Source organism: Pezoporus wallicus, unplaced genomic scaffold (genome assembly GCF_028554395.1).
Source record: "Pezoporus wallicus isolate ANWC-B61680 ecotype Strahan unplaced genomic scaffold, APGP_CSIRO_Pwel_v1 contig_7344, whole genome shotgun sequence".
NCBI lineage: Eukaryota > Metazoa > Chordata > Aves > Psittaciformes > Psittacidae > Pezoporus > Pezoporus wallicus.
In genome coordinates, this window is record NW_026640533.1 from 259264 (window position 1) to 835979 (window position 576716).

General features: G+C 41.6%; 2 protein-coding genes and 1 long non-coding RNA gene across 17 annotated transcripts; 1 reads left to right on the forward strand and 2 right to left on the reverse strand.

Annotated features, from left to right (window-relative positions):
- Positions 1 to 9809: 9809 nt before the first annotated feature.
- NRG1 (neuregulin 1) lies at positions 9810 to 468521 on the reverse strand. 15 transcript variants are annotated; one of them, XM_057419354.1, is made up of 14 exons: positions 468483 to 468521; positions 305450 to 305524; positions 157203 to 157380; positions 151112 to 151236; positions 143269 to 143319; positions 140303 to 140353; positions 41286 to 41415; positions 34556 to 34614; positions 29432 to 29455; positions 25040 to 25142; positions 21532 to 21658; positions 19978 to 20108; positions 19251 to 19454; positions 9810 to 15144 (listed from the first exon to the last, which is right to left on the reverse strand). In XM_057419354.1, the coding sequence occupies exons 2-14, from the start codon at positions 305487 to 305489 to the stop codon at positions 14493 to 14495; spliced, it is 1875 nt and encodes a 624-aa protein (XP_057275337.1). In that variant the 5' UTR covers positions 305490 to 305524; positions 468483 to 468521; the 3' UTR covers positions 9810 to 14492. The 15 variants fall into 15 exon arrangements, with proteins under 15 accessions (XP_057275337.1, XP_057275338.1, XP_057275326.1 ...); XM_057419355.1 differs by lacking the exon at positions 305450 to 305524 and having other exon boundaries at positions 468483 to 468499; XM_057419343.1 differs by lacking the exons at positions 305450 to 305524; positions 468483 to 468521 and adding an exon at positions 189012 to 189315.
- On the reverse strand, positions 111954 to 112368 carry LOC130604649 (uncharacterized). Its single transcript, XM_057419359.1, has one exon. It carries the CDS (start codon positions 112194 to 112196, stop codon positions 112035 to 112037), a length of 162 nt encoding a protein of 53 aa, XP_057275342.1. The 5' UTR covers positions 112197 to 112368; the 3' UTR covers positions 111954 to 112034.
- On the forward strand, positions 126737 to 127581 carry LOC130604650 (uncharacterized). The gene is made up of 3 exons (XR_008973500.1): positions 126737 to 127088; positions 127182 to 127357; positions 127542 to 127581. It is a non-coding gene; the product is annotated as an uncharacterized LOC130604650 (long non-coding RNA).
- Positions 468522 to 576716: the final 108195 nt, after the last annotated feature.

Sequence of the window (576716 nt, forward strand, 5' to 3'; positions counted from 1 at the left end):
TTTACACCCATTGCCCCTTGTCCTATCACTGGACATCACTGAAAAAAACCTAGCTCCATCATCCTGAAACTCACCCTTTACATATTTGTAAACACTGATGAGGTCACCCCTCAGTCTCCTCTTCTCCAAGCTAAAGAGTCCCAGCTCCCTCAGCCTCTCCTCATAAGAGAGATGTTCCATTCCCTTAATCATCTTTGTAGCTCTGCGCTGGACTCTTTCAAGCAATTCCCTGTCCTTCTTGAACTGTGGGGCCCAGAACTGGACACAATATTCCAGATGCGGCCTCACCAAGGCAGAGTAGAGGGGGAGGAGAACCTCTCATGACCTACTACCCACACCCTTTCTAATGCACCCTAGGATGCCGTTGGCCTTCTTGGCCGCAAGGGCACATTGCTGGCTCGTGGTCATCCTCCTACCCACCAGGACCCCCAGGTCCCTTTCCCCTTCACTACTGTCCAGCAGGTCAGCCCCCAACCTGTACTGGTACATGGGGTTGTTCTTCCCCGGATGCAAGACTCTACACTTGCCCTTGTTGAATTTCATCAAGTTCCTCTCCACCCAACTCTCCAGCCTGTCCAGGTCTCGCTGAATGGCAACACAGCCTTCTGGTGTGTCAGCCACTCCTCCCAGTTTAGTATCATCAGCGAACTTGCTGAGGGTACACTCAGTTCCCTCATCCAGGTCGTTGATGAAAATATTAAACAGCACTGGTCCCAGCACCGACCCCTGAGGGACTCCACTAGTCACAGACCTCCAGCTAGATTCTGCCCCATTGACCACAACTCTCTGCCTTCTTCCTTCCAACCAGTTCTTGATCCACCTCACTACCTGATCATCAAGCCCACACTTCCTTAGCTTATCTGTGAGGACGCTGTGGGAGACGGTATCAAATGCCTTACTGAAATCAAGAAAAACCACATCTACCGCCCTACCATCATCCATCCACCTAGTTACTTGCTCATAGAAGGCTATAATGTTGGTCGAACATGACTTCCCCTTGGTAAAACCCTGTTGGCTGCTCTTAATGACCCCCTCATCCTTGATATGTCTAGAGATGGTGTCAAGAATAAGTTGTTCCGTCACCTTTCCAGGGATGGAGGTAAGGCTGACCGGTCTATAATTACCCGGGTCCTCCTTCTTGCCCTTCTTATAGACCGGCGTGACATTTGCCATCCTGCAATCCTCAGGCACCTCTCCTGTTTCCCATAACGTACTAAAGATGATGGAGAGTGGCTCAGCAATGACCTCCGCCAGCTCCCTCAGCACCTGCGGGTGTATTCCATCCAAACCGATCGATTTATAGATGTCCAGATTACTTAACTGATCCCTAACCCAATCCTCATCCACCAAAGCAAACTCCTCCTTTATCCTGACTCCTTCCGGGGTTATAGGAATCTGGGTCCCCTGGGGAGAGTCTGCAGGAGTAAAGACAGAGGCAAAGAAGGCATTCAACACCTCTGCCTTCTTTATATCCTCTGTCTCCAGGGCACCCGCCTCGTTCAGCAGTGGGCCTATATTGCCTCTTGTGTTAGTTTTATCCACTATGCATTTGAAGAAGCCCTTTCTACTGTCCTTAACCTGACTTGGAAGATTAAGTTCCAAGGAGGCCTTAGCTGTCCTAATTGCTTCCCTACATCCTCTAACTGCTGCCCTATATTCCTCCCAAGTGGCCAGCCCCTCCTTCCATAATCCATAGATTCTCTTTTTCCGCATGAGTTTGCCCAGCAGTTCCTTGTTTAACCATGCTGGTCTCCTGGCTCCCCTACTTGACTTCCTACTCATTGGGACACTCTGATCCCGAGCTTTGAAGAAGTGGTTCTTGAATGCTGACCAACTATCTTGAGCCCCTTTACCACCTTGTACCCTTTCCCATGAGACTTCCCTTAGCAATTGATTGAAGAGGCCAAAGTTTGCCCTTCGGAAATCCAGAACTGTGGCCTTGCTAGGTATTCGATTCCTCCCACACAGGATCCCAAACTCCACCATCTCATGGTCACTGCAGCCAAGGCTGCCATTGACCATCACCACTTCAACCAGACCCTCATTGTTAGTGAGTACTAGATGCAGCAGCGCTCCTCTCCTAGTTGGCTTGTCTGCCATTTGCATTAAGAAGTTACCATCAATGCACTGGAGGAACCTCCTAGAGTGTGAATGATTGGCTGTGTAAGTCTTCCAGCAAATATCGGAGTAGTTAAAATCCCTCATGAGGACCAAGGCATGTAGTCGTGAGGCTGCTTTCAGTTGCCTGTAGAAAGCCTCATCAACTCCTTCGTCCTGATCAGGAGGTCTGTAATAGACCCCCACAACTATGCCACCCGTACCAGCCTGTCCCTTAATTGTTGCCCACAGACTTTCCACTTGCTTCTCATCTGCCCCTGGACAGAACTCAATACATTCTAGTCTCTCTCTCACATAAAGAGCAACTCCACCACCTCGCTTTGCTGACCTATCTTTCCTAAAAAGGACATAGTCATCCATGACCACATTCCAGTCATGTGAGCTGTCCCACCGTGTCTCTGTGATTGCCACCAGGTCATAACCTTTAAAACGCACACAGACTTCTAACTCCTCCTGTTTATTCCCCATGCTGCGTGCATTGGTGTACAGGCATTTCAGGGAGCGAGCAGAGCACGCTAGTGGCATCCTTGGAAGGCGGGAGGCCTTCTGGTCTTCATTAATACTAGAACAATGCCCCACTAGTTCAAACCCAGCTACAACCCCATCGCACTTTGAATCTAACCTAGAGCTCTGTGAGTGAGCTCTGCTAACTCTTGCCCAGGTACCCTTTTTCCCTTGCAGGACAGGGTTTAAACAACTACACTTTCCCTCAAATGAAACAATAGATTGAGAGTCCTCCCTAGCCCGCCATCCTTCAAGCCCTAGCATGTTTCTCTTGGGCTTGTCCCCAACAGGCCCAGTTATCTCCCCTTCCCCCTTCATATCTAGTTTAAAGCCCTGTCAATGAGCCCTGCTAACTCCTGCCCCAGAAACCTTCTCCCCCTCTGGGACTGATGTATCCCACCTGCCACCAGCAAACCAGGTGTCTCACATAGCAGCCTATGATTGAAAAACCCAAAACCCTGCCTTTGGCACCAGTCCCGTAGCCATATATTGATCTGCAGTCTCTTCCTATTTATCTCTTCAATAGGCTCAAAGCAGAGCTGCAACTGCCAGCTGTTCAACCCAAAGGCCTGTGGTGCTGTCCCTAACAGGGGTGGGCATTCCTAAGTGTTACAGCTATGCTGAATTATTACTCCCTTTCATTAGACAGAAATTTATGCCACTCCTTTCTAGTTATCCCTTCTGAACTGTCCCAGCCTTCCTTCTCCAAAGGTCCTAAGTACTTACTGCTGGTCAACATCTTGCCTTGTTCCCCATGGAGACATTCAAGCAGGCTTACAAGGCAGTCCATAGGAAATGGGAGCAGCAGAGAGATGCTCTTTGCTTTGAAGCTGGTCATGATCCATTTCACATGCACCCTAAAGGTAACCTTCTGAGCACCAGCCATCATGGAACAAGACCAAGTATTATTACTGAGCACTGCAGACAGCTTTGTTGTGTTTCAACGGCCAGCAGGGGCCTTGAGACATTTTTGTCTCGTTTTCTGTAACGGCACAGGGCTCAGATATGTTTTTGTTCCAGGGTCCTTCCAAGAACTAGGGCATTGTATGGGATTGGTATTTCATACTCCAAACATGCCATTCGCAGCTGAAATGTTCTGCAAATTAACTGAGAGAGAACCCAAAAGTATGTTGGTGGTAAGAAACTTCATTTATAACAAGGTTATGTACTATATAGCACTGTGACATTATCACTATCACTTACATTAATAGCATTAACAATCCTATTTTTAATCCCAGTTGTTGCATTAGCAATGTTGATTGCTATTAGCAAAGCAAATATTCATGACATTTCCAAACCTTTGCAGCTTTGTGAATGAAGGCAGGAGCATTCCTTGTCTTTTGAGAAGCTGCAGAACGCTCATCTGCCCAATGAAACTATGGTGATACTGAAGCTAGTCAGGACATGCAGATGAGAGCTAAAATTGCTGTAGAAGGTTTTCTCCTCCAGGGCAAGTCATTACTCTTCAAAGACCAAGAAAAGCATCAAAGTTTCTCCTGGGAAGGTGAGGGGTGAAGACTCCATGCATTAAACACAGTTATCTTAATTTCTATATTAAAAACATGTAACTTTTTTCTGTGGGGATTCACAAAAGCATTAATGATATTTTAACATTTAAATTAATTTACAAATTTAAATTATTTTACAAATCAATGATTTGTAAGTATTATTCTCTTTCCCCAACTACTTTAGAACTTTTGCTCTTCCTATTGTGCACACAGGCATAGCCAAGCTAGTTTATCAGTGTTGATTATCCCAGCAGAAATCTTGCAAAGTCTTGTGGACTCTCAAAGGCAGGTCAGACCTTTAGAGTTACTAATTGAATCCTCTGTGAGAGTGTACATTTGGATGATTGCAGTTATGTAATTCTGGCAAAAGAAGCATCTCGTGTGGGCAGTGGGTAACATCCAGCAAGTTCTTGCCACATAGGTACAATGCTTATTTATAGGTGGATGGGACAGCTGGTTACAGAACTACAGTGACTGGACGCTAGTGAGACTGCTTGCATGTACGAGGATGGTTGTGACATTTTTGTCTCAACCTCAGCCACCAAGCAATTGCAACTCTAGAAGCAGGCACCATTTTCTGAAAAGCCTGCAGTGCCTTTGCCACCAGGAGCAAGCTGAGGCACCATGTCTGTAGTGGATGAGAGCTTCTGCTGTTGAAGTGCTGTCTGTGCCCCAGGCTTTGGAGTACTCTCACCCAGCCTACAGGCTGAAAGTTTCCATTGCACTTCATCATCTTAGTTCCCACCCACTACCCCTCCAAGAAATCAGGGAAAACATTTGCTTTTTAGTGCAAGAGATTGTTTGGCTTATAGGTCATGGGATGCCTCTGTTCTGAAGTAATTTTCACTACCATAGCTGGCATAGCAGAGTATTGACACGGTGTTTGGTTTCATGCCAACATACAGAAATTCAAGCTGTGCATTTGTTTTCTCCTTGTTCAGGCTGGAAGAAACACTGCTGAGGTCTTGGTCTCCTCACTGGCTTCAGGAAGAAAGCCCCGGATAGGCGTCTTCAAGCCAAAAGGCTTCCCTGCCAGTCTGGGAGCACTTAACACCCCTGAAAGCAAGTTGCAGCCAAGAATGGCTGACCTTTGAAACCTCCACACATGCCTAGGGCACAGAGCACTGCAGTGCACTCAGATGGCTGCCTTTTAGAGCAATGCTCTGAATACTTTCGGTTCCCAAGTCAGCCAGGCCTGTGGCTCCTTAACTGCAGGGGATTTTGAATCACTGCTCTAAAGTTCAGCAATATCATATTCCACAGGCAGAATAGCACATTTCCAATCACCTTAGTTTGCTTTTATAGCATCCACTTTGTTCTGCTCTCCCTCAAAAGATCTTTTCATTTTCTTAAATCTGAAAGACATGGTGCATGCATGTGGGAAGGTGCTTGGAAACTGACGAACTCAGACCATTTTGACCTTCAACCAAAAGTCTTTCTAATAAACATCTTGGAACTATGTGCTGACATTGGGTGATGTGATTCTGCTCAAAGAAGGAGCAGGCACTCTGTTCTTCTGCAGCTGAGAACCTATTGCAGTACCTATTGCAGTCACCTACAGACAAAGCTGAGAGGTGTTTTGCTGCTGAGCCAGTAGAGCTTTTCATGCAAATGAAGTTGCAAAGCAGCAAGTGAAGTTTACTAAAAACACAGTGATTGCCACATCTGAAGTCCTAGAATGGACTAATTAGCTAATTATTTGAGGCACAGAAACATTCAGGTAGGCTCTGGACTATATCAGGCATCCAAAAAAAGGAAAGTGAAGACAATACTTTCATCTGGACTTACGGTAACCTGGACTTCTAATCTGTTACCTGGACTTCAGTATTCACAATTTCCTATTTGGATTTGGTAAAGCAGGACATATAAGTTCTGTTTGAAGTGGGCACTTGGAAATGAAAATAATATGGGTAAAGTGAAAGAGTTCCTTTCATTGATAAAACCCAGAAGGTGTGATTTAGTAATAATGACAACTGAGCTCCTGATTATAAAACAGACACAAGGTAGCTGTGGTCTGCCACTTGTTATATGGAGTTTTATTATTTTAAGTTTTATTTCATAATCATTAGCCATCAGATAAATATTGCATGGTCTAGCTGAATATGATAAGATGGTGTGTGCAGATGCTAAGACATCAGAATTACAGGGCTTTTAAAGTTATTATGAAAATGGTTCATGTATCACTAGGATGATATTATTTTGTTTTCTGGAACTTTTACTAGGGGATGATTTTAAAACTGCATATTGAATTGCAGGTTACTGCATTTATACTGTGGCATTCATGTAAGTGGCCTTTATTTCCTATAGCTTTGTATTACTGTTTTCACAGCCCTATTAATTCCCATTGCTTTATCCAGGAATGATGCTGTAAGTGCAGGTATTCTCATATACATTTAGCAGATTACTGTATGTTTCTGTGGAGTTCTGACTCACCTCACCCTCAGCTTTGGGGCCTTTAGGTTGCAAAGGTGGAGCAAAAAGATGGGAACCTGCCAAGAGTCAGAACTTGGGATAAGGATCTTTTTGGAGATTCTCTCTCTTTGTGACATATAAGGAACCCAGGACCCACATCACTTGGGTCACTTCAATGACTCTCTTTCAGCTAAATCTGTCATGGCTAGGGTTGTTTCCATGAAATGAGAGACACACCACCACCCTTGACCCTTGAGTCCCTCAGTCCTTGCCAGTCCCTTCTCAGCTGTGGCCCATGAAGGCTCCTCTGCAAGTTGTGGTCCAGCCTTCCAACTGGGAAGGCAAGAAGCATTTGCTTTCCGTCTCTTCACAGATGCACAGGTCAAATACTACCCTCATTTTTAACTCTCTGTGGTGCAAAAGGTGTTTCCTCCTGGATACAGGCAATTTTGCAGCTGCTGAATGGTCTTGTTGAATCATTTTACCTTTCCTGTCACTGAGTATGCACTGAACATCAGGAAATCATTACAATGAATTGGGAGACTCTGTGTGTCTGTACGCATAGCAAACACATCACCCAATTGTCTGCAGTAATGTGCAGGGTAAGTTAAAACACCTCCCACACAATATGCGGCTTCTGAAGCTTGGTTCCAAACTGGCTATCACCAGAGTAATGACTGTACTCCCTACCAACTGATGAGCATGTAACCTTGCAAATACTCTCTTGCCACCTTCTCTGTTGCTGTCATCAGAAGAGCTGGCCTTATTTCATGTGGTTTCTATGCACTGGTGCCAGGGCTCCTCTCTTCTGAGTTCCCAGAGCAGAGCATTCAGTGCAGTGAAATCTCTTGCTGTCCACAAGGAGAAGAAACAAAATGGAAACCTGAGCAGCTGCTATTTATGCTGAAAGTCCAGCTTCCAACTAAAGTTGGTGCTAGGTTACCTCCTGAACCTAGAGCCTTAGAGAATGAACTCTAGCTTTCAAGGGGAATTCATTCTATTCATACTGATATTTTTTTCTCAAGCTCAGACAATCTGTGCACCATCTAGAAAGTGCAGATTTCAAAATACCTGCTGGTGGAAGGAGCCATACTGTCCTCAACTCCATCAACATGGCAGCCTTCCTAGATGTGCATGGGCCTGATCATGTTCCACCTCTTCCTCGCTGCAAGATGTGGAACTTTTCTTAAGTCCTTGTCTTGATGGGTGGAAATGTGGGCATCAGGAACATACCAGTGATTTGTGACATTTGTACTGCTACACTTGGTCAGGACAATAAATTTGCAGTCAGTAGGGCTTTCCCAATGAGGGCTACTTTGCCATAACTCCACAGCATCAGGTCATAGCATCAGGTAGAAGGAGTGCTTTGGGTTCAGAAATCCCCAAGGCTCTGTGTCTTTTTTCTGAGTGGTAAAATAAGATTTAGCCCTGGAGGGTTCCCAGTGCAGTTGTTAAGAGTCTGCTATTACTAAAGAAGAGTTCTCAGGCTCATAACCTGAGCAGGGTCCATATTGCTTTACTTGGGCTACACAGGTTAATCATCAGTAACTAGCTGCAACATCTTGCAACATTTGATATGGTTTTCTTCCCATCAGCTGTAGCTGAGAGAGAGAGAACTAACTTGGGGAATGCATCATCCAAATCACGCACTCATAACAGTGGAGTTGGCATGCTAAAAGCATACCCAGCTGTGGGCTGCAGAAATGAGAAGGGTTTGCTTGCTTTTCCTGCAGTGTTCCCTGAGGCCATCTGCTTCCATACCTTGTGGAGAAGTGCAGAGGCAGGAGCTGGGCAGAGAGAGACAATAGGATAAAGACAGCATGGAGTGACAAACAATGTTCTTGCATGCACAGCCATTTGCGACACTGAAGGACGTGTTCCCTAAAGCACTCTGGTCTGTGTCAGATGTGATGGGAGGTCCTTAGCCCTGTTGACTCTGAGTGGTTCTTATGGTGCTTAATTGCTACAAAAATCCTCTACCTTCCTCTCCCACCCAAGAAAGGCCAGTGGGGTTGCCTGAGAAGGAGACTGACCTCTCAGAGCAACCCTGAGGTCTGACTGGCCCACCAAGTCTTCACTCTCTGTGTTGAAATGGCAAGGGAGAAGGTGACAGAAAACCCACGCTTATCCCTCCTTCCTTTTTTCCTCCCTTCCTCCTTCTCTCTCTCCATCCCTCCATTCCTGCATCCCTGCATTTTTTATCCTTCCATCCCTCCATAGCTCCATTCTCCATCCTTCCTTGGTTTGGCATCTCATTCATTATCTGTATGTAGATGGGAAGAATCTGACCTACATATCATGTTTCCACCAGACCCAGGAACAAATGGGTGTGAAACACATGAAGGATACTTTCCCTTCATTCCTCCCTCATTTGCTCACTCCTGGCTTTCCTCTTCTTTTACACATTAGTATATTGTATATATTATAATGTAAGGACAGCCAGATGAGATATTTGCCATGCCCTCTCTCCAAGAGTGGCAAATAGGTGGAAAAGGTTAAGAGCAGGGCAAGTATACACGATATTTCCATGTTATACAACCTCCACATCTGATGTGGTTTCCATGGACTGAAGAATTCTCATTAGATTCTGTCTAAGAAGTGGTCTCTGCTTGAACCTATGGAAACTTTTACAATTCACAAGCTCTTGCAGCAAGTAGGTCTTCAAGTTCACTACACCTCACATGAAGAGTCACATGTTTCTGAATATGGTGACCAGTGGATTTGACTGAGAACTCAGTTTTTTATGTTGGAAGCCAGTCCTTTCCTACCCTCTACAAGACAATTATGTGTCCATAGACCTTTGTGATATCACCCCTCAGCTGTCCTTTCTTCCAGGCAAACAAGACCCAACTTAGTGACCCATGTTGTTCTCCAAGCCCTCTCCAATTATGCTTTTTTCAGTTTGAGACAAGAAGACCAGGACCACTCATTGTATTTGAGATCTGCACAAATCATGAATTTATACAGTGGCATGGTGATGTCATCTAATAATTCCTAGTATCTGATTTGCTTTATTGATTGTAAATGAGCAGTGAGGTGACATTTTTGTAGTACAGGCTCTCACAGCCTCAAGACTGTGTCATTTCTGTGTCCCCCCTTTCCCCTCCACTTTGAGTAGTAATAGTCAGGGTAAAGGTAATAATTCTAATTTAAGAAACTAAGAATGTTGTACCTGCGAGGGACCTCCACAAGGATGAGAAAACTCAGGGAACAGTGGCCCACAAAGACAGAACAAGATCTTTACAACAACATTGGGATCCAGGAGGATGGTGGCTAGTGACCTGACTCAGCCTGCTGAGCAGCTGGGCCGGTAGAACACATAAACAATTTAATCCAGCACCTCTTTTACTGAAAATGAATAACAAAACCTTAATAAATCAACAATTACTTATTGCTGTATTTGGGATAATAAATTCTTTAGTTTATCAGTAGCTTGTGGCTTCCATAGCATGTTCTTTGAACAGTTTGCCTTTCAGTTACATCCCCTTTCTCTCCTGAACAATAAATTAGCATTCATTTTTCTTTTAAAGGAAAAGAGGGGAAAAAGAGGATATATTACAATTTTTTTTTTCAAAGCAAAAAGAAAAATGCAACATATTTTTGACATATATCTTAAAATAATATGAGGATAACTTTCTCCGCGTGTTAGATGCCTATGCATAAATAATAAAGTACGTTATGTTATTTACAGTGTTACACAATAAACTAAGAGAGTCTCATTTAACACACAATTCATAAAGACAGTAAGTGATGAAAATATCCAATATGTACAAGATGTATTTACAATAAGGTAAAGGATTACAAATGATGATAATTGACCATGTTCTTTGTCTGCCCTTCTCTGCAGCATTTCATAGGTGCTTTTTTTGTTTCTTACTAGAAGTAAGTCCCAGCGGATGTCAAGTAGCCACACTGCAGGGCCAGGAAGTACTCAACAGACTGAGAAGTGTGTCCTTTGAGGGGACACAAATTTACTATCCTGGATGCTCAGGAACTTGCAATGTGCATGAGAAGCAGGGAGATGCAGTGGTGTTGTTTTGGAGGACTGGAAAGAGAAGGAGCTTTCCTGTTTCCCTGATAAAGGCAGTGATTGATCTCTTAAATCTGTGGGGTCTTGGGGATGGCTCAAGTGAGAAGGGAATAGCTGGGCCAAGAGGAGGGAGTAGTTTTTTCTTGGTTACATGAGTACCTCTGAGGAGCTGTGATGATTTGCACCAGCTGAATAGGCAGGCTGTACCAGGTAGTGCACAACATATTCCTGCTATACACCCTGAAAGAAACCTTTTATTCTGGAATAATTCTTGCATATAAACACATAAGCAAGAAAAACTCACAGCTCAAGTTAAATGGAAAGAAATCAGGACAATCTGAACAACTCTACCACCACTGGAATATTTCCCCCCCTCTTCAATATCTCCTTCAAAATATCTCCTTGCCGTGACTTTCAGACAGAAGTTGGCAAGGGTTACACAGGGGTAATGGCTCAGAGGTGTTGGGACTGCCTAGCTCAGAGGTCTGGGTAATAAAGCAAATACCCCCAAAAGGGGAGCTGGCCCTTCCTGTAGGCACTTGTTGGCTCTGTTCCATGCTGCTGCATCTTCCAGCCCCTTGTCAAGCAGGAGCTGACTGCAGCCTGCCAGCTGTACCTCTGGCCATGTAGACTCGCTAACTCTGGGATGTGGACTTGACTGACACAGAGCACCCTCACAGTATGCTAAAAGCAAGTCCAGAGGTGAGGGGCAGCATCCTGCTTCTACTTCTGTAAATGCCAGGCCAGGGCAACTCCCATAATTCACTGTTGCATGAATTGTGCTGTAAGGCTGGGCTCTCCCCAAAGACCTAAGGGCTTAGGCAGCCATATCCCCAATTGTATTTTCTTGTTCTTAGGTCCATGTGAAGTCCCCAGCCTAATTTCATGCTTATCTGATATCTGATAACACACTACTATATGTACTGGGGAGAAGGAGCAAGGACTGCATGCCATTTTGACTTTGAGGCACTGCAACACACAAGAGTTGTAACATTTTTCTCTAGACCTACAAGGAATAAATCTCACATGTACACCTCCCAGGCATGCAATTGCTCCTTCATTTTATACTGGCCCTCCATAATAATGGTGTTAGTAGTCAAATAATTTACTCCATTTCAAGACAAGTTCCCTTTCCATCCTGATTAATCTGTCTGGGCTATCACAGACACTTTAATGAGAGCTGGCCTTATGGGTTATCTATATTGGAGAAGATTACAAAAGACCTGTGTTACAGTCTCTGTTCTGCCACTAAAATGGGTGATTTTGGGGCAAATCTCTTGTTCCTCCACCATCTTTTTCCTGTCTTGTCTGTCCTGTAAGATCATTGCAGTGCCAGAGACCTTACTTAAAGGACAGATTTTTCAAGTGCGTCTCTGGAAACTCAGCAGTGCAAATCCTTTGAAAACTTGTCTGCATCCGGAAAGCCCACCTGGCCCTCTGTACTACTAAATTGCTGGGGAGGTGGATGTTCTGCTGCATGGGATTGAAGATATCCATGACTAAAGGGATGAAAATGACTGTGTGGTATTTAGAATTTGTGGAGAGCTTTTGTCTGCAAAGGCAAAGTGTGTTTAAATACATGCCAGCTAGGGAAAAAAATGACAAAGGGGACTTAAATCCAGACTGTATGTATTTGATAAACTTCGCCATCTCCTGTAGACTTCTCAAATAAGTGGTTGTGGTATTTCAGCCACCATGTAGCCCAAAGCTGTGCTAGTTTCCCAGCCTTTTGCTTTTATCACCAACATCCTAGTGTACAACTTTGTCATTATGTTCTTCCTATACCAAGGGTTTTTTGTTCTCTTTCTTCTGAATCAGGTGGTCAGACAGACTCACCCGTTACTAATGTAATGTGGTTTATTCATACAGTGAGCGACTCACTGATTTTCATCATCCTGATAAACAGCTCCATTTACTAGACTTTGCTTCTAGGTCTCAAATCAGTAAGTCACCTTGTTAAGCAAAACTCTTAAGCGCATGCTTAACTTTATGCATGCACTGGATACATCAACGGGAGTCTAACACATGCTGAAGATAACTTTTGCTGGGATTAGCATAAGCATATGCTTGAACAATTTACTGAGTTGGGACTTTAATTCCTCAGGTTTACATCTCACAAAATTTTCTTGACTTATTTCTCTTCATTTAACTGGGACCAGGATGTGGCCCAAAGGATGAGTGTAGTTTGGCTGAAATTCTTTTTCTCTTGACATGTCTCTTATTTAGAGTCCAGTAATACCTGTAAAACATATGTTCTCATTTTCAGAATCCCCGGAGTCTAGGAAAAACAGTTGTTTTCCACATCAGTCCTGAGTCTATGCTGTGCCAACTGAACACACAACAAAAATCAAAAGAAGACAGGAGGCAGAGTGACCCTGACTAAACTGATAGGAATTCACTGCAAAAGAGGCCATTTGCTTCTGAACGAATGCAACCACTCCAGCACTGACAGCATCTTTGTTCATTACTAGTCAAAGACTTCAAGACCATCACTGGCTATGTGAACACTTACATGAAATAGCCACACACACTACAGCTGTAACCTACATAGTGTGTTTGCCTTCATAAATAGGCTTTCCATCAGCCTTGCCTCTCTCACCCCAAATAATGGAGCCAATAAAGGTGAGTAGAAATTAAGTTCATGCTTCTGCTATGTCCTTCCTACTTGCCTGTACCCTTTACTATTCAGCAAATCATTTCTTCCCTGAAAGTCATTTCTCTGTCCAAAAGTAACCCTTACTCCAGCAGAAACTCTAACAAGGTATTGCTAGAAGCTTGTCAGGGCTCAATCTGAGAAGAAAGGAGAGATAATTAAGGGGAAATAAAAAGATAAATCTCCTATTAGAAATCAACATTAAAAAAAGAGGTGAAAACTGATTGCACTTTTATTAGTGGCATTTGTTTTCCAGCTAAATCTCTTCCTTGCTTGGTTACAGATAACTGCTATTATATTTGCCCCATTAACTTAAACTAATATTTTTTCTTTTTTTTTTCTTTTTTTTTCCTTTTTTTTTTAATAGAGTATTGGGTTCAAAGCCTCAGCTAACCTAAGCCTGTTTTCTAAGGGATAACTTGAACAATTAATATCTGGAAAATAATGAAATGGCAGCTCCTAGTGATTACAAGCTGACCTCTGATTAATAATATATTTGGTTTAAAATCACAGTATTACTTTCTTTCTATAAGTAACATTATTTAATGCAGGTTGGCGCTTGTTTTTTTTTTTTTTTCTGTTATCCTGCTGTAATTAATAGTAGCATGCTGTTGGATCTACTATTGTTCCAGTGCTCAAAGAAGCAAACCTTTTGGCTGGCAGAGAGCAGACAAAACTCATCTCATATACGGAAAGCAAATAAAACTTCTTATAGAAGAAAATATATTTTTTTTGTTCTTTTTCTCAGCTTTTTTTTTCTGTTTTTTTTTTCTTCTTTTTTTTTCTTTTTTTCTCCCACGTGTGCATGTGTTTTTCTGGTGGAGTGGGTAAGGTGGTAGTGCCATCACAGGGCTTTTTGATCTGGGGATTCTACAGCAAGCAACCAGAGGGACTTCTGCGACTCTTGCAAATCATACATCCAGTCATTATAATGCAGTGCACAAAAAAGCCAGGACAACTGAGGGCTAGAAGGTTTTGCAAAATACTATTGGACAGCCATCATTGTAACTGTACAAAACTTGCTCTTAACATAACATAACATAAAGGCACCATTGATATCTTCCCCATTTTTGAAATACTGTAAAAAATTGCTACATATGGCACATAACACATTTGTACATAGGTATATTTAATTTATAAAAGTTTTTTTCCCTCTCCTGTTTTCTATCAGCGGAATTGCTAAAATAAAATAAATTGTTTAATTTAAAGGTGGAATACTTCATTATATAAAATAAAGTTTTACATGTGAATCTATGTGGTTTATGTTTTATACAGCAATAGGGTCTTGGTTAGCTATCACACTGGACAACCTTGTTTGCAACTCTTCTGGTGTGGAGAAGTGGTTCGCCGGGTTAGTCCTGCTTTCAGCCATCCGGTAGGCAGCAGTCGGCTCCAGACTGGTCACCACGGCGTTCGGTATGCTCAGGAATGGTGTATCCTCGCCTATTCTTTCATCTTCGGTTTCAGTCTCGGAGCTGCTGCTGTCAGAGCTTGTGTCGGAGTCTGCTTCCACCCTGCTGGAAATGTGGCCATTTGGCTTTGTTCTTTTGATCCTTCGGCTGTTGGTGAGTTTCTTTGGAGGCTCCTGTCCTGGCTCATACTCCTGTGTGGTCTCGTATTCCTCGTCTTCCACTATCTGCAGAGGACTTGGTGGCAGGCTGTTGCTCTCATGAGCAGCATTGTGGTGGAAGGAGTTGAACTGCTGAAGGTGTTGGTCATACTTCTCATGTAGCTGCAGTGGGGTCACCAGGAGCAGTGGTCGCTCCTCTTCTATGAAGGGACTCACTGCCACTGAAGGGATGGAGACGGTCAAGCTGGAAGCCGGTGGTGACATTTTGGAGGGGCGTGACTTGGGAGAAGTTGGAGTGTGGAATTCGATGGGTGACATGCGAGCTGGTGTGGTCATAGCTGAGACATACCTGAAGAAAAGAGATGGGGAAAGGTTGCAAGCATGGGAGTGGTGGTGGCATGTGAACACAGCTGCTCACATGGTCTGGGAAGGAAAAGGCAGGGTTCCTTTAAGATCCCCAGCATCCTCACACAGGGGTACCAGGGAAACCTTCCTGTTGCTATTAATCCTATAAAACTGATGACTTCTGGGACTGTAGGCAAAGATGTTTGAGAGCAGGAGGAGCAAAGCAAAACCCCAGGTCTGTTTGCCTCAGAAGAGCCATGGAGATGCTATAAATTATTTGCCAGAAAAATTTCCTGGAATGAATCCAGGAGTAGGATTCAGAGACTGGGGGGCTGCCAGAAACAAAATGCATTTGCAAGTATTTTCTCAAAAGGAAAACGGCTGCAGCACTTCTGGCAGGATTTGACCAGAACCTAGGGTGCACACAAACAGAAAAGAGGAGAGAAAGGAAGAGAACTGAGGGACAGCCCTCCTGCGTCTTCACCCGCTCCTGGCAACAAGACTGTCTCAGGCTAAGGAGAGGAGCAAGGTCTAGGCAAAATCTATAGCCAGATTCTGCTGATTTTAATTACTAGGGATAGTTGGAGTAGGATCTGCAGCACTGTCCCAGCAGCTTTGTGCTGCTGCACTCCTTAAATGCTAGCTGCCCTGGCTGGTAGGTCTATCTGCAAAGGAACATGGAGGGCTGTCCTCATGTGGCAACAGCTGCAGACAGAGAGGGCAGTCTGGCCTATTGTTCATGACTGCTCTGGAAAATTTGCTCCTCTTCCTTCATTGTTTCTGTGGGAGGGGTAGTGTTCAAAGCTGGGTTCTGAAAACAAAGCTTAGGTGCCAGTACAGAGCTTGTCCAAAAGGACGAGGACAAAAAAATGTAAGACTCTCATCTGGTTTGAATCAGCAGAGCTCCATGAAATGCTATGAGGCCTTGTGGATTCACGCCAGATGACGATCTGCCTGAAATCTCTCAATCAAAAGCACACTGCCCAGCATGACATTTTGTATAGTTTAGCTTTGCTTTTATTCTTATCCTAAGTTCACCTGCCTGAATTTCATCTGTGTCCAAATTTCAAGGCTTTATAAGCTCCATCTCCTACACAGGCCCACTAAGACAAGTTATATGGCTTTGATTGATAGTTATTTAGTTTGTCATCAGTGACTTATTCATCAGAGCCTGAAATTACAAAAATGAATCTAAATCCAGCTTTCTTATCCAATCTATTACTTAGTTGCACATATTACATTTGATGAAAACCGAGTTATTGGATAAAAGAGAAACAGGCACGAATCCTGAACTACAGTGTAGTAGACTAAATTGGTTTCAGTTGATGCACACTGATTTACATCAACTGAAGAGCAGGAGAAACTGGAGTTATGCATGGGAATTATGTTGGTTGCTAGTGACAGCAGAGAGCAATTAATATGTCAGTGCATTGGAGGAATGATGTCATTCTGTATTTTCCTTCCATGAGTGAGCTTATCATCCCTTTCACATTTTTAGGCACTGTCTGACAAACTGAGGCCTCCCTGCTTCCCCAGCTGATGCAGTGTGGGATGTACATCTTCTTGTCACACAGGATTTTAGCTATACTCATTCAGTTAATGCACTAAGTTAGGTAAATGTGTCCAGTAACTGCATAGTTCCACCACTGTCAAGTTAATCATACTGTGGTGTGGGGGGTCCTTGCTCAGAAACTAGGACCCTACATTCACATATTTCTGGTGTATTCCCCCACACCATAATGGAGCAGTGTAACAAGCTGTTGTCCACAAGCTGAGGCACAGAAATGAAACACATGCAGCTGTAGCCCATCCAGAAAGGAAGGTTAAAAGGTCATAGATTTATCCAGCTTCATGGCCAACACGAGGTAAACCATGCTGGCTCAGCAAAAGGGGATCAGAGCGTATCCATGGCTAGCCAACAAACATTACCTAGTTGAATGCTGCCAACTTCATCATATAGTTCAGCCTTTCATGCAGAGAATGGTGGTTTTTGATCTTCTTTTCTGTAAAATGGCTAAGGACTTTCTAAAATGTAGGTACTTGGGGTCTCTGCTTATCTAAAGAGGTGTCAGGGCATAGGATCCAACAATAGGACAGGGTAATGCAAAGGAACACCTTGTAATGTCTCTTCTATTTTATTTCAAAATTGCGAAGTTGCTGGAGGACTGGGGGGAGAAGGGAGCACAACTTTGGTATACCAACTCACAGCACAACATTTATTAGATTCAGGAAGTAACTTGTCGGCTCTTACATTCCTTTATGTTTCAGAATGATTTTTAGTTGCAAATAACTCCAGTTTTCCCCCTTATATACACACACGTACATGCAATCCATCTCAGAAATAACCTGCTATGTATTTCCTGCTTGATAGAAATAGATGAGGCATAATTTAATGCCCAGGAAATTATCTTCTGCACTCCAAATTCATGGTCATTTCATGCACATTTCAGGCTAGGACATCAATGACTAGTGAATTATCACAGAAATGTTGCTGCTCTTCACCTGTAGCATAATCATCAAGTAACATTATCATTGATGAAATGCCTTCTTTCTTCCTATCAAAATGGAAAGGCATATGCTTCTTTTCCCATCCTGAAGTCTAAACAGCTCATATCAGAATGACTCTCTGACTGTCCTAGGCAATGCAGAAAGACAGCGTGAATGATCTTCACTTCTCACACACAGATACCCAAATATACTAAGCTGTAATACTCACTGTCAGTGGCGTGTGGCCACGAATCCTGTACAGTTCCCAGGTGGGACACAATGCGGTATTTACTGTTATAGGTCCTGATCTGGCAAAGCACTTAAGCACATGCTGAGAGCTCTACCCGTGTGAGTAATCTTGCTGACTTCAATGGGGTTACTTGCATGATTTAAAGTTAATCTTGTTGAAGTGCTCTACTGGATTGGGGCCACGGCTGTTTGTACCATGTGAGCCACATATCTTGAAATTAAATTCCACGATAAATAACAGGTAACTTTGTTATAAGGAGAGAGCTAGCTTACTGTCCTTAGTGGTCGTACAGGCCTTACTCAGAGAGCCCTCAGCCATGGTGACTTATGCAGCTGCAAAGCAGTTGTCTGTGTAGCAGCAGAGGGAGTACCACAGAAATGGCTTTTGCTGTACTTGCACATTATTTCTTCTGGAAACATAATTTGTCTCCTGCAAAACTTGGTCTCCCTGGGGATTGCCTGGATGCATTTTTGACATCATGGACGTCCCATGAGATCAAATCCTTTGTGATTTCACAGTGCTCAGAGAATTGGTCCAATAACCCTTTGTTTTCCTTTTCTTCTGTGTCTGATTGATGGGGAAAAAAACCCATTTTTGAATGTCTTGTTTCTTCTCAGTGTCTTCTTTTACTACTCTGGGGCCATCTTGTACACTTGAGATAAAATCCTAGCCCAAAGCTGAGAAGAATTTTTCAGTAAAACTTTTCTTGAGACTGATGCACTTCAAGGCAGACCATAGGTACTGATGAACCAGCCTTTTCAGATCAAAAAATTACTTTGTTGGAAAATTCCTGGCCTGTTTAATTTCTAACTGCCCTGATTTAATAACAACCTGGGCTTTCCTGGCTTGCACTTTGCTTTGTGTGCTTTTATTTACTAAAGGGTCAAGGGGAATTTTTGAGGGAGATAACAGGTATAGCAGCTGGAATCCCCCAGAAAGTAGGTAGTGGCAGAATTCCCATACTGCTTAGGTGTCCTTAATGCTCTTCTCTTATGGATCAATACATTGCTTTCTCCCCACTTCTTGTGTCTCACAAAATCTCGCAGTTTTCTGACTTGCTTCTTCTGAGAAACTGTTTATTAAGCAAAGATCCGTTTCTACTTTGTAATGGAAATTTCTGCCAAATGACTTCAGTGGAGCTTTTCCAAATGTGAACTGCTGGCTGTTAGGAGTAAACCCAGCAAAAGCAAGAAGGGAAGAAATGTTTTTGGTAGACTTTAAATGACTAACAAGATCTCCACCTTTACGAATGAGAAGGTACATGCCCTACATGAACAGCTTCACTGCTGGGTTTCCTTCTATGCTCCCAAGCTTTGCAACCATCTGGGAACATCGACCTTGCCAGTGGAAAGCAATGAAGCAGTGTCTCCTACCTTTCACTGTGAGGAGAGTCTCGGTAGGAGTCAGGGGTCTCTCTCGCATGCCGGAGGAAGCTGTTTCCTTCCCGTGGCCCGCCAATGCCACTGAGGCGGCCCCGGGGTCCCAGTGGGCTGGCATGCCTACTGTTCTCCATGGATGAGCTGACGAGCACAGAGTGGCTTTCAGAGAGGATGCTTTCGGTGTGGCCATTGCTCCAGCTGAAGAGCAGCAACCAGGAAAGGAGAAGAAGGGAAGGGAGCGTGAGAGGTGTTTTGGTGGCAAATTCAGATAAACTAAAGTTTAAGCAGGGCAAGGAAAGGGCTCTGTTGGGATGTGCAGCATAACCTTTAGGTTGGTAACCAGGACTGCAGAGCTTTATGAATTGTACAAATCCATATGCATAAACACGATTTTGCACATGTAGGTAAAAGAAGAGGTAAAAGATTTGGCAAAATGCATACGCTAAAATTCACTGTATCAGTATTGGAATGCCATTCAGTCAATAAAACTCTGTAAATTCATGGAGAGGTAATTAGTTAGGTGACATGACATCAAATATTGTTAGTCTCAGAATGAAAACACTGTAAAGGGAGCACAGATTTTTCTGTGTGGTTGTTTTGTTTTGTTCTGTTTTGTTTTGTTTTGTTTTGGTTTGTTATTTTTTCCCCCCAGCATCTTTTCTGTTTTGCAATAGGAACAGGTCAGATATTACAAGTGCTGTTTGCCTTCCCCCCTCAGTACCTGTGGCTGGATGTCTGGGTGACTGTCACGGAGTGATGTGCTGTTGAGGTGTAGTGGCTCGTAGAAAATGAGGTCTCTGTTTCTCGCTCAATGACTTGCTCACTGGAGATTACATTTTTTGAAACGTACTGCTGAAAAAAACCCAAACAAACCTCAGGTTTGCAAACTGTAATTCACAGCACATTTGCAGACATAATTTCCAATCCCTCCCCCAGAAGTCACAGTTTTTCACCCGTGCCAAAGCAGAAACTTTGTCACTTAAATACAGGCAGAAACCACACTGACACATTTGAGCACATTCATGCACACCTCTGCATACACGCTTCATCTAAACCCAGAGTAGGAGGAAATAAGTGAAATCAGGAAAGGTCTGCATCCCAGCCTGGCTATAAACAACATATGTGTTTAGCAAAGGAATTAGAAGTCCTTGTGGATAAAGACCTTTACAATCAGACACAACAAACATACTCTTCCCTGATGGAGAAGACAGCAGTAGTCAGCATTAGCAGTTGTTCATTGCAGGATAAGAATCTTTGCAGGAAAATACAATTTCCAATGTCCATGGATGCAGCACCATGACAGACCCATTCTCATCAGGGGATGACCTGCAGAAAGGGCCAAAGCCTCCTGAAATGGAGCTGGAGGTGTGCAGTGCCCAGCCAGCACTGTCGCTGGTAGGACTCCATTTTCATCAGTGGGGAATCCTCATTTTCCCTCTGTTAATAATCTGACTATAGATTTAGGTCTTTTGAAGGGAAATATTGGAAGCCCAGCTCTTCTGAAAAGGTATCCTGGTCTTGACCAAAGTCAGTCGGAGTGCTGCCACTGACTCAGCAGAGCCAGGGCTCATCCCTGCAATATCATGAATGTGTACAGTGATGAAGTGAAGCACAAGAGTAGAGTAGCAGGAAGCCTTCATTCCCTCTAGGCACCAGCCTTCCCTGGGAAAAGAGGGAGAGGAGGCAGCAGCTACAGGTGGCATGAGCCCTGGCCTCTAAGGCCAAGGGGCTTGGCTAACAGTTTAGTTGAAGAAAAGCTCTCTGCTATGTTCTGATAAACGGGAGAGGAATGCTGGTGGAGTAACTGCCCCAGCCCCATCTCCCCAGCCTCTGCTACTGCCCAGGTGAAATCTTCATTCAGACTTTTACCCCTGAAAGCATAATGTCACGTTCCTGATGCGAGGGGGCTCTTCCTACTCACCAACCATCAGGCCAAGGAAGAGCAAGACACGTGTGTTTGAAGAAATCGATCTCTGCAGCACTTAGCCCTGCTGCAGCGAGGTTAGTATTTTTTTCTGAGGTGTTTTACTTGCTTTTGGTGTCCTAGATCTACAGGCACAGCTGCAGCACTGCAGCATGCCCCAGGAAACTGGCCACCTGCAGAAATGTGTCTCATTTTACTGAGCATTTTTTGCAAAATCCCCAATTGCTTCTGAATGGAGAAAGCCAAGAGAATTCAGCCACCAGCCTGCAGCAGGTAGAAGTTTAAAGGCTGCTGGGTGAGCTTTGCTGTGTCCCTGGCAGCCTAGGTTGGAGGGCGGGCAGTAAAACCTACGTTCACTAGCTGGACGTTATCTGGTGGAGGGTTGGGGCGGTGTGGCCCGTTGGCCATGCTCGTCACATTGTTCCTTTCGGAGCGCAGGCTCTGCCGAAGGCGGTCATGCAACTTTTTCCTCTGCTTCCTGTACACAAAACACGGAAATGATTTTAATAGGCAAAGGGAAAGCAGCTGCACCTTTCAGCATGTAGATGATGACGATAATAATATAACATCACTGTTTTTGCCAGCACTTTCCCCACTGCTGCAAGGTCTCCGAGTCAGGTTTGAGACCGCAGGCCTAATTGCAGCTGGAGCTGTGGGGACCTGCAGAGGGGAAGGATGTGTGGGAACCCTTCCAGGAGTCGGCAGGCCACAGAGGGAAGGGTAAAAGTGCGAGGAAGAGGGAAGCCATTTCTAAGCCACACTCGATGTCAGGAAGAGCTCTTTTCTGCAGTCAGATGGGAGGGGGGAGAGATTTCAACCCATCCACCATGGCACCCTCACTGCAGCCATGGCCAGGTTTCTGACAGCCCGGTGGATTATGTTTCTCCATTCACCGTAGGTGGCCTTGCCTCAGGGCTTGCTTCCAGACACTGGAAAATGTGGTGTGTGCCACCATGTTTGCGGTGTGGGAGCTACATGTTGTTTTGTGGGATTTGTCCCCTGCCTCATCACTGCACTCCAAATACATAAACCTGTTAAAGAAGTGAAGGGTGCAGAGGAAGCCCCCAAAAAATCCAAAGTGAGTGAGTGTGTGAGGTGTGCCTGAGCCTGCAGCCATTCTGGCATCTCTGGAAGGTTCTGTTATAGCAACATCAGATTTACTCTGGAACCTAATGATTACCAGGTGGATGTCAGGGCTGCTAATGCATACAATAAAACTATTCAACAATAACATGTACTAATGGCATAGTCCTTGGCTGACTTGGATGCTTCTACTGTGCCCCGTCCTCAGCTGCTCCTTCCCAAGTTGCTAATCGTTCCAGCTCTCCTCAAGAGAACTTTTCAGGACATCATTACAAGCTGTCAGTAACAAAACTTGCAGCACAGTAAAACCTGGAGCTGTGAAGGACATGCAGAACACACTAAATATAAGACCAAAATAAATAACTGCAGAAAGAGGTACTCAATTTCAGACTTAATTTATCAATATTCCCCAACTTTGTCTGGTTATACTGGAGAACTTCCACTATCCTGCCACAGAATCCAGGCAAATGAAGGGAGGATGCATATGACCTTGGCTGTGGGAAGAGCTAAAATGCACACAATTCCCTAAGCCATACGAGGTGCAGATATTTTTGGCAGGGTTTTACAATGTAAGATACAACCATTTTCAATCCCATTTTGAACTCAAGGGGACAATTCCAAGCTTTCCAAAGAGGAAGGAGGAGGGAAAACAATAAATATGTTGAAGTTTATAGCCGGGGTAGCTGAAAGACAAAGAAAACATGACTTGACACAGTGTATTTTACTTATTTTCTCTGTATGTGTGTGCCTGGTTAGTGGAAGATGTTTAATTTATGTCACTTCACATGAATGGTTTAAGCAGACATGGCTGCCTTGGACTCAGCAGGACACTGCCCCTGGTCCATCTAGGCTTTATGTTAGGAGGATAACCAGGTATCATCTTACGACACACAGGTGGTTAAGGCAGATGCAGAGTGCAGTGCCAGGAGGTATCTGAGCAGATACCCAAAGACCTGCCTGCTCTGAGAAGCAACACAGACAAGGTTTTAACTTGATTTCACATCACCCCTTCTTGAGCCCTTGGAGACACTGGGAGTTGAAGACAACCAGAGTTCCCTGATGTGGTAGAGAAAGTGAGTTCTAGAGGGAATTCGAACTCATCATCTATGGGTCTGAGATCTTGGCATGTATTGCCCAGGAAGCTATCCCTAGGAAACCACATTACTTCCCACCTTCACTGATCAATGTATTTGCATTTTGCTTGCTTCCATGTGTGCTGGTTGTCCTCTAGTGAAAGGACATTAGCTAAAAAAAGAAACTTCAGGAAGCTGAGAAGAAAGAATAATGAGAAAACTAATGTGCACTTTGCTTATTTTGAGAAGCCTTCCCCTTAAAGCACATGACTTGCAAATAAAGCACTTCTGAATTGAGACTTGGTGTCAGAAGATATTACCTTAGCATTTGACCAGCAGTATCTCTAGCAAGAAGACTAACAGTATCTAAGCAATTACACTTTATTTAGTGTGTTGTCCTAACACCACTCCAGGATTTCCCTGTTCTGTGCATTTTTCCCTATTTGGCGGAAAGAGAACGTAGGGAACATGTCACAGAGAGCAGTCTGGCATCACTGCTGCATTTGAAAGGCCATGAACTGGCAGTTCACTTTCACTCTCATCAACTGTATTTGAAAACTTTTCACTTTTGGCTGGCAGTGATCACGGATGTCTGGAACAAACCATGACAAAGTGTCCAGACCCCTGATAGATTTGGCTTTTTATATAGAAAATATACAGCTCTTTATTTATAGCTCTTTATGTAGAAAACCATACTTCAGAAATCTGACTAAAAGTTTGTCGAAATTCATGGGGATGTTTTAGCTGATTTTGAGGATATTTTAGCTGATTTTGGTGATCTTTGGACCAGGGAAAGATATTCTTTAGCTGCTCTGACTTGTCAGTTGTCATTTCTAAAAGCAGTAATTGATCTGATTCTATTGTTCTATTAATACTGTTTCAGTTGTTCCCTGCTAACCCTTGGCACAAGGTTGTGGGTGAGACAGCGACTGTGTGTGGCTGAGCTCACCCAACAGGGCTACATTCCTCCCCCGCCTTTAGCACATCCATTATTGGTACGGCTTACAAAGAAAATCAAAAACCCAACTGCCAATCAGACCCTGCAACAGTAAATCAGGTTTGTACAAATGTGGAAGATTTATGATAAGGGTTTTTTGTGTTTTGGTGGGAAGATTTATATGAGCAGCCAGAAGTTTTGGCAGCACAAATCCTGCTGATGTTCAGGATAATTTATGGTCCAGAGTGCCTCATGCATGTTTGAGAGTCACCCTCAGTAATTTACAGAGACTCACAGAATGCATTAAAGTGCCTGCTTTTGCATCAGAAGCACTTTTGAGTTCACTTCTTTGGCCTTTGGTGTTTAATAACTTTTAGCACCGTTAATCTTCCTCAAGTACAAACAAACTAGGCTGATACATAAAATTTACTGCTGGAGACCAACATGATTCCAGTGTTGTTAGGGTATGCTCCTTTCCATTTGGGTAAACCAGCTGGAATGGGTGACAGACAAAGAAGTGTAAGTCAGTGAAATTGCTTGAGTCACATTTGAAGGGTGAGAAACCTTTCAGATACCTGTCTTATATTTGCACTGATGTTGGACATGTAGACTGTCTTGGACCAGAGTAGCCTGGCCACAAGTTTGTCTCTAGATCAGCTCTGAAGAAACCCAGATACAACTTTATGCTCAGAAGAGCCAAAGCTACAGTCAGCTGGGAAGGCCCTGATCAACAATCACAGGTATAAAAAAGAAGAGAAAAGTTTACTTGGTTTTGCAGTAGGCCACCACACACATGATGCCAACTACCAGAAGAGCAATGCAAATGCCAGTTATGGTCAGCACCCGTTTCTGGTACAGTTCCTCAGCTTCTAGAAAGGGACAAAAACAGAGAAGGTCACAGCATGGAAGATGGCTAGGCAAGGAGCACACAGTCAACAGCTGGCATGCTACAAACCACTTCACAGAATCACACAGCCACCACACTTCAGGCAAACCCATTATTAATGGCAAGGAGAACAGGAGCACACCATAAGCTCTTAACACAATATGGGGATGAGTGATCATCCATACAATTACAGTCAAAAGTAATCTTTTTCTTTTCATGTCAACAAGAATAATATCTGTGAAACAATTTCACAACTAACAAACACTCAGCATTTGCTGGAAATAAAAATGCAATGCACTAAGGTAATGACAAGAATTTGCAAATGCTTCAGAAGTTTAACTCTGCAAAGACAGCTGGAATGAAGGCCTATTTTATGGGCTTTAAGAGAAATCTGTTTTCTTATTATCTTTTTTGGATTGTTTTCATATCCAATGTCCCTCTGCCCCCATGTCAATTTATATCCTAGTTGTCTTTACAGGAGATTTCAAAATATTCTTCTACATTTGAGACATGAGCTTGGCTTGTAATTGTATCAGCAATGGAAATTAAGACAGATTCTGAGGTCTGGACATAAAATTCAGACACTTTCAGCAGTGATTCTCAAAAAACACAGCAGTATCAACAACCAGCAGTGCCTTGTATCAGAGAAATGCTGGGTTTCTACTTGCATCTCTTTGTGTTCAACAAAGGAGCTGCTCTATCTAGAGTGGCAGCTTGCTCAGTGATGACAACTTGTTACCAATCTCATTCATCAGAGATATTTCACTATTATAAAAATGTTAGTAGCACTGGTAATGTTTGGGTTGGAGCTACCCAGCATTCCAGCCTTGCTTATGCTTGGCAGAGAGCACCGCTGCGTGCTGTGCTAGGGAAACGTTACGTAAGGAGCGCTGAGACAGAGGCACATTCTGTGTTGATGTTTTACAGATGCTTTTAGGACAAAAATAGGTGTCTAGATTTTATCAAGGCTTATTTTTGATTAAGCAGACAGTCTAGAAAGCTTGCCCTGGAGAATCCAGACTAGAGGGTGACCTTAGGTCAGGCTTCAATATTGACCAACTCGGTATACCAGCAGGTGATTAAAAATAAATGAATGAATAAAAGCTGCACAGCTCTGCACTACCTTTGGGATAAATGCCAGGATTATTCCCAGTGGAAGGGACTTACATGAGCATAAAAGGTCTGTGGGGCAATTCGCTAGGAAGTACAGAGGTGCACAACACTCCCTCACATGTGCCATGAGTCTCTGACCAAGCTCAGGCGCTTAAATGATGTTCTGTCACAGATGTCACACCAGTGCAGGAGAAAATGCAGGGGAAGAGGGAGCAGTCATTTCTCCAATGTGTTTTGGAGGCTTACGTAGTTTAATTTTAAAATTGCTGTGGCCAAATGGCAAATATTCCATGCAACAGATCACAAATCTTAATTTCTCTGATACAATGAACCTTATCATGGAACGAGTTTGTCCTACAAGCCAAACCCACTGTAAACCAAAATACCAACAAACAGATTATGAGCACTGTCAGAAAAAATTGAGGAGAAGGGAAGAATTGAGTTTGGTAAAACTAGTATGCTGCAAAAATGTATTAAAGAAAACAAAAATGTAACTCCAAGAACAGAGAGTCAACAAAGAAAGGGAAGAAAGGGCTGAAATGCCAACCAAACCAGGACAAAAAGAGGAAGATGAAATATAGGGAACAACAAGGTTAAAGGGTTGAGAAGTCGACTGTAGGCCTGGCACAGCATGCTTGATACTGGAAAAAAACAGAGTGAAGAAATGCTTGGGGACAAAAGAAAAAAAGCTGAAGCAGAGTGTGAAGGGATTTCTCATACAGCATAACTCCTCAACTAGGCTAGTTAGTGGCAATTGATCTCCTTCCCATTTTGCCCCTTCTGAAAGCGCTTATTAGTTAGCCATGGAGATGGTGTATTATGAGGATGTCAAAGGAAACAGGAGAATTGTGCTAAGCAATATAGGGGCAAATTTGAAATGCTTTGAATTATTATATATTTTATTTTTGTCATGCTGTCAGATGTTAGCTTGTGAAAGCAAAATGAATAAGGAAATATCAACCCGTTTTTCTTGGAGGGGAAGGAAGAGGAGGAGGGATATTAACTAACAGTGGAAATCTTGGTTGACTGCACTGATTCCGTGAGGTTTACTCCAAGCGGAGGCTGTTGCAAATGAGCCGGGCGGCTGGCTGGTGCTGGCTTTGCTAAGGCTGCCGGGGGGCTCAGGCTTATGCTTGTGTGTTGGGTGCTTTTGGGCTCTCACCCCCTGCAGGGCGGGGAGGTGCAGGAAGAGAGCAGGGACTGTAGGTCTTCAGGGGCATGGAAGGGTAAATCCCTGGGTCTGCTTTCGTTGCCTTAACTCCTAGCAACCTTTGAAAGGATCCCCATAGGATCTTTTGACATCATCTTGACATGTTGTACATGAATGGAGTCACCACCATAGACTTCCTCAAGCTGTGTGGGGAGTGGCTGCCTGGGAAGGCACCCAGGTTTGGGCATGTCTTCCCCAGCAAACCAGCAAGCTCCCATGTAAACCTGGCCATGCTCCTCCCTTCCTGGGACAGCAGTATCCAAGGGTGATGTATCTCTCTAGGATGAGACTCAGCCACCCTATTTAGGGCCAGGAGAGTTTTGTGAAGCAGGGGCTGAAGTCACTTGAGGTTATACAGGTCTCGCCCCAGAACTGCCTGACCGGTGTTAACGTTTACAGATCCAGTTAATGATGCCCAGCCAAACAACATGTGCTGTGTTTGCAGTGCTCATTAAACCACATTGAAAACAAGTAATAGCAGCTTTGGGGAAAAGTCCATAGAGAAATGTATGTGCAGTGAGAATTCAGAAAAGGTTTTAGCCTAAGTGTTAAAAATCACTTGAATGCATTTTTTCCCCCTGCAGAATGCTAGAGAAGCAAACTGACATGATATTTAAGTCAAGATGTTAAATCGCTCTATGTGCAGCCTTTTGAAAATGCACATTATGGAATTCATTTCACATCCCCTTAATTCATATATAATTGATGATATACATGTTCTTAAATTTGCTCTGGTTTAAAGTTTTTCTTCTTATAGGTCTCTAGGGATTTTTAAAAGAATTTCATTCCGAGAGGTGGCTCCACTGATGTAATTTCATGGACAAAGCAGAATTGGCAAGTCATTTTTTTAAACAATTTCAATTTAATTCCTCAAATATTAATGTATCCATATACCTTCTACAACAGTTTAGCACTTATGAGTGAGAAATAATGAACTTGTGATTACAACAATAACAACAATAATAATGATGGTAATATTAATAATAATAATAATCTGCGTTGTGAGAGATTTCTTAAATCTGGATTGTTAATGGGTTTTCCACAGTTCACAGTATAAGCTAATGACATACTGTGTGGACATTTTTAACAAGAACGTGAACCAAAACTGTCTGAAAAGCATCACCGGCTGGTTCATTTCATTTGTCAACAATTTTAGGAGATTCCAAACTAAAACTGACTCAAAAGATGCATTATGTGTACACCTGATTACTGAATGTTAGTCAGATAAGTACTGTCTACTCATGAGGAGGATTTATAAGACCTATTTCTATTATAATTAAGATGAAGTGTAAAAATAGTACCTGCTGCCAGTGTTCTTGTTTGGGCGCAATATGAGTCTGGTATTAGAAATATTGATTATATTTGTTGACTTGAGAATCTGGAGTCTAGCTGTAAACCTTCACTTAAGTTCCTAAATAACTTTCAGTTCACTTCTACTTTCAGACCTAGAAATGAATGTATATGTGCATATCATTAACAAGTATGTAAATGCATCTAATTTACATACCTAGCTGTGGGTTTAGACATAGAATTTTACTTGGAAACCAGAGCTCAAAACTGTAAATTTGCAGATTTTTAAGTAGCTATAACAGCTTATTCATTTTTACAGAGTAGTTAGTCATTTTACTTCATGTTTACAGTGTTTCCAAAATCCAGTAACCCTAGAAGAACTTAGCAAAAGCAAATGTCAAAACTAGCCAAAATTACAGGGCAGAAAAATGAATGTGCACTATGTTATAGTTACTTTGGTAATTCCTAGGTTTGGAATATCACTATAACTGCTGATCTCTGCTAGCATTTTGACAAGGGTTGTTATAGCTGTATGATCCCTTCTAAAGCATAAAGAAATTGGTTAGAAATTGAAACGGTGAGGTGGAGAAAAAAAATGAAAAGGGATTCATCTCTCAGGCTCTAAAATCTGCAGGCTAAAAGGAATGATTGGTCCATACCCATAAATTCAATCCCAAGGTGCTCTGCCAATGCAGAAAGTTGACAAAAAAAGAAAGAAAAAGGAAAAAGTTTCAGAAAAGAGCAATATACTGTACTCAAAAATAAATCACATATAAGAATTACAGCTATTCTGTGTCTGCACATGAAACAGGACAAAGGGGCATTTGGGTATGTGAGTAGTGCTGAAATGTGCCTCTGCAAGCTACATGACCAGACCTTCTGGGAGGGTCACACACCAGAATACGCACGGGGGATCTGAACATTCATAGTGCAGGGAAGCAGCAAGAGTCATTAACCCTTAAATATCTTACTGAGGTAAGGGGGCTATGGCCTGAGGACGCCATGTGAAATGGCTGTTTTTTTTTTTCAGATGGGACCATTGGAGCACAGGGTTGCTCTATGAGGGGTAGCATCCCCCTGCAAATGGCTCTTGCATTGGGCTCCTTTCCCCTGTATTCCTGTCCCCTGTATGCGGTTCCCTGTACCTATAGGTTGCAACCTGGATTTGTCTGGGACTGTTTGCTCAGAAGTGGGAGCTCTGCAAACTGAGTGTAGCAGGGCTCTCATTTCTGGAAAAGGAGACAAGTCCTTTGCCCTTGCCTTTGGGCTGTGCTGCCTGGGCAGAACCACCCTCTGGTCAGCTGGATGCACCCTGGGGTTAAGGGGCTGATGCTGTGTACATGAATCCCATGCCTAAATCAGCATCCCTAGCAGCTGGGGGTGAGAAGGAACACAGGTTTCCACCTGGCAGGTACCCTAGGAGACCCTTCTGACAGGGCCAACATCATAACTGTGGTGGCTTTCACTTTCTTTGTACTTGTGTGCTGTGAATTTTAAATCCAATAATAATTTTCTGACCAAATTCAGGAGTTTGTACACAGAGGGAATGCCAATTCTTTTTTGCCAATCAGTAACATTTTAAGGGTTAAATAAACTGGAATCTATCCAGGTCTCTTCCTAAAGAGTCAGTATTACATACCTACATGAACACTGCTAACGATACACATTAGTTGCATAGAAAGCTTGGTTAAGTCTTCAATAAAATGAATGACATGCCCATGCATCTATATTGCTGTATTTATGCTTGCTAACAGGTAAAATTCCTAGTCTGGGTGTAATTTAATTTTAGGGGAAGTCACTCATATCATGCAGTTTCTATTTCAAGTAATTCAATGGGAAGTTGGTACTTAAAATTGGAATATATTCTGGCTGAAAGCCCTAACAAGAAAACATGCTGAAGAAACATGCATTGCTTATTCAAACCTAGATGTCATGTAGCTCTTATTTTTCTTTGGTATTCCTAGCTACATCCCCTAGATCTAAAAGAAAGCAGCATATCCCGATGCTTCTCATTTTATAAACAGGTTATTATTTTTGATCTTTTACTATTTAAACCAATATTGTTTCATAATTTTTGATTAGCAATGTGGTTTCTATTGGATATTTGTCCAGGTGCTCTAAGAAGAAATGCAAATAATTATTTTTAACAACTCAATTTTCATTGTGGATTTGATTTTTGTGGGTGCAGTGTTGGAAGAAAAATTGCTTGGGAAGCATTTTATTTTTTTTTTTTTCCCAGAAAGTAACAGCTGCAGCTCATGGTAGCATGTTGGGGTCCAGGACCTACAGAACAAGAGTGTGATGCCTGAAAATGCTGGAACGGGTCCTCCAGGACTGCATGCGCTGCTCAGGTGTGATGTGCCACAGCTGCTAGGCACCCAAGATTTTGGTGTGGTTACTCTTTAGGGCTGGGTGGGTAGCCTGAGGACATGGTGCTGTCCAGCGAGGGGTGAGCACAGCTGCAGGCTTGAATGGAGACCTTGCACCTGACAAGCAAAGAGCCCATTTGGATCAACTGCAGCAGCACAGAGGTCCAGGGAGACCAGTTTCACCTCTAATGTATCAAGGTGCCATGTTTCTTACAAGTCATTGTTTAATTTTCTCACTAAATGTGTTTTGTGGGTAACAACAAATTCTAAAAAAAGTTCCTTTTTTATGTAAATTGAATTGAAACTAAGTCCAAACTATCACAGAGCAAAACTCCTGCATGTCTGAAAATTCTGTTTGAGTGGGTGGGATGCTGTTATCTCTTCCTGAGGCTTAGCATCCATTTTGCATCCTAAGTCTTGGATCATTTCAGTGGTACTTAGGCTGAAAAATCAATTTTGAGCTGTTAAAGGATGTTAAGTCCTGTAGCGGCTGTAAAAATGTTTTCCTATAACTGATTTGAGTCTCAGAAGCATAACGAACATTCTTTCTTAATTAGAGTATTCTACCACAGCTTTTTTAGAATTTAGTGAGCATTAACTGAGCTGTTTATAGTGAAATACTGTCATCTTTAACCTTGAGCAGAAGATGGACAATGACATTTTTCAACTCTGTCATTTAGAAGTCTTGGTCTTAGCATGTAAAGACTACAATTTAGGGTGCTGAAGGTCTCTAGAAAATGAAAATTTCAGGTAAGATTCATTAATTCAATTCATGCCCAAGATAGCTCCCAGCATGCCCCATGAGTTGTTTTATGTTCACAATATATATATAACTGTTAACTAGTGAGGTATGCAAGTCAGTTGGCCCTTTGGGTGTCATTCTTGGCTGATCTGGGGCATTTAGAAGGGCAAAGACTTTACCTATGATTATGCTCTAGAGAAGCTTCATCAACTTTCTACCAACCTAAGGCTCCACCAATGTTTCTTGTCTCAAAGACCATTCTGCAGTATTGCCATAAGAGTTCTCAACGCATAGCTACATAAAAATTAGTGAATACATGAACATTCAAATATAGCTAATATATCTGCATGGAACAGTTGCATTTTTGCAACACTTTTGGGGACCAACTTCTGGTGTATTATGAACCAATGGTGGACAGTGAGCCTCAATGTCAAAACCGCTGCAGCAAAAAGCCAGCCTATAGAAACACCTTTGGAAAGCAAGTAAAATTAGATAGTACTGTATAGTTTACATGCACACTTTTGTTTCCTATTGGCACTTAGGCTCTTTAACATCTCAATTTGCTCTGAACTTTGCAAAAGCTGCATCTACAGAGCTAAGTTAATTATCCGCACCACTTGGTGCAAAATATGAGCCTGGCTTTAAGCCCCAAATGCAATATTTGTCTGAAAATAACTCTCATTCTAAGTCCCTTTTTTTAACTGTCTGCTCTGGTTGGTGTTGGCTGTAGTAATAAAAAGTCATACAAATGGTTCCTCGATGATTATTTTTTATTTATATCTACCCTCGCTGGACCCTTTCCAAAAGTGTCACTTCAGACTTGCAGCAGTTTAAGACATCTGTTATACTGCAGACACAGGCTAGGCAGAAGTGCTGGAGTCTCACAGCCATTGTTGGGGCTCTCAAAGTAGCCTAGGACACTAGTGGTGTGCTCTCCTTCCAGTGCATTTCAAGGAGAACAGTACTGGACTAACTTAAGGACTTGCAGATGAGCATAACTTGCAGCGAGGCAAGGGCATCTATGCCTTTTCCATGGATGTAACTTCATGAAATATCTACTGCCCCAAAATTTCTTTTAAAATCCCAAAGAGTTAGAAAGTGAAAAACTAATAAGGGAAACCCCACCTAAACCTGTTTTTCTTTTTTTCCATGGGCAGAAAAATGAATTTGTAGTCAACATAGAATTCTTCCAGTTTTCAGAGCAAACTCAGCAACAAACAATTGATCTTATGTTTTTACACAACCTCCTTTTAAATGATGCTTCTAAGATAAGCTTAACTGCACTTTTTACCGTAATACACAGAAAAGGCCATTTAAATCTAATGTATGGTAAACTTAAACACTGTAACAGCGTAAAGAATTTCAAATCCATAGTTACCAGAGGCATTTTAAAAATAACTCACACCAATAAAGCTTTTAAAACAGGCCATAAAATACACACTTGAGTGCTGGAAGGTCTGGTCTCTAGTCAGCACCCTTGAGATTTACATGGGTAGCTTCCTTGATGGGCAGTATGAATTATGTATGGACATTTTTCATCCATCATTATAAGAGAAAACCTATGCATATCTTCAGGCTCCAAAATGTCCAGCACATGCTAAACTGCTTTTTGTCCTATATACTAATGGAAATTAAATTAAGCTAGCCTACAGCCTCTGAAATCTGTGATGGCAAGTAATCCATCAAAAAACCAGTTCCTATAATATTGCTTTTAGATCATAGTACATTCAGATGCCAGAGACAATTAATTATGAATGGTACACATGCGTTAAAATGTAAGATCTAAGCGATTTTCTTACCTGTTACCTTTGACTTTGCTATAGCCAATAAGATAAAATAAATACTCAGTGTACTTTCTGTTTCCTCCCTGACAAGTAATAATAATTAACCCATCCCTCTGTACTTATGAGGGGGTGCAGTTTATGTGACTGCAGTGCTGATTCTACCAGCAGTCTTACATAGTGTCCTCTACGGTTGATGCGAGTCTGTGTTTATGTGTGTCTGCCTAGTAAATATCTTTGGCCAATTAATCTGGCTCTGAAATACTTGATCTCTTGCATCTGTTAGCCACAAATAAGTATGTCAGACCCCATTGTTTATGCCATCTCTCCCCCTTTTCTTTTTCTTTCTGTGTCTTTTTGCCCTGAAACTTGGACAACGAGGAGGATGAATATTTAGATCCTGTTTGGCATGTGCACATTAGAACCAATGTAAGCACGTCAATTACCTTTAACTTGTAGGTCTGAGTACAAACCTCATATGCAAGCAGAGGATTAGCTACGTTTCCCTTTGCTGGGGGAGTTCTACCCTCTACAAAGATTCATAAACTTTTTGTGGTAAATAGAATGTGAGACTTTCAAAACACCTTTTTTTCACTTTTACTGCTTGATGTCAGTGGGGAGTCCATATCACACCATTCAGTGTTACTTTTACAATGTTCCTAAGTCTCTCATTTCCCCATAACCTCAATGTCAAACAATCCAGGAGAGTATTGCAATTGCTTTTTGTTATCATTTTCATGCAACAGGCAGAGACAATCAATATTAGGCCTTAGGCAACAAATCTAGTTATTGATTAAAAATAAATAATTGGAGGAAAGATGCAGCGACAAGAAAGCAGCACCGACTGAGCATGCTTCTACTGCGGCACAGACAGAAAGGTAGTGGACGTACTGTAGAAGCTGGCCATTACGTAGTTTTGGCAGCGATCACCAGTAAATTCATTTGGGCACCTGAGAGGAAAAACAAACAAAAAAAATGGTACAGAAAAAACAGAGAAAAGAGAAGAGGTGAATATATGCTAAGAAAGAAGCTCCGTCAGTGTGAACTGGTATGACTTGGTGAGTTCACTTTCAGAAACTGAATCTCGGTTTAGCATGTCAAAATGGCTCAAGATGCTGAGAGCAACTCATTTGCTCTGTGGAAATGAAAAGAAATACCCCCCCCCCGCCCCGAAAAGCCAGCTGAACCAAACCAATCCAGATCAAAGTGTGTTTCAAGATGTTTCAAGGCAGAAATTCACCATTCCAAATTCCCAAATTGCTTTTAGGATGCACTTTCCACAAGGCAGCGAGGACACACCACTCATCTCCGTGAGTTTGCTCTTTTAGGGTTGCACTTCACAGCAGTCTCACAAACAAGAAAGCTGCTGGTGTGTGCAATGCAAATGCATCTGTGAACGGATGGAGAGATCAAAAATCATACAAATGAGAAACATTTTGGAGGTCAATAATGCCATGGTGTACAGATTTCACTTTAGAGAATCAGGTCATATATTAGTGCATAGAGGCCAGTTCCAGCTGAACTGTGAAAACACCAAGTACTATTGATTTTGTTGCTGTAGTTGGGGAAGAAAGCAAAGTTCAGATTATTTTAACATACTTTCTTGGTTTTGGATTTTCATGGGCAGAGTTTCAGTACATCTTGCTCCAGTGAATCCAGGTTGGCACCTAAAGGGCAAAAACGTGATAAGCAAAAGTACACTAAAACCACTGCACTAACAGACTCACATCTCCTGGCCTATTGAGATGGGAGTGCACTAAGTGACCTCCTGGTTAGGTGTTAGAAAAAAATGATCAGAAAAGGGGCAAGAAAGTGTAAACTTTCCAGAACACAACACTTTGCAAAATTTATAGTAAAAATCCACCAGAGGAAAAAAAAGATATCAAAATCTAAGAATTCTTTTTGCTCGTCTGTTTTGAAAAAAAAGAAGAAAAAGAAGAATCAAGACTAGCAAAAATGTATATCAACTCATGGTTTATTCCAGCGCATGAAAGCACCAGAGTAAGTTTTTTCTAAATTGGCAAAGCAGTGGAAAACAGCAATTTACACTGTTGCTTTCGCCAGTCACATAAAATCTATGAAAATACCATGATTTCCCTACTTCTGTAATAACATCTTGTGTCTTCCAGTAATTTCCTTTGAAGTGGAATAGTTAAAGCAGCAATTACAGAAAAAAAAAATGATCCAAAAAGTAAGAAGACAAACTCAGATTCCAAGGCAGGAAGTATATTCAACATGGCTGACAGATGAAAAAATAGTCAGTCTGGCCAATAAGGAAGATCAGAAGGCAAAGGTGGTCTCTAAATTTGAAGCCCCGTTGCTCTCCGCCCTTGCAGTTCATAACCAATTCTGCAGCAAACTTTGGTGCAGCTTCCCCCTTGATCACAGTGAAGGAATTTCTCTTCTGTGCTTTGCCTGTCTTTTCAGCTGCTGGGTGTCATTTCTTCCTGCACCTTTATTCTCCATTTTGGGGCAGAGCTCAGGCTCCCAAAAGATCACTATAGCAATGCAGGCTCCTGCAGTTCAAATGTGTGAATTACTGTCCACCACACTAAACATCTATAGATTTCAATCTTCTTTCCTTCTCCTTCTTCTATCCTCTCTTATTCAGTGTGAAACCTGAAATTACCTGATATGTGCTTTCCTGAATACATCTCACTTGCATTGCATGTCTTACGTTCTCTATGAGTCTGTCATGGCACAAGAATCATCTCCTTTTTTAATCCTGCTACCAATCTGGTGCTAGTCTTCTTTTCCAATTGCTTCATCATTTACTTGCCAGGGGCCAAAGATCCTTCTTACTTGCAAATGCATGTTGCTCAGAAAAATCTTCCACCTCTTCTGTCCGTCCAAGTTTCATGTGCACTGAAAGCTGTCCTGATTTTTCAAATTCCATTGTTCCACAATTGTTTCTAGCCCTAAGGTGAGGGATGCTGCCGTTGTACAAGTGGGATTTCCAGAAAATCACTTTGGCAGAGGACCAGTGTCAGGCATAAACACTAGTATCTTGTTCAAGTAAAACATGCAGGAATTATTTTTGTAAAATCAAGGTCTATTTTGAGGTTCTGCAGATGATTCTTTGGAGCTGATTTGCTGTAATATATTTGTTTACAAAGGAATGGATTTTATGTTCTTCAGAGACAAGGTCACACCTTTTGGTAAGTACCCTAGAGAGATCCTAGTCTCCACAGATATATTCAGTTGAGAAAAATGCAACAGGTAACTTCATGAAAAGGTGATATTGCTGGACATGATAGAATACTTTTTGCCTCTCTAAGGGAAGGCAAAATGCCTTTGATAGAAGACATTTTGACTTGTGGTACTAAATAAGAGTAAAAATGTTCTACCCCTGTGATTCCAGTTTTATTTTGCACTATTGTGATGTTGTTTAATACCCATCCCTGGCAAGATGGCATTTACAGCTGTGTTGGCTTTCACTTCACAGGGACCTCTACATCTTGTTTTTCAGGCTGAGCCCTACACAATCCCAGTGAACATGCTGTCGATTAAAAGCCTCAGGCTTTGCTCCTCTCACTGGCCAGTGGCAGTTGCTTACTCTGTGCTTGTTTTCAGATTTTGGTTGCAGCTGTGGAGGTGCTGAAAACAACTTGAATACTGGTGTAGACAATGATGAAATCTCTTCCAGACAGAGCAGGGAGGATCAGCCCTGTTGACATGGTGCTGAAAACAGCTCAGGTGCATTTATACTCGCTCTGAAACCTTGTCAGCAAATGGACTACAGCACCTGCCACTGAGAACGGTCCAGGGTGGGCCAGCCAACACGACAACCGAGATGATGCCTGTCCGCTTATGATTACGTGTAAATGCTGAAGACATGCTGTTGCTCAGATATACACTGCAACACTGTTTCCATGGCTGTTTGGTGGATTGTTTACTGTGGACTGTGCTTTTACAAACAGCTTGGAACAGTGTGATTTTCAAAAACCTTGAGTTCCCAGATGTTATTTCTTGTTGAGTCTGTCCTTCCTAGTTCATTACCCGTGTACCATTTTCATTTACGATGCTATCAAAGTTTGGAGTGAAGCAACACAAGCAGCGATAGACATTTGTGCTGTGAAAGCCTTATCATTTCCTTTCTGCCTAAAAAGGACTACTTGGTCTATTTATTTATTGCATTAACTGGATGAAACCACAATACTAAAACACATATACTAATATGATTGCTTTTTGCTCTACACACACTCTACACACAGTAGTTGCAAAGAGCGGTATTTGCACGGAATGCATGTCATCAAACTGGGTTTTGGCAGGAGAGGAATGGTTGAATGGATGAGGACCTCACATTTCCATTTCCTCCACTGCTTATAAGCAAATACATTATGGGAGAATGTTTTTCTCCATGTGAAGTACAGTGTACTTCCATATTTAGTAATCCATTTCATAGCCTAAGTAAGTCAGAACTATTATTTCCATCCAGCTTGTTGAATGAATCTCTGGAACTTTTTCTAGTATTATGGAAACAAATTTCCTCTTTCTGCTGCTGTTAAGAATGTTCCATCAATTTCTATTCCACCAAGGCCTTTACATGACGATGGATATAGAAAATGGCCATATCATTAAAAAGTCTGTAATTCACTCTTTTGCTATTAAGAAAAATAGCAGCATCTTTCTGTTAGAGAGAAGCATTATTTTCATACAGTGAAATTTGGATGTAAAATAATTTCTTCTGTAACACTGAAAGGACTAGAAAGATGATCTCTGTCAGTAAGGAATCAATTAGTGAGACCAGCAAGGCTTTCCTGATAGGATACTTCAAAAAAACCACTCTAAAAAAACGTAATGGATATTACATTCATATGAGTTTTTCTTCACGTAAGAAGCAAACACTAGGAATTCGGTCTTAATTTTGTATTTATTGAAGAAGCTATCTGTTTGGTTGGTGTTTTTTTTTTTGGTCTTCAGGGAACTTGGGGACACATTTTCAACTGAATAGAAATGACTTAGGTACCTCAGTCTCATAGGAAGCCAACAAGTCCAAACTTCGAAAGTCTATGACATTTCCAAGATGTGACCCATGTTCCTATGAAACTTCTGACAGTTTTATACAATAGTTTATTTAAGTAGTCTCATAGCTTCCTTTTTCATCTTTCGTATTTTGAGATTGTTTTGTTCAGTCTGAGGGCATAATTAAAATACATGGAGAGAACATACATGCTATCATAGGTGTTGCTGTACATGCATTACTAAGCCTTCACATGTTTCTTGAGTGCTTCAAATGGTTGCCTCTTGAAAGCAGGGAATTTCCTTGAAGTTTACACCAGCATCCATGAGAGGAAAATCTGATCCAGTTGATCATAATACATATATTTTACATAACACTTTTTTTTTTTTTTAATTTTTTAATACATAGCTAGATTTTAATAGAAGATAGATTTAGGAGCTCCCTTTTTTTTTAATAACTTGAGATATCACTTGGAAAATTCCATGGTTATTGTGAATCTGAGTCATGTTTTTTTTTTGGTTAGGGATAAAACCAATTTAGAATGATATGGCTCATGCTTTAGAAATTTTGTTTTTGCTCTCAACAGATGGACCATATGGAAAAATGTGAACTTGCTACTGAGGCAGAAATATGAAGAGCAAGTACCATATTTCAGGCATTCTGTTTCCACAGGCATGTTCTGGGGGAAGATTTATTTTCTCAGAACAATGAAGGCAATGTGTACTGGTTAGATACTTATTTTAATTAACGCTGGAATACTAGAATTAAAAGTAGACATCTGTATTTTTAATGAAATAAGAAGAGAACCGTATTTTGTCTCTTCAGTTTCCCAGTACACCCACTTTCAAGTACTCTCACTTACGTTGCTGTATTATGTCCTGTTTTGCTACACAACATAAAGTTTCAATTCTGGCAAGTATTAGAGTGCATAGCAAAAGGCCCTGTAAAATGCCAGTGGCCCTGACTATCCTCAGGATAAGAATCCTTTTTCACTGACTTACTGCAAATGAGATTCACTCTCTCTGATTTTACAGCTCTGATTCTTTTTCCAAATAGGTCTTGGACCACCCAGAGAGAGGCACATCTGCCAAATTTAGGAAATGCCTTTTTTTTCAACTCCAGCCTCGGAATTAAAGGTTATTTCTTGACTACAAGAGGGGGAAAAGATCCCCATTTCAAGTGTCTCTGAGACATTTAATTAAAAAGTTAGCCGATCTATAGCACCAAAGAACAAACATGGTCAGATTTTTGAATTTAATAAATAAAAAGTCCCTGTACCTCTGAATCTGTCAAGACAATGTAAATTATTAGCAAGTCTGCTAGATGCCTAGCTCTGCTGCCCTGGAGTTTTCTGAGCAGTGTTTGCATATGAAGTCAAAACAGATAGGTAAGCTCTTGTACATGCCCTGGAGAGTCATAGCAAACTGCTCATCTTGTACTGCTTGCTTATAATGATTATGGAAATTTAACACAAATCTTTCTCTTTCTCTCTCAAAAAAGAAACCATGCCACCAGAGCCAGTAACTTTTCCATATTCACTTTAGCTAAAAATGATTCTAAAATCAATGAAATATTCATCACTTTCAGCAACAGAGCAATCTGTGAAAAACCAAAGCAAAACAAAGCTCATAAAGTGCACCTAACATCCTTCTACAAAACCAAGAGCACTCACAAGTAAAGCAAAACATTGTGGAGCTTGGGTTTTGTTTGTTTGTTTGTTTTATTAAGCATCATAGAGCTTTACAGACTCATCTTTACAATTAGAGTTTTTTGACTTTTAATTCCAGAAGAGTTACAGTAGGTGACAGTCTTTAATGACCATTGTCTTTTCTCTGTCTGAAAAACAGCAATATCCTCACAAAAGTGACCCCTTTCCACTCGGTCCTGCTAGATATCACGTTCATTTCCCACGGTTTAAATGTTAACTTTCCTCTTAAGTCAGAGGGAAGCAGTAACTCACTATGACTAGCTCAGCTCCAGAGGTAAACACTACCAGGCAGGATATGAATTACAGTGCTGTAGCTCTCCATGGATGTTCTCCAACATAGTGGGCTATTGCAACAGCCCAATACAGCACAGGCCAGGACTTAAGAATGGTGCACACGCACACCCTTCAAAATAAACTCATATGACTTCCAGAATCAAGATCCTTACACAAAATATTAACCTCCATCAATTACCGTCATATTTGTTGTGTTTTATATAATTAAACACAAAAGCAAGAAGTCCAGTCATGAATCTGGTCTCTTAAGAAAGTGTTTAGTCACTACAGCACAAAATATAAATAACCAGTTTGTCCTGTATAAAGGGTATTTACCCAATGCAGTTATCCACGCACCTTTTTTTGCTATTTGCAGTATCTATTTCATTATTTTTAATGTGAGGCTCAAGTTGTGCTACTTCGCGCCATGTTAACATCAATGGGGCTTGCTGTGGCAGTGTCACGTGGGAAGTTTTCCCAGTTAGCCTCTTTTATACCTCATATGTAGAACACAGAGGTTGCTCTTGCTAGGTTACTTTCACATCCACGTCCTTAAAAATGAAGAAAAATCTAATGCCACAAGTACAGGAAAAGAGATTGGTTCAGGTGCTCCTTTAAAGAAAAAGCATTTCTGGAACCTGATGGCTCCACCAAAGTAAGCAAATAGGTTTTCTTACCTGCACAGGTATCTTGGGGGGTTCGGGAGGTCTTTAACCATGTAGCACTCTCCCCCATTTACACAGAAGGCTTTCTGCTTTATGTCACATTTTGTGAGATGACTTGTCCCAGTTGTAGATGTAGAAGTAGCTGGAAAAGACAAGAGTGAAAATATAGATCAGAATAGCTTAGTTTTACTTCCTGACTGGAAAATGTACTTCTGTGTGAGGAAAGAAGTAAGGTCAAGGAGGATCTGACAAGCCCTCTGAACTCCCTGTCTGCTGCAGCTATCTAACTCCGTATGTTGTTGATTAACAGAGGGAGTGGAGTTTAAATACATACCTCAGAGATAGGCTACCCCACATACAGCCTGGGAAAAAGGGAGGATTTCACTGTCCATCAAGTAACCTTGAATTTCTTCAACACACATTTATTTGAGAATGTGGAATTTATGTGCGGTTAGTTATATTATGTTAATTGCATTCAATTGATTTTGGGGTGTGAGAATCATTACAGGCTGCTGATACAGTGCCCAATAAAATGTGGCCTTGGATGAGGTTTCTTCCTGGCATTATCTTGAAGTAGTTGTTTTTCATTGGAGCTTAACCTGAGACCCTGTGCTGATCCAGTCTCTCAGGACTGAACCCCTTGGTCCAGACACTGCTTTCTTCCCAGGGGAGAGGGTGATCAGCTGAATGCTGAATACCTCTTCCCTTGCTTGTAAGAGAGAGCTGTGGCTGTTCTGCTTCGACTCTTAGGGAGGCAGAGGACAAGGGGGCTGAAGGCATCATCCTTTCTTGTGTGTGTACAATTGCTATCCTTGTGTCCACAGGAGACTTTTATCAGTAGGCCAACCTAGCATCTCCTGGAGATGGGCTTGAATTATTAGCAGTTTGGGCTACCAATGCTGCTAGACACCATTAGGCGTCTAAATTGCTATTAAATAGAAGTACCACTGTTAAAAAGTGGAAGTACCACTGCAGAAAACTGCAGTGTTTCTTAGCTTACTCCCTGCTGTGTTTAGGGAATACCTGGAGAAGGCAGGAGCATGGTTTGGTTAGAAAACCTAGGAGGCTGCCATGGTAGGATGAGAAATCTCAGCATTAGGATTTGCCCAAGCAGTCTGTCAAGCAAATACTTTGAGCAAAGTACAGTACTCTGAGCAAGGAGCAGTACAGTAGGAGAAACAGTGCTATCAGCTATAGTCATTGCTGGTAACTGCTAGAGTATGGTGAATCTATCTGAGGTTGCCCTAAACTAGTTAACTGCCACAGTGGTTTATGGGGAGACAGTATTACGCCCTCAGATCCTCAATGCTACTCTGTGCTTGCAAAACTACTTCCATAAGTTGAGTTAAAACCAGGTCAGACAGGTACCTGCTAGGCTGCAGCTGCAGCCTCAAATGAAAATCTCTGGCTGCCCCCTAGTTTGGGTAAGTTTTGGTCTAAATCAGGGTATGTATGCTTGAGGCCTGTACACCAGTCAGTACCCAGCTCAGGAGCCATGCCACTGATGAGCCATGTGGTATCTGGCAAGTCAGTCATGTTATTAGCTTAATTTGATGTTACCTGACTAAAACTGAATTGCTCAGTTGTAAGGTGCTCTCCACTGATCACAGAAAGCAGCTCAACTTATCCCCGCAATGGGTGGTCTGTCTCCCTACAATGACTGCAAAACAAGCTTAAACTCTTGAGAATAAGACCCTAATTTTTAAATCGCCAAAGCTAACTGAAGCGGCTGCCTCTAATCTGTAACAAGTGGGGAAAGATTCCTGCAAGGTTTCTGTTTACCCATCTCCAGACATACAGAAGTAAGAAATTTTTTTACAGTGCTGAACAAATCCCAATACATTTCTTTCTGAAAGACAGCTTCTATCCTGAGGTGGAACAAAGCTTGTATCTACTGACTGATTCCAATGGAGCTGTCTAGAAAGCTGCAAGCACCTATAGAAAATTTGTCTGATAGTCAAAGCTTTTTCTAACATGAAGGCACCTAAGGGGCATTGTTTGTAGTAGGCAATGTGTGATGTTCTACCACTTGATGCAAACTTTGAATCCAAAGAACATAGGTTTGTTTGTTTTGTTTTTTTTTTAGCAGATTGGCTATCAAGAAATACGACTTACGCATTTCAAGTTCTTTTTTCTGAGAATTAGGAGGAGGCAGTCCCTGTCATACTTGGTTTTCATGTGTTTCCCATCATCTTCCAAGTAAAACTGTAGTTCTAGCACTCAGCACTTGGGAGAATGGGCCACCTTGGCTGGCACCATTTTCAGAGTGGATTTAGCTATATTGTATCCCTTCCTTCCTTTGCCATTAACTACCAACACAGCAGCTTCTTTCTCTTTCTTCCAGTGATGCCTTGCTTGCATGGGGTGCCCTTCTCTGATGGGCCAGGAAAAGCCCTCCCATGACCTCTGAAACTCAAGCTCCCTCCTGCTTCTCACTGTTGCACCCACCCATGGTGTCACATCTATCCAGATCGTGATCTTGACTGGGAGCTCTAAGTGCCAATGAAAATGCAAACGTGGAGTACTAATTCCTTGTAATAACACATTCCTTTCTCCTGGCCCCTCAAAGCACAATTTATAACCTCTCAGACCAGGATAAATATATGCCTTGTCTAGAGGCAGGAAAAGGGGTCATGTTTTAAGAGTAGTCTGACACTCCTTTGGCTAGCACCGGTTCAAACAGGACTTTACACTCAATGTTGACAAAAGACTGGCCAACAGACTGCCATCAGCTCAGCGGTGAAGGGTCATCTATGTTTGATATCAATAGATTGATCGCCACCTAGGACGGGGAGATTTGCCTTGTGGAAGGGTCTTTCAGTCTTCCTGGCTTTAAAGGAGACTGGGTTACTAGTCCAAAGAAGATGCCTTAACGTGACAGGCTATAGCATACAACGGCCTAAGATGTAATAAATGTGGGTGAATGAATTACATCTACACAGTAATGCGCATTTTTAAGGCCTCATGAATCTCAAGAGGTAACTCACTATTAAGCTTACCCCTGCTGATAGCCTATCCACCATTGTATACTTTGAGTTACTAAAAGACTTCAACCTGCAAGTGAGACAGGCACTCTGAGGATGTCCTCGAGCTCAGAAAGCTAATGCATTAATTTGGAATAAAAAAAAAAGAATATTGTCTGTGATGTTTCTAACAAAAAAATATTTTACTACTCTGCTGGCTAATGGAATGTTTTAAATTGAATTATGAAGGTAGATAGTAACAGGTGGGCTTGTAGCTATCTGTAATTGTTTTCATCACCTTGCTTACTGCTTTTTCTTTAAGCAGCAGCTCAATCAAAAGCAGATCACAGTGGAGTTTCACAGTAACAGCTATTGCCCAGCTGATGCAAGCGAGCTTTGGAAAGCAGCAATAGGTCTGAACTGATTACTAGAGATGCGAATAATCTGTAGCTCTCAGAATAATCTCATGATACAAGGGCTTTACACATATTTGTGAGGAGTGCCTCTACCCACGTTTTTGGCATCGCATGGTCAAAACTGTTGTATAAATCTTGCATGAGCATTTTCTCTGCATTACTGATTCACTGGCACTGTAGTCCCAGTCTGCCTGAGCTTGGAAACTCCATGGGGTGAGGGGAGGAAAAAAGTCTCCAGTGAGTTAATTTTGATCTTAATTTTGCTTTGCACAGGACACATACTTTTTATGGCATATGGCCAGTATTCTGGGCATGCACTGTAAGTCTATTTTGCAAATTAAATACAAGAAACACTAACTATGGTTTTGAGTTTCACTTAAACCCACATAACGGAAGAAATGTGGTGTTTGGGAGCAGGTGTTCATCAGAGCTCATTTCATACATCCTATAACTAGCCCTAAAACACTGCCTTTCCATACATCTCTAGCAGACATGGGGTTGGAAGATGTATAGTGGGAATGATTGGCAGCGGTGAGGTAAAGCACAGCTGTAGACCATGTAGCTGTGTGGTGCTCTTTACTCACCTAGTCATAATTTATGCCTCCTTCCTTTTATGTTTTGTTTTTTTTTTTTTTTCAGCTATACAAGCATGAGGTAGAAAAGCTGTTTTTCTCCTGAGTTCTACACTAAACCCCGGCTTAGTGAAAGGACCAAATTACATGCTGTAATGAAACTGGAAAATATCATGCATGAGATAACATCTGAAAACACTGCATGCTCTACCCTTTTTTCTTTTCCTTCCCTGAAGGCAGAAAAAACTACACTCAAAAAAAAAACCCGAAAACCTGCAGCCAGTATGAACACAGTCTCCACTAATGTGTATCTTCACATGGCAATGAAAAACAATGAGATCTGCTTCCCTCTATGGAAACCATTCAAAGCCACTACAGAAGCTATTGTGCCTTTCAAAAACTACTCTCTAAAACACAAATTACTGCTGTGAAAATACCTTAGGAACATTTTGTGTTAAGTAGACAAAACTTCATGTAATTCTGAGCTTACCTGGGGAATCTCTGACCCTTTTTTGTCCTGAAACAGAAAAATGCAGTCTTTCTCTCTCTTGCTTTCCAAAACCCCCTCTGAAGCTCAGCAGCTGCGGCAGCAGGACTCCCAGGCCCTGCACTGGAGAGGCAGTCTGCTGAGAGGAGCCCTAAGGGTCCTCTGAGTACAGACTGAGAGGAAAGGGCTTTGCAACCTAAACAGAATGGTATCCATGCCTCTTTGAATTAAGTTTCTGCAAAGCTGGTGTAAAATCAGAGGACACACTCAAAGTCGTGCAAGGGGACTAGTGAGATATCTATGACTAAATGGATACAAAGTGAAGTTGCAGCTGCAGCACAAAGGAAGTTCCTTCTTACTGAAAGGCCACTTACGGGATGTAAATACACCAGCTAATTGACTGGAGGAAAAGAGCCTTCCAGTGTCCTTTTGTGAACAAATGGAGTAAATTAATGGGGAAGAACAGAACAAGTACTTCTGCTTATCAATGTTTTCTGAGATTAAGGCTTAAGCAAAGACTACCTGCAGCTCATGCCAAAGGAAGAGGAAGGGACCTGCATGAAATGAAGGAGGGACAGAGGGAGAGAAGGAGCAGAGAGAGCAGACACAAGTGAGCTTTGACGTGACACCATAAGTAAGTCAGCTTTACTAACTCACATTCCTTCCCTTAAAGCTCAGTCATTTCTTTAGAAGCACAATCCAGTTCTCTCTTGACTTGCTGATGGTCAGTTTAAAGATGTCCAGCCCTGATCTGCAGAGGAGATTGATTCCCCATGTACCGCTGGCTGTAGCACTTAACCCTTCTATGTCTTAGGTAAACCATCTGTTTTCTTCCCACTGAGTACTGAGCCTCTTCAGCATACTTCAACTTCCCTGATAGCCTGATTGATTGATTTGCAAAGTATTTGTGATTGCAGAAAACCTTGGCATTTCTCTACTGCACTGAAAAATTAAAACTGTTGGCTCTAGCATAACTGTGTGCAACAAAACCTATATGGGTAACTTCAAGGAGAACAGAAAGCAAAACCTGAGAATAATCAGAACCTAACCCCTTTCTGAACAGACAAGAATTTCCATATTACCAGGTGTGTAGAAGGATGTGTTTCATGCCCTTCATATTTAATGGCTTCAGAGCTGAAACTGCATCCATGCAGCTTTGAACATACTATGTTTTAAAACACTACAAACACCAGTGTGTGAACATCAGAGAAAAAAAGGAATAAATCCAGATCTCTATAGGAGGAATTTATGATCTATTTCATGGGGCTGCGTAGAATTTCTTACTCTGGTGATGTAATACCTTAAACTGGCTGTTCAATCTAGTTACAAAAGTTTTTAAGCTCTGTCTTCGCAATGTAGCAGCTTCCTGGGACTTTCACAGAGGATCGTTTAAGGAGCCTGCTGTTTTGCTAGCAGCTGGAATTAAGCGCATGCAAGTTAGTAGATTTACTCTCTGGCCCTAAGACAGTGCTTTCTTGCTTTGGCATTATCTCTATGAAGATCAGAGCCAGCAAGAAGGAAACAGGAAATCACTGGGCCTCCAAGATAGAAACTTCAGGAAAGATTGAGAGCCCATAAACTCTTGAACCAAGCCAGCGAGAGTTCCCCTACGACACAGACTGAGCGGCAGCTTCCCCTCACTAATCCAACCTTAGCAAAGCAAAGCAAAGCCAAAGAAAAAAAAAAAAAAGAGAGAAAAGAAAAAAAAAAGAAAGAAAGAAAAACAGAAGACAGACGCTTCAGCTTGCTGCACCACCCGATGGCTTCCTCCCTGATAGGCCAACAGACTGACCCAGTTGGCAGGCGCGCGACTTCAAGACCTGCACAGCATCTGGCTCACCACAGAGGGTCAAGAGGTGACACATGTTAAAGATGGCCTGACGGGGAACAATTTTCATTTGCTTCATTTAACTTTGAGATGGGAGGAAAGATTGGCAGAAACACACACAGCTCGTGGGTTAGTGGGGAAATGCAATTACTGCTTGACAACACTAGAGTTTTCAGAAAGAAGGGGTAACATGGGTTGTGGAAGAGTGCAAGGGTGCATGAAGAGACCTTGTTGAAACTGGGTTTTGAGACATGAAAGATGTCAACTTTCACTCCAGGGTGATGTGATAACTGTCTGCAAAAGGTCTGCAAGAGCCTTTGGAAAACATTCCCCACCTGGTGAGGGGAGATGTGAATGGCAAGACACAAGGCAGTGACAGGCCAGAAGGTCCCAGGAGAAAAAATGTGTGTGTGGTGAAGGGCAGGAAAAAAAGAAAAGAAAGGAAGTGCAAAGGAAATAGACATAGACGGAACCAGTGCGGGAAAAATACGTCTAAGCCCAGGAATGTTAAACTGACAGCCAGATAGGCAAGTGCCTTTACTACTAGGGGACTCTCATACAACCTTGAAAATGCCAGGAATGGGTGTGAGGGTCTGAAAACTTATAGGCCTTAGATTAACAGACAGCAGATAAGGAGATGAATGCAACTGCCATGATACTGTGAACTTTATCCAGTGTGAAGTCCTTTGCTGCACTGGAGAACATCCCACTATGCAGAAAAGCCTGAGTGGCCAAATAAACTGTAGAAAAGGATTCCTGGCTCACCTTGCTTAAGAGGCTTCACCCTACTCTTTTCCACGCTCACTCTGCAGCAAGGTAATGTCAATAACTCATTGGGCTGGAAATTCCTAACAGGGACAGAGCCCATGCATAACAACTAGTAATACATTTGGCAAGATGTATGCCATCACAAGGGACCTTACTCTCATGTACCTCACAGCTCCTCCACAGAGCTCTGAATGGTCTCTTCAGGCTGCTGGGGAAGGACCATCAGTGGAGATACAGAGCAGACCCTCAAAACTGTAAAGGAGACTTATAAGAGGAGTACTTGGTACCATCAAGTTTCACTTGATGGGTATGTAGTGATACTGACATAAGCATTTTCTTATCACATTGAGTACTGAAATACCTCCATCCCATTATAACGTAGTAAAAATCAGCTCTTGTTCCTCTTTCCTCTGAAGGATTTTTCTTATTAATACCAACTATCCAATTATACACCTGCAGATAAGTGCAAAATCTCTGTTTTTTTAGTGCTATCATCTTCTCACAGAGATGCAGGGATAATAAAGACTATTCAGCAGCTTATCTAACGAAACATGCAAGCTTTCTATTACAAATGATGTTTGATATGAAGTCAGGAACCCTACTTCAGGAAAGCATTTCAGGAAGAACGCACTTAAAACCGAGCATATAAGCCCACAGAAATTCAAGATAGCTCTCTAGATCTGCTTTATTTATAGCCATATTCACTTCCTTGTTTTCCGTTGTTGTCTTAAAAAAGTTTTTCTGAAGTCAAATGGATTTCAACACAGCGCCTTAAGTATTTAGCCTTGTTGAAAGCAAAGCTTTCCTACTGAAATACCTGATGTTAAATAAGTTTGCAAGAGGAAACTATGTCTGCAACTTTTCCTTGAAAAATTCAGTATGTCCAGTCCGGGATTCCTAGGCATGAATTAATACATTCCTGTTGCATGCTCTGCAGTGAAAACATGTATTAGTTTACTAATTCCACAATGAAACAAGTTCAATGATTTTGAGGTACATAGTCAAAGTCCATAAGGGCATGTCCACTTCCTCTGTCCTTATCCCCAGTGCACAGAAGGCTGCCTGTTGCTTTCCTAGCAGCTTTCTGCTTCAGGGGGTGGGCATGAGAAAAAGCCACTGGAAACTTGAGGCATGAAAAGATTGTGCTGGCCCTGAGGCATTTACAGCTCAACCTCTTTAACCAGCTTGAGGTCCCTGGGTGGTGAGGAAAAGAAGAATAGCAGAGATTGGTTCTTCCTGTGTAATGGTAGCTCCTGTGACACCCCTTGAAACACAGGCTAGTAAGGAAATATACATCCATTTCTGAGTTAAAGATATGGCAAAGGCAATTTCTCTCAGAAAAAAAAGGATTGCTCACAGCTTGCCAAGTATCTCCTTGATATCTATTATAAGAAAGCATTACAAGAGAGGACCCCCAATAACACTGGCAGGTGTGGGAGATAAATTAAATAAAGAACAAGAATGCTTACTGAAGACAGGATTCCTTCCTAATGCACTGAAGCTTGAATTTATTTGTCAGTTTATTTGGATAATTGTATTCCAGTAGAGATTACCAAGACCTTGTATTTTTAGGGTTTTTTTAATAGGCGCTTTATAAGTCAAACTAAGTTTTCAGATACCATGTGTAGAAATGAAGGAAGACTTACTCTCTCCCTGTTAAAACTTATTCCTTACATTTGAAATGGACTGTTTCCCCTGGAAAAAGGTATGAGAAACTGTTAGATGTAGGTGCTGGGCTCTGCTGGAGGATCCAGCCTTCTGGCCTATTTTTGAATTGCTCACTGGGACCAAGGAGAAAAAGTCTTCTCTGGGAGGGTACACAGGCAAATGCCCACTCTGCTATACCCATCTTTTGTCACCTATGGCACCCATCTTTTCTGAAAAATGCAGTTACTCTTTGTTCTGGCACTTTATTTCATTTACCTGGTAACCTTATCTTATTCAGCTATTTCTTCAGTGAAGTTATATTTTAATGTGCTGATATGGTAACTGTCATTTAATCAGTACCTGTTCTCAAGAAACATCAGAGAGGACTACGCAGTAAACAGCTCACTGTGCCAGACAGTTTTTAAATGTTTATGAGAAGTTTGCATTTTTTTTTCCACTTTAGAAGTAGTACATTAAAATAAGCATAAGGTTATTGTTCTAGCCTCTAAAACAAGTCTGGTAAAAAAAATACAATCATGTAGAAAAATAAAATGTGTTCATGCTGAGAGTAAATGGCACATTTCCTCCAGCAGTTAATTTCTACAGTCTGGTTATAAATCTGTCAAAAATCAGATTTATAATGAAATACTAACAGATTCCAAGCAATTGCTGTGTTAATGGAGTCACTGTTGTACTCATGTATTTGTGCAGACACAGACCTGCAAGAAGGATGGATCCATAGGAATGAGAAAGGGCTTCAACAGCCTGCGCAGGGTTTGTTTACTTGCAAGAGGCAGTCTTAGAGTGAAGGAGAACGTGCAGTCCAGATGAACATCGCACTTCCTGCAGAAAACCAAGATTTTTGTCCAGCTGAAGGAGGAAATGTGTCAACAGTGCATGTACAGTCACATGGGAGAAAACTGGTGACCAAAAAAAAAAGCTCTGTTTACACATGGCAGCTGCCTTTCTAATGTAAACCACTTTTGCTAAAGCAGTGCTACCCTTGATCCTTGCTCTAGTGTAGAAGGGGCTCTTTGCTGGTATTTATTATTTCTGTTGCTGTAAATAGCTGGGATGCTGTTGTATACCAAGATCAAGGAGAACATCAGCCAGAGATGCTGTCCACAGACAGTATAAAGGGCAAGCAACAGAGGTGTGCAGAGGTGGGAACACAAGAAAATGTCATGGTGGCAGCCAAGGTTTTTGTAGGTTATTCCACAAAAGAGAATATTCCAAGTAAAATGAAAAGCGGCTTGCAGAGACCCCCTTCAATCAGGGGGCAACATTGAAGTGACTGTTTGAAGAACTGTTTCATGGAAAGCAGCACCCAATTGCTGCCTGGAGGTGGGAACCTACACCTATATGATGAATGGAAGAGGGGTTAAGGTGTAAGGGTGCTGGCGTGCAATGAGATGTGAAAGCACTGGAGGGATGTGGAAGGAGAGCACTGGCAACACTGGAAAAGCCTGATGGGGTGGCGATCCGAAGCCTGTGGGCAAAAGCAGAAAGCTGTGCTCTAATAGCCTAACGTCCTCCAGACACAAACATCCAAGCTGGGCACTTTTTTAAGGTGCCTGTGCCAAGCCTACACCTTTTTAACATCTTCATTTAAAACCACTATGTGGGGTGAAAGGATCACATCCCTCCCATAAACTGGGCCTAAACTTTTGGGTTTGTTGCAGAAAACCGTTAGTGGATGTGGTACCCTACCAATGACCTTCTAACACTCAATTTGCTCCAAATACGCTTGCGTTCCTCTGTATCAAAATGAAAGCACATGCTCATTAGTAAACCTCTTAGAGGGTTTGTTTTTCCATCTTCTTTCAGTCTACAAACTGAATCATTATGGTTTTTCAGCTACTGCTGAGAAATATGGTTTTATGATGCCATGGGGTGTATGTTCAGGTAGAAAAACATGCTAATAAGAACTTTCAGCATCAAAAGTGCCTTCTGCAGGTTACTGAGGAAACTGCCATCCACCACCACACAGGAGAAACCCCAGGGATTGCCCTTGTCTTACTGCCCACTGATACAGCATTATTTCCCGTGTTTCATCCAGTAATTTAACAAAGTCCCAAAAAAAACCCCAAAGGCTGGAAGAAAATTGCACACCAGAGCCCAACAAAAGCTGGGTGGTTTTCACCAAAAAGCCAGAATGTGGCTTCACATGCCACAGTTATTTGGCACATGTATCAATCTTTTCTATGCTTGTTAGGAGCAAAGAGAAATTTCTGAAGGTCTCCAGTACACAAGAGCAATTGGGAACAAACCAGTGGAAGGGGAAGCTACCAAGTGCTCAGGAACAATGTTTTAGGCAAAGACTTAACAGTGGCAATGGTGGGACTCTCCTGAAGTTGTAGAAGATGTAGGTTTCACATTTATTTATGTAAAGATATTGTAGTATGAGCTAAACCAAGATGATTAATAGCCTGAGACATTTAAAACTCTTGTATCAAGCCTTCAAAATTCCAAGATCAGTTTAGAAGGAGAAGAGCAGGATATAAATAAAACATTCAGTGGTTTTATTGTTTTATTGGTTTTCAACATTTGAGCCTATTTTGTATTGTGACCCAGAAAGTCAGGCTTTCCCTTTTTCCTCTCAAGTGAAAGCTAAAATGTACCTTGAAGAAAGAAACCAAATGCTACAGGGATTCTGTCTATGTACTGGTAGCACTGCAACAGCATTTTACCATAGCCTGAGAAACAGTGAAATTCACAGCAAAACTGCCTCTAAATACTGCTTTCAAAAGATCTTTGGCTGCTGTATTCAGAGTGAAGAGCAAGGAGCAAATTACCAACCCAGGAGGTGACAAGGTTTTTAGTAATGATCAATTTTTTTTGACTCTTATGAATACTGAGACAAGGTCAAACCTTTTCACAGAACAAAAGTAGCCACTGGCTGATTTTCTCCAGGGCTGAGGAGTGGTGGTGGATGCCAGCCTGGTGTGCATGGTGCTGCCAGCGCCAATGCTGTTGGCATGAGGCTGTTTGGTGGGATTGGAGCCTCTGTGCTTTCTGCTGTCAGCTCACCCCTGTAGCCTCCCTTACCAGTTTGCACCTCAAGGAACTCAGGTTGCTGGCCAAAGACCCCAGTGAATACAAAGTAAGAACAGCAATTCTAGCCTAATCCCATCCTGCCTTTCACAGGACGTGTTTCCTTACCGGTAAATACTTCAAGGTCAATGAAGACAAGACAAATTTGAGTATCTCAGGATGATTTTTTTCTTTCTTCAGGGTATTCTCTTACAGTCAAACAAAGCTGACTTCAAGTCTTTTTCAACTTTCCTGTTGACTTAGAGACCTATGTCAGCTGTCTTATTTAACTGTAGTCAGCAGGACACAAAACCTGACAGATAATGCTGTGGCAGACACTGTTGTCTTCCTCCATTTACCCAAGATGAATTTTTTCATTCCATCAAAGCTACATATTTTGTTACCAGCAACACCAATATCATGGCACCAATGGAATACTTGTGTTGGTATGACAGTGGTGAGCCAAGTTACAGTGCTTGGGCAATCTTTAAAACACGCAGTACTGTAGAGTCTGCACTCTGATGCATATCCTGTGTATGTCTGCCAGACTGGTGCAGTACATCCTACTTGTGTCATGGACACCCATTGCAGGAGCAGAAAATTACCTATGTCTAGAGAGCAATGATACTGATTCTTCAGAAAGTCTACCAAAAATCCTTTCCTTTTTACTCATTTAGTGTTCAATAGTTGGGATAGCCACAAAGTGGTTCTAAAATGAAAGATTCTCACATTTTACTACAGCATACTGCTGGCTTTCTCCAGACCAGCTTGAGAACTCTTGAGCTGGCCTGCTCTTCAGACAGGCTGGGCTTATTCTGCCTTGAAGCTGCCTTGTGTTAGCGAGTCCAAAAATGGAAGCAACCAAAAAATCAGCACTCTTTAGAATCTGAGTTTAAATGCAACAGCATGAACTCCTGGTGGAATTACCCCAGGTCTGTCTTCTTGTAACTGAGATCAGTGTTTAGCCCTAAGTCAATAGCAGACACATTTTATAAATGAGTGAAAACAGGATGCCATTCATTACCTCCTATCTCTCACACATATTCTATGTGATCTGGTGGAGTGTTTCCCACTGGAAAAATAAATGGAAGAGGTTATCACTTTGAGATAAAATAGAATAAAGCAAGTTTCAGGGATTTCATCTTTGACCTTAGAGCATAAAATTTGCCAACTAAATTCTGTTTCCAGAGGCTGAAAAAGAATTATGGCTGCCTAAAATGATACTTCTCCTGACTCTGGGAAGAGCTGAAGTCCAAGCCTGGCTCTCACTGTTGCAGCAGTAGACTTGCAGAGCAAGTTTACCTCTTTCCATTTTTCACCTTTCCCTCAACAGTTTATTTTAGGGGATTCCAGACCAGCAATCCAGAATGTCTGTCTGAGTCTTTGTTTCTCTGTTTCACTGATTAAGGCCATTTCAGTTTCTTCTCCCTACCCCATGTACGTGCTCGTACAACACGGTGCTTGCAAGATGGAAGAACAGCAGGGATGTCTGGGGGCTCCAGAAACACCAAATCCTGGGAAATGCTGCCCTGCTCTCTTGAAGGCTAGTGAGGGATGTGGCAGCAGGTGACATTCTGGGCTGGCAAAGATGCAAGTTTCCCACAACCAAGTTGAACAGCGCTGTCCTCTTTCCTTTCCTGCAGGTGTGAGTTTGTCTGAAGGGCAGGAGAAGTGTGTAATTAGAATAAGAGAGGCTGGGGGGTTCTTGTGTGGGAGCAGGCTCAACACAGTAACCAGACCCATCAGTAATTGCATCCCCTGCATGTTCTGGTGTGCCTGGCTCCTCTCCTAGACTGACTGCTCTCTGGAGACAGGTCTGGTTATATCCTGATATAGAACATGCCCTTGGTGTTAAATAAAGGGTCACAAAGAAAAGCCTCATCTCAGCTACTAAGTCAGACCAAAAATAAAAAAGGCCTTTTAATGTGTTTTTGAAGTGGTCCATTTTTCTGGAACTTCAGCAGCCTGTTTATTACATAGATCTTATTGGTTTCAACTTGAAACCGGAGATTCAGCTTCTCCATGGGTTTCTCTTCGCTAGCCCTTCTCTAGGCCTTTCTGGATTTTCAGTAGAGCAACAGGCACATTATGAGAGGAAATTACCAATCAATACAAGTGAGGCAATTATCTTAGCTAATTCCAGCCAAGAAGGTAAGGAAGCTGAAGAAAGATCCTCCTTTCTTGGCCTGTTAAATAATAAAGTTAATTAACCTTTAGGCTTTGACTTCATGCAAAACTTAGCCCAGACAGCCTGCTTACAGCACTTCCTAGATGCAGCAGGCACATATACCATTCCCAAGGTGTAAAAGACATGTCCAGTGGGAGATGGTGAGCCTGGGTATCAATCTCACTGGCTCTCACATGCCTTGAAAAGGCCTGCCTGGAGTCCTACCGTATTCAGTGCCAAGCTGCGGTCAGCAGAGCTGTGCCAGCATTCTCTAACTGCGCAGTAATGCCAGCCCTGCTCATCAAGGACAGAAACTTTCCAGACATGCCAATCCTTCTTGTCCCTCCCGCAAAAACTCACCCAGTTCAGTGCCGCATTTTGTGCTCTGCTCCAGCTACTTGAGGAGCTGATTTAATGGCCTGAAAAAATGATGTGTTGGTTCAGCCTGTGCTTTCACACACTGCAGCCTAGTAATACTCCTTCAGTCCCCGCCCCCTTTTATAATGCATGTGATATAATTCTTTTAGATCGCATTTTTTGTTTTGCAAAATTCTGTCTCACATAAAGTAAAAGTAATACATAGAGCAAACAATCATGGATGCAGATCATGATTGCCAGCCATGATCATTGTATAGTGACCTCAGAGAAGGTGAGATTTAAAAGACTCAATTCAAAAGAATCAAATGAATTTTTGAAGTTGGTTGTATGCTTTCTGGCAATGGTCTGTTGCAGGAGGAAGAAAGTCAAAGGTAAATTAAATGCTTCAACAGATTATTTGCTCATATGATTATATAAAACATATTTATGTAACAAAGAAGGAATAAGTAAGAGATATATCTCTGGCCATTTACAGCATGTCCATAATTCTCGTTTTTTACTTCTTAAGGAGCATGTTCAGTCATTAATCTTAGAACCAATATCTAAAACAGATTGCAGTTCTCTAAGTACTCCTGTTCTGAAGGGTCAGCAAACCTCGAAAAGGAAAAGACATATATGTGAAAGTCTAAAGTGTGTATGGATCCTAGGACTTACAGCTCTTCAGATCATTTGTGTATGACTGTTATTTTTGTCCCTTGGAGTGCTTAAACTAAAATGTTTGGTCTCCTGCCTACTAAATATAATGCCTGCACAACCTTTATTAAAATGAAAGATCGCATTTCCAGGTGGACATTTAACCATGTGGAATCACATTACCCGCTCATGAGGCTGGATCAATCCCATTACTCCTTAGAATAAAATAGTTTGGCAAGATTTCATGGCTGATGTGAATCTTCCAGAATACAGCACTGCCCTTGACTCTGGCTGAATGTGAATATTTCTTCCATTAAACCATGATCTCATACAGTACATTTTTCATAGGTGCTGAATATGAATAGGTTTCACCGAAACCAAAGGGACTGGCAGGTGCTTATTACTTCTGTTTAATTAATCTCCTGCGTTTTTTTCACACATTCATGCACAGCAGAGATCTCCCGTAGCAGCAGGAGTAGATGGCAGTTTTCAGTGAAAGGATGGTGATTTATGAGATGGATGGCACACTGCCAAAGGCTTGCAGGCCCTTAACGTCAAGCCCTCGGCTTCACCATCTGAGGTGATCAATGAATTTGGATAACTGAATATTTGAACACCCAACTGCTCTGATCAGCCATTTATGAAAATCAGGCTTCATTAAAAGTTGCAGTGAGAAGTGTCCTAACAGCCATTCTGTTTTCTTTCTCTTATTCTTCTGATTTCCATGCAGCTTCAGGTCACTGCAGTGTCACTGAAGCACATGGAGGTAAAAAGCAAGGGACACTTTATAGCTACAGCACATTCAGACTCTGAAACACTGGAAAAGGGAGGCTTTTCTGAGGTCCTTGTGAGCGCCCATAGGCTTATGCTGTGGTTACTATCAGGGTTTCTTCTTCCAACATATTAACAGGCTCACAAAAATCCCTCCTTAATAACCTCCTTAATCCCTCCTTAATAATGCACCTATTTCAGATTAGGTCAAATCTGGTCTTGATCTCTTCTACTGCAGAAAACACTTGGCTGTGTGCTGTCTTTGAAGGCACTGGAATCTGAAAGGAAAGCGGAAATTTTCCTGCCATATGCAACAGATGCAGTGCTGCTAAAGCCAGATGAAAAAGTGGCTGGGAAGAGACAACCTCATTCCTCTTGGGAAGCAGCAGAAGCAGATGAAACTGTATCTTTCTTCCACCTGCCTTCTTATTTGTATGTGCCTGTGTGGAGGCACCCTCAAAATGATGAATAAATGTGGATGAGGCTGTGGTGGAAGGGAAATTCAAATGGAGCAAAACCCTATTTCTTCACACACTGAGAACATCCACTGCTGGTCCAAGGCTCTGCTGGGGGAATCAGATTTATGACATAGTTCTGGAGCCTTCTTCCTCCTCCTTCTCTTACTTCAGCCTTGCCAGACCTCTTGACCTGACTGACAAAGACCTCAGAAGAAGACTCCCCTCCCTGGTCACGGTCACCTTTACATGAACTGCTAGAGCTCCTCACCAGGAGGAAGAGGGAAAGGGCAGATGGTTCCTGCACACACTGTGGTAGACTATTGTGCAAGGGTGCTGCCACAGAAACACCTATGCAACATGCACTTGATACTGCTTTTTGGGAGACAGGTCAACAGGCAGAGCAGCAACAGGTAGCTCAGGCAGAGAGGGCCATACAGAGGGAAGGACTAGTGGCAGTCTGGTGTTGTCTGCCCCTAAATCACATTCCAGGTATGGATCCCCCAGCTGCACAGAGTGCTGAAACCAACTGCCTTTTTCACTAGTGTGCTAGGAGTTAAGGTTGAATAAACACATGCTCTTTCACCTCCAAAATAGGAAAGTAAATATTCAGGATGCTTATAATGATCTTCTAAGAGAATAAAACGTCTTATTTCAGGGGTTTCAGTCTGCCCCAGATGGGATGTGCAAAACATCTGAAAGAGAGAGAGCTGGTCAGCATCCGCTGGGTGGGAGCCCAGTGCCCAATACTGCTGGCATCTCTGAGCACCCCAGCCTTACTATGCAGAAATACAGGTAAAGATGACCATAGCGTAAAACATTGTTGGCTCAAATGTCTTTAGTTCCTGAGATCACCACAAACCCACTTCAGCTGCAGGCAACCCTCAGCTCATGGACAGCTGGACATCACTCTCGTGTTGCCAAGGAAGAGGAAGATGTCAGTATGAGCAGCATCACATCAACTAACAGGGAACCCAATCACGGCCCAAGCTTGCATGTGGGGCAAACAGCTGGTCTCTGGTGTCGGTACTGAAACACTGAAACAAAGTAGTCTCTGTGGGAGATCTTATCCACTGATTGCTTTATTTTTCCAATCCTCTGAACAGCAAAAACCTGGGGAAGTTGAAAACCTGGGGTGAGGGTCAGGGTGGATGAAGAAAGCAGAGGCTTTGCTCACCTTCGGGTGTGAACTCTGTTGCTGATATGGTGTGTCATGCACTGGTACCAGCATGGTTTGAATGTCCTAGTTCCTCTGGCTGCCAGAGGCAGAAACTATCTGCTGCAGCATATGGAAGTGTCTGCGCAATCTCTGGCTTTCTTCACAAGACTACAGATATATTATTAAAGGAAAAAAAAAACGTTGAAACCAATGAATTTCAAGGCTATGGAGAAGGCAGTCCATAAATCACAAATGTGCATAAGGATTGCCTTGGTGCTGTGTCTTATCCCAACAAAAACTAAAATGTTACTGATTTCATTGTGCATTTACTCTGTTTTATATTCGTATCAGGCAAAGCAAAAAATGCAACTGATTTTGCTTTGCAGCTATGGTTTGTAAGTGAAAAGATGTGACACCTCCTGTTTCACACATTGCCTATGCTTCTGTCACTGTATTTCACTGACCTTAGCCTGCTTAATTCAGAAAACTGGACCTGATCAGTTAAAAGTCTTTCTGTGTCATGTTTAATTTGTCTTTCATAGTCTCTTTGCCTTATTTTTTGAGATCAAAAATTCTGTATTGACAAAGGATATGGGAAGTTTTCTTTCTGATCAAACAGATCTTTTATAAAATCACAATCAAGAAGAGCGTGCTATTAAAATAAATGTCTTGTCCCAGCATCCAAAATGGGCTGTTTGATATGGGCTATAGATAGTCTCAGTCCAGTAGCATAAAAAGGGAATGATGTAACAATCTAATACTATTCTATTCAAACCTAGATGCCTGAAGTTAGACAGAAACAACTACTCAAGAATGCCTCATTTTTCTTTCATCAGTACTTACTAGAATGAAGAGAGACAGTGAGCATTTTAATTCAAATCCACCTGTAAAGAATCAGGTTTCAAGCTTTAACATGCAGCATGGGGTTTTTGGTTGTTCCTAGCCTGGATCCACACAGAACCTGTTGATGGGAGCAAACCCATTCACTTTTATCAGTATGAGAGCCGGATGTAATCTTTTAGAGAGAACTGTGTTTCCTGTGGAGAAGATCTGCATGGTGAGAGGAGAGAGGAGAACTTGAAAACAAACTCCAGTCTGCTCTCTGGAAGTCAAGGGATGTTCATCAGCAATGACACAGCTTCCACAACCTGGAGCAAGTTATCAGCTCAGCCCACGCACTAGCCAGAGCCTTGCTGTTGGTTCCCCGCTGTGTTATTCCTGCCCTTTTACTTTGGTTATGCAGTTGTGAAGCAGAGGGAAGGCAAGTCTGTGAGGCTCGAGCATCACTCGGCAGCAAAAGATGGACTCAGGAGAAATGCCTGTATGGAGGAGGAGTGCTGTATCTCCTGTTGTTACTCACCCCTGCAACAACCCTCTTTTGTTCAGTCAGTTGCCCTAGAAGTTTCAAAGACCTTCTGCTCTGTGGGGGTTAACAAACCTGGTACCAAGTAGAGCTAGAAGGTCCTCCTGTCCATTTATTGTGAGACTGAAGGTGAAAGAGGTCTGCGCTACTGTGGTGCATTCCTGTCTGTCTGGAAGTGGCTGGCTGGCTGCCATTGGAAAGCTGCCATTTGTGCCTCATGATGCTGTTGAGTGGCCTGAAGGACCCCAGCAAGCTTGGTTTATGATAACCAGATAGATCAGCCAGAGACTTCATCCGCTCCTTAGCTAAAGCATTTCCTTCTGCTGAACACTCTCAACTGCATTGTTTCTTGGACTGAGCCCGGGCAATCTCCCTCTTCACCAACACATCATCTTGGGCAGAACTCCTATTTTGCTGCAGGGTTTGAAGCTGGCCAGATACTGAAACTTGTAGCATTACCACATAAGAAGTTCCAAGAAGAAAAATCAGGATTTCTGATGGCTTCCACTGAGCAGTTCCAATGCTTTCCTGACAAACCCATGTACAGAAAACTAATTCAGCATCATTCTGGTTTCAGCCTAATGATTTCCTGTGGCAACAAGCTCCACAGTTTAACTACATGTAATATAAAGCAAGACTGCCTTTGATCAGCTTTTTAGTCCACCAAACAGTGGGATTGAGCACATCTTTTCTTTGGTACCAGTCGACAAACAGTGCAGAATCTCCTGTCTGTACTCTCAGGCCCATTTTTAAAATCACCCTGCCTCCCCATTATGTCAATCTTTCAGCCCCAGTCTCCTCACGTAGGAGAGATTTCCCAAGCTTTCTGCTATTTCTTTAACTCTTTGCTGTATCCCTTTTTACTCTGCTATTCCATCTGTGAAATGAAGCAGCAGGCAGCATTCCAGACAAAAGTACATCACAATTTTGTATGAAGGCATCACAACGTTTTCCATTATAGGCTTTCCAATTCAAATGTGTATGTTTCCTAACATCTACTTGGATCTTTAAGCACAGTAGCGTAAGCAGAAGAGCTATTAATTTGGATTCTAAAACTAAAAAGCACTGAACTACAGCAGTGGAATCAGCTGTTTCTATTTCAGAAATGTCTGTAACACAAATGAAGACCCACCTCTATGGTGCTTATAACCCAAAGTCGCCAGACAAATAAAAGATAAGAAGTGACATGCCCGAGTATAAACAGAAGGTCAGTAGCAGAGGCAGGGAAAATTCTTGGTTGTCCTTGGCAAAGGCAAAGGCTAGAACTGTGGGTGAGCAATGTGGTTCTAGATTTCCTTCTGGGAAATGGAAAGTTGGGATAATTACATCTATGTTCAATGTCAGCTCAATCAATCTAACAAAGTGGGAAGGAAACAATCACAAAGGACTGTTAGGAATAACTCTGTTTCCTATAGTCTGTTTTCCTGCATTCAGGGGCTTACCCTTCTCACTGTCTCCTAAGAGGTTGTCTTCTTATGTCATGTGTTATTTGCAAGTTCTGTTTAATATGAATCATGAGAAATAACTCTGTTCCATGAGCTCTGCTCCAACAGATCTGCATAGATATGGCCACCCAAGAGACAACAAAACTTTGATTGACCTATCTGTAGCCAAAGTTTGACTTTCAACAAGAAAATAAGCAATGCCTTTGATCCAAAGCTTTCAAGGAGCAAAACAGGAGAAAACCAAAGATAAAAGTCAGACAGTTATCCCTGAAAGCCATAATACACTGCACAGTATATTTTTCAGGTTAGAGAGGAAGGAGGAGATGGGGACCTCGTAATTCCCATTCCTCACTCTACCAGACTCAGGGGTCCTTTGAGTTTTGCAGCTGGTCTGAGTTATAAATAGGTATATCTCTGGCTTTTTATTTCTTGTCTCTTTGTCATTTTCTTACTGGCACATCTGGTCCGAGAATGACCACTAGACAGGAAACTATTACAGACGCTTTAGTGAACTTTCATACTAAAGTGACAATTTTCCAGTAACCAGACTAATGTTGTTGAGGCTATATGATACTAAGTGAAGAAGAGACACTATTTCCTCCCTCCCAGTTTCCAACATTAATTTTCTTATCTATTTCCATCTGTATGCTTCATTTCAGAATAGAAAAAATCCAGTACTTATATCATCCTCTCTCTGGGTTTCACAATTGATTGTTTTGATTTTGGTGAGCAGAGAAGCTGAATAAAACAAAAGAAAGTTAGCTCAGTTTTGACTGAGCTTGCAGGAGTAAAGAATAATGTAATAAGATGGAGGCAGACTTTTCCAAGGGCTTAAGAGCAGGCCACTTCCACCACTGGGACCCGATTATCAGATGCAGTCTTTCTCACACTGTGGCTTTCTATGGGGACACCAGCACCTGTCAGAGGTGATGCTTAATGCTTTCCACAGTGAAGTTTTCAAAACTGATTAATGCCTTTCTTGCCAGTTCCTTTGAGCAAGCTCTCTGCTAACAGGCTTAACTGAGAGCCAAGGTTGCACCATGAGTGCTGAGCACACCCCAGAAACTGACCCTTGGTGCATGAAAGGAAGACTTGGGGTTTCCTGGGTCTGCCACATTGATGCTTGCAATGCTGATGAAAAGGCTGTGACACGGGAAACAAACATGCTGGTTTGGGTTGGACAAGAACAATATCGGTAAGAAAGAGGGGGCCAGCCTCCTCACTATCTATCTCCGTATTTTCTCCAAATTCCTCTTTCCACCTCTCCCTGTCCTCCCCATCTAGTTGCTGCATCCCTGCACATCCAAAACATGAGAAGCCTTCCCTTCCTCTCCACAGGGAGCAAATGCTGACGAGTGCCTTGGTACATACATAGTGTTCTTTCACGGGGGTTGCAGCGCTGTGAGATTTTTCTGGAAGGTCCTTGGAGAAACCTAGCCTTGGCAAGACCCCTGCTGTGTCAGCAGAACTGACACACCTCCTGTCCTGCACAGAAGGTCCCACTGAGACTACTTAAAAAATTTAAAAGTAACATTAAAAATAGAAAGCTTTTTGGTCGGCCCCAGAGTTAGAGTGGGTTAGAGTGGAAGGGGATGATGTGGCCTCTTGGATTCATACTGATGTTCAGACCCAAAGAAATGTGTGGGGTTAGGTCTCACTGAACTCAATAGATTGCATCAACATATAAGGCTAGGTATTAAGTTTCCTGCTTTTGACTGGGGAAAGCCTAACTTCTGTTTTTTTGCTCATAGAATCTGAAATGAGAAAACTTGTTCTGCTTTCCTCAAATTTTGGCATTGTTTCTATTTTAATTCTGAATCTGTGTTTAACTAAAGAGCACTGGCTTTACCAGACTGTGGGTTGCTCAGGGCCCAGTCAGCCAGTATCCCCTCTCTGACAGTGGCCGGCACCAGATGCTTCAAAGGAAGGTGCAAGATACTCTGCTAATGCTCAGTTATGGAATAACTAGGCCCCAGGGAAAATTTCTTCCGAAGCCCTGTTAGCTAAAGCTTGGCTTCTGTCCTGATGCCCAAGGATTTATATTCCTTACAAAATCTCTTGTTTATTTTTAAGTATTAACAGTTATGACTCTGGCTAACGTTGCTCTTCATATTATGCCTAATCCTGTTTTGAACAGGCCTGCGGTCTTTGGCTTCAGTTATATCCTTTGGCAGTGTGTTCCATCAGCTAATAGTGTATTGTGTGAAAAAGTATTTCCTTCTATTAGTTTTAATTTTTTTGTCTTAATGAAAATGATTTTGCTATTTTAGCCCTCCATCCCCTTTTCCTGTTTTCCTCACAAATAGATATCCAGCCCAGAGATGGAGCAGAAGGGATAGACATGCACTACTGATGTAAGTTGTGCCAGTGATTCGAAGGCAGGCAATAAGTTGGAAGGCATCACCTTGCCAGCCCCAAACAGTCTGCACTGTGGTGTGCCAGGCCTCCAAAAGCAGAGCTTCTCTAAATAGCTTTTAGAGTCATAGATGTATGTAGAACAAAAATTTGAGACTCTATTGTAACAAGTTCTAATTTCAGATATTTTAGTTCAGCCATTTTATTTATTTATCTACTTACATATTCACCGCTTTGTTTTAGACCAGTGTCTTTAGGGCCAGAACTGGCAAATGCAAGGATAAAATTTGCTAATAGTTGCCAGCCAGCATTCCTCCTTATTCACTAGAGATGCTTTCCCAGAAAGGAGACAGATGGCAGTGCCAGCAACATACTTCCTTGGAGATTTTCCAGTGAGGAAAACTTCCTTAAATTAAAAGTGGAGCTTTCTGAGAAACCAAGTGGAAAAGTTCTGCATAAGTAACTTAGGACTTGTCTTGCAAGGTTTTCCACATCTCTTAGTACATGGTAACTGAAAATTACTTTCCAACATTGCCTGTCACGAGGAAGGCTCTCTGTTGAAGGAGCAAAGACTGCCAGGTTACCAGTGGCAGCCACTTGCCTGGTCTCAGGTTGAATGGGCTCTGCTGGACTGTGTCGAGCTATGAAGATCCATGACCCAGAGATACAAGTTTGCATTTACTCCAAGAATGCATCTTTCATGGCTGACTCTGAAGTAATAGAAGATTACACCTCATGCTTTTTGTAACATTAACTCTACCTTTTGGCTTAAAAAAAACCCAGTATTGCATTACACTTAAAATCTGTTCTGATAACTGTTCTGATTAGATGTGTGCCACAGACTGTTCTTCATAAGGGGTATCTTCTCTATCCTCTAGAAAAAACAGATTTCAGTCCCACAGCCACATTAATCACTAACAAAACAAGCTGTTTAATCAAAATCTAGGTCTTACGACCAATTCAATTTCAGTGCCATTGTGGGCATACCATTGTCACCTACTGAACTCGAGGAAGTGAAACAGCTTCATTTTCAGTAAGTACTTACTTAAAGGCAGAGTAAAAGTGGCATAGCAGTTTCACTCATGGATACCCATTGGTCAGGGGATTCAGGGAAGCCAGCTGAATGGAATGTGTGGATGATTGCTGGTCAAGGCTCATGAATGTGATCTCGGGAGGTCTTGAAGATCACTCAAGCCAAGGTAAATGCAAGGTACAGTGCTGATCTCGACATTATCACAGTACCTCAAAGAACAAGATGTTCAGAAAATGACTACAAAAACAACCCAATGAGGGATTACACATAAAGAGCAAACACATAATAATGGTGAGTTTGCCATGTTGCACTTTTCCTTTGCAGTTGCTCTGCATGCTTTGGCACTACCTTGTGTCAAAGAACCACTTCCACACAGCCCTTTTGTCGTAATTGGTCTCACAATAAAGTCATTGCTTGAGATGTCTGGAGTTACGGTGCCATGATAACAAGTGTATGTATGTGTAACCTCCCTGCGAGAGTGGGTGAAAAAGTGGCAGACACTCATCCAATAGTGGGTGTTACTAAGCAATAGAGTGAAAAACAATACAAACACAAGTAAAAGGAAAGGCAGTGAAGAAGACACATCTTGAACAGGTTCATACCCATGGTTAAAGGCAGACATAGATTGTAGCGCAAGAAAGAATACTTTCTGTACAACTCTCCTTTCTCAAATGATGTGTGTGAGAAATAATGACAGGTCTCCTTACAAGTCCTGTAAAACTATGTTGGATCCTGCAAGCCATAATACCTTCTGGAAACTTTGGCTTTGGCACGGGTACACAAGAGGACCTCAGTAATGGCTCCTTGCTTGACGTACATCAGTCTAGCCTTACTTGTTCAGGAAATGTCACCTCACTCTGACCCCAGTGTTGCAAATATTTTAGAGCAAGAACAGAGTTTACACATATGATGTGTTCTGCATATTCAGAGCTGCTTACAGAAGTAGAAGCTTGTCATTTGCTACCTGTGCTGTGGGAGACACCTCCCTACCCTTCGAGCTGTGTGCTGCCTCAGTTATCTGTGTACATGCACCTTGGAGAACTCAAAGACCAGAGAACAGGTTCACATGAGAATCCAAGTCCCCATACATTTCAGTGGGAGTCACAGTGCTTAAATAAGGATTAAGATTTTAAATATATTTGTAATAGTCCCCTGAAGAGACAAGAAGACAGCCAATTTCCAGGCGCTCAAAGAGTGCACTGACAGATAATCACTCCAAATGCTTCTGTACCAAGAGACATAGATCCTAGTAAGTGAATCTTCTGCTGATTACTGCAGATTCCAAAGAAAGATAGGCACAGCATGCCTTTCTATTCCCTGAAATACTATTTTCCTAGGCTGAGTGCTTCAGAGAAGTTAGAAACACAAGGATCTACTGCCTCAATTTTCCTAACCTCTCCCATATTCCAGCAACTCCTTGAAAGCTACATAAAATGCCATTGTAACACAGAGAGAAGAAAGTTCTTTCCTGATAGATTTTTTCTGGATGGCTGTTGATTTGGTACTTCAATTCTGAGTGGACCAACTAGCACACAAGGAAATATTTTGAGTCTTGGACATACTTATGAGTCATGGTGCAAAGGTAGAGGGCTGAAGGAACTGCATTTAGCAAACTGGAAAATCCTGCAAGCCCTTTACCGCTCTGAGTTGTCCTCTGGCTTTTTTCAGTGTCCATGATACTGCTCTGCCCTGCTTTCCTTTTTTTCTGGGGTGCTTGAAAGGGAGAAGAAAATAATACAGAGCTAATTTGCGATCAAAAGTGGAGCCTGCTTCCCACACAGGCATGGACAGCCCTTACCTATCCCAGAATACCTGGCATGCCATTAGTGATATATGGGTGATTTTTGAAGGTGGAACAAGGCAGGGCACATCCTCTGGTTTCCAGCTCTGTTCAGGAACTATCCAGGGCCTTATTTTTTTGCCTCAGAGACAGGTCATGGTGGCTGTCATGAGCTGGTCAAGGACTGCAAAGAACATTCCACTGAACACATCCATCCTAGACATCTGCAGTACCCGAGAGGAAGCCATATAAACCCATGTGTCCTCAAAGTATGACACCTAGCTGCAGCTAGGGGCCTGCCTACTTTTGTGATGCTGCCTTTCTGAGTTGCAAGCTGTTAAACTTAGCAGAAGGACAGCTCCAAAGTGGAGGAAGGAAGGAAGGAAGGAAGGAAGGGAGGGAGGAGGGAGGGAGGGAGGGAGGGAGGAGGGAAGGAAGGGAGGAAGGGAGGAAGGGAGGAAGGAAGGAAGGAAGGAAGGAAGGAAGGAAGGAAGGAAGGAAGGAAGGAAGGAAGGGGAAGAGGCAGAAAAAGACTTTCTGCCTCTCCTTCTTTTTCATTCACAGAAGTACCTCTGGAATGGGGTATAGGCATGTCATGTATGGGAGTAAGTCTCCAAGTGACAACAGAATGAATGATGGCAGCAAAATCTGAAGAAGACATTAAAGTTTACATGATTGCAAATAGATACAGATGAACAAACTCCTATTTGCTAGCTGCAGCTTCCTGATGAGTCATGCCAACTTAGCCAAAGGGGGGAATCTTCACCTCACTGCCCATTTCTCTGAAATGCCTCTTCTGAATGTTGCTTTAGTCTTGTCTGAGCCTCACATTTCTGGGGACAATGGACAACAAAGGGCTGGAGTTGTGTACAGCAAAATACAGGACAAGCAGTTCCTGACCCCCTCATTTTCAAAACCAGACTTCACTCATTTGAACTCTGAAGTTTTTAGCTGCCACACACGTATAGTAAAAGAAACAGCTTCCATTTATTGCTGCATGGAAAAATACAAGATATCCCAAAACTGCCATGGGAAAAATGCAACAAGGAAGACTGCTCTTGATATTCATTTTATTGTTGTCACAAAGACCTACATTTCGAAAAGCTTGGAAAAAAAAATGCCATTTCCTGAATGCATGCATAGTACTATGAGCACACTAGGGACACAAATGGATGCAGAATAATCTTGTCTGTATCACACTTAGTATATAATGACAAAGCACAGGAATGATCTGGAGAGAAAAGTAGTGCCAGCTGATTTGGGCAGGAAGAAATAGTGTGGTGCAGCAGTGCTGTAGGTGCAGCCAAGCCACTTGGACTGAAAATGAACTGAGGTTTCACTCCAAACTGGGAATACTTAGCAATCATCTTAGCAAATGTCTCTACCGATTATTAAGCTGGCACATGTAAAGTGCCCCAGCAACCATGCCAGGTCCTCATGCTGCCCCATATTTTCTGCATGTTGAGTACAGAAAGAAAGGGGATGTCTCCCTTTTGGATTAACAGATGAAATGTTGCTGTGTAATTAAAAGATGTGGTGCTTTGATATAGATTGATGCCTGCTTGTGCTTACATGCTTACAAAGGTAAAAAAAAGGATGAATCACCCTCATTTCAACACTGCCTGGTCTACTAACAAATTAAGAGGTCAAGCTGAAAGCAGCCACAGCCACATTTTGCCAGTGATCACTAGACAGGATGCCAAAAAATGTAGTAATGTTGAGACAATAGTAAAACTGTAAATCAACCTCTATTAATATGCAGCAAGACTTTTCATTCGCCTGACTTAGAGAAGATCTATTTTCATGTAACTACAAAACCCAAGCCAGAAATTGGAGGAATTTATCCAGTTTATCCATTCCTCTAGGGCTACTATGCTTCACTCTTTACACAGACCAGTGCATTGGCTTTCAATTAAGGCAACAGAAAAACATAAATTTAGGGTTCTTGCTGGAGTTGTTTCTGTATATCATCCTCCTCCTGTAGCCCATCCAGTAGTCACCAGAGACATGCAAAAATGGTAATACTGAGTTTTTACTTTTGATAACCTTCCTTTTTTCTCCGTTCAGTTACCCTTGACTTTCTGAAGCTAGTAGTCCCTAGAAAGAATGACATGTACACCACAGATGGACCGTTTTCACTTGACTGCAGTAGGAGAACAGATTAATTCCAGGCTTAATGAGGAAAGCTAATCACAGGCTTAACTATGAGAGACCACCAGCTCTTCTTTGTTTTGAAATAGAAAAGCCTGCTTTTTACAGTGGCAGTACCTGCAGGTCATGTATTTTGGAACGGTGGGGAAAAGAATCAGTTGCAGGGGTTTTGACACTGCTGGCGTTTCCGACACTACTTCTTTAAGTGCCTGTACCAAAGCAAGGTAATAGAACACTGAAGGGCTTTGCCGTCACAATGCATAACACTGAAAAGGAACTGAGGGGTGTGTGGAGGTGAAGAGAAAAAACACAGAAAATGAGGCCTTTCTGGGAGAAGAGGTTTTTTTTTTCTTTTTTATCAGAAAGCAAAATGTAAAAGCATTACAATAAATTATTGCACTGTGACTTGATGAGATGTCTCTGATGGGACAGATAACAAAGACAATCACAAACTGTACTCTGTGAGTTCTAAACTGTTCTTAAAGTTAATAGTTTTTTACTATAGAAAAAATGTACTTAAAGTGTATTGTGTGAATCTGAGACCATCACGTAGTCTTCTTCCCGAATGCTGCAGCTTTACCAAAACCTAACCACCATGTCAGAGCATCTTTCTGATCCCTGTCTTTTGTACATACAGGAAGGGCAAAACCCCAGAAATATCAAGAATAACCACAAATCTGCACAAGATTTCCAAAGGGCAAGGCTGGGCCAAGGTCCAGGTACACAGGAGACTCTGCTTTGTATTGGATGTTGGAACATCGCAGCAGCTTGGTGAAAGGGGATGCTGCTCTCACCTGTTAACTACCAACAGGACACTTCATTCCCCGCTCCTGCCTGTGGAAGGTCCATTCTCACCCAATGAGCATACAGGCTAGAATATCTTTGGAAATTTGTGATTCCCAGATCACAACAGCTTTCTGATTCTAGACTGGCTGCTCCCAAAGCCAGTTCCTGTCCACACAGGGCTGCTGTTCCATGGTCACTGCAGGGTTTGCAGAGCTGCTCTTCTAAGGCACCAGTACATTTGCAGATTGAGAGGCACTGTGTGACCATAGGAGTTCAGTTTTGCAGGGCAGTAGCGAAAAGCTTACAGTGTCTCAGGTTCTTATCATGATTGTGAGAAACAGTAAAAGCCCTTTCACATTGCTGGATCTACAGAGAGCTCTCAGTGCTGAGGCGCCAAGATGCTGGGGGTTGACATGGCAGGGGGATGCAGAATACACAGGTGGCCCGTGACAGATACCATGATCTGGGCATGCCCTGAACAAAGCCCTAGGAGCTCCCCGGGAGCAATTGCAGACACTAGCAAATGGTGCATTCTCCTTTTCATGCACCCTTACATGCCATACTAGTTTTGTCATTTTGAATGCAACATACGCAACAGTCACAATGCAACTAATGAATCAAACTCATGCCAGTTCAGATAAAATGCAAACTCAAGCTGTTAATCACAGCCCAACAGGAATCATACCTCTTACCCTTGTATGGTAGGTAAAAAGACAAAGAAAATTAGACAACCAGTGACCAAAACCACAAACACACCCCCATGCACACACACACAGATACATGCACGCACGCTCACTCTTGGATGCAAAAGGCTAAACAACAGAATCTTATCCAGTATATTGTATGCTCGTTAAAATACTGGTCAGACTGCTTTCTGATTACTATCCCAGGATTTTAAATGATGGCTGAGTTTGAGATGAGGCTTTCAGAGCAAAAACTGCAGATGAATAGATGAGGAAAGTGGAGATGAAGAGAGTGAAAGGGATTTAGACATACAGGAGAGATGTTTTTTCTAGACCAGCCAGAATTATTTTGACAAGTAGCCACTGTTTCTAAGCCAACATTTGTTCTTTCTGTCTGTTGGGGCATTATGTTAGATGACCAAGAAATTATGGAAATGAATGGGAGAAGCATAACAGCATAAGCTATTTAACATTACTCACAGCCTCTCATAGCAAATCAAAGGGGAAAATAGCAATGTGGCCTGTGCTACATCCTCTCAATGCAATTGGAAGGATCACTGATCATGCCAGCTCTTATCCTTGACTGCTGGATTTTTTTATTATTGTTAATTTTTAATTGGCTCTCCATTTGCAGTTTAAGACTGCAGCAAGTGAATCAGCTGGTCTGTACCTTTCAGATAAACGTAAACCAGATCATTCATAAAATGAAAGAAAAAAGAAGGAAATTAACTACAGTAAAAAAGTCATGCTCAGGGTAATGTGGTCTTCAGTCACAATCCCAGATAGTTATTCTGTCAGGAGACAAGTGACACCCTTCAAACTCCTCTCAACATAGCACACAATGCTGACTCACTCCATGAGGAAGATCACCATTATTTTCCCTTAACGGTGAATGAGGCAGCTGTGCCAAAAGTGAAGTAGGAGCTTCACTCTTCTCAGGAATCCTGCAACTAGTGGGTATACACTTTCTCTTTAAAATGCCACTTTTATTGTCTCCCCTCACGTCGTTTTGGGAGAAAAAGGTTACCATGATGAGCATAATATCTATCTTCCCCTAGCGGGAACTCACTAAACTAAACCAATCTGCTGCTGCCATCTTTGTCCTCCTATTATTTCCCTGTTGTCTCCTGTCTATGGCATTTGTCATCCACAGAGGCAGGGATATTTTGGACACCTTCGTCACAACAGCAACAGGTTTGCATCCTGGGATGCATGGATGCAAATTGGGTGCCACTGGAAACAAATGGCTGTGCGAAGAGGCTCAATGAAGCTGACAAACCATTAGGGAGCTGGCAAGAGTCCCCTGGGCCAGTAAATCGCTGTCCAGGGCAGACTTTGAGGACCACTGCCAGAGACCAAGCCTGTAATACACTGTACCATGTGTAGGTCCTACCAACTCAGATAACTTTCAAAACTGATAGGAAAACAGAAGACAAAGGCAGATGTGAATTAATGCTCACATTGAGGTCTGTGAAGGAGCAGCTTGTACATGACTATACGAAAATCAGGACACTGAGTACTACTGCTTGCTGCCAGTGTACTCTGTCTCCCAAAATGTTAGCAAGGCCAGCTTACCTTTCTGATTAGCACACCAACAATGTAAGTGAAGCATTATGTTGAATACGTGCGCTTTATAGGGGTGTCCCTGCAGCGATATGACTCCATAGCTAAAGAGTCACCTGCATGTGTGACTAAGAGTGCACCCATTAGGTACCCACAAGCTGTTTTTCAGCACAGGCAAATCTGCTCTGCTAAAACTTACCTAATCTTGCTCTCAGAAGAACAGAAAATCATTTTTCACTGAAACTTTCCAAACAATGTTCTATCTGCAGCATGAGGGAGGGAAAATTTCCATTGGAATGGTCTTTTAAATGTAAGTATGTCAGTAAATGACTGACAACATGGGCTTATAGCAGAAAATGCCACACAACCTAAGACAGGAGGCATTAGCTACTAGAGTTTCAATATTAAATGTTTAAAAAGAAAGTAATTTATTTGTTAGGCAGGATTTCTAGGCAGTTGTTTTCTGTTTCTGCTCAGCACTGGATGGCCTCCTTTACACTTAACATAGTGTAAGAGGGTGGCAATGATGTCATTCACTTCTGCAGAGGAAATAGAAAGCTCTGAGCTTAGATTTTGGCAGGAAAAAACAGTTTTGCACTTAATCTCTAAACAAGTGTTTAAATAAAGTTTGTTTTTCTTGAATGCTAGTCAGGGTCTGACAGGAGCTGAGTGAACTTTCCCCAGGCACGCAGATTCTGGACAAAACAGAGCAGAGGGACTGAAAGCACCATGGTGCTGTCAGCCCCCTGAACAGCCAAACTTCTCTCTGACATCCTCACCTCAGTGCCTGTGCCTTTCCTAGAACATGTTAAAAAAGGTGAACATCTCTGCAACAGTGGCCCCTCAATATCTGCATGATGTTCATTTACGGGTTTCTTAAAGGACCCCAAACTGCTGCGCATGTGGGTCCTCCTGATCAACCCTCTAATTTGACCCACAACTCTGCTGGCAGCTCCCCAAAATACTCACTCTTTTGGAAAATTTGGGCTAGAAACCCTAGTTTGTAACAGTTAAAGATGGTAACAGAGCTGAAGGTCACCAATGTAGTATGAGGCTTATCAAAGCAAAAGGACAAGCCAGGGTAGTCTGTGTGACTGGCCACAAGATGTCTGAGATATGAAACTAAAACACTGCCTCACAGGCATGTGGCTGTGTTACTTCACACCTGAGACAGTGACAGCACTAGGCTTAACACAAAAACTGCTTCATGTAAAAGATGTCCCTGGAGGCAATCTGGGAACCACAACATGCAGAAGTAATTTGCGTGCCTGTAGCACGCAGACAAAGCAGCAGGAAACCCTGATTTCTTGTTTAGGGTTGTCTGGTGTTTTTTTTTCTGGTAAGTGACATAATTAACAAAGATCCTTAATGTGATTAATCTTAAATTTGAGGAATGACAGAGTTGAAAGAAGAGCACTTCTCACTGTGGTCACAATTCAGCTTCATTTTATGTTCTAGCACTGATAGGTTATGTCATGAAAGCTCATTTTCCCACTTGTAAAGGAGTGCACAGAGACAATGGCAGAGAAGGGGGGACCCAAATCGTACCCTGCCTGCCCCCTCCCGGGTCCATCACAGGAGCCATCAGCCACACATTGAGAGATGAAACCCATCACTGTGATTCATTTGGAAAGGCTTTCTAGAGCAGTTTTCAAACAGATCACTGTTGCTACCTATTGGCATTTAAGACTCCTTATGGGAGGGAAGCGTGTTTTGGTATTGTACACAACTCATGATAAGATGTTTAGGAAGGAACCAACGGCAGGAAAAGGAAGGTATCTAGGTGATTCTGGGGGAAAGAAACATGGGAAAACAGTGGGATAGGGCCAGTCATGTAAACAGGCTGCTCATCAGTGTCCTTGTGTGGCCATGCATTGCACCTGATCAGAGCAGTCTGTCCAGTTTTCTCATTAAACTCCATTTCTAAATCTTTTCTGGGTGAGGAGTGTGCATATGTTTACATACCATGCGTGTATGTGCCTGTGGACACCCCTGCTGGGAATATGTGCCCATCCTTACTGCTGCCTGGAGCTGGGGCATCATCTCAGTGGGGCTACCAGATTTGTCCAGCTCCTAGCAAATGCAGTATATTATTTTCAGGAGTATGAAACATGGTCAGCATAGAGCAGAACAGCACTAATTACAAAAAAATATGCTTCTTTGTATCACAGACAACAAAAAAACATTCATTCTACTCCCAGTCCCACAAGGACCCCTCTCTCTAGGTACAGATAAATGCAATGTACCTTTTCTTAAGCTGCGGTGATTAAGGCAAAAGATGAACATGCTCATGCTTCTTAGTTCCTATGAAAAGTTTTCCATTCAAAAACTGACACAGTACCTGCTTGAGAAAGGGAAACTTTAAAACAATTCGGGGAATTAAGAAGATGTCTTCACATACACAGAAAAATATTTTTAAACCAGGTTGGTTTGGTGGAAAACATATTACCATTACTTTAGAAATAGTATGTTCAGATTATCTGGTCTATTGTAACGCTGGCTGTGCAGATGTTTTTAGTAACATCAAGTCTCTCAGTCTATACAAGATGCTTTTTTCTTTCTTTGGCTGCAAAATGCTTTCTTGGAAGACACCAGGGACACAAAGCACATGTTGTGTTTTAGAGTGGGGTGTTATAACTTGGGGATGCTGACTACAACTTGAAGGCCATAAACTTTGAGTGAAATAAAAAGTAACAGAATTTTCCTTTGGAGGTGGTCAGCTGATAAACAGACAGCCTGTAACGATTACACACACCTCAGGATGGGTTGAAATGAAGAAAAGAGCCTTTGGAGCACAGGAGGATAACGGTCATTTCTAGGGGACCAAAATTAAAGGAAACAGCATCAAATAAGTCACTCAGCACAGCATCTTGTTACAGAATATCCAGGGTAATGCCCCAGGTACCTATAACTCAAGTCACCGCTGGCAATTTCCTTAGAGTCTGACCTCTAAAATGTCCTTGCTCCCCAGTGCTTCTCTAGAGCCCCAAGATGTGGCTGTTTGGGTTGGTGGAAGAAGGATGCCTTGGCGACAGATTGCCCAGCACACAGCTGGGCCCTGGCCCATAGCTTCCATCGCCAGAGTGTGCAAAGGCTATTCACTACTGCTGTGGGCTAGCCTCAGGAGACACAGGACAGGGAGGGACTGATTGAGGTGGCAAATTCATGGGAATCTAAGAACACCGCAGCATTAGAACTGCAGCATCCTCTGCCTTCCTGCTCCTCCCTGCCACACTCACTGGAGACCTGCTCCAGAGCAGATGCTCTGACCCAGAGGGATTGTATTCTACTTTCCTGCCAAAGTTCACACTTTCTTCTTCCCCCTCTGCCCCACCCCCTTTTCCTTCCTTTCCTTCTTCTTTCACCATCCCAGGAGTGCTTGTCCCTTTCCATATGAGATGTCCCAAGGTTCAGCAGTCATCATATCAGCAACACTGAGCCCTTCCAGTTGGCTCTTTTTCTCCTTTCCAGTTTGTTGGCGTCTTCCAAAGTGGTTTTACTCTGTCATGACACCTTCTAAATGGGAGCATGTGTCCCCATATATACCATATTCAGCCATGTACCCCCATATGTACCATATTCAGCCATGTATCCCCAGTCTCCAGAAGTGTTGCCCCAGCTTGTCACTGCAGCTTGGGCAAAATCCTCACCAAGCACATGGTGACAATCAAGCAAACCATCTTTTTGTCGTCTCTGTCATAAATGCACACAGGTGCCTTGGCATGACCCCTGTGGAATTGCTGAGACTGTCTTTCATCCCCATGTGGGAAAGGGCCTGGGGCTCTCTCAAATGATCCTCACAGTCCTACACCTGAGGAACAGGAGATGATGCCCATCTGGGAGCTCTTCCCTAGCAGACAAACCCAGACATCTGGCAGATCTCCATGAGCTGCTTTTCCGTCTCGGGAAGGGTTACTGTTGTTTTCCTTTCCTCCAATTTTTAATGACTCTTAGTCATTTGGTCTTTGCTAATATGGGCCAGGTGTAGACTGGGTCCCTACTTCAATAGGTTTTGTGGTATTTTGGATTCTTTTCCCTTCCTGGCTGCCTGTAAACATTCCGTGACTGTTGGAAAGGATCTCCTCCACCTCTGGTTTTTGTCTGACAAGATTTTCTGCTTTGACATTGTCACCATGAATACACCCTACCATCACAGTCAGCAGTGTGAATTATTCTCTACTTGCTTTCTTATGGATATGGACACCTATACTCACCATGGTGCTCAGCAAAGGAGAAAATGTTGAACATGATTTTTTTCTACAAAGGTCTGATTTCAGTGAAACTTGCCTTTGCCTGAACATGAGGTATCCAGCTTCTTACAAAAAGCGTTAGTAACTAAACTGTGTCTGTGGTTCCTCACCTTTCCTGGCTCTGTATGTTCTTTCTTTCTTCTCCATGGTTTGCCCTGTTATTGAGATTATCTGTCTTACAAAAACAGAGTACTCTAGACATTGTTCCACAGGGGCTTTCATATTGGATCATTAATGACAAAACCGCAGACATACTTTCTAGTCTGCTTTTTTCCACTGTATTATGGACATTGCTTAGATCTGTATGAAGAAGATCTTGGGGACAGTTTCTTCTTCATCTGAAGATACGTGCTTGTCTTTCAGGGCTGTTAGTCTGTTCTTTGGACAGCTCTGGAATAGTACTCAGTTGACTGCAGCCATATCTTCCATTCAAAGTGAAGCTTTGATGCTTCCGTAGCATTTTAAAACAGGAGAATCTTTTTTTTTAACATATTGATAGACATGAAACCTTTTTTGATGATCCATTTTAAGTATGCCCTTCAAAATATAATGACTACTTGTAATGTTTTTGCTGATGGCAGGAGATTTCTATGTCAGACCTATAAAGATTTAATTGTATTTTTTTCAATAACATAGGTAAGCAGGCAGCAGAACCCTCTTCATAACTCATACACACTAGTACACCAAAACTTTTGAATGATGTAAGGTCTGTATTGGGAGTCAGTATCTTTTGGTAGACTAACTGACTGAGCTGGAAAAACGGGTGGGCATTTGAGCCCAGTGATGTCTCTGCAGGCCTCTACAGCTTCAACAAATACATCTAATCCCACAATGTTCTCACACTCCATAAGCACCACTTTCTGCTGGTGTTCTAGGGGTTTAACTTGACAGAGGTCAATGTGCCTTCCTACATCTGTGGTGAATTTGGCTTGATGTATATATGTATTGAATATATTAGTGAACATCTCTTAGTAAGGTTGTCTGAGCTGACTAACAGTGTTGACTTAGCTGTGGTCCCAACCCCACAGCTGCTGAGTTAGTAGTTACAGGTATTCTGCTTAAACATAGTATGAAGTGTCTAAGCTTCCTACACTTGTGGAATTTGCTCTTGCCTCCAACATTATCTGGACCACTTGTCACTTGCCCTAATTCATTCACGCTGCAACTGAACCAAAAATACTTTTGAAGGCCTTACTGTTGCATCCCATGTATCATTGCTTATAAGCCAAGCAATTCATAAACCAGTGCTCAACAATCCGGGTGCACTCAGAGGTCTGTGAATTACTGGCCTGTCTTGTATGCACCTTATTTCCCTCCAGCCCACAGACAACTTGATTATCCTCTTTATTCAGAGGCATTTATTCAGAGTCAGGATAAGCTTACTGCCTGCAACACGGATGCTAATTAATAGCTTCCAAGATATGTATAGGTATGAAAGATGTCAGTTCAGTAATGCTAACAGCTCTGCTTCATTCTTCGAGCTCTTTGCATGCAGTCTCTCTTCTTTCCTTCCACTACTGCCAAGGGTCACAGCGGTTGGTAGAAACAGGACACCCTGGGAAACCATGCCCTATTTTTACTTTCTGGCCTCCTGTGTTCTGGAATGGGATGAAATACAACTGCAGTATCTTCAGGCACTGCCCTGGGTGACTTCTGTACATGTCTCTCAGCCTAGAAATCCACCCTGGGAAGCCAGAACTGCAAGAAGCCTCATCCACACAAATGGCTTTTCCAGTTCGTCCAGAATAACAAGCCTTAAAATCTAGCTGAGGCTCACAGGGCTGGATCACATCCAGGCTCAGCAATGTGATTGCACATCACTGGCATATCTCCCTGTCTGGCTTTGCCAACGGGGATCTGATGGATCACCCCAGCTTCTCTGGTATGCTTCCTCACTTCCCTGTGCAGTGCCTGTTAACGCTGCCCCTCCATGTTTTACGCAGTTTGTGTTGGATTGGAAATACAGACAGGCACAGCATTTAGGAAAATACCTAATTGCCCTTAGTCAGCATGTTTTAGCTGTGAAGTAACTCAAGATGTATTCTCCAGTTCTCACAGCCTGACCTCTTGTCATTTCCTGATACTTTTCATAAACACTTCCATGCAGAAACAGCTCTCATCCCCTCTGGGATCCCTGCAGAAGGCTCCACATATCTGCCTGCTGGGTGCTTATAAAGGAGGTGTCAGAGAAAGACCTTGGATGACAAAGTAAGCAAATAAGAACACCACCAACCTCAGCATCTCTCCATCCTGGGCTGCCTCTTCCCTGGCCAGCAGTAACCACACTCCCCTTCTAATGTGTTTTTTTTCCTGGGCAGCTGTTCTAAAAGCCCCAAGCAGTCTGTCTAGCAGAGGCAGTTTTACCCAGCCGTCCTGTCAAAAGCAACTGCCCATACCATGTACACTCTATTTGTAACATTTTACCTCTGAGGAAGATGCTAATTACTGATGTCCACTTATAACAGGGTTTCCCTTTCCCTTGGCTAACACTTATGTTGGTAGGTAAAGTACACCTGCACCTCAGAAGCAAACTGCTTACCCTTCTTCGCATGTGTGGAGCTAAGCCTGGAGGCAGAAGAGGGCAGAGCTCTCAGGGAAACGTGCCACTGTGCGTGGGGACAAAGCACACCCAGGGACACTACAGGGAATAGGCAGGTCTGGCCTTGCTGAGAGTCACATGTGGCCAGGGAACAGCCTGGCTCTTGGCTTCAATTACTGAGCAGCAGAACTGCACTTCAGAGACTGCTTATCACTGCAATAAATCTTGCTTCTCACTGAGCACATGTGGAAGCTGAGACATCTGACAGTGAGGGCTCCTGTAGGCAGGGGTTTGGCAGCCCAGGGAGGAAGCAGTTTATACAAAGCTAGGCACTATTGCCAGTAATGTGATAGAAGCAATACTCTGTGACTAAAGCTGCTTTTTACATGTGTTTTCTTGGGGACCAGGTTAGGTAGAAGGAAGAACAGGGATTTGGATGAAGGAATGTCTTTTTAAGAAAAGAACAGAAAGCAAAACTTAAATCCATAGCCTCAAAGTTTCTGTACAGCCCTTCCTCCCCACCCTCTACCAGTGCTCTGCACCAGGATGCTGGCAGGGTAAGCCTTCCCTTTAGGGTGAAGAGCAGGTCCTGCCATGCTCCCATTCTTACACCTGCATTTCCTGCAGAACGCATGAGATGTCAGTGCCTTCTCACACTGTGTCCTCACCCCACTGCTGCACCCAGCAGTGAGTCAGCACCAGATGCTTGCAGGCTTGGGAGTCTCAGCTTCATCAACCGTAAATCCCTGCAGCTCCACTAGCTACAACGGCTCCTCAGAGCAACACCAGCTGGAAACGTGCCCTGTAAATCTCTGGAGATGAGCTGCCCAAGCAGCTCTGCCTCAAGCTGGTCCTGCACAAGGGTCTCATTCTTCCTGTCTCCCAAGCCTATTTCCACTCCTCCTGAAACATAAAGGGGTTTCGTGGAAGTGGGAGCCAGGGCCTTTATTTAGGCTGAGCATGAAAGATTTACTTTATCCTAGTCTAAATGAGTGTAAATGAGTGTAAATGAGAGTCAGGAGATTGTGTGCCTATGTGTATGGGAGGTGGTAGGGCTGCATACCGTTTCTGCCCTCCTGGGAAGAAAATAGGAATTTGTAAAACCTGCACACACCTAGTTTGGAAACAGACTGAATATCCATTATGTATACACTAGCAGAAGCCTATTTTTAGCCACTAGGCAATGACAGGGTTTCTGTCAGTGCAGCATTCAAACCTCATCCCAAGCTTATCACTCCACGCTTCCCTCTCCAAGTCTTCACCATTTCTCCCTCAAAATTTCCCCTTCTTATGAAAACTGGATGACATTTCATGAAGTTGGTAATGAGATTCCATCTCCTCACATGGACAATGAATCATCCAAAAAGACTTTCCCTCTCTTCTCCATCACTTCTCACAACAAGCAAATCCACTGGCATGTCCTATTATCACATAGCAGCAACACCAATGTTTTATAATACTGGTGGTACTGCTAAAAGTGATACCTAATTTATTTATTTACTTACCTATTTATTTTTAAGCCAGAGAAGAAGCTTGTTTGCATTGCTGGCCTGTATATTGAGAGGAACAGGGTTTGAAGCATAACCTGAAAAGAGCATCCTTCTGTGCTAGGTGCCATATGATACTTGTTAATATGAAAACCTGAAACATCGACACTATTTTGTCACCATAATGACTTTCCAAGTGCATGTACCTCATGGCATCCTAAGTAAAAATGAGATCATGGAACAAGAGGGGTTAACAAGAGTGACACAGCCCTCAAGTGCATTGCTAGAGCCAGGGATGACAGAAGAACATAATCTGCTAAGTGGAAGGGCTGTGCTAAAGGCTTCAGCAGCAACCAGTGCTCAAAGTGTTGACATACAGGCATTGGCACAATTTTTTATTCTGCTTTGGGTTATGGCATGTCATATCCAAAGGCATACTTAAAATGTTCTGGGGCTCCAGAAAGCAATGAAAGGATCTGCAAACCAATGCAAAAGTGGATAGTGTTGCACTTTTCCAAACAAAATCAGGGAAACTCAAGATTTTAAACATCTGCAGAAAATAGGACTGTACACAACTACTGCTAAGAAACGTTCGGCTACGCAGAGCTATTATTTTAACCTTTTATGTAGCCTCTAAATCAGAACTATTTTTTTTCATTCCAAACTGTCTAAGACTAATATTAAAGAGAATTCCCTTATTCCTCCACATATCAGGATGGACTCAGCAAGACTACTTCTAACATGACTCCGTCGGAACAAGGGTGTCTTGTCACTGATCTATACAGAGTAACTACAAATTAGCACTATATCCTCAAAAGTACAGCTCCAGAAGACTGGCAGTAGAGAACAGCCAGGGGCAGTAACTTCCTTACCTCCTCCAGCTCTGTCCTCCAAATATACAAGAATGCACTTTCCCTATAACTTTCTGGGAGTCTCCCCAGACTTTTATCTCTGAATTTCAATCAATATTTGATCACTACATTATGTTCTTCTCAAGCTAAATTACAAACGTTTGTTTTTTTTATTTTTTTTGTCTCTGTAGTAATACTCCCAGTATTTGTGGACAGGGTAACAGTTTCCCAAGGCTAATTCACATGCTGAGACACCTGAAAAATTATAATTGCTAATAATTGTCTTATTCGTGTCTTGCAAGAAACATGCAAGGGTTCTAGCAGGGGCTTGGAACCATAAGATCTGAAGGTCCTTTTTAACCCTCACCACTCTTTGATTCCATGATGGAACAGTCTTTTGGGGAGCACAAGCAGCAGTCCCCTGCACTCAAAAAGTGAACAGAAGTATCTAATGGCTGAAGGGAGATGGAAAATAAAGGTGTTAAAACAGTCTCTGTAGCCCATGGGCAGAGGAAGGCTACACCTCAATGCTAAAAGCATTCAAACAAGATTGCTGCACTTCATCACCTCCTGAGAAGCCAGCTTCTTCACTTCTGCTGCATGGTGAGCTACTAGAAACTGATGTGCTATTTGGGAGATGTCTTAACAAACTATAGCCTGGAGATACTACTTACTAAAAGGAAGCTGGACATGGTGGTTGTGTGCTCGGTGTTGTAGGCTATGCAGAAATGGAGATTTTTCTCCCATCTTATTTGGCAGATCTCATAATAGGAGTTGCGTGTACCCAGAGGGGACCACCTGCCACCTTTCCCATCCCACCGATTAAGATGGTTGTCATTGGAAATGTGCATGTGGCATTCCTCACAGCTGGGTAGGTACTTCTGTCATGGATAAGTTTTCATCCTAAAACCAAAGACAACCCCAAAAGCACTCCTTTAGAAGCAGAAGCTTTGTACACCGGGAAGAGGACATCAGACAGCTGATGGTATGTTATAAAGGCTGTTTCATTCATGACTAAGCTGTTTTTGACTTGCTGAGTAATTTAGTATCCATGCATCATTTCTTCCTTTACACTGTGCAGTAAATCACTATTTTTCAAAGGAAGGGAAGCATAAGAAAATCTGGTTTGTCTGTATGGTATTGCAGGTTTTTTGTTGCTTATTTAATGATTGTTTTGCTACATGCCTTTCCTCCTTAATTTCTAGGAAAGAAGTGTGTGCCAGCTGTGGTGAAGAATACTAACCCCTTCCTAAAATAGGCGCTTTGCACCAAATGTTCTAAGGCTTTCCACAACAGATCTGCTGGGTAGCAGGGATCAGAAACAGCCTGTGGCAGAGCAGCCTAAAGCCTTGCAGCATGCTGCTCAGGGTCCACTTTGCATCCCTAAGTGGACAGAGGCAGAATGGGGGATGATATTGCACCTCTGCTTTACTGCTTAGCTCTGTCACTGCTACATTTCTTCACAGTTACAGAGACGTGCTCCATGGCATCTCCTATGCTCCTGCACCACTGCCCACAAACAGCCCTTGCTGCCTGCACCCTCACAGGAGCACACATGTGTGGAAGGATAAAGGAGGGATGGAGAGATAGGAACAAACAAGCTGCTGTGAAGGGTTAGTATGCTGGTACCCAGAGCTTTTTCCAGGCAGATGTGCCCAGCATAGATGCTTTTATTAAGAATAACAGTACCAGCACTGATGCCCAGTGGTAGCCGCTTGAAAAACTCACTGAGAGGAAGAGACTACCAGCTCAGCACTGTGCTGAAGCAATGAAACAGGACCTGATTCTTTCTGAATGACTGCAGCGTAGTTAGGTCACTCACGTCGTTGTCCTAGCCTTGTAATGGAAGGAAATGCACTGCAGAACAGTCCAAGGGCAGTTCCTGCCAGAATGTTTTTGCTAGATGAAAAGCAGGCTGCTTATTTTTAAAATGATCTCCTTTGCTGCATGGTTTTTTGGTTCAGGACATTTCCCAAGTATTCACATCACCTCCTGAGACCACACACATATCCTTGCTTGTGGGTCCTGTTTGTATACACTGCCGGGAAACATTACACACAGTTGTCTTCATAAATCCACAAACCTTGAGGTGAAGTGCAAAGGAAGATGAAAAATATATATCTATATTGCTTTGCTTGAATGAGATGACCAAGAATGGATCTTAAAAACTAAAGAAACAAAACTCAAACAATGAAGAACAAGGAAACTGGGATCCCATCTGTTCCAGTGTGGAGTTAGGCAGATATGCTGGGGAGGCATGAGCAGGAGTAGAGGGAACCAGATCTCTGCTGCTGCCACAGTTACAAGGCAAGCTGCTCTCTCCTTTCTGTTGCTCTTCTCTTTTTCATAGTAAGAGCTGTTAAGAGCTCTGTACATGTATGCCTTCCTCTCAAATCCTGCTACTGCTTTACACACCGCTTGCTCTGCATCTGCAGTAAATCTCTGGAGTACCTTTGTTTCTTGCACTCTTCTCTCTGTGCCTTCCAACCTGGCTTGGGAAGTCACTCCCTGCCTTTCCTTTGTATTTGCTGCTCAGCTTTGTTCATCCCTTGCTCTTGACTATGTGTAGTGCTTGTTCTACCTGAGCTTCAGTTTTGGCTTGAAGGACCTGTGTGAGGAAGGAGGATCAGCCTTAGCATCAGGAAGAGCAAGACACCAAGTCACAGGCCTAAGGGAGAGTGAGATGCAGCTGTGTTCATCCAATGGGCTGTCAACGTCATCTATTCATCTGGAAAATCCCACAGGGTGTGGATTAAGGCCAGGTTGGTTGGAGTCTTGGGCAACATGGTCTAGTATGAGGTGTCCCTGCCCATGGAACTGGATGATCTTAAGGTCCTTTCCAATCCAAGATTCTGTATTTCTATTATTCTATGATCAGCATGAGCTAGAGCTGGAGTATTCTTTGCAGCAAAAAGTCTTCCAGGAAGCATTGGCTTGTTGCAACCAGAGCATTCTGCAGAAATGTCTGCATTCCAACAAGCTTTCAGAGGGAATGTGGCTTCTGATAGCAGCCTTTAGAACAAGGGAGGGCTGCTGTGCTTAGTCAAAGTGTAAAAGACCAGATATCAAGCCCCTTGTCCCCTGAAGTGGGAACAAAACTGTGCCATGTGTACTGTGAGGCATTATGTTCACTATTGAGCTGCTGGTGCTTAGTGCAAGGAAGGACTGGAAAGGGATTGGGTTTCTTTCTGGTGCCAAACTGGAACACCTCAGCTAGAGTCCTAAGCAACCCAACAGCACATCTGGTCTTATGGGTTATATTCACAGGGACTGCCTGTACCCTCAGATGACAGAGGTGTGAAGACTGCATCTCCCAGAGTGTGAGTCTGTGGGAGCTGCTGAAACACAGCAAGCCCATTTCTAACCTAGGACCAGAGGGCCTCGCCACTAACAACTTCCTTTCTAAATCCTTCTTTAGGCTTTGTTGATCACCACATAAGGTCAGGAGCCACACTTGTGAACCCAGGGCAGGCCAATCTGCACAGTGATGCTGCATTGAGTTCAAGAGCAATCCTGGTTTGGTTTTTTTGCATGTAAAACCAGCACAACTGTTCCCCAGCAAGTGCAGGGGAATCTCTACAGATGCAGCACAAGACTCGTCAGAGGACAAGCTAAAGGTAACTGTGTGGAGCTGCTCTGCAAAAGCACTTTAATTGCTTTTGACACTGCAGACTAACTTCATTAAGCCCCAGGCAGATGACTCACAGTAGCAGGCTGTGCTGGTGAAGGAAACACAGGGAGGAAAGCAATGTTTCCACAGTAATTAGAAAATTTCTCTGTTGTAAGTGGAACTGCCTCACTTCTTGCCTTCAGCTGAACTTTAATAGTAGGTGATCAGAGATGTCCTCAAGGACTGAAAGATTCTTTGCAGTGCCCAGGATATCTAGCTTGTGTTGAAAAGAATAAAGTAATGGTTTATCTTGAAGGGCCTAAGTGCCTTCAAAGCTAGACATCCTCCTTAGTTTGTTCCAGCAAATAGAAAACTATTTCATCAGCCCAAGTACTCCACCATCTACATCCACTGACTTCACCCAATTAGATCTGGTTAACCTAGCAGAGCAACACCAGTACGTATAAGTGAAGGGAATGTCCTTCCGGCATGGTTGAATCTGGAAGGCAAAATCTGAAACATTGGCAACCCATCTGGCAGCAAAAAGGGAACCAGACACTTTCCACCATCATTTTGCTATGCTCAGGTCCAAGCTCCCTTGCTATGACACTGTTACCCACAGTAACCAATGCAGGTGTGGGTCTTATTCACGAGAATCTGGCATCACCACCAATTGCATGCCCAGAAATGCATCTCAGACAGACTCTTTGCAGCCATATCTCACAGGGGCTCAGGCCTTGCTGGAAGTATGCTGGCAAGAGGACTTGGAAGCAATCCCATGTGATGGCTTGGCTATGAATTTGGGGGTATCCAGCCCCTGGGCATCTGCAGTTTTTACTGTCACCTGAAAACTTACAAAGCTGTGAGATCACACTGGGAGAGCTGCTTTACCAACCACATGCACATGGGCAATGTGAGCTGATGGAAAAGGCCCCTCCAGCTCCTCCACCCCACTGCAGCCAGTGTGGGTCCAGTACTGTATAGAGTGACTTCAAGAGTCAGACCCCTCGGTGTGCAGAGGAGGGAAGACATGCTGCCTTCCAAAAAGGGTTAGCTAATCACAGGAGCTGCAGGGTTTTGTGCCTTTTTCTTTTTTTTTAATTTTCTTTTTTTTTTTTTTTATTTCAGCTGATCTTCTTGGACTCTATTACGCTTTCATATGAGCATAGAACAAACAAGTACTGTGAAGACAGGAGGAAAAAATCAATGAGCACAGCTGAATTAGGAAATCTTTTCCCCTGACATAATAAATTGTCGTAATGACATTGCAACACTGAAAACTAATGAGAATGTCTTCTTTTATTTCTTGTCCCCTCAATGTGAAATAAGTAGCTATGTCCTGAAAATTAGCAGGCTCTGAAGAGTTATCAAATATTTGCCTGAATGACAGAATTTTCATGACAGAACATTGTCCTGAGAACAGTTATTATGCAGTATGTTTCCAGATAACTTTGCCAACAAACTGAAAAAGCTTTCTAATTTAGTACTTATCATTAATTGCCAATATCAATGCTTATAAAAAATCTTGAGCAGCATGGTCATGGCACTTTATGCTTCCCTACATCTTTAAGCATTTCGTTGAAGTAACTATAAAAACAAAGCAGTCTATAGCGGCTGTTGCTGTGCAGATCTAGCGCTAACTGCAGAAGGGAGAAGCTTTTTCAGAGCCAGAGTTTTTATTAGAGTTTTTTACTTTTTGCTGCAGAGATTATGTAGGAGCAGCTGCAGCTCTCCACACTTGAGATGTCTGTGCAAATTTATTTGGTTTCTCAAGGGCTGAAACATGCTTTTCCTCCTTTTTTGGGGGTGGGGAGGTGGAGTGGGGATGGACTTTCAGCTATGTGTTTCTGTTTCCAGACTACTCCTGATGAATCCTATGTCAGAACTGCTCCTGAACAACCCCCCTACATGTCTAACTGTGATAAATAATAACTACTATGATAAACTTGGAAAGGAAAGGAGGATGTCAAATTTTTCTGAGTCGGTCAGTCAAAGCTATCTGTTATCCCCCACCCAGGGCCTGATCCCATTATAAAGTCTGATTCTTGAGGCTGGTGCAAGTGAGAATTACTAGAGTAAATATGGCAAGGGATTTCCAGGTAACAAAATAGACATCTTTGCACTTCTTTCAAAAGCTTTTTACACTTCCTTTTCTTGTGACTTTGAGTTAGTTCTCACTGTTAGTTTATTCTCATAATCAATACATTTATGGAATGAGGGTACTGTGGTAACAGCTTTCTAAAAACTACACAAAAACCTCATTGCTTTTCTGCAGAATCCCATGAAGAGCAATGTTCACCAAGGCTCCCTCATTTTAATTGCAAATCTTAAATGTGGCAAGTTTATATAATGGGTGTGAGATTGCACATTTAAATGTGAGCTGGGTTAAAGCTGCTATAAACCTGGTACTATTATCCTCCTGATGCATTCACTGGGTTTGTGTTGGCATGGCGGGGGAGGGTGAAAGACTCCTTTCTGTGGGGCTCCCAGGCTCCACCATCAAATCTATAAGTACTGTTGTGGTCTCTTGTTCCTCTGGGTCAGAGACGCCTTGCTGACTCTATCCCATCCACAGGATGCATGGCTTGTTTTCTGGCACCATTCTGCTTTCTACCAGCTAACTCCGTAACCACTGCTGAAGAAGCGGTACGGGTGGAGGAAACACACAATTAAGGTTTTGTGCTGTGCCGGAAGGGGACTCAAGCTTTATCCCTGGCTCTACCACATGCTTCCAGTGCAGTGTAAGCAAGTGAGGACATTCTCAGACATGGCCACTAATCTCGTTTCACTGATTTTTCTGACAGCTGGAGCCTGATCTTTCCAAAACATTGTACTTTATGACATGTTGCTGGCAGTGACTGAATGGGGAAGAGAGAAGCTTCAATGCTTGCGCACCGAATGCATGAGGGAGAGGCTTTAGAAGATGGTAGCACGTTTAAAAATGGTTACACCTAGTCCAGCTTCTGTGGGGTGTAGTAGGAGCACCTGCAGAGTTACAGAAGATGACACACATAGGAGCCAATACAGTGGGATGGTGTCACCTCTTTTGGCTGCTATCTCACTCTTTCAGGTACCAAGGGAGATTCCCAGCTGAGATCCTCTGCCTCAGCCATCATACAATTTGGCCCCAGCCATCAGCTCACTTGGCCCCAGAACTCATTTTTCAAATCACATGTAAACAAGTGAGTGACACAAATTGGTTTATGTGACTCACGCTCTCTGAAAAAGCACTCTGTAAACAGTATTTTATGGTTAAAAATGAGTATAATCTGTCAATTACAGCACACTACACAATGGGGCACAAGTGTTTCACATTTCTGTCATTTGTCACACATTGCGATGGCCTGTGTCATGCTCTGGCAAAACTGTAAAGGTTGAGAAGTTTGGTTATGGTCTTGAGAGTATGAATGCATAGCAGGCAGTCTCTTCATGAAAAGGGATTTTGAAAAAAGGGAGAAAGATGCTGCTCAGTGGGAACAAACAAGAAGAATGAATCAACTATGTACACACAGGTGGGGATGACTGACTCTAGGAAGGGACATCTGAGCTGCTGCAAATCACAAATGGTGTGAAAGAACAAAGCCATGGAAAAGTCACATCCCGTGCTGTGCTGCCTCCCCTGCAAGACTTGAGACTGCTCTTTGATGAAGGAAGATGTGGACAAACCAGGGAGAGTCCAGCAACAATCACCCTAAACATGAGCACAAATGTACAAACATATGAACATATGAATAAGTTCAAGATCAGAAATGTTTAAATAGGGCAACAGAAATTATGTGCATTTTAAACTTCAGATCATTACCCTGGCTTAGCAGTGTAAGGAGGTCAAGCTACTGCTGCAACAGATCATTGTGTGCCAAACTCTGATTTTGCTGGGATATGGAGTTTCCCCACCAGTGTCAGACACGTACTGCTTTGGATTTACCCTTTCACAGTTCAAATTCAAATGCCTCTCAGTGCATGGTAGAGGCTTGTTCTCCAGCAGGCTATCCCTTTTCATTTTCAGGGAAGGTTGTTCAGACAGACAACCTGCTCCATATTAATTAAATGAGCCTTGAGTCAATTGCTGTCTTTAACCTTTAAACTTTTATGTTAAGAGCCCTAACACTAGACAATAGATCAAAAGGGGGTTCATTTTAGAGTGTGCTTATAACGGAAACGTGGCTCAGTTTTTAGCAGAAATTACCAGTCTGCTTGGGGCAGCTGTTAAAACCATTCGGTTGGCTCAGAACTCCCCTACAGGGGGAGGGGTTGTTACATTTTGTGAACATGACCTTCTGTGAAACACAGGACATGCAGCTCCTGAGATGACAGAGGAAAAAAGATCCTGACACTGTGTTGGGCAAAACATTCCATGTTTGACCACGGTTGTGTGGGCATGAGGGGAAAGCAATATTCACAATTCATCAGCTCAGTGTCATTTGGAGGATGCCGGATGTTTATTGGTGGGGATAGAATGGTCATTTCCTGTGGGAAAAGAGTATTAATGGAATAATTCCAGAAAGTCTCAGAATTTACCCTACGTGTTTCTGAAACATTCTTAAGACATTTGTAACATGATCCAGATCTTCCATCAATAACATGTATGGGCCTGTTTACATTTTATTTAGCCAAGCTGGAGTCTTTGTAGAACAAGGACAGTTTTTTAAATGAAAATTCATCCAGAAATCTGTCCTGAGAGCTTGCCATAAAGCAAAATCAATTAAAATACATCTTATTATAACTAATAAAACCCCAGAAAAGTTCTATTAAAATCAACATTCCTGAAGATGCCAAGATTTAAAGCCTGTGTTCTCAATAAAAGGTTATACAGTCTGTTTTGCCAATCCTAAGTGTTCAAAAATCAAGAAATTGGCATGGAAATGAAAATCTTTCTTACACTCACATATTAGGTTTTGGCCTCTAGATCTGTGAACTTTAGCTGCCTAGATTTTCCATTTAATTTTTTCAATCATCACAATTAGAAATTAGTGGGGAGAAAATGCAGAAGAAAACAGTATAGATTTTCAAGTAGTATCAGGACTGAACAGGCTGATACTTTGTCAAGAAAGCTTTGAGTAATAAGACCCTTGTTATAACAGCCTAAGTCTTGGCCCCTGCAAAAGAGCTGGTGTCTATCTGGATGGATTTTACAAACCATATTCCATTGCTTATCTTTCAAGTGCCACATTGGTGGAATATATCATTTGGCTACAAATGGCTTCTAAGACAAATGTTCTGACTGTCTATGTTTCTGAGGTGCTTTTTGTCACAAAGCAGGTACCTCCAAAAAGCAGCTACCTTAATTAACATTTGCCGATCTTTAGACAATAGTCATTAGGGGCTTTTTGACAGCTGACCAAATCAGGGCCCTGATCCAGCTGACAATTCACACCCTCTACACTGCTTGAATACACAAAAGCAGGAGCTTTTATTGCCAACCTAGGTAAACAATGGGAGAACAGATGCTGTGGGGAAAGCATGCTACTGCAGCAAGATCCATGGCCCTTATTACCTCCCTTTTGCAGGCAGGAGTGCTATGGAAAGTAATGATAGATTTCATTTTTGACTCGCTTGCTGTTAGGGAGAGGGTTTAATGGGAAGCAGTGTACCAAGGCTGCACCTGCAGAATTTGTTTTTTCAGGGGCAATGAAACCTTTCTTTAATGCACAGTCAGGTTTTCAGGCGGATTTAAATACCTAAGCAAGGTGGTTGACACCTAAGAAGATTTGCTAAAATGGTCTAACTTCCCTCCCTGGAGTAAAATGTATCCGTTCTTACTTCCCTGCCTCCATCTTGCACAGTTTTTAAGGGCAAAAAGAAAGAGAACATATTTGTTGTGTTTCGTCCATGATTCCTTCTACACAGGGTCATTTCTACAAGTTCAGCAGGTCTCAGCAATTTGTCATAGAAGCAGCATCCATCAGCAATAGGCAAGCATGTATCTGCCGTGGCTTTTAATGTCAGCCTTGGTGCCTTTGCCTCAGTGCCTGTCACAGTGTGTGTGTGTGTGTGTGTGTGCCAGAGGGTTGGGTGTGAATTTGTCCCAGGGAAGCGATTTCACACCTGAGTATAGAGAGGTTAATAGCAAATACTCCTTTGCACGCATTGCTGCAGGTCTGGAGTATGTGCAAGATTATGCAAACTTGCATAAACAAAGAAGGAGATAGCCATAATCCTGACCATTTCCTCATTTTCTGTGGGTAATATGAAGCAGACTGAAGACTGTGCCATGACTGATTTTGCTGCTGCCCATTCATGAAGAATTTGGCCTGATGTGTTCCTTATCCATGGCAGGGGAGGGCAGGTTTCGAGGTTGGTGATGGGTCAGGTTGTGGAGAGGGAGGTGGGAGGAAGGACACAGTGGTATTGTCACAAAGCAGTTCTCACATTACACAGCATTAACTAAGGGCTGCCACACAAAACGGGCCAGCAGCTGTGCCTTTGTTTTTATAGGGGCTTTGCGTACAATTAGAGCCTGAACTAGCAGGCGCTGCAGACTGAGCAGGGCTGCTGTGGCCATGCCGCAGCCTTCTTCTCCCTCTTCACACCTACACATAAAGGCTGGTCACAAACTTGGCCCTTAGCTGGGCTGTATAAAGGGCATCCAGCCTGCTTGGGAAGTGGTTTCTTGTTGGCCACGCATCTCACACTGCTTCTTTCTCCCTTGCACCTCTGCATACCTCATCTGGCCTTTGGTTCAAGGCAAAGCCAAGCCATTTCAGAGCTGTTACGTGACAGCTACTGCTCCTTACACATTCCCTTGAGAGTTTGTACTGAGTTTTCTAATTTCCAGCATCACAAGACCTGTTTTACACATTACTTATTGTTCAGTGGTCTTCTGCCAGGTGTAGATGGGCAAGCAGCACCTGGACAGCACAAAAGCCTGCATCTACAATAACTTCTGAAACAAATTTAAACCAGAGGAGTTTAATTCAGATCATAGTATTTGGCAGCATCTGAGTAAGGTATGTTTGTCCCATTATTATGTTCTTCCAAAGCTGGTTGGCTGTCAAATTACAGCCTCCCAAGGTGCTATTCAAAAGTACTGTGAAAGTCTGCATTCACCAATCACAAGACTGGGAAGAAGATCATCCTACACCGGGATGTAGCTGCAATTTAACCCTCTTGTTTCCTGATTATCCCTGCTGGTTGTGAGCTACAGACGAAGCTGCTACATGTATTCTAGCTCATCCAGCAAGCAGTGATGGGATCTGAATGTTATCTTTCTCCCAGTCAGCCAGGCAGAGCAGGTTGACTTCGCATGCATTGGAAAAGCCTAGGATACATGCTGCAATTAGCTGGCCACATCTACAATACCAAAAGTGAACATGAAGATATGCTGCCATGCCAGCCCTGAGAAAACAGAACCTGTAGCCCATGGCAGTGCGTCCTTCAAAACAGCACTGCTGTGCTTGTGAAGTGGGCTAATTAGTTCTGCCTCCCATTTAGGTCAAGCTCAGTCCCTGTGGGAGCACATATATCATTTGCTACCTAAGTAGCTTGGTCAGTATACAGCTTGGAAGAGTCCTGCCCTGGGCAAACACTGCACAGCACAATACCATTTTGTGACAATCCAGGCCCTGATGGGATTTCAGCGCTGTTCCCTGCTGCTGCATACTCATGGGCTTACAAAAGCCGTTTGTGAGCACCAGCGAGACCCTGCACTGCAGGAGTGATAAAGCAGGAGTTATGCAGACAAATGCAGACAAATGTGTTTTATGAGAAGCAGTTACGGAGCTGAGCAGATCTGTGTGAGAGGAACTGAGTAAAACATTACCAGGAAAGGTCTGCTATAACTGTTGTCCCTAAAATTGGCAACACAATGGGAAGGGGAGTGGGAGGCTGTACGAGAACCCTCATTTACAAGAGCTCTCTCTCTATCTATCTCTGGAGATTTATGAAACCTTGTAGCTTGTTCTCTGTTAATGTCTTATGCTCCTGAAAACCCTTTCAGTTAGAATAAATGATGGCCTCCCCCGCCATGGTGAGAACAGATTGTTATTATGGTTCTCCAACAGAAAAGGACCTGACCAAACTACACCACAAAAGATGAAACATCATCATAGCATTTCTTTTGAAGCAAAACTAGTTTCACTCTATGTCTATGATCTTTATTTTAGTGGAAAAAAAAAAGAGAGAGGGGACCTAATGGTCCCCTGGAAATATTGTTCCACCAGCTTTTAGCTGGAACCAGGCAATGCTAAAACACTAAGAGCATTCAAGATTATTCTATTTAATCTCCGTAACGGTAGAGTAATTTTAGCCTAGTGAGAAGCAATGGCAACTTCCCCCATTCCCCATAAAGACCTTGAATCTGTATGCGAAAGGAGGTCTTAGGCATGTCCCAAGGCAATAGATAAAGATCCTTTAGCTTCCCTGTCATTCTCTAGAAGTGTCAGATAACCAGGACATGATATAAGGCACTGCGATTAGGAAACAATATACCGCTGAAATGTTTCAGCGATTCAAGGGACCTCTGAAATAAAAAGTGCCTTGGAAATACAAAGTAGATGAGGGCAGTTGAGAAACAGACAGTTAATCACAAATACCAGTGACAGCAACAGGACAATAAACCTTGCTCACTACAGATGGTTTTGGGTTGTCAAATCACTAAGGAAGGGTGAAAGGACAGGGCCATACCATATAAGGCCTCCACTCACAACATTCTGAATCTGTGTTTCCCAATTATCTTCCAGTTATTAAGATTTAATACCTGTAAAAGCCCACACCAGCCCCAGAGATCATCCCAACAAAGTAAATGAAAACAGGTGCTTGGATGTTCCAGTGTGTTTGGTAAAAGCCTAGCAGTCAGGCCTAAAACTGACTGCTTCATTAATCAAGCATAATTCACACATGCACCGTACTGTAGAAGTAGGTATGAAAAAGATCAGTATGCCTTCTCCTTCCTGATTTTGACTCTTATGACAGATCAGCCCACTGCCATACCCACCAATTCATCTGAAACATTAAAAATAGCCTGCAGCATGTTTCCTTTCTGCCCAATCTGGATGCAAAACAGATGTGTTGCATGGCAGAGCATCATTTTGGCTGCTTGTAGTCTGTAAGCCAAATGGTTCTCTGTTGTTTGGTATCTAAGAGGTGTGCACCATTTTGCCTTATGCCTTACACACCACAGTGCTCCACAAAACATGCAACCTTGGCCAGTAACACAAGATAGCAAGAAGTCTCAGATCTGCTGTTTCCCTGCCTTACTAGGAGTCAACTACTCCTCTTTCATTTATGTGAAAGTACTTGGAGTGCAGGATGGATACAAGTTGTGACCTGAGAAGGTGCAAAGGCCAGGAAAACATATAAGAATTGTACAGAACTAGCACATCTTGACCAAGAGAATTTAAATGTGTTGGTGTGGTCAGACTTCAAAGAAGGATTGTGGTCCTGAACAACAGCCAACCAAGTGTACAGCCCTGCATTTGTACCCTAGCACCAGTCTTCACCTAAAGGGCTGCATGTCATTTGCTGTTCTAGCATCCCTGGGTTACCACGTGAACCCATCATTCGCCTCTTGCAATGTTTGCTCTGGAAGATGGGCTAACAGCAAAAGTGTGCCATGAATGAGATGCTGTGCAGCATGTGGGGCTGGGCACATGGGAGCACAACGCAGGGCTCTGTGCCATACTCCTTAGGGACAGGTCACGACACTCTCTCTCTTGGGGCACCCTTCCAAACCATATGCATCACTCCAGTTCTGTGCAAATCTCCATCCTGTCTCTGAGTATCTCCATGCCAGCCATGGGATTTGTAAGTGGGAGGCTACATTTTTCATACAGAAACACTTAGAAAGCGAACTCTTCAGGCCGGACTCTTGTAGATAAGACAGATGGAAAAGACACTTGTCTGTTCGTTTGCACACGCATTCCCTGAGAAGCTGGTATGCTGGGTTCATATGTCTGGTTTCTTGTCTACCCAGTGGACCACTGGAGAAAAGCCTCACAGAGCAAGGACAAAGCAGAACTTGATCTCACATTTCTAGAGCCATGCCAAAATCCCTTAACCTCTCCACCACCGCTGGTGCTAGGCCAGTGAAGCACGGAACTGCCAGGCAGGAGAAGGCTGCTGATTTTCGGATATTGTGCATTGTCCAAAAGAAATAAGTAAGATTCCTCCCTGTTAAAGTGCACAAGGACCATGCTGAGGCTCTTGCCCCTGCAGTATGCATCATGTGTTCTGCTTCCAGTAACTTCCCTACTGTTTCAAGCTAGATGCTTTCCAGAAGACTTTTTTCATTTTAAAGTGAGATTCGAAGAGTTGTCATTGTGTCCTGCCCTCACTGTGAAGCAGCAGAATAATTTGGGCCTGAATAATAGCAGAATAATTTGGTGGCTGAAAACATGTTTTGAGTCTTCTGTAAACGGCATCACAGCAGAGGTGATCTCAGACATAAAGAGGATACAGCTCCCTGGGATGTCCCAGCGACTGGTCACATCCTGAGTTTGGTACAGGAGATACCATCACATGCAAACCTTCATTTGACCTTCCTCCTCAGATAGATACAATTCTGGCAGTGACCCAATCCCATGCATTTGTGCTCTATACAAAGCCGTCTACACGTAACAAACCCTGTATTAACATTGCCATTTTCCACTCTAAAGCAACGGCATTAACCTATTCAAGAGCTGATTTCATGCAGGACACTGAAAATAAAGCACATCTAATGTAATCAATCTTGCGTTTCTAGCTGAGGCGGAGGTTAGGTTGCTTTTTGCTAACAAAAGCAGCTATACAGAACCAATATGTATTGCATCCTTGCTGCAGAGAAAAGCAAACTGGCAGGAGAAGAAAGGATTGTTCCTGGCATCATTTCCCCACCTACACAGCAGAAGGCAGAGCTGTTTCAAGCCAAGCAATTATCCTCAATTTATTACAGTAATGACAATAGAGAAGGGCAAAGCTACAAAATCTTTCTGAACAGGGCTGACCAGCAAGGTGGGTGGTTCCTGCCAAAGATACTGCACTCAGACCTATGAGTTTCCCATGGGTATTGAGAAAGTGCTTACATCCCTTTCCCTCACTCAAGGGTCTGACTTTTGCCTGGTGAGCTTGAGCCATCCCTGCACTACATACCCATCAGATGCCTGCACCCTTCCCAAGCAGTGTTGTTGGATCTGCCCTTCCTTGTGGCCACAGGGCTGGCACCTGATGTAGAGGCAGACCCTTCACAGCTCCTCTTCCTCCTCACCACAGCACTCCTCTGTCTGGCAGAGCATGGGCTCCTGTCTCCCCTGGCCCAAGAAGGAGAGATGCACTGACTTTTGCCCCAGGGGTAAATCCCCTGGCCAGAGACATAGGAGGTAATGGCATGAATGTCATTCCTGCAACTTGGCTTTGTGCAAGTCGAGGCTGTTAAATTTAATGGGGTCCTGTGAATGGCTGAGGAACTGAGGTCTGGAAACATGCTATACACTGGGCAGTAAAAAACAGCAATGGGAGCAGACAGTGTTCAAAATTACCAGCTGTTTTTTGTATATTTATGCACAAAAATTGAAACTAGCAAAGATTTGGAAAGAAGCAATCAGTCTCTATTAAAAAACAAACAAACAAAACCAGAAAGCAGAAACAAACAAACAGGCCCTGCAGCTACTTGAGGTTCAGCCAAAGGGTGAACAAGTAGTCTTCGACATTCAAAGCTCTAAACTCTGGGAAATGGGACCCCCAGACTTTGGCTAAATTGTCAGTTGTCAAATGTCAATGAAGTGCAACATTGCTATGTTTTGTTTTTCTGAAGGAACCCGTTAGCTAACAGTGTATTATATTCAATGAAGCAATGACACAAAAACAGCCTAACTTGAAATGCCAGGAACTGATTTTGTTTATGTTTATTTCATTTTAGCAATAAGTGCTGGAAACAAATATCTTCTAACAGTGAAGATGTATTGTCTTCCTATGTATATTAAACAATATTTCTTATCGCAAACTGGAAAAAAAAAATCCCTGGCATTGAAGGATTCTGAAATATTTTTTCCTTTGTTTCCTTTGTATCTTTATGCAACCGTATTTACTACCCTTTATTTGTGACTTTCATGTCCTTTCTTTCTGGATTGTCATTAATATATGCTACCTTTTAAAGAGAGGGCAGCTGCTTCTCAGGCTGTGGGACTTCATCTGCTGCTGCAACAGGTTTTCTCTGTAATACTGGGTAAATTACAGAGGCCTCTGTAAGAAGAGCTGTTGGCACTCAGGGCTATGAATTCACCCAAGCAAGGCAAAACACTTGTAAACTGTCACCTACCATGTTATTATTGACTCATGCTCTGTAAAACAGGGCTGGTGAGAGTATATCCTTAGTTATCTCCCAGGCACGTAAAGCATGCGAGCGCAGGCTGCTGTCAGAATGTGTGCTGTTGAGGGATGTTATTGGAAGATCACTCAGTTGTGGTTCTCTTCGTCTCATGCCATGCAGTGTGGGGTCCTGCAGGACACTTTGCTGATGTCAGCAGCAATACTGCAAACCTCACAGCACCAGTCCCATGGCAGAGCAGGCTAACAGAGTGAAAAAATCATCTCTACGTCCTTCTCTACTTGCAGGTCTGGATATTCTCTCCTGCTACCCTGACGCTTTCAAAGGAGAAGATGAAGTACACTCCATAACACAGCTTTGCGCAGTTCAGCTCAGGAATATCTCCCCCAGTCTCAGAACAAGCTCCTCAGGATCTCAATACTGTTCAGCATGCAGGCCAAAGCATGCACCGCAGTGACATTTCAATCACAGACACCATTTGCCCCTCAGACTGAAGCCCATTAACTGCTAAACTGGCTACTTCCCGGTGCTCAGCTGAAGGAAGCACTTTGTTGGGAGTATAATCAATCTCACCACAAAACTCTGGCTGGTACTCTCTCAGGTGATTAAAGAGTCACACGGGAGAAAAATGACACAATTCAAAGGCTGCTCTTAACGCAGCTAGGACATGAAAAATGAAAAGTGTCACTATATTACTTAGGTTCCCTTACATCACCACCCCCAAAAAGGAACCATGAAGGGCAGCCTCTCCGTGATGGACTCATGCATAATTCAAAACATGAGCTGCCTTCAGGAGCAGATCTCTGGGTTCAAGTCTGCTAGAATGCCAAGCAGCACAAGCTGGAAGGCGTCTCAAACAATGAAAAGGGTGGATCATTAACAGTGAGAGAAAATGAAGCACAGGAATGACTGAGGTTAAGATCACACATAGGAAGTCACAAATGGACAAAATTAAAAGCTGTGTTAGCAAGTGAACATCCCCAGAAGCTCAAGCTCTCATATGTTTACAGATATCTCTAGATTTGTCGTCCTTCTGCTACACAGTCTTCTTATGCTTTACAAACAATCATAGTATCAGCTCCCCACAAGAATGGAACTTAATGCTCTTCAAATTAGCAGAATTTAAAGCAGAATTAATGCTAGATTTCAAATGGTCATTCCAAGATTTCAAGTGATTATGACAAAGTTTCTTCTGTTTTTACATGCAAGAACAGAGGGTCGAGCTGCAGCTGGAAAGGTAGACAGCATTTTCAATCCTGAACTCACTTCAAGTAAAACAAAGGTCATTGTACCTGAACTACCCCTTAGTTTTCAGTGAAAAGTAGAGTCAGGGCGTAGGTAAAGAGCAGTTTCAAGTAATTTTTGTAAACATAAAGAATTCTGCATTCACGTAAAGTCACTAGAGGGTGGGATTTGAATTTACTGAAGCTTGATGAGATCTCTTGATGAGATTGTGATATGAATCAGTCACCTTGGGGTAGCAAGTTATTGTGGTACAGTCGGTGACATTACTAGTTGGGACAGGTATTCTTCCCATGCAGTTGGTGGAGGTCAGTTAACACCTAAAGTATTCCAGCAGTTGAACTGGCTTATTCTTTAAAAAATGGTGGTTGATTCTAGCTCGACTAGTCCATTTTCATCTTGCTCTCACATGATGAAGTTTTTCCTTGCCAGATCTGAACACCCCAAGTTTTGTCTTACCTGTCATTACACAAAAGCCATAGTCAAGTTATTTATGTGATCTTTCTCTACCAACTGACATTTCTAAGTCTTCCTCTGCAGGGGCAGTAATTACATGACTTGAACAATATTTACATGCTGTGTGTTTTTAAAGCTTTGTCAGTGTTTCCGTTAAATTTTCATTTTGGATTAATTATCAGGAGTATTTTGTCACTATGTTATCACCACTTGTAAAACAGCGTAACATAAGAAAATTAATATAGGAATGAATAGTAAGTTAACATCAGACAGTAGCACTGGTATACTCATTTGTTAAAATCAGTGTGTGGTAGCATTCTGAAAGTATCATTAAGAGCCCTGAGAAGACATTACAGATGATCGGCAAAAGCGAAAGCAAAGCATAACCAGATATTACTCGGTGACTTGGGGAACCTGCCAGATATCTGTCAGGGACAGGTCAATTTAGATATGAAATTCTTCTTTGAACACTTGCATATTCACATGCTGTACTCACTGGATGTAAGTCCCTATCAGGAAGCATCAGAGGGTACATTTATGTTTTCTTTGTCTTCAGCTGCCTCCCCTTGCGAGCTTCAGCCCATCCAAGTGGCTTGAGGGAACTGATTCCTCTGATTCCTCTGAAGTAAATGTGCTTCCTGAGCTTGTACCAGTTATCTGAATACACTTATAGAACGTGCCTCTCTCATCCTTCCTCCAGATTTGGAGAAAGAGGAATTGCACACACGAAACAAGCGATTAGCAACAACTAGGAAAATTACCCGGTTGCTTGAAAAATTGCTTATCTGAGAGATCTCCATGAATCTCTATAGCTTGGAGCTAGCAAGCAACAGAGAAGTTGCCAACCATGATCTTGAACCTTCCCATAGTAAAAAAAAAACCAGTGTATTTGTTGGCTTTACTGACCAGATGCAATTTTAGATAGTAAAAGGGGTATGTCGAGGTATATTTCTGTTAACTGATTTTGAAGAAAAGACTCTGTGTGCTAATGCGTTTATTGGCTTTCTGATCCTGAAACACAGCATTTCTTTACTCACAAACAGAATACATACACAGCTGTATGTCCCCAAAATTACATAGCTGAAGGAGTTTGCAGAATGTTACTGATACCATTAATAGTCTGTTAATGCCATCAGTAAAACAGCGTCATCAAAAAGTAGTGTGGGCTGACTAACCTCCACAAGGCAATGACTGGAGAGCACTGAGGATTTCTAACAAGGTAACAGGAGGGAGTTCAATGACAGAGAGACACTCTGCAGTGTTTGCTGCACTGGTTTGCTACACGCAGTGGCTCCAGCCCTCAGGAAGAGAGGGAGAAGAGCACGTACATGGATCTCAGCATCAGTGAGGAGCCCATTCTCAGCATGGCTGGATGGAAAGAGGATTTGCCCTGCAGAAGTTCCCTTAGAAATGCCGTGTGGTCAAGAATGGATGATTCGATTCATAGTCTAGTCCCTTAATCAGGAGAAGACCAGTCAGTCTCGCCTCCATGCCTGGCAAAATCTTGGAGCAGATTCTCCTGGAAGGCATGCTAAGGCACATGAAAAACAACAAGATGCTTGGTGACAGCCAGCATGGCTTCACTAAGGGGAAATCCTGCCTGACCAATTTGGTGGCCTTCTGTGATGGGGCTACAGAACTGATGGACAGGGGTAGAGCAGTTGACATCATCTACCTGGACTTGTGCAAAGCGTTCAACACTGTCCCGCACGCCATCCTTGTCTCTAAATTGGAGAGACATCAATTTGATAGGTGGGCCACTCGGCGGATAAAGAACTGGCAGGATGGCTGCATGCAAAGAGTTGTGGTCAGTGGCTCAATGTCTGGCTGGAGACCAGTAATGAGTGGTGTCCCTGAGGGATTGGTGTTGGGACCAGTCTTGTTCAACATCTTTGTCGCTGACATGGACAGTGGGATTGAGTGTGCCCTCAGCAAGTTTGCCAATGACACCAAGCTGTGTGGTTCGGTTGATACACTGGAGGGAAGGAATGCCATCCAGAGGGAGCTTGACATGCTTGTGAGGTGGGCTGATGCCAACCTCATGAAGTTTAACCATGACAAGTGCAGGGTCCTACACCTGGGTTGAAGCAATCCCAGGCACAGCTACAGGTTGGGCAGAGAAGAGATTCAGAGCAGCCCTGTGAAGAAGGACTTGGGGGTGTTGGTCAATGAGAAAATGAACATGAGCCGGCTTCATGTTCACAGCCCAGAAAGCCAACCGTATCCTGGGCTGCATTAAAAGGAGCATGACCAGCAGGTCGAAGGAGGTGTTCCTGCCCCTCTACTCTGCTCTTGTGGGACCTCACTTGTAGTATTGTGTGCAGTTCTGGTGTCCTTAACATTAAAAGGACATGGAACTGTTGGAACAAGTCCAGAGGAGGGCCACGAGGATGATCAGGGGGCTGGAGCACCTCCCATATGAAGATAGGCTGAGAAAGTTGGGGCTGTTCAGCCTGGAGAAGAGAAGGCTGCGTGGAGACCTCATAGCAGCCTTCCAGTATCTGAAGGGGACCTATAAGGATGCTGGGGAGAGATTATTCATTAAGGACTATAGTGATAGGACAAGGGGTAATGGGTTAAAACTTAAACAGGGGAAGTTTAGACTGAATACAAGGAAGAAGTTCTTTACTGTGAGAGTGGTGAGGCACTGGAATGGGTTGCCCAGGGAAGCTGTGAATGCTCCATCCCTGGCAGTGTTCAAGGCCAGGTTGGACAGAGCCTTGGGTGACATGGTTTAGTAGGAAGTTTCCCTGCCCATGGCAGGGAGGTTGGAACTTGATGATCTTAAGGTCCTTTCCAACCCTAACCATTCTGTGATTTCTATGATTCTACAAAAAGCTGCTTTGGGTTCTTCTGGAAGTCCCAGGCAGATTGCAGGTACCTGTGATACTGGGGAAGAGATTCTTCCTGCTTTCTTCAAGTCAAGAAATGACTGGACCTCTCCTGCTCTCCTATGCAGATATAACCACTTCTCCCAGTTTCTCTGTTTAATGATGCTCTTTTCTTGCAAGTATGAGCTCAAGTCTCTTCAAGCCCCTCTATCAACACAGCAGGAAGCCCTTTTCACTCCTCTTATCCTGTGCTCTTTAATTCTTAAAATCATAACAATGTGCTTACTAGTTTGTTCCCTGACCAATTCAATAGATGCAGAACTGATCATTCTTCCACTCCTCTACAGTCATCTTTCTCACCCTGATACACTTCATTTCCGTTGCAAAGCCTGTATTACTTTCACACTGCTAACCATCCTGCTGAGCCCAAGAAAAGGTATCTCGAAAATATAAAAATGTCTTGAAAATCCCAGCTAAGTTGGAATATTAGCCATTATGACTTTCTTGATAAGATCATGCTCCTTAATTCCCACGCCTTGTGATAGCAAAAGATGCTTGGCTTGGGCATCACAGAAGCTTATCAGTCTAACTCTGTGCAGCAGACCTCCTGTAGGACAGAAACTCAAAGAATCCATCACGTAATTGTCTTTAAGCTGAAGGGGCAATGCATAAACACCAAAATCCTTCTCTCCCACAAATCCACATACTCTGGGGCTGTTTATGTTTTTGGAAGGAAGAATCATACGTTGGAGGAGCTGAGACAGTCAACTGAATGAAGGACAAACTGGTGCGGTGGTCCTTGGGCCAGCAATACGAGAAGTGGGAAAAACGGGAAAGGTCGATGGGAAGCAGGGCACAGAGGGAGAAATCTTTGAAAGCATGAGCAGAAATGAGGAGAATAAGAGAGATCCTGCACAGTTAAAACCATTGAGCTGGCCTCCTGTTCACCCAAGCACTAATGCTGAGAGCATTTTTCAGAGCAGGACAGAACCAGCTGAGGAATGAGAGAGCTCATTCTTAATAAAATGCACACTGCATTGCCAAGCCAGGGCAATTTTTATCTGCTCTTCCCTTAACTGGCTCTTAAGATTGTAATTCCACTCCAGTAAAAGGCAGCATGTGACCCTGAGGGTCAAGAAGCAGGACAGTGAGGACCCTTATATGTGTGAGAGTTGGGTCTTCTACTCTGACTGGACATTATTACTGATTTACTGCTTAAAATATTAAAGAGACGCTGGTGCTACTTCATGCATCTTAAGTGTTTCTGAGTAGTGACCAAGACACTGAACAGATTTTGCTGTCCTTCATTGGGATTTTGGACAGTCAATGTGTAAGTATCCTATCAAAATTACAGCTCTATTTATCTGAAAACTAAGAAAGTGTGAAGGAGAATGAAATAATTCAAGGACTGAAACCAATTCTCTCCATAGTGAGAATTATGGAGCTCAGCCTGCCTGTTCTGTCAAAAAGGCTTATCCAAAGCTGAGCTGATTATAGTGTATATGCACCTTTATGAGGGGAAAATACATGGAACGGAAGAGCTCTTTAATCTAGGAGAGAATGGTGTAAATGAATGAACGGCCAGAATGAAAACACATATTTTCAAAGTCAAAGTAAGCTAGAATAAGGGAAAAGGCAAACACTATCTTGGTCTCAGACTTCACACTACAACCAGTGGGGGTCTGAAAGATACCTTAGTCAGGAAGATGCTCCATGTCAGGTAGATCATGGACCAGCACATCTCGATGCTCATGCCAGTGAAAATTCAGGCCCCATAATTCAAGCAGAAAAACTAAATTAATTATCGAGGTTAATTTAATATAGTGAAAAACATAAGCTTCTTTTCTCGAGATCCAGTTCCAGCAACCTTACACTGGCTTCCAGTTACCACCTTAGAAGATTCAAGGCACCTTTTGTGAGCTTGGAGTCTTTTCTTCTTTGCATAAGAGAAAGGTTTTTGAACAAGCTTGATACTCTTTTTTTTTTCTCCTTTGATCTGTCTAATCACATGAATTAATTGACTGTTCAAAACTGTAAAATTCAAATCTCTTTCAGGAATTCCATAGAAATACTGAGCTATGTCACAAATCACGCTTCAGATGATAGTTTCAAATACTCCCCCAGTGCCATGTGACTACCACCCCAGTATTGATTTCCTTTCATCTCAAAAACTGAAGCAATATTCATTGCCAAAATAAAAAGCTGTCTGAGTTACGAGAACACACTGCCAGCAAGTTCCAAGTTGAAGCATAGATATGAAAAAGAAAAAGTGGGGGGAGAGGTAGTGAAAGTGTATGTAAGAAAGCTGAATACACTCCGCAAGAACATATATATTAAAATAAGTCTTTCATAATAAAACACTGCAGGAGCAAAGCTAATAAATGTTTGCCACAACACCTCTGATCTTGTCCAGAGCTTGAAGGACCTTGCCTCTGGTCTAGCTTAGCAGAGTGGCAGCCAAGCCATGTCCCACTGGATTTGGCCCTGCCCAGTTTTCACCAGCTAAAACCTTCCCTTTTGTCTCAGTGACAAAGACTCTAGTGGTCATGAGGGAGGTGGATGAGAGACAGGATGAGATAGGACAGAGTGTAAATAAGCAGGCATCATGTTGCCTCAAAACACTGCACAGGTATTTCTCCCTTGCTGCTTTCAAGAGCTCCCTAATTGCCTAACAGTGGTCATGCTCAGGCTCCTGAGTTTAATGTGTACCTCCTACTGAGTCTGGTACTTCACATAACATTTTAACACGAAAGATCAAGATGTGATTCACCATGTGCTCTCTTTCCACAAAACTGGGATTCCTGCAATATAAATAGTAAAGGTAGCCAGTGTGCCTACTATAAAGCAATCTACAAAAAGGCAGTGCCTGCTCCTCTTGGTGCTATGCCTTGGGAAGCCCTTAGCAGGAGATACTCTAAAACCGCCTACCCATCTCCAAAGCTGCTTGCTATGACTCAGTCCTTCCTTGATTTCATGTGGTCTGAACATGACCTGAAGCAGAAAGTCTGCTGTCTTTGCTTATTACGTTGTAACAAAAAAGACATGTTGGGGTCCAAAGAGATCTGAATTCCCCAAAGAAAACAATTCTTTCAATCAGAGAAAGCCTTTTCTCCTAACACTGCCCCACCCTAGGTGAAGCAGGCTTTTTCCTTTCAGAATTCTTTCACTACCTGCCGTGGCATCTTGCAGGGCTGTCTGCCCTTTTGTGACAGAGAGCCAGAGCAGTCTCTGCCCAGGTACTGTCTGCAGTAGATTGGCATCACATGTGCTCTCCCTGAACCAGCTGCCTCATTGCATTGCTATTGATTCTGAGTTGGATTTCTGCAGCAAATCTATTGCATTTCCATTAGCAAGACTGCAAATGATGAAAACGCTCACTTATATCATTCCAGCTCTGCATCACAATTAACCTGCTACTTAGCCTCCAGCAAGACAAATTCTGCCTTCTCATCTGATGCTGAAAAAGTCCCTCAAGATTTCTCTGTACCCAAAAAGTTAGGCACTACAAATCTGAGGTGGACTGCTATGCAAGTTAATTTTCAGTACGTGAACTGGAAATACAACATTTAACTTAAAAGTACCATAGATACTGAAGGAGGATAATTTCAGTCCCCTGCAGTGGCAATCCAAATCATGGGTTTTGTTATGACATCAATTATTAATCATCTTTGCTTAGAAACTTACGGTGCAGTACAGTTCCAGAAGTCATTTTAAATAAAGAAATAATGGCTGTATACTCCATGTAGCTCTTGCATTTTATATACACACATATACATATGCATATAAAGGAGGGTGAGCATGCAGAAGTTCCATATAGCTTGAATACATGACTTATTCTCCATGAAGTTTGCAAAGTAAAATGAAGGTTTTAAAAATAAATGAAAATGCAGACTGTTATTTTGCACTGAGAAATTCAGGCTGTTATTAGGAGAAAATACGTGGGGAAACTTGGCTTTTGCTCCATCATGTTCTGAGCACAAAAGAAAAACCACACCCATGGAGTAGTTCTGAGAGCCATGAATTTGGGGTGCTTGCCCAAGAGAAAGAAACACAGGACTGATCAGTCCTCTGCATGTTAAATATGAGAACAGTTTCTATGCAAGCAATGAATGTTAAAAAGGGGGGATGGTAGAGATACAGAAAGAAACAAAACAAGACATTTGTCTGAAAAAATTCTGCTTGTTTGGGGCATTTTAAAGACAGCGTGACTAACCGTGCTGGGGAGATGAAGTCTCAGTTATCACTTTAGAAGGCTTAATGGACCTGAACTCCCTAAGAATTGCTGCATCTTATGCATCTCATTGCATCAGTCCCAATCTTGCTTTACTCTGAGTATTCCTGCCACAAGTATATACATCTATGAGACACCATGACCTTTGGGACAGCAGAGAAGGAAGTGTTTCAGGGAAATACAGACTTGCTGGCTCAGTACAGTGGCACTTGCTTTATTGCTGCTTGTTAATGGAGGCCCAGTTGTGTCTCCAGGGCCTACTGAGATCAGCATCTCTCTATTACACTCTTCAGTTAGGCTCAGAACTTGTCTGGTATCTTAACCGTGATTAATTATAACTTCCCTGTGACCAAACATTGTTAATTCACGGGGCATGTCAAAGAAAAGTCATGGCTTTCAAAATGAATCTTCACACTGTATAGCAGACATTTAGGTTAGAAACCGAATTGCAAGGTTAGTCTCCCTGTAGACTCATTGGAGAAAGAGTTACGCCTGCTAGAGTCACACTGGGAATTGCTTGAGGGAGGTCCCTTCCTTTATGGTGAATAGGAAGCTGAAGGCTGCCTAGCTTCCTAATGTAGGCACTTAAGGCAGGTGTCTGAAGCTAATCAACATCAAAACTGTATTAGAAATGGAGCAACATCTTCTTTAAGGTGCTCTCCTCCTGCATCTTCAAGCTTTGGGGATAATGCAGCCTCCTTTGTGATGCTGCCCTGCATAATAACAGTGAGTGTACAAAAGGCTGATAAAGCCTGTACTGTATCATCTCTGCTGTCCCCTCCTGTTAGTAGTTTCCTGCAGCTCTCCAAAAAATCCCTAACCTTGACAGCTTCAGAGGCTGCCAGGCATGGACTCAAACCTATGGCGCTCTGATGGGGATTTCAACTGCAAAGAATGCATCAGAATTAGACATGTAAAAAAAAAAAAAAGAACAAACACTGTGTGCAGCTGCTGTGAACAAACCCTTTCTAGCCATAAATCAAAGCCTTAGCTGGGCTGCAACAACTATAACTGAAGGGAAAGGCTCCCTCCAGCCTCCTGCAGAAGTGAAATACAGACCTTCACAAACCACTGAGTACAGGAGAAAGGATGTCAAATGCAGAGCTGAGAAAGAACAAGAGGAGGTGAAAGAGCCAGACAGAAATTGCAAGGAATATTTACAGTATGATACCAAAACAAGAGACAGGTTAGTTTTCTTTCCATTTTCCTCATACCTAGCACTAAAAAGACAGATGAAATTCAGTCATAACGACTGGATAACTTTGGAGGTGAGGTAAGACCACTTCTTAGGTAAACACCCACTACCAGTCCTCAGAGGCACTCTTTCAATGCTTTTTCCATGGAGGATGAGAAAGCAGCAACCCTTGCTGATGCTGGCCCAGCACATCTGAAGAGGCTGCAGAAATCAGAAACACGAGAAGGGAGCAGTCCCAGTCAGGGATGGCTGACAGCAGTGCACAATCCTTTCTCTGCTTTCCCATGTTTTCCAGGTGAGGGCCTGCACTGATGAGGTAGAAGGGAGCCCTGCCTGACCCAAGGGGAATGCACAAGTCTGTTGCTACACTCACCCTCGAGTGTCTTACGGCCAGCACAACTCTGTAGGCACAGAGGTAGGGAGATGGAGATGTGCCTGTTGGTCATCCACTGGCCAACAGCATGCCATGAGGCATGCAGCTGGCCCAGAAGCACATGGCACACAGGGTGGTCAGGCCCGGCTAGCTCAATTGGTAGAGCATGAAACTTGACTGCATAATTTGTGGTACGGAGGACGATGGTTGAAGTATAAATAGGGGGAGGGAAAGAAGGAGGGGAGTGAGTGAACAAGTTGCCTGACTGGGTTTAAACCATGACATCAGGGAAGCCAAGAGCAGAAAAGACAGAGGAGCAGCATGGATGTGCCACCAGGGAGATGGCATCCTCTGAACCCTGCTCCCTGCCAGGCTTTTTGCTCTGGAGTTTCTCCCGGAGAAACCCACTTCAGCAGTGTTTGTGTTGTGGTCTTTCTCCTGCCCTGCCTCTCCTGTGCCCTGCGGCACTTCACCAAGTCAGGAGAGTTGTGATCCCAAAGCCAAGGGCTCAGGCACCTCTGCTTCAGGGCAGAGCCAAAATGCGGGAGTGCAGCACTCCTTTGGCAGAGCTGTCACTCTGCAATGGCAACCCCACATGGACCTTGGTGGGTGATGTTGGGAGAAATCTGCTTAAATGGAAAGAACAGGCAGTGGGAAGACCTTTAAAGGGAGTGGCTGGTATGCAGATGTAGAGATACAGTTATTACAGAAACACAGTTTTGACAGTACTACAGAGGCACATCTATTATCAGCCTGGGTAAAGGGTGGAACTGAATTTAAAACTGATGGTGTAGGAAGAAGTAAAATTTAGCTCCTAAACTGTGTTAGCACTTTTGCAATCTCCATGTCTTCTCGGATGGAGGGAGATTGTAGGTTAGTGCTTACTATTATATCCCACTTGTAATGAAATCTTCTCTGATGTGATTATGGTAAGATTGACAAGCTCCCTAAATATGGGAATGCTTTAAAACATTCACCTTTCCTTTCTATTTCAGCAAAGGCGAAATGATACTACAATATAAAACCTAAACGAAACAGAAACTAAGAGATTATTTCTTTATCAATAAAGGGCAAATTATAATAATAGTAGTGAGACCAGTCTTCTATCTAATGCACCAGACACAATTACTAGGATTGTCTCTCTTCTGCTTTCCCTCCCTGGCTTCAGGAGAAAGAAGAATCAATTAGCTCTTTGCAGACTATGACCTTGACAGATACAGCTTTAAGGGGAATATGCTGAGTAAGACAGAAAAGAGAGGAGAAGAAAAGGATTTGGAAACTCATGGAAGGGCTTGGTTCAGAAACGATACATCAGCCACGGAATATGAGTCGTGTCAGTTCTTTTTTATTTCTGCACTGGAAAAAAAAAAAAGTCAGCACAAAAGGGGCTTTCTGGGAACAAGTTATCTCACCTTGCCTGAAATGGAAAAAAAGGACACTGAGAGGCAAAAGAAGGGACAATTCAGTTTGCAGATGCTGCTTTCCAAGCCATCTCTCTCAGAGTTTTATAGCTGTCAAAGACATTCATAAAAAAAAAAATTTATCACAGATGCAATCTGTCAACTTCTCCAACAAATCTTGCTCTACATAAAACACAATGATGTGTTTGAAAAACAGCTGTTTCAGAACCCCCAAGACAGTGCTTTTAGAGCTGTCCAAAAAGTTCTTTTCATGCCTCTTTGAATTCTTAGGCATATCTTCTGCAGTATACTTTTCCAGCTGTATTTTCTTATTTTTCTTTGCAGGCAATTGCAGCTCCATGCCATAGTCAGAATTATGTGCCATAGTTGGAATAAATACTGTCCACACAACCTTCTCTCTCAGATTAACCTAAACTTGACCTGCTGTCAGTTCTTCCTCTCCTTTCAGTCTGTTGCTATCTGGAAGTCTATGATGCCTTAAAACACATTTATCCTAAGAAAATTAAGGCAACAAACAAACAAACAAAATTAAGGTAAAAAAACAAACAAACAAACAAACAAAAAACAAACAAAAAAACCCAAACAAACCCCAAAACAATTCAATTCCATCACCTAATTTCTAGGCAACAATTTATTTCCCAGATGTGAGTATATCTGAATGTACATAATGGCTTTTTGTCAGTGACTGCTCCAAAGAATCTCTTTTTCACCCACTCCCCTTCATTTACTTCAGAGAAAAAGTTAGCATTTTATTGATAAAGGCTTGCCTTACATGTAGAAATTAAAGAGGATGAGGGTTGTCCTGGCATAACTATCTTTTGGTTACTTTTCCCTGTCACAGGAGAGAGGCCATTTTGACTGAATGGTGGTCCCTGGTTACTTTATGAAGTAGAAAGTGCTGTCATATCTTTAATGTCATGATTTCCACTACAAAAAGAAAAAAATAATTCTGCATCAATGACGAAAAAAAAATAAATCACATAGTATAATTCTATATAACTGCAAAGGTGTTTAAGTGTCCCAATAATTCAAGTAATGTCTGACGTACTACAACAAAGCCCCCTATCACTGAAATCCACAGCAGTATTTCTCTAGTAGACTGTTTCCATCAGACAAATTACTTTTAATCCAAAAGGCTGGTTGTCATCCATTATCTAAGCAAAAGGCAGAAGGGCTTCTACTGGAATACTCAGAATTTTCTTTCAGTGATTCTGGAATTGCAGTTCAGGACTGCCTGTGCTGAAAGGACCTCCACTGAAATCACTGTAGTTGCACTCATTTTCATCTGCAAAGTGGCTGGTCCTAAATGTTACATCTATCCCATTCACCATGTATCTATACTGAGTCCAGTCCTGGTGGGGCTAAACTTAGTAGCAAACTTCTGGTCATTTCAGGGTTCCAGGGTGATGTCCAGTATATACGACCTATAATGTGGCCATCCTGCAGCTTTACAGAGAAGGTATGAGGGAGAATAAATGAGATGGGGGCCTGCATGGAAATTTGCAAGGAACACAATGCTCATCAGGTTCACTGCAGCTTTTCAAAAGAAACCTCAGCCTTGTGCTCTTAGCACAAGGGCACTGCCTTCTCTTTCTACCAGGGTTGCGCAATTTTACACAGCCCAGGAATTGCTGGCTTGATCTGCTCTGGATTTAATGGGTTAAAATTATGAATGTTAGAGAAATTACACTTCAGCAATGCAGTATTTGGAGGCTTTCTGATTGCTACTGAGAAAATAATACAGGTACCCTGGATATTTTTTGCTTTAAGGATGAGCAAATACTAATTTGAAAACTGACCTCCTGCACTGGTAAGAATGCTTTCCTGAAACGCCCCACAAAAGTCAATGAGGCAATGCCTAAGAAACAGGTTCAATGAGCATCAGCTCCTAGAGGAGGGGAAGGATGCAGAGAAATGTGTGCTATGCTTTTAAAGGGAAGGGAGAGATCATAAGGTAGCTGCTAAATTAATAATTCCCGGTCTCTAACTGCTTCAGATACGCTGTTGCTCTTTCCTACTGTTCTCCCTGAGTGTTTCAGGAGGATGATAAGGGTGTTTGCCAGCAACAGACTTCAGGAAGGAGGTAGCAGAAGTGCTCTGCAGACAAGTAGAAGAAAATGAACACACATGGAAGATCCAACATGGGACGCAAAACAAATTTATAAGAAAAATATATTGATAGACCATGTGGAATAGTCATCAAATAAACCCTTGAAGTAAATCACATACTCTCCTACCAGTGGATGCAGAGAAGAGGGTGGTACTGGCACTTTACAAAGGTCTCAAATGAAGCCCTCTTCAGTTGCCATGCACACCTCGGAACTAAGTTCAGAGACCCTTGGGTGCTCTCCTGAGTAGGTAACCCTGCTATACTTGTCCTAGCACATTTAAGTTTTCATGCCAATCACGTCCCCCCTCAAGGACAGCTGCAGAACTGTTAAGTGCCTTTTTTTATTCTTTTTTCTTTTCTTTTTTTTTGTTTTGTTTTGGTTTTGGAAGATAAAAACAAATAAATACATAACTTCTACTTACAAAGTTTTGGAGCAGTTTGGAGATTGGTTTCTGTTGCTTGCGCCTGAGACGTTGTGGTAGGCTCCAGGGCGTGTGGTGACAGCGAAGGTGCAGCAGAGGACAACAACCCAACATCTAGGATGCGGTTATACAGAGAAGGCTGGAGGAACGGTTTGGAGGGCACAAACGAGCTGTCATTTTGCACTGTCACTTCAGCCTTGCTCTTGGGGCTAGGTACGGGGAAGGGTGAGGCATACACCTCCGAAGGCACCCAGGCAGACAGAGCTGTAGGATCCACAGCGCTCTTTGGGTCTTGTCCTATCCTCCCAGGGTCAAGGTGGGTAGGAGAGTCATACTCAAAAATCTTGTCCACAAAGACCCACTTGAGGCCAGCAATGCAGAGGCAAAGGCTGAGCAGGCAAGCCAGGATAGGGGCGATGCAGATCTTTTCAGAGTTGAGGCAGCCCTTCAGTCGCTCTGCCTCCAGGCACACACAGCAGGTCGCGGCAAGGCCTGCTATTCCCTGGACCCTCCTGTCCTCTCTTTGGGTCCCCGGCATGTTCTCCTCAGCCGGGAGCCCGTTGAGGGACGCATCAGGGCTCAGCTGAGCTGAGGGGCTGGGGAAAGTGTCGGCAGCTACTTCAGACATGTTTAAGCATCAGCTCTCACACAGCTCACCTCCAAAAGGCCTTAACTCTATCACAGTCCATTACTATGAGACAGACAAAAAGAGATGTAATAGTCACAGTGCTCTGCAGAAATCACAGAGTGGGAGTCAATAAAAGGTCCAAGCTCAGCAACATCATCCAAACTGGGAGAGGAGTAACACGCAGGAAAAAAGAGACACACACACCCCTGCCCCCGAACCCTCTGTCGCTCTCTCTGCCTCTCCGAAGCAAGACTAGCTTTGCAATTACTGAGCTCCTGTTTGCTGGCCACTTCTATAATTCCTTAAATACCTCTCAAGCAATTCCAGCTCTTCTGCAGGAGGGAAGAAACATCCCCCCAGAAGCAAGCACAACAAAACAAAACAAGGTGAAGGAGGGTCAAGAGAGAAAGAAAGCCACGAACATTGAACAAATTGAGCAAATTAAGTGAACCAGTAGCCCAGAGCGAAAGGCAAGACTCTCACCTTGAGCATCTGAGGCTGGTATCTGCTTAGACGAGGAAAACAATTGTCATGCGGTAGAAGGAGCAAAAGCAAAATCTGTAACAACGGCGGCAGCGGCAGAAGTGACAGTAGCAGCAGCATCCTGTCGTGTTACAGCAGAGGCTGAAAGAGGCTGAATCATTACAGAGCAGCAGGTGCTCGCTGTCTGAGCATCACTGCAAACAATATCATTACACAGAGGTTTGAAAGGAAGAGCGATGCCAAGACGGTGGTAACTCCCTTTCTCTCCCCTCCCTCTTTGTCCTTCTTGAGCTCTCATTCACTTTCCTCCTTCCCCCCCGCCCCACTCCCCCAGCCCCCTCGCAGCCTGTTTCCCTGATGTAGACTTGCTCCTTCCTCCCCTACCCCACCCCCCGCCCTCTGCAGGGCTGGTCTGAGGGAAATCAGTACACCCGGCAACGCAGGACTGTCAGTGACTTCCTATTTTATCCAATTAGGAGGAATAAAGGCCATCAAATCAAAGGGAGGGAGCGTGCAGGAGTTGCGCGCCCGCCGCTGCCTCTCTCCCCCGCCGAGGTGGCGGCCATCGGTGACACACACGGTACTGCGGCCCGAGTCAGGCTCCGCGATGGACTGGGCTCTCTCAGCCGGATACCCGATCTCTCCCAGGGGGAAGACAGCTTTCCAGCGGCAGTTTCTCCCTGCCTGACACCTAGAGACAGCTTCTCCTTCCAAGCACCTAAGTTTTGTTTGCTAGGAATGATGCTGGGATGCATCTTAGGTCAAGCAGAGAGGGAAAAACCCCAAACCCAAAGCATTCCAGCCTCTGACAAATTTGCAGTTAACTTATTATAGAGGTCTGTGTATTTTTTTTTATAGTCCATTTTTGGAATCCCCTTTTCCAAACCCATCAAAGTCTTCACACTAAAGCCAGCTCCTGAACATACTTTTCAAGAGCTTGCATGCTGCCAGCATATGTTCTCACTCCCCAGTAGATGGGGGGGGGGGGGGGGGAGGGAAGGGGAGGGAATCAAGTAATTTTATTATTAACAAGATTTCTGCTTTGTTCTTAAATTTGTCTGTTATTCCTGACCTCTACCAATACCTAGCACTAATTTCCACCAGTGCAGTGTAATACTAGGGTAAATCAACAGTCCAGTTAACATAATAAAAGATTAGTATCAGCTGTATTCCCAGTCTCTTTTGTCTTCCACAGAAAAGTAACAACACAGACATACGTGTAAAAGGAGAGGGGCTTTAAACCCAATTTCTAGTTCCTTGGACTTTGTGAAAACATTTGCATTAAGGAATTGGCAGCATAAATCCCCCTTTCTCCTTAGTATAAAGGGCTGGAGGATGCGTAAGGAAACAAATAAAGTGCTACAAATTGCCCTGAACTCATTTTTGCTGCTACCTTAGTCAGGCATCCAAAAGATAGTTTCCTTAGTACTTACACATTTTTGGTAGTGACAGAAAAGACATCTGTCTCTACCCATCTCCTCTCTCTGTCTCCAACTCCCCCACTCCCCCTTACTCCCTCCGTCCCTTTCATGAGAAAATTAGTAACATTTGCTAAAGAAAAGTTTCTCAAAATCTCAATGAATCCCATAGAGTTTTCATGGATTGTCACGTCAAGGACTAATTGTTGGATGTCTGATCACAAAGCTTCCTGTGAGGCTGTGGTAGCCAACTGAAGTAATCATGATGCTACTACATGCAAGTGCCTGGAGAATTCACCTTAAAGCAGAGCCAGTGATAACCCTCTCTGGAAGAATGTAAGGAGATAAATCATCATACAATCTAGTCTACACTACCACTGAAATGTCTGGTCCTCAGGTTAATGATGTGAGCAGTAACCTTAGAGAGAACAAACAGCTTGCATTGCATATTTACATACATGGCTCCTCTTACTACAAAGCATATGTGCTCCTTAGCTGGTAATATTCTGCAAGAGTGCAGCCTCTTTCAAGTATCTCAAAACCTATTTCAAACAGCAATAACAACACAGCCACTGTAGAAATGGTAACACCACAGCAGTATAGCCGTGACAGCTGTGGTGGTCTGTGGGTACAAGTAAGCGAGGTTTCTAGGGAAAGAACGTATCTTTTACTAGATTAACTGATAAATCCGTGAAAATCAGGCGTACTTTCACACACACAAGTTGCTCCTCAGGCGTGAAGCTGAAGAATCACTCTTCAAAGCAGAGTGCAAGCTGAGAACCAGCTGGGAATACTCTCTTCATTGCACAGATGAGATACCGCTTGTGTTTGGCATGAATTTTTGAAAAAGCCTTGCCTTCTTTATCCATGTCTAATTTTTCAACCTTCCTATTTCCAGTAAGGCAATTTTTCCCTACTGATGCTGCTCTATGCTTCTATTTGACCTGACTACATCTTCCCTGCACTGGCATTATAGGCAAACTACCTGTATTCAGGTCCTCCGCGATCTCCACTATAACTCAACGTTTAACTACACTCCTTCAAATTATGTTTCTCCTTTGCTCACATCTTTCTGGTGCTGAGGTGAACAGAAATGCACGTGGAGATCTTGCACCTTTCTTACGAGGTTTGCTATGAAATTGAAGTAATCCTGCATAAGGCTACGCAGCTGGATGGAGAGGCAGATTGTTAGGGTTCAGACCACAGCCACCTCTGCGTCTCCTGTCCGGGGACCCCGGAAAGACACCTTTCCAGCAGGGCTCCCTGCATGTGGGAACACTGATCCCCCCCGCCTCCTCACCCTGCAGCCTCGCAGGGACCAGGGAAAGGGTCTTTCCTGCCCACCCCAGCCTTCCTGGCTAAACGGAGCTCCTGCTACCTCCCTTGCTCTTTAAGGGGCCCTTTCTCAGCCCGCGCCGGCTCCTCCCGGCCGGCAACCACCCTCACCCTCCGCAGCCGCTGCGTGGCTGGCTCCCGGCCAGGCTGCAGTACCCTCCGCCGCGTCAGGTCCCTTCCCCCGCCGCGCAGGCTGCGGGCTCCAGCACCGCGCAGGATAGAGGTCTGCTCACACCTCCTCCTCGCCTCCCCTCACCAGGACACCCTGCAGAGATGCCTCGCCCCCAGCCCTTCTGCAGTCGCCCTGCCTTCGGAGGGGCCTGGCGGCTCCGGGCGCTCCCCGGCCAACACTGAGAGAAAGGCACTGCTGAATCATCGGCCAGGCTGCTTCCCTGGCCCCGCTCCGAAGGTAGCCACAACCAGAGGCATCACGGAGCCTGTCCGCAGTGCTGCAGCCCGGTACTGCACGGGGCTGGCTCCTGAGGGACCTTTTGGACAAAAATACAACTCCACGATCTTTACCGCATCTAGGCTGGTAGGGAAACACGCTGCCTTTCGTGCCAGCTCTCGTAGCTGTGGTAGAGCCTGATGGTCTCTCACGCGACTGTAAGCTGAAGGTACAGCTTGCTGATTTTGGGGGTTCTTTCTGCTACACCCCATCCCTACGGCAAAGCAGAAATACTTTCCTGCAGCTTTTCGAGCCTTTTACATTTCTGTGGTTACCTGCTGGCACTGGCATACTGTGCTTTAACATGGGGTCTTGCCCAGGTTGAAGGAAAAGAGCGACTCGGAAAAGAGCGACTCAGGAAAGAGCTAAGAGCTGGTTAACAGAAAGGGAGGCTGTGGCAGCAAAGGAGACAGATGGTGACCTTGGAGGTAACAAAGTTTTACTAGTGTAGACCATTGGTAGGCAATGTAGAAGGATAAGGAAGGAAATTACTTGCCTGTTTGTAATTTGGTTAGGTCCTTGTGCAAGGATTTGTTTCTGCTTATTATGTGGCTTGGGTCTCTTCAGCTTAGAGGCAGAAGTAGTGTGATTCTACACTAATGAGGCTAATCTGTGACTGAGATTTGGACTCTTGCCATATGTAAGTGACAGGTTGAAACTCAGAGTCTTACCAAACTGTAATTCTATTTTGTGAAGTGTTTTTTGAAGAATCAAGTGTTATTTTGCTAAATTCCACTCCCAAAACACTCAAGGAGGGACACAAAGCCATAGTCAGCATTAACCTCCAGTCTGTGATGAGGATGAGCAAGCTGGCAACATCCTATAAATCAGAGCAGCAAGCACCATTTAACTCAGATGAACTTTTGGTCATGCCATAGTCAGACCCAAACTTGTTGGAGGTTTTGGAAATTAGGTTTGGTGAGTCATTCTCATGGAAGCCACTGGATTTCCAATATGCATCTGCTTTAAATAAAGTCCCAGTAGCCCACACAAAGATTCTGTAAGAATTATATACTTTCTTGCAACTACTGGGACATTAGGAAAGTAAAGTATGTCTTCATAAGTGGTTATTCACAGCTCTGCTGGATCACAGCTTAAGAAAGGATGCTTAGAAGACCACACATCAGTGCAGGGCAAATGATCTTTCCACAAATTACTCCTTTCCTTTAAGACCATGCCAATTCTTCAGAAAGAAGCAAGCAGCAATATGTGGTATCAGCTGCTCCATCATGTGTTTGATGGCGCTCCCTTTTTCCTATACATTGAGAAATTAAAAGCATTGTAACCAAGAAGCTAAAAAAAAAACAAAAAAAGTGCATGTTCATTAGCAAAAGATTGATGAAGATAAAAGGATCTCTTCTTATTGATTGCAGGCACTTTCTTCAAATTAAATAAGTGCACTATTTAAAGATTGGGGGTGGTGGCGGTAGTGACCCAAAGCAAGTGAGCAGGCCCAATAAGAAACATCACTGCCAGCAGTCATGTTATAGGAAGAGTGGGCTATCCACATGGTGCAAGCAATTCATTTATTCCTCCCTTCAGTGCTTCGCCAACCTTCCCTTCTTAATTCATCTCCCTTGGATTGATGCCAGCACTTTCTCCCTTTGAGTCCTTCCCAAAGCCCTCACTAAAAAATTCATCTCCCAGCTCACAGAAGAAAACTTCATTTTGCTTCTATACTGGTCCTGCCAGTGGAACTGCAAATGTTAAAATGGGACAGGCTGTCACTCATACATGCATTTTTTTACCTGTTGGAAAGCAAAGAGACTACATGCATTAGTGCTATTTGCATGTCTCTGCCCATTCCCACCACCTTCTTCACCTTAATTTTTTTAAGCCCCCTGGCCATTTGCAGCCATGTGTGTCTGAGGAGGAGTAACATCAAGCCTGTAAGAAAATGAGCTGTAAAAATATGGACCCTTAAGCACATATGCAGCCTTAGACATGAGACTAAATATGCCAATGGGAGCAAAAACATTAGTGTTCTTAATTCATTTGATATAACAGGGCTGCTGTGGGAAGACCCCCTACCCTCAATAGCACAGGAAACAGGGACATGAAGAGGCTGTACCCAAAGCATCTCCATACCCTAAAGCCAAAAACTGCTACACTGGAATTATTGCACTGCCCATATAGATGTGTCAGAAGCAGGTCCTCACACTAGTACATTTCTTGGAAATGTCTGGAGCACAGAATACAAACTTCAGTGCTTGTGAAAACATTTAGGAGAGCTCATGTTGCCACTGTGGCAACATTTGATGTATTGACATTAGATGTGCACATTTACACCAGGCATTTACACTAGGAACAAGCTTTCTGTAAGCCCAACAGCTGTGGCTTCTAGAAGCAGGGTTTTGAAAAAACAACACAACTACACTGGCCATTTCAAGAGTTGTTTATACATTAAATAGCTACAGACAGGAGTTGAAACTGAAAACTGCCATGAAATGGGCTGTTATTTCAAGGGAACCAAGAGGTTTCCCAAGTCTTTTCATCTTCAAGTGAAATGTGAGACACTTGAGTTTCTTTCATCCTAATCAAAAGCAGAGCTAGTGGCACTACACGAGACACAGCAATCCAACATCAAACCACGAATGTCAGGGGTTTTCATCAGTGACACTGACTCATTCCGCCTGCCTCTGCGAAGTCACAAAACTGGGGTGAACCCTGCCACTGTTCAGGCTAATGATAATTAGCACTGCCATGTGGTGAAGGAGCATTTAAGAGATGCAAAGATATGTAATGTGCTCATCTAGGCTCTTCTCCCTGAGAGCAGAAGCAGCAGAAGAAAGACCATGTGCAGTTTTCAGTTTCTTATTTTTTTAATGAATGGCTGTCTGTTTGTCTGTCTATCTATCTATCTATCTATCTATCTATCTATCTATCTATCTATCTATCTATCTATTTCAGATTTGGAACCACTTTAGCCTGTCACTGGAGTCTCCAGCAGATGTGTTTGGGGCAGTTCCAATTATTTATTTGCAGAGTGCAGCAGTGAGCTGGGGCAGCATTGTAGTCACAGGGCTTAGGCTTGCTCATTAACTCCCACCCACCCTGGTGTGCAAACACAGCTGCACGCCTGCATTTGAGCCACTTTATTCAGATGGAATAAATCCTTGTGGGTGTTCATGGGACAGTGGCAGTACTGCTGCTTTGCACACGTGCACCTATGCAGGATTCTGTGCTTGCCGACCTTTGTATCCACAGTGCTGCTGCTGCTAGGGAGTCACTGGACACTGATAATTTGAGTAAAGATCCTGAAATCCCTGAATCAAGGAATTATTCCTCCCCTATTGACCCCTGGTTAATAAAGTACTTAAACATGCATGGAGTTAAACAAGTGGTGAAATGCCTTCCTGATCAGAGATGGGCTACATCATATATCTAAGTGCCTTTTTGAATTAGAGCCTAATTCAGAGCTGAAAAGGTATTTTGGAGTGTAGTACTGTGGTTTCATGATAAACAGTTTGGCAGCTATATCATCCTTTCTCCCCTCTCTCCTTCATTTTGGTCCCTCTGTTACCTTACACACTAATTCAAAAACAGAAACATTGTTCATGTGGCCAGGCTCTCAACTGGATCACAGAAATGATTTCTGACTTAAAAATAATTTATTGTAAGATTTTTTTTTATTTATTTTTTTTTAATAGGTAAGTTTGCCAACTCATTACTAGCCTGGCCCCATAAACATTTTATGCTGGAAAAATGGGGACAGGGCCATGCTTCAGAGGACAGAAGTTCCTTGACCTCATCTTCTCACCAAAGGCTTTGCATAGTGAAACCATGACTCAAAGCCCTTCCTGAATGTAGGCTTAACTTAGTCAGAAGCTCCTAGAAGATCCCATCAAGATGCCCATTATTCTAAAAATATTGACTCTACTTACTACACTTTTATTTTGTTTTGTAAAAACAGAACTATTTTTGCACCTCCATAGATTCCCAACTGTTGCTGTTTAAAACTTGAAGCATGAAATGTTATTTCACCTTAACGTGTCTCAAAATTTCAATTACACGTTGACTTTTTCGTAGAGTAACTCTCTAGAATACGTATATTCGATAATTTTGTTAACTGAAAATCAAAAGGAAAGAAGTCAAAGACATAGCGTGAGCCTAGTGCATGGAAGAATTTCTGTACCGTTAAATAAATGGGTATAAATGATAAGACATTGACATATTACTGGACATTGCAAGCTGCAAAAAATATTATGTTTTCAGCTCAAGAGCTAGTTTGCTTAGCAAATTTCTGCAAATACTTCTTAATAATGTATTTAATCTACCTTATCCTAAATAAAGATACTAATAAAATTACACTGGTTAGTTCAGCTCTGGTCATGTCTATATGTAGCCTGATTATGCTTAGGTTAGCAGAATTTGGATGTTTACTGTTTAAAACAGATAGGCAACACATTATTTATAAGTGCAAAAATTCCAATGATAACAAAAGCAACAGCTCTCATCATGCCTCAGAATCCTAGCGTCATCAAGGACATTTAATATTTAATATTTAATATTCTTTCTTAGTGCAATCAAAAAGCCATAGAAGGCATGAATCACTCCTTTGGCATTGGCTGGAAAACTTTGTCAATTTCCAGCAAATAATTAAGAAGAATTCAAATAAGCATGACAAAGGAGAATTTGTGTCAAGTCATGAGTTTTCAGTAGTCTAATCAAATACGGTTTTATTACATAGCTATATTTTGAATGCAAACTTCAGCCTGCATTTTCAGATGTCTCATCACATCTTTCTCATGCCTGCATCCAAGCTTTCTTTGTGCTACATATTGTCTGGCACAAAAGCAAAACTCTCACAGTTTAGAAATAAAAATTTGAATTGAAATAAGGTAGTTAAATCTCATACACAAGACTTCAATGTTCCTGCATCAGGTTGGGTCTTGTCAAGGGCAAGAGAGGAAAACAGCAAAGAGGAAACTCCAAAATCTTTAAGAACTCTTTCTGCTCTGATCTCATTTCATTGGTGCAGTTTAGAGCAAACAGTGCAGATTCTGTGCTGCTCCAGGCACCAAGCAGACCCTTACACCATGGGTTCATTATAACTTGTTTGCATTTAGTATACAAGCATGCACAGTGCAGGGCAACATGGGCCATTGCTTCTGGATGATGCAAGAGCAGTAGTGCAGCTGTGGAAACATCCCCTTCTGCAAGGTACTGGACAAACTACAAAGAGAGCATAGGAGGCAGTGACACAACAATAGACAGGTCTTTAAAGCCCATAAAAGCACAGAGGAAAGTGGGTAAATAGCACCTTTGTTACAGAACTCAGGTATTACTAATCAATGCTACTGTCGACAAAAGTATGCCATGGAGTATTTATGCACTCATACATAAATATGTATGAGAATGAGTTTACAGCAATCATAATTTCATTTGATGAGTTCATTATTCCTGCAGCATTTCCTGCATTCAAACTGCAGGTCGCGTCCACCGGGGGCTTCTTATGCCTGCCTGTGTTTCATCACAGAGGCTGTGGAGTGGCAATGGGACTGCAAAAAAGGAGATGGAGGGGACAGACTGTCTTTTTCCTTCTTTATGAAGGTGTCTAAAGAGTAAATACATTTACTGTGGAAGAGTATTTGAAAGGCTGGGCCAGACAGGCAGGGCTGAGGTCACCCTGTGTCCTGTGTTCCCAGCCAAACCCATCCAGATAACTATCCACAGAAAAAGCCAAGTAAAATGGAGCTGTCCTAATGTACACCACAGTAGTATGCTATGCCTGTAGTGGGAAGGGCGGCCATGATGGTGGGTAAGGGAAACAAGCGCCTTTAGGCTGCCAAAAGGAGAAAGAGACATTTAGCGACCTTGGCTTGTACACACACAGACTGGGTGAATAATGTCCTTAAATTCCTTTCTGATGAGGGCCATAGTTTGAAGCCAAACCATACAAAATTCTACCATTCCTTCAGACATTGCCTGCTACAGATATGTAGCCAAATTTCTTGCCAGTGTGGGCAAGATTTCTTCCTGATCAGCCACAGCAATAGTGGAGATCTAATACCTGCTTTCACTTGAGGGATGCCTTGGTCTTGCTCACGAATTCCCTGCGTACTGCTTAAATGCTGCTTAACTCCAATTAAATTAAAAGCTGCCAAATGGTAATGAATTGTCTTTGTGTTTCTAGTTTCACACTAAAGTCTGTGTCCTTCTTTCAGAGTTTTTAATAAAGGAACTGTATTTTAGCGATTTTGCAAATGCTAGAGGAGAAAACAAGGATGTAAACAAAATAGATTCTAAAGGCACAAGCTCCACAGAGCAAAGCCTGACCTCCCCGGAACAGAAAAGGCTCATACATGTACCCGTGGGCATAACATAGTTCCTACTTATTCCAGAATCCTGAACCTCAGATAAGGAAGAAAAAGACAGAGTGTCTTGAATTTTGAAGTCTTTTTGCCTCAAAGCAAAGATGGTGTTCCTGCCTCACTGATGAATTTGAATGATTCTCTGAAGGCCTTGTTAATAACACTTGTAATATATGGAATTCTTTATATGACATTCCTTTCCTTTGTTAGGCTTCATGGTTTCATCAGGAAAGCAGCTCTGCTCAGCTGCCCAGAAATCACTCTTTGATGTTATTTTGAATGACTAAAATTTAACAAAGTGAACTGAAAAATAAAAACTGACAGAGTTTTGGCCTGCCTTGCTGAGTAAGTGCTAGTAGCACTCCACAGTGCAGATGTGAGCAGACAATACATCTCCCTTTCTAAACTAGCCTGCTTAAGAAGTGTTACTATTATCCCAGCAATTACTAGGGCTAGATATTCACTAATTAAAAACCTATGTAGCTGGGGTCTAGTCAGCATAAATAATTAGTTGCAGACATTTCCACCATCTTCCACCTCTACCTCCTTTCTTACTTTTGCAGAAAAAGAGTCTCTGTGCATGTATGTAATTACAGGAAACATACTGCATTATTAATGTGGCTGTAGCAGACAGAAAGTTCAGGTTTACAGCTTACCAGTGTGTAAAGGTAAGTTGTAGCTACTGGCAACAGTCAGCTCACTAGTGTATTAGGTAATGAGAGTTTTCAAGAGTGACAACTAAAGGGGCTAAATAATACCAGCTATTTGGAAAAGCGCAGAAGCTGGGAGGAATGATGGGTCTATTACAGAGACAGGCAACCGTGGACAACCTGTAGGAATTATTCCAGGAACAATTAACTTGTGACAACAACGTTGTGCATTTTCTTTGATCCACAAATGTGATTATGTTCAAATGCAATTACACAAGTTGGAACTCTCCAGAGGATGGGTAGAGAGGAAACAGGCACAGATAGCAGCACAGAGACAAAGCACCCTGAATAGAGGTCTTTACCAAGCCCTTTCCCCATTGAAACAACACAGTGTTCACAGTGAGCTGGAAAAGACCCCCATATGTGTCCTGTGATTTCAGAGAATATCAGACAAGTCAGGCCAGAATGCTCATTTCCTGGCAATGCTGAACAACAATCTATCATTACAGACATGTATCTGTCAAGTTGATATCTGCACACACATGCTGAAGAAATGCCTTGCAGATTTCATTTTCCAGTTATCCTGGACAACATATTATGCTGCATAAAAATACAGGTACATAGCCAGAATCCCTGAAAGGAAGGCTTAGAACACCAGAAAAATACGGTGTGACTTCAACAAGTAATAAGGGTATGGATTAGATACGCAGATTAAAGTCACAGAAATTAATTCAGACCTGCTCCCCAGCAGGATGCCTTCATGGAGTCACATTTTCTTTCTTCCCTTCCTCAAGGGATTCCTTTATTTTTCATTTTTTTTTTTCTGTACAAATTCTATAACTCCTCAATACAGTGCCTAAAATGTAAAAATTGTGGAGAGCAGCAAGGAGCTGTCCTAAAGCTGAAAATTCAGAAGCTTCTCCCACACACCATTGATGTTTCTCATAGATTTCAGGGATGTGCCAAAGAAATGCAAGTAGACTTCCTTCCTAACAGGGCAGAGGTGAGGACCCTCACCCGCAGCCAGAACCAAAGGGGTAGCATGAAATCTGGCACATGCAATGTTAAAGCTTTGTTGTTGCACAGCACTTGTACGTTACTGAACAAGAGCTGCAAGAGGGTGTCATGACACCTACCATTCAGGTTGTGTCCCCTCACTTCACCCTGCTGTCTGTGAGCCCTCTGTAGCAGCATTTTGCCAACAAGGAGCTACTGTTTCTTCTTCCCATCAATTGGGCACAATGGGGATTAGGCTAAAAATCACTGTGGTCCTTTGAAGATGATTCTCTCTGGTTTGAGTGGCAAGAGTTAACTACAACCTTTTCAGCTACCCACACCCACTGACTATTTCTCTACTGTAGACAGGCTTTTTAATACCACTGTGGGGAACTGTACTCCGATGATGCAGAAAGATCCTTTGGTAATTATTTGGACTAATCCTATTAGGAAAGAAAGGCTTTCAATTGCTAAAGCAACAACAAAAAAAAACCCTTCAGGGAAGGAGCCCACCACTTCAAATTAAATCAACACCCCTTCCATCCCAGAATAACCTGATTGTTATTGTACATAAGAAAAGTTGTGTTAACTGAAATGAAAAACTGTTTAACATTTTAATTATTATTTTAAAATTTAAAAATGTATTTGAAATGGCTACAAATCCAAAAGACACCACTCTGCTTTCCTGCACATATCTTATTGGCACTTTACTTGTCCACAGCTCTACTTGTGTATTTTCCAAGTAGCAGACAGGTTTTTGCAGAATGTGCAAATTTTTAAAAGGATTTTGCCTATTTAAAAGGATTTGCTCCAAATTTATGTTCCTCAAATTTGTTGTTTTTTTAATGCTAAGGTACCATGACAGTGGTAGAGTCAATTCTTTCATGTACTGATCAGAAATTCAGCTAGAGTGTTTAAAATGACAGTAACTTGATTTATTGAGCAATAAGAGGAATTATTCCTCTATGGCCACCAGCCAAACAAGTAATCTTTTAATAAGGCATGTGCAGTCACTGCATTTCCTTTATGAGGAAAAAAAAAAAAGGAAAAAAAAAAGCAAGTTGAAAAAAAAAAATGTGCCTAGGCATCTAAAATGGACCTAACTTTATATAGGCACACCCAACCATGTGTCCTTAGGCACCTCACACACTTGCATCTGCTCATGACTCAATGCTCTTTTCCATTCCTTACCCTAGAGACCATTGGATGGACCAGGACTGCTTTAAAGATATTTTTGCCATAATAGGCTTCACCCAGATGTAAATAACAGCTTCTGAATTTATTTTACAATAACCTGACATGGCCACCATTTTTTTCCTCCTTGGGAGTTTTCCTTCTTCTCTTGAGAGCACATTTTCAACACCATTACTGCAGGCTGTTTTAGGGACACCTTCCAAGTTCCTCTTGCTAAAGTATCCAGCTTTACAAAAGATGATGAAACATTTCTACACTAGAGAGGCAAATGTTACAGAAGCTTCTTGCTAAGACTTTGTGGACAGTCTTTGTGGACAATTTTTTTTTTTTAGGAAGTAGTTTTAGTTTTGAGCATGTAAAGTGTCTGTGAGCATTCACTGGGGTGCCTGCACATAAAGTTCAGAGTTCCCTCAGAAGACAAGCCTTGGTCTGGGATTCCAAGACTGCAATGCACATTCATTCTTGTCCTAAGGGATGTGCGCGGGGTTGCTCAGGAAATCTTTCATCAGTGTCTTGCTAACATCCAATTGCTGGACTGTCTGTCTTTCGGGAGCATTCAAGAATGTGTCCTTGTGATTGGTGTACCTATGATACACTTCTGCATTTGCAGATGTTTAGCCTCCCTCCAGTAAAGGATTTAGAATAATGTAAGCAGGATTGCACATCTGTTAGAGACTCTGGTAAACAGAATGAGAGTGTTTGATGCCTGACCGGCAGCACTGAGTAGTGTTTGCCCTGAGCAGGAGCACGAAAAAACAGGAGAGAGATGCAGATGCTTTCTGGGACCTCTTTCCTTGATTTATTTTGCAAATACAAGTAACTGCAAGACTTCTCTATAGCCTCTCACACAACTAAAACAGTGAAATATTTTCATAAGCGAAGGGAAATATTTTCCTAAGGGGTGAGAGAATGTGAGAATATCTCACATTCTCACAAAACTACGGTCGTCTCAGACATACCGTGCTGCTGTCAGTAATTAATGAACGTGTTATAAAACTCTAGTAACTATCTTCAAGCCTGTCTTCTCTACAGCTGTCTTTCTAGCTGAGTTCAAACACATTTAATACATTGATCCCTTCCCCCTTCCCCACAAGCATTCCTATTTAAACATCTACATTTTCTCATAGTAACATTATGCATTGTGTCTGAAATTGACATGATCATGGAAATTCCCAAAGGAACCTGCAGCACAGCTCATGTTGCTCTCACTGCACAGGAAATGCAACCGTTGTTACTCATCCTTCCTCTATAATGAAGAGTCAGATTCATTGCCTTGCTGTGCTGAGGAGGAAATTGCTGCATAATCTCCTTTCACAGCTAGGCAATCCCCTCTTTCCAAAGCAGGCTAAGCATGCGAATTCTCCAGACATATTTGATGAATTTCTAATCACAGTGGGTGAAACAACAGGGCAAAGGCGAGTGTCAGTGACAAAAGCCTTGTGCTGGCTCCCTACTGAAGACATTGTTTTTCTTGTATGTTCACCCACATATTAATTGTGGGTTATACATATTAATTGTGTCTGCTTTGGGAAAAATAAACCATTATCAGGTCAAACTGTGGCCAGTCTTAAGGTCAGTTAGAAGTCTTGAAAAGACCAGCATTTGCATTCTTCCCAGCACTTCACATGGACTGCAAAAATAAGACCCCCCAAGGTCTCCTGATTTACCCTCTTACACGACCACTGCAGTTCAGGGAGTGTCTCCTGCCACACAGGATGTTCCCTTCTATCTCTCAAGCTAAGAAAGGGATCTCTGCAGGCTGCAAAGAGCAGGCCAAGTTACACCTCTCCAGCCTGCCAGATGATTTTATAGCCTTCTGTAGTTAGATTGTCCTTTATGGGGAAGAGACACATTTCTTTCTTCCATGTGGGAACAAAAAAAAAAAAAAAAAATCTTATCTGCCATTGAGAAAGATGTATTAGCTCAGGCCCTCTTCAGATCAAGTTCTTAAGGAAATTTTGAGAATAGATTTGATAGTTGCCTGGAAAATAGGAGCATGCATTCACCTGCTGCACTAACAAAAACTAGGAGCATGCATTCCCCCGCTCCCATAAACAAATGCTCTTCATGCAAGGGCTAGTAAACCTCATGCGTTAGCATATAAGTCAGTCATGAATCAAAAGAGGGCAAGGAGAACGTCCTCTAGTAATAAAACAAGTCCACAGTTTGACATGGGAACTATTTGTTCACCTTCCCCTACCTTTTCAGCCTTGCTCACAGTCAGAGCCAATAATCGGTAGAGCACTGACATATTCTGGTGCTGTATATTCCCACATCAATCATATGTGACACTATTCAAGGTGTCTGAAACAGCATGTGACGCCAGTAACAATATTTGATTATGTGGCTTGCTTGTAATTGTTTCTAGTCAATGTAGATAAGGGATGAGGAGAGGCAACAGACCAAGAGAAGATTACACTCCACTTAGTGGCTTAGGGTTTAACATCTGTTGTCCCTAACTGCTCTGGGTCTCTAAGGTGGGAGAAGCCCCTGTCTGAAGTCATGGGATGCTGTTGGCCTCACAGTGAGGAACCTGATCCATGGCATAATGGGGTGCTGGTTGCTATGGGAGAGCAGGAGGGAGCTGGAGCCAACAACTAAACAAGATTATAGAAGAGACAAGTCTCCCTGCAGATCTATTGAGAGAAAAACTAGGAGTCAGAAAGGTTGAGTTACCTTTCATGGTCCCGGCTCAGGGAAAACTCATTTAGCAGAGGCATCATCTTTCTGTTGTGTGTTTCCCCCACCAGCCCCTGAGGCACCAGTTGCTGCCTGCTACCTGAGACAGACCACAGGACTTCATGGGCTCTGGGGCTGGCCAGCCTGCCTGCTGCTGCATGTCTGTGATCCGTCTGCTTCCCCATCATCTGTGAACATGGGCTGGCAGCAGAAACTCTGCTCTGCAGCACATGCTGTTTTCCAGAAGGTCAGCTTCCCTTTCCTCCCTGTCAGGTAGAGGAGGTACAGCAGCATGACTGCTTCACATGTGGTCAGTCTGACTAGCTGACAGCCAGGACTCTTGTTCAACAGCAGGTGATATTTCAATTTTGACAGTTGGTATTGCATACAGAAATTGTGCTGAAATCAATTGGGATTACAGTTTTCTGCAGAGCTACTGATGGCTAAGACACGATCATGACTAAGGCTGAGGAAAAAAGAGTCATCAGAGATAGAAAAGTATGTAGAGCTCCTTAAAGACCTTTATTAGTCAGCGTTTCTTGTAAATGCTGCAATGTACTTTATCACAGTGACAATTTCCTGTGATAATAAAAGGGGAGATGCCAAGAATATAGCTATGTTTAAGAAATGAGCAGTGAGATCTGGTTGAGACAAAGGCTCAGTAGAAAAGCCAGCTCATACACACACGCTCTCCTTTCTGCTTAGACAAGCCTTTCTGCACTTCACATCCCCTTAGTATCAGGATACAGCAGAAGAACTTGAGAGCAGCAAGTTAAAACAAGCAATAACCAATTCCCCACTTAGCCCATCAGTTAGCTGATGCCCATTTCTTCTTAAACAGCTTTTTAAAGAATTCTTTCTTCCTTAAGAAATTTTCAGAATTTTCAGTAATCCTGTGCTAGTGCATCAACTATAGCTAATGTAATTCTACTATAGCTACCCACCCCACATCTTGATCTGAAGATCTTACAACAGTCAGTGTATTTGGCTCACTCTTTTTCATCATTTTTTTCTACCCAGAGAAAACTCTCTGTCCAGCACTTCGTACATGCTGGTTTTGGGCTATTGTAAATTACAATCCTATACTTTGTATTTACAGATAATAAATGCTATTCCTCAAGATGAAACATCATCCAGAGGAACAGATTCATAGTGAATTAAAAGGAAAGAATCCCTGTCCTGTACCCGTCCTTTCCTACTGGCCATCTGCTAATAGTGCCCATGTGTATATAAAATTCATTTGCACATTTAAATTGAAAAACTCCATTTGCTCAGCCTGCCTATAACTGTGCTCTCTTGCTGGGGTGAATATTAGGTCTCTGATGCATGCATATTATCCAGTGAACATATAATTGCAAATGCAATCCACATCCAATTATCTCGAGTTTTACTGCATATTTTCTCCTCATAACTCAAGTAGTAAGTACAACAACACATTAGCACTCCAGGTGTCCATTTGGCTGGAAGAATTAGTAGCATACTGGCATTTAGCTCATGTCCTCTAAATTGTAATTCACTTATGGCATTGCTGCCAGCATGAGAGGTCACTTATACACTTGGTGCAGGATACAGACACGGTGGGGAAGACATCAAGAATCCTCTGAATCTGACAGAAACGTGCAGTTAGACCAATTAAGGCAAACAGTCCCTAAACAATGTCTAATTTCCTCTCCCCTAGCTCCAAGAATGTGTTTCACTGATGCCCAGCCCAAATATGCTGGCTGAACACATGTGGAGAGCATTTCAGACTTCTGTTAACTCCCATGAAGCTTGGGATTGATCTGTCGCCCTTTGGGATCACAGCTATATTGGCTCGACTACTAGTCTACCTGAAAAGATACAGAATCCATACTCGCAGCATTCCTTCCCTGGACCCATCTTAACCTCCTCCTCCCTCCAAAGTGATAAATACATAAAGGAATTACAAGCGTCTACTCTGCAGATGTAGCTTGCTTAGAAACCAGGGACAGCACCTGATTCAGATTACACCAGAGAATTGAAACCAGTTCTGTGTCATGACAGACGGACATGCATTTGAATGAGCTGCATTGCTGCTCAAGGCAATTCATCATCCTTCCTGCAAAATTAGTGTTTAAGATTCTCTCACAGACTCTGAGACAACTGTTATCCTACTGTCTGTCAAGTATCAGTTGCCATTGTGGCCGTTAATGGGTTTTGTGTAGATCATTAAAATATTCAAGAACTATGCATAGCCTGCAGCTTGTTTTAAGCCAAAGATTTCCCCAGTGGGAAATGGAAGGAAAAAGCTGTTCCAGCAAAATAATAAAAGTTATACTAAAAATATAAAAAGTATAGTGAAAGATTTGACTACAGTACTATTTCAATGTGTGTCCTGTGGAGTCAGAGGAATCACCCCATGTTTTCGTTGCTTTAAATAACATAAAATACTAAGAAATTCAAAACAGTAAATGCTAGTTTTGGACTTTCAGAATGGAAATAAGCGGGGGGTGGGGTGGCATTTAATCAGGCTAAAGTACCAGACATTTAAACTTACCTTTCTCTCAGAAAGATAACTAAACTGTTGAACTAACATCCCACGGCATTGGACAGCAGTGCTTAAAAGCATACAGCAGAATTTTAGCTACAACTGAGAGAACATCCTCAGTTACTCTACCTAAAAACACAGACATTTTAAACAAATGAAAGCATTGCATGTGGTTAGTTCACTTCTAATTTGAGAAGACCAGAAAAAATTCTGCCACTGACAATTTGTGCCACAACTGGCAGCAGTAGATCTAATGAGTAGCATTCTACAATGCACTGCTACCTCTGTGGCTTTCACAGCTAGATAACTGCCTGCAAAATAGACATTATTAAAAAAATGCCCTCATATTTCTTCCCTGGGGTCTGGCTTATCTTTTTCTTTTAAAAAACAGCCATTGCCATAATATTCCTTAGTAAACCTGCTGAAATTCTGGAAAGCTCATCTAAATACCTGTCAGGTGCTTGACTGTGTTATTAAGAACCATATTTCAGGTCATTGTGAATATTACCAGAAAAATATCAGTAGTAAAGTTCAGATTTCACTTATAAACCTCAGGAAAGTAATGACTGAATTAACTTCTGAAGGGCTATTACCGCCCTGTGTATAAATGCTAAACTTTAAGATAAGCTCAGTGGTACATGGTGTTTGTAAATGCTTTAGGCTGCAGAGTTGCATCCAGTGAAATCCTTCCTGACTCAACATCAGTTCTGAACATTTATAGCTCTGGAGCAAGAAGCTTTTCTGTGCTGAATAAACAGAACAGAAACAAATGAACAAACAAAAAAGACAAATGCTCAGGGCTGGAAAAAACAGTTGTCTCCTCTGTTGTCTTGGGATTGGAGTGTAGTATGTGTTATGTCATCTCAGCCATGGTTGCTAAACTCAGTAAGGCTGAGGTGTAATGCCAGCTGTTCTGTGTCCCCCAAGTACATCATGGTAGGGAAGGCTTGGGTGGGATAACTGGCCTAACAGCTCAAATGTACCTGCACTGCTCAGTAGCAAAGCGATCATGCTGTCAGTCCAAGGAGAAGTGTAATAGCTAGATTACATACACCTCACAGACAATTTAACTGTGACTTTGCCCTTCATTAAAAATTTCTGGGAAGGTTGTGTCTTACCCCACCCAGCCAGTGTTTTTATGGTTTTAATATGGCTTTATGATGAATTTTCTCTGGTATGGTATAAAGGCACCTGGGAGTGTTTGGGGGTTCCAGGGTCTGTTGAGATGTAGAAGGACTTGCTTAGGGTGACGAGAGTCAGACTGGTAGGGTAGAACCTGTACTGCCTCCCTGGAAAAGGTCTTGATACACTTTATTCTTCATACTGTGCTTAGGTGTCTTGAAAAGCAGTAGTTGACATGAGACAGAATGACATAAAAAAGCATGTTAATGGTGAAATGGGTGAACACTGCTCTAGCATTCCAGCTCACTCCTCAGCTTCACTTCACTTACCACCCTAGGTTTACACTTTATGATCATCCATCATAAATTAGAAATGCCCCATGTTATTTTGGCTTGCAAAAGGATTGATGCAGTTTGGAAATTGGAGGGCTGTGAAAAATTTTCTCCTTTGCAAAAAGTAGATTCGTGTAGATGGGAAAATTTGGAATTATTTTGCCAGAAGATCTCTGACAGCTGGATACTGTGATAAATAAAACTGCAAGTAAGTCCTATGAGCTCTCTACATCCATAACGAAGTTGAAATAACTAGCATGAAGAGTGGGCCGTCTGGAGAAGAAAATATTGTGAAGAAATGCAAGAGCCTTTATGTATGTATATATTCACTGAAATAAAACGCTGACATCCATCAGACATGATTCGTAAAGGACAATCACTTCAGGGCATAACTTCATTTTAAAATAAAAACCAGAATGGGATGTTCTTGCCATGCACTTTCTTGCTACTGCAGTTGTCAACTCAAAATTACTGACTTGCTGAATACTGCTAAATATTTGAGAAGATGCACACCTAGAAGGAACTTCAGACTGTAAAAAGCTGCTCTTTAATTGCTGCAGTGACTACACCGATTCCTTTTCCTCTCTGTACAGGGTGAAAATGTCAAGAAAAACAGAAACCATTAGGAACCTGCAAGAACATTTTGATAATGAAAGTCACACTAGATATAACTTTCTCACTTTGCATCCAATTAGGAGAGGTTACCAAAAGGCAATTTAGAAGAGATGTGAACAGGAAGGAAGCAATGGTAATTTTATCCTGAGGTTTTAGCTTGGCTCCCACTGCACTGTTACAGTACCGCTAGAATAGGAACATAAAAACAGAGTATTGTTTTTAATTTACTTGGTAGGAACTGTCATAGTCTAAATTGAGTCTCAGCCATGGCATGCCACTGTGTTTTTAGAGAAGCTAACGAGGAGGCACAGTGGTGGCTTTTCAAAGCCATGCATTTAAGAAAAGATCACCTTTATGTATACAGTGCTCTGCTTACAGCTTTTGCAATATTAACTTCTGTCATGCAGTTTGCATTTTTTAAGTAGTATAGAAGTTATTTATCAAGGGCTTAGTCTTAAACTAATGGAAACTTACTCAAAGCCATACACTTTACTAGTTATACTGAAGATAGTGTAATTTTCTGTTCAGCTTTTATCTGGTCTCATCTTCTATAAACAGATCCAATCAAATACTGAGGCACTTCCAGTTATTAAAGTAGTAGGGACTCCCTGGATTCCTGCTCAAAAATATAAAAAGCCTAGGAGAGCCGACAGATAACTTCCCCTATTGCTTCCTAAGCAATACAGGAAGCTTCCTATTGCTCTCTAAGAAATTTTGTTCCTTCTCCCTAGAAAACAGCATCTGACTTTCGTGGTTGACCAGAGCTGTCCAAATTGGAAGCTCAGCATGAAAATAAAGCTTTGAACTCAGTCTCGACTTCTTTGGTTTTCATTCATTTTGTGTTTCTGTTTCATCACAGACTTCTACTTCCAGACCACAAACTTGAAACAACCCTTCATGGACCAGGGCCCTGCTATTCCACGGAGTATTTCTATTTATAGCCGATGCAGGCTAAGACCTCCTTCTGGAATAGAAAGCCCAGAACATACCATCTAAGAAAGCTAGCTCTGTGTGCCTCTGTGTCAAAGAGAGCCCAGAAAACCACTAGGCATGCTGGGGTAATTCAGATTTGGAAACTCAAATTCCCATTAGGACTTTCCTCTTTGTTGGATCTTTCCTACCAAAGCTTAAACAACAGAACCATCCCCTCTATAAACAGGGACAGGGCCTCAGGGGAACACAAAGGACCTTGCATTGTGAGTCTCTGTTAGCACAGCAGGTGTTAACATGGTGCCTCAGGGCAAAATCTCTTTGGGGATAAACTGGTATTGGGACAATAGGTAGAAGATGAGGAGACAGCATTTCTGGGCTATAAGGATAAGCTGCAAATTCCCTTGCATTAAGAAACAAATATCATTCTGTACCCATGCTCATATTCATAAATTTTGTCTGTTGTACCATTCTTTTTTCACACTTGCTCTGAGCAATTTGGTTCCTTTATGTTTTTGTACAAAGCACTGCCATTCTTAATTTCAGCATGGTTAATGACATATTTTGATTTGCCAGAATGCCTGAAATAGATGCATGCTTCTGTAAAGGTCATGTATTCCATGTTGTTCACAGGTCTTTGCCCAAGTAGTGTCACTGCCTGTCATGTACCTTTATTCAGTAGGAACTACCCTGGTGCCTCAAAAATTACGTGGAAGAGAGATTTCCAGAAGGCTGATTCAATACCACAAAGTACGTTCATGATTGCTATCTGGAAAGAGGATAGGGAGCAGGGAACACGAGTCCTTGAGCTGGTTTTTTCACACTGACAGCACCAGGGACTTCTCCTCATGGAAAACACAGCAACCAAAACACTAAGGCCAGACCATCAGCACATCCCTGTGCTACAAAAGCTCATGTCCGTCCATATAGCATACGCTATGCTGGCAAATCAAAAAAGATGATGTCTTAGGTGGGCATGTAGTACATGTCACTTTAGCATAGTGGGGAGAAGAAGTCAGAAAGGCATAAACTAATGCTGTTAGAAAAGGTTTTGCCATGATTAGACCCTCTGGAAGACCCTCTAAGAAGCCAGGCCTTACCAGCAGTGTCTTGAAGCCAAGTTTCCATATGACTAACAAGGTCTCAGAAGCAGAGTTCCTGACATACTCAGGGATCCTGAGGAAACCTAGAGATGAAGCCTGCAGTATCCCATGTCTGAGGCTCAACTAAGGCAGCAGTTAACAATGTGGCTTTTGGCCAGCTACCCTGTTGTGAGGGTGTCCCCCACTTCGTCAGTGAGGACACATTGAGTTTTTTAAATGGCAGTGGGAGGTGTGTCTGTGAAATTAATTCAGAACTATTACAAACACAGAAACATGTGAAGTAGCTTTTGTGAGGCTTGTATGGCAGCAGAGGAGACTGCTGGTACTGCTTCATGGTGTAATCCATGACTTTAGGAAGCACATCCTGACATAAACAGATCCAGACTATTGCCCTCATACTTACATGCAGATACTTTCTAAACCTATGTATGCATGCATATTTATACATAAACCACTATTGCCTCATCATATACAAATGCTGGGGCAATTGCTAGCCTTATAGATTTATCCTTATATGTACATAAGTTTGTAATATCTGTGAAATTTAAACGCAGAAAACAAGATTTGTCATGCCAGATCAAATCGTAGGGCACTGAGATTACCACTGCATTGCCTACTGTGATTAGAGTTACAGTGGAGGAAGAAACTGCAAAAGCTAAAACACTGTGCTAGGTTTTAGCAGGCGATTGTCACTTGTCTTCATCTCTGCTGTCAGTAAAATTTTACTAACCAGGAGGCTCAAACTCATTTTGTATTAAACAAGAACTAGTTATCCTACCCTGCCCTTACTCACTCACTGTGTTCTTAGAACAAAGCAAATACTTTTCTCCAGAGATGATTATTCAGAAGAATAAAACAACTGAAATAATTAAGAAAAATGCATCAAATGGTGTAGTGTTTTCCTCTGACCCACTGTCCCACCAAGGCATCAGGTACATAGCTCTCTTATAAAAGTAGCCTCTCAGTCTGTGGAACAGATGAGATAAATGGTGACAGTTGAAGATGTCAGACTGACTTATTACAAGAGCAGGAGCTGGGAATCCAGCTGTGCTAGCATATCTGCAACCTGAGTAATTGCCTTCAACATCTGAATTCCTTCAGCTTTTTCAATTGGTTACAGTATTCTCCTCTTCCCAACCTGCCCAAGTGACTCTCCTCTGTTACTAGACTCTCCTAAACCAATTCTAATCTTTCACCCGATGATAGCTGCATTCCAGAAGTTACTGAGATGCTACCAGTGTATTTAGGTTTTCTGGCAAAACTGTGTAGCCTTTTGGGGATGAAGGAAGTTAAACACATGTTCAAAGGTTAGGCAGTATTCCCTGTATTTTTTCTGATCCTTATACTGTGCTGCAGCATTGCCCATCTTTTTTGTCTGTCCATTGTAAAGGGAATATTAGAAACCAGTATCTGTCAAACTCAGAATAAAATAAAGCCAACAAAACCAGAGTAAACTGAGTTAAATCAGAAACTCTATATGTATTATATTATGCTATCCTGCAAGATATCTGGTCACCAAATCACACTGTCTCTTAAAAGAACTGCAGTTTACAGTGGAGTTTCACTCTTTATCTCATGTTCTTGATTCCACATGTTTGGGCTAAACATGAAAGACAAGCATGCTGTTCTAGGTACCTGTGCAAGAGTAGTAACTTTTAAAAAATAAAGACATTTAACTAAAATTCCAAACAGTTTTGGAATTTTATCCAAACATCCAAAATTCCAAAAATTCTAGACATCAGACAAATTAAGTGGTCCAAGAACTTCTTGCCAATCAAGACGACCCTTTAAACAATTGCTTGAAATAGCAAAAAAATCAGCTCTTTAGAGGTTTGGATAAGTATCCTGAAGGCAGAAGAAACAGCCACATAAAACCTGTATCATTTGGGAACCAAACTTTCTGTCTTCCATGCACATTGATTCAGGTTTTTATGATTCTTAGGCAAAATCTGTAGTTTTTGAAAGTGAACTACTGTTGGGTACTACACAAATAAATACAGGGGAGGAGGACTAGATTTACTTTAGGAGATGAAGAAAACTTGCTTGTTAAGGTTTTAGGACACAGATGATGTACTGGCCAGGCTGTTTGCCTCATACATGCAAAAATGTTCCTGTTAAAAATATTCTATAAACCAATGGCCCTTACACGGTGTCATAGATGATTTTACTGGCTCAGCATGGAACATTTTTATCAAAACATCTCGGTACTGTACTTGAGAAAATGTGACAGGCAAAAAGTCTTTGCATATCTCATTTCTATGTGGTGTATCTGCTCTCCATTTAGGATGTTTGTAATCTGTTACTGCACCACAAGCAGACGAAGCGTTAGGCAGGTGCCTCGCTCTGCCAGGCTTAGTGTTTGCAAGTTGCTAATTCCAGAGAGAAGAAATGAGCAGTCCAACCTGACATGTTTCTTTTCCAAATAGTCTTTCTTTTTTAAATATCTGTGCAGGTATTGCAGGCCAGCATGAAAGTCTGTGGGAAATTAGATTAGAGTCATCTATAGGACAGATGACCAGCACTGGGTCTTTCCCTCCAGCCAAAAAACTAACCAAACCTGCTCTGTACTCTTCTGAAAAAGAAGCAATAAGCAAGCTGGGGTCAGCCGTCTACCTGGTCTTCATCCACACTCCTGCCTCCAGCTGGGCATCATATCAGCCTGCTAGATGGTGGACAGGAGCATGCATGGTGCAGAGAATATGCTCCAAGCACATTCAGTACCACGGTTTCTAGCTCACCTTCTTGCGCAAGCAGAAGAATCTGAACTGATAATCCCAGTGTAAGACAATCAGGTCTGAAATACTGAGTACATCATATGCCCTGGCTTTTTGCTTCACAAGACATTTTAGGGAGCAGCCCTTAGTGGGCAGCATAAATAAGGACATGAAAGTAATGCTGCAAAGTGAAACTAAGCAAATGTTTCTGTCTTTGATGGAGTTTGAAACACACTCCCACAGGCAGTGGCCATTTTCTACTCCTTCATTTTCTACAAGTGTTCAACTTCTGATGCAGTTTAGCCCCCAGAGCATGGGTTTCCAAACCGTTGCTGTCCATAGAGACAGGAAGCTGAAGTACCACATCACTACTGGTCTGCACACCGATTCTCTGCTGGAGATGGTTTGTATGCAACAGAAGCTGTGGTCATTGTAAACAGTCTGTATCCCACCAGATTCTCTCTTTTCCCTCTTGCACCATACAAATGTTTCTGCATGTCATAGTTTAAGACGAGCCGGTAACTCAGAATCACTCAGCTGCTAACTCACTCTTCCCCTTCTTTCCTCCCCCCAGCTCCTGGAGGGATGGGGAGGAGAATGAAAATTATGTAACTCCCACAGGTTGAGACAAGAACAGTCCAGTAACTAAGGTATAACACAAAGCACTACTGCTACCACCAATAATAATAATGATAAGGGAAATAACAAGGGAAGAGAATATGAAGCTGAAAGAGGAAAAGGAAAAGAAAACAATGAGCACAAGTGCCATTGCTTACCATCCCCTGACCGGTACCCAGCCCGACCTGAGCAGTGATCTGGGCCTTCCAGGTAACTGCCCCCAGTTTATGTACTGGGCATGGTGTGCTGTGGTATGGAATACCTCTTTGGCTAGTTTGGGTCAGGTGTCCTGCCTCTGCTTCCTCCCAGCTTCCCGTGCCCCTCCTCAACTGGCAGAGAATAAGAAACTGAAAAGTCCTTGATCAGGGCAAGCACTGTTCAGCAACAACTGAAAACATCAGTGAGTTATCAGCATTGTTCTCAGACTAAAGCTGAAAACCCAGCACTGCACCAGCTACTAAGAAGGAGAAAAATAACTGTTTCAGATGAACCGAGGACACTGCCATGTGTGCACCAGGATGCTGTGTGCAGTGCTGATGACTTTAATCTAGGAAACCTGATTGCTTTTGAATTTCTTTTCAGTTATGTTGTAACTTACAAACAAGAATGCAAGTTTTGGGACCACTGCTCTAAAGAATGTATGCGATTTTTTCTTATGAGGGTGGGAAGCCACTTTAACAAGTCCCAGAAGAGTAAAAAAACCACCACATTTTCATTCTCTATTCTTGAATACATAGTTGACTGAACTCATAAAACCAAGGCACCAAGGTGAAGACTCAGATTTCCTTTTTGCCAGTGCAACTCCTGAGCAGAGGAAAGTCATAAGGTCACAAGCACTTGTTTCAGAGCACTGCAGTCCTGGAAACAAGAGGAGGAAAAATGTTTTACAGACCCAAATTCTTCTAAGGTGCTTAAGAATGGCGTCTGCAGTCTTTGGTAGTGAGAGCACTCAGGGCTCCAGTTGCTGTTCATTTGTTCATTTGATTTAGCGGAAAAACTGTATTACAGAGAGCTCCATCGCCAAGGAAAATTGAAGTTGTAACTTAGGTTTCAATAGTACACAGTACAAAATAAATATATATGTAACAATCCTAGGTCTGGGGTGCAAGAGAAGGTGAGAAGCATTTCTACCTGACAGGGGCATCATTATCAATCAGTGCCACAAAGTCTTATGCTATGAAACAGGAAATAAAAGCCTGAATTTGCTTCCTCCTCCCTTGGATTACTGACCCTCCAGTGGGATCACTAGCACTGTATGTAAATTAGGAATACATCACACTCTTTCCTTTCTCCTTTACTTAAGGATGGAGGCCCACACTATCAAAATAGTCTGGATTTTGCACATGAAAGTGTAGGGGGACCTTCTCTTTTGGTATATCTGTTGTGGAGTGTCCTAGGGAGATAGGATTTTTTTTAAACTCTTAAGTCCTTGAATGTGTCTGTCACTGGAACTCCAAGAAAGCAAAGCATGACACATGTCTGCTCACTTGCAAAAGCCCAGGGGAGAAAGCCTGAAGCACTTGGCTGTTCTCAGGTCTTTCCCAGTGTCTGTCCAACAGTGACAGTGCTGGCATGTTCTCTGAAACGTTTGCTATTGTCTGAGGAGTGGAAGGAAACAGTTTATTTTATCTCCTGTATCTGTTACAAGATTGACAATGACAAGTGTGAGATGGACATGTGCCACTGAAATTCAGAAAAGAAAACCTCTAAGCAACTTCCGAATAAGTACGTGGACTCAATTCTATCATTGCTCTGTAGTGTGAGTAGATGTTCACATCTGTTAGTAATAAATGTTGGCCCCCTCCTGTTTTGTGGTGCCTTTCCTACCCAGCATAGGCAGCAATATTCACTATTACTCTCTCTTCTCCAGTACTTGTTTCAGTGACAAGAATAGTACTACTCCAGATTTCCATCAATGCAACTGAGTGCAGAACAGAAAAAAAATGACTGTTTTAAATTGCTCCAGGAATTATTCCTGCCTACCCTGCTGCTATGCATCAGATGAAAAAGAAGGCCAGCACTGACTCTTCTCATTTTGCTGATAGAAAGCTTTTCAGGCTTTTAAAATAACCTATCAGATTTCTAAAATTCCTTCAATACCCACCTAAAACAGTAATCAGATGAATAGATGAGAAGAAAATTTACAAAAGAAATCTTTTATATCTCGTATAAATTATAAAAAAGGTACAAAATACTGTGTCCAGAAATTCGATTTTGAGCAGTCTTCCTCATGCTCCTACATGAGGAAGCTATTAGATGTGAGTTAAGGGCACTATAGAGTACATATCACACTTTATAACAACACTGGAAGTGTCAGGGTGGATTGGACAGTTGATCTATCTCACCTCCCATCCTATTCCTTGCAGTCAGCAATACTTAATGCTTTAGAAGAAGGTCAATACCCTACCTCCTGCAGCCCTGCTCAATTTGATTATATGAAATGTCCTTCTGGACTGCTCAAAACCAGGATAGGAAGATGGTGGATTTGGGTCTAGTAAAGAGCTGAAAGCTCTGCCTAATGGCTCTCAGGGGTGAATGTGCACAGAATTATGGCTGTTAAGCATGTTTCCCTGGAAAGCATGACTACGTGGAAGAAAAGACTCACCTTCCCCATTGGTACCCCTGCAGCAATCAGTGTGCTCCCAAGATGAAGAGAGAGATAACCTCTCTTCTACAGGAAGGGAAATAATTTCTGGTTCTCTGTCCCAGCTGAGGGGAGACATGAAAAAAGATGTCCTTATCTTCCCCATCTTCTTCTTGAGGGCAGTGTGTCACAGGAGAAAGAGCTCAAGGAGCTCTAACATGCACCAGCTGGCACAGGGATGAAAGGAAATGCGGGGCATGGCTGGGCATGGCTGAACCTGAGGATGTTTCAGCTATCCTAGGGCTAGGAGCTATGCAGGCAGAGGCAGGACAGTGTTTGAAGCCATACATTGCCTGAGGATGGCAGGGCAGGCAATTGCAGGTAGGAAACAAAGGAACAGTTTCCTCCTCCTTTGCCCTGCCCAAATGTGAGCTTTGACCTTCCTGAAGGAATGTGCTTAGCCCTCCGTATTCCCAGTCTGCAAAGAATATGGCCCTCAGAGTTATAATATATAACAACAACTGCATCTTTAGTGCAGAAATTCTACCCAGTGACTCCCAATCCCTTATTGTAGGTTTAAATAGGAGCTTATTTTTTCTGAGCTAGGAAGTAAGAAATGTACCTGAGGATCTTGCCAGCAATAATTTAAACATCTTGTATATACTTACAGGAGGAAATGTTTGTTCCTTCTGTTGAAGCTTGTATCCTAAGCATGGGTTCTGCAACACACACAAGTAACAACAAAGTTGTAAGAATACAGCCACAGTTACACTGTTATATTGGAGGAGCCTGAACATCTTCCTCCAGCAGGGCTTGCTTTTTTTTTTTTTTTTCCCCAGTAATCAGAAACACACCAAAGCAGAGAAAAATATGAGATAGCTTGAGAAAGGAAAGAACTTCAAAGTTGGTACAGCATGTCCTAGGCACACTGTGAATAATCAATTACAGCAAAAATGCTCCATGGTCCTGGGAGGGAAGGCCAGGAGAAAACTGGCAAAGAGAGAGCAAAGTTTTCAGCTGTTTGAGAAGGCATCAGAGGAGAGTGGAAAACAGTGGGTCTTGAAGCTCCACATGCTGACCCAGGAAACACTATCTTCTTATCTTCTTCTCACATGATTCCAAATAGACAGCTAGGCCTCCAGGTCTATCACAGCTAAGGCTAAGGACCTTCATGGCTTGAAAGAGAGGAGGGTCCATGAGTGTCGCCACCTCTACAAAGAGTTGGAAGGGAGAGCAGGACACATTCCAGACCAAAATGAGACATAGCACCAGCACCAAAGTGATTCCAAAGACAGGAAAAAGAAGCATTCTCAAGGTGGCTAATAATCTTGTAGGACAGCTAAAGGAAACAGACCTCAACACAAATCACATAAAGGAAGCACTCAGAAAAGCTAAATGGAAGAAGCAAGCTATCCTGGAGCTACAGCTGAACCTACGGAGCTGTAGGAACCCAAAGCACACAGCAAATCAGTGCCCTGCACTTGGGTGGCTGCATGGGCTTTCACTGTCTTGGAAGTCCAGCAAAAGTGTCATGCATGAATAAAGAATTCAAGAGTGTGCTTGAGCAGTATTGTCAGCTGGAAGGGTTTGCAGAGAGAGCACTTTGCCTAAGGTGGTAATGTGATATGCCACTGTGGAGAGGAATGAAGACAATCAGAGTGGCTAGCAAACAGCCCAGGGATCCGAGGTAGCAGGTCAGACATACTGCATACTGCATGCTCTGTGGTGAAATATTTAACAACAGGCTACATCAGGCAGAAAAGATGAATCTGTTGCCCAATGGAGTCAGTTTTTAGGCAGATTTAAACCACACTTAAAAGCTAAGACCACTCTGCCCTCCTATCACCAAATGCTAAATGTAGCAATACTTCAAGAGACCTAGCTCCTGGAGATTTAAACACCACCATCTCACAATAGCCCATCTCAGATTTAAGAAGTAATACACCAATAACTTATTTGCATTTACAAGGACTGGAAAAACATCAGCAGTGCCCAAAACTTCAGATACTATTGGTCAGTATGAGGCTGTTGTTGTGGCAGAGAAAAGTGATATGGTCTGGATCCAGGGCTGAGTGAGAACAGTGGGAAAAATGGCACCTGGCTGGGTTTGGGCCTGAGCAGGTCTCTGCTCCCACCACATAGCAAAGACCTACTCAGAGCTCCACGAGACAGTCAGCCACTGAATGTATTGCTTTCTGCTCTCCTTCAGGACAACAGCACGATGAGCCACTTGGCATAAAATCTGCTGGTGCAGCGATTACTCAGGAATGCAGCCAGCTTTTTGAACATCCCATCCTCCTCCTCTTCAGTGGCACAATAGCAGTAAAGAGGAGAACAGTACTGTAACAGCAGGCACTGGAAACGACATAAGCAGGGAAAGAGACCACTCAACAACAAGAAATTTAGTTCATGGGAAAGAAAGGAGTGAAGTGCAGGGACTGCATTTTTGCTGCATATGGGAGAGAGCAAGGCGAGCCCAGTGGAGTCGGTGACCAGCATGTCACCTCCTTTGAACAAAAATGGTTCCAATGGTTACAGGACACTTGCTATTAGCTATGTGGTCTCATACATATCCAGCAAAGCACCAGTGACAGGCCCCACTGAGAACATGAAAGAATATGGGCACATCCAATGGCTCTTCTGTCAGGCAGCAGTGCCAAGATTTCAGAAGTAGGTCGCCACACACACAGATGCATCAAAGGAAAGGCTGCAGGCATGCTATATGCAAAATCTGGCAATCACACTGTTTTCCTTGATCTGGCCTACAAATGCTGTCATCTCACACTAAAACCTGTCTCTGCCAGGCAGAGTTTTCCCAAAAAAGATTGCAGGACCCCAGTCTCTTTGCCAAACAGGATATGTGCATCTTGTAAATCCTTGGGATGGTCGGCTTACACACGTCTAACCACAGCTCCTTCAGCCAAACTCAGTGGTAGAGACAACTGCTTGTGTTGTGGCCATACAGAAAATAACTCTAATGTTTAAAGCAATGAAAGTGACTTCTCACTGGGGTCAGTTCCAGGAGTAACTCTGGAGGCGTGCAATCTGTAACTACAGGCAGGATGCTGAAAGCAAAATTTCACCAGCCTGAAAGGAAACCATCTGGAGAAGGCTCCTAAAATGCCAAGGCAGCTTCAAAAGTGGTGAAACTACTGACAGTGAGTTACCTGTCTACACTCACAGGCACTCCACCTCCTGAGCTGTCAGGAATTGTATGTAGAGCCCTGAGAAACAGCAGTCTAGGCAGCAGACTTTCTGGAGGAAACATCAATATGTCTATACACTCTGCAAATTCATATGCAGCTGCTAGGGTTTACAAAAACAGGAGTAGCAAACGCTTTTTCAAAACACAGTTTCTAACAAATCAAATACTTTTTCACTTTGGCTGCTGCAGGCTGATAACTGCAGGCCAAGTTAGTATCCTCAGTACAAGTCCAGGATAGTGAAAAATATGTTCAACCCTTCTTCATTCATTTTTCAGTCCTTGAAGTAGCTTCAGTATTCAAGGTGATGTGCAGGTACTGAGGTGCTGGCGAATTGTTCTTGCTAAGAGGGAGCAGTTTCAGAACTACAGAGGTAGTTTCAAGAAGAAATAAATAGAAAGGGATAGAAATACTCTGTTAATTCAACTTACGTGAAGAGGCTTTTGTCCCTTCTGTTGATACTGGTATCTTGCTGGTGCTCTCTGGAAAACACAAGAGGCAACAGAAGTTATAATGTGGAGTCAGGATCCTCTAACCACATTCAGCTCCAAGAATGGGTAGATAAAGAGAAAAAAAGGTGCTCAAAGAAGCAAGATTAAATTCTGCTTCAGTAGACAGAGACTGCAATTACACACCAACTTGCAGAAGTTTCCCTCCTTTCCATGTAAAATGAGGTTGTCTACTAGTAGAACTGAAGAAGAAAGCCTGTTTCTTCTGAAAGAAGCCAGTTGTTCAATCTCTCATTCTCCTCTGGGAATAACTGATCAGTGGCAACAGGAGAAATCTTGCAGATGGCTCTGCTTCTGGAAGGTGTCAGTGTGCGTATTCACTCCTTATGTTTCTAGGCAGTTAAATTTTGCAAAGACATGTTCCTGTTCATATCACTTGAATTGCTGGTAAGTACGTCCAATAATGTCACTTGCCACTTTCAGGGAAATCTTCTAAGTCACACATGCAAGCCCTGTCCCTCATGGGATGACTGCTGTGTGCTCTGTGATAGAAATAAAGCAGTCACTTTGCTGAAGAGAAAAGTTGCTCTTCCATACTGGTCTTGAAGAGATACATTAATGCTAGTGACATAGTGTCATAGGCTTGCATCTACCTGTTGAACTGGCTGATGGCTATGGGGAACGATGCTGCTGTGCTTAGATCCATGCTTGTGCCTTGCAGAATGGAGATGGGAGAAAGCAGAAAGTAGGAAGCCTTTGTTTAGGCTTCACGGACTTAAGCAGAGAATTCATTCCAATGACACCAGCCATCTGTCCATGTGTTGCTGACTCTGCAAGCCACAACTGTGTGCAATTGACCGGGTGTGAACAAAGCCTTCTTCAGTTGTATGCATCAGTCTTGGTCTTCTTCAAGTTCTCAAAGTAATTTCAGCTTCATAGTGGTGCATTGCATAAGTTTCAACTCTTCAGCTGGAGAAGGGCCACAAATGCCAGAGAAGTCTTGCCCTGAATCCTCAAGGCACACCACGAATCCTCTGGTATGCCAAACAAAAATAATCTAGAAAAAGCCTCATACAGCATTTAGTAGAAGACAATTTAGGAATATTTTTACTGTGTTCTGTGATTCTGGATCAGTTGGCCCTCTGTTCAGTGTCTTCAGAGTCCACAAAAGCTTGACAAAACTCATCCCACCTGTCTTCCCTTCAACATCCCTCTCATTAAACTTCAATGTTGAGCTTGTATTTAAATTTCTTACTTGCTAGCTCTTCTTTTGTGTTTTTCCCATTTTGGTACAGTTTTCTTTGGCAAACACTTTGTTTTCCTGGCCAATATGTTCCAATTTCATTTCACTAATGTGAGAGAATATTTTATGCGGCATTTCCTTGATAGCCAGTGATGTGTGGCATGGAAATGAGTATTATAAGTAAAAATTTTGAGGTTGAAACCTTTGCACTAGATCTTGGAACACAGTGGCCTGTAGCCAGGCAGCTTTCAGGGCCACTTTTTCAGTATGGAGGCAGTTTGCTGTTGTACATCTGGGTTGTCAGAGCAATTAACCTCTCTTAGTCACAACAGGAGACAAAAGAGGTCTGACAGCTGCATAGCTCAGCATCTGGCACAACTGGAGCAAATTTTTCTTTCACTGTTAAAGAAAACATGTTCCATTTAGTGCCTATGCTGAACTTGATGGAGCATTTCTTACTGTTGCTTCCCCAGCCCTGCTGTGGTAGTATGAATGCAGGCGGGAAGCTTCCTTACCACTGGAAAATATAGCCAGAGTCTCCCACACCTGAAATGTACGGAGAAACACATTTGGAAAACGTGGCAAAGTCACGCATTACCGAGGCCTGCTAGTAACATTCACATTAGCAACATTACCAGTAGATGTTAACGTTTGGAAGGCGCAAAGTTTGTGTGTACTGCTTACTGAGGACAGTACACCACAAGGGTAAGAGAGGTGTTTTAGTCCGCCCAAGAAGGCCAGCGTGGATCCACATGACAAGCCAACTAAACATAAGAAGCAGAAAGAGATTGCTTACAGAAGCAGCCTCAATATTTGCCTGAAGTGGAAGAGCTGGAAGTGTTTTCCAGTCATGACACTTGGTGTTGCTGCTGTGAGCTACGGAGACAGCAGCCTGCAGCCCTGTCTTCATCGCATGTTTAAATCCCCTGGAGGAGCAAATACCTCAGATGCTCCATCCACTTCTGCCCCCTGGCACTTCTAGGAGCACTTAGTTTTGGTGATGTTTGCTGAAACTTGATACGTTTGTGCTGGGGGTTTCTTATGTAAAAATATTGAAGGATGGACAAGAGATCCTTATTTGAGGATGCTTTAAGGGACAGGTCGCTGCAGCCTCTCAAACCCATTTCCTTAGTACACTGGCCAGATCCATTTACTGTTGTCTCCTCTGCCAAGACGGAGAAGAACCCCTTCAACCCCCACAGGACTCAGCAATCCACCACCTTGCTGGACTTGGTATCTTGATCCACCCTTCCAGGGAGCTTCCTTTGGTCTACCAAGAGGAGACAACTCAGTGCCTGGGCAACAAGTTCTTCTCTAATGCCTCCAAGGGAAAGAGGAGACCCTCCTCCTCAGAAGAGACTTTTTCACCAGGGATAACTGAACAGCCCTACAGCTGCTGTTGTGAAAAGCCCTCCACAGGCCTTTTTTTCCCTTAGTAAGTTTGTCAGAGGTCTAACACAGAAAACCTGCTTGAGCAAACTGAAGGGATTTGATCGCATGAGTTTTGGTTCAGGCCTCGAAGATGACCCCTGAGGACCCTGAAAGGGACAACAAACTGAGCTCAAGGGTTCAAACACCACAGACATCACAGGTAGTTAGAGCTGCAAAAGATCTTTCTGTCATCCTGAGGTTTACTTTTTGGCAGTTACATAGTACTTAAGCCCCAGTTGTGCCATTCAAGTGACACATTCCGAATTATACAAAGAATGACACAAGCTAGCACACACCTTGAGAAAAGGGGAGTATCTGAGACCTCAGTTACTCTGCCTACAGATGGCAGAGAAAGGAGTACGTAGTAGGTGTGTAAAAGGTGAATAAGGTCATATTCTGAGGTTTCAGAGGCATGCAGGCACATGTGGTCAAGGACATTGGGATAAACTGACTTACTTTTTCTTTCTCAAAACTACTGTGCTTTTTACCATTTTCCTGGTCCTCCAATAAATTACTTTCCTGAATCAGATTAAAAGAACACCACTCTCAATTAAAATATGTCATATTGCAAGGAAAGGTTCAAAGCTACTCTTAGGGGAATTGCTATGCCAAACTGAATGATGGCCACATTTCTTTCTATGTGGAGGACTAGATCAATGACATTGGTCCAGGCATAGTTGTTTGCACTAGTTGAGAATCTGACCCATTACTCCAGACAGTTAAAAACAGATTATGGTCCCAGGTCGCATGTAACTATGCTGGGGAGGGAAGAGGAACACTGATCTGCTTTAATCAAGTCTCAGATTAGTGTATGAGTAAAAGGACTCTTCTTGCATTTGAAGAATTTCATAATTGGACACTTGCTCTATTGGGTACTAAGTGCAAGATGTTGTTTTTATTTACTGATTTATCCGCCATCTTCTTGAAGATAAGCTAATTTCAGAAGAGGAGCAACAAACTAAATTTTTATGATGGTATCAGACCCTTACGAACTGCAGTGCAACTTGGAGCTGTTAGTACACTGCAAGTCCTATGGATGCAAACCCAGAATCTTGCAAGGGCCACTGACTGTGTAGCTAATGCATTTACCAAGGCTTATCTCTGCCTATATGTGAGTTAAATGAACAGATCACCTGACCACTTCTATTTCCCTTCAGTTCAGGCAAAGTTGTCCCAGTCCCAGTCCCACTGATGACTCAAACTACATCAGCTCACTTTACCCAGATGTGCTCACACAATAACCCAGCAGCTATCCAGTACCAGACTTCCAACTTCTGAAATATACCTGCAGGAATCCACTCTTTTGCACCTTGTGTCATGCTGCGCACAGCAAACATCCTTACTGAGGCAAAAGATTCAGGTCAACAGGTTTTAATGGAAAAGACTGATACCACATTCAGCTGGAGCTGTGGTGTGCTCAGCACTTTAGAAAACAATGTCTCTTACTGAGTTGTCTAAATAAGGGGTTTTGTGAGCAAGTTTTCAAGTATGAAATTGAAAGCTTTTGTTGTGGCATAATGTATTGTCTCAGTGCTACTTATCAAGCATAATAAGGTCTTATGTTCATGAGAAAACCCAAGAAAAAACCTACTGCAAGGATTTTGTCTGGCTAAAGTGACTAATTGGGATGCAAAAAAGCAGTTACTATTGCATTAGCAAACCTGTACACTACTTATACAACTCCACAAAAACTTTGTCTCTATTCTGACCTTAATCTTTCTTAGGGAGCATAGACAAATAGGCCTGAATAAAAATAAAGCAGCTCATATCCTATGGGCAAGTTATACTCATAAATTTAAAAGAGAACAGAATAGCTCCCACTGCTTGCTATTAAGACTAGTAAAAAAAAAATAGTGTTTGCCTGCCTATTTTTATATTTGTTATATTTTTAAGACACACATATGGCTCTATTGACAAGGCTTTATGTTCCTTTCAGTAAAAATGAGAGAATTTGAAAGTCTATATAGGTTAATACCGTTTATGTGTGTTGTGTGCGTGTATTTATGTGTAGCAAAAACATGCACAAGAGCAAATTTGGCAGTTTTAAGTAATGGCAATGTTAATAATAAGAGTAACAGCGACAAGGACAGGAGTTACAGGGTGGCATCGATTATTACTGTTTAAAACAGAAAATTTTACCATTTCTGGGAGTAAGACCAGGCAAAGGTCTCTGTTCACTGAAGACTTTTTTTAGAATTCTTTTATTGAGAAGTACTTGTTTTTCTGTGCTTTGAAACAGGGAACTGAAATCAGCAATTTTTAGATGTGACTTCAGTGGTAAAGGTGTAGCTTTTCCTATTCTTGAGGGAAAATCCAACACATTTGCCCTGCAATTCATGTGTTTTTTCCTGATGTCCACTTAGTGTTACAGACAAGGCACCGTGCTAGATAGACATTTGGTCCGGCCCTAGAGTTCTCTTTTGTGAGCCAGCAAAGAAAATTTTAATCTAAATAGTAAAAGTTTGAAAAAATTCTAGGGATTTAAACCCAAGATTTTTATACTGAAAACCATTAATCTTTTAGTGGAATGAAAAATGCCCAAAAGTGCCATCACCTTATCTGCCTTATATATCTCATGGTCTTAAAGCACCCAGCATAAAGGGAAAGGAGGATCTAGTCTGCAGATACTAGAGCATACATAATAAACATGACCAGGTAAGGTCATTGAACTGAAGGTCATAATTAAAATTTCTGGTTCACATAGCAGAGCAGGTCAGCACAACCATAAGAAAGTCAAGCCCTCTGATGTATATTTCTTTACACTACTGTCACTCAATCTGCTGAAGGTGGAAAGAAGCAACCTTTCTGACTACCCTGATAGGTTCAGCTGTCTCAGCTATCCACACATTTGGTTTCTACAGGGGCTCCTGGGCTGTACTGGACCCAAAGGTCTTCTCCAAAAGCCTTTTGGCAGGAAATAACAAGTAAAAGCTGAATACGTAGGGTTCTTTGGGATTCTTTTTTCCTCTTTTTTTTTTTTTTTAAACATAACAAACCAACCAACCAACAACAACAACAAAAAAGTACCAAAAAACCCCAAACCCTCTTTTGTATGAATAGTGCAGAACCTCACAGATATATAGGATCTGATTAATGACTGCCCTTCAGGGCTCATTACTGAGTTTGGATACAAAATCTGTCATTAAGCTAGCAAGGGGAAGAGGTCAGAGAATGCAGGGGAAAAAAGGGTGAGGAGGTCACCCTTGCAGGGGGTCTGTCCCTGTTTGTGAAGCAGATGTTGCCCTCTGAGGCCTTAGGGATTCATTGCTATTAAGTCACCAGATGTTGCCCATGCTGTTCCTCAAATCCAGGTGGAAAATTCCATCATCAGGAGGAAAATTAGGAAAAATTTTACTGATAATTTATAAGCAACAATAAGCAGAGGGGACTCAGATGCACATGTGGCTACAAAATATGCATGATTTATTTATTAAACCAGCGAATGTGAATGCTGCCATGCCTGATTCTAGATTATCAAATGTCACTGAGATGTTCCAGTTCAGATCTCACTGAGTTTCCAGTTCAGATCTTTACAGACAAGCGCCAGCTGCCAGTTTTAGATTGGATCCAAGTTTGTCCTGTATTCAGGGGAGTTTGCATGCACGTCTCTGTTTTAAACAGCTTGTTTCACAACAAGATTAGACAGATTCTAACATACCAGTTATAAATGCACAAAACAGGGCTTGCCTGCAAATGTTTTCATTCAAAACCAAGCTCCCATCCCCCTGCAGCAGGGGTGTCATTTAGCACATCCTAGGAGGAAGTAAAAAAAATCCATGCCACGAAGAACAGAAATGAGGTCCCTCAGGCACTACCCAGCCACAACACCATTTCTTGTCTGAGAAAGGAACAGAGGATGGCCAAGCATTCTTAATCTTTTTTTTTCCTTTTTTTTTTTTTTTTGCATTTGTCTGTATCAATGACTAATCACAGTGCCTACAGCTGATTTTTGGAAACTCCAGTATCTTGGAAACAGTATAGGAGTTTTCCATGTAAGCAGCTAATGAGCAGCCAGACCTTGTATTCATGGAAACCAAGAGCACTTAGAAAACTACACAGAACCACTTACCTATTTTTTCTCCTAATAACATTCTGGTAAATAACACTTGATCTTTTATATGAGTCTCCTGACATCTGATCATGATTATAATACCATACAGCTAGTATGAAATTTTAGCACCTAATATTCTTTAGTGATGAAATAGAATAACACACAAAGTGAATACAGTCAAGTAATTGTATGATCACAAAACAGCAAACAGCCAAAGACAAATCCCACTGGCCAAGGTTTTTTTTGCTTTCCTATTTATTTAAATGCCTATCTCCTATTTCAAGGCACAATGTGGAACAGATATGCATGTCTGGTAAATTCCCATTTCAACAGCATTTTTAAACCCATCTCAGATATGCACAGAACTTCTGCTTTGTTTGCTAATGAAGGCATGTTTGTTTGATACTTCACAACTGGTTGGACACTGAAATTTGAATTATTGGAGCTGAATTTCTCAATGTCACACTTAAGCAACAAGACTTCAGCTTAACTGCAGCCTCCAATGCACTCTCAAGGAGAAGCAGTACTGCTAAAATGTTTATGTGCACTGGAAACACTCAAGAAATTCTGTCAGAGGAAACTGGACATTCTTGTAAATGAAATGAACCCTGAAAAAATAGCTATCTATAATAATTTTAAATAATTTGGCTAATTCTGAATGCTGTTTGCCTGTGCTGGTTTAGAAGTTCAGACTAGGACATGTTTTAGGTTAAATGAAAGCTTTCCCACAGGCCTACAGTGCCTCCACTACTCATGTGTACTGTGGAACTTATAATAATATTCCCTTCCCTTCATCCTCATCTTAGTATTTAGACTCTGTCTTAGACTTGACATTGGGAAGTATTGCACAGAAAATGCTGATCTCTCCTGAGATCTGTAGGAGGCATCTTATTTGCGTGGGTTAGGAAACCTGAAAGACTCAACAACATAGCAGACAAGTCAGGCCTGATTAATCTTCTTATAACACTTAACAGATTTCAGTGTTTACACTTCCACTTCACTTGCAAAGCTTTCCCCTCATCCAAACCATTTTGTCCTGGTAGTAGCTTTAACACATGGGCTTTCCGAACATGACAGTAAAATAAAAAGTCAAGCCTTACCATTGGTGTCTGTGATGATAACACTGGCTTTAGTACTGTCGTTCCCTAGTTTGCTGCTCACTCTGCATGCGTATTCACCAGCATCAGCCAGCGTGGCTCTGTAAATGTGAAGCTCAGAGTATTTCCTGTGAAATCAGAAAAAACATTTTAACTTCCTTTTCTGGAGTAACAGTCACTACATCAACTAATGCAGTCTTTTTGTCCCCTCTCAACAGATAGTATTCCATTCTTATTCACAGATTAGCACTATCCACATTTGAAAGAAGGGAGAATAAAAAAATATCTCTGTTACAGGCTGCTGAAAAACAGGCATATTAATGCACTCAAATTAAGATACTTGTTTATGCTTTTCTGTTGGGAGGAGTCTTTATTCTTAAAAGAAATCTGAAAAACAACCTTCATCTCTCAGCTGAATTGTTTGCTATCCTGATGCCATGGAGATGGGTGTAACATTAAAATAGATTATCTTTTCCTACAGATTCATATTGCTGGTAGCAGAGTTCTGGTGTAGTTTCCAACATCTGACTAAATAATCATGAGATTAGTAAGCACCACTCTCTGTAACAACCTCTGAAACCCCAATAGTAAATCATTCTTCAGTATTAACAAAAAATTATGGGCAGGAGCACAATTTGCATGAAACTACATTTTGTTCCAGGCTCAGGGACATAATTTAATCAGTCTCCAAGGTTTTAAGATTAGACTTTGAAATGCAGAACTCCTGCCTCCCCATTAAGTTGGTAGGAACATGTTCTGGTGTCATTCAAGGGGTCCCCAACTCATGTGATGGCAATAATCCTGTTACTTAGACTGCAGAGAATGACGACTCTGGGGAAAATATACACATTATTTCTGTTGCCAGTTTCTGCTTAAAAGAAGTGCTTTCATGAAGTTTTTGTCTGTAGCAAAGCCTGCTTATTTATCTTCAGAATAGTAATACAGAATAGTCACTTAGAGAGCATGAGTATTGGCTTCCTTAAGTTGGCCTACCCCAGCATAAAGGACTGATCCCCAGGAGGCAGGGGTTCTTCACTCCAATAACTCATAGTCACCAGCATGTCTAGAGATACATGTTGAGCTAAGCCGTGTCCGGGAGTTGCTTTGCTTTAGCACAGCCATGTCTTTTCACTCTCCTGCTTTCTTCAGGCTATTGGGCTTGCAAGAAGGAGGAGCAGCCAAGTTATGATTAGCAATTTGCTCAGGTTTACTTGAATGGTAAACAACTGAATAGTTGACTATTTGGGCTCCCTTCTCAGGCAATGTTAGGAGCCCAGTTCCCAGTGCTGAATTAATTAACTAGGCTGCATTTCAAATGGCACTAAGAACAGAGTCTAGCTGGTGGCAATCGTGACTGTATGTGTAAAATGTGGCTGAGGCACTGACAGAAGCATCCAAAGGTGAAAGCTACCATTTCTTTGAGTAGGAATTTTGCACCCAACAGCTATAGTTACACTACAGTACAAATGGCCAGTCATCTGCACATCTGCCTTCATAACTGCCTGTTGAAGGGCCTGTCCAAGAACGTCTGGCAGTAGCCTACAGTACCTAACAGCTTGTGTGGATATGCAGTATTTCCTGTATCACACAGGTTATCTCTTAGCCATGTTTGCAGACGTTTGTCTAGATGGAGAGTAGGCTATAGCCTCAGGATGCTCCGAAAGACATTGTAAATAGGCTCAGTTTTTTGAGAAACTCACATTAACCTAATGATAAGCAAGCACAGCTGCATCTATATCACTTCTACTTTGGCTCCCACTGTGTGTCTCTTGCAGTATCTTTTCCTCTCTGCATGATATTAATTAATATTGGTGCAAACCACCTTTGTGGTAGTCATGGCTTTTAGGGGAAACTCTTTGCCCACGTATTTATTTCTATTTTCTTTGTTTTACATGATACAGAAAAAGGTGAGGAATTCTGTATTCCTTTTATGATTTTAAGATTATATTAAAATAGGTGAAGCAACCATATTTCTTACAATTCTACTTCTAACAAGCCAAATTTATTCTTATTTTTAGAAAAGCTCTATAAGGAGTTTTCTCTCTAAATGCAGGAGAAAGAATATTAATATTTATAGTCTTAAGAATATTATTGAGAGATATCAGGACAGGATTAAAAGTCAGAGAAGACGACTTAATGACTGCAAATGAAGCATCTCCCTAGCAATACGATACTCCAACAATACTCACATAAAGCCTCACATAAGGAATTTTGTATTCAAATGCTTGTCCTTTTCTCAATCTATACCATACTACACCAAAAAATGCCTCTCTCTACAATTTGCTTATGTCGTACCTTCAGCTCATTGCCACTATGACACTGCTGAGCATGTATTCATACACGAAAGGGAAAGGAGTACATCCGCAGAATGCAGCCCCAGCCTACCTTGTCTGGCTGCTTGAATTCATTTCGTTTCCAGTCTCCATCCGTCATCCAGAATTGCCCATCTGAGGGCAAATATCCAGGCTAAGCTTGGATGAAGCTGAAGGTACAGGACACATGCACATGAAGTTTTCTCATGCACTATTGCATCCAAAGCCATCAGCTAGTTGAGGTGAAGTGGCAAACACCTTCTCTCTGCCCAAAAATCCCAACCCTGATAAAGGAGTCTTGCCTGATAAAGCACTCTGTACAGCACACCCAAACAAAACATATTCAGGCTTCATGTGGGTGTGAAATCAGGGAAGGAAAATGAAATGTTACCAGTACAAGTGGACAGGCATGGGAAGGTTAGCTAGTAGGTAAAAAGCCCTTGTCTGGTGCCTGATTTTTTCTGTATCTATCTCCGTTGATGTAAAGGAACAGCTTAGAGCTTGAACACGTAAATCTATCAATTGTGGCATCGTGAATCAGCAGCAATCTGAAGAGCAGCAGAAACTCACTGGCTGCATGCTGTTACTCCATTACAAATACTAGGTAAAAAAATGAGTGATTTAAATGCCTTTCATTAAAATTTAGACTCATTCAGTTTCTCTTGACTTTTCAGTGTAATGAGAAGGGGCACAGTTTTATAGTGTGACTCATCTGCTGCACTGTCATGCCACTGCATGTTGGGGCTCTGCGTGCTCTGAATCAACCACTCTGAAAATCAGCCTAGGAAGCTGAGAGGAGTGATCCCCTGAGTTCATTTTACATGCAAGGCAATTTTCAGAAGGCTAAGCTTCAAGGAAGCCTGCATTGCAGCAGAGTCTTTTAAACTCTAAAAATGCTAGGAAAACACAGTCATCATCTGCCCCACTTCTGTAAATCCTTTCAATCAGCAGTATTCTCAGTGACCAAATGCACCCAAAAAACATCAAGCTGCAGTATTATCTTTTTCATGCATCTAAGCCAATTTAAGGTCTAAATTTTCGATTTCTGAGGTAGACATTCATCGTTCTGCCAGATCATTTTCAATTTTTTTTAAAGACCCTACAGCTAAATAGCCAGAACTCAGAAACATTTATATTTCTCCCAACAATGAACATGTTTTATTCTACACAATGAGAAAGGTGGTATCTTGCAAAATATGACATCACCAAAAGTCACTTCTGGCCACTGGGCACTACTAACAAACTTTGTGACATTTTAATAAATGTGTAGATTGTATTATTCTTAAGTGTTTGGATTGAAGGGACCAATAAGACTGTCATACCCTGCATGCTAGTGGTTCTTCAGAAACATAACCTACTTTTTATGTAGCCAATTGACCTTTAAAGTAGACATTAATCCCAGACAGCTCGACAACTTCTTTAGCCTTCCTTGCTGATGCTTCCCACACTTGGTAATAGCAAAGAAGCCACACAAAAATGATTGTTGTAACAATATGGGAGCATACAAACATTACAAACATTTATCAATGTGCTGTCATGAAAAAAACAGAGAAAATAAGGGGGGGGGGGAAACTCCTTAACTGTTTATATTCCTTTTTTTTGTGATGGGATCTTTTTTAATGTGGCTTTGTTTACTGTAACCTGCATGTTATTTTATGCACTCGTTTGCACTGTCTTTTTTCTCTGTTTTCCTTTAGCTTTAGAACACATGCCTGTCCCACATTTTATCAAGATAAAATCTATCTCCTTTTACGCTGTTCACATCTACTCAGCGCTGGAAGCACACATAAACAGCAAAAGAAGAAATGGCAAAGCGCTGATGTGTCACCAAACTAAAATCTCAGAGTAGAAAGGCAAGGAAAATCCTTCAGATATCAGCAGTCTTTCCCCTTTTTGTACTCTACATCTCAAGACTTTCACATCCCTAGTTGGAAGAACTTTCCTGTTCCACATAGACATTTCTGTTTTAAAACAGAAAACAGAGGAGAGAAATTCCAACAACGAGTGATACTCTCATGGCTGGGGTAGAGCACAGAAGTGTGAAATCTAGGTCAAAGCCTACACTCTGCCCAGTTGTGGTGGAGGAATAGGACTTCAGTTTTCCACTTTCTAGAGAAAGGACCAATTTTATTATTTTTTCATTATGTATCTTTTGGGGAATTTTAAACATATTTTCGCACATCAATCTAAAAAATAGTCTCACACATTTTGCATGCATGCTCTGATCAATAGCTATTAGCTAGTTTCCCTTCTGCCAGCTCCTCAAAGATTATTCAGGGGGGTTGGGAAGAGGGAAGAAGAGAAAGAAGAGAACTGGCAGAAAGCAGTTAGTGATGCAATGTTGAACTGACAAAGCCCAGCCCCGGAAGGTGAAATCCTGGCTCTGGTAAGTTTGGTCAATCAGCATCAGCCCAAACGTAGGAGGAGAAAACAGTGTTTGCCCCTCACAGGCAGTACTGCGTTGCTGGAGAAGCTGAGGGCCAGGCTCTGACCTGAGCACTTTCCTGACAGAATAGAACGAAAATACAACTCTGATGGAGACATATGGCCCTGTAAATGTGTCCAGACAATTTGCCAGGCTATCTGCCACCTGGAACAGCTCCATTTTGCAAATGCTGGAAGGAGACATCACAGGTTCCTTCTTGCCGTCTGTGCAATCATGGCACAGGGGCTGTGGTGATGCTGCTCTCCCCCACTCCTTGTTTTACCTTGTGCCCCAGGCTGAAGTACAAGAAACTGCAAGGAAGGGCAGGACGTATGGTTTTCAACCTGAATGAGTGAGAAGTGAAACAACTGTTTGATTCTGGCTGCTCTTTTGCCTAATGAGACGAGACCTGACAAAAAAGTATGGGGGGATTTGACTCCCTGGAATGAAAGATCTCTTGCAAAGCCCACCTGAAATCCTCTGAGTCTTGTATGAAGGGAAGGCATGGCCCAGTGCAGCAGATAGCAGCCCTGCCTACTGAGAGCAGAAGTGAGAGTTGCAGGGCTGTGTTCAAACAGATTGTCATTGTTTCCTTTGATGGATGAGTGGCCACAATCAGAACTTTTTAACTTAAATAACGAGGTAGAGGCCAAGCCAAACAGCGGAAGCCATCTCCTGTCTCAGCGCAGAAAAAGCACTGTGTATCTTCTTTGTCTCTGCAGAAAGGAGGCACCAGACTATCTTTCTTCAGTGGTCATCAGTCACATGTAGCAGACAATTTCCCCCAGCCAGGAGGATGAGATTTGCAGGCTTTGATACTCATCTGACATCTGCTAGACCCGTGTCTTGTTCTGCATGTGTGGGAATGCCTCTAGTAAAGGACTACTGCAAGATTACATTAGGCATGTGAAGTTAATGCAGACAGCATTCAGCCCGTCTTAAGGACTAGATTGCTTGCAAAACAAAACTCAAAAATAACTCCAAATCTACATTGCTTCAATGATTTCGTGCATTCTTGGATTTTAGACAATAAAACATAAGGTACCTCTGTTCTTGTCAGTAGTTCAAAAATAGCCTGTCTCCAAGGTTTACTGCTTAAAACAATAGCCTTTGGCTACCAGAAAATAAATAGAAATTGAAAACGGAAAATTATTTATGACATATTTATACCATATTATTACTTCATCTATATGTTCAAGAAAAATAACATCAGTGTCTGCTACCTTAAATTTTCTTCCTCCATAACCCACAGGTCTTAGCTTTGTGGTACTGCAATAAACAACCTCAATGCTTGTGTTCTGTTGAACAGTTCTCCCCATCACCCCCAGTTCCACCTGAGAGACGTGTCTGTACTTACTTTTGTTTTTTGGGGATCTTGACATTTTCTGGTCTGTTTTTTTTGGTTATTTCTTTTCCATTCTTTAACCATTTGAATCTGAGCGCAGGGTACTCTGAAGTGGTTTCACACCTTAGCACTAGCTTCTGACCCACAGCAACCTCCTGGTTTTTCATTTCCTTCAGTTTGGGAGGCACCGCTAAAGAAATAAAAGAACATGCTGGTGATTAGGCTATCCTCAAGAGGGAAAACAGTGCTAACAAAATTTGAGCTAGGCAAGCCACAGAGAGAAAAATCCCAGCCAGACTAGCAACAATCCCACACCAAAACCTGAAAAGTAAGGATCATTTGTTTATTACACATATCAACCTTAAAGCATAAAGGCGTGTTTAATGACAGCCTAGTCTGGCCTTTTGGGATCCTCCTATGCGGGTCTTGCAACCTGCAAGCCATACACAGCCTTGACGAGAACTGAAGTGCTGCTACTGAATATGATATGAAGCACTAACAACATTTAATTGTGTGCACCTAGACACAAGAGACCACACTGTAGCAGGCAGCCTTAGTAGGTAACACAGAAAAGGAAAGGGAGAGTATCTTGCTCCTTTATGTATTTCAACTGCTATGATTCAGGGGCTACCTAAAGGCACCAGGTGCAACTGGTGTGACAGGGAGCTAAAAGCATAAATACAAGCTTGACAGCTTCCCTAATCTGAGTGAAAGGATTTTTCTCCAGCAAACATTATAACCCACATTATACATCTAACCTCAAACCTCAGCTTGGCCATATCTTTTCCCTGAGGCAAGAGACAAGGGGCTTGGAAGCCCATCAAGAGAATCAATATCAATTAAGGGTATTTTGGACCCAGAAGGGGACACTGTATTGAAAAATCTCAGCCAAGAGCTCTCACGTACTGAAAGGCTCCAGCTGATGCATCTCAATTTCTACTGTGTTGTAGCTGTAGCACTTCTTGTGTAGGTAAATCTCAAACCATTTAGGGCTTTCTAAGTTAAAGACTTCTAATATTCCACAACCAGTACTGATCTTTGAGCACAGACTTCACAAGAAGAAGCCGTCCATCTGTGAGACACTACCCTCTGTTTGACTCCATAGTCTAGCTGTAAACCAAGCTCTATCATACTCCTGTGTAGAGGTAAAACACCTAGCTTAACCGTATTCCTCTGGGGCTTAAGATAACACCTTTATCACACAACTGGGGAGGGCTAATAAAGGGAGCTACAGCTGTTCAGCTGATAGCTTGTGAGTCTATTCCACCTCAGCTGCACCCTGTTGTTGGTGTGTGCCTCCATGCAGCACCTCGAGCTGCAGTGTGCTCTTTTTCCTGAACAGCTGTAATACTGCCCAAGGAACAAATGGCATGGCCAAGTGATTCTTTGTAATGGGAGTGTTCACTGGGACACCAACAGGTCTCCAATATGGTCCAGTGCAAGAAACTGTTTAAAAAAGTTGAAAAATAATTGATTACATTTTGATATGTATTTCTTGTGTGTTTGTTTATGGACACTTGCTGACATCAATTGCCCTTAATTATTATTCCAATGAGATGAAAACCAAGCAGCACCACGATGGCCATAATTATGAAAGGCACATAATAAAGAATGGTATACACACATGCTCGATAAGCAGTTGCCTCTTACAGGCAGCAGCATGGCCTGTCCCACAGGTGAAGCAATGTTCTTGATCCCGGGAATCCAGGGAAAGCCTGACTTCCCTGTAAACTGTCCCTGGAGCACAGCCGCATAAACAATGGTGTTTGGGAAAATGTGGTCTGCAGTGAAGGAGCAAATGGGATGGCTCCTACTGAGCCACCAACAGAAGCCAGTATAGGGGCAGCGTAGCCTTCAATAATTAAAAACCTTCTGACTGAAAGGAAGGTGATAACCTTTTCCATGCATCTCTGCTGTTGTGGAAAAGAAGTCCTGGCAGGAAGTCTTAGACTAGACATGAGCAAAATGTCTGACAGGGAAACGTTGTCTGGGGAGGGTGTCCATGGAGCTTCTACACACACAGTAGGCTCATGCCTCAGGGTGGCACTACAACAGATCAGGTGAGGCCCAGGATTTCATGACCAGAAAGAAATCTCCCACAAAACATCTTCCCTTGTGATGGTTTCCATTTTCCACCCCTCCAAAATTACCCTGTGGAAATTCTGGAGTGTTCCCAAATGCTACTAAAACAATTTTTGGTTCCTGAAAAACAAATGCTCACACAACATTCTGAAACCAATATGTTTAAACATATATACTTTTATGAGTGTGCGTCTTTGTTTATACACAAAAGCACACATACAATACCCAGGTATTTACTGAAGAGAGCAAAAGAATTTTTGAAAAATACAATCTTTAAATTTTCCAACAAAATAATTAGCATTAATTAACAGCTTTACTACTGAAGTTTGTGCTCATAGTTTCATTCTGTCAGGAAAGAGTTAAGGTTATAGTCTTTGGTAACTCTATAAGAAAGGGAGCTGTAGAAGTGTGACGTAAAAAGGCAGTATTCCTTATTTTACTGTATTTCATTTATTATAGTCATAGTCCATACCTTACATAAATGAAGAGAATAACCACAATTGCAAGAATCAACATTTTTTTGCTTAAGACCAACCCATCATTGGTTTTCCTGTCAATATAGCACTGTGAAACTGGGAATAAAAGAGAGATGCCATTTTGTTCCTGAATTTTGTTTTAATTTTATATTATCTCCTCAAAATGACTTGCAGATTTTTCCTCCATCAGAACTGTCATGGAAAAAAGAAAAAAAAAGTGTTGCATTACAATGCTTAACTCTTGCCATAATTCAGGAGCTACCAGGAAACATAAAAGACAATTTAATCAATGGCAGTGACCCTCACTAATTCACAGTAACTCGCTGTCCAAGCATGCAGGCTCTCCAGGGAAAGCAGTAAAAGCTGTTCACAGACATGACAGAAAAGAGATTGTTGCTTTTTTTCTTCTCCTTTTTTTTTTTTTTTCATTTACACAACGTTTGTTTCCTTTCAGCTGCAGTTTTGCAAAAGTTAATCAGTCCTTCCAGGCATATGAGAAAACTCGTGCTGTTAAAACCACAGCATAGTGTGCTTGGATTGTGATCAACCATAGCTTTCACTGTTGCAAGAGGCGACTTTCATCACAGTCTGTAGCAATTTCCCCACTGCTGCTAAGACAGGACCTTGTCTGAGGGGTAAAACGGTTTGAAAGGGGATAAAACTGCTTTTAAATGAGGCAAAAAAATCATGCTTTTAATGATCACTAAACATTGCTCTGCCTAACACCTCCCTCCCCTCGCCTCTCTACCCCTTTTCCTTTGGCCCCATGGCATCTCCTGCCAGTTTGGCTTCTTTCCACTGCTCTTTGCTCTGCCCATCATGTAGCCCTGCTCCTTGCTGCACCAGTGAGGCTTTTGCCCACCAGCCTGGGTGAGGCTTGCTGTGGGCAGCAACAAGGGAGAAAGAGCAAGAAAAACACTTCCTGCATCTTCAAGCATGGGTGGAGGTTGAGGTGCCATGTGGGACAGGATGACTCTGTCAAAGTGCATTGTGAAGATGAAAGGGAGCCTCACAGCGTTTTCTGCAGGTCACATTTTTGGTTAGTGCTGTTGCAAGCATCTCTGGTATGGCAGCTGTGAAGCCTTTATGTGTGCTATCCATCACAGAATGTTAAGGGCCAGGTAGCAAAGAAAACAAGACAAATCCTGAGCAGAAACAGCAGAAACTAAGCATGGAAGCACCTCAAATGTGGCCTTGCTTGATTTAAAGGTGTGGTGTGAACCACTTTATCTGTATTCTGGGAAGACCTCACATTTTCAGAGTAAATTAGGTACACAGAAAGGCATCCATGTTTAACCCCAGGCTTTTCACACTCCCTGGTCAGGACCTCTCTCTGTAGCCCACAGACCTCCCCTGGTTTGACAGACTTTCTAAGAAAGCAATAGGGGCGATAACAGCAAGAGAAGGCTGTCATGCTGTGATGAGCTCTCACAAAGCAGCAGAGCACTTGTGACAGCAAAAGCCGTGCACTGTTGGGAGGGTTTAATAGGCAAAACAGGCAAGGTGTTAGATGTCTGCTTATTAAGACGGCTTGAATATCTGTTATTTTGTTAGCAATTTTTTTCAGAAACGTACATCTGCTGGCCTGAATAATATTGTTGCAGATAAGAAACACACATTTCTATAGTCTCTGTGCAAAACACTCACTGATAATGTATGACTAGAGGTAACTTCTTCTTTCTGGACTTTGGCAAGTTTGGCAAAGCGCAGCAATCTCCTTAGACTCAGTGTTTGATTGCATAGTTAATCTGCATGGAAGCTCAACACATTGAGCAAATTAAACAGGAAATCTGCAAAATATTATCACACAGCTACAAGCTTCCAGCTGAAATTCCATGAGTGGCTGGGTTTTTTATCTTTCTTTTCTTTTCCTAGGAGGGCACAAAGCTTTCTAAGAGTCTGAGCGCAGGAATACATTAGGCATGCTTGCCAGTGTAGCTCTGCACATGTGCAGAGTTTGCTATGCAAAATTGTGACCAACAGCTTGGGAAGTGGTAATTGAAGCCACAATAATATCACCCATTGCCTTGGTCTCAGAGTTGCACTTTGTAGCATAATGCTCCAGGCAGAGCAGTAATGCAAGACGAATTCTATTATTTCCAAGAGCCTTTTCCCCTGGCATAGGAGATTGTAATCAAGCTCAGGTTTATCACAGACTAGGCCAGATTTTCTAAAGCTTTTGCTATAAACCATATAAGCTACACTTTAAAATGTATACTGCTCCTGCTCAGACAACTAAAACATAAACCAAAATGTTCTGTTGTTCTCTGTTGATTTTAATCCTTCTATTATTCTCTCAGGCAACATTTGGCTTCTGAACAGTTTTCAAAATCTGGCTATTTCCTTCCAGCATACTGAGTCTCCGTACAGATTACCTATGTGATAAAACAGTGCGGGTAATTATGGAGGATAATACAACACAACCAACTCTCCAAAATACCAGAGTAACTGAACATGAGCTGAGAGGCTGGAAAATCAAACAAATAATTTAGCTGCTTAAATGGAAATTCTTCACTTCTGAACTCTTCTGAAAATACTGTCAGATACATTTCAGCTTCTGGCTCTTGGTGTTACTTGAATACTCATATCTGTGTACGATAGCAAAAGGAAAAACACAAACCTGACATTTGTCTTTAGCACTATGTGTAAAACCAAGATCCACAGAATCTCATTCTTCCTAGTTATAGTAAAAGTACATTTTTTTTTTCATGAATTTTAGATATTGTAAATGCCAAAAGAAAGGAGGATACCACAGCAATGGCTAGCAACATGGTCAGGAGCCAAGAAACAGAACAATAGGGAGGGCTATAGCACTACAGATATATTCCCTGAACACTGAACCACCAAGGAACCAGATGCCATATAAATCAGAGTAACTACTCCCTGGAGCTAATCAGAAAACCAACTGCACCTCTGATTCCCCTGACCAGGAACTGCTCATCTCATGCTGTGGAATGTTTTGAGTCTAAACTCAGTAAGCCTGACAGGTTTAGGTATGAACTCTCCCTTGGTCCTTTCAAAGTAATGGTGCACCAGACTATAGGTCTTTACCTAAAATATTTGCTTATTCAGGGTGAGATGCTTTCAAGTACATGGCATGTCATACCACTGTTAGGAGATATTTACCCTCTCTGAGCTTACATTAATCTTTTTTTTTTCGTTTCCCCTGTCAAAAGCCTAGTAAAAATTTCCAAGACTATCAATGGGCCCACTCATAACATAGCCTTGTGAAGGCAGGGTTTTCAACAGGACACTGTAAATGGACATATACAAGAAGTACTGGGCAAATGAAGAATGTCTCACTACTCCCCCTTCTACTCTACAAGTAAAAAACCTCTCCAGTGGAGCCAGAAAAAGGAAGGTAGTGACAAACTGGCATGTCTAGAAGTATCATGTCCATGAGAGAAAGCCTGAGAGCAACCATTTATTCAGTGTAATAAGATAATGCCAGACTGCCCAGCCTCTTGTAGTCACTCAAGATATCAGTTTCCGAGCTTACACCTCCTCAGAGACAGGTAACTGCATTCAAAGATAGCAAAATGTAGGTTTCACAAGAGAAGCTGGGTGTGAGCAAGCGTCTTAACTTAAAGATTATGATTTAAAGGTTAATACTTAATTTGTTTATTGATAATCTTTCCTGCAGGAACACACCACCTGATTACATTAAATACTCACTCCTCTGTTCTACAATGCTTCAGCTGACCCCAACTGGCTGCATTCCTTATCAGCTTTGATGATCCTATTAGACAATGATCATACAGACTGAAAATGTGGGGACAGCGTAAAATAAATATAGTTGATATCCAATAAGCGATTCAGGGACAGCTGGTCATAAAGTCGATATAAAAATCTGTAGGTCCATATTTTACATACCTAAGTGCATAAAGGTAGACTCCAGAATCTTTATTTGAGCATTAAAATTAAAGGAATCCAATGCACAGAAATGCTATGCAGGCATAAATCCCATGGACTTCAAGGGGACTTGCAAGTACTGAATGATTTTTTTTTTCCACATGAAGCCTCTTTTGATTTAGGAGCTGAATTTCAGGACTGCGCATTAAAAAAGTTTGTCTCAAGTTGTGCGCGTTGAAGTCAGATGAGAGCAAGCATGCCATGCTCTACCATACATATGTCTTTCTCTTCTTTGCTCTCCAACCTAAGAGCAAAGCTTTCATTACCATTAGCTTTCATCACTAATCTCTACCTTTGCTTGAAAAAAAGCCTACAGTAAATTGCCAAACAGAGATCAAAGGTGCACAACACAATGATGTTTTCCTTTAATATAATTTCAGAGGTTATTCCTATACTGATGAACATCTAGTTCTTGGATAACTCCTTTTCTTCTTTTTTTGGTAGAATTGACTTTTTTTTTTTTTTAACTTTTTAATAGCTTTAGAGCTTAAACCTTTCAATCTGAGAACTCAAAAGTGATGCAGTCAGCTCCTCGTCTCATTCTCACATTTAACGTTTTCTGGCACACTCCTATATTTACTATCATCAGAAAATACAAAAGCTTCTGTGTACTGCATCCTGTAAGCTTTTTCAGTCCCATGCACTGTCTTATATTTTATAACTCTTGTTTCAGTCTCCTCTGTCTCAGTTGCTTCTCCATCCTCTTACCACGCTCTCTCCCTTAATACTGTTCCAGCAAAGCTGAGATGCTCATGTACAAAGGACATAAGTAATTGCTTTCCCTTGATCCTAATCATAGAGAGGGCCTAGCGATTACACTGTTTTCTTGACTTTGTAGCATTTTCTGTTTCTGCAGCAGTTCCACCCCACAGACAAAAGTGTCAGACCATACTTCTCAAAATCTTACTCATTCCCTTGAGGCTGCAGGAGACTTAAGATCAAGAATAACAACACATGTTCAGCGACACTGCCAGCACACTTCTAGGTCCCTGGTTAGTGATCTTCCTAATTAAGCATGCCAAATTGTGTCTGCTTTCAGGGAGAGCCCAGTCATGTAAGTATAGAAGCAACAGGCTGCCACATTAGTTCATGATGCAGAATTCAAATAACACAACACAAGGTTGTAGTCACAGGATTCACACAAATTTCTCCAGTATTCAAACAACTCTTTATGCTAAACAAGAAAACCAGAAGGACCTGCTACCCAAATGGATGCCTTATTAACAAATGATACAACACAGTTCTATAGCAGGTGAAATTCAGTGGAAGGGGTAGTCAGAAGGTGATTCCTACACAGTGGGATGTGGGGTACCTCAGTAGGTGACCACTAACCACCTCATTCTGCATAGGTTCACAGAGCTGAAGTCATTGCCACCACCACCAATGATACCTGAGTAATCTAAGTTTGGGGATATAACCACTGGAAAGAACATTTTTGAGTACAGAGAAAGACACAAAACGGGATATACCAGAAAAACTACACTCCCCCCCCCCCCCCAATGCCAAACTATATCTCTCTCACAAGACTCACAGAGAGGCCACCATTTTCACAAAGTAGATGAAAAAATTTCCTGGCATCCCCAGGCATAATTGGCAATTTAGGAGGATCATTTGTCCGCTAATGCTCCTCCCCAAAAAGAACCACTCATTCACGCTGATGTTTTGGGGTAGGAAGATGGAGAACCTGAACTGAAACCTGTCCGATGGCTTGTTTGACATGAACAGAAGCAGAATCAAAATGTATAAATGTATCAATGCATTTGGAGAAAATAAGGTTAACTGAAACACTAAAGGGAAGAAGCTGATGTTGCATTATAGGCTATATAAAGTATTTACAGCAGTGTGAAGAACTTTGAAACTTTCAAGACATTGATTTGCTAATGTACAAGTCACACTTAATATAATGGGTATTGGCTCTTCATTTACCACTTTCCTTCCCTTCTCCCCTTTAGATCCTCTGTGGTCAGGTCTCCTAGAAATATACTTTTCTGTGATTTAAATGGGTGTTCAGCACAGGCTGTGAGGTATGTAGCCCTACAAACACATCTGTGTGCTCAAAGACTGCATAGAGAAAGACTATGAGAATCAAGGGCAGCCCTTCCACTGCAACCCCAAAGTTGAGTTTGTTCCCACCTAGACTTAACCAGAGTTGCCTTTAAAGTTTTCTCTTAATTAATTCCTTCTGGTGCTGATCACAGACGGTTCACAGCATGTACCAGCCCTATCGCAACTGCGTAACACCTGAAAGAGCAATCCCCCTGCCCCAGCCTGCCCCAGTCTCCACCAGGTAGAAAAAGCCAGAGCTATTGCAGGTGGAATATGCTGTGCCTTCACACCTAAGTCAGTTTGGAAGACAGCTGCATTCATACCTACATGCTAAGGGGAAAATCAGTGCAGTCTGATAATAGCAGAGGGGTGCCAGTCCCACAGCAAAAGGACACAGCACAAATAGTCCTGGCTCCCTCAGTTGGCTGAGATGGCAATCACCTGGAGATATTTTACCAGAAGGTGTGCAAACAATTAAGCCAAGGAGACTGAAAGCCACTTGACTCATTTCAGGAACTGAGGATCTGGGCACACCTGGGCATTTCACACAAATCATCAGCTCAACACAGCTCAGCAAAAATCTAAACATGGCGCTTAATATTATAGGCTCGCACAGTACGCAAAGAGGATCTCGCTGTATACCCTTCAGTATAATTTACTTCTGACATATACTGAACCCCACATTTATACTCTGCAGCTCTCTACACCAAAACAAAAAAGGAAACTGCAATGAAAAGGAAATGTTTACAATTGTACACAGATATCTTGAGAATAATTAAAAAATAAACAGAATTCTTAAGAACAAATATTGTTAAATACCTGCAACCAAGAACAGCTTGCAAAAAGATCTAATTAGAAGCATTTCTCCTGGTTAAATTATTATACAAGATTAGACATCTTTTTAAAGGTCAACCTCCAAAAATCCATAACCACATGATCAGTAAAGCGTGCAGAAACATGCCATGGTCCAGCAAACACTGGATGAGGGACAGGAACACTTTATGCAACTCTGAAATGGTTTCTGGTCTGCAGGCAAAAGTTTAAAAATTACGTAGGAAAAGAGACAAGGCTTCTAAATCATATATTCCAGATCAAGCATAAGCAGTGGAATTGCATACCAGGAAACCTGTGTGAATACTAAGTAGTGGGCCACACAGGAGCAAGATCATCATGCAAATACAGAAAACTGTGACATAGATCCCCAGGCCATCAAGCCCAGCCTGGAGCTCCTGGCACATAACCATCAAGAACATCCTGCCAAGATTTCAAAGTAACCTTTGTCAAAATCCCTTCGTGGCCTTATAATCTATGCCTATGTGAAAAAGACCCTAACATGCATTAAACAGTAATTATTTAACATCCTATGTATCTAACCCTTGTGGTCATGGCCACAAGCATCTGTTGTTGGGAAGAAATTATGGTTTTTACTGTAGGAAGGTGATACACTTTTTATGCAGAAGCTACAGGCAGACCTTCTAGAGCCACTCAAATGTATAAAGTGTAGCAAGCAATGCGTGCAATTTGCCAGATCTTATGTCCCAACCTAGGCCCTCTGTTAACAAAACAGACCGTATTGTAAAGTTTAGCTAAAAAGGAGCTGGAGAGTAAACTCCATATAAATTCTGAACAGGCTGTCAGTAAAAAAACTAAAGACATGGTAAAGCAAGTTCACCTCCCTTCCCCCACTTCTCCTTTTAAACTTATAAATGGTTTTCATGTGTCACAGCTTTGGATAAAATCACAGCCTGAAAACTGATTACACCAAGCGTGCAAGTAATAAGGGCTTTGTTTGCTATACCGTAACTGAAGTTGCAGCACAGTACTGAGGTAAAATTCAGGCCCTGTGAAAATAAAATGCTTTGTCATTGATTTGATACAGCTAGACTCTCACCCCAGAAGATGGAGAAATGTGTTATAGTCTTTCTAAGGGGCAAAAAATAAAGTACAGACGTTATCTATATCCAAATTTGCAGATTTCGAAGTAAAGCACGAATCAGTTTTATTTAGACCAATGCAAAGCCTCAGCGTGAACACACTCAAACTGATTTTAAGCCGATTTATGATTAAACTCCCATTAAAATCAATTCTGTAACAAATTAAGTTGAATCAATAAACTTCTGGATTAAATTAATCCTAATGGGTCTTTCTAGAGGCAATACTCTTTCTGCTTCCATTGAATTTATTTAAGAAACCTGACTTTAAAGACTGTAACTTTGTGTGTTAACACTCATACATGTTGAGATGCATTCATCATTCAGGATAGAAAGACATCAATGTGATCGTAATTCTCTGCACAAAAGGGTTAATCAGACCAATGTCTCATCCCTTTTCTAGTCTCCTTTTTATTTCATTCTCAAGGATAACAGCCTTGTGGACAACAGCTTCATATTGCTACTGGAGATTTTTGCATATCACTTCTGATCTATGTGTCCAAACAATTTCTAGTAAAAAGTTTCAGCGTGTTGTTATTTATGCAACAGGAAACTCTTCCTTTGCTTTTAATTCCCAGCCAGGACACTGACTTTAATCATGAATCACCTGGACTGTATACGCATAGAATCCAACAGAGAATGTGCTTATCTGCTGGTGAGAGATTACTGAAGAGCAATAGAACAACTGCAAGCCAATCTGCAGAAAAGCTGTTTCCACCACAGAGCCCCCCTAGACCTCAGGCCAGGCCTGTTCAGCTTGGGACCAATGAGCTGCACGGAAGGAAGGCAGCAATCTACACACTCCTTATTGTCCCAGATGAGTAAAAATCTCATGTGGGAGTATCAAGAGACAACTCCCAGAAAAAAAGTCCAGATGAGGAAAACCAAGAAGGTTCCCACACACTGCTGTTGGTGTCATGCTGCAGCAGTCCAGCAGATTGCCTACTTATTCCTTGCAGAGTCAGAATTAAAATAAAGGCTTCAGCCTCATCAGATGTGGTTACTGTGCCTCTCTGAAGCTATCTGGAGTAAGTCACTGCAAAATCTGCTAGAGGCATCTGTTGCTCCTTGACAGACACAGGAGGAATGTTTCTCCAAGAAATAACATGAGATCGAAGTATCAAGCACAAACCAAATCTCCCGTTAGAAAGGGTCTGCATAGTGCTCAGACTAATTCTTATGTGTTGCCACTTTTTTCTTCCTTAAAAAAACCCAGACATTCATAAACCAAACAAAACCATGGTGTCCTAAAAAGATGGTATAACGTCAAGTTTCAATCTGGACTTTCATTGAAAATAGTACGTAACAGGCAGAATGCATAACTTTCTCCCCAGCTGTGTTGAACCCTAGGGGCTTGCCAGTCATCTCTTTTGTCCAGACTTGCTAAAAGACATGAGAAAGAAACTCACATTTGCAAGAACAAATCCAACATAAAAGCTTGGTGCTAAAAAGATTTGGGGAAAATGGGGGTTTACAATGGAAACTCTGTGCAACCCCTGCAGCAGAACCGGCAGTTGAATCAGTTTTCCTGTAAGACTCAGGCCTGTAAGGTGGCATGAATACAGAGAACAGGGCTGTCTCACAAGAATCCCAGTGGCAGGCAGGTTTCACTTCTTGGTGATGAGTAAAAGATGAGTCTGCTCATCTTTACCATTTTAGGTAAAGAACCTAAAATTAGGTATCCACACCATCTACTTTTCTGAATTTTTTTTTTTTTTTCCCTGTCTGGCTTTTCTCTCACAGATTATTTCACTACTGCTGCCATCATAAAGAAACATGCATATATATGCTTAGGAATGTCTATTTATTCTCTTTTGTCATGAGATGGGTGATGGTGTGAAGTCCATCCAGCAGGACCCGCTTTCTTGGGTATCACAACACTCCCCTGTGTTTGGGTGCCTCAACTGCCAAAATAGTTCCTCATTAATTGCAGTCTGTGATTCTACCTACACACTGGGGAGAAGATGTAACTGTGGGGAGACCAAGTAATACAGGGGCTGAAAACGCCCCTCGTAAATACACAAAGAAAAGATACACCAAAGCTGGTATATCTACCTGGTTCCAGCCATGCATCTAAAATTTCAGTACTTCCTTCTGCTAAATTTGTCCTGCATTGATATGTATATAATAACAAAAGCTAAGCAAATGAAAATCATAGCAGATTGATGGAGCAAGCCAAGAAAAAAACTATAACAGTATCAGACAGGGATGTTCAGAAGAAAGAACGTGAGAGATGAGTTCACTGAATCTGATGAAATTTAATATCCTGAGTCCCCCTTCTGGCTGCAAAAGGAATTCTATGTAGGAAGCAACCAAGCAGGACACCATTATTGCTGAGAGAAAAGAAACAATCAAGACAGGGAAGTGCCCTGTAGATATTAAGCGTACGGTTTTCAAGTATTGCCTCATCCTGAATCTCTGTTTATCTACTGCAAGATGTCATAAACCCCAACTTGCCAGGAAAACGTAATAATAAAACCCAACAGTATCATTATACTGAACATCTACTTTATTTTTCCCTTTTAATAATTGCTTCTGGAAAGAGTTTAAGGCACGCTTTGGACTTTGGAAGTCACTATTCCCAGGTGTGAGCTTCTTTTTGCAGAGTATTTTATCTCATGAGCTTCATGAATTTCTAAGAACAGACCAAGGATTAAGGAAAAAGGTTACCAAACATCATTTTTCTGGAGCCTCCAGGACAATCAAGCTGTTTGTAATTGAGGGAGAGGAAGTGGGCACACACTGTTTGAAAGCGCCCAAAAGCCATTCTTACTAGTGGCTTTGATGTGAGTTGAAAGTACATAGAGAATGGTCAAAATCCAGCAAAGAAAAACCAAAGCGATCATCTCTGCTGGCAGTGTGTGGCATCTCCACTGCACCTTCTCAGACCTGTCCAGGGTTAACTGAACACACACCAAACACAACACCTAATCATGGAAGTCCAGGTTCCCATGCCAAGAAAGGCAAAATCTCCAGGGCCATGTGTCCTTTTCTTCACAGTATCTTCATCCCAATCTTTCTGACTAGCTAAAAAAAAATGTGAAGTTTTTCATTTCTCAGTATTTCTCAGTGCTCAGGAGATGGAATTGTTTTGATAGTAGTGAGAGATTTGACAGCTGTTAATCCCCATGGCTTGCTTCTCCAATCTTAAACATAATTTAAATAATCAGAGGAAACACTGGCTTACACAGCAGGTTTTAATCATCCTTTTCCTTTCTGTACCCCATTCACCACCCTCATACAAAAAAAAAAAAATTAAAAAATGAAAAACAAAATAAAGATTCCTACAGGTTGCTAACTATTATGACACTGTTATTTATTATTAAGCACAGCCTTTATTCTCAATTTGATAACTCAGTCTTCCAAGCTCTGAGGATATGCTATCTCTGCCCTCTATTTATTTAGACAGTTGCATAGATGAACATACATATAACCACACTATACATTCTTAGGTGTTGTTTTTTTTTCTGGAAAACAGCATATTACCTGATATATTTGCTATTGTATCTGATTATTCTGCAGAAGGATATAGATCAAAATACAGAGAAAGAGAATTTTGACAGGACTTGCATTAGCTGAATCTGCTGGACATGTGGGAGAAGAGAAGCAGAAATTTTATGAAAACATGTTTTGAATTCACAGCCAACAGGCTCACTAAACAAAGTAGTTCTAAAAGTGACTTCATGAGTCACATTTGAGTATGATCATCACAGCCCTAAATAAAGAGAGGCACCCCTGTTTTAGGCATAAGATTGGGAGAGAAAAATGCATGGTTTTTCTGTTTTAACTCTTATTCAGACACTTCATTTGAAAAAGTGGTCATCACATTGAAATACATGAAAAACTTTTCTTTTAAAAAAAACTTTTCTCCAGCAAAGCAGATGAGTATAGCATTCAAAAAAGATTTCAGAAAAGTGACATTTCCACACTTTGGGACTTCCATATAGAGAAGCCAGCTCATGGGATAGGATGTGAATTTGCAGAGGTTTGGTTATTTTACACTCAGTCACCTCAGACCTTGATGGGAGTGGCTTACTACATTTTTAACTGGAGTAACCAATTCATATTAGAAACCACTAAAGTGAAAGGTCTCTCACCCTTGATAATGAATCCAAGAGAATCAGAAAAATGTACAGGGGGCCATCAACACCACATAGGCGGTCTGCCTAGCAGAATGCTTGTACAGTATCCCTTCTCATTATGCATGATGTGAAATACTGTAAAACTGGATGGATAGAAGGGAGCTGTCCATCGGGGCTAAAAATCAAGAAAATCATTCTAAGGCAGGCGCACAGGATACCCAGGACAATAGAGCTCGGGAAGAAGAGGCATCACCCTTAATAGAAGCCACAGTAGACTTGTGACAGGAGAGCTGCACAGGGAGTTTTTGGGGCACAAATGGGGAACAAAGAAGAAAAACTAAACAGAAACTGTCAAAATCAGCATAGTTTTCTCCCTGACCCCCAAGATTCACTTCTACACAGACCCAAAAGCTATTCCAAATTTCGGTGCCTTTAGTTTAATTCACTCCCAAAGCAGATTCTACTCCAATTCTCTCAGAACAGTTCATCTCTGAACAGGAATGCCTGCTCCAGGGCTTCCCACAGTTGAACTCATCCACTTTAAATGTTAATATTTTGAGTGCCTTGCCTGGACCAGCTGTAGGACTGATCACCTGGAGGGTTTTCGTGGAGCAACCATTGGGATGTAAATTCACATGTTAGCTGACAAATTTACTCTTGTAGACAAGCAATTGTTTTGACATAAAAGCCTAATCAACTAAATCTTCCCCCCTCTCTTAAATGCTTATTCAAAGTCACTGTGGTTGTGCTGTGGCCCATGACATACCTCAAGGGTTCTGGCTCAGAGCTCTAAAACAATTAGTCTGGGGAAATTAAACAGTGCTTTCTGCACACCTGCGACTGGCTGCGCTCCCGTGCTTGACAGCAGTGCCTCTCCCACACCAACACACACAGGCTGCTAGCATGGCTCCCATGCCCAGGCTGCAGCCTCCTGCCCCCCCCCAACTGTCTGGGGGGGCAGTGCTGTTTCTCATGAAGCCGAATGGAACCACTGGTTTGGCAAAGAAGCTGCTTTTGAGGGTCTCCGCTTAGAAGATTTATATTTTAAACAGGCAACAGCTAATACCGAGGGGAAACAGATACATTACCAGCAAGTCATTTCCAAGCAGCTAACAACTGTTTCCTTACCCACCAGATCCTAGGATGCATTTTCAGGTTTAAGCATAACGTATACATTGTAAATAGCGGAAACATCTGCGGTTTATTATAACACCACTTTGCTAGCCTTGGGCATTTAACAACTCCCGCAGGCCACGGTTCACCCTTGACCTGCCAAACATGATTACTGTACTCAGGCAACTTCCCCTGCTCCACAGCTGCTTGCCTTCCCCTCCCCTCCATCAATACTCATTACCACTATCATTACGGCTACCATCCTAGAACAACCAGTCAAAAACTTGGGTTGCCATGGTCACTGCATGGAAACAGTGCAGTGGCTGTGAGGGTGGGGAAAAGAGGATAGCCAGTGAAGTCATTCTGCCCGGTGACCCCAGGGGAAGTAGGGCTGCTCAACACCATCTGCATTGGCAGTGCTTTGCCTCCCCCCTGCAAGGCCACCTTCCTTCTCTGCCTCACTCAACTCACCCTTGCTACAGGTTTGTCATGCCTTGGTTCCCCCCTTTCCCAATCTCCAGTCTCCCCCTGAGCCAAAAGTGACCCTGTCCCTCTCCCGCACTCCTCCTGCATCCTCATCTCACAGCCATGTCTTGCTTCCCCAGCCTCTGCTCTCACCCTCCTTCCTCCTTATCTTGCTCTCCATCAAAGACCTCTCTTCACTCACTCATTTCTCTCTTCTTGATGTCCAGCCCCCCAAATCCCAGTGCTATCCCTGTCCTGCTTTTCCAACTACCCTCCTCTTGAACACGGTCCCAAGTCCAAATTCTCCCTGTCTCTGTGACACCTCATATGTAACACTACAGCAGCACTGTGGGCTGGAGCTCTCTTTTTTTCCCTTTGAGACTCAGCTGGAGACTCTAGCTGGGGCTAGAGGCTCAGCCCAAGCAGCAATGGGGAGGTATTTTAGGGCTGCTGGCACAAAGGTAGTCTGAAAAAATTTATCATCTATCTGAACTAATTCCAAGTGTGAATCTAAAGTACTTCAGGTACTATGGTGGGAACACCTTTCAGAAATAGTGATCATAATTATGGCTGGTTTAGAGCTAGGGAAAAAAATGCAAGTGGTGATCCAATATGGCTTAATGTATGTATTTTAAGAGCTTGCTAGGATGAGCTTTCCAGGTGTGCCTGCATAAACAAGCTGCTGACCACAGGCTCTGGCCTTCCAAGCGTGCATAAGTGTGCATAAGCAGTGCCATTACTGCCTCCAGCTGATCGTCCCTGCTGAACACATGAACAACTGGGTAGGAGACCAACGCTCACCACTGCTAATCAGAAACACAATAGAAAGAAAATGCAACCTGTGTTTCCAGCAGCTCTGTCCATCTGAGGAGCAGGAACAGACACAGCAGCCTCCCAGCCAAGTCACAGCTAGCTGCACCCCTGCTGAGAGCTCACAGGAGTGTAACACCTTTCCTACAAACCCTCTCCTACAAGAAGCCTTCCTGAGAAGCAGCCACCATTCCAACAGCAGTACATCCATTTGCAGAGTGCCATCAGAGCTCCTCTGCCACCCCCTCCTTGATTAAAGCTTATTGACTGATGCTATATCCACCATGGCCCTGAAAAACAGAGTTCAAGCACTGATTACACTACTGGGGCAGTACCCCTATTCTCTTTGTCCCCTGCAAAGTACAGGCAAATTTCTGAAAATAAATATCTGAAATGTATTGCCTTTTAAAAGTTTTATTACTCAGTAGCTTGGCAAAATCTTCTGTGTTAGGAAAAATGAAATGTAGCATTGTCTTCTTCTTTTTTTTTTTTTTTCCTCCCCCTTAATTTGTTAAGTTCAATCTACTGATCAATTTAAACATTATCCTGGAATTATGCTACAGTAAAACAAATGCACATTTACAGAATAAATGGAATTGATTCTCTTCTGAGTAAAAGGCCTTACTAAATGAGGTATTTAAATATAACCCCAATCCCTCTCTGAAGAAGCACCTGGTAATTCACTTTCTGGATCAAATTGCAACTCCACAAAAACTTTATGACCTCATGTGGTCTTTCCACCCCCACATTCCTCCCTAGAAACGCTATATACAGCATGCTCCAGGCAAAAGGGTTTGTTACAAACGTGGATAGTGGTGCTGCGGAAAGAGATGTAGCAGGCACCATGACAGCAGCAGAACACTGAGAACATAAAAAATGGGCAGCTGCTTAAGAAAGAACTCCCTGAGATGCTGATACAGTCATTCCTGATCAAGTGCATATCCTCTGCTCCTGCTTGAAAAATCCTCTATATCCAGTATCTTCTTCTTGACAAACAGGCCCAAATGCCCTTTCTTTGCTCCATTCTCAAGCATGTTTCAGCACCCATAAAAATGACTATCCCAGTCAGACAAAACTGTAGTCTAGTCTAGTATCCAATCTCCATCTGTGTCTGATGGCGGATGACAGAGAGAAAAGACAAAAAAACATAAATCATTGGATATGATGCCTTTGGCCATGGCAAAGCTCTCCAAATCAGCAAGCTGTGGAGGAAGGAGGTACTTCTGGGTCAGATAAGATGCTCAGGAGCCTTTGTGGCGTGAAGCAGACGCACAAGCTGCAGCTTCCTCCTATGGTGGAGCTTGGAGACGGTAGGGAACTTTGGGTGGCTCCAGAGATGGACTTGGCTCTAGTGTGGTGGGGCTTTCTGCTGGACAGAGACAGCAGACATCAGGCGTGCCACTGTACCCATGCATACCCTGCTAACGGTCAGGAGAAGGATGTGCGAACATTGAGAGTGTAATCCTGGTGTATGTTTTTTATCTTATCTACTCCTTTGTTAAGAGTGACAAGTCACCATGGTTTTGTGAATGGAAGTAGCCTCACAAACAAACTCCAGTTCTAAATATCTGAAGTTGTTGCTTGTCTCTCAACTTCAAAGCAATTTATTTGTGCCTGGATTCTTCAGGATTGATCTGAATGGACTGGTTTCGCCATGAAACTGATACTGAGAAACACCATGAAACATGTCACGAAACAAGGCGATCCCAAGGCCGCTTGGTATTTATATAATTTGTCAAGGGAGTTGTTAACCAACTGCAGCTTAAAAAAAAAAAATCAAAGTGAACTCACTATTCTGAATATTTTAACACATCCCTGCCATGATGGAGAGATTTCTGCTTTTCCATGAAAAGCTTGCTTCCCAATGCTGTTAAAAGAATACACAATTGTTCCTCTCTAAAGCACTACCAGAGAATTAAAATGGTTATTTGGGAAAACGCACTGCTTTCTCACAGAAGCTTTCAGTTCTGTTCTTTAAGGACAGCAGTGTTTTCCAAATTTGTGCCATCCAGCTGTTGACACATTTCACAGGGCCACTCCCTGAGGGGATCTCTCCAGGAGCTCCAGCATTTTCATGGAACCATGAGTTAAAAATGACTTAGAAAAGAAGCCTTTTCTTTTCTTGACACTTCCCCAGAGGACAAATTCTCAGGTGTAATATAACTCTATAAGGTCTCGAACACTTCAAAATTAACTCCTCTCTTGCTGCAGTTGTGATGGACCAGAGTGTAAGTGTGTGCACAAGTTTGCATTTGTTTGCATTAATATCACTTTAGCATGACTCTAGGGAGGAAAAAAAGCTTGCCTTCTCTTTGCAAAAGCTAAGTAAATGAGAATAGAATGGAGTAGAATGAGAAACAGCTTTGCTGATGTAAAGAGGATAAGACGAAAAAGATGTCAAAACACCTGAAAATGGACAAGCTGAGGGATTTGACAGATCATCGGAGGTAACCATTAACCTTGTCAGTAAATATTAGATACTTCATTTAATTATCTTTCTCTCCCTGCCATCTCTAGGCCAGCAGACATGATACAGTGCATCATTTCGATTTCTTCCAAATATTGTTTTTGCAGGACAGAAATCCATTTGTTTTTCTCAGTTTAAATAATTTACAGTGTCATGAATTTCATTTTCAGTTGGCTCTTTTGGGACTTGCCAAAGGACACCCAAAACGGCCTGCTCGCAGTTTAATATACATGGATTCCCATGTAGGCTGAGAGAAGGACACCTAACCATTGGCATGTCTTCTACCTTGCACACAGTCCCAGCTAGTTCCGTTTACTGAAGTGCTTAGGTAAGTGCTTAATTTTAGGTCTGTAAATAGTCCCAGTGATGTTCAAGGACTTTCCTGCATTCTTGACAGGTCAACTTGCTTGTAAGTAAGCTGGAAGACCAGGTTCCTTTCAGGGCCTAACTGCACAGAACAGGGAGATACACAGACCCAGTGACCCCAGAGCTGCCTGTAATGAATAGGAGGGATTTGAACCACTGTTCTGGATCTGAGCAAAGATCCCCTCTCAACTGCACAAATGATTTTATTATAGCTGGCATCTAGTCTTTCCCTTGCTCATTATTGTTTTTCCCTCAAATCCATAATGAATGCTTTTCCTACTCTGGGTGTTTGGCTCAATATCAACACCTGCAACTTTTATTCTTCCCTGTCCTGAGCATGCAGGTTCCTGGGACACATTTAGGGAAAACTGCCTACACTGAAGAAAGTTAGTATCACAGCCTATTTCTCACCACTTACTGACACAGTACAAGGGCCTTCCAAAGTAGACTTGGGTGGATTTTTTTACAGCTTAGAAATAGGTGGAAACAGTAACAATGGGCTGTCTCAAGATCCTTCCTCTGTTGGCCCTGGAGAGCATGAAGTGTCTAAACCTGCTGGCACTGGGGGAAGGAAAGCAGCACTTCAAACTAAATTATGGTATAAATCAGAGCATTTACGGGCTATTTCATTTCATGGTGGAGATGGCAAAGCATGAGCAGACTCCCTGCCAAAGCACTGAGCAGCCCTTGGTGCTGGAGAGGGCCTGGTGAAAATTTATAGTTTGGCATTGCTAGGTATAAGCATCTTGGATAAGTGTGCAGAGCCTGCACACTGTGTGACAGAAGATGAGGCTCCCAAACACATTCTGTTCATGCAAGCATTTGAAGCACTTGCAAAAAAGTATTTTCACATGTCCTCCTCTTTCCCATGCCATGGTGGTATCTTCAGGTAAGCTCACTGTGGTAGCCAGCACTCAGCACAACATATCACAGCAGCAGAGTCTGACCTTTGGGAAGCAAAAGAGAAACAGACACCAAAGACTCGTACTGCAGACCCTGGGCACAAAAAGAGCTATCTAGACCTAGCAGCTGCTTCAGCTTTGATTTCACCTGCATCCAAAGTCAACTTGAGGGAAAGCCATGGAAGGCTGGAGTGAACCACGAGGAACATTTAAAAATCCACCCTGGGAAGAAGCCATCCTCAGACATCTCTGATGCCCTGGGAATCTCTCTTCAGCACCTCCTCTGAAGAGGAAGCAATGTCACTGTCAGCAGCTGTGCAGTTACTTCATACCTTTAAATAAATTGCTGAGATCAAGATACATCTCTTGGAAATGACATTCCCCCTGTTGCTCTTTCTTGGGGACAGCAGTGAGGATGACATTCCCTTAACATCAAGCTCTGATTTCATCCTGCTGTTAGGTACAACTCACACTGCAGCCAAAGATGTGGTTTCTTCTGCCTGGAAAGTGGAGATAGCCAATGGCTTCTACCTGTCAGGTGTGAGCTGGAGAAGGGATGAAGGCAGACAGCATTTTGGGGATGGAAGCAAGGACACCGGCAGCTGAGACTAGTGGGTTCTGGCATTTGTGAAACTGACATAAGCCTCAAGAGAGACCTTGTAGCTAGGATGAGTGCTGACCATCTTGTGATAAGACAGGTCCTAACCCTACAAAAAAGGCTCCTCACCCAAATGGTCTCCACTGTAGGGGTGTGGACAGAATAGGGTGAGAGACACTCTCATACACACACTGGAGAAATAATCAGGGCATAGCAATGCCAAATAACATAGAATCATAGAATTATGGAATGGCTTGGGCTGGAAAGGACTTTAAAGATCACACAATTCTAACGCCACTGCCGTGGGCAGGAACACCTTCCACTAGACGTGGTTGCTCTAAGCTCCATTCAATCTGTCCTTGAATACTTCCAGGGACTGGGCAGCCACAACTTCTCAGGGCAACCTGTGCCAGTGCTTCAACATCCTCACAGTGAAGTTCTTGTTAATATCTATATAGATCTACCCTCTTTCAGTTTAAAACCATTCCTCCTTTCACTGTCACTACATGCCATTGTAAGAAGTCCCTCTCCAGACTTCTTGTAGGCCCCCTGTAGGCACTGGAAGCTGCTCGAAAGTCTTCCTGGACCCTTCTCTTCTTCAGGCTGAACAAGCCCAGCTTTCTCAGCCTGTCTCCATAGCAGAGGTGCTCTGGCCCTCTGAGCATCTTCATGGCCTCCTCTGGACTTCCTCCAACAGGTCTACATCCTTATGCCGGGGGCCCCAGAGCTGAACAGAGTACCAGGAGTAGGCCTGAGTTAAAAAGGATGGTTAGCTATTTTAATTCCCATTCTCTGACATAATTTCAAAATCCCCTCTCCTACCCCAACCCAGATTATTGCTCTGAAATAGTTTTCCCATTTCTGACCATTGCTGGCACTTCACACAGCCAAGAAAACCTGTGCTCAAAATCAGTTTCACTTTCACTGACAATCAGTTTCTTTTCCCCACAGCTCATTATGTCATCCAGCACTTGCACTTAGCCTTTTGTACATTTGCAGCAATTTCTCACATGCCATGTGCAACATGCTTAAGAAAAAATTCAATTTAAATCAAAATGCATCAATAAAAAAGAAAGAAAAGATGAGGCCAAGACTGCTGGAACCTACACTGTCTGTGTAGTCTGGCAACAACTTGCTCAGGAGGTCAGTGGAGAAGCCTGACATGCAAAAAAGACCTCACCTAGTAATTTTTGCATTCATCCCATAGCTTTTGATTGAACTATAGCATACCTTTCAAAAAAGGATACCAACCCTCATCTCAGATGCTGTGAACAGAAATCCTCCACATACTCAGACATGTCCTTCCTCTGCCTAACTGCCTCCACTTTTAAAATCAGTGCCTTTCAACTAACCTCACCAGTGCACCAGCAGCTCCATTCATCCTTGAGAGCTCCCAGAGAGAACACACTCTTTACAGTGAGCTTTATACCTCTGCATTTCCAGCCCACCCTTTACAAGTTCAACTAGCAGCTTTCATGTTTTCAGGTTTGCTTTTCAAAAGCTTTGCTAACTTCTCCAAAAGTAACCTCTTTAACCTCTATAAAGCTGGTATGGTTCACTGCAGAACTTCAGCAGAGGGCAGAAACAGGAAAGAGGCATTGGCTACCCTAAGACACCACTTTTTACAGATCACATTGTTCCCACTGAAGGCGTATGGGAAGTTCCTCTTCTGTTCTTGCAAGGGGACATGCTGCCTTTGGAAGCAGCCTGCTGGAAAACTTTTCTAATACCACCTTCTCTCTGAGGGTCTCTCAGATCCAACCAGTGACACTCCCTGAACATACAAGTCTGGCATAGCGGCACACAATTGACATCTTCCTTTATGCCCTTCATCCCCATATCCCTGCTGTGGAACTTGCTCCTGCCAAGAGCTGGCTGCACAGGACCTGTGGGGCAGCAATGCACATGCTACCTAAAAAGCCCCCCATCTATCTGTCCCCTCTGCAATAGAGAGATCAACAATGCACAGTGGCCTCCGGGAAACTGATTTTCCTAGAGGGGAAGGAATATTTATGCACATCAAAAACAGGGTAAAAGCCTGGCTTCTGTTATCTCTATGTTATTCTTATCTCTAGAATGGCCATATGTCAGGAAACAGAGTGGTTGAAGAAAGAGGTTAGACTGAGAGTCAAGAGACTTGGTTTCTGTGCTGGGATGAGACTCTGATCTGGCATGACCTTGAACATCTGTAAACTTTTGGCTCCTAGGCAATCAGAGCTTGCTCTCAGACTGAGCTTGTTCCATAAGGCAGAATTTGAAGGACACAGATTTCAGCTACCCCTCAAAGAACTGTGATGATACAAACAACACCAGCTTATTTGGCACAAATCAAGGCTACATGCAAAAAAGTATTTAAAGAATAATGAGCCTCATTTCATTTATTAGCATCCATTGCAAGTATAATGCAATAACTCAGAGCAGTTTTCAGTGCTGTTTCATACACAGGTGCAATATAATACTGACAGAACATCCACTTTTTTTTCCTTTCTAGGTCCACTGCACTTCTGCAAAGGAAAACTGATCAGTCTGTCACTGTAGGAGCTAACAATCCTGCTAAAACATCACATCCACTCACACATAACATTCTAATACTGGATTTAAAATGTAATTCTGACAGTAACAGCAGTGGGAACAACCTCTACCAATCACCTCTGCAACTGGATGTTACCATGGACTCTGTTTAGTCACCTCAAGTATGCATTCAGGCTTCTGTAACTGTCTTCAAAAGGATTAACCATTAGCCATAGGACATGGCATGTGGGTTGACTCAGGGGTAAAATGAAAGCTGTTAATGCAGGAGAAAGACATTGAGCAAGGCTCAGCCTGAGTCCACATCTGAATGCCAAGCCCAAGCTACCTGACCTGGATTCCCCCTGCTTACAGAGGTGGAAGGACCATCAGCTCATAAAACCTGAGAAAGAAATGCACAGAGGGAATGAGGAAAGGCTCCCAAGTGAACTGTCACAAATGGATTAACGTCTCTCTCTTCCTCCCTGGCCTGCAAAGCCAGTAGACTCCTTGTCAGAGCTAGGAGGAGACAAATGGCCCACAGTGAACAAACTACATAACATGGTTGATTTCTCCCCAAATATAATGATCCCACAGAAAATTACACAACCAGAAATGCAAAACCAGACACAAGTAGTATTCTGTGCAGAAATAAAACACTAGCATTTACTCTAGTCGGGAGGTCAAGTTAAAGACTGCTATTTGTCCCTTATGAATACCTTGTTATTTTCCTTTTTAAAAAAAATAAATAAATAAATTTCTCATTAACAGAAATAGAGCAGATGGGAAGGACAGAAGGAAGGGCAGATGGATGGAAAGGAGTAAGAGAAAAAAAAGAAGAGAATGGGAGAAAGAGGTGAGGATAGAGAAAAGGGGGAAGGGAGGAAATGAGTGATGGAGCAAGCAATGGAGAGAGGAGAGGAGAGAGGGAGGAAGTGAGACAGAAAGGAAGGAAGGGAGGCGAAAGAGTTAAGTAAAAGAGGAGAAAAGCGTACTCATGAACATCTCTGTGAACTCACGCTGGGCAATTTCACACTCATATCACCCGAGATCAGAACAGTGTTTGCTGGGACCTAAGTCACCGTCACAGGTTCTCTACCAGTTCACCTGCACATGCACTGACCTGCAGCACAACGTAACAGCCCCACCCCTCCTGAATTTTCAGGAGCCTGCTTTTCAAGTTGCCATCTTCACCCTCTAACAGCGTCGAAGCACCCATAGGGCCACAGGACCGAAAAACATCCCCTCAGGCCTCCTGCACCCACCTCCTCACCCCGAGGCCCCGCCGGTCTGGGGCAGCGGGCTGCTCCCGCCCCACTGCCGGCTATGTGCAGGGCCCGAGGAGGGGAGGCTGCGGCAGGTCCGGAGCTCTGAACCCGAACCGCCGGGGCCCGCGCCAGCAGCAGCGCTCCCGCCGCACCCTCTCGCGGCCGCCGGCGGCACCGACGCCAGCAGCGGCACGGGCACCCCTCCGTCCTCCAGCCCCTCTGCCTTTCCTCTGGTCACCCACCGATACTCTCCCCTTTCGTTATGATGATGACTATTTTCATTAGTTTTAGCGCCCCGTGAGCATTCCGTGCAAGCCCCGCCGCCCTGGAGTGTTTTTTCTGCTGCACGCCGCCTGTAGCCCCGACGCTGACCCCGTAATGTTTCAAATGCAAGACTTTCAATTTTCTCGGGCTGGAACAAGATCTCCCCCTGGCCCCCGCAGACCCCAAGACTCGGTGTATTTGAGGGAGCAACTGAGGGTTAACTGAAACACCTCAAGCTTGTTCAAGCGGTTCTTTGTACAGCTAGTATGACTCACACAAACTATTGACACTTCGTTTGTTTTCTTGTATCATAACGGAACATGATAAACTATCAGTACTGTTAAAGGCACATTCACTCTTGTTACTTTTGGAATGTTAACAAAACACTGATTTCGTAAGAATTCATAGCATTTCCAGAGCTTCTGACACTCTGCGACACAATTGTTCTTCACTGTTTTGCTCTTGGTTATAAGTACCTGCCTCAAAGAACTATCAGATGCTTCCGGACAGATTAAAAAGGGAAGGTGGGGGAAGGGAGATGCTTGGAAGAGTTTTCCACAGTTCAGCACTTAGCTCGCTTTACTTTCAGAATAACAAATTGTCACTTAGGTAAAGCCTAAAGCAGAATCTGTTTCCGAAGATGCTCAGTAGCTTCTGTGTGATTTTTTTGTGGCTAGACTTTCATGAATTGAGTACCCAGAAAGTTTTCTTGAAAACCCAGTGACTTTGATTCAGTAGGCAAGATGAAAAGTGAGTTGCTCCAAATAGAGTGCTGAAGCCTCCTGAAAAATCAGCCACATAGGATCCTTTTTCTTTTTACTTATGAGAGCTGTTTCAAACTGTTTCACTCAATTTGTTTTGTTGTTTTTTTTTTCTTTTTTTTTTTTATTTTCAGTTACTGACTTTCCAGACATTCAAAAAAGAGAAGCCCACAATTACAAATAGACAAACTCAGATCTGAGTGTCAGCTCACAAGCTTTGCCAGGGATTAATGTTTTAAAATCCTTGCATAGCTTAGCAAATTGTGGCATTTTTATACCCAAGATAAAAATTTTGTTTGGCCTTCCCCAATTATCAATATTCGCACAAAGTTTAGACCAGTTTCTGGGTTTATTTCACAAGGGAAATGTCTTTCTATACACATACAGTATTTACCTGACAACAGTACTGGTATGTCCTCACAATTCTGTTTGCATTCCCATGGCTACAGTCAAGTAGTACTTGTAGTGCTAAGTCAAAAAAGTTGAACGGTGACTAATCTTATTTATTCACAAAACATGAACACACTCGCATGCTTTTTAAAGGATTCATTCTCAAAATTGCTCTGAAGATTGTGTGGAATGTTTGGAGCATTCAGGCATTGCAGGTGGAGAGGCTTTCCTCACAGAAAAATGTACAGGCATACCTGCACCACATAAATATTTTGGCCTGGATACACCAGAAGCTGTCACTCCCTCTAAGCAATGATTTTTCACTGAAGTGGACAAGTTTTACCAGAAATCACAGCTCTCATTCCATCTGCAAGGCTCTTGTCTTCAATTCATGCTGAAATACTGACCTGCCTTCTGACCTCTCCTTATTGAGTATCAATTTAAACTTAGCAAGCTTCAGACTGAACTGTAATCCTCCCAACCAAGCCCTGACCTGCAACTTGGCCTTTAATATGATCAAAACTATTTCTTTTTCCATCAGCCAAGCCTGCTACCAGGATGCAGTCAAAGGTGATGCTCAGTCACACTCATCTCATCTGAACTTCATGCTGTGTATTTTGCAGTGTAGTCTCAAAGCTCTGCTATTTTATATAACTCTAAATTAAACTTCTTGCCAGCAAGTACCAGGTACTTATTTTTTATGCCAATGGCTACAACCTCCCTTCTCTGGGCTCTGCAAGTGTAAATGTGTTCAGAACAATGCTGCTGAGGTCACCTCACTGAAATGATGATTGGGACCCATCTTTGCTACTCATCCTTTTCCCCAAACAAATTTGTCTTTGTGTACCAGATTCTTGAAGAGTCTTGCTTTTCCTACCTAGAGTGTGACTGGTGTAACCCATAGCTACAGAGCTCACTGCTTGGACTGCACTGTCAGTCTTTGAACACAGCAAGGTGGTTTTCTCAGAAATACTTCATGTCTTCTCATGCTCTGTCCTTTCCAGCAGCCCCTTCCTCATCTTCTCTGCTAACCAGGAACCACCTGAAAACTCACATTACCTGAGATGCCTGGGACCACTTGACCAAGTGGCTGTGCAGCTGATGTGCTGGTGCACCACCTTACTTTCCAAAACACAGCTCTTTCATAGAGGGAATTTTCCTAGGTTGATTCCTTTCCCGCACTTCGCTAGCACCACCTTATGTGGTCCAATGCAAAGGCTAGGCTGGCAGGAGGTTCAAATGCTGACACAGTGCCCCCAGTCCCAGTCTCCCTGCTCCTGCTGTAAGAGCACCCAAAGTCAGGAGCAGTCCCTTTGTGAGGAAGAGGTCTGGAGACCTTGTTTCACAACCTCAGCTTCCTTGCAGTAGGTTTCCTTGCCCAGGCTGGATGTATTTCAACGTGCTGGCGATGCCTTGGGAAGCCCTGCTGGCATATTTGTTGAGCCTGTCTGAATCCTCTGTTGGCACAGCAGTTCAGTGAAATCACTCAGAGAAAAGCTGTAAGCTTCTGTCCATTTGTAACACTCTTTCCTCAGTTTTCTACCCTCTGTATTTATCATGGCCCAGAGTACCCTGCTGAAGGAAGAGACAATCACTCTTGACTTGAGACAAGCCAGACAGAATCAGTTTACTCAAGACCACTTGAAGTGAGAGGATGAAATGTTCTTCTACACAATTTTAGTAACAAAAGAAACCATGACAACATGAACCTCCCAAAGCTTTTGTAAGAGTCTACATTTTACCTGGGCAATGAAAAACATGAAGATTTTTTTTTTGTGTGTGTTACCACTGTGCAGCTAACATACGAGACACAGCTTGCTCAAGTTTGGGTTTGTTCTATTTTCAGTAACTCTCTTCTTGAATGGTTATGCGAGAGTTTACAGGTAAGTTATGACAGAAGGTAGTAAAGAAACACCTTCTCACACACTTTTTTTTCTCCCAAATCATAAAGCCGATTCTCAACTTGGTGACAAGTTACCAATTAGATGCTTCCAGACCCAAGATTGAAGGGATATGTGATACAGTTTGACAGCCAAAAGCAAACTCAGCTGAGATAAGCTGTGATCAGAAAAAATAAAACAATGCAGCAGTAAATAAAAAACCCTAAAGATCTGTTAAAAGCTTCTGTGCTAGTGCACAGATCTTAAAACTGGTGACTGGCCACAAGCTGCTGTTTTTCATATAGGAGGAAGACTGGATGCAAACTACTGACAGAGAATAACAGCAGAGAAGATGCCAATTCCTGGCATAATTCGATCTAAGAAAGTAGGGACTTTTAGTTGCTACTAAAAAGCAAAACTGTTTCATGACCTCTCAGACTGCATATCCTACACATACCTCATCATCAGGTACGACAGCAAAATTGTATCAGCAAAAAGGAGAAATCGTGGTAACACCAAAGTCAGAAGGCCTTCATATCATCCCTACTAAGTACTGTTAATCAACATGTGTAGCCCAGTTATTAATCAAAGCTCTGATATGCTTGAACAGAGAGAATAAAAGCTCATTGCTACAGGGATGCTAGAGAGGGACTCTTGTATCTTGGGCTGTAGTGCCAGGACAAAGGGTAACAGGTTCAAACTAAACCAGGGGAAGTTCAGGTTAGATATAAGGAAGAAGTTCTTTACTGTGAGGGTGGTGAGGCACTGGAACAGGTTGCCCAAATAAGTGGTAAATGCTCCATCCCTGGCAGTGTTCAAGGCCAGGCTGGAGAGAGCCTTGGGCAACATGGTCTAGTGTGAGGTGCCCCTGCCCACAGCAGGGGGGCTGGAAGTAGGCGATCTTAAGGTCCTTTTGAGCCCTTACCATTCTATGATCATACGATCTTACATTAACAAACCTCTCTGCTCTTTCTCTTCTAAAGTATCACTTGTTCTAAATGCCCTCCCAAGAGAAAATACTCTTAAGTAACAGATTTAATAAAATTTATAAATGTAACATTTCTAGTGTTAGATTATTTGATTGTGAGCTAAGTGTACAATGATGTCTTATGCTGTATTTCATTCTCCTATTAGATACCATACCTTCAAACACTATATGGATTAGCTACACATGTGAATTACCTTGCCACATACACTCACATCTTGGAAGGAGTAGAATTTTAATTATGTAAGATAGAAGAATGCTCAGTTCTTGCCCACACAGGTAACTTTTGAATAGCAACGTCAGGTATGGATAAAGGCGGTACTCTTTCATACCAACAAAAACATACTGGAGCTTTGGAAAACTGAGGTAAACACTTGCAGAAAAGCAGACTTTTTCTCGTTCAAATACTGATGTAGCCTGGCTTAGTAGGAACATGAGCCCTCTAGCTATTTAGCAAAGCCTTCGGAGTTAGGAGTGGTCTGAGCCCTCCCTTGGTGAACATCAGTCTACACTTGCCATCTTTCAGATAAAACATGGCAGACATGATCAGACCACAGCACCAGAAGTGGGAATTAAATACAAATTGATACCTAAACTTTAGGTGATATATACCTCTTTGGATCCTCCAGCCTGTTATTCTGCTTCTCCACACCAAAGAATGAAGACCGTCTTCTCAAAAAATCTGTTCTTAGTTGGCAATTAATTTGGTTGGGTTACTCAAAAATATCCCCTCTGGTTCATAGCTCCTTTCTTTGCTCCCTCAGCACTGGCACAAATGCCCAACCCAAGGTATGTGGAGCTTCCTGCACTCCACACAGAGCTGGATTCGACTTCCAGAAACAATCCCAGTTCCTCCAGTGCAGCAACCCCACTCCACTGGAGACAAAAAATCATCCACAAAGCAGGAAAAAGAAAGCTCTCCTACAAGAATAGGATGGGACACTATGGGACTCTGAGGCGCGTAGTCAGAAAATGTGTCTCCCCTTTACACGTCCTCAAAAGAGCTTTCCTATCACAAATCTTCCGACATGTCACTGTCCTCCTGGCTTTTGTCAACCATAAAACCAAACAAAAACCCCTCAAACACTTTGAGCAGCCCAGCTGTCATGGGTAGGTTTGCCAGAGGTTTTAATGTTCAAAGAAGTATATCTCCCAGTTTTTGTAGGAGATGCTCACTATACTAGTATGGTAACAATAAACAACATTGTAAAGACCCAGTGTGAGAGAAAGAGGATCAAAAGGAGAGTTTGTCTCTAGCTTGGCATCACAAGGGAAATGTTGATGGCTGTACCTCAAACTCACTTATGTCCACTCAGCTGGGTGAACTGTGTCTTCAACAGACAGAGCAAAAGAGGATGCATTGGGCAGTGCTAGTTTGAGGATTATTAGCCCAAGGGGATACCTGCTGCTGTGCTGAATCACAGATCCTCCCTGAGCGCTGATGGCTTGAACTCTAGAGCAGCATCATGATGCACTAAGCAAAATTAATGGAGGTATATTTAGGAAGTTTTACCCTTTGGAGCTGTTTGTCTGTTTAGAGGAAAAAAGAAAAAAAAAAAAAAAGAAACCCAAACAAAACAACCGACACCAAACAAAACAAACCAACCAACCAAACAAGCCCAAATTGGGCAACTGACTGCTTTTCATATGGCTCTTAAAAAAAAATAAAAATTCCAACAAACAGCAAACAATTCAAAGAAATAGGTAAACTAACCACTGACTCCAGCTACACACTGCTGCTGCAGAAAGCCAAGTGCATTTGCATGTACCGCTAGGCTTTCTGATAAACTAGGTAGCATAGAGCTCTCTAGGAAAAACATCATGTGCTCCCTTGCACTAGGAGTCTCGATCTTGATTGAGGTGTTTGGCTAATACAAATAAATAACTACAGCGAGTGAGGCAGCATGATCAGTGCGCGCCCTACCTTTGAGGTCGATCCACAGAGTCCTATGCCTGTGGACACCTAGGAAGGGCTGGGGTATCACCAGCACGAATCCTCGCCCTTCATAGTGGGGAGGCATACGAGAAACAGCACGTGCTGCTAAGCGAGCGAAATGTCCTTTCTGATCATCCCTGAGTAAATAGCTGCAAGTTTAGACAAAATACCCCACACGAAAGTTTGCCATCTGTTAGCTAAGTGATTTCTGGGGAAGGGGCAGAAAACGTGTTTTGTAATTGGAGAGAGAGCCCCACGCCTTCCCAAAAATGCAAGGGGGAGGGGGAAGAAAAAGAAAGAAAAGAAAAGAAAAAAAAAAAAAGCAACAGCTGGCCTAGAGCCGCTCAGAGTTACGGGCCGGTGGGAGGAAAGGAGGGCGGGCGGCAGACCGGCCCGCGGTCGGATAGCCGAGGGGCTCCCGGCAACTCCGCTGCTCCGCGGGGCCGGGCAGGTCGGCTAGCAGCCGCCGCGGGGCCGGGCCAGGAACCGGGGATGCGACCACACCGTGCTGTCCCACGGGTGTGGGAAGAACGCAGTGGGTCCACGATGGGCAGCCCCCACACCTGCCGAAGGGCTTACCTGTGGCGGACGCGGGCGCCTCGCCCTGCTCCCTTGGACCGGGCTTCTTGCCCGGCCCTTTGCCCTTCCTCCCCTTCCTGCCGTTGCCGTCTTTTTTCTTCTCGGCCATCCCGGCTCCGGCCGGCACCGCGCTCGCAGCCGCCGCCGTTCCAGCGGCCGTCCCAGCGGCCGTGCCCGCGGCCGTGCCCGCAGCCGTCTTCGGCGCCGCCGCTGTCGGTTCCCGGAGCGCCCGAGGCTCCAGCATCGCTCTTGCCTGCCGCCGCCTGGGACTTGGAGCCGCGAGTTCCTTGGAAGTTTTGGGAAACTCCTCTCCGGGCTTTTTTTTTTTTTCCCCTTCACCCCCTCCCTCCTTCTCCACCCCCTTCTTTTTTTTTTTTTTTTTCCTTTTTCTTGCCTTTTCCCTTCCTCTCCTAATAATAATAATAATAAACTCCAGCCCACATACACACCCCCTCGGCACACGCCTCACTAATGCCCGCCCCGGGCACCGCACGCTTGCTCTCGAGAGGCGCCTGCACGGCCCCAGGGTGTGGGGCTGCCGCGGCCCCGGCCCCGGCCCCTGCCCCTGCCCCTGCCCCGGGGAGGGCGCAGGCACCGCGGTCCCGGCGGGGGAGAGGCGGGGCGGGGCAGGACAGGGTGAGTGGTGCAGCCCGGTGCCCCCCCCCTCCCCGCCCGGCAAAGCCCGCGAGTGTCTCCGCCGCCGACCTGCGGGCACACCGCGGGGGAGAGGCTCGGGGACGGCGATCAGAAAAGCGAGAGGCGGTAGCTGCCGCTGCGGCTCCTAGCGTCCTTGCGCGCTGCCACTTAGGCACCTGCTTCAGGTTCCCGACCGGCCGCGCCAGCCCTCCCCGGCTGCGGTGGGGGCTCAGATCAAGGCGGGTTTGCGGGGCCAGCGTGCTGTCCCGCGCCTGGTGCTTTGCAAGGAGATCCTGCCGCCGGGGAGGTCTCACTACCGCCCCGTCTTCTCAGCGTGGGTCCTTCGCTACTTTTGTGTGTATCCTCTCACGGGGCTGATCACAGGACCACTAGTTCTCAGACTGTGAGCTGATCAGGGAAAGACTTCTTGCCGTTCATAGGCGAAACTGTATCCGGTATAGCCATGGCAGAGACAGCTTTAAAGTAACAGGTAACTGTAAATATACCAAACTGAACTCCACCGTCACGCAGAAACCTTCAAGAATCTGTGTATATAGTTGCTCAGCTAACCCGAGCCACATTCCCTGCTGATTTCCATTATCTGTAGGAGATGCACTTACACCATTAGGTGGGAAACACAATACTCTGGGAAGTTACAGGAAAGGTCTGCTCCAAACTACTTAAAATCTCACAACGGAAGGTTTCCCCTGTATGCTTAGTAAGGTCATGCAACATGGAAAACCAGGTAAGATCAGAGCCTACAAGTAGGATTGCTACTTCACAGTTCTCAGTGATTCCTCCTTCTCTAGAAGAGACTATACCATGTTTCCCCTAGGCTGCAAAAACATTTGCAATGATTACCATGCACAAAAGATTCTATAGAATGCTTTTTAAATATTGTTTGATTGAAAACATTCAAAAGTCTTCCTGAGTGAGGCCCCCAAAAGGCAAAACACTCCAAACCCAACATACACGGAGTTCCTCATCTTTTGGGGCTGAAAGTTTTAGGGCTCAATTATGTCAAGATGCTCTCCTAGAGTAAGATTTTTTTTAAGAAAGCAGTGGTTAACCAGTGATGCTGGGTGTTCAGCATTTGGACTTTGAAACAAACAGAAAACCACAGTACTCTTGTTAAGTTCTGTCTCTATGGTAAAATAAGAGGAATGTACAATATCGACTGCAAAACAATAAGGCAAAAAAAATGCAGTTCCTCGGTGGCCTGGCAATACAGCATCAGTGAGCAAATCAAACCACTGGGGGGGGGGGGGGGGGGGGGGGGAGTAAAAGACCTGGGTACAATTCTTGACACAAAAAGATACAGAAGATGCCAGCTACAGGACGCATTTGAGCAACATTTTGAATTTCTTGACACACGGCGTTATGACATCCTGTTTCAAGTGTGCTGAACCGTAAATGAGGGAATAAGCCCCAGTCAGGGCGGGGAGAGAAAGCAAATCTCACGGAAGAGCAGCTGGAGATGGGGAGATATTACTGGTGTCAGTAGCTCTGTTTCTCCTTAAGGGGTCACTACTCAGCAAGGAGGCAGCCTACTCCAGCAATATCTAAAGGGCTGTGTCGGGTAATAAAGCGTACTTTCAATTAATGTCGATATGACCTGGTTTTCTGTACTTTGCAAAATCTAAATGCTTGAGGTAAACATCATCTTCACTCCGTGTTCATCAGTATCAGACCATCATTCCCGGGAATTATCAGCATCGAGGCTCTATGAGAAGGACACAGGGTGGACCCCCTACCAAAGACTCTCTTTTTGAGGGTATGTTACTGTAAGAAGACCCCAGGAGGCTGAGGATGCTTTCAAAATGAAAGACTAAAAATGCAGTGCCATATTCCTGACTCCCTGGCACCTTCTGTCAGAAACAGGAAATTTCTTGAGAAAGCATACCAGAAATCTGCCCCCGAGAGAAGCCTGTTATTCCCAGGAGGAAACTATCATTCATTTTAGACAATGTGTCACAGATCTGTAGCAGAAGGGTGTGATTGACTCCTGCATACACTGACGAGAAAGATGCAAGTATCACTCATGGCACGTAAGACCGTCTCTCCTCTTTTGCTGTCACCAGCTGTGAGGTACTTCAGCAGAGTGGGTAGCAGCTGACAGTGCACCATGTTAAAACAGCTGTTTCCCCCTCAGCTGCAGTACTGTGGTAGATAGTGAGCTTGTCAGAGACCAATCAGAAAATGATCAATGTACAACAATCCCTTGAGCTGCTACAGCACAGTCCTGTCTACTGATCTCAAAGCACTTTATCAGTTCAAACATCCAACTTCTTGTAATAGATGGAAGCAACCATGTACATCATTTCAGTGGAAATGATACAGTTTAGACACGTTGCACAAACTCATAAAAATTACACAGTTGCTTGGGAAACTGACAGCGCATCAGTTCATTGTAGGACAGGTAAAAAAGGGCCTCCTGCTTGCCGCCACCACTGATGGAAACTGTGCATGAAGCTTTTGCTCCTTAACCTCCGTGCTCTCCCCAGGTCAACTTCTTCAGCATAGAAATTTAGCTCCCCCTATGCTCATGCTTATCTGGTAGTCGGGCTGGTAGTCTGGCTACTCTGGACTGGACCTCTGCACTTTGTACAATTGTATATATCATGCAAAGTGAATGCAGAACACTGCTAAGTCTGATTTTTCACTCATATCTCTGCAAAATGCAATGCACGGTGAAAGAGACATACCGGCAAACAAAAATAAATAAAAAGTGCTCCATAGTAACAAACAGTTGAATGAAAAGTCAACAATCTGATTTTCTTTTGCTTCTAGGTTCATTTTTACAAATACACTGGCTATACAAAACTGCAAGTAATCTGAGACTCCAAAGCCTTACCACAAGAGTACGAAGTGCTTAAATACCTTTTTCTTTTTTTCGTTTTTCTTTTTCTTTTTTCTCACAGAAAATGCTCTTATTTAACAAACTCAGTTCTTCGATTTCCAGTTCATGGTTTAATCCTCTTCTCAGTCTTCCCCTAAACTGTGGACTGCCAATTTCTCTTTTCCTCTACTTGGTGTTCCTTTAAGACCCATAAGAACAAGTGGGAAGACAATCTGCATAAGATCAAAACTGCTTATTGCTATGCCACTGGTGACAAGAAAAGAGTAAGGAACATTGGCATAAACAGAACTAAATGGTAAATCCTAACCATAACTATGAATAAAACACACTTTTATCTTAAGCTGGACTTGAAATTTTGTCAGCAGCTAAGCACCAAGCCGTTGACATCTACTCAGCTGGGTCAGGACAACAGTAGCTTTTGTTCTACTGACATTTTGAAGATGCGAATCTTGATTACACAAAGGTATCCTAACAGTGGCTTAAAGGTCAAGACGACAGACCAGCATCTTTGGCAACAGCAGCAATCGTGACAGGTGATGACGTCCCATTAACGTCTATTTCAGGAAATAGCACATTTCAGAGTTGTTTGTACATGTGTCTGTATATATGTTGTTACAAACAAGACCTGATAGTCTCCAATTTACCAATAATTTTTACAGACTTGATTTGTGTAAATTCAGGAAATTGTTGCAACAGGAGAGGTGGATGCTTTAACATTTACCACTTCAGAACTTTTAAAATCATCTACTCACAACTCCTACCCCCATTAATATGCAATACATTGATGCTCTTCGGTGTGTGACGGATGAAAAAATATTTTTGTGCAGTTAATGGGCATAAGCTTTGTCTTCCTCAAAAACATATCAGGCCGAAGTTTCTACAGGATACTACACTTCGGAAAAACATTGTTAGTTATAACCAAGGACATGGCCTCTAAAAGTAGACTAGGTGAAAAGGCATGGAAGGTGAAAACCTATTAAGAGGAATAATTTTGGCAGCCCTTGTTTGAATCCAAACTTCTCTAGCCCCAGCAGTACTGACAGCTTTCTCACTTTAGTGGTGTGACTCCATTGACCAGTGTTCAGGTCCACATATTGTGCTGTCACAGAAATGATCCAAATTAATTTTTTAAGTGTATTGAAACTTCATCAATTTCTGGGTGGATATTCTAATTCAGGACTAAAATATTCTGAAATTAAGTTCAGACCAGTCCACTTGGTAAGACAACGAAGTCTAATCACATTAAAAGCACCTTTGATTAAAATGCCAAAACAGAGATTTAATGTGGTTTAGCAAATTCACATTAAATGTGAACCTGTTTTGGATCCAGATTGATTTTCTTCACTTTAGGCAAGACCTTAGTGGCCAAGCATGATAATCTTCATCCTCCTGGTCCACTCACAAGGGAGCAACAGGCCTTCCAAATTAGACTGGCATACCCTGCTCCTGACAGGTCTGCTACTATCTCAGTGTCCCTGACTAAATAACTCTGCTAGCCTGATAGACCCCCAAGGACTACAGTTCACAGTGCCTTTGCCCCACAGGGTCTGTTGAAGAAAACAGCTCCCCTTTGGAGTCAATGACCCTTGAATGTGTTTTGCCTGCTCTGCCACAATCTCCTTCATGAGATTATCTCAATGGCATATAATCTCCAAAACATCTTGTCTTCAAAATACCCTTGTGGCTGTATGGCAAAGCTACTAGCATTTTTCTTTGCAGAAGGGAAAGCAATTTGGAACTGAGAGTGGATTTAAACCCCAGCAGCTCTCAGCTTTGTAGCTCCAAACTCTTCATGATCTGGTCATTAAAACAGCACCCTGAATTAGGCACACGGGCTCCTCATTCAGTGCCTGAGGAGTACCCAGTGGTGGGATTTACAACTGTGATGTGTACTAAGCAACAAACTATCCAAGTGTTAATTGTTACCCAAAATGTCTCATTGGAGCTTAGGAGGCTTTCAACTCCCTATTTCAGGGAGGTGCATTCACAGCCCCAAAGCAAAACACAAACATCATAAAAAAAGGAGATGCTGTTTGAAAATGATCAGAACAAGGACAGACATCCTCCCTCCTGCTTGTGCTAACAGCCCAGTGCAGGAAAATGTCCTCTCCCTAAGAGGAGAAACCTGAGCTTGGTTCCTTCATCTGTCCGAAAAGATGCAAGTGCACATCTCTTATTTCTCAGGAGTTAGACAAGCTCTTAGGTACCTTGTCCAAAAACTTTGAACTGGTGAAATACTTAGAAGATTGGGAACTGAAATAACCCCTTCTTTCACATAAGTGTTCTCATCAATACCATGCTTTGTTTGTCTGTGGCCTAGTATTTGATGGGCCAACTGCAACGGGACCAGCTGAGGGTATTCTTTCTTGTCTGAGCATACCAAGAGGTCTAGCCCCATAGACTGGGCATGCAGATGCATATTTTCTGTGTGGATTTCACTGAAAAGTCAGTTAAATGGCCTGCTGTTAAGTGCAAAAGTTGTTTAGATCCATTTTGTCATCAATATACAAAATGAAGGATAAGACTTCATGCTTGCACATACCTCCCCACACACATACGTTCACAGCTAGTTCAGAACTGCTGTGATTTTACTGGAGCTTTTGCTGCCCATGAAAATCGGTTAGATGAGCAGCAGTAAACAAAAATATATTGTATGTGGGGACAGGAGTCTCTCTGTGTGGGCTTTGTTTTTTCCATAACTCTTCTTATTTAAATCCTAAGCAAAAATGAATAAATACAGCTTTAGAGAGGGTGTACAGTCACTCCAGATTTGTTTTAAGGTCTTTCAACCAGCAAGATAATTAAGATGTGTCTAATTAAAGCCCGAGCCAGTGGTAAGATTCCCTGTTGTGCCTTAGCTGTGTAAGAAATACTTATCTATAGCTAGCAAGTCTTGACTGTTTAGCTCAGGCTATAAAAATTTGTGTGATTAATTACAGTGTCTCTGTTTAAATCCCTGATTTAGCAGGCATCATATTAGGCAAAGGAATATTTCTATGGCAACTCCTTTGCTTAAAGCCAGGCACAGACATAGGTATCTTTCAGAAATGTGGGTGGAGAAATATTGTTCTTTCATAAAGTCTTCATGACCTTTCCTTTCTAAATAAGTGGAACTTCAGGTAAAAAATGCCATTCCTGCTACCAAATTTTCTCAGCTGCAACCTTCACTGAGAATATTCTATAAGCAATATGTTGTTTTCACTGAGTTGTTTCAGAAAGTTGCATGCACTTTCCATCACATCCAAGCAGAAGATAATTTTGGTAGGCTTGCCTCAAAAAGAGAGCTGTGGTGTGCAAGGGTATCATTTCATGCTGTGAAATAAGGATTGAAGTGAAAGGTTAAATAGGAAATTAGTCAAGTGGTAAATTAAAGCCCAGGGAAATCCAGTTATTTCAAGCCTCAAAAAATAATGTTTTCAAGTTGTGTTAAATGCAGGGCACTGGTGGGTGGGGTGGAGGTGGGGTGTTACCTGCAGACAGGCCAAAACAAAAGCTGTGTATCTGTCTGTTTTGAGCCCTGCCAGCCATTTGGGAGGGTAGCAGGGTGGGGAGGAGAGGAGGAAATGCACCACAAATCTACTTAGGCACTATAGTTTTCCTGAGAACAAGGTACCTGGCTGACGGACAGGAACTGGGAGCATAAATCTGGAAAATTGCTCTCTACATGCCCAGCTCTTGTAATCTCCTTTAGAAGCCTGCTCCTGGCCGTTATTAGAAAATGGATATTAACCTGGATGGGACTTTTGTTTGACCCAGTATGACTAGTTCTCTGTTCTTTTGCTTTGCATGCAATTTAACAAGTACCTGAGATCTCAGGTCAGCACAAGGCTTTATCATATTTCTAAAAGCAAGTCGTGACTTCAGTGATCTGTGAGCGCAGATTCAGAGCTTTTATAGGAACTTGTTCCTCTTCCCAGACTAATTACCTTCCATTTTTTTCCACAATTGTAGAGACATGGTGTGAAGTCCTAATGCACTATCGTTCTGCCACAGTTAAGATGACTGCAGAGCCCACAGTCACTGTCTCATACTTCATCATTCTGGGACGACAGAGAGTACCAAAATATACATCTAGTAAAAGACTGCCAAGGGAAAGTTAAAACTACTTAAAAAAAAAAAAATCAAAAAAAATCTTCATTTTTCTTTTCATGGCTTTGCAAAACTGTGAATGAGGTTTTATGGGTTGCTTAGTGGTGGTGGGAAAATTGAATCCAGTGGAAAATACCAGACAAAGGGCTAAATATAGCTTTGTTTGGCAAAAGGTGTGGTGAGGAAGGTAGTGAATGTAGTGTGAAAGTTGAATAAAAACCCCAGAGGTCAGATCTCTGAGAATGGAAACTTAGCACAGTTCCTTTGAAGTTCGTGCAAACAGCAATTTGCTCACCCAAAAATTTGGCCCTAACACATGACTATTTCCAGATGGACCCTAGTTTAAAACATGCAGATAGCAAATAGCTTTGCTGTCTGCTCACTAGTTCACCCCTTTTTAAAGCCTGAATAGTCAAGCTCGAGACCCTCAGCACTGGAAGGGCTGCGATGTAATGAGTCTGGTGTGACTTCCTCTGTGGATAAAACTTGTTGTGAAATACTCTTTAGACAGAACTTTCTAAAGACCTTCATACCATACACACACACACACACATACACTCACACACACACACAGAGTACAGCTCAGGAGATGCTGTTGGGCATCACAGATCCCAGTAAGCACAGTACTTCATCATTGTGAAACCCTAACTAGATGTATATTTAGGGTTCTTTTGGATCACTGAAAAATTCCTACAGGTTGTGCCCTGGCTGCCAAGTTTAAGTGCTTGAAAGTGTGAATAACTGGGATATGGGTACTTCCTTTTGGGGCAAAGTTTTTTAAAAACCTTCATTAATCCTACCCCTATGAAAACAATGTGGAATTCAGCTGTCAGAGAATAAAATGTGTGGTGCCTGTGTCACTAAATTCTTTCAAGTAGTTTTAATTGACTCATAAAACATTCAAAACTGCGCCAAGACAAGAATCCTGTAACCCTAAATATACTAGTCCTATACTGCTTGCTTAGTAAAGCACTTGAAGTTGTGGGATCACTTCACTGACCAGAGAAAAAATATTTGTTTTTAATGGCAATTCCTCCTGTGAGTTTATTTATGAGTTAAAACTGACAATGCATGTGCAATTTCGCAAGCTCAGACCTTTGTCTGTTCATGATTAATCCACAGAAAGACTGCAGATATGTCAGTTATAAGGGAAAATATGGAAGTGTTATTTGATAACTTCATTGTTCTGTGTAGCTCTATGCTGGGACATTATGCAAACCCATTTAATCCTACACTTGCTCCTGAACTATTCATAACTATTCTTCACAGTTACAAAGTGGAGAACTCTGTAAACTAGAGTGCTCATTTTAGCTACCTAGCTGCCCACCTAAATCACAAGGTTTATGTTCCAAGATGGGAAGGTAACATTTATAACCAAAACCAGGTTCTCAACTTAGTAATGGGACTGACAGCAGTCACTGTTTTTAGTGCATACTGATATCTATTCTCTCTTAAGGGGTATTAACTATTCCTTCTTTTGCCAGGTTTCATTCTGCATCAGGTAAGTGACGGTCAGCCTACTATTAGCATTTCATATGTCTGTCACTTTAATAGTAACATCTCCAGAGAAAAAGACTCTACAGCAAAAGCAAAGAGATTACAATCAACCAAATCCTGATGATTTAGTAAGAACCTGCCAGTGAAACCAGGGAGGAGTCAAAAGTGCCATGAAATATTCCAGGATGCACCAGTAACTCATGTGTTCACAGTGAGTGGTTGTAGAACATGACAGTGGTAACAACATATTGTACAGGCAAAACAAAGAGCTGACATTTTTGTCAAGTTTCTTCACAACGTATCAGCTGCCCAGGGACATTGACCAAAAAAAACCCCAAAATAACTCCAAAGGACCTTGTAAGACTGAAAAATTAAGTCATCCAAGAAAATTATCCCTGGGGAATGCACACTTCCAATACAGTGCATAAGGACGCACCAAAACAACACCTGCAGTTGCCTTATCAAAATACAGCAAGTAACAGAAGCCTTTTCTTTTAATATTGCCAATATGCTGGTAATGACTACTTTGCTAATATTGTCAATATACTGTTAGATGACAGTGAAACAACATGTATTCCAGATGAAATAATGCTATATTACAGAGACTGGATACAGTAAAGTTATTCAAAAAGACAATTGGCTTACTTGCAAACACTAAACTCAGCTGTATGTTTTTCAGTGATGCAGGGTCATGCATGCAACAAAACAAACCAGAGGCCTTCTACTTTCAGCCCATACTGCAGGGAAATTAGAAAAGAATGTATTTGCATTGTGAATGGAAAGATCTGGGAGCATGATGGAAAGCTGGATATTTTGCCTCATAAACCTGCACAACAACAACTCAACAGGCTGACTTGTGACAGGCAGAAAGAAAGAAAGAAAAACATAAACAGCATAGCAAAAATTCATGCAAAGGCATTTTAGTGGGATTCCATAAATGCGAACAAGAAATGGAACATGAAACAAAAGCAGGGAACAGACAAGAAGACTGGCAGGAAAGAAGCAAAAGCATGTGCACTTCCCCACTCTGTGGTAGGCTTGCTGCTGCAACTGTGCTTCCATTTCCCTAGGTGCAGGATGAACAGCTCTCAGCACGCCACGCTGCCCTGCAGGTTTCCCCATGTGCTCCTTTCTGCTTCTGGAGGTAGAACTGGAGTCCTTTGGAGTTAATGGTAGGAAAATATCAGGTTTTTCCTGGGCTTCTGAAACATCGTGGACTGGCTCTGATCTGAAACCTTACTAGAGCCTCTCTCTACAGACAGATACCATTTAACAAAGTGCAAAGCAGTGGATAAAGAAATCTCTTGAGTGTGTGGGTTGAATTGCAGTCTGCAATAGCAGATGGTCCAGCAGGTGCATGACTTCTCTACAGCAACAGGATGCAAAAGATATTAAAGAATCTGATGAAGTGTCTGATCATCAGGGACACCTAAAGAAAATAATAACTCACGTTGATACAGATCTCGGTGTTCTGGCAAAAATTAAGTTAGGGACTGTCCTGAGTAAAGTGCTTAGAGCAAAAGCATAAACTAAACTCGTTTGGAGACAATAATTAGCTAGCAAGAGTTGCTGTAGTATAATTAAAATAGTTAAGGATCAGCAAAGCAATCAAATTCAAATGCTGTTCCCTGCAAACAACTGGGGGAGGCAGGCCTAGTTTTGAAATGTCCATTTTTCTGAACTTATCATAGTTTCTCAGGTGAGCTAATGGCTTTGGCAGGCTGAAATGTGATGCAGAGAAAGAAACTCTGTGTTATGACTTCCCTTGGGCAGCAAAGTGAGTGTCCTAGCACCCGGGCTGACCCCGTGCACTACAGCCTGAGCTGTCTGAGGATTGAGATGGGGTGGATGCAATGAGGAAGGCGACTGAGGATAAAAATACCAACATTCAGCAGCTGTAGGTATCTGAAATGCTTGGGAAGGAGGATTTGGTCTCCTGTGTCTCCAGTGTACCTCCAAACAAATGCAAAATGTGCTCAAGAGGGGAAGAGCTTTCCTACTCCCATGTTTTATTATCTTTAAGTGATTTGTTTAAAGTGATATTTTCAAAACCTGTAACTGTCTGCCTTTGGACTGAATGCTTGTGAAATCTCTCTTTTGTCCCACTCACCATGTTCTTTAAAAGCCTGACTATTCCTCTAGCAAATGCCCACCCTTGCATGTCCTTTTCTTCCAGTTTGACCACCTTGGCCTTAAGACAGTTGTTTGGCTTTTCCTCATCCTGCAGAAACCCCCATTTCTCTTTCAGAGAGGAAATGCTCAAAGCTTGGAGACTTCTGAGCCAACCTCTCAACCTCATTCTGGAAGCTGCACCCACTCACCACAGAAAATCTGACCATTCCTTCAGACGTTGCATGTTATGTTTACAGGTTGTGGTTACATTTAAAGCAGTTTACCTTTGTTCTTACCAAATGAAATGCGAAGAATTTACAGACAAGTTTAAACAAAGAGGTGGGATCTGAGTCAGCTGCTTCAGTCATTGGTGGTTTTACATGGTCAATTAATTACTATTAGCTTTAACATCCATGAATGCCTCTTGGTAACCACCAAGCAAATGACAGTGTTCAACTCCAAGAAATGTCATCGGCTCTTGAAAAGATTGTCAGCAGTACCATTTCTGTGGTTTAATTGGAATAATTCCTAGCTTTTAGGGGTCTTTATAATGACTCCCTATTGAACAGAGGTGGAAACTCAAGCATAAAGCATGAAGCAATTTATTCAGGAAAGCACATCAAAGCTGTGACAGAAACATGAAGATGCCAGATCTTTAAAATGTTGTTTCAGCAATTTGCAGAGCACCATCTTATCTGAGATCTTTTCCCAGGACATGAGATATTGCCTGTTGTCCCTTTTAGGCTGTGTTTCTGCTGAAGTCAGGTGGTCCCAGTCTGAGATAGAATGCGGGACTCGCCAGACCTCCTCTGGCCTTTTTGCCAGGCTGCACAGACAGGGCGTCCGACCAAGTGGTGTTACACATCACAGAACATGTCTTTCTGAGGAAGACTGGACACACCAATTTAACCCTAAAGGGCCAGATCTGTCGCTCACAGAGATCAGTGAGAGAATACTTTTAGAGGTATTGCCACAGAAAGTCATTGATAGAAAGAAAAAAAGGCTGGAGTGGGGGTTTTATATTGTGCTGGGCTAAACACACATCACTTTCAGAAAAGTTAGTGCTCTCCTGGGTTGGTGAAACAGTAAAAACAGGTTTTGTTCCCTTTTCGTGGACATTGATTAAGACAGCACCAGTTTGACCCCACAGGTACTAAAATCCCAGTAGTGTCCAGAGGGTCAGATTCCACCCTGGGATGTCACCAAGTGACCTAGTGCAATGGAAGCACCAATGTAGAGTCACACCTTGTACTCTTGCCATTTTACTGTCTCTGAAACAACACCCATGGAGGTTGACTGCCACCATAGTGCAGGCGATGGATGACTGTATGCATATCGGGGATGGATTTTCCCCGTTTGCCCATTCTTCACGTGCAGTCTCTGTCTCACAGCCTTTCAATACCTCTTGCCTTTCTTGGGGCTTGGATGTGATAAAGCTGAAGTTCAGGTTCCTGGGGTAAGTATGAGGCCCAAAGTAACCAGGGCTGCAGAAAGAAAGGCGTACAGGCATGTCATAAAACTTTCGGTCCAATAGTAAAAAACAAAGTATTTTATCAGGGCATCGTCCTTGTGCCATCACTGTGTCATTGATGAAGAGGGCAAAATCTGGAGTAATTTAGACAAAATGTGTAGTGCATTAAGTGAGACTGAAAGGATATGAACTCTCCCAGTGAAGAATTCCTGGAAGCCACCCCTAGGTTAGCAGGGCAATGGCATAGAAGTAAACGGTTTGGAAGATTACAGAAAAACTGTCTCTGACATTTACTGGTGCAGAGACAGAGTTTCAATGGATTATCTTCAGTCAGGATGAGATCCTGTGTTTCACATAGACAGCTCCGCATGCAGCAGGGCTGGTGCTCTGCTGAAAATGAAAACTCCATGCCAGGAACTTTGGGGAAAAGAAAAGGAAACAGAAAACATCTCTGCCAAACCTTGTCCGTAGCAACATTTTTTAAAAACCTGTGCAGGACTTGTGCCTGCATCTGCTCTGGGTAAAGCACAGAGAAAACAGACAATTAAAGGCATGTGCTCTACATAAGTTGTAGAATCATACAATGGTTTCGGTTGGAAAGGACCTTAAGATCATCTAGTTCCAACTCCCTGCCATGGGCAAGGATGCCTCACACCAGACCATGTTGCCCAAACCTCTGTCCAACCTGGCCTTGGATACTGCCAGGAATGGAGCATTTAACACTTCTTTGGGTAACAAAAAGTAAGTGGAACAAAGAATGCGATTAAGGAATTATTGAAGTAAGGAGTGTCTGTAAAAACAGAAAGAAGTAGTTGCAAACGTAATACCTTTAATTTTCATTCATGAAATGAAGCTTTTTTTCATGCAACTTCATCTAATTTTGTGGATCTCCTTACCACAGTTTGGTAAAGGTTTACATGAAGTTCAAACACAATCTGATAAATGTATAGACAAAAAGTAGTGATTCAGGAGCTACTAAATTTAATTACCCATGAGACTCAAGTTCTTGGAAGTTGGGAAATCTTTCCCAAAAATCCCCCTTTGCATACCTCCCATTCCACTCTTCCACCACTATAGGCTGTTTGCTGGTCTCAGGGGCAGGATAATGGGCTAGATGGTCTTCTAGCCCAGAAGGTCTCAGCTAAGCAAGCTAAGTTTAGGCAAACCATGTTTTCCATCTCCTTGTTTTTGCTGTGATCCAGCTTGTTTGTTCATTGTGGGGTTTTGTTTATTTGGTTGGGTTTTTTTTTTTTCATTTTGCAAGTTCTACAGGGCAGATAGTTTTGTACAGGGGAGTTGGGGGATCCCCTGTGCTCAGGGCCCACTGAGCCTTATCTAGGCACTACGTCCTGTTTGGGGCCCCACAGAGGAGAGACAAAGACAAAGCAAAGGGGCTCTAGGAGGCCACTGGGTTGATAAGACTGGAACACTGTCCTGTGAGGAAGCACTAGTTCCTCCTGCAAGGAGCAGGAATGGCTTTGGGGGACCTGACAGCACTCTGGCAGTGCCTGGTAGGAGGGGAATGATAATGGGCACAAGCTGAATCTGGGGCTTCCCCGTGATGACAACCAGCTACGGCAATAAGAGGGCCAGAGGCTGGGCCAGTCCTGGGGGTTTTCAAGACCCAGTCAAAAAGTCCTTACAAAGCCCTGGGAAAAGTTCCTTATGCAGAAGGTTCTCTATTTCCACTGAGCCCTCTAGGCCCAAAGATAATGTAAATGCTAATGAAATGCAGTCAGTACAGTGTGCAATTTCTCGCTGCTTCTGAAATATATGTATGCAGGCCCTGGCATTTATACTCCTGTGAAAACAGAAATTAACTTCAACTTCCTGCATAACAATAATTACTATTAGACTGCTCTGTCATTGTCCTAAGAAAGGAAAGTATATTAACTAGCAAAAGCAGCGAACGGGTTTTCAGCTGGTGTAAGTTGATGTAGCATCACTGAAACCAACAGGCTGCACTGAGTTGCACTCGCTGGAAGTCTGCCCCTAGTCATTTTAAATGTTGGTTCCTCACCTTCCTCCTCTGCTTATACAGCATTCATATATGGTAAGGAAGGCCACCCCGGTGCAGCACATCATCAAGCTTCTTGCAGTAGGTGATGGGCAGGGAAGCTGCTTTTACCATGCACAAGGGTGTGCTTGTGCTCCCACTAAGAGGAGAGGATGCATAGGTTGCACAATCTCTCTCATGCCAGCAGGGAGACTAGCCAGACCTCTCACACCCACACACAGGGAGATGGAGGAGGAGAGGGCTGCTTCCTCTTCCTCTTGCAGAGCTGACAAGGCCCCCTTTTCCTTTTGAGAGAGCTGTGGACAGGCAGCAGGGTGCAGGCATGGCTCTATCAGTGGCCGTGATGTGGGATCCTAAACAGCACACTACAGGGCTGTCTTTGGACTGACAACGGGGTGCTGGCATGGCTGCACAGCTTCCCTTTCCTAGGGCCCTTTCTGCCCACAAAAACACGCTTTATAAAGAGGAGTGGCCAGCTCTCGTGTGGGATTTGCTAACTCCAAACATCCATTGTGCTTTGTATTGGAATGGCCAACAGTAATGGGCTGGATTAATGCCTCCATTGCTTTGGAGCAGTGTAATGCCAAATTTATCTGTTACACAGTAATAGCAATAGAAAAATCCTACCCGCAGGTTAAATGCTAAACTGGTCTCCCCCACAAGCCTAAAAGCTGCTTGTGCTTAATTTACACCTTTTCAGCATCACTTTGCTTGTGAACTCTGCTTGCTATCTGTATCCAGAACAAAGCATCACCTGACATCTGTTTTGCATTCTCTCTTTTCCCAAAACAAGATGAGGGCAGAGACAATGCAGGTGATGAAACATTTAATTTGTGTTCTCTAGTCTGAGTAGAAAGGGGATAACATCCTGGTGGGAGCAACAGCTGTGCTCCAATGAAGAGCTGGAGCTTGCCCTCCATTAATGTGATTGCAGTGGTAAACAGGCTTTAAGTCTTCAAGCCAAATTCCTCCAGCAGAAGGGAGTTCCCAGCTGTAACACATCACTGCCACCCAGCAAAGCAATATTGTGGAGAGTGGTTTCTTAGGGTCCCTATTTCTCTGTCCAGCTTTGTGATGCCCTTTCTCCCTCCTTCCCTTCCAAAAATACCTTTTAAAAATGTAGATATTGACCAATTGGCACTACAAGGTAATGAGAGACATTTTTCCTCATTCCCAGCATAGACTAACACCGGGCAGGATGCGTTGTCACAGACAGACCTGTGAACACATGCAGTGGCAGCTAATGCTGTTCAGGAACTGAGTGCACACACTCAACAGAGAAGAATTTCCGTACACCTTTTGGTTTTCCACCTGTGTTCAACCTCTTAACTGCGACACAAATTATTTGAGTCATACCATTTAAGTCATTGGGACTACTCACTAAAGTGCTACTCATCCGTAGAACGCATTCTCTAGGCAGGCCACAAATAACTCATCATGCTTAAATTTGTGCATGCCTGCTCCAGGCGTCATTTAAACATCTTCCCATGATCCCTTCAACAGCCACAGCTTTGGGAAAGTCAGAGGAATGCAGGATTGACTGGGTGCATAGGCCAAACAAAGAATACATAATCATTGCAAATAAGGAAGAAAAAAGAAGCAGGGAAGTAAAAAAAAGGTGCAATACATGGGAGTTTTTTGAGCTGGTCTACTACTACCAGAGGGAATATTTGAATTTTTTAAGGAAATGGACTGCTTCAAAGAGTATAGAAAAGTGTGTCCTGCCACTCTATGCCCTATATGCCTCACTTGCCATTTGTGTAAAATTGTTACTAAATAGGAAATATACCACTATTTTTCATATAATGGAGGACAGAAAGCTGGGAAGAGGTAGTTTTATTTCCCTCATTTAAACAGCAAAGCTCTGAGACAGAGGCTGCATGTCACCAATGCTGTTCCTTGAATTATCTAGATTACAAATCTGATGGAATGACATGTGGGGAGACTGGTAAAATATTACACTAATGTTTAGTATATTCTTTATATTTGAAATGTATTATATGTCCACCTTTTTCCTGCCTTGTAGTTGCACTTGGTATCTTCCTAGTGGATAATATCAGCAGCATATGGTCACTGTTCAAGCATCACTGGAGACTGGAACATAGTGGGGTTTGGAAACAGATGATTTTTAATGTCCCTTCCAACCTTAACAACTCTGTGATTCTGTGATCATAGAAATATGCAAATTGTACAAAGGTGTTTCAAGTTTCAGCAGGGTTGACTTAGCCCTTGCTGCCAAAGAGGAGGGAGGCTATTCAGTTTGGCTCAGTCGGATGAGATGGTGCTCATCCAAGCCTGGCATTCGTTCCACAAGCAATAAATACCTGGAGTCATTTCTTGGAAGTGCCAGCATTTCCTGGTGGAACTCCTTTCACCCCAAACAAGCACACACCCTTCCTGTACAGCACATTCTGGGATGCATGCTAGAGCCAGTTCGTGCCTTGCAGCAATGTCTCACCAGGCACAGGAGTGACCTGGATCACACCACTTTACAAGACGCTTCTGGGCAGGGCAGTTTCTAATATCATGTGAAAAGCAGAGAGGATGTGTCCTACACTGGGAGAAGCTTTTTCTATCACCTCCATCCAAGCTGCTTTATAGGGCGTGCAAACCCACTGCTTCAACTCAGGGGCACTGTTGGCTGGACAAGTTGGATGGGGAAATTGAAAATTAGGGATCAGCCACAAAAGAGCAGTGCGCCCAAGCACCAGGTTAGGAAAGCTTCTAAGTCATGATCTCCAGAACCTAAGTCTTCTCTTGAAGTCATGCAGGAAGAGTTTTGCACAAAGCTCTGGGCCAGCTGAGGGGATTTACCAAAGATGTCGCTGATTTTTCAGTTGCACTCGAAAGCCTTCACTGTGCTCTGTAGCACTGCATCAAACTACCTGAACAGAAAGAATCAGACTAGCTGAATCATGGAAAACATCTGCATAATCCATGGCTAGGAAAAAGAATTTCTTTTATTTTTTTATTTTTTTTTTACTGGACATATGTGTGTTTTGAAGAGAAAAAGAGATGTTTTGGATACTTTTCTTCAACCTAGGCACTTCCTTCATAGACCCACCTCAACCAGTACCACGTGCCTGGGCACTAATCTTCTCTCTTTGCAGATAGTAAGCTAAGCAGGCTTGGGTTTAGTGTAAGTCACACACCTTTCTTCCCATTTACCATCCTCCTTTATAAAACACAGGGAAACCCTCCTTCTGCTTGTTATTTTTTAACATAGAAGGGTCAAACAAGGATTTTAAACTGCAGTCTCTTAGGAAAAAAGTGTTGATGCTGCTGCTGAGGTTGTGAGGTTCCAGATCTGTGAAACTGTGTTTTTCATGTCTGCTTTTTCTTCCTGCCTGTGAGAAAGAGAGTGGCTAGCAGTGTCTGTTTGACTGTATCTCATAGCTGAAAAAAAACAGCAAAACTGAATTCAAGCCTTGGTAAATTCTCATGACAAACAGCCACACAGAAGGTGCTAGGACTCTTAAGTGCTGGACAAGGCTGTCTTCTGTAGCATCAATATTGGTTTAACTGGCAGAGAACTGGTAAAGAGTTTTGTTTGGGCTTGAGAAACAGAAGAGAGGAATGAAAGCCATACATATACTCATTTTCAGAACAAAGGCAAAACATTTGATGACCTCTTCAGTTTTGTGATCGCCTAGTTACACACAAACTTTAAGCCTTTATTTTTAATTTAGCCCAGGGAGGTAGCTTTCTTTTTCTGTGTCAGTGAGTTGATATTTGTTCAGGGTGGAAAAACAGTTTAAGTTTACTTTGAATGAAAATAAGTATGTGTATTAAGAGAATACCCTCTCAGTTAGCTGCACATGCCCCCAGGATAAGGCATTTTTCCTTTGCACTGTTCAATTCTGTAACTGAATTCCAGTAGGAAGCAGACACTCACAGTGGGAGCATTACCTGATTTGTTCTGATAGCTTGGGAACAGATAAGAAGGACAGGCTCCCCAAACCCTGCCTGAGCAGAGCTGATCCTGCGTGTTAGCTGAGACCCCAGCAAAAGCAGGGGAATTTGCAGCAGGTTGAAGACACAGCTGGCACAGCCATCCATCCCTGCCCTAGAGGAGCGGAAAGTGAGTCCTTTATTGTTAACTTCAAAAGTATCTGTGCTTCACCAGCTCTCAGTGACTGAGGGGTTTCAGAGAGGTCTTGGTAGCTGTAGTCTTTTAAAGTAGCTCAGGCTCAGGGCTGCTCTGAATTACATGCACAGGGAGAGTAGGGACAAACAACTTCTGAAGCTCAGTGCAAATGTTTCAGCCAATGGCATCCACAAGTATGAAAATACCCACAATTTTTTTATTTTTTAAATTTTTTTTGGTGTTATTTTGAAAAGTCTCTGATTAAACCCAAATTACCTGGCACACTTGTAATTCATATGTGAATTCATATCACTCTCTGCCCATTTTGTGTGATTGTTTACAGGCATAGCTAAAAATACATCGATGTGAATGAAGGATGGCACCTGGAACCAGGCTCAAGATGCCATTTTTTTATTCTTGACTCTTCATCCAACCAATGGTGGAAGTATTTTTGATGCCTTAAAAGTTGATGAATTTATAACCAGTGAAATTCACCCCTTCTTGCACCACAGGAAAAACACTACCCCTGTAACCCCAGAAGCCTTTAAGCCTTGAGGAAAACAACACACCTCTGCTTGAAATGTAGCTAACTAAAATCCACACTTAAACTTAGATTACTGTTTTGAAGAAAGAAGTATAGTGTGAATTAAAAGCAAGTTTATGGCACATCCAATTTTTAAATTCTGGCCATATAATGCCATTCAATTGCCTTTCACACAGTGTTCTCTGCTTTCCACTAAGTGGTCTTTAACTCACTACTGCTTAAGCTTTTATTTTAAGAATTGACATTTGTTTTTACTTCATGAGATGGATAAATTGCCTCGTGCTTTAAGCAATATCCACCAAGCTAAGCCAAATTTTAATACACCAAGTATCAAAGTAGTGATACTCAAAGTCTCTTTACAAGTGAGGTTTAATTTCCTCCCACCAGGGATCAGAATCAAATTCCTGAAGAGGCCCTACAACTCTTGCACTAGGATGAAATCGGGATATTCTTTGCAAGAAATGCATCAGCAAGCTCTTGAGGTGTAGATGTCTAAAAGTGACTACTTGATCCAACCTAAGCAGTCTAAAAGTCAACAGCTGTACTGGATGAAGAAATCACAGGGGAAAACGTGTGATTTCTGTCTGTATTGTGAAGGCCACACTCTAGAAAGCATAACTTTGTCTGTACAGACAGGTTATGTTAATGAAGATACTTTCTAGTTTTGGACTTTATAATCTTAAAATTCCTTCAGCACAATTTTTAAGTGTAGTCTGATAAAATATAAAAAAAAAAAAACAGAAAAAAGGCTAGTTCACATCACAGCAGAAGCTGTAGATCATGTGAGGAAATACTTCTGAACACCAGATGAAAAAATGGGTAGGACTGTTATAATTGTTGATATAGGGATAGAAGTGGGTCAAGGCTTGAAAGGAGTGGTATTATCTCTTAATTGAAACAACTGATTGGATTGGAAAAAACTAATGAGCTGGAGGAGGAATTGCATGCTAAAAGTTTGATTCTATTTTCTCATATATCAGCTGAAATAATTAAAGATTTGTCTTCTCCGTACAAATTGTATATAAATTAAATAGATTGAAGAACTGCTGTCTAGACTGATTTTGAAAATTCTCTTGGACTGCCTTGCTAGACCATGGGACCTATTATCAAGGTTCTTTGTGTCATAAGTGCACCCCCTAGGTGTAAGCCACTAATTCATAAAGGTCACGGATATGCCTTGACCAGTGTTTTAAAACTCTTACGGTTATCCACTTAGCTGAGTAATAAATAAAGTTATACCAAAAGGAGCTGTTTCTAACCTGTATTTAGAAATGAGGAGGCCAAAGGGGCCAGTGAGGTGTTGAGGGGCTGGGAACAGAGGGTTCTGCTGTCAGGAAGAAATAAGGCTTTAAAGAAAGAGAGGAGCTGAAGCTGGGAGGGGTGGGTGTGACTAGAGGGAGTCTGAAGGAAGGGAGAGGGAAGGAGACAAATGAATGGGGTTTGAAGATGACAGGGAGGTTTTAGGCAATTCTGTATAGTGGCACAGGTGCCCCTGTCTCTTTCCTCCTCAGTACCATGAACTTTTATCATCTGACCAAATGGTTTTGGAGGACCTTCTCTCTGTCCTCACAGCATGGTAGCCTGGTCCCTCCTGGGCTGTTGGTGTATGAACAGGCTGGGGACAGGGTGAGGCAGAGGGAGACCAGAGTAGCACTGAAGCTTGCTGATCCTCTTTTCTGTAAAAATGCAGAAATCGCTTGCTAGGAGGGGAGATGGAGAGGGAAGAAGCAGCGTCGCATGTCCCACACACTCCTCCTCAGCTTCCAGTGCCACCTGCAAGACCAGATCTGTGCAAGTCTCTGCATGCAAGAGATGGAAGTAAGCTTTTCTAGGTAGTATGTGTTGCTCAAATAGGTACATGCCCCTTAGCCCTAGAGAAAGCAAAGGAAAAACAGATGGCCCTCAGTGAGGCCATCTTCTACCATTAACTTTTAGTGAACCTAGGTTACTATCTGACTGTCTCTACCTAAAGTCAATCTCACAGAAAAGATTTTGTGTTTAGGTCTTGATCCTTTTGGTGGAATGTAAGTATAAATAGTGCTGTTGGGCTAAATGAATATATTAAGAGACACACAGAAATAATACCCCAAAACCTAACAAACAACCTTCCAAGTGCATGAAAAGCAAGGCATATTTAAACAAATCTTGGCTGACTTAGAGGTGATGTTGTAAAAAAGAAAAAGCAAATGGAGAAGTATCAGTTTCTTCTAGCTACGTTTATGTTAGTATGAAACATCTGTTAACTCTTCTGAGACCACATCCTAACACTAGCACCAGAAAGAACTGCTTCAGAGAGAGATTAGGAGCTCTTTTAAAACTGATGTCCTTTCTGATCTGGTTGTGGTTGGAAGTGATACCAGCAGCGTCCTGAAAGGTACTTTTCTTCCCCCCCGTGAAGATTTCTTTCTCAGATAGGAGTTGTTGCTGAATGGAGGCTGACAGCTTAACAAATGAAACCTAAGAAGAACACACTTGAGAAGCAACTTGACTGCTGAAAGTGAACCAAAGACAGCTTTTCTATGTTGGTGCTTCCTTTTACAAAAAGCGTTACCAAAAATGTCACAGAGATTAAGGAAGCAGTGCACATGGGCCAGGCCACCCTAACGATCGCTTGGTTTGTGTTACCCTTTTTCTCTGCCCGTGTGACTGTTGAAGTCCATCTGCTATGGCTTTTCTTCCATGATGCAGATTCAGATACTGGGCTGGAGGTTCTATTCGTCAGAAGCTGCAGCATTATGAATACTGCATTTAAGATGTACTGCAGGACTAGATCTTAAAGTCAATGAAGCTGAGGGATGTGTTTCTCCAACACTCTCCTGTACACTTTCTAAAGCCTGGAGCATAACAGCACTGCTATTGGTAGGCTTTGAGAACTGTCATACTGCAAGTATATAAGTAATAAAATAACCATATTGAGGAAATGGCATTGGAAAGGTTAAAATATTTGATAGCAGTTGGCCAGCCTAACTTATTCAGCATTACCATGCAAGCTTCCAACACCTAATGCAACTCTTACATGTATTTAATTTTAACATGCACTGTGCACTACCATGTACAGGGAGAAAGAGCAGCCGGAGGAGCGAGACAATCACATATGCACCCCACTGTTTTTTCTAGTGTGAAGCATACTTTTGCTCCTTCTGTATTTCCTTTCCCCTAAGGCAAAGATCATGTTGGCTGTAAGCAGCACTGGAGGTTATGGAAACATGTAGCCACAGTGGCTGCTTTCTCTTCCACATACCTCACTCTGCTAAGTCAGTCTCTTAGAAAGATAACACCTTTGTTAGAAACATGTAGAGGGAACTTGCAGGTGACCAGTCACACTCAAGCATGTGGGAGAAGAAGCCACAGATGTCATTGTGCTGACACTGCCCAGAGCTGAAGGAAACTCTCCCAGAACTGAAAATCTACATGTTCTGACAAGCAGTGCAGGGGTGATACTTCACTGCAGCAAGGATTTATCTGTATTAGCAGATGTGAAGTAGTTTCAGCATGTGGGCGTCAAACGAAACCCAAAGTACACGGTGGATTTAGTGACTTTCAATTTGTTAGCTTTACAGACCTGAGTTTGCAAACAGTTTGGATAATTCTGTGACCCAAAAGAGAAGCCAGCTGTTTCCAGGCTTCACTTTCAATCACTTCCTCCTACTCTCTTAAAACAGGAAGGGGAAAAAATGTACATTAAAAAGAAGTCCTGTTGCCTGTCATCAGAGGCTCCAACTGTCACTGTTGTGCTTGAAAAGGGCAATGTCCTTGTTCCCTTGTTCCTGTTCAACAGGCAAATGGCTACTGCCCAGCAGGGACGCCTGTGTGCTCCAGCAGAGATTTATGGTGTGGTGTCCAAAAGATTCAAAGGGCTTCCTCTTTCCAGCTCTTCTCCAGAGCCTGCCTGTCTGGGAACATCAGGTAAAGCTCCTACTGACCTACATTGACAGGAGTACTGTTGTCAACTCCAATGGGGGATAAGGCTGAAGCAGTCCAACATCAAAACATGCACAAGGGGTTATTAACAAAACACTCTACAAGTAGCACTGGTTTTATTTTTTCTACTTTGGATCTCAAAGGTTGTGCCACCTATATGCCTCTGAGACAGGTAAAGGCCTCTTCCATTATGTCGTGTCTCCTGCACTGAAGATCAGGCTAAATAATTAAGGAGGGCTGCATGTAAAATGTAAAGCTGTCAGGGTCTTAGGGTCCTGATACAGCCATAGGGCATATCAAAGAGAAAGTAAAGACCCAGCAGGCTGAAATATGAAGCAGTACCTAAAAAGGGCATCTTCAGTTCTAACACACCTTCTCTTTCATGTCTGTCTCCACAGCAAAGCTTCACCTCAGTGGGTAGATCTCACCCCTTCTTTTTTGCCATTGCAGAGGGATGAAAGCTTCTTGCTGTATGAACCTCAACAAAGAAACCATGTAACTAGGAATGTGTTTAAGCCATTCAGTGAAAAAACCTGACCAAAAATGCGTAGGACAGAAATAAGGTTTGTTGTGGGACTCAAACCATGCTATCTGAATTTCGACTGAACTTATTTCTGAATGCTTAAATCACCTTCAGCTATGAAGAAATGCAGCTCAGGATACTTTATAATCCTTTGTCTGCATTGCTACTGTATGGGCAGTAGTGAACTCTCAAGGCAGCCGTTTATTCTGCTGAGAGATCCTTTCATATCCCTCTGGCACCATATTATAGCTTTATATTGGCTGCACATTATATTTACAACCACTTAGCACTCCTGCAACAATGAGAACAGAACTTACAGAAATGAGGATGTGCGTATTCTGCACACTGAGGCAATGTAATATTCACTATAAACTTCTTCTCCAGTTCAACATTTTCCATACAAAAAGCTGGTTTGCTTCTGGATACATATTTTAAAAGCATCCAAGGGACACAGTGACTTCAGCCACAGAGGTATAAAGGAGAATATGATTACTCTGTCCCTAAAAGGTATTTAAAAGTGTATTGTTCCACTATTCAGCAGCTTGTTATAGGTGTGCCTTGTTCTTTTGTAGGTGTCAAATGCTATGCCATCGACATACTCAGCCATTGACTCTGTTTGGGAGCAGAGGATCCCCAGAACTTTGAAGGTCAGTCTCTGGCTGCCAATAGGCCCTCCATTTTCTGTCTGCATGGACAATGACTCTTGATATCAGCTCCCCTGAAACCAAGTTGTATTCAGGGAAACCTGTGAGTGTAAAGTTCCCTGTGATTATGGTCCTCCTGGCACACACAGGAAGACATTTCCCCTTGTTGGAAATGCTGGTAACTGATTTTCCCAAGCTCCACAGAAGATGACAACAGTCCTGTCCTCTCAAATGTTATGTGAGCAGGAAGCTGCAGGAACGCAAAAAGGGGAGGGGGTTGGTCTGCCTGCCTGCCAAAATGAAAGCTCAACCAGATTCACAGTCATCTATCCTCCAGCCTTTATTCAGTTTCTCACCATATGAACTCCTCATCTCCCTTTTGCTTTGACCTGCATCCATTGACTGCAAAAGACCCATTTTTTCCTGCCTCAAAGGTGAAATCACCTAACTAAAAAGCTACATCAGAATTCAGTGTTTCCACAACAACAAAAGAGACATTTGTATGCTTTGCTTCACCAGGAAAGAAAGGGAAAATCATCAATCAAACTGGATACTGGAGTGGTCAATTGACTGCTAAGTCAGCTGTCCAATCGATTATCCACTTGAAGCAGTCAACCACTTTTGTGGAAAGAGAACCATCTGACATCAGGCTGGTAGATACTTATAAAAGGTTCAAGAGACTCTGGGGAAAACAATGCAGCCTTTTCAAATGCACCTTGAAAACACAGCAGATCTGTGGAGAATTGATTTTAAGTTTTTGTTTAAAAAGTGCAGGGAGGAAATGCACAAGAGATTTGATAACTTTCAAAGAAAATATATCCAATTCAATTGTGTCTTGTAAATTAGAAATACTCAAAACAGTTCTTGGTTTTGCTCCAGATTCTTTCAGCAGCCTCGAGTTAGGTGAATATGAATTTCCTGCACAACTGGAACAGCTTTAGTCACTGTGTAACTGGCTTTCTTTGTGAATCTATAAGGTTGAGCTTATTTCTAAATTGACTTGGAATCTCCTTTGCACTGAGGCACAGTAGCTCTGCTCTTCTAATGATATAAATCCTTGAAAGCTATTTCACACCATCTGTGTGGCTTGATCAGGATATGAGGGCTTTGAATCATAGGCTCTGGTGGTTTCATGTGCTGTAGATTAAGGTGTAATCACCCCTGCCTTTCCATCCATCCCTGATTACCGCTCTGAGGTAATATACTCAGGTGTGACATAGGCATGTGTGCTTCTTTCACCCCACCATGGGAGCAGCATCTTTTGTCAAAGAAGCAGGGTGGGCAGCTGGGAGAAGTAATAGCTTGATCTGCTGTAGATGAAGATGTCAGAGCTCATGACTTGAAGCACGGACTATAAGTCAGAATGAGCCCTATTCATCATTCAGCTCCAGGTTTTGTGTCCAATTTTTTTATGTCATGCTGTTTGAGGGCCCATATCCTTCAGTGATTGGATAAAAGAAAAGCCAAAGAGCTCTTTACAGAGATGCAACTTGGGAAGATTTGTGACTATTAGGAAGGCTGAAAGGTGCTATGGAGCCAGTTTTATTCCACAGTGTTGTAGCTCAGTACCTGCTCCAAGCTAGCACTTTTACATTGCAGGTCCACTATAGCAGAAAATATTAGCAGGAGGGCAGAGAAAAAAAAAAATAAATCAATATAATGTTTTCAAGAAATCAAATCAGTCTCCAAGGTTAGAGCAGTTACTTTCTTAAATAAAAGGACACCAAATAGAATTTGGGTCGAAGTCAGAGCAGACCACTGATGAGTCACACTGTCTAAATACGGTTGTGTACTGAAGCTGAATAGAGAGCCATCTATTAGGTTCTTAGCTTCCCAAAAAGCGAGAACAATGGGTTTGCAACCCAACGATGCAGCAGTCCTCCCAGGTCTGTGGGATATCAGCTGGCCAGTGGATCAGGCACGTTGGGAGTGTTGCTCTGCAAATGCTCTGTGGGCAGACCATGGGGGAAGGAGAAGTGCTGGCAGGGGTGGCTAATTCATCAGTGTATGCGTCTACCCCCTGCTGGGAATAAAATGATCTCTCAGTCCATATGAACACTGGCTGCCTTTGCCATCAAGGCTGGAATACATGAGGGCTTGGAGTAACAGAGCTCATCATTGTAAGCCAGCTCTTGGGGAAACCTCCGTTTATTGCAAACCACTAGTGCAGAATACATTTGTCCTGTTTGATTCCTGTTGACAGAGGAGGAAGACCATTTTTCATGACTTTTTGATCTATAAAATCTCTGCATAATCCTAAATCCAAATAGATGTCTATATGTGGACATCTAATTAAAAAAAAAAACAAAACCCACTGTTGGGAAAGAAGACGAATGCCACTTTGAAGCTATAATTTTGTAAATTTTAGGGGGTGGATAACCAGATTGTTTCTGGATCTTCCAGTCTTTTGTTTTCTGGCTGTGTTTAGATTTCATGTTACATTAGTGGAATGGGTCATGCTGCCTGATTTTTACTGAAACAAATATTTTCCCAATGTGTTAGTGAATACTCTGCATTTATTGTATTTTGGCAGTTTTGAATTTCCCAACCCTGAACTCTGAGAATTGCACTGAAATAGGCACACTTTTTCTTCAACTTTAGCTTTAACTAATAATTAAAAATTACCAAGAAATCAAATACAAATGTTGGAGGTGTGTGAGGATAGAAGTCAAAATCATCACTGCTTCAGTCCACGCACTGGCCTAAAACTTCTGGTACAGCTTTATGCAAGCTGTTTGAGAGCAGGTCCTGATGCACACTCACTCTATTCCTCTAACTAGCCCTCCTTCAGACACATTCCTATGCCTTCTACAGGTTTTTGTAGTCCCCTTGTTATATTGTTAAGTCCAACCATGCTCTCTGTCAGTGTCTTGTAGAAGCTGTCAAATCTCTTGGGCAAAACTTCTTGTTAGTATTATGAGGGAAGGAGCCTGCCCAGGAAACTTAACTTCCCTGTGAGAAGAAAAGCATACCATAATCCTTAAACCTGAAAAGACTCCACTGTGGTTTCTGAATGTTTATAAAGATAGACATGATGTCAGAACAAACCAAGCTGAAATAAAGGAAAGCTGTCCCCTGTCTCAAGAGAGTTCTAATTTTATTTACCCCTTCTTAGCTCTCATATTATAGATCACTTTATTTTTGGTTCTCCTTCAACATTTTTAGGGTGTCAGTTTTGCTTGCATGGTTTTCCCATTTGGAGCTTGAAAGGCAGGTGCAGGCGAGTCATTGCAGTAAGTGTGGTGGTGCTGATACCATGCCTTATAGCTACAGAGAGATTCTGACACTGCACTGAGCTAAGTCAGATGATGATGTTATCACCCCCAAGATGCTCATCACCACCTCAGGGGAAATCAGACTGGCTGGTTTACGCATTTAAGCTACATGTCTTTGGTTTGTGTTATGCCAGCTGCTTTTGCCTACAGCATATTGGTGAACCACTCTGCCAGCACAATTGCACCGGTGGCAGCTTCCATTGGGGTGATGCTGTTCACCTGCATAGCTAAGCTCAAAAGAGGGTTCCTAAAGCAAACAAATGATTAAGGACATATCTGATCCAGAGCGTAAAGTCTAGATGCACTATTCGGGCACTTAATTTATAATGACAAATATCTCAGAGGATCTAATCTTAGTCTCTTGCAGAGTAAAGCACTATTTAATTTCGTTCTTAAACCGAAAAAAAAGAAACTTTCTGTATATGCTTACACGTGGATAGCTAAAAGCACTTAAAACTGAGAAACAGATTTCTATGAGGATAACAAGTACAAGGTCCTACACCTGGGTTGGAGCAATCCCAGGCACATCTACAGGTTGGTCAAAGAAGAGATTCAGAGCAGCCCTGAGGAGAAGGACTTGGGGGGTGTTGGTTGATGAGAAAATGAACGTGAGCAGGCAGTGTGCGCTTGCAGCCCAGAAAGCCAACAGTATCCTGGGCTGCATCAAAAGGAGCGTGACCAGCAGGTCAAAGGAGGAGATCCTGCCCCTCTACTCTGCTCTTGTGAGACCTCACCTGGAGTATTGTGTGCGGTTCTGGTGTCCTCAACATAAAAAGGACATGGAACTGTTGGAACAAGTCCAGAGAAGGGCCACAAGGATGATCAGGGGACTGGAGCACCTCCCTTATGAAGACAGGCTGAGGAAATTGGGGCTGTTCAGCCTGGAGAAGAGAAGGCTGCGTGGAGACCTCATAGCAGCCTTCCAGTATCTGAAGGGGGCCTATAGGGATGCTGGGGAGGGACTTTTCATTAGAGACTGTAGTGATAGGACAAGGGGTGACGGGTTAAAACTTAAACAGGGGAAGTTTAGATTGGATATAAGAAGGAAATTCTTTCCTGTTAGGGTGGTGAGGCACTGGAATGGGTTGCCCAGGGAGGTTGTGAATGCTCCATCCCTGGCAGTGTTCAAGACCAGGTTGCACGAGGCCTTGGGTGATATGGTTTAGTGTGAGGGGGTTGGAACTAGATGATCTTAAGGTCCTTTCCAACCCTAACTATTCTTTGATTCTATTCTATGATTCTATGATTCTATAACAGTCCCAAGGTCTTGCACTGTGTGTAGGTTCTGTTCCCAGATCTTCATGCTGAACAGCTCTCAGATCCTTACACTCCACAGATGTTTTGAATGTCTAAAAGCTTCACATTTAGTCTCATCCTCAGGCTCTAAATAATTGATTGAATTGTCTTCCTTTGTTCCATTCATTTCCTAAGTTTGTCTTGTTTCCCTATTATTCCCTTTGGGTTGCATAGATATTTCAGAGAAACAGTGCAGAAAGAAGGCAAAGGAAGGGAATAATTTTTACAAGACTTATCCTACCAAGACAGATCAGTGACTCATTTCAATTATTTCTTAAGGCTTTATTCCACTAATAGACCAGTATCTCAAGAGGTGTAAACTGATCAAGATGTGTTGGGTGACCCATATAATACAAAATGCGACCAATGCCACACACCTGCATGAAGGCCATTCTATAACATTTGCCACCTCCTATGTTGATTCTTACAGGTGATAATCTTTGTCTCTCTTTTTTGATGTTCCTTTCAGGTTATCATAATTCTGCAGAAACAGCAGAATCTTCTAACGGGTGTATATAGTGTTCCAGCCAGGATGTAAAGAGGATCCATTACAACTTAGCTTTAGAAAGGAGATACTTCGATCTTTATAGGAGTTGACCACTATTTTTACAGTCTTGATCACATAACGCAATTGTCTTTAATTTCCTCTTTCCACTTTAGACCATTGCCTGAGCAGCCCTTTGAATAAATTCTGTTCTTGGATATGGAGTTGACACAGCTCCCATTTTAACTAAATGAACCTTGTTGCAGTACCATTTCATCTCTCTTATGACCTAGCTGTCTAAGTACTATTCCTTATCTAGTTGCCCAAATATTTCCAAACCTTTTCTGTTCATGAATTAATTTATATGTAGTTTACTCCCTCTTCCATAAAAACAGAATCTAATAAAAACTTTTTAAAAGGTTCAGTTATAATTCTGGATAATATAGACAATGCTGCCTCAGAAAAGGCCATTTACCATATTTCGTCATATTCTCAGTTTATATATATGCTTTATTTAGAAGAGCGGTCCAAGATTTCTGGTGAAAACTATTTGTTTATTACAAATGATTGAATAATTTACATGGAGTACCTAATGCCATGAGTTTTAACCACTCTGAACAGAATGCCTGCTGGTACAACATGATTTCCACAAGTGCACTTTATATTTTAATATATTTGATTATTCATGGCTGGTTGACCCATGACTAGTTTTGTATTTCTGATGAACCTCATAAATATGATTAATCCAAACAGGAACTGAGGTGAGAGGCTGTGATGAGAATATAAGCTGTTACTAATGGATTCAGTAAAGCACTTACAGACACACATGCTGCAAGCTCATGCATTAGTTCTTTAGAAATCAAGGAGAGTTAGGATGTGGTAAATATCTGTGAATCAGGATGCATGTTTCCAAGTACAAACTCATATTTTGAAACATGGCCTTCTTGGGTTTAGGGCTTTTCCGTGATGCATGATAAATACTTAGAAACTCAAGAACATATTATCAGGATTCCCACACGCAATGTGCACTTGGAGAAAAGCTGTGCTGAGTCATTCTTCATTGTTGAAGCAAGACTGCAGAGTGGTTACATTACAGAAATCCACCAGAAGCTCAAAGTGACCAACCTCATGCATCCTCCACAGGCTTATGCCTCAGTGTCTGACTCTATTCCAAACTATTTTACATGATCATTCCTTTAGAAATGTTTCAGGTGTTCTTCTGCTTTCTTGCTGTCACCCATAGTGTAAAACACACTGAGAGCCCTCTTTCCTCTTCCCCACCCTTGGCACAGGCTCACCTGCAGCTTCAGTGAAGTGCTACTGATGCAACTTTCTTTTTACATGCCTTATTGGCAAGACAATGGAGAAAGTTCACAGTCAAAATCTCCTCATGAAGAGCAAGGTACCACTGCAATGGCTCATTCACAAAATGAATGTCCATCCTTCTATTAACCTTGAAGAGTACTGTTGCAAGCTGAAAGTAGAGAAATTCATCATACAATTTCTTTCAGTGGATGGCTAGTGTGGATATCAGGATGGTAGCGCAGATATACGTGTGTATATAGAGTACACATATATGTCTGTGTATATATATATGCATGCATACACACAAATTCATATATGCATATAAATACATACATAAATTGATACATATCTGTATAAAAATTATGACTGTGTAAACTAGAAAATATTTTTTGTCAACACAATTGTGTACATAAATGCCTGGTCAAATAGATTTCTTTGTACTGTGATCTTGAGAGAAGGCAAGGGAAATAATAGCAAGATTAATGATTCTAGGTGATTTCCACAGAAAAATAAATCCCAAATTTCTTAGCAGTTCAGATCTTGAATGAACAAATAATGAACTATCACTCCCTCCAGGAAGGAGCAAAGGCCATTAGACACATGCAGCTATCCTGTATACCAGAGATAATTAACTTGGCGTTTTGCTGTATGAAGAGTCGTACTGTAATCCTGCTAACTGAGACTGTCAGACTGTAATGAATTGTCTTTTCCTTGCAAACATACTGCTATAGCCCCAGCTACCATAGAATGATTAGGGCTGGAAAGGACCTTAAAGATCCTGTAGTTCCAACGACCCTGCCATCAGCAGGAATACCTCACTCTATGATCACAGTAGTGTCTGCCTGCCAGCATGAGCTGTCTGTATTCTAGGTAGATGTTAGCTATATGTTTGTAACTGGTTGCACTGATAATTCTTCCTCATCAGCTCATTAGCTAAACTGAGCATGGCAACCTAAACTCTCCCCCCGACATTCACAGCAGCTTGAGCATGGCAACCTAAACTCTCCCCCCGACATGCTACTCCAGCCCCTTAGCTGGACTGAAGACAGAGACTTGGAAAGTAAAATCTGACTGCTCATGCCAAATATCAGACCAGGTAGCATGGTTTTGAAGAGTTACTTCGGCATCAAAGTCATTTAGAAAGACTAGGAAATCACCAAAGAATACTCTTTGCTAACACTTCCTTAGGACCAAATCATGTTTTCCATCCAAAAATGGAAAAACACTTTCCATCTTCCCCATGTAGCAAGCCCTGGGTTATCAGAAGACCCTTATTTGGCAGGCCCTCTAACAAGAATTCCCCCATGGACATGGCAGATGATGTATCTACCTCAAATACCTTGCACTGAAGGCATCTTTCTTCTCCAGCTCACCACCATTTTCCTCATTCCTCTTTCCATGTGAGCTGCTCAATGACATGGAACAACTTTTCATACGTATTGTTTCAGTAATAGACCACTTGCAATACTGAGGAGGCTCAGTGTGTTGGGTGCTTGTCAAAAGTTTAGGAGACTGACCTCTAAGATGCATATGAGGCACAAGTTAAGGCTGCAGACTTTTCAGTAGTGGAACCCAGAAAAGACCTTAGCTGACAAATGTATCAAATACAACGAGAGCACAACAAAACACTAGCTGGTAAGGGCTGACTCCAGGGCAGCGTGAAAGAGGCTATACTCTCCTGCAAAGGAAAAGTCACACAAAACTACATGGTCTCTTTTGAGTAGCCCACACAGAAAAAGCTTAGTTTATTGTCAACATCTCCGAGCGCATGGAGAAGACAAGGTTAAAGAGCAAAATCAATGACAGAGGGTAAGGATGCTTATCTTCTCTTTTGTATTTGTTCTCTCCTATTTAAATTAAAGATTTCTCAAGGAGGTATAGCATTTGATGCCAGCTCAGTGCTTTTCAGAGTCCGCTGTGGTCAGGCAGCCTTCTTGATACCGCCTTAACAAAATGAGTCAGCCAAGAATGTTAATAAGGTAAGGACAGCAATGTGTTTGTATCCTTGGGTATCTTTTGCTACTGAGTACTGAAAACCACTCTCTGAGCAATCATTTTGACGAAGCAGCAAAAAATTTTTTATGCTTGTCATGTCTGGCAAAATACATGTTTGATTTTCTCCTCTGGACAGTCCCTCCTCCTCAGGTAGCTGCTGTGAACTGCTGCTGAACAGAGTTTGGCCAGAGTTGCAGAGAACCCTTTCACCAAGGTGAGGGACCTTCTCTTTCTGACATCCTTCCCCACCTGTACTGGCATCAATAGCTCAATTTCTTGCTTGCCCATGCCACTTGTTTACAAATCCTGAGTCAGGGTGCAAAACCTCACAGGATGTTTAAAAGACCTTGGAACAGTGGCTGGAACCAAGGTCTTTGTTGTCCCATCCCAGCGGTCTATGATCCGTTAGGGAGCTAAGCTCTCTTCCACTTAATTTCTACTTTCGTCTGCAGGGTGAAATAGCTTTAACATGGTAGAAAATAACTTCAAACCAGAACACTTCGCTAATCTTTTGAGAACCTTTTGATATTGGGAAAGAGTGGTTTGACACCTCTCACATGTAGGAAGAATTTGAGTCATGGACTCTGAGCTACCCAGCATGGAAGGCAGCTGCCAGATCAAGCCTCCTGGCAGATATATGGGAGGTGAGATGTCCACTTCACAATCCCCCAAGAGAACATCACCCAGCTCTCCCAAGCTTTTAGTCAGTGGCTTAGCTAGTGAAAAACCCCGAACGATGTTCTACTGGTCACCGTGAAAACTGACAACTTCACCTACTACCATGCATCGTGGACCTTGGTTTTTTTTTGAAAGACATTGACATCTGCATTTTAACAACTCTAATAAGATTAGGATCAGGGTGGGCATTTTATATTATTTTATGTGGACAACTCTGAACAGCTCTATTTGAGGACACAGTGATATGAAGAGTCCAGATGTTGCCTCCCAGCTTCTAATACACCTAATTTCTGGAGTTACCATAAATGTTTTAGGATGGCCTCACAGCACAGTATCAACAGCAATGTTTTAAATGACAAACCATGCCTGCAGAGTGACCATGTTTCTCTGAATTTTAAGGCAAACACTTTATCTCAGTTAAACCCTTAGTAGCCATGTGGTTTTGCCCATCTCCTCAGGAACATTTAAAGTACTCTCCTTCTTATAAACAGTTTAAAGTCATAATGGTAAACATGCAGGCCTAAAGCTAAACTTCCACTCCTTACGCTTGTGTTGGTTATTTGCAACAATACCAGAAATGTTTACCAATCCACCAGCACAGTTTACACTGAAATCCCCACTCATTTACCTCTTGTGCCGTGATAAATTGTTGGCTTAAGCCAAGGAAAAGAGAGAAAAGGATACAGCTTGCACACTAACTCAGATCTTCTTCTGACTGAATTGTAGTTTTAAAATGTGATTTGAAAAATCAGCTCAAGAGTCAGTGTTGTAGATTTCTCCTGGATTTTTCAGTAATTTGCAGTGCTTTTATTATGCCTCTCAGGAACTGCTAAAGTCCTGAAAAGACATAGTGGAAGAGCCACTATTGTGACAGCTGCTTCTGGACAGGCAAGGCAGGAAGACAGGTAAGGCAGACAGCTGATGCTGGACAGTAGACTCAGTAACAGTACTGCTGTACTTCCTAAAGTCTTCTCTCTGTTGCTGTTCTCTGTGTGCTTCTGGGACTAAGCTGAAGTCCATTATGCATCGGAACAGCTCACACCAAGGTACACTCCAAAAGACATAATGGACTGTGAGACCCTGGAGATTATGGGAGGATGCTATACCAATCTGAGACAACTGTCTGCGCAAGATTCCTCTTGTGTCCTTGAATAGAATTTCCTGTCTGTAACTTTCAATCAAACTTTCCAGCACTAAGCAGCAAATAAAAATGGAGTATAAAACAAGAGCAAGCTAAGGATATAATTAAGATTCACCAGATTGCAAGGATGAGAGATAACCAGATTAATGCTTTAGGCAAAACTGGCATAGTCATAAACAGCAGGGAAATCCAGCAACAAAGATAATAGGAAATCATTGAGCACTGCAAAAAAACCCCAGCTGCAGAACAGAAATATACAAGTATCTAATTTATATTTAAACGCACTATCTTTTTTAGTTTTTCATCAGCCATGGCAAAATGATGGGTCTTGCTGCAGATCCAACGGTTCAGCAGCCTGGATATACTTCACAGCAGTGTCACACCTTTAAAGGTTTTCCTTTGAGTCCTTGCAACAGAACATGAAACGAATAAGGGATTCCTGAAGCTGATTCAGCTGGAGAAATATCTCTGAAAGCCTACCATTCAACACCATTTTCTCAGAGCTGCTACTGCAAAATGATAACTATAGTAAGAAATACAGATTTCAGAGGGAATCTGGCTAGGTAGAGTTTGACAGAGATCTGGCCATGCTTCCAGTGAGACAAATGCTATAATCTTAGCTAAGATGACACTAAGCAGTGCATAGATGTCAGCAGCAAAAGAGAGTTGTGTACCATGGGCCCACTGGAGTTGGTAATGGGCTCTAGAGCTATGCTTTTACAATTTCTCCACCATTTATAGAATTCAGATTGCTATAATCAGAAGTTGTTACTTGAGTTTACTGCCTAATAAATCTGTATGTTAGATACACAAGTATTTGCTAAGCTCTGATGAGGTGGATGGTAATACGTTATGCGCCTATCCATGAAAACAGGTCACTTCCTAATGACTGATAAGCAGTGTGGTAGAATATTTTGAGTTTAGCCTTCGGTGATTTCCTTTATTTTAGGTTTGCAGACTATGACTGTGTAAAGTGCAAATAACAGAGACAGAAAACAAGACTTTTTCTCCTTATGCCTAGAACAGAAGCCAGATTACAAAAGCTCCTGTTAAAAAAAAAAAAGAAAAAAAAAAGAAATGTCTTTCAATTTTCCAAGCGTCTACAATTAGTTCAGCTGGTCGTATTTTCCAGGAGCTTTTGTTTTTTTGGGGTTTTCAAATATATCTTTTTTTTCCAGAACCCACACACAGGAGTTCCACAATCTCATCACTACCCTTCAAGGCCATTATCACCTCCTTTCAAAATGCCTCTGCCCTAGAGCACTCCCAAGGCATATCCGGGACAGTTCATTTCCTCACGTGTCACGCATGTCTTTTTGTCCTTGTGGGAATGGATTTTGAGCTCTAAACTAGATTTCTGATAGAAAACAGGTGACCTTCATTCTTCTCTCCCTCTTTTATAATCTCTTTGCTTACCATGTAGAGCCTAACTTGCCTTTACTCTAATTTACTTTATTGTTGCTCTATTATCTTGTATTTTTTCATTAGATACTTATTATGTGTTTCATAAAGTCCCCTTAGAAGATTTGCAAGCAGAAATGTAGAAGTGTTGTAAAAACTTTGCCTTGCCATTAGCAGTGTTCTCATATTTGGAAATAATGTTGGTGTTGATACAGAGCTCTGTAACAGCTATTTAGGTAGGGAGTTGAGTTACACGCAGGAATCTTCGGTGGAAAATCATGGTAGTATTAGTGAGTTCATCTGCCCACTAATGCTTTAAGGGAAGCATACAAGAGGCAAGCTGGGCTTCATGAAATGGACACAGCTGCACCTACTGATTTGTGCAACAAAAACTTGCCAGCCCCATGAGCAACAGAAAATACCATCTTTAAGAGACACAGCAAAGTTCTCAGGGCTCAACTTTATTATTAAATTATGTGATGCATATCAATATAGGGGCAAATGCAGCTTACACTTCTGACATGTAAATAAGTTAAAATCGAGATTTTGTTGCTAAGGGACTTCCTTAGCATGTAACAGCCTGTTTGGATGAAAGATACACAAACCTGAGAAATAGAGAGAAAAACAAGCAGGACAGATTAACTGTTTGCAGCAGCATTCAGTTTAAGGGAAAGCACTGATCTGAGTATGGCATACATTTTGTGCTCATCCCTGCTGCATCAAATATGCAGCCATTGTTTATGGTAGCATTATAGTCAAGGATGGAAAATATTTAATAGTACCAGCATGCTTAGAAGTCATCTCGTCTGCACCCTGATCCATGTGAAGTCATAATCTCATGCACACAAAAGTACGTACTGGAAAAATGTGAAAACAACCCCCCAAAACCATGTGCAATTAATTTGCACATTATTGTGGTGTTTTTAATATATTAAAAGTAGTCTAGCCCATGCAGACAATTACAGCTCATTGGGAATTACATAAATAAATAAAAAACCCCAAACCTGCATGTCTCTTCTCCAGGGCATGAAACCCCCTCAGGTAGTCTCCACATTGAAAACCTGCAGAGATTTATCAGTTACCTGCAATAAGACAGACCTCAAATAAAACAATAGTTTTCCCAGTAAAAATTCCTCTTTGATCAGGTCCCTGGTGATAAAATTCTCAGTGACAAAGACAGGGTCCTGAAAACACATACCTCAGTGGAGTCATGTGGCATACAGAGCAAGCTGGCATCTAGCTTGGATTTCCCCTGTGGTAGATGAGCCTTCAGGGAGTATGAACTGGGAGCTACCCCAGACTAATCTGTCTGAGAAACAAGCTGATACTTGGGTAGACCTCATTTAGGTTACACTTTCTCACTGCCTTCCCTCAAGCCAGAAGCACACTATTGCTTTTGCAGAAAGGGGAAGATGGTACATCCATTTCCCAGGAGACACTCACACTGTGGAGCAGTTCCAAAGTCTCCTGTCCTCCCATTTCTATCTTCTTCGTTTCCTCATAAAATGATTGTGGCAGTTTCCCAGAGAGTGCTGTCTTCTTGTGCATTTTTCTTGTACCTTATATCTCATGTTCCTCATACATGTGATTTGTGTATTTGAGTGTATAAAGCAACAAATAAATTATCACTACTGCGTGAAAATACACAAAGCTACATGCTGATATAGGTGTATCATGTATGTATACCTCTCATATTTCTCAAGATAAACTGAGAATATTCATCATATTCTTCTTAGAAGATACCTAAAACATGCTTGGAACTTCCTGAATGCCACACTTCCCTAGAAGAAGAGCACCATTTTGCAGGGGAAACATTATGCAGTCCCTGATGAAGAAAATGTAGATAGAGTGGTCTTGGTCAAGGTGAGAAGCTGGAGAACTTGTGAACAGGTTAGAAGGTATTGCTGAAATACAGTCTCTGTGAAGGAGATACTACTTATCATACAGAGTGCTAGGGCTGCTCTAAAGTGCAGTGTGCCTTGCCCATGGGTAGTATGCATTGTTGTGTAATGCCAACCAGGGAAAAAATAGCCTTCCAAAACCCAAAGAAGAAACAGTCCCTCCTCAAAAAAACAAATGAACAATCAACCCAAACCCCTCCAAGAAAAGGCATCACCCACCCCACCATAATCTTACCAGGAAAGAGAGACCACAGGTCTTCCAAAAATCCCCTATGGCCCAGGCTAACCCCCAAAGCACTACAGAGCGTACTATGTGTTCTGAGCAATCCAAGAATCAGAAAGCATACAGAGATCCATCTGGTGCCCCCAAGCTGTTTCTTAACTTAAATATCATTAGGAGTAAGCTGGTCATTGAATTTCCTAGACATTTTCTATGTAAATCTCTATGAGACTTAGAGACACAAGCACCACATTCTGATGCACAGTGTGGTGTATGTTTTCATGTGGCGGAGGTGATGACTCCTCAGAGCACAGGATGTGCCTGAATGAGGCGGTACTGCAGCAGGGAGGTGGTAGGAACCAATGGTATATGGGAAGATGAGAGGTTGTACCAAATTCACATGGGATTTTCTCTGTTCTCTAACCTCAAAAGGGGATCACACCACTATGATAACTCCTTAGTTAAATTTATCCATATGGAAAAATGTCTTCTGTTTCTGCACTACTGTAGCATGTACAAGGGCTAGCAAAATTTTCCAAACATTGCACAGATAATTTGCAGAAATACAATGCCTACCTAGAGGAGTTTCTAACCACAGTGTTTTTTTGTTTACTTTGCGACTGAACCCATTTATCTCAACAATTCCACCATCTTCTGACATGGATGAGCATGCTTTCAGTGAATCACAAAAGGACTTAGGGTTTTCAGATCTAGTTAATTATTATTCCTGTTGTCTTTACTGCCCTTCTATAATATAAGGGCTTATATGGGAGTAACAAGAGAAATGAGAGGGACTCTTCATCTGGGACTGTAGCAATAGTACAAGGGGTAATGGGTTTAAACTTAAACAAGAGAAGTTCAGGTTAGATATAAGGAAGAAGTTCTTTACTGTGAGGGTGGTGAGGCACTGGAATGGGTTGCTCAAAGAACTGGTAAATGCCCCATCCTTGGCAGTGTTCAAGGCCAGGCTGGGTGACATGGTCAAGTGTGAGGTGTCCCTGCCCATGGCAGGGGGGTTGGAACTAGATGATCTTAAGGTCCTTTCCAACCCTAGCCATTCTGTGATTCTATGATTCTATGAGTTTGCTGCAGGAAGCAATACAATGATCTAACAGGTAACAATACCAAAGGCTTAGGGAGCAGTCTCACCTTTTCCAGAGGTTTAAAGGAAGACAGAAACTTGATTTTGAACTGACAGCTGAATTAATGCCCTAAAGTGAAAATGAAACCCTACCTTTGCTCCACTAGCAAAATCTGAAACACTTGCAGCAAATTATGTCAAGAGTGGGGTGTTAGCTGAGGATTCCTGTGGATGGGTGTGTTTTCTTAGCACAAGAGTGTCTGTACTTCATGGATAGCTGTGGGGATGGCTATCCTGAAGAGCAGAAAAGAAACTGAGCCCATATGGCAAAGTTGCTGCAGTGACTTCCTTGAAATATTTAACGGTTAGGAGGAGACTGCCTGCTGTTCCACATGTGGAACAACAACAGATGGGCAGCGTTATATTTCTCTGATAATAAAATGACCTAATGCTCTATTTAGAAAACTAGAAATGCTTCTCCCTGACTGTTTACAGATTTTAGAAATATCACGATAAGCAAACCCAGAGAGTTCAAAGCAGTGATATAAAGGACAAGTGGATAAATAATGACCCAACTTTGTTACGAAACGTAGTGGGACGGTTGTATTGTTAATATAAACGCAGATGACCTTTATTTTTGCTCATTTTTTGACCCTAGAACAGGAAACAGCAGATAATCTTTATCAGCCAGTAGAATCTTCCACTTTGCTTCTACTTTGGAGCTGTGGGGCAGACAATTGTGCTGTGTTTGGGAGTATAGCTATCTTTTCTAAGCACATGCTGAAAAAATGAGATGGGATTGAGAAGACAGACGTATGGCTTTGAATAACCCAAGGATTGCGTTAACTATGGCAGTAACCACTCTCTTGCTTTCCTCAAAACATGAAGGATATTACTCTTCTTGTGAAGAACTTATTCTTCTTGTGAAGGTTATGACTAATATATAGCAATCTGTTCACTAAAGAGGTTGTCTTGCCCTTTTGCTCTTGTTCGTGTTCTCTTTCTTGTGTTGGTAATAAAGGACAAAGGAAATAATATAATAAAAAACTAACCCTGAAAAATTATTCTGCGGGACAAGAAATTGTTATGTGTAAAGCAGTTTGACTTCCTGATATGCCTGGTCATACATACATTAACACTACAGCTGGTATAAGATGCCAATGCACAACTGGGTATGGGGAAGTAAGGGTGGGGGCACAGAGCCACCCCTTTATTTTCTCTATGGACCTTTACAGGCTTAAAGCAATTCTGAAACTTGAAATCATCATTTATTTGTACTACTACAAATGTGAGCCAAATATTAGGCTCAAATAGTGCTGGGAGCCATTTGAAACCAAAGCAAAACTCAATCTCTGTTCTGAAATGCTAGCAAAACCCAAGTAGAGGGAATGCAGAATTAGCCCCATTTTCATATGGAAGATAATAGTTTGGAGATCTGTATTGCTTCATAAATAGCTTTTTAAATACTAATTACAGTCACCGAAGTAAAATACCAGAGAGCCAGGATTTAACCCAAATTTCCACATGAACCCAGTGCTTTAATATTAAATTTATTCAGCAAGTTGTAAATGAGGAGTAACAAGAGAGACATCTTGCTGCAGGAAGCAGTACAGTGATCTAAAACATGATTTTCTATGAGTACTTTGGGTACTTTTTCTCAGGCTTGCATTATACCAGTGTAGTTCTTTCTCTAGGACTAAAGCCTTCTGACATAAGGGTAAGCCATTTTGACAGGACCATGCATTTGGCAGGGCAATTCCCCTTTGGGTGCCCTTTAGGAATCCTAAAGCACAATGAAATGGACAATGGACCTGCTGTACTACTCCAGCACACACCACCCACCAGTTCCTCTCTCCCACCAGGCAGGCCAGCACGGGTAAAACAATCCTGCCCTTTCTGTACATGCCAGATAACTTGGAGACACTCATGCTGTCTGAGAAAAAGTGGACAGGAAGGCAAGGACAGGCAGCTGGTAGAAGGCAAGTCTGTGTATGGGACTGGGAATCACAATCCAAGGAAAGAAGCTGTTTTCTATGCAACAGTCAACAGCTGATATCTGATGTCTTCCTTGGGTCCCAGTTCAGTAAAGCAGGCGTCTGTTTTACTTGAGGTGACTGAGTGAAACTTGGCCTTCAGGCTTGTATAATCTACATGTTATTAAGAATGGCATTTTCTTGTCCCATTGGGGCCAGAAACAATGCAAGGGATGGGTATGCAGTGCCCATGTCAGCTCTGCCCAGAAAGTAATGCTAGTCCTGAGGGTGGTGGCAACTTTTCCCAAAAGCAGGACAAAGTAGATCCATAAAGTGTAGATGTTGGCTTTGTCTCGATATAGTCAGCGTTGTATTGATATCTCATCCTGCAACTGCTGCACAGAACCTTCCTCTTTCGTCTTGTATTGAACAGAACTGGTTTCACAATTGCCTGTGTGCCTAATAGAGCTTCTTTGGCAAGTTGATTCAACTTTCAAGAAAAAGAAAAAAAAAAAGCTGAATTATAAGAAGTTTAATACTGTCCCATTGTTGTCATTGACAAAACAATTTCAATTACTTGCATGGGTTTCCAACAAATCCCTGCTGGAATGGGGTAGAGTTTTGGTGGAGAATGGAAAGATCCAAGAGAGTGAGGATCTGCTAAGACTTGAAGTGGTTGTCACTATAAAGTGGAAGAAGCATTTCAAATGAGAATTCTTTGACTAACAGGATGTGCTGGTTTTCTGAGTTATACCTGCTAGCAGATTTCCAGAAAAATAGACATTAACAGCTCTGAGATAAATGAGCTGTTGATGGAATGGAAAAAAAACCCTCATCGGTTGACTGTACGAGCCATAGTGATGTGTGCCCTTACAGTCATACCAAGCAACCAGAACTGCTGCCAGGACAGCAACCCCCCCAAACAGGGATTTCTACCAGTAAGGATTCTGCCTTTCATAAGCAGAAAGTTCATTTTTCTTACCATGTTCTGTATCTCTAGGTCTTGGAAAGGACAAGATAACAAAAATCCCAACTGGCTTTACAGGAAAATACGTGTTTTCATATATTTCACAGTGTTCAATTCCCATTTAGTTGTTAAAAACCAAAGAGTTCAGGTTCATTCCCTGTGTCTAATGACACAAGTAGAAAAACTTCCATTTTCTTCCTTTTCAGAGACCATGACTCAGAATGGGGATGGAGCAGTTTCAGAGCCAGGAGTGTTTTATTTAACGGTAGAGTAGGGGTGGGACTCCTTGGAAAATATACCACGGGTTATTTCTTTTATCTTTTTGGTTGGGTTTTTTTTGTATTTTTTTTTGTTTTTCAATACTGCCATTGATGAATTAAAAAATAATTCTATTTTAAACATTTTCTCCCAGATCACAGCTATGAGCTAATTTTTTCTTTGCATTGAAGCTAGGGTTGGGAGCTGTAGTTGCAGGAAGAGGCATCACGTATGTGGGCTGTGCTGCTGCTGCCGTGCTGTGACGCAGCTCTGGGTCATTTGGTAACAGTACATGTTCTGTAGGAGCTACAATAAAGATGCAAGGTGGGGGAGGAGGGCTGTTCTTTGCCCTAGATGGGAATTTCCTGCAAGTTTGTGCAACATCCTCTATTAAAAAAAAAAATTAGTGTTGTTTTTATGGAGTGTGCTTTTCATGGTTCACAACTCCTACAGGCTCTGCAAAGGATATTTTTTGTATTTGTCTTTTCTGGTTGCAGCTAGTGACCTTCCCACTTTCAAAGACAAATGGACAAAACCCAGTATCTCAGTGAAAGAAACAAAAGTTTGGCTTGACGCTGGATTCTGCAGTGAGTGATGGGCTCTGATGCTATGCCAGCCTGATCAAGCATTTCACAGTGTTCTGGGGCAGCAGCTTGTAGACGTATTGAAACTGTATGTTCCACTTCCATTGAACAAGAAAATATACAAACCAGTTACGATTTTGTAAGCCACTCCTTAACTATAGCCTGAGATCAGCACACATTCTTCTTTGGGTAAATATTAGCTAAGGACTTAAATTGAAGCAGGAGCCTAAGCATTCTGCTAGCTTGGGAACAAAGCTTGAGAGGGCCTTAGGATTTTGGTACAAGTGCCTTTACAGTGGACTTGCAAATTTGAAGTTAGTACTAAGGATTTCTAGACAATAGCAGACAAGCCAAGTCAGCCAAGTCCATGTGTGAGGTGAAATATGCATGCACCATGTTTAAAATAGGAGCTGTTAATAAAAGCCTATAGTTTGAGCACAAATGATAGCGAGAAATCAACTATGTTTTAATACCAAGGCTAAGGCACAACAGGAACCTGTCCAGTGTATTTTATTCTTGTCCTTATTTGAGAAAACATGTTTTCTTAATTCTGATGCTTATTCTTAGAATGACAGAATGATTTGAGTTCAACCTTCTGCTCAGAGCAGGGTCATCTATTAGTTCAGGACAGGTTGTTCAGAGCTTTGTCAAGTCAGTACTTGAAAACCACCACCAACAGAGATCCCACAGACACTTTAGAACTCTGTTCTGATGCTTCATTATCCTCGTAGCATTTTTCTCCATCATGCATATCCAGTTAGAAACTCACATTTTAAATCATGACCATTGACTCTCCCTCTCCTGCAAGCACTGCTGATCCCCTCCCCATAGGCACCAAGATGATATTAGATGCCCCAAGTTATGCCTCTCCAGGCTGAGCCAGACATGTCCCAACAGCTTCTCCTTGCAGAGTGAGTGCTTCAGCCTCACCATCTTGGTGGCCTCTATTGACCATCCTTCAATCAAGATTTTCTTGAATATTGTTCTCTGCTTTCACCCTCATTGTATCCATCACTTGGAGAGGAAAAAGAGAAAAAGAAGAGAGGAGAAGAGAGGAAAAGAGAAGAGAGGAGAGGAGAAGAATGGAAAAAAGGGAAGGGAAAGTAGAACCAAGCATATAAACGTTAATATAAGTTACAAGCTAGGAAGAAACTGGCATCTGGCTTGAATGAAATCGGAAAAATCCACGTGAAGTATAGTTGAATCTTATCTGGCTGAATTTGCCAAACTGAAAGGCAGGATGCACTGAATGGCCACATTGCCCCCTTTCTTCGACCTAGTAACATTAATCACTGAAGAAGCACCCCTGCCATTTTCTTGCACATATTGTCTCAGATAAATGAGACTGAGAATTTCCCAATGGTTTGAACTGGAGGATGAATGCAGCCAGCATACTATTATTTCATTGTGTGACAGAATGAGAGCTCCCCCAGTGAAGTAGCCCAGTGCTGTGTACATAAGTTGGGGATCTCTTTCACTTGGGAATTAATTTCCTAGTGGTTTATATCCAAACTACCACTGTCTTCCACACAAAGGAAGTCAATTCTGGGTGGAGACCTCCAAGTTCATAAAAAAATTGTGGTTTGAAAGTCTGTTCAGCCTCAGAGCAGGTAAATGACCATTCCTACAACCAAGTAAAGGATCAAGTCCTTATCTTTGTACCATTGTGTGAGACTTCTGATTTATACCTATGAGGCACAGCATGTGGCAGATCTCTGGGTGTGCTGACTGTTTATCACAGGAAGGTGTAGGTGGTATAAAGAAAAGATAGCTCTTCTTTCCACTGTGTTGCCCATCAACTAGAAGGCTGTTATGTGACTTATACAGCTTCTGTCTCCTACCTGCACCTTTACAGTACCACACTCCCCTAAAAAGACTGAAATCTCATCTGCTATATCTTTGGCCTTTGCACTGTATATGGAGGGAGCATCAGCACAGGACATCTGAGATCTCAGAAACTACAAGAACAGATGTTTCTTTCAGTCTGTATGACTAAAACCTTCAGTGTTTGGCATGCAATTTTTTTACTTTTTACTTAAATATAAAAAACATTCCCAAAGTACACAGCTATGTTGTAAGTCCCTCTGTTTTCATCAGAAAGTTGCAAGCATCATGATCATGTAGGTTGTTGTTTTTGTTTTGTTTTTGTACTGAAGTTCAAATAATTTGCTGGTTTAGAAAAAGTCAGCCGGACACAAGAGAAACAGCCTCAAAAGACACACTTGTATTCAGGTCCAGGGCAGAAATATACCTAGATAAAGATCTACAGTGACTGGCTGTCAAAGTGTGTACTCTACACATGCCTCAGTGTATCATTTGCCAATGCTGCCTTTCACTGCCACAGCCACAATGCTGTCTGTGGAAAGCAGTACTTGATCTCCAACACAAATTACTCCTCTGTTTCAGTGTAAACCTGGAGTCTCTGGTGCCACGACTGCAGAGACCTGACTACAGAGAAGTGCTAGCATATTTTTTCTCAGCTCACTGACTGCCAGGCTGCTACTAGGAGTGAATAGCTTTGCCAGTGTCAAAAAGTCTCTTTTACAGTTCTGAATCAAGAGTTTTCAAACCCATTCACTGCACTGAGAGCACAAGGGTCAACCTTTACAACTGTCCATAGACTGCCTGTTTGAAAGGGAAGTGTTCTTGACTCCAGTCACAACACTGCTGTGAAAAACCTTTGTAAGGTTTGTCTCTAGGGCTACAGGAGAGTAAGGTGAAAAGATAAGGCCCAAGTGGTTCAGTGGAGCTCTGCATTTTCATAGAAGCAGCAGGCCTAAAACAAAACTCATCAAGGAGGTAACCTGTAAGTCCCATTCTCACATCAACTGGAGCTTGCCAAAAGGCTCACCACAGGAGAATGTGAGCCTCTGAGGAGATGTTGCTGGCCAACCTCTCAAATACAAATCAGTGGCAAATATGTAAGAAGCAGTGTGGAATGATGGATTTTATGAAGGAGAGCTTTTATTGATTCTGAAGTGAGTGTACCTGTCTGATGGGTTGTTTTCAGGGGTCAGTCACTGGCACATCTCCCTTAAAACCAGACCATGACATTGTTAAAAAGGGCTGTCTCAATTGCCAAATAGTGTGATTTGTTAATGGGAACCACAACCAACAAAGACATTGAAGAAGCAGCAGGAGAATGTACCGTAAGTGACGATCTTTGGTAGCATTGAAATACAACACATTTCACCCTTTCTATACAGAGCAGTTCATAAAAATCCGTTAAAACTGGCGTACATGGCACTTTACTCAAGGGGCTGGACAGACTGAGGTAACACAAGAAGTTATCAGAGCTTAATATCTGTACTTCACAAACACCATCTGCTTTGCCCTGAGGAGAGCTCTAAGTGAACTTGAGAGTTCACCCATTAGGCCCATTACATTTTACAGTGTCTTATGGTAAACTCTGGAGATTTTTGCACAGCTAGCTGAAATCTGCCTTCGATGTATCTGGTGAAGGGTGAAATGCAGCAGGTGGAAGGCAGCTGGGTCCAGGCTTGTGGCCTGACAACACCCTAGTGTCATGTGCTCTGTCACATCAGCAGACACTTGCTCTTAACTCCATCTTGGTATCTTTGTAGAAAGAATTCCATAGACACTTAAGAGCCTATGTTTCACTCACAGGCAAAAAGGTATAGAGTCTCATAAGCCTATAATATTCTAAATGTTGGCGATAGCTCCTAAATCACTGGGAAGGCTTAAAAAATATTCCTTTCATTTGCTTGTTTTGTGTGGTTCATAGACTCATAGAGTCATAGAATCAAAGAATGGTTAGGGTTGGAGAGGACCTTAAGATCATCTAGTTCCAGCTCTCTTCCATGGGCAAGGACACCTCCCCCAAGGCTCTGAACAACCTGGCCTTGAACACTGACAGGGATGCAGCATTTGCCAGTTCTTTGAGCACCCCATTCCAGTGCCTCACCACCCTCACAGTAAAGAACTTCTTCTTTATATCTAACTTGAACTTCTGTTTAAGTTTAAACCCATTACCCCTTGTTCTATCACTACAGTCCCTGATGAGGAGTCCCTCACTGGTATCCTTGTGTGCCCCCTTCAGATGCTGGAAGGCTGCTATGAGGTCTCCATGCAGCCTTCTCTTCTCCAGGCTGAACAGCCCCAACTTTCTCAGCCTGTCTTCATACGGGAGGTGCTCCAGCCCCTTTACCACTCTTGTGGCCTCCTCTAAACTTGCTCCAACAGTTCCATGTCCTTCTGATGTGGAGGACACCAGAACTGCACACAGTGCTCCAAGTGGGGTCTAACAAGAGCAGAGTAGAGGGGCAGGATCTTTGACCTTTGTCCTGTTGCTCCTTTTGATGCAGCCCAGGATATGGTTGGCTTTCTGGGCTGTGAGCACACACTGAAGCTGGCTCATGTTCAGTTTCTCATTGACCAGCACCCCCAAGTCCTTCTCCACAGGGCTACTCTGAATCATGCAGTATCTGTTTTCTAGTGCTTGCTCTTTCAGCACAACCAGTGAATTTGCAAGCTCCTCTGAAAGACCTCTAATTAAAACAAATTGCACACAAATTTTCGCTTTTTACTGCAATGTTTTTGGAAGATCTCACCTTTGTCTCCTTTTTTATTAGCTTTCAAACTGCTAAAATATTGCTTGCTCCTAATCATTAGAGTTCCTCAGCCAGGTGCAGCTCAGCAGATGGTCATACTCAGACAGCTTCCAAAGAAACTGTATTACAGTAGTTTTAACTACAGCTTGTTATAAGATTAATGACTATGTTTGTCAGATGGAGACAAGTAGCACAGGTCATTCCTGTTAGTGACAGTGCATCATCAGAAATAACTCAATGGGTCACACAGTCCCTTATCTGTTAATTTTAAACTAACCCTGAACGTGGAGCTTGCACTGCCTCATTAGTGCACTGAAATGCTGCCTTGGTTGTCAGCCTCCACAGAAAACAACTCATATCATACCAGAAAAAAATAAAGAACAGAAAACGAAAACCACAGATCTCAGAGAATGCATGCACTTTCATCTTGTCTTTCCCTTCCCAGATTAATGGAAGAAGGAGGCTATGGACAGAAGCTAGAACTCACAGTGGTGTTGGCTGGAGCCTGTGGGGACTCACACCGACAAGAAAACTCCATTGCTATGTCACAAGTGCGTTGTATTGTTCAGACATTTGCTCTTTGCCTTACCTCATTACAATCACTCCTTAGGACCACGGGGTGTTGAAGTAGGGTGGATGCATTGCCAACTGTCAGATATCCAGGGCAAATTATGGATATCTCACATAAGGGGGAATAAATAAATAATAAAAAAAGATTCTATAAACAGTTTCCACTGTATGCAAATTAGAGTAGCATAACACACCATACTTATCTTCAAAAAGAAAAAAAAAGAAGTCGAATGACTCATAAATCTCAAGAGAAAAAAAGGAGTTGTGTTTGGTTTATTTTTCAGCATGTTTTAGTTAATTTGCAAAGTGTGTAATCCACTCATGGACAGTGGCTGTACAGTCAAAATACGAAACATTACTTTAGATAACATTTTGAAACACACTGATTACTTCCTGTTGTCTTGAAGTATTCGTCACAGCAGTATTATGATCAGCTTTGGAGTGAATATTGTCTTATAAAATGTCATATTCCTATGACACATTCAACAGTCTCAAGTGTGTGCAAAGCAGTGTTGAGCTCCAGGAAAAAGTGACATCAACTACTTATTCTTATTTTGCCCCTGCATATATCCTGCGGAAGTGAAGAAGTAAGGATACATATTCATCTTGACCAAGTTCAACATTGAACTCCTAATGTTTCCCATTGACAACTTCAGAGGGCTGTCTGCTCATTTCTTTACATAAGCCAGCAAATTACTTCCTCTTCAGCGACATTTCAATTTCTGCATGGATTAGGAGATCAAATGTAGTGTGATTTGGTCACTTTAAGATCACACAACAAAGTTGCGTTCTCTGTATTTTTCTAAAGTCAGTCTTGGGACCAGCAACCAAATATTGCAAATGTTCAGCTTTCAGTCACTTGCAGAAAGAGCACAGCATAGCAGACCATTAGGGGGATCCAATTAGTAATAAGTGGGTACCAAATCGGACCCTCCTGAGTGTTACGCTTTTTTATGTCATCTTATCATCTTTGCATTTACGAAGGCCAGCAACATTTAGTGTTGGTGCAGTACTTCTTCTCTGGACTTCAGAGGAAACACCCATGTATCCTGGAGCTGAAGAAGATTCTATACTTAACCCCAGGCATAGAACTGAGTTGCACAAGTTTCCTCCTATATTAAGGTTCCATTTATAAATAGTTTATAAAGCATTAATACATTATTAATAGACATTAACCAACAGTGATAAAGTTTGACAAGTTGTTTATAAACATCGGCTTAGAATTAGCTACGTTACCTTCTCCTGCTGTGTTTATAGCCATTTACAGCATAGACTGCCCATGCCTCTAACAAGCTCAAAGCCTTCATTAATCTCACACTGCTTTTGTAAGAATGTAACCTTAAAATAAAGCTTGTCCAGTTCTTCTCCCATTAAGTTCAGCAGGCAAAGACATCCCAGAACTCAGAAGCTAGCTCCTGCACAACACAATGCTAAAATAGATGTAGGGTCTGCACTGAAATGGCTTTAAAGCCCTTTTCAAAACCACCAGTACTGATCAAAAGCCATACATTGCTCCCACCAGGTTTGTTACAGAACAACACACGGCAAGTTTTGCAGATGACATAGGGATATAGACAAACAATCATGTGAAACTGAGACATATTCTTTGCAGACCAAAGATTACACAAGTGTAAGCAGTCCAAAGACCTTTTCTTGGAAGAACGGAAGCTTGGTAAGTTTTACAGGCAAGAGCAAAACAAAAGCAAAGTTTGAGAGCTTCACTGAAGTGGGGCTTTCTCCAGCATCCCCCAGACTGCAGTAATTGCAACAAACACATGTGCCCCATACAGCAGACATGCCAAGCCATGAGGGTCTATGAAATATTTCTGAGACACGTGCAGAGGTAACTAATGCAGACACCCAGGTCCATGAATACTGCAGAACAACACAAGCCTATGATATTTATAAGAGGGCCACCTCAAGCATCAGGGCAACACTGACTTTTGCCTCCTGGTGAATGGCAAGTGCTACAGCAAGGCAGTGCCACAGGAAGCAACAGCTGAAATTGCAAAACTGGGCTGGATAGTGCTCTTATGACCAGTAAGGGCAGAGATGGCTGCTTCTTGGGGTTGCTTTACCCCTAAACCATCCATTTGCATCCATCCTTCCTTCAGTAGCACAAGCCAGCGTCACTGGCATTAAAGATGTTAGCACAGGCAACAGGGATAGAAAGCATAATGCATGTACACACTTCAGCAGCACATTGAGCTTTGTACCTCTGTAGAAAAAAGTGCTCAGAGATGCACACACTGGCAAAAGGTTGTTAGAGGTGTCTTCATGAAAGCATGACGGAGAACAGTGGGAGTTGCTATAGGGCTGGATGGGTTACACCCCAGAGAGCTGTCAGAGGAGCTGGCCAAACCACTTTCCATTATCTGTCAGCAGTCCTGGTCTTGTGGGCAGGTCCCAGAGGACTGGAGGTTGGCTGGTGTGATGTCTTTCTACAAAAAGGGCAGGAAGGAGGGCCCCAGAAACTACAGGCCTGTCAGCCTGGCCTCAGTGCCAGGGAAGATCATGGAGCGGATCATCCTGAGTGTGATCACACAGCACATACTGGAAAATGGAGGGATCAGGCTGAGTCAGCATGGGTTATGAACGGCAGGTCCTGCTTCCCAGGGAAGTGGTGGAATCACCATCCCTGGAAGTGCTCAGAAACCGTATAGATGAGACCCTCAATGACACGGTTTAGTGGTGGCCCTGGCAGTCCTGGGGCAAAGGCTGGACTTTATGATCTCAAAGGTCTTTTCCAACCTACTTGATTCTATGATTCTATGTTCCAGGAGCCAGCTCTGAGAGTGGAGTGCAGCTGCTATGCATAGGCCATTTCCTGCCAGGGAGCTAATGACTCCAGGCCCAAGCCCCCCACAGAGGTATGGCACTGTGCTTCTTCAGCTGTGTCTCCAGCTATCCACACCAGTGTCTCTGCACAGCATCATACCTTCCTGGGCATTCTCAGTCCCTTGCGTATGAAACATCATGGGTGTCACTGACATGCGCCAAAGAACCACAACCTTGGACACTGTCCCTTAGTGAAAACTAAAAAGGAACTAAAATTGCCTTTATTGATGCAGAGATACTATCTTATATTTTGTACCTAAATTCAGTACAACTATTTTTCCTTTGCTAAATTAGAGTGTCAGTGCTACTGGCAGAACAGCAAGTGCAAAAGTTAGTGAAAGCTTCTGTATTTATTTAACCAGGGAAAGAACCCTTGAGATGTATACATAGCAGATTAGTCAAACTGAACAGAACAGAAAATTACTGCCTTGACATGTATCCTTTGATTTCTTACTGATGAACTCTATGAAGTAGTTATCAATGCATAGGGAAGGAAATCTTTTAAAAGTCACAGCTGCTTATAAAAAATTCTGCAAAAAGCTCCACTAAGTTAACAGTGTTTAGGGAAGAATGTAATTCTAGTTTCTAGGCACTATCACAAGACAGATTTATAATGACTCATAAAGTATTCGTTTGATTATATATTGCTGTATTTTTTTCAGCACCCCAATCACAGAAGAGTCTGCGGTCTTCATTAATGCCTACTGCAAGATTTCAGATGCTTTTGGACTTGGTGGTTTGTCTGGGGTTTTTTAATGAACTGTTTCTTTCTAGTAGTAACACAGAAGTTCACTAGTAGCAGTGGAAGTTAAGGGCCAATTGCTACTTCGATTCTAAAATGTTTCTAAAGTTAAAAGTATATCAGGATGGAATTCAGTATACAGGCTGGAACACATTTTTAACTTGCTAAATTGCATTAATATGCTTCTAGAGATGCTATATTTGAAAGGACCGAGTGACATTTTTTCAGACTTCGTACTGCAGAATAATAGTCCAATTTTTCAGTCACTTAATCCTTTGTGTGGATGGCTGCTCTCAGCAATTAGTAGGCAAATGCAAACAGCTGAATTATTTAACTTTGCGAAGTGGCTGATGTTAAGCTTAATGGTTGAACTGCGCAAGCGTACGTCCATTGAAATTCAGAACAACAGAAAATGTCAAGTAAACAGCAATTATCCCACAAATATTTGGCATTCTAGGTATTTCTCCTGTGAACGTGACAGTAATTTTAGGAGGTTTGCAGATTTCAAGTGGAATGAGGTTTAAAAAATGCACAATAATAAAGGCTTTGGTTTAGATACAGTCTTGAGTTTCTAATTTCAAATCATGTTTAAAAAGAATTATTGAATTCAGAGGAGATGAAGTTTAAGTTTTTCAGTGTATTTTTTTCTATATACAACTAATAAAATAATTGGTAAGTTTTATTCCTTACTTATGTATCCCTAAAAATAAGAACTTGATAAAGGTCCAGCCTAAGCTGTATTTGGGCTAAACGTCCACTGACCTCTTCCCACTCAGTCTGGCTACACTTTGGTGTTGGTGCAGCAGATGTACACGGCTGGGAAGAGCATGTCTTTTAAGCTACAGCAGAGGTACTTGCTTGTGAATTTGCTTTTATGTTGCAGTGACCTGTCTGCAGGATCTCTGTCTTTGTCCCTCAAAGTGTTGCATGGCATGGCTGGTTGATGCCAAGCAGGTAGTTGCAAGGGAAGGTATTTCCTTTGCATGTCTTTCCGTGCCTGCTGCTCTGCATAGCAGACCCTGTGATCAGTTCCCTTGAAATGCCCAGGTATGAAGGAGGGGAAGGATTTGAGCATTTGGATCTAATGTCTCCGCACAGGGATGAGAAGAGCTCTTCAACTGACAAGATAAACTCTAGAGACAGCAAAAGGAAGATCATGCTAATTTGAAGATGAAGGATAATGAAAACAGCCTTCTCCAGCAGAAGCTCTGCTCTGGTGATGTTATTGTTCAGGCTGAGATGTTGTATGCATTCTAAACACCCCCTTTACAGTGTTCTTTAGTTTCCAGTGAATATTGCTTTCTGGAGAGATGTTTTTCATGCTTGACCTCAGTGTTAAGTTTTTATGCAGTCTACTTCAACTGCAGGGCTGTTCCAACATCTTTCAGGTGTTGGAAAAAGCATCACTGTGAAGTTTTGGGATTCTTGGAAATCAGTGCCACTTCTACCACTGATTAGCACCACTTGTGACTTGGAAATCAGTAGCAAGGTTCTCATTTACAAGAGGGCCCAAAATACCTTCCTTACTGGGGGAGTGTAAAGAATTTTGCCATTTTGAAAATGGTCTTTCTTCTCAAAACTTTACCGTCAGACTTGTGACAGGAACCTCTGGCACTGGTGAAGACTAGTTATGGCCATGACACGAATGTTGCTTATGTCAGATCTGGCCATAGGGTCAGAGCTCCTATGGATTTGGTACCCTCCGAGGGACTTCCTGGAAGCATAGCTTATATATTGTGCATCAGGCTCTGTGAGTAATGGCAGACTGTCCTTTTTCAGCCTGTGATAACCTGCAAGTAATTCTGAATAATAGATATATTTTCATGCAAAGCTGCAGGCAAATACTTATAATTAGACAATTACTCTTTCAGGCAACCTGTATAGTTCAGGATGAACTTATAACAGTAAGGCTGTGAGAGAAACTGGAAGTGGTAGTGCATGGTTTGCCTATTTTATGCCAACAGATTTTTATGTCAACTGCATCTCCGTCTGGGACAGTAACTCATACATGCCCACTGTGTCACAGAAAATGCATTTGCACATACAGTTTGGATAATGATATGGGGTTTATAGAATTTTATTCTTGCAAGTCCAGGAACCTTCCTATGGCTTGGCATATTCAAGGGTTATTGTAACTTTTAAGGATGGGAGTTTATCTAATGAGTTACAAAACACATGGATAAGGCTGATGGGGAATAGTTTGATTCCCAGAAAGCTTTTGACAAATCCTCACTGAAGGTTTGAAGGAAATTAATGTCTTTTCAGAGATCCTGCCAGGGTCTAGGAGCTGGTGAAAGGCAAAGAACAAAAGGGCATAAAAAGACATTTAGTTTTCACAACAGAAATGATTTGTTTAGTTCTGCGAAGCTCTGTGCTAGTACCTGTACTCAATATATTTACCAATGCTCAAGAAAAGGATATGGAAATGAAGTGACTGATGTCTCTGAAGCACTGTGTTGGTGACAAAGCGCAGAAAAAACGAAGGCTGATCCCAAGACAGTGGACACTAAACACCACTGCAGACAGGAGATAACAGGCTTGACTTTTCAGACGTAACAACAGGTTGAAACACTAGCTATTTTCTCTTAAGGTAAAGATCTCAGCGGCATTATAGAATCATAAAACAGTTTGGATTGGAAGACACCTTAAAGATCATCCAATTCCAACCTCCCTCCAGGGCAGGGACACCTTCCACTAGACCAGGCTGCTCAAAACTCCACCAAACCTGTCATGACAATCTTATGAAAATGTCATTCAGGTACAGTCAAAAAGTTAGACTGAATGCGAAGATCCTTAGGAAAAACCCAGGGGGTAAAACCAGCAAGCACTTCTGTTACATTGTACAGTTATAATTATTAATGCCACAAAAAGCAGACCTAAACCTTGTCACATGAACCATTTGTTCCACAACAAGAATATCCATTTCTTCTTGTATATATAGCTTCAATTGAAAATATCTGGGCTGTACATGACTACAGCACACAGATGAGAAATCTGCTATATAAACCACCACATACACATAGGATCTAGGTAAGTACACACACAACACTTGCGTATCTTGCCATCCAAATCTCCTCTGTTAGTTACTGTACAGGGAGCCACCAGTTTCTAGTTTTAAGATTCACCCCTTTGAATCCCACTATCAGTGGAGGAAAAGGTAGTTAGAGACAAATTTAAGCTATGAAGAAAAGGAACAAGACGGAAACCAACCTCACTAATGCCTTTCAAATGGCCAAACATCAATGATCCAGAGAGGACAGGAAGGTATGAAGCAAGAGAAAAACAAGCAAGAAAATCTGCACAGCAGTGTAAAAATGAGAAAAAAATGGACAGCAGAAAACCCTCACTTTCTGTTTTCCGAAGGTTGTGGCTTTTGGAAGCACAAGCACTGTTACTCTGACTAAGGTGGATATGTTGTGCGCAAGACCATTCAGGGCACTTCAGAAATCACAGAGGTCTTACCATGATTTTGATATCTTATGTTCTTATAAAACTTGTCAGGGGTGAAAAAAAGAAATAGCTGATTGCCAGTCTTTCCAGATTGATATAACAGGGCTGAACTAGAGGTAAAAGATTTAATTCTAACCTTACGCAAAAAAAAAAAAAAAAAACAGACATAAAATTATTCAATTGTTTGAGACCCTGAACTTGGCTCAGCAGCCCTGTAAACCCCAAGTAGTAGGAAACTATAAATGGAATTTGATATTGAGTCAGTGTTATTCAATCCTCTGAACTAAAGTCAACGGAAATAGCTCTAATTCTTCTGAGTCTGACCTTCGTTTGGCCTTGACAATGATAAGAGCTATGAAAAATCAATATCCTTGCTGCAAGACACAGTAGGTAGTCCTGAATAACTACCCCTATTCCTATTCACAGGAACTAGCTACAGGTTTGGTTTTGTTCTGTTTTGTTTTATTTTTTTCCCTTCTTTTGCCTACGTAGGAAATGGATGGGGAAGGCTGCTTTCCAGCACCTGCATTCAACAGTAATGGTGCATGGGAGGATCTGCTTCTGGGAATGTTATGATTAATAATTATGGTAAGAGGTTTCTGAACATCTCTGAGACATCTGAATCACAATGTTATTCATAATGAACAACCTAAAACCTGACAACTAGATACAGGGTTAAAGTCAACTTTCTGCAAAGCTTTGAAGGATGCTGTCCCGCAAGACTGGAAGATTGTTTAGTTGTCAGCTACTGATGAATAACCACTCTTAGTCACTATCCAGTGACTCAGCCTGTAAAATCCCTTGAGGCTGTCACGTCTTCCATGGATACTAGTGAATAAACCTTCACATCTGGCAACCAGGACTTCTTCTAGGCCAAATGCCTTTTATGAAGCAGTGTTTGGACACAGTGAGACAGTCTCTAACAGGTACAGTGTGAGGTCATGGCAATGTAGGGTATCCCTATCTTAGAGATATAAGCTGTGCTAAACACACACTTGGAAAAAGGACAAACTCAAAGGGCTTAGAAGGTCAATTCGGATTAGAACCTTTCCTTGCCTCCCTTCCCACTTTCCCGACCTCCTGCGCGGAACTGTAAGATAAAAGAGAACCAAACCCTGCACATACATCAGTCAGCGATGCTTAGAAATTCTGAGATTCCGCATAGCCCTTGAGGCAGCTGTGGGAGGTGCACAACGCTCATCCAGGACCAGCTGTGCTCCTCAGGTCTCAATTGGCACAGTTTCAGCCAGGAGTGCGAAGGAGGGCAGTCCTCACTGACAGAAAGGTGCAGAGCACCTTGGTACAGGTGTAATTAGACTGGAACAACTATAATATAGACATTGAACCATTTGTAGAAATGGAAAGAAGAGGCAGGATCCCCATACTTTGGTGCAAGTGAAATACTCCTGGGGTAGCTACGTGTCTCTAGTACTCTGGAACAGCAAGAGTGCTTTTTCCTCTGTTCATGCAGCGCCTATACAGTCTGAAGCTGTATCTAAGAAAATAACCAAAGACCTTACTTTCTAAAACTCTGCAGAAATCTTTCTTCTGATGAGGTCAGAAATACCACAAAGGCTACTATTCACTGTATAATTTTGTTCTTTTTCCAGAGAAAATAAAAGAACTAATTTGCACCAAAAGTATTTTGAACTTGTATGGGTCTGTGAGAGGATTTTGGGGTCCAGTTTAGTGAAAGAGGCACCCTGGTCTGTTTTCATTTCACTCAGATTTATTCAGCTGGCACAGATATAAAAGAAGTTGAAGAACCCCCTTGCTATAACTGCGTGCAGCAATGAAGTACCTCGGAAATTGTGATTTGCTCAATTAGATTTGGGAACTACAGAGAAATAGGATATAGAATCACAGAATCACAGAATCATAGAATAGTTTGGGTTGGAAAGGACCTTATCATCTAGTTCCAACCTCCATGCCACAGGCAGGGACACCTCACACTAAACCATGTCACCCAAGGATATAAAAGGCTGTATGTACGTGTTCCCCTGAAATCTCCTCTCTACGGACAACATTAACCTGGAGGGACAGGACCTAGGAAGGTCCTGCTAAGGTGAAAGCAGGAAGGGAGCAGATAGAAAGAAGTCACCAGCCCTGGGTTTCATGAGGACATCTCTACAGTGGAATATCTGGGATGTCATGATAAAGCAGAAAAGTGTCTTCTTTTTTAGTCCATTGTTTTGGCTGAATCTAAACAGTGTTAGCCACAGTGAAGATCATCTGCCGGTACACTGTGGTGACACAGGCCAGTGCCTGACAGGGTGTAGGGAGCATTCAACTTCTCTACATATTCCCTATGGCACTTTGCTCGTCCTGTAGAACATCCCTCTCCACCGTCTGTGAAACATGCCAGGGGTTTTATTAAAGATGGCCTCATCAGAGGCAGAAGGGAGATTTGAACATTAGTCCAAGAAGGTAGATGTCCTTGTTTGCATATGTCTTGCACATAAGCACAGCAAGAAACAAACTCAACCTGTCTCACAAACAGGAAGACGGTCTCTTGACACACAGATGGGATGGCACAGCTACAGCCCCTAACTTGTTGCCACACATGAGCTGCTGCTGGCATTTCAGAGTAGGTTCCAGCTTTGCAGCACAGATTATCAAAGGCTGGCTTCTGTCATTCTAGTGGAGTTCAAAACAGCCAACGCAGGTAGACATGAACTCTTATCCCTGCCCAACGTATGATGCACCCTTCAAGGACATCTCCCAGCTTCAGCATGGAAGTCTGAAGAGAAGACTACATCAGTAAAGCTACCATTAAATCAGCAGTCAGATTAATTTCAACAAAATTCCTACTTTCAGTTCTTGCAAGGTTCTCCTAGGTACATGCATCTTGGAGATTAGGTATCTAGAGTTTTCTCTTGGGGTTTCTGTTAACACTACAACTTCCTGACAGAATTGCAGCTGCATTAGTTACAAATATGAGATTATCAAGATCTGTATCTCAAAAGTCAAAAGAAGCAAGATTAAGCTCTTACTCTCAGTATATACTTTGCATGGACAATTGCACAAGAAGAACATTAAGTTTGCAACATTAAGCACTGAAAAGTTACATAATGCCTGAGTCCCCAGTTTGGTTGTTTTTTGTGGATGGATCATGACTAAGGTTTCAGTAGTCTGACCTCAAATTTACTTAGTGCTCAGGAGAGAAATACCATGGCTTTTGCACTAAGAATATATAATTATCTCCTTCTTTTGTCCTAAAGTGTGGAATTGTCCCCTGTTCTGATACTTATACCATTCCTTTTCTTCAATTTTCTTTCATTCTCCAGCAGTTAGTTACTCAGTATTTAAAATCTGATGAAAATGAACTGCTATTAATTCCCTCAATTATTATGGCTTTCATTATTATATTATCTGAAAGCTTCAGAAACATACAATTATCGCCATGATGACATAAGAAGCTATTATCCTATTCTCACAGTGGAGGATGAGAGGCACAAAATAATAATACATTTCAGGTGTGCTGTTTGAGATAAGTCAGACCTGATTTGTCACAGAAGTTACTGTTACACAGAGCTATGTGATCCAGGTCCAGTTCAGCGCTAATTCTCAAGCTCTCAAAACACTGACAAACCAGACTACTAGTTCTCAAAATTCATGTTGTTCTCTCCTGGGGAGAAAAAGAAGGGAAAGGAAGGGAAGGGAAGGGAAGGGAAGGGAAGGGAAGGGAAGGGAAGGGAAGGGAAGGGAAGGGAAGGGAAGGGAAGGGAAGGGAAGAGGATGCAACCCCTTCCCCCCTGCAATCTAAACTAGGCAAACAGGATCTTCTTTCTGAGATTGTTTTTTCTTTCATCACAGAGAGAAAATGTGGATCCGTGTTCCCACAGCTGACTCAGCCTTGGTCAGAACTCATGAAAGTGTTCTTCTTTCATTCTCAGCGTTACTTGGCATGTCTGTGTTGCTTCCTGGGGTAGATGAGGGACTTCCTGTGACTGAAGGAGACCTGGGAAGAAGAAGCAGCTCATCATGTGAAACAACAGTGATGACCTTCTTTATCTTATTAGACGGGGCAAGGGTGTTAAAGAGAATTCCTAACCAGTAGGGTGATGCCACAATGAAAACCTCAAGATGTGAAGGAGATAAACTCCCTGAGCCTTGCTGATTTCCTTAAAAGACAGATGCAAAAGGAGTGGGGGAAGAAAAAGAATCAGGCCTTCAAAAACAGCGAAAGGAGTAGTTTAACCCATTTCTGTCTGTTTTCAGGACACACCCAGGATCAGTAGGCATAGCCCTGTTGTGGAAACCTCACCCCACATGCTTTGGGATATTGCTTGGGCTTTAATTCTGGAAGTGGCATATGGATCATGTTGCCATTTCTTTAATTAAAAAATTGTCACTCAAACTAAGACTACTTGGCTTAAAGGACCTTTGATCTGACCATGTATATCAGTAGTTAAGTTCAATAATAAGCAAAAGAAGGGCTTCCAAAGGAGGGCTCATGAGACTGGAATTACTTGTATACCAAATGCTTACGGAGAAGAGAAACAAACCATGCAATGACATGTCCTCTTTGTGTTCACAAGTGTTTGCAACACTGGGCAACTTTATATTTACTTTTGAAGGTTTCTCATGCTTTACCCACTACCTCAGCCTCATAGTAAGCATAACATAGTCTACATCAATGCATCAGACAAACTGTTTCCCAGCATACTTGACAGCTTTAAGGGGTAAATTCAGTGGGACCGGGAAGAACCTAGCAAGCAATTTTCCTGGCAATCCTGGCAATATTCGTTAAATAGGAGCATCCTCATTCTTCCTTCAAAACATGGGACCTTGACTGAAAAGCACAGAAACAGGTCTAACCCGAATACTGTACAGGGTTATGAAGATACTCAACCTGGGTATAGCAGCCTGAACTGGAGGCAGAAGTACCCCCCTGTTTTTTTAAGTCAGCTTGTGTTATAATTTGTTTCCATGGTTGAAGAACTATCAGTTTCTAGTTAGCTGGCTTTAAGTTGTTTTGGCAGTTCAACACTATCTTGAATCTATTGAGGAACTGCAGACGTAGCCTTTGGGAATGGCTAAACTCACAAAAATCATTGAAACATCCCCCACCTAGCTGCTATCAGCATCTTCAACATTTTATAAACCTTTTATAGCCCATTCAAAGAAGAAGGCTTTTATTTCACATTCAGAGCTAGGAAACCATTGCACATAGCAAGGCACAGAACAATAGTTCATTGTTTTTCTAATAAAAATGGCAAATCTTTTATTTAATGAAAATGATTTATTCCCACTGAGAAACCCAGATAAAGAGATGATAACTGGGGATGCTGTGTGGTATGATCACAATTTCCCCTGAAAATGCAGCCTTGGAGGATAGATGATGTTTGTATTAGAATGTAGCCAAACTTTATAACTGAACATTTTGCTTGCTTATGCATTGTGAGTGCAGTCTAACTGTCTGGTGGTTAACCAAAATAAGCAACTCTTTCTCCATCCACACATTGTTTCAAAAGCCTACAAATAAACCTCTTTATAGGTGAGGCTGGAGGCTTGTCAAAAGGAGTTAGTGATTCATAGTGACTAAGAATTTAGGAATAAGAACAAATTTGTGCCAACAAGTTTCCAAGAAGCCTCAAAGGATGCTGCCTCAATCTCTGTCATGTAAATACAGCAGAGTATCCTGAAGTTCATTAAGGCAAACACTCATCTTCATGCTGCCATTTATATCAGACCACCTGTGTGTAAACTATGACGAATCCACTCAGTTTTTCATTTTGTGCTGTTTTGCTAAGTATACTAATGTGTGACCTCAAAACTGATTCATATTTGTACACTAGTTTTTCTGAAGGAGAAACTGAAATCTTTGCCTAGCGTAACTAACCTCTGTTCTAGCAATGGTCACCTTGCTTTGCAGAAGGAAGGAACTTCTGGTTCAGCATCTGCCATTTTGACACACCAGTATTTCCAATGCTGCTAGCATCATCAGAAGCTTGAAAACATGCTTTGCTTCTGCTAAAGCTCCTGTTAGTTTCATTTACCACTTTGAAACTGCAGTTTTCATTTTACATAGAGAGCAGCTTTCCAGATTTGAGAGCTTTTCATAGTAGAATAGAAGCTCCAATGCTTGCCTCTCCCCAGGATGGAAAATACAGATCTCCATCAGCATAGATCACATCTTGTGTACAAAAAAATTGGTATTCATCAGAATGGGTTTTGATGACATTTTTTCATGGTGGAGAACCCTTCCTCCTCACTTCCATTTCATGCCCAGAACTAGTAAGTCTGTCTAGACTTGGATGGTTAAGGAATTTAGCCACTTCCCAAAAGCCCCATAAGGTGCTATCACTCATGATTAACTAACAACATTTACATAGTTGTGTCAACCTTAACTTTGCTTCTTCGTCTATTCCTGCGATGGAAATACACTGTTGAGATATCTGTTGATTTTGTCTCTTGTTTATTGAGTGGATAGTAAAGATTTTGAGGGGACTCAGTCTGAGCTGTAATGAGATTTGTCAGTTCTTCAGACATTTTCTGCAATGACATTCGACATTTTCAGTTTGTGACTGAAGCGCGCTTTTGAATTACCTGCACTAATAAGTCCTTCTGTTGTACAGAGCATTTCTGTTTTCTAAAAAAATCAGGGAATCCACAAACAAAATTGTTACAGTACAGTAAATTGACTACAAGTTTCATAGGTGTTTGCTTTATAACAATGAAGTGATGCTTATTTGCAGAGTATTTAAAAACATATGAATAGCTAGAATGCAAGAGGACCCTGTCAGTTCCACCAGCATTAACACCTTCATCCCATGCCTTAGTATTATCCAAAGTATATTACCCATCTTTAAAATGTACTCAGATTTCTGCAAATGGCAGGCAATTGCATCTCCCTTTTCCAACACAGGAAAATTAAAGTTTATTGTAAGACTGTTCAGACTTTTCATCCTTCCCAGGATAAGGTAGGTAGAGAAAAGACACATCCCTAACACTACCCATGCTAGAGCAATAGACTGAGTAGCTGGGCCGGAAGAGAGGAAGGCAGCTTCTGCAAGAGAGCAAGGTTAGTACAAACTTCTTACTCTGGTCAGATGCAATCAAGGATGATATTCAAAGAAAAAAAGTGATCTGGGAAAGCACACTGAAATTGCCACTCTTTCCGTTGTCCTCGTAACAAAACCACAACCTGGGCAGAAATAGGACAGAAACGAAGTTAGTTTTTACTTGTCCCTGACTTTCTCTTCCAGACTTTCTCATAATCTTCCAGCCACACATCTTCATATTGCCCTCCCAGAAAGCTTCTCTGCTTAATCCTCTATTATTGCTGACTTCAGGCTGCAGTCTCTTACGGTGAACTTGTTTGCAATTCCCTTTCTATTATTCCTGATGCTGAAAAGTACCAAAAATTAAAAATAAATAAGAAGAAATTATATTTATATAAAAAAGACCATTGTTACATTCAGTTGCAACTGAATGCAAATCTTTTGCATTCAGTAACAATAAATGGAGTCAGTAAAAATAAAGCCAACATAAAAACGAGGAAGGGAATAAATAGACTACAATATTCAAAAGCCACATGTTCTAATAGTGAAACACTTTTGCATTTATCTTTTCTTGTGCTGAACAGGGAGAATCTGAGCCTTCATTAAGGACAGCAGTATTTAACTGTTACAGCATGAGAAGGCTTCTGCTAATGAGTGACGCCTCCAGAAGATGAGTTTGAAGACATGATTTCCACTGTGGGGAACCTGTATGTAGCTGCAGACTGTGATTTCAGGCAATTTCACCCTTAACTACCGAAACCATGAATTTCCAAAGAGAAAGTGACAGTGAGGGACACTGAGAGTGCAAGCATGAATTTACCAGACTGATAAAGCAGCTGAACCTTTAACCATCTTATCCTGAGGTCCATTATGATACTTGAAGGGCATCCATGAACCCTTTACTAGGCTTCAAATCAGTTCCCATGCCAAACATGAGGCAGCTTTTCACTCCTTTTATTTCAGTACCCCTATGAACAATGATCAAAGGCAATATTGGAGAAGAAAGGAGCTTCAGCACTGCATAGGCCCAGATCCTTGCAGATACTGAAAACCATTCTCTTATTTGATCCGGGGGGATCAAAATACCCACGCACATATGTTTACCTGGGCACCCATGTGCTCACTGCTGCTCTCACAGTCTGCAGTGTTGTGTTTCCCCATCCCACCCTTCAATACACAGAGAGAGAGAAATCAGGGAAATGCTTCAGAAAACATCTATTTTAGACAGCATGAGAACCCTTCTTTACTACCAACCTTTCTGTTATTCTCTGACTTCTTTGTGTATTGAGTAAGAAGACCAAATCATTTAATAGAAAATGTTCTGACTGAGCAAAACTATAAACAGATGCTTCTATAATTCCATACAAAGAAAACAGTCAGTTTATGGGGACTCTCCTTTACACCTTTGTGAGAAGTACTTGAAATTCAAGTAGCTGAATAATTTCTTTCTAGATAAGCTTTCTTTGTACTTTTTATTAAAGATACACATTTTTATGCTAAATGCTTTCTCAATAAACATCATCTTTTCTCTGACACATTAAATGCTGCAGTATTTGCCTGATAAATACATGTTTGCTAACGATTAAAATCTAATTTATTTTATCTTGTCTCCACTTTTGAAAACAAGCAAACAGGAGAAACTCTAAAGGTCTCTAGCAGACTCCTGATTAAGCAGACTGAAACAGTGTCCCACAGAAGTTTCAAAAAAATTTGGATTGAGTCAAGAAAAGAGCTTCTGTCAAACACACTGCTCACCTAAATAGCCAGGCACAAAGCACTAGAAGCTAGGAATATCCCAAAACAGAGCTTCAAAGCTGGAGGTCAGTTCCTGTCCTGTCTCAGATCAGGGGGAAACACTGACTTTCAAAAACCCCAGGTCTCCTGAGACCAGAGTACAAGGCAGTGCTAACAGAACTTGTGGCTCTGCAACAGGTCCCAAAGTGGCTTGCCTTTTCCCTGTTCACACCAACTTTGCAACTGCAACAGTAAAACAGAAACTTTTCTTGACGCCTCTTCTTCTTCTATCTCCCTCAGTGTTAACCTTGTAGATGCAATGAAATGTTGCAAGAATGAACTGGCTACAGGTTCTAATGGATGCCTGCGAATAAGTACTATCCCATTCCACAGCTTAATTGTTGTGAAACCTTAATTATTCAGAGGTTGCCTCAGGATCTCTGTTGGGCTAGAAATGGCGAATAAAGTTTATAGCTTCCATGGAGCTATATTTTCTTTAGTTTTTGTTTTGCCTTGGGCAGTTTCACTCCCTTGAGCTGAGATCTAAAAACTCTGTGATGACCTCTGAGACGTTTGTGTTTGCATTTGCGTATTTCCCCTGGTGATTACTGGGCTCAAAATGAGAGGGTTGGAAGTAAGATAGGAAAATGTAAGTTGTTACACAGCTTAATGATAATTTATTTTTATACATATATATAGCCATGCACACAGAAACAGACACACACAGAAATTAATCCAACATACCTATATATTGAAGAGTGCAAAAAAAAAAAGTTCTTTTTTTGTCATGCAGCTATGTGAAAAAAATTACAAGATTTTCCAGATATTTAGTTCCCAAAAGAGTTAATGTTTGATGTTAATAGACCTACAAGTGAGTCTCTTCCAGAAGAATTATGCACAGTTTGAATAAATGCTCAAGTGTAAGCAACTGACCTCTTCCTTTACTCAACCACATTTAAGTGTGAGTCTTACTGTCACTGCATGCTTACATCTCAGAGGAGTTAGTGGAGTACAGGCATATGTTTTGGGGAGCTTTGTGAATTGGTGCCATTGTGAGGATGAAGAGGTAGGAAGATGTGGATGATTGAAAAAAGGTCATTCTGGGCTTCCAAAGTAATGACTGGAATTCTCCACATTCTTGAAATGAAAAATGCAATTTTCAAAAATGTCACAGTGCCTGAAAAGCATGCATCCCACCAACCTGCAAGGTCTTGTAAGCTTTTTAGTGCCTTGGAGCATTTGAACATTGTACCTTGTTTTGCTTTTTCATCTTGTTGGTTACTTCTCAGACACATGTTCTATCCCTTCCCTGAGGCTGGTATCAGTGTATTTCCTAGATATTAATCTCTACAGATATCAGAAACAGGCAACACGCAAAAGTCTCCATTCACTGATGCAGAAGCCCGAGAACAAAGTTAATTATGTCGGCATAGCTCCCTCTGCCGCTTCAAGACAAAATGTTTTTATTTTTTTACAGCCAGAAGCTTCAGTATCAGTGGATTGCAATAGAATTCATATCAAACGGGTTAAAAAAGAAAATTTCATTGGCAAATTTTTATCTCTAGCTTTTTGTACTTAGGAAATCCAGCTATGAGTTTCCTCCTCTCCTGCCTGCTATGCAAAGCTTGCATACGAAAGCTGACTGTAGAACAAGTTTCAATCACCCTTATGCTAAAAGCAAATACAAAATCAAACAAGACTGTTACAAAATTCCACCAGATGTGCCTCGTAAGCTGACCAAAAAAAAAAACCTGACAGAAAATACCTTACATGGGTGGATGAAAATCAAAAAACTGCTTCTGTTTCATACTACTAAATACAATTGCAGAAGCAAGAAAGTGCTCTTAAGACAGTTTTCAATTACAGATTTTGAAGAGGAACATCTACGCTCAACCCAGTTAACAAAAGTCTGTGTTGCTGGATGGGACTGTTCAAGTATCCAGAACTACTACTTCTGCTTCAGAACCATCTTCTCCCCTTTGCTGCCTTACACCAAAGGATAATGATGAGTGGAAGACTGAGTTGAAATCACAGAATCACAAAGGAAAAGACCTTTAAGATCATCAAGTCCAACCTTTTCTCAGTACTGCCAAGTCCACCACTAAACCATGTCACTGAGGGCCTCATTTAGATGGTTTTTGAACACTTTCAGGGACTGTGATTCCATCACTTCCCTGTGCAGCCTGTTCCAATGCCTGAGCACCCTCTCTGTGAAGATATTATTCCAAATATCCAACCTAAACCTCCCCTGGTGTAGATTGAGGCCATTTCCTCCTGTTCTGTTGTTTGTTATCTGGGAGAAGAGACTGACCTACACTTCACAACAACCTCCTTTCAGGTTGTTGTAGACAGCGATAAGGTCCCCCCTAAGCCTTCTCTTCCCCAGACTTAACCCCCATCCCGTTCTCTCAGCTGTTCCTCATCAGACTTTCTCTCCAGGCCCTTCACCAGCTCCATTGCCCTTCTCTTGACCCGCTCCACCTCCTCAATGTCTTTCTTGTAGTGAGGGGCCCAGAACTGAGCACAGGATTCAAGGTGCAGCCTCACCAGTGCCAAGGACAGGCTATGATCACTGACTGCCCTGGTCCTGCTGGCCACACTATTGCTGATGCAGGCCAGGATGCCATTGGCCTTCTTGGCTGCCTGAGCACAAGCTGGCTCATGTTCAGCTCCATCAAACATCACCCCCAGGTCCTTTTTTCCAGCCACTCTTCCCCAAGCCTGCAGTATCTCGAAGACCAGTTCTCTGCTTCTCCAAGATTTATTCTATTATTTACACCAGGGCAACATACAGATAAACCACAGGCTTTTCAGTTCAGCATTGCTTTGATCCCAGGGAACCAGGGAGCAAGGAACTGCGGATGACACACAGGAAGAGGAAAACAGGGTGCGATCAAAGACCCACCAAGCACTGTGCTCTGCTGCTGCTCTTCTGCTGTCCCAGGATCATGACCAGAGGAGGAATAAGCAAGAAACAACTCTTCTGAGGCATCACCTTACTGAATAATTGAAAGGCAAATGTTGTGCATGGAGCGCAGTCATTTCCCCAGGGGAATCTTGTCTAAAGTCCTCAGTGTGTAGCCTGCCTTTTTGCCAATGCCCATGAAAAATGAACATGAGCAGAATAGCACATAAAACCCCTATGATTAAAGGGAACATGCTTTCCTTGGGTCACCAGCTAGTTAAAATAATTCACAAATTGTTTCCAGTGTGAGAGGCAGTAGCAAGGAGCTGCTTGTCTTTCCTTCTGCCTCCCTACATTCTGAGTGGAGGATGGGTACTTTCGTTCATGAGGTGGGTGATTCATAAGGAAATCATCCCATCTGGGAGGAAGTGCCACTGCCAGCCCATTTCTCTGGCACTGCTTCTGCTTCTCTCCCTGTGACAATATTGTCAAGTTAAAGCAAACATGTTCATGGAGCAGAACTTGGGGGCAAAGAACACCAGGAAAGTCAATACGCCTCTGCTTTAACTTGTTTGGACAAAGCCACAGCACAGTTGTCGTTTTTTTTCCTTTTGGTCAGAAACAGAGTTTGCTTGAAACTGCAGATTTATTATTTTTTTTTTAGTGTAATATTACAAATTGAGGGGATTTTCAAGGCACTGTCAGGTTTCTTTGATCAAAAAGAAAATAGAAGTTGACTATGGCCCAGCTTAACAACACTGGCTTACTCCTTAGTAATATTATAAACAGAGAACATCCATCAATATTTAGGTACAAAATGCTGAGGGAAATGCCCTTCTGATGAGCTCTGACTTGTTTGAAAATAGCTCTTTAGTAACATAGCTTTTTAGTAACATGGCAGCACTCAAAAACATGCAAAATAAGCACAGCAAAATTGAAACCTTGTCAAGTACTTCTCAAAACAAAAATAAATCAAGGATATCAAAGTGTGAAACATATTTTGAAAGGAATATCCTTGTAAAATATTGCATGAATTACTAGTAATTGCATTGCACTGCCGCAATTAAGATGTTATAGTGACATGAACATATTGGGAAAACGTGAAGGCCATGCTAACCTCCAATAATTTACTACTTTCAAATTACAGACCAAGCTATGTGTCCAGTTTGCTTAATGAGCACAGTTGTGTATTTTATTTGAGAATGCCTTTCTTTCCATGAGAACCCCTTCTTCTGGCAACAACTGAGAAAAGAATTTACATGACTAGCAATCTTGTTGGTTCCCCCAGACTTTAAAAGTGTCCGTGTTAAGAGGGCTAATGTTTTCTGTAAGTCTGACCTGTTACAATGTCTTATATTAGACACTAAGAAACCTGGGCATCCTCTGCAACTGACCATTGCTCAGGTTACCGAACAGAAAAGATTGGTGGGTCTTTAACTTTCTGGCCCCAGGCCCCCAGGCTTTCCAGGAATGTCACAAAATTTTGCAATCAATCAGCTTAATTGAGAATATTGCAATAATAAGGTAGTCCCTCCTTATCGTAGCACACAGGCAACCCACTGGAACACATCAAGAAAATACCAGAAGCTATTCTTTACAGAGTATTAAAAAGCCAGTATCTGTGGAAACATGGAAAAAAAAATCTCCACAGTAGATACACTAGCTCTCACCAGTTCCACTGAGAGATGTTTCAATGCATTTAAATTAATTAAATGAAATCAATGCAATTAAATAATGAACTTCCTCTTGAGCAGTATGTGGTACCTGTTGCCAGGTTTCATGGATGTAAAAAGCCTTTTTTACCGCTGATACTCACATTTGGACCCTGATTTGGTAAAGAGGTTATGTACCTCTGTGTTGGGAGCTCTATCTTTCTCTGGGCTGGGTCTGTTGGGAAAAACTTGCCTGGAAAACAAGTAGAGCAGCAGGCAGAGATAAAAGCAAGAACAGGGTAGCAATGCTCCATTCTGCAGAGGGGACATTCTGGGGGACAGAAAGACATGAGAAGTGAGGCTTTCACAATGAAATGCTGTATCTTAATGTTTATGCATACCACAGAGATGAATGGTACCCCTTTCAAGGCAACCCTAATTCAGCTGTTTCTTTCTTGACACCTATGTGAACAGATGATGTGCTGTATGTTTTGCACAAGGGTAGTACAGCTTGTGGCATCACCTGGGGGCTCACCTTGGAGTGAGGCAGTGTCTAGTCTTTTCACAAGGCAGGGACCAGAGCAAAGACTTTCCAGAGGAGGACAGGTGCAAGCCCTGTATTAGCAGCCTGACTAGCCCATTGCTATGCTTGATGAAGGACCACTCTGCCTTCATGGCAATGTGTGATACCTTGGTAAGGAAATACATGTTCTCCAAATATCTGCTGCCCTGGGCAAGTTCTTGGTGCACACACAGCATGCTGCTCAGAGAAAGATTATTCATAACCTCACTCTCCTGGTGAATAACATGGAGCAGCGACGACTCTACCATCAAAAGTAATTTTTATCAAACAGAAGAGCAAAAAGGCTCGTAGGCATTTGAGGATAGGTGACCCTGTAACAGACTTGGGCTAAAATGTAACCTAGCAAAGGAAGTTCTGGTTGAGGCCAGCTGCCAATTACACACATGAAAGCCTCACAAAACTTTTGCTCTCCTGTTCTATGATGGTGCTGCTGTAACAGAAGCCAACCACAGTTATAAAACTTCAACCGGGCTCTCCTTCATTTGCAAGTGCCCTAGCTCAGATGGCTTGGTGTTGTTTTTTGTTGTTTTATTTTGTTTGTTTTTTTGTTTGTTGGTTTGGTTTTTGGTTTTTGGTTTTGTTGTTTTTTTTTTTCAGAGAGAGATCTGTCTTGCACAGCATCTCAGCCAAAGACCATTTAACTTGGCCAGCCTCTTCCTACTGGTGGTTGTGTGCTTTGGCTTACTGTAATGTAAAGGCTGAAAGATCTTCTATAGGGAGCACCTGGGATGATGATCACACAGAAAGAGGTCCATGGTAACATCACACTTCACAGGTGTCTGTCATCCTAGCTTGCCTTAGTCATCCTCGCTGTCTCTGACTTAGCCTTCTCTTTCCAAAACTTGTAGTGTTTTGCAAGAAGTGGTTAGGAAATACTCATTCACTTACATGAGGATGATAGGGCATTAGGATGTGAAATTATGACCACAGTGTAATTGGGTGAAGAGGGCAGTGATGCTGTAGAGACAGACAGTCCTCCTGTAATTCCCAGCTTGAAAGTTATTCTCTAAGGTCAGCTATGGAAATAAGCTTTTAAAACTTTTGCTTTCTTCCGGACTGATCTGCTGACTGTAACTTATTCCTGATCTCCTGCTTTTTATCTGCTAGCTGGAAATGAGTTCCCTGCTTCTAGCTGCTGCTCTGGAGGATAGTTGCTGAACCCGGAGGAGTGACAGGTTAAGCCCTGTCTTTCTTGCTCACAGACCCATCTCTGTTCTTTGCTCTACTAATGATGGCAGATGTCGCATTCAGAAAAGGCAGCTGCAGGGGAGGGAGGGGGAAAGAAATCCGGAAGAGGATCCAGAGCAGTTTCTGAGTCCTTGACCTTCGCTGCTGCTGCCATGCTAGGTAGTGTAAGCCAGAGCTTGCTGACAGACAGCTGGACTGTGGGGGGAGGTTCAAGCTTCCCCACTGGGAGCTAGTTACAGAAGGGCCTCTGTGCCTTCTCTTCTTTCCATAAGCTTTGATGGTAGCTGATTTTGTGGATACACAGCCAACGCTGGTTATCCAAAACCAGCAGAAGATCTGAGTGAACGTTGAAGAAGGACAAACAAGTGGCCTTTCTTACACTTAGTGAAGCAAAATGAGGCTTTTATTTGAGAGTGATGGGAAACTTTGGCTTCAAGATCCATACCTGGCAGTGTATGACAACACTAAGAACAAACCTCTAAGCTGCTCTGAATATTTGGTTTCCCCGGAACCAATCTTCAGGCTCATGTACACTCTGACAAAATGACAGTACGCTGTTTTCAGGTGTATGATATTACTGTGAGATGCAAAAATGGATAGCTGGCCTCCTGCTACCAGCTCACTGCATAGTAAATTTCTTTCCTCACATTATTACTGTTGGAAATTTTTGTATGTATGTTCAATGCTGTAATTTAACACTGTCAAGCACTGCATTGGTAATAAAAAGAGAAAGCATCTTGCTTTCTATCTCATATCCTAGATTTCCTAACAGCACTACTCTGGTTATTTTAACAGAAATTGGATTGATTTTTCTATAGAAACACATTCAGAGCTGCAGTCAGAGGCCTGAGAATCATTTCTGCTTCATGCTTTTCTTCACCATACCTTTGCAGCTCTGCAACGTGCCTGCTCCCTCACTATATTATTTACTCCTTTCAGAAGACAAAAATCAAACACAGTAGATACTTTATTTCTTTTAATAATATATTTGTGCTCAAGCCATAAAGCTCAATTCTAGCAAAATGAATAAGTGGTTAACCAGGAAATAGTTGAAGAAGTGTAATGCTTACCATAATATCCAAGTACAAGCTCTTCCTTAGGACCTAAGAGCATCATAGAGTTCACCTACTCTGATCTCATGTGTTTCAACTGAGTTTCAGCAAATTTGAGTAGCATGATAGTACTTCTCATAATTATTTTTTTTTAAAGCTTGCAAATATAGAAAGATCTGCCATGTTGCTCAGTGAATTGTGACTCACTCTCTATAAATCTTTTCACTTTTGTTTCTGGTCTGAATTACTCTAGCTGTGGCTCCTAGCCATTGTCTTCTTCCTTCAGCCTGTTTTGCTACACAAAAAAAAAAGGTCTATGGTCCCTTCCTCAGGTAACATCTCTAGAGAATGACATCAAGTCATTTCCCTTGAACTCAGGAAATGGACCATGCTTCTCAAATAACCTCACACTAAAGCGAACTTTATTGACTTCAGCTGATTTTTGCTGTTCTTTTCCTTCCCAACCTTGTAACATCTTTTTTGATGCCTAATGCTACATACAGCCACACAGTCTCCCTGCTCCTGTCTAGTGCATTCCCCTATTCTGCATGACCTGTGTTTGCCTTACGGCACTGCTTTGGAGGTCCCAGATCAATTAGATCTCTGCCATGATCCACTAGCCTTTTTGCAGTGCATTATAGGATACAAATCTCCATTCTGCAAGTACAGCTTATTAACCTCTCTTCTGGGATAACTGACCTGCCATTTTGTCACATAAAAAACCCACAGCATTTAAATGGAGCAAACTACCAAGCAAGCCAGAACATTCTGTTTAAAATCTCTGAGGTACAGGTCAAGAAGCTTTATTCTAACGTATTTCTGGATGAAACTGCTTCTTTAGACATTAATGGAAGCTGTTTTTTCACAATCTCTGTTTTTATAGAGGCTTACCAAGTTGATCTGTGAAAGTTCATGGTTGTTGGAGGGAGTGGAGGAGAGAGCTCTTCAAAGAGCATCTCTTTTCCTGCGTGTACATTTCCCAAGATATCACTTCCCAGGGCTGAAAACACTCTCATCCTCTAAAGCCTTGGGCTGGGATCTGTCAAACGCCTTTCAGGCAAATGTTTCAGCCTGTGGACTCAATGAGTTTGAATTTAGCTCTGAGACACAGATGCTCAGTTACACCAACACATCCTTCACTCCTGTGAAAAGATGTGGACCCTGTTCATGCTCCTATTTTCCTTCACTCTTACTTTACTATCCAGTCTTTTATTCTGTTTCAGAAGCAGTCTATGTACCTTGCTTTCTATTCTGGTTAGGTGAATTATTTCAGAGGCATTTTATCATGGAGAGGGTGTCTGACAGCTCTGAATCCCCTCCACAGGTGTTTAGCAGGAGGGTTAATGCTGCAGAGAGGCAGCAGGGGTCCTCAGTTGCAGATGATGAGTTTGGTGTTTTCCACCAAATTGATAAAGACATAATTCGTGCCTTCAGTGAGAAGATTAAAATGTGCTGTCTCACTAACCAGATAACCAGTGGGGAATGGGGCTGGAATGGCTCCCAGCTTCTCCAGCACTACACAGCTCTCAGCCAGAACGTTTTTTCTTTAGACTCTCCAAGGGCACTGGGAGTGTGGAATCTAGCCCCAGAGTGGTTTTCCACAGCATTTTCCACATAAAAAAAAATTCTCCAAGGCTCACTAACCACTGTCAAGACTGACTGGCCAGCAGCTGTGTTAAGACAGCATGCATATGTTTCTTAAATAAAATGGAAAACAAAATGAGGGAAGCTTACTTGTTAAACTTTAAGTTATCACAGTAGGGGTGATTTCCAAAATCTAAGACATACTACCTAACCTTAGTCTTTGCATTTGGGTTGGTATTATGTACTGATAATATTAGTGTGCAGGTACCAATTCAAAGACAAGATCAAAGGACTGCCTGTTGCATGCAGCATTAAACTTCAGCTCCTGCAGTATATAAGGATTCTGTAATTTTATCACATGCAGCTGCTAAAACAATAACCCAAGAGGGATTAGAAATGGTTTATAACTCAATCTTTGCAGAGTGCTTTGATTCTGCTGTGAAATTCAGTTCAGGCTGATGACTGACAGGAGAGTTCAAGGAGCCCAAAGGTAGTGGCACAGATAGCTTCTAGAAACACAGCTGCATCCATCAGCTTGTTTTAGCTTCATCATCGTCATCTAAGAGGAGAAGCTGAATGGACAAAGTTGCTATAGGTTGACAAACCAGTTGTTCTCTGCACATGACTCAGACAAATAGTCTACTCCCAGCAAGTGGGTATATGCAGAGGTATGGGAATCTGTTCACCAGGCAATGGATACAACTCTGAGGTTTACCTCAGCTTCAGCAGGCTCCCTGACATGCACTCTGTATCTCTGTGTTTCTATGGCTCCTTGCACAATAGGACCACCAAGTTACAATAATAAGTGATAAGACATAGCTTAAACTAACTTCTATCAGGAGGAAGTGCATCAGCACTTAGAATCATAGAATCATAGAATAGTTAGGGTTGGAAAGGACCTTAAGATCATCTAGTTCCAACCCTTCTGCCATAGGCAGGGACACCTTACACTAAATCATATCACCTAAGGCCTCGTCCAACCTGGTCTTGAACACTGCCAGGGATGGAGCATTCACAACCTCCCTGGGCAGCCCATTCCAGTGCCTCACCACTCTAACAGGAAAGAATTTCCTCCTTATATCCAATCTAAACTTCCCCTGTTTAAGTTTTAACCCGTTACCCCTTGTCCTATCACTACAGTCTCTAATGAAAAGTCCCTCTCCAGCATCCCTATAGGCCCCCTTCAGATACTGGAAGGCTGCTATGAGGTCTCCACGCAGCCTTCTCTTCTCCAGGCTGAACAGCCCCAACTTCCTCAGCCTGTCTTCATACGGGAGGTGCTCCAGTCCCCTGCTCCTCCTCGTGGCCCTTCTCTGGACTTGTTCCAACAGTTCCATGTCCTTTTAATGTTGTGGACACCAGAACTGCACACAATACTCCAGGTGAGGTCTCACAAGAGCAGAGTAGAGGGGCAGGATCTCCTCCTTTGACCTGCTGGTCACACTCCTTTTGATGCAGCCCAGGATACAGTTGGCTTTCTGGGCTGCGAGCGCACACTGAAGCCGGCCCATGTTCATTTTCTCATCAACCAACACCCCCAAGTCCTTCTCCTCAGGGCTGCTCTGAATCTCTTCTCTGCCCAACCTGTAGCTGTGCCTGGGATTGCTCCAACCCAGGTGTAGGACCTTGCACTTGGCATGGTTAAACTTCATGAGGTTGGCATCAGCCCATCTCACAAGTGTGTCAAGGTCCCTCTGGATGCCATTCCTTCCCTCCAGAATATCAACTGAACCACACAGCTTGGTGTCATCGGCAAACTTGCTGAGGGTGCACTCAATCCCACTGTCCATGTCAGCAACAAAGATGTTCAACAAGACCGGTCCCAACAGCAATCCCTGAGGAACACCACTCGTTACTGGTCTCTAGCCGGATATTGAGCCATTGACCACAGCTCTTTGTGTGCAGCCATCCAGCCAGCTCTTTATCCACCGAGTGGTCCATCCATCAAATTGATGCCTCTCCAATTTAGAGACAAGGATGTCGTGTGGGACAGTGTCGAACGCTTTACATAAGTCCAGGTAGATGACATCAACTGCTCTACCCTTGTCCATGTGTTCTGCAGCCCCATCATAGAAGGCCATCAAATTGGTCAGGCAGGATTTCCCCTTAGTGAAGCCATGCTGGCTGTCACCAAGCACCTTGTTGATTTTCATGTACCTTAGCATGCCATCCAGGAGAGTCTGCTCCAAGATTTTGCCAGGCACAGAGGTGAGACTGACTGGTCTGTAATTCCCCAGGTCATCCATTTTCCCCTTCTTGAAAATGGGGGCTATATTTCCCTTTTTCCAGTCATTGGGAACTTCACCTGACTGCCATGATTTCTCAAATATGATGGCCAGTGGCTTCACAACTTCATTTGCCAGCTCCTTCAGGACCCGCGGATGGATTTCATCAGGACCCATGGACTTGTGCACGTTCAGATTTTTAAGATGGTCTCGAACCAGTTCCTCTCCTACAGTGGGCGCAAGGTCTTCATTCTCACAGTCCCTGCGTCTGCCTTCCAAGACTTGGGTGGTTTGGTCAGAGCCTTTTCCAGTGAAGACTGAGGCAAAGAAGTCATTCAGAACCTCAGCCTTCTCCAAACCCTGTGTAGCCAGTTCTCCTGAGAGCTTCCTGAGGGGGCCTACATTCTCCCTAGTCTGTTTTTTTTTTGCTAGGTACTTGTAGAATCCCCTCCTGTTATCGTTAATACCTCTAGCTAAATTTAATTCTAACTGAGCCTTAGCTTTCCTAATCTGGTCCCTAGCTTCCCGGACAACATCCCTGTACTCTTCCCATGCCACCTGTCCTTGCTTCCTACTTATTATAAGCCTCTTTTTTCAATTGAATTTTCCTCAGGAGCTCCTTATCCATCCAAGGAGGTCTCCTGGCCCTCCTGCTGCACTTCCTTCTAGTTGGGATGCAACACTCCTGAGCTTGTAGCAGGTGATCCTTGAATATCAACCAACAGTCTTGGGCCCCTCTGCCCTCTAGGGCTGTATCCCATGGAACCTTCCTAAGCAGGTTCCTGAAGAGGCCAAAGTCTGCTCTTTTGAAGTCCAGGGCAGTGAGCTTGCTGCACGCTCTTCTCACTGTCCTGAGGATCTCTAATTTGAGCATCTCATGATCGCTGCATCCAAGGCTGCCCTGGAGAGTCACATTTCCAACGAGCCCTTCCCTGTTGGTGAGCACGAGGTCAAGCATGGCACCTCTCCTTGTCGGCTCCTCTGTTACTTGCAGAAGGAAGTTGTCTTCTACACAATCGAGGAACCTCCTGGACTGCTTGTGCCGGGCCGTACCGTCCTTCCAACAGATGTCAGGGTGGTTGAAGTCACCCATGAGAGCAAGGGCCTGTGAGCGTGAGGCTTTCCTATCTGTCTATGGAGTGCTTCATCCGCAGGTTCTCCTTGATCAGGTGGTCTGTAACAGATCCCCACAGTAATGTCTCCCATAGCTATATTCCCTTTAACCCTGACCCACAAACTCTCTATGGACTGCTCACCTTTCCCCAGACAGAGTTCCGTACTTATGGTGGATTCTGCTATATGTGACTACTAGATGCAAAGACTACTCTTCGGTTGCACTCCACAGTCACACTGTATGGGAGGCAGTATCTGCTTTGACATTTGCAAGTTATTACAGGTTCAGTATGGGTACTCCCATGAACTCTGGAGCACCGAACATAGACAATTCCTTAATATTAGGCCAGATATTTCACTTACAATTTTTCTGAAGCTGAAGTGGTACTGACAAGTATGCAAAGACTCTGCAGTCCATATGTGACAAGACACAGCGACCACTGAAACATGCTTTGTAATAACTTATGAAGTGTGCTCCAACAGTATCATGAAATATTGCACCATTGCTACATCATTGTTCCCATAACAGGAGTATTGCCACTAATTAGAGGCATAATGGGGTAGCAGTAGTGAAGCCCACTCTGCTGCTTAGAGATCATCAAAATCAAAGTGGGTATAATCTTATCTTCCAGGGCAGAAAGCTGAGTAACAGCCTAGGCAGGCAGGAAATTTATTGTCTCTGATGTAATAATGGACAAGTAGATATATTCTCAATAGCTCATTTCTTCCTCAGAAACATACAGGAAGGTTGCATGCGCTTTCTTGTGCAAAACTCTTAATCACACTCTTCTACTAGCCGTCCTTCCTTACTATGTACTTCTATCCCGTCAGTTTTTTAAAGAACTTTTTGGAGTTATCATGACTTGCTGCTATTATTCTAACCTGTTCTCTCTGCATCCTGACTAAGAACAAAGTCCCTAAATGTCATGGTAGTAAACACAGACCACACAAAGTGCAAACAGGATTTTGTGTACCTCCAAGAGGATTAGGTGGCAGTATATGATGAATTCACAAGGACTTAATATTGTTTTGTTTTAGAATGCTTTTGTTCCAGAGAATTACTTAGAAATTCTCAGAGATGCTGCTCATACTTAGATACTTTATTTTAAAAGGTAACAAAGACTAACATTCCTGGATGCTCAGGTTCTTCAGGTGATACTGCCTTGTGAATACTTCCTGCCCACACACAGGTACCACCCTAGGGTACCCATAGCGGCTGGGCATATGAAAAACAAATCACAGAGTGAAGTTAGCTCATAAATCATCATAAAGATACTCTAGTTTGTTAAAGACTCTCCTGAGATTCACAGGTAATTCAGGATAAGCTAATTTATTTAAGCCATGGTTTTCTACAGATATGAGAGCTATTCCTCATCTCTTTTCACACCCAGTATTCAGAAAAGATACTGCAACTATTTTGCTATTATGCATGCTGGAATTAATGAACATTAGAAAGCCCACTGTGTAGCCTGTGCATTGTCTTTCTGTTTGCAATGATTTTTCCATAGTTTTCTTAGAGGAGACACCAAATCCCTGGAGTTGCAGTCCAATCTAATCTCATAAACACCCCAGTGTACATCCAACAGAGTCTGCAGTGCCCCAGTATTGGAAGCCTAACCTAAAGAACAGGGTGAGTCTCACAGCACACATAAGTATCCATAAATCACTCATCACACTGTTGGTACTATGCAAATAATACAATTACCTTCCTCTTTGTCTGTGGTAGCGATGTGGTAATGGTTGGCAAAGAAAGACTGACATTTTAACAGCTTCTTTGGTATTGCATCCTTACCTGCCTCTCAATTTTCTAAGAACCAGATGCATTCAGATTGCTGATGTAGAGAGCTAAATTAAGTCTTGGTGAGTGGCAAACAGCATGTGAAAGGTATTTACTTTTCCATATTTCACTGGCACATTTCTCCACTTCTGCTCTGGTAACCCCTTAAAACAAAACGGCAGACTGCATGTATACTGAATGTGCTGCAGTGCAGCCTTCACTTTTGCAAGTTCAGGCAAAGGGGAGAGACACACCTTGCTAGAAAGGCTCAAAGCATGACAGTGAGGTCCCAGTCTCCCTTACACCTGCAAGTCTGGGCAGAGAACCGTGAGTGGCTCTGACCTGACTGTTATGACATGCTTGGTTGCTGCTAGATGTTTTAATTCCAAAGTTCAAGATCTTACCCGTGGTTCAGAACCAAAATGAGGAAAAGGCACTGAAATAAAACAGTGAACCTTCCCCTTCAGGCCTAGTGACCAACAGAACCTTAAAGAAGACTGGAAGTGGGAGGAGATAAAATAAACTATTCCTAAAACAGAGCGAAAAAGCAAATCGCTATTGCCATAAGGAAATACTGGCCACAAAACACTGGTCCTGCAGGCGATTTCCTGAGATGAGCTTGTTGTCTTGAATGGTAAGCTAAAGGAAGTCCATACTGACCATATCTGTATGAAATGTGGCAAATTCTGAAACAGGGAGGATAACTTCTTTCTGCCACTGTTGCAAGGTAGTGTCTGTTTTCAGTTGCATTTTCAAAAAGGACACTGGGGAATACAAGGAAAAGAATCTAAAATGATACCTGAGATGGGAAATCTCTCTCTCGGAATGGAGTGAAACTGAGTTTTTTGACTCAACAAAGATTAAGGTAAGAAGTGAATTAATCACCTATACATTCACAGAAGAGAGATTATTATTAACTCTTTGTAGCAGGCAAGTATGTGGGACCACCTGCCTTCTTCTAGGCAACATACCTTCTTGCTTCCATCCAAACTTTCAGTCACATGGCCCCTTCAGTTGTGTGACCCAATTGTATGTGGGGTTGAAAAATCAACAAACAGACCTAGGCTGGGAACAGTCCTGCAAAGAAAAACTTGAGGTAGTATAGTCTAGAACTAAATAACTGCCAGCTAATTGGAAGAAAATAGTGATGCAGAAAAGGTGCTGAGAGCAGACTGAGCACCAAAAGCTCTATGAGTCAGTATTGCTGCCAACGAAAAGATACACAAGCCACATAGTAAGGTCTGAACACAGGCAGTGCTTGGATACTGAAGGTAGATCCAAACTAGAAAGAAGTTTCATTTTCTAAATTGTAATTATTTCTGTTTTAATACTAAAGACAAATAAAGGATGTTATGAATTCTCTTTGAAACATTATTTAAGGTAGTACATCTCTAAAGACTCCCTCCAGCTCTATCAGAACTTTAGGTCAGATTGTGAAGAAGAGTGTGATGGTATTTGCTATGCAAGTCAAGCTACAGTCAGTGCTTTCTTCTGATAGAAACCTGAAACAATGGACTTTGTAGCTAGTAATACCACCACGTTGACAATTGCCAGTGGAACCATAGCAATTTTCTCTAGACAGAGACACAGTCCATATAATTTAGCTGACACATTGGCACAATTAAGTTGATTGCTTTTACTTGGCAAGTTTACTGCATTAAATAAAATCTAAGTGTATAAATATATAATTTATTTATTTGCCTATTGCTTCTTCTCACTGCATTTATATATCATAATTTCATGTATGACCTTGCTTTGGCTGAAATGAAAGGCATACCTCATTCCTTCCAGGGCCAAGATTAACATCTTTCTGTGACCTGACCAGATCAATACCATAACTATCTTACCGGTCCTAATTCTTAAATTTATCTTTTTTTAGCTTAGAAGTTTATTTCCCCTTGAAAAATCTACCTCTTCACTTCAACTATATGTGCCTGAAAGGCAAGATTTCTGAAGAAAAATGTGAGGAACCTCCACCAACCTATGATACTTTTGCTGACAGTGACCTTTCCCCTTGTTCTGTAAATGGTAGTATCGGCCTGGAAGCACATTCCTGTGATGAATTTGTGAGTCAGCCCTGATTTGCTATCCAAAAATGATTTTATTACACTACAAAGCAATTTGTTAAACCCCCCTGATGAAGAGGCATCCTTCCAGGATGCTGTGGGTTTGCAGTATAGTTCTGGACAAAGCTGTCCAGAAACTTCACGGGGAGGAGAATCCTGACAGGCCGGCAGCTGCAGCACTCAGTGTGAGTCACCTCTGAGAGGAGAAACATTAATGTTACGGGAAGACTTTTCCTGGTCAAAACAGATATTGACATAAAAGTCAAGGACAGAACAGCCTCAATAGAAAGAGAATATGAGAAAAATCCTCTGACGTCAGCAGGGCCGGTCTTCTCTATACCTCTCCTTGACCACCCAGGTAAGGATGACATTTCACAGACTTATGCATATCAGAGCTTAATTCTGAGGAGCTGCTCCCAGCAGAGCAAACTTTTCTAGTCTGGTTTTTTTTTAGTGCAGGCTTTATGACTGCAAAATGATTTTGGGAAGCTATGAGAAATGTCCTTCACCACTAACCCTTTCTTCTATTACATGATACCGCGCGTGCTCACCTTGGCTACCTGCTGCCTGATGGTGTTACCTTTGATCTAGCAAAGACTGAATATGTCAGGAGATGAGTCACTCCCACCTCCCTGGCTGACCCTCTTCAGCCTGGGTCTATACAGAATCTGCCCACTGAGCTGTCAAAACAAGCGATTTAGTGAGCAGTAGGTCATAATCATGTCTTGTTTTTCCCAGCTGGCTGTGCCAGGTGTGGGAATAAACCAGACAAATCCTTATTTTTTTTGCACCTCTGAACGTGACATTAAGGACTTCATAGAGCAGTCTCAGCAGTCTCAGGCAATGCATTACACTAACGTGTAAAGAACAACTTTAGTCTTGTTAATCTGTTAGAAAAGACACCTGGAACATTGAAGATCCTGGCCCTATCTTCATCTATGCAACTGACTCAGGCACTGAAAAATACTTCCTCCTGCCATCTTTCCAAAGCAGCTATTAGTGTGGCACTAGGGCCCCATACTTAGAATTTGCAGTCACTTTTGCAAAGTCGCTTTCAGAAGGCAAGAATGGATTTTTTTCAGAAGTGTCTCAGAGCCTCCAAGCTCCTTTTCTCCAAAAGCAGAACATTTTTCAGACACATGATGTTGATCACAGTATAGTCATTGACTAGGAGGAAATGTCTTCCTTCATCACCTCTGCAGCACTGGTATGCTCCAAATCCTGGTGCTATAGGAGGCAGGCTACAAAGAAGAGCACTTCCACTGCTACACAAATGCCCACAGTTTGAAGGGCCTGATACAGAGCTGATTGAAGTTTATGTATATTTCACCCCAGCAAGTGTTGCATCACTGTTGGTGAACTACGTGGGTAGTCTATTACTGGGACGTTGAGTGCAAAGGAAGATTTTCTGTAGGATGTGATGGTTAGGTAAGTCTACTAGATTATAACTGCTTGTAGACCAGTAACAAAATGACTTCACTGGCCCTGTTCCTTGATGTAGAAGGGGGTAGACTCTTATTTGTGACCAGTGATATTGTGCTTTTTTGTAGAAGAGAGTTTGTTATGCATGTGTTTCCACTTTAGCTGCTCTCTGCTAAGATATTTGATCATGTGCACAGACAATTAACATTTCGATACTGTGTACAGAAAATTACCATGCAAACTATAGGCTCACCTGGAGAGCCAGCCATAGAAAACAGCTACTGGCTCCATCAAACTATCCTAATAAGCTGGAATGTTAAAGACCAGATAGGAAGGTTTTCAGATCTGTGTAACAGTTCTCTGAATCTCCAGAGAAATACGTCAGCAAAATGAATCTATCTCACAGCTGCTTTAGGCACTAAACCCTGTTATTTCATTCTTAAAGATAAACAAGTGACTAACAATCTAAACTCAACCAGTTTTTTGCTTCACAGACGCAGAGATAAAAATAATTTCCTTGCAGGAACAGACAAATGACTGAGCAACCTTTAAATTTTGCCTTCAAGGTTCCTGTGCAATGTGTTGCTGTGCACCCACTCAAATCCAAACTTTGTACTGCTGTTGACAGCATACTTTGCCATGCTCACACATGAGAAAATCATGCTGACCTGTTTCAGTGTTTGAATGATGAAGCACATAAGAAGGAAGCAGGACATACTCAATAGCAAATTAAAAATTATTGTACTGCAACTGAATACAGACACTCTTTTGCAATGTGGAGGCTGCTTACAATACCATGACTATTTGTGTAACATAAGACTTATGTACTGAAAGCTACTTACAATTTTTATGAGTGGCACAGACAAGGTGTTCACCATTCAAGGAAAGTCTTGCATACCTTACATGGCACATAACATGTTGTAATCAGAAGGTGAACTAGATCCACCATATGGCAGATAGAAAAATATTCAAATATACAACCATGTAAGTCCTCAGAAATTACTTATCCACATTGCACCAACAGTGTTGTTGTTGGGATTATCTGAGGAGGTAGCAGAAATTTTTGTTGTTATGATACCCAATGGAGAAGATCTTGGAGCTACAGGCACCCTTTTTCCTGTCCTTCTGCATCCCAGGAGGTTTCTTTTAAGACCTATGACTGCAAAATATCCTTCCCAAATGCACAGCCTCTGTTTTCAGATCACACCTCAAAGCTGACACTTCAGCTGAGAAGCACCTGCTACATCTTGAGTATCTGTAGTCTCCTATAAAGTGTTGTGAGTGCAATTGCAGCTGCTGAAGCTGTAAACCACCACTCTCAGGAGTGAAAGCCCTGTGGTTATCCAGCCAGCACCACATCATGCTGAGCTGTATGCAGACTTTAAGGTGGCAGTAAAGGGTGGATATATTTCACTAAGAATGCCAGGTTAATGAAGAGGTACAAAATCTAGAAGGAAAGAAGCAATAAGGGAAACACCACCCCATACGGTGACTTCTGTTCTTCATCTCAAAGAGTGTTTTTTCTGCTCATTCCAGTAAAATCCTGCTGGGATTTTATTGGATATTTACAGTACTCTCAGGCATGAGTCTTGTTATTTACGATTTATAGATTTGCTTGCCATCTTATCCACGTTTCTTGGGGGGCAGGGGAGGGGGGGGTCACTCAGATTCAAATTCTCAGAAAGTCTTTATGTCATCTATAAACTTGATAGCTATGTGAGATAAGAGTTTTTCATACTTTTACTGAAGACTATCTGCTGCAGCCTGAATTTTTGAGACTGATATTCTATGGCATGGCTAGAGGGAGCCTTCACATAGCAAAATAGTAAAACAAACTTTCCAGTCAACGGAAAAGAAAGGCCTAAGGGCAAGCCTAGGTGCAAAAGGCTGTGAAATCAGCATCGATGCCCAATGCAGACTGGCAGGGAAGGGTCTTCATTCACATGCAGAAATAATGCTTAAGCATTAAGGACAAAAGTAATGATGTCATTTCAAAAAAGTAGTTCAAAGGAAAATAGTTTCTCAATGTTACTTGCTGAAAAATGAATCTGTCAATAGCTAAACAGCTGTGGACTGACTTAGGTTTTGGGACATACAATCACTAAACCTCATTTGATGTGATGGGAGAACAATGTCATTCTTGTAGTGAACCAGTGGGGAGCTAAAGTTAGACCACCCTGCAATTTCAGAAATGGTCTTCTCTGTGGGAAGGTAATCTGTTACCAGTTTATTTCTATTTTGTGATGAATTTCTGTAACAAATTTCTTTAGTGGGAGGCAGCGTCCCAGTATCAGGAATAGACTTTTTCATTTTTATGGCAATGATCTGCAAGGACTCTGAATTTATGACGTAAGGAGTTCCTTTTTTGCAAAGTCATGTGATGACTTCTATGTCCTCTCCATGACAGTGCAAGTGCTAGTCCTGTGCCTAGTGCAGCAGCAGAAACTCAAGCAGATTTGCTGCTTTCTGGCTAGCAAGGACAGGACCTGATGCAAACCTTCCTGAGAAGCTTTCAACCAAACAGCTCTGTCACTTAAGTCCAGTGCAAACAAACACAGCAGGTCATAAAGGAGAAGCATAATCCCTTATGAAAATCTAAACATCTCACATGAAAACTTCTCTCAGCCCTAAAGGAGTTGTACAAATGATGTGCAACATATGAGCCTGGGTACCGGAAGCAAACTGCTCTTCCACTTAATAAAAATCTGGGCATCAGACAAGCTCCAATTTATGCAGCGATGTTGCACCAGACACTCCTGAGAAGCCTTCAGACAAACAGCTCTGTCACTTAAGTTCAGTGCAAACAAATGCAGCAGGTCATAAAGAAGACACACATTGCCTTATGAAAATCTAACACTGCTAATCACAAACACTCCCAAATGGAGAAATTAATGAAATTAAGTTACATTAAGAGCAATAATGTCTTACTCTTAGTTTGGATTTTTCCACATCTTGAATGAAGATGCTCTGAAGGCCAGAAGTTTGGGGGTTTGGGGTTTTGTTTTGGGGTGTTTTTTTTTGTTTGTTTTTTTTTTTTTAATAGGAACAGTGGTAAAGCTGTAATATTACTTGTAACACCTGCCTTGCTAACTGATTTATCAAATTGTCCTGCATTTCCTTTCAAAGCCAGACTGATTTTTTTCTTTAAAATAACCCAAAGTTCAGTTCAGCAGATGAGTCCAAATCTGCAAATTGCCAGTGAGTATTATATTGCTGGTATTTTCTTTGTATGGCTCATATACCCCCCTCTGCTTACGGATAACAAATCACATACAGGTTTGCTATTCCTGGCGGGCCCATAGTACAACACCACAATTTATACAACCTACTCAATAGTCTGATGTTTGCTAGTGGCTAACATTCAGGTGTTCATGCTTCAGCTGAGCTTTTTATGAACATTGGTACAGCATCTACTATGCCACAATATGGTTTCCACATGGTTGTGATTAAAATGAAACATTATTAAGGAATATATAAAAGCCAATATCAGATGTGATATATAAATGCAAAGCTAAATTACTATTTCTAGAACAAAAGTAAACAGGACCAGTAGCCTTCTTTGGAGAAAGAATGTGATTTATGATCACAGCTGTATGAAGGTTCACTTGTGAGCCTGAATGCACATCTCTAGCACATACCTAACAACTGCTGAGTCATTAATTCCATCTGTGCTCTGTTGTGTATTGTGGAATTTTCTTAATTAGAAAACATGCAAGTTATAAAACTGAAAAAGTAAACCACAAAAAAGTGTTGACATCTTTTGGAGAACAGGAATTATGCAGAATATGAGAAATGCATAGTCGGTTTTGATCTTCCCAGGTATGCATATTGTAATAGTCAAACTAAATCAATAACACATCAGCAGTTGAATGTGATTACCAAAAAAAAGAAAAAAAAAAAAAGAAAAAGAAAAGAAAAGGGATAGTTTTTATTTGGGACATACTCTTAGATGCATTGTTAGACATTTTTAAAAGAATAAAAATGAGAATTTCTTTATCTGAATTTTTCCTAAAAATAAAAATGAAATTAAATAATTGGTAAATATGTTAAAATGTTTATAAAATATACAAATAAAATACATTGGTAATTCATCGAATCATAGAATGGTTAGGGTTGGAAATGACCTTGCGATCATCTAATTCCAACCCCCATGGACCGGGATGCCTCACACTAGACTATGTCACCCAAGACTCGTGTCCAACGTGGCCTTGAACACTGCCAGTGATGGAGCATTTACCAGTTCTTTGGGCAACCCATTCCAATGCCTCACCACCCTTACAGTAAAGAGCGTCTTCCTTATATCCAATCTAAACTTCCCCTGTTTAAGTTTTAACCCATTACCCCTTGTCCTCTTGCTACAGTCCCTGATGAACAGTCCCTCCCCAGCATCCTTGTAAGCCCCCTTCAGATACTGGAAGGCTGCTATGAGGTCTCCACGCAGACTTCTCTTCTTCAGGCTGAGCAGCCCCAACTTTCTCAGCCTGTCTTCATACGGGAGGTGCTCCAGTCCCCTTATGGGCCTCTCTGGACTTGCTCAAACAGCTCCATGTCGGTTTTATGTTGAGGACTCAAGAACTGTACACAATACTCCAAGTGGGGTCTCCCAGGAGCAGAGGGACAGGATCACCTCCTTTCACCTGCTGGTCATGCTTCTTTTGTTTTTTGGGAAACAAACCAGCAAATGAATGCAAGATTTCCAGTCTAATCTAATAGGAGCAAATTTATTTCTGGATTTTATTATGAGTAAGATAAAAAAAATTTGCTTAGATGTATTTTGAATAACAAAAAAATTTATTTATCTCTGCAGGTGTTTTTAGCCCCCTTTTTTTTTTTTCTTTAATATGGAATGGGGGCAATAGCTTGAGTTGCTTGTTGAAAAAGTCCAAAATCTTAAGCAATGTCTAGATTGAAGGGCTTTAATGAATAAAACAAATTTCCTCTATTATTGAAACATAACATACAATTAAGACCAATCTAAGGCTTTAATTTAAAAGTAATTTTTATCTGTAGGTCAGGATAACATTCAGTTCTCCTTCAAAATTCTGAATTAAATATAAACCAGCCTTAAAATTTTTGTTATGGTAATTAATAGTACATACTTCAGGACTGATTCTTCTTTTCTCTAAGTTAATATGGGAGGCAGACAAGCAAATTGAAGCTTGCTGCAACAGTTTGAGAAAACAATCTCTAATTATCTTGAAAGAGAGGAAAGGACCCATATGCAAGACAAATCCACGCCTGACCTGTTTCTCCTGTACTCAGTGAGTGAGGTGCAGTTTCAGCAGAGCCAGTTGGTGGCTAGCAATAACATGGGATTTTGCAGCATCCTTGTATTGATACAGGATAACAAGAGACCATTCTGGGAACATTTGTTGCCTTTAGAATTTTTTTCTTAAGCAGCAAATCAATAAATACAAAATAAGTTTTTCCCATGTCCAAACATGATTTTAAGGGGAGCAAGTATCCTTTCTTCATTTTACCTTTTCATATAGAACTGTGGAGCAACAGCTAGTAGGTACTTTGGCATTACAATAATGCACAGGTAAGTGAAAGGCAAATACAGACATGTCAATGTACTTTTGTCAATTACTTTGTTTGGAAGGACAGTTAATCTTGGAGAAAACCTCTGTATTAAGATGATTTGCATGATGAGGTTCTGGCCCTTGGCAGCTTATTTGGGGTCTGGAGGACCTAAAAATTCCCTGCATTTTTTGCTTCATTTTTTTCACATTTCTGAAGCAGCTAATGAAAACAATCAGCTACAGCAGTGAGGGCATTGCCACGCAGCAAGTGATCACACACATGAGTTATGTTTTAATTTTATTTCCCCAAGAGAAATCTGTAGAAGGGTGTGGTACTTGCAGAGCAAAATAAAGATGAGGAACTCACTTTGTAGGTGGTGGCAATTCCTTTCCTTTCAAATTTTTATGGATTTAGATTTCCTGCTTGTCTGGTGCTCAAGAGGATTTCTTTCTGCTTAGGGATTCCCCTGGTGAGAAAGTGCCAATGATGTCACTGGGAACCACTTCCACTTCACTTCCGTGATTTGCGCATGGGAGGGCACTCGCCCACTCTGATAGCAAAGGACTGTGGAGGAGGAGGGGTGGGGGGAGGAAGGGGGGGCAGAAGACGAGAAGTTTCCAGGGAAACACTCTAGCAGATGGCCTGGTCTGCAGATAAATAGTGACACATCTGTAGCTCAATCAGGGGGAAGGTTATTTTTGGAAAACGCAGCTCTCCCTTTGGAAACCTGGCTAGTCCCCAGCCTCCTCCCCAAACCCTCCCCGTCAAGCCCCTTCTCTTTTTACAGACATCTTTGGCTGGGGATGGAGGTGTTAAAGCAGAGATTGAGAGTGTGCCATCCCCAGCAAGCCATGATCAGAATTAGTTATGTGATGCACTATCCCCTAGCCATCCCCACCACCACCTCCCACATCCAATTATGCTCTGTAGGCTGCTGGACTGGTGCTGAATACGAGAGTGAGCGTTGCCAAGGGAACAAGGAGGAAAAGCAGTCCTTTCCCCCTGCAGTTACTTTGTAAGCCAAGGGATAAGCTTTGCACCCTTCAAACTTGATGTATCTGATGAGATTCAGCTATTCCTTTCTTGTAAAGACACATGAGTTTACAGCATACCTGCCCTTCATCAAAGCACAAATAAATACCTCTCCAGCACTAATTTTTCAGGCAGTAAATTGAGGACACGGCCATCTAGGGAGTGGGAGGAACAGCCAGTGCTGAGGTCCTGTGATCTTCCCAGTGCCCTGAGTTTGCAGGAGTACACAAAGGATTGCAAAGTGCCCCTGCTCACCCCATGGGCTACCCAGCTTTCAGAGAGCAAAGGTATCAAATGCCTATCTCAGAGATGGAGAACGGAATGGGCAGGAGCAGGAATCTGATCTTCTGCCTCTGCCACTTCTGTTTTTTTTAGCATTAGCCCCAGGGAATTAGTGAGCCACTTTCAGTACCTGAGACCCAGGGAAGACCACGCTTTTCTCCAGTTACTCCCTACAGAGTGGGAGTAACACAGCTGCATGCCAGCTGAAAGTCTTGGAGTAAATTATGGTATTGCCCCAGTCAACTCCCAAGCCTGTGTGGATATCCTCAGCAGTCCCAAGTGCTTTGTTTTCGGAGACTATCTATCTGTGGTATCTGTTCAACTAAGCCCCCTGAAAGACTTCTACCACTACCAGTCTATATGGTGTAGTCCACATTTTTATAAATACATTTTAAGGCTGTACATGTAAAATCTCTCTCAGAGGCACATACCATCCAAAGTGTATATAATATAAATAGAAAAGATATGATAATGTGAGATACAGAACAGGAGGTTTGGCTCCATGCTCTTAGAAGAAATCCAATCAAGAGGAACTGATTAGTTCTTCAAAATAATTAGCTTTCTAGTGTCCACTCTTCCCAAACCCTTACCTTTTGGTGGCCTCAGATGTCTAGGTAATGTGTTATTCAATGACATTTCAAGAGAAAAAGTCTAGGCAGAAAAATAGTAGTGCATTTCTATAGATGTGTATTCAAATTCACAAACTGAAAAGAAAGCCTTTTTCACAGAAGAGTTTCTTGATGCAGAACATGGGGGAATGATGAGTGTGTTACTAAAAATACTTTCCATGACTAATTCTGACTAATTCATGACCATCTATCACTCTTTTTTTTTTTTTTTTCTAAAGGGCAGACTGAGCATGCTAGCTCGATAACATATCACTGCATCCTGTGTCACACCTAAAGTGAAACCAAATTTGTGGATGCTCTGATAGTCACTGCAGTTCTAATGAATAACAATATCTATAAAGCTTTCCAGCACACATGCACACACAGAGACATGCATACATACACACATATATGCATGTAGGGAGAGAAACAGAAGGGCTAGAGTTCACAGCACATTCTTTTTCATGTTGCTGTGATTTCCTCTAAAACTGAATCAGACGAAATATCCTGAGAAGCAGTCAATATACACCAGCATCACTGTGCTTTTTCAACAAAGTCTGGTGAAAAGCAAATTAAGTGACTGTGACAAGAAGCACCTTGAGTTTTCTCAGGCTTTTCTGTAAGCAAGTGACTTACATACCAGCTTTGTTTTTGCTCAAAAGGAGTCACAAAGTGAATTGTGAGGCCAAGACACAAAAAGGCACACTGGACTCTATATTGCAACTCTGAACTCTGTTAGAAGCCTGATCCCAGAAGCAGAAGCCACAGATCTGTGTTGAATGCTGTGAACTCAGTTAAATACTCAGTTAAATGCTGTGAACTCAGTTAAAATGCTGAGAACAGGCTACAGCCCATATACTCATCGACCTGGGCTGGAGACAATGCATCTGCTGCATGTAGTTACTTCTTCAGCCACTACGCCTTCACATGGAAGCATCACCAAACTGCAGGTGTGCCTCTTGGGCTTGGATGGGTAAAGGGGGAAGGGGAAGAGAAAAGACTTCCTGCTGTAGCAGTAAAAGCCAGAGCTGATATGCTTCACATCCATTCAAAGACGCTATCCATTGATCCCACATTTGCATATCTAATAATGAGAAAAAGGTGAAATTAACTCACAGCTAATTTTCAATGTTGTCTGCTCAATTCAGTGACACATATTCAGCCTTATGAAAGCTGCCATACATAGAGATAACCTCTGCAGTCAGTTTTGATGCAAACAATGATGGAAATTGCCTGCATGTAATTTTCCTCAGATCCCTACAGCCTTGTGAGTGATTCTTGCAGGTGGGATCTTTCAGTGGGGGACTGCTGGATTTGGCACCTTGTGAAAAATTTGGGGATTTGGGTTATGTTTCTTTCTTTGCTACTGATTCATTTCGGTACTTTTTAAAACCTGTCCATGAAAAGCCACCCAGATAATGTTATCTGTAAGATCATAAAACTCTGAGAAACAGATGTCTTGAACCAGCCTTGCAGGAAATCTTTCCTTCCCATTACTATTGGTTGGTAAAATCTTCCTCTGTAAGAGAATTGCTATGCCATTCTATGCACATGTACTTCCCGAAAAACATCTTTCCTGAAGGAGCAACCTTCAGGGTTCAAGGCCCCAAGGTGTTCTGCCTATAACAACATAAAGGATGTGAAGATAACCATCTCATTTTTCCTGTGGAATATTCAACTGAAATTGAATACTACTATTTCAAATGTCTTTAGTTCACTATCTTACTACTGAATCAACATTGCCCACTTACTGATGCTTTAATTAGTTTGGGTAGCTGTTTTTAATTCTCTCCCTACATCTTGATATGAAAAGCCTTTAGTATGTGAGTCTCAAATTATCTGCCTGGGTGGCAACATAAGGACTCACTGCCCAATTGTCCTGCATCTGCTGCAATCAGCTGTGAGATCAGAACAACATTTTACACAGTTTGCATTGGCATAGCTTTCTACAAGGAGGCAAGTTGAACTTGGCCCGCTGGCGCAGTCGCGTCACACAGACAACACAGGGACACATGCTCACCTACTCAAAAGAAGGTTGATTGCTTAAACTTAGGTGGTTTGTCAGCTAAAAATGCATGCCCAAGGCCTGCTCAGTCTTTCAGGTCTTGCCTCTGACAGATGCATTTGTCTAATGCATTTACCAGGCCTGTGAGGAGGCTTGCTGACTTGTGAGCTTACCATGACACTTATTTTCAGAATGCTGCAGTACCTGTGTTCATGGTCGGCCACAGAAATCAAAACATGCAATACATCCCCTGGCAATACAGAGAGACATGTGCTGTCACACTTTTTGTTTTGTTCTGCTTGAGCTATGTGGGGCAAAGGATTGGTTCCTCCTGCTCCCACTCTTTGATAAACACTCATTATCAAGGCTACTGAGGCTGCTCATTTAGCACAGTAGTAGCATAGAAATGATCACACATAGAGGAAAGGAGGACACTGCTTGTGGCTTTCTAAAGTTCAGACCTGTTAACGACACACCCACGCTACCAAGCCAGAACCCAAGCCTTCTTAAGCCATTCTCAGTCAACATAACCTGCTCTAGTGCTTTTACAGGGTGGTTGATTCTCAGCAGAAATATCAGAGCAAAGCTGTATTGCTTATTCTGTGCAGAAAGCGAGTGTAAAAGATTTGCCTGTTTCCATTGCCTAGAAATCCACCAAAGGGCTCCCAAGCACCCTATGGTAGCTCAGGGAACACTATAATAGAATCATAGAATCATAGAATAGTTAGGTTGGAAAGGACCTTAAGACCATCTAGTTCCAACACCTCTGCCATGGGAAGGGACACCTCACACTAAACCATGTCACCCAAGGCTCTGTCCAACCTGGCTTTGAACACTGCCAGGGAAAGAGCATTTAGCGCTTCTTTGGGCAGCCCATTCCAGTACTTCACCACCCTCACAATAAAGAACTTCCTAATCTGAACTAATCTGAACCTCCCCTGTTTAGGTTTGAACCCATTACCCCTTGTCCTATCGCGACAGTCCCTAATGAAGCTTCCCTCTCCAAAATAACTTTTACCAAAAAAATACCTGGTGATATTACATTTCATGCCCGTGGCTGGCTACTGCTCTAGATATCGAAATATCAGTCTTCTGTCAGAGTTGCCTATCTGATCTGCCTTTAAACATTAATTCACCTTTGGAGGAGGGTTTCCCATATCTTACCACTCATGTCCCTTCCACCAGCCACATGGATTTAAAGCAAACTTGCTCATCCTGAGGGCAGCCTTTAGCTGAAATTTGCTTACAAGTAGGAGTATAAAATCGTATTTAATCATTGCATACAGTTTGGAGGTGGCCTGCTGCTGTCATCTGAGCCACCAGCTACATCAACATCAGGTGCTGAGGAGGAGTCATCTGATTTGATCCTGGACAGTCTTGCCTGTATATACACACGCACACATATACATATGCAGACACATGTGTGCATATAGAGACGTGCAGACATGTACACACATGGTATTGTGTATTTTCTCTCAGGAAGCAGAGGTATTTGTGTAAGTGGCACGGTAGTGAATGCTAGACCCAGACAGTGTGTAATTAACTGTGTTTTCTAAATGCATAAGGTCAACACCTTGTGATTTTTTGCATTCTTTTACAAAAGTACTTCTGTACATTGACAAAGATAGTAATGTTCTGATTTTCTACCCATAGGAAAAAATACTTGCATTTTATTTTGCATTTGGATGGAAGGTAAAAGGACTTTCAACTTGTCCAGCATTAGTAATTGGAATAAAAAAAAAATACAGTCTGGATGATCAGGTAGTGAGGTGGACTGTGAACTGGCTGAAGGAGAGAAGCCAGAGAGTTGTAGTCTATGGAGTAGAGTTTAGTTGGAGGCCTGTAACTAGTGGAGTGCCTCAAGGGTCAGTACTGGGACCAGTATTATTTAATATATTCCTCAATGATTTAGATGAGGGAATTGAGTGTACTATCAGCAAGTTTGCTGATGACATTAAGCTGGGAGGAGTGGCTGACACGCCAGAAGGCTGTGCTGCTATCCAGCGAGACCTGGACAGGCTGGAGAGTTGGGCAGGGAATAACTTGATGAAATATAACAAGGGAAAGTGTAGAGTCCTGCATCTGGGCAGGAACAACCCCAGGTTCCAGTATAGGTTGGGGAGCGACCTGTTAGAGAGCAGTGTAGGGGAGAGGGACGTGGGGGTCCTAGTGGACGACAGGATGACCATGAGCCAACACTGTGCCCTTGTGGCTAAGAAGGCCAACGGCATCCTGGGGTGTATTAGAAGGGGGTGGTTAGTAGGTCGAGAGAGGTCCTCCTTCCCCTCTACTCTGCCCTGGTGAGACCCCATCTGGAATATTGTGTCCAGTTCTGGGCCCCTCAGTTCAAGAAGGACAGGGAGCTGCTGGAGAGAGTCCAGCGCAGGGCAACGAAGATGATTAAGGGAGTGGAGCATCTCCCTTATGAGGAAAGACTGAGGGAGCTGGGTCTCTATAGTTTGGAGAAGAGGAGACTGAGGGGTGACCTTATAAGTGTCTATAAATATATAAAGGGGGAGTGTCACGAGGATGGAGCCAGGCTCTACTCAGTGGCAAACAATGATAGGACAAGGGGTAATGGGTACAAACTGAAACACAAGAGGTTCCACTTAAACTTGAGAAGAAACTTCCTCTCATTGAGGTTGACAGAACACTGGAAGAGGCTGCCCAGGGAGGTTGTGGAGTCTCCTTCCCTGGAGACATTCAAAACCCGCCTGGACACATTCCTGTGTAACCCTATCTAGGTGTTCCTGCTCCGGCAGGGGGATTGGACTAGATGATCTTTCGAGGTCCCTTCCAATCTCTGGCATACTGTGATACTGTGATACAGTTTGTAAAAAAATATTTGAAAATTCACCATTTGGGAAAGCAGCTCTTAAAAGATGGAAAATAAATAAATAAATATATTTTTCTACAAATAACTGGATTTCAATTACAGTGTGTTTTCCTGTGTAATAATTTTGAGATGAGAAAATTGCAAATAACTCTGAGGCTTTCTATGTACCAAGCAAAGCAAAATTTAGATGCGTTTGCACATTTATCAATATTAATATTGTGGCACAATTATTCTGTTTGGGTTTTGGTCTTTGATTAGCAGTTATAATATTTTTTTAAATGATAAGAACATATCGCCAGAATGACTAAGAGCCAAATGCTGAAAAGGAATCCCAGCATTTACAAGATAGTCTTCATGTGTAATTGTAAATAGCATCTTGAACTTCTGTAGGTGAAACCCAATTATTTCATAGGTGAAGGAGCAAGTTTACTGCACATGCCCAGCTGCACTTGCCAAAAGAAAAATAGGTAAGAGTTTTCATCATACTTCCAGTAAAACTTCACTTGCTTCTCAAAAGTGCTCTAAAAACGGAAGTGTGAAAAGAAGCAACTGCACATCAAATATCATACTAGAAGTGTGAAAATACACTTTTTTTTGAAGCAACATATCAGTAAAATTCAGGAATATGAGAAGAAAAAGGACACTATTAACAGAAAAAACCCTAGAGAAAGTCACACATGATTTCAGTAATTATATTACCCCCAAAATACTACTTACTGTAATTGCAGTTGAAACAAGTTAATCTTTGTAAGACACCTAGGGCCAAATTTTCCTTCTGTTTACAAAACTGTGGTTGCACTGAGTTGACTGAAAAAAGAACTTAGCATAACATGCAATTCCTTTTAGTTATTCCTCCAAAAGTCTCCTGTTTATCTTTTAATTTATAGTAATAATCTCTGGGTGTATGATTGATAAAAGTGACTGCCTGTTCACTAGAAAGAGCTTTTGAAAACAGATTGGACTTATAACCTATGGATCTTACTGTCAGACTATAAAAAGGTCATTTTTAACTCTCAGTTTCAGTTGGCATCTGGAGAGTCATCAGGATGATAAAAGAAAGGCAAATGGCTAATTGGTATGTCTGCTCCTGGATAATCAGAAAAGACCCAGTCCTCCACTGGTCTGCACAATATGTACTCCTTAAATCATCAAAAAACAGTCAACACCTTAAAAAGATGGTAAATCCAATCTTTGTGTTGTTGCAAATAACATGCAAAGCAGAAGCAGAAGCAGATCCAAAATACTTGTAGTTTAATAAGGATGGAGAAGAGCACACATACTGTAAAGAAACACATTTTTCTCTTTTTAGTCAAAGATTCTAAGATCTGCTTTATTCTTGTTCTGTAGTCCTGCAGAAGTCTGTATATGACTAGAAAACAAGTCTGTATACGACTAGAAAACACCACTTTTGTAGTCATATATAGGACAGTGAATGACAAGAGCAAGTTAATATGAATAATTATCCAATGCTCAGGCGGTATGTATTTTGCATTTTAGACATGTTGCCTACATAAAATAATGCCTAATTAAAAACTGGCTTATGCTGTCAAACAGCAGTAATGTAACATTCATTTGGGCACCTTCTCTGACCAGATTACAGTTATTTATTTTCTGGTTATTTTGATTGTTGATTTATTTTTGCTCTAAAAGAAAGTCTGCAGCAAATGCATGTTTACACAGGGACTTGTGCTCTCTGTTTTCAGCTGCTAACCTTAAAATCACATAAATTTCTTTTATCCTGATTAGAAGAGCAAAACAAACTCTGGCTATTTTTTTTGTTTGTTTTGTTATGTTTTAATTAACCAAGATATAATTAAATACTGACTTGTTGAAAAACTCAGGGAAACTTGTCAGTAGATGGTTTGTAAACAGACAATATGAGCTGCCCTCACTCAATCCAAAGATCAATTTAGCATAGTATTCTATCACTAATAGCTAATGTCAGAAAACATGTTAAAGAAAAAGGCAAGTATATGGTAGTTCTTCTCTGTTATGTCCTCCAGGTGCCGTTTTAAACAGTGATAGTCCTGTCCTCTGAATTGTTAATCTTTTTCTGAACATGTTGTTAATGAAGCTCATAACATAATGATAGTGAGGTTTGTAGAAGAGGATTAAGTCTTCTACTGGGCCAAATAATGTTACTGGGAAAAGATATACATGACTTTTGGCACATGAGCTTTTTTTGGTGCATGAACATTTCTTTTTCCCAAGTATAAAACAGGAACAGTATTCTTCAAAAGCTGAGAATAATTCTTTGGGTTTTTACTAGACATGCTAATTAAGCCATCTAATTAGTATGTCTAGTAAATCTAAGACAAAAAAATTTTGATGGGACAGAGGAAGGATTTTAGCAGCAGGAGAGGTGGTAGAATGATTTTGTGTAATGGTTAAGAAAGATAATAATGTGCAATACAAAAAAAAAAATACCTGTTCAGAGTCTATGACTTTACTTATTTGGCAGTTTAAGACTTTAATCTGTTGGCTTGTTCTTTGCTGTCATTTGAGTGAGCTCTCATTTGAGGATCCAAACTGAAAACTTACAAATGGAGTGACAAATACTATCTTACTGCGAAGAGGATGGTTTTGTTCTCTGATGATCTTCTACAAGATCAGCATGGCAAGTGGTAACTAACCAGTTGAAAATTTGCACAACATGACTTTGGAGCACTGGATACTAATACGTACTGTTGCAAACACATGAGGGACAAAGGGACCTCGACAATTTTTTGTAGGAGGTGTCATGCTATACATGTAGGCTATATTTTTTGTAGGAGGTGTCATGTTCTGGATATGTGCTAGCTGAAGAATGTGTATTTAATTGTTGCACACATCAAAGCAGTTCCACAACTCCCAGCTTCCTTTGTCACCCTTTTAAAGGTAATGAAAGTTTACCTTTTACTGCACTAGTCTGTACTTTCTGGGATGTATGACCCCTGAAAAGTCACAGAGTATTTGAAATACAGATATGGCAAGCTTCTAAACAGTGACAGTATTCTTCATGAGACTCAAGTGGTGACAACCTCTTAGCATGAGGCTGGATAAAACACTTCCTGTTGTCTCTTTCAGGGGGAATTGTGAGTCTCTATCAGGGCTAGCAGCCTGGAGTCAAAGCCTAGCAATAAATTAGCTTGAAGTAAGATCCAAGAGATTTCATTAATAGGACTGGCTAAGGAGTCAAATGAATAGTTGAGCTAAAGCTATGTCTTAATCCACCTTGACTCAAGGTGTTTCAGCTGCATAGGGATAACTGTGCTAGTCTACAGTTCACTTGGACTGAATAAACTTGACACAGGACACACTGGGTGAATGCAACACCTTGCTTGTGATAAGGGGATTAATGTATCATTTTGGTCCTTTGTGGCAGTGCTGGGATGCTACCTGCAGACAGTTGACTGTGGAAAGAGGCTTGTGCTCCATACTTTTCTTATTCCTCTCTATTTACTAAAGCAAACAGTCACGAATAGGCCATGACATGCTACAGACAGTTCACCCATCTCTACCACAATAGTGACAGTTTAAAAGGGTGGGGTGTTTATTTTTGTTATTTTTCTGCAAGAACAGCCTGATTTTAATAACTCTGCATCCAGGTAAACTGAGCTTTATAAGAATAGAATTTGCAGCTGCAAAATCCTTTGATGAACTGAGAGATACTTGGATCCATTTAAAGGTGTTAGAATCTTAAAGCAGAGCGTACAAATCTGAAATGTAATATCACTAGGTACTTTAACTGGCAGGCATATGAATTATTTACTTTCTTTTCAGATGGTATGTATCTCAGGTTCCTTTTTTAAAAGTTCCTCTACGATTTTAATTCCTAACATTTAGTATCCATGGCACAAAACAAAACAAAACAAAATTTATCAGATAAAAGATTCCCCCCACTCATTTTAATAAATGCTATTAACACGAAATATAATACTGACCTGAAAAATTACTTTTAGAAAATATTTTACTTTAGTACAGCCAGTACAGCTAACCTCCAATACGATGCAAAACATACTTCGCCTGTCTTCCATGTTCATTTTGGATTTTATTAAATAATGTCTGTCACATACAAAAATGTTAATAGAGACATTATCAATACCAATAAACTGCATTTCTCATTGCAGTAGATTTCTATGTGTATTGCATGGGTTTGCTTTCAAATCTAGTAAAATCTTACTTCATTTCCCAAAATAAGACATTATAGCCTTTGGTTCAGCAGCTCCTATTACCCTTCCTGCCAGCTCCATAGATCATTTTCTTTCTCATCAAAAACTATGAATAGTCAAAATCTCCTTTAGTCTTGCAGATTTGGTGCAAGGCAGATATTTTTTTCCTATTGACTTTCAAAATACCTCACACTATCATAAGCCAATCTTGGTTGATGTTGGGTAACTCTTACATTAAATTACATGAGCAAAGGGTTTTATAAATTCTAAATTACAGCTATAAATGAATTAACTGTGAGAAGTGCCAGGAGCTGGCTCAGCAAAATCCCAAACCATTCTGTCCTAGCGACACAGGCCCAAGCTTTTTGCTGACTGCACTGTCACACGCACAGACCTGATCTGTTTGGTTGCACATGAATGCTGACATTTTTTAGGAATTACATTTATGGGTAATGCTTACGATAATTACTAACTGAATTAACTCCCTCTTTTTCTGTGCTTCTTAGTTTCCATCAAACCATTTATTTGTTTTTTAGTCTCTCTTTCCCATGTGTGTGTAGTATAGACTCTCCATCTATGTAACCATGTTGCCAAAAAGTGACTGGTCTAAAGAGGAAGAGATTATAGTCTTTGCTGGGAGCTAATTGAGTTACTTTCTCTGCCTTGTTTTGCAGAACTCTTACATACACGCTAACTTTTTTTCTGAGCTCAGCATAGACCTCAACTGAAAATTCATTGCAAAGATAACCTCAGCATCCATGATATACGGCTGTCCTTAGTTACTTATTTATTCCTGCAATGGAGTTACGTGTAGTATACCTATGGGTTTTACACACCTGGGACAAAATTGTCCAGCAGGATGGCTTTTAGTGAATACCACTTATGCCTCTGCCAAAGGTAAATGCCTTATTTTAATCTCTGTTTCAAGCCTGAATAGAGCCAGCTGAGCCCTCTGTGAGTGGAAAATACTGACTTTCAGAGACATTTGAGTCAGATCTATTGCAGTTGGCCACTCAAACGCACTCAGAGCTTGATGTTTCGAACACAAGGGACTGTAAGTTTAGTTGTTCACATTCCTCCTGATCTGGAAAGTAACCAGATGAAAGAAAAGCAAAGTCTATGTTTTCAAATGCATATCTGAGTGGGCACAATGGCACAATGTTAATACTTGTTAATGATTTATTTTTTTTTTTAAATAAAGAACTCTGTCAACAAATACATCCTTCTTTATGTCAGGCTGCAGCATTTTCTACCATATAACGATACATTAGTTATGCATGCCTGAACTAGTGACGCTTTTGTGAGAACCGGTAGAACCTGAAGTAGATCTTGAAAGATCCATTTTAGAGAATATCTATAAGCATGATGTGGACAGGGAAGAGAGATGGAGGAAAGAGGGTAGATTTTTTGATTAATGTAAAGGGAGCCCTGTGAGAAGAACCTTGGTTTAAGAATATGGATTCACACACTGGCTTTCACCGCAGACCCCAGCATGACTGGGCAAGTTACTGAATCTCTCTTGGTATTTGTAAATATACACGCTCTCTTACAGACAAAAAAACCTCTGTGTATGTGATATGCATCAGGACTTTAAAACACTTCTGGAAGAGTATCAGTAAGACTGTTTAGGCAACTGAACATCGAGAGATAGGAAACTTTTCCTTCACCTTTAGACACCTTGTTCTGCAGATGTATAGAAAAAATCCAATACACTTACGTGCTGTAGGATGAGATTTAACTATGCATCATGAGACTGATTCCCACCCAAATTCTTTGGTATAAAAGAACGCTGCAGTTGGCTTGTTCTGATGGCATTTGTGTGAAATGTATGTTTTTCAGAGTGAAGCACAAATGCTTAAGTATAAACATGCACATAAACGCAAAAGATATGCAATATGGTATTTTATATACACACAAATAAATGTATAATCCAAATGTCCAAATGGTTCCTCTTCTGGCAAAGCTCACAGTGGGGTATGCATACCACTTTGAAAGTCTTTTGAGAGTACTGTGTTTCATGTGGCCTCCCTAGCTCACCTGCAGCTCTGGTCAGCTTGTGCGCCACAGAGGACCACCAGCAGTGCCATCCAGCCTATGATACCCAGGACACTGTAGTCAGCAGAAATCATAGTCTCCAGTGAGCCACATACTGGCACCCATGTTAATTAGAATCAATTCATCAACACAGATGATTTCTTCCACCTGAGACAACGAGGTGTCATGCCCATTTCTGTTGGTACTGTGACAATTTCCGCAACAAAAAGCCCACATTATGAATTATTCCCCTAAGCATGGGCTATTAAGCTGTAGTAGAGCTTTGGTCTTCTTTTGTGCCAGTCTTAATTTTTATAATTGACCTGTCTCAGCCTTTCTTTGATCAGGATGCCCTTCTTTCTGGGGATGCCTTCTCAATGTGATAGGTTTGGTTGTTTGCAGGAAAGGAGCTGCTGCAACTTTCCATTGCCCTCACAGCAGGAATTTCCTCTGGCTCCATGTAGTCTATAGCCTGGGATTTGAAACATACTTCCTTAAAGGTGCAAAATTTAAGTTTATGAACAAACATAAGGGAAGGGGTGCACCTGAGCATGACCAGGCTGGCACCAGCAATCTGATCAGCACACCTTAAGTGGCTGTTTGCCATTTCACTGGCAATTCATAGTGAGCTATCAGTGAGAGGGTGTTCAGCAACCATATTTCAGTGGCAGTGGCATCAGCGTATTCACACCCACCAAAAATCACTTAATCATGCTCATGGGAACTGCACTTAACAGCCAGTTTTGCAATACTCTGAACATCTTGCAGCACCTGCTAATAGAAAGATATGAAGTGTCAAAATGCACACACTTCTCAGTACTCAGATGAAACCATGGTATAGATCAGAATTCCTAAATGCAAGGTCCGGCACAAAATTTCTCCTCTTGTGAGAATCTGACTGCATACCAATTTGTAAGGGCCAAGCCCATTAAAACAGCTATATTCATTCTCTCTAATAAGTACAAGGTCCAGAGTAACAAAATATCACATTCAAAGATGTATTTTCACAATCACAGCTAACACAATCTAGCACAAAAGTTTAGTACAGTTATTCATCACCAATACTATTAAACAACTCTGGTGAATTACATACCATGCTTAAGTTACAAAATTAGGGTCTAAAATAACATGCAGTTATAACATGCCTTTCTTGCAAGATGGCACTTTTGTTGCACGATTGCAGGACCTTAAATGCCTGGGAAAACATCCTGTGAAAAATTCCAGCCTCTCTTTGAATGAGGCTGAGAGGACAGTTTGACACTAAGATGAAGATAAACAGGCCTGGTCAATTTCTTTTTGGTGCTAGATAATTCTTGAACAGATGTTCATTTTCACAGGAATAACTGTAAGATGGCACCATACGAGGGTTCCAACTGTGTAACCATGTCTTATGCTAACAGGTCTGCACTGCAAATCTTGCTTTGAAGTTCAGGAGACTTATAATCTAAACAATAAAACATGTAAGTGGGTTATTTGACAATAAAATTCCCAAACATGCATCAGCCACTGATTGCTGTGCAAGTAAGGCTCTGCAGGAATTGGCAACTCTTATCCTGGACTGGGAAAAGGAGCTCCATACTAAAGTGCATAAACTATCAGATGAGTGTGAGAGTAGGACTAAAGGAGTGTACTCCCAAATAACTCTGCAAAATTTAATGGCCCATAACTATCTCGGACTATTACATACTGGATAGTCCAGCTAGCCAGATGTGGGACTGAGGCTATAATCAACAGGAGGCTGGCTTTAGTAACTGTCCTATGAGAAGGACCTTGTTTTTAGGTTTTCCATCCAAATCAGTATCTTCTAATGTTTTTTGGTGGGGCTGTGTGTATATGCATTTATTTTCCTCATTGAGTGATAGAGGGATTTTTGAAGTCTCAGTGAAAAGTTGCAGGAACTCTTCTATGGCCTCAGGTTGGTTTACAGACCTGAGAATAGCCACTGATACTGTAGGAATCCCTTTAATTAGTAAGAGAGTTGGTAAGACTTTCTGGTCTTTTTTCATGACTGTGCTATATTATATAATGTCAAATAATTGAAATGAGATGCTCTGTAGGCCAGAGCAAATGATCCTCTGAAATGCAAAAAAACCTTTTGAAGGCCCTGTCTTTTTAATTTCCCTTGCTTTCTGCATGGATTACAAGGTAAATTAACAACATTTGTTCCTAACAGTTGCAGTAGAAGCATTTAGGATTAGAAGAGAACTAAAAAAAAATTACAGATCATTGGAGATCTGTGTTTGTATGATAGACAATGGATTAAAATGATAAATGATGATGTACCTACTGAAGATTTTATAGATTGTGGTTTATGATGTCTTGAAGCTCTTCTACCCCATTGGGAGAAGCTTTTCAGATTAACGACAGTGATGACACAGCATCATTAGAGTGGTAGTAACTCACTTTCCCATGTGATCTGCAAATAATGGAAGTTAGTAACAGGATAAATCCATGGAACAATGGCCCTCATCTGAACTCTGCTTAATGATTCAAAAAGACATGAGATCTTCAACAGAGTAAAGAGAATATGCTGCAGCTAAAGGTTCCACAACAGCTTTGAACTTTCTCTTAGCCAACAGCTAACTAGCACAAACATGGAGGAGGGCAGCAAGCAAGGCAGACAACTGGTCTGAACAGCAGGCTGTGGAAACAACTGCATGCTCATGAATTCAAATGGGAGCAACAGTGAGTGGAAACTCTTTGAACTGAATTCGTACTCAAGCCATTTTCCTTCCTTTCCCCTTCCTTCACTAGAGATTTTGAAGAGCAGTTTAGCAAATTACTTCCTTTTCCTGTCAAAATTTGAATTAAATGTTCAAACCTACTAAAATTAGGCTGCCAAGCCTATATTTAAAGAATTAATTATAAAGTCATGTTTCTGTAACCTGTCTCTCTGTAGGTAGATCCCTCCACCTATCCATAGAGTGTGTGATATGCACAGAAATTTGCAGAGGTGAAGACTTCAGCAAATAGAGCTGAGCCCTTCAAAAGTGCAGTAAAGCACCTTCCAAGACAATTAATGCACAAAATAAAACACTCTGCAGAGTTTCAAGGTTTCAAGAAATCTCTCTCCTTGTACCAGGAGAGTGCCTGGAAGCAACATCTCCTACCAAATCTCACTGTTCAACACCTAATTTAATGCACAATTATGCCCTGCGAGTACTAAGCATTCTGGACAGCAGAGCAATAGTTTATTTTTAGTTGTTTACACAGTTCAGCTGTTTTTCTGTGGGTTGACCTGTCCAGTCCTAAATTTTAAGTCTAAATGCAAACCTTTATAGCACAAAAAGATCATTCCAGGGGTACTTCTAGTTGGATATTGATGAGTGTCTAGCCAGTATTGTGTTTACATTTTCTGTTTCATTTAGAGAAGTGGAAAACAAAGACAGAGCTGCACTAATTCCTGGGTTAGGCAGGTGGAGACCAGCCTAACTCAGGATAAGGCAGTGGGAATACTGCAAACTAGAGAGGGTCTACAGAGGGAAAGCAGCCCTTTCCCAATGATTGCACTGGCTAGTCCTGTTCCAGTAACATCTTGCTCCCATCAGAAAGGGTTCTTGTGAAGATGCTGGTACACATTTTCAAGAAAAACTGCCAGTGTGACCCTTACCAAAATTGACTGCTTTCACTCCCTGGCGTCCACTGTGAAAAGTACCCTTTTTCTTTTGCCTGTGATGCTATTAATTTGCAGCATTCCCTGCTGGCACAGGACGTTATTAGCCCCATAAATGATAAAAATAAGGGCTTAGTTATAATCACAGAACCCTACTAATATAAGGCATTTACAGGCATGAGCTTTTCCCCTAGGGAAGCAAAAGACAATCAGCTGGTTCTTATTAATGACTAGAAATTACCTCAGGGAGATATGATATCTACACCAAAATGCTAATGATGATGGCAGCTAGGGTGTAGTTTCTGCCATGCTGATCTCAGGTGAGTATGCTGTATCATGAAAGGGAATGGTGTTAATGTCTAGTCAAAGGTCTGGGAGACTTTGCTGGATACCTGATGGTTGCAGCAACATGCCGCCATTTGCTGACTGTCCTTACTAACTTGGCTGTCACTCTCTCCTTCCTGCAGCATGTTGCCTTAGGCAAAAACAAAGGGCTCACACAGCAAACTGAAAATCAGAATACTCAGATGTAGTAAAAAAGGCTAAAAAAACCCAGACTAATTGGGGGATGGGTATCTGTAGTGGTCTGTGGAAGAAAAAGGAGGGGAATAGCCAGTTTTAAAGTGTACAGCAGGTCTAAGGAAGTCACGATGAAAATTCCCTCCCAAGGTGGAACAGACTGGGAGGTGAAAAACTTCTCCCACTGATATTTGACAAAGCAAATCAGCCAGACATAAAAGTTTGATTCAGCAGTTACTGAATGAAACCATAGCTGGGGCTGTTGTACCCTGCCAGACCAGAGGCAAATACCCACTTGTCCTGACAAAAACTGCGCACTCTATACACTGCTGAGTTTCTGGGATTTTCCCATAACTGCTATCAGACCTACAAATATCACTAGCCTTACAGGCTAAAATTTTCAGAGGTGCTCTTAATTCTGCAAGTGTGCAGCTGGACAGCAAACCTGTATAACTTGGAATATGTCATGGCACTTATCCTCAGTGGAGTTTCCTTCTTTGAAAATTATATTGCAATGTAGGAATGTGACTACAAACTTGAGGGGCTACCAACAGCCTTGAGAGGAACTGGTTATAAGAATAAATAGGTTCTTCACCACATCTCTAACTCTGTGATCCTTGAGTAGAGAAAATTAAAACTCTGGGGAGAAGTGTCTTTCAGCATTACCCTGAAAATAACTGAAGTGTCTGTTTTCTCTTTTTGTGTGTGTGTGTGAAGGGTTGTGATACTGAGAACTGTGACACTGTGTGTGGCAAAGCAAGCAAACCAGTAAAGCTCTTCCTGGAGCTCTTCTGTAAAAACATTTGCTTCCTGATCTGTAGGAGGGAACTTGAAAAATTCCACAACAGAATAGTGTAGATCAGATTAGATTAGATTAGATTAGATTAGAGTGGAGTAGAGTAGAGTAAGTTAGGGTAGAGTGGAATAGAGTTGAGTAGAGTAGGATAGGATAGGATAGGATAGGATAGGATAGGATAGGATAGGATAGGATAGGATAGGATAGGATAGGATAGGATAGGATAGGATATTTCAGTTGGAAGGGACCTACAATGATCATCTAGGCCAAGTGCAGATACTATGCTAGTGGCTGCAATTAACCAAATTCAGCTAAATATATAATACTGAATTGTTGAAGTTCTTGCAGAAACAAAAGGTTTCTTAAATGACCCTTCTGCAAAGTCAAAATTATTTTTCAAAAAGTTCACAGCTTTATCTGGTACAAGAGAAAAGTTGGATACTTTCTACTTTCCTATGCTAGGAAGTACAGACAAGGAATAGCACACCTTGCATGATTAATAGTAGTCAAATTTACTTGCTAAGAGGCAAGCACGACATGTGCATAGTGCTTCATGTGGCACAGGGATATTTATCATAAGATCACCCTATGACGAAAGGCAGAGATGGAGCATGTTAACACAGCATTCAAATGCTCTCACCAGTTACAGGATGCCTGCTACCAGTGACATAATGAAAACAGCTTGAACACAGCCCTACATGCCCTGAAATCCCTCACTTTTAACCCAAACATACAAAGCCCAAGACACCTAAGAGCTAAAATAATCATAGCATATGCCCTTGCTTCTTGCAACTTCCCTGCTTCCCACCCTTTACTTTTTCAGTAATATCTGAATGCCTGAAATAAAGCCCCAGGTGCCACTGCCTTTACTGTCCTGCTTAGCTTTTTTTCTTTTTTTGTCTATCATATTGCCATTTTTATTTATTTTCACAGAAACACTGCCTTTACAAAAACAAAATCTAAGCTATAATAAATGGGGGCTGAAAGTCCAACTCCATCCAGAATTACTGTACCAAATCAAACAGATGTGTTTGTTATCAACACATGCCTGACCAACTTCTACTTTGCCTGCAGCTCTCTTTTACTCTTGATACAGAATTCAAAGCTTTGATAGAGCAGTCAAGAAAACAAAGAAGAAGTATTTTTTCCTGCAGGGCTGTTGCAGCCTTGGGTGCATTCATAGTGTGCTGGCTCTCTCTGAGACTTTGTTCTCTTGAGTTAGGGGCACCAAACACACCTTGGGGGTGTGTGAATGTCTGATACTATAAACAACGTCATCAAAAAGCTGCTTCAGACATATGCCTCCAGATTCAATCAGTGACATCTTTGCCTTTTCCCTTCATATCCTGTGACCTGCTCTTACCTGTCAGAAGAGATTTTAGGTGACCTCTTTGTAAAGACCACAATGTTTTGCCCCCACATGCCTTTTCTGGCCTTTGCTCACTGAAGTTTAATTGGTACAAAAGCAATAAATATGAAGGATCCTTTCTAAACTTTGACCTAAGGAAGATTTCCCACAACCAGAAGCCAAATGACTGATTTTCCAGTGCATAAGTGGTGCAAAGTGGACACAACCAACTCTGCTTTTCTTCTGATGAACCCTAAGGAAAGATGTTCCTACTTGTCAAATTTGCAGCAGGAGGGTGTGATATTACTTTTCTGTCTTTTCAAATGGCTGGGCAGTTCTGGGCTGTTCAGCAAGCTCTGAATCCAAAACTTCCACAAATCAAAATTGCAGGCCTATCATACCTATGCCAAAGCCCCAAGCCCAGCAGATTCATTGAACCCTTACAAAGATTAGCCATTAGGCAGTGACAAAATCCTCACAGCACAAATTGCAATTAATACAAGCTAACGGGACCTCTTTATCATCAAGCATCTGTTTGCAGTCTATTTTAATCATAGTACATTCAGGTTTCCAAAGAGTGGAAATTGAGGGCACAGCTATGTACTCTGAATTTAACAACAGATGCAAACTGATGCCTGCTGGGCATGAACATGCTGGTAACCTTCTGTACCAGAGAGGGAAATGAAACCCAATACAAATGGGATTAGCAATAAGGGAAGCTAGGTATTTCTCTGCAAGCAAACAGAAACCATTGTGCATTTATTGGAAAGAGGATAGAAAAAGTCTTGCAGCTGAACTCCTTACCTCATACCAATAGGCTTAAGACGTGATAGAAACCTGGCAAACTTGACTTCTCCACTTACTCTAAACAAGAAGCATTTCCACAGGGAGTGACCTGCCTCAGGCTGGTGGCAGGGTGACTGAATACAGTGCACTCATTTAAAATTGAACACTTGACATTCTGTAAAGCTACTTACTAGATTATCTGTGGCAGCTTGTTACTGTAGTCATAGCCTGAACTGAGTCCACCTCCTATCTCTCTCCTCTCAGAAAGTAGTGAGTGTGTCCTGTCAGTAAGGTCTAGACCCAAATGCACAGCTAAACACAGCCTTGACCCTTGAAGACAAGGGACCTTTTCCTTACACTTGAAATCCGTATAGGAAAAAAATCATCCCTGACTGCCCCAGATCCACTCTTGATCTTAAAGACCACATGCATGAGAAAAATCATATCCAGCAGGAGGTTGATCTGCTGGTAATTATCTTGTGTTTTGCAGGGGCAGGCATTACATTTTGAACAGACTGGTGGGAAGGTAGAAGGACTTAGGCAGCTGTTATAAGAGAAATCTACCTGCACTCCTGAGAACAGCAATCTTGCAGAAGCCCCCAGCATAGAGTATTGTTTGGCAACAGGCACAAGCAATGCAAAGAAAATTCAAGTCATCCTGTTGGGAAGGCAGTCCTATGAAACCTCACCAGGCATAAGTGAGTCTTCTACAGTCACCAGTGCCAATGGTAAAACTGAAGTGCTTTTGCCCATATTGTAGGCAGAAGTATAAATGATGTTTTACTGTGGTGCTGGATTTCACAGTTAGACTGACCACTTGTGGAAGCTTTTCCCCTCACTCAAACTTTCCACCTTTCTGGTTTGGACCTCAATATCTAATATGGGTTGAACTGAAACGTCAGCCTTCCACCAACCAGTCATGTTAATGGTCTCTTTCTTCTGCCATGAATCCACTGACTCACTGAAAACTACTCCTGCAAAATGAATGTTTTGTCTAGTTTTTGAGTCAGGTCTTGCAACTGCAGGAATGGGAGAGAAGACACAAAAGAGGAATCATGGAAGCATGCTTGGGATTTGGGACAAGCGCTGACTTCCCAGATCTTGGCTGGTTTTAGATGAATGTGAAGGTATGGAGGGACAAAAATACAGTATTGAGCTAAGGTTGAATTGCAATGCATTGGGTAAAGTGTTTTAACAATGCATATGTATGTTGATAAACAGGTTTTATATTAATGGTGTCTGGTTGGACTTGATGATCTCAAAGGTTTTTTCCAACCTAAATGATTCTATGATTCTGTTTTGGACACAACAGCTTTCACACCCTCTGAACACCTGTCCTGTCCACAGACAAGCAAGGCTTGCGAGAGGCAAAGTCTACTTCAGCAGCACATTAAGACCTTTATGTGAAGGGCTTTTCCCTCTTCTGCTTTTGCTAGATCCCCTGGAGACCTACAGATGTGGTTAGCAGAGGAGGCCACTAGCAGGGACAGAAGGGACCAAAAAGCTACCCTTGCAAGCATCAAGGTGTAATCGGATCTGTCTATGCAGCATGATCATCCCAGAAAGGACTAAAAAGTGGGAAGGCTGACTGGCCATGCAGAGAACATAACTGACTTAATTTGGGGACTGTTTGGCCTAAACCTTATTCCTCATTCTAATGACTGTGTCAACATGCCTGTGTTACCATTGTTCTTGAAAAACAGTGGCAAGAAGCTGTTGTAAACACTTTAGCAGTGGAGAGAAAACATGTTTATTTATAAACACAGGAGGGAAAGAGAAAGGGAAAGGGAAAGGGAAAGGAAAGGAAAGGAAAGGAAAGGAAAGGAAAGGAAAGGAAAGGAAAGGAAAGGAAAGGAAAGGAAAGGAAAGGAAAGGAAAGGAAAGGAAAGGAAAGGAAAGGAAAGGAAAGGAAAGGAAAGGAAAGGAAAAAAGATTTAATTCTGCAAACTGAAAATATGAAAGCAGACAAAATAATTACAGCAGTTTCATAAGAGACTTTGATTGGCACATTTTTATTTCTCCTTCCTGAATTTAAGTTAACCCCACCAGACACCATTTTATAATTTGCATCCCATTTTTGCCTAGGTGGGCCCTATGTACTTTGTCCTGATTTACAACATCCAGAGGAAATCAGAACCTTGGCTACATCTATGGGATGGCACAGGAATATGGCTGCAGCTGGTGGCATGCACACAATTCCCTTTGCATTTCTGTAGGCTTAGTCAGCATGATGTCAGGAGATACCCTGTGACAGTGGTGAACACATGTAAACTGGTGTAGAGATTGCTAAACAAGAGGAAGCAAAAAACTGTGCTCTTCCAGAAAAGTACTTTCTTCCTATTATAAGTGAGGCACATTACAAATATTGTAGGAAAAGATCCTTATTGACATTCTAGTCTGACCAGCCTTCTTGTTCCTGAAGCAGTTTCATCCTTCGGGATTTTCCCTATACCAGGAACAAAAATCCCTATGCAGTTCACACTAACTGCCCTATCAGTACAATTGGGCTTTACACAAGTGAGGACCCACTTCTACAGGCAACCAACAGCTCACAATTCTTAGCTATGCATAAATAGAAGGAGCAAGAGAAAAAGAAGGAAGAGAAAGGTATTTTCCTCCCTAATCTGTAAAAAGTTGCCCAACATGTCCCATTTTTTTTCCACCAAATACAACCTGGTACTTTGTAAGCTGCTAAATTTAGTTGTTTGCTTTTTTTTCTGTTGAGCTTATATTGCCTACTGTACCCTGACTATCTGATATTTCGACAACTTCTGGATGCTTCTAGCATGTGTCTCACAATTTTTGTGAGGTCTTGTGCTCTTCCCAGTTAAGGATTTAGGTGTAATAACTAAAGATGTGATGCACCTTTCAGCTGAGTGAAACAACCTGCACCATGACTCCTCGGTCTTGCTCCTTCCCGTATAAACTCCTTCACATTGCTTTCCCTATGAATCATAGAAGGAGAGTGAGCAGCATTTTCTCCTGTTCTGTTCCCTAATGTCCACTGTTACATTTGCTGGGGAGAAAGTCTGTTGCATAATGTGCATAATAATCCTGGACATGGGTGCTTTATTTGCTACCCTGAGGACCCTTCAAGCAAAGCTATCTGTTGGTTCCCACAGCTTGCTTTGTCACAGCACATTCTGTGACGGACACTTGAACATAGCTTTTATGACAAAACTAAACAGTTCCAACCCTACATCTTTATCATTGACTTCATACTAGGCTCAGAGTAAAACCTACTGACCTGTCTCCACAGCAGTGTTATTTATGGCTATAATAAGGCTCTAAGCGCACCTAGCTCAACATATTTCTTGTGCAAGTTGCATTAAAAAACTAGGTTTCCTGACTCCGTAAATCAGAATACATTACTCATCAGCAGTTGGACACCTGAAAGGCTTAACTCAGTCAAGATGAGGATGAAGTAGTCCAAAAAAAGAAGCTAGATCAAGTGATATCCTGGATCTGACCCAAGGTCTTCTAAGGCTTATGTCTCATAGTGATCAATCCCAGGTATTTCTCAGGCAATATTCTGCCTACTGCTGGTTGCCTGTCTGTTAGATTATCTCAACCTGATAGAGACTAGCATAATACCCAAAGCACAACATGCTTTCCAGAACTTTAATCATAATTATTACATGTCTAGGTATTCTTGTAATTTATATAAATTGCTAAAGCTTCTCTGAATTTAAGTAAACTCTTTAGTTCAAAATATTCCCATGGCAGTGGATTCCACAGTCTAACTACATATTGTGAAAATGTCATCTTTCATTTCCATTCTGCCTCTGAATTCTTGTATTTCGAGGCAGAAGTGCCTATTCCTTCATGGTTTTTTTGAGTCCATTTTATATTTTCTTTCACCTCATTTGTCCTATTCACAAAAGAAACAGTTAGATGCAAGAGTAATGACTTAAAAAATACATTAGATTTCCGCACAAAGCAAGAAAAGACAAAAGTTGCTTTAACTTGATCTGAACAACAGCTGCTTTTGTAAATCTCTTCAGTTTATGCCCTTTTGCTACCCATGCCAGTTCCTGAGCATTCACACTTTGCATGGTTAACAACCTCCTAAGGACCAATTTCTCCCCTGCTGAACACCTGAATGAAATCACTGGATAATGCTCACTTACACTGGCTGAGGATCTGGTTTATAGCATCTTATCTCCATGAGCTCTTCGCAGAAATTCGGATGAAAACAAACTCTCCTGCCTTCATTGCCTTTCATACCCTGTGTTTGAATTTAACACCGTTTTAGTTTAGCTTAATTCTGAGTGAAAGTGCCCATGCCAGGTTTAATTCTATGTAATAAATGCATTTCAAAAATTAATTCAGATCCTATGGCCTGAATGTCCCAATGTAAACATGTTCCAGAATATCTATGAAATACACCTGTGAAATACAAGATATAAAACAAACAAAAAACCCCACCACAAATAACAAACCTCAAACAAACAAGCAAAACAACACAATAACTCCCCCCATCCCCCAAAGGAATTATTGGATGCATTTATCTCTTAAATCCATCACCTGGAGGCTGCCATTAAAAAAATCCCACAACCGTGAACATTTCACAGCTTTAACATCCTGAATTATTCAAAGATCAAATTCTTCTCTTTCTGAACACTGTGAGTGCTCCTCCCCTGTCCCCCCATCTAGAACAATAGACATAAATTTCTTGCAGTTGTACTGCCACTGCTGAGCCTCTCCTGACTTTCCAGTCTCCCACCAGATGCTGCCGTGTGATTTTGTCTGATCTTAGCCATCACCTCTGCTTGCTCCCCTCACCTGGAAAGGCAGATTTTTTGTTGTGTTGCCTTAGTGCTGTAAACAAGGAACCTGAGGGCCATGATTCAGTGTGCGTTATCACCTCAGGAGACCAGTGACGTTATGCCCCGTCCTGTCACATATTCACTCCAGAGCTGTTCAGGCTTATAAAACCCTGAGCGCACTAGGAGGCTGTAGCTGCAAAAGGGTGGTGTCCAGCCATACTGCTGTCTTTAAAAGCTGCTCCACATGATGGAGCATTGACCGTCTCTGTCAGTAGCTGCTGCTTTTCTGCTGTTTGCCAATCTCGGCACCAAAATTTGTGCCAGAGTGACATTTCTGTAGCAGCTCCCATTAACTGGAACAAAAATAATAATTTGAAATTGGCAACTGTGATGGAATGAAATGTTTCCACAGAAGGCACTGCACAATTATTTATTGCTAATGCTAAAATCGTGGGCAGGACTCTCCTCTGGAAGATTTTCCACCCAATTTGTATTGTGACAGACATGATTAGTATGCTGACAAATCCAAGGCATCACGACATATAAGTCAGAGCACAGAAAAGACAAGAGTTTAACTCTTGTAATAACAAAATCATCTGGCATCAGTTAGTAATATAGATTTGCTTCCTAAATTTTCCCTATGAACATTACAATCAGAACTAGTGGTCATTAGTTGACTGCAGAAACAATTTGGCATGTCTCAATGAGTCAGCTAGTTTTCTTTTTAATGAATGGCCATTTAAAAAAGTTAGTAACGTCATAGATAGAAAGAAAAAAACAGAAAACATTATAAATTCAATTATAATCATTAATCTTGCTGACACAATGATTATCCCCAAGCCTACTATAATTAATAGCAACCACCCAAGCAGCCTTAGTGGATTCTAAACAGTAATTTTAAGAAGCAAAATACAGCACCCAAGAAATCCAGAATGCAGCATGATAACTTGAAATCTCTTGCTTCTGTTTCAGATATGAACAGTGACTAGTGTGTCAAAAAATCAGACTGGTTTTCACATCTATGTTGGTTGGTATAACAGAACATCTGCTATTACCTCTTCCTACAGATCCTGCCTTAGGTAACTCTTAGGAGCTCAGTATGCACAGCAGGAATTTATAATGAGCTCTCAGTTTAGATTCACATCACTACAAAGAAAAAAGGCTAAAAAAACATTCAGAAGGAAAAACCCAGTGTCCATCAAAACCAAGTGGGAGCCCAGGGTTTGAAAACACACAATAAAGGAGCAATGGATGTGATATCACAAGTCATTACATTAAAGCAACAATACTTTCTTGCCACTGAAAGAGACCAGGACTTTATCACAATGTCACATCACAGTCACTGGCATTTAGCCCTGGGAGAATGTCTACTTCCTTTCTAAATGCCGATGCAAACTTAGCTGGATTGACAGCCTCAGGACCTGACCCGTTCAATTTAGCTACACAACAGGAACAATGTTGTCAGAGTGAGATGCCTCTAGCTCTGATCCCCAGGACACCTGTGAAAGGACAGTTTTGTCCTTCTGCCCTTGAGAAGGTTCAGTCAGTTTTAGTCTTATCGAAAGCAAGATTTCTTTGCCTGTTTGTCAATTCACCCTTTGGCCCTTGTTTCCTAAAATCCTAGACACTGTGTATGTAACAGATGTCAATTTAATTTGAGGCAAAAAATTACACCACATTTTTCTTCTTTCCACTGCAGAAGACAGCATTCACCTCATGATTTTGGAGGAGACAGCTTATTTTCAAAGAGGGAAGATGTTTCATGCAGTTTAGGTGCTACAACAAGTATCAGGCTATATGTACCTCTATACAGGACTTTGCCACTGATTTTACCATAGATAATAAAATTAGAAGACAATGCTGTTTGGAAGGACTTTATGAAGGACATGGAGTCCAGCCCCTGCTTGAAGCATAACTTCCTGGTTCAATCAGCTTTCTACAAGCCTTTTTCAGTGAAGTTTTGAGAATGCCCAAGAATGGGGATTGTATACCCTCTCTCAGGGTCCCTATTCCAGTATTGCCCCACTCTCAGAGGGAGACTTCTACATTGTTACAGGGCTTAAACCCCTTTCTTTTTTTTTTGTCATTAGTCTGTCCGACTAGATAGACAGTTGTGTTTGTATGAGGCTTTGTCATTCAAAGGAGACCATCCTTAATAATAACAATAAAGTCATAACAGCATTTTGAGATGCTGTTTAGAATCTCCAAGGACTGCCTGGCTAATTTCAACACAAAGCTGTACAGGTTAAGTTTCTGATGAGAAGAGTGGGATAGCCTACACACAAGTGAATGGAGGTGGGGAGAACAAAAGAAGTTGCATTGGCCAAGCATTGTGAATAGCCTTGTCCAATAGCTCACCTGCTTGGTACTACCTTCATGTTGCTTTTCTTTTCTGAATTTTCCCCTGAAAACCAATATAAGTGTTGCCTCAAACTGTTCTTCCTCATGAGGAAACATAACAGACACTAACTAAACCAATCACATTTCAAAGCCGGACTTGAGATCTAATCACAATCCATCTTGAAGTTTGAGTAGGTGCTCCAACAATTGGGAGAAGAAAAGAAAAAAACCCAAAGATTGCTGCTCTAGACAAGTACAGTACTGATGACCAGGTGAGCTAAAAGGAAGATATGGTATTGCATTGTATTTCACAAGGACTTTAAGTCCCCAGGAAGTGTTTTGAAGCTCATTATTTCCCAAACCATAGGGCTGTACGTATGTGAGGCTGTTGCTTTTTTTGTTGCTGTTTTTTTTTTTATTTAGGACCAGGTAAAACGTAATCCCTGTGTTACAGTTCATATCCACTCATTGACTGCTAAAGGCATCCTATGATGAGCCAAGCATCAGCCTGAATTCCTTGGTGCTAAACTTTCTATCTTTGGGAGATTTTAAAATCTTCTTAAATCATTTCCACCTGGCACAAATATAAGATCAGGTCCTTCGGCTGCATACTGCAGTTTCACAGTGAGTTTTCCTGTTGACCTCAAGGCCTGTGTCCACATGTTTACTGAGACACCCAACTGCTCACAGGATTGATACTGCTGATTTGATGCACTGCCTAAAATATAAATACTTGAAAGCAATAGTTTCCAGAAGTGAACATCAGACTGCATGAACTGTGGGACTTAAACCATTAGGAAACTACAACAGAGAACAAATACAGTGTGACTCACTCAATCATTTGAGTCAAATAAGTATGGTAAGAAGAAACAACCAATTCTTAAGAGTCATAGATCAGTGAGACATTGTTCTGTGCTATAAATTTTCAGTTGTTCACTCTGCAGCATAAAATCAGATTACAACATTATAGTTTAGGATAACATTATTACAGTTACATTTATGGTTTGTGAGCAAGATTTTTACAAATACATTTAAATATATTAATAATAATTTGTATCTCCACATGGATACCAAAGAGTGTTTTGTAGATGCATGGAAAATGTTAGAGCTATGCTGAGGACAATGCAGCTAAAAAAACCATGGTGATTCCCATCACCATGCAGTAGCTCACAACTGTTTTATACTACACGTCCATGAATGAGATGATATGGATTATATAGCTCTGGTAGTCAGTCTTGAACCAGTGTCAGACAGTCTGCTTATTCAGTCCCTGCAAAGGGGTGTCATTTGTCCTGATATCTTTGAAGTGGAGGGTGAATGGAGGATTTTTCCAGATCTCAGGCCAGACATCTTAGCTACAGAGCAGGTCACTGTGACATTTTCAGTCCTCAGTCTGCTGTTCCAGAGACCCAGAACTGTTTTCTCTGGATGTTTTTACTTCCCTCTCTTTTCCCTTCTGGTGCCTTCTCCGTTTTCTGTTAAGTCTTCTCATTCCCTCCAGCTCACTCACTTGTCCACTTCTCTTTTAACCCACTATCTCCTTCCCCAGCTACCTTCTCTATGATGCTGGGCCAAAGATTATTGGTCCCAGGAGAATCACCAAGAGGAAAACATAGGACAGGAGTGCCATTTAGGAAGACTGAGGAAGAATTGTCATTTCATATGTGCTCTGTGCAATGATTTTTTCTTTCCTTTCCTACAATCCCATAAAAAGTCTCTCCCCCTACAACACATACCAGGAGAAGGGGCCACTGAGGACTGGGACCACAAGTGTTGGGTAACATTGTGCGTGTGCATAATGAGAGAGCAAGAGAATATACCATGCACAGGCTCATCTTCTCCCTTGAAGTGCTCCAGAGAGCACCAGAGGATCTATGTGATAGCAGCTAAATTATCTCAAAACTCATAGTAAAATCTCTTCAGCTGTCTTGAAACAGGTTGGTGCTCCTACACAAATAGGACACTGTCAGCTCTTGTCTCCAGCTGGGGAAATAAGAACTCAGTGAAGAGCTTTGTCTGCGCATGGCTTCCCCATTAGTCAGACAAAGTGTCTTAAGTGTTCTTGGTGATCAGTTTTCTCTGAAGAACATCCAGCTCTGAAAGTCTATTCTGTTGGTAAAATTCCCCAGCAATTGCTCTCACATGTTGGGATTCTTATATCCTTCAGGAAAACCTACCTTTATCTAATGCTTTTAGTTAGGCATCAAAAACTTGCAGGTTGCTTCAACCAGAAGGAGCTAGGGGTGACAAACCTACCCTGTCTCCATTCTAGGAGCCCTCGCCAGAATTCTTGCACCTTCTACATGCACATAAACCAATACCATTTCAAGGAGTCCTCCAAATACAAATTGACTCACTGTTGGAACTGTTGTTGATGTCCGTCTGCGTTGGCGCCATGCTGTACTGAATTGACCCTTCGGAGGTGGCACTTCCTGACAGTAAATGGGAGAAGAGAAGGGAGGGAGGGAAGGGGAAAAGAAAGGGAACAGAAGGGAATATTTAGATAATCTCACGGAACAGATCTGCAGGCACCCTCCAATATTTTTTAATACAGCTTCTTACTGTAAATTCCTCACTCCTCCAACACACACACACTCATACACATGCAAGCACATCTCCCATCTGAAATCTGGAGAAGCCAGTTGCCTTGAGTCCTGCCAAGGATACTCATTTGCTTTGTCTGATTGTCAGACCCCTGGAAAAGTCTTGTACTAGAGCCATTAAAGAGAGTGGAAGGCATGCAAGCTGTAGAACTGGTGATGCCATTGCCATAGGTGTGTGCAGGACTTTACTGGAAGGTAAGATCCTTGCAGATCAGTCTGTGAAGTCTTAGTTAATCTTTTAGCAATTCTTTAAGGACAGAGCACATGGTAGGACCTGAATGTTAAACATGAGCATATCAGCCCTGCTGTCTTGCCCATTAATAGACATTGGATGTAGCAGAAAAAATAGCTTGGCAGCATTTCTCATTATGAGTAACTTTCCTCTCAGAAAAGTACAATCCAAATCCTCTTTGACATTAAGGTTATGTTTAACTCAGGTCAGCAAAAGCTGTGTTACTAATCTGACACACCTCTCCTTAGCAAACTGCACTTGTGAATTTGCCATGGAGGGAACAGTCCCTGATGCAGAAGGTGCAGAGGTACAGGCATCAGACTTTCTCTGAGGTTCTTTGTTCAAGACATGGTTCCCAGTAAATGATGCAGAAAAGGGGGACCCTTAGCCTGAAAGCACTTGAGTCCATGTATCTTAACATTTAAAGTCGTGCTCACTACAATTCCAATCTATTTCTCCTTTTCTTGGTCTTCCTGCCTCAATATTTCCACAGGGTCTGGATATCAGAGTATATGACCTCCCTTTACCTGCAGTATTGATGGAGGACCTTCAGGGATGTACTATACTGTGAGCAACCCAAGGAATCTGAAAGGTTCATGGAGCTTTTAATAAAAATAGTTTCTGTGCTGCTGCTACAGAGCATACAATGAGTCCATGAGCACCATGGCTACATGGCCATGTAAACAGCATGAGATTTTATCAGTGAGGAGAAAAGGAGCTCGGCATCCAAAATTTCATCCTGACTACTAAGGCAATAAGAGTAAATGAATCTAAATACCATCCTATAAATAAGCATTCCCTTTATTGAGCTTCTATTTCTTTTTAAATGACCTTCCTGACTTGTTCCCATAGAATTTGACTGGACCATACATATTACTTAACAATGAATATTGATGATAAAAAACATCATTCACATTATTTGTAGGATTTTCAGAGAGGACATGCAAAATTAATTCTTCATTTAAGAAAGCACTGGAATGCACACATGAGCATTACACCATCTAGAAATACTCATTATACTAAATGAAGAGCAGTTGATGCTAAGTTACTGCTGGCAGATGCTTATACCCATTCATACAAATGCAGAAGAATATCACTGAAGTTATTTGTGCCTTGTAAGCACAAAGGCTGAGGAGGGATTTCACTTTGACAGTCTTCCTTGCAGCAGAATCACCTAAGGCAAAATAAAAGGCCAATCCTCTGAACCCTGGAAGAGTGCGAAGTTTTAAGATACTACTCTTGAGTTACTTTGAAAACTCCAGTTTCTTTGGGTCTTTTTGTATGTTTACTGGTACTTACCTCTGCTCTCAACAACTTTTCACTAAAAATCAACAGTAGCACAAACACGTTCAGTCTTCAAAATTGCATAATAGAATCAAGAAAAAGGTAATCTGGTCAAGACCTCTTGTCCTCTTGCTGTTTCAAATGTAACAGGAGCACATACATTCTCTTGCTGAGAGAAAAGTGAGATGAGTGATGCGTTAGCCCATTGTTTTTTTAAAGGTCACGTAATATTCAGAACTACTCTTAATTCAGTGCTATTTTCATTGCATTTCCAAAACAGCCTTCTGAAATATAATAAAAAGCATCATGCTACCTACTTAGGCTTTCACTTGCTTCCTGTTTATCAAAGAAACCACTTGTAAGCCGTTCTTACTGTTTATAAAGATTTTCCCAGAAATTGTCCTCCTCTGTTCCAAGTTCTCCAACCTCTATTCATGCTGTTCATTGGTTCTGTTTGCATAATAGCTTTGTGTTCTTTAATTGCATATTGCTCTAGTATTCATCCATTTTTACTATCTCCTTTGCCTGTCTTGCCTTCGCTTCCTTACTAAAGTATTTTAACCGTTCAATATTTTTCAGTAAGTCAGTACTGCTTTTATTAAGTCTTTATTTCTTCAAATATTTCTTTACCTGTCAAAACTGAAACTTCTCAAATACAAGGCTTGTAGAAGCCTCTCTGCCTAAATGGTTGGTTAACACATTTTGTCACTCACTTTCTGTGTGTCACCTGAAGGATTTAATTTTCAAAGCAAGAAATAAGAAACTAGAAGTATTTTTTAAAGGTATAAACTCATACCCTATTTTTCAGTGCTGTTGCAGAATGTTTATTTCTAGTGAACTGTCAACACTGTTCTTTTGAGTTTGTGAATATTTTTTTCTTTCTTTGGGGAAAGCTGCAAACTATTTCACAAGCACTGAAGCAATTTTACATACTAGAACAATTTATGTGCTTACAAAACCACTTTCAATTAAAATTGCTTTAATAGTTTTGGCAATTGTCACTATTCTCTTTCATCTAATTTAATACTTGTCTTATTTACAGCTTCAGCTCCTTGGAATAAAAGAAAATCAAAGAACCACAGCTCAATATAAAAAATGAAAAGCTCAGACAAAAAAGAAAAATAGCCTTTGTGGCTATGCATAAAAGCCTGAAGACTTGATCCCTTCCTGCTCAACCCCCCAAATATTAAAGCCCTTAAACTTCTATTTTTTTATGATATATAATGATTTTCAAGGCAGGGTTAAGAAAGAAGGTAAAAAGGGACCTTACTGCTGTCTTCAGCAGCCTCATGGGAAGGGAGAGAAAAGGTGGAGACAGACTTATCCCAGAGAATCATAGAGAAAAGGTGAGAGGCAGTAGGCACAAGATGCAACAGAGGACACTTCCATGAGATCTTAGGAACAATCTTTTTCCCTCAACGAGGAAGATCCCCATTACAACACGATCTCATGGGTTCATGGGTTCTCCATTATTAGAGCTGTTAAAGAGGTAACTGGTCAAAATGTGGAACAATTTGACTTAGCAGGACTAGTGTTGAGGAGTGGGAATCAGAAGCATCCTGCAAAGGTCCTTCCAACCTGCATCATTTTATGATTTGTAATACAGGCATTTAGTGATCCTAAATTTCAGTATTTACACCACACACATTTGAGAGAATAATCACTGACAGGTGCTGCGACACCTTCAAGACAGCTACTTCTCCCCATCTCACTTTCACATTAATGCCGTGTATAATTCGAACAAAGATAGCTGGAGTGAACAGTATGTGTAAAATGCAAGACAGAACCATAGGGGAATCAAAGCAGCAAAAAAGATGCTGTGTTGGTAGATATAAATTCCAAGAAAAAGGGCATATATGCATATTGTAGCCACTAAAATCTCTTTCAGGGGATAGTCTTCTGATCAAGAAACAGATGCAAAAGTCTACCTACAGACTTCTTCAATTTTTAGAAGATGTAATCACAGCTTACACAGTGCTATATGAATATAAATCTAGCCTCTGAAAGCCAGCAGATTGCTGGGTACCCTGGAAATGCATTCTCAGAACATGCAAGCTTCCTCAGACCTCTTTGACAATGAGCAAGGATTCAGGACTTCACCTTCAGTCCCCCAGACTTGTACCATGTCCAGGAGATTACAGCCAGAAAAATAACCTGTTACAAACAGCATGGAGTTGTCTCCAGGGCAGAAAGCAAAGACCCCAAAGGAAAAAATCCAACCAGCTAATTTCTTCTGAAAACTGATTGCTTTTTTGTCCAAATATAAAATGAAAGCAAATGATTCACAACAATTTTCCCAGCATTCCCAATGGAGTGATGTTCCTGTGTCTGAGGAGAGACAGTGATACCCAACACTCAAGGACCATAGTGAAGGTGAGTTTCACTGGGGTGCTGGAGAATCAAAGCCCCTCACAGCATTACAGTCTCATCAGAAAGGAGCCTTCAACATTAACCACTCCAGACATCCCCAGCAATAAAGGCTGGTGCTGCGACCTCAGCTCTGTCTTTGAAATTGTGGCAAAAAACAGGGATGCTGTTTACAACATCCAATGTTTATTGGCTGTGTTTTGTTTTGTTTGTTGTTTTTTTTTTTTTAATATCTGATATTCTGAAAGGCCAGAATATGCATTCCAATTAGAAAGCACATTTCCAGGAAAACATTATTATTATCTCAGTAACACCTAAAGAGGCTCGAATTTATCAAAGATTTGTGGAAGTCAGGCAGATTTTAAAGTCAGGCAGTTTAATTTCCTAGAAAACTCCACACAACCTATTGCTTTCTCCACTAAGCTGCTGTCATTCTTAAAAAAATAAAAACCAAACAGATCTGTCCCTTCATATGCATTCACACTGATTTCTTGCAGACCTCCCTGTTTTCATAGAATCATAGAATGGTTTGGGTTGGAAAGGACCTTAAGATCATTTAGTTCAATCCCCTTCCATGGGCAGGGAAGCCCCACGCCTGACCATGTCACCCAAGTCTCTGTCCAATCTAGCTTTTAACACTGCCAAGGATGGAGCATTTACCACTTGTTTGGGCAACCCACTCCAGTGCTTCACGACCCTCACAGTAAAGAACTTCTTTCTTTTATCCCATCTGTGCTTCCCCTGTTTAAGTTTGAATCAGTTACCCCTTGTCCTATCACTGCAGTCCCTAATGAAGAGTCCCTCCCCAGCATCCCTATAGGCCCCCTTCAGATACTGGAAGGCTGCTATGAGGTCTCCACGCAGCCTTCTCTTCTCCAGGCTGAACAACCCCAACTTTCTCAGCCTGTCTTCACACGGGAGGTGCTCCAGGCCCCTGATCATCCTCATGGCCCTCCTCTGGACTCGCTCCAACAGTTCCGCGTCCTTCTAATGCAGAACTGCACACAATACTCCAAGTGGAGTCTCCCAGGAGCAGAGTAGAGGGTCAGGATTCACCTCCTTGGACCTGCTGGTCATGCTCCTTTGATGCAGCCCAGTGTATGGTTGGTTTCTGGGCTGCAAGTGCACACTGCTGGCTCATGTTCAGTTTCTCACTGACCAACACCCCCAAGTCCTTCTCCGCAGGGCTGTCAATTTCACTCAGAGGACAAAACACATCTTCTCTTGGCAGAGGTTACCCATTTCCGTAGCCTTGTCCTACTTCCTTTGAATTTCCTACTTCCCTTAAATTTAATATCACTCAACAACCAGTAGCATCAAGGATCCCTGGACATGAAGGCTTCACTGGGAGTTTTATCATGATATCAGGCAGTGAATTCAAAAAAGACTTACTTGGATTTTTTATTTAATGTTGTGCCTAAAAAAAATGGAATTTCAGCTTTTTAACCTGAGGCTGTTAATAACAGCCATATAGAAATAATAAGATCACAGTCTATGCAGATATCCAATAGGGAAGAAAAAATTGCCTAATGACTTAGTATTTGTCTGCAGGATGAGTTTTTAAAGGTTAGTATGCTTTTCAGGAAATATTTTAGTATTGATACAGGTTGCATAAGAACTGATTCTGCTTTACTTTGCTTCATAACTCCACAGCATATGAAAGCTTTCTGAAAGGATCTCAAATAGTTCTTCTTGGTATAGCATTTTCAAAAACTCTGAAGTCATTTAGGTGTTTCTGAAGTCATTATCAAGTCACATGAAGTCATATCAGGCTTTAAAAAAGATGGTAAATATACACAGCTTTTAACAGCACCACTTTGGATACAAAAAAATACCAAACCCCGAAATTTGTCTCAAAGTAAATTTTAAGGGGGTCTCAAAGTATTATCAGAAATCAAGATTTCTAAAATTTGCACTGTCTGTTAAAATGGCTTAACCCAAGCTTTCCTTCTGGACCAGCTAAGCTGTCTAGACTTCCTAGTCTAGGATATACCTGACAGGTATATCCTGTCAGCATATACCAAATCCATACCTCTGGCTTTATGGGGGATGAACTGTTAAGTGGTAGGACCATCATCTGGACAAGGGATTATAAACAGAGGTCAGAGTGAAGGATAATGTTTGCAACCTGATTTAGTGACAGGAACAACCCGGATGACTGTGAAAGGACTTAGCAGACAGACCTCACAGCACTGCACTGGGAACTCCTATCTAGCCCTGTGAAGCTCTACGCTCCCCTTTCTCTCTCTCTTCATCAGCAAAATCCTTCATAGCCTAATGGTAGTTCTAATTATAGAGCAGGGATTTCTTCTGATAAGGAGGTGATTTACACACTGTAGCACCCTCAGTGCAGATGCTCCTTTAATATCTGAAAACACTCAACTTGAAAGGCAGTGAAGCAGAGCAGCTCAGCACACACTTATGGCTATCAGCCAAAAACCATACAAACAGGCACAATTCTTGCATTTCCTAAAACTGGAGTACTTCATTTTGCAACCCTAATAATCTTCTTTAAAAGTAGTTTGTGTGTGTAATAAATGACTCTACATCAATACTTCTACATCATCACTAAGCTTTCTAGTACAATTTCAGGAGCAGCAAGGAGCACAGCTGTAAGACTGCTGTGAATAGCATTGATAGTATCTAGCATTATCAATACAGGAACTGAATGACAACAAAAAAATCAAGAATGACTGACTTCAGTGTTGAACAGCTTCAAGGCAGCTGCAGACAGAAACCAAGACGTTAAGCCAGAGAAATGCCAATGGCCTGGCTTTCTCTATGAAAATTCTCCAAAGCAGAGCTGGTTTTTGCATGCTTTATTTCTTTAAAGTGGCACTGGCTGGAGCCTTGTTGTGACCCTCTTGAAAACCAGAAATAAAAATGTCACAGTAGTGGGAATGAGGTCAGCTTCTTGCTTCAAATTAAGGAATCACTGAGGTAGATGGCTCCTGGCATTTGCCCACCATTGCTCAAAAACGGGAATGAATGCATGTAGTCTAGTAACCCTATATGCTGTGAATGATTTCTGGGTAGACATAAGGGAAAGAATTTTCTACAAGAGTTTTCTTCACAGCACAAATTCAAAACAGTAAGAAACTCTTTTAGATATAACACTTCTGTGAGCCATCTTTATGGGGATGTGTGCGCTCTAGCCACCTCTTCAGGCTAAAGAAAGTAAAGCAGCTGAGGAATTACATAATACAGGTCTATGAAAACATAAGCACTGCAGAGAAAATGAGCAGTGATCATTTTTTTTCATCATTTCTTCTCATCCAAGGATTAAGAGCAACAAATATAGCTGTTTCAAAACAAAAGGGTGATGTGTGTTCATGCAACTTATAGTTCCACTTTGGAAATGCTACCTACACAGCACTGTAAATATTTAAAAAAAAAAAACAAAACCAAACCAAAAACCCCCTAAAAGAAACAGGCTCCAGAAACAACTAAACAAATTCAGAGAATAAAGTCCTGGATGGGCTTCTAAGTACAAATACCCCACCTCCTGCTCAGGAGTCCCCCAGCCACCACTTTCAAAATATCTGGAAAATGCTCCATGAAGACGCTATGTCCTTGCCCTGTTCTTCTAATTTCTTGTACAGGAATGCCTGTTTGGAGATAGAACATTTGGCTTAGTGGACACTGGTCTAATCTGTCATGACTATATTCATGTGACATGCACTCCGTGAAGCTCCTTGATGTGATGGTTTTTAGGGTCAGAGCAACTACACTGTAGTAATTTCAGAGAAGAAAGAAGTGTATAAAATAGAAATTAATAGACAGTCACCTGTTCTGGCATGAGTATTCATATGGGGAGCCTGAGGCTTCAAGGTATCCACTGTCGATAATTATATCTTATCTTTGTTCATACTTGGGGAATGGAGACAAACTCCAGAAGAGATAGTGTGTAATCACCAGGGGCTGTGAAAGAGGATGACTGCATCTCCCAGCTGCCTGGAGAGTTAAAACCCTAGAAGAAGGAGGAAGCTTTCAGGAGTTAATAATAACCCAGCTTATTGGCATAGCCTTGTTTGCTTCATGGCTGTGTGATGGACAGATCCATTCTGTCATGAAAAACAGTCAGCAGGCCACAGACACTCTATGGCCCGAAAGGGCCAACCTGGGGAAAAATAATTAAATAATGGCAAAGAATATTCTTTGAATACATTTGCCATAACATTTATTACAATTCTAAGATTGATGGACACATTTTATCAAAGTAACCAGTGACTGCACTGACTTTGGAGGTGGAAGAGAGAAGGGGTTATTTGGAGTTTGGCTTCCATAAAGTGCTAAAATCACATATTTTGAAGAATCATCCAGGCTCTTCTAAAATCTACCTGTAAGCATGTTTGAAAAGAGATAACCCTGAACTCCAAGCCCACTTGAAAAAGTAGTTTAGGCATTATTTAAGTTTTGCTTTCCTACAGACTCCTATATCCTAGCCACCAACCACAGAAGCTGCCTGTGTCCTCAAGAAACCCACCATCTTTGCCCCTGTAATCCTCCTGCCTCTTCCTTCCATGCCTCCTCTTCCATTGCACTGAAGTTATTGCAGTTACTTCGTTTCATCTCTGTTCTCCTTTGCTCATACAACCAACCAACCTATGTGCATCCCCACTACAAATGAACCTTTCTCCAGTGAATATATTGGGTTGGAGCATAAAATTTATTTCTCAGCAAGTGCCCCAATCTGAAAACAGAGAAAAGTTTTTAAGAAAATGAGTAGTGATTGAGTTACATCTGGATGGTCCAAGCAAGACAACACTGTGAGTCAGGCTGTCACAAGGCACAGTGTTATGTTTACAGAAAATAATGCCCTTCGCCTCTGTTTATGCAAACACCTTTCTTACAGTGGAGGTTACTTCAATATTTAATGAGAAGCATTGCTTTCAAACCATTTTTTAAGCTTTAACTACAAAATTGAAATCCAGCATATTCTCAGGATCTTCCTACACTACACATCGTTATGGCAAATAAATTCCATTTTCCTCTATCAAGGAAGCTACAGTAATATATCGGATAGAAATAAAGAATTTGAAGTTGTAAGGCAACCTGGAGAGTACAACTGGATGATTTTGCAGCGTTAACATTTTTACATTACTCTTTTTCCATATGTCCATGTCAGAAAATCACACTACATGTGGCTGCCAAACTCCACAGGACCAAGTATATTCTTCTTCACATACTTTCTTTCTTAGACTTTTCTCACTTCTATGTGCCCCACATCATTTACCTACTGTGTTTACTTGAACATACAATTAGCAAAGTATTCATCATTCAGTACAGATTAAAAAAAAACCAAACAACCTAATTACAGCCTTTAAATTATTTAAATATCAAATAAACCAGAACAACATATTCTAGCTTAATTGCTTCTTACATGGTTAAATTAGGTTTCATTAGAAAACCGAGAAAAAAAACTTTCTTCTATATACAGTATATTGAAAAACAACACCAACTTGCATATTTTTAAAAACTTTATCTGGGGGGGGGGGGGGAATTTTTCTCATTTTAATTGCAAAGAGTGATAAGGAGTTCAACTTTGTGGCTGAAAACCCTCTCAGAGCAGCTGTGCAGCTTGGAGAGGTTAGCTGAACTTTTGAAGCATCAAAGATAGAATTCTGTACTGCAAAGTATGTTTCTATCCACAGTACAGACAACCCAAAATAGAACCCAAAGTAGGACAAAACTGTCTAAGAATACAAGATAACTCCAGAGTTGTGCCTTTTTCTCCATTGCTATCATTAGTTACATGCTGCTGAGTAATTTGGTGAAACTTTTTGCCTGGCTGTAATTTGGACAAGGCAAAAAAAAAATAAAAATAAAAAGGATGTAGGGAAGAGGCAAAAAAAAAAAAAAAGGACATAGGGAATAGACTGTAGCAGCAGCCTCTCAACCTCACACAGTTTGGCAGAGGCATTTTCAGCTCAGTTTTATACAGCTGCTTAACTGAAGAGTCAAGATAAGTAGCTACCCTGATGGGAAAAAAGGAATACTATAACAACTGGAAATGGACAAACCATTTTTTACATCAACGGACTATCACAGATGAGCTCCACTTATAATGGAACAACAGAAAACTAAAAACTAAAAACAGCTGCTTTCAAACTGGGACATAATTGAAGTTCATATACTAAATACCACAGCCAACCTGGCTTGTGCAGCTCCATAAGATATTCCCACCACAGAAGCGGAGAAACGTGGTGTTGTTTTTCAATATACTGTATATAGAAGAAAGTTTTTTTTCTCGGTTTTCTCATGAAACCTAATTTAACCATGTAAGAAGCAATAAAGCTAGAATATGTTGTTCTGGTTTATTTGATATTTAAATAATTTAAAGGCTGTAATTAGGTTGTTTGGTTTTTTTTTTATCTGTACTGAATGATGAATACTTTGCTAATTGTATGTTCAAGTAAACACAGTAGGTAAATGATGTGGGGCACATAGAAGTGAGAAAAGTCTAAGAAAGAAAGTATGTGAAGAAGAATATACTTGGTCCTGTGGAGTTTGGCAGCCACATGTAGTGTGATTTTCTGACATGGACATATGTCTCTGAGAGATAAGAAGACATCAGTGTACCATGTATCTCAGCGGAGATGCTTTTCTCAGAAAGTTTTACATCATGAGGATGTTTTTTAATACCTTTAGATTACTCAGGGTGTTTAACATTGCTAAATATGCAAGGATGAAGCATGGATTAGAGCTGACAGTCAGACTTAATATTTTCAATCAGAATTAGTATTACAAAAATAGCCCAGAAATCCATAAAAGAAAGATTACAGTTTTTGAAATAACCTTAGATATTCGCTATGATGTAGCATCACTCATTTTCTTTTCACCTATACCAAAGTTTAAGTAATTTGAGCATGTTAAGATTATCCATATTTCTCTGTGATACTTAATAGCTCCTATCACAGGAAGCATTCACAGTTCACAAATGTTAACTAATTAAGTTCTAGAACTCTCTGAGAGACAAGAAGACATCAGTGTACCAGATATCTCAAAGACCAAAAGCTTTAAGCCAAGTGATGCATGGAATGAGAAGAACATATCCCAGGAGCTCATCTTCTTGGTCTTTTACACTGACACTCAATGTGCTGCCTCTTTCAGGTCTACCAAGGCATGGATGGAAAACGTCTGCTTCCTGGGAGAGCACCAAGCTCTCCCTGAAGCCTCTCTTCATCAGAGACAAGCTCATTCCCCAGGCAACAGCAGAAATTTTTTAGCTTATGGAAGGTGTAGGTTAAGAAGTGAATTGAGGAGAACGAACATCCCTGTGCAGGAGCAAGTCAGGGGCTTAATATCACCAAGCATCTGCAAAGACAGAATGGAAGCCAAGTGGGCAGATGCAGAAGGGCTTCTTAGCAGTGACAGTAATTAGCTATGATTAGTGGAGGTGGGATGTATAGCAAATTCACTGTAACTTGGAGTTAAAGCAAAACCTTGTTCCACATGCATCATAGATTGCTGGTCTAAATAACGACAGAGCAATAATTTCTGTAGTGCTGGATCTGCTGAATGAAACAAGGAAGGTGTGCTGCTGCAGGGATTGAATAAGATAATCACAAGTCTCCATTTCTGCTGGTAGGATGGGTGGGTGAATTTAAGACACTTGTTTCCGAAGGGTAGGTAGGCATGTGAATTAAACTGTAAGCATGCTTATTCTATCTGCTTACTGGTTGCTAGGCATGAAGAAGCACTGTACTTCAAAAGCTGAACTACCAAGCTGATTGGATTGAATGTCTCAGAGCTTCAGTGATGCTGTCTTCGACTGGCTTGAAATAACTTCTCCTGATCCCAATGCTCAAATCCTTCCATGCATGGAAAGCAAGGCACAGCTACAGCTTCTCTGATCGCTTTTTTGTCTTAGGCTAGCACACAGCTCACTTCACTGTCTAAGTTATGAAGCCTTCCAAAGGACAATGGCAGATTCAGACTGAACAGTCTCCTTTTTCTCTGCAACAGTCCCTTTCCCCATAAATCTATATATCTCATCTCTGGGTGAAGGAAAAAAACGAAGGACTCTTCCTACATGTCTTGTGCTCAACTGTCAAGTAGTACACAGGCAAACATTCATCAACAATTAACCTTTTGCAAGTATTTGAGGTCAAAGCTGTGCTCCCAGTGGTGTGCACTGTTTTGAGGGTATGAACAATCCCCCTGGTACCGAGACATGTGAAATAAGAAGAAGGAGTGAAGAAAGAAGACCGCTTCTCTCCTTCTCTCTTGCATAGGCAGACAGTTTATTTCCCAAAAAGATCTAAGTGTGTTCCTAGAGTTTAGTAGGATGATCTATAAAAGGATACAATCATCTTTGGTGGGGAAGACAAAACAGAGCTGGTGACCAGCCAAATGGATGTATACTGAAGTATCTGACTGCATGATTTACACCACACAGGGGTTTCCTAGCTGGATAGGACACCACTGCTTAGACTCATCCATAAACACTCCTTATAACAGCTTCCTCCCACAGTCTACCAGTGCCTTTTTGATTTGCTGCTCCTACCTCCCTGCAGTCATCTTGGGTAAAGCAACCTCCAGGCAATACTTGAAGTTGAACTGTTCTTCCACACAAGTCCATAACCTGTGTAGTGTTACACAAATCCTTATTTCAAGTCCTCCAAATATATCAACTGATATGTGAAAAGGTATCTGTAGAGCAAGGAAGATTTATTTGTATGGGAAGCAAGAGCCTTTTGGGTCTTAGCCAGCCAACTGACTGACACGACACTCTGCAAGAAGTGTACACTGAGGTATTTTGCTTACTGAAAATAGCTGTCCTACAGTGGAGAGATTGGTTGGTTTCACGGGTTCTGTAGCAGTGCAACAACCTCCTTTCATTTTGCATGAACTATTTGAATAGATAAAGCTGTAACGGATTTTCATCTTAAAACTCGAAGTTTGCACAGAAACTATATCAATAGAAAGCAAGTTAGGAAGCTCCCAGAAACCATCCTGCCAGGAACAGCAACTTTTCTTAGAAGGTGTAATATATTTCTTCTACCTTTCACTGTACTAGACCTTCAATCTGACCAGCTAGATAAAATAAGCAAGCTTACAACTTAGACCTTAACTGAACAAAATACTCAAGCATGTAATGACTTAAGACAACAAAGTCATCAACATAGTCACATGTGCCAGTTAACATTCTGTGGCTTTCAGATCTCACAGTCAAAGATGAGGGACATTGCACACTGGAGGGCTAAAATGCAGAGACTTTCAGATGCAATGGGAGTTGCATTTACAGAACAGAGGCAAAATTTGGCTCTCTTACCATCAGTGCATGTGCAGCAGTTTTACCACAAAGCTGTTCTGCACTGTAGTCATTGCAGTCAATGAAGAACGGCATATGGCTTGTTAGACATCAGGGTAAACAACCTCCATTCATCCACAAAGCACTAAAGCAACTCTTTCCAAAACATGTGCCTGGGTAATAATAAACAGTTTGGCTGCAATAAAAATCTATCACCTGCATTTCTCAAGAAGCTGTTCAAGTACAAAACAGATACCGCTTAGCTGCAGTGATAAATAAAGGGTTTCATTTTCTTGCTTTAGAAATATTTGGCTCCAACTGTAGGTTACAGGGTGCAGAAGAAGCTATGCTAATTCACATCAGCTTTCCAGTTAGCTTAATCTATATGAGAAAGCACTTCTAGCTGGATGACAGATGTAAACCCTTTGTAATGCCAGTGTTACGGGAATTACTGCATTTTGCATAAGGCCAAGCAGCCATCAAACATCCAATCTGAGAGAAAAATCTCACCTATTGGTATACACAGTCCACTTAGAACCTGCAAGTCCCAAGTCTGTAGTTTCTCCAGTGGAAAAAATAATGCTTTATTGAAATGCAGATATTACAGACTTCATTCTGTATGAATTTCAGCACCATGATATGTCATGTGCCAAATGTGCACTCTCTGAAGTTAGTTTTCATAATATCTCCTTGAATTCTACAAATTTGATAATGCCTGGGGTATATTGTCTCCTTTACTCAGCTACCCATTTTCATCAAACTTGGAGAAACTTGAAAAATTGGAAATCACAACCCTGCTGGCAAATTCATTAGCAGGCGTAAATGTTATCTGGGAGACAAAGGAAAGGCAGGAAGTTTTAATGACTGAGGTACCCACCTACACATAACCTTCTAATCTTCATATCTTTAGGAGACCAGAGTACAAAAATTATTGTAATATTTATAATTACTAAAAAGGGATATTAAAAATTTACATAACCTTTTCCCAATTTAATGTAATTTCTGTGAGTCTGCAGACAATCTCAGCTGAACTCTTTTACCTCCTGAATAACACTGGCTATTAAATGATGGAACATTCAACAGAAAATCAAGAAGACCCAGACAGCAAACATTATGCTCAATCTAGCAACTCATGTATTTTGGTAGAGTTTTTAGTGCATTTCATTTTCTCTCCCTCTGCTAGTGTTCTTTTTTCACTGCATATGAGCCAAAGGCCAGTAATTGTAGTTTGGGTGGTGTGGAATTAACTCATTTCACTGCGATAACACATTGCCAGCTGCTGGGTACAGGGCCTGTGAGCATGCAGGTATTTTCTAACACCCATCTCAACCAAATGATACTGAAGCTGTAAAGCTAGGGGAAAAACAACCCAGGAGGATCTGCAGCAAAAAGTCTCCATCTTTGATATTCTCCTCTTTAGAGGACATCTGGCAGCTTCTTCCAGCCAGGGTATCTAGTGGGCCCTGGGCAGGCTTCCTGGGCTTTGCTGTGGGAGAAATAAGGGCAGGGCATAGTTAGAGGCAGAAATCCTTGGAGAACTGTAAAACAATACTGGTGCACTCTGTTGGCTGATCCAACCTTACGTGAAGTGAAAAAGTGACTTTGTGTTGATCGCAATGAGCTGCAGGTGAGACCTACTCGGACATACTCATGAGAGCTTAACTTTGGCCCACCCTTGCTCGTCATGAAGTCCCCAGCTGCTTTAGCATGGGCATGAGTGATAACAGACCAATACTGAAATTCATAAGAATTACCTTGGGCTTCAATGGCAGCAGGGAGAGAGCGACTTAGAATACATTTAAAATCTCCCCTATTAATCCTTCTTCTTGGATCTGATTTCTGTTAATTAGTCTTTGAGGGACTGAAATTACATGCAACGGATCTGCAGGAGACAAATAAGCAAAAAAAGTTTCTGGAACTAACTTCTGATTAAACCTCTTGAATAATCCAGCTGTTGAGACAGGGTGGAAAAAGGGTGAGGGATAAACAAGGAAGTGGAAAGAATTAGAAAGATGTAATTTCAATTTTTTTCACTGTACAGCTTAAAATGATAAAACCCAGAGACCTCAAGCATGAGGTAATTTTCCCCAGCATCTTGCTTTCTAAATATATCTGATAGCTCCCTTCTTTCTCTACCTAATTAAAAGGACTGATGTCAGACCCTGCAGCTATGTCAATACTGCCCTACCTCCATTTTGCTCCTCTCTTCTTCCTGACAGCAGATGCCGTGTGCCTGTGAAAAGCACAGTCACAGGGCTGTGCCAAGACCTTCCCCTTGGGTGTGCCAGGGAGAGGCGCAAGAAAGGAACTCCACAGCAGTGCAGTGAGACAGAGGAGAAAAGCAAAAGGGAAGCCCTGACCAAAAGTAAAGAAAAACTTGTTCTTTCCATACATTCACGTCTTCTGGTTTTCTACACTACGAAGCATGCAGTTTTGTCGGACACCCTCAAAGACTACATAGTATACAAGAACAGAGCATATACCAATATCAATATTAGGTTGATCCTGTCTGGGGACTGTGAAATAGCTTGGGGGTCTTCAGAGACTCAGGGCATGTCTGTCCGCACCATAAAACACTGCTGAAGAACTAGCTCACAATAAGGTGTAATAGCTAGGCATCTCATATGGTTCTCTGAGAGGTGTTAGCATGACACCATAGTGAAAAATTAGAGTGACCCTTAAAAAAAAAAACTAATGAAACACTTTAATCTGGAACATGATGTCTCTACATTTCATGCAGAACCTTTGGAATCTGTCAGGGATGTCTTTTCACTTGTCCAATGAACACAAACTGTCTGTGTTTGCACTCCTTTCTAAAAGAAGAGGACACTCTGGTGGGTATATGCCTGGAAAATGCAAAGAGAAACCTCAGGAGGCTATTTCTCCTCTTGAAGATATTGCAGAGAGGATATGATAGGAAAGATTGGTAGAAATAATGAATATTTTATCAGAAATGTGCTAAGAGAATTCCCTCCTCATTTTGCAAATTATCATTCATGTGTGCCTTTTTATCCTCTGGTAACTACAGATCAAAAATACCATTATTTTGCATGGTCTTTGGCTAGCAAGGAATCTGCGTGCTTTTTAAATAAATAAAATTTTAAAAAGGAAACAGTTTTTGTAGCGGCCCAAGCACTGAGGCAAGTTTCCAAAAAACAGTTCTTCCATGCAGCATGTGAATCATCCTTTCCAAGAATCATTGTCATTAAGATCAGAAAATGAGAGTGAACACACTCATGAATAGTTTCTGTCTATCATTCTAAAAATGCTGCTTCTGGGCTCCCTTACAAAGCATGGAGGAAGAATGCTTCATCCACAATGCAGACTGGGACTTGCCTATGACTCTCCAGGTGCTCCCCTATCATCAGTTCCTGGAATAGCTTACGAGGGCAGAGGTGAGCTCTCCTTTTCAGTTGTGAAGGAATCAATACTGGCATCATTACCACAGTAAGAAGACTCTCCTATAGTAAGAGACAGAAATCTTACAGCAAGCAACCTTCAGCTACAAATGGCCTTAATTAATTGTGTACTTTTTAACACTGTCTGTACTGGTTGCTATGCATGCTTGATGGCCTCCAGTCTGACAAAAACAGGGCTCAGAAAGCTTTCCGATTCATTAGACCTGAAGGTAAAAATAAAAAGCCAATACATGACAAAATTATTCTAATCACTTCTTTCAACACTATTACCCAATGCTTAATTACTTTGACTTTGTGACCTGCTAACTCCATTTGAATTAGGGTCTGACTGCAAGGACAAAAAAACCTTGGAAAAGCACCTAGTGAACACTAGGCTTCCAACATTCTTTTACAATATGGAGGCCACCTTATTAGGTGGGAAGGAGAATTTTTTAAGGAAGAGTCTCTGACAAGTGGATTTTCCATCTGCTCAGAGAAAAGCATAGAAGGAATGAAAGAAAATTTAACAAAGGACATGAGAGTGAATCAACCAATGACCCAGTTTCATCACTGAGCAAGTGCCAAGAAATAAAGTACATCCCTAGCATGGAAAGATTTTTCCTTGAGGTGCCATCTCTCAATGTCCTAGTCCCTGACTGATGAAAAGTTACGTGCTATGCTACTGTGTCACCAAAAATACCCACTGCCAGTCAACTGATTGAATTCGTTGGTTGTGCAGAATGTTTCCTTCCAATTAAAATGATGTGAAATCAATGAAAAATTTTATAACTCTATCAGGACTATTTTAAAATTTACACACATTGCTATTATTGACAATACTTAATTTGATACTTAATAGATCTAAATAATTTAAGTCATGATTCTCTCCTCTTGCAGCTGATTCTGAATACGTCCTATTGTGGGAGGAGAAGAAATTCTCCAGAGGATGCACAATACCTAGTGCCTCATTCTTTATCCATCTGGAGACCAGTAATGAGCATTGTCCCTCAGGGATCAGTGTTGGGACCAATCTAGTTTAGCATCTTTGTCGCTGACATGGACAGTGGGATTGAGTGCGCCCTCAGCAACTTTGCCGATGACACCAAGCTGTGTGGTTCAGTTGATACGCTGGAGGGAAGGAATGGCATCCAGAGGGACCTTGACATGCTTGTGAGGTGGGCTGCTGCCAACCTCATGAAGTTTAACCATGAGAAGTGCAAGGTCCTACACCTGGGTCGGAGCAATCCCAGGCACAGCTACAGGTTGGGCAGAGAAGAGATTCAGAGCAGCCCTGCAGAGAAGGACTTGGGGGTGTTGGTCAATGAGAAAATGACCATGAGCCAGCTTCAGTGTGCGCTTGCAGCCCAGAAAGCCAAAACCGTATCCTGGGCTGCATCAAAAGGAGCGTGACCAGCAGGTTGAAGGAGGAGATCCTGCCCCTCTACTCTGCTCCTGGGAGACCCCACTTGGAGTATTGTGTGCAGTTGTGGTGTCCTCAACATAAAAAGGACATGGAACTGTTGGAACAAGTCCAGAGAAGGGCCATGAGGATGATCAGGGGACTGGAGCACCTCCTGTATGAAGACAGGCTGAGGAAGTTGGGGCTGTTCAGCCTGGAGAAGAGAAGGCTGCGTGGAGACCTCATAGCAGCCTTCAGTATGTGAAGGGAGCCTATAAGGATGCTGGGGAAGGACTCTTCATTAGGGACTGTAGTGATAGGACAAGGGGTAACGGGTTAAAACTTAAACAGGGGAAGTTCAGATTAGTTATACGGAAGAAGTTCTTTACTGTGAAGGTGGTGAGGCACTGGAATGGGTTGCCCAAAGAAGTGCTAAATGCTCTTTCTCTGGCGGCGTTCAAGGCCAGGTTGGAAGAGCCGTGAGTGACATGGTTTAGTGGGAGGTGTCCCTGCCCATGGGAGGGGGGTTGGAACTAAATGATCTTAAGGTCCTTTCCAACCCTAACTATTCTATGATTCTAAAGATCTGTATGAACTCTCCCAGCTTTTGTCAAGAAAGGTCTAGTTTATTTTTGCCACACATGACGACGGAATGATAACTCTAAAATTGTCAATTGACAGGTTGAAGTACCAGAGTAGCCATGAGAATTGTTTCCTCTTTTCTCTTTAAATGAAATTGTTTTGTTCCACATATTATCAAGGTGTGAGCATTAATGGATAAAATCTTGTTGTCTCCTAATTGATCACCTAGAGTGATTTTAACTGGAATATATGCTGGTAACTACTGTACAAAAACATAAAGACCAAAATGATCCATATAGGTCTTATTTACCTCATTCAGTGATATGGACTGAAAAACATCTTGTAGATACTGTGACAGAACTTGTTTAGGTACAATGCAGGGTGCCTCCCTGACCTAAAACCTCCCTTTGTCAATGAGAATTTTATTGAAAAGAAATATGTTGAATTTCCAAGAACATCACTGATTTTGGATACAAAGCAGCTCCAGCCCCTCTTTAAACATTTTGTTATCTCACTAAATGCAGGTATTGTTCTGACAAAAAATTAATACAGTCCCACTGAGGGCAAAGGGACAATTACTAACAAAAGAAGGAAGAAGTCTAATGTTGTTTTAGTTGCCTGCTCCAATAGGTGCATGTCTTTCTCTTACACATTCCCTAATTTGGGCTAAACAAGTCAAACAGTATTTCACTTATCTGCTATGAAGCATTTCACCAGCATTTGAGGAATGCTGCTGCTTTTCAGAAGTTTATTCTCTGCTGCTTAATTTCAGTGTGCATTCAGAACTCACCAGTCCTAATCCAAACACCATTGCCCTTATGGTGTTGAGCCATATAGTGTCTTATACTGCATACATGCAACATTATTCCACAGTTTCACAGTTGTGTGATACTCCCAGTCACTAGTGAATAGTTGTACAGTATAGGCTGTAAAAAAACCCACCTTTTTTTTCCAGTTCATCTTCCACTTCAGATCCTACTCTCTTTGAAATGGTGGATATCTTAAAGGGAAGGCAGAATAGCACAAGCTGATACTCAATACAAGCTAATACTCCAACACCACCATCCAACCTCAGACCACAGGGGATGGATTTGTGTAAGGATGATCTGAAATGTTAGGAAACTTCAGGGCTTATTCTTCACTGATTAAATCTAGCTTTCTAGACTAGATAAGTCTAGCCATATTGCATGTTTTTATCACCTTATAGAATACCTGGCCAATATATTCTAAGAAAACAGAAGCATGATAGTTCTAAAAGATATATTACTTATATATGAATGCACATTTTCAAGTTACATGTAAGTAACTATATCAATTCACCATTTAAACAACTGTTAATAATTTATTAACAAAACTTTAACACATACAGTGATCTGTAGTCCCACTAAGTCTGAATTAAATATGATACAGATGAAAGTATTAATGCTCCTTCTTCTGCAGCTGCCCAGGGTCCCAATGAGAAATCCCAAAGACATGTTACTTTTGTCTCACTTTCTAAAGAATGCACCAGCCTAAAGTTTCCTCAACACTTTTTCCTGAATTTTCAAGATTTTAATCTGAATTAGTACATATATGAAGGAGAAAATGTGGACTGATTAACAACTATCATCGATTTTCTTCCTTCCCTCCCTCTTATAGATGACAATAGAAAGGAATCCTACTGTTCTGTAGTGCAAAACCAACAACAAATTCAGAGTTGGAAAGGAAGTAAATTAGATTCTCTTTAAATCTTCCATGGAATCAGGCACTCTTCCATGAAAGAGTGCCTGATTCTATTTAAGTAAATGGCAAGGTATACACTGTTTCTAAAAAAATAATCAAATTGAGGTACAGATTCTTTGAAAGTTTTAAAGTGAAATTTTTCCTGGTATAAATTGGCAGAAGTATAACAGGCTCAGGAAAGAGATGGTCAGGCACTGGCACAATAATATAATTTCGGCCCCTTAAAGAGAGTAACCTAATAAATCAAGGTCTTCTGTAAACATAGTACAGTGCTAATGATTTCAAATAGCTGAAGAACAACCCAGTTTATGAACTAATATAATTTAAGAGCCCTTAACTTTGCTCATTTTACTGAAAGCAAAAAGATGTACTCTAGCAGACTGCTGCATCACAGGAAAGGCCATAGGTGTCCCAACAGGGTGATGGTCTCAATGATGGAGAAGGGAGATACCCTGGAAACAAGGCGAGCTTCTCTACTGTGACATGACATGCCAGAGGTGTGAAGTTTCCCTCAAGAAAAGTCAATGGACCAGGTGATTCATGCATGCAATGTGGCAGAGAACCACCAGAGGTTTGCCTTAATTTGTGGCAGATGAGATCTTGTTATGCTAAAGGCAGGGTTAACTTACCACACTTTTAGTTCCCTACCTGTGGAACTAAGCAGACTTCTACCATGCACACTTTTTAAAGCAACAAAAATAACCCTCACTAAAGACATGTAGCTGACTAGGGTGGGGTACATCCATCTTCTGTGATCTGACGTATCTACTCCACATGGGCATGTGACAGAATGGAAAACAGGAGATTTTATCATTCCTGGTGTGTATCTTCCATAAGGCAGTGTTGCAGTAGATACTTAACAGATGGAGGCAAGGACAACAAAAGCTGTCATAGACAAGACAGGTGCAGAGCAACAGGGACACTTTTCCTGGGATCCCACAGGAACACTGTGGCAAGGCCCAGACTCCTCATTTTTGTGTGCCCTGAACCTATGTTTTTCCAAAACATGCAATGCTCATCATTAGGTGCCCAGACTAATGATAATGATTGTGAAAATGAACTCCAGAGTAATATCTTTCCACTTAGAGTTAAAGCAGGCTATCTGCTTAAAAACTCCTGAGCAATGGCACGTACACCATCTCTTGCTGTTCCACGCCCACTCCAAACACTTAATTGAGCTGGAAGTGATGCCAAAATGTTAATTTCACTTGTAAAATGTCACAAAGTGAAATACAAGCAGATTGTTGCTGTCCTCCATCCCTAAAATAAAAGCTTTTCACCTATGAAAATACAAACACCACCTAAAGCCCAAGGTTTTGCCGTGGTTTCTAGCTCGATACTTATCTGCGACTATCACAAGTTATGTATCCACATTTAGCATTGCAGTAATATACAGCCACTTTAGGGACTGGCAACAGTCCAAGAGGCTCAGATAGAATGCTGCTTTCTGGGAGATAATTTGTCTGATAAGGAGATGCTCATAATTGGAGATGGCCTGCTTCTGGTCTCTGGGATAAATTAGATTTAGCAACAGCAAGTGCATTTTGCAGATTAATGAGCTCCATGGTTACATATGTCAGATATGCTGGACCACTGAAGTATCATTTTTCTGTCATGCGTTCTCACAAGTCCCCTGCAGACATGGAAGTTATATACAGTCCCCATAAATTCAGCAATAATGATACTGTAATTCACTGCTAACAGTCATGGGAGATACATCAGGTATCTGGTAATGGACATGAGCAACAACAGTATAGACATGATAAATGTTAGGGAGATTAGGCAGCACGCCTGTCCATACATATGACACTGCAGTGAAGCCATTGAGAATCATAGGATCACAGGATAATTTTCATTGGAAGACATCTTTTGAGGTTATTATATGTTCACTGGTTTGGTCTCTATTCCAGGGGCAAGTCAGCTTAACCACTGAAAATTTTTCAGCCAAAGGAATATGAGAGTGTAGGGGGAATTAGCAGCTAAAAGGCTGAATAGCACCAGTTACATTCTGGTACATATCTAAATACCATTCATGTCTTAACTGCCTGAGGTAGGAGTGCTGTTACACTCTCTCACATGGGTTGGATATGTTGGGACAACATCAGCAAACTATGATGATGAGAAGCTACACAACTGTCTTGCTGCAAAAAAGTCTTCTCAAATTGCAATTTATTTAAATCGCACGCTCCCAAAAGAGCAACAGTGAGCAATGCAATGTGAAAAAAAGTGTATTTGTACCGTGGTATTTCCATTGTAATTTGTAATATGATATTTATTGTCCCTTCTGCAAAGATATACACAGAATCTCACTAAATTCAGGCAGGATCTTCTACTACAAAATGTCTCAAAGTTGGTGCAAAAGACCAGGAATCCCAATTCTAATAACAATCTTGAAATTTCACCACCTTTTTTTTTTTGCATGGAATAAATACACATAAAATAAAAGCTGAGAAGTAGAACATTTCAGAAAGCTGTAAAACTGTTGGAAGAAAAAAGGTTTTACTTCAGTGGGCTGCATCTCCAAGGCTAGTCACTATCAGGACCTCACCACTGCGTGGGTGGTTGCTGTTCTCTTTTAAGATCATCTCTGTAGACATACAAACTTAACATTTAAGCATTTACAGACTTGAGGCTACAAATCTCTGTGCATGAGCAACACAAGTATACAAGTGAGACTTTATCTTCTTACTGCAGTAACACACGGAGGGCGCAAGCAAACGAAGGCCCCATGTGGGAAAAAGTACGAGTAGTGTGCCAGGGGTCTGGATGGTCTTTGTGTGCTGACTTCCTTGTTTTTAATCTGTGGAACTGCAGAACAGAGTAAATCACAGTTAAATAGCAGAGCTAGAAGTCCTTAAATTCCGGACAAAAAAGACCATGAATGAACAGCTCTGCTCTGCATTTCCTTCTTTCCAGTGAAATCACTGACTGTATGCACTTCAGCCTGTCAGTGGGGCTACAGACATCCATATGGTCTCCAACAGCTAAAGATACACAAAACATTAAGCCAAAAAGCCACAAGTTAGCCAGGTAAGTGGCCAGAATAAAAATTTCCAGATCAATCAGCTTCATGCAGGCACACCTTGGGAATTTGCCTGTAGAGCATTATTCAGTGTGCACGAAAGAATGTCAATCTGCCTTCCATTACACTATGTACATAGAGAGAGTACTGCCAATTTCAGGTGTTAACCGAAAATAGCTACTCTGCTTTTAATTCACAACCTGTTGGAGTCCAAATTAACTTTCCTATATAGACATGGATTCAGGCATCTCTAACAAAAGCTGACAGCCAGCATATTCTGCAGCAGGTTTTTCTTAACATTCAGAAGTATTTGTGCAATGTAGCCAACTGAGAGCTCAACACAGCTTCAAAATAGACACAAACAATAAAATCAATTTAGGGATGATGCAAAACTACTTAGTTGCCTGTGGCAGTCTGAAAACTACTGGCTGCCAAAGAAATCAACCTAAAATTGCAACACTTATGATTTTATGATTATATCTCAAATGCTGGCAAAATTGTGGGCCTTGGGCAGAGTCCCTCAGTCAGAAGCAAGTTTAATCTTCAGTCAACATCATTTTAGTCGTGGAAAAAACAACTTGAAATATGGTTTGCAAAGCAACCAAATGCCAGTCTAGTAACTACTGACTCGGACTATTTATAAATAATAAGCAGTTGGCCTTTTGGATATACGGCTAGAATATGCACTGCATGAGAAACAGGGAATTGATGTCCTTAAAGATAAGTGTCAACTGGAAATAACTGCTATTACAACAGCTGTGTGATAAACAGTGAAGGATTCTCTATCGTATAAATCCTGCACAGCTGTGGACCTGCAAAACACTGATAACTGACAAGCACTAACCATTTTCAACAAGGAGGATATGCAATACAACATAATTGCTGACATCAGCTATTTGAATTTGCAGAAGCAGTTAAAGAGGCCCCACATCCCAATTCTTTGTATGAAGGATCATACTTTTGTCAAAAATAGTTGAGCCTGCCATTAAATGTCAAAAATGGTGGCTTACTGTTGAAAGCAAATGGGATTTTGTTAAACTTAGCAATTTGATGGTGACCCTAAATGCCTGCGATCTTGTACAACTAAACCACTGAAGTCAGCACTGGCTACTCACATGATTTTATTGGGATTGATGCAATTTTATGGGTTTTTTTTAATACTGTTGCAGCTCATACAACTCCAGGGGAATGCCGGCAAGATATTTTTATTTTATTATTCTATTTTATTTTGTTTTGTTGTGTTTTGTTTTATTTTTATTTTATTTAGCAGTAAACGTCTAGCCCTTGCAGCTGTGGAGAAACTTGTAAACAAGGTCCCGTAAAAGTTCACAAAGCAAGAAGTAACACAAAAAGACTCAGATTACAATCTGGGCGTTTATCTATTTGTTTAAATATGTTACTGATATTTTTAAAACCCTAAAATGCATCAAAAAACAGATAAAAAGTCCCATCATTCCATATCACAAATGGTAAATGCTGGAAGGTTAAAAATTGGAAGAATGAAGAGGGAATTGCTCCTCTCTCATACTGGAAAATGCAAATTTATAAGCAGGACTTAAAAAAAGCACCTGTCCAACCTGCCCAATGACCTGACCTGACAAGGTGGGATTTGGCAGAACAGGGGTGTCAGTGATATTAGTCTGCAGAAGACAGAGTGGATCATATGCTCCAGGACTTGTCTGTCTGGGGACTTTTTCCAGCACAGCTATTCTGTACTAGCTCTGGTAGGCACTGATGTATCAGAATCAAAAGATTTTATTCTGAATTGACCAGACTAAGATCAGTTTGAATACAGAACCAACTATTATTTGGACATGTGCCGGCAATGTGCACTTGCAGCCCAGAAAGCCAGTTGTATGCTGGACTGCATCAAAAAGAGCATGGCCAGCAGGATGAGGGAGGGAATTCTGACTCTCTGCTCTGCTGATACCTCACCTGGAGCATTTAGATCTGGAGTCCTCAGTACAGGAAAGATACGAACCTGTGGGAGATGGTCCAAAAGAGACCACAAATATGTTCAGAGGGCTGGAGCACTTCTCCTGTGAAAAAAAGGCTGAGAGAGTTGGGGTTGTGCAGCCTGGAGAAGAGAAGGTTCTGGGGACATCTTATTGTGGCCTTTCAGTTCTTAAAAGGGGCCTGTCAGAAAGATGTGTAGAGACTTTTTAGCACGGCCTGTTGCAGTAGCACAAGAGGTGATGGTTTTAAACTAAAAGTGATGAGATTCAGGCTGAATGTGAGGAAGAAATTTTTTATTCCAAATTTTTTTTTCCTTTTCCGTATAAACAAGTGAAAGAAATGAAAATCAGTGTACAGTGATTGCTATTTCTAGACACAAATGTTTCAAAGCATATAGGGTTTTCAAATGTTAAAACCCAGGCAAATAAGTAGGAAAACAATAACAAAAGAAGCAGGAAAACACTGCTGAAAAATTTCCCATTTGTATATGCCTATCTCCAGAGAGGAATTTTAAATGCTCACCTGGTATTTTCAGCAAATAGGTGACAAACTCACATGTTTGAATATTCACATGGATATTTCCTGAAATCACCTAAGTAAAAAATGGAAAATCTTGTGATATGAAAGACTCAGCCCACTATAACCCAACAGATAACTCTGTATTACACACATATCATATATATAATACATGGAGTAATGGAATCAACCAGGTTGGAAGAGACCTTCAAGATCATATAGTATATATTTTATATATATTACACTAAATGTATACTAATATATATAATAATTGTATATATATATGAGGGTGGTAAAAAATTGGCATAGGATTCCCAGAGAGGTGGAGGATTTACCATTCCTGGAGACATTCAAGGCCAGGATGGATGTGGTTCTGGGCAAACTGATCTAGATGAAGATGTTCCTGCTCATTGCAGGGGGGTTGGGCCAGATGACCTTTGAAGGTCCCTCCCAACCCAGACTGTTCTATGATTCTATGATTCTACTTGCTAATTGAGAGGAACTACAATGTTTTACGTTTATACCCTATTTTGATCCTATTTCCTCCATTCTCCCCACTCCATCCAATTTTGTCTCAGAAAACAAAAGGGTAGCTGCAGTCCCATGCTTTCTGAGCTTTTCCTGGGAAAACAGGAAACTTAAATAACGCTGCAAGACTGACAGCAGATTTGCTATGCTAAAAATAGACCAAACACCCAAACCAAAACATGACAAATGGGTGTTTTCCCACAGAAATACATATTAAATTGCACAGTACAATCTCTATGATGTCACTTGAGTTGTTGAAGGTGATGCTCAATTAAGTGCGGAATACAGTGTTTTATAGTGAGTAATAGCACTTCGAGCTCAGTAGGCTTCTGGACTGCACAGAGCACGAAAAAGCAGCCAGGCAGAAGTTTCAGACTGTGGCAGCTGCTGAAGCAAGAGTGTCCTCCTTTAGTACATATAGTAGGATGAAGAATATGTTAAAGTTGTTTTCCAAATGGAAAACGGGTGGACAGTATGTTAAAATTTGTTTTCAGATAAAGATGTTCGCTAATTTTGTGGCCTTCTAAAGCAAACTTTAAAGCAAATTGAAGTACTTTAACAATTGTTTAATAACACTGTAGTGATAGAGTTCAGCATCAGCTGTTATGCACTGTTTGCTGGCTTGAGTGGTCATCTTGGGGCCTGCATTTGGAGGGACTGGTGGGCCAACTGTAAAAAGTCCAGAGGCAAGTAACAAAAATTACTTGAGGTCAGGAAGATACATCTGATTTGGGAGAAGAAGGGATGAACTGGTATTCTCTAGAAGGGAAAAGACATGAAAAGATATTTCAGTCTCTAAAACCTTGACATGAAGAGGAATGGAGGACTCTGTTCTTAGTGTCTGTAGCAGACGGAACATGCGATTATGGCTGTAAGCAGCAACAAGGTTAGACAACAGGAAAAGCTTTGCAGAAAGGCAGGGCTTCCTGGTGGCATTGTGGGGAGCCAGCTCCATCACAAGAAATCTTTCAAATAAGTTAGAAGAACATGTTATGAAGTGACCTTTGGATAAAAGATGAATGGCACAATCTTTCACCACTCTGTTTGACATGTGCTATGGCCAAGCAATGGCAGAACTCCTGCTTGATAGCTGGCAATACCAAACCTCTCTTTTTTACTGCAGATTCCCTGTACTATCTCCAGTGTCAAAAAGGGAGACTAAGCTGCTGCCAAAATACAGCAAATAGGTGAAGTCTGATGGTGTGGGGTTCTGACATTCCATTTCCCTTTATCTCAGTGCTTGCAGAGACAGCATACGATGGACAACCAGAGACACTCCAGATGAGGCCTCACCAGAGCAGAGTAGAGGGTCAGAATCCCCTCCCTCATACCATGCACCAATTGTGGTGTGGCATAGCCTCCAAGAAAAGCCTATGTCCAGCTTTCTGCCATCAGGGCTTAATAGCTCTAGCAGTTCCTATTGCCCTGCTGTTTTTGGGGGGAGATCCTCCACCATCATTATGTGACTATTTGTACTTTTCCAATACGCATTCCCCTTCAGACAGCTAGTAAGGTAGAAAACACAACTGGAGACCAACTGCTTGTTTTTATTGCACAAGAGTGTCAAAGAAAAGAAGTGAGATGGATGTGGTTTCTGCCTCCCAACAACAACTCACTACCCTGCTGTGCAGCGTATAGGTGCCACCTTTCCTGAAATCTTCAGCTTTAAGCAACGTCACCCTTCCATGCTCCTGCTGACAACATTGGTGCCTCCACCTTTCCTCCATGCACTTTAAACAGTGAAGGGCTCCCTAGAAAAGGTCAATGCAACTCTGACTGTGTGCCCTCTTTTTTCAAGAAAATGTCACGAGCAAATATTTCATAATCCAGCCATGAATTACTTTACAAGTAATTACACCTACATCTGATAATTCTCTGGGGTCAGTACACTGAAATTTCTGCACAGTTAACAACTGCGTTACTCTTAAAAGACTCATTATAGGAACCATTCAGGATGCTGCCAAGAAGCAGAAGCAAAGAAATTCCAAAGATAGAATACGCATAGATTTCAGTCCCATCGTGCACTATTGGGAAGTCCCTGAGAAGCAGATGAGGCTTGCAGGCTGCTCCTTGCAGCTAGCAGATTTTACATCACTAAGTTATTTCGCCATCTGTTGCCCCTCTACCATCTTCAGCTCCTGGCTATCTATAATTTTTCCTCATGTAACCAACATTCTTAAAACACCCGCAAGCTTTTCAAGAAGAGCTTCATTTTGTTTCTCTAGGCCAGCACTTTGCCAATGTTACAGATTTTTGTAATAGCTATATTTGGCACTGAAGCCCACAGTTACAAATGGAACTAGGTCAATCACCGTTAATGGGTAAAGAGTTACTATAGCTGGTTTCTGTAGGACAGATAGCAATGCAGTGGCATATAGGTGCAAAGTAGTTTTACACAGTACATTGAGGCAGGATAGACCTGTGCACAAAGACACAGACAAAAGTTCCAGAGATGAGACACACAAGGGAGATGTCCTACAGCCTACCCAATTCCTTCAGTTTAGCCAAAAGATGTGAGAAACACAAGCACTACATAGCAAAATACCTTGGCAGATTCCAGGACAATTAACATGAAGAAAACAGTATAGAGTGAGATGCATGCATTATAATTACATACAGACACACAGATCCATTATAGGAGGGATTGTCAGCAGCTGCTCCCATCACTTCTACAATATTCTCGTTAAAATATAAAAACAAGTGACAGCAACAGTATAAAGAAAAGGTGATGGAGACTGCTGGTGTACAGTACTCAGAAATTATTAAAACTACAACATATAACCATGTGTACATCCATGCAACCACATTACAAACGTGCTCATTTCCACCATGTGCTGGGCACTGCCCTAGATATTCAGGCCCATACACCTACCATAGACAATACAATGAATTCAAGGACAGCTGATGGCAATCAAGATTGCAGTGTGTTGCTCCTGGGAACTGTTTTGTTTTCTGATCAGTTTAGGTATTACAGACTTTACAAGGAGAAAATATATGAGGCAGGGTTAAACTCCAGAGATAACTTTCCCTGTCCATTGTCTTTCCCTGTATGTCCCAGATTAAAGGCACACACGAACATAAAGGAAATGAAGAACAAAAGAAAAACAAATAAAGAGAAAACAGACCTCTTTAAAGCCCTAGAACCTACTGTTAAACATTAATTCTTTCACATCAGACCCTAAGACCACTGCATTTAGCCTTGAGACACTCTATGACTCAGCTGTTGAAAGGAAAGCAGTTGACAAAAGGAAAGAAAAGCAAGGGAAAAAAATCAAACTGAAATTCTGTAGCTAAGAGAGCCTTGACTTCAGTACGGTACACTTCAACACTCTTTTTCATCTTTACCACAGGCTCCTGGGTGCTGCCAAAAATATAGGGATCACCCAAGCAAGGTTTGCCCCTTCCTCACTGTTTTGTTAAAGAAGATGCCATAGAAGTTTCACTAATTACAACGTGCTCTGTTTTTTTCACATGCAAGAATCACTCCTCTCAGCACTTCTAATGCTGCATCTCATGCTTCAGATATTACACAAGAGTAACAGGGAGCAAGAACATAAGGCACCACCTTGAAAACTTGGCAGAAAAAATTAGGTTTCTAGTGCTCAATTATCTGCAACAGGTCATCAGCTACTGTTTTTTTTTCAACTATAGTCCCACTCAGTGCAAGTAACAGATGCCCCTTCTTCATCCTTTATTCACTCCTCTGGAAATGATGTTAATACTGCTTTGACAAATAGCAGCCAAAAGCTGCCTGAAAGAAACTGGCACTATTGAGAATAACACAAACCTCTTGGCCTTCCTCAGGTGTCAGAAGCACAAGGAGGCTGGAGTAGATGCTGCTGCAGGGTTTGCCAGAGCTGACCAACTGTGCTGCTCCTCTGTCTGATGTACCAGGGCATGGGTTGGGTACAGGGAGTCTGAAGTCCCTACCACACCACCAATGTACCATGCTTGCCCACTTTTTCCATATCTGTGCTAAAACCATGCTGCTGTCTTTTGAAAGCTACCCCACTTTAAAACAGGAGTAAGACAGCCACATGGGAATTTCTGCACCTGGCTTTTCATCCAAGGTCAGTTGTGTCTGATCTTATACAGCACTTGGGCTGACAGGAGCATCCTGTCACAGCTTCTGCTTGCCTTTTGGCTGGATACCATGAGCAGTGGTAGTAGTGCCAGGTATCACCTGGCTGCTGTCCCTGGCCTGGCACTGCTGACACCGCTCTGGCGTGAAATCAACCACCAGAAGCAAAACTGAGCTCACACGCACAGAGGGGCAGGGCTTTGTATTGCCTCCTTAAGAAGCTGTGGTACTTACCTAGTGCTTTATGGTTCTTTAATTATTCCACTACAAGTACACAAGTTGGCTACACTTCATTTGTCTGTGCACTTCACAACAGCACTGGAGCAGTTCTGGCAAGGCACAAAATAAAAGCACCAGGCTTTAGAATCTGACTCATGCCAAATGGGATTGGTTACAGACCCAGACTCTCAAACCAGTTAAGTAATTCATTTTTTTCCAATTGCTTTCTCTTCCAGCTGCTGCACAATGAGCTGCAGCCTGTGACACACACCCAATTGACTCCTCTCCCTGCCTGTGCCAGCAAGAGTGGCACTGCACAATGGCAGAAGGTGACAGACATGCATACCATCACTGGGTATTTTTCTAGTTCCACCAACTTCTTCCCAAGGAAGCAGCACCAGTTAAAGAGAGAACTCATGCTTTGTGCAACACAACGATCACCAGCGTTGTTTGGAAAGGTGTTGCAAGGGAAACAGGAGGTCAGCAGGTAGCACCAGCTATAGCTTATAGTGCTCCTGCTTTTGTGCCAGTGCTTTCACTGTCTTTCACTTGTTAAAATGCACTATGGAAGAGAAATTTAAAAAAATTGTTGTTGCTGCTGCTGCAAAGGTGAAGAGCATCACACTACACCCTCTGCACCCTTGGTTTCTGAAAGATATGCCAAAACTGCACAGAAAAGTCTGTATCAATAACTTTTCCCTACATCAAGAGCTTCTTACACATGTAGAAAACAAAACAGGCCCTTAAGAAAAGCGATTATTGCCCTGCAGGTTTTGCTCTGATCTGGGGAACACAGCACCGACATGTATGGACTGCTGAAAATGAGTGTTGCTTTCAATTTGTTCCTTGATATCTGGTGAGAAATCCTCCCTGACTGAGTATCTCAGAAAAGCTGGGGACTCCTCCAAAGATGATGGAGGAAACAATGGGAAGCTGTGGTAGCTGTGACAAGACTCGCAGGGAGTTCATTCATCATGAGATGAATTATGCAAGGCCACCCCACAGTGCTTTTTCTATGTTGTTGTCATGACTGGGTGTTGTTTGCCATCAGCTCTGTATCAGCTCACTGCTGCATGCTACTTATGTCTCCAAAGAAAAGCTGGCTGTGATACATAATGTTGCTAAGCATCTGCTTTGCTTTGTAAATCTCTGCACAGTCAATAATCTATTACTTGAAGTACGAGTATCCAATGTACTAAAAATAAAGAAACAAACAATTTAAACTTCATGCCAGAAAAAAGCATCCTACTGTAACATACATAATGATGATGAAATTTTATGCATCTTTTTTTACATGTGTGCTGATATTAGACTTTGAACAATTTTGGGTAACTCCTGTGCTTGAAGCAGCAGTGGTAGCCCTAGTTACGTTTCACATAAAGAAGACTAGTAAGTATTCCCAGAGCCATGGAAAAAGAGATGTGGAAAAGCAAATGTGAGAATTGGAGGAACCAAAAAGTGACTTAAGAACTGTTACTTTACTAATTTTACTGCATTTTTCAAGAGGAAGTGTGGTGGTAGGGCTGCTCCTTCAAGAACTGCAGAAGTATTGCTACCAAAGGGGAAATAGAAATAGTATCTTTATGAATTGTAAGAGAATATGTGTTCTCTTTCTTCCTCACCTTTTCTCAACTGTTGAGGTGATGAGTCCTTTAAAAATCTGCTCCCCAAAACAGGAAGGTGGGAACAGAATCCCTACTGTACTACAAAATGCACACTACTTAACCATACTGGAGTGGTGTTGGAATGAAAACACTTTTCCTACATCCTATCAAATCTAATTCTGTATTAATATTTGGGTTTGCTTTCATATGCTTTATATACCTCTTTCATAAGCACAAGTATTTGCTCATGTATCCAGATGTAACACTCTTTATGAACAAGAGACTGTGTAACTCAACATGTAGGGGAAACTATCATGATTGATTTGGAAACAGGAGGTACACCTTCTGGTATACCCCATTTCATATAGGAACCAGAACTTGGACAAGGAAAGTGTGATAGGAAGATTTCCCTGTAGCAGCTCTGAACACAGCTCCTGTCCAGGACAGGATGACAACATATTCAGTATTAAAAATCTCTTGAATTGCCCATGAAAAATCATTTCTTCAGATTTTCCTTCCTCCACGTGCATTGAAGAGCTGTGCCACAAAGTAAAAAAAACCTAATGAGCTATATCCTCCTTCAGATTTCCAAACGCATAACTTCTTAATTGGTTCTGAGTGGTTCATTGTGCATACTCTGTTTTCACTGAGCCATCAGCTGACTTCTTTTTACCCCTCTGAAACCAGTCTCTTTACTAACTGATCATACTGATTGATTATCAAGTTATGATAATTTTCCCTTCCTCTTGAAGGCTAGGGATAAGGAGATGCAAGCAAACTGAGGAACTTCATTTGCTCCTTCTCTTTGTTCTAAGGCCTCTGATGGCTTCTAGTAGCCCCATACATCCTTCTGGCTACCAAGCTGAACACTGTGGGACAGAAGCAGAGAAGAAGCAGTCAGAACGCACATTTGAGAACAAAATACTTGCATCCCATCTCTGTCCACCATGTGTAATCATGAGCCTCCTTTTTCTCCTTGTATTCCTCACAGACCTAATGGTTTCTTACTGTCAGGCAGAACACATACCCAATCTCGCATGGGTCCTTGTAGGTCTGACAATTTTTTCCTTCTGAAGTTTGTATCAATGTGATTCTAATACAACTGGGTAAAGCGAGTCAACCTCCAAAACACCAAAATGAGAAGTATCCCATTTTGTTGCTTGGGTGACACACAGCAGGGCTAACCTGGAAAAAGTGATGAGAAAAGTATGCACTGTAAAAATAAAGCAAATGTATAAATAGCACATATTATATCTGCCAGGTTTTCGGAAAGATACAGAGGGCCAGATACATTGCAGTGATAAAAGGATATGTTTTTTTCAGTATTTAACAATGGCTGGGCAGATGACATTCCTGTTTGCTGACTCCCTCCTGACTTTGGAACAATACTGTTTTTAGAGGGATTATCCCTAAAGTTTCCTGTAACAGAAAACTACCTCCTACTCTACAAACAACTCACTTCAGTATTTAGAACCTGTAGCACCTAGAATTAAAAAACAAGCAAACAAAACAAACAAAAAAAAGCCCCAAACCAAACACTGAAAATCATGGAGTTAAGACCAGGACCTAATGTGAAGTTTGAAAGTAGGGCAATGTGCCACTTTTTTACCACTCACTTCTAAAACCAGTGGCCTCCAGTTGACAAAACTCATAAATGAAATTGCTGCACCGTAACCAAGGTGAAGTAAAAGCACAGTGGCTTCAGAAACACCTAATTATTAGCCTTCAAGATAAGGACCCTTCTCCTTGTTTTACTCTGGGACCATGAGTCAGGCTCCTAGGTGAAAATGTCTCCAAGGGTGTGAGGCTACAATACATTGGCACAAAAGTGTGTTTTCAGAAGTAGTCCAGGTTGCTCTTCAAATTTTCTTGTTTTGCAGGCTTGTAAATTACTGTTGACTGACTGTAAGGATAATACACACCACAAAAAGAATGTGCTGTGAAAGCAAAGCACAACCTTGGTTTTGCCATGCACCCAAGCTGCTCTCTGTTATTGGGTTGAAACTTAGACGTGGTTCTGGGTGGCAGCTGGGCTTAAACCACGACACCCCTTCAGGAAACAATGAGCATGGACATAACAATTTTAGCGGTATTGAGATGTTGGCCCTCCAGAGGCAACAGGGCTTCTCCAGAGGCAACAGGGTTGGAAGGCTGTGCAGACTCCTCCAGGCAAACTACCTGTAAGTTAGTTTATGCTGGGAAGTAGGGTGCCCTATGCTCTTGCAGCTTGGACTTAGCAGCTACACTCTTCACTTCCTTGGATGCTGGTTCTGCGTTTTATCTACAAAAAAATATGCCCCAGGAGTGCTGGAGCCCAGCCCTTCTTGATCTCTGCATTCATTTTGTCCCTGTTCCTTTCACCTGCTCCCCCTCTGGGAAAGAGGCAGGCTCTCACATCTTCTGATCTTGCCTGACTAATGCACCATCGTTGCTGAGGTCTTTGCTCCCAAGCAGGACAGAGGCTTCTGTTGACTGGCTGCAGCATAGCTGGTGAAGGTCCAGCACACTCCCAGATTTTCTCCCCTTAGTACTGCCCTTTTCCTTTTCACTCCACTCAGACTTCTTCGAGGCACTTTTCCAACATGGGGTTAGCGTACTTCTGGGTCTCAGTCTGCTGAACCTCCCTCTCCCTGTGGCAGATGTCTGTGGGAAGCAAAGGTCCCAAAGAAGAACATGATTGAAAGAAAGGATATTATTAAACAGCTTGCCAAAGCCACCTCCACTTCTCAAACTGGTAAACCTCGATTGCATTTGTTCTTGCTATGAGTTTAAGGACAGTTTTGCTGCTGTGGGGAGTCTGAAATACAACATTTCAGAGGCGATCCTCTTAAGTGCTATGCAGAGTTTTATAATAAAGAGAGAATTTTAAAGTGGGGATTTTCAGAAGGGGATACTGGTTAGAAATGCATAGCAAAATTAATCCTCCCCCCAGTGGCAGACATTCCTGTGCAAATTTTCTGTGTGGCAAGTTATTCGTGTAAGTTTCTTAGCTCTGAATGTAGCGCTGTATGCTCACTTACTGAATGCCTTAGCCACTAAAAAGGCATTTGTAGCAGATGTCAGCAAGTGGCCCCAGAACCTCAGGCACATGCTTGTGACCCAAAAGGAAAAAAAAAAAAAAAATCATCTAGCCTGGGATAAAGGATGCACTTACAAGAAGACAAAAAATGACTCAAAGAACTGACCTGGCTTCAGTTTGCATCACAGAGTCAGAATGCCAACTGGAAGAATTAAGCATATTGCCCTGGTTAATTTTCATGCACACATTGGCGCATCTTCAAGTAAAATTTCTCAAGAAGTCAGAAGAAAGTAATTTCTAGGTTGCTCTGGATTGCCCCATGAGTGCTGTTCTCAGGGCAAGATATGGCAATACAGGGCAGAGGAACTTCTAAAAGCCTGTCCAACCCATGCTGCCTTGAAGAACACACTGTCAAAAATTCATTGATCTAATGAGAAAGTGTGGCTCCTTTATGTGGGGTAATCCTTTGCGTTTCTGCATATGAGACCAGCTTCCACAGAGGGCTCAGCATCTGGCAGCTTTCTTTATGACACTCCCAGATGGTCTTTTAAAAATGCACTAGGAAATCTGAAAATCCACATCCTTCTTTCCATGTCTAAACACTGGTGCTGGGAACTGTCTATGGCTCAGAGCCTAGAAAACAGTAGGAGAAAGAGAAACTGAGTTAAACCATCCACTCTCTGAGTTTATTCTGCATACAAACCACAGTGATTTTCCAGATCACTATAGCATGCTAGAAACTCAAATATTTTTGCACTTTCTGATGAAGAAGGGAAGAAAAGTGTTTCCTCTCTGGAGTGCCTGAAAGACCAAACAAGGCCATGAGAATGCTCTTGGGACCCCAGTGATGGGGTACACTGAACACACAAAGATGCTGAAGCTCTTAGGGGTGGCTCATTCTTGGCGAGTTGTGAAAAAAATAGTTTAGGTTGTACCTCAGAGGACTGTAAGGCTTTCTGAAGACAATGCCATCTTCAGAAGGACTTTGGTTAGTAAATATCCAGCTGGTATGCAGGTCTATACCTGTAGGTAAGCACATAGGATTTTCCCATCTCTGTCCATTTTTATTAAATAGGTAATGATGATGTCACTTCTCCTTTCAGAACAATATGAAATAGTCAAACAATGGAAACAGAGAAGGGACCCCACCATGTTTGTGCCATGGATTTCATAAATCTTGAACAGTGCTCTCACACAGTTCATTACTTTGACAACCCATAAGGTTGAAATGTGAGTCCCAGCAATACCCAAGCAAATACTCTGATCCTTGCTGTATTTATAGCTCAAAATTGCTATATGCTGAAGCGACCTTAGAAGATCTTATCTGCTTTCTCAACTTACTCTGTTTTGAACTTCTTTACCAGAAGTATATGTCTCTGATGGAAGAAACTTATTAAATCTAAGGCTAGTGAATGCAACCGTAGACAGTGAAAATTACGGAAGATGGAAGGGACAGAGAGTATAGAATACGTGCTCTTAATTACTGCTTCATTTGTAATGCACAGCTAACTTTGCTCATTGACATTTTCCTAGTGCTGTGTGCTCAATATACTACGCTTGTCTCAGCAATTTAGAGTCATTTTGAGAGAAGCAAGAGAATTTCTTACTACACTGAACATATTCTTTGCACTGTTACTTCTCTAGGCAATCACTTTCATAGAATCATAGAATAGTTAGGGTTGGAAAGGACCTTAAGATCATCTAGTTCCAACCCCCCTGCCATGGGCAGGGACACCTCACACTAAACCATATCACCCAAGGCCTCGTCCAACCTGGTCTTGAACACTGCCAGGGATGGAGCATTCACAACCTCCCTGGGCAACCCACTCCAGTGCCTCACCACCCTAACAGGAAAGAATTTCCTTCTTATATCCAATCTAAACTTCCCCTGTTTAAGTTTGAACCCGTTACCCCTTGTCCTATCACTACAGTCCCTAATGAAGAGTCCCTCTCCAGCATCCCTGTAGGCCCCCTTCAGATACTGGAAGGCTGCTATGAGGTCTCCACGCAGCCTTCTCTTCTCCAGGCTGAACAGCCCCAACTTCCTCAGCCTGTCTTCATACAGGAGGTGCTCCAGTCCCCTGATCATCCTCATGGCCCTTCTCTGGACTTGTTCCAACAATTTCATGTCCTTTTAATGTTGTGGACACCAGAACTGCACACAATACACCAAGTGAGGTCTCACAAGAGCAGAGTAGAGGGGTAGGATCACCTCCTTCAACCTGCTGGTCACGCTCCTTTTGATGCAGTCCAGGATACGGTTGGCTTTCTGGGCTGCGAGCGCACACTGAAGCTGGCTCATGTTCATTTTCTCATTGACCAACACCCCCAAGTCCTTCTCTGCAGGGCTGCTCTGAATCTCTTCTCTGCCCAACCTGTAGCTGTGCCTGGGATTGCTCCGACCCAGGTGTAGGACCTTGCACTTGGCATAGTTAAACTTCATGAGGTTGGCATCAGCCCACCTCACAAGCGTGTCAAGGTCCCTCTGGATGGCATTCCTTCCCTCCAGTGTATCAACCGAACCACACAGCTTGGTGTCATCGGCAAACTTGCTGAGGGCGCACTCAATCACACTGTGCATGTCACCGACAAAGATGTTCAACAAGACGGGTCCCAACACTGATCCCTGAGGGACACCACTCATAACTGGTCTCCAGCCAGACATTGAGCCATTGACCACAACTCTTTGTGTGCGGCCATCCAGCCAGTTCTTTATCCACCGAGTGGTCCATCCATCTAATTGATGTCTCTCCAATTTAGAGACAAGGATGTTGTGTGGGACAATTTCGAACGCTTTGCACAAGTCCATGTAGATGACATCACCTGCTCTACCCCTGTCCATCAGCTCTGTAGCCCCGTCACAGAAGGCCACCAAATTGGTCAGGCAGGGTTTGCCCTTAGTGAAGCCATGCTGGCTGTCACCAAGCCCCTTGTTGTTTTTCATGTGCCTTAGCATGCCTTCCAGGAGAATCTGCTCCAAGATTTTGCCAGGCACAGAGGTGAGACTGACTGGTCTGTAATTCCCCAGGTCATCCATTTTCCCCTTCTTGAAAATGGGGGTTATATTTCCCTTTTTCCAGTCATTGGGAACTTCACCTGACTGCCATAATTTCTCAAATATGATGGCCAGCGGCTTCATAACTTCATTTGCCAGCTCCTTCAGGACCCGCGGATGGATCTCATCAGTCTTCATCAGGACTTTGTTAGAGATTTCCCACCTCTCACACTTGAAAATTGCTTTTATTTAAAAGTAGGCTTTGATTGTCCTGTGAGGAAGAATTCAAGAACTTTGATGTATTGTGCAGGACCTAAATCCATTCACTTTGACTTTCAAACTGGGAACATCACCAGTTCTGAAATAAGATATGAAAGGATCTGTACAATTAACTGGCTGGTTTGCTGCATACAAAGGTCACCAGCACCGCTGACTTCATACTTAGGCACAGCCAAATTCAGGCCCTTCTGCCCCTTATATGCTTGCTCAGCTGTGACATAAAGAAGCCAAGGCACATGGGCATCACCTCACCTCTGGCCATTCCTGGTTTTTGACAGTTCCATGCAAAAGTAAAAAAAAGTCACTTGTAGAAGTGAGGACCAGAGACAGGGGTATCCTTGAGTCATTTTCAGTGGGAGGAAAAGTGAAACAGGGAACAGCAGCACCCCAGCTGCAGACTACACCTGACATGAAAGTGGATGGAGGGTGTCAGTATCTGAGATACCTGCAAAGTACTGTAGCCAGCAAGCCTCTGCAGTTATAATATTGCACCCAAGGGAGCAAATTCCCTAGTTTTCATTTATTTCAATGAGGATTTGAGTGTTTAATTATTACAAGCCACTCGGGGGAGAGAAGGAGGAAGAGGGAGCTACATGAACACACACAACTCAAAAGCCAGTATCTATGCTGCTAACAAATGAATCTGTCAATGTCCTGAAGTGCTACATTTGGACAGCAGCCATCCTTAATGGGCACATTGGAAACATCACTCAGTTCTAATTACTGAATGCTTTGGAAAGTATGAATGTCTGTCTATGTAACAGAAATGATTTCACATGCATTGTTACTAAGTACAGCAAAGATGTAAGCATTTCAAACCTTTTCCTTTGACAAATAGCCATAACTTGACAGTTCAGATGCAGTCCATATTTATCTGGGCTGTGGCTCAACATAAAATCTTTTACTGTCATTCAACTGTCCAAAACATCAGTTAACAGAAAGAATTCATTGTGGGGTGCTGGAGGAAATGAAATCAGAAGGTCTTCTCTCCCTGAAAAGGCTCTGAATGCTCAGTGCCATCACTGAATTTGCTCTGGCCCATGCCAGTACTATAAGACGGCAATTACACCAGCCATTTGTGATGGCAGACTTTTCAATTGAGAAATTCAAGACTAGCAGGCTTAATTGTTTCTGTAAAACATTTCCAGCAAATTTATTTTTGGTTCTCTTTGGCCTATAGCAGCATCTGAAAGCAGATATCCCCTGTAGCTGTAGTTTGCTGTTCATGAAGGATGAGTCCAAAATGGTTTAGAGCCCAAAATCCCTTTCACAGGAAAGATTTTTCTCTAGTGACTGCCAAGAAAAGAGGCAGTTTGACTATCCTCCCCTAATTCACTTAAGGATGGGGGTGGGGGTAGTTTATACTGCTTTTGACAGCTTCAGTATTACCTAGAAAAGCAAGTCAGTGAAACTGTAATCTTCCTCTGGAAAAAAAGGGTACTCTACTCAAAAAGGCACTCAGGATAAGTACCAGGACCTTCGGCTAAAGGGGAGATGGAGAAATGGATATACTAGGGTGAAAAAAAGCATCAAAAATAACCTTTCCAAGGAACAACATGACAACACAGCAATGTCAAGGGCAGCAGCAAGTGGTCTGTGTGGGGCAGTTCTGCTTGACAAAACATGGCATCCCAAAAGCACGGCAACCTGCTGCCTCCCATTTTCTGTCCTCTTCTCCAATTCCACTTGTTTCAATTTAAAAGTAAATCTGAAAAACAGGCACTTTATCTGCCATGTGGATACCAGGCCAAGTCCTCCAAGTATTCTGGGAAAATTTTCAGGCTGTTTTCCTTCTGCAGAAATTGCCTTTCTACTGCTCAAAACAACACTCTAAAAGCAACCTGGAGGAGTCTTTGTGTTATGAAATAGCACAGGTTGGTAAGAGCAAGCTATAAACTGCCGCTCACTGCTGGTTGAGCAGCAGGGCAAGCAGCCTGTGCCAAGATGCTTGCTGATGCAGACTGAAGCAAACCCAAGTCTCTAAGGCCGGGGCCACCCCACTAAGCAGTGGTATGAGCATGGCCTGCCTCTGCACACAGCAGCCTTCCCCAAGCTATCAGCCTTGGATGTCCTGCCAGGCTTGTGGGATTACTCTATAAGCTAAGAAGTGAGAAGCTCTTGCATGTATGTTTCCCAGTGCTTATGGATTGCATTTGGGGTGCCCAAAAAAGGCTATCTTATATGTTTTTTTGTGGATGTGGTAAGGGCGAGTGCTGAGTGCTGAAATGCCATTCCTTTCAAAGTATAAAGGTGACATAAGCAGCTGAAGCACTACTTTCAGCAATCATGCCTGAAAATCTTACTTTGCACAGTTCTTACAGAAGATTTGTGCAGGAACATAGAGGCAATTTGCCATTTCTGAACATGAAGGCTGCTAGAACTCGAAATATAAATTTTCAGAATAGACCTGTGAAATCTGCTTGAGATTTACAGCTGTTAAAACTTGGACAGGAATCACTCCATACTTCTTTTTTCCTGAGCTTTGCCTCTTTGTACACAGTTTTACTGATCTCTTACAGCTTGAAAGGACAATAGCTATCTTGAAATAAGTCCCGTTTTGAGGGGCTGGAAAGGGTAGAGTTTTGGGTACCATGCAGTGCCTCAGGCCACCTCTTAGCCTTGTAAACACCCATTATTTTTTCCAAAGCCTCTGTCAGTAGTAAATTTCCTGCAGCTGGAATGGCACCCTGTGGGACTCAACATGCTGCAGCAAGCCCTTCGTAGAGCCTCCTCCCACCCTTGTATGCGCTCTGCACCCTAAGCCAGCCATCAGAAAGCCTGAGTCAGTGACTCTGCCAGACTATTAAAGGTTAGGATGTATCACAGGCCTCGAATATGTTAAGATCCTCATGTTCTTCCCTTCCCACCTGCACCCCTTATGTTTCTTTTGCCTTTGTCATTGACCTCTTAGACAGGTCACCTGCTTCTCGCAGTTTCCACATCTTCCTCCTGAAGAATTTTATATTGCATAATAAAGGTAGAGGCTTTTCAGCCTCACTCAGGGGTGAGTCAAATTCCTGTCTTAAATATCTGCTCTGTTAACTTTGTTTCCACAGGCAGCTCCCAATCTGTTTATCTTTGTGTAAGAGAGATCCAAAAGGTAGGTAGGTTTGTCACCTCCTCTTGGCACTAAATTCACAGGCAGAGTGCCCCACAACAGTCACCTTCTCTGTTTTCACACAGGATATCCCCTGCTTTTCTGAAGGTGATCCTCACTCATACCGTGTTTACAACTCAACTGGAGTTGACTCTCCCTCTCCCATATAGTCCCCTTCTCATGGCCATCACTGTTCCTCTCACCACAACTTGTGCCTGACATAGGGTACAACCACGGTGCCTTAAGGCTCTGCTTCTGACTTCCTCCATCCATTACTGGCCACAAGCACTTCTCTGTAGATTTTCCATTGGAACACAAGGCTTCTCACATGGATGAGCACTCTCCACATGCAGCCAGCAGTCATAACCATCACTTGAGAGAGCTGAGGCTGCTACCATCCCACCTGATGCTTTGCAGGTAGATCATCTCACATTTGTTCAAATAACTGTAGCCAGGCTTTCATATAAGAAAAATCATATAAAAAAGATTCATGTGGTAAAGATCCTTTCATATAAGAAAGATCCGTATGAATCAAGCTGCCTATGCCTTGCCAGACGTCCAATGTTTGCATTTGGTCTGGCTCCTTGCTGGCTTCTGACCAGCAAGTCCCCCATCCAAGTAGATTTCTGATACCAGAATGATACAAACATGTTTTATATCAAATTGAAGACTTGGCAATACAAACCCACTGCAAAAGAAAACCTACATTTCTGATTGGCAAACTGCAAATTTACAGCCTGACTATCCTTCATGCAATTGCTTGCACTCTCACCTACCTGTACTGACAAATTCTGGTGGCTTGGTCACATTTAAGCTCAGAAACATGTCAAGGCACATGTAGCCTTGAAGAGGTTGCTGAAACCATGTGACTGCAGTACTTTACACCTACCAAGTTACTATGGAGAGAAGACCCAGTACTTGGATGTATAATTCAAGGTTATTGCAGCTTTTTTGCTCTTCTGCTAACATGGTTGATAAGAGCATAACTGAACATAGAAGTGACCAAGTGCTGCTTAAGATATTAACAAACAAGCAGGTGCTGCAAGCTATGATACATTAGCAGTTAGTGCTCAGCTTTCTTCTGAATTACAGTGTTCACCAGAGTATAGCTAATGATAATATATTGCACTGATACAGACACCACTGGAGGACCTCAGGGTGTTTTGCAGGCAGTAAACCATTACATTGCACAAATAAGTTTTTTTTTTACCAATTGCCCCCGTCTCCAGGCAAAACTTCCTGCTGGTGCAATTCTCCTGTGCTCTGTGTTGTTATGTGAGCGAGAAATGCAACCCTGAATTTATTTAAAGGAGCTTAATCAAGAAGACAGTGTGAAGAAGTATGAGTAGTGGGACTATAATTTCTAAGGTTGGCTTTACTCTAAACAAGCTGCATGCCTGCAGGCCCATCCTTGCACTTCTCATGGCTGTTTGCTGTTATAAATTTTATTTTACACTTCAGTATCTCTGGAGTCTGAACTCAGTCCCTGTCATCTCAGCAAAGACATCAGGATGCTTCTGTTTGATCGGCTAAGGCAGACAGCCTGGTTACTTGGTGCAGCAAAGCATGGGGACAATGATCTTCTGTTCCTCAAATATGAATGACTGTGATCTTCTGGACATGTCACGGATGCTGCTATTTATGAATATCATCCACTGAACATCCAAGAACACAGAGAAAGATCTCAATGGGAATATTTTTAACTTTATTTCCTTTCCAGACTACAGCTTCAGTGTGTGAGGAGGCGAGACCTAGATCAAAGCACATCTATAGGGAGTACCACAGGCAGCACAGAAACAGAGCATCCCTGTACACCACAGCTGCTGTTAACAATCCCTTAAAATTCCTGCAACATCTCTGTACTGAGATACAGCCCCACTGGGAAACAATGATGGACGGTGAGGAATTTCAAGCAAAACCAACATTTCCACCGAGCTTAACTCTTAGCATAACATACACAGCAGATGTTTCACTAAGAAGCACACCTCTTCTTTACTACTGTCCATGCAATGATCTTTTGTTCCTGCATTGCAGAAACACCCGTTTTCTATATCAGCATCTCAGACTTAACATCTTTTCTTTCTTGCGTTCCACTTGTGAAAACAAAACTAATAAACATACACAGAACAGCTACCAACAGCATTGCATGAAATTCTCAAAACTGCCTAGTCTTTTTGTTCCATTTCAGGTATCTCAGTCCTGAAGAGTTTAATGTTATCAAGGTGGTCATAGGTCATATAGAATATGACCTAGCAAAGAGGGTGAGGGAGCTGTGATTTTATAACGTCAACAGCCTCATAGCAAATTTTTCACTATTGCTGCCACAGAGCTGTTGAATCCAAGAAGAGCAGTCCTGGGGATGACTTCCAGAGGAGCTGAACTCAATTTCCTTCTCCAGTTGCAATCAGCTCTTAGATCAGTATCTGGTTAGTGTCACGGCATGTGGTGCATGGCAGAGGTATCCTGCCTGACTCTAACCATTGCCTTTTGAAAATACAGTCAGTGTGAGAGCCCTCAAGGAAATAGCAGGGTGCTTTGCTGGATGGATGGATCTCAGGTCAAAATCTCACATTGACAGAATCAGTAAAATCATCTTGGGGGAAGTGCAGAGTGAGGAAGAAAAGGAAGAAGGACACAGCTGGTAGACTGTCAAGTGAGGAAGTTCGACCATTAATGTAAGTTTCTTGATTCTTGTGATAAACTTTAATCTGTTGGACTATCTCACAGACATATATCACTTGTCATGATGACAAACGGATGACATTTTCCTCTCTTGAGGCCATTTGACTTCATCACATATTTTGACAGCTACATGATTCTGAAGACAGCACTTGCCAAGAGATGTCATCATAATTCACAGATAGTTTCTCAAGAGATATGAAAGAAGTAGTTTAGTGAAAGTTCAAAAAGAAATTAGGAAAGAGAAACTACCCCATACCCCTGTAATTTTGGTTGGGTTTTATCATAAGTAATAGCACAAAATAGCAATTAAACTGAACCTGTCAAAACTACTTGAAATTAAGTAAAGATTATTGTTCATGACTCTGACACCAAATAAAGAAAAAAACCCCACAAACTTGGAATTTAAAGAACTTTTCAGATTGTTTGATTGTTTGTTTGTTTTTGGAAGTTCTTTTAATTTCTTTTTTCCTGTCTTCTGAAATCTTAAATTCCCACTGTTACTGTCAGGATTTTCTCTTATTTTGAGTTAAATTCAGATGATCTGTACTAACTATGTTGAACGATATTCTCAGCCTGAAGGACAGAAAAAAATTCATATGACTTCAGATTACTGTATTTCAAGATGAATAATTTTGGATTTCAGTACAATCTGCTGTTTCTTGTGTCCAGTGTGAATGAATGTCGTCATTGACCTGTCATGTCCCATCCTGTGACCTCTTTGTGGCAGCCCACTCACAATTTGTGTAAAACCTGCAAGTGAGGTTATAGTGCTTTACATTTTTAACCTTTATAATAGCAAAAATATCTCTTCAGAACTATGTTTTGACCTGGTACAATGGAATAATCAAACTCCATTCACTATCACACTGTTGATATATAAACACTAATTTACACAGCAAGGAAATAACCCTGGAATTACTAGTGTGAAATGGATCATAGGATGCCAGATGTAATGCTAGCTTTTTTAACCCATGGTCACCCACACCTTGCAATGTTTTACAGAATTCATATTTTGAAGCCAGGAATATCATCCTGCTTGTTCTTGTCAGGTCAGTCTCAATGGTTCGTTGTTCAAAGCAATCCAGCCAGAGTAGAGAGAGACAGAGAGTATCACTGATATTCTCAAAGAGCAAAATGCTAAGTGTGAAGCAGGTGTAGTCTACTGAGAATATTCACATCATTCATGGCAATTTATAACTGGGAAGTATAAGGTAGCACTCAGCAAAAAGATAATCCCTATTCCTGAACAGCAAGAGAGTGTAAAATCCAGATATGTAAAAGCTCCATCTTAAGACCAAGTACTCATTGTTTTAGCTAAAAGTTTTTAGAATTCTTTCTAATTTACCCATTCTGGCCTTACATATTAAATAGCTGGGCTGAAATTCTGATAGTGTGTACGCTGTTACCACAGTCTAGAATATTTCAAATTTTAAGCAATTTCTTTTCAGCCTTACTTGAAACCTTCTGACCTTCCTTTACCAAAGTGTTTCGGGGGTTTAACCAGTTAATTCATTTTGCATATTACAACTACACCCAGGGCATCTTCCATGCTGATTACGTCCAGTATCTTGTCAATTTAGAGACACATAATATGACTGTCTTCTATGCTTTTTACGGTTTTTCAAGCTATTTTAATCAATAGTGGGTAGCTGATGTAGTAATACATATGTTTTTGAGAGTCCTTTTCCTTCTGCCCTTCAGAAGTTAGGCAGTGGGCTATAGAGCTTTTGGGGAAAGTGGAGTTTTGGTGGTTGGGGAGGGGCAATAGTCCTGTGGCAAGCAACAAAGTACTGCATGATCACTTAAATTCATAGAATCATAGAATCATAGAATAGTTAGGGTTGGAAAGGACCTTAAGATCATCTGGTTCCAACCCCCCTCCCATGAGCAGGGACACCTCCCACTAAACCATGCCACCCAAGGCTTTGTCCAGCCTGGCCTTGAACACCCCCAGGGATGAAGCATTCATCATTTCTTTGGGCAACCCATTCCAGTGCCTCACCACCCTCACAGTAAAGAACTTCCTCCTTACATCCAGTCTAAACTTCTCCTATTTAAGTTTGAACCTGTTACCCCTTGTCCTTTCACTACAGTCCCTGATGAAGAGTCCCTCCCCAGCATCCCTATAGGCCCCCTTCAGATACTGGAAGGCTGCTAGGAGGTCTCCACGCAGCCTTCTCTTCTCCAGGCTGAACAGCCCCAACTTTCTCAGCCTGTCTTCACACAGGAGGTACTCCAGTCCCCTGATCATCCTCATGGCCCTTCTCTGGACTTGTTCCAACAGTTCCATGTCCTTTTTATGTTGAGGACACCAGAACTGCACACAATTCCTTCAGAGGCAGAGAAAATTCTGGGTGAAAAGCTGCTTGCTTGAAAAGGTACGTAGATGTTTAGGCTGAGATTGTGGAGATTTTTTCTGAGATTGCTTCTGTCTAGTGCATATAGCATTAATGAACAAGTTCTACACATAAAAATGCCCAGAGTCTCACCTAACATTTCTTGTCTACCAGGAAGCCATCATACCCCCTACTCCTTCCACCCCCAGCACCAGCATCCCTTGCTGTACAGGGAGGCATTTATGCTTTTGTCTAATGATTCTACACCTTCATTATGAAACACATTTTAACTTGCACCTGTCAAAATTCTAGAGTAGACAGGACAACCATATGTTACAGATCATCACATTGGAGACAAATGAGTATTTACTTTGTCAAGCTACCATATCATACAATCACTTGCCTTCTCCACACACATTAAAGTGTTTTTCTTGAAGTTGGCATGCTTTCATTATTGAGGATCCTAAGTAGAAAGAAAGGGGAATTATTTCTCAGGAGAAAGAAGATGCAAAATCAGATTCTTCTTATAACATCGAAGAAGTTTATTAGCAAAACCAAACCAAAACAAAAACCAAACGAAAACAATTTCCTGCTACTTAGTCTTTTATAGACCTGCTGTTTAAAGGGAACATAAATACACTACTGCTCAAAGGGAAATGTGTCTTTAAAGATGCATAGAAGCTGATGAATTTTTATGATAGCATCAAGTTGGTCATTAGATGCTGCAGATTAACAGCACAGTGAGATAAAAGACACTCTTGGGCAGTATTAGGTGCTGTATTTCTCAGTGCTGCATTTCCCTAAGTGTTTAATGTTTCCCTGGATATAAAGACTTCATCACTTCATATGTGGTTAAAATTAAAGGTCTGGAAACAGTGTTGTTTCTTTGATTAGCCCCAATGCCTTGTTCACTGGATGGCTCTGAGCAAGTTGTTTTACTTCTGGGCTGTTTGCAAAGGTGTAATAACACAGATCACACCCACATTTCTCCAGCATTGTAGCAGTCTCATCATATTGCAATTGAGAGACTGCCTTGATTTCAGAGCATTTTTATGAGTTACACAGAAAGGTAATACCATGTACTGTCACCTGTTCTGTGCTCTTCTTGAACAGCAGTTAAATGAACCTGACATCATGTTCCACAGATGCCTCACATGGAACAAGTTTTAGTCACACACAAAAACCTCTTGTGACTTCAGACTGGCTGCAAGGACCCTACAGGGATACCACCTCAAAACATTTTATATACAATATGATTTAGGAGAAGTAATACGAAATGTTAATTCTCTATTGCCAAACAATGGCATGGAGGTGGTATATGAAACTGAAACAAATTTCGAAACTGCAAGGAGCAAAACCAGATTTTGTCTTAGAAACAAGGGAATTGCCACTTGAGTAAGAATTTGAAATATATTTCCATGGAGCAATATAACTTCTTATGTCTTTTTTTACTATGGAACACTTCAGCAGTCCGTTCATTCAGTGGATGAATATGAAACAAGCAACATGAATATGAGCTTCATATCCCTTGCAGTAGTCTTTTATCAGTTAGGTCATTCCTATGAGTCTCAGTTGACAGTCATGCTAAATCACTTTCAGAAAACAGTGAACACTTAAATATGACTTCCAAAGCAGCAGGAAAATAGTATTACCAGTCCTGTAATTTTACTGAGAATTTCATCATGTTGTCTACACATCCTGGAGGTACGTAAATAGATAAGAAGCTCAATTTTCTTAAAGAAGAAATAAAACATATTTCAAGACTTCCTAGCTGCATAGGAAGGGTGGAAGACATAGAAGAACTGCAACTCAAAAACTCTGAAAGTGGAGAGAAAACTGATGTACTGTGGTGTGTGTTTTAAGATACCTGGTGATTTGGTGTGTTCTGAGATCTTCTGGAAAGATTGACAGTGAAAGAGGAGTTTGAATGTAATAGTGTGTGAGTTAAGAACCAATAAAGAAGAAATTCATAAATTGGCTCAGATCCTCAGATCTCTGAAAGTCTCCTGGAGACATAAAAAACACAGTTAAAATCAGCTGGCATAAAGCTTAACATACTTCTGGAGGGGAAAAATATATGTTAAATTGCTATATTAACCTGCTCTTGTTGGAACCTAAAAAGCTCTAGGCTTGTGGTCCCAAATGTTTCTGATTTCATCCTGGGTGTTAGCATAACTTGTTTACTTTGCAATCAAAAGGAAACTCACAGGCAAAAAAAATCCTATTTAAGGAAGTGGCAACATCATAATTCCAGAAAAAACACAGTTGGGGACTGTCTGGCTCATCTTATAAAATATCCACTCAGAAATACACAGCTTAGAAAAACAGAGTTTTCTAAGTTTAGCACAATGTGAATTCTGCTGGGGGTTATGTAGATGCGCATCTAGGTTACCCATAACATTCCAGGTTGTCTTTTCCTTCCTGAGCCTGTCTCCAGGCTACTGTACCTTGATTAATGCCATTTTCGTTCTGTGATTCAGCCAGATATATGAAACAAAGCTTCTTAACCACCGGCTTCCCTGTCACTCCTCATACCTGCCTTGCTCCCTGGTTTTGGCCAGCTAACACCTGGTTTTATGACAGTATTCAAAACTGTGAAAAGAGACCAATAGCTCCCTCACAGGGAAAGAAAGACGAATGACAGGAAAGCCAGTTGGGTGCGGTATCTGTTCTAGGGTGGAGAATATGATGCACTTATTTCTCTGGCATCCCTACCACCAATACCACCCCTCAAGGTAAAGTTATTGCTCTAAGATGGGACTTACACCACTCTAGTTCACTTTGGTGAATTGACAGCAAATAAAAAATTGAGGTTTCACTTTAAGAAGTTTCTTGACCTTATATGTGTGTGGCTTCAAACCTGGAGTACACCCAAAAGACTCAAACTGGAAATCAAATACAAAAGGACCCCAAACTTATACTTAAGTGCATCAATGCACTTAGCGCTGTTGCTAAGTTCTCTAGCCTAGACAACCTCCATACATTCAGAAAATTCTAATTCATTGATTCAGTTAACCCAGATCATAGTCAAGACTTTTGCCAAACCACAACCCTCTTCACAAAGAACTTGGCTTGGTCTTTTTCTAGAGTACATAAAACTATCTTGTTTTTTCTACACTATCTATTGCACAAGTCACAGATCGAATTCATCCCTAGTGCAATTTTACTGATACGGGACAAAATCCATTGTGGAAGATCATGCAGGAAGATTATCTATCTGTACTTTCCTTCCACTGGTCACTAAGCTTGAGGTCTGACCTAATATAATTCTTTCATATACAAACAATACCTGCATTAAATACCTGACATGGCTGGTATTGTCAGATAGCAGAAGGTTAGGAAGGGACTCTGGTATTGTCAGGTATTGGTTGTGTCTCTACCCCTCTAGGAAACATTGAGGCAGGCTGCTGTAAAAGATGAGCCAGAGCACCAATCTCAACCCTTGCTGATTAGAGTGGGTGCTTGGGAAGCAATGTGATTTAGTACTCAGACTGGTTTTGGTACAAAAATGCGCATGCTCTTGAAAATATCTGGCTTGATAAGCCCATGAGCTCATAAAGCCCTATATTCTTCAGTAGGTGCTAGCAGCATAAGCAGCATCACTGCTTCCCCATGCTCTTGTTTCCATATCCCGCTTCTCAAAGAAATGCTGCAAAACCACCTGTGCAGTGACAAGTTTTTATGTGAACAGCACATAGTGCAGTGAGGAGCTGGAGTGTGCGTCAAGCTTTGTGGTGCACAATATAACACTAAAAACTCATCAACAACCCACAGAGGTGATCAGGAGATGGGAATTAATCATTTTTTTTTTTTTAAAAAGGTGGATTAGAAAGATTGATATATTTATGCATCTATTTATTTGTGTACATATGAAAACACTGAAAGCTAATGCCAATTCTGACAGTGTGAGTAGTGGGAACCCTGATGTACACTACGGAATAAGGAGGCTGCAGAGAAAGACAAAGCTGTTCAGCCAGGTAGCTTTTCTTATGGCAGGAGTGGGGAAACCAGAATTAATATGAGCTGAAGGTACCAGACCTCATTCTGAGATGAGCCTCAAAAGTGCTGCCTGGACTATGAAGGACTGTATCAGATGTAAGTTGTGACAGATAGCTCACCAACTTTGTACTTCTTCATTTACTTATTCCTCAAATCCATGGCATAGCTGCCCACAGCCCTGTCAAATTTACATGGCTGATGCTTTCAGAAGTCTTGACCACCCCAAAACACCTGGAGAGATATATATATGCCACCTGGGGTCAGGTTGAGCACAGCATAACCATGCAATATCCCTAGCTTGGAGAAGAAAATCCCTCTGTACAATGTGCAGACAGTGGAGCTGCCAGAAACTTGTTCACTGAGTGTGGAGACGGCCCAGCCAGAGCAGACTGGAGCTAACCTAGCCAGCCCTCGTGGGATTTCAGGTTCCTAGCAGGAGACCGCCAGGTTGTCTGGAGACTCTGTACTGCTGGTGCCATCTACTGGATACATTCACTACTTAGCCTTGGCTGGCGGGATCAGCCTGAAGGGTAGTAAATGCGCAATTTTTCTCCTTCTTTTGCTGTGAGAAAGCTGACAGGCTTGGACACCATGACCACTGGGAACAACCAACAAAAGAGGAAAGTATTCAGGTACAGAGTCCCTTCCTAACCTTCTGCTATCTGGCCCTAGTAGATGTGCTGAGAAATGAAGCTTTGGAGGGATCACAGAATCATAGAATGGTTAGGGTTGGAAAGGAACTTAAGATCATCTAGTTCCTAGCCCCCTGTCATAGGCGGGGACACCTCACACACAGACAGACCATGTCACCCAAGGGTCTGTCCAACCTGGAAATCATTGGAAACTTCAGCCTTCTCCAAATACAGGTTAGACAGGTCTCCTATTTCCTTCCAGAGAGGACCCACATTGTCCCTGGTCTTTATTTTGGCAGCAAGATACCTAAAGAAGCTCTTCTTGTTATCCTTGACCTCCATGGCCAGAATCAATTCTATCTGGGCCCTAGCCTTCCTGACCTGCTCCCTAGCTTCCCGAACAATGTCCCTCCCAGTCAGCCTGTCCTTGCTTTCACCTTCTGTAAGCTTCTTTTTTCTTTAAGTTTTCTCAGCAGCTCCTTATCCATCCATAGAGATCTCTCCTGGCCCTCCTGTCACATTTTCTTCTTGTCAGGACGCAACACTCCTGAGCTTGCAGCAGGTGATCCTTGAATGCCAACCAACAGTCTTGGGCCCCCCTGCCTTCTAGGGCTGTATCCCATGGAACCTTACTGACCAGGGTCCTGAAAAGGCCAAAGTCTGATGTCTTGCAGCCCAGGGCAGTGAGCTTGCTGCACGCTCTTCTCACTGTCCTGAGGATCTTGAACTCAACCATCTCATGATCACTGCATCCAAGGCTGCCCTGGAGCATCACATTTCCAACCAGCCCTTCCCTGTTGGTGAACACGAGGTCAAGCACGGCACCTCTCCTTGTCGGCTCCTCTATTACTTGCAGAAGGAAGTTGTCTTCCACACAATCAAGGAACCTCCTGGATTGCTTGTGCTGGGCCATACCATCCCTCCAACAGATATCAGGGTGGTTGAAGTCCCCCATGAGGTCAAGGGCCTACGAGCATGAGGCTGGTCCTATCTGATCCTATCTTCATCCACAGAGTCCTCCTGATCAGGCTGTCTGTAGAAGACCCCTACGATAACATCCTCCATGGCAGTTCTCCCTTTGACCCTGACCCACAAGTTCTCTGTTCACTCATCACCTGTCCCCAGGCAGAGTTCCATACACTCCACAACCTATCATTGACAAAAATAGCTACTCCCCCTCCCCATCTGCTTAGCCTGTCTTTACAAAAAAAGCCTATAACCTTTCATTCCAACACTCCAGTCACAGGAGCCATGCTACCATGTGTCTGTGATGCCAATGGTATCATATGTCCATAGACGTGCACACGTATCTAACTCCTCTTGTTTACTCCCTGTAATATGGGTGTTGTATATAGGCATCAGAGTCAAGCTGATAAAGCTGACTCGGTGGGGTGGCTGGATTAGCTCTGCATCGCTCTAAGCGTTCACTGTAGGTGCTGACATCTGACCGGTAGTTTTGAGATGGATCGGTGTCCCTCTCTCGCAACAAATCTAATTTAAAGCTGCCTTCACCAGCCTGAAAAGTCTCCTACCAAGCACCTCTTTCCTTTCTTTGTCAGACTGGTCCCATCAGACTCCAGTAGACCAGGCTTCCCAAAGTGAATCCCATGGTCTAAGTAACCAAACCCCTGACAATGGCACCATCTTTTGTTTCCCCAGTCTCAAAAGGCCTTTGAATGCTCCCTCCTACCATATTCTGCATAGACCCACTCATGGGATGCAACTCACCAGATATGAAGCTCTCTCATGATGAAAACAGTGCCACTTCTGAAATACGAAACTGTTCTGGTACCTGGTATGTTGTAGGGCAAGCTTGCAGTTGTGATAGCTAGTGGTGAGCATCTCTGTTGAAACACAATGCAGGTAGCTGCGTGTGGGGGGAGCAGGGAACTGGTCACTTCTCTCATTGATGTCCAACACTCAGTCACTTCAAGGAGCTCTGAACTCAAGTGTTTAATGTGGACTGAGAGAACTCTACACTACAAAGAAGTATACTATGACCTGCAGCCACATCTTAGCACACTAGCTCTCCCAGAGGAGTTTGAGAGTCAGAGGAAGAGCAAACTTGCAGGGTAACCAAATCAGCATGCACATTTAGTGCAGCTACTTAGCCAACGTAAAACCTAAATTATCAGAAAATAAAGCACCACAACAGTATGAAGGAAAAGTCAAAGCATCTAGACCTTCTGTTTTTAGAATTGTATGGTCATGAATCACTCATATTTGCCAGTCAGTTGTACTGAATATAATTTTAAGATGTGGTGTGCATCATATCTTGAAAAACAACAGGAATCCCAGAAGACTGGTATTATTGAGATGCTTTCAAAAACAGGAGTCAATAACTTTTGAGTATGTCTAGCCTAAATTCCATATTGTGGCAGTTACAATGCTGATGTGGCAATCTAAGGATTTACTGAAAGTGACACTAACTTTTAATTAGATGTGTTGATCTAAGCAGATGATACTGCTTAGTTTATTTTGTTTCCTACCCCTCTCCCCTCCCCTTTTCATGTTGTGTGACCTTTTTGGCAGACAGATAATATGATACCTGAGACAATAACCTCTTCATAGTGTTGCAGAAGTGGTATCACACCTGTAGTGGCCTTGGCTGGTACAACCATTTTTTTCCCCAAAAATATTACCTCTCCTTAGAGCTCTGACCTCACTTTGGCCCACAGATCTCTTTTTAGGAACCTAGTCTGATGCTGATGCTGCCTTCCCTGAGCCCCATGAACTTCACACAGGAAAATAAAACTCTAGTTACATATATTAGCTCTGATGTCTTCAGACCTGGTTGCACAAGATAATGGCCAGTCTCTTACTGTGAACTACAAGATGTACCATCTGTTAGACTTAAACTGCAGATGCCTTGATTAAAGAAATGCTAACAAAATCATGGTAATTAATGAACAATATTGTAATCCAAATTAGCATTGCTGCAGCTCACTAATCGTGCCCTTCTGTCTATTATTTTTAATATGTTAGCTATATTACAAGTCCCTTTATTCTTGTACAGCAGCTCTCCGTAAAAACTTTAGTATTTTTTAATAATTCTTGGGACACAAAGTTGTTGCATGTTATTTTTTCTCAGCCATTTTCCTTACCACAGACTCCCTCCTTACTGTAGTTCATGTAGCCTGAAGACAGAAAATAGAACTTAGAGAGAAAAGCAAGTTATGGTGGGTATAACAAGGAGCAAAGGGAGAAGGAAAGAGTACAGCTGATTCTGAGACAGACTTCTGTCATGGCCTCAGGAGTTTTGCTACACCCCTTCATGGTTGTCATACCTAACATAAACACATTTGAATTGGATTGTCTCTCATAAAATGTTTGTAGATCATCAAGTCCAGTGAATTCTGACTAACGGAAACCTTAGTATATGAGTTTCTATATCAGGCAAACCATACAATCATTTACACTGCAAGTTCTTGTGTTATGACAGTGCATCAAGCAGCTCTTCACTGCATGTCAATGTCACCATGTTTCATACTGAGTAATAAGGACTCGAAACATCACCAAGAGATGGTTGCAAATAGATAAAACAGTTTCACAAAATTTCCAATAATTTCATTATTATTTTGTATGAGACATGATGCTCACCTAATATGAATCAAAAGCAATGGTGATAAACCACTCAACCTCAGGAACTAATGTAACATTCTTGCAGTTATGTTTTATTTGATCATGGCTAGTGTCTCTCAACACTTCTCCAACAAATGTTAAGTTTTACAAATGGCCTAGGAGAACATTCTCTTCTGACACAAAGTGACCTGCCCTCCAAGTGTACTTTTAACAGCTAATTTCAGAGAATAGTCAATGGAGCAGAAAGAATCTGCACCTCTAGAAATTAATATATTGGGTGCTTACATTGCAAGGTTCCCAGAATCACCTTCATGCCTCGTGATCTGATGTACACAAAGGTGAACTGTCCAATGGCTGTTAGACCACTGAGTGGAACTGCTCAGGACAGAACTATCCATCACAGATGGCCCTTTTTGAAATTTTGCTTACTGTCTCAGGTGACATTAACAACAAATCAAAGGATGTCAAGTAGTTTAAACATACTGTTACCTCTCTTAAGTGAGGTCTGGTTAGAGACCACACAACAATTAGGTTTTATTTGTTGATCAAAAAGTCACCCAATGAAGATGCTCTTTCCCCTGTTTGGGAAAAGAAGGTATTGCTGTGTATTTCTTCATTCATTTGATCTTGAGCTGTTTTTGGAGTGGTGCCTATTTCAGCTAATAACACATATCTGAAAAGGAGAATAAATTCAAAGGTGTGATCTGAATACCCTTTTCAATATCAGGATGTACATAATTTCTTTCCCAAACAGTATCTTTGATAACATGAAGACCCAGTGTGGTGTTGATTTAGAAGTAAAAAGGTCTGCTAAAACATTTCTGTGCTGGACGATGAAAAATCACCATACAAATTTGCTTTCATACAAAAGCAGAGGACTACAAATATACCCTGGCTCATAGCTGGGATTACAGAGAAAATGACATCCATATAGTCTCCGTTTTGTAGCAGTATTTTAAACCACATTGGCCAACTTCAACTAAATTTGGCTGCAGGATAATATTTCAGTCACGCTTAGTTCTAAATGATCTGTAAAAAAGATATAGCAAAATAGAGCTGCCAGGCATGAATCTGTTCCTCAAAAAGAGGCTGGGCAAGCATATTCTTCAGTGCCAGAGAATTTTACATGAAAAGGCTTTAAGAATACCATAACAACAGGAAAAGGCTCAGGCTCATTGCATTTTTAGACTTTCTGGAGCATGTCCAAAGAAGAGCAATGAAGCTGGTGAAGGGCCTGGAGCACAAGTATGGCTGGGGGAACTGGAGGTGTTTAGTCTGGAGAAGAGAAGGCTCAGGAGGGAACTTATAGCTCTTGATAACTACCTGAAAGAAGGTTGTAGCAATGTGGGGTCAGTCTCTTCTCCCAGGTAACAAACGATAAGGTGATAGAAAATGGCCTCAAGCTGCACCAGGAGAGGTTTAGATTGGACATGGTTTAGTGTGAGGTGTCCCTGCCCATGGCAGGGGGGTTGGAACCTGTGACCTTCATCAAACTGTGAACAAAACTCCACTAACATAGACTACTTTCTACCATATACAGTGTTTGAAGTCAGGGTAATTTTCTATTCTATCATCTGAGGAGAAACTAAGTCTATATATGCACAGCCCGATTTATGGTGATATTTACTCCTGACAGTAATGTAAAAAAAAAGACATACAGTATAGTTCTAAATCCATAATAGAGTCCGAGGAATAAAACCCTGTCTCTGTTCCCTACTCTTGTGTCATTGAGGTAAATTGATGACTCCCACACAATAATATAAGTCATCAGTGCAGTCAGCTTATCAATAATTAGCCTTGCACAGATACAAAATAAAAAGAAAATTAGTTCCTGAATTTTAAAGCTTCTGTGGTGCTTTCTCAGGGGCAAATTTTCTGTAGCATTATTTTGCAGTACGGCATGGGAGGACATGAATCTAAAAGGCCATATTCCCTTTCTGCGACATTTTTCTGGCAGACACATGCCCCAGGCTTTGGGAAACATGTTTCCCAAATAGACAGACTCTTCCCCTACCGGTTTGACAGCAGACAATTGTTTATTCTGCTCCATGGTCCTTTACTGGGAAACCCAAAGTATTCTAAGAAATTTTAAAAATTGCTCACCTACAAAGCACTATCTCAGCTCCAGAGCAGACTACAACTCAAGGCACCAGCTCATGTCTTCTATCCAGACAGAAGCTATACTTGTGTGGTGAGGAAACTACTCTCTTTTAAAACCAAACTGGATCCCAAACATCACTTCAAAAGAGAGTAAATAAGAAAATGGACCAAAGGCCAAACTAAGAGATGGGGGGAAGGGGATGGAACAGCAGGTATTGCAGTTAATTCATTAAATTACCAGTTAATTAGTTAATTACCAGTGCAAAGCATCCAGTCTGAAAACAGAAGGACCCATACCTGAACCTATGGTTTCTGGGATTCCAACGCTGATGGTAGAGGTATCACTATGTAAAATACTTTAAGAAAGCACAACCTCTTATCACCTCCTGTTGACTCAAAAGATACTTTAGGTAGGTGCACACTAGTTTAACGCTCATGAGAAAGGTTATTTCAGTCACTGATACTTTACATAGATTTGTATCTGAAAAAGCCTACCAATAAAAAGAAAGATATTTGGGAAATAACATAGGTCTGAGATGTCCATCTTATCTCTTTCAGACAAGAAGTTTGCAGGATTGTGGAACATAACCTGAGCAAAAGTCACTTTGCTATCCACAGGCTGATGAAACTATCACTGCTGCCAACTCCAAGTGAAAACAGCTCTCAAAACACATGAACAGACACAGAACACTGAGAGGTATGAACAGTGAGAAATTATCTTGTTACAAGAAGTAGAAGAGCTGTTGGTCTCTCAGGTTAAAAATTACATCCTTATCCATTCATCACAGTTGTGAACAGTATCAGAGAACCAGATCCTGCCCAGCATCTATTTCTTGACCTTACTTTGAAGCATTCAGTAAAGAAAAGCTCCCAAAACATCCTAATCAAAATCAGAACCTCATTTTCTACAGTGTATCTCTACTTGCATCCACTTCGTATAAAGATACATCAACAACAGAGGAAAGATTATCTGCTCAAATACTAAGAAGTCACTCATGCTCAGTGATGAGTTCCACATATAAGCATTGGCAACTGCATTGGCAAGTGCCTTTAGCACTGTGACTTTTAATCATTCATCGGAGAAAACCTCTTCAGATGAGGTTTGCAATGTTTTAAATCACTAGATGGCGATGTAACAAGTAGCTTTACAAACACCGCTGATGCTTTCAGGATAGAAAATCGGTTTTGTGCAACGAAAGATAGTTCATTTCAAGCATAAGAAGGGGGAACAGGTACAATGTAAGGAGAGAACATCATATTTTGGTTTAAGCAAGCCTTCCCAGCCTCCATTTGGATTAAATAAGTCAGTCGAAGATTTTGTGTTTAAAGACTTCTCAAATCCTGCATAAAAGATCATTTTTTGTACAAGTTCTATGTTTTAACAGTTCTGTAAAGAGTCATTAGGTACTGGAAGAAAAGCTACCATTCTGACACAATGATTTCCTGAAGCAGATTATGACACAATAACCCTATTCACTTATACATTTGTTCTTTGAAATAAATATGCATTAAAATAATTCTAACTACCAAAATTCCATCAGAAACCAGAAAAAGACAAAGGCAAGATGAAAATTTGAGGCATTTTTCTCCAAAGGTCAAAAATATACAACTTTTCCATCTGTCACTGCTAAAAGTAGTATGATTGAAGTGATGCTTTATTGAGGTTAAAGACATAACACATGTGCACTCACTTGCCACTTCCCATAAAAAAAAAAAAATTATAGGCTGACTCAAACAGCAAGCGTTTGTTACCTATAGGTTATCTGTGGGAAATTATTTCCAAGTATGAGACAGCAAGTGCTGCAACTCTACATAAAACTGCAGAAGCCTAAGACTGGTAAATAAAGGAGGAGAAATGTGAATCCCATTACACAGTGTGAGATGCCTGTTTGAAACTTATGACTGGGAAAATGCTGCAAAAGATTGAAGTCAAAGTTAAATTATAATTCCACAGTTGTAACAGTTGAAATCAGAGAAAGCTCCAACCAGTTCAGTGCCTGCAAATTCTTGCGAGTGACTTTCCTCCTTTCCAGGTCTACTGTGGGCTTCTTTTCTGGGTCATCTAAGCAATGTGCATCAATTAGGTTAGATGTAGATTTCTGACTACAGAATTTTGAGACACCACATCCTGAAAGAACAGCTCCAGATGTGTGGTACTTCTGGAGCACAGAGCAGCAGCAGAGGGATCTACTGGGAAGATAGAAAGAGGAGCTCTCAAGGCCAGATAAAGGGATGGGAGCACATTGTTCTGGCAGCATCCACTACCACCACAAAGAGAAGCCATGTGAGAAAGGCTGCTGCGCAACACATGATATAAAATAAGTTAACACACAAAGCAGATAGCTTTAGGGAAGAAGGATTTCCTGAGATGCAGCTTCTCATTTTGAAAGTCTGACAAAATATTTATTCCACAATATTGTTGAGGTTTTGAAATAAATCCATGTGGACCACATGTGATTTGATTACCAGCGGCTTTGGACTCATGACCCACTCTTTCAATTGACACCATTCAAATAGAGATTTGCCTTATAAAAGTCATCTAGAAAATATGAACCAATAGCAAAAGTTTTCACTACTTCTTTGATAGTGAATGCTTAAAGCTTCACCCAGGAAAAGAAGCTGTGAGCTTTTCTTCTTTCTCAGATTGTCACTGGTAGAGTGTGAAAGAGCTCCTCTCACTGTTCAGCTCCGTCTTGCATTGTAACAACTAGCCAGTTTGCAATGGTTAGTGTGGCTGAATTGGCAAGGATTTCTTAAAGAGGCCTGAACCATAGAAAACCTTCTGTCAGAATTCAGCTGACTACTATGTTCCTTAATCAGGGGGAACAGAGAGAAGAAATGTAGAATCTTCTAAATGCACATACTTCATGCTTCGCAGTCAAAAAGCCTACAGTCTAAGTTAGGTCAGTGGAATAAACCAGCACCGGTAATCTTCTCCAGTAGCTGAGGCTTCTGAAAGGCAGAGGAATTAAGGGCGACATCCTACCTGCCTGCCAGTTTCAGTGGTTTTGATCTGACAGCAGAGAATAGCAAGGTAACACTCTGAAATTACTCACCAATCAGTCCCACATGTAATTTAGGATAACAGCATTGAGATGATGCTAGAAAGTTTGAGGATCACTCCGTGCTGCCATATGTTTGATTGGATATAGATGGTGCAATCACAGGTCTACCATTTTGGAGCTACACAAGGGAGTCAGAGACTGTCAGTAAAGGAAGGTGCAGAATTCAGATCATCTGCAGCCACTATGTTTTCATATGCAGAATCTGCACACCTCCTAAAATATTAGTACTCAAAAGCAGTTGGCATCCTCCCCACAGAAAACTTGCACACTATTAGACACAGGAGCAGAGAGCAGCGCTGGGGAAAAAGAGTCAAGTAAGGTGAGAACAGAAACATGGGGGTTACTCTCTAGAGAGATAGTTGGGAACTGCCTGTGGACATGTAAAACCCATAGGCCTGCCAAATCACACTTCCTCTTGTGTTTTTAAAAGATAACACATGGGCAGGCGCTTGTAAGTATAGCAAAGCTGATAAAAAGTGATCTAGCTGAGCAGGAAATTTTGGAAGTGCTGGTTCAAGTGCTGGTTCCTATAAACACCCTCTAGTCATCCTCAGGCAGTCATATGTTCTCCATTACTCCAGAACCTGAGTGCCTCATATTTTAATCTCTTGATATGATATCAGGAGGATTGCCACCTCTGTTTTCACATTTCTCTGGGATGAAAAAGCTGAGATCCTTGAAGGTATTTAAATGTTCTTTCTCACATACAGATTAGACTAAAGGTGTGACCAATGCTAGCTCAAAACCTGAGGATTTGAGACGGAGCCACACAAGGATCCATATATTGTCTAGAAGCTGGAGCTGGACCAAAATGAAAACCCCAGAACCAACAAATCCAACAGTATTTTGGTTCTTCAGGTGGTGTTTAACACCACACTTTGGGAGTGCTGAGCTTTCCAGGACTGATTTTCCACTAGCTTATCTTGCTTCTAGCCCACGTTCCCAAGCTTTTTATGCATGTATACCCCATCAGTCACTGATAACCTCTGACAACTCACAGGTAACCATTAACTTCACAAGTACTTAGGCACATTAAGTAAGGAAACTGTGTCCAGGTATTCAGCTTCATACTCAAGTACCAGACACCTGGAACTGGGGGGGCACAAGCATAAGTCATAGTTAGATTTAGGGTTTAGGTGGCCTAGTTCACCTACATAAAATGTAAGTAGGGAAGGAATTGCACAGAAATGGAAAGGCTGACAGAACTTCCTTTTCTACTCTCTTTTTTTTTCTTTTTTTTCTTTTGCATTGCCCAGAGGTCCTCAGATTTGTGCTTTCACAAGCCTTAGAAAACACAGCAAGTTTTTGGTGAGAGCCTTCACCTGTGTGCCACTGGGCTCATGAACATCTCTCTTTGTCCTAGCTGCTTAAAAAAACATCCTGAGAGATCATATATCAAAATAACACTTTTCACTTTGCTACCTTGTTAGCAGACCTCTGTTGTTTCTGTAGTCCAGCAGAATGATGCAAAGCCCTTCAAGACACACATTGTCATTATGGACTGACAGTCATCTAACAAAGCTGGCCAAAACTAACTTGTGGGAGAGGTGATAGTTTTTCTGCCAGCTTGTACAGCAAGTACAAGTCATCCAGAAAGCTGGGAATTAGTTGACAAAGCTAACTGAAATGTCCTGCGTGCATGCCAGGCCGTATGATTCACTACCATTTATTCAAAGCCATTCGCCCAGCATTCCTCCAGTTCCATCCCTGGCAGAGTTCCAGGCCAGGTTGAACAGAGCCTTGGGCGACATGGTCTAGGGTGGGGCATCCCTGCCCATGGAAGGGGGATTGAATCTAGGTGATCTTAAGGTCCTTTCCAACCCAAACCATTCTATGATATGATTCTATGAAATGACAAAAAAATGTACATGATTGTAATGCACATGCCTGTCAGTGCTCTGCAACTGATTCTTCAAAGTATCTGTAGTGCAACACAGGCGATATTCTTACTAAACCACTGATGACAGTTGGTCTGCTAGGATGCAAATTAGTCAATTAGAGTTTTTTTCTGGGTCTCTCCTAAAATGTGATTTTCCAAAGCTTTTCATGCTTCTGAGTTTAGCGGCCTTTTCCTAGTTATCTCTGACCACCAGAGAGGGATTGATCAGTGCTGTAAGAAAACGTAGTTCATTAAAGCTGACTAAAGCAAAGAATCTTTGTTCATTAATTGCTTTGAAATTGTCCACACTGATTTTCAAGGTGTCTGGATGCACATGGTGAGTTATTCTGTATTATATGGCTTGTCTTCTTTAAACAGTGGTTTAGGTTATTTACACAGATTATAAACATAGCAAACAAATATACAATTTAAAATGCAGGAAATTGCATGAATCAAATGGTTTTCTTCTCTAACCATGATGGGGTGATTTATGTCACCAAGCAACTGAAGAAACGAAAATTTTATAATCAAGGGAGGTACTCTGAAGCCAGCTTTTCATGAATTTACAAGCTCAGAGTCCTTATTTTCCATTTAGCTTATCTCAGTAAGACTAGAATATACAGACACAGGCAAATAAAAGCATGGGAGATTACCTGCTCATCTGAATCCAATTTATTTTTTTTAATTTCAACATTGCAATTTCCTACATCTTCCAATGCATCTTTAGCTCTCAAACCTTAGCATAAAAAAACAGAAGGCAGATGACTAAGGCTATACACATCAACACGTCAGAAATATCTTCTGTGATTTCAGTTTTGTCTCTTCGTTGAACTCACTTCTACTTCTAAGAAACATTGCATGTATTTTTTATTTATTAGGAAAGACAGACTTTTCTTTCTATGATAAGCAATTCCTCCAGCATCTCTGCAATGGTAAATTCAAAGTTTCAGCATGCTGCATTCTGGGATCAATGCCAGTAACAGAAGAATCTAGGGTAGCTTTCAGTATCTCTTCACTCCCATATGGAGATACTTTAAAACAGAAGCAGAGGTGTGCAATTTATAGTCACAGTATGAGCTCAGTCCCCCCTACTGAAGCGACACACAGAACTTGGTCGCTGAAGGCAGCACAGGCAACACACTCTCCTCTGCTGTGTTGCTGCTTCCTGGTTTTATTCAGACATCTGTCACTGATTATTAGCCGCAATGACTGTAATGAGGTAGATATAATTTCTATTTAAAGGGTGCTAACTACAAGTAGATTTTTGGTTCAGATTACATGTACAGGCTTACTGGGTGAGAAATACCTATCATGAATCCAGGTTTATGAGAAGAGCTGTTGAATGCCTCCTCCTGGCAGAGCTGCAGACTGGACTATCTGATTTATCAATGTGGGCAGCATTTCTCTCAAACAGGACACAAACAGGATGTGGCAGACTCCAGCATCATGCATCCCCTACCTCCCACCGTGCCCCTGCATGCTTGTGAAAGACATGCCTAGGAAACCTGTGGGACTCAGCCATCCTCTGTCACATGCTAAAAGTATTCCTCTTTAATGACGGTGGTATTTTCACCTTCTGCAAGATGCTTAATTTCATAGCCAGTCCCACAGGGAGGAAAAAGTAGCGAGCCTAATGCCTGACCAGAGCATGAGGACCAAAGTGATTCAAAACTGCCTCCAGGCCCTCAGCCAGAGCCTGATGTTTGCATCTGACAAACACATCTTAGTTGTTTCCTGTGGCTTTGCTTTTGCTGTTCTGTAGCCTGACTGTTCAGGGCTTTGCCTTTCAACCACGCATCCGCACTCCCATCAATACCTGCAAGAAAGGGCACCAGCAAGTAGGGTTCATTGTGACTTTCTCTCCTTACCCCAACCATGTCAGAAAACAGCAGAGTAATACATATGATCCAAATACTTTTCTTTTTTATAATCATGGCTCCTGCTGCCAGGTACTGACAAAGCACATAAATTGTACGGTGCCTGCAAAGGCAATGGACTGCTGGGCAGTGTCTGGGAGTCTGGTTTACTGCTGCAACTGTAGCTGCTGCTTCAATTCTAGCCACTGCTTCAACTCTAGCTTTGTCTAGAGACAAAGCAAACCACATCATTTTTCTCCCAAAGGCTGCGCAGTGCATGAGAGAAGGGCTTGCTTGTTACACCTAGGTTGTGTGCTTCCTATTTTCTTCATAATAATAGCTCTTTGAAGCCAGCATATTTGCTCTCCTAAAATCTGCAGCTCTGCCTATCTGCAGCAGATATATCAGATATTGCTATTATTATAATGCATTTTAATTTATTTCACTGAAGTTACAGGGAGAACAGCGTTCTTGGGATGAGCTATCCAAGCTACTACATGAGTCACCCCCAGCAGAGAAACAGAACATTTGTAGCTGCAATATCTCTTTCCTCAGGAAAAAAAATATCAGCTTTTTTGGTCCATGGGCAGGACATTTTTGTGCCTGCCCTTAGATTTGCAATGAGCTGCTGTGTCATGCTAATTTTTATATGACTGATAATGGCTTAGGTTAAGAGGAAACCCTTCTGAGAAAAGATGCGCAGGCCTCAACAAACTTGGGAAGAATAATACAGCCTGAGAATATAAACTCATGATCTGGACTTCGAAAAACTCATAAAAAATGAGTAACTGTCAGCCAGCAGGACAATCCCTCCTTAATGTTTCCCTTGCTTCTTCTGGGAGAAACAAGCATAATATAATATTAAACTCCCTTTATGGTCCTTAAAGTTTGGCAAAGGCAGGGTTCTTAGCAGGAGATTTAAGGGCCACTGGAGAGCAGTGTATGAAAAGCATCTCCTGTTACAGACTTTTCGATATGAAGAAGGCCTGACCTCATCCCTGTTGGAGTCACAGCAGACAGCTTTCTCACGGTATTTCCTGTTCAGCTCCCCTGCCTCCAGACCTCTGCAGTCCACCTGCGTCTCTCAGACCATGGCTGACAGCAGGTCCAACTCCAGGGACCAGATGATTACAATACCTATCAGCAACCAAGGACAAGGGACACACTTCCTGTTCCCAATGCCGGAAAAGTGAAGATTTGGCTCAAAATCCTCAGAGTAATGGGAACTATTTCATTGAATCAGTCAAGTTATTCCATGTATTAAAGACATAAATAGTGACATTTCCACTCCAACTTCCCAGGAGTAAAGCAAAAGTAATGCTGCTGGAACAATAGGGGAAGGATCAGAAAAATGTGATTTCAGGGATGAGGAGAAGCAAGCTAAGCAGCGTATGTAAGGGTTTCGCCTATATGCCTTTCCACCTATCTAGGAAACCTGCCTTTGATTATCAGCTCACCAATCGGGCGTTCCTGTGTGCATGATGTGCACAATACATGAAGTAATCTGAAATACCAGGCATGAATCTAGCTCAGATCCCACCACCAGTGTCATTAGGAAACATGTTCAGGCCAGGCCTGTTTCTGTAGGAAACATTATTCCAAGATGTTTCACTGAAACAGGATTTATTCAGCAAATTAGGCAGGTCAGCCCTTTGCAAGAAGATTAAATCACCTGTAAGTACAAGAATGCAAGCAAGCTACAAGCTACAGCCAGCAACCACTAGACACATCCTGTTTGTGTATTTCCCAACCAGTAGTATGTTACAGTAACATCATGAGAGCTCAGCTCAACTCAGACCTGACGCAATCAATACTAAGCGCCACCTCTGAACTAGGAAACCTGTTTGTGACTGTTTCAAGTATTCAGAGTCACCGTTGTCTTTCAGAGAGGAAAAAATCACTCTTCCTGCCTCCCTCATATGCTCACAGCTTCATGCATTTGACCTGGTTTAGTCAGCACCAGAGACTTGGAGTCTGCTGTTTGTAATTACAAAATGTCAAAACATCCAGCAAGGATAACTCAGGTCCCACAGGCATTGGGCTTGAAAGTTGTTTCCAGTTATCCCCCCTGCCTATTAGCCATAAGGCATTTATCAAATCAAGGCACTTTGTAACTTGAGGTGTGCAATCAGTGATGTTGGCATCTGACTTTGTCCAGTAAATGCAACACATGGCAGAGATGTATGCTGCCTGTCAAGTCACTAAGTAGCTGCAGCAGGTGCTGCAAGTTCAAGTCGAAGCAGGAGAGATGTTGTCCACTGAGGTCCAACACCTTGCAGACATAGTATCTGCACATATTTCTGGGTGACAAGTTGTCATTATGAGCATATATCACTTGTATCCTTTTGTATTTAGAGAAAGTGGGGCTCTTCAGCAAAGATAGTATGTCATTCAGCAGAGATAGATTATCAAGAAAACTGTCACAGGACACAAGACATTGTAAGGCATTTCTCAGAGGAACTGGCAAAAAGCAAAAGGTTTAACATGTCTACAGATACAAAAAGGATCTTCTTATAAAATGGAGAGAAGAGGAATATCTTAGAGAAATATTTGAGGAAGAAGACTGCAAATATCCACAGTAGGCCCCTTCAAACTGACCATCTCAGCCCTGAAGAAATGCTGTATTTTCTATTTGAGTGCTACTTACTGGCTTCCTTATCCAACATACAGTAGTGCCATTGCAGAGCAGCAAACACGTCCACTGAGTGCTCAGCAGCTGCGTGAATGGAACTTTAAAGGCTTAACTTCTGAACTCATCCTGATGGGTGTCATCAGCAGAGTGATTTGAAAGGACTCAGCTAATTCAATTGGATGAGATTTACACACACTAACATGTATGCAAAGAAATAATTTGAAAAATACCTCTCCTTCCTGCACCCTCAGAGGGCAGCTCTGCTTTCACTATGCATTTGACCATCTCACTGCTAACCCCTGTTTTCTGGACAGGAAAGAAAGTACTAATACAACAGAGATCAGACATCCTTTTTAGCCCCCCAAAAATGCTAAACATATACACGATGACCCCTCCACACACATCTATGCATGTGTATGCATGTGTTTGTTGTTGTTGAATACATACCTATGTGTGCATGTGAGTGTACATAGTTATGAACCTCTCAGAATGGCATGAGAAATACAAAGAGACAGAAAATCAAGTAAAATCCATTTAGAGGCTGGCAAACTGAGATAGCAGCACTTTGAAATCTACTTAAGCCCTTATCAATGCACAACAGCTTGTTTCTACAAATGTACAGCATTAAGACATATAGGTGGCCACTTTGAAGAAAGGCAACACAATTCCAGCAGCCCTTAAATGAAACGAGCATTATAGCCACACTAAAGGTGGCATAGCACACACCTTATCTCCCTTTAGCACTTGCTTCAGAACAACATGCAAACAGGACCACTGTGCTTCTGACGGTCAGGAAAGAAGGGCTATCCTGCTAATTTCTGCTAGGATGTGAATTATTTCTGCTCTTTCAGGAAAGACTTCACTCATATTGACATAGACAAATTCACATAGAAAGAAAAAGCTGTAGAACCTTCTTAGAAGAGGCATGTATGGTAACAAAATTGAAAGTGTTGCACTACCTATATTACATTGCCAGTATGCGGAACTAAACATAATATATATGTTTTAATTTGTTCAGTCTTTGGATGTAAGATGTTCAGTTCACCTAAAACTGAATGGCTAGTTAAGGGAATCTCCTGTTTCACTGATCTGATCCTCCATAGTCAGGAAAGCTTTAAACCTTCTTTTTACATGGGTGAGAGCAATGTCATCTTGCGGCAGTGAGCGCCAAAGATTCATTATCTGCTGGGTAAGAAAGATTTCATTTAATTTTCACTGAGTGGCTCTCCTTGGTCTCACAAAGTAAGCAAGATTGAGCAGAAACTCCAAAATATCTTATGATGCTCTACTTCACTGAGAGTTATCTTGTCTCTGCTGTCCACATCTTGCCTAAAAGAATATATTCAACTTCTACTTACAGGCATCTCCCCACCTCTTAGTATTTTTGTGACCTGTTTCATTTTAAACAAACACAAATGTAATGTTTAGGGAAATTGCATAATCTTTATTTCAGCAAAGTCATTCATTTCATTCTAGTCCTTTCCTTCTTTAGTACTCTTTAGTTCTCTTTTTCTGGATGGTTACACTTACTACTGCACCCTGAGCCATTGCAGTGACAGCAATTTAGTGGCAAGGAACTCAGAAGGAAGGTACTCTCTTCCCTTTCCTACGTCTTTCTACAGTATGGTTATCTACAGTTTTGTTTCTGTCCCCAGTAAGGTCTTATTTGTCGTGTGCCCTAAAGGAGGGGAAAGAAAAATGGAGGAAAACTCTAGTTCAGATTAAAAAAATAAATAAATAAAATATGGCTATTTGGGAGAATAGTATCCTCAGAACATCCTGACTTGTGAAGTAATATTTTTATTATATTGAAACCAAGAATTTAGGAATATTTTCTAAGATGGGAAGGCAATTAGATATAAAACAGATAACGCAACTGGCATGAGATAAGACAGCTGATCTCTTAAGGCACCAGCTGTTAACTGCTGTGGCACTCAGAGGAGACACAGGAAAAACAGTGAAAATCATCTTAATTCAGGGGTAAGCTAATGAAGAAAAATTTTCTGTTTTGAAGAAAGAGATTGTGTGTTAAAGGAGAGCAACCATTTTTGAACAGCTGGCCAGGGGAAATGGTAATGAAAATTTCTCTAACACACTGTAATGAGAAAAATCTCCAGGATCTGACACTGACTACCGACCAGGCTCATTTGTTTGTTGCAATCAACAGTCTGCTTTCAGCGCAAATCAGTTAAATAATATGAGCAGGTCATCAGAAGTAACATTTGGAAGCAGCTAATGTATTGCCCGGTGGGACTTTTACTGACATTACTGAGTGTAGGATTCAGGTTACTTTCTGTGATTAAGCCTTCACACAAACTTAATTGCTTCAAACAGTTCAAAATCAAGAACTGAAACCCAGCTAATTAATGACAAGCATGAGCTGCTCTATTCAAGTCCCACATGGGACGATTGTGTCATTTCATCACATAGATTTCATTAGAAAATTAAAACAAATTACAGAAGAGCATACAAAAAAACTGAGAAACTCTAGCCAGAAAAGGAGGTTGGTGCCTCAGGGAGCATTTTCTGCCTAGAGTAAGTGCTGAGCCCAGGATGCTTGTTTCCTGCTGCGTCTTGTATGGTCAGTGAAGCACCAGAAACATGGACAGTCTTTGTGAACACCTCTCTATGGTAGCACAGCCCAAGTGCTTCATGCCTGTATGATGCCCACATGACATGCATGGACTTCCCTCCCCTTTAAGGCAGGGCACGCTGTGGTTTAACAAGACAGAGTATTTTAGCAACAGCTCCAACACCCAGCCTATGGGCTTCTGCTCTGTACTTATTTAGCGTGGTAGCTCTGGTAAGCACCTTCCTGTTGTCTCAGCCCCCCGTGGCAGAGCAGTGCGATTCTATATAAAATATTCACAGTACAAGGCATCAGGAGTGATAAAATATACAAGAAGCAATGTCCAAAATTGTAGGGAAGTAACTGAGTAAATAGAGAGGGCAAAGCAGCTGCTCTTCTGAGTGAGGGTGCTTGTGTACTGCAGTGTTGCCTGGGTGCAGAATATTGCTTTGAGGGCATATTTTTCCGAGGTCACTTTCCTCAGTTCACCACCCATTTGCCCATCTAAGCGTGAGCTACTTTCTGAACTCAGCAAAGCCCTCTGGCCCCAGCTGTGATAAGAAGTGACAAAGTACTGACAAAGAAATTAGTTTATAGCCCATCTACCCCTCTCCCACAGTAGGAAAAATTTGTTCTTTCAGATGCAGGTAAGTGTTAGATTACCTCAAATCAATGGCTGCATGAGTTCTGTTCTCCCAGATGCTGTAAGGAGTAGTGAATTCCCCCACTTCCTACATTATTTCTTCTTAGTTAGTCTGGTGCTTGACTTCCAAGCTGTGACATTGTACTGCCAAGAATCAAAATCTCCAGGATGTGCAGGGCAAATTTCATTGAGCTTAATGACTATGCCTACAGCTATAGAGGGAAGAGAAATGGACTCTTGTACTTGCCACCACAGCATGGGTAAGGAAAATACCACAGAGGTCTGGCCTTTTTTTTTTTTTTTTTTTTAAATGTGAGCACCTTAAGGGTTACTTCTGTAAACAGATTAGATATTGCAAGGCTCTGTGAAGTGATAACTTAATATCTTTATATCGTTGAGTCCAAATCTTTACATCCCTGTCACAAAGTCAATGTTCTGTCCAACAGCTTTCCAGCTGACATTGGTATTTTGACACTGCCCGTCTTATATTTCCTTTCCTTGTTTTGCTCTGTAACAGCGTGATTGTTTGATTAGTCAACAAAAGCTCTGCTGTTCTCTAGAATAACCCTTCATACTTCCTCTGAACATTCAAAGCTGTTTGGCTGCCTGTCTGCTGCTACCACACCACAGCTTATGTGTACAATCCATTTGTGAGTTCTGTGCTCCCAGGACCTGTCAACACAGGGAATTTACTGTCAGATATGCTCAGGTGTGAATTTAATGTGCCATCACTGCTCTTCTCTAACTCTTTTTGTGGGTTATCTAATTTCACAGAAAAATGCCTTTGAGCTGTTCAACTTAACTCAGTCTGGAAGAGTGCAAATAGAGTATCGTAACAGCAATGTTTACATAAACAGCTCAATAGCTTTTTGCACTCTTACTGTAAGTCAAACCATTACTTAGCGTGTGCAGTCTGGAAGGCCTACCACTTAATCTCAGGTCTAAACTAATGTGATGGATCATATGACCTACCAAATACAACATGCCAGCCTCAATTTCTGCAGGACTGTCTACACAGGGGAGGTTAGTCTGGATTATTTAACAATTTGAATTGAAAGAGGAACGCTTATCCAAGGTTAACTCTCTAGTGCTCCACTCTATACTCCAAACTGTGTAACTGATAGCTGTCTCACTGAGAACTGGGCTCATTTCATCTGGAAATGCATTCTGGGAGCTGTGCTCCAGGATGTCTGAGCACTCAACAGAGAGGCGGTAAGCAGATAGAATTCTTAATGGCAAAGCAAGGGCAGATTTCCATGTTGGTGGCATCATTCCAGAGCTCACTGCATGTAGGTAATGTCCAGCACCAGCTTTCTCTCCTGGCACCCCCTGATCTGGAATACACAGTCTAGAGTATCAGGAAAGGAATACATATACCAAATAGTCTGAATATATAATATATGCATTCAGAAGATGCTGTTGTAGATTTTTAACAGCCCCGTTCATTAAAATATTCAGGTTTGTAAGAGCAGATGGTGGTTTTGAGGCAGAGTTTTTTAATTCAGGACAGGTTTGGCAGTCCCAGCACTGTCCACAGCACTTCATGACTATGTTTCACTGCATACTCTCATTCCTTCTCATGAAGATGACAGGTCAGGTCTGATGTGTGATCAGCCTTTTGATTTGCAAAGCTCTGCATTTGACACTGATCAGTTTCAGCTCTGCTTTTCTTTAGTTTCCTAAGTACTTAAACTGTAACTATCTTTCAGATACACCAGAGAACTTCTGAAGAAGTCTTGCTATCAGAATTACATTCATGCATACACCAAGACAGTTTTTATTCTCTTTATTGCTGCTAGTATGTCTATTCCATATTTACCATTATGCTTATTTCTATCAGGTTAATATAAAGTACCTTTTAAAAACATAAAAACTGAACTAGATAGGACAGATTAATTATGGACCATAACTCTCTCTCCATCGTTGCTGTTTCTGAAACTTTTCCATCACCATTTCTGTAATTGCATATGATGCCAGGACTCAAAATGTTGAGTGCGCACCAATCATCCTTTAGCACATAAAACTTCAGGAGACCAGCTGTTAATGAATCTGCATGAACTTCTCACAGCATGGTAAAATGAACCAATGACTAATTCAATATCCTGGATTTCAAAACCTGCACTTCTTTTCCATGATTAAATCTGCAATACAGAAATACCAAAGCCAGCTGAAGTGTTGCTTGTAGCAACAAGCATTGCAAACACAAAGAATATATACATTTTCCTACTGTACTAGCATCCATGAAGTGTAGGGGGCTAGTGTTCAAGAAAGCAGTTTTGTGAAAGCTTGCTGTAAGGTGCAGTGCTTACAGGTAGAAATGGCCCATTGCCACTGGTAGGACTGGGATCAGTGCATTGCAGCGTTGCCCATGGTGTCACTGCAGAAAACAACTGCAATGTTTTATGGACTTTCCTTATGTAAGGCAACATAGATATTAACATTTTTTATTTGATACAGCAGCGCAGTTGCAAAGCGAAATCCACAGTAATTCCCTCCTTCTGAGCATGGGTTCAATATGCAGAGTGGTTTGGGGACACGTGCAGTGGATTCCTTTCAGAGGAAAACTCTTCAAAGTCTCTGCTCTGGTTTAGAGGAAATGCACTACAGACCTTAATGGGGGACATGTTTGCAGCAGTAACTTTTGCTTGTGACTGCTTTGATTCACAAGAGTCTAGATGCTTAATTCAGGGGGCTAGACTTAACCCATCTTGAACTATAACCTGAACTGCATACAGTGTAGTTGTAATGGTCACAGTACCAAATATTTCAGTCTGTTGGACTGCTCTTTCTTTGCCAAATTATTTGTTGGTGTGACCAGAGTTCATAAACACCAAGAGGATCAACCTTTTTTCCCCTTGTCCTCCAGCAGCTCTTCAAACACAGGAAAAGCGACAGGAATTGCAAAAGACAGCACATTCTTAAGATATCCATCTATTGGGCAAACGGTGGAGGGAAAGGCAACTGCTTTTGCTCTAGTGAGAGCAGAATTTATCTAACCAGATTATCAGACACTCAGTATGGAAGAGAACATTAACAACTGACACCACCATAGGAAAAGCATCACACAGATTTATGAGACCCCAAAGCACCAATAAGAGGATGTAAACAAAACTTCAGGTGAAATTGCGTCCTTCTTTAGAAATACAGTACTTATGATGACCTGAATTATGGATGCCTGTAATGTAAATTGAGAAATATTTATTACTAATGTGATGCTCTATATTTGGACTAAAGTTCCCAAGCTGCAGCCATCGATGCAGGAAATGTATTCAGTCTTGCTTAAAGCCCTGAATAATCTCAAAATATTTGAAATCAAGTAGATAGTTTGGGGAGATTTATTTTAGCTGTCTGTATAATTTTCATGTAATTATTCATCACTGAGAGGAAGAGAGGATATGTAACAATGCATTATGATAGAACAGGATGAGCCCAGGATAGCTGCATCTCCTAACTGCCAGTCCAAGTACCAGTTCATAATAGTTCACAAATTTGCTTCACCCAGCCCCCATATTCTACAGAAAAAACACTGCAGAAATACTTCATGACCAGTCCTTCATTCAGAGTCTTTGTCATAGCACTTTTAGTGCTGTAGGGAAACAATAATATTGAAAAATCCCAAGAACACTGGTAGGTGCAGCAGAGCTGTCCTTACAACATGTACACAACTATTTCAAGCAATTCGATATTCATCCTTCCAGCTGCTCTGGCTGTTTTCTGGAGGATTCTGGAAACTGTAGCATTAGAAAATAGGAATATTTATTTAAAGGATGCCACTTTATTCTTCTACATTGGGCCATCATTTAGGAGATAAAGAGCACACACACAAAAAGACACTACAATGATCTAAATATGGAGAACTGATGAGTATTTGATGTCATTGGTTCTGTTTATTCTAATTATTAATAGAACATCCATGTTATATCGGTGGAAAAATACTCAGCAGAGAAAATATTTTCAATTTACATGCATCTTAAACAAACACATTATACTTCTAGGTTTTAGTAGGAGTTTCAAAAATTTTGAAAATATATGTTGTCTAAAAAAGTAAACAGATCCTTACGGCATCATGAATACCATCATAATTGTCCTAAAGGATGACATTTTAACCATTTTCTGATTCCTTTCCATTATTCACCTACAAGAAAGCTGGTGAGGGACTTTTTACAAGGTCATGTAGCAACAGGTCAAGGGGTAATGGCTTTAAACTGAGAGAGGGGACATTTAAATTACACAATAGGAAGAAATTCTTTAGCATGAGGGTGGTGAGACACTGGCACGATTGCCCAGAGAAGTTGTGGATGCCCCATCCTGCCAGTGTTCAAAGCCAGGTTGGACGGGTCTTTGAACAACCTGGTCTGGTGGAAGGTATCCCTAGCCCTGGAAGAGGGTTGGAACTGGATGAGCTTTTAAGGTCCCTTCCAACCAGAAACCATCCTGTGATTATATTACTCTGGATAGCTTCTGTATCTTAAAAGGAAGAGTGAGTTTTGACTGGTAAGACATATCTCTAGGGACTCAGAATATCTGCTCCCAGGTGTTAAGTGACCTTGGCTACTCATTTAACTCCTCTTTTTCCACACTTGTAGAACTTTGCTGTCTTGCATAGTAGAGCTCCAAGTACTGTGGGACAGACACTGCCTCTTATAAATCTGGGCAGCCTGTAGACAACTGGACAGAAATACAACTGAACTAACCAACTTTCAGAGTTCCTGCTGAGGACTCTTAGGTGTTGCTCTAACAGAAAACAAATCATGACTCATGTCACCTCTGGAAACAGCCAGATATCTTTCCTTTAATAGAAGGACACAATAAACAACTCTAAACCAGCCTTACAGTAGCATTCAAAATGTTTGTGGTTCATTTACAAATATTAGATAGATTTCATGTTCTTTTCAGCTTCCTAAAAGTACTGAAGCATAGATTCTCTTAACATTTTACATTTATGCTGAAATGGACTTTCGCTACTAATACAGCCTCACTAGGTATTTCTTCATGGCTTTTGCATCTGCAACTGAGATAGATACTTTCTGCTTCTGTCCTCCAGGAGCTGTTGTGAAAAGTTAGACTGACTGTTCAGTAAAACGCTTTTCTTCTGTAACAACCCTAATTCACGGGAGAAGGAATTCCTTGCGCTTTAAAGCTATGATGGATGAAGAACAGGTAGGATACACAGGAAGCAGAATTCTACACCAGTGGTCCAACAAACCCTGTGTATAATCTTATTTATATTTTTAACCAGTTCAACATTACCCTTGAAAAACAGGCTTAACAGATCAGAATGAATGTGTTCAGAAAAAAAGACACATGGTTTTACTTACAGAGTGACAGTGAGATGGGAGAACTGAACCATGTACCAAAACTAGCCTGCTTCAGGATGTGCAGCTGCAGGTCAGTTCTGCTCTTACGCAGAGCCTTTTGCTCATATCCCAGACCCCAAAATGAAGGTGCCATCAGCTCCCCTTCACCTTTAGTTTTTCAGCTACACAGTGAGCTGAAGCTCACAGGTGCAAGCCATTCAAGGTTAGATGGTGGAGAATCCGTCTCTTGAGTTCCAGCCCATTGGGCCACGCTATCCTCTAAAATAGAGCAGTAACCTGGGAGCACTATAATTCCTCTGCTTCCAGCACCCACCAGACAATTTTATGAGGAAAAAAAGACAGTCTGAGCAAGGTTATTCAATTGAAAATGCAACAGCTTCTTAGAAATGAGAACACTGGATTAAATTCTTCAGCTCTACTACACATGTGAATTGTTATGGAAGCCCAGATGTGTTGAGGAAACTCAGTAGCTTAGAAATCTGTGTGCTTTCAACAGTAACTGATTTTTTTGTCTATTGATATTTGCAATTAGCCTTACACAGCAGAACAGCTGCAACGGATTTTGTACATTTTTATGTACACAGCCTATAATGTCTTACTACCAGAGCCTCTTTCCCTGCTTACAGCATCTTCCTCCCTTGGTAGATTTTGTGGCAGTGTTGTGAGGGTCACTAAATAACACATCACTGTGCTATGGGACCTCTGTTTTCTCCTCCCAGGAAACCAATGTGTTTGTAATTGCTCTGATATTCAATTCAGGAGTCCTTTGTGTATGCACACTCAGTAGAGGCCAAAATATTACTCTGTTCAGCTGAACAATTTCAGGAAGCAGTTATTTTGAAACGCTCTGGAGCACTTCTACATGTAATCTTCAGCCTTCCCACAAACCTGCTGTATCCAAGAACTGCCCCTCTTTGGAGTGGGAGCAGACATTCCGTAGCATTTTCTGAAAGACAGAGTTAATTCTGACGTATAAGACCAGGTTTGCAAAGGAGATTCCCATCCCAAAGTTATTTTCAAGATTTCAGTGTTTTCCAGTGATGCCCATGCCTTTCCCAGGAACTTAGCCAGTGATCCCTGGTGACTGCCATGCTCAAGTCCTGAGGTGAGAGTGGTTCACATATCTCCGCATGCATGGTGCAGGCATGCTTCATGCTGTTCTTCCTTAACTCCTTTACTGATGAAGTCAAACATTGAGCCCTGCTAGGATTGGATAGCATTAAGCAATCTATGTTCACCTTTCCCTGTGAGGGAATACCAGATGTTTTTGGTCTGCACCTCAGTGATTTACAGGGACAGCAACTCCAAAGAAAGCGCACTCCACATATGCTCCATCCAAGTGGTAAATGCATGTGTCACAAGGCGTGAGGTTTACTAAACCTTTCTGACAGGCTGAGACAGAAGAAAAAATAATATTCATTAAAACATACAACCCTTGTGAATAAGAAAAAGCAGCCTGGGAAAAAAAGAGAAATAACAGAGGATCCCGCTGAAAATAGGGATCCTTGCACACTGAAAAAATAAAATCCCACTCTGTATAGAAGCAACCCCACAGAGATACCAGTCTACTGTAGCCAATGAATATAAATAACAGACAATAAACGTGGGGTGCTTATCCCTAACACAGAAATTGAAACTCCTAGTTTGCTTCCTGGGGGAATTAATTTAAACTTACATGGGTACCTTAGATAGTCTTGGCCTTTTCAAATAACATGATCAGCTTTCCTTTACTAGGACCTGGCCCAGCATTGCACAGCTTTCTGTGCATGGGTAGTCCTCTTACTAATATTAATAGGCCTTTTCATACAATTAACTATTTGTAGGATTTGAGTTCAGGGGTGACATGCCATAATAGGATGAAAAATAGTTTGCTTCATCAAGCAGAAATTACGTACAGTTGGAGTAAACTCTGAGGTCACTGCAAGAGGGTGTGAATATACACACCTCTAGCTATCTCCACTTCCTTGATTTGACTCATGGACAACAAAACCCATGGTAAAGTACAATTCAATTTATTGATTTCTTAGAGAAACCCAAGCATATTTGTACATTCATAACTGTTAGCTTAGACTCAAAGACACCAGGAACCTATTTGAAATCCTAGCAGATATTCCTAGCCACTTTGCATGAGTCAGTAAAGATACACTGTCAGCAGCCAAGTTCAGAAATTCTCACCTTGTTGCAGGCCTTGTCAGAGCTGCCTGTAAAGTTGTGAGAATATAACTTTGCAGTACAAATATGGCCAGCTTTTCAGCAGTGTTTCATCACAGAGCACTGCACAGACAAAAATGCGTGGGAATGAAGTGACTGGATGCAAGAAGGAAAGGTGGAAGCAGTGCTTTCAGGTATAGGGAATCAATAGAAAAAAATCTGCAAAAAGATGGTAATGTAACCCATGCTCCCCAAAAGCATTTAATCTTTTTTGCCATAGTGTTCAATATGCTGTTATACATGCATATGCATGCATACAATTTCCATAACTTCATCTGAATACTTTCATGTTTGCATCAGTGCACTTAACTCTATAAGGTATGTTTTGAACTGTAAACTAATGATGTTTTTGTAACTTGTGAGTTCCAAGCCATTAATGTGTTATGATTCTTCTGCCTGTTACTGTCATTGATTAATCATACACATATGATTAATTTCCATACATTTTCACCTAGGAACATACTTGGAAGAAAAGGTGATCGTTACATTAGCACTTACAGGGTGCTTACCATCTGTAAAACTTCTTACTAATACTAGGTTAATTAATTAAACAGAAGTTCAACTTGCATACTCTTGGAATGAGTGTCATGGGTGCAGAGTACATGAAGTAATGTTTCTCTCTGAAATAAGAAAATGATTCAGTGAAGGAATACCTAAAAAGGAGAGAGGGGAGCAAGCAAGGGAGAATTCAAATATGCAATTAGGTCATACACATTTGAAATTTCACTTGATCTAAACTTCTACATACTGGCTAGAAAATGAAAACAACCATACTAAAAAAGCTCACAGACATTTCTATATCCCTCCTCCTTTTCCGAGGAAAAAATGTGAAAACTTGACCTTAAGTTACTATAGCAGCTGGTTGGATATTGACGAAGTATTAAAAGAGGGGGCCCTATTTTTTTCTGTTTAAAAATTTTAAAGGTTCCCCAAACCTTTCTCTTGACTTTTGAAACTGTACACAAGATGATAGAATAAAAGTTGTGAATAACTCCTGGACCATCGTTGGTAGTTATTAGAATGTATGTACTCAAGCCTTGTCAACTACAGGACCTAGTCTTGATTGAGTTTTCTGAATGGCTGTTGTCTCAGCCTGTTTTTCCACTTGAGGCACTGGCAGCACCAGAAAAAGGTTTGTGAAAATGTTATCTGCTTTGGAAGGGAGGGTTTAGATTTATATTAAGGGAGCTGTCAGTGAGAAGGCTTCATAGCTGCTTATATGAATACAGGCAACGTGGAGGCTGCTTTGATTTGATTTAACCAGCAACAGTTAAAAGCCAATGCCCTACAAGAGGAGACTTACCCACAGCATTGCACACTTCAGTAACATCTTATTCAGCTCTCCTCCCAAATCCCAGATGTAGTCTATTTTCTACATACATTCCGTGGTTAGAATCTAAGAGGAGGTATCTGGCCGCTGGCATCTTAGGAACCTCTTAATGTTAATATGAGCTAGTCACAGGACCCAAATCTGCAACTCACCTATGTCCACGAGAAGACAAAATCAATGGCTGAGAGTAGCATTCATGTGTCTGAGGAGAGACCCATGTAAAACAGCCTGCAAGCTATTGCAGGACTCGAGGTGTGAGGGCAGCTTACCCAGTAAAGTTCAAAATTAGGCTTGAAGCTTTATTGAACCAATCTTTCACAACAGCTGCAAGGTACTTAAATTGCTACAATTCTGAGTTGTTGGGGGAAGCCAGCTGAGAACTAGACTGGGGAAATAAGGCTTTGAAAAGTGACCAGAAACAGTGGGTGCCTTCATTTAGGTGCTCTCAACACACCTTAAATGGAGCACCTGTCGTGGTTTAAACCCAGTCAGGTAACTCGTTCACTCACTCCTCCCCTTCTTTCCCTCTCCCTACTCCCAGAAGGACCGAGAGAAGAATCGAAAAGAATGCAACTCCCACGGGTTGAGATAAGAACAGTTTAGTAACTAAGGTATAACACAGATCACTACTGCTACTACCAATAATAATAATGATAAAGGAAATAACAAGGGAAGAGAATACAACATCTCACCAGCAGCCAACTGATAACTCACCCCCCCCAGCCCGACCAAGCTCTGCCCGATACTTTCTCCAACCCTGCAGACACCCAGCCCTTCCAGGTAACTCCCTGTTACATCCTGGGCATGAAGCGCTATGGTATGGAATACCTCTTTGGTCAGTTTGGGTCAGGTGTCCTGTCTCTGCTTCCTCTCAGCTTCCCCTCCTCCCTGGCAGAGCATGAGGCTCACAAAGTTCTTGGCCAAACCAAAACATCATTGTTATCAGCTGTGTTCCCCGGCCAAAAGTCAAAACACAGCACTGCACCAGCTACCAAGGAGAAAAATGACTGCTACTGCTGAACCCAAGACAGCACCCAAATGGTGGGATCACTTTCAAAAGTCCTCAGCTGGACTTCCATGTGCATGGCCTCTTCTAGCGCAGTGAGTTACTTGGCTGCAATAGCAGCGCCCAAAGGAATTGCCTTTCCCAAAATGCCCCAGGAGGCACTAATTCTCTTTTTCTCAGGTCATAAACCCCTCTATCTGCCAGCTCTTCCTCTCCTTTACAGGGATTTTCTTTCTCTAATGTTTCCTTTCTTCCATATTTCTGCTGATCCACTAGTATTTTCAAAAGCATTTTCAGCAGTAAAGTATACAATGAGGGACAAGAGAGTACTAAGCAAAATATACTTTCCCGAAGGAAGGAAGGAAGGAAGGAAGGAAGGAAGATTTCTAGTGAGAGAAACATGAGCCAGCACTATTATTGCTGGAAGCCTATCACAGCAATCATGTTTAAACACATGGATGTTGCTAAATATTTAGACGGGCAATCAAACCTATTTCTAAAAATAGATCTTTGCAAAGCCACACATCTCTACCAGCAGTAAAAACTGTGTTTCCATTTGGAAATGGTATCAGTAGTCTGGTCTGATCTATACTTGGACTACCAACAACCAGTTAGTCTGACCTCATCCATAACAAACAGAGATAGTTCTCCCCAGTAACTCTAATGCAGAAACAGATAGCTTACTGCTGATGTGGAACATCACACTGATCACAGTATCACACAGTATCACAGTATGCTAGAGATTGGAAGGGACCTCAAAAGATCATCTAGTCCAATCCCCCTGTCGGAGCAGGAACATCTAGATAATGTTACACAGGAATGTGTCCAGGCGGGTTTTGAATGTCTCCAGGGAAGGAGACTCCACAACCTCCCTGGGCAGCCTCTTCCAGTGTTCCGTCACCCTCACTGAGAAGAAGTTTCTTCTCAAGTTTAAGTGGAACCTCTTGTGTTCCAGTTTGTACCCATTACCCCTTGTCCTACCATTGTTTGCCACTGAGTAGAGCCTGGCTCCATCCTCGTGACACTCCTCCTTTATATATTTATAAATACTTATAAGGTCACCCCTCAGTCTCCTCTTCTCCAAACTATAGAGACCCAGCTCCCTCAGTCTTTCCTCATAAGGGAGATGCTCCACTCCCTTAATCATCTTCGTTGCCCTGCGCTGGACTCTCTCCAGCAGTTCCCTGTCCTTCTTGAACTGAGGGGCCCAGAACTGGACACAGTATTCCAGATGGGGTCTCACCAGGGCAGAGTAGAGGGGAAGGGGGACCTCTCTCGACCTACTAACCACCCCCTTCTAATACACCCCAGGATGCCGTTGGCCTTCTTAGCCACAAGGGCACAGTGTTGGCTCATGGTCATCCTGTCGTCCACTAGGACCCCCACGTCCTTCTCCCCTACACTGCTCTCTAACAGGTCGTTCCCCAACCTATACTGGAACCTGGGGTTGTTCCTGCCCAGATGCAGGACTCTACACTTTCCCTTGTTATATTTCATCAAGTTATTCCCTGCCCAACTCTCCAGCCTGTCCAGGTCTCCCTGGATGGCAGCACAGCCTTCTGGCGTGTCAGCCACTCCTCCCAGCTTAGTGTCATCAGCAAACTTGCTGATAGTACACTCAATTCCCTCATCTAAATCATTGATGAATATATTAAATAATACCGGTCCCAGTACTGACCCTTGAGGCACTCCACTAGTTACAGGCCTCCAACTAGACTCAGCCCCATAGACTACAACTCTCTGGCTTCTCTCCTTCAGCCAGTTCGCAGTCCACCTCACTACCTGATCATCCAGTCCACACTTCCTCAATTTAGCTGTGAGGATGCTGTGGGAGACTGTGTCAAATGCTTTGCTGAAGTCAAGGTAGACCACATCCACCGCTCTGCCATCATCAATCCACCGTGTTATTTCCTCATAAAAGGCTAAGAGATTGGTCAAACATGATTTCCCCCTGGTGAAGCCATGTTGACTGCCCCTCATAACCCTCTTATCCTTGATATGCCTTAAGATGGCACCAAGGATAAGGTGTTCCATCACTTTCCCAGGGATGGAGGTGAGGCTGACCGGTCTATAGTTACCCGGGTCCTCCTTCTTGCCCTTTTTGAAGACTGGAGTGACATTTGCTCTCCTCCAGTCCTTAGGCACCTTTCCCATTTCCCAAGACTTGGTAAAGATGGTGGAGAGTGGTCTAGCAATGACTTCCGCCAGTTCCCTCAGCACCCGCGGGTGCATCCTATCTGGACCCATGGATTTATGGATGTCCAGATTGCTCAACTGGTCTCTAACCCATTCCTCATCGACTAAGGCAAACCGCTCCGTCGACCTGACTTCATCTAAGGTCTCAGGGGTACAGGGCTCTTCAGGACTGCCTGCAGCAGAGTAGACAGAGACAAAGAAGGCATTCAGTAACTCTGCCATCTCTTTATCTTCTGTCACCAGGGCACCCATCCCGTTCATCAGTGGGCCTACATTGCCTCTGGTGTTAGTTTTATCTGCCATGTATTTGAAAAAGCTCTTTTTGCTGTCCTTGACCCTTATCGCCAGGTTTAATTCTAAGGATGTCTTAGTCCTCCTAGCTGCCTTCCTACATCCTCTAGCAGCAGCCTTATATTCCTCCCAGGTGGCCAGCCCCTCCTTCCATGACCTGTAAACTCTCCTCTTCCACTTGAGCATACCCAGCAATTCCCTATTTAGCCATGCAGGTCTCTTGGCCCTCTTCCTTGACTTCCTACGTGTCAGGATGCTCCGATCTTGAGCACGGAAAAAGCAGTCCTTGAATGTCAACCAACTATCTTGGGCCCCTTTACCTTCAAGCAGCCTTGCCCATGGGATTTCCCCTAGCAATTGCTTGAAAAGGCCAAAGTTTGCCCTGCTAAAGTCCAGGGTTGCAATTCTACTTGTTATTCTACTAGTCCTACCACACGAGATCCTGAACTCCACCATCTCGTGGTCGCTGCAACCAAGGCAGCCCTCAACCCTTACTGCTTCGACCAGACCCTCCTTGTTAGTGAGGATGAGATCCAGCAGCGCTCCTCTCCTGGTCGGCTCATCCACCATTTGCAGGAGGAATTTATCATCCATACACTGGAGGAACCTCCTGGAATGCGGCTGGGTTGCCGAGTGGTCCTTCCAGCAAACATCAGGGAAGTTAAAATCCCCCAGGATGACCACAGCCTGTGACTGTGAGGCCACTCTCAGCTGCCTGTAGAAGGTCTCGTCAACTTCCTCACCCTGATCTGGTGGGCTGTAACAGACACCTACAACGGTATCCCCCCTGCCAGCCTGCCCCTTAATTCTCACCCACAGATCTTTTTACCAGTAAAGGTAAAAGAATCGACCAACTTTTAAAGATGATGTTTTTCAGGTATTTTATTGTCGTAAATAACAGAGCTACCTGGCATTCAGTGCTTCAAGGATCATGCCTTTTCAGGGAGAGTGCTCCATGACTAGCTTTGGTGATCTTCAGACAGCTGAATGCTCACAATCTTTGAAAAAAGAGAGAAAGGGCTTTTGACCATCAAACCTTGACTACTAAAGCAACAATCAAAATTCATTGCTGAGTAAGTTAGTTGGATAGCTAGAGCTCTGCGATTTATTCTCATTCTGTTCATCTAGTATTATTACTGGAGAAGACTGTAAAAAACTGACAGTATTATGCAAGGCTGGCAGACTTGTCAAAATTTTAAAAAAATTCTGTTACTTAATTTGATTTTATAAACTTGGTGTCAACTCGGTTTTTTTTAGTACATTTCCCACTTCCCACTTTCATGGAACAAAGGCAGGATAAAAAGAAGTCGATACTCTGGAAATTTTCACCATCATGACTAGGTAATCAACCTGCTAGATATGGGATTCACACTGAACTGGTGAATAAGAGGAGGTGTGGAGCACACATCAGAGACCACATTGGAGATATTCCCCCATGCTGTTCTGCAATATTAGCCAGCAAGCTGTGTCAGCCAATGGCATATTTTCAGTGACAAATCTATTTTCCACAGGCATATATTCAGGGAAAGTACTAATAGCTATCAAGGAGAGTATTAGCAAGTACTGCAGGGGTATTTTATGATAAATTAACACTACTTTGTTCCTAATGTCAGACACTTCTCCTGTCTTCAGTAGTAGTGTGGGAGAGAGCTATAATAATTGTGAGGCAGACAACCAAACATGGAAAGGATTTAATTCACCATAGGGGTAATTAGCATGGATTGAGTAATTATCATGAAAATGTTTGACCTGCATTACTATGGAGGTCATCACAGGGTTTACAGCAATCTCTGTTTTAAAATGCAGGAAAAAAAAATCACGTAAAGATAAGAAAGAGCAGAGTTCTTACTTTCCAGCCTCCTTCAAAATAAAAAAAAAAAAGGTTAGAGAAAAAAAAAAAGAAAAATCTAAAAGGTATGTCTAGAACTGACACTAGAGACTATCTCAGAGAAGTATTATAGCATTTTCTAAGAAAAATAGCAATAACAATTGTACACATTTGCCATGACTACAGTTTCAGTAGCTAACATACTTTATTATGTGGTTCTTCAGATACAGTAAGAACAGCTGTTATTAGGCCTCTGATCCTATTTTTTGTACCAGGTCTACCAACAAATTGGCACATGCACTTCACAACACCACAGGGAGAAAGGGCAGAATAGTTCACCTATGTAATGGAAGAGTCATGAGTATAGAAATTAGGTCCTTGAAAGATGTTTAGGCGTAAGACTGCATTGGGATAAACTCCCGTTTGTTTAAGACAAAGACAGATGCTCAAGTAATACTGAGGATCTGCACCTGTGTAGCCTGTCCAAGAGCAGGGGACTAAAGGACTGAGTCAACCCTACCTGCTGCATAAGCCTCCCTTCCCAAGCAGCTGTACTGACAACCTGGTCATCCTGAAGCCATTAGTTCTACCTGAAAGAAGAGATCTGTGCCCGTGGATTTGCCAGTTCAGAGCCTCAGCTGCTCTTCTTAGTGTGAATGAAGGGAAAGGAAAAAGGAACTTAGAAAATGGAGACCTTTCTTGACAACACCTAAATTAAGACAGCCATCACAGTTTATAGCAATGCCATCAAATGTCACTGAGATATTTGAGAACTGCTGCGTGACACCAGAAGACAAGAGAATGATCTGCAAATCCTTTGGGTTTTTTTCATTTAAAATACTTATTACAGAAGTGCTGACCAACCTGTGGTAAAGGCTGTCTGTTTTAGTCAGATGCATTATTAAATCTATTTTTACTCTAAGGGAAAGTAGTTAACAAACAGCAAGTAATGTATACATCTCTGTAAAGTGCTGAAGTAAGAAAAAAGTTGAGGAGCTTCTCAGCATTTGTCAGAAGCAAACCAAGGTAATGTCTCCTAATTTTAAAATACGTAATGAAGCCAACATTTGCTTTCTGACTTTTTAAATCAACACCACTTTCTGAACTGGAAATGCTTAAAAGTTGATTTTTCATGATCTACACCAGGTGGCAGATTATAACAGCTCTAGAAACTGAACAAAAAATACAGAGATAAGCTTATTTAGAAATCTATGTGGAGAAGCAGAAAACAGCTCATGGTTTAAGTTAAACAAAGACAAGTATTTAGGGTCTTGCAGCTGGAAAAACATAATTCAAGAGTGCAGCACAGGCTGGCAAGCAGCTGTGAAGCAGCTCTGTGAAAGGTGACCTGGGGGTTGGTTCTGACGGACAGAAAACTCAATGTAAGTGCATAGTGTGCAGCTGTGGCAAAGAAAGCCAACAGGATGCTGGGTTGCTTCAACAAGGGCATCACCAGCAGGGATAAAGATGTCATTATCCCACTCCAGTTAGTGCTTGTCAGACCATACCTGCAATACTGTTTTGTTTTGGTCTCTGCTAAACCAAAAGATGTGGATGGGCTGGAGAGGGTCTAGAGAAAGAGCCAAAAGATGATCATAGGACTGGGCAGCCTGCTGCGTGAGGAAAGGCTGAGAGAAAAGCTTTTGTTCAGCACGGAGAAAAGAAAGCTCAGAATACTGAATCGTGTTCCAGTATTTAAAGGGTGGCTACAAAGAAGATGAAGATTCCCTTTTTACAAGGAGTCACATGGAAAAGAGGAGGCTCAAGTTACTCCTGGGGAGATTCTGACTGGACACAAGAAGAAAATTTTTCACAATGACGTTAGAATAATCTTCCCAGAGAAGTGCTGGATTGCCCAACACTGGACACTTTCAAGATCTGGCTGGAGAGAGTGCTGGGACATCTTGTCTAGACCACGTTTTGCCAAGGTTGGACCAGATAATCCTCAATCCTCATCCTGATATTCTGTAATTCTGTGATTGATGCTTTCCTGCAACACATAACCAATATGAAGTACAACATTGTAACTCCATGTGGCAAAAGCAGGTCCACCTCTTTAATGCAGAAGCCTTTGCCATATTTTTCTCCCAATAATTCAGCAATGCAAGATCAATGCCAAGAAGATCCCCCCCAGTGTTCAAAACCAGGTAAAACCTCATCATCTGCCCCCAGCCCTGTACTTGGATGTAAGCAGAGAGGATTAGACCCATCCATCCTAACTCCATCAGGTATAAATCCCTAAGCACTCCAGTGGGAACTAGGGACTATCCATTTGTCAGGGAACTTGCATCACACACTGTCTTCATAACATCCTTTTAGGACAAGGAACTTCAGTTTCTCCCAGAAAAAGTGGGGCAGAGAGGAACTGCCTGGCTTCAAAGTCTGCAGGCACAGAGAGAACGAAACTGTGACTTCCCCTCCACAGCCCTAGTCATTAAGTTAGTCATCACTGACCTTGGTGCTCTGCCTGGCATACTTCAAGGCAATGCAAAAATATATCTCCTTTTTCTTTGCAGGGAAGGCAACAGTTGGTGTTCTGAGGCTGCTGATTTCTTGTGTGCATAAGTCAAAAGGGTTATTGCTTCTTCCCACTCTTTCATTCCCTAACTACTGTTGATACTCTCATCCTACTGTTGCAAGGTTTCTTATTTTGCTTTTTGCCTCATTACCTTTCCCTGGTATAGAGAGATACAATTCTATGCTTGTCCTGAAAAGCAAACATAACTCAACCTCAACTTTCTCAGTGATGCAGTATCATTCCTCTTACTTGCAGGTTTATCTCAGGCAACCAGACAGGCTGGAACTGCAAATAGACCACTGCACACATTATGTAGTGAAGGCCTTTCCTGAAGTCTGCATTAGCACTGTCAGTTCCAGGCACAGCTTAAAGACAGTTACAATCGTCTTTGTAACAGCAAGGGACTGCCTTTTCTGTGTTGGGAAAGAAAACTTCAGTTCAGATTGGATTTATTTAAAATTTTTTCATCTTGCTTATAAAGACCTGTTATGTAGGCATTTAAACTGAAAGTATATTACTATCCTCTTAATGTGGCAGTGGACATAGAGGAGAGTGGACATAGAAGGTAGTGGAAATTGACTGGGTTGCAATGAGAGAAGGTTGCATTGTGTCTATGCCGGTATACCGTCATCCAGCCACCCCAACAGACAGCAAAGATAATTGAATGTGTCCTGGTGACAGGCTTTTGTAGGAGTTGTTCACTGCTTTGTTGTGACCAGGTTGGACGAGGCCTTGGGTGATATGATTTAGCGTAAGGTGTCCCTGCCCACGGCAGGGGGGTTGGAACTAGATGATCTTAAGGTCCTTTCCAACCCTAACTATTCTATGATTCTATGATTTCTAATAAAAGTGTCCAGACTCATGAATTAATTTCTCTCATATTCCTCTCCTCCAATCTCCCTTGTTTTTTTTTTTGCACACCTGGAACAATATATGTATTAGTGTGATCCTACTTTGCAGAAACTACTGGGTTAGGATTATGTCCCAAACTGTGTTAAAACATCCATCCTTAATTTTGGCAACTAGGTGACCCACACACAGACAGCACTAAGCACCCTTTTGCAACTTATCCTTAGGGAAAAATAAACCCTGTCAGGTGAGTGAATGGGTATAAAGGAATCATATATGGACAGGATTGTGAGCTACATAAAAACTCATTCGGAACTTTCCTGTATGCATGGAGACTGTGTAAAAAGTTCAGACTAAGTCAGAAGTACACAAGACCTGAGGACTTGGCACTGCACTACTATCTCTGCAAGCATATCATAGACTCATAGAATCATAAGGTTAGGGCTGGAAAGGACCTTAAGATCATCTAGTTCCAACCCCCCTGCCATGTTCTTGTCTTTGGCAGGGGGTTTGGAACTAGATGATCTTCTACACCAATGAGACAACCAGCTGTGACAAGAACTTGTAGATCTTACAACATGTGAAGAAAAATAATGTATAAGAACAAAATCATGTACCAGGGTTAATTTTAACACACAAGTAACGATAGCACACCCCTGAGCAATAAATGCATAGGAAAATTCAAGCTGAAAGAAAATGAAGAAGATAAGTTATCAACTTTTATAGAACTGATCGCATGTGTCCTAAAAAACAAAGCAAGGAAAGCACTAAGGCTTTCATTTTTAGATAAAATCAAGAAGAGTATAAAAATGACACAAAATCAGATTTCATTCTCTGGCTGAATTAAACAAAGCATAAGTGCAGGGACTGTGAACTTATTTGCAAATTATTTGCTGATAAATACAATATTTCAAGAAAAATAACTTCTTTTGCAAATTTTTACACCCATGTAAAAATTTGGAAGGCTGGGTGCACTAATTAAAAGCAGGTTGTCACAAACTGAGTTTTATGCACCCTAATCTGAAAGAGACAGAAGAAAGGGAAGTCAAAGTCAAATATCTGACTGTTTACCTGCCTAAAAACAAAGGGACCACTCTCACTAACAGTGTTTCATGGATCTTTCTAACTCTGTTAGTATTATAAGTATCTGGTCTGTCCTCCTATTGATGAGCTCCAGGGAATTTTGCCTAGCAGTTCAGCCAGCGAGTAAAATAGTTGAGCTTTTCAAGCTTGACTCACGTCTTTTCAATTCTCACCTGTACTTCCTCATTTAGCTTAGCGTATGCTTTCTCCCACACACCAGAAAAATTAAAACTTTAATTTCTTCCAACTACCGCATCCTCTTACATGAATTTCAGAGAATGTGCAAATATGGAAAAAAGCTTCAGTGAAATTTCCTGGGTACACTTTCAGGATTTCTCTGCCTTTATTATCAGAAGATTGTAACAGGAGTAACTCCATCAAGCCATACGCTACAGTCTGGGACCTGCATGCTATTCAGGTCTTTTTCCTGTGACCCTTGAGACTTGAATGCCAGTCTGATTCAGATGGCCCTGGTTTAGCTAGGGGATGCATGTATGAGGGTAATGAATGTCAGTGGCTCAGCCTTAGGGATTTGAGCTGCATTTTGAAAAGTAGTAGGAGATTCACATCTCTTATGTGCCCTCAGCAAGGCTTTGAAAAGCTAGAGTCCACAGTGAATTACAGTTTCTCACAGTGTAAACACAGTTAGGGTTCCCATGTTAGAGGAGCACTGCTTGGAGTGGTACTGCTGGTTCCTGACATTCAGCAGAGAGAGGCAGAGCCTTTCAAACGGTGATCCATCTGAGAACTGAAAACCTACGTCTGGCCACAAGCAAACACTAAAGCACAGGGCCTGAGCTAGAATTTGGGCCATGCAAATACTGCTTGTAGCTGTTGAAAATACTTGGTTTTACCTACATCAGAGAAGCGAAGTAACAACTCTGCCTTCTCCACCAGTAGAAGATATCCAAGTGTGAGAAACTTTTGACAAGAAGGAGGTGTATGTGTCACCTGCCACATCCTCATTTGTGTTCTCAACTGAAAAAATGATTTGGGAACCAGAACTCCAGCCCACTCTGCAGATGATGGTACTGCAAAAATACTGACAGAGACATTTGGAAAACTATTCCTGCACACTTCTTGTTTGGACATGACAAAATGCTTTGCACATCTATATCTTTGCTCTTCTATTTGAGAAAGTCACATCACATCTTTCAACAGCCTTGGAAGATTATTTTGTGAACAACATCATTGTATTGCTGGTCTCTGGGAGTGATCAGCACACAAGACTGCGTTTCACATGCTCAAAAATACTTGCCTATGAATTAACATGCAATTCACCATAGAAAGCCTATACAAAACCTATATATTTTGTATATTACTTAAATTTTTAATTATTTACTGTTCACTGCAGAAACTAAATTTTTTGAATGTAGAGACATGACTCAAGGCCAAAGTACCTTCCATGGAATTATCCATTTCTGAACTTGGAAAAAATTGTTCAGTTTTATCCTGCAATGGGAATATTGCTTTTACTAGTTTGCCTTTTAAGCATTCATGAGTATATTTTTAGCTGGTGTAAATTGTCATAGAAACATTTCTCCTATGAGATCTGTATCTCCTCCCTCATCTCTTCCTCTTGTGTCAGATAAAGATACAATCCAGATATTACCACATGTGACAGAATTTTATAACATACCGTTATACAATGCATCACATTCACATTGCTACTTAAGCTCCAATGGATTTCCTGCAACACCAGTAAATGTGTTTGATAAATGCATCTTCTTCCAGGCTCCTTGCTTCTTTCTCAGAAATTGTGGACAGAATCTGCGTTATTTCTTCTGCACTCTCCAGTCATCTTTTCCTGTTATTTTTGCTCCAGGCTGGGTAAGAGTAGGCTTACATCAAAGGAAGATGCTTTTCACAGAAACTGCAGGAAAGCCGAGCTACCTCCAGCACTGAAAACTGTGTACCTCCTATAAAACCTGCTCAGGACATGGAAAACCCTGTCCACACTGAGTCCTATCCCGATATGTCCCCCAGACGACCAACAAATAAACAAGCTGGTGTCACACCTTTCAGTGGTGTGTGCATATGTTGCTTGGCAGAGACATGAAAGTGTTTTTTCAACATTATCTCCAATATGAGCAGCTTTCCACCTTGATATAGGGTAGTGAAGAGTATAACAGGTTTCTTAGTTTTCCTTTCTATGTTTTTAAAAAAATCTTCATGATTTCCCATGCAGTCAGCTACTTTAATTGAAATTATTGTAAGTTAAGAATTACTAGCTTGCACATTGTTGGTAACACCTAAATCTTTTGTGTTAGAGTTTTACACTGAAATCCAAAATAACCCTTCATTGTGCGAGTAATAAAGAGCACAGTGACTTCCTCAATTTGAGTTGTGACTGAATTTGTTTAAAAACAGTATCCCAAAACACAAAGGTGGGACAGAAAGGAAAAATTCCAGATTTGTTTTACACTGATCTTGGCTATAAGACAGCAAGTTTCAAGTGGCAAAAAGATTCCTTATATATGAGTACAGCTTACCAGGCAACATGGACAAGAGCATATGCTTTCCTGCTATGGGCATCATCATGGTAGGAGGACACAGGAGGTGGGATTGAGGATATCAGGCAATCTGAATGTGGAAGAGGTACTGTGGCAAGACCTGAGATAGAAGATCAGTGTGCTTTATTTTAAGTGATAATTATTAATCCTTTAATTTGCAGGCCAGACATTCACAGCTCTAGTGAAAAAATGGTCCTCGTGCAGAGACAGCAATAGTCAGCTGGCAAAAAGTAGAAAGAGGTAGGTCACCTTGTCTTATTCCACTCCCATTTGCAAACCCTTGTAGCAAATCCAGAACATTAAAAAGATTTTGATAGTTATCTAGAGAATTGCATTCTCACTGTAATAACAAGATAAGTTGAATTCTTCATAAACTAAGCTGTTTTTAGCAATCCTAAGCACCCATCAGGATGGTTAAGCAAACGGATAAGGAGGCTGCTAACTGTACTGTGTTTCCTGGCAAAAATGACTTTGCAATGCAAGATCAGATTTTGCCAGCCTACATCGCAAGTAACTCCAGTAAAAGTATGTATATAAGCCTAGGTAAAATGTGTACCCCCATGCAGTGCATAAAATACTGATGATCATCTAGATATAAAAAGCAGAGATCTTTAAGCTGCTGTATATGTTCATCCTTTGGCTGTCTCCTTCCCTCTCCTTTGTGTGTTTCAGCTTACACACTTTTTTTACAGCTGTGTTTTACAGATCCAGTGTACATGTAAAAGAAGATAACTTTTCGGTAACTAAATATTCAGTGGAACAAAGAGGCTTGTTAGTTCACCTGTGGGCACTGCTCTTGTGTGAAAGTCTGAAATGTCAAGTGATAGCAGGTCTAGATGTCATCCACCTAAATCTGTTTTTTAATAGCTCAACAGCCTTACAGCTCAGCACAGTATCTGTAGCATGTCTTTTTACTGTTGGTATACAAAAGTTTGTGGAGCTTCTGACACAAGTATAAATAACTTGAGGACTAAAAAGAGCTGTGACAACTCAGCTATCATTAGAAAGGTACCTTTGCTTTACAGCCTTGCTAGGGAAACCAGGGCTAGTGTGTGTTTCCAAAACTTGAGCTTGCAGGACCGAGAAACAGCTTTTAGAGATCTAGCTAGACAGCTGGGACTGCAGCAATGCCATGGAAACTCCTTCAAGTCAACAGGGCTTCGTGATGTTCTCCTTCCTGTATCAAAGCACCTCCATGCTTTTCCTCCCACAGCCATCACTGACAGCCTTCCAGCCATCACTGCCAGCCATCTATGCCAGAATCACTGTCAGGAATAAAGACAACTGCAAGTGGAAACACCTTGATGTATGTTGTCCCTTAACATAAAAAAATCACTAATGCTACTAATTCAAGCGTGTTTAATGGCTTTCGTCAAAGCCCATCACAAACAACGAATGGGTCACAGCTGGTACAAAACAAAGACCTTAACAAAATCTGAACTTGAAAAAAATCAATTGCATTGATTAGATTGTTTCACACAGGCTTACATAATTCCTTCTTTTCTCTGGAATCCTCTGTCTGTCAGAGAGGAGCAGATACCAAATAGCACTGTTCTGACATTCAGAACCTGTAGTCTAAAAAATGCACATTAAGGAAATCCTTTCAGTGCATGGCTAAAACATATGCACTTAAAGTTCGTAAATGGTAAAGAATTTACTGGAACCCAGGCTGTAGAACAACAGTATATACCAGCATCTAACTGAAGAGCCTGCAGTGGCAGAAAGCTAACCTTTTCTCTTCGGGAAGAGGAAAGACTTTAATTTCAAGAATCCAACAATCTGAAATTGATGTCATGCTCTTTTCCCAGAGGCATGCTCACACTGCACAAGGGTAAACAAAACAGCAGTATGTGTTCTGCAAGGAGTTTCTCCAGTAACATAGGTGCTGCAAACGTGAGCTCACAAAATACATTCTGAAAACAGCAGAAGACTAAAAAGCACATGGAAAAAAAAACCCAACCTTCTACTGCTACCTTACTAGCAGGTCTTGTATTTCTGCCTGCTGTACAGGAGAACAAGTCAGAAATATGGAGAATAGATGTTTTATGACCAGATGCATTTCTCTGTAGTGTACATCCCAGTTGTGGAACAGAGTGCATACGGGTGAGTACCTCTGCAATGAGGCACTCACTGCTTCTTAATGAATACCTGAACATTTTAAAAACTCTTGTGCTAATTTCTGTGATGTACACCTAAACAAAAGAATCCTGCAGTGCATTAAAAAATATAATATTCTTGGAAAGACTGTGAAATATTTGCATACCAAATAAGACTAACACTACCATCTGATGACTGTTGTAGTGAGAATGACAAGCATTTAATCTGAAAATCTCAAAGTACTCATGCAAATTTAGTCCTGAACAGTATTAAAAAGGAAATATGTAACACTAAAACCACATTCTGAATCAGAGCAACCGTGTAGTCCTGTGTTTTGTCTCTGGTGGTGATAAATGTAAAAGGCTACTTTGAGAGGCCTTACTAGCATGCTCTTTCTGCAGTACTTTGCTCAACCTCCCCAGCAACCACAGTTCAGGATATATGTGTGGGCACATCTCTGCTGGTTGCCCTCAGCAGCTGAGTGACATAATCTTCTTCACATATGAGACCATATTGTGTAAATTTTCCCATAGTTAGGGTTTGTCAATGATAAAGGAAAGATCTAGATATGCTGGTCATAATCATTCTGTATTAGTAATGGGTATTTTTACACACAAATTCTACTAGTCTGAGTTACCTGGAGTTGCCCTAAAAATCCATCATGTCAGAAGATCAAGGATGATAGAGAGGAGTTTTGTTAAATTGTTTGTAAGATGATGATTATGTTGTTGTTGATAACGATTGTTATTATTATTGAAAATGTTAACCCTTACAGTACATTGTTTTTACTGTGAGAAGATCCAATTACATAGGCACTTTCCAAAACCACATTCTGAGCTTAAGATGAAATTTTCCTTTTCCTTGTAAATGTGAAAATTAATTCTGATTATATTGATTAAAAAAATCTTTTCATGCACTCTTTGTTCTGCTGAATGCATGATTTTTTAGCTATTTCCTTGGATACAATTATGCAAGGTTCTCACATTGCTTTGCAATACCACAGCTTGGTTGCTACTGGAAGATTTTGATATATTTTGTTTCATTTTGTTTTGATTTGTTTTTTCTCCAGAAAATCAACAGGAATGTCCAACGCTTTTTTTTTTTTAACTCATCTCTCTTTGAAAAATATTGTAGTAAGAGAGGCCATATGAGAAGTTTTGGGATAGAATGTGCAAGACTGGTGCAAAAGAGGGCAGGGACTGCTATGTAAAAATATCTGCCTAGTTTGTCTGTGCCAGCTGCTGCCTTGTGTGCAGGCACTTACCTATTTTCATTCGCCCAGGGCAAGGTGTGAGCAAGAGTTCACACACCAGTTCTGACCAAGTCCTGACCTTCTACAGACAGCAGTCTTGCAGAATCACTCTATTTCCTGAGACTAAGCAGTGAGATTTGTTTCTTAACTCTTTCATTAAGGAGGATGACCAAGATTTAGTATGAGTTAATAATAAGTTTGCTGTCCATCTTTGAGTGTCACTGCTGCAAACAGGTGAACTTTGCTTCTTACCTTAGCCTGTTTTAAAGCCCTTGCTGGAATTGCATACACAATAGGACCTGGAAAGTGATATGCAAGCAATAGAAGGATCCTCATAGGAAGAGACAACTGACAGCAAGCATGTCACTGAGAGGATTTGAGAAAGCAGAGAAGAGCATGGAGAAGAGATGAACAGGGGGAAACGTTAGAAACACCACAAGGAGGTGGAAACTCAAGGGGAAAACAGCAGCAGGCTCCTTTCAAAGCCTTGGGGAAGTAAAACATAGGGAGATTCTGTTTCATGCCAAGTCCTTTGCTTAAAACACCCCATCAATTTTTTAAATCAGAAAGCATAACTCAGGCAGGTTTGTTTAACTATAACAAATGTCCTTTTTGTGTCTTTCAACTTGCCCATGTTCTGAGAAGTTGCTGTGCCTCTCTATTGCATGCAGTCAGACCTCACTCTTCTTGTCCATGTACAGGGACAGTTTCAGCTTTTCTGGCTTATGGCTGTCCAGGCAATATGGCATGGACAGTAATCAGAATAGTATCTGAACTCACCAGAGTATGTAGTGGGATGTTTTGGCGTTGTTGTTTTTTTTGCTGTCTTAAGTATAGAGACTTCACAATGCATATTGTTGAGCTTTTCTCCCAAAGCAAATGGACACAACTTTTTTTGTAGAAAAGGAAAATAAAACCAGGGAGATGTAGCAATATGTTCCAGGAGCTGGACTTGTTAAACAGAAGTTCAGATGGTAAAAAGGAAAAGAAGTAGCCATTCTTGTTACTTGAATCAGACAGGGAATCGATTCTCATCCATCATGTTCTTGATGTAATTTTTAAATAAAAGCATTTCAATATATTTTGCTTCTCCAATAAGACTTCAAACGGACTTAGCACTTGGCTTCACAGATTGAAAACATAAACAAAACACTTTCTCAACAGCCAGCACCTGAATACCCTCAATTTTATTTCTGCCCAGAGAGATTTTGAGTCAAACTGGGGGTGAATGGAGCTTCAAGCTTTCTTTCTGACTTAAATACAGACCACACCAGTCCACAATATGCAATTTTAATCCTAAAATTTTGGATAATTGAATGCAAGTGTATGCCGTTGACATTGCTAACATTCATTTGGATAATTCAGAAAGAAAAGGAATGGGTTTTAATACAGCTGGCATTTCAAAATACAGCGCTCAGGCTGTTCTGCACTGGCTTCACGTATAGTTAAGGTGTAACTACTATCTCCCAAAGCCTTTAAGCTCAAACCCTCAGGACTTCTACAAGCTCACTGTGATGAAGAAATCTGCTGGAAATAACCTCACCCATCAGGCAGCCTTGTGGACCCCAGCACTCCTGCCAGGACCATTACAACCGGCGTATTAAAACCTGGTGCATAAGAGCTCAGAGATTTACCTGCACCATATGGCAGATTTAGTGATGAAGTACTCCTTGTGCTAGACTTTATGCAAGGTTGTAACATGACTGTTACGTATCAGAGATTTGAAAATAAAGGATCTTTTTGACTGAGCTTTCAACATAAATTACCTGTTCTTCTTATGACTCCTGTCAAGTCCTGAGTGCTCTCTCCCTCCTGCAGTTTCAAATAGCATCTGAGAATGTAATTTCCTGTACCAATACTGCATCCATAAAAACATCTACAAAAATAACACTCGTTCTTCAAATGTTGTCTAAATGCCTCCCCCTGCCCCAGCCTACTTGCCACATGGTTCAAGGCAATAGTTTCAAAGGACTGTGAGGAGTGGAAATGCTTTCTTAAACTTGATTTGTTATCTGTTTGCTTCTCTTCCAATTCTTTAGTAACAGTTTTCCAGAAGCTGTTATGGTGTATGTTTGTTGCAGGACTCTGTTGAATGCACAAAACCTTGTATCTAAATTAGACCTGTCTCAGCAAGGATGTTGGACCGGTCAGACTCAAGAGGTCCTTTCCAACCTTGGCAACTCCATGGCTCAGTCCAGCTCTGTGCCACAGCCTGCTATTCCTCACAGCTCAAACCCAGGTCTCTCTCACCCCACAACCAGCAGTCAACTGATTCTTAAAATAAGACTATGCATTTGCATGCAAATGCAGCATCCGATTTTTACAGATTATTTATTTTGAAGCCCAGGTTATTACCCCTTTATCTCTCTCATTAAAAATAAATAAATAAATGGTGAGACATTGAGGGGATAAACTCACCTTACCCTGAGGTATGGTAGCTCCTACTCCACTGCAATTTACAGCTGAGATATAAATCCTGGACACAAGCAGCTTATACACAAAGGTTTGTATCAAGTCTAGCAGCAGTGATACACCTGTGGCTGCTGCTGCTGAACTCGTCTTTGTTCATACCTTTTAAATTCTTTGCAGGATCTACTGAACTTGGGTTCTTCCATCTCTTTTTAAAAAAAACAGTATGCAACTGAGGAGAAAATATACAAGACTTTGCCTGGAATTAATCTGGTAGCATTCAAATATTAATACACCACAGCGCAAACACTTGATCAGCTGTTCCTACCGAAGACAAATAATTACAGCTGAAGATTAATGCTACCTAATTGTCCCTTCTCTTTTCTAAGTATATTATTTTTAACATATTTATTTTTTGTCTGTTACAACAAGGTTAAAAAAAAAAGGGAAAAAAATAAAGAAGAAGAAAGAACAACCCTGAAGTTTCAAATTTTAACACATAATGAATCTACAGCTAACGTCTATGTAATTTCCTCTCAAAAGCATGAGCATTGTGATACAGGAAAAGACCAGCTCAGGAGAGTTGGTGATGATCTAATTTGCAGCAGTTGACTGTGGACAGACCCAGTCTGCACAAAACCAAAAATAAAATAGGCAAGTCTCAAGGCTGGGTGCAGAAAACTCTTCAGTTTTTTCCCTACCCTGGACCCTAGCCTACACCTCTCAACATGAGCTTGAGTCCACTGAAAATAGGTGTGTAACGAACCTGTCCTCAGAGTGTCCAAATAAGACATACACTAAGCACCATCCCGAAATGATATTACAAAGTGAAAGAACAGAGAAATAAATACTATGGGGCAACCTTCTTACTCTGAAACACTCCTGCACCTGAAACGTGCAGTTCTAGTGGGCTTGGAAGGATAAAACAGACAAACTAACATAAGAAAAAGAAGCAAGTGGAGAGGCAAGGCGTGTCTGATTTATGGCTTTGTGTTTAAGTTACTGCATTAATTAGTCATACCCTTTAATTTCACCGATTCTGCCTTGGGACAGAAAAGGATCACTAAAGACTGCAGTGACATATGCTGGAGAAGGGTTATGCTTTGGGAGAATTTTATTTTAGAAAGCAATGTAACTTTGTTGATTATTTTAATACCAATGCCCAAATTTTTACTTTGCAGTTCAAAAATGCTCAAGGGAGATCATGATTTACATGGATATGCTTTTGCCATTTTGGTAGGAAATTAGTTGATGCATTTCTTTTTTTTTTCTTCAGGAATCAAAAATGCCAAGCTTCTTTAGCAACGAATAGCATAAAGTGTTCATCTGATTCTATATGAATTTCCTTCTGGGTTCAAACATGGTCTTCACTGCAAATACTATCTTCTAGTAAACACTCTGAGTTTCACTAACCTCCTATCTTGAAAAAAACATCACCTAAAATTAAACTAAGGTTGCATTAAGTAGTCTCTGGCTGAGAAAAAATGTGAGGTCAGACAGTAGCAGGTCTACTCTTTGACGAGGTGCAACGGAATGATGGAGATAAATTTACATCATCTGAAGATCTGGCCTCACAGAAAATAAATGGTGAAGTAAGAGAATGAGAAAATAAAATAACTGGGTTTGAGCTCCAAACCATGTCACTACAAAGAGAGGGCAACCTGAATGTGTCTCGATGAGAAAATCCACAGGGAAGCTTTAAGTCCAAGTCTAATCAGAAAGTCACCTGGGATTGTACTCTGTCTCTGACATACCTTTCTCTCTTTTGGCTTTTTTACCAGTATAACTTATTAACATCTGGAGTTAGGATTTTTTTTCAAAGATAGATACGTTATCCCCATAATATTTCCTTCCACCTTTAAATAACTGAGCTCTACTATCAACGATAACTTAGTCTTAATGAGATTTTTATGCCTGAAAATTAAATACCAATTTCTTAAGAGTTAGAAAATACTGCAGTGCTGTTTCATGTGAAGATGCTAAGCAATCAGCAGTTATCTTGTCTCAAAAAATATTTCCACTTAGTTTGATGTCATTCTCACCCTTTCTCTTTTAGACTGGTTCTTATGGTAACCTAAAATGACAATCAAAGAGAAATGTATGTTGCAAGTATTTTTTTAGGTCAACACAGTTGAGAGAACTGTGTTGCAGACTGTAGTGTTATTTTTTACAGGTACACAGGGAGGCCTGATCCACAGTTCCTAAGGGAACTGCATGAACTGATTGTTGTTTGGAAAACAGGTTCAAAATTCTTTGGGTATCCAGGTAGTTTATCACCATCTTCCAAGAAGGAAATAAAGTAATCCACTGCTAGACACCTGAGAAATATCTAATAATGTTATTCGAACTATATATTGCTGTGTTTGTCCAAAACAATTTAGGGACAAATTTAGAGACAAAATTCAGTGTCAGGCACCCCAGATACTGCAGCCTAGCTGCCTTGGGATTTTCAGTTATTTAGTGGTTAAGAAGACTAGCCTCCTGTGGAAGTTTATGAGAGGCAATTCTTTAAAGGGATTTAAAGTTGCCCAAGAAGAACGGATGAGTGTGGATACAATTTCTATAGTAACACGCGTTAGGAATTAAAGATAACCATACAGAAAGGATGTGTTTTCATTTTGGTGACAGCAATCAGTCACATGGATATGTACCTCAGCCTTTATGTATTGTCAAAACAAAAATCACATTTGTTCTTAATTACGACTTTAACTTCAAGTGTCTGACACTATAGCGGTTTTGTAAAGAGCCATTTGCAATAATAATAATAATAACAACAACCATAACAACAACAATAATAACAAAGATAATGCATATTTCAGAACCATATTAAAGGAGACAAACAGTTGGCATGGTAACTTTGAATTTGCTGTAGAAAGCAGTAACTCAATGGTCCCAAAATTAAATTAATTTCTGAGGAAAAGACCTGAGTTATATAAGAACATACAAAACAGAAAATAGGGTGTAACTTAGGGCTGAATGAATCTTTCAGAGAGGTTAAAACAAAGTTTTGTTACTGAATAGATGTATTCCTTACCTTCCCAGTCCTATCTTAACATATATTATAGTCTTCAGCACTTAGCATAAAATTGTTTTCCAGTTACTCTCGTAGGACTCGCAAAATGACATATTCATATCCTAACTGTTGTTAAAGAGAAGTCTATTCAAAGGTATCAAAGACTCAGACAAAATAGTGGTGGTTTCCAAAGATCAGATTCTAAAGCTTTTATGCGTTTGCCAAAGCAGATGTGTTTGGTAGGCACATACAGAGTAGCTTACATATCTTTAATGTACAGTTCTGATAAATATGATCACCTTATTTTTTTAAGGTTTTAAAAGACAAGATGGAGGTTAAGGTCTTGGGATGGTTCTGTTGAGGCAAGAATCATCTCCAAAGTCTGCTAGTAGATCTTGACCCATGAGCTAGTGTGACGTCAAAATGGCAGCAGTACCCTAGCCAATTTTGACAGTCTCAGCTTTCAGACTCCAGTAAAATAAAAGGAACTTGAATGTTTTTAAAAATAATTAGTTTAGATGCTCTGGTATGGCACCAGATCTGTTTTCAACACAAACGTCTGAGGCAAGAAATTTAGCTGATTTGGGAATACCATAATAAACACCAACAGAATAAAAACTGCTTAAAAAGACCTTCTACCTAAAGTAGATGGTAAAATCTCTGTTGATTTTTGAAGTGAAAAAAAACTAGAGCACAGTTAAGTCCTGAAAATCCTACCTGAGGTGTCAATTAAAAATGCTGTGCAGCTGTTTGGAATAATGTCTGATCAGTAATATGTGCTTAATTTAATTCCTTATAATGGGTGTTCAAACATCTCTTCACAAATTAATGAACTATATACTGCATGTTCCTTTCTGCCTGTTTTTTCAGTCCATAACGTTTACTTCAGAAATAAACCAATAAAAAGTTGAAAGAGGACCCAAATGTTTCACACTACAACCAAAGCTAAGCACCTAAAATCTCCATCTGGTTTCCAGACACTTGTGGCCTCCTTCAGTTCTCAAAACAACTAGCTTACTCCCTCAAAACACCCTTTAGTTCTACTTGTGATGAAACCTCTTTTTACATTCTGGTCCCTTGTCTACTATTATTATGACACAAATAGAAAACAAAATTCTATGGTATTTTAAGAAAACTATAACTAAAATGTTAAATGATTCAAGAGAAATAAATTTTCAAACTTTGAGGCTTCTTTTCCTATGATCTCATAAGAAGATTTAGAATAAGGTTTTTGATTTGTGTGGATATTCATGCAAGCACTAAAAATTATAAGCCCGCTAGCTGTATTAGACAAGGATTTTACTCCTCAATATGTACTTTGAAATTCCAGTCCCTTGAGATTACTTACCTCCTTAAAGCTAAAAAGAGGAAAAATGGCATCTTATTGTACTACTAATAGTTTGGGAGGTTTATTTTGGGGGATTAACTTCTGACTTTTTTATACTACAGACAAGCTGCCACTTGGCAGTGACGACTACCTTATGTACAAAGCCCTTTTGCGTAGAATGACTGGGTCCATTCTGATCACTAAACAAGAGAAAACATGGGTTACATAGCAGTCGTATGGAAGTAGTAAATTATTTTTCAAACACAAACCTTCCTTTCTGTTACACATTCATATGCTGTGAAAGATGTTCACTGATTTAATAGAACCCTTCTATGAGAGAAACAACACCTCACTTTCAGCCCCACACTTAAGCCTCTTGTTGGCCGGACATTTCATGACATTGCTGCTATCCTCGGTCATGAGGAGGGTGAGGTGGAGATTCTCTGTAGGGAACAGAGGAAAGAAATTTGCCCTTATTTGCGGGCATCCACAAACTGTCAGAAATCATCTGTCACTGCTTCTGACAGCTCTGCCTGTACTGCAGGCACTGACTACTACAGAGATGATCCTAGCCACTTGATATGCAGCTCTTTAAACTCATATATTTCTTTTGGTATCAGGAAGCATTGCAAGCCCATTAGCTAAAAGCGACTCCTGCTTCTATGCCAAAACCTTTGCTCATTTTAAAGAGCTTAATTTTAAGCCTAAGCTTATGAATCTTCTGGAAATGGCGTTTTTGGTGGGTTTTTTTTCCTTTTTTTTTTAAACTCTAGCTTTCAGCCAATTTCACAAGAAATCATGCAAAGAAGCTGCTTTCAAAATGACTCTTGCTGTCCATTAGGTGGGACCAGAGAGGACATATTCCCATACTGCCAAAGAGATTGAGTGAGGAAGATTGTTGTCAGGCACTCTCACAGGAGAGAAATGGTCTTGTTTTCTGCAGAAAATAGTAGAAGAAGCTGGAGGAATGGAAGAGAAAGCAGAGGGGATGAAGAAGTGGCTACTCCAGCCCAAGAAGTCCTCCCAGCACCCAAACAACTGTGTGCATCTAGGCCACCAGTTTGTTGGTGGTGATAAATAGGGGAAAAAAAAAACAGCATAAAGGGAAAGAGGAATGTGCAAAGAAGGCAACCATTGGCATACTCTTGAAAGTTTCATTATCTTGAACTGAATTCAGAGGTACTAAGAGAAGGACTTCCATGTTTTTTCCATTGGCTCAGGCCTTAAGGTAAAATGTACCATAAGACATTAAAAATTCACGCAATTCGAATATTCATTTAAGCATCTGCCAAAACCACAAGCCTGCCTTTGCTGTCACATACTAAAATGTTACTGTCCTCTTACGCCCTTTTCTTCCCCCCTGGAACCTTTTAACTTGGGAAAAGATCTAGCCAACACATGACCCTGTGTTGTGTTGAGGGACAAGACAGACATATAGCTAGCCTTGAACTAGAAATAGAGAGAGATAGATGATATCTCAGAAAACGGAATGAGAAACTGAAAAAATCCACATCTGTTTCTGCTGTTTCAAAAGAAACTTTAAGGTTTTCCTGTAAGATGAGTGACAACTACAAGAAATAAAACTGGCTGTCTTACACGATGTTCTTGCTCTGAGCTCATATGATGCTCACTTGCCAGCACATAACTGACTCATCTCCAAAGGCTTTGAGATGCAGTGGTGAATAAAGTACAGTAGAAATGGGAAATGTTAACTTAATGCTACGCAAAGCTCTGGTAGATGCAGTTCTAGCTGCTGAGGCACAGGCAGAATGGGAAAATGATCAATAGAAAAAGAGCCCGTTACTAACACGTGTGAAGATTTTACTTTGGAAAGGTTAAATGTGATTTTTTTTTCCCACTACATTAAACTCCCCCTCTGGGCCAACTCTGGCCTTCAGAATGATTTTGAATTCATTTGCTGGAGAATTAAGAGACTTGGAAACATACTCAAGCAATTTATTTTAACTGACAGTTCAGCCAAACTGCTGTCAACCAGTTGTAGAATGAATTCAAAGTTTAATCTTTTGCTTAAGTACCTGTGCTCTAATAAATCATTTAAAATAGCTGACTTTGGGGAATGCTTGAAAAAAATAATGGTGATGCAGTACAAAGCATGTGTCTGAAATGGAAGGGTAAGGAGATGGGTATATACAAGTAAACTGAACGGCACCTTATTCATTGTCCTGATACTGAGGGGAGCGTTAAGTTGCCTCTTAAGTTCCCTTTGAGAAGCTCTGAAGTACTCTATGTGTGTACATGGGAGAGGGAAGAAGTCTTGAAGCAGACTCTGATACTCATGGCCCCAGTTGTATGCTGGAAACTAATATTCCTCTTAAAACAGCTAGGCACTCATCCAATTTCACTGAGGTCCAGGAGTCAATCAAATACATAAAGCAGATGCTTAAACTTTGGAGAGCTCTGATAAAGTATAGAAATATAATTCATAAATAAATGGACTATATCAGGCTAATAGTTCTGAGGAAATCCTCCCCTGAAGCTATAATATTTTCTACTCATTAGGAAAAAAGAAAAGACAAACAACAAAAAAGGCAACTGGCTTGCATGTCACAGCTTTTTTCCAAAGCCAAGCATCTTTCTCCAGAAAGATTTCAAAGGTAAGCATTGCACCAACCTTTGCAAGCATGGAGTAAAGCAAAGTTAATTATAGCTTACAGCCACTTTTGCATTAGGCTTCAAAATCCCTTGGTAATTTAAACATCATCTGAGATGGGTTCAAGAAGGGGAACACCTCTATTTTCAAACAGTGGAAACCATGAAAAGTTTTCCTTTAACCAATTACTGCTGAGTAAACAAGGAAGTGGAGGAAGTGTTTGCATTTGGATAGGGTTGTGTTATTTGTACTATTTGAGTTATTCCCATTAAACCACTGCAAAGTGCTCAAGGAGGAGGAATGTATTCTAAGTCTACCTTATATTTTGCCCCCTAGTGAATTAATTGCAGGGTTATTTTTAAGTACTTGAATTAAATCAAAGTTCGCATACCAGGCTGAGATTTTCAGGACCAGCAACAAATTTCCTCAAAGTAAATGAAAAGCAAGCCTGTAACTATTCTTTCAGCTTTGCAAATTGTCCCCATAGAATATCCCTGAATATGTATGAAAATTTAGTAGACTGAAAAAAATAACAAAAAGGAGAAAATGGAAGAAGAATCCACTGTACTTGCTACACGTGTACAACATTGAGATCCCACACTAAGAATGGTTGGTTAGTTGGCTGCTTGCTTGCTTGCTTGCTGGGTTGGTTGGCTGGCTAGTTAAAAGAGATTTCTTAACTTTTTTTTTTTTTTTACTAATTTCTTCAGTTATGGCATTTTCTTCTTAACTTATATTATTGTTATCTGTTACCTATATAATCTTTTCATCAGCAAACTTTAGCAGAACAAATGTCCACAAATATCTCAGTAGTATTTAAGGAGACACCTACACTGGAAGCAAACAGCCCATTCGTCTGTACACTCAATCTTGTTCAGCTGATACATCCATGCAATCATCCTCGTGCCTGTGTGGCTCTGAAAATGTTGGCAGATATGATAAATTTACCTGGTCCTGTATGCACTTCAACAAGTAAATTTTCTTTGTCCTTCTACAAATGAAACAGTATATATAAGTAAGCATTTGTAAATAAATCTCTTGTCTAGTCACAGCAATTTTAATCTGGCATAAAAAGAACTAAATGCAGATGGTTTGTCTGGAAGCAACAGACTAAAGTATGTAATCACAGTCTGATAGCATACAAATAGTATTATTATGTATTATAACAAATACATTGGAAATAAAGACAAAACAAAGAAGTTGAGCTGCACAAATACATAATAACATTGTGTATAATCCACTTTATCGAGGCTATTCATCAGCATGGACATTAAACATAAAGCTTGACTTCTTACTGCATTTTATCTTCTACAAAGGTATATATTGTTATCAGCTTTCTAACAAGGAAAAGACCATCTCATATAATGCAGCAGATAACACAGCAGTACTTCTATCAAGATGACAGAAGACTGGAATCAAGACCATGACCAGATACCCTGGCATTGGAGCCATCTATGATGGCATTGCAGCCACCAGAAAAGAGAAGTGTAGATACCAGAGCCACCTCAGCTTTCTAAGGCATCTGATCAACAAATCACAAGAGCAAGTCAATCACTTTCTATTCCCCAGGAATACCAGCAAAAGCTATTAATGCTGTCTGGGCCACATATATAGATAGATATGGCCATGGCTTGTAAGGGTGACCTACCATATCACAAGGACATCCAACATCACACTGTTATGAAAGATGTCTTGATGTCAAATGCCTGCAAAATGTCAACTTCTGCTGACAATATTGTGCTGCAGACCTGAAAAGAAACACTGTGAGAAACTGATAATCTGGGTAAAAAAAAGATCAGCTCGCTTTTTCAGCCATTCACAGGAGGGGCTACTACCTGTTTAGGGCAAGCAGACTGAGGTTTTCCAGCATCTTCACTTTCCTACAGCAAAAAAAAATGCTTTCCAATTTACATTTCTGAAGTCTGTCCTTCAAGATATTCCAGTAAGCACTTTTCACTTTTTTTTTTTTCTTAACAGTAAAAAATGTATCTTCTTTTTTTTTTCATAAAGCTTTATCTGTCTGGTGACAACATTCTTCTGCAAGATCATTCCCATCTGCCTGAAGACAGAGTCTGACATGCTCAGTCAATGTCTGGAGAGCAAGATGGGTGTGAGATCAGTATCCACACAGAAAAACTGCCAGATATTCAACAGCTGCAGTCTTAGTGTTCTGCCCTGCAGCTGCTCCTCCTGTTCTGTCTCCAAGTCTTGTGTACCTTGTCCTCATCCAGTGTCGGATAGTTGTGTTTTATGAATGAACAGTCATTTTAAACAGGAGACTAAAGTAAGTCTCTGAGGCCATAAATCATTGAACAGTTTTTTTTCAGATGGTTCTCTTCTATGCATGACATGGTTTCTACTCAGCGCTATCTCTGGGCCTAACTACAGTTCCTACAAGCCTGACTCCCTTTGCTTCCTCCCTGCTCTTTGCTGTTTCTCAAGGACTGTGATGGATGCCCCTAAACATGTAGGTTTGAAGCCTTTCAGTGGCTGAAGGCTGACCTCTTAAGAAGCTGAGGTGCAATTCAAGAACTTTTCCTTTTTTTTTTTTCGGCCAGCTAGCCAACATCTCACCTGGATTTCATGGGATCAGTGTTCTGAATTTGTCTGCGCTTGCCTGAACTTCAGCCTCTTTTGTCTGTTCTGCCCACCATAGCATAACTGTGAAGAACATACTTGCAAATATGAGGATTATTAACTGGCAACTCAGTAGGCAGCCAAGACCTTTTGAGGTCAACCTTTCCGACAACATCAGATATGCAGAAATGGTTTAGCAAATAATATGATTTTCTATTTGAACATAATCCCTTCTACCTATCAAAACTCTCTATATAATGTCATGTGTCACTAGCCTGCCATTGACTCCACAAAAAAAAATATTTCTTGGGGGAATGCTTGGACTGAATGGATTATTTCACAACCTGTGGAGCCTACATATTTGACATCTTCATGAAAACTTTGGTGATGGTACACATCTACATTCTCTCAATAGATTATCAGTGCCTTCAGTCAAGTTCACCTGTTTTCTTGTTTAACAGGTGAAATGGGATTTTACATCAGGTGCTTTTTGCTGTAGTTCTATAGACAAGTTGTAAAGTTAAATGAAACACAGCTCAAGCATGAATGAATAATACATTCACTTGCTCTGATCTTGTTAAGTACATTGTTAGGTTCTGCTTTGAGATTCACTCTTTAGTCCCTTCCAACATCACAAACCTACCAGTGACTGACTTTTGCTTTGCAAATTTTGTGTAGATTAGCTCTTATACTCTAGTTATGCAGTATTTGCTTCTACTAGAACTAGGCTGAGCCATTTTCCTCAGCACCAGCTTGTAACCATTGACACATTCACTGCAGAGGTACAGTATCTTCCATTTGTGTACATTATGTTTTGTCTTTATGCTTTGCCCGCATGTACATTTTCTTCCCATCTCAGAAGGAAATTGCTTGGATGCAACTGTTAATTTATCAAGTCAACAAAGACCCTCATTAGTGCATTTAGTGCATTATTCACTATATTACTGTTCCTATTGAAGTTACAAGAAAAAAATCATATCCAAATACTGTACTTGTGGATTGAAGAGAGAACAAAACTGACAGTGTATGCTCCTGGGAAGCTACATTCTAAATATAAGCTGGAGGACACTGAATGAACATAAACAGCTTGAGGTGGTGAGAAAAGCACACACATAAAAAGAGTAGTGCCAATTGTCTCAGGTGCTAACTCTCTGAGTTCTTTTAATTTTTTATGAGGACAGGTTTTACAAAGATCAAGGTGTTTGTGAAGATTCTGAACTTTCTTGGATACAACTCCAAGTCTTGTCTGCATGCATGCTGGAGAGGACTGTCCTGGACAACAGCATGCGTCAAGGATAAGGATAAGGACTTTTCAGACCATGGACTGCTCTTCTAGCACAAAGAATTCAGTAATCTCCTAGGTTACAGACTCAAGGTAATGCACTCAGGTGTTTGTAAAGCAAATCAGATTTATCTTCTGTCTCAGATGGAGGGACTGTAAGGATCAGCAGACACAGAAAAACATTCTGCTTTCACTGGGCAATCTCTAAGGTGTTTACCATTGCTGGCTTAAAAGGTAATTACCCTTCAGTCAGCTGGAGCTTAGACAACTAGACCTGGAGTTTCTTCCTTGTTAATGGATCCAGTAATCTAACATTCTACCAACATTCAGTAAAATTTTTGTAAGATGAATAAGCATTTCTAAAATAACAGACTAGCACACTGCTTAAAGATTGTCCTCTGTATCAAGGGTGCATTAACAGTTACACAGCTAACCAGGCTTGCAGCCATTCCCAAGTCCCATCAAGTCTGAACACTGTGCTTGTGGAAAGCACCTCCAGACAACACTAAAAACATCTTTCTTTGTTTGTTTGTTTTTGAAAATGAATGGAAAGCTTACGTGATAGTAGGCTAGCTAGTGATTTAAAAGCTAGTAGGCTTTTAAATCACTAAGTAAGTAATTTAAAAAACTGAGGCATCTCACTTTTCAAGGTCATTCCCTTTGTGAAAATTATTTTTACACTTCAATGAGTAAAGACAATTTCTTTATTTTTCTTTGTGATAAAAACTCAAAACATTTTTTCTTATGTTTCCTATTTAATAAAAGAACTGAAGGGAGAAAAAAGGTTCATAAACTATTTAACAGAAGTAAAAGCCAACCTGAGAAGGCACTATTTTGAGGCTACGTCCTATACAGGAGTCACAAATAAATATTTGTATTAAACAAAACTGACAACTTCTATTCACCTGATCTGAATAGTCATAATAATAAAAGCACCATGCATGTGCAGCATTAATTTCATTTTAGAAGTGCCATGCAGAAGGTTGTTTTGCCTATAAAACATGTTCTCTTTATTATTACGAAAATGAATTTCTGATGACTGCTGTTGAAAACCAATTAGATTATGCAATGTTTTAGAGGATAAATTAAAAAATAGAATCACAGTTTTCTTTCAGGGCTCTTTTCTGAAAGGTTTATTTATCAAGAGAAGAAGAATATATATTAACTTTTCTGCCTTCCTCCATTCTCCAAAGAAATTTATGTCAGGGATATTCTGGGATACATGAAAACTAGAAAAATGCTTAAGAAAAGGTTAACTTATGTTAAGATAAAGGTAGCTAAGGTTCTAGCTATGACAAGTCTCACAGTTTTTAGATTTCAAAACCAAGCAAAAAGAAGAAATTGATAAGAAACATAGCAAACAATAATCCCGTTCGTAACAATAGTATGGTAAACTTTGAAATGATGCTGTTCTGAAAGTCACACACAAGTCACAGGCTTATTTCAGTATCCAACGTATTAAAAGTATTGACTCTGATTTTTAACTTTCTAGATCTCTGCCAGCTTAAAATATCAGGAAATCTGAAAAAATGCAGTTGATTCAATTTCAGTCATTTTGATAACTCTATGTTAATTTTAAAGGGGTGAGATCATGCCAAGAGCTGAGCAAACTGCAGTTTTTCTACATGAGTGCTCCACAGCATGCAGCCAAAACTAATCTACAATTAAGCTGAAAGCTTCTTCCTAACTTATATAAAGCTTGCTGAGCAGAAGATAGTCATGTCAAGAGGAAAGTTCAATAGACACTATTCTGATCTACAGCACAAAAAAGCAAATGAGGCCATACCTTTGGTTCAATTACCCTTACTTGTTCAAGGGTAAGCAAGAGCATAATTATCCTCTAACTGTTCTATAAAAGACAGCAAAATGAAATATCCCAAATTAAAATCAGTAAACTTTCTGTCACACGTAAACAAATTGTTCTGCTTATTATCTTTATGCATAATCAAATAAACATCAAACACTATTGAATTATGATTCACAATTTAACTTTCTCAAATTATAGTTTGCAGTAATCAGTGTTAGAGCTATGATTATTGGATTGTAAATTATTTCAGTATACCAATAATGTATTTAACACCATAGCAATGTTTCTTTATAATCCAATTTCTTATTGTTGATTTCAGGCATTACAATTATGATGTAAGAATTTTAGATACCATATAAAAAATGCAGCGACTCAAGACAGCCATTTGATATTCATCAAAGAGTATTTATTCCTCTGTTCTATTTTCCTGTCAAACTACAAATTTATTGAATTTGTTAATAACTCCTGGTTGAAGTTGCTATTTGGTTCAGGCCATTGCAACCACAGTGTCCTGGGTACCTCCTAAGAGTTTACCCTTACGGTTCCCCATGAGACAGGGTGAACTGAACTACTGAGGACCTTAATCTTTCTGGCACTCTTTAGACTTTCTATGGTATCTAAGCTCAAAAACCTGACAAGCATTTCAGGCAGCTTGCTAAAACTTTAAAGCTTCTATTGGGTTCATTCAGTCAAGTGCTCCTAGTGGCTTGAATGCTTTTCATCAGATGACTGCTAGTGGTGTATTCACTGCATCGCTAACAAGGCTTGGAGGCAATTGTTAACAATTGTTAAGAGGTTCCCTTCTGCCTCATAGCACAGTTATGTGCTACTGCTGGATAGCCTGGCTTAGAAATTGCTTTTTGCTTATTGATGGGTGCCATACATGATGACTCAGTCACACCAAGTGAACATCCACCAGCTGTCAGTGCAGTGGAAATACTGAAACTGTTTTTACTGGTGTGTTTTCACAGCATCCCACACAGCTCCTGAGGCCTTTTTACCCCTTAACAACAACTCTAAAGCCTTGCAGGACTGGGAATTTCATCCTCTTGGGAGGTCAAGCAAAAAACATGACTTGAGAAGGAGCTACTGGGCTGAGTGCAGAGACTGCAAGATTTCCTGCCTGGTAAGAAGTCCTAGAGTAAAGCAAAGCCAAGAAAGGCTTTCGTCACTTGTAGCTGGAGTACCCATTAGTCTCTGTGGAAACTGTTTTTGGTAGTCTGTATCTGTCTGTTGTCACTCTGTGGTGGTGGATCTGTGCAAGGCAACACTATGCCTGTTGCCTGACAGGCCTGGGCACTCAGATGGGGCAGACATGGAAAGTCATGAGTAGCCTCATCAGCCAGAGAAAATACTTTTTATGAGGGAAGAAAGAAGGATGATTTATCAGCTTACTGAAGAGAAAACTGAGAATTGTCAGTCTGTATGAAGAGAAAGCCCTGTGCTACAAGAGAAGAATTCTGTAGTTTCATCAGGTCAAGGGCCTAATGAGGACCAGTGTCAGGGAGATCAAACTAGCCTAGTTCAAACCAGGACTTACAGAAGACAGCAAAAAGTGGAGAATAATTAACTGCTGGATGAGGAGAGCAGGGGAAGCAGCATGTTCTCTGTTCCTCTGTGTCTCACATGTGGAGGAGGAGCAGATGTCTTTGCAAAAGAGCTTCTGCAGTTCAACTACACCCTATTTGGAAACAGCAGGAATCTTGGGTGGCACAACCCAGCCTGTGTTATTCAGGAGGTGAACTAAATCTTCGTAATGTTGTCCTTCATTCCTAAAGAGCAGCATGACAACACCTAGCTCCTACTTGTGCCAGAGGAGTTAAAATAGGGTTTGCTGTTGCTTAGCAGTTGCTCCTACCTCCACAGCCAAATACTTCAGAGAAAAATAAGGGTCCATAATAGGCATTGATCACCATGTAGACCTTCATTCCTATATTATGCACACCTGCAGCAATGGCAGTTCTATCTTAATAAGCCAGCCTCTCTGATGCCTTCTCTGCTACCTGTCAGGATCTCCCAGTGGAGTTTTATTCCATACCGTTATAGGCAGACCTAGTGGTACTGTTTCTTGAATTTTCATAGAATCACAGAATAGTTTAGGTTGGAAAGGACCTTAAGATCATCTAGTTCCAGCCCCCTGCCATAGGCAGGGACTCCTCACACTAAACCATGTTGCCCAAAGATCTGTCCAGCCTGACCTTGAACACTGCCAGGGATGGAGCATTTTCCCATTCTTCTCTAATTTTATTATTGTTTTCCTTAAAACAACAGGCATACTCCTTCAGTTCCTGCTGAAACTCTCTTTTCCTCTCCTGGAGATTGCCTTTTTTCTCATTCCAGTACTTGGCATTCCCTGGGAACACATGCAGTTCAGGAAAACAGATGGGTTGCAACCTACCGAGTCATTCAGCTGGTAGAAAATTGAATCTTTACATCACTATTTTTCTTCCTTGCTATTTAAAAGGGCCCAGTAATTCTGTGGTAATCTTCTTGATGCCAGTGTAAAGGCTGAATTGTCAGCTCTGTCACTGTGGTTATGTTGGGAATATGAATAGAGTCATAAAACACATAAAACCCCTCATCAGTTGCTGTTCAGTTCAGAAATTGCTCCATGTTACCAATATAAAACTAGTCTTCTATGGACTGACAGTGTTGACCAACTGTTGGATAACAATCATCCTTCACAGAGGACCAAAGGACCTGCATTTTACTCCTAGATATATCTGCGCATTTGTGTAAGACAATGGCTCTCCATGCCTAGGTTTCTGTTCTCATTTTGTCTCACTTATGGTAACAAAGGGTAACAAGGACTTCAGAAGATTTCTGTCCCAGCATCTTACTTCAGGAAACTTTTTCCTGTCTTCTTTTCTTCTTTTTATCTCTTCCTTTTTTTTTTTTTTTTTTTTTTGTATGTACCTCACGGAAAGCAGGATGTCACAAGCTACACAAGCAGAATATCCTGTCTGCACAAAGGCAACAACATCTATTCATTTTCCAAAACCTCTGGACATTGCTTCACTGCTCATTGTCACCCAGAGATGATACGGCACATCCCACCACCTAAAAATCATACAATATCGTTCTAAAGAGCTCTTACACCAACTTGTTCTCTTTCTGCCCCATGAGCACTGAAGCATCAATGTTCTCAGTAATCTTGAATTCAGACACTTTTCTTTGCAAAGCCTGGTCAATTTTTACTTCCGAAGAGACTAAGAAGGGAGCACCCACTACAGACAACATAAGCTTCACACTTTAGTCCCCACCTGACTGAGAGCAAACAGGCAGTTGCAGGCGTGTTGAGTGCTCAGTACTCCAGTGAGCAGAAGCACAAAAGACCTTTTGATGGATATGCTACAATTTCAAAAAAATTAAAGCTCAAATAGGCCATGGTGGCAAACATTTGCATTGACTGTTAATGGCTACGTACGTCAAGGATGCAAAAACAGCCAACTGCACGCTTGATCCTGCCCAGACTTCTTTACTCTCTTTCCCTACAGTAAAAAACGCTCCTTCATCACCTGCTAAAGGGTAGCAGGATATGCCAGATCAAATTACCAAGGGGTACTTTTGTCCACCCCTTTGAATTAAAGCAAAGCATCTTCATGGAGATGAGTAATTTCTTGCTATTTTCTTTTTCAGCTGGCAGCTTGCTCCATTCCTGCCCACTTTAGCTGCGGGGTAGTGGTAGGTGCCAGCAACAATTGTCAAGAAATAACTCAAGAGTCAGTGCCATCAGCTCTGGATCCTACAGCCCAGTATTACTGTAGCAATCAAGATGCCACCAAGAAACTATACCTGTGTTAGAGGGAGCACAAAGATGTCCCAGACTCTTATAGAATGGGGTGCTCATACAAATTTTTGCCTGCTGCTCCCACAACCTGCAGAAGAGCATATCTGGTTACCCCCTCAAAGAAGAGGCCTCTGGAAGAAACACAAGCTGAAGTACTGGTTGTCCACTGGAAATTAACCACATGCCCCACCCAGGATGCCCCATCCTGTAAAGTGTTGAAAAATCTTACTCACAAGATTTCCCAGGCTTTGCAGTAGAATGAGTGTCAGCTCCTTCCTGCTCTTCTCACCCAACCTACTGATACCCTAAGATACAAGCTAACCTTTGGGACAAGGAGGCACAGCATTGTCTACACACACACCCCTGCCTCAGATCAAGAGGAACAGATCTTTCTTCCTCATCTCATGTACAACATGAGTTTCTTCTCTATGCCTTACTGGAGGTGGTGCAAGGTAAAAAAGACTGTAAATGTTGCCAAGCTCAACCCATTAGCTAAAAGGTGTTAAGTTCCCACTTGAAGGCCCCTAGATAGTTTCTTATATTTTATGTAGTCACAGAAGATCTGAAATCTCTGGAGGCCAAACTAGACTCTGAGGCAATATTCCACATATTACATCACTGTGGCTGTTGACTGGGACACTTAGTTGGAAGTAGTAAGTTTCCTATAAGCCTTTTTTCTCCAAATTAATTCCATCCAAGCAAAAATTAGAAAAGTAACTGCAATGAAACATTAACTGAAAAACAGTTGCTCAAATGCATTCTCAGATGGCAACTACAAACAAATGCTCTTCCTTCAAGGTTGCTAGTCAATACCTCTTAGCTTGTTTCAAACAGATAGCTCAGAGGCTGAATACAAGCCTGCCTTTCTTACTGTTACGAATTATGATCTCTCCTCACTGTTTTCAAGAGCTTTACAGTTTAGCAGTACAGCAGATGCTAATATACCACCACAGCTTTTCTGATTGCTTTCCAATGTATTTTTCCTGTGGTATGTATTTACAATCCAAATATCCACAATTACTGCGATCAGATTATGTCTACAAACCACAATTACTGGCTGGCTAGACATGCATCAACACAAGACTATTTCTGTGTGTGTGAAGGTTACAGTTTTGTGTGCCTAGACTGCAAACAGGAAACTTGAGTCTTTTCCCATTTGTCATCTCATCATTTCCCAGCCTTCTGAAATTGAAGAAATACCTTTCCTTGTGCATGGGGGTAGAGAAGGTTAAATAAACCATATTGTTCACTATTGCTACAATAGCTATAATCTACAACTCACTAGAAATCAGACTATACCCTGAATATTGACTTCTTAATTTCATGCCCCTTTCCCTTTGTTTGCTTACATACATGCACAGAAACACATATGCTTTATTTTTTGTCTCATGCAGATTTACAGCGATTTTCACAGAGTTTCTTTCCCGATGCCTCACAGTGGTAGATGGAGCCTGGGTTTAGTTTTTAATGCTTAAGAAGTTCTGCTGTTAAGACAACCTGGGGAAAACCAGACTAACACTGCCAAATACATCTGTGACAGAGAGCAAAGCTCTGGGCGATAACATAAGCAAGAACCTTAGAAAGGAAAGGTAGCAAGGAATATGTAGAGCATGGGGCAGCGTTAGGCTGCATAGGCAATAGAATCAAATCTTTCAGAATGTCTGAATTAACATATTTTGCCCTGAGGACATTGTCAAATAAGAAGTTGCGTTTCTGTTCAGATCAAAGTGTAGTTTTATTTCTGCCTTCTATGAGCACAGTCTCCATTTGGTTCAACAGGCTATTTTGGGGAACTGCTTTGCTTAATTTCCTTTTCAGATTTTAAACCTCTTTTTCTTCCTCCCTGTTGTTTTCTTAAACAGTGTCTTACTGGAGTGGCAAGCCTCTTTGTAGTCTTTGCTGGTCTGGTGATTGGCACAATCCCACCTGTTTCTGACACAAGATGGTATAAACAGAAATCTTCAGAAAGATCTAGACAGAAAGAAGAATTACATACAGTGCCTAGCACATGTTCTCGTCTGATAGAGAGATGGGAAAAGATCAAAGCAGCCAGATGGAAAGGGTAGGATCATTGTCTACATGTGTCCAAAGTGTGGGAAGAAAAGCATATTCCTGGAGGAAAGAGACTAAGAAGCATCCCACCACCACGTATTTGTTGCTTAAACTCTGTCAGTTTTCTGGTGGCATGAATCTTCCCTGAATTTTGAGAGACAGAGCCTCTTCAAATGCAATTCTACACTACAGGTGCCAACTGAAATAGATGCTTTGCTGAGCTCCAAGGACATTAAATCTGCTGGTTTCTGCAGTTTGTAGGAGCAAGTTTCAGAACAAGACTATTTGGGCTTCTCCCCTGCTGTTTTCTCATGACACAAAGTCATGAAAACTTTGCATGACATACAGCACTGTTTCTTCTAAAAATCAGTCCTGCCTTATTTAAAATCTTAATTAATGATGTCAATTTGTAAAACATCTGACCACAAGATAATTTAACCCATTCTGATCTTATTTGATCTTCATTGCAATGACACTGAAATCACTCATCACTCAAAAAAGGACTTTCAAATTAATATATTGTGCCATCTAGTTCTCAGAATATTTTCACTTTATCATTCAGCCTGGAATTTAAATAAACTTGTCTTCTGCAATTGGGGAATTTCCAAAAAGGGGTTCTACATGACTGACAGCTGTTAGAACCACAAGTTGAATGGAATCAAATATACAAGTAAAATGCCTTTCAGTGGAAGATGGCATGCAAAGAGATGTGATATCAATGTGAAGAAAAGGGAGAGAAATAAAAATAAATTAGCAAATCATTAATATTTTTATGGTTGGGATTGAATTTAGAAAAACAAATAGTATCTTTTACTATTTTGTTTTTTTAAAGAGATTGTTTGTTATTTTCTCACAACATGAATTAAAACCTGCTTAAAAGCAGAGACAAATTTAGAGCTAACATTGCTCCCCTGCTCTAAAGCACCACAAATAGAGAACTTCCCCATGGAGAGTTGTGTGAGGTAGCCACTTCCGGAAGGTTCTCCTGCAGCTGCTACTTCTGTACGTAGATTGCAGCAGAGCTTGTCATCAGGCTCTTTTATCTTAATAACTCCTTGAATTTCAGGCATTTTAGAGGACCTTCTTTAAAATGATATCTTCATCTAAGACTTTTAACAAAAACATTTTGGTAAATTCTGCCTTTCTTGACCTATTGATAGTTTCATTAAAACAGTTTGCATGAAGAAATACAAAATTTACGTTGGAAGGACAAAAAACGTGTACTCAGCTTTTATCAAATAACACAAAAAAAAAAGACGGACTTTGGTAATGAAAATACTGGACTTTCTTAGAAAAAAAGGGAGAAAACTAATTTTCTTTCATAGAAAAACTGAAAACATAGATTTCTCAGTCTCCTTTCTTGACAAATTGACCCCTAAATTGTAAAAAATATTTTTGCCAAAATTCGCACAAATGCTCCCTAAGAACATTTTCTAGAAAGAGGTATTGAATTTAATGAGATAACTCCTGTGTTATCAAATAAAAATCAGACACACGCATAAGTTATGACAGAAGTGAGCTTAAGTGTTTTGCCCAAGACAGCACAAGAAGCATTTAGCAGATTTGTAGGTCAGACCAAAGACTCAGTCTTCGGGTCTCAGGGGTGACAACCACAAAACCACCCTTGTTTCATGGTGACCCATATTCTTTATTCTGCATTCACAGGTAAGAACTACCATACCGTATTTTCAGACAAGAGGTTAACATTTTCCAGAAGGAGATATAACCCAGTAAAACTCCTAGAGCAATATTTCGTTTAAAGTTCCCTTTGTATCACCAATTTTTCATTTTTCATGTCTTAAATGCTATGTAATTTTAAAATAGGACTGGATAACAAATATCACCTGTTATGGTCTCCTTAAACACTTTATGATATTTTGCATTATTCAGACAAAAAAAAAAAAAATCAGACTAGAAGGCTGACACTCTAATTAGCTGGTGATATTACCATTTCTCATTCTGACCAATTCTTTCATTACTGGGCTCAGCATAAAAGCAGCACCAACAATCTTTTTGTAATGCTTACTTCATTGATATATAAGTAAATGTGATAAGGAAGAGTGGTTTAAGTGTTTAAGCATTTTAAGTGGGATATTTAGCAGACTAGTATGTTAGTTTATATTTCTTTACTGAAGCAAAGAAATTGCACTGATTTCTATTTCTAAATAGAAATTTCATATTTCTGTGAAAATTGTATAGGTAAGAAAACTACCAACAAAAGGCTATATTATGGGTCCGTATAGTCACTGTGTGGGAAGTGAATAGGATGAGGCTTCTGGAAAACAGTTACATAAAACTAAAAGCTTCAGATTTATGATGATTCTGTCTGTTTACACATCTTTGCTACATTCTTACTAACATGACCTTTATTTTCAGGATACTTGCCAGCTGACCTGAGTGGTATTTACAGAACACACAAAGAGGATTCAGGCTAAGTGTTCACAAATCACTCAGGGAAATAACTGTCACTGGATATCCAGGCCTTAGGCAATACCATTTCAGAGGCTTGTTCTAATTTACCCAAGTGACTTGCAACTTAATTCCAAGGATAGTCTTAACACCCATAAAGATTTCCCTGAAGAAGATGCCTAAAGGTCAGCTTGTATTGCAAGGACCACTGATGACTTTCTTACTGAAGGATAGCGAGTAATAGGAATTGGCCACCCCAAGCCATGTTCCTTTGTTCAGGTTGAGGTCTGAATGAAAGGAAAAGGCAGTAGTGAGAACAGCTAAGATCAACAGCACTGGTTTCTCTGAGCAGGAGATAACCAAGAGTTGCAAGAAAGGGAAGGCACTGTGACTTCTCCCCTCTTTGCCATATGCATGGCACCCTCTTCCCTCTAACTGCAACCCTCCCATTTCTTTGACTGACTCTTTCTTCCATGGGTTTTCTTCAAGATAAATTTGATAACTGCATCTGCCAAGAATCAACCACTTGGCAAGAAGATTTCAGTGTGACATCATAACTAATGAAAAAATGAGAAGGCTTGGAGCAGTGGGGAACTATGGCAAGGACCCAACAGTGTCAATTTGCTTGAAAAGTTTGAGTTGAAGAATTGCATTTTGCAATGAGTGGTTTTCTCCTTGTCAGACATGACGTTTCCTGGATGTGGACTGCAATACAGATTTTGTTTTTTGCTCTCTTCTGAACATAAAGCTGTGGGTCCCTCAATCAGACAGGAATAGATTTTACTCCTTTTGGGGAGAATCAAAATCAAAAAAGCTGGAAAGAATTAGCCTGTATCCTGAAGTTACAGTTTTTTTACCACCATGATGTTCCTAGGCACTCTTAGAATAAGAAAGGAACATCATCTCCTCAGAAGCAGACACAGTTCTCTTTTTCTGTGTTTGCATGGCACCTAGCACTATGGGAGTCCTGGTTCAGGACTCTGCAGCATCACTGCAGGAAAAGTAAGCACAAGGGTAAGCATTCTCATGTACAAAAGCCATAGCTAGCATGAAAACTGTTAAGCTAAGCCCAACACATCTACCTAGTCATATAGTTAACATCAAATGCAAGTTACATAAAAGTCACCACTCCCCAGTATATCAGTCAAGAACAAGCCCAGGTTGGACAGAGCCTTGGATGACATGATCTATGGTGAGGTGTCCCTGCCTGTGGCAGGGGGGTTGGAACTAGATGATCTTAAAGTCCTTTCCAACCCACACCATTGATTCAATGATTCTATGATGCAAACCGAAGGAATGCACTTTAGAAAAAACATTGCTACATCTCAGGCAACACAAGTGCTATACAGCTCACGCTAAACATGCCTTATTGCAAGCCAGCTGTGCTCTTTTACCATCTCACAGATGGCAAAAGCCCATTCTCTGAGGAGATACTGTTGCCAGTGTCGATGGTTGCAAAACACTCAGAGCAATTTTTTTTTACAAAAGCATAACATTAGGTGACCTTGGCTGTGATCAAAATCTGATAAAATGGCACCCTCCCCTGTGGTGACCCAGAAGTCTTTTTCACTGTTTTTCTCACTGAGGTTTTTACAGTGGGTTAGGTTTTTGTTTGTACTAAAAGAAGTTAAAGTTCTTGCTTCCTGGGAAGATAAATTAATGCTCCAGTTAATTGACAATCAGGTAAAGTCTAATAAAAATTCCATCTGAATTTTAAGAGAATCTTAATTCAACTGTATGGATGCAAAACACTTCTAAGGAATGCAACTCTGAAGTTTCTGTCTCACTTTTTGAAACTGAAACTTGGTCTTTCCACATCTACACAGAACTCCTAAAAATGCTACCCATCTCCAAAATGACAATACATTCATAATTACTGTACACAGTCATAATGAGGATTACCACATACACTGGTGCAGGCAGGACAGCCATAGGAGTCCAAAGGCTTCCATGTGTGGGCAGTAGCTCATGACTGTGCCCCGACTGCACAGGTTGCTGACTGCCCTTCTCTGCTTGTTGGTATTTATCAGACACCTTGGTTAAAAAATGGTTCTCTACCAAAAAAGAAAAACTATTTTACAAAAAATCTCTTGCATTTTTGAAGGTGTTTCCTACCTGCTTTCCTTTTTCATCTCTGCTTCACAGGGTGATCAGGACAGCAATGAACTCAGTGGACTCTTGGGAAACATTGCTTCGGAAAATACATGTCCAGGCATGTGTTTTGATGACTAAAGGCTGCAATTATTTATAATGCTCCTTTTCTGAACTCAGGTCAACCCAAGAAACTCAGAAGTGGAGCTCAACCAACCAAGCCACAGGCAAACCTAGAAACTACAAACCCAGATGTGAAGCCTGCTGGGTGGAAAGCAGAGGCTGCACCACGACTTTGTACTGCTTGTCTCTGACTGAAGCTGTGTTTTGAGAGCTAGTTCAGCTTGGCTTTGTGAAGTAACAGCTTTTGTTTGGTTATGATACCATGCCTCTAAGAAGCAAAATTGCTGGGGCTTCCTGATGAAATCCCCAAGCAACATAGTAAGGACTGACCTTGTGGGTATGAAAAATAAGTAGGACAGAATTAGGCGGCTAGCACATATCAAAATCAATACAACACCTAGAGTCTGGGTGAGTAAACAAGAAGATTTATTTAAGCTCTTTACAGAATACAGCTGCAACCAACAATCTGCATTAGAAATAGATTTCCCATAGGAGGCAGAAAATTACATGAAATAAGATAAAACAAGATAGAACAGAATAAAATAGAATAAGGTACAATAAGATAAGGTAAACCCAGCACAATAGAATACCTGGAAAAGATGGACTGTTTTTTACTTTCTTTCTTTGCCTCTATTATATTGTGAGGTTTCCAGGAAGAGATAAGCTCTCACTGAGCCTATTTCACATATGGGCAACTCCGGTTTCAGTTTTGCTAAATTCAGTGAGATGGACATGATGGACAAATGCGTGATTTCCCCTGTGGCAAGCACTGCTATCCTAATTTATAATATATGTGAACTTACAGAAGCAACAGCTAATATCCAGATATTGATTTACTCACGTTAGAGTCAGGATAGGCTTTCCTGCATGCTCTTTGCTCATCTGAATGTATTACCTATGGTAAAAATTATGATTTAAACTCTCTATCAACACGTCCTTAACCTCAGCTTCCCATTCTGAATAGGAAATTTAAGATCCTAAACCATCTGCGAACATTTAAAAGCTCTGGTTAGCATGTGTTGGGAGAAAAATGACATTTTCCCATTTACTTTGGGGCTTTTGTCTGGTTTTCCTTCCATTAATGATTTTTTCCTCTTGTAGAACAGTGAATTCTCAGTCTTTTTGCAGCCAAGTTATTTCAGCAATCCGGAATACTAAATGCTAAATAAAAGGTTTTATTTTTAATAGTGATTCTGATAATGCAAAGTGGATTATTTAATATGAATTACAAATAAACAGGTGAAAGAATATGTGAAGCTCCATGACAATACTTGGGAAAGTTGCAGCAAGGTGGGATCACAAGAAATACACTTGGTGCAGTTCCAGTGTGTGGTAGGCTTCATGAAAGTTGACTACATCTGAAAAAAGGGTCAGGCAGATTTTTTAAGGGGTCAACGATTTCTGACAATTTATTTTCACAGCCACAGAACACATTCTAAGCTTTTCTGCTCAGCTTTCTTAAGAATTTAGAAGCAATTAAAAGATGTTTCTTCAATGTGTTGCTCATATTCTTTCCACAAAATGTCTTCTTACAAAGGCATCCTTTCAAGTAGTATTACTTTAGCGTTTAACACTTTTTGAACTTGTCTGAATAGGTCTCTGCAAATCAGGCTCCCTTTCATTCTGTTTTGTGATAATAAGGATATCAAACAATTCTAGTCCTTATGCTTATCATGAAGTAGTTGGAAAACTCAACTAAAATACACCTTTCAGGCATTGAAAGACTATTAAAATCCTGGCATTTCTAAACTTTGTGGGTTTTTTTCCTCTTAGTCTCCCAGTGCCTTAAAACTGGTTTCATGATGTCTTGGTGATTTGATATATGTCTGAAGCTTTGAAATTTGACAATATTGGAAAAACGTAGCAGGGCTGGATTCAAATAAGTTCAACATCACACTTTTAGACACAATATCAGGGTTTTTTTATGCTGTCCACTTTCATCAATGTGTATATAATCTTTTCATCACCAGCCTAATCTTCAGTCATTTTTCTGCTGCAGGCCTCCTTCCACCTTTTGCTAACAGGGCTGTAATACCAGCCCTGTTAGCATCAGCATTGTTTAGAGCCAACAATCGCAATTTCTTTGGTCTCCATCCTCATTTTCACTCCAGACTTCTGTCTGCATCTCTCTCTCAGCAGCTAACCCATTTCTATTGCTTTCCAGCTGGTGCACAGTTGCATTTTAGTATAACCCACTGCTGTGAGAGAGCTATATTTCATGCATTAGATCCTCCCTCTACCAGGGAATGCCACAGATGCAAAGACTGTGAGTTTCCTAGTTCCCGTGAAAGAATGAAGAATAGCCTGAAAATGCAAGAGGCATCTCCTGTACAGCCAGGCTGTGTGACTGCAATTTATCAATTTGATGAAATGTACCAGTGCAAACAGACTACTTCATCTCTCTGCACAAAGTTTATCCCTCCAGATTATGTAGGTTATCAGCTACACACACTGAGCCTTGGACAAAACACCTATTCCTTGATCCCAAGGAAGAGAAGTGCTGCCTGCTGCCACCACTTGTACTTATCCACCCTTTTTGACTGCAGCATGCACTGGAGTGGACTGGTATGGTGGCAGAAAAGTACAGCTTTCCTGTAGAGATAGGATGTATCTGGAGCCATCCATGATTGATGAGGGTATCCAGCACAGGCATTCAGACCAGTCTTTTCTGTTTTCCATAGCAAGAAAATGGCTTCAAGTGAGAAGATGTTACCCTAGAAAAATGACACTAAGAATACTATGTGGTAGAAGAAATATTGGGCAGTATTTTATTAAACATTTAGCAGAAGCTGAGACTATTCCATCTGTGGAATGGCAATTTTGCTCCATGACGCAGCTTTGCAGCATGGACCAAAAGATCAGAGAGCATCTAAACTGCACAGAAGTACATTCAAGGACAAATGTGAGGTTGGTTTAGGTTTAAAAAATCCACACACATAGACTTAAGGCCCAAGATAAAGTCTTGGATCAATTGCACTATAGCCTAAAGTGAGGTAGGACGGAGGAAATGAGAGAGGACTGGATTTACAGACACAGTGTTAGACTATTCCTTGCTCTGAACTTTTCTTGATAATTCAATTCTGTGCAAAATGAGAGGAAATGTTATTGTGTTTGTGTGAGCATTTTGCAGTGGCAGAAATACCTTCGGGGCACGGAGTAATAAGCAAAACTGTTTGCAAAGAAAATAGTCTTCCTTTCCAAGGTATAGGATTTTAACCAGATTTGTCTGCAACCAGGTATCTCTGGCTCAGAGGAAATTTGAAGCTCAGATTCTACTTTTGATCTGAACAAGAGCAAAGCTTTGGAATTTTCCTGTGATCTGGAGCTGATAAAGGAAAACTGCTCCAGGAGCACCAGCACTTGTATTTCCAAACAGCCCCAAGACTTTAGGAGCTGCTTTTTCAGCCTGACCATTTTCTAAGGTGACATCAAAAGAGGGAGAGCAGACCCTAGCACCTGAATTCACTGAAGTCCTAGGTGCTGCTATTACCATCATGGATCCTTTTAAACATGGGTCAGACAACAATGCAGGAGATGGAGATCCTGCTCTCCTGGGGGTCAGGGTACAGAATGAAGACCTGTGCACTGATGTAGAGAAAACCCAAGGAGAGCAACAAGCAGTGATTTTCCAGCAACACCCAGCTCTATCAGTTTCTGAACAGGCCTTACTAAAAGCTGGGTATTACAGAAACTTAATCTCCAATATCTTCCTGCTTTTTAAAAGCTCTCTATAAGCTCTGTATTTGTCCTATAGCTTACTGGAATACTTCCTTTCCTTTTTTTAACATTACCATGTAGAGTTTTAGAGTAAAAGCGGTTTCCAGATTGTCCTCTGTCATGCTTTGTATTTTTCAATACGGCATTTCATTTCTATTCAGCTTTTCTAGACTGTGGAGATGAACAGCTCAAGAAATTGCAAGAGAAGAGTTATTTTGATGAAAATTTGTATTTCCTGCATACCCAACCCTAGTTTAATATTCATTCTTCTTTAAGTATATGTCACCTCAAAAGTATTTTCAAAAAAGTTTGCATTTGGGCAACATGGTCTAGGGTGAGGTGTCCCTGCCCATGGCAGAACAGTTGCAACTCTATGATCTTAAGGTCCTTTACAACTCAAATCATTCTGTGATTCTATGTATAATTTCAGAAAAAAAAAATCTCCACTCTTTTTTTCTTTCTAAGAAAATTTTGCAAGTGTTTTGATCTGATTTCTCCAATCCTAGGTGAAAAACCACTTTCTAATAAATGTATTAATCAGGAAAAAACCTCAAACCAGAACAATCATCTAGCTCTGTGATCAGTATGAATTTTACTGAGGATTGTCAGCAGAGCTGAGGAGTTACGTGAGTGAGTGCTTTAAAGAGACAGGTCTTCATAAACATCTTTATTTGGGTAAGAATACAGTCTACATAACAATCAGACTTTTTCAGCTCCAGGGTAAAATAATACAATAATCCAAGCCCAATGCTTGCAGACAGAGAACAAGAAAAAAATCCCAAACTTTCATATCCATGTTCAGGAGTATCCTGGTTTCAGCTAGGGTAATTAATTTTCTTCCTAGTAGCTGGTACAGTTCCATGGTTTGGACTTTTAGTATGAGGATAACGCTGATAACCCTCTGGTGTGTTAGTTATTGCTAAGTAGTACTTACTTTAAATAAAGGACTTTTCAGTATCTCATGCTCTGCCAGTGACAAGGAACACAAGGAGCCTGGAGGGAGCAGGGACAGGACACCTGGCCTGGCTGGAGGGCTATTCCATACCACAGCACATCATTCCCAGTATATAAACTGGGGGGAGTCACCAGGAAGTCCCATGTTGCTGCTCAGGTTGGGCTGGATATTCGTTGGTGGATGGTGAGCAATTGTATTGTGCATCGCTGTGTTTACTGGTTTTTATTCCCCTTCCTTGCTTTTTCCTCTGATTCTCCTCCCTGTCCCACTGGGATAAGGAGAAGAAGTGAGCAAGTGGCTGCTTTGTACTTAGTTTCCAGCTGGAGTTAAATCATGACAAGGATTTAGGTATAACGAGTTTTGAAAGATCTGCTTCTACTTCCCCCTACTGCATCAAACCTAAAAGCAAACCTAACAGAGGTCAAAACAAACTTCTACTTTGCTTGGCAGTGCTTTCACACACAGTTTGAATTTAAGCAGGGCTCGCAGTGCTCACAGTGCTCAGTGAAGGCCAAGACATCACTGTCCATCACTTAGCACACTGTAGCCTGTGTTACATAGCTACACATTTTGGTCTGAATCCTCATTACACTACGTGTGACAAATTCTACTTGAGCCTTTCTGGCTTCACAATATAGTAAAGTGTCTGCCTATTCTCACTGCTGAAAAACAGTTTCAGAAAAAAGAACATTCACCATGGTAATGATGTTCCAACAGAAAAGCTACAGAGCCAATACAGCACCGGCATTTTACAGCATTAAAGGATCTATCAGGTTAGATTCCTCTGGCAGGTGGCATCGATTTGGAGCAGCAGTGTGGAATGAATATACTTTCCTGCCTCCAGCTTAATCAATGTTGTGGTGTGAGGAAACAAATACCTCTTTATCACAGCCTGAGCTAGACTCTCTTCTCCTTCCTCATTTCTTCATATGGCAGAAAAAACAGAGGTAAAAAAGAAAACACATTTAGAAATCTTCTGAGAAGAAATAGCTTTTCTTCTCAACTTTCCTTCTGTACTTTCTAAGTAGATTAAATAGTTGCTGTAATCACTGAATTACAGTGATTACAGCTCAGACAGATACATCAGGGAAATACACAGCCACTCTGGCTGAGACACAGCAACAGGATCAAGCTATATCCCAAAGGGATAAGACGTGTTTAAAGGAGAGGCACAAGGCTTCTTTTGGCAAATGCTCTCACAAACAAAATAGAACTGGAAACTGGGTGCAACAGTGGCAGGGACACCTAGAGCTGGCATCAGCACACAGAACCCCTGACAGATAATAACCTGCCCGCTTTGATAGCTACTCAGGACACCAGCAGCCATGAGTGACCCCAGAGCCTCCTCCCCAAACCGCAAAATCTCCAAATGATAACACATGAAACTTTCTTTCTCACTAGCTCTGTTGACTGGTCGCACCATGCTAGATACCCAAACACTTAGAAAGTACAGAAGGAAAGTTACCGTGACTAAGAATCCCAAGTAATGTGATGCACATACTCTAATTTTCATTCTAGCACTGTTTTTCGTAATTAAACACCATGGAGTCTGACTTTTTTACACACAGCAACACAGTATTACAGGCAGCAACAGAAGTATTTTCCCTAGAAAATGTAAGCCTTTTTTAAAAAAGAAAAGATAAAATAAAAAAAAAAAAAACTTTTAGCACTTTAAACACTAATCTTTGGTAAAAGTACTTTTGATAATGAAGAAAAATAGATATAGATCTGATTAAATACTCCTTTACTCCCTAAGCAACCAAACATAATTTGTGAAATTATGTGGTTGTAAAAGAAAGCTGGAGGCTCCAAAAAATTCTGAACTAGGGCATTATAGAGCTGCTGGAGAAAAGAACCTGAAAAGCTGGTCTCTTTATTGGAGACCTCAAAAAATATTTTTGCATTAGAAACATTTAATGACACATCAAGCTGCTTGCACAGGTTTAATGCCACTTATGAGTTTATAATATGAGACATCATGCAGCAATGAATGCCCAGCACTGATTCTGGATTTAAATTGCCCTCTTCCTAAAATCAGAAATGTGAAACTTGCTTGGCAGAGCTCCAGCAGTTCCCAGCTGTCTACATAGCCACAGCAAGAGCTATGGATCAGATGCATCTCAGCAACACCTGAAACTTGCCAGGGGCCAAGCCCAAGATGAGAGACAGGTGTTTGTTATTTCTGCAGACATCTTTTTCTCAGGGTGGATTCCACCAGGCTTCTCAAGGTCTGCCTTTGCAGTCACCCTCTGAAAAGACCCAAGAGTTCACATAGTGTGATGGAAGCAGTACAGCCTAAGCTTTTCTTTCTGGATGTGTGATCATGAGAACAAGCTGGAACACCTGCTGTCAATCCTTCTAGCTTGCGTAAGGGAGACTCTGGTAGGACTAAACTAAGCTAATCTCATTTTTTCTCCCCCTCTCCTCTTTTGAACTGGTTCCTAATAGGCTCATTAACCATACTAAGATTGTATACATTCCCATCATTTTCCCAATTCATGATTTTTAGGTAAGTTATACTATCTTTCCACATCATTGAATCACAATCTAATGTATCTTGTTGCATATGCATTTATTATGCATTTCACAAAGTCAAAAATGGAGTCCCATTGGCTTCAAAACCTTGAGGAAGAAAGGAAGTGTATATTTAAAAATAACACAAAATCACAGATTGGGCATCTGACCCTCATAAGTATCTGAAGTCCAGGACAAATCTGGCAGAGTCATCTGCTGTGTAAATTAGAATGATGGGAGCAACCTGGATGTAAAGGGAGCACATTTGTAGGCACGACCGCATCCACAGATATGTAAATGGTAAGACTCTTGATTGGTACAAACAGCACAGTCTGAGTGACTTTTCTGCTCTTGGAGCCAGTTGATGATTGTTTAAAGACCTCATGTGAAATGTCTTTACTAACACGTGTGGTAATACCCAGGAACTACACACTCAGGGAGTCAGATTTATTTTACAGTTAAAAAGCTGATGACATTTAAGGTCATTTACTCCATGGAAACTCCATGTGTAAAATGTTAAGCAGACTATGCCATCTGGTGCATATCCCCAGCCACCACGAACTCATTAACCCACAATTAACTTGTACTGGGCAGGAGCAGAAAAAGGTCAGAGTGTTAGTTTGTGAATGCAAAAATAGGAAAACCAGCCAGCTACAAAGCAACCAGAGCCCTGTTGTAATCAACAACAAGATGACAGCACATAAACCCAAACAGTACCTGTCAAAATACTACTTCAGTCTTTAGTTTCATAAGTTGCTACATCTTCATGGGAGCTCTGGCAACTGTGCCTTTTAGCATAATGTGCTACTGGTGTTATTCTATCAGTAAACCAGTAGGGTGTCACAACGGCAGAAGAGATATTAAGCAAATTGTTAAAGGCCACATTCCCTAAGTAGCAGTATTGTTATTATAAAATATTTCTATATATCAGAGCTGTATAACATTACTTCTGCTTTTTCTTTTATATAAAGACTACAGGTATTCTCATCCTTTGTATGGAAAATTACGTGTTCTGCAGCTGCTAGTCCTTAAAGTAGTAGTAGCAACTAACAAAAATTAATTCTGGTTTTTACAAGGCAACTGGAAAAGGTACCTTAGACAGGTTTATTTTAATTTGCCCATCCTTTTTGTTGAACTAATGTTTTCTTTTTTTGACTGCAAACATGCAGAAGCAGTATAACTGCATGTTTGCATGTTTCCATAGTCCTTCCTGGGCACCTGCAGCTGGATACTATTAAACAGACCAGCAGTGCTGCTTGGACATTGGTTTGGACAAACTACAGCTGTTCTTATGTCTTTTGTAAGACTATACTACATGAGGCCTCTGCTCTTATTTTCCCACTATCTACACACTACTAGCAAGATGTAGTGAAGCACAATACTTGCTACTTACTCTAACCACTGCTTTTATTTGAGCAGACAAAAGGTGTCAGGATTTATTTGGGTGCACTGTTCAGGATACTGTTAGAGTGCAGTTAATCACGATAACAGTTTTAATTAGTTATGGTTCAACAGAAATCATTTTTAGAAGTTTTCTCTAAAAAATCTCAGATGGGATTTAAAGCAGAGTAATATTATGAGGCTGGACAGGAAACTAGCAGTCACATCTCTAAGATAGGTGTGAGATTCTCAAAACTATGTCCTTTTATTGTGAATGGCAACCCTAAACCAGGTGTGATTCTCAAAACTGTGTCCCTCTATTGTGAATGGCAATACTATTTATAAATTAAAAGCCTTATGACACTCTCCATACCTGCGCATTTTCAATCTTGAAGCATACAGTGGCAATTATAAATATTTTGCATGCAGCTAGGGTATTTACATCCAATATTCTGTAACGACTCCGTCCCTGAACAAGTCTCAGAGTTTTGTCTCCTTGGAGACAGCTGTATCTGCCAGCTACACTGAATACTGCGATTCTCACAACAGGCTTTGATTCATTTCTTTTGTAAGTGCGTCACCTCTGCATTCAGTCACAGCTTCCTGCAGACAATGGCCATTAATCATGCTATTTGTACCCACCTTTTAAAACTTGCCTTAACCACCTACATTTCATTCCATCTGTTAGGAAAGGACATTTAGTAAGAGGTAAATTCAAAGACTGGCACTCATCACATGGAGCTTGGTCCCAGCCACACTGCCCAACTTCTGCCAAGAGAGAATATCTAGGGGTGAGGACATTCAGACAGCAGGATTCTGCCTGGTATACACACCCCACTAACACTGTGGGAACTCAGCTCATCCAGATGATTTAGCTGGTCAGAGAGCATCAGAGGCTGAGTCTGTCTATCCCCCTGACTCTGAGAGGCCCTGGCTGCTATCTCAGGTACTCAGAGCTGAACATATGTCCCCTTTCCCTGTCTGTCTGAGGAGTGACTAAGCTTAGTGTGAAATGAGGAAATATCACACTTCCCACAGAGCTGAATGACAGGAGGATCCAACCCTTTAATGGCACCAGATTGCAGTAAGCTTTAAGGCAGCATCTTGATAATAAATGTTAAAAGCTTTCACAAGACATGGTGCCTGTGGACCTGGACCTGTGGATCAGGACTTATTGAATACAGGACATGAGAAAAGTGACAACCTGTAAAAGATTGTCAGAATGGCTCTGGTATGACACATTTCTCAGTTAACCTGAAGTAGAGTTTGAAATTGCTTTGAAATCAAGTGAGAAATCTCCCCTGGAACTGATGTTGTAGGATAACACCCACATCCCATGCACACAAGAGGTTTCCAAGCAAGGAAAGCCTAAAGGCAACAGGGTTGATGCACATCTATTGGTCGGCAGGAGCAATGAAATACAAATTAAATCAGCAGGCCTAATTTGGCCATCAGGTCACCCTATCTGGCCTTGAATTAATGCATTAATTTAAGATGTGAGGGTGTCAACTTCACGGGAATTTAGCTCTGAAGCTAAATGCTGCCTGCAACTTTTATGAGTGGAACATAACAGTAGCAAATTCTTCACACTCAGCTGATTTTACCGCTGTATAATTGAGCGCCCTTTTCTCCTCTTTTCCCCCTACTTTTTCCTCTCTTCACCATATCTTCTGGTAAACAGTATCTCTGGTGAAGAAACTGAAGATGGTACTTAATTTTAAAGTCACATGCCAACAACACAGCAGCATCTGAAATCAAGAGAACAATCAGAAACTGACATGGAAAGAAAGATCGATTTATTATTAATATTATAAGTATAGCTTCAAATGAGATAAAGATACAGATACCACATTAATTTTCCATCTAGGGAAAAAGCATGCAGATAAAACTTGCATTTACAGACAAAGAAATTTCACTGCCCTAATAATAGACTCATAAGGTTAACTGAAGAAAGTGGCTGAATGTGATGTAAGTACTTACACTTCAGCACAGAACTGTTCAACCCATGTGTTAATTATAATCAAGCCAAACCAAGGCTAGCCACAGCTGGAGAGAGAAGTATGTTGTAGTAATTGAGAGATTACCCACCAATAAAAGACAAAGAAAGAAACCCTGCCAAGATACAATGCTTATTTCAATTTTCCATGGATGTATTTTATCTTCCTTCTGTGCAGTTGCTCCCTCTGTTTTTTATTATAAGACAGGGGTCTTGTACCCTGAGATGAGGTGCTAAACAGCTTTACCTCTAACAGTGCTGTTACTCTGTCATCACATTTTCTCCTTGCTCCCATGACCTGAAGCATATTATTTCATTCTCACTAAACTGCAATAAAGGATGAAAAGTAACTCTGGGACAAAAATTCCCTTTTGAAAACAAGCTTTTATTTTATTTGTCACATGAAACTCAGCAAGTGTATACTGTTTTCTTCTAACTAAAGGAGAGAATAAGTAAGTAGCATGAAAATCAGTATTTTGCTGGAGGCATTTCCTAAACATGTGTCAACTAAGAACAACTGTAGAAATGTTTGAGGCTACTCTGCATGTTTCCATAACAAAAATAGTCTTGACTCTCATTGATAAATAAATAAATAAATTAAAGTAGCATTTGATTGGAAGAAAATAACTTTAAAAACATTCTGTAGATAAAAAGGAGCCAAAGATCTTCAAAAAAGGACCTACTTAAGGACTTTTCTGGATGTAATTTTCTCTCTGCCTTATGAAAGAGAAGGGAGGTTTAACAGTTGCAGTATCTCATTGCTTGCTACTCAGATGTGGCCAATAAAACTCTAGGGATTTGGGACATAAATATTACTATAAACCCTTTTCACAGTTGCTACTCTGGTGGTCTATTTTTTTCTGAATGTATTCATGCTGATCTCCATGTGCCTGGGGTAACTGCAATACTACTGCATATTCAAATATGAGGGCAGAGTAAACCTAAATCATTAACCAGATTATTATTGCATACGTGTATACTGAACACTCACAAGCCAGATTACACATAGATAGGAAACCCATCACTTGTTCTACTTCACTGTTATACATTAGCAGAAAAAAATATAGGGGGGAATATCTTATGGTGAAAAACAGCTTTTAAACAATTCTTGACAGGTGGCTAGACATGAAAATAAAGTTAAGAAATACAGGTTACTTTGGTATTTAGAAATAGGTACTGAATCACCTGTAAGTAACTCAGCACTTCTACTTTTCCAAAGACTCCACCAGAGAGAGCTACACAGAGGCTTGCTAACACTCGTGACGGAAAATTCTCTCTGTTCATAGAAACATAGAATCATAGAATAGTTTGGGTTTGAAGGGAGCTTTAAAGGCCATCTAGTCCAGTACCCCTGCACTGAGAAGGGACATCTTCAACTGGATCAGGGTGCTTAGAGCCCTCTCCAACCTGACATTGAAAATTTCCATGGACGGTGCAACTACCACCTTTCTGGGCAACCTGTTCCAGTGTTTCGTCACCCTCGCCATAAAAGAGTTCTCTCTTATATCTACTCTGAATCTACCCTCATTTAGTTTAAAACCATTAAAACCATATTTGAGTCAGGAAGGGTCTGGTAAACAAGAGAATATACACTAATCCTGTATATGATATGATTTTTAAGTTTAACAGTTATCCATCCACAAAGTTGGTTGTGGTTTTTCCTTTTTAGGTAGTGTATTTCATTTTTTTAATTCCTTTTACCAGTACACCAGCTACTCTGTTACAATTGCAAACATGCTCTAAAACTCACTGAAAATCATAGTTTCAGTAGGCAGGTAGATATGAAATCAGTGTACACATATTTGAGCTTGTGATTTTATGAAAAAAAGATGATGCTTGGAACTGATGCAAAATAAAGTGGAAGAGAAGATCACAAAACCAACTGTGAGCTGGAGAAAGGAAATGTGTCTTAAATTTCTTTTTAATGACAGAAAATACTTGAAAAGAACCTCCAATCACAAACATTTACACAACACCAGACAGAAAGGTCTCACAGTTTTCTTGGTTTTAAGAGTTCACAGTGAGCTAGGTGAGCTGCAGTGTTAGAAAGTGTATTACAACGAAAGCTCTTCTGCCTGTCAGAAGAGCTCAGTAGTTGCTCAGTATCTCAGAAGGTCTTCAGTGCTGTCTCCCAATAAACACCTGCAAGTTACAGTCCTTCACCATGCACTAAACAAAGGATCCAACTATGAAACATGTCAGAGCCAGTTCCACCCTCAGGTGCAGTAGATGTTATGTTCCACCCTGGGTGATTCATGTGTGACCGTGTGACCCGGCTTCAAGCCCACAATCACTTAGGAGGACATACAGAAGAAAGGAGACAATCTGCAATATGTTCCATCAACTGCAGTTCCCCAGTGAATGCAATAGCAAGGGCAGTTGAACTGTGCATTAAGGCACCTACTGTGAAAACTGACTGTCCTAGAGGAGTGTGTCATCTGAAAGTAGCCACTTTCAGTTGATGCACTGAAGGAGTCTAAAATTCCTTGGTTTCTCTGTGTGCCAAAATCCATTTATCCTAGCCATGGCACAGCAATGGGGCAACTCAGGTCTTTACTATGCATTAAAAATTCTCCAAGGGAAACATGGAAAGTTTTTAAGTCCTTCCAATTTCACACGAGTCATAGTTGCAGAAGACAACATACACCAAAAACTTGAGGACATCTGTCGCCTAGACAGCAGGCTGGTTGGAAGTGATTGACACAAGTGATGTTTATTGTCCTTATACAAGCCAGTAACACACTAGGTCCCAAAGTCTGGGAGGAGCACAGATAATGTAGCATTGCTGACACAGATCTCCTTGGACCCCTACTTCAGTTTAAGTTTCTGAACTGCAGAGCTGAGGGGCTGGCCTAAAATATTTTGTTCTTGCTTATAGTTAGTAATTCATTCTAAGTTTGGGGGTTTTTGCTGATGACTGAGATTTTGGGTGTACTTCAAAAGTTTCCTTGGAAGGGTTAGTCCTGAGCAGGTAGAAAAGGATATGGTAAACATATTTGGAAAACAAAACCAAAGGATTTTCATGCCTTCTTTCTTAGGTATAGAAAAATATTAAATCAAAAGAAGAACCTTTAAACCGAGAAAGTGAAAAATGTAAAGGAAATTCTGTAAAGAGTACCACATTTCTAATAAGCCAAAAACTTTAGCCAGCCCTAGCCCATACGACAACACAGTGTTGTATTGTAAAACAATACTCAGGAAACTAGTTTAGAGCTTTATATTTTCTGGCAAAAGGACCTCTGACATAAACATTCTTTTCCATACTAATATACCAGTGGCTCGGTTCTCTCTAGGTGTGAGATTTTTGATAAAATGCAGAGCTTCCTACTAGCTCAAAGCTATTAGCTTAATGAGTGAAATTTATTCCAATATGTCAATAACCTGTCTTCTTCACAGCATTCAACTCAAAGATTTTAAAATGTTTTTGGTCATGAGTTTATTGAGAGCTGATAGATGGTTCATTCAGATGAGTACATCATTAATCTGAAAATCAAGAAGTGGCTATGAAAGTCAAAAAATAGGCAAAAGCTGGACTGAAGTTAAGTGCATTTGGAGGCTACAGAATTCCTACCAATTGTATGTCATGGATTCAAGATTGTATGTATTTTTGAAGTTTGAGAACAGGCAAAGCTCAAAGCTTCCTGTGGCTCAACATCAAAACCATCACTAATCAGTGATTTTGTAAATACATAAAAACATGGGGAAAATATTTCCACAAAGACCAGAAAAAGGCTCATTATGACAGTGTGAACCACACATCCACACCTAGTACTTCCTTCCTGCAAAACATTTTAAAAAGCATGTGGTCTTCATTTCCACACTGCTAGATGCCTTGTGTATGATTTTAATTTCTCTTTGCAAGAAATGCCATCTCTTTCCTTCTGGCCACAATTCCCCTGCAATCTCACCCTTACTCTGATCCCAAAACCCTTCCTGCAGCTCATCCTTCTGCCTCCCTGGCTGTGGGTGTCCTCTGACTGTCCTTAGACACTCATCCCTCCTCTATGTCTCTTCTCTGGTCAGACCTGCTCCAGCAGGCACTCCTGTTTTCAACCACAGGCTCAGACTCTGCTCTTCTGCCTGGCCAAGCAGCCCAGCCTTTTTTAAGTCCTCCTGATTCTGTAGCTTTGTGCTTTCTCACCTGCAGCTCCTTATGCTTGACAGACAACCCTACTAAAATCAAAGGCACCGATTTTTCCAGCTTCATACCTCTCCTTGCTACTCAGCTGCCTGTGACGCCTACAGTAACCAGCCACCTGTCATCAGTCAGGTAGAAGCAACATACCCATTCCTGTCTCTGCTCCTGCTCTTCCTCTGCTTGCTTTTATCACATCACCTCCCACTATTTCTTTCACTCCTGTGCAATGCAACAGACATAAAAAGAAATCTCTCCCTGGCACAGGGATGCTTTTGTGTGCATTGACACACATCTGGGATGCATCTGCAGACCAAATACTAAGTTATTTACTCTCCTCAGAATAAGATCTCCTCTTCAGTGGGGTGGGTTTTTTGTTTCAAGCGTTAAACCTAACTCCTCTCAAGGCTTGTATTATTCCAGTACTACCAACACTTCGTTGACAGCCTTATGCATATATAGAAAGCCTGTGTATCATGATGAAATATGCTGCTAGGAAAAACAGGAAAGAAAAAAAGCTTCACTGACAGTTCTGGTATTAAATATTAATTGTAAGAGAAAAAGTCATAAATGTGCATATGAAAGTGAACCTTGTGAGATCTGCTTTAAAGCTTTAATCTAAATTTTAAAAAGCTAATTTCAGGACAGGGTATCAAAGCATATTGTGATTATATATAGACCAAAAGCATAGCTCAGTTTTACATTAACTTTATACTTCTAAGCCATAGAACTATCTTTCAGCCTTGCTCAGTAATTTGGCCGTCATTTGCAAGACTGGCTGACAGTTTTGCCAATTTGGTAGTAATATTATCCTAGAGGCAGAGCTAAAATTCACATTAACTGGCTTCTTAATATTTAATTTTATTGCTAGCTTTGGCACTGAGTCTTAATTCTGCCTCTGCCTGCATCTGAAAAACCTTGTACTAGCATGCCAACCCTTGGATCCAGTCTGGGGATGCAGGAACAGTTTGGGTTGCTCCTCTTTGCAGGAGCAAGCAACATGTTTCACTGATGATGCATAAGGTGGGCTCAGGCCTGTGCTACAAATGAATATCTCATTGCTCTGGCCATGGAGTCAAGGTCAAATGTAAGTAATGCAGGCCACTCCACTCCTCTCTGTGCTTTTGCCCATTGAGGGCTGCATGAACATATCAGGTCAGCCTGAAGAACTTTGGGTTGTTTTTTTAACAGAGCTTTAGCTCAAATCAGTGTAAAATGGGGGCATGGATAAGAATGTGCTCTGCCTTAGCATCAGCCACATTATGTTTGTAGGCAGAAAAAATATTGCTCTGTTTTAAAGCTGTAGCAGCAAAGCTGCCTTGAAATTGGCATGCACCTGATGTGCGCTCAAACACCAGTCCAGAGAGGGCTGTTCTGGTTCTGCCAGTCAGACTGGAAGCTGATTTTATGTTTGCAGCCACAAGGCAATCTTCTGTCATGGAATGAGATCAGTATGTGATCAGGATGCAACAGTGATCCTGGTTCAGTTCCTACCAACCAGTCTCACTGGGTTGTTACTCACACCCAGTCTAAATTTCTATCACCCGGTGGACAGAGCTCAGTAAAGGGCACCTCACACTACAGTGAAAAAGAGCTGGAAGAAGAAAAGGAATTGAATAAATCCCGTTCCACTAGCTGGTGATACAAAAATTCTCATTTCTCAGCCAGTCACCACAGAAACAGACATTATACATTGCATCTTCAGCAAATCTACAGACAATACCAAGCTGACTGGTGCGGTTGACATGCCTGAGGGACAAGATGCCACCCACAGGGACATGGCCAAGCTTGAGAAGTGGGCCCCTGTGAACCTCATGAGTTTCAACAAGGTCAAATGGAAGTTTCTGCGTATGGGTTGGGACATATAGGTCTATCAACATAGGCTGAGGGATGAAGAGCTTGAGAGCAGCTGTGCGCAGAAGGACTTGGGGCTGCTGGCAGAGGATAAGCTGGACAGACCCAGCAGTGTGCGTCTGCAGCCCAGAATGCCAGCTGTATCCTGGGCTGCATCACAAGAAGTGTGGCCAGCAGGTTGAGGGAGGTGACTCTACCCCTCTATTCTGCTCTCGTGAGACTCCACCTGGAGTACGGCATCCAGCTCTGGTTTTCAGCACAGGAAAGACACGGACCTGTTAGAGCAAGTACAGAGGAGGCTGTGAAGATGATCAGAGGCCTGGAGTGCTTTTTCTGTGAAGGCAGGATAAAAAAGTTGGGGTTACGTAGCCTGGAGAAAAGCAGGCTCTAGGGAGAGCTTATTGCTGCTTTTCAATATTAAAGAGGGTTTATAAGAAAGATGGAGACAGACTTTTTACAAGGACCTGTAATGGTAGGACAAAGGTTAATGGCTTTAAACTGAAAGAGTGGAAATTTAGACCAGATATAAGGCAGAAATTTTTTACAGTGAGGGTGGTGAAACACTGGAACAGGTTGCCCAGAGAGATGGTAGATTCTCCATCCCTGGAAACATACAAAGTCAGGTTGGACAGTGCTCTGAGGAACCCAAATTGAAGATGTTCCTGCTTAATGTGGGAGAGTGGACTAGATGGTGTTTAATGGTTCCTTCAAACCCAAACTATTCTTTGATCATGAATGAGCGTAACTTTGAAAAAAGAGAGGATTAACTTCCATGTTGCAACAACTAGATTGTTGGGGTTATTCATAGATGAAGGAACAAGGGTGGTTGTCAATACGAGTGGCTCAAGTGTAAGAGACGGATGCCTGCACTAGAAAAGCTATATAAGGGGAGGGAGCTTAGAAGTGTACATTCCCATGACACTAGTAGTCACCTTGCAGTCAACTTTCTGCTCTCTCAGAGGGATCAGGGCCACAGTTCAGCAGGTGAATGGCACAGAAGTCCAGCTACCTGCAGTGTAACCAAATAGTTTCCAGAATTACTCCTCAGAATAAATGTCCCAGCGTCTCCATTCACTTCTCCTCATGGGCAGTCCTACCAGACATCTAGGGCAGTGAAGGTAGCATAGGCAAGTTCCTTGCTTGTAGTACTGGCTCTGCACAAATATATTCTTTGTAAGTATGACACACACAATTAGAGGGGCTATAACTACCATCTTTTAAAAATACAGAAATGGAACAATTAGCTAGCAAAAGCCCAACTTTATTTTTGTCTATAAATGTCACTTACAAAAGTCAGTAAATGGAGGACAAATCGCATAGTACAGACTTCTGTTCTTTAGCACCATGCATGAGAGGTGCAATTCTGCCCTTAGCCAGCATGAAGAAGGAGATTGTTATCCTTGTTTTAGCTCATACAAAATATTATTAGTACTTATAAAATCTTTCTATAGGTTGTTTTTTTTTTTTTATTCCAGAAACAGTATTTGACCTGATTATCACCAGGCAATAAATTTGTCATTTTGCTTCATGAAGCTGTATTTTCTTTTATCTGATTCTAATTTATTGCCATTAGCATTATCTCCATCTCAATGTTCTTTATTACAACGTTGGGTATGGAGGGTTTGCCTAGTTTCCATAACAACTTCCCTAGTTTAAAGTAACCAGTAGTCTCACAAGGTCTCACTTAGACCTGTTTTATAATGAGGCAACTGAAGCGACCTTGATACTACTGCTTAAGTATGGGACCAAAGTTTGATATTGCTTTATTACCAGAATTAAATAATCATACTTTTAAGTATTGTCTCTTGTAGGGGCTATCTTGTTGACCACCTTTGCTCTTACAAGGCTAAAAATTCAAAGCATCACCATGATTTTGTGACAGGTATCAAATGGCATGGTATTTCAGAAGACAGTGGATCAGTAGTCCATATATGATTAAGTAACATTTTCTTTCATGCCCATCTTGAAACTAAGGCATTGCAGAGTTTTTCTTGAAGTTTCAAACAGCATAAGAAAGTATCTTCAGCCAGATGCTCATGCCCCTTTCTCCAGAAGGCTGTTCAAGGCCATCAGTATATTTAAGGAATAAGGCAATTCATGGCATGTGTTATACTTTCTAAAATAAACTATTGCCATGCCTTTAAGGCCACACAGATTTTTTCAAGTCCCTTTGGATTAACAGTAGTCACAAATTGTGAGATTCCTCAGCAGAGTTTGTATCGCGGCTAGCTCTTTCCTTCACTAACTCATCACATGTGACACAAACCATAATCTCCAGAACATGTTATTTTCTTTCAAGCTTCAGAATCAACTTGCCTTTTTTTTGCTAGCTGTATCACTAACCAAGCTCTAATTCATGAGAATAATATCACTCATTTAGTTTTCTCAAGGCTTTTCCTCAGCCGTAAGCTGTCTAACTCTGGAAGTCATGACCTTGGCAGTATGCAGGCCGGTTATAAAAGGTGGGCAGAGCTGCCAAAACAAGAAGCTACCCCTGTCACTGGTGAGGTTACCCAGCAAAAACTCATGAGGGAGTGCTTCAGCAAGCTCAGACTGTTTCCTTCAAACCTTCCCAAAGTGCACAACTCTCAGCAAGACTGACACACACACAGATGGGCTTTCAGTATTCTGCTGGTATTATTTTCTCATTTTGGTCTTATAATAAGTACACTTTTGTTTGGGAGAGCCAGCTTCAAGAGTCAGGTCAGCATTTTTTCACCTGAAACATAAATTATTTCTGCATGCTCTATTTGAGCAACATGGCGCCAACTAAATTTTCTTGTTAAAAACGCCTACTTGAGGCAGAAGTATCCTCTTGTTGCTATTTCACCAATGCAAATATAGATAAAGTGTTGGAATTGGAATATTACTTTCTGATAAGTGATGAAGAAGATATCAACTGAAATATATACAACATGTCCAGATCTAGGGAAAAGGACACTGATTTAAGAACCATAGACTGATCATCTTTCATGTATCACCATTAACCTCCTACATTTAAAGAGCACAAAGCCTGCAAAATCAAGCACTCAGAAGCAGAGTAACACAAGAATAAAATATGTCTATTAGCTTTAATTCAGCCCCCTCACATGTATGAATAACCTTCAGCAGTAGTGATGTGGCTTTATTTTCAAGACAGATAACAAAAACTTCAGACAATTTCAGAATAAAGCCAGAAGACCTTTCAACCTATGTTTTCACTACAGAAAAGCAGTTAAGGTAAAAACTGTACTTTATTTTTCATTTCTACTTACAATAAAGCTGCTTTCCTTTAATACTTGGCTAGATAATCCTTATATAGATACCCATGTATTTCACAGGTTATTGAAAGGCTGTGAAACATATTCAGCAGTGCAAAGAATACTATGGTGTAATAGGCTTAGGTTCAGAAAGTTCAGACAGGTACTGCAATGATGAAAAATTAAGTCACTTTATAAAGGCTGAGTGACAGTAGCAGCAATAAAATAGTCAGGGCAGGAAGTATGCACTTTCTTTGACAGTTCCAATAAATGATGATCAGCTGTTGTTTTCGAAGGTAGCTATTTTAAAGACCGTATTCCTTGTGCTTTTTTCTTTGAGAAGTTTTGCTGGCATGCCGCTTTTGAGAAGTAGTATGAAAATAAATCACTGCTAAAATTGAGAATAGAAATTAATTCAGCTATTAAGCAGTATGTACCTCCTGGGTGGAATTTATGTAAGTGGCTTCATGAGCTCAAAAACATGGGTGGATATGATCATCATTGAATAGCTTGTTTCAAAAGTATACAGCCAGAACAGCACTTTATTGGTGTCATATTCCAAACTGTGTTGCCAAAGCTTTGTGCAATACTATATGCAGCTCGCCCATTTTGAGATTGAGAAAGAGGAAAAAGAAGCTATGCGTTCCTCTCTCAACACATTTTCCTCTCCTTAAAATAATACCATTATAACCTTCATATAAAATAATACTCGTTTAATTTAAAACAAGACCCAGCAGGCTCTTTAGGAGATGGAATACATCACTTTAATATGTGAACAGTTCAGATACACTAAGGTGCCTCGTCAATTAAGGATGCCACATAAAATTCAGACAGCTTCTGCTCCTAGTCCTGTCTTTATAGATAGTTAAATCACTTTTTCCTCATTTCCATTTCCACTACTCAGACCACTAAGAGTGTACTGACAGATACTGTGTATCTGTAAAGACCTAATCCAGCAAGATTCAAATCTTGTTTGGGACATGCAGAAGCAGTATTGTGAACATGGTTTAAAACTGAGAACAAAAATAGTGCCATCAGTGTGATGTTCTGTGTTTCCTGCATCCAAATTTCTAGATCTTGCCCAGGAACTGTTTGATCACCATGAAACAGAAAACAGGTAACTGAGGCATTCAAAAGAACTGTCATTATTAAAACAGGCAAACACACAAAAAATTCGCATTCTTTTCTAACAGTTTCAGAAAGCCATCATACTAAGAGAGAGATTACAGAAAGCAGTTCAATTTTAGATGGTTCAGAAGGAAGTTACCTTAAAAAAGTTATACCTACCCTGGCTATTTCTCATTTTGCAGTAGTGTCACAGAGTTATGACTGAGAGATGCGAGAATGGAAAAATATTATTATAGAATTATAAAGTCATAGAATGAAGTAGATTGGAAGAGAACTTTAAGATCATCAAGTCCATCAAGTCCCCAGGACTGCCAAGGCCACCACTAAACCATGTCACTGAAAGCCTCCTCTACATGGTTTTTGAACACTTCCAGGAATGGTGATTCCACCACTTGCCTGTGCGGCCTGTTCCAATGCCTGAGAACCCTTTCAGTGAAGAAATTTTTCTTATTAGCTAAACCTCCCTTGGTTTGCTTGAAGCAGTTGTTACAACTGGGTCCTACTTGTTACTTGGGAGAAGAGACCAGTCAGATCCTCACTCCATCCTCCTTTCAGGTAGCTGTAGAGAGAGATAAGGTCCCCCCTGAGCCTTCTCTTCTCCAGACTAAACCACCCCTGCTCCCCCAGCCATTCCTCTTGTGCTCCAGGCCCTTCACCAGCTTTGTTGCCCTTCTGTGGACCCGCTCCAGCGCTTCAATGTCTCTCTTGCAGTGAGGGGCCCAGAACTGAACACAGGATTTGTGGTATGGCCTCACCAGCTCATGAGCAGCCAATTTCTCCAAGAGAATGCTGTGGCAGACAGTGTCAAATGCTCTACTAAACTCTAAATAGACAATGTCCACAGCCTTTTTCTCATTCACCACTGGGGTTACCCTTTTGGAGAAGGAGATCAGGTTGGTCGAACAGGACCTGCCCTTTGTAACTCGTGCTGACTGGGACTGATATCCCCATTTCCCCACATGTGCTGTGTGATCACGCTCAGGATGATCCTCTCCATGATCTTCCTCAGCACTGAGACAGGGCTGACAGGCCTGAAGTTTCTGGGGCCCTCCTTCCTGCCCTTTTTGTAGAGAGGCATCGCACTGGCCGACCTCCAGTCCTCTGGGACCTTCTCACTATTATCTGGTATAGCTCACAAAAGAGGGCCTTTCATTACTACATTCATCCAAAGTATTTTTCTCAGCCAGTGGGTGTTCAAGCCCCCTTACACAGAAAAAGGCCTCCAAGCATGAAACATCAGTTATCACTGCAACATCAGTGCCCTCACAGCAGTGCCACAACATGGCACCTTCTTTATATTTCAGTAAGGGAAGGCCAGTGTGTCAGACACAGCTGCAAAATGGTATCAGGGGCATCACTGTCAGCTGCATCACATGTGATGGGGAAGACAGCTGTGAGGCTGCATAAGCTTACTTTCTACTGCTCTCTGAGAAACAGAGCTGCTTTTTCCTTTACTAGCCTTCATTGCACTCAGAAGAAATCCCAGCAAGGTTGCCAAATTGTACGAGTGGGAAATAACACACCATTTGTGAGGAAACAGTTTGTACTCAAAGAGTTTTGGTCAGTGCCCAGGTATGATGCATGAACACAGAGCTTGTCCTCACAGGGTGCTAACTGCCCCGCTCTTCTGAGTACTTACTGCCAGTGGTACAAATGTCGGTTAGCCTTGTTATTTGTGTCTTCATACAAAAGAGGTAGCATAAATAAAGGAGGAACCATGACCCTCTCACTCCCTTTCCTTTTCACCAATTTAGCCTTTGCCTAGCTAAGCAAACCAATTTAGGACAACAGCATTTCAGTGTAATTAGCTGCTGTGTAACAGATTTTGTCTTTCAGAAAGGCAATAACAGCTGCTGCTGCTGCCAGCACTGAAAAGAGAAGCCTCCATGGCCACTTTGTCATTATAACATACTCCTCTCTTGATTTCCTATATGCTCTTCAGCAGAAGAAGAATGGAGAAAAACAGATGTTTTTGCTGACACAAAGAAACCACTCCTTTCCAGAATCCTGTTTCACAGGTAAAAAAAGCTTTTGTGTTTGCAGTAATACCAAAAAGATGCTCTTGCAGGCATCTTTACGTTCCCAGAATCCAGTCAAATGTGTCTTGGCATACAATCCACTCTCTAACAAAAAAATAACCCAGCTGCACATTGAACTTATTTTAATATGTTGTAAGCATAAGATGTTTCTCAGCAAAGGGAAGCAACCTGTTTTTTCAGTCATGAAACAATAAATCTCTGGTTGACTAAAAAATTAAGAATTTAGGTTATTGATTTATGCCATTATATTGTATGTTATTTTTTCAGGCAGATCTGAACAATGAAAGTGACATCCTCTTTTATTACTCTTTTCATTAGGAAGCGTGTTTATTGATACTGTTTCTGCTGCCTTCTGAAAGGAACTCCTCAAACAAAATGGAGATCTAATCTGATCTAAAATGTTTAAAATCTAGAGGCAAATTATATGCCTGGGTTAATTATTTTGAAAATATAATTGGTGATTCTGCTATTAGTATTTGACAAAGATGAAAGTCAGCCCATATTTAACCAAAACATTCAAGTTCAGTGGTGTTTTAAGTCTTCATATAAACATTACATTAACTTCAGTTTCATGCTAGTGGGAAAATTAGTCCAGTTCCAAATACCCTCTCAGTCCAGGTCAAGCACATCTGGCCATAGCATGCATGAGAAATTTCACCATTTTTGTTCTAAACGGTGGCGAGGTGGGAAGCAGAGGCAGAAAGGACACAGTGTAATGGGTCATTTAATTCTTGTTACCCGCTAATTCAGGGACTGTATCTTTGAATTAGAAATCATTGCTCTTGGTTACCTTTATGATCAGCAAGTCTGCATCAGTCTGCAAAGGATGTATACAAATGCCTTTGCCTGTTGTATGCTCCCTCTGACATAACCCTAAAAATCCTGAAAACATTGCAGACTGTCACAGGTTTTGCTTGTTCAAAGTTGGTGTTGTACCTCAAAGTTCTGTACATTTGCCCTGTGGAAGACTTCTTTTTGCTATTGTCCTGCATCAGGTAATATCTGTTGAGAGGGATTCTGGCTGGCATTTCTACAGATAAACTGGATGCGTTGCCCTCATGTAAAGTTTCCCTAGATTTTGCATAAGTTAAAAAGGAGGTATGGATACTATAGTCATGAAGCCTGTGCTCTCACGTTCTCGAATCTAGCACATATCCTTCTTAGAATGATCAGGAGGATAATATGGCATATCAAAATTGCATGCAAATGAAACATGCATCCTTGGGAGATGAGAAAGGAAATTGACTGTAAGATGGGAGTTTCATGCCAACAGGAGCACTCATGGTGTGTAGTTGAAGGGAATCAGATGAATGTCAGTCAGCCTGGAGTTGTTATGAACTGGACCATAGAAAGAAGCAGTTCTTTCCCTATCAAGCCTATATGGCCCTTCTCCTCCTGCCTGCCTCACTCACATTATTCTTTCGAATTCTCTTTCACCAAAAGAGAAAAGATACCAACTCTTCCTGCTCATGCAAGTATATCAAAGCACTTGAGCTTACGCTTGTAGGTAAATTTTGGCCAGCAGTATTATTCCAAGAAACAAACCCTTAATCTGGGAATTCAGACACAAATTGAAACACAGGATATTCCTTCTGAACACCAAGAAGCACATTTTTACCATGAGAATGGCTGAGCACAGGTTGCAGAGACAGGTTGTGCAGTCTCCATTCTTGCAGATATGCAAAAGCTGTCTGGACATAGTCCTGTGCAAGTGGCTTTAGGTGGACTTGCTTGAGCAGGGGCTTTGGACCAGATGACCTTCAGAGGCCCCTTCCAACCTGAACCACTCTGTAGTTCTGTGAATCTGGCTGTGCTAGCACAGTGATCTCGCTCACTAACTGAGAATGTCTTCTATCTGACTAGAGTGACCTTGGGCCTGTCTGCACATCTCAGTGAAAACAGTCCTTTTATTTGCCACTGCAAACCACTTCCAGCTGCAAACAGAGCATCCCCATAAATAGATTTTCTTAAAGCATCTGCTTGGCATAGCACAACCAATCAACCATTATGAAAGAAGGTGCACAAAAATCAAGATTAAGCAAAGATGAGGATGTAATTACTGTTTTTCAGAGTGTCTTCTGTGTCCTGCTTCCTATCTGCTGTCAGAAAAGAACAAGCAAGGGATGACTGAAGGGAATAATGTTCTTGCCAGTGAATGTTACAGAAGCAATGCCTAGGCTGTGCAACAGCAGGAACTTCCTATACAGGTGGTAGTTTCCTATCCCTCATCTTATTGGAAGGCGTAGCACATTGCTTCTTGTCCCCTTTCTGAAAAACTTGGCTGTGGTGTAAGCAAAGGGTTTTTTTTTAAAAAAAGCTGCTTCCCACTAGCTCACAGGGTGAGACCCACACCTTAGAGGAGGTTAAATATAATAAAGAGAGAGTAACTCTTCCTGTGTACCTGTGTCTGTCTGCTTCACAACCTGCAACAGACCAATTATAACCCTGTCTTGGAGCTAGTTGTTGGAGCCATGGTGAAGATCCTTCCCCAGTCTTCAGAGGCACAGTGGAACCAATCCCAATGTCCTTTGTCCAGGGAGAAACATGAATATGAGCTGTTCATCTCCCCTTCTTCCTCAGCTCACAAAGCAGAGAAAGGAACTGCTGGGAATGAGAGTTAAACTGAGACAGTCAGATAAAAGTCCGATTCTAGCACAGTCACATGAGCCTCCCTGTCTAGGTGCCATATCAGGTACAGCTTGATTTGCATCACTGATAACAACTTGAGGCACTTCTTGCCCCTCTGTGAGCAGGGCAATAGGGAAAGCCAAACTCTTCCTAAGTATCCCCACTGAGCTCTTCACTCAATCACCTCCTTCCTTAGCTGAAGCTGCAGAGGCAAGTTGTGCATTTATTACAAATATGCTTCGTGTGCACCACTCCATTCTTCTGCTCTTTTTAGCAGAAGCTGCCAAATAGCAACAAAGGCTTTTGTTTTCTTTTCTTGAGACTTCCTGTTCAATACCAAGTCCAGTCCATCAATGTCATCTCCACTCAGTTGTCTGGAGTTTTGAGAAACAGCAGGCTACATTTGAAGAAGGGAAGCAGGTTAGGATAGTAATCAGTCAGGACCGAACTTCTGTGCTTCCAGGGAAATACCTGGATTAACAACACTATTAATCCAACTCTGACCTTTATGGCAGGAACAGTGGTTAGATGTGTAGCATCCATATTAGTATCCAAAGAGGTCTGCAGGGAAAATGTATTCTAAGTCAACAGACATCTACCTCTCCTATGATTGGTATAAAGCAAGGTTCTTTTCCCTTTATGCTCCTATCAAACAAGGGAAACAAATCTTTGCTAGCAAACTGCTGCTTGTATGTTAACTTCTCTTTCACTTAGGACTTTAGAAGTAGCAGGCAGCAATTAGCTCCGCTCTTTGTTTATTGTCAGTTTAATTTCTCTTGCCAGCTGAAGAATTCTGTGCCAGAAAAATGATGAAACTAGCCCTAGCAGATGAGGAACCTGTGAGTTTAACTGGAGTGTATTCTAGTTTGGCCACAGGCTCTCACACCATCTGTAGAAAACACTCTCTCAGACCCACAGACTAAGAAGGACTACATTAAACAAAGGCCTTTTTGTCTTGAGCCTTTCACTCTAATGAAAAGGAGTTACTTCGAAAACTGTTTATCTTTTGGGATTGCTTTCCCTGATACCAGAATGATTGGTTTTACTGTTGCTAATACTTACAGTGAATTTCAGTCTTGTGAATATTTAACAGAAACAGAATCACAGCATAAATAAAATTACATAGATATATTTAACTTCACTGAAAGTGATTTTCAGCAGGACTTTAGTAGTTGGCATTCCTTGGGGGCTGGGTGGTGATGGTTTCACTACAATATGAGTATGACATAGTTGACCCAGATTTTCACACTGAGCACACTAATATATTGAGCAATTGTGGGACTGAAGCTGTGCTTACAGACTAGTCTAATGAGAAATAGTATTTGTCTACTGTGTGAAAGAGTAGAAACTGGGTGAAGTCAAAGTAGTGAAAGCAATGTCTTGCAGAAAATATTTTAGCTATAATGTCAAAATGTTACCTACTGAATACACAATACTTAGACTCAGAGGGACTCATTCAATTCACAGCTAGTCATTGCTGGAAGTTTGAGGTATATATACAAAAGAAAATAAGAGGATGAACTCAGTAAATCAATTATTCCCAGTGAATTATTTATTTGCCTAAAAAGTTGCTGTAACTTTTGCTGCACAAGGAGGAATTTCAAAGTGATCCCACAAAAGCTTCTTACTAATTCCTCATTGAAGACAGAGCTTGAAGTGAGAAGGGTATAAAGTAACCCTGAGCAGACTGCTTAAGACACTTCAGGTAAAATGCTGACTTAGACAAGTTTTGCCATTGACTTCAGAGTAGTTGTTTCCTTTCCAGCTCAGAGTAATCATAGCTGTCTAATAAACAACTGTCGCTCAGTTATTGCAGGCAAATATGACAATTTTTATACATGCCTTTCCAAAGCCAAAGCTGACAGCTTCACACAGCTGCCTGTGCATATGTACCCTCTGTGTGATGTTAATGGTCTCTGCAGAACATACTTGTGTATTAGGGATCGATCCTGCAGAGCACTGTGTTATGATTCAATAGAGCATTTAAATGCATGCTTACATTTGTGTATCCAAGTTGCCAACATGGAACAAGCGTTTAAGTATTTAGTTGGACCACAGCAAAGAGCCCACTGCTTTGTCTGGCACAACATAACTGGTGAAGCAATGCACTTCTATTAATTTTGAAATAAGTGGAGCAAATTTTTGCAGCATCTTAGGACAAGTAAATGTAATGAGTTGTGTTTGGGATGTTGTTTTTTTTTTAAATCAGAGAACAGGAGTTATTCCAACAGACACTTTAGATGGTGTGCCAAAACACGTAGTAAGGATGATATAAATTGTGAGGTTGAAATACCTGAGGTTGAAATTTAAATTCAAGAGTGTTATTCAGACTTCTCTTCTTAAAAATTACTCTTACATCCTAGTCTGATAGACTGAAGTAGATATCATTCAGTTATAAATAAAAAGAACTAAAAAAAGGTAGTGGTTGTTGTTGCTGTAGTCATTGTTAATCAAATAATAAAGAATTTCTTATAACCACAAACCATGAAGAGAGATGAGGCATCATTTTGTTAGCCCAGCTTAATAAGAACCCAAGTTTTTCCCTTTGCTTTAAAGAAAAAATATCAAAAAAGCTAAAACCAGATTCTTGAAAGCAAAGATATGAAAAGTTCACTGCTTATGGATGGATCATACAGTCCACAGCTGAGATCTATTCTTTCACAGCATTGTTTACACAAAGAAAGCTTTAGCCAACTTACCAAAATACCCTAAGTCATCACGTTTAATATCTTCTTGAAATAATTTACTCCAGAATTGATAGGCCAAATAATACCTAGAGTGAAATAAGGTTGTGGTTCGTGAGTGTTTATTCCTTCTAACTGTACAGAGGCAGCAGCTTTTATAAGCAGAAATAATGCCCTAATCTTAGCAGAAATATCATCTTTCCCTTCTTCTTGTCTTTTGGAGTCTGCTAAACACGGAAGCAGTTTTGACACCTCTCTGCCTTACTGTGACTTCCACAAATTTTACTCTGTTTGCTTAAATGCATCAGGTGTTGTGTTTATGGGATCACACTGAATTTCAGCTTTTCTTTTAATGAAAATATCTTTAAAACGATCATAAAAACATAGTATAGGGAAGTTCAAAAGTAGAAGAGGGCTACAAATAAATATTTTTTTACTGAGTCGGAAAATTGAGTTTTGATTCCTAAGAACTAACTCACAGTCTTTGAACATCTGTGGCTGAGATATGTGTCAAACAGAAGAACTGCATTTGCCTAAGGAAGCTTATGAGTAGTGTCTTCAGCATGAAACCCAACACAAAGCATATCATGTGGTTTAACAGTCGTCATCACAGATGACTCGGAGACCAGGAAATGTGTCTGCAAGCACAGTGCTAGAAGCTCTGGTCTGTTCATGTAGCTTTTCCAGAAAAGAGACCTAAGCTGGGCTCTCCTTCCTTCTCATACACTTTTAGGGATTGGGAAGTTGCTCAGATTTTGATGCAGTGATTTAAAATGTTGCCATCCTTATGCATTCATTTTCTTTTCTACAAGGATTAGCAAAAATTGTGTGTCTCACTCGCAGCATGTTAGAGATGAAAGCTAGTGAAGAAGAGTTATTCATACAGGTGTCTGTGAAATTCCTCCCCTGCGCAGCATCTTAACAATACAACATCGTTGTCCAAAGGCTAGCCAAGTATTTTGCAGTAATCAAATTCTAATGTGACAGAAAATTACTCCATACTCTGCAGATCAGTGTTGTTCACAGTTTGCTTTATGATTAGGATGTATGCTGTGAAGAGCAGTGCTGAAAGCAGCTTATTACTCCTGAGTTCACAAGAAATCTTCCTTGGTCCTATAAAAAAAACAGTTATCACATTATCAGAAGTGCTATTGACTGTAACTGTAATAACTTGTCTTTCATATGTAGACATTTCTCATTTTTAGGACAGTCTTACAACATGATAAAAAAATAATTTGCTTCCTTCTTATTGTATACTTCAAAGGCTTCTCTGGAAAATGCAGGGACATTTGCTTGCCAGAAGTTTGCTTTTCATTAACTGAGTGGCATTGAGTTGTACCTTTAACAACCAAGCTATGAATTACAGCCTGAATTGAAGTGGCTCCAAACCAAACGAATAATCTTAAGAGAATGCCCACAGGGATGCAGCAACTGCTGAGGAAAAGATCTAGCCATTGCTGTTTATGGTATTCTGCTATGTTGTAACCAAATTTCAAAAAAGAGCAAATTACTAGAACCAAAAAGAAGAGGGAAAAATAGGCTGTATTAAAACACCATGTTAAGATACTTACAGCAGGGGAATTATATAAATTAACAATGCATTAATCATCTATAGGTATTTGCAGCAGAAAAACCTAGTTGCCATGGAAGACGCTGATGGTGTTCAAAGCTAAGGAAGTGAGAGTCTGACAGCGTAGGTTTATCTTCATTAGAGTTACTGGTGGTCAAAGGATACATCAGAGCTGAGACAGGCCTGATCTATCACCTCTTTATTATTTATAAACCATACTTGCTATTGCTGCTATTAAGGCCTAGATGACACAACACATTTCTTGAACAGACAATATTAAAGAGCTCAGATTCACAGAGCTGAAAATTTACCAGGAAAAAAAGCAATGCTCTTAGGAGAAATAAAATTCAAAAGATTTCTCTGTACTGATGCTAATAACTTGTATTTCAAGGCTGCAACAGTGGCTCTGACCATGAACAAACCATTGCAAAGGAAAGGAATTTGCAGGAAGCTTCTTTTCATATCTGTGTTTTCTTCATTATTTTCCCACTCAAGTGGGATGCTTTTGACCCATTCCCCTGAATAGGACTAATCATCAGGACAATTAAAGCATGAGACTTCTTCCCAAAAAAAAGACTCTGATAGGTTTTGTTCATTTAGCAATGGGATTCTAACATACCTGGTGTGCTCATCTAAGAATCAGGTGTTTCTTGTTTTGCCACTTTACCACAGACAGTCACACTTATATTTTCAGTGGGAACACATGCCATTTTGGTTTATAAGCCCTGCCAAAAGTAATTAGACCCCCTTCCTTAAGGGTCAGCCATACAGAGCTAGTGCCCATATGATATTGCCAAAGGTGCTCATCTGTGGATGCTCCAGCAAGTTTCACTATAAAAATCAAGTCATTCAGCAAAGAGAAGACTCAGTGTTAGTGGCTCAGTTACTTCTCAAATATAAGCGATACCATCCCTCATGTGCTACCAAGCACACCAGAAAAACAGCAAACTGGCTGAGGTGTAGTAAAGCAAGGGAGCTGCTCCGGGGAGGTGAAGGTGGAGATTGCTGAAAATGACTAGCCGACAGCACTGCAGATCAAGAAGCCACAACAGTACCGGAAAGATATGTTAGTTTCCTAGACTCTCTGGTCCTCACAATTACAGATGGATGTTCCTCCCTGGTACTTTAGCTACCCTGGCAGCACTATGACATTTTGTCAAACATGAAGCTACAAGTCACCCTTGGAACTGAGAGTAAATTCACAGGTAGGGCAGTCAGGGCCTAGTTCAGAGCCTTTTTCCTGCCACAACGATTTATGTCAGTATAATGTTCCTTAACATTATAGCCAAGCACTTCAGAAAGACAAATGAAAGCAATGCTGTTAGTTCCCCTCTTCTAAACAGTACTAACTGACCTGTCCAGGAGAACAGGAGGAGGTTGCAGTGCAGTGAAGTGCAATGGCATATGCTGAGTTCCCAGTTATCTGGCTTTAACAGCTGGGCAACACTGGTGCACAGCAGGTTTTCTTTTTTTCCCAGGAACTTCCTGTCTGTTCTCCTTTGCCTTGATCACTAACATCCTTTTCAAGTATTTTCTGTCACAAGACCATTAAGAAATAATGAAGTGAGGTCCTGAACAGCATCAGCCAGCTTTTTCAGTACCCTACAATGAAGCCCACCAGGCCCCTTAGATTTATATGCATCCAGTTGAAGCAGGAAGTCTTGAACAAGTTCAAAGTCAGCGGGGAGTATATCATCCCTCCAGTCACGGTCTTCCAACACAGGGCTCCATCAGTCCCAGAGCCCATCATCGGCCACTGAAGACAGAGGCAAAAGGGGCATACATCTCTGTTTTGTCTATGCCCCTGTTTGTGAGGTAATAAACCTCCTCGAGCAATGGACCATTTACGTCTGATACTCCTTTTGCTATTAACATATTTTTTAAAGCCCTTTTAGTTGTCCTTTACAGTGCTGGCCAGCTTGAATCAAGCTCTGGTGCATGATTTTTCTCCCTACAGTGGCAAACAGCATTTAGTCTTAAGACCTGCACAGACAGCCCTTAGGCTTTGTCCAAGAGATCTCAGGGTGTATAATAATTGGTGGAGAATCAGAGAGTGTAAAAAGTCTCACTTTTAAATCTTCAAGTTATATCTCCCTCTAGTAGAAAGTGACTGTATCATCTTTAGCTTATTGTAGTAGAGATACTAGACTAAACACTTTGTAACTCTTGTTTCCACTTGGGGTTTCTAGCTCTTCTCTGAAATCTCTCCTATTGTCCAATTTTCTGGTGTTCATACAAAAACTATATATGTGAAAGATGAAACTCCATGATGTTTATATATAAGGAGCACCAACATAACAGCAGATTTTCAAAATAACGTCCTTTTAGTTCCTGCACCAGAGCAGGCTCTAGTGCTTTGACAGTATTCACAACCTGTGATTTCTTTCCATAGATGCTGTTGCCAGACTACTGCAAATCCTGCTTTTCTCTCAAGGGTATAGACCTTGTTTCAAAAGCTATGAATTGAAGCTGATTGTATAAAAATGCATACTGTTGCAACCAACCTACAAAGAGATTAAAGCCATGCTTACCAATAATCTCTTCCTGTTCTTAACAATCTGCAATGTCTTTGTGGTTTCTTCCAGATGACTCTTCCAGAATACCAAGCCAATAAACAGCTTCTGTCATATTCTACAAAGCCTGGCATCTGACTGCATGTTAACTTCTAAAATACTTTGATCTTAAATCTTCTGTTTCACAGTATGTAAATAGAAACTGCATCAATACAAAAATAAAAATTAATACTGTTCACCTTCAAACCAAATGAGATTCTCATCAACATCTCCAGTATGATCTCTATGTGCAAACTGCCTGGATACACTTTGGCCTTTTTTCTCTCAATTTGAAACTGAACTGTCAAAGATGTTAAAAGGCAAGAAGACTAACGTACCTGTACGTGCAACTCTGACTTAAGCTGACACGGATGAGGGTTCCATATTGCAAACAGCCATGATTCAGGTTTCATTTTAACAATGATAGCGTTGTGTAAATGTTCTCCACTCCAAATTCACCCACTAATGTGACCTTAGAGTGAATGGTGAACGAAATGCCAATGACAAGTAAACATACAAATCTCCATCACCAAAGCAACTTCAAAAAAACAGAGTCTGTGCTGGGGAGCATGAAGACCAACAGACCATAGCCTGTCCACTTTCAGGGACAATGCAGGCTTCAGCTTACTAAATCAAAAGGCCTTTCTAACCTATATTTGAGGAAAGAAATGTAAGGCACTACACTAAAGCAGGCATTATCTGTGAAGCACAAAGAACAAACTAAGGTATTTCATTATTCTTAAGAAAAAGACCAAAACTATAGATCTATAAGAGAATAAAAGCCTAACACAAAATATAAGAAAGGAAACTTGAATACATTTCAGGCAAATGGACCTAAAATCAATTTGAAAATTTCAAGCTGAAAGAAACAGGCAAAAAAGTGCAGTATTGGCCTTGAGTTACAGATAAATTGTCCTATATATATATATATATATAAAGAGAAACTGAGCTCCCCAACCATCTGCCTACATAGCACCAGTTCTAGTTATCAATCAGTATTATTCCTCTTCATAAATAAAAGCTCTAAATCAGTTTCTTCTACTTCTGCATGTCAGTGTTCTGGGAAATGCATCGTATTTAATAAAACTGGTATTAATTGTGTATGTTTTGCATATGTTAAATAACATGGGGCTGCTAAAGCATTTTTCCATGCAATATTCTGCATAGTCCTCTGTATGATACATGGGTTGTTGTACTTATCTGCTAGCCAGGCATTATATGGCATTTGGGAAAATAAAGTACCACAAATTTTGCAACAAATATTGGAAATAAAAAATTGTTTAAAGCTTCAGTGTTTTATCATTGAAAAAAATATGAAAAAAAATCTGAAAAGAAATGTGCCTCTATATATGGGAACATGATCCTTTCTGCCAATGGAAGTGAAAAATAGTGGAGATATATCATAATGTTAAATTCAGTTGCCATTAAACCGCTACAGCAGATTAATTTGCTGAGAGAAATTGTAAAGATAGAAAGCTTTAATTAAGAGATACAAAAGGTGGTCACACATTGAAGCATGATCAGGAGACCCTTTTTAGCATCCAGAGTAATGTCTAAAAGTTAGATAGGTTAATTTCAAAGAGATTTATGAAAGCAGTACTACAATACAGCAGTCAACAGTTATTCTGCATTATGAATGTAAATAATGAACTTCTTGAGAGATGCAGAAATAGCAAACGGCTCTGAACAATAGAGGAAGTTTATAAAAAAAGCATTGTCCTTTTATCAGTATCTTTTATTTTATAGATGTCTACTGTAAGTAAATCTTACAGTGTCAGTTAAAGAAGCAATGGCAACTCTGAGGTATGGAAGAAACTTCTTCTGAACTCCCAGTAACAATGAGATTAAAAGATGATGCCAGATTTTTTTATCTGAGGTCTCCTGAGATCCAGAGTTAGGAAAGCAGGTATGGCTAAAAGAGAATTAGACTATGAATAAAGCTTTCCATACATATTTAAATATTGAAATCTAATTGGATATAATTAGAAGCATTAGCTTTCAAAATCGCTACTGCAAATCACCAGCAGGAGCAAAAGTATTGATCTTGCCTGCACCTGCTAAGAGATTCTTCATCATTCCATGTCTGACAACATTTTCAGAAGCAAGAACAAAATTAGCCTCCTAGAACAGGAATTACACGTAAAAAGAGGTCAGAATTGAAGACATAAAGCATGGCCAGTTACAGTTAAAAATGCGAATAAGGTTTAAATTTAATTTCCATTTGTAAATGGACCACTTCTATTCCCTTGGCTCCCCTGCTAGTCATCTTTTGAAGACATCTCTGAATATGAGCCTAACTGAATGTTTCTTTTGACCTTCATAACTTGTCAATAAATTAAGACATTTTCACAGAACATCCTGTCCTGCCAAAAGAAAATCCCAAGCAAATTAAAGGATTGAAAATCTGGCTCCAAGCCAGAGACAAAATACTCATTTACCACGACTAGACAAAAACTCAGTCCAGCTGAACAGAGCTACTCAACTGCACAGCATCCATCAAGCCACAGCATGCTTTTTCTATGTATCAGAAAGAAGTGCTAAGATACCCTTTTTGTTTTATATGGTTTCTGGTGTTACCGAAGGTATATCCACTATTGCTGAGGGGTAGGGAAGTGGTTTGCATCTCCTAAAAGGGCCTCCATGACACAGCAACTCTTACTGAAGAAGAAAGAGTGTCACAAGTCCAGTACCAGTTACTCACCAGAAACATACATGAATAGTACACTGCATTGTAGCAATCAATTATCTGAAAGTTAAGATGCTTATAATAACTTTATGTTGTAGAGCCAGTAGACCTGCAGACCACTGCATTTCATTTCTTTCCTTTAGCAAAAAACAGGTAGATTTTCAAAGACAACTGCAAATCACTCACCCTATTTCTCCTACAACTTCCTAACATGAAAATGGATGAACTAAAGAGATTCAAATGTCCATAAAGTCATACCCATTCAGAAGGTTTGAAGTTTGCAGCAAAAATGTTTGGAAAGAATACCTGGAAAAGCTACTATTTTGTTCTTTGTTGTGTGTTTAGGATCAACCTTTGTTCTCAACTGTTGACATTTCTGTCACAATTTAAGCGTACTTAAATTCAGTTTCAGAATCTTTTGAAATATGCATTTACCAGCTTGATACAAGTGCCTTATCTTCAGCAAAAGATACAGTCATCTCTTGGAAGGGTATTACTTTTCTTACCTAATTGTAGTTTTGGGGAAAAAAAAATAAATTAGTCACCTGAGAGTTTAGAACATCAACAACAAACATCTGGAAAATACTCCCTCAATAAAATTTATCATGTTTTATTTTGTTTTGTTTTGGTTTAGATTCAAGTTGGTCATCAACCACAGTAATTTCACCATATATTCATTTCCACTACAATCTTCAGCTCACTGTTGATAAGAAGGTATCACACACCTACTAAAGAAAATTTTCATTTCATTAATATTACTTTATTAAAGCATAATTGCTCTTTAAAAAGATGCATATTGAAATGTGCATGAAGAGGGCAAAAGAATCTAGTTTAAAATTGAATGCAAAAGTGTTGCCTATTAGAGTACACACACATACTGAAACTCAGCTATGCAATTTGCCAGATGTCAAGGGAGAAATATTATTTCAGAATATTCACTGAAAAATCCCAGATAGCTTTCCAATGCAATTTATGCTGGACTATAACAATAGCTTCAGGGACTGCTGTTGTGTCATTGGAAGTCAATGAAAGTTTTGCCACTGACTTGACTACAGAAACACACTCTGATGTAAATCAGAATTTGGATACTTTCAGTAACCTATCAGATAACTAATTTTGTCCAAAATGTGTAGGATCAACTTGCTCATAGTGCTTTACATTTCTGAGATAACACAGTCAATGTATCTAAAAGAAAATATCAGTTTAAATGTCCCAAACGACACGTAGGGCTTGAGAAAACATGTAGATAAGAAGACAAAAAAAAAGGCAGGAGCCCTCTCTGCTTAAGCATGCATGACCTGCAAGGGGACCACTGGCAACAACCAGCTGTCATAAATAAACAAATGCCCAGCACTCATAAACTTTTGCTCTTGGCCAATGATGCACAGAGAATGAATCCTGCTGAAGGCCTCCAAGAGCCCTGCCCCACTGCCGACTGAAACAGCTGTGGCAAAGTTTTTCATTTCAGCACTGCAGATCAAACAACAGGCACTGCAGTGTTAATCTCCATCATCTCCAGGAAAGCATTTGTTGAAAACTTGCAAGAATATGATACTGCTATTATTCTCCCACCAACAGCAGAAATAAAACTCATCATCACATTGTGAAACAATACCCGTTCAACAGCACAATCCTCCTCTATACAGCTTATTCTCCCCCAACTCAAAACCACTGCCAAACAGTGGCAATAATGCAGAAAGAGGCCTAAACGGAGAGCAGAAACTACAGATGCTTCACTTTCATACACAAAGTGGAAGAAGCCACCCAGCTCTAGGATGAAGGAAGCAACATGCACCAGTAAGATAACCTACACAAACCACAAGCTTTAGTTTGTACCAATTGTTTGTCCCCAGAATATGCAGTGTTGTATTCTTAAGCACCAATGCACTGCACTTCAAAATAACTATGAAACAGATCACTATAAACATTAATGTTGTTTTTAAAAAACAATACTGAAAAATCTAACTACCAGTTGATTCTGAGAAAATGTGCTTGATGGCAAATAATGTTCATGAATGGAAGAAAGGGAGAATGTATTTGCTGCCTGGGGTTGATATGTTTCCCATAGTTAAACCTCTTCCAATATAAGAGTACAATAGAACTGACTGTTCTCTGTCAGCCTTGACAGTGAACTGGCAAACATGAAAGCTGAGAAGAAAGAAGAATGCAGTTACCATGTATGTGGCCTGCCCTCACAAGAAACACTGAATGTTTTGGACAGCTGTACCAAAACCTAATTGAGTTCCTATTCACCTGTTATGAATCAGATTCCCTGCCTCTGCTCAGCTCTCAAAAGCTCTTTCACACAAAGAAAGTGCGAACAGATCACTGCTAAAAAACTGACAACTGCTCTTGTCAGAAAGCAGGTGGAGTATAAATTAATTTTGACTGTTGTTGTAAAAGAATAGATAGCATGATGAGAAAAAGATGCAGTACTCTGTAGAGATTAGGGTTTTTTGAATGCTCCTTTTTAAATAGCTGTGTTGAAAAATCAGTATTATGGAAATATTTTCAGAATATCATAGAAAACATATGAACTAATTTACACTGCGGATTTCAGTATTTCATTTTGCCAGGAATTTAGCTTTGCTAAATGCCTGAAAGTCCTAGTGTATGCAGAAAAGCAGGCATGTCTTTGTCAGAGTTTGACATTTTCAGATGTTCCTTATGTGTCCCCTGAAGTTGCTGCTTCTCCCCTGCAAGTGAGAAAATCCCTTTGAAACACAGAGCATAGCAACACACAGATTCAGTATTTCCCAGATTTCTTCTGACTCACCTGGTGATGATCTTCTGCATAGACAAGCATGATGTGGAGCTGACAGCTTGTATATTTTCAGCTTTCCCTTTTATTTCCCCAGAGCATGCATACGTTTTTCAAGATAGCACAAAAAAGTTTTTCTGAGTCATAAATAGCTACTCAGAGACCTTAGCTTGGATGCTGGTTTCAGAGCAATTTGTGGTATCAGTTGCTATGTTTTTTTCAATAACTACAGGGCCATCAAAATCAGAGCTAGCTATGAAGCAGTAAGGTTTTCTGTCTGCCCTCAGAACAAACTGGAATATTTAGTTAACAGTCTCATTTTGAATCTAAACTTTGTTAAGTCAGGATAGACTTTACAATAATTGAACATCTGTAGCTTTACTCAAAACTTGGTGAAGACGTACATCATGTAAGCGTGCTTAAAATGTTCATTAGTGAGGTCATGCACTAATGAGCACTCATGCTCATGCTAAATTAAGCATAAAGCTTCAGGGAAGATGCCAGAGACTATTTGTCTATACAACAGATTTGTGTTCCACAGTGAGCTCTATCCATCAACAAACTGATACACCAGTTTCATGAACTATTTTAAGAATGAAAGTGCTGGTGTGCATGAGTCACATTTTATTAAGGTAATGACCGTGATGCATTCTATTTAGATATGCATCTCTCTGCTGAAGATGATCTTGGCATAAAAGCAGCAATATACCTAATCTATTTCAGAGCATTACACAATCATAGAAGAGATGTCTATTTGTGGACAAAAAAATGCTCACAATCAAATAAATAATCACAACTGCTACCAGAACGCAATTAAAACACATTACTAATAAGCACTAAAGTGCAGTTCTTGTGCAAACTATAGATGTGAACATGCCTATATATATAAATGATAGGAATGGCTTCCAGGTTGCCACGAAATAATTATGTAATCCATGGTTTCTTTCACCTGCAAAGACTTAAATCAACCATTTCGTATTTAGATGTGTAAGGAACTGCATTTTGCAGAGCAGACATTTTAATGTGATTAATCACTGATACTATTTTGGAGGAAAGCTATCTATACACACAATTGTTGCTGCTGCTGGCAACACACATGGAAGCACCTGGGCAGTGAGACTGGCACATGAGAAAAACTGAGGCAAGTCTTGCTCACTCTTCTTGCACAAGTCATCGAGTCGAAACATTGAATGTAGAAGCGTTTCTGTATGTGTGTGTGCATGGAGAAGAGAAGGTCATGCAACCTTGTTATTCCTAGCAATAACAAGGAATTCCTAGTAAATTGAAACAGTAGTAAATTAAGGTGGGTGGGTGTGAGGTGGGGGAAAGTTGCACCCTCATGTCTCTTTCACAGCATAGACTCTACAGGCACCAAAGGCAAAAACAAACCTCCCATCTTCTTCAAGGGCACAGCACCCGGCCCTAGGCAAACAGAACAGGTCAGTTCTGTGCTTTGACAGAGCCCTTCAGTGCCTCAAAAATTTGTCTGTTAGGGTGAGTCTTTCTGTCTTCAAAAAGAATGATCAACGGACAGACTGGGAAGGCTGCAAAATACAGCCTGCAGAAGCCTAGAAACCCTTTCCTCTGACTTGGCAGACAGAGCTAGTGACAGGCAACTAAATCCCTGCAAGCAAAATGAAAAAAAGAGAAAAACCCCACCATTCAAGCAGATGTTGAGGCAGAAACATGGATGAAGTCCCAAAAGGGTCACCCAGGCAGGGTGCTCAATTAGGATCAACATCCAGGCGTTCAGCAGTGTGCTTATCCCAACAAGAAGTACTGCCCAAAAAACACAAAGAAATTGTTTCAGAGATTCCTAACTGGTGTGGATTGCTTTCAGATTACAAATCCTGAACCCTTCTGTAAACATGGAAAATTAACAGAGCATTCTGAAGAGATATGTCATGCCTTCACATCGCATATGCCTGCTTCACATGGACAGGTTTCATATAACTATATATATTGAACACATACAAATATATAAAATCTATTCCCACTTCTATCATAGGATAAACATAGAATTTATACAACTTCAAATAAGTATATATGAGAATGAAAGAGAAATGCATTCAGCATATACAGCTTTGATTCAAGTAAGCATACAGAGCACATGAATTCTAAATATGTATTTCCAGATCATGGCACATCTTTTCTTTTAAAGAGATATTTTAATCAGTCTTAACCCCAAACTGATGTTTATAGATAAAACCATTTAAAATGAACTATTGATGGAGTTTATTTTCAGTACTGCTGGGAACTACTACAAACCATAAGACCTAAGGAGACTTGAGTATTTAAAGGAGTTTTCAAGTTTGCTCTTTTCCCTGAATTTCGGTGCAGTTCTGAAAGCGACAGTGAAATCATATCGCTATTCAGAGTAAGCTGACATCATGCTTAAAGTTTAGATTAAGCTTTCTTATTTCATCCCTGTTCACTTGATCACAAACATCTGTATGTACGGAAAAATGTGACTCTTTAGACAGGGCTGTTAAGCACACCAAAATGATTTAGCACACGCAGCCAGGGGCTGGATTGCCACAGAGAAGGCCTATAACATCCCCCAGAACTGCCTGTGTGCAAGCTACTGAATAAAGACAAAAATAGACTCCTTGGTGCAGGCAAACAGCAAGTCAACTATTTTTAACTTGGGTCTTCAAGTACATTTTTAAGTTGCTTACATTTAGAAGCAATCCCTTAAGCATCTACAGGCAGTTTGACTCGATGAATAGGCATGAAAAATACTTTTCACACATTCTGCATACTACATGCATACTATATAAAAATAAAATTTAATTTCTCATTAGATTAAGTGGATTTCTGGCAGTCTGGCAGTTACCTTTAAACAAATTTTTGTTAGTACAGACATATTTTTGCCAAACAAATTTGTGCCTACATAAATACAATAAAGCTGTTACAAGTCTCATGATATTGCTTTCTTGGCAATCTCAAGAATGAAAAACCACTTGAAGTGCCTGCCTGTGGTCAGCACACACAATGCACCCACACCCTGGCTTGACAACTGGTAACATCTTCAACTGTGTAAGGGAACAGGCACCTATAAAACCAGCATCCGTGACTGCAAAGCTGACGCATTCAAATACACAGCTACTTAACTCATGCCTGTTATAACTGCTACTTGAGGAGTAAAACACATTGCAAGAGGGGATGGGGTACTTATAATAAGAATGTCTGGGCTGCACAGCAAGCATGAATGAACAAGTATACAACTGTTCATTATATAAGAGGAGCTTACTTCTGTCCGTGGTGGCCAAGTGCTCTCCTGACCCTTCAGCAGCTGCTACATGGGAAGCATTTTACAGCTCTGCAGAATTTGTGGGAGGACAAGGGGTCCAGCCTGAGCCACAAGTAGCCTTAGCGTGACTGCCCCACTTTGTTTTCTACACAGAGGTGAGAAAAGAGCTGAATACCAAAAGACAATCTCTGTTGTGGTTTTGTCTCCCATTCAATCTGTTTCTGTGGTTTTCTACATAGATGTTGTATATTTCTTTTCAATAGCCACATGAGCATTTGAGCATGAAGCCCCTAGGATTATTTGCATGATTAGTCATGCCAGCAGAATACATACAAACCTAAGTCTTCATGAATGACAGCTCTGCCTTCAAAACATTGGAGAAAATTTATGTCTACAGTGAGGTCTGTTCAAAGCTAGCAGAGCTCTTACACGAGCAAACAGGGAAGGAAAAGTTATAAATATGAGGCAGCTCATGACTTTCTTGAATTGTGCTTTTTCTCCCTCACATTTTGAACAGAAAAACCCAACATCTCAGTGGGCACAGAAGCAATATCTTCTTCAAAATTAACTCAAGAAAAATGACCTATTCTGATCTTAGAAGCAAATTTATAAATTGGACTAGTGTCATTAATCAGAAAAGCAGGAGCCAAAGCCAACAAGCATAAGATATGACTTACAAGCTGGGACACACCAGAAAGTGAAACACAGATCTCAGTGACCCTCAAATGAGTTTGGGTATGCATTAAAATGAGTCTAGATTTTTACCAGCTGTGACTGCCCTGAAACTCAAAATCTTCAGAGTCCCATTTAGACAGGTTTGGATAACTGTGCCAGCTTTTATTCTGTAAGCAGAATCTTCACCTTTAGAGATACACTTTGCCAGCTTCTGTGCAGTGAGGAAATGTCCTTGCCCATGGCTAACCTGCCTGATTATACAATAGCCTCATGATCATACAGTTTAACTCCTCTCAGCCTTTGTTTGGTAATGTCTGATCAGTCTTTGTTTGGTACTGATCACCATTCAAACAGGCAGATTCTTTTTATCTTCAAAATAAATTAAAAATTTCTTTCAAGTGCCACACATTTACAGCAAAATGATTGCAGCGTTCAGTTCCCACTAAGTGAAAGTGAGACTCGAGAGGCTAAGACCTGTAGATAACTGGGTGCAAAAGCATGACTTCTTCACACCTACATGCAAAACACACACACAGGGTTTTTTTAAAGATTCAAATATGGAAGCGATACCAAAAATGCAACTGTACAGTTCACTGTTTATGAAAATAAAGACTTTTTTTTTTTATAAGAAATGCTGTAGAATAACGAAGGAGGTCAATGTTTAGCTGCTGCAGGAAAGTGAAGCTAAACATTGGCTGCAAGAAGGAAAGGCTTGTGAATAGTTACTGCTTCTTCAACATTCAGAGAAGTTTCCACTTTATGAAATGTATGCATTCATAGAAGTAAGGTTGCATTGTTTCTAACAATAAGCGTTAGTCGCAATGTGAATCGAGAATAAGAAAATGTAAGAATAATGAAGCTAAGTTTCAGCTGACCTCAAATAAATTTAAGCTAATACATGGCAAAAACAGAGTCTACGTTTTCATTTGCAAAACTGCGGGGTGAGACGAAGCTACTTTATCTTGTCTATTGCAAGCAGATGTTGAGCAGATATTGTCTAGAAATGTAAACTGAAAACCCCAGCCAGTTCTGGACGGCTATCCGGAGTTGTGTTTGTGTCACCCTGTGTTCTAGCTACTCATGGTCTCATCTGCTGGCTGCTTTCTGCGATGACCGGATCACAAACCCTGCGGGTGGACTGAGCAAGGTTCGGCCAAGTATTTTCACCCCGACGTCAGCGGCTATCCTGCTCCAGCCGAGACAATACCGGTACAACCCTGCAAGGAGGAAGCCGGGGCACAAAAACCTCCTCCCGTGCTTTCAGAACCGCCGCGGATCTGCCGCGCCCGCCGCCTCTGCTGTCGCGTTCAGCACCACGGACAGCGCCCCGCTGGGTACGTGGGGGCATCGGCTTTCGCGGGGCACCCGCGGGGGCCGCGACCCACCGCCCCGGGACCGGCAGACACGGTCTGCCGGCGGGCGGCACAACATGGGCACAGGCACGGGCACGGGCACAGACACAGGCACACACCACACGCACACACACCGCGGCGTCGCCGTCACTCACCACATCCCCCGCAGGGCTCCCCGACGCCGCCGCCGCCGCCGCCCGCCGCCCCGGGCGCCGCGGACGCCCCCCGCAGCGAGGCGGCGGTGGCGCCGGGCGGCCGCGGCTCCATGCGGAGGGCAGCGGCGGCGGCTTGCCTCCCCCCGGCCGCCCCGCGGAAGCCGCCGCCGCCGCCGCGCAGAGCCGAAACGGGAGGGCGGGGAACCACGGCCGCATGGTGCTGCCCGCCGCCCCGCCCGCCGCCAGCCCCCTGCGCACCGCCCCGCCCCTCGGGCCCGCCCTCCCGGGCAGACAGACCACCGAGCCCGGGCAGCCGGGGCCATCCGACGACTGGCTGACGCAGGCGGCCCTGGCCCTCCCGGCCCACAGCGGCGGTGTCAGGGTACGACTGGATAAAAAAAAAACCCAGTACCAGACCCTGTTTAAGTTCGTGACCCCAAGAGTGAACTAAAGACGAGGTCAAGTACCATAATCGGACAGTTTGTTTATTACAAATTACAGAAAGACAGTTATTGTAAAAAAGGGAAGTTACTGTATTAAAAAGCATAGCGATAGGACAGATTGGAAAAGAAGGTGGAAAATGAAGCAAGACTTCAGGGTGCAGAGAGAGAGAGAGAGAGAGTGAGTCACCACCGTGCATCTACTTTGTCCCGGCGATCCGTTGTCGTCGTCATTGCTGGGAGTTCTTCAGGGTTCGTAGTCGGTATCGGATCAGAGTGTTCCCCAACAGTCTGTCGGAGGTGGGTGTCCTCGTGGAGGTGTCCTTCTAGAGTCCCTTGAAGGTACCCCATGGAGTGTGTCTCCTGGAGTTGCCCTCATGGCGATGTCTCATGGAGGGTGTCCCTTAGGGTCCGTAGTAGCCATCAGTGGAGAGTGTCCTCATGGAAGTGTCCTTCTGGCCATGGCTCCCTGGCGATGTCTCTCTTGGTGATGTGTCTCTTGGTGATTACCTTTTCCCCTTTTGTAAAGACTTGGGGGGGTACCTCTGCTCTTCATGTCATGTACTACACGTTCCTGGTGGACCAGTTTTCCTGGTCTTGCAGCCAGCTCTTTGACACACAGAGGTGCTCCAGCAATTCTGGGGACAATAGCTCACACCAATCCTCAAAGTAAAGGACTGAAGAGTCTCAGCTCTTCCCCACTCATCCCTCAGGCAATGGATGGTGGAGTCCCAGTTCAGCTCCTCACACCCTTCTCCCAGGCAATGGATATTGGAGTCTTATATCAATTCCTCCAACCCATCTCTGAGACAAAAGATAGGGGGATTTCCATCTCAGCTTCTCAGACCAATATTTGAGACAATGGACAGTGGAGTCTGATTTCAGATCAGTCTCTCACAGTCTGTGAGCAGGGATCTCGTCCCTTCGTCAGATATTCTGTTTCGTTCCCGTGAGTTCACCCTCTTCCATTGCCTGCCACACACATTTCATGCTCTTTTTGTAAATCAAAGTGGGTAGCGTTGCTCATGGGTGGCCTGCAAGAACTGGAGGTAGTTCACATGCTTCCTAACAAGTTCTTTACTAAGAACCTCCCTGCTGAGCCTGCACTGTGCTTGCTTAATTGGAGTATAGACTTGAGCAAGTCTCTTGTATCCCCAGTCACTTCTGCATGAAGCACGCATAGGGTGAGACCTCCAGCCCCTGAACAGCGTCTAGTGTAAGGGGGCATAGTAGGCAAACAATCTAAAAGCACAGACAGAAAGATTCTGTCTTGGAAGAGCTCACAGAAGAACCCAGATTTCTCACTTTTAAATGACACTCCCCCACCCCCCACTCCTGTCTACTGGTTGATAGATTCCTCCTTACTTCACAGTTGGGCCAACCTGATACGTTAGCTGTTTTCTCTGGCCCATGTCCAGTCAAGCTGGAAGCTGCTCAAGAGTGGATAACCTGAAGCCTTGCTCAATGCTCCTGCTTAGGTACTGGGCGCACTCACAGGGAAGAAAGATATCTTCCAATCTCCTGTGAGTGCTCTAGATTTTAATGAGTATCTTCTGCCTTATATGCTCCTTCAAGAAGAGTCAGTCTCTGTTATCTCAGTGCCCTTCTGTGAAGGACCTGATGACAGCCAGAAGAGCTCTTTTTCACTAAGTGCTTTCACCTTTCCCAAGCTGAACAGAAGCACTTTTTTCTGCTCTTCTGCTATATGCCATCTGCATGCAGCCCCCTCTGCATCTCAGTGGCCTCCATTGATCTTGCTTCGTGGGGTCAGTGTCTGTCCTAAGATGACCTGGGGAGCTCAAACTGAACCTGGCATTTGCAGATGCTGAACTCCAGGGGGTTCCCATCAGCTGATATCTCTGGTTCGTCAGAAGATCAGCCCTCTTCTCCAGCATACCCACTATTGTGTTCAGTCTGGGACCATATGAAAACTTGCTAACGGCACATTCTGCCCCATCATCTAGGTCACTGGCAAACATTACCCGGTCTTGGTTTCAGTATCAGTATTTCGGAGAGACATTACCAGTAACCAGCCACAACCTAAATCTGCATAGCTGATTAAAACACTTTGAACCCCAAGCTCTAGCCAATTTTCCGTGGATCTTCTAGTCCACTTACCCAGGACACATCTTTTCCATATCTCTACCCACCTGCCAGTTTTTACTTTATTTAAAGGCAAATCTAAAAATTACATGCACGTGGACAGCTTTGACAAATGACACACTATTATCAGGTACATGGGTTCTGAACTCCTGCATCTTCCCCAGTATATGCACTTCAACATCAGGCTCCTGAATGAATCCTTAGCAATGAATAAGAAAGGAAAAAAACAAAGAATAATTTAAAAAAAAAAATTTTGCAGAGAATACTGATTTCTTCAATGCATCCCTAATTTGAGCATTGCCTAACAAAGAGGTCTGATTTTCACTGAAATCTGTGATTGGAGCTCAGATATTTCTAGACATCACAGCTTGCTGATAATTTTTGCCTTTCTGAAAAGTGATGCCTTCAAAAACTTCCCTTTCTGTCATGTGGTTTGTCCCTTAGCAAGCAAGCCACCCTAACTGATCACAGTCCAATGACCTGTGATCCGCCCTTGCTGTACTCCTTGAGTTTAATAACCAGTCTGCTCCAAGTTCCCACGTTTGTCCCTCTCATTTTAATAACGAAACTAGTGTTTATTCTTTAAAATACTGAACAACCTAGTTGGAAGTGACCCCTTTGTATAAGAAAATGTTCCTACATATATTTTTTTTTCACATGAATCTGACTTTAAAAAATGAAATGAAAATAAATTTCTCTCCTTAATGCCAACATGAGTTCACTAATTCAATCCAGAGCATCACTAAGCTTGCATTACAGTCACCATCTAAGTAATTACTATCCTGGGGAAAAGTCTCAATTTAGGAAAGCATTTCAGTACATGTTTACGGTTAAGCATGCACTTAAACCTACAGTTATTTGACAAAGCACTGCGGCCTGTACTTGAGCATGTACTTAGGTATCTTGCTGAGTCAGGGCTTTAGTCTGGAGCAAAAAAACCAAACCTACAATTGATCTTGCAGGCATAGTTAACAAAAACACCCCAGAAGAATGACAAAAGAGTAGTTCCTTTTGTAACATGATTACAAAGCTATTTATAGTGAACTCAATGCCCCCAGCACATCTGTGTAGTAAGAAGTGTGGATCACGTAAGTGGATATTTCTATGGCTTTTACAAAATTCCCACAAAGATTCATGCAGATGGCAAAATCAAAGTAAATGATCCATACAACTTCCCAGGCTTCAATACATACACTTTTCACTCTCTGGTTGACAAGGAAGCCACAGCTTTTGTGATAGCTTTAATGGTACAACTCAGCCATTTGCTTGATTAGCAGTGGTGAGCTGATAACAAGAAACAGGTCCTGACAAAGCCTCTTGCATCTCAAGGGCTTTGTGAACGGTTGTCAAGACTTCTGCATTATTAAATAGCTCTACACTCGTATGCTCAGCACAAGTCTGAAACTTCAAAGCCCTTGTGTAACTCAGGTAAATTTGTACTGACAAACATGGATCAGACAAACTCCAGGAAAAAAGCATGCATCAAACTACTGACATACTTCCCTTTCTAAATATCAAACCTGCTACAGACAGCAGTGTCTGTGTTTTATGCTGCTTTATGAGTAGGGTTTTTGCAATTCATGCTAGCTATCACCAAAGGGTACTCGGTCCCCCTCACAACAAGCTGTATCAAAATGAGCAGGTTGGAGGACTTTCTTTCTGCCCTTTTTTAGGCTCTAGGGACGACACACATATGAGCTACATGGAAAGAGCAGAAGCTGAGCAGATGATCACTGTCTCTGCCTGTGAACCTGTGTTTGGTGGTGGTAGGTCTGGATAGGCTGCAGCAGCAGCTGCAGTGAGAATTCTCACCATGCTCTATCCCAGTTCAGAGAAGCTGCGTAGCCCTTGTGCATGGTTGCTTTGAGTCTGAGGAGGAAATATGTGCATTCTTACAGATGCTCAGTGTCTGGAAAAATTGAACCACCACCCTGTTCAGCATTCTTCAGGCCAAAACTGTTCTATCCCTCTCATTAGCAGACCTAGAAAATATGTAAGTCCCTAAGATCTGAGTTATTTGTGTCTTTTGGTAATGACTATATGCTCACTTCCATCTCCATCAGCTTATTTGGCTCTCTATGATGTTTTAGTTTGATGGCATTCAGAAGCAGGAATACTTTACACTTACAAACAAAAAATCTGAGGTCTAGTTTTACCAATGTGTGATTAATGGTGGGCAACTTTGGGAGCCAAAATATCTCTCTAGGGGTATCCAGGGATATTTCAACAAAACTCCAGGTTGGTTTCTTTTCAGTTGCTTTCAGGGGAGTGAAGCAGACACAACAGTTACCAATTACAGCAAAGATTAAAAGCAGCACTTCTATAGGTTACAGCAGAAAGTGGCCTTTCTCCTTATAGAAGAAAGTGTGTAGGGTCCCTCTACAGCACACATATGCCATGCTTTTATTGTTTTAGGTGAGAATACAAAAGTAAACAGAGTAGTTTATACATATATACATACAGGAAAAAGCAGGGAGGGACACACGACAAAAAGGCCAAGTGAAAAAAAGAAGCAGCATCCAGTTTTCCCTAAAGAAAAATGTGTATTCACACAATGTCGCACCAAGCCACAGTGGTACAGAGTGATGAAGGTGATTTCTGCTTTTTTAAACTCTTCTCCTGCAACAGAATCATAGAATCAAGTAGGTTGAAAGAGACCTTTAAGATCATCAAGTCCAACCATTACCCCAGGACTGCCAAGGCCACCACTAAACCGTGTCACTGTGGGCCCCATCTACAGAGTTTCTGAACACTTCCAGGGATGGTGACTCCACCACTGCCCTGGGCAGCCTGTTCCAATGCCTGAGCACCCTCTCTGAGAAGAAATTGTTCCTCGTATCCAATGGTCAAGAAGGACCCGCTCTTCATGAACCCATGCTGACTAGACTTGATCCTGGCACCAAATCCATCATGTCAGTCACCCCAGTAGCTGGCACTTACTCCTTGCAGCACCCATACACTGGGGATAGAGAGTGAGACTATGCTGTTAGTTAAGGAAGAATTTAATAAGAAGGTAAGACAGATTGCAGTGGCCAGGCAACAAGCTTAGTCAGACTGACATACTGCAACGTACTGACCAGTCTCGGCTTCCACACAACCATATCTTTTTACAGCACTTTCTGTCTGCATCCTCCCACTTCTTCCTGCCTGATTCCTGTCCCATGCACATTTCCTCAGTAGATGGCACAGTCCCACCAACCCCTCCAGCATCCTGCACCTCTGTTTTACATCCTTGTCAGTTGCAAAGACCTAGTTTGCCTGCATTTTCTTGATAGCCCATGCGTTACTGTGATTGACCAGATTTGTTTCTCATCTTTGTCACCAGTACATTTCTCTGTCAAGTTTGTGTCTCAGAATGTTTTGTTCATGGCTTCCCTCTTTTCCTTAGTATCCTATTCGTGCTTAGATATTTCCTTAGTATCCTATTTGTGCTTAGATGTTTCCTTAGTATCCTATTTGTGCTTAGATATTTCCTTAGTATCCTATGTGTCAAGGTGTTTGACCAGGTAATCACTACAAAGGTTCTAACTCCAGACCTCTTACATCCTTCCAAGAACTTGTGCCTCCTTCTTTGTTAGTCTCTAACACAAATAAGATAAACTGAGGTATCATGGGAGTTGTTCCCTGGCTGGACAGCAAGATTAGAAGGGAGGCAACCATGGGAAAGGACTTGGGAGTGCAGCTCCCTGCAGATCCATCCTGAAAAAGCTCACATTTGGGATTATTGAAATGATCCAGTTCCATGAAAATTGTCAGAATAGTTCAACATTTGTGCACACACACTTATACTTTGTCACAAGTTTGCTATTTTATTTTTTCATTTTTGCCTGATCCAGAACAGGAATTCACATTTTTACCATCAACAGTAGCTTGAGTTTTCCAAATATCTGCAGTTACTTTATTAAAAGGAGTGATGAGGTCTCTTAATTTTTCGTTATGTCTTTGGGGCTGAGCATGACATAAAAAGGAAGAAAGAGAGACAAAGAGTAAGAAGATAAAAATTATCCCTAAAGACAAAAAATCTAACCAAGAGTTTGTCTGAATGATCTTCTTAGCAGCAACTTACACTTTGTTTTCATTGTAGTCTGCATTCTTGCTTTTGAATTAATTTGGAACGTTTACAGGAGCTTTCCAAAACATTGATTTCCTGCAGTACCAATATCCATCAGGCTGAGCTTCATTAGAACTATTTCCAAAAGTGCCATATAACGAAGATATTTGCAGAAAACTTACTTACAATTTCTTTGGACCTCATTGTGAAACACAGTAAAGCAGTAACAAGTATAAAATAAATGGCATGTGCACAGCACAGAACCACAATTATAAACTACATCAACAGGCTGCATAGGCCTGTTCCAAAAACACCAACAAGAATTTTGCTTCAGGTTTGGTCTGTTTTTTTTTTCCCAAGGGGCTATGTGCATGAGTTTTGCTAAAGGCAAAGTTAACATGATAATGTTTGTTGATAGCATGTGATAGTGGCCTTGTTTTGCCACAACAGTTAGTCTGACTTAGTATTATCTTTATGACAGCAAACGTTTACAAATACAGTGTTAGAAGATGTGTGATGACCCTGTTGATGTGCTCGTGGCCTTTCATCTCCCTCCAGTGGCCCGATTGCAGGACACTGACTGCCGACCATCTGAGCTGGCAGAGAGCCTGCCTGCTCAGCCAGTCCTGCATTGTGCATTGGCAAACACTAAGGGTTCAGCCCAGTGGTGGTAACTTCATAGAATCATAGTATCATGGAATCAAGTAGGTTGGAAAATACCTTTAAGATCACCAGGTCCAACCTTTACCTCAGGACTGGCAAGTCCATCACTAAACCATGTCACTGAGGGCTTCATCTCAGGCATTGTGGAAAGTGTTGGCACTTGAGGAATTTTGCTGCTTGGAGCTGCATGGCTTGGGTGAGTTCCCTTCCATAACAACCAGCATTCTCACTCCTGTGTATTACCATGACCCCTCTAGAAGCCAGGGACAAAAATTTCATGAGTCACTGTCTCAAAAATTGTTCACTGTAGAGCCTCATCACAAGAATTATTCCTTGCCTTGGTAAAAAATGCCTTATTTGCTTTGTCCAAGTTTCAAGGGCTGTTAGACTAAGAAGAAGAAAATGTAACTCTGGGAACCATTTCTCCTTAGCATATTAATTGTGTTTCCTTTCCTATAGCAGATAAAGAAAAGTGCTTTTCAAGTACAGTATTTTATCCTACTGACAGGAACAGCCTGATAACATTTTTATTTTTGAGAGAAAAACAGACATGCTGTTGATAGCTGCAGTGAAACAACTGCTCAGTAGTGAGAATCTAAACATATCTCCACCTTTCGTGTACACTGATATCTCTGTAAGAATACTGTGTTGCAGGAATGCAGTTTACAAATTATCTGTTCAGTTTTTGAAGTCTCACAGCACTTTGGATGCACTTATCACTTTGTAGAGGGGTTGAGGAACAGGCAAACATGGAAACTCCTGTTCATTTCAAGTCTGAGTCTGAACATGATTATCAGGCTACAATCAGATAGGTGCAGCCTCATATTCACAAGTGCTGGTTCTAATAGGGTCTTCAACTGCTGATATCTGAACTTGTAATGACAGGACAAGTGGGAATATCTTTAAACTGACAGAGGTGAGATTTAGATTAGATATAAAGAAGAAATCCTTTACCGTGAGAGTGGTGAGACACAGGCACAGGATGCCCAGAGAACTTCCTGGAAGTGTTCACGGCCAAGCTGGATGGAGCTTTGAGCAACCCGGTCTAGTGGAAGGTGTCCCTGTCCAGTGCACGGTTAGAATTAGATGATCTTTAAAGTCCCTTCCAACCCAAGCCCTTCTATGATCTTCTAAAGGTGGACTTCAGGATTCAGTGTATTTTGGAGTGGCACTAAAATAAAAAAATACTTTTCTCATTAATTTTGCTAGAGATAGAACCCATGTACCTCACCAGACAATGAACACAAGAGACTGCAAAAAGACCCACCTTCTCAAATTATGACAACAGTAAATATTTTCTTGTCCCTGTGAAACTCACTTCAGCTACAGCTATTCCCTTTGTTTATTTCCCAGTGGGAAGAAGAAAAGTGCAGCTTCACAGCTTTAACCCATACTCAGGAGCTGCTCGTGTATTATATGTTGTTAGTGCTGAATTGAACTTGGACAAGGTGGATGACCCCTTAAATAAAAATAAAAGTCTTTGGTGGCTGTCAAATTTACTTTGATTTCTCAGTGAGTATCTTCAGCAAGAGGCAAGGCAGAAAGAAGACTCTTCTAAGAAAAACAAGAAATTTTCTATCAGTTTCAGCAAGAGCCATCAAATTTCCTGTGACTAGGCAACAGAAAAAGAAATAAAGGAACTCAACCTGGGTTATTAGGAAACTAAGGGGGCAATTGAAAAGGGCAACCTGTCATGCTTTTTCCTATTTTGGCTATAAAACAGTTGCAGGAAACAAAATCTGTATCTTTTCACCTGAATATGTTATGTAAGTGTTTATATTTGGAGAAAATCTGTCTTATTTACTTGTTTTTAAAACAGTTTATACAAGGTAATTCTTTATTTCTGCTTTCTTAGAGGCACTACTAAAAATTTTTAGTCTCAGCTAATTTCATTACTTGACTCAGACAAAAAAGAAAGATAAACAGCACAATGGTATTTTTCCCAGACTGAAAGACCTTTTTTAAGTACAGGCCTAGAGGTATGAACACTCTGCTTCTGATCCTTGTGCTTCTCCTCTGTTGGAAGATGAGTGTAATATTAATGATAAGAGAGCCATAACTTCTTTATTAGCCTGCTACATGAATCAGCTATTTAATAACTGGAAAGCACTTTTAGCCTTTAAAAGTACAAAGGATTATGATTTGTGTTCTCTTTTTGTATGTGCTCTCTTATTGTCTATGAAAGAAGACTAACTCCCATCCTCAAACAGTACAAGGATGTCTGTTTAAGGAAAACACACAATAGTGTAAACAGATTTTTCATACCAGTATGCAAAAGTGACACATAATCAAAACTTGACTGCATTTATACTATATAATAAAATTATACGTAAATCACTGTTTTGTGGTTTTTTTTTTAATAGACTAACTAGTTAAAGGGCTGTGCAGTAGCAAAATCAAGTGTCTGCTTAAGAGAAGTCCACATAAAGGAAATCAGTTAAAATGTTGTGTTTCTTTAGCAGGTCTCAGTCTAGCATGATATCTCATGGTCTACTTAAGGCCAAACAGTCCTACTGAAATGAAAAAGGTACACACTTCAATGTATTAACCACTTTGCTGGGCTTGGAAGGGAGAAAGTGGGCAGCTGCCATCAATACCTCCCTGCACATAGAACTCTCCCTTGTTTCTTGAGACATGGTGGGTGGGCTAAGCCAGCCCAGCCTGGAACAAGAATGGAGCACTGTCTTCTTTGTATCTTCCTTTGTGCTCCCATGGTGGTCACAGGAATACCAGTGGGGAACGGTAGGGAACAGAATTGAATTGTGGGTTCAAATTCAGACACTCCTGCAACAAGATGAAGCAAGCGAAAAGACAAAGAAAGGACATGGGATACGCAAGTGAATACTGCTGCTTTTTCTTTTCTTTTTTCTTTTTTCTTTTTTTTTTCAAATGAGAAAGATGTGTGAAAAAGTAACAGCTTTTAGACAAAGGTGAGATGAGTGGGTAGAGAAGCATGTATTTCCACGTTCTTGAAGAACTGTTCTTTTGCAGTAGCTAGTGAAAGGAAAACTGTGCAAGGCTGTAAAACTACCTTGGCAACATGCCTTCAAACCAGTGTGGGTTTCTTTGAATTCAACGGTCAACTTGCACCACCCACCAGACTTAGAGCTTTACCACACTGCAGATCTACCCCTTAGCTATGCTGCACTGACCAGCAATCTCCATCAGTTTAAGGGTACCCATGCTGTGTGCTCTGATGTGGCAGCAAGTGGTAGTTTCCTTCCTCCATGTACTGCATCCACTTGAGGTGGATTTCGTTTTCTTCATGCAGCACAAAGGGTGCTGTGCATTAGATTTATTATGAAAATAGAGTTCATAGCAAAAACACCAATGTTTTAGCTGTTTCTGAATAGCTGTTACTCATTGCCTCTGTTTCTCACTCTGCCCTCCCCAGGAAGTTGTCTACAGAGGGGCAAGGGCTGGGACTGCTGACCCAAACTGATAAAAGAGGTATTCCATACCACATATCACCATGCTCAACAATAAAACTGGGTGGGGGGAGTTTTGTCCTAAGTAGCCATTACTTGGGGACCAGATGGGCATCAGTCTGCTGGTGGGAGGTGGTAAATGATTGCCTTTGCAACACTCCCTTTTTTCTTTTTTTTTTTTCCCCTTACTTACTAAACCGTTTTTATCTTGACCCAAAATTACTTCCCATCCCCACCCCCACACACATATTTTTTCCCTCCTGATCCTCTCTCCATCTCACTGGGAGGCTGAAGTCAGTGTGTGACTGGGAGGGAGCTGAGATCAAACCACCACACCACAGAAACAGGTCACGTTCAGAGGATCTCTTTTTTTCTTTTTTTTTTTCTTGCCCAGGTGGGCGCTTGGAGAGAAGTTGCATTGTATTCACTCTTTTATTCTTGCATGAAAGGTATGTTATAGCCATGCCTACTCTTCCAGCTGACAGGACTCATCTTCAGTCAGGTCATAAAGGGCATCTTAATCTCCCCCTGCTGTAACCAGACTTCCACCAGCTCCCTTCCTGGTTAGAACTTTCAAAAAGCTTCATCACACTTGTCATCACAGCAAACATACTGTAGCTGTTCAGTGGGACCAGCCTGCAAGTGTCACCCAGACCCCAAAACATTTCTCCTTGGCAGATAAAAGCAGCCACAAGACAGCTTTTAGGACAAACAGCAAGCACACTCAGTGGAACAACTCACCTGCTTTCCTCATTTCCAGCACTCCACTGAGAGGTACAGAGGTTTTAAAGCAAAAATCAGGCTTTCTAAGCATCCTTATTGAGCCAAGTTGACTTTCAGAAATAATTTAACTACAGCTGCCACAGAGCTGGTCTGCAGAAGTCACGTCCTCCTAGATTTGGAAAACCTAATTCATAAAGTGCTAATTATAATTCTATTTACTTCAGCTGGAAATCTCTTCTCACATGGAAACAGCAGCAAGAAAGCTATACATAATAAAATGCATCATTTAGATAAAAATCTCTAACATTAATAATACATCATCATGATGTGTTCAAGTATACTTCAGCTAATCTCCTGTGCAGTGGTTTGTTTTGTCCTTTAATATTATGAACAAGTAAAGTACTTCCCTAACAAGAGACTATTTACCAGTAAAGCAATTGCTTTGAAAGTGTTCTTTCTGACCATGATTTGTTGTGTCTGCTTTCTCCCACACCATTTTGGCTGCTCTTACTTTCTGACCTGACACAAAAGATTGGTGTTCTGTCAGGTTTATTGGTGGGAGTGAACTGACATGACAGACTTTCTGTGTAGATGAGAGCCAGGACCTAGAGTACTTACTCTGACCCTGGGCATCACAGGGAGCAAAGAGTGCCATCAGTTTCTGCAAATATATCAATGTCCCTGAGATGTTGAGCTATGGGGCAGATGTCTGGTTGCATTAAAGTTTCATGTGCTCCATCAAGCACTCCAGAGGTCCACCCACTTGTTGGTGATTTGGGAAACTTTAGCAGATTACTGGTTCTGTTTCTACAAGGCACTGCTTGTTGCTAACACTACGTGGGGGAAGAGAATCATAGAATCATAGAATGGTTTGGGTTGGAAAGGACCTAAAAGCTCTAGTTCCAGCCCCCTGCCATGGACAGGGACACTCCCCACCAGACCAGGTTGCTCAAAAAGCAGGATATTATCAAACTAATGCTTGTGTCCCACCATGCTTTAGCTGGAAGCTGCACCGAAAGCCTTTCTTTAGGAAATACAGGGGAAACTTTTCATTACAGCAGTACACAATGGCAGGAGGAAGTGCAATGTATACACCCACACCACTGAGACACACAGAAGCTCCGCAAGCACAGCAGAAGGGATTCTTCAATACTAAAGTAACATAGGAGAGCTTTAGGAATCCAAATATGATATCAGTGCATGCAAAGCAAAAAGAAATGTGTAGATGTGGTGCTCAGGGAGACATGGTTTAGTGGTGAGCTTGACAGTGTTAGGTTTATGGTTGGACTCACTGATCTCAAAGATCTTTTCCATCCTAAATGATTCCATCATTCTATGATTCTAAGAGAAAACAGCAAATGCAAGCAATACTTTGACCAAGCTGCATACCTAAGCTTACCCAAGCTTACCCAAAAAGGAAGAGAAACTCGTAAAGAAAGCAGAAGGAGGGTTGCCTCTTTGTACTAGGACACTTCAGTTAGTTCCAGGTAAGGCTGACGCTACAAGAGCTACCACTGCAATTGCCCAAGCAACAGACATGATAGCTTAAGAATATCTGGAAGGTAAAGACTGTGTGTGACATTTCTCTCTCCCACAAACCTCACAGACTCACAGACGTATAGCAGGAAAATAGCTGAAGAAAGCAAAGGACTCACAAAAGATGTACATTGGATCTCCTGGCACTGCTCTAGTCCAAACAGATAAAAGAGGGCCCAAAAGATGTTGTTCTTCGAAACAGGTCTTAAGATACTTTTGAAAGACATATTGTTTGAAACTTAATTTTTTTACAAAGCACGTCTCAAAACATAGGACTGTTACCTTCCTTCCCCAGAAACCACATAACTAGTTCAAACCTGTTTTTTTCTGATTATCCGAATACAGGTCCTCTGTATTAGATTTATAATGATTTTTAAATTGACATTTTGTTCACTTGGTTGAAATGCATACAAAGAATTATACATTCATTTCCCTGTGTAACCGAGTCTGAGTCTTTCTCCTGTGACAAAATTCGTTACCTGGGTTTGAAAAGCACTAGTGAGAAGCTTTCAGTTTTCAAGGAAGCTACCTGGATGCAAAAGCAGAGTGTTGGTTGTCAAGTCCATTTTCGAAACATAGAATCATTGAATAGTTTGGGTTGGAAGGGACCTTAAAGATCAACCAGTCCCAACCCCCACTGCCACAGGCAGGGACACCTTCCACTAGAGCTGGCTGCTCAAGGCCCCATCCAACCTAGCCTTTAACACTTCCAGGAATTGGGCATCCACAGCCTCTCAGGGCAACCTGTGCCAGTGTCTCACCACACTCATATAGTAAAGAATTTATTCCTACTGTCTAATCTAAATGTCACCTCTGTCAGCTTAAAGCCATTCCTGCTTGTCCTCTCACTAGATGCTCTTGTGAAAAGTCTTTCTCCAAATTTTCTGCAGGCCCTCTTTAGGTACTGGAAGCTGCTCCAAGTTATCCCTGAAGCATTCTGTTCTCCAGGCTGAACAACCCCAACATTCTCAGCCTGTCTTTATGTGAGAAGTGCTCCAGCCCACTGACCATCTTTGCGACCTCCTCTGGACTTGCTCAAGCAGGTCCACGTCCTTCTTGTATTGGGAGCCCCAGACCTGAGTGCAGCTCTCAAACACCAAGAAACACCAAATTGTCCCTTTTCAAAAAAGGGCAGCAATTCATCATTAAGAACAACCACAGACAGACAGGCAAGACTTGGTCACAAATGCTTGTTTCTCAGGAAAACTGCAGGGCCAAAACTTTTCTGAACAGGGGAAGATCTTTTTCCTGTCCAACGTTTTAAGACTAACTTAAAATCTTGAGTGATATTTAGGTGGGACACTTGTTTTAGGCAGTTCCTTTGAAAAAGGGATGATTAACCTTTTTAGATACTGGATGATCAATGTATCCAGCAGTACTAATGGAGAAAATGGCCAGATCATATAGCAAAGCAGAACATTGGACACAAACAGTATAGTTTTCTGAGTGGTGAAAGAGTTGGGTTTTTCCAACTTTTGTTGGAGAGAGAGGAAAAAAGAATCTTATCTGAATGAGGTGGAAGATTTTTGGCTTACATGAATTTCTTTCTTTAAAAAAAAATCAATTTTTAAAAATACAAACAGTGCATTGCAGATCTGACTTTTCAAAACCTCAGTCCCTTACATTAAATAGCTTCAGGAATTAAAAGTTCACATAATTTTCATATATTCTGTATTGCACAGATGTCAAAAAATGCCATTGTCAGTTGATGTGCCAAATAACCCTAAATTATTATTTGTAGAGACTGTCATTAGAAAGAAAGGAAGTTTCTCTGCTGTCATTAGTGACTGTAAAAGCTTATGTCACAAAGCCTGAAATGATTGTGCAGGAACATGATTTCTCTGCCTAGGTTCCTCCTCCTCTCCCTACAACAAAGCCATTGGACTGTGACTCTATACCATGATCTCTCACATTCCACCAACAATAACCAGAACCAGTAACTTAGTATTAAATGTGAAAACTTCAGTACCCATCCCATCCACCACCTATACCATCTCTGTGGACTTCTTCCCACCACACTTTCATATCCACCAGTATATCAAGTTATTTTGAAACCTTCTAATTAGAACTGCAACAGCTGAACAATTTCCCTCATCTTTAGCCTGGCTTCCTGAGGATGTTCAGCTTTGTTTCATCTGTGTTCACTGACCTCTAGCAACTCTGGGGCTTGTTTTAGTGAAAGGCTTTAGAAGGTTCCTTTCCTACCTCTTTTACCAAAATAATAATATGTTTATCTGAAAGATAGCTTATTAGCGCCCATGGTCATGGAAAAAAAATTGTTATGTAGGTTAAGCCCTTGGATAAGAGAAGATAAAACCATAAAATCATTCAGGTTGGAAAAGACCTTTAAGATCATCAAATCCAACCATTAACCTAATACTACCAAGTCCACTACTAAACTATGTTCCTAAGTACCATAGTCTACATGTCTTTTAAATACCTCCAGAGATTGTGGCTCAATCACTTCCCTGGGCAGCCTGTTCCAGTGCTTGATCACCCTACCCTCTCTGTGAAGAATTTTTTTCCTAATATCCAGTCTATACCTCCCCTTGTGCAGCTTGAGGCCATTACCTCTTGTCCTATCATTTGTTACTTGGAAGAAGAGACTGACTCCCACCTCACTACAACCACGTTTCAGGTAGTTGGAGAGAGAGAGAAGGTCCCCCTCGAGCCTCTTTTTCTCCAAAAAAAAACAGTTCCCTCCACTGCTCCTCATTAGACTTGCTCTCTAGATCCTTCACTAGCTTCACGGCTTTTCTTTGGACACCCATGTCAATGTCTTATTTGTAGTGAAGGGCCCAAAACTAAACATGTTATTCGAGGTGCACTCTCACCAGTGTGAGTACAAAGGGAGGATTACTTCCTTCATCTGGCCACACTGTTGCTGATACAGGCCAGGATGCCGTTGGCCTTCTTGGCTGCCTGGGCACAAGCTGGCTCATGTTCAGCTCCATCAATCAGCACCACGAGGTCCTTCTCCTCTAAGGAGATTTTCAGTCACTCTTCCCCAAGCCTATAGTGTTGCATGAGGTTGTTGTGGCCCAAGTGCAGGACCCAGCACTTTACTTTAATACATGTATATGTATTTGAGATAATGAACATAAACATCACCAGTTTAACAAAATGAGGAGCTCCAGGGAAAGATTGTAGGGCCACAGAAACAGGGGTGGAACACCTCCCCTTTAAAGACAGGCTGAGCTGGTTGGGGAAACTGGAAAAGAGAAGGCTCTGAGGAGACTTTAGTGTAGCCTTTCAATACTTAAAGGAGGATTAGAAGAAAGATGGTGACAGACTGTTTAGCAGGTCCTGTTGTGATAAGACAAAGGCTAGTGGTTTTAAACAAAAAGAGTAGATTTAGACTAGATATAAGGAAGAAAGTTTTTACAATGAGGGTGGTGAAACACTGAAACACACTGCCCAGAGAAGCGGTAGATGCTCCATCCCTGGAAGCATTCAAGGTCAAGTTGGATGGGTCTCTTGAGAATCCTAATCTAGTTGAAGATGCTTCTCTCATTGAAGAGGGGTTGGACTAGATGACCTTTAAAGGCTCTTTCCAACCTAAACTATCGTACAATTCTATTCATACTATTGAACATGAAGACACTGCAAAATTGGCCTATTTTTCACTGATACTAATGCAGCAACTGGGAATTCTTGCTGACCAAGGCTTCAAAATTTCTTCCATTATTTGCATTTAAGCAACTGTAGAGCTGAGTCTCTGAAGTGTTGCAACATTTTCTTGCAGATGTTGAGAATGAGAACATACAGGGGAAAAAAGAAAAACTGTGAAATTCTCTCTTCTCTTGCCTAACCTACAGTGTAGATCCAGGTAGGGGGAAGTGATATTGGTTCTTTGGTGGGAGCAATTAACAGTTATGGCTGAGCAGTCCCCTATGGAAACAGAGCAGGAGAATGGAAGTATGCACCACAAAGCATTGAGCTGCTCAGACATGGGATGCAGGAACACATCCAGGAAGGGACAAAAAACAGCAATTCTTAACCGCTTAGTACCAAGTGGTTATCATGCAAGTGTACATTTGGTGTCGCATGTGATATGCTAAATATATTGTAAAAAGCTTGACTGTAAGCCAGCTACCTAAAGCTTTGCTGACATCTGGTGCTGAACAGAAAATGAGTATGAGTTTTTCTGTGCAACTAAATTCAAGTTTGAAACAGTATCTTACGGGAAAAAAACCTGCATTTCTTCAGTCCATTTCCCAAAGCAGCAATTTTCCGCATAGCCTGCCTTGCATGCACGCGTGTCTCAGTTCAGAGATATCCTCTTCAGGAATATTTGCAGTGAACAACAAGCTGACAATTAAATGTCATACATCAACCAGTGGGAACATCTAATTTTTGTCAAGATTTTAGTTCCTGATAGAGCATAGAGTTGATTTTGTAATTTAAGACTGCCTGACTTGGGATACATTTTGTGGCTTGCGATACCCTTATTGAGAAAACCGACTAAAACACAGAAAATATTTATGAATTTCATTTTCAAAATCTGCTGTGCTGTAACCCCAGGGTACTTATAAAAGAGTCTAAATATGAGCAGGGAAGCTTCTGCAGGTCTTGAAGTCTGTGAATTCTCTCCAAGTTTAGGATCTTGGTTTTTTTTTTTTTGTTAGATTTTTCCTCTTTCCGTGAAACCTGCCCTTGGCAGCATTAAAAAGATTGTCCCTTCATTATCAATGCTCAGCATGCCTTTGCTTGTAATACTGTGTTCTGTAAATAAAATGTAAAACAGAACCCTCAATTCAGTAATGCATGGACTTAGTGTGGGAAACAGCACAGTGGCACATGATAAGAATTGTTCATTAAAAAGAATTTTTGTAGGCTTGGACCTATTCTTCAAGGGTTTAAAAGCAGTAAAGGTCTCTTCCTATCCTACTTCATCCCTTGCAAATAATCTGTCATCAGTTTCCTTGAGTAACATGATACATGATTTACTGGACAGACAATAATCTGCCTAGTATCTGCTTTCCAGCATCCAGTAGCAGATGCTTTGGATGAAATTAGAAACTACCATGGAGTGATATTCCCCTCATTCCAGCTACCAGTGGTTTATGACCTAAGATTTACCCTAAACCCAAAACCTATTCCTCTTTGATAAGTAGGTCTAACAGCTTCACTAACTCAGCCTACTATTTTTTAACTCTCTTGCACATTTGGCCAACATGATGAATAATGATAAGGGGCTCCATAGCCTGTGTCTACATACTTATCTTTCAGAAAACTAAGAGAGACTCCAAGAGAGATGCTATCTGTGTTCACAGCCACATCCTCCTTTCCCATAGCTAGGTCTGGCTAGGGGTTTCTAGGTATGCTTCTGCACAGAAGGCATCAGCTATTTTCACTTTTCTACTGAGTTAGCCAGAACTTAGACTTCTCTTTCAACTTTGATTTCCCACCCGGCTCTGTAGGTCTAAATAAAGCAGCTTCCAGGAGCAGAACTGAGGATGATTTGTAAATAAAATTAATTTTTTAATATTCCATTTCTGTAAAACAATCTCAGAACAAAATTATTTCAAAAGAGCTCTTAATTTGTACTTCTCATGTAAACTTCCAGAAGACATGAAATTGATTAAATATATTGAATATATTGGTTAACAGGAAAAAAAAGAAAAACACAAAACAAAACAAAAAACCAAAATCCACTGCTGGAAATGTTTCCATGCTCTCAGAAAACAGTCCTTTTTTAATTTCTACAGAAAAAAGGTGAGCTTCTGCCTTGTTGAAGCTCATTTCTATCACAACCTCTCAGGATAAAATCAGTATCTGAAGGGGGCCTACAGTGATGTTGGAGAGGCACCCTTCATCAGATTGGGTATAAGGAAGAAGTTCTTTCTTTACGGTGAGAGTTGTGAGGCACTGGAACCGGTTGCCCAAAGAAGTGATAAATGCTCCATCCCTGGCAGTGTTCAATGCTAGGCTGGACAGACTCTTGGGTGCCACGGTCTAGGGTAAGGCACCCCTGCCCATGACAGCGGTTGGAACTAGATGATCTTCAGGTCCTTTACAACCCAAACCATTCTGTGAGTCTATGATTCTATGATTTAGTGCAAAATGGCCTGAAACAAAAGCCAACATCATTTTCATATAGGAAACTCGTGACACATAATAGAAACGTGAAGACTGGATGGATATAATCTATCTGGATTTTATAGTGCTTGTGAGGACCTTCCATGGAAAATCTTTGAGGAAAACATATAGGCATGGAATGGAATGGAATGGAATGGAATGGAATGGAATGGAAACAGGTCCATCATATGCTTTGACAGAGAAAACTAGTCAGGAGAATTGAGGTTAAACAGCCAGCCCTCAACATGGCAAAGCATATGGCATATTCAAACATGTTTTGCATCATGAACAAGTTAGTTAGGACATAATAGTTAAGGCTGAACTGAGTCTGAATCATTGCTTTGAAGTGCAAATAAACTGGTGTGTGCGTGTGGGGAAATACTTTCCCCTAAATTATATTGCTATTGCTTTATCTAGAAAATGAGCTTCAAGCCAGTTTACAAATAAGTCCAGGATTTGATTTATGAAGCCTAACCTTAAAAATGCATCTTTTCACCTTGTGCTAAGTGGAACTTAGCTCTTTAATGGAATAAAAGAGTCTCCCGATATACTTAAACTCACTGACATCTTGTTCAAAGGCTACTGCTGAAGAATTCCCCTCATTTCTGCATGTTCCTAATGAACAGGTTCCTTTATTGCAGGAACAGATGCAAAATGTCCCAGTAACTTCATCAATAACCATGTTCTCAAAATCGATGGCATCTCTCATTCATAAGACAAAAAAACAAAGTCCATGGGCAAGGAGTGCAATTAACCTTCAGACTATACCTTACTGTGCAGTGCCCATCTTTCTGTGGTAACCGTCTACCTGTCTGCAGTGGGAGCTCTTGTCTTCCCTGGATGGAGCTGAGTTTCTCTCTCGGACCAAATAAATCCATAGTAGCTCAGAGAGGGGGATCTGCAGCGCAGTCCCAATCTGTACCCACAGGGCCAGAGAGCCACCACTGAAAACATGCAGTTCTTTGAACACTTTCCTAAAAGGAAAAATTTATGGATTCCCCTGCCCACGAAGCAGTATTATTGATAAAGCAGACATTCCTTCCAAACGTTTCAACACATACATCAGGCTGCATCTCCTCACAAAGGAGAACAAAAGTGGGTTATGCAGGCCGAGGTTAGAGTTAAGAAAATAAGTGAACAGGGTTTAGGGGTCTCTGGGATCAGATAGCAGCCCTAAACCCTGGCTGCTGGCCTGATGCACAGCATCTACTCTCTATGCATCTGTACAGCAGGAAATTGCCACTACTGGAAGTGTTAAGAGTATGCCAATTTGGCATAAGATATCACAGGAGGAATGACACAAAATGTTACCGACCCCAAACAGACAAGTTTCACTGAATGTAAAAACAAAAGATGTGAAGGCAGAAGAGCAGGTCATTGATTACAGCTGTTTGGTACTAAAATAAAATATATCTTTAAAAAGTATATATAAGGAGAAAACTAATATATAATAGTAGTTGTTTTAAATTTCAATGAGGAGATAGAATAATTCATGTTCATTTTGTTAAAATAAAATCTACAGAAAAGGAAAAAGGCACCTTTTTAATAATAGAAGGGTCTATTTCTGTTAAGACACTCATCTCCACAATTGCAAATGAGTTGTTTGTGTGGAAATAGTAGTTTGGAAGAGCAATCTAGTTTTGTAATAACCCCTCTGATTGTGATGAGTCAGTGAAAGCTCCCATTTTCGCATCTTCCTTCTGCCACTGAAAAAACAACTTTGTTTTCATATTGCTAGAATGCTCCAGCAAACTCCAGAATTTGCTAACATTGTTGGTGGGTATAAATAGAGCACTTTTTGTGCCACAAGGAATCTGCAGCTGCTTGCTGAATACAGACAGTAAGCAAATGTCTTGCACTTGTTACAGATCCACACACTCATATCTTCTCCTCCAAGCTGCTCTGCTCTGAATGAATTTCCCTGGAATCAAACCTTCATTAAGTGCATTATGTTTACATAATAAAGAGGAATAAAGAGGATGCCTATGAAGGGTCTCTTCTGAAGTTGCTCCAGGTTAATGAATACCGCAGGTTGATGCTGAGTGAAAATCACAGGCACCTTATGTCATGTGCCTAGCAGCTCAGTCTGCAAACAGTCCTCCAAAAACATGGTTTTGGATTATGTGTGGCACGGTGAAAGTGTCATGTCCCCTTGGAACAGTATTTAAACCTGTGCAAACGGTCTCTTGAGTCATATTATGTGAATTCTGAAAGGAAAAATAATTCCATTTTACTTCCCCAGCTTTGGTCATTAAAGTCCAATTCTGTCTCTCCCCACCACCCTCTCTTTGAGTGGTAAAAGAGGACTTAAGAATTACACTCTAAATGTCTTGCTTCAGGCATGAGTAATTGTTTCATTGCTGCATGAATATTCCTATTCTTGGACTTAAAACAGCAAAGAGAACATGTGGCTTGAGTTACAAAATCTTCAATTGTCTGTGACTGAAGATTAACTAGACTAAAGCATCAAACTGACATTTCACCAAAGTGTAAAGGGAATTACGTTTAGAGGTCTATAGTAGATATTAAGAAGAAATTTTATCAATGGTACATTTGTTAATTAACAGCTAATAGGAGACATGTTGCAGTTTTACATTTTGTCTAAAGATTTTGCTGTAAAACAAAAATACATTTATATATGTACTTTACAGCACAAATTGACTCAAAGAATTCTGCACCGTCAGTAAAATACAGGCAACATACATTATCCAAAAGCCTATCAGAGAAACAATAGGCTGCTTGCATAACCTTTTTGACATGCTAACATAAAATATAACTACATTCACAAAATCACTGAATGGTTGATGTTGAAAGGGATCTCTTGAGTTTATCTGTTCCAGCCCCCGTGCTCAGGCAGGACCACCAAAACCATGTGGTCCAGGAAGATATCTAGATGGGGTTTGAATATCTTCAAAGAAGGAGAATCCACAGCCTCTCCTTTAGCCTTCTTTGCTGCAAGGGTAGCTCAAGATCAACTTGGTGTCCACCAGAACACCCCAGGTCCTTTTCTGTCAAGCTGCTTTCCAGCTGGCTGGCCCCTGCTGTGTTCTGGTGCCTGGGGTTGTTCCTCCTCAGGTGCAGGACTTTGCACTTTACCTTGTAGAACTTCATGAGGTTCCTGCCAGCCCATTTCTCCAGCCTGTCAGAGACCCCCTGCATGGCAGCACAACCCTCTGATGTATCAGTCACACCTCCCAGGTTTGTACCATTAGCTGAGAGCACATTTTGCCCCAGCACACAGATCATGTGAAAATGGAAAGATTATAGGAGATGTTATCCCCCTAGGATGTAGCGCTAGTTACTGGCTTCTAACTAGATTTTGTGCTGCTGATCACTATCATCTGAGCCTGGCCATTCAGCCAGTTTTCAAACCACCACAGACTGGAAGAGGCTTGCTCATCTAGCACATAATTCATCAGCTTCTCTTTGAAGATGCTGTAGGAGACTGTCTTAAACCTTACTGAAGTCAAGGAAGAAAACATTGACTGTACTCCCATTGTCTACCAAATCAGTCATCTTATTGTGGAAGATGATCAAGTTGGGCAAGCATGACTTCCTCTTGGTGAATCCGTGCAGACCATTCTTAATCATCTTTATATTCAAACCAGTAATTTGGTCTCCAGTATATCACTGGAGCAGCAGAACTCCAATGGCTTCAGTGGAGTGTATTTTCCAACTCTTTGCCTTTAAGGAGGGTAAGACTGGGTGCATCATGAACCCCATGAGCTCCCACAACAGGTAGTCTCTTCCCAGAACAGAGGGACTGTAGGACGTAAAAGTGTAGCAGCGATAGTGAAGCCTGATGCTCCCTTGCAGCACATCAGTCTCAACCTCACTGAGGGAAAAAAAAATAAAAAATCATGGAGGAAGCAGGATCGATTTTAAGCTAGAGGAGCTCTGGCAGAATGACTTAAAGGCATTCATTAACTATGCATTGTTTTGCTGCAAAGAGCAAACATGGATTGTACGCTATCTTAGGCATGGGGGAAACCTTTGTGATCTTTCAGTTGATTTTTAAAGCTATCTTTCAATGACTTTGTCTTTTCACCAAAACTGACATATGACCTAAAAATGGTGCAGTGTACAAGCAAGAAACACCTTGCCCATGTTTTGCTGAGAAGTCTCAACTATTTTGCTCAGAAACATTTATATGCATCTGGACCACCAAAAAGAATTATCTTTTTGCAACCTTTCAACAGCCTGACTCTTGCTTGCTTTGCTTTCATTCAGAGCATGAATTCCAGTGTCTGTTTTATTTTCTTTCCTTAAGCATCATGTGAGACCAAGGCTAAACCCAGGAGCAACTTTATCCCAGAGTAGTCTTTTTACTCAGCATGTATTCCGCACTTTTCTGTGCTGACTGATGTTACAAAACTGAGGAAGACTGGGCACAAGCCGCCATGCTGGAGATCCAACATTTTGTTTCTGTCTCAGTCATCATTAGAAGTTTGACATTGAGATTACAGCTTTGCTGTGTCTATGCTTCTTGGCACCACAAAGGCTTAGCACAATGGGGCTGCAGCTTCAAAGGGAGCTCCATGCACATTATTTTGCTGAAGATTTCAGAGTCACCTTGTCTCATAGAAGTAATCACAAAAATATAAACCAAAAATCCTTATTATCACACAGAGATTAGGTGCAAGAGTTAGCTGGCACACTGTTCTGAGTATTTTACCAAACAATAATAAACCAGGTTGTAGCCTTAATATGCTAGGGGAAGTACCCCCAAAAGCATACACACACTTCACTAGGACTTTGTTTTGTATTAGAAAAGGTAAGAAAAGGTCGCACTGTAACATTATCAAGGCCTGAATGTTCCCTTTTTGTCTACAGTAGTTGTTTTTTCAGATTTGTGTTTTGATTTAGGCTAACTAACTGTTGATAGATGACACAGTTATACAGATGCATTTTAACAGCAACAAGGTAAACACAAAGCAAGCATATAGCAATACAGATCTCCAAGCATTAATACCTGGAGAAGTGTAATAACCTCTGACAACTTGCTTTCATCCTGCACTGAACAGAGAACTTAAAGCTCAGTACTACCTACAAGCGTTTTTCTGTCTCATTATGGAGATCTCTTCCAGTTCCTTTCTCAGGATCCTGCAAAAAGCCACTCCTAGTGATCCCATCTTGGGGTAAAAGTGAGAGAAACAGATTATGCCCTGAGTCAGAAGAAAAGAGTATACAGGACAGGGCAGGACTCCTACCTGAGCCCATCATGATAACACGTGAAGCTGTGATGCTGTTAAGCCTTACAGCCTGATACCAAGTTTTCAGAACAAAAGTAAGCAAGGTCAGGATTTTATAATCAGGCAGTAAGTGGTGAGTAAAGCTCAAACATCAGGCTAATTTCAGGCACCTTGTCTTTTTAATAAGGTCATGTCATTAAGACTCAGTTATGATATTAAGTTCCACTGGTTGAATTTTGTTCAGCTAGTTGGTGTTCTGCTTTATCAATTTCATTTCTGCTTGTGCACGATAGGTTATTATAACTGGAAGCCACTCGGTTCAAGGCAAGTTTAACTCTTAACAGGAGCTCTTCTAACAGCTGTATGACCAGACCAGCTACAGAGCTGTGTCAGCACAGGAGCTCTGGTTAATCAACCTTGGGTTGATATTCAACCCAAGTAAATCCCTCATTTGTGGACTCACAGCATCCAGGCATATTCCCCTACCCTTGAACCACTCCCCCTTGTTTTATGGCCCTTGCAGTGCTCAGCAACATTAAAGTATCATTATGATGCTTTGCACGGCCATGAGGTTGTGCTCTAGCCCTAGTTATCTGGACTTGCTATGTACTGGGCTCCTATGTAGTAACAGTTCATGGAATAGGTTACTGTCAGGAAGACAGGTCTTAACTCCTGCTTTCCAGCTTTACTCCAAGCTCGGAATATGCTGACTCTGCCCCTTATTGAATGGCACAGTTGAATGAACAGTCCTTGAAAGCATTATATAACCTGGACTAGGAACAGAGGTTGGCTAGCTGGACAAACCTGCCCAATGCTCACTGCACCCCATTCGCCATGACAAGAATCAGTGGCAGAGGTACCACAGTTGTGGATAAGACAGCATTCAGGGAAACTGGCCAGAGTAATTTTTCTGAAGGAAGAAAAGTAGAGATAAAGCATTATCTACCAGCATCTTCATGTAATCGCAAGTAGGGTTGATAGAAAGTGAAGTGAGTACCACGTGTATGTGGAAATGAACCCAGAACTTCTGGTCCTGAAACTGTGTTTCACAGGAATAATCAACGCCTCCACCTACTTCCGAGCATGTCACTGATGTTCACAGAAATTTGCTACAAAAAGTAACAGATGCGGCCCACTGAAGTTAGAAGGGAAACCAAGATGTTCCCAGATTTGATGGTCCCCCTACTGAAAGGGTTCTCTCCAACTACCTACTTCTGGTATCATTATATCTAACAAAATCAAGTGTTAACACCAGCCTAATTTCCTATATGAACCAACAATCCGAAGAAGAAAATACACTGGCTGCAGAAGAGGAAGCAGGTCTGATGATTAGTGCAAATCTATACAAGGTCTCTGTCCCAGAAGGCTACAGTTCTGGCAGACCAGGTAGGAGATGATTGGTAATGCTTTCCCCTGGCTATTCATAAAGTGTAAAAACAGCAAAAGTAACCAAAACAAACACTGTACACTGTAGATCTGAATGAACTGTACTTTTCATACCTCTTGCTACAAACTGGGAGGTAAAAGGGAGGCTGTGAGTTGCTGTTCACAAGAGAAAGCATTTTGAGACAGGGCTAAAAGTATTTCCAGACTCTGGGTCAAGGAAATATGACTTCTGAGTTCAGCCCAAACCAAAACCTCCCTGTCCCAAATCCCAGCCTCCAGATTTGTCACACAGAACCCCAAACACTTGGAAAAGGTAGAGACCTCATTTGATTCCATGACAAGTTTCCTGCCTAGATGTCCTTACAAAATTAAATTGCCAGCCAGCAATCACAAGTTCTGCTTCTGTTTTCCTTTTGTTTGGCTCTGAAAAGTTTAATTCAAACCATGGACTCCTGTAAAAATTCACTCACCTTATAGATCTTCGCTTCGTGTCACCCACATGCGCATTTCAGTTCCACTCATTGATTTATAGTATGCCTTCACCTGTGTAAAATTCTTATAAGATTCTATCTGTGATGCCCCGTCTTATACAGCAGCTGATACAGGAAGATGACCCATGCCTCCATACCAGAGCTCTCTGACATGGCAGAGACCTCACACTGTGTGTGAGTCCTGGTGAACAACCATCTTCCAAGATTTTCCCTAGCTACTTGTGGCCACCTTAATAGATACTATACAGGGACCCTAATCATTCCAAAGCAACTTTCCCTCTTTGCATTTAAGAATTATCACTAATATTGTCACAGTGAAATAATATTATCAATTACCATTGATTTAAATTAGCTCCCTAGCAGACGCCTTAGCAAAGCCACTTAATCACATTTTGATGTGGCCAGATCCTTGCAACAAGTCATTAGATTTATTGTTTGTCTCAAGAGCCACAGCTACCAGGTAAATTACAAACAACTCAGAGCCACCACAGCATGTGAGCCACTGTCTTGAGCACACGGATGCATTGCTCTGGATGACTTGGAATCTAAAATCCTAGTTACAGTGAATGCACATGGCTCTCAAAACATGATGAATGGGTTCAGTGGGTTTGATCCCAAAGCTGTAGCTCTGTTTTCACACTGGAAGCAGACAGATCCTTGGAGAGTGGTGCCACAAGTTGAGTTTCCCTGTTAAGAGGTGAAAAACTAAGACAGGCTGATTTGATTTGTAAGCATATTTAGTCAGAGCTTTAATCATTTTAGTGCAAGCAAACACTCACCTGATAGAAGTTTGTTCACTGATTTACAGCAGGGATTGTGATGAAGAGAATTGAAGTTCAGACAGTGTTTGGAAGACAAAACGTTGTTTCCAGTCCAGCCTTCCTGAATCCTTCCAGTCCCCCAATACTTTCAGCTTTAAAGGAATGTTTCCCTCCATGAAGTATGATTTATGGAAAGGTCTAACTCAGTCACTACAGCCTTTCTGATTATAGACAGGCTTTGTTCTCTGCCAGCTCACTTCTGTCTCAGAAAGTAGAGGCTGTGAAGAACCCCAAACCAGCCTTTTACCCAGGAGATTAACAGTTTGAACTTCAAGAAGTCGAACTTTACAATGTCAGCAAATAAGCCTGGTCCACGAATTCAAAAGAGTCCATGGAAGGAAGTGCTGAAATCAGTTAACAGCTTTTTTCTCCTACAACTCACAGAGCTCATCACATGTAATTTGTAGTTTAGACTCACACAACATTGAAAATTTTTAAAACACAGTAATTCTTTAAGAGACCTGAGTGTGAGGGCTGAGGTTTGTTGTGGGGTGCAGGTAACCTGTTCTTAACCTTACCTGAAATTTGCCCCTTTTCTACCCCAGAGCAGCTTGCCCACTGGGGTCTTCCACACTGCTGTCCTTAGGAACTTTCTGTGCTTAATTCCTGGAGTCAGGATTTACTGTGTGGAGATTTCTGGAAGACAAAACATTGGAGCAAGTCCCTATTCTACTACAGCATTTTGCTGCCTTTTTGTTTCTTTGCAGCCTCCCACACATACATCATTGTTTTGCAGAGTTTTCCTCATCTCTGAGTGAAATGGCCTAGCTGGTACACCAGCTGGTTTTGCCTCATCACCAGAAATAGTCTGGAACACCAGACTTTGAAGCTGCTTAACACCTCCTTCTAAGAGCCCTTGAAGAGTGGCTTTTACAGTCCATTTTTTATTCTGCTGTGTTTAGACTCAGACCTAGAGTTCCTAGTACTTCTCCAAGTGTCTCTGAATGTGCCACAGTGATGTGGAGAAGAGGAGGAAAACCAGAAAGTTATGAACTCTGAAAAACAGATGGAGGACAAAATTCAGCTTGACTGAGATAGATGAGCAATCTCTGACAGTAATCTAGGCAAACAGCATTGCCTTTATAGCTCTGAATGACTCCATTTTCACATGAACTGGTGGGCTTGGCTTTCCTTCGGGTGTGTCAAAGACAGTGATCAAACTCTGGTCTCTAGGACTCTTCTTGTTTGACATATGCTCTTGGCCAAAACATTTTGCTGTGTTACATTTGAAAATAATATCTCCAGGTGTGTCTATAAGCATGATTTTAGCATCACAAAATCTGAGCCTTCAACTATGCAATTTTGGAGAGCAACTATGAAGATTCACAAGTGACACAAAGATCTCAGTGACCAGCAAGCTTCTGCCAGTGAAAACACTGCACAAAGATTAACAGAAGCAAAAGTTTGCCTGGAGAGCCCTAGGGCAGGGACAGTTCTACCCAGCCTATTTCATTTTTCTCTCTCACAGGATCTTCAAGCTTTCTATTTTACAGTTCGGGATTCTTTTTACTTCAAACAGGCTTCCTGGGGATCTGGCCAGTTTGCTAGTGTGTAAATGCAACAGAAAATGTCACAGGTTCAGCACAGGGGCTCTGCTAACCCTGCATTTTTTCAAGGGCAAAGCCCTGTACAGACACATTGGCCCACCCACAGAGCTCCCTGCTCATGCTGCTCTCAATCTAGCTCATGTTTATCTGCATTCCAGCACACATACAGCTAAAGTGAAATGACAAGGCAAATAAGAGTTTTAGGGAATGAGACAGGAAAGTAAGGAACTGTATAAACACAGAGATCACACAGACAGATTTGCCATCTAACAGAAACAGTTTCCTAATACCTAATGAAACTACTACACAAACGCTGAAGTAGAAAGATGTGTGGAGTACAGGTTTCCACATACATTAAATGCTTTCTTGGCATAAAGGAGTTAAAAGGACACTTTCCAATGTTTAACACTTTGAAAAATGTACCCTGCCCATGTAAAACAGGAACAGTCCCAAGGCCGTCTCTGGGGATGCAGCTTCACATGTTGCAAGAGTGAAGGTTGCAAGTCCCAGACCTCATCATGAGCAGTTAAATTCTCATCTGGGAGGTGTTCACCACTCTGAGGTGCACAGAAATAATGATAAAGATGACACAGACAAGGAATTTGCATACTGGGATAGGTTTATGTCAGCTAGCAAAAGAGACCTCTCAAAGGGCTGTCTGAGCACTCAAAAGGTGAGTGAGCTTTCCATCTAGGCTCAGGATGTAGCTAAATAGTTATCTTTTCATATTAAGTGATATTTGAAGTCAAATATGAGACCTATCAGAAGCAGCATTTTATTTACATATGTGAATGCATACATCCTTAAATTAAGCCATGTCAGGTCACTCTGATGGCAAATCACATCCTCTGAAAATATGCCATAGACTGAGTATAATTTTCAGTAGTTGCAATATTAGCCATTATCAATTAAGATAAAGACCTACCTTCAAATATAAAAAATCTGTTTCAACGATTAGATTTATGATGCAAATATGGGTGAAATGAATACAGAGCTAGGCCCATGGTCCTGCTTTACTGATGGTTCCATACACCTGGCTCAGAAAAATGCCAGGCCATGACAACCTGCAGATGAGCCACTGCACTCTTCTTGCTTTTGTTTCCAAAGCTTGTGTTCTTCTAGCATCAGTCTGACTTTCCATCTCCTCTTACAGAATAGAAAGCAGAGGTAATGCGTCACAGGACAGTCAGGTGCAGACTACACAGATTTCAGGCAAAGGGAGCTAGATAAATGGGCCAGTGGAGGCAGAAGACAGCTTGACTGGTAATAGGGTAACTTGCTGGATTTAGAAGTTGACTTTGCAAGGGTAAAATACAGAACTGGCACTATTCACTCTCCTCTGTGTTCTTGGCAAGCGGGTTTCTCTATTAATAAATCATCAGTAGCTCACCAGCCTCGCAAAGGCGTTTTGAAAAGCCTTCCCTGACTCACTTCCCTGCCTTCCGTTTTGAAACATTTTGAAACAACGTATTAAGATCCTACTTTTATTTGGAAAAGTCGCAAGGTTTGCCAGACACCATGCACAGACCCCCCAGTCTGTTCATGGAAAGGAATCCAAGGTGCACACTACACAACTGCTCTGTGCTGCATGTAGTGAAAGGGAGCAATGTCTTTCTCCGTGAAGCTCTGGGCTGTGTCTCGCCTGAGCCCGATACAGCCTTAGTTGATTCGATCGCCGTGGCTCCGTGCAACTGCCAAAATTTGCCTGAAGAGAAAAGCAGAGAGTAGCCAACATGTTACCCTGTGTGTTATTTACTGCAGTGCACTGCCCAGGCCAGAAAGTTTCAGGCCAATTTGTTTTAAAGCATGGCTTCGCTGCATGTAACAAATGAGCTTTTCTGAGAACAGGTTTCCATTCTCAACCAATCTTGTAAGACAAAGCTTTCCTGACTTAATGACTGACTACTCTGAGTCACCTGAGTAGCACCCACTGATTGAGAAGAGTAAGAAATATCAAGATTAGTTACTCCCATAATTTTACCTGTCTTCTGCTTCACCTCTTGAACCTATTTGGGCAGATATGAGTATCAAAATCATAGATGGCCTCAAGTTTAGTTCACATAAAAGGATACTAACCACCCTCACTGCACTGATGTGAAGAGGGCTGAGCAGCCTTCATTGTACCTGAAAGTTAGGCTCAGATGTGACTGCTAATTTTGGGACTGTACCCAAATGGAAGATCCTATTCTTCAAAATAGATTCAGCGCCTGTGCTTTGGGAACCATCTTAGTAAACCCTGTAAAATGCTCACAGGACTTGGGCAACATCATGCAAAACAAGATCACTGAACCTTAAGTAGAAGTAAAAAATTCAAAGAAGCAGCACTTCCAGGAGTTCTGGGGGACCAGCGGTGCACCTCTGTCACCCTCAGGTCCTGTCCTTGGTCTTTGAGTATAAGAACTCAAAGCCCAGACAAAACTTGGCCAGGTTATTGACACATATGCATAAACCGAGATGATGCAAAAACTTTTATGTGCGTCAGGAGCTCTAGCCACATTGCTTACAAACAAGGAGAAGGGACAATGCCTTCAGTACAGTGGGGAATTTAAGAGAGTGCTATCTTCTTCGCTGAAGAATTAAGGGATTATTTAAATAGCAACTGTCAGATGCCAGAGTGTAGGCAGCCAACATGATAATTTTCCTTATTCATCTTTTAGTGCATCATGCTGTTTGTTGAACACAACAGAAGCTGCCGAATTTAGCAAAAGGCTCATAAAATATTTCCCCTAAAATAAAAATTGCTTCTCTTTTGAGAAACCAGTGTTATGCCCTTGCAGGATATTTCCTGCTTAGACCTGCAGCTTTCCTGTAGGACTGCCTTCATTATTTTAGAGAAGTCAGATGGTGGGTTTTTTTAGTGTTAGTTGTATGGTAACACAAATGGCTTGCTTCTGTTTTACCAGTGGTTTGTGAGGCAGAAATCCCCCATGGTCAGCACATTACAGAAGGGGTTAACTTTAAACCCATCAAGAACTACGCTGAAGAAATTTTCTGGTCAGTTATTTGTTTACCTAACACAAAAAAGATACACTCTGAAACTCAGTGTAACACATTGCTAAAACTGGGCTCCCTGAAAAGCTAACACCTTGCAGGATCAATTAAGTTACAGACAAATGCATTAGGAATTGCACAGTCAGTTCTTGTAACATCATATATGTTGTGTTAAGAGCAGATTTACAGGAAATGTTTATTTTCCTACACAGGCCATACCACTGCAGTCAAATTATTCATTGCAATAGTCCTAGCTCTGCTTTCCTCTATGCCCATAGAGCTGGAGTCCTTACAAAAAGAGGCTGTTTCTTCAGTATACCTCCGTGGTTCTTTGAAGGGTCTACAAAGATGTCATTAAAATAGGGACCCTCATCACTGCTTGTTTATAAGGACTACTACTGCATCACCTTTTCCAAAATCCTTGGGAAGAGAAGGACCAGCAAGAAAGCTGTTCCTGAAAACAGTTTGCACTTTATGGAACTCTTCCAGAAACCCACAGCTACATCATTGTAATGCTAAGCCCCTCTTAACATCCTGCGGGGTAAATTTCTTTCCTGTGTCTTTTCAATTGTTGTGTCTTTTGGCATTCCTTACTTTTTAAAAGCAAATTCTCCTCACTCTTCATTGACCAAGCAAAATATACTCCAGCAAGCCGTATGATCATTTAGGAAGGAGTATTTCTGTATACATTCAGCTGTATTATCTTCTGATGACTGCGTGTCACATTATTCCTGCTACAAGTCTGATTTTGAAGCCTATAGAGCAGGCAACAGCCCTAGAAAAAATAGCAATGGCTGGTGTGTTAATGCCACAGTTCTCCAAAAAAGGCCAGGGACTGCTCAGACCAGCACATAATCCTTCTTTACCAAGGTTCTCCAACAAGAACCAGTGTATTTCACCTTCAGTCTTTCTTCTCCTGAACCCATAGAAGACTAAGCACTGAGGTAATACCAGCCCATTGAGAAATCAACTTTGAGATAGAAAAAGACAATGAAATAGTCTTAGTTAACTGATTTGAGAAGTTAATTACAATTTCTTTCCTTAGAAAATCTAAGCCTTGCAATACTGATTGCCCACATTAGAATGAAGAACAGGCATTTTACACACTGAATGTAAGAAGCAGAGCTGAGATAAACACATGGCACAACCACTACCTTGCTAGCAAGGCAGTGTTGTCACGTATACTTACAGAGACATGTTTTTAAATACAATTATATATACTTTTGCTTAAGCAGTTTACTTGTGGTCATATCGATTAAATATTCCCATATTTTTCAATGAAATTTCAAAATAGTTTTTACTATAGCAGCAGGTATCAGCTACAACAAATGCTCAAGCGCATATTCCCCAGATACATCACCAATTGTAGCCATTGAAGATGGCACTACTTATTTGAAATTATGCTTTCCAAAGGAATTATTCAAACTCATGTAACTGAACTGTCGCTAAATGTCACAAAACACTTTCACCATCATAGAGGTGAGTCACCCAATTTCAATCCATACAGTAAAGGAAATGCTGCTTGCATTCCTTCTGCCTTCTATCAAGTTGCAGCACTCCCTGAGTACAACCTGCAGGGCTGAATGGAGTGGGGGTTCAAGGGAAGGCTGTTTCTGATTTTGTGATAATGGCAATGGTCGGAGGCTCCTTCTGGACAGCATTTTCTGATGGGCAGCTTCCTGATGTGGGGGCAGGCATTGCAGCCCTGTCAGGGAAGGCTCCTCCCATTCTTGATGAACATGCACACATACACGGCTCGTGAGTTCACTGTTGTTATGCTGCTGCAACAGACCTGGGTGTTTAGGGGGGCTTTAACTTAACCTCAGCTGTGGCAATCAAGAGGGCTCTGCATAGCAATTTTAGCAGAAACATGAGTCATTTCCACCTCTTGAACAGCTGTTCTTTTGCTGCCTACACTTCTGGGCCATGAGAATAAGCCCCCATGCAAAGCAACCAGATGCCTTTTCATTCATATTCCAGATCTGCCAGTCTTCACATCTTTTATTCCCAAAGCAGGCAATCCTATTGTGTAAATAATTCACAGCTTCCTGTGACTGGACACAAAGAATCATGATTAGACTGATAATCTGAAAGTCTGAGCAATTTCAAAGGTTCAATAAAGAAAGTATTGAGAACATCCTCCATTCCTGAGCTGGCCCATACTGAGAGAATCACTCCTTCTAATAACAACAGCAGCTGTGTGCCTCTATACACAATAAACCAACTTCCACAAGTAAGCACTCACATAAGCTATGGGGCAAAATATACAGCATGCAGCTCTTCCTGCCTATTTGCCCTACAATGCCTTGTGTGTCAACTGGTGCAAAATGTGCTCAAGACTGATGACATGGGGGCCATGAGGCAGCCCCCACTGCAAGAAAAAAAAGCTGCTACAACATTGAAACAACATTTTTATCATCTGGCTGGAATAACAGTGGCATGCTCATCATAGGAGAGTTCTGACCATTATTACCTTGCTTGGCCTAACACCCACACAGTTCTCCTCTTGAAAACTGGAGATGTAAGAGCGTCCTGAGTTTAGCAGTAGCAGTCATTTTTTTCTCCTTCTTAGCAGCTGGTGCAGTGCTGTTTTTGACTTTCAGCCTGGGAGCAGAGCTGATAACACCAATGTTTTTAATTACTGCTCAAATGTTTAGACTGGCCATAGGACTTTGAGCCTCGTGCTCTGCCAGTGAGGAGGGGAAGCCAGGAGGAAGCAGAGACAGGACACCTGACCCAAACTGACCAAAGAGGTATTCCATACCACAGCATGTTGTGCCCGGGAGGTAACTGGGAGTTAGCCGGAAAGGCACTCTCTTCTTGGTCGGGCTCGATTCGGCGAGTGGCATCATATTCTCTTCCCTTGTTGTTTCCCTTATCATTATTATTAACATTGGTGGTAGCAGTAGTGATTTGTGTTATACCTTAGTTACTGGACTGTTCCTATCTCAGCCTGTGGGAGTTACATTCTTTGAATTCTCCTCCCCCTCCCTCGGGGGGGAGGGGGGGGAGGGGGGAAGGAAGGAAAGAGGGGGGGAGTAGAAACTGTGTGGCTGACTGGGTTTAAACCACGACAAAGAGCAACATGAAGATTCGATTAGATTTAGAGATTACTTGTTTTGATGGCAAAGCAAATTGTATTCACAATCAGAACAAGCATCAAAATGATCCCATCAATTAATGAACTTGAGACATTTATACTTTGAAATTTAATGCCATCAGTTTGTTTCCAAAATCTTTATGCAGTTTCCAGTTGCTGAATGACAGTTACATGTTCAAACCCAAGTACAGCAACGAAGTCTTCAGTTTCTCAGTATGGTAAACAGGGTTACAGAATTGCTTAGGTAAATAGCAGGCAAAGGCCTGACTGTCATTATGTGATTCATACCAAGGCTTTGCTACTCTTAACAGGACTGTGTTGGTTTTTTATTTCTCCTTTAGAAGGAACACAGCCTACTCCACACCAAGAAGTGGGAAATATTTTGGACATTGGTGAACTTGTCCAGACACTTGTACAAACATCAAAGGTATGGATTCAGCTTGTAAATATGGCAGCCAGTAGGCCCTGGCTTCAGATTTGTAAAGTCAACAACAAAAGCAACCCAGTGTTCCCGTTGCCATAAACAGTAGAATTGCTTTTGTTGTGCTTTCAGAAGGTCTTTCCAACTGAGAACCTGATGGCTTCTAAATATTCCTTCCCAAAGGAGGCTTCTAACAGCTGACCAGAATAGCTCTTTTTTGCAATAGAATGATCACCCTGATACTGTCATTTTTCCATTTTCCCAAGCCCTCCTTTCAAGCCTACTAGTTGTGTTACTCATGGGATCAGATTTAAAAACACCCCTCTTTTCAACTATAATCTAGTACTGAGGTGGCCTGTTCCTGAGAAATTGTGAATGCTCAAGACCCAGTTCAGACACAAAAATTGCCCAGTAGCATTTTTATGAGCCCAAGAGCTAGACAGAGAATAAGCTCATTCCCCAGTCAGCAAAGATTCCCTATCTGTAGTCTTTCGATGTTTCTGTCACTGTAGCTATTAACAAACTACTTCACAAAGCTAGAATGCCTCATTCTCCCCTGACACTGCTAGTCAGTTCGGGTTCAGAAGAGGAAGAGTAAAAGTGCTGCTAAGCAAACCAGAAGCATCATCAGAGCAAATGGAGTGATGAGTTGCTAGTGTATCCTCCATGTAGTTCATAATTACGACCTGCTAGCACTTCGCTCAGGTATATGGCAAATAAGTCCACGAGATGTGTAATGCTCTTGACAACAAGAAATGCAAACTACTCTTTAAAAGCTCTTTTTTTCCTCTTTACTTCAGACATCTAACACTATCTCCACCACTAAATGCACAATGAAGTTATTTATTTTATAGACATTTGGCGTAAAGGCTGCCTTTCTGAAGGTGTTAAAATCCATTAGATGCTGTAAGCTATTGTAAATGAGCCTTGGGGAATTAAGAGTCAATTTATCTCTTGTTTGGCACTGGAGGAGGCAGGGTAGAGAGGACAAGTGAAATGTGAGTGACAGCTTGTTTTCCTTTGCTTCCACTTAGCCAATCAGCATGTAACTGCCTTGGCAGAAAAGAGACAGCTCTGAAAAAAAAAAGAAGCAGAGGAGAAAACAGCAGGAGAGAAACAGGGAATCGTTACCTGCTAACTAGCTAGGTACCAAGCTTTGTACATTGTATAGAGCGTACTGGATTGTCCTGGCACGCAGCAAATATCATGCATGTGTGGAAGTGGAGCCCCAGAAGACAGCAGGACTACATCTTAGCTCTACCAACATGCCATCATCACCTGAATGACCAGAGCAGAAAGATGTTCGGAGATGGATCTGTTTCATGGGCATGCAGCCTTTGGCTCTCTAACAAGTACTGTCTGGCGATCATCATGCCAAGTGTTAACCTGTGTGGTGGTGTGCTCTGACCTTCAGCTCTCATAGCAGCCTGCTGTTGGGGGACAACAAGAGTAACGGTGTCTGTAAGAAGCTCTGCCAGGCAAACTGGTCCTCATAGATTCATAACCAAGACACTAAAGCAGTAACAGTGACTTAAACCCTAACACAAGTACAGCTTTCAAGGAAGAATATGGCAAGGAAGTTAAATGGGCAGTGGCTAAGAAGTGGAAACTGAAGAAGAATGGGTTTCCCTCAGCCTTGACAGACCTTCAGCTTTGCAGTTTTCACAGCAGAGAGCACAGCCTTTGCAACTGTCTTTGCCCTTATTCAAGTGTGCAAAGACTCCAATCTTCTCATGCATCTGCTTAGAGAAAGGCCAAATGTGCACAAATGCCAGGCTGAGACTGAGATACAGAAAGACTTTGCCCTGTGACTGACGAGTAGCACTAATATAGGGTGTAGAAAATAACAGCTTTTGTAATCCTCATGCTTTTCTCAAGGAACAGGAAATTTATGGTTCTGTGAGTCTTTCAGAGGAATAAAAATCCTTTTGTCTGAGTTCTTTTGTGTATCTTATCTTTAGCTAGATACTCATGATCTTCCTTGAAGTTCTTCAGGTTGCCTTGCAATTACAAGGACTAGAGAAAACTAGGTCCATATACAGTGCTTATATTTGGTGCAGGGCTCACAAACATGGCCATAAATGCATAATATGAGTTATAATGCTTAATTAATATAACTGACTGAGAAATGGGAATTCTCAGAGACAACAGATTATGCTGGGTCAAATCTCAGCCCTGAAAATTAAATAGAACTGAACCTATTTCTTGATAGCAGATATGCCTGTGCATATTTTCAAGAGAAATATCTCAGATAATTAACATGTCTTAGTCTTCCAGTCCCAGCAATTCAGATAAACACCCTGCTTCCTTGAACTGCAGAGAATTAGGGGTAATCGAGTTTTAGACCTAGCTTGATACCTGATTAGCATAAGAATGTACCTTTTAACATGCTGTTACTGTGTTCATAACAGCTACTTTACTTCTCAACACCGATCAGCTGCAGTAAATTTTGTTTAATCTTGTAACTTAATTGCTCAAGAATACCCTAAACAAAGACAAAGTCGCTTGGTTGACACTTAGGATTTTCCCACAGAAGGCTGTCCCTGAGATTTTCCCGCTAATCCTTGCAACTTCTTGCTCTTTCTTTTGCCATGTGTCATCTCTTACCTGTCCTTCTCTGTGAGTTATATTTCATAGGATCTCCAAAACACCATCTTTTTTCCCATACCCAATGGACTTCTGCCAGTGCCTTCCTACCATTTTGCGGGTGTTCACAAGAATGAACTCACTTCTGGAATTATAAAAGCTGGGTAGTATAAGCTGTCCTTTACCTCTGCCTACAGAGTGTCAACATTCATGTGGGAGCCTGTCATGCTCTAACACCTCCACGTAGGAATCAGCTAAGTAATAAAGCAGTTCTAATTCAGCAGAGATATCAAGGGACACAACTGCAGCTGACATCAGTGTTTCTAGGTACTGGCTGAGTGAATTTGACTAGGTCAGTGGTGTTTTGAAATAAGCAATAGCTTCCAAAAGGAATCAGGATTTCCACCCCAGACATGTCTGTCAAGCCCAGGTATATCCTTCAGGCACTGACACAGTGCTTTCCAGACAGGATATGTATATAAAGGATTACCAACTACTCTGTCCTCAAAGTGCAGTCTCCGGCACAGACTCGTTACACCAAAAGGAAGAGAGGCAGGTGCCTCTCTTCTTTATATACAGGTGACAGCACATAAAGAAAACTGCATTTTCATTTCAGCTTCCTCAGTCTAGGGTTTTAAATGTCTTTAAAATTCTGGTGCTGTGTCAGATTCAGGCTCATCTCATCACCAGAGTTTGCAGCATCACACTGTGGAAAGTGGGTACTTTTTGTATTTCCCTCCCAGGTAAGAGACTAACATTCTACCAGTACCTACAGAAGGTACTTGTTATCTGTAATTCTTATTAACTTCTGGCTCAACAATTCACCCTGCATCTACAGTGTCATTAATTCCTGAGACAGAGCAGCCAGGGAGACTGCTTTTTCATGTGCTTCTCTTTGCTCTCTTGACAGCATTGAGAAGATATTTGAATAAATTATCCTGCAGGATCTGGATTAAGAAGCCATGTTGGAGGAATATGGTTAGTACTGTAAGCCTGGACAGTCTACCAGTGAAATGCAGCCAGCTGAGTATTATCAGAAACAGTCAGCTTGGGCTAAGTACAAACTCCATTGGGGTTAACAACCTTTCCTCAGTTTACACAGAAGCTGTGCCAATTTACACACACACTGTAATTCTAGTTGTGGGTGCCTATCAAATTATCTGATAGCTTCAGACAGACCTTTTTGCAGAGCATGACATTTTTATAGCATACTCCTTGATGCTTTGTGAAGCACAGAACAATAAAAGGCAGACATCATCTGGTCAGAACTATAAACTACATAGAGCTCAAACCAGATTTGTTTCACTAATTAATGTCACTGGTTAATATAAATGTTTGTCATTAAATGAGCACACTATACATCTGTTAGAGAAGGCTGCAGGAAATTAATGTTTAAAAGAGCTGACACCTCTGTTTGTAACACTGTTCAAGCATTGCTGTGACTACTGCAAAACAGGTGAGAATTGTCAGTTATAAGACACATGCCTCAGTACTTCCATGTTCAAATTACCACTGGAATAAGACTGTATTTGTCTGTTTATTTTGTCATTAATAGCAATGATGTTCCTGGTCACTTAGACTGATAGAGCCTGCCTGTTCCAGAGTTCAAGGATTCCAGGTTGAGAGAGAGGCGAGACACAGTGGATAAAAAACAACTAGTCTATTACTATGGGAAAAGATAGGGAGGAAGAGCCGGCAAAGGGTAAAAGAGACACTGATGGATATTTCTGGTGAGTGTTTATCTTACCAATCCCAAAGACCATGCGATGCTGATCAGGAAACCAGCTCTGAGAGACATCATCACAGTGCAAGGTTGCAGGCTCAACCTTAGCAGGTATCTCCGCAGAGGCAACATTGACCTGGGTGATACAATGGTCTGCCTTTCCGCATTGCATGAGACTCGGGCTTTTATGCTAGTGAAAGGGCACACTCTTTCCAAAGTATGGGGCCAGCCTACATTGGAAGGAGGGGCTAGTTATGGCTATTTGCTAAGACTGCGCGATTCGCACAAAAGGGTCTCTGTTCGAGGATTTCCAAAGTGGACTGCAGGACTTTTAGGGGATTTTAGGGGAGGAGCCACCATGAACCATTATCTCATGTGTCTTGCAACTGGTATAAGACTCCCTTTTGCTAACAGCAGTGTTAACTCCCCTATTTTCAAGGTCATGTTCTCACAACCCATACCAAATGGTACTGCTCTATTTTTGTGTGTTTCACCACGACCATTATCTATTGTCACTGACAAACTGCCAAAACCTTTAGGCAACCCCTTCATCAGGAGGAACTTAGATCTTAACTCTTGCCAGCACATCTACACCCATGATGGGATGTGGGGCATGGGAAACCACCCTACTTTTAAATACAGTTCATATCCGAGCCCTGAAACTTCCCTTACAATGAGCACTGTGCAAATGGCAGTCATGACTTCTGGACATAGATGTAGAAGGCTTTGGGAAGGGAGAGGCCTTGCTCTGCTTCATGCAGCTGTTCTACTCTTGAAACAAGAGTTAGCTGCACTGGTCCTGAAGGAGGAAGAGGGCAGCTCTGACAGCTTTGGCAACTTTTACATGGCTCAGGTACCACTGCAGAGCGAGGAAAGATTCCAGGGCTTCAGGTTGTCCTCAGTCCTTTAGGATCTTCATCCTCTACACAAGATCATGCCTGCCTCTACAAACACTGCTCTTCAGTTGGAAATTACTCCAAGGACTGGCAGAACTCAATCTCCAGGATATAAACCAGGGAGAAGGAGGGAGAGAAAAATTGGGAAGGAGTAGACCCATTACTGGTTCAAAGCACACATTTGTAAGCATGTGATCGGTGGGAGCAACTGACACAATGGTATTACACACATCTCCTGCTCCCTATAGTGATTGATTTCACAGCCTAAAAATAGACAAGGAGACCAGAAAAATGGCTTGCCTCTGCCTGCTTTCTTCATTACTTCAAATATTGTCTGTGTGAGCACAGCACTGCCCTCTGCTCTGGCTGGCATGGGTCCTAGAGGAACAAACCTGCACAGAGTTGACAGTGTCAGGTTGTCCCCTTTCACAGTAGTTTCAGATAGATTAGTCCTTATTGCAGAGGGGAAGGCACTGGTAAAGACCATCACAATGATCACACAAAGATTGATGTACCCATTTGTGGACATTTGTGCCACTTTCACCATAAGGAAGCAGTTACTGGGGGCCAGGAGTTGTTATTCTATTGTTGTAGTTGCCCTACCTTAAGGTTATGTGAGTTTCCAAAATATATAGGGAGGATTCATGTCTGTCTTCTCAAGTATTAGCTAATCAAATAGTGTATTCTTCTGCCCACAACACCAGAGCTCTAAAATACTGCAGTGGTCTCCATGGAAATAGTATCAGGTCTATATATTGGTATTAAGGTTTTCAGTAAGGAAGAAATTAACATTTTACTTTTGAGTATGCAGACAGTTTGGAACAAAACCATTTTATCTTCAATAATTCCCAGACTTTTGCACATGGAAAGAGGTATGGCAGCTGTCCACAACCTCTTTGCTCCCTCCTCCCTACCTGCCTTCCCTAAATAGAAGAAGCAATCATTTTATAAAAGTGCTGGGAGCTGCAAAAAGATCTTGCTGCTGAGAGTTTTAAAAATAAGTAATTTTAAACTTTCCACTGGTTGGGATTTTTTATGACATGGAAATTTTGTATTCTAGATACTTCCAAAAAGAGACCCCAGCATCCCAGTCGCAACCAAATGCATAGTAAGAAGAATCCTCCTATTTATCATTTCAGACCCTACCTTTTTTGTGAATTACCTCCCTGAAGGAAATTAAGGGAAACTGGTGGAGTTCATTCAGGAATCTCCTGAGGCACTTCGTCCCAACCCATCCTTGCCTGTAAGAGCAGACATGGTAAGAGTCATCCTTCACATGGTTTAATGGTTTCAGTCAGTAGTTTTACGCCTTAGCATTAAAAATGCATTGCTGGGTGGGAATCAGGATGAATGTGCACTGATGCCAGGCTAGCACTTCCTGGGGAGCCTGCAGGACTGCAGTGGTCTGAGGAACATCCTCATCTGAAATATCCCAGTGACTTGTGCAAGTTTAGGGTCACTGAGAGTGCCATAACAGATTTGTCTCTACCTTCTTTGGTCTGAAGTGTCAAACTAGTTGAAAATGCAGCTGCCCATCATGTGACTGTAGCAGCTGTTCCCTGATTCCTGTGGTTTTGTGCCATTTTACATACAGCAACTAGACTGTCCTGGGTATCAGTGTCATCAGCATTCCTAATCCAACATTTCAGATGGGAAGAAATTAGCAGTAAAATTTACAAGTGTACTGCTGAAAGGAGGCAAAATCTGTCTTCTAAGTCAGTTTGATACAGCTGTCTTCTAGAGCCTTCTCTTTATTTTTGGTTTGCTTGTACCAGAATCCAGTCAAGCAAATAACAGGTAAAGCTTCAGTGACTTAGGACCTCTCCTTTAAAGTCAAGCTTGAACAAATCATCTACCTATTGCATACAAATTATAGGTTTTTCTGGTCTTGTGTATATTAGCAAGTAGTAGGAGCACTGGGGGTGTTGAATTTTCTTACAAATTTTTTGTTTTATTCACACAGGTCAGATTGTTGCAATGGAAAAAAAAATACCCTTGGTTTTTCGAACTTTGCTAATTCTTACAGTTGGCTGCGCCCCAGAAAAAAGGACAATGGAAGATCTGAGTCAGAATGCCTTACAGCTCTTGAGGAACCAAAAAGAAGGGAAGGATTTTCTACACCATTAAGTATTGATTGCTCCTTTCTTCTGGGTAATCAACACACAATCTGTGGTAAAGAGCAAAATTAAATCTTTAAGAGGCTCCTCATATTAGTCTGCTCAATTTTCATTACAGAACTGCTGGATTCTGCTTTCCTCTATCCATTATAAGAAATACCATTTCTCTCCAGGGTCTTCCTTACTGTTTCAATGCCATCACTTCTGGGTTTAAGGGAGAATCCAACAAAATAGGGGAGATGGAGTGGAGGAAAGAACAGAGAAAGGTGCTGAACCTTTTGCTAGGGTTGAAATCCCTCTGTTCTTTTCATGTGGAATGTGGCAGTGTCAGGACTGCAGAGATACTGCAATCTCCTAAGAAGAAAAACACATTTCAGATACAGCTTCTCTGTGTATCTTTGCCTTTGCTACCAAGGTGAAGACAAAAAGTAAATCAATTGTCCTGTCTCTTGGTTCAAACAGGCATGAACTAAGGAGAGTGAGTGCAGCAGAGACCTTGGCCTCAGCTGCCTAAGGACTGCTCAGAAGCATTTGCAGAGAAAGAAGTAAAAGCTGGCAGCTGTACTTACCAAGACCAAAGCCCCATGTCCTGTCTGATAGCAACATGTAGGGGAAGACCAGAAGAACACAGCAAGCAGTTGGCAGCCTTTCTTGAGCTGAATCTCAGTTCCTGGATGTTATGGATTTAAATCTGATTGTCCTTGGATTTTTCATCCCTGAATACGTCTAGCAGTTCCCAAAGATTGGATTTTAAACTGGTTCAAAGTACCCTGTGCCAGTGATTATAGGTTGATCAAACTACATTTGCTTGCAGCCAGATCATGTCCCTGACTGACCTGAGCACCATGCATCATGAGGGCTATTGGTCTCATTATGTTAGTGTCTTTGCTTGAATTCAATGTCAGAATCATGTTTTGTCCTCTTTGAGCCCAGCTGTGTACTGAGATTTGCAAACATCTTAGTATGACCCCCAGACTTGCTGCAAATCTTCTTTGGCAACCAGTGGTGCATCAGCTGCTGTTATAGAATGACATTTTGTTGGTACCCATAGAGACAGATGTTTCCCAGTCCTTTGGTGAAGACCTGGTTTCATGTCTACCCACACACAATTCAGAAAAGGGAGGGATAAGATGAATGCTGCCAGACAACTGGAGATTTAATGTAATTATTCTGAGCTCACCCGGAATCCACTGTAATCACCATCAAGAGAAAAGGAGTGGAGCCAGTTCTCGAGGCTTTGGCAGAGCAGGCTTGGGCAGAGCTAAGGCAGAGCTTATTACCGAATAGCTACAGCTCACCACAGCCTCTCCTTTTCTGGCCAGATGCCAGTAATGAGTAGTCATAAGATGAAAGTACTACCAGGTCCACTTCTCAGGTACTACTAAAAACAGCAAGCAGCAATTTTTCGTATTTGGCTGTGTGATATGGAGAGAGATGCCACACACTTGGGAACATCAAATATCACAGAAAACAAGTGACCTGGACACAAGGCAGAGTGAACACAGAAAGTTTGTCAGCTGTTTCATTAGATCACCAGTACTAATCATATGCATGTGTCACCAGTACTAGCTCCTGTAGTCTAGACATACTATGAGGGAAATAGCTTTTTGGTGGAGGGGCAGTCTTTTACCCTGCTAGACAGAAAGCTTCGACTGTGGGACACTGTCTCCTCACTGTTCTGCCACAAGTAAGGAGACAAGTTTTGTTTTCATGACAATAAATTCAAATCCTTATCCTCTGGTGTGTCTTTAATAGTGCTTTGGAAATGGATCTAGTTTTTAATTGGAGTCTCAGGAATTTAAAATTGCATTGCTGTCAGTGGAGCCAAGCAGCTGTCTTGGGAAAGAAAAAGAATCAAAGAAAATGGTCCTAGCTTTGTCACATAAATAACAAGCAGCCACAGTTTTGCATATGCCTTCTCTGAGAAGAGCAATATGATTAATTTGAAGTGGGATGGTGTTCTTGTAGCTGACCTTGAAGAGTTCTCAAATAGTCAAGGGCTTTGAAGCAGGATGAAATGTCTTGTTAGAAATTAAAGACATCAACAGAATGGCATTTGGCATTACTTTAAACAATGAGGGTTACGTTCAACCAACCCACTTAGCCTCAGGAAGGTCAGGTCCTGGTTACTCCCTCATAGCTGCCACATAAGTCACCAGTATCTCAGACCAAGAGTCACGGTATTTTCTTACAGTAATCTCTTAGAGTGGTATTCTTCGGGGAGTATGAACTGCTTCAAGTCTGCTCTGTCTGCAGTAGGTCAGCATTTCTCCAGTAGAAGTGTTAGCGGTTAGACAAATAAGAATTTGATTGCAGCTGTCAGCACAATTAGGCCAGTGGTGGGAGGGTTTGGAAATCCAACTCATGCTGTCATTAAGAAAAGATGAAAGGGGGGTGGGATGCGGGTGTACAAAACAAGCAATCCAGCCACATGTCTGCTCTCCTACATGGAGTTCATAACATTGGAAGCAGCAACAAGATAATTAACCTAATTGATTATGTATATGTCATCCGCAGGAATAGGATTAATAAGATGAATTTAATAATGGACCTCACCACTTCCTCTCTTTCCTGTTCTGAGTCCCTGCCATACATGAGCACTCTTGTTAAAAGAGCTGTTTTCAAGCGACAGTTTCTAACTGTTGTAGGGCCCTTGGAAGACATTGAGAGAAACATCTGCCAGCAAGGGAAAGTGTATAACAACCTGCTGTTGAGTATACTGGTGGAGGTAGGTCTCAGTCCTGCTGGCATTTAAGATTCTGCCTGTTTCTTTCATAACTTCAGATTCTAAAATCTTCGAGTCCCCAGGTACTATAAATCAGTTCTGCCAGCGTGTCACACAATGGTCAGTTGTAAAAGACCAGAGAGGCCCTAGAGAGGGACAAAGGACAAGAAACACAGTCTAGCAGGACTAGACATCTACTCTACTAATGTTTAGCCAAGCCTTGGTCCCTCAGGAAGGTCTGAGACATCAGTGTAGCTGAAATGCAGCCTACTGGTGATACATGTGGAAGTATGTTTTCCCTTATTTATTGCTTTCCTCAAGAAGCATTGTTGTACTCCAGGCAGATATTGGAAATAAACCCCTTTTATGCAAAGCTGATATGATAGTGTGATTCATTTTTCTCTGCATTAGACTAAGAACTTTACAGGCAGTTGAACTGCTAGCAATTTGCACTTTGGTCTATTTCAGACTTCAGAAAATAAGATTTCTGATTTTAGATGCTTATGTGCGAAAGTTACTCAAGAAACAAAGGATTCATTGTAAAATACCATATTGACCTCTGAAGCAGAAAACAAAAGTTGCAGCCTAATGAATAAAATGACTCAGTGTTTATTCTAACGGATAACACTTTCTGTGTGCATCGCATTAGTTGATTCGAAGCAAAGTGTGACTGAAGCAGTGCAAAATCTACCTATTTAAAGAGCTCTGAAAACTACTTCATGAATTGATGGGCTACTCTCTTTCTATGCACCTTCATCATGCTTTAGCTCTTCCCCATCTCCTGCATACAGCTCTGTGCACAAAATACTGCGTGAAAACAGATACGCAGCAAACTGCTTAAAATTTTATTCAAGTGCCCCCTCCTGTGGATGTACAGCTACATGCAGTCAAACACAGCTTGAGAAACAATGAATTAGTCTAAGAAGAAAGTATCAGAAATATCTTTAGAGGAAGAATTCGAACTTGGTCCTGTGAATACATAAGATTAAGTGGCTTACGGCACGGTTTCGTCTTTGAAAATCTCTTTCATTTAAGGAACTTTATTAGTGTTTGCTCCTGTATGTACTCCATACAGCTAGACCCCTTTTGAATGTCATGGTTTAGAAAAACAGTTCTGCAAATTCAGCCCAAATCTTCACAGTTGTATCAATGATAAGAAGATCAGTGGCAGTGTTTATATTTGGACACGATCAAACAGGAAAATGTGTGAAAAAAAGGTGTATAATGAGGGAAAAATAATGAGGGATTAGCTGCTATTTCTACTTCAAAGGGAAATCCTGTCATGGTACTGTATAGACAGATCAGGGGAGACTTAGCAGTATTCATGTTCTTAACAGCTCATGGGTAGTGACTAGTGAGTACGAGATGCTGAGGACATCTCCTAAATATGACCTTGGTCCCAAAAAACATTAGCTTACAGATTTGCCCCACAGCTCAGCAGGATCTGTTCTTTCCAAGGTTAGTTTACAGGCTATTGTCGTCTACAATACCCAACCAGCCTGCTCAAGTTTTCCCCAGGGTGACACAACTCTTCTTCACTGCAGTTTAAATATATTGCTTCCTAATTACTACTACAAGGCTTTAACTTTCCTGGAAACCTCTGGCTTTTGTGCTTTCTCCAAGCAGACCAATTGCTTAGTCTGCCTTCAGAGGTCTTTCAACACATGCCCTGGTCCTAAGCACATTACAGGCAAGTTAATCCTTGCCAGTTTACACTGTCAGGGACCAACAGAGATAGCCACCTCCCCTGTAAAAGATGGGAGGGTTGCAGAAAAGGACAGCTGTAGGCTAAGCATGGGAACTAAAGGCTGTTCATGTATTCAGGCCCCTGACTGTAATGTACTAGTAGTCTAAAGCCTAGTCCTCAGGACAGTGCTGTAGTGGCAAGTATCCAAGATCAGAAGATACTATCCTGGAAATAGTTACAGATGAGGGTAGGTGACCTAAGCTTTATTTCTTACTGAAAGAAGGAAAAATTTGGTAACACTTAAAAAGAGAAAACTCTAAACCAGAAAGTTAATCCCAAGAGCATCCTATGAGGTTTCATTTCAAATTACCCAGCTGGTGTAAAATGGCAGGAGTTCCCAAGCGGTCCATTTTCTTCATAGTTGTCTATTTTCTTCATATGTGGCAGCCCAGCAAGCCTAATTTTCATTCATGTCAAACCCTGTTTCACTCTGGCAGTCCTCCAAGAGATCTTCAATACAAAATACCACTTACATAGGATGTTCTCCTGTAGTACCTTAGCTTAAAGTTAAGGCTAAAAAAAACTTTATGGCAACTGTACTTTCTTCTCTACCTCCAATGCTCAGACTACTTTCAGTCTGGACTGCAAGGTCTGGCAGTGACTTCTACAGAGTCTGCTAGAAGTCATCCATGTCAACTTTATTTATCCCAGTTTTGAAGGTTTTGGGAATTTTGAACTTCATCTTTGGGAAGAAGTTCTGCTCCAGGACCCCCAGCACTTTGGTGGTCAGGAAGACACTGCTCCCTCACCATTTCCTATTATGGGAGGAACTTTTTTCCCCCAGCCCCTGATTTGAGGTTCAGAGACTTAAGAGATGTGGGAAGAACAACTGTCAGTGAAAACTGGGACAAAAATGTTCTGGAGTACCTCAGCCTTCTCCATGTCAGTTGGCAAAAGATCCTTCATCTCAGTCAACAGGAAGGCACAAAGCACAAAAGAAGCCCACATCATTATTCCTCACATCCTTTACTGAATTCAGCTCCAACTGTGCCCTTCTGATTTCATCCCCATGGTCCCTTGCAGTGTGCCTGTATTCCTCCCAGGTTGTATGTCCCCACTTCCAATTCCTGTGCATTTGTCTCTTGTGGTTCAATTCGGCAGGAGGGCCTTATTCAGCCGTGCTGGTCTCCTACATTCCTTACCTGATTTCTAGCACATGAGAATCAACTGTTATTGTCCCCTTATGTAAAGCAGTTTTAGATAGCTGTGTTCCTTTATCCCAGAGGGCAGTTTTCCAGGGTTAGCCCGTCCACTGCTTTGAAAAACTGAGAAGTTTATTTCATGTACGGTTTAGGGTCTTGACTACACTTTCTTCCTCACCTATATCTCTTGAGATCACAGAGAGACAAGCAGTTCTGCATTCGCTCTTCTCCCTTGCCAAGCTCAGTCAAAGAGAGGCCATCTTGGTGCAGCATCAGGCTCTGAGGCACTACAGGGAAAATGAGAATACGATGGGTTATTTCCACAGCCTATTCAAACCGCAATCCTTTTTCTATTCCTATGTTATCTTCACTGTAAGTGATACAAAGATAGCTTAGCACTCCGTAGGAGGTGACAAGGTATCCATAACGATGGTGAGGATGAGGGAAAGGGAACAGCATGGTGAAATTGCCATGTTACAGTGCCTGAAACAGAGAGGGATTTATCTACTTTAAGGTGTGGCAAGTAGAACTCCTTTGAATTCTTGGAGTCAAAGCCTTGCAGACCTCTTACTTCATGATAATCAACGACCAGTGAGACAGCTGTGCTGCAGAAGTGATGCAGACATCCATGCAGGGTTGCATAGCAAGAATTTACAGATCATATTTCCACTCAGGAGCCCCCACTCCAAGCTGTGGTGTGACAGAAAAAAATGCTCCACTTTCTTCTCAAAGCTTGCTCTGATGGTTCATGGCAGGCAGCAGTGTTGGGGCTGTTTGGCACTGTGTCCCCCCATCACCCTGCAGACTTTATCTGGGGAAGACTGGACCCCATCCAGCCTCTCCTTGGCCCAAAGGCCATCACGAACTGAACACAGAAAATACCTTCTGGAGAAGTGGTTACCTCCTATAGGCTCTCCATGGGGGTGTGAGGGGTGCAACCACTTTCAGCAAATGGATGTCAGAGCTTGAGGTTGGTGGCATAGGTTTGACAGCTCAAGAAGGAGCAAATTCCTGAAAGTGAGCCAAGGGCTGCCTTTGATGTTCAGTGGGAGGAAGCAGGGGAGCCCAGAGGGCTGGCCAGCACTGCAGGGGCATGGAGAGAGACTGTGGAACTTTGTTCTGCAGGCACCCAGGCAGACACAAGGTGTTATTAAATGAACCCTTCTGCTGCCTGTGCCTGGGGATGTCTTCCATGGCCAGGGTGACCTGACAGGGCCCTGGTTTCCTGGGTTCAGCTGTCACAATTATTTTTCTTCCTCCTAGTAGCTGGTACAGGTCTGTGTTTTGGCTTTAGTCTGAAAACAATGCTGATAATACACCAATTCTTTTAGTTATTGCTGAGCAGCGCTTTCTTCAATCAAGGACTTTTCAGTCTTGTACTCTGCCAGTTGAAGAAGGGCACAGGAAGCCAGGAGGAAGCAAAGACAGGACACCTGACCCAAACTAGCCAAAGGGGTATTCCATACCACAGCACATCATGCGCAGTATATAAATAGGGGGGAGTTACCTGGAAGGCCCAGATCACTGTTTGGGTCGAGCTGGGTATCGGCTGGAGGTTGATGAGCAATTGTATTGTGTATTACTGCTGTTTATTGTTTTTTCCTTTCCCTTTCTAGCTTTATATTCTCTCCTCTTGTTATTTCCCTTATCATTATCATTATTAGTAGCAGTTTTATATTATACTTTAGTTATGGGGCTATTCTTATGTCAACCCATGGGATTTAAATTCTTTCAGTTCTCCTACCCCTCCTGCTGAAACTAGGGTGGAAAATGAGGAGTGAGCGAGCGGCTGCATGGTTCTGAGTTACAGGCTGGGCTTAAACCACAACAGTTCTTTTTGGCACCCAACATGGGACACAAAGGTTTGTGATAAAGACAGGTATGACCAGAGTGTGTCTAATCATATTTGTGATAAGCATTTATTGGTTTGGATTAATAATCACTCATCATAATGTTGATTTATTTGCTCTTGCAGTTGTTGCACTTGTTCTCAGAGTTTCAGTATGTCGCAACTTACTTGCATCTACTATTTGCTGTTTTAGTGTTTATCAGCTTTGTGACCTGGGCTAAGGTTCTTGTTTCACTGTACTTTATGATAATGGCTTGTAATACAATAAAATTATTTGATCTGGTATGTGTTCTCAGTGTGGTTATCACTTCTATACTTTGGAAGGCATATAATGAGAATAATTAACAATTACACCTCTTTTTTGCCCTCCCTGGAGAGTCAACCTACGGAGAAGACATCCTCCCACACCTTCCATTCCCCCGCCAGGCTGTTTGCAGTAGATTTGGGGAATTTTAAAGATTTTTGACATCCTTTGAATACCCTTGAAACAAGCTTGCTCCTTTTCCTGGGAGCCATTATTTTTTTGAATGTAGTTCAGGTTTTATTTAAGGTTAAGAAACTACCTAAGAATACCACCAAGATATCTTCCCAAATGCTGGTCAGTCATGAGTGGGTGTGTGGCATCATATGGGCAAGCATCTGGGTCAATTGGCTCCTCCAGTGCTTTGGAACTTCACCCCTGAACAAGTGAGAAATATGGAAAAACTAGTAAAACAAATGGGGTGTGCTGTCACATGGCCCAGAAGAGGAATGATTTCAAACGGGGCCCTGAGCAACAACAAGCCTTTGAGCAAATTAAACGAGAGTTCATGAAGTAGCCCTTGGACCAGTCCAGACCAGGCCAGATGTAACAAATGTGCTCTACACTGCAGCTGGGGAGAACGGTCCTACCTGGAGCCTCTGGCAGAAAGCTCCAGGGGAGACCCAAGGTCGACCCTTCAGCTTCTGGAGCTGGGGATACAGAGGATCTGAGGTCAGTTATACTCCCACTAAAAAAGAGATACTGGCAGCCTATGAAGGAGTTTGAGCTGTTGCAGAAGTTACAGGCACTGAAGCACAGCTCCTCCTGGCACCCCCGTTGCCCGTTCTCGGCTGCATGTTCAAAGGCAGGGTATCCTCTACACATCATGGAACCAACGTTACATGGAATAAGTGGGTTGTACTGATCACACAACGATCTCAAATAGGAAATCCCAGTCATTCAGGAGCCCTAGATATCATCATGGGTTGGCCAGAAAAGATTTTGGAATGTCACCAGAGGAGGAGGTGATGCGTGCTGAAGAGGACCCACCATACAATAAACTGTCAGAAAGTGAGAAGCAGTATGCCTTGTTTACTTATGGGAAAGCATCAGAGATAGAAGGCAAAGGCATGGAGCCCCCTGCGACAAGTTGCAGAAGCTGCTGAAGGAGAGGGTGAATTGAGTCAGTTTGCCGAGGTGAAAGCCATCCAGCTGGCCCTGGACATTGCTGAACGAGAAAAGTGGCCAGTACTTTATACTGACTCAAGGATGGTGGCAAATGCCTGTGGCTCCAGCAATGGAAGTAGAGCAACTGGCAACACAGAGGTAAACCCGTCTGGGCTGCTTCGTTGTGACAAGATATCGCTGCCCAGGTGCAGGACCTGGTGGTGAAGGTACACCATGTAGATGCCCATGTAGCCAAGAGTCGGGCCACTGGGGAACACCAGAACAACCAACAGGTCAATAAAGCTGCTAAGATTGAAGTGGCTCAGATGGACTTAGATTGGTAACATAAGGGTTGTCGTGGTTTAAACCCAGCCAGACAGCTCATTCACTCACTCCCCACCTTCTTTCTCTCCCCCTACTCCCGGAGGGATGGAGAGGAGAATCGAAAAGAATGCAACTCCCACGGGTTGAGATAAGAACAGTTTTAGTAACTAAGGTATAACACAAATCACTTACTGCTACCACCAATAATAATAATGATAAAGGAAATAACAAGGGAAGAGAATACAATACCTCAGCACCAGCTGACTGATAACTCACCCCCCGCAGCCCGACCAAGCACTGACTGATACCTCCTCCAACCCTGCAGTCCTCTAGCCCTTCCAGGTAACTCTCCGTTACATCCTGGGCATGACATGCTGTGGTATGGAATACTTCTCTGGTCAGTTTGGGTCAGGTGTCCTGTCTCTGCTTCCTCTCGGCTTCCGCTCCTCCCTGGCAGAGCACGAGGCTCACAAAGTCCTTGGCCAAATCAAAGCATCATTGTTATCAGCTCTGTTCCCAGGCTGAAAGTCAAAACACTGCACTGCACCAGCTACCAAGGTGAAAAATGACTGCTACTTCTGAACCCAGGACAGTATCCACCCCTTATTCCATACCATTCACGTCATGCTTAGATCCCACATTTTCAATATATCATCACTCTTAGTGCATGGACCAGTCCCTATAAAGCTGCTGCGTCCATCTGGTCCATGATGCCAGGCTCCATCTCTCGTAACAGTCTTTCAGACCAGGAGAGACTGTGTGCAGTGTTCACGTTCATGAAAAACCTGGGCAATAGTGTCCATTGCTAAGTCCACCCCTCGATCATGAGTCCATCTCTATGTTGCATCTCTGCTCTGTTGGCCTGAAGTGCCATGGGCCCACCAGGCTCAAAATAATTCACTGTCCCCTTCAGCAGTTTCTGCAGGTTGTTGCTGGGGACTCCATACAGCTGCCTTCCATCTCCGACGCTTCCAAAGCACTGGAGGGGCCCAGTGGACTAGATACTTGCCCATACTGTCCCACACACCCTGCCACTCATGACTCTCCAGCCTTGGGGAAAATCTCCTGGTCCTCCTATATTGTCGTCTAACCCCAGACAAGACCCAAATCCAACTCTGCTTAACTTTTGAGATCAGACAAAATGGTGGTGGGTAAAACACAGTCTGTGTGTGTGCCAACATGCTGATCCCCATCACAACCAGCAGGCAGGTCCCAAGGATACCCAAAGGCCATTCAAAACCTTCAGACCTCTCAGTTGATGCTGCTGTACTTGTCACTGGGGCTGGTGTAGCTGCTGTGCTTGCCGGCTCTCCCACCACCAGCTTCTCTTTTCCTGAGTCCAGCTCTTCCTCCTCTGCCTTGCTGGGAAATGCTGCGTGGTCTCCTGCATCCTCCTGGGGCTCGGCAGGCGGCTTCCGGGGAATGCTCTTGGCCGCAGTGGGGCTGGGCTCAGCCACAGGGCTTGGCTCCTCTATGGGGACCGATACCACAGCACGTCATGCCCAGGAGGTAATGGAGAGTTACCCGGAAGGGCTAGAAGATGGCAGGGTTGGAGGAGGTATGGGTCGGTGCTTGGTCAGGCTGGGGGGGCAAGTTATCGGTCGGCTGGTGATGAGATGTTGTATTCTCTACCCTTGTTATTTCCTTTACCATTACTGTTATTGGTTGTAGCAGTAGTGATTTGTGTTACACCTTAGTTACTAAACTTATCTCAACCCGTGGGAGTCGGATTCTTTTTGGTTCTCCTTCCCATCCCTCCAGGAGCAGGGGGAGGCCAAAAAACGGGGGGGGGGGGGGGGAATTGAGAGAGCGAGTGCGTGCTTTGTGGCTGACTTTGTTTAAACCACAACAAGGGTGAATTATTTTTAGCCTGGTGTGCCCATGGCACCTCAGGCCATCAAGGCAGAGATGCAACATATAGATGGGCTCATGATCAAGAGGTGGACTTAACAATGGACACTATTGCCCAGGTTATTCACGAATGTGAAATATGCTGCAATTAAGCAAGCCAAGCTGTTAAAGCCTCTTTGGTATGGAGGATGATGGCTGAAGTACAAATATGGGGAGGCCTGGCAGATTGACTGTATCACACTGCCACCAACCCGCCAAGGCAAGCGCCATGTGCTTACCATGGAGGAAGCAACCACCGGGTGGCTGGAAACATACGCTGTGTCCCATGCCACTGCTCGAACACTATCCTGGGCCTTGAGAAACAAATATTGTGGCAACACTGCGCCCCAGAGAGAATTGAGTCAGACAATGGGACTCATTTCCAGAACAACCTTGTAGACACTTGGGCCAAAGAGCATGGCATTGAGTGAGTATATCACATCCCCTACCATGCACCAGCCTCTGGGAAAATCGAGCAGTACAATGGGCTGTTAAAAACTACACTGAGAGCAACGGGTGGGGGAAGTTTCAGGCATTGGGATACACACTTACCAAGGCCACCTGGTTGGTCAACACCAGAGGATCTGCCAACAGGGCTGGCCCAGCCCAGTCAGAACTTTTACATACTGTAAAAGGGGATAAAGTTCCTGTGGTGCACATAAAGAATGTGCTGGGGAAGGCAGTCTGGGTTATTCCTGCTTCAGGTAAAGGCAAACCCACTCCTGGGATTGTTTTTGCTCAGGGACACGGATATGCCTGGTAGGTAATGTGGGAAGATGAGAAAGTCCAGTGTGTACCTCAAGGGGATTTGATTCTGGGGAAAAACAGCCAATGAACTCAATTATATGCTGCTGCCTGCTATATAACACTTTCATAGCCCATCAGCTAAATGCCCATCTCCGCTACTCTGGGCTTGGAAAAGAAGGTGTGTGCTGTCATTATCACTACCAGAGAATAAAGTCGTGGAAAAAGCAGGCAGCAGCAGCAGCAGGAGTCTCCCAGTACTGTCCTTAGGTCACCATTGACTGACCTGACTTCCCCCCAGTGACCCCCGCAACAAAGAATGAACTTTGATGAGACCAGACAAGCTCAGCAGTGACCAGATGAGTTCAGCGGTGCTGTCAGCAGGCAACAACCCAGCACTGCACACTGTCTTTCCTGCCCTGAAAGGCTGTCGTGACAGATGAAGTCTGACATCATGGACTGAACTAATTCAGCAAACTTTCTAGGGACGGTCCGTGGACCAAGGAATGATATCTCTTTGTGTGTGCATATATGTATGTATATACATATATGAAAGAGACAAAAAGTGGTGGTATGGTGGAAAATGTGGAATCTGGGCATGACATGAATGGTATGGAATAAGGGGTTGGTGCTCTCCTGGGTTCAGCAGTAGCAGTCATTTTTCTCCTTCCTAGTAGCTGGTGCAGTGCTGTGTTTTGGCTTTAGTCTGAGAACACTGCTGATAACACACCAATGTTTTTGGTTGTTGCTGAACAGTGCTTGCCCTGATCAAGGACTTTTTTAGTCTGTCGTGCTCTGCCAGTGAGGGGGGGCACAACAAGCCAGGAGGAAGCAGAGGCAGGACACCTGACCCAAACTAGCCAAAGGGGTATTCCATACCACAGCACGTCATGCCCAGTACATAAACCAGGGGGAGTGACCTGGAAGGCCCAGATTGCTGCTCTGGTTGGAATCAGTTGGCAGGTGGTGAGCAATTATATTGTTCTCTTTCTCTTTTCCCTTTTACTTTCATATTCTCTCCCTTTGTTATTTCCCTTAGTAGTAGTAGTAGTAGTAGTCTTGTATTATACTTTAGTTGTTGGACTGTTCTTATTTCAACCTGTGGGATTTACATTCCTTTGATCCTCCTCCCCATCCCATACCGAGTGCAGGGGAGAGGGAAAGAAGAAGGGAAGAGGGGCTGCATGGTTCTGGGTTACCAACTGGGCTTAAATCACACCACCTGGGAAGACATAGCTGAAGCTTCTGTGACTGGTTATGAAACACTGTTGCCAGTCAAGCATAAGAGAAGAAATGAAGTGATGGAGTGGGCAGTGATGCTGCAATAACACTGGACATCTGAGTGCCACAGGTGAGTATGGCCTATGGTGATGTCCCCAGATTGTGACCATGCATCTCTTGCTGCTCATTTCACCCAGACAGGTCATGCCCACACTCCAGCTGAATAGTTGGTGAAGTTTGGAGTGCTGAGTGAGGCCTTGGTGCTGGTGCTGTGCATGGGGAATTGTTCAGTGCAGCTCTCAGTGCCATGCCTCAGAGGAGCACTCGCAGGAGTAGAAATGAGCTGGATGGGGAAACCTCACTCTGGGGTGGTGAGCTGGGTGCATTTCCTTCTTAGAGGGACCTGGGGATTTCTCTCCCCCTTCCTGAGCCAGCCAATGATTGTGTTCTCTCTTCCTTTTTTAGAGTGACACCTGATGCTGCAGTAGCAACAAGAGGGAAAAACGTGGCATCCCCAGCTCCTCCCCAGTCCACCATAGCCCATGGGGAGCACAGCACAGACATTGGAGACCCGCTGTCCAATATGCCTGGACAGCTCAGAGGAGGGGGCAAGCTATGTGCTACCATGCCTCCACCAATTCTGTTACATCTGCATTCTGCAGTGGTCTGAGAACAGCCCTGAGTGCCCCCTCTGCAGAAGGAGGATGACCTGCATCATGCACTCAGGGCAGGGGGATGACAACTTTCACGAGCATGTCATCTCACCACCATCAGATGGTGAAGAGCCATCAGGCAGCGACCATCAGAGAGCAGGAGCTCCTGGGCAGCCAGCTGCCCACAGCCCCCAGCACTCTGCAGCATCACAGCCACAAGCTGCGGTCCTCATGCCCAGACATCCTGTGGCTGGCCTCTGTCCCCACATTTGGGCATACTTCTTCCAGCATGACCCATCTCTGCTCCGGCCCCTGATGCCTCGGCTGCGAGAGTGGCTGTGTGTAATATTCCAGGGTCGCCTCTGGGAGTCAGAAGCAGCACGGATGTTCGTCCTGTTCTGCCTGGAGTACTATGGCCTGGATGAGGAGCCCCTGACGCAGGCGCTGCAGGGTGCCCTGGGTGAATACACCAGGGATTTCGTGCGCCGGCTGATTGACATCGTCGTGGAGCAGTGCAGCGGGGAGGTCCGACAACGGCTGGGTCTGGATGATAGCGATGCTGAGGCGGGGGAGGGCAGTCCCCCGGCTGGCTCTGGCCCTGCTGCCTCCAGAGAGGTGTCTCTAGCCCGCAACCCGCCCTCCTCCAGATCGGAGGCAGAACTCCTCAGTACCTCCTCGGCCGCCCTTCATGGGGGTCCCGGCAGCCCCCCCTCTGCCCCTGTTCCTGGCATCAGGGAGCTGCGCTTGCCGCAAGAGGGGCCTGAGGAGTCTGTGCCTGGGCCCTCCACTGCCAGCCAGGGTAGCCAGCCATCCCCTGCGGAGGCCCGGCGAGCCCCAAAGAGGAAGACCAGCAGACCTGAGAGCCCCTCCCAGCCTCCCAAGAAGCCATCTTGCCATCAGTAATACTGGAGGGTGTCTTGAGGGCTGGCCAAACCACACCTGGGCTGTCAGCTGGGGCTCAGGATGCCGAGAGCAATCCCATCCGTCCCCCCTCCACCCCCCAGCCTAATTTATATGTAACAGAAGAAAATAAAGGCAATAAATGTGCAGAAAAAGTCTCAATATTATTATCAATCCCAGGGGCAGGAGACCAAATGAAACCCAGGTCCACAGAAGAGCAGAAGCACAAGCCTCTCTGCTTCAGTTCCCCTAGAGAAAGGTGTCAGTGCCTTAGGGGTGGTCTGGTCTCAGCAGAGCTGCTGCAGTCTGGGGGTGTCACATGTGCTTCAGGGAGATCCATGTGGAGACTCAGCCTGGATGCTCTTTGCAGGGCACAGAATGAGAGCATTGTTCATCAGGGGCTGAGCAGGGGTTTCCTAATGCATGTCAACCCATAGAAATTGCAATGTCATCATGCGTGTTAATGGTGGTGGTTTCTACTTGCTTGCACTAGGATCTCCTTAGCACATTTGTATGATTTGATAACACATGTTCAGTTCTTGCCCTTTTCTCTTGTTATTTTACATATTTTTTTAATTATAAAAATAATTTTTTATAAAAATTTATAATTTTTCTTCAGGACTGAGATTAAATTCGAGTAGGTCGTACTCCTCACCTGAGTACAGCAGTACGGTAGTGCCAACATAAAGCTCCAGGCAACTTTCTAGCAGCTCATCAGCTATGTTCCAGCAATCGAGCTGCTCTGCGCAGAGGACAGCTGCTAGAGGGCAGTGTGTCCCTTCCCGTTTAGGCTAGTCCGGACGTTTTCAGGCGCTGCTCCTTTGCGGTAGATCTCGGAAAAGTTTGTCTAAATCCTGAATTTTGCTTACAAGAGTGCTTTAAACATTCTTCTATCTACACCTCAGAAGTCCATTTTTAAAAGTACCAGCTCGCAAGGTCAGACAATAAGGAGTCTCAGTGTACATACACTTAGATACAGGAAGCTGAACAAGCAACGAAGAACCAAGAAGCTGTGAAAACACGTCAGCTGAGTCGCTCAGAATGAAGCATCAGCTTTTCCCATACGGAAATCAGGTGCTTCAGTTTACACTATGCTGTGCAGACAGAACTGAATCGGTATCTACTGCAGGACACAGCAGTGTCAGGGCACCATTTCTGCCCCTCACCTTCCCCCTCCCTCCCGGCCACCCCCCCCCCCCCCCCCCCCCCCCCCCCCCAAAAAAAAACCAAAAAAAAACACCTTGGTGGAGCTGCTGATTAGAAGCAGCATGTGTATTCCTTAGAGCAATTTTGGCCAGATGTAATTTTGGTATAGACTTGCTTTCAATATTCTGCTATTCTGCAGATAGAGCCTTAAAACATAACCACACAGTCCAGAAGCAGTCAATTTAACATTCTTCAGAGTTTTAGGAATAGCACCTGAAAGGATTCTTTTCCATTCACAGCAGATTTGTGACAGTACAACAGCTCTTTCAAAAGGAGGGTCACACTGTGGCTATGTAACACTCATTTCATCAAATGTCTCCCCTTTCATATATAGCTGGCTTTGTCAAAAGGGCCTAACAGCCACATCTGTGTCAAAAGCTCAGTAAAACTGAACTGTTCCCTTTCCTGCCCAAAGGATCCTTTCAAGTACAATCTTTGTTTTCATTAACATGCAAAAAAACCCACCGCAGTTGCTCAGGATTCAAAAGTATATAAACACAAGCACTTTGGACAAAACAGAACTGCTTGGCTTGGAAGTGTCTGTTGTCAGCAAAAAGTTATGATAAAACTTGGAGTAAGCCAAGTGGGATGACTTACTGCTCAAAGCAGCATCTGCCAACCCCAGCAGTCATACAGCTGATAGTCAAATGAACTGATCAAGCATGACTTGAAAAGAATAATGCTGTTTACCTGCAGCCTGATTTATATTATACTAGTGTCCAGCCACTGAGGAAAAGCATTTTGTTGTATGGCTTCAAACTCATCTGCAGCCTGGGCTGATCGCATACTGCAGTGATACCATTTGACATGAGATTAAATGAAGAGCCAAAGTTATGTTTTCCTGATATGGGCAGATTTGAAAAGTCCTCCAGACCCAAAAATATGGAGAAATAGCCAAGAAGGAGAAAAAAAAACAACCTGTATTTTTTTTTTTTAATTAGTATTATTATTATAATCTTAAACATCAGTCTGGGCTTTTAGCTCCAAAGAAAGAGACCCTGAAACAGATGAAGAGTGATAATATTGCAATGTAAAGAATTCCTCCCTGCACAGACAGCAGGCCCAAAAGTTATTGTACTCCAGTTGGTTACTGGTCACTCAATACAGTTGTGTACATCATCATTTTCAGTAAGAAACATATATTGCATTTAACATTGCTAATGAAAACCAAGACCTTTTCCCCCCTCATTTTTTAATTAATGGCTCTATTCCCAAGACACTCCTTACTCATCCTTCTCTGGTATTAAAATCATTCTAAAGCCACATTTTCTGTAGTCTCATAGGCTCACTTAAACAGCAGTCTGCATATAAAATGCAGGTATTCCTTTGTGGCATTCTCTTTCCAGAGCAAAGACTGCTGTAGGTCCATCTTAACCTTCTAACTACAGATAAGTTAGGAGGGCACACCGAAGGAAAACTGGTCTTACCTCACAAGGGCACGTATTGTACTGAACCATTCTGCTACAGATACAGTGGTCTCCACAATGCACTTTGCAGTAAGTCCTGGTTTGAGTTTGTATTTGTAGTAAAGGAATATTTGATGTGTTCTGCTGAGTTTGTCAAAAACGTGGGACATAAATGGGTGATCAGCTGTGATTAACAACAGGCTTCCTCCTGTCTCTGGAGGAACACAGTGTACAAATCTTGCATTTCCCTATTCATATAGGTCTTATCCATACTTTGGATTTGTAAAAGTGAATATTTGAAATCTTCTCTTCCTTTTTTTGATATACAGATGTTTACAACAAGGTGTTTAGTCTGAATTTCTGAGATCCAGACATTTTGCCATACAGCAGAGCTTGCTTCCTCTTGGCCTTTGGAAAGGCAAAAATGGCAAAGAATTGCCAAATACAAAATATGTGTTTGGACTGGCTGGCAACGGGAGGAGTTGGCTGCAGGTTCCAAAACTTTGGGTGAGTTGTAAATGTCTGTTTGCCATTTGTAAAATTGAATGGCATTCTACCAACAAGGCAGCTTAGGAAACAGTGCATGCATTCTTTAGGATAGGTATGAATTTCTGTCTGCTGGAGACACAGACATCTCTGACCCTATCAGCTGCTGTGTCTGTTCTTTTGATTTCAGAGGGAGAGAGAGGATGAGTCTCTGGTCAGGTTGATTGTAGTCCTGAGGCCAGAAACAGTAGATATAAAAGCAGAGTTTTCTTAATTCTTTTCTCTTTTTTTTTTTTTCTTCCTTTTTCTTCCTAATTATGGTATATTTAGGTTCTACAGCTTCTCTCATACGGTTTTACCTTTAAAGTGCATGCACAGTTCTCCCTACTGTGCTTTGAAACCCAAGAACTTCCAGACCTGGAAAGGCAGTCAGTGCTTCCACAACAACCAATGAACATTTTATCTTTCTGTGCAGCATCTCTGACAGCCTGGGCCTTGGGACAAGGGAGAGCTGGCAAACTGAAAAGGGTGCAAAGGAAAATAAATATATGTCTAGTTATAAACAGTCTAAGTGCTCTTCCTGTTCTGCTCCAGCTCAAGGCATCTTCTCCTGGAAATTAAGCCATGCTGTTCTCCAACTCCTAGATAAGGCCCTGGGCTGGAGCACTTTCAGAGGACTGGCAGTATCTGTGCTTCTACTTCCCTTACTAACTGGCTCTGCTAGAACTAACTGTCCTTTTACCCAGAACAAAATACAGTTCACAGGAAAACAGGTCTTAAAACTACAACGTGGTTATTCCTAACTCTTGCCCTCTAAAATGATACTTTAGTCTCCCACAGAGGGATCCTTGTCTATAGATTTCTCAGATTTGAGTTGTAGCTCTGTTTCATTACTCCCAAATGCAGTTGAGTCTTGCTGTTTGGGGAATGGCCCTTCTACAGCTCAGACTTTTGATCTGCCTTCATGTAGAGTAAGTTGCTTTGTAACTACTGTCACTAATTTGGTCAGTTAACTCACAGCACCCAAAAATAGCTATATATCAAATCTGTGAGAAAAGGAACAGGCACAGGAACTTCAGAGTTTTGTCTGGTACATGCTGAAATCATCCCCAGGATTAATGCTTTTTGATGTAAAACAAGATGGTATGATATTTATTAGTGAGGTTTCCATGTCCAGTAAAGAAGCTGCCAGGATCTCTGCTCTGCATATTCAGCCATAGTTCCACCTCAGCAAGCAATATGGCTGGGGGAAAGAGAGCAATAGCAGCAGGCAATCACCCACAGGGATGTAAGAAAGGAATTTGGGCTTGTTTCATTTCTTGTATTTTGCCAGCCAGCTTTGGAATATGAGTGCCATTTAGCCCCTAAATAGAAACCAATTTATCTTTATCCACTGCATTAGTTTATTGTGCTATCTGATTTCCAGGGGAGTGGGTGAATGGCAGAAGGGAAACGAAGCACTTTCTGTGCACATACCTTCAGTAACGTCATAACTCATATGTGGAAGACCTGTTGCTCTGAGATTATAAAAGGACTGTGCTATTTTCAGAGTGACTCACAGTCCAATCTGTTCCTTTCTGCAGAAAAACAGCTTACAGAGCTGTGGCTCATCATGGTATAAAGCATTGCTTCCTCCTACTGATACAGGATATTCTTAATTCTGAGGCTTTTCCTTCTTTCTGTTCAATTATCCAACCAATGATAATTGACAAATCTGTCTCCATCTCTACACTTGTGGATGAGGGTCACACCAAGTCCTTCACTAAGGTTCAGCAGAAGGGCTAAGCAGGACTCAAATGCGGCATAAACATGAGAAATTTCCAGTAGAACTTGCAAGGCAAGTCAGAGTTTGGCTGTCCATATCTGGGACTGGCTGCTGGCAGCTAAGTACCATGCAGCTGATATCTCACACCTGCTCTGTCCCACCTTGGGTTGGGGAGGAGAATTGGGAAAAAAGGTAAAACCCATGAGTTGAGGTAAGGACAGTTTAATAATTAAAATAAGGTTTAATAGAACACTAATATAACTAATTATAACAATGAAATGGAAAATAACAAAAAGAGAGAGATGTAAAACAAAACAATGGAACAACAAAAGTGATGCACAATAGCATTGCTCACCACCCACCAGCTGATACCCAACCCGACCTGAGCAGCAATTGGTGGCTCCTGGCCAACTGCCCCCAGTTTATACACTGGGCATGATGTGCTGTGGTATGGAATACCCCTTTGGCTAGTTTGGGTCAGGTGTCCTGTCTTTGTTTCCTCTTGACTTCCCGTGCCCCTCCTCACTTGCAGAGCATGAGACTGAAAAGTCCTTGATCAAAGTAAGCACTGCTCAGTAGCAATTAAAAACATCTATGTGTTGCCAGCACTGTTTTCAGACTAGAGTAAAAAACACAGCACTGCATAGTTACTAGGAGGAAATTTAACTCCATGCTGGTTAAAAGCAGGACAGGAACAAACCACTTATCAGAGTCCTAAAGCCTCCAGTGTTGTGTTAAATTGCATGTGGCAGGTGGGGGTGTAGTGTTCAATGGTGAAAGCTCTACTTAACTGTTCTGGCAGACTTGGAAGATGCTTCTCCTGCTGCACTTATGTTGAAGCCCATACTATGTTAAGAAAGACAGAAAACCAGTAGTCAAGCATCCACTGACCTGCACATTACTGGTGCTCTATATGGGGTCTACTTTCCATCCTCCATCATGCCACCCTTCCAAATCCACAGGGGCATGTGGCAAGAACAGGCTGTAATGAGGAAATTCATTCAAATGCAGCATGGGTTCCATTGATCTCTGACTGTGCTGCAGTGGGGCTGTCTAAAGTGGCTCTGGCCCTTCTGTCCAGGAGAAGAAACTGAATCAGTGCATCTCTTAATGAAAGCAAAGGTAAGTACTGGTTAATGAGAAAGATAACTGTTTTGCAGAATTCCTGACTGCAACACTGATCTAAGAATAAAGAGGTTTGCACTAGAGAAATATTAATAGATGTGGCAGCAGGGAGAAAAATTTAAACTGCCTGTGTTTTGGATTGTTGGTGTTGGTAGTTACAGTACAAACCAGCCAAATCTCTAATACATCCATGCACAATGAACAGCATTGTTTGCAGCTATGCGAAATACACAAGTGGTACTAGTATGCCAAGCTGTAAAACTGAGCTCTGAATTCTAATGCAGCAGGTCTTCAGAGGTTTTGTTTCACTCTTTCACCCAAAAAATCTAAACTGAGGTCAAAGGTTAGGCAAAGACCTTTTTGCAATGCCAAATTCACAGAGTCAACCTGACATCTAACAATAAAATCTCTCCACGAAAAATATATATGTGCTTTTCTCCAATGCTGCATGCTGTTGTGCTGCTCAATGTTTGGAGGTATGGGCTATCGTATGTCATGCTTCTTTCTAAGTAGTTACATTTGCACCCTAATAGACCAATTAGACAGTCAACTTCCCAGCCACATATGAATCCAGCTTGGAGGTTTGGTCACAGAAGCAAGTCAATAGCTTTTACATGTACTAACTTCATAGCAGTAACTTTTGTTTCTGGTAATACGAGGTCAGGGATTCATGCCTCAAACTTTTGACCACTGACAGAGGCAATGTGGTATCTTGTCTGAAAGAGGTGCTATTGATAGAAGGGACTAGAGGTCAGAAGGGAGCTTTCTTTGTGTAAGATGAGGGACAGTAGAACATCTCTGGGCAGACGTGAGTTTTGCCTCACTGCTGAGCCTGGAACAAATGGTCTAGACTTCAGTTAAGGGAAAAAAACACAACTTCTAGTTACCAGCTTCGTTCCCACCACACTTTTCTGACTGTGACTGACCTGCGTAAACCACTGCCAGTCAGCCAGATATTGACCTCCCATGGACTGGTCTGACCAGTCTTGTGTATAGAAATGCTGTGCTCAGAGGCCCTCTTCCAGGGTGTGAGTTTCCCAAGCTAAATAGAAAGCTAAGGAATGAGAAAAAGTCCTGTGTATAGCTTAATAAATCTGTTCGGCATCCACCTGAATGATATGCTTCCCTGAATGATATTTTTTTTTGTTTTGGTAAAACTTAAGAAAGAAAGGGCTGAGCACATTCTAGCATGACAGCAAACTTCTGCCTCATACCGTGTGATTCCAGGTAGGCATGTCCTTTACACAAAGCTGGTATTGATGCTTTAAAAGAATAGCTGCCCCAATGTATTTGGAAGGGGAGGGAAATGTTATACAAAGTGAGAATTTGCTCATGTCAAAAGCTATCAGACTAGTATAGGTGTGGACCCACATACCTTTTGGGCAGATGCCCTTTCTTCTGCAGAGCATCTATCCTCATCCATTTCTAATGATACTAAGAATTGCAGAATAACTTACATGTATGCCAATTTAGCTTCTTAGGCTATCTTCTCTTTGCTTGATAATTAAAGACATGCATTACTACTGTTTTGCAGCAGTACACAGTCTGAGCTGCTTTCCCCTGGATTATTTGACGCATCTCCTGCTAGAGAGCCATGATGGTAGTATCAGTGCTCAGACTTCTGGACACCTTAGCAGCATCCCAGTCACAGAGAAAAAAACATTCTCAGCAGATGATACCAGATCGGCAGAAACCTGTCCTTTCTTCTTGTCACCAGATGGTGCTCAAGTGCTGGACAGGTGCTGCCTCAGACACCTGCTGAATCACCCTGTTCTCCTGAAGCTTTGGGCTGCCTGCTGTCCCACCAGATCAATTTCATTAATCTGATTTGCACTTCTGATTGCATCTGGCTCATGCCCTTCTTTGGCCAGTGTGAGTGCTTCCTCAGCCTGTTTCTCAGGAGAAGCTTTCTCCCTGAATTGGTTAGCTCATTCAATTTTTCCAGAACACTGGGTGATGTGGCCACCATCTCTGCTTCTATTGTTCCCACAATGGGCATATCTAGTTGGATGTGGTCAGGTTTCAGGCCTCTTTTTGAGCATGGCATGCTGCTGCCATGATTAGTTGCTTCTTCACCAAAGACACCAAAGCTCTCCACCCTTACCTGGCCTGGAGTTTTGTTCAAGCACCTCTGGCTAGACTGAAGGCTGGGTAGACAACACATCTGACATGCTTAGAGTGACTGCCTTCAGGATGTTTTTGTTCATATGTGGAGAGTTTGAACCTGGGGAGAAATCAGGCAATCCTGCACTACTGTCATTCCCCACACAGCAAATGAGCCTGGGGAAAGAGTGATCAGATGAACTCAGACCTGAAATGGGTCAACTCTGCATGGGGAGTTTAAATGTTCATTGTACACTGGGCTGCCTCTGAACCCCATTGGGTATCCTCTGGGATGGAGGATATTTTTTTCTCACAGTGAACAAACTGTTGCCCTTCTCCTGGGATGGCCCCACAGAATATTACAATTTGCTTTACTGAGAACAGATTTGAGTTGTGAGAGAATCTGTTTCCTCATCCAAAGAGTTTCCCAGTGGGGGCCCATTAGAATAATACAGATTATTTTCCAAAGGTTTAGGAATGAGCATGCCTTAGGGTGGAAAATGATCCTCTGGGGCCCATGGAACTCATCATACAGAACATTCTCCTGTTGGTTTGATGTGCGGTCTCTTTTGTGTTGGAAATAACCCTAGATGGATAGTAATAGGGACATATTGTGAATTTTCGTACAGGTTGGCTGGGCTATGCTCAGGGTATGATAAGAACTACCTCATCATCCATGGTGTCTGCACAGAGGAGTCAAGTCCAACTGAACTAACACAGCCATTTTCACAAAAAAGCTTCTCCTGCCTCTGACTCAAATCAGGAGGATTAGAGGATTTTCTGCACAGGAAGGGAACATTGTCCTATGCATTGCCTCTTGGACAAAGTGCATTTTCCTTCTGAGCATAAGGTTATCCCTCTGGATGTTGACTAAGTGAGGAGCTCAATGAATGCAGTATGGTCTTCTATCATGGTGCCTGCCTCACTATGAAACGTGGTGTTCTGCTGGTTGGCTCATGCTGAGCTGGACAAGGAAGCTGTAATCTTTCAAAGTACAAAGGCCTAGTGTCTAGGTTCTCCCAGTCACACAGATGAGTTTCTGCCTCAGATGGACGGCTCCTGGTGTTTATCAAGGATCCTTTGCTGCTTGGTTGGCAGACTGCCTGCATCCAGGAATTGGGTGACCAACCAACATTATCCCTTGGAAGGTGTATGATTTCCTTTTGTTCTTTGGGTTTTAAATGAGGGCCTGATGAATTGTTTTTGGGAGGAAAGCTGCTTTGCTTGTGGCTGATGTTATTGTCTCTGTAGGACAGCGTGCTTTCCCATTGGCCATCAGGAAAAGATTTCCTGTCTTTCCAGCCAGGCAACTCCTCTTCTGACTGCTGAAATCTCCTTCCTTGCCACCTAGGCAGGCTGTAGCTTCTCCTGGGAATTAGGGGGTGAATTAGGAGAATTAGGTGAATTAGGGGGAATTAGGAGAGACCTGAAGCACACCTTCTGAAACCAAGTGTTCGGATATCTCTGACACTTATTTTGCCCTTGGCAAAGAATTCCACCTCTAGACTACAGTGTATTCCCAATAGAAGTTTTCTGGTGAACAACAGCAAACTTGTCAGGAAGAACTTCTGTTAAAAATAAGCTACTTTTGAAATGAATGCTCATGCATCATACTGCCTCCAAGCTAGTGGGTCAGATAACAAGAGGTCCATTTATGACTAAAGTCCCAGATCACGCTCCTAAAAACAAACATCACAAAGAATTCTTAAAAGCAGCCTACTCTGGGATTTGCACTGCAGGCCAGAAAAACAGTGCAGCCTATGTTGGCCTTATCTAGGTGTTTGTCTCAGGTCTTGTTTTTCAACAAGTCTCTTATTCCAGTCTAGGTTACTAGATTGGAATAGCAACAGTCTGCAAAGCCAGACTAGATCATACTAGTAGATCACATAGCAAGATGAATCTCTGAACTCTAAAGCTGCCTAAGTGAGAGCAGTTTATTCTTACATAAAGGAGGAATACCCCACAGAGCTGCTATGCCAAAAATACGAAAGACCCATGGTGAACTTGTGCGTGGGCAAATAGTTGGGGTCTGCCTCAACAAGCAACGTTTATAGCCAGAAAGCGCAGGGTTAGCTATTGCCTCACATCTCTTGTCGATTTTGTAGATGATGTTTCTCAGTTACTAGTACAAATACTCAGCCTGAAATCACAGGAGTTATGGCAAGAAAATCGTTCCTAGACCTTGCAGTGAGTTTGGGCAGGCAGCTGGAAAGCATGTGCTTTAACAAGCACACGTAGTTAAAGGTAAATCTGGTAAATTTATGACTGTCTACCTAAATATAAATAAAACAGTGCACCATTATTTTATGTAGGATTATCGATGTGGATGCTGCCCAAATTGCAAAGTCCTCTTAGCAAGGCAGGTCAGATCAAGTAGCTTCAAGATGCAGACACAAGGTTTTGATTCAGAGATTTTAGGGTTGTAAAATTCAGGGGTAGAAGAGTATAAATCTTAAAGGTAAACTTACCACTTTGCTTTAGCAACAGAAAATTCATAAACTTTCCAAACTAGAAACACAGTCAGCTTCTTATGACAGAGCCTGTTCACTGTACTGCATCATGGGAAAAGTGGTTTTGGAGGTTTGCACTTTCCTCAGACAAAACTACTTTGTACTTGGGGAAAAATCTTAAATTCTTGGCTTCTAGAGGAAGAGCAGCACCTGGGTAAAATAATGTATGGGAGATGAAAAAGTTTATGTGCAGGACAGGAAGCTATATGAAGACAAGGCTCATACAGTAACAGAAACGCAAAAAGGAGGCTATTGAGTAATGCAACAAATAAGACTGTAATTGTGCATCCATGATCTCAGTATTAAAGGTGTAATACAAGAATTCAAACAGGATGCTATATACTAAAAAGGGACCCTGTGTATTTAGACACGCTGGGGAGTTTGACTAGATGATCTTTAAAGGTCCCTTCCAACCCCAACTGTGCTATGATTCTACCAACCCAGGACAAATGAAACTGTGCTGAGGGAATTAAATATGATCTTATTTGACCATGGCAAATTCAATCAAAACACAGAAAGGTGTGCAGAATATGAAAAGTACTTTCCTTATTTCATTTTGCTTTCTAATTTGACGCGTGAGATATGTCAATAACCACTTTGACGGTGGTTATTACCCACTATATCACACTGTGACAGCATTTATATCAAAAGATATGACAATATATATGCAGTATTTGTTTGCATCTGAATGCTTTTTGTGTCTGTATATCTGATTCAAAGCTTGCTGATGTCTGTGGAAAATTGTCAGAAATACAGCCTAAAAACTGCCTCAAAATAATGAAGGGAGGAAAAAAACCAAACCAGAAAATGTCTTTACCTCCTCACTTTTTATTCCAAATCCAGGTGTTTTGGAGCTGACATAGCTAAGAAAAAAGTAACTGTAATGAAAAGGACAATTCACATTCAATAAAGAAACAGCTGCAATTGCTGTATCATCAGAAAATCCTAATCAATGTTTTTTTTTCATCCCACTGTGAGATACATTTTCGCAATACCTTTCTTGTCAGAAAGAAAGATTCTTGTTTTGTTTCCATAGAATAAAATCACATTTTTGTCAGCTTCTTTCTGAATGATGAAAAACCTAAGGAAGATGGAAACTAAATATAACCGAAGAAGGGACAGCATTTGGTTTTAGTAAAAAACTCTCCGGGATGAATTTTCTTAATATTTGGGGGAATAGACCCATTGTGATGAACATTTAATAACTGGTTAGGAGATCAAGAATTTTACAACAGATCTGGGAGGTTTTGAACTTTGTCTTACTATTGGTGAGATGATAGTAAACAACAAATAAAAATCGAAACATCCCAATGGTATCCATGTTTAAGAAAGACATGAGCAGGCTAAGTAGAGATGCTGACTCACTGGCACTGCCCAGTACATGCCAAGGAGGCATGGGAGATGTAGCCAGTTCTCAGTGGCACACCTGGGAAGAGCACAAAGCTGATGCATTGTCACCTGCTGCCTACCCAAGCCCGCTCTCAGTTCTCTGCAAACACCTGACTAACAAAACCTTGTTAATCATGTGTCACTTTGATCCAGCCAGTCCCATCTCTTGCTTGTAGATGAAGAAACACTGGGTCTGATCTCATTTCACAAAGCTTATCTAGAGAAATTGCAGCAAATGTGAAACAAGCTTTCCAGCAAACATTGCCTTCAATGGCTGACATTTGCCAGAGACGTCTTCTTTGAAGCCTTCTCAAGTCAGCAAAGGAAGCTCCTGCCAATAAAAGATTGCTGCATAGTACTGTGTGACACGTATCATGTCAGAAGCCAAATTAAGAGACTACAATAATTCTTTCATGAAAGAATAATTTCTGCAGCCTTCTCAGCTCTTTCTTTAAGTGGCCAGGAGACCTAGATAACAGTAGGAATTCTACCTTGCCCCAGATGTGCAAATGCCCACTGCACCATGTGCTGGCAATGTCCTAGTGCGTCTGTACTGTGTCAATAAAGTGTGGGTCTGAGCCTATTCTCCAAAAGACACTTTTTCACTCTCCATATTGTGCATTGTCAGGTCTGACCTAACAAGAAAGTCTCTTTTTTTCCCCATTTGGAAAAGACTGATCATTACGAAATGGTCCACAGAGTTTCTCCATTAGATTGCCCCAGGCACTTTGCATTTGAACTATATCTGGGCTGGAACCAGCAGCAAGAAAGAAAGCAGAGGCTCACAGAACCTGATGGGGGCAAACTCACTCCCAACACAGTCATCTCCTCACAGAAAGGATAGAACACCTGCAGCACCAGCAACATCATGTCACAGGTGAGGCTTAAGCCTGAAGGCCACTCTCAGTAGCCCTTTACTATTCCATCTTACCATCTTGCTTTAGGGTGAAGTTCCCACAGGACCAGTGTGCTGTGATAAACACCACAGACATTATGTGCCTGTACATCTGTGTGCTGTCATGTTCCAGCTAAGTGAAACTACCTAGGAGAACTGCCAAGGTGCCTGGACATCTACAAGAGGAAAAGTGCCCTATCCTGCATACAATTACAAGTTTTAGAAATAACCAAGGTAGGTGCAGCCTGCATGTACCAGCTCCAGGCAGCTGCATTTACACAATCAGCAATGTCCAAGCTAGCTGTTTAGAGCCAGACCAGGAGAACTAATTTAAGTTGTAAGTCTTCCCCCCAGCCTCCCCAGTCTCAGGCACTTGTATAGACCAAGAGGTGTCATCCCCAGTTCCATAGACTCCACATGTAAAGATTTCTTTATGTCTTCTAGACCAAGCCTTTGGCCTATACAGCTGCATTCCAGCAGGGAGGAGACACACTTGGTTTTAAACCTACATGGGGAGGAGTGTTGGAGGTATTTCAACTCATATTTCAGACAGCTTCTTACAAAAGTTTGTACTCTAACAGCTGTTGAATTATTTTATTTTTAAACTCTAAAATGGGCCATGATACATCTACACACATGTCCACAGCTGCCTCACTCTTCACAGGGAGGAATGCCTCACCCTGCCTGCCTGGAATTGAAGAAGGAGATCTTCGTCCACCTAAGGCCCTCACAAATGCAAACCTTTGCAGTGTGTCAAAAATCTGGGGACAGACACAGCCCTGAAGTGAATGGGATAGCAATGCAGGTGCATGGCTTTCTCACACATCATACACAATACAATTCCCACACAGTCACATATGGGGTGTGTAATGGCCAAAAAAATGGCATGGGACTGCACTAGGGAGAGGTGTCTACTCAGCATTTCTGCTCCCAGCACAGGACAGATACAGATGCTGCAAGGGCAGAAGAAGAGAGCCCTTCTTCACCTTTCCCAAAGGCAAGCTGAGCTATCTGGCACACGTCACAGAAAGGCTAGCATTTTAGGTAGCAGTACCGCATTGTATGCAATAGCCCACTATTTAAATATACAGCATCCCAGAACAGTTTACCTCCCCAGTCTTCTGAAGCAACATAAGATGCAGCACACTGTTATCTAGCTAAAGAAAACAACCAGGAGCATACTAGAGTGACTAAGGCAGAGTGTAGTTTTTATGACAACACATTATTACATTGAAACTAAGCAGTAGCAAAACCACTTTCCTGTGGTGTGCTGCTCCATCACATTTCTTAGCTGGAAGTTAAACTCCTGTCTAACACAATGCTGCTGAAAGTGAACAAAAGATGAAAGGGTAGATGTGGAGAGGTCAGCAGAATGTGTTTAACCATCTTGTTTTGTCACCACTCTTCGCTTTGGACAGTGAGGTTTTGTTTCCAGTGTTGAAAGTCTGACTTAGACATTTACTGTCTTTTCATGCTGTTTCCACAGTCTTTGTTTACAGGTAAGGAAATTTGCCTACCTTTCTCCCCTGTCTACCTTTCTGCTTACCTCTTTGAGCTAGTGACTAAGGCCAATTAGTCTGCATGGATCTGCAAACTTCTCTCCTCAAGGCACAAGAATCACATGAGGTCTGGGGAGCCAAACTTTGTCAGGCTCAACAATTTCTAAAACACCTTAAACCAGAGTTTTGTGGTGTGTATTAAAAATTGTACATGGAAGTTTTGTAAAGGCCTTTCTGACAAAGTATTGAGACTCCCACTGCTACAGTCAAAAGTACTAGGTCTGCCTGACTCAGGGCAGAGTTCCCGTGAAGCAGTAATTGGTTCTGTCTCAGAGTTGTGAAGGCAGGCAAGGTTTCAGTCAAGGATGCTGAACATCTTTCTAAGTGCATTCAATTCCTACATCAGAGACCTATTAAAGTTTTGGAGACAAGCAGTGCAGGTATTGGCCCTTTTTAATTGCCTGGTCTGCCACAGACTCCTGTGTAGAAAATCAAAGTTAGATCATTTAAGTTGTATCACTTCTAGAAGTGCTTAACACTGAATGAACATCAAGATATTGCATCAGTATAAGGCAAACTGAATTGGTTTTTTTTGTATTTAACTTAGAATAAAATTGACATTCCATGACACAGCTGCAGTTATGTTCCTGCTAGTTCAGCTCTCTCAGTCACATATCCCAGCCCTTGAAAGTAACAGGAGTCCACAGGGTCCTACTGAGCCCAGTTAGATGATGATGCTTAAAACCAGTGCCATATATACTACCTAAACCCAAACCAATGCAGAGTAATACAGATCCTTTGCTCTTGATGGCTGCCAAATCCCACCTTCCTGCATTATCACAGGAGAAAGGTAGACATGATGGATAAATGGGACACCGATTGTGAGTGTTTTGAATATGGCCCAAGCTTTTCTCCAGTGTTAGCTTCAAGTTCCACTAAATCCCTGGGAGGTCTCTGCAACATAGATGTTAAAGGATACATCCAAATCTTTCACTAAGAATAGTCTCCAGATATTCCTCCATGACCTTCCAATCCCTTGAGAGCATTGTAATGCAATAAGAGTTGTAAGCTGCTCAGATGCCATGAAATTCAAGCAATAGAGTTCCACAGATAGGAAGTCCCTTTGGAAGGAGGGCTCCAATTATTAAAGAAAAGATACATGATAATTTCTTTATTCCATGCCTTTGGTGGTGGGGATGCTTTGTAATACAAATGAGTGGTAGAGATTGAAGGCTTTTCTTGGGCTCACTTTTCCAATATATTTTTACAAATTCTGCTGTTTAAAATCTCCCTGAAAGAGGGGAGAATAGGAGATGAGAGGTGAAGGCAAACAAAATTGCTATCACAGATTATGGTCTATAGGAAAATGCAAGCAATGTCAGCTAGAAACAGAAATGGGATCTGCTGCACTTCTAACAGCCAGGTTTACCTTTAAAAGAGGAAATTGGTTGAACTCATGATGTCCAGATGGTTCTAGCAGATGTTCCTTGCTAGAAGGCACCAAAAGAACTGCAGAAGTCTCTGGAATTTTGCTCTTGAAGAAATCTCTTTTCTGACCCAGCTGGAAGCAGTTGGATTAACCTTGCATACTTGGACAAGGAAGACAGCAGAAGGACTCACTCCTTTGCACTCACAACTATCTTTATGATACCAACTCTGACTTTTAGTGAAGGATAAGTGAGTCCCCTCAATTTTTTGTTCATAACCTGGGGAAGATGACATACTAAACTTCTCGTTTAGCGTGTCTCATGGACACAGAAAAGTCAGGAGTACTCGGAAAAACAGGACAGAGAAATATACATGGTGGTGTTCTATCTTTGCCTACAGCTGAGTGTTAGTGCTGTCCAACAAAAGGTGTGGTTGGATGATTGTGCTGGGAGACCAGCAGAGTAGGTTCAACTGCTTGCAGCTATTGTGGTTCCCTGAAGTGTGGGCTCATAAATCTCAAGTGCTCATGAGCCTGTGCTTGACCTACTGTCCAGCCATTCCACTAGAGATAACACTCCCCTAAATGTGCAGTGCAGCTGGTGGGGAGTGAGGCCCCATATCTGGGAGAGGAGAAGGATGAAAATCTGTCCAGTAAATGTAAAACAGAGTCTGGGGTGGGGAGAGGGAGGTTGTGCTATAACAAGACAAATTTACAGATCTAGCAGCTTGCTGCGCAAATCCAGCAGCTAAGATTACAGCAAGCTGCAGCATTACCAGGCATTGTGGTATGTTCCAACAGGTACTTTGAAAGCTCTTCTGCCATGCAAATCCAAGGCAACAAGTGGCAAGGAAAATGGAAGAAAGTGCTTAATATCATCAAGGAGCAATGGTGAAGTAGATCACAGAGAGTGTGTCTTATAGAAGACGGTAAGAAGCTTATTAGTGCACTGACTTGTGCAAAGTGCTGCCTGTAAATTTAGAGCTGCCATAATAAGCTGTCTTATTTTATAGCACACTTTGGCAGGAGCACTAACAACATGACGCATTCATTGTTATATCCCTTTATGAATGCTTTTTAAGCTCCATGCTCCTCTTCTGCTACTCGGTTCTTTCTGAAAAGCCTCTCACTGTTGTCTGTTTTCCTTATCTCTCAAATATGAACTTTTCTGCTGTCAGTAAAGAACTGCTTTGATGGGCTTTGCTTTCACTTAGCTGCTCTCTGGGCAGCCTTCAGTGCAATAAATGATCCAAAAGAAATTCCAGACTCCTCATCACCTTCCCAAAATTTGTTGCAATTTGTTGCACATTCTTGATCAAGGCAGTGCTCTAACAAAGCATGTACTTTCAATAAATCTTAACTTCAAAAAGCAGTGTGCACTGACGACCTTGCAGGACTGAGTGACTAGGAAATGGAAGCACAATAAATCTCCATATTCACACAATCATAGAATGATTTGAATTGGAAGGGACCTAAAAAATAATCTTTAAGGCAGGGACACCTTCCTCTAGACCAGGTTGCTCAGAGCCCCATCCAGCCTGGCCTTGAACACTGTCAGGGATGGGACAGCTACAGCTTCTCTGGGCAGCCTCTGCCAGTGCCTCACACCCTCACAGAAAAGAGTTTCTTCCTAATAGCTAATCTAAATTTGTACACCCGTAACGCAAGGATGAAAGAAGTCCCTTGTGGTGAATGGGTAGGATAGCCAGACTGCTGTAAGACTGCCTTAGTGTTCTAAAAAATGTTAGATGAGAAGTAATACCCAGGAGGTTCATATTACACATTTTTCAACTGATCCAATGTGCTTCGTTTAGAAATGCTTGAAGTTCAAATAGATTTTGAAAAGCTGCAGAAGTGCTAAGTCCTTATGTAATCATGAAGCTTGCTAAAACACTTTTTTACTATGGTCTGGACCTATGAAACAACTCAGTAACTAACGGATACACAGCCAGCATGGTTTCTGCATATCTACTGTTACCTAGTCTCACATAATCCAGGGGCAAATGCAGCTGAGCCTTGTTCTGACACTTTCAGCCATGATGAGAACTTTTACAACCTTTTCTGCAGGTGAGAAAGGTTTGATCGGGGTGGGAAAACTGGGCCTATCTGTCCACCACCTATCCTGGTGCCCCCTCTTTATCCCTCCTCTCTTTACTGCCTTTGCTTTACTTACTTGTGGGGAATGTTGCGCAAGAAGCTGGCCAGCAAACCTGGATGAGAGCACAAACATCCCGACCCTCATCAGCTGCAAACCAGGGGAGTCAAGAGGAGTAGAAGCTAGAACACCGAGATAATCTCTGAGAACTGTAGATATTGAAACAAAGAAGTTACTGAAGACAAAGATAAGATCTTCCCAGGAGCTATTGAAAGTCTCCAATGTGGGCTGAGGGGACAAAAGAATGTGTATTCAAGGAAAATGGAAAGTAGTAATGTAGCAGAAAGTGGTAACAGAAAAATGTGCTTATACATCTGGGTACAAATACATTGACCGAGCAAAGGCGTGTGGACAATAATGTGACTGATTGAAAAGGTGCCTGATCAGTAATGTCATTGGCTGGGAAAAACGTATGATGTTGTGAAAAGTACCGAAAAGAAACTAACCGATACTAACAATTACTAACCGCTAGGCAGGGGTCTATATAAAGCCTGTAAGTTTGCTCAATAAATGGTTTCGGTTGCACAACTGGAGTCTGTGCTTCAGTTGCCACACTTGCTAGCAAATTACTCACCCTGGACTTTCCCTTTGCTAGGTAGGGTTACATTCTTCTTCCCCTTCCTCCTTCCACCTTCTCCTCTTAGTATCTCTACAAATATCAGTCCTCAGCCTTTCCCAGTCTCACTATTGAGAGAATTCCTCTGCTCCAGCTTGCTGGATGCATAGGGATGCTTGGCAAATTGCTTTCAGAATATGTCACAGGCTCACTTTGGCCCACCAGCATGCCATCTGGAAAATGGACATGCACGAAGTGAAGAACCTCCCTTCACCTCAGTGACACTTCCATGCGACAGAGGCGTTTGTCTTGGGGCTACTGAGTGATCTTCAGTATTGGCATCTTCCTGAAAGGCTGGGTTTTAAGAGGCTCTTCCTAATCCACTGTACATGCCAACAAAAACGGGAAGCATGGCACTAGAGGCTAGTGTACCCACTCTGAAAAGACTGTTATTTCCTCAGCTTCTCATTGTGTGCTGTCAACTGCTATTGGCAAGCCTACACAGAAGACTAGTTAACTTCCACAACCATTTATGACATGGAAGATGGTACTGTAGTGACAACCCTTCAGACGCAGGTGTGCAAAGGCCAGCCAGAGAGTCTTTACCCTGTGGTCTTGGCATGTAACACCACTGCCTGCTATCGCTTGTTTTCAGTGAACACCTGGTTTTTGAAATCGGAGACGGCCCTCAACTGTGGACTCCAGGCTTGAGGCATAAAATTGCTATCTGAGTGTTATTTTTAAAGTCATTATTATTAATTTTTCACTATCTTTTTCCAAGACAATACCCACTTGGAAAGATACTAAGTTTCTGAGTTATGATACTTGCTTCTTCCATGACCAGACTGCAAAACTTTAATTCTTATTTACATTTGTCCCTTACCTCCTGCTTCCATACGGTTAGGAATTCTTACAATGAGAACATTTGTGATCCAACTTGAGCTTGCAGTAACCTCTACACAAATATGTGTTGCAAAGATCACTAAGTCCTTGCTAGTGATTGAAAGAAGATTCTGAATGCACAGAATGGTTTCACTGAAATTTACATTCAGAAAGTCCAGGCTGTTTTACCTCATGACCTCTTAGAGCTAGATGTCTCTTCTAACAGAACAGACACAGGTATGACTCACCTACATTTCTTGAGAGCTCCCTGTGTCAAGTTTTGCAGGGACACCTTGATAAAACAGTATTAGGACATGAGTCAGACAAGCCAAGTGTTACACCACTGAACAAAATTATGGTTTTAGGAGGAATCTGCATGAAAAAGACATTCTGGCAGAAATTTTGAAAAATATTTTAAAACATTATTGGATAAGGGGTACATAAAGATCTGTGCCATGGCTTTGAATACATCGGCCTTTCAATTCAGGCTGAAGTTTACTTGCAGCAACATCTGACTGAAATTATAGTTGTCCGAGAATGAGGAAAATTGAAATGAACTAACTTGGCTTGCTGCATAAGACACAAGAAACTGCTGAGGTTAAAGTTAGATAAAACAAAAGAGAGTATTTGGTGAATTAAGCTGATGCAGCTGAGTGAAAGCATAAAGAATTGGAGAATCAGACAGGGAAATAAATAACTGGCTATTGCAGGGGCTGTTGTGCTTCACCTTACTGAACTAATTGATATGCAGTTTGGTACATGAAGAGCAAAAATGAAAGAATACCTTCTTTTGCGTTAGTAAGCATTCAATGCCATAGACGCTGTAAAGAATGACCAGTACTCTACTTCTGGGGGCACAGATAAATATAGATGGTCATATCTGCTTCACTTGTGTGCTCTGCTGGCTGCAGGCCAAAGCCATTTAAACGCATTTGCTCAGAGCTGTGTGTGTGCTGCATGTCACTGTTCAGCTCTCTGGACAGAGTTGGTTTTGTGCCTTACCATCAACAATAGCAGACATAGCAAAGATGTGTCTGCCTACAGCAGTCGTTTAGATGCAGCTGAAAACAGCATTTATGCATTTGACGACAACCTACAGCTTGCCTGTACAGAAAGATTGTTTACATAGATGGATGCTTTTCTAACCTACTGTTTTTGCAAAAAAAAAAAAAGAAAAAAAATGAAATCTCCTTAGCTGATCCCTAGTTCTAACAGAGAATATGACAGCTTAGTCTAACCAAAAGCTGCCACAACTTTGGTATAAACATAATTGTGTCACAGTACCTAAGAAAACTATTCATTAAAATCTATACTCACCTTGAGACTCAAATGCCCTGAATATTCTGGTTCAAGTAACTGCATTATTTTAGGAAAAAAAGCAGCTAGTGTACATATGTGAGAAAGACTAAGACTTGCTGAACAGAGAGAGAATAGGCTGACAGGCAACAAAAGAAATGTTGAATGACATACTGGATAAGTGGAATGTATTTGGCCTGGCTAGCAAACATATCCATATGAAGAAAGTACTTTCACTACCTCATCTTTCAAACCATATTGTTCTTTGTATATTTTCAATAACAACATCATGCTGTGAGAATAGATGAAAGTGTAACGTTCATTTCCAACTAATACTCTGCATCTTTCAACATGATATTATCAGAACACCTCATGGAAAAAGTCAGGAAAATTATCTCTCTTAACACCAGTTACCAAGACAGAGATGATCTATTTTTCAGAGGGAACTGAAGTGACACTAAATGTTCCGGTCAAGTTGGCAGAGGAAGCTTGAGGTCAAGTTGGAGTTTCAACCATCTGAATCATGGTTCAGGTCCTTAAACACATGAGCAGATTTTTATTAAAGGTCTTGCTTTCCTAAGGCCTGCTTTGTAAAACACAGGAACTGCTTTGGGTTTTGTTTTTTCTGAATACTGAAAGACATTATATGCATGACTCTATCAAGACGTAAGGTGTTATTTTGCATGGTGATCTGTTTTCAATGCCTACCACCAGGTACAGCAGCAAGTAAGGATTGCTATCCATTCTGCTAAGCCTTACTAAAATTAAAAACTAGCACATGCACAGACAAAAATTTCTTTTTTTTTAATCTATATGCTATTGCAAACACATAAGAAAATAAAACTCAAAATAGTACTTTGAGTTTCTAATTTCAAGGCTGTTTTTTTTTTATGAATATGGACATACGGCAAATAATACATTATTTGCAAATAAAGCAGTAATTACCTGTGCAAGCATGTTTGTATTCTGTCTTCCATATTGTGTTATCTTCTGAGAAACAAAAATTCTTACAGGCTGTTTGTAGCTTTCATACCTTACCCTCATTTCATTACTGTAGCACCCTCACTATTCATCTAAATGTTAATGCTTTCATCTGGTATTGGCTCACTGCAAACCTACTCTGCTTGAAAAACAAAACCTACTCTCTGGAATTTTCCAAATACCTCTGCCTGAATTATCATCTTACACTGCTCAACATCATGCAAATAGCATTGGGGGTCTTCTCATACAGTGGATTATGCAGGCTTGTCACATTGCAAGACTCTCAGTAAGAGGGAATGTTTGCCTTAACAAGAAGGAGAAAATATTTCTCTTGCTGGCGGGAAACAAACAGAGGAGTTGTGTAAGGAAAGCTTTGCCTGAAAGGTTTGTTAACGAAGCTTGAGATTTGTGTACAAGTAGTCTTGTTTGAGACAAAAATAAAGCCAAGTAATTCATGGATTGTGGCCTAAACAAAAATACTTGTCAGTTATTCATGGTGTTTGTCTTCTGAGTAAACCAGTCTAAAATATCCTGAGACTTTTGCAACAGCTTGATCTGTTCTTTTAGGTATGTGACATTAGAGTCAGACAGAGTGTATACTTTTTGTCTATTTTGCATTTTGTGGCAATTAGGAGCTCCCTGCTTGTATGGTTGCTGTATGAGTGGCCTGGCTGACCTTGATAAGCTCCCACTGAAGTGACTGGGAATGCTACTAAAAACTTGCTTTTGTTTAGGAATACACCATGACGGGTCTACAGCACATATGCTTCCACTAATGGAAGCTGGAGTTGACATTGATACAAAAACTGCAGCCAAAAGAACTGCTGCAAGGAAATTAAGGATAAATCTACCACCCCGCTTCACACAGTTGCCATCTGTTAAGACTGGGACATCTTCAAAACAGAGCATTATTGGCAACCATTCTGCATATTTCTGTGGCAATCATTAGCTACTTGCACTTTAACTGAGCAAATGGGGAAGATAGCAAGACTCAGCTACCCTCAAGAACAATTTCTTTCTGGATTAACTTATTGAAAAGTTTAAATGCCAGGTTTGGTTCTGCTGACATTTTTTTTTCCTTCTTATACCCTTGCATGACTTGGCTCTATGTACTGGACTATGTTACTGTGTTGTGTTGTTGATACTGCCTTAAGGAAGTATACAGACCACAGCAAGACCTAGTAGGCAAGAACTAATTCTATTTTCTTGAGCTAGCTAGAGGCATTAGATTTTGTCTAAAGGATTGCCAGGTAATTCAGCCAGAAGAAAGTAGGATGTTCTAACATGAAGGACTGTTTGGGGCTAATGTGAGTAGATGTAATATGAAAACAGCAGAAGACAGAAACAAAACTTTACAAACATTTCAAGTTTTGAAGTGTCAGAATAATTGTCACAGTTCTGACCAGCCCCACTTCTGACGTTTTGCTCTGCATTTTAAGGACCACATGATATGTGAAAAAAGAGAGCTGACAAGCCTCAATAGGGGGATTATTATCTCCTACGACACTTACATTTTTTCATTGGCAACTGTCACCTTATTACTTAAGAGAGTAATCACTAGAATAGGAAGACACATACCTCAAGGCTTGCCATTCCTTTTGGTCTGGCATGGTAAGGGTACATCTGCAATCAGAGAGAACAGACATGAGAGCCCTCCTGAGCAGGAGGTGATATCCATAGACACACAGACAAAACAGGCTTGGGGAACCCCAGTATGCGATATAGCCTTGGGTTATCATATGAACTGATAAACTACCGACTTCAATATATTACCAAGAGCACTAATTCATTCTCCTGTCCTCTACATTTTCCGGACATGACCCTGAGTCTGTGAAAGGACTCATGCTGCTATCATGGCACGAACCATCCCTGGTATACAGATAGACTTTATTAATCTCTTTTGGTGGCATCACCTTTGAATGGACACCACAGTTAGGGTTGTACAGCTAGATGGGAGTCGGTTCCAGTAGCCAGTCTGTGGGAAATAACGCCTGTGTTTTAAAAGAAATGAAGGTTCCTACTTCACTCACTAACTCTGCAAGAGCAAGATCACTTGTTTTGAAGAAGAGAGCAGATCAAGAAGCTGAGGTGAAGTGATTAGCACCCCTTTCAGCAGCAGCTTATTATTGGGTAAGCTTGGCTGAAGCACAGATATGGGTAAAACACTTTCTCTGTAGAAACCTAAATATAACTAACTGGCCTGGCTGACCAGAACTTTGATACTTGCCACTGCAGATACAAATTCCGTTCTCTTAGCTCTACAGTGCAAATTCAGTTACTACTGCTAGGCATGACTGATTAACACTGCTGCTAAAGACAGCAGGATTTTTGCTTACTTTCAAGGAAACTGCTGGCTGTCCTGCAGGCTTCTGCTGATTTTTGTACCAGCACTCTTCAGCTGTCTTTTTCATTTTAGTATATGAAGAACGGGTACTTTTTACTGGAAATAATCCTGAAATTTGGAATTTTTCTTTCTTAGACCGCTGAGGTCAGATTAGCTAACCTGGTGAATACAAAGGCAATTTATCTTCTTCAGCGTTAGTAGGCTGGGAAGGGAAAACAAGTGTATTGGCAAAGACTGTCCTGACAGTTCAGTTCAGGCTGCAAAAACATATGCACAAAACCCAAGCAGCTGAGTAGATTGTCACATACCTTAAATAAGCAAGCAGTTTAGACTATGATATCAGGTGTACATTTTACAGGCAAAGCAACGCTTGTGCCTAAGAGACATAAAATCAGCATCCAGTTGCTTGTTTTTCCAAGCACTTCCTGGAATAAAACTGTGTTGTGGGAAGCTTGAGATTAGTGTCAGCTCTAGTGTGAGAAACCTGAGATAGGTGTCAGGTCTAGCAAATCTATGACAATGATACTAGTATTAAGAGCAGTTCTTTTTGAGAATCCTGCACAATTTTAATCATGAAGAAGCAGAGCACCAACTTTCCACAAGATATATTTTCAAATGTGCGTGCAGTATGAGAAAAAAACAGGATGTACTGGAAGTGTTGGTTGGCCGCCGAAGCTACAATGCCACTAGAACTAGTGAGATTTGGTGGAATGAGTCCCATGATTGGAGTGCTGGGATGGAGAGCTACAGGCTGTTCAGGACGGATATACAGACCAGGAAAGGTGGATATGTCACATTATATGTAAGGCAGAAGTTTTGAGTTTAGAGCCCTTATGGTTAATGATGTGTTTGAGAGCCTCTGGGTGAGAATTGGAGAATTGAAAATGAAGGAGATGGTTGTAGTGGGTGTCTAATACCTATCACCCAGGCAGGATATAAGCACTGATTATCAATTCCATAGGCAGCAAGGAGAAATTTCTGGATTGGTAGCCCTTGTCCCTATCAGAGATTTCAATTTCCTAGATATTAACTGGGAATATCATACTGCTGTGGTAAGCAGGTCTTGGAAACTCTTGAATTTTGTAGGAGACAACTACAGGTAGTTAGTGAGCCAACTAGGAAAGGTGCCTTCCTAGACTTGCTTTTTGTGAATAGAGAAGCACTCATGGGGGATGTGATGGCATGTGGCTGTCTTGGGCACAGTGGTCGTGAAATGCTTGAGTTTAAAATTTTCAGTGTAATGAGGAAAAAAGCACAAGAGATTTGTTACCCTGGACTTCATGAGACCAAACTTTAAACTATTCAGGTTGCTATTTAGCAGAGTACCCTGGGAATCTGCTTTTGAGAACTTAGGATTCCATGAGTGCTGGTCAGTCTTTAAGGTCCCCCTTTTAGAAGTGCAGGAGCAGGAAATTCCACTGTACTGTAAGTCCAGCAAGCAGGGCAAGAGACCAGCTCTTCTGAACAGGGAGTTCCTTGTGGAGCCCAAGAGGAAAAAGAAATTCTATGATCTCTGGAAGCAAGGTCAGGCTTCACAGGAAGTTTACAGAGCTGTGATTCGTATATGCAGGAAGAAGACATGAAAGGCAAAGCTCAATTAGTGTTGAAACTGGCCAGCTCTGTGCCAGATAACAGGAAGGCTTTTTAAAAGTACATTAATCATAGAATCATACAATAGTTTTTGGTTGGAAGATATCTTCCAACCCAATGAACAGAGACATCTTCGACTAGATCAGGTTGCCCAGAACTACATCCAGCCTGGCCTTGAATGTCTCCAGGGATAGCACATCTACCACAACTCTGGGCAACCTGTGCCAGTATTTTACCACCCTTATTGGAAAGAATTTCTTACTCACATCTAGCCTGAATCTCCCCTCTTTAAGTTTAAAACTATTACCTCTTTTTCTGCTGCAAAAGACCCTGCTAAAAAGTCTCTCCCCGTCTTTCTTATAAGCCCCTTTTAAGTACTGAAAGGCCACAATAAGGTCTCCCCAAAGTCTTCTTTTCTTTAGGCTTAACAACTCCAACTCTCTCAGCCTTTCCTTGTAGGACAGGTGTTCCATCCCTCTGATCATTTTTGTGGCCCTCCTCTGGAAGGCAATAACGAGATAAGGTCTAAAGAAAACATTGGACTGATACTTGTTGGAGATGGTTATCCAGATACTAAGGATGAAGAAAAAAACAAAGGCATCCAATGGTATTTTTGCCTCTGTCTTTAATAATACTGATAGATCTTGGGCTGCTCAGTACACTGAGTAGGAGGACCACAACTGTGAGAACAGTGACTTTCCTTCTGCGGACACAGAAATTGTAAGGGACAAGCTGTATCAGCTGAATGTCTACAAGTCCATGTGTACAGTGGGATCTATCCCAGCGTACTGAAGGATCTAGGGGATATTATGGCTGGAACCCTCTCAACCATCTACCAAAGGACTTGGAAGTCTCGGAGGTCCCTACTGACTGGATGCTAGCCAATGTTACTCTAATTTTCAAAAAAGATCCATGGAACTACAGACGTGTTAGTCTAACATCAGTTCCTGGAAAGAAATATGGAGAAGATTGTACTGGGTACTATTAAAAGGCATTTAAGGAGTAATGCAGTCATCAGGCACAGTCAACATGTGTTCCCAAAGGGAAAGTCTTTTTGACTAATTTGATATTCTCCTATGACAAGGTCACCTGCCTAGCAGACAAGGGAAATATTATATTCTGAGATCTTTCCCTCTCTGTGTGGGCAATGTTTTATTATTTCTGCAATAAAGGGAACAAACTTCCAAAGGCGAGCTTGGGATTTCACTACACAAGAAGAGAAGACTACTTCTTTCTTTGTGTCCCAATAGTCTCTGAATGTTATTGAAATGCATGAAGAACTAGCAAGTGTCTTTGGTTTCAAAACCATGACTTAACATGCTGAAGTTGCTAAAACCACTAGGAGCTGGTAAGTGCAAGAAATTAGTATGTGTTTGTCCTTTTAGCATCACCAAGATGAAGAGCAATGTATACAATGTCTGTAAGCACATGGATCTGCATGATGGTTTTCTAATGGTGCAGGACAAGACCGGATTTCAGATAGCTGGGCTTGGGTGCAAAAGCTTTTTTATTGCCCTCAATGTGATTGTATTTCACCATAGATAATAGAGTCTGGGTAAAAGGCATGAGTACTGCATGTATCTTTTCCATGGTTACTTTGTATATAAAAGAAAGATTTAGGAAGATATTTCTTTTTTCTTTTTGTGAAAGTCTTGATCTTTTCCTCATGATTTATCATGTTTAATGCTATTTTGTGAATTTAACATTTGGATTGCTAGTTTTTTAGAAGATTTTTAATCTGCTTGTTGTCTGCTGTCAGTCAAATTTAATGACCTTAATAAAGCAATCTTGAGTTTTTTATTGGTCCAGCTAGAACCTGCAGCCGACACTGGCTTTATGTGACCAGGCAAATCCAAATACATAGACAGGTGCACTACTTCATTCCTATTTTACTAAAATTCCATTTCTCATAATTTTATTTGAGTTTCTTTTTCTGAAATTCTCTCTTGGGGTGCACGTGCTGCTCTCTGGATGAGACCTCTCTTAGGACGCACAGCATATTACAATGGCAAGAAGGTCTCTTGAGATACTGAAATGGATGGGGCAGGGATAAGAAGGCTGAATGGGCTTGCATAAGCAGTACCTAGGGTCTGGGTTGATGGTTTTGATAATGCAAGCATCCCTTTCCCAGGTATCCCTCCTCTCCCAGCACATGGGGAGCAAATACAGATTTCAAGACAGAATAAAGAGCACTAAGTCATATTTATCAAGTATGTGCTTATTTTGAGAAATAAAATCAGAATTGCATGTTTTGTAAGTATGAGCGCATATATATGGCACATAGTTCTTAGCATAAGTCAGTCATCTCAGCACACTGTAACTGAGAATTACCACCTAGAGGGCATCATGGTCAACTTGGGTCTTCCAGATCATGTATTCCAATTTGCTTCAATAGGTAGAAAACATCCATAGGGATGAGGGATCGTTTCAACTCCCTTGCTGCCCCTGTCTTGTTACCCCTTACTGGAGTAAGGGCATGGGAGCTTTAGTTCTCATTCAATCCTTTGTTCTCAACATCCTGTGTGGGTATGGGGTTTCATTTCTGCCCGAGGAAGATGAGGAGTTTTCCCTATCGTTGCCAGCTAATAGAAAATATTTTTTAATTCCTCATCTACTTTTTAGGTGAGGTAGATTTGAAGTGGCTCTTCCCATGTAACTTACCAGTTCTTCCTATTTTTTCTGATGGCAAAAGATAATCTCCTTTCCGTAAGTAGAAGCTCCCTGCAATCTTTAAACTCTTCTCTTCCTAACAGAGTCTGTGGTATGGCAAGATGGCTAAGAGGTTTGGAGCTTTGGTACTGAATGAAAAGAATGATGGAATGAAAGCATAGCAAGATAACAGAAATACTGACCAGTGGTCTTCTGGGCCAAAGTAGTGCTTCTGTTTCTCAGATTAGAAGAAGGAGTAACATACTCTTGTTACTCAAGTTCTCTCCTTGACAAGACCTTTTCTTGGACGCAAGTGTCTCCTCAGGTTTCTTAGGAGAAAAAACAAAGTTCTTGGGAGAGAGAAAAGGCTGATAAAAGTGCAACCATTGCATGACCTTTTTGTCTTCTTGGACAGCTAAGTGTCAGATTGAGAGAGAAGTGAAACCCAGAGATGGAGAGAGGAATAAGAAGGGAAGGGAGTCATCTAAATACAGAGCCTGCCCAGATATACATTTGACACTTCATTTCTGTACATAAATGGTAAGAAAATTCAGGAAGGCATACACATGAAGAAATGCTGAGAACTGCAGGCAGTCTGTACAGTGTATTCAAGCAAATGCAAGAGGAATACATGTGTATCAGTCACTCAGCCTTATTACAAACAAATCACTCTGTTGGTACTCAGATTTGAGGCAGCTTTGTTTGCAGAAGCTGGCATGCCTGCTATCATTTTCCAATGGCATTTAAATAGTCTTCTGTTTATAAAGTATCACAATATACACTGGACGTCTATGGTAGGTCACACTAAGATCTCGAGAGCTGATGTTTCTCCCTCTTGAGTGCATAGGGATCTGAGGGTTTTTTGGTTGTTTCTTTTTTTTATTTTTTTAGTAAATAATTTAGGTGGGATTTGTTTGTTTGGTTTGTTCATTTTTATTTATTTATTTTGTTTGGGGATGTTTTGTTTGGGTTTTTTGTTGTTGTTGTTGTTGTTGTTTTGGGGTTTTTTTTTTGGTTCAACATCTTTCTGTCCTGAATGAGTAGTTGTAAATAAAAACATCTTTCTGTCATTTCTTTTTTAATCCATAGGCTCTCTCAGTATACTTTCTTTACTGTTTTGTATCCTGCAGAATGCAGATGGCAAGGTGGAGAGATACGACTTCTGTAATTCTTCTGCTCTTTTACTTACATAGCTGAAAAGTCAAAGACTAGTCTTGTGAAATAACATGAAGTTACTAGAAGCCCTGTACTGTCCCATTTACATATGTGAGTGAAAGACCATGATAAACAGGCAGCACTAGGATTAGTCACTCTGAGAGTCTAACATGCTTAGCTCACCAGATGATGTTGGTATTGTCGTAGGGCAAGATTGTTGGCAGGACTGAGCATTGTTGTGAAATTCTGCAGTCTGGAAGTCCTCTGAAGTAATGTCTGTTCTGCATAACAAAGCTGTCAATGAAAATTGGTCCTAATGTTGCACTCAGAAAATAATATTTTTCTGGACTCAAAAGATAGCCTAATCACTATATTTTTTTATGCATTGTCCAAGCCAATAATTTCTAAGAGTGAAAGAGGATTTTCCCCAGCCACAGAAGGAATTTCCTAATGTTTCTGGTCTCTTCAGGGGATGGTATGAAAAATAAGCCCATATCTATTGTTATCATCTGTTTGGAAGCTAAAGTAGTTGAAAGCAGCCTCTCAGTTCTCCTTGATTTTAGATAGAAGTGAAATATAAGAGAGATGTGTCTAAGAATGAAGGGCATTCCATCATTTCTCTTTCTGCCCCAGCTAAAGAAGGAATTGAAACATTCATGTATTTTAAATTAATAAATAGATACCAGGCAAACAATCACAAACATAAGGCAACCTTTCATTCAGGAAGAAACTTAGCTCTGAGATACTTAATATCTCATCAGATACTGTTCACTCTTTTCCCCACTTTTACAAGAGAAAAATATATCAGTCATGTGAAAGACAAGTTGGAATACCCAGACAGACCTTGGAATACCTAGATAACTTCATGGGGTATCTCTTACACATAGAAAAAAAAGAACATTTGCCTAATACCCCCCAATTCCCCCGTCCCCCCAGGAAAAGGCAGCAGGGGGGAATTTTTGAAATTAAGACTTAATTAAAGGAAAATTAAAGCTAATGTGTGGGTTCCAGCTGAAGCCATACACTGTAACTGCTTTAGTTTGCAAACATTACAAATGCAACATAAAGATAGCATCAATATTTCCTTGTTCTACCCAGGATATAACATCCAGAAAAACGTTGTGCCTTGATTCCATATCAGCAACATCTCAACATAAGAACATAGGATTTGGTATTACATATCATCCTGCTCCCTTTGGGAAAACAAACAAACAAACACCAACACAAAACAAGACAAAGAAGAAATCCCACAATCTTAAAAAGCTTACAGCTGGGATGGAAAGAAACAGAGAGCAGTGTGAAACTGCTTGTAATTGATGGCAAGCATCTTGCTGAAACAAATAAGCCTGATTAAGACGAGCAGAAGAAGAAAAGTCTGTGTCTGAAATGCAATTGCCCAGGTAAAGCCCAGGAAATAAGTAGAGGAAATACAAATGTTCTGTGCTATCTGCAGTTAGCAGCATTGGAGGTGTTTTTACTTCTTTCTATGCAGATCCTGGGTGACAGAAGGGCTGCATGGGGAGCATAAAGGAAAAATACATGTCTTGAAATGTGAGTGATCTTGCTGCCTGCAATGGAGAAAGGGGAGAAACAGCAATTTTCTGAATTTGCTATGGGTAAAGAAATGATACTTTTATTATTACTGTGTAGGCATAAACAATGATATCTTAAATCTCAATCATTTGTGCCCAGCTACAGTACTGGCACTGCCTTTTGAACTGGAGACACTGGAACTTTCTCTGCACTTCAGGAAGTTTAGCAACCAGAATTTTGAAACAGAACTGAAATAGTAACACCAGGCTCATATTACCAAATGTCCACATGTACACTGAAATAAAAACTTTCTCCTGGATTCCCTCTCTTGAATAAAAATAAAAGCTGCAGAAAACAGTATTTACATCTTGTTTAGAAGAAGTTAAAGAGTAGGTATGAGCACACCAAATAGGCATTTTAGCAGAGCTTGCAAAAATTTTGTTATTTCCCTATGCTCATGCTCCCCTTGAGGAGTTTCATCCAAAAGTGTCTTAACATGTCAGCGCTGCTGTCCTACTCCAGCCTCAAAGAGAATCCTTCTTGAAGATGCCATAGCTCAGTGGGAAAATCGTACCATGTCCTCAAGCTTTCCATGCCAGAGCTACAATTCCAGATGGCAAATACAGAGGAGACAAGAAGATAGGACCAAAGAAACAGACCAAACATTCTTTATGTAAAGGACTCTCCTCTTCTGAAATATTCCACTTTACCAACAAGGAAATCCAAGCCTTCGGATGACTTTTCATCATGGAGAAAGTCATTTAGATTGTCTGATTTATCTCTCGTGTTGGTGTTTTACACAAGTCCCTTCACTATGTGATGAAAATCACAATTTTTATTTTTTTTTTTTTTTTACTAGAGGCAGCACCCAATTCTATTTTCCAGCTTTTGACCTAACTTGAACACACCTACAAGGAAATTACAGTCTTGTTGCACTTGCTGACACAGAAAGGAGCCTTTATCCAAAGGAGAGAATGAAATGTCAGCAACATTTCTCCAATTTATATGAAATTTGTCCAGCCTTTCACCCCACTATTATTAAAAAGGAAATTTCAACTATGACAGCTGGCATGTAAAGAACCTTAAGTGGAGATTGGTGGGATTGTTTTTTTTTCTGCTATTCTGTGTTTGTCTGCACAGGGCTGTGTGTGGATTTATGTGTGTGTAGATTTGCCTTTCCAGTAGAACAACAGTTCCTAATGATATTTATGTTGGAATAAAAGAGCTTGTGGTACAGTTTCTGCTCATGTAACTCAGCAGCTGGCAGCTTTCAGCAAAAAAAAAGATGAATTCCCAGTTCTCTTGAAAACACCTGCTTTTTCAGGCAACATGTCTTAGGAGAATCAGACTTCAATTAAATAACCACAGCATATGGTTATGATGTCAAGGTCTGATAATAATCTATAATAAAGCACATGAGGACTACACTGTTTGGCCCGGGATCCCTTTGCTGCATGTAGATCTCATGAATGTGAATGGGAACTATGTATTTAAATATATTAGATCATCTGGAACCTGAACATGAGGTTTCAAGCATACTGTTGTTGAAAGTGTTCAGTTAGAGAGACATGGCTGCATTTCTGTGACTCATGTTCAATACAGGCTTACAGGGCCTGCTGTATCAATTTCATAGTCAATTACAGAGAACTCTTTTTCCTTTGATAAGCTTCATGCTCCATTTAATTCCTGTAAATCAAAAACCACTCATTTGAAGCATGGGACTGCTGGACATGATTGGCCATCAGTTGCACAGTCTTTGGAAGTGACTGAATTTTTTATTATGAACAGGAGAAAGATAGAACTACAAGTTTTCTGGCAGCAGCTTAGCACAAACAGCCCATCTCTTAGGCATCTCAACAACCCTAAGAATAGCATAACCATCAACCCTTTGGATGAGGTAGATGTGGTAAAAGCGGTTTTCCTTATGCTCTCCAAGAGACTGAATAACCATTTCTTAAAGTGAGAAAGTATCAAGATCTCTCAAAGAGATGTGTCAAGTCTGAACTCCATTTCAGGGGGACCTGAAACAGTTTACTGCTCCTTCCCACCTGGACAGAAGGTGAATAGAAGGAGCCAGGACTGTTCCACAGACAGTTTCAGTAACACCATCCTCATTCTGCCAGCCCTTCTTGGTGCTGGCAGGAAGGGTTGGACCAAGACCGTCAATAGACCCACCAGGGTTTGGTAGCCTGCCTGCTGGTAGTAGGACCCATGAGGGGCCCAACCTGACTGTGCGAGAACAGCATTCATGGCTAGCCAGGTTAACTGCTTCAATAAACATGCGTGAAACCAGTTGCTAGAAACAGAGACACAATTGCTAAGTGGAGGGCCTGGGATTCAGGCAAAGCTGTACTGCTGCAGTTCACCAAGCTATATGCTACGTAAGCTGCTGAAAAGGAACTGCTGGCACTCCTGGTGTGCACAGAACGGGGTTAAAAGAAGCCAAATGTCAATGTGTTTGTATCAGGCTAAGGGGACATTGCTTACCCCTTCACTAGCCATGGCCTAGTGCTTGTTGCACTTGTTATTACAGTTTCATCACTGTAGACCTGAGTTCTTAAGAGCACAGCTGCTTTCAGGATTTGTCTGCAAGATTTTGGGAAGGGCTCGTGTCACTTCTCCTGGGTGGACAGCACCTCCTGTGATACAGGATAGCAGTGGATAACCTGAAAGAAGTAGGGAAGCTTCTGGAATCTGTGCCCCTGAAAGTATGAAAAACATGTGTAAGAGACCCTCTGGACTTTAGGGCAGGCACCTAGCAAAACAAAAGCAAGCCAACTAAATCACAAAAGGTAAAGATTTTGTACAAGTAAAGGAAAGAAAACTACTGGACTCAAGACCAAAAGGAGTATTGCAGATTTCAGTGATTGTAATCCCTTAACTGAAAACAACAACAGTGACAGGAAATGAAGTCGTGTTTCAACTGTTTGTCACATACTAATTCATACCTTGTCAGTATAGAAGGAGCTACTCTGAACCAAAGGGCTACTTGCAAGCAAAAGCTGATAGGAGAAAGGACAGGCTAGCAGTAAGCAATACATTTCCAGCTGTAAAAGGGCAATTTATGATATTTTCTTGTTTCCCCTGTTTCAACATACAGGAACTGGAATACTTTCAACAAGAAAGAAAGCAATTAATCTAAAAGCAAAGGGAAAGAAACATCTCCCCATGCTGCGCTTCATTAACCTGTGGAACTGGCTGTTGCAATATATCCCTGAGGCTGGCCAGCAAGACAGATTGAAGATTATAATAGATATGAAATATTCCCAACATAATTACATGAGAGAGAACAGGGATTATTTATGGAAAAGATAATCCCACTTCTGCCTTGGCATACAAACTGACACCCTAAGAGACAGGAATTTCTTCTCAAATTTAATCATTATTTATTGTGAGGCTCCTTCCAACTTTACCTGGAGCAACAGATTTGGTCACAATCTGAGATGAGACTTCAGGCTAGGGATAATGCTAATGCCAGTAATTCAAGGGGTGGACTGGGATCTTCATCTGTTTCACTGAGTTTGTCTTTCAAGGAGAAGATTTTAAAAAATTAATATACTACTCACAATTTCCTCAGAGCTGAGCATTCCTCCCTGAGAGGACAAACAAGCAAAGTTAGCTCAAGTCAGCATTAAGGCAGGCTAGTTTGGGGATTTGTTTTTTTCTATTTACAGTCACCTTAATTTTGTGGAGGAAAGTAAGAGGATGGGACCCTAATGTTTCTTTAAAAGGCCAAAACACTTAGCAGGTGTTAAAATAAGCATCTTATCTCAGTGTCTACATAAAAAGTTGAAGTAATTTAACTGAGCAAATTTAACCTTCCTAAGGAAGTACCAGTTTTTAATACAGTTGCAATGGCTTTCAATCAGCCAAATTCAGTTTACTACATAAACAAGTTAAATCAACATGATTACAAACCCAACCATAAATTATTTTGGTTTATCTAATTATATTAACAACCACAGAATTTAATCCTATCAGCTGAATTGAGTCAGCCAGCAACATATATATTTGCTACCTCTCACAGTCTGAAGTAACATGCTCGTTTAAACTGCAGTCATGAGACATTTTAACCACAAAGTCAAAACACATGGTTCAGCCAAAATCTCCCTTCAGCATTTCAGAGCTGCTCCTTTTCACTTATCCAGAACTGTGTTTAACAGGTGAATAAAGTGTTCCTATGATACCTTGAGAAGCATCTCAAGGATAAGATGGTTATGAATGTTTTCTTCAGGATCATGGAAAAGATGCATCCCTTCATCTGCTAGCTATTTTCTTGCTGAGGCATCCTGGGGCAACTTTGCTTGCTTTGCTGCAAGGGCAACCAGCTGGCTCATGTCTTGCTGTTCACCAGAACCCTGCCTGTGGTAATTCCGCTGGATCAGCACACGGCTGTATTGCTGAACAAACTGCTAGGAATTAGTATTCTTACCCATAGCCCTGTTTGGGCAATTAAAACAGGAAGCATCTGTGTTATAACAACAAAACAAAAAAAAAAAAAAACCAACCAAAAACACCCCCCACGCCCCCCACCCCCCCCCCACCAAAAAAAAAAAACACTTAAAAAAAAAAAATCCAGAAGGAAAAACAGCAAAACAAACAAACAAAAACAGACAGGGGAAAAGAAAAGGTGACACATGGAGACAGCTGGTAAATTCATTCAGTAATTCTGCAACATGGAATTCAGACAGACCAATGACACTTTGGGTGGAATTAAGTTTAGGCATCTGCTATATAAATTCCTGTCCTTGGACAAATTGTACAGATTTCCATCTTATTCTGGAAAGCAGAACAGATATGTGGGAGGATGCCTTTCATTTCAGCTCAATTGCCACAGAATTACGGAAAGATGTGGGAGCATCCTAGGAAATACGGTCTCCTTCTAGCCTTGGATCTCATGTTACAGAATAGCTAAATCGGTCAGATCAGATAAATTGTGTCCTATTTTTCCCTGTCTGGAAAGGAAGTCTTCACAAACAGCTCCAGGCAGCCTTTTTGTTTCCCTTGCCACATCTTTCTTAGGATTCCTCGAACACAACCATGTAAGGAAGATCTGCTGGCTCAGTCTAACCAAGAAGCCTCAGAAACAGCCCTGAGAACCTCTGGTAGCTCTTTCAGAGCCCTTTAGGTAGCTCTGAAGTGCTTCCCCTTTCCTCCTCTGCTCCAGCTCACCTGCAGCTGCAGCAGCAATTGTGTGGTCAACTCACCGCCTGCTGCTTGAACTATCAGTGCCTCTGGGCCTTCCACAGCAGCACTGAGCTGCTAGGGAGAAGGGAGAAAAGAAAGTTTTAATATTTAGAAGCAAATCTGCATATGAGTGAATGACTGTGTGCCACATTTGAGCTATCTTTCATGTGGTAGTAAATATCCATGAGGGGAAGGCCAGCAGCTCTGTGCTTTCTTTGCTCCACCACTGAGGATGAAAGAGCTGTGATAACACCCTTTCACAGAACAGCATGCAAAGGTTGACTGCTTAAAAGATAAGCTAGCTATCATCATTTCTTTTTGCAAGACAATCAGCATCACTGTCATAATGTATCAGCAGGACCCTTACAGATGTTCAGGTCAGGAGCTATGTCCTGCTTTTGTCATTCACTGTTGTCAAACAGATCTCTTTCCTGGAGAAGAAGATATTCAGATGGTGCCACAGAGCCTTTGGGAAACTAATATACTGATATATTATTATTGTATTACTTTAATAATGAGTTATGATTTATGCTTCTTGTAATTATAATTAGTAGCAATAACTAACAATAATTGTTACTAACAGCTACTTACCAAGTTGGTTCACTTTGAATTTACATGGAAGAGATATCTGAACCCACACCTAATCCTAGTTTATAAATATGTATGTCTAGATCTTGGCACAATAAGCCACCATTTGTCAGGCGGAAACTTCTTGGCTGACAAGTGATAAATTGAACCAGAGTTTACAGGGTTAGAAGAATAGGTTGCACTTGTGGAAGGAATATAGAGGTTGCTCATGTGAGGGTAACCAAAACCTTTGGAGTGCAGAAGGAATAAGTAGACTTCAAGAGATGACTATCATCTGTTCTGCATGGGTAGTTGTTTCCTGCTCCCAAACTACAGTTAACTAAGGATTCCCACAATCCCAAATTACATCCCAGAGTAAAGAAACCTGTGCACAGTAACTCTGTCTGCTGGGCAATGCAAAGCACCATACATCTGCAGCATCTGCACGATTCGGAGTGTGAAAGCAGGCATTTTCAAGCTCCATTGCTTTATGTGCTCCTTAAATATGGAAAAGAACAGCACAAACCATTTTCAACAGCTTAAAATTTCAACAGTTTAAAATCAAGTTTTCCATTTAAGGTTTGATGAAAATTCTTCTTCTGTGTACCATTAGAGCAGCTTTTTTATGCTATTTCTGTTAAAACCCAAGGACAGTTCCTATGCAAGTGTACTTTCAGCTTCTGAGTTACAGGCATTTTCTCCACAAAGTAGAGTAATGAATCAAAAGAATTTAAGCAGAGATGTCTGTAACGCTTCACAGTCCTAATGTGAGTATTACAGAAGAGGAGACAAAAGAGGAGACAGAAACACAGTCGCCATACTACAAATAGCTCTGTTTCCCCACAGTCCTGTCAAAGGCCATGCATACCTCTCTTTAGCACTGAAGCCCGTAAAGCATACCATGAATCGAAATCTAAGCTGTACTTTAGCATTTACACCACAGGAACATGGAGGTTTACTTTCAGCAAGTGCAATTGGTTTAGGTGAGTTTTGATCATCATGGTGAAGCAAATAAAATACTGAAAACTTTCTGGTTCTAACTCAGAAATGGTCTTTGCAGTTTTTGAGGGGAAAAAGTGTAATTTCAGTTCACTGATGTTTTTGTCCACTTTTTTGTTTTGGTTTGGTTTAGTTTGTTTTTTTTACAATTACCCACAGGAGCTGTAGTAACACCAGACTATTTTGGCTAGGACAGGGAACCTTATCACTCTCTTAGATGCTTTCTGAATTGCAATTCTTCACTTTTTTTCCCCTCACTTCTTTAATTAAATGAGCTGCCCTAGACAATTAGCCAAACTGGAATCTTTACAAGTTACTTTTCAAATATTCTCAAGAGTATAAATAACATCATGTAAGGTTTTTATCCTGGAAGTGAAATCTAATACAGATTGATTGCGCTTCACTGTAGCAGAGCTTATAGAAGCAACATGGCAGAAAACTTTGATAAATTAAATTGCAGGATTTGTTTGAGAAGAAAATGGGTTTTATAGCACCTGGCTCAAGTTATGATGTTGCTTACAGAAAGGACTCCTCTGGTTTGCCTCACCCACACATAGAAACGTATCTCTGTGTAACCTAATATGCTTTGATTTAACTCAGCTAACCTGTGGCTGAGTAATTACATCTTACAACTGGCAGACTAGCTAAATATTTGTAGTCGTTAAAGAGCAAGACTTGGCTTTCTGTAGAAACACAGTTCTATGTCCATGTATTCAAGATCACCTTCAAAAGTATCATCTTGCACACAGTTGTCTTGCTGAAATATTACCTAGATGATCCCTGAAGTCTTGCCTTATACTACCAATCCACGAAATCATAATAAGTGAGTCTTACTCACAAGACAGCAGGGAACACTGTCAAACACATCTGCCTAGTGGTGCCTTTTACTAATAAGAAAGTAAGGAATATGTAACTACAGCACGACCCTCAGCTATGTTCATTTCAGCACACAATTTTGTTAGAAAAAGAGTGACATTTTAAGTTAAAATGATTATATAGAGCAATAGAAATGACTATATTTGAAAAGTTTTCTAATCAATAGTAGACTTCTGTATATTAAAAGAATGTTGTAACTTTGCTGTGGTAGCCTCAGCAGTAGAAACTAACAACAACAAGTAGGACACAGGATGCCTGGCCTAAGACCTTGTAGTTTAGAAAAAGGAAGCTTTGTCTAGCTGTGCATCTTGATAATACAGACATTCATAATTTTTTATTGCTTACAAGGAAGCTATGTCTAGAAATAGAAACCATGTATCTTAAGCAGCAGAACATTTCATCTCTGCAATATTGGTAGCTTTGTGAAATCATTGCAACATAAAAGGACAAGCCAAGTGAGGAAGTGAGAATGCTGACATCCACATAATGGTTGGGGCCTGTCCAAAGAGCAGAAAGGTGAAAAGAATAAGCGGAGGAAGACTCCTTACTTAATCTGACGAAGACTCCTTACTTCATGGGGACGAACACCAGAGGGGGCTGCGCAAGCGCAGAAGAGGCTGATGTCATAATGGACTAATGAAGTAATCCTTGATGCGTATGTATCAGTTAATGTAGCAACATATGTTGAATATGCATTAATTGCGAAACTTTTATGCATAAATTGTGAACGCGATGTGACGGGGTTGAAGCCAGATTTGGGCGGGTGCCCCTGGTTTCCCAGCGCTGCAATAAAGCACCTCATATAACCATTCCAGTGGTTATGTGTCAGTTCTTACACTAACAATTTCCCACTTACTAAGTGTCCAATTTGCTACAAGTTAAAAAAATACTTTCTACCTGAACCAGATCTGTGCCTAGGACTAGATCACTGAGTTGCCATTATTAAGCCTGCAAAATACTGGAGATCCAACCACTGCCTCTGGGACTATCCTCCAGAATCTGTTATTTGTCTTGGAGGCATTCAAAAAGCAGAGATGAAAATAGTTAGTCTCAAGATTTTCTCTGATAGTTCAGCTAAGTTAGCACATAAACCCTGCCAAATAAGAAGTGGGACTGAACATACTGGAAGAGAAAAGGTTCTCAGGTTGCAAAGAAGCAGAATTATGGTCTTCATTCTCCGAATGCCTACCTGCATGAAAAAAAACCACCCAATATTATTCTTTCTCTCCTATGTGCTTTCAGGAAAGCATAGACAGTTATTACTTTCAACCCTATCTGTCCCTGCAGCAAGTGACTTCACTCCAACCTCAGGCAGCACGAGGTTGTGCCTGAATCACATAGTTTACTCACAAAGAGTTTCAGGTGTTTGCAGTGTCATGAGCATTCTACCTAGTTTAAACTCTGCACAGCAGACCAGCCAGACATTTTCTGGGTTTTGCCCATGTGCTTAATCATTTCCATTATCGGTCACACACATCACTATGTCTCAGAAACATCTCCAGCTTAAAACTAAGACTCATCTAAAATAGACCCAGGGAAACAAGCATGACATAAACAAATCTGAACAAGTATCAGTCTGCATTTATTAGGGGAAGACCAGGAAGAAAAGGTATGTTCACTTTCATGTGAAAGCTGAATAAAACATGTTCTAAGAAAAACTGCTACCAGTTTCACAGTATATTCTGGGGATCAATTTTATCTCAACAAAATAGGTTGATTTTGCAGGTAATGTTTTCAGCTGACAATTTTCACACTCAATATGTAAAAAGAGTCTTCAAGAAAGGTTTCATTATTTTGCTACAGTGGCCATCAACATCAGAAGATCTTCCCATTTTTGTTTTGAATTCTGCAGATAGGAAAAGCTTCATGCTCACAGGCCCTTGTTCTCATGGGTGACTTCAACCACCCTGACATCTGTCAGAAGGACGGTACGGCCCGGCACAAGCAATCCAGGAGGTTCCTCGATTGTGTAGAAGACAACTTCCTTCTGCAATTAATAGAGGAGCCGACAAGGAGAGGTGCCATGCTTGACCTCGTGCTCACCAACAGGGAAGGGCTCGTTGGAAACGTGACTCTCCAGGGCAGCCTTGGATGCAGCGATCATGAGATGCTTGAATTTGAGATCCTCAGGACAGTGAGAAGAGCGTGCAGCAAGCTCACTGCCCTGGACTTCAAAAGAGCAGACTTTGGCCTCTTCAGGAACCTGCTTAGGAAGGTTCCATGGGATACAGCCCTAGAGGGCAGAGGGGCCCAAGACTGTTGGTTGATATTCAAGGATCACCTGCTACAAGCTCAGGTGTTGCATCCCAACTAGAAGGAAGTGCAGTAGGAGGGCCAGGAGACCTCCTTGGATGGATAAGGAGCTCCTGAGGAAAATTCAGTTGAAAAAAAGAAGCTTATAATAAGTGGAAGCAAGGACAGGTGGCATGGGAAGAGTACAGGGATGTTGTCCGGGAGGCTAGGGACCAGGTTAGGAAAGCCAAGGCAAGGCCCAGTTAGAATTAAACTTGGCTAGGGATATTAAGGATAACAGGAAGGGATTCTACAGGTACATAGCAAATAAAAAACAGACTAGGGAGAATGTAGGCCCCCTCAGGAAGCTCTCAGGAGAACTGGTTACACAGGATTTGGAGAAGGCTGAGGTTCTGAATGACTTCTTTGCCTCGGTCTTCACTGGCAAAGGCTCTGACCAAACCACCCAAGTCTTGGAAGGCAGACACAGGGGCTGTGAGAATGAAGACCTCGGGCCCACTGTAGGAGAGGATCTGGTTCGAGACCATCTTAAAAATCTGAACATGCACACGTCCATGGGTCCTGATGAAATCCATCTGCAGGTCCTGAAGGAGCTGGCAAATGAAGCTGCAAAGCTGCTGGCCATCATATTTGAGAAATCATGGCAGTCAGGTGAAGTTCCTGGTGACTGGAAAAAGGGAAATATAACCCCCATTTTCAAGAAGGGGAAAATGGATGACCCGGGGAATTACAGACCAGTCAGTCTCACCTCTGTGCCTGGCAAAATCTTGGAGCAGATTCTCCTGGAAGGCATGCTAAGGCACATGAAAATCAACAAGGTGCTTGGTGACAGCCAGCATGGCTTCACTAAGGGGAAATCCTGCCTGACCAATTTGGTGGCCTTCTATGATGGGGCTACAGAACTGATGGACAGGGGTAGAGCAGTTGATGTCATCTACCTGGACTTGTGCAAAGTGTTCAACACTGTCCCACATGACATCCTTGTCTGTAAATTGGAGAGACATCAATTTGATGGATGGACCACTCGGTGGATAAAGAACTGGCTGGATGGCTGCACGCAAAGAGTTGTGGTCAATGGCTCAATGTCCAGCTGGAGACCAGTAACGAGTGGTGTCCCTCAGGGATCGGTGTTGGGACCGGTCTTGTTTAACATCTTTGTTGGTGACATGGACAGTGGGATTGAGTGCGCCCTCAGCAAGTTTGCCGATGACACCAAGCTGTGTGGTTCGGTTGATACACTGGAGGGAAGGAATGCCATCCAGAGGGACCTTGACATGCTTGTGAGGTGGGCTGATGCCAACCTCATGAAGTTTAACCATGACAAGTGCAAGGTCCTACACCTGGGTCGGAGCAATCCCAGGCACAGCTACAGGTTGGGCAGAGAAGAGATTCAGAGCAGCCCTGCGGAGAAGGACTTGGGGATGTTGGTTGATGAGAAAATGAACATGGGCCGGCTTCAGTGTGCGCTCGCAGCCCAGAAAGCCAACCGTATCCTGGGCTGCATCAAAAGGAGCATGACCAGCAGGTCGAAGGAGGAGATCCTGCCCCTCTACTCTGCTCTTGTTAGACCTCACTTGGTGTATTGTGTGCAGTTCTGGTGTCCTCAACATTAAAAGGACATGGAACTGTTGGAACAAGTCCAGAGAAGGGCCACAAGGATGATCAGGGGACTGGAGCACCTCCCGTATGAAGACAGGCTGAGAAAGTTGGGGCTGTTCAGCCTGGAGAAGAGAAGGCTGAGTGGAGACCTCATAGCAGCCTTCCAGTATCTGAAGGGGGGCTATAGGGATGCTGGGGAGGGACTCTTCATTAGAGACTGTAGTGATAGGACAAGGGGTAACAGGTTCGAACTTAAACAGGGGAAGTTTAGATTGGATATAAGGAGGAAATTCTTTCCTGTTAGGGTGGTGAGGCACTGGAATGGGTTGCCCAGGGAGGTTGTGAATGCTCCATCCCTGGCAGAGTTCAAGGCCAGGTTGGACAAGGCCTTGGGTGACATGGTTTAGTGTGAGGTGTTCCTGCTCATGGCACGGGGGTTGGAACTAGATGATCTTAAGGTCCTTTCCAACCCTAACTATTCTATGATTCTAAAGGTTTTTCATGCTCCTAGCTAGTAACAGTGCAGGTCCCTGTTTTTCTTCAGTGAGAATCTGGCCTTCATCATTCTTAAAACAGACCTTCCCAAGGAATTTTGCAGTGTTCTCACAAGAATGACAAACAGTACCAGCACAGGGTAAGTGACCATGTTTTCTGCAGCATTACCCCTTGTGAGAGATATCTATTTCTTCAATTATTACAATTGGCCCTGAACAAAGTGTAAACTTACCCTGAAGTCTTGGCCAGGACATTTGATCTATTTGGAAAATACAATCAGATTTTTTTTTTTTTCTCTTTGGGCAGATGAGCGCCGTTCTCTCTGTAAAAATTCCGTTTCTGGATCTAGGATTTGTTCCCCTCCTTGTGGACAGCGTTGGGCACTGCACCTATTTTCGAGGGCAGTAATGTGTCTTTTGGGGAGCAACAATCATGAAAGGAAATTCACCTGTTCATCTGTTAGTAAAACCCATCGCTCTGTTAACAGCTTTAAAGGAAACATCTTCTGGTGGTTATTGAAAGAGATTTAACACTTGGCAGGGAATACAAAATAGGTACATTTAATATCCAGAAAATAAAATGCATTACAACTTTCAAGTTCACTGTGTTTGCCAGTCATCTCTTTCCTGCTCTTTGTAGCTGCATGCATTGGTATGGACAGCACAATATTTCATCTTTCCCTCTTTCTCCTCCCTGTGTGCCAGCAGCTGTCTGGAGCCAGAAAATGGGTTTCAAGAATGCCACCTGGTCCTTTGGTGCTACCTCAGGTCTTAAAGAATGGAAGAAGGCCCTGATGCAAGCATCTTAGTCTGTACAGCATATATATTGCTGAGGAAACAGACCTATAATCCTATAGGAATAACTATGGCAAGAGCAGAGTTTGGCCCAGTTTCAGTGTCAGTTCATGCATGAATGCTTTGCTCCAGGGAAAAGAAGAGCAATCTGGCAAATCTCTTGGCCAGTTATGCTAATTCCTTGCAGTTATCTTAAGGTCAGAATGATGTGGTTACAATAAAAAGTCCCAACAGCAAACTGCTAGACTCACTCCCAGCCCCCTGTTAATGGTGCACGGCTCTGCTGACAACTACAGATCTCTTTGGGGAAAGATAAGGAGAGACAGATCACTTTGAATTGACCTGATCAACTAGTCCTCTGTAACAGCAGGAAAGGGTACTATCACAAATGAAGGGTGAAGATGTATAGATGCTGTATGCCGCTGCAGGGATAAAGGGTATAAGCACAACTGGTACTTGCAGTATCTGTAAAAGGAGCAAGACTCAGCTGAAGTCAGGCCTGGAAAGGATTCTCTTTCCTGAAAAATCTTGCATGTGCTGAAGGAAGGAGCAGGAAAAGAGGATCTCAAGCAGTTTATTTAACTTGTTAAATAAAATTTGTGCTGTTGCTTCACGGTAGTGCTTGTTCAAAAGGCTGTTACACAGTCACTTCAACCCCATGAAAATCCTCATCACCACTGAAAGAGATAGCCCCATCGCACACTGCAACCCATTGCAATTCAGTTATGTTTTCCTTGTACTAGCTGAAGAATATATATAATTTTATAACAGCTCAAGTCTGACAGTTTTAAAATATTTTTTTAAGGATATTTTTCAGCCAATCTATTCTTAAACTTGACTGACTGTTGAGTTACATGAACATTTATGCCAATGCAAGCGGAGGATTTGGCACTGGAATGTTAGGCTGGGGCGAGGGTGGGACCTTGTATGTATGTAGGTATACAAAAGTTCAAGGTGAACAGAAAACCACTATTTTATTTTTTAATTATTTTTTTTTTCAGAAAGCTAGAGAATAGATTCATAGAATCGAGTAGATTGGAAAAGACCTTTAAGATCACCAACTTTGACCATAGCCCCAGGACTGCCAAGTCCACCACTAAACCATGTCACCAAGGGCCTCATCTGCATGGTTTTTGAACACTTCCAGGGATGGTGATTCCACCACTTCATTGGGAAGCCTGTTTCAATGCCTGACTAGAAAAGAAAACATCTTGTTAATATATAGTCTTGAAACCAGATCATGTCCCAGAGGTCCTAGACATAAGTTAAGTTCTTCACAAAACCATTTCCCTGTTCTTCATAAAACCATTTCCTTTTTATTTCCCTTTCTCTTCCCTCTAGTGAGCTTAATAACACAACAAATTAAAATACAAGTTGAGTCTTCAACAGTTGGGTGATGTTATAACACAAAACTGAGTAATACAACTTAGAGCTTTGTAGTCTTTAGGACTGTGATTCTTTCTAGAGGCTTAAGCATCTGGATGCCAAATTTCTGGCAACTTTAAAGATAAACACTGAAGTACAGAGAAGAGGTAAAAATGCAGTAAAGAGAGCTATTATGAGTGGAAGCTTAGTGGAAGAGATTATCAGGAGTTAACATAATTCAGAAAACTTACTTCCACCCCTCCTGGAAATATGTTTATGTAAGTAGACAGTCAGTCTGCACTGCTGTCTGTCAAAGACTGCCAGGATAAAGCAGCTGAAAATGGCTGCCTAAGAGAAATAAATTTTACTGGAAATCCTTCTTTCTCCCTTGGTTAATTGCAGACACTGGTTCTCTTCTTTAACATGGTAACAAGACTTTGCAAACTGATCCTCTCAAACTCTTAAGCAAAAATTTGAATACATGATTCCAAGTTTTCTTATTCAACAGAGTTTGTGAGCAGACGTTGCTGGCAATGGGAGCCTCTGTATGTTCTCAGTGAAAAGCCCATGAAGTGTTTTTAAGGATAGGTATGGATTAACAGACTGTGACTCCAAAGGTGAGTACAGATAAAAGAGTCTCTGCATTTGGTAAAATCCTTCTTTTAAATATGTTCTCTCTCACAGTTTTCCCTTTGGGTCTGTCCTGTTTTCAGCTGGGATAGAGTTAGTTTTCTTCCTAGTAGCTAGTACAGCACTGTGTTTTGGCTTTAGTTTAAGAATTAAACCATGACAGGGTCACTTCCAGGTTTTAGGTGCAGCAGGAAGTGATCATACACATTTATGTATGTTGGTCATCAATTGCCCCTAAACTTTAGCTTAACCCTTTGCTAAAGTACCAGTCTAGCTTAGACATTCCAGAAAGCTTCATCTATCAGTGCGTGCCAGAGCAGCCCTCTGCAGACCCCTGATTCCTCAAAGACAACCAGCTCTCAACCCACTTAACCAATACAGTCTTACACTCAGTTTCTTAATAAAAGAGTATACAGTCAGAAAACACTACAAATTCCAAAAAGCATTAGCTTGTCAAATATAGAGAATATCTGTCAATGAATCTATGGATCTTCCTTCCCTTTTCATTGCTGGCATATGTTCTGTATAAAACCTGCAGGACTATGCTTTGCGAAAGCACATTTGCCATAAGCACACTGGACTTTGCAGGTTTTGGGTAGACTACTTCGTGGACTTCACAGTATTACTATCATATTTAATACACGGGCTCTGGACTCCCTAGAGCTATGGGAGAATAACAGGTTTCATCCACCTCAAAATATTTCCAAACCCTATCAGCAGACAGCTTGGAATCATCAGAATCAGTAATGTCCTTGAATTAAGGCTTGGCTATCTAAATTGCTGGTGACACAGAAAGGTGCAGATCAATGACAGCCTTAGCCATAGTAATATGGATATCAATTACTTACTAGGTCCATAGGGCTTTCTTGACCCATTCTGGAGAGTGACTCAGCAATTCAGGGAAGCTGAGATTCACCAAGAGATTTTTTTTTATTATGAAACAGACACATCCAAAGATTGCCCACTCATTTTCCAGATATTTCTAGATACATGCAACTGAGTTATTCTGGGCTGCCCCTGTGTACACATGTGAGGAAATAATGAGGTTTACAGCACCTTTAATTGCCAAAAATTGTTTAGGTATTCTATAACTCCATTATGAGAGGCTGACATGCTCTGAATGCTACCAGACTTATGTTGAGAGCAACAGCTACTTCTATACAGGTTTCCTTCCCAGTGCTCATATCTCTTTCCAGAAAACAGTTCAAGGACTGTAATATAAAACACATAAGAACAGACACACACTGGATCACACCAGAAGCCCCACTTAGTCCTGAATCTCAGCAACATACAAAACCCAAGAAGGCGTGTTAGGCCAGAACAGACCTACAATGATACTACCACAGAATATTATCACAGACATTAAGAGATTTGTGGCTCTGGAAACTTCATAAGCCATGAGCATTTTTCTACATATTAGCCACCCTCCACCTGGGACAGGACAAATTTTCTTCCATGAATTTGTCTCCTCTTGAATTCATGCAAAATCAACACCATAATAACATCTCAGAGCAAGGATGCCCACAGCTTACCTACATATTATGTGAGGAGCCATGTCCTTTTCTTTGTTTTGAACTTGTTATCTTTTCTCATTTGGGGTTCCCTATTTCTTTTGCTATGACAAATGTAGTTTCTTTATATACTTTCTCCATTTCTCTCAGGATAGGCCTCTATCCTATTCCTGTCAGCCAACTCTTACCCAGCCTAGAGCATCCTAGTCTGCTTAAGCATTTCTGCTTTCCTTCATGCCTTCAGAACTCCTGCATTATGTACATACGAAGTGCCAAGGGGGCTTTGGTACCAGTTGGAGACCTTGAAAGGTGCTATTCACAAGTAATAACAGAAAACTGTAAAACCAAACCTAGCATTGTACAAAAATGCTTAACAAAATAACCAGAGGAAACAAACCATATCCACTTCTATAACCTTTTTCAGGCTCCCTTTGCATTTCAATCAGGCTTACTTTCAGAGAAATCCGTGGGCCAGGCTGCAGATCAGAAAAGACACTAATGTTCTGCTGCTTTATGTAAAACTCTGGTCATTGTACTAAAAAATCACCTGTGTACAGCTGAGCAGCAGTAGAACTTGCTATCAGAAGCCTGAGCCATCCCATGTTTCCCTCTTGTAAACTATGTCTGTGGGATTTGAAGCACCTCAGAAAAAGCAAAATAATTATTTCATTATCTCATTAATCATAAAATGCTCTTATGACTGGACTGACAGCTACTATGAGAAATGTCAGCCTCAAAAACAGACACAGAGAAGCTTGTAATGGAAAAGCTGCCTCATCTGTAAATAGAACATCATGAATTATAGGCAATAATTGGCCCTACAAGCAGAGAATAATGTCATTGTTATTCTTACTATGTGTCACTTTAGATCCTGGTATTAGATGATGGCTAGCTAAGATGCTCGCATTTACAATTTTCTGGCTTCTGTCCATGTGAACACATTATCCCCTGGCTATCTGAAGTGGAGGCTGCAAATAGCCTCCTCTTTTGACCACTATCTGGAGTGCAATTTCCGCGTAAGAAAGTGGCATGCTCTGAATATGACTAGGCTTACTATGAAGTCAACAACAATTTCTGTGCACTATGATTTTTGAGCTTTAAAAGGATGATGACCTTAATTTTCAGGGTAGATTTTTATCCACTGAGAACAGGGCATATTGACTAGAAAAAAAGAAAAAGTGATCCACTTATACAAAATTTTCCTAGTAGAAAAGCAACATAGAAATAGCTCAGATTACAAAGATCAAGAAAGTGAAAGTGAATAAGTGTTTCAATTAAGGTGGTATGTACATGATATACAACATAAAGGATTTCTGTTATGTGAAGCCTTCTCAATCTATTGTTCCAAACCTGACCTTGCTCCAAACTCTGTAAACTTGAAAAACTGAGTTACAAGTTCTTACAGGGAATCAGCTAGCTTCTGGAACAGGGATGACGCGTGACATGGCAGCATATTATGTTTTCAATAGTAAGTTTTCACTTGATTAAAAGATGCAGATGTGATACAGAAACTGCTGAGTGAACACACAAGGCCCGTTTACATTAGCATTTGCATTACATGAGTGTATATTTCCTCTTGCCTTGAAATCTACACTCTGATTGGTGCTACCGTGATTTCAGTGTAGATAAGAAACACCAGAAAATGTCTGCTTCTGGCAGATTTAGAGAGCAAATGGCAAGACCAGCAGTGTCAGCATCAATCAGTTCTGCAGAAGTTGCTATACGCTCCTGATAATAACCAAGTCTACAGAAGTCACAGAGATGTTGGTCTGATGTTCAGTACTGGACTTTGAGCTGATGTCATCCTCACTTTGAAACAAACTTTTTAAACTCTCTGTGCATGCCTCTCAAATTAGTGTAATTTTTCTTTGGTGGAGCTCCTCATTAAACTGAATCAGGACAACCTATTCAAATACAATTGTTCTTCCTGAGAAGAACCTGTAAGCACAGATGGTAGCAGGATCCATTTGGATTTGTCTGCAAAAACCATATGGGCCTTAAAAGTGTAATCTGACCAGGATAACTGAAAGGTAATTTAGGGTAAATTCTAAAACCTGGGACTCAGATATCACCAAATATTTTCTGTGATGCTTACTTGTTCAGTGGGTAGCAGCTTCATACCTCTGCCCCTCTCACCACCTCTTGTTTGGCCTGGTCTGAATCACTTTAATTCTAGGTTGCCTGGGTTTTTTCCTTAGTCTGTTCCAGTCCTGCTAGTTTTGAAGTACTTTGGAAATGGACATTATCTCTTACTGAAGTAGGGTATGTCTATCATCTTCCTTAAGCATCTAATGAAAAGGATCTGAATCATGATGCTTTCCGCAGAAGTGCCAGGTACAGAGTAGTTAGTGTGAACCAAATTTCCTTCCTTGAACCTCCTGCAGGAAATGTAATTTTCTATCCCAACATGATGGGGAACATTTTCACACTCTCTAGTCTCATCAGACTACATATAATAAGATAATATACCAAGCTATCTTCCACACTCATCTGATAGTGTAACTCCTTTTTCCTGACAGGCAATAATACCCATATTCACCAAATACAGTGAATATTTCTTGACAATCCAAGTAAGTACAGCCAAGGTTTTCCTATCTCCTGAGCTAGTCCAGATGGTACCTGTCTTCAAACTGAGTAGTGCCTTTGTCAGAAGTGAAGCAGCTGAAATCGAAGGAGGTCTGCACGTAAAGAACTGAGAAGGTAATGTTAAAGTAGGTGAGGCAATTCAAAAGCAGTACCACAGTTAGGAAAGACTGACTTCCTTTAACATCCAATACATCACATGAAAGGTGGGGAATCAAAACTGCATTTGTCTAAGTTCCTTTATTTTTTATTTTAATGCTTTCCCCCACAGGAAAACAAAACAAAACCCCAAACAAACAAACAAACAAACAAAAATAAAGAGAGACTGAATCTGATGAAATGTAATTAATCACAAGAAAAATGTGCTGGTTCAAAGTCCATGAATTTATGACTTAATTAAAAAGTACTACAGAAAAGCAAAGATTTATGACTACCATTAAGTGAATTTCACTAAAATCAAAGCAAGAGAGAGCTGAATTGCACTGTGCAAGAGACATCACTTCCAAGGTCTGTGGGCTAGCTGAAAGCTAAGGCGGTTAATAGGTCTTTGCTGGGAGAAAGAGAAAATTTCATCAGCCAAGTGGGGTGGTTAAAGCATTTGACAGGAGACAATGGCAGGACAGGCAACATTATGATACCTCATCTGCTCCACCTTGTGACTTGTCTCAAGCGCCTTACAAACCAGTGGCTTAAATCCACAGCACATCTTGCAATTCTGATAATTTGAGAAGGTATGGTTAAGATTGCAATAATTTATTTATCTTTGGATAATTTAGCACTGAGAAAGATCTAAGTACAAGAGAAACTCCTCAGTTTTTTAAATATGGTTGGTGTGCAGTCCTAGAAAAGAGAGAAAAATAAAATAAATTTGTGATTGTGTTGCCTCATATCTGAATGGTGACTGAAGTGTTTCAGACAGTATCTAAATTAGGTCTGCAACTGTTTAGTATTTTTTTCATTCTAGGAGAATTTGTGGTATGCCAAGAAGGTGGGAGTTGGACGATCTAATTCCCTTAGGCTCCTTCGGAAACCAAGACTGTCAAATCTGAATGCTGAAGAAACTCCCATGATAGCACCGATATCTATATAGTTAAAAGAAGAATAATTTCTCCCATCTATGTAGGTCTTGACATTTGAGATTACGTAGATGTAAACTGGCAAAATAAATCCATTTCACAAATAAAAAGGCATTATTTGATTTCTTCACTGCTACAACCAAGCTATAAACATGATCTGAATCAGAGAAGGAGGTTGTCCTGCCCCAGAATGAGCAGTCTTCAAAGTAAAGAATCAAGGAAAATGCCAAATACAAGCCTGCTTCTGAATCTTAATGAAAAAGTCCACTTGGGGAAAAATTATTCATGAGGGCCTTGGGCAGGATATGAGGAAACTGGAACACAGACTCACCACATGGGTTAAATGTAGCCATGGAGGGATGAATTGTCCAAATTCAACATCAGAGGGGTTTCCCTGTCTAACCTTTTTATCACTGTTTTTCTCATCTAAAAGTGTCCCTCCTAGGGCA

Coding starts and splice junctions, on each gene's coding strand:
- LOC130604649 (XM_057419359.1), bottom strand. CDS start 112,196: ATGCTGCTGCTACTGTCACTTCTGCCGCTGCCGCCGTTGTTACAGATT.
- NRG1 (XM_057419343.1), bottom strand. CDS start 189,255: ATGCTGGAGCCTCGGGCGCTCCGGGAACCGACAGCGGCGGCGCCGAAG. Junction 41,416..140,302: donor AGGAACAAACATTTCCTCCT/GTAAGTATATAC, acceptor TGTCTTTTCCAG/CTACTTCTACATCTACAACT. Junction 25,143..29,431: donor CCTTGGGATTGAATTTATGG/GTATGGACCAAT, acceptor GTCCCTTTCTAG/AAGCTGAGGAACTGTACCAG.